Genomic DNA, 576,716 nt, shown 5'->3' on the forward strand with positions numbered 1-576,716 from the left:
TCAGCCTCTATCAGCTACATTCAGCTCTAGTCGGTTCTATTCGGCTCTAATAGGCTCTGTTCAGCTCTGTTCAGTTCTATTAGACTCTAGTCAACTCTATTATCTGTTTTGACTCCATTCGACTCCATTCAACTCCATTCTACACCATTCTACTCCATCCTACTCTATTCTTCTCTATTGTATTGTATTGTACTCTAGTCTATTCTAATTTATTGGATTTGATTTGACTTGCAACGATGGGATTCAATGCAATTCGACATGATTTGGCACGATTCCACGGTATTCAGAGCCATTCGTCTTGATTTCTATCACTTCAGCTCTTTTTGGCTCTATTCGGCAATATTCAACTCTATTCTACTCTACTCTATTCTATTCTTTCAGTTCTGTTTTGTTCTATCCTGTTCTGTTCTACTGCATTCTATCCTACCCTACCCTAACTGACCCTACTGTAATCTGTTCGATTCTATTGGACACGCTTGAACACGATCCGAACTGATTCGGGTCGTATCGGCTCAACTCAGCTCCTTTCTGCTCCATTAGACTCGATTCGGTTCTACTCGGCCCTTTTCCACTCTATTCAGCTCTTTTGAGCAGTATTTGATTCTAGTCTACTCTACTCTTTCTGTTCTATTCTACTCTATTCTATTCTACCCTACCCTACCCTAACCTTACCTGCCCTACACTAATCTATTTGATTCAATTCGACACAATTCAACTCGATTCAACATGATTCACCTCGAATTTGGCCAATTCGGCTGTATTCAGCTGTTTGGCTCTATTCAACTCGATTTGACTCTGTTCTACTGTACTCGACTCTACTTAATTCTATTCTATTCTTTCTATTGTGTTCTGTTCTGTTGTGTTCTAGTCTAACCTCTCCTACCCTACCCTCCTCTACTCTAATCTATTTGATTCGATTCAATGCATTTTGACGCGATTCCATGTGATTAGGCTTGAATCGGTTTGACTTAGCTCTATTTGGCTTGAATCGTGTCAATTCGGCTCTATTCTGCTCCATTCAGCATAATTAGGCTTGATCCAAACTTATTCGGCCCTGTTCGGCTCTATTCAACTCTTTTCTACTTTATTCGTCTCTGTTTGGCTCCATTCCACTCTGTTCGACTCCATTCTACACTATTCTATTATGTTCTACCCTACCCTACTCTAATTTATTCAATCGTATTCTTCTGTGCCCTACCCTACCGAATCCCAGCAAAACCTTCACTACTCTAATCTGTTCAATTTAATTTGATTCCATTCAATTCGACCCGATTTGACACAACTCGATGGGATTCGGTGAGAAAAACACAAGATCCGACGGGTTTCGGTGGGATTTGATGGAATTCGACGTGATTCAATCCAATAGGATGCGATTAGGTGCGATTTGGCTCGATTTAGCTAGGCTCATTTTGTTTGTCTCTATTTGGCTCGTTTCAGCTCCATTCAGCTAGAATCTGGTCGATTTGACTCGATTTGGCTCGATTCGGCTCTATTCAGCTCGATTCAGCCCTATTTGGCCCTAACCGGCACTATTCGCCTCTGTTCAACTCTTCTAATCTATTCATCTCTGTTCAACTCCATTAGACTTCATTCCACACCATTCTACTCCATTCTATTCTATAGAACCCAACCCCACCCTACCCTATCCTAATCTAGTCTGTTCTTTTCTATTCTGTTGTATTCTATTCTCATTTTCTATTTTCTCAATTCCATCCTATGCTACTCTACCATACCTCACACTAAACTAACCTACCCTGACCTATGCTGTTCTATTCTATATTCTCTGTTCTACCGTATGCTACCCTACCCTATGCTACCCCACTATACCGTACCCTACTACTTAGGGGTACTCAATAAGGGTACCAATTAAGGTTACTAGTTCAAGTAAGGGTACTACTTAAGGCAAGAGTATTAATTCATGTTACTAGTTCAGGCCAGGGTACTAGATAAGGGTACTAGTTAAGGCAAGGAAACTAGTTAAGGCTACTAGTTAAGGCAAGGGTAGTAGTTGAGACTACTAGTTAATGCAAGGGTACTAGATAAGACCAGGGTACTAGTTAAGGATACTAGGTAAGGCAAGGGTAATAATTAAGTGCACTAGTAAGGCAAGGTCACTTGTTAAGACTACTAGTTAAGGCAAGGGTACTAGTTAAGTGTGCTAGTAACTCAAGGGTACTACTTAAGACTACTAGTTAAGGCAAGGGTACTAATTAAGTCTACTAGTTAAGGCAAGATACTAGCTCAGGGTACTAGTCAAGGCAAGGGTACTAGTTAAAGCAAGGGTACTAGCTAAGACTACTAGTTAAGGCAAGGGTTCTAGTTCAGATTACTAATTTAAGGTACTTGTCAAGGTTAGTTGTCTAGGCTACTGATCCATGCCACTGGTCTAGCTGACTAGTCCAGCTTACTAGTCTAGGCTACTACTCTAGCCTTCTCTTGTCTACTCTAGTCTAGTTTCGTCTACTCTAGTCTACCCTATCATAAACTACCCTACCCTAACCTGTTCTAATCTATTCGCTTTGATTCTATTCAAAGCATTTCGATGCGATTGGACGCGATTATGCTTGAATCGGCTCGATTCGGCTCGATTCGGCACCATCAGCTCGATTCAGCTTGATTTGGATCGAATATCTTCGATTCAGCTTGTTTCGACTCGATTCGGCTCAATTCAGCCTTATTAGGCCCTATTGGCTCGATTCGACTCTTTTCTACTCTATTTTTCTCTATTCAACTCCATTTGACTCCATTCTACTGCATTTTACTCTATTCTGTTCTACCCTACCCAACTCTAATCGATGCTAATGGATTTGATTCGACGCGATTCAAAGCAATTCGACTCGATTCGTCTTGTTTCGTTTCTATTTGGCTCTATTTGGCTAGAATTGGCTCTATTCAGCTATATCCTGCACTGTTTGACTCTATTCGACTCATTTCTACTTTACCGCTCTCTGCTCTACCCTACTGTACTATATTCTATTCCTTCTATTCTGTCCTGTTCTATTCTAGTCTACCCTCCCCGCCCAACCCCTACCCTTCTCTAATCTATTTGATTCGATTCGATTCGACGCATTTCCACGCGATTCGACGCGATTAGGCTTGAATCAGCTCGATTCGCTTCGAATCAGCTCGATTTGGCTCCATTTCACTCCATTCGGCTCGATTTGGCTCGAATTGCATCGATTCTGCTGGGTTAGGCCTTCTTTGGCCCTATTCGGCCCTATTCTGCTCTATTTGACTCTTTTCTACTCTATTCATCTCTATCCGTCTCTTTTCGACTCCATTCTATTCCTTTCCACACCATTCTACACTATTCTCCTCTATTTTATTCTACCCTTCCCTACCCTAATCTATTCTAATTGATTCGATTGGATTTGACCTGATTCGAAGTAATTCAAAGCAATTCGTCTCATTTTGTCTCCATTCGCCTATGTTCTGCACTATTTAACTCTATTCTACTCTACACTATTCTGTTGTATTCTTTCTATTCTGTTCTGTTCTCTCCTATTCTGTTGTACTCTATTCTATTCTACCTTACCCAACCCTACTGCACCCCACCCAAGCCTACCCTACTTTAACCTATTTGATTCAATTCGATTCAGTTCAACGAGATTTGACAGGATTCGACGAGGTCTGAAGGCATTCGAAGGGATTCAAAGAGATTTGACGAGATTCCATGTGATTCAACGTGATTTAGCAGAATTCTATGAGATTTGATGTAATTTGAACTTATTCGACGTGATATGATCAATTCGCCATGATTCGACGACGTTCAACACATTTTGACGCGATACGAAGCGATTCGACCTGGTTTGATGCAAAACAAGGTGATTCGGTGCGATTCGACATGATTCGACTCTATTTGGGGATGGTCAGTGAGAGTCTCCTTGATTCAGCTTGATTAGGTGCGATTTTTCGACTGTACGCTGCTCCATTCAGCTCTATTCATCTCTATTTTCTCTATTCTGCTCTATTCGACTCTATTTGACCCTACTTTTTTCCACTCTATTCTGTTCTAATCTCTTGTATTCTACTCTACTCAATTCTACCCTCCTCTAATCTATACGTTTGGATTGGATTTGACACATTTAATGCGATTCGATGTGATTAAGCTTGAGTCGGCTCGATTCTGATCAATTTGACTCTATTCGGTTCAATTAGGCTCCATTCGGCTCGTTTTGGCTTGAATCACTTCAGTTCTACTCGATTCCACCTTATTCGGCCCTGTTCTGCTCTATTCGACTCTTTTCTACCCTTTTCATCTCTATTTGACTCCATTCTATTCATTCCACACCATTCTATTCTACTCTCTTCTGCTCTACCCTACCCTACACCACTCTAATTTACTCTAATCGATTTGACGCGATTCCTCTCATTTCGTCTCCATTCGGCTCTCATTTCGTCTCCATTCGGCTCTATTCAGCTCTATTCGACTCTATTATACTCCAGTCTACTCTATTGTACTCTAGTCTACTCTTCTCTATGCTATTGTATTTTTTCTATTCTGTTCTGTTCTATTCTACCCTACCCTATGCTACCCAACTCTAATCAATTCTAATCCACTTGATAGGATTTGATTGAACCCATTTCGACGCGATTTGGCTCGATTTTGCTCTATTTGACTCTGTTCGAATCTATTCTACTCTATTCTCCTCCACTTTACTCTAGCTTATGCTTTTCTGTATTCTTTCTGTATTGTTCTTTACTATTCTATTCTGTTCTACGCTATTCTACTCTACTCTATTCTACCCTACCCTACCATACCTGAACCTCCACTACTCTAATCTATTCAATTCAATTCAACGAATTTTGGTTCGATTCAGGTCGAATCGGTACGATTCGTGTCCATTTGACTCCATTTGCCTTGAATAGTGTCAATTCGGTTCCTTAGGCTCGATTCGGCTCCATTAAGCTCAATTCACTGGATTCGGCTCGATTTGGTTCAATTCAGCTAGATTTGGTCCTCCTCGGGCTTTTAGGCACTCTTCGGCTCTATTCTACTCTTTTCTACTCTATTTGACTCCATTCGATTCCATTGCACACCATTCTACTCAATTCTACACTATTCTACTCTACCCTACTCTAATTTACTGTAATTGATTCAATGGGATTCGACGCGATTTGTCTCGTTTCGTCTCCATTTGGCTCGATTCAACTCTGTTCTACTCTATTCTACTCTACACTATTCTGCTCTGCTCTACCATTTTCTACTCTATTCTATTGTATTCTTTCTATTCTCGTCTACTGTGATCAATTCTATTCTACTCTATTCTATCCTACCCTACTCTAAGCTATTCTGTTGGATTCCATTCCATGCATTTCGATGCGATTTAGTTCATATCAGCTCCATTGCACTCCATTCACTCCCCTTTGGCTCAAAAAGTTTCGATTCATCTCTAATCGGCTCCATTCGACTCTAGTCAGTTCTATTCGGCTCTAATAGGCTCTATTCAGTTCTATTAGACTCTACTCAACTCTATTATCTCTTTTCGACTCCATTCAACTCCATTCTACTCCATGCTACTCTACTGTTCCCTATTGTATTGTATTGTACTCTACCCTATTCTAGTCTATTCCAATCGATTGGATTTGATCTGAGTTGCATCGATGGGATTCGACGCGATACGGCACGATTCCACGGTACTCGGTGCCATTCGTCTTGATTTCTATCGCTTCGGCTCTTTTTGTCTCTATTTGGCTGTATTTGTCTCTATTCGGCAATATTCGACTCTATTCTACTCTACTCGTCTATACTCTACTTGACCGTGTTCTATTCTTTCGGTTCTGTTCTGTTCTATCCTGTTCTCTTCTACTGCATTCTATTCTACCCTACCCCTACCCTAACTTACTCTAATCTGTTCGATTCTATTGGACACACTTGAACACGATTTGGCCTGATTCAGGTCATATCGGCTCGATTCAGCTCCTTCCCACTCCATTAGCCTCGATTCGGTTCTACTCAGCTCTTTTCCTCTCTATTCGGCTCTTTTCGGCAGTATTTGACTCTATTTCACTCTAGTATACTTTATTCTTTCTGTTCTGTTCTAGTCTACTCTATTCTATTCTACCCTACCCTACCCTAACCTTACCTGCCCTACACTAATCTATTTGATTCTATTCGACACATTTCCTCGCGATTCGACATGATTCGTCTCGATTCACCTCGAATTTGGTCAATTCAGCTGTATTCAGCTCTTTTCAGCTCTATTCAACTCGATTTGAGTCTAATCTACTGTACTCGACTCTACTTAATTCTATTCTTTCTATTGTGTTCTGTTCTATTCTAACCTCTCCTACCCTACCCTCCTCTACTCTATTCGATTCGATTCAATGCATTTCGACACGATTCCATGTGATTAGGCTTGAATCGGCTTGATTTAGCTCTATTTGGCTTGAATCGGGTCAATTCGGCTCGATTCTGCTCCATTTAGCGTAATTAGGCTCGATCGAACCTTATTCAACCCTCTTTGGCTCTATTCAACTCTTTTCTACTTTATTCGTTTCTATTTGGCTCCATTCAACTCCATTTCACACCATTCTACTCTGTTCGACTCCATTCTACACTATTCTATTGTATCCTATTCTGTTCTACCCTACCCTAATCTGTTCTAATTGATTCGATTCATTGTGATTTGTCCCGTTTCCTCTCCATTCAACTCGATTCAGCTCAAATTGCATCTATTCATCTATATTCTGCACTACTCGACTCTGACTATTCTACTCTACTCAACTCTACTCCATTCTACTCCTTGTATTCTCTTCTCTTCTACTCTATTCTATTCTTCTGTGCCTTACCCTACCGAATCCCAGCCTAACCTACACTATTCTAATGGGTTCAATTTAATTCGATTCCATTCAATTCGACCTGATTTGACACAGTTCGACGGGATTCGGTGAGATTCCACGAGATTCGACGGGTTTTGGTAGAATTTTATGGAATTCGAAGAGATTTGATGCAGTAGGATGCGATTAGGTGTGATTTGGCTCGATTTAGCTCAGCTCATTTTGTTTGTCTCTATTTGGCTCGTTTCAGCTCCATTCAGCTCGAATGGGGTCGAATCGACTTGATTCGGCCCAATTCGTCTCCATTCGGCTTGATTTGGCCCTATTTGGCCCTATTCGGCGCTATTCAGCTCTATTCAACTCTTTTCTACTCTATTCATCTCTGTTCGACTCCATTAGACTCCATTCCACACCACTCTACACTATTCTATTCTACAGAACCCTACCCAACCCTACCCTGTCATATTGAGTCTGTTCTTTTCTATTCTGTTGTATTCTATTCTCGTTTTCTATTTTCTCTATTCCACCCTATGCTGCTCTACCTTTTCTATTCTGTTGTATTCTATTCTCGTTTTCTATTTTCTCTATTCCACCCTATGCTACTCTACCATACCCTACATCAAATTAACCTCCCCTGACCTATACCATTCTATTCTATTTTATTCTTTTTTGTCTGTTCCACCGTATGCTGCCCTACACTATGCTACCTCACCGTATCATACCCTACTATTTAGGGGTACTAAATAAGGGTACTAATTAAGGGTACTAGTTCGGCCAAGGGTACAACTTAAGGCAAGGGTACTAGTTCAGGCTACTAGTTAAGGTCAGGGTACTAGTTAAGGCAAATTTCTAGTTGACTACTAGTTAAGGCAAGGGTACTAGTTAAGGCAAGAGTACTAGTTAAGACTACTAGTTAAGGCGAGGCTATTAGTTAAGATTCAGCTTGATTTGGCTCAAATCGCTTTAATTCAGCTCTTTTTGACTCGATTCAGCTCAGTTCAGCCTCAGTCAGCCCCATTCGGCTTGATTCGGCTCTTTTCTACTCTATATTTCTCTATTCGACTGCATTTGACTCCATTTTACTCCTTTCTACTCTATTCTGTTCTACCCTATCCTACTGTAATCGATGCTAATGGATTCGATTCGACGCGATTCGAAGCAATTCAATGCGATTCATCTCGTTTTGTTTCCATTAGGCTCAATTCAGCTAGAATTGGCTCTATTCAGCTATATCCTGCACTATTTGACTCTATTCGACTCAATTCTACTCTACTCTTCTCTGCTCTACCCTACTGTACTATATTCTATTTTTCTATTCTGTACTGTTCTATTCTATTCTACCCTCCCTGCCCCCCACCCTTCTCTAATCTATTTGATTCATTCGATGAGACGCATTTCCACGCGATTCGACGCGATTAGACTTGAATCAGCTCGATTCGCTTCAAATCGGCTCTATTTGGCTCCATTTCACTCCATTCGGCTATATTTGGCTCGAACTGCATCGATTCTGCTGGATTCTGCTCTATTAGGCCTTATTTGGCCCTATTCTGCCTATTCAACTCTTTCCTACTCTATTCATCTCTATCCGTTTCTATTCGACTGCATTCTATTCCATTCCACACTATTCTCCTCTATTCTATCCTACCCTTCCCTATCATAATCTATTCTAATTGATTCCATTTGATTTGGCCCGATTCGAAGCGATTCAATGTGATTCATCTCGTTTTGTCTCCATTCGGCTCAATTCGGCTATGTTCTGCACTATTTGACTCTATTCTACTCTACTGTATCCTATTCTGTTGTATTCTTTCTATTCTGTTCTGTTCTCTCCTTTTCTGTTGTACTCTATTCTATTCTACCCTATCCAACCCTACTGCACCTCACCCAAACCTACCCTACTTTCATCTATTTGACTCAATTCGATTCAGTTCAATGTGATTTGACAGAATTTGACGGGATTCCGAGAGATCCGAAGGCATTCGAAGGGATTCGAAGAGATTTGACCAGATTCTATGCAATTCGATATGATTCAGCAAAATTCTATGAGACTTGACGCAATTCAAAGTTATTTGACATGATACGATGCGATTCGCTGTGATTCAACAACATTCGATGCGATATGAAGCGATTCGGCCTGGTTTGATGCAAAACGATGTGATTCGATGGTATTCGGCGACTGTGCGATTCTGCTTGATTCAGCTCGATTAGTTGCGATTCAGCACTATGCGGCTCTTTTCAGCTGTATTCAGCTCTATTCGTCTCTATTCGGCTTATTTGGCTTTATTCGACTGTATTCGACCCTACTCTTTTCCACTCTATTCTATTCTATTCCTTCTATTCTGTTCTAATCTCTTTTATTCTACTCTATTCTACCCTCCCCTCCCCTTCTCTAATCTATACATTTCTACTGGATTTGATGCTTTTAAAGCGATTCGACGCAATTAAGCTTGAATCGGCTCGATTTGGATCGGTTTGGCTCTATTCGGCTCAATTAGGCTCCATTCAGCTCGTTTTGGCTTGAATCGCTTCGATTCTGCTCGATTCGGCCTTATTTGGGCCTATTCTGCTCTATTCAACTCTTTTCTACTCTATTCGTCTCTACTTGACTCCATTCTACTCCATTCTATTCATTCCACACCATTGTATGCTATGCTACTCTATTCTGCTCTACCTTAACCTACACCACTCTAATTTACTCTAATCGATTCGACGCAATTCCTCTCATTTCGGCTCTATTATACTCTAGTCTACTCTATTGTACTGTAGTCTACTCTTCTCTATTCTATTGCATGATTTCTATTCTGTTCTATTTCTATTCTGCCTTGCCGTGCTGTGCTGTTCCCTGCCATGCCGTGCCCTGCCGTCCCGTCCCCTCCGCTCCCCTCCCCTGCTCTGCCCTGCCCTGATTTTCAGCGCGAATTGGCATGAATCAATGCAATTTTACCCAATTTGATGCCATTTGGCGCGATTCGACTTGATTCAACTAGATTCTATTCTATTTTTCTAATCTCTCTGTTCCACCGTTTGCTACCCTACCCTACCCTGCCCTAGTCTTTTCTTTTCTATTCTATTCTCTGTATTCCACCCTATGCTACCCCACCATATGCTACCCTAGCATGTGCTACACCTACCCTACCCTATCCTACCCTACCATACCCTACCCAATGAGTCAAGTCAAGTCTACTAGTCAGGGCTAATTTCACTCAGCATAATGTTTTCCAGATTTGTCCATGTTATGAAATGTTTCACAGATTCATCACTGTTCATTATCAATGCATAATGTCCCATTGCATGACTATGCCATAATTTATTCATCCCTTCATCTGTTGATGGGTACCTTAGTTGCTTCCATCTGTTTGCTATTGTAAACAGAGTTTCAGTGAACATGGGTATGCATATATCTGTTCGCGTAAAGGCTCTTATTTCTCTAGGATATATTCCAAGAAGTGGGATTGCTGGATCATATGGTATTTCTATTTCTAGCGTTTTTAAGGAAGTGCCAAATCAATTTCCAAAGTGGTTGTACCATTTTACTTTCCCACCAGAAGTGTATAAGTGTTCCAATATCTCCACAGCCTCTCCAACATTTACTGTTTTGTGTCTTTTGGATTAAACCACTATTGTTGGAGTGAGATGAAATCTCATTGTAGTTTTGATTTGCATTTCTCTAGTGACTAATGATCTTGAGCATTTCCTCATGTATCTGTTAGTTACCCTTCTTTAGTGAAGTTTCTGTTCATACCTTTTACCCATTTTTTAAATTAGGTTATTTGTCTTTTTGTAGTTGAGTTTCTGCAGTATCACGTAGATTTTAGAGATCAGGCACTGATCAGAAATTTCATAGCTAAAAACTTTTTCCCAGTCTGTAGGTAATCTTTTTACTCTTTTGATGACGTCTTTGAATGAGCATAGGTGTTTGATTTTTAGGAGCTCCCAGTTATCTAGTTTTTCATCTGCATTTTTAGTAATGTTTTGTATACTGTTTATGCCATGTATTAGGGGTCTTAACGTTGTCCTTTTTTTTCTTCCAGTGGGATGCAGACCCCAAATTCTCATAAGAAGATCAGATGTAACAGTCTGACTGAGACTAAAAGGACCCCAGTGGTCATGGCCCCCAGATCTTCTCTTGGCCCAGGACAGGAACCATTCCCAAAGCCAACTCTTCAGACAGGGATTGCACTGGACAATGGGATGGAGAGGGATGCTGGAGAGGAGTGAGCTTCTTGGATCTGGTGGACATCGGAGACTATGTTGGCATCTCCTGCCTGGAGGGGAGATGAGAGGGTGGAGAGGGTTAGAAGCTGGAGAAATAGACACAAAAAGAGAGAGTGGATGGAGGGAACACGCTGTCTCATTAGCAGGAGACAAATTGGCAGTAGGTAGCAAGGTGTATATAAGTTTTTGTATGAGAGACTGACTTGATTTGTAAACTTTCACTTAAAGAACAATAAAAATTAAAAAAAAAGATTGAAAAAAAGTCTGTGAGTCATCATCAAGATACTCCATTCATCTCACCCTTTCAGGAGCAAGGAAGAATGAAGAAAACTAAAAATACAAGGGAAAGATTAGTCCAAAGAACTAATGGACCACATCTACCATGGCCTCCACCAGACTTAGTGCAGTAAAAATACTTGGTGCCTGGCTACCACCACTGGCTGCTCTGATAGGGATCACAATAGAGAGTTTTGGACACTCCTGAAGAAAAATGTAGAAAAATATTCTAACTCACAAAAAATACCAGACTTACTGGCCTGGCAGATTGCAGAAACCCCGAGTGTATGGCCCCCAGGCACCCATTTAGCTCAGTAAAGAAGTCACTCCTGAGGTTCACCCTTCACCCAAAGATTAGACAGACCCACGAAACAAAATGAGACTAAAGGGGCACAACAGCCAAGGGGCAAGGACTGGAAGGCAGGAGGCTGCAGGAAAGGCAGCAATAGGGATGAGATGGGACAGTGTTGACATGTTGTGGTGTTGGTAACCAATGTCATAAAACAATATATGTATTAGCTGTTTAATGAGAAGCTAGATTGTTCTGTAAGCCTTCATCTAAAGTACAATAAAAAACAAAGGTGGAAACAATCCAAGTGTCTATCAAAAGATATTGAATATGCAATATGTGACATAAAGATACGTGTGATATGTTGCAGCCATAAAGAGCGACGATGTTCTATTATTTGTAATAAATTGATGGACCTTGAATAGATTCTTCTGAGTGAAATAACTGAAATCCCAAGAACAATTACTGCATGATCCCACTTATATGAAAATCTACAGTAAGCAAAATACACTGTAGATTAAAGGCTAGGACGGTTGGAGGCAAAAAAGCATGGGGAGTAATTGTTAAAAACAAAATAACAGCAACAAAATGAATACTCCTAACCAAATGAAAAGGAACCTACGAAATATTGTATTTAAACTAGGTGATATTTTACTATACAAAGGCAAGCCAACCACCATTCTGCCAACAAAAGAGCACATAAAAACTATAAAACGGAGTCGTCATGTTGGAAATAACATACACAGCAGGCTGGTTAGGCTACAAGTAATCCATCTGTACTACAGAGAAGCAGTCACTGGATCATTCCAGAAAGAGGTGGCAGTATATTTTTGGGCAGTAGAATCCACTAAAAGGAAGGAGACTCAACATAAGGTGCAGCAATCCTTGGGTGGGTACAAGTGAGGTAGGAGGCCTGTGTGGAGTCAACTGGGGTCCATAATGGTCACCTGATACCCTATGGTGTGTTTGTAGCTGCACATTAAAAAAATAATCATGGGGGAAAATAAAGAAGGTCAGGTCACCCTATCAGAAAAACAGAACGCTAACATGAGCTTCCCAGTGCCAGCAGCATCCTAATGGCTTCAGAAAAGAAAGGAGTCAGGAAAGTAAGAGTCATTTCTATTCACGGGTGGGCTTCCCCATGCTCTCTAGATCCACCCTCCCCACCCTCTCTCGGGGCCAGTGCTTCCCCCTGCCCTCCCTTGTCACTTATCTGACCCTAACCCTTGCTTTACTTCTTCCACTCCCACTGAACTGGCACCAAGCCTACCAGAGAAAGTGGAGATCAGCACCAAGAGATGAGACACACCACAGAAAGTGAATACATTCTCTCCTTGGGGTACTAAGGCCTCCTGTGACAGAAGAGACAAGGGGTGTGGCTGGGAAGCCCTACTACAAGAGGGATCTGGCATATTCTTCCAGATTGTTCAAGGAACACACACCCAGTTCCTCATGTCCCTTACCTGTCAGTTCCCCTGAGCCACCAGAGTGAGGCCCAGCCCCACATACCTGCTCAGATTTCACTGAGACCTTCACCTGGATCTCAGGTCTCCCAGCACAGGAGCACATCAGAAGGTTCACACTGCCCACAGCCACGGTTGGAGAAATTCTGGCTGTGAAGGTCTGTATCTGGCTGTTTTTCAGCCAACTGAGGTCCCCTCAACTCAGGGTTCTTGGGGCCCTCTCTTCCCAGGCCCAGGTACTAACATTACATTTTCCTACCTCCTGGTTACTGGTGCTCTCTGACTCTAGAAAGGCTCCCCAGCTCTGAGGGGCAGCCTTTTGGTGGGACTCCCAAGCCAGGCTTGCCACAGGTGCACCTTTCTTACCAAAGTGACCTCTTTCATTTTTACAACTTTAAGGGGGTCTTTTGCAGCAGATCTGCCCAACACAACACGTCCTTTGATGTCCTGATTGCTGCTTCCTTGGTTACTGAATGTTGATTAAAGGGTCACGAAATCCTTGACAACTTCAAATATGTCTCTATTTCCTTTGTTAGTCCAGCGTGACAATTTTCATTTTCTTTATGTACAGGCGTGATTCACATTGAAGCTGTGATCTTTGAACTTCATCAGGTAGTTCTTAAAGTTTTCTTCATTTTCAGCATGCGAGTTTGTGTCGTCTTCATATCCCAGGTTGTAAATGACACTCCTGCAATCCTGATATCCCATTCTTCTTCATATACTCTGGTTTGTCAGATTATTTGTTAAACATAGAGATTGAAAAATTACGATGAAAGGAAACAATATTGCTACACCTTTTTTCCAGGAACACATGGAAGGGCCTACATCTCCCAAATGCCCCACTCACAATCTCTGATAAAGTACCCCAATGATGTCTAAGTGTTCTTGCATTCTAATGACACACAGGCACATACACAGATACACACACACTGACAAGTGTTGTAAATATTTATCAATTCACTCTCCACTGGGAATGCTGCAAGCCTTGATTTGTAAAGGATGGCAATTTACCTGATACAAATAATCCCACCACGGCCCATTTCAAGGTGCCAGCCTGATGTCATTTGTCCACAATTGGGCACATATATGTTCCATCTACTATCCCAAGTTAACAGGAACTGATTCCAGCATAACTGATCCACTTTCTTATGAGTATGTACACACTCCACCTGCACCATGAGAAGAACCCTTAACTCCCGCCCCTAATATGTAAACCAAATATCGCTATATACTTTCAGAACACACAACTCACAACTCCTGAACAAACACATACAAATACTACCCATACCCTGAATATATATATATAAAAAAATACATACCACCTTTTACTGCCTAGAGTTTTACTGAAAATCTATGGTGGATATTCACAGCCATTCCTACAACTATATATGTGCTCTCCACACTTGCTGAACAGGCACATGTACAACCGAGAGTACCCATATATACTCAGTGACCACTGTACACACAGTCAAACTATCTATCACCACCAAGGTCAAAATGCCACCCTAATACAGACCGACACAAAATTCCACATCTCTAAAACACGTATAATACACAATTCCCAAAATGCATGCACAATTTATATAAACCCTCTCAGTTTCCAAATATACATACTTAACCTCCTACATCCTCCAGAATAAACACCCTAGAAAACCAATGAAACCAAATACAAACACAGCCACATACAATCTATATTATAAAAAAAAAAAACTAGTAATAAATATATATAAATACACCACACAAACACAGAAAATGCACATACAAACGGTACCACCAAATTCTGCAAGAATTAGACCAGAATAGGCACAAAGAGGAACTCTGACTGCTTTCATACAGACAAAACCCACATACACTCACCCAAAACTCAACCATGGGTGTACGCCCCACACATTCAGAGAGGCAGATAAAACTCTAAAACACCACCAATCCTAGCACTCTAGCTATTATACACACACAACCTACACCCCTACATGCCCAGGTGTGTACAAATACCAGACGCCACACATATGCACACACACAGACACAAATATCCCTAATTCCTCAAAGTACACATGACCCAAAACACTATAGCACATCTCTAGAACATAGCCTCACCTTCCCAACATCCACATATGCCCAAACACACATAGACATACCCTAACATTCTCCAAAGAAATACAGGTAGAATACTCCAAGAATAATTCACGCATCCACTCATGACTTACACACACCAGTATATACTCCCCACGCACAATGAAATAGCTCTTACATATCCTATAGAAATACACTAAAACCCCATTCCAGGTCCCATATCCCACGTTTCTCAAAATCTCACACATAACCATATCAACATGCCTCTAGTATATGTAAATACAATTCCCCACTCTCTGTGCAAATACAGAACCCCATCTTTTCGTCATATACACCCATCCTCGTTTCCCAGAAAATACCATACTCCCTACTGAAAAATATTACACATAGCCCTAGAAAATAGTCATCTAAACTGCCATGTCCCTTCATGAAACACACAAACTCATTACATATACAGCTGTCCTCATACCCCAATTATAGCCTAAAGTATCCAGGATACTAAACCTATGCTAAAATATGACCCTGTATCTTCCAGTACTAATGTAACCTCACAATGCCTGCCTATACATAATCCAACAATTCAAAATACTCAAACAGAAATCAATCCCCAATTTTCCAGAATACAGAATCATAGAAACCCCAGAATAAACATGGAAGGATGCATGTGCAACTCCAGAAATGCACCCAAAGCAACACAACCATACGACATGCCCTGAGTACACACCAGTGACTCTCCCTCATTCCCCAAATATAGAAAAAGAACTGGTCCTACACCCAAACTAATATACACAGGTACACTCCCTCAAATGCCCCAAAGGAAAGCAGAGAAACCCATTCCAAACCTGCCATTATGTACACACAAAGACCCAAAATTCATGGCAGAAGAGCCAGACCTAAAGGGTTCCCCTGAGCCACAATTTGTAAACAGCTCACCTCCAAGTCTTCGAGTGCACATGCTTATATCTCATGTCTTGCACACACCCACAAAAACACACTCATATTGAACCCCAAATATTCATGTAGACACCACCAATCCACACACTTAATACAAATACAAACTTCCCGAGAACCCATTCAACATATACACAACCTCCAAACTGTGAATTCATATAAACACATTTCTAACAGCCCGTATATGGGAGTAAAGCATAGTAGCAAAATTACTAAGGATGAGTTTGAGTAGCCTTTACCTTTGTTTGTAAGAGAATTGACAGGAGAAAGTGGAAGAGCAGTACGCTGTTGTCTGCAGGGTCTGAGGTCTTGCCCTCGACAGCCCAGACCAGCCACTAGACCTACCCTTAGGGACCCTGCCATTTCCTGCTCATGCCTGCGTGTCTCCCTGAAGAGGACCTTCCGCAACTGTTGCCTGAGGCCTTTAGAGTGCAGAAGTTCCTGTCCCAGGAGAGGATGCGCAAGTGTGACCTCCTAAAGCAAGGCGGGAATGGGATCACCTGAGTCCTGCTGGTGCATTAGCTAAGTGCTAGGGCTGCTAACCAAAAGGTCACCAGTTTGAATCCACCAGCCATTACTTGGAAACCCTGTGGGGTCGTTCTACCCTGTCCTATAGGGTCGCTATGAGTTGCTATCGACTGTAAGGCAATTGGTTTATGGAGAGCAGTGCAGGAGCAGAATACAGAGCATCTGGGGCTCATTCTGAGGCTTCTTGGAAAGCAGGCTACACCTCCTCACCCGGAAGCTCCACGTTAGCCCTTCCGCCAAAGGAGGATGTTTGAAGCCACCACTCATGCTTTGTAAAAATTGTGGTCATTGCTGTTTTGTGCCATGGAGTCGATCCCCCCTCACAGAGACCCTATAGGGCAGAGTAGAACTGCCGATTGGGGTTTCCTAGGCTGTAATCTTTATGGGAGCAGATTCCCTGCTCTTTCTTCTCTAAAGCCAGAGCCTCAGTTGCTGGGTATTTGGTTAGCAGCCCAGCGCTTAACCTTGCACCATCAGGGCTCCTTACCTAAAGCATACCCTTTGCCATGTAGTCCATTCCGAGTTACAGCAATCCTATAGGACAGAGTAGAACTGACCCATAGGGTTTCCAAGGAGTGGACAATGGATTTGAACTGCCAAATTTGGGTTAGTAGTCAGGCTCTTAATCACTTGGCACTGCTTAAAATACAGTATCCTCGAATTGGGAATAGTGCTCTTACACATTTAGATACACTTTGGACCACATTTGTCTCTTCTTCTGAATGGACTTTCAAAAAATACTGTTTCTTTTTCCTATTCACTTTGAAAGTTCTTTTACACAACGGCACGGCCAAAGAATTTTAGACCTGGGAAACACTGTAAGATATGCTTTCTTCTGACTCCATTCTTAGGTTTTTCCTACTGTATTTATTGTCACACAGTATTTTTCATGCTGCATTTATTTAATACATAGACATTTCACAATAAATATTGATGTACCAAGGTTTTGTCTGAAATGTACTTGTTACCTTGACTAAGACAGTTGAGGGGCAGGTCCCAGAAAGTAGCCCCTGGCCTCGCCTAGGTCCTTGCTCCTCACAAGCTGAATGGCTTAAGATGCATCCCTAGCATATACAAGTCGGATAATAAAATTTATGGAACTTCTATTCTAAAATAAATATTTATGGAGTGAAAACAACTCCATTTACAATAGCATCTAAGAGAATAAAATATATAGGAATAAACGTACCCCGAGATGTAAAAGGCTTCTACAGTGAAATTATAAAATACAGCTGAAAGATACTAAAAAGGCCTAAATAGATGGAAAGACATTCTGTGCTCATGGATTGGAAGACTTAATATAATCAAGATGTCAGTACTACACGAAGTGATCTACAGAGAGAACAAAACCCTAATCAAAATTCCTACACCATTCGTTACAGAAATGGAAAAAAAATCCTCATTTTTCTATTTAAAGACAGGAGACCCCGGATGGTGAAAGCAATTTTGAAAAAGAATGAAGTAGCAGACCTCACATTTCCTGACTTCCAAACATATTACAAAACTACAGTGGATCAAAGCAGCCTGGTACTGGTTAAATGACAGACACACAGACCAAGGCAACAGAATTGAAAACCTAGAAATAAATCCAAACCTCTATGGTCAACTGATTTTCAGCAAGTGAGCCAAATCCATTTAAAGGAAAAAGAGTAGTCTCTTCAACAAATGGTGCTGGCTAAACTGGATTTCCCCAAGCAGATAAATAAAACAAGAACCATACCTCACACCATACACAAAAATTAAATCAATATGGATCAAAGACCTCGATTTAAGCCTAAAACCATACAGTTCTTGGAAGAAAATATAGGAGTAAACCTTTTTGGACCAAACTAATTTTCAATGATAGATTAGCAAACACAATAATGAATGCACAAGCATCAGATAATATGTAAGTGGGACCTCATAAAAAGTTAAATACTTATGCTCATCAAAAGACAATAAAAATAGAGAAGAGACAGCCTACAGGCTGGGAAAAATTATTTGGGAAGGATATAAGTGACTGGAGTCTAATATCTAAAATATATAGCAAACTTCTACAACTTAATAACAAAAAGACAAATAACCATATAAAAACTGGCCGAAGAACATGAAAAGACATTTCACCAAAGGGAATATTCAAATGGCCAACAGACACATGAGAAGATGCTCAACTTCATTAGCCATCAGGGAAATGCAAATCAAAACCACAATGAGATACCATTTCACTCCCACTAGGATGACTAAGATAAAAAATAATAATAATAAAAAAAATGGAAGATAACAAGTGTTGGAGGTGTCATGGGGAAATCTGAACCCCTCGTCCATTGCTGGTGAAAATGCAAAATGATACAGCCATTTTGCAAAACAGCCTACTGGTTCCTCAAAAAACTGGAAGTGGAGCTGCTATATGACCTAGCAATTCCACTGCAGGTATATGCCCTAGGAATCTGGTAGAAGTGACACAGACAGACATAAGGATACCTTTTTCATCGCAGCACTATTCACAGTAGCAAAACGATGGAAGAACCTAAGTGCCCATCGATCGATTAATGGATAAGTAAACTGTCATACATTCGTACAAGGAAATACTACTCAGTAATCCAGGAGTTCCCGAAACACCTTGGAACATGAAGGAACGTGGAGGACATTACCTTGAGTGAAATAAGTCAGTCACAAAAAACAAATATTGTATGTTATTACTTTTTTGAAATGATATGAACAAATAAAAATATATAGAAAATAATGTTCATTAGTGTTACCAGAGATGGGGTGGGGGAAAATGAAAATTCACTCACTAGATAGTAAACACTTGTTATTTCTGGTGATGGAAAAAGTAACACCAAATGAGAGTGAAATGTATACAGCTTGATGAAGGCAAACCATGTCAGTAAAATGTACACAAGGAAAAAGAACTTGTTGGTGATAGCATGTAACACACAATTTTGAAAGATAAGCAAAAACAACCAAAAAATATATATGTGAGTATATATATATGCACATAGGCATATATGTGTATAAGTATATATAAGTATACATAAGTGTGTATATAGGTGTAAACATGCACGCATATTAATATATATAATAAATCACATAGAGGAAATAGTAATAAATATTTCTTAGATATAATCAAACACCTCACGGAATTGTTTTTCTGGATTTGAAGTGTTAGGACCAGGGTCTTGCGAAACATCTTCGTCCACTGGCATGACATAGTTCGTAAAGTTATATTTTACCTCTTAGTTTGCTGAATAGTGTCTGGGATTTCAAAAGCTTGATAGCGGCCTTCTAAGTTACAACTATTGGTCTCTACTACTTGTCTGCAGCAAAACAGAATGTAGGAAGCCAAAGACTTAAAGAAACTTGTCTACAAGACAAATAGTCTACAGAAACCACGGCCTCATCTGCCCTGAGACCAGAAAAACTAGCTAGTGCCCAGCTATCACTACCATTCCTTGTGATTAGGGCCACAATAGATGGATTATGACAGAATGGGAGAAAAATGTGAAACAAAATCTCAAATTCATTAAAAAAAAAAAAAAACAAGTTTACTGGACTGGTTCAGATTTGAGGACTCCCCAAAATCACTGCCCCGAAATACTCTTCAAATTTTGAACTGAATCAAACCCCTGAGGTCACCTTGTACCTGAATAACAGACTGGCTTCCAAAATAATGAACATCACCTGTAAACACTGTGCTCCTTAAAAATCACCTATATGGGACCAGACGGTCAACAATTTAAACAAAGATGAGAATGTCAGAGTCAGGGAAACGAGATTATAGGAAACAGAAAAACCAGAATGTAAATAAGGACAATGTTCAAGAATTGCAAAGAATGTAACCAATGTCACCGAACAAATTGTGGAGAAATTGTTGAATGGGAACCTAAAACACAGTAAAATATTATTTTTTAAAAAGTAACACGCGAGGCGGAGCCAAGATGGCGGACTAGGCAGACGCTACCTGGGATCCCTCTTACAACAAAGACACGGAAAAACAAGTGAATCGATCACATACATAACAATCTACGAACCCTGAACAACAAACACAGATTTAGAGACGGAGAACGAACTAATACAGGAAAGCAGCGATTGTTTCCAGAGCCTGGAGCCAGCGTACCAGTCAGGTACGGCACAAGCACAGAGAGCGGCTCCACCCCCCTGAACTAACCCCGGGAGGGGGACCAGCCGGTTCCACGGGCGGCGTGGGACGCAGCCGGTAGGAGAAGTCCCCGGGAGGCAGTGACTGGTGTTGGAGCAGAAAGAGCAGCGTCCGAGCCGGGGAACCGTCCCGCAGGGATTTGGACTGGATGCAAGTATGGCATAAACACGGAGAGTTGCTCCACCCCCCTGAACTAACCCCGGGAAGGGGACCAGCCGGGTCGCGCAGGCGGCGTGGAACGCAGCCGGAAGGAGAAGTCCCTGGGAGGCAGTGACTGGTGTTGGAGCAGAAAGAGCAGCGTCCGAGCCAGGGAACCGTAACGCAGGGATTTGGACTGGATGCAAGTATGGCATAAACACGGAGAGTTGCTCCACCCCCCTGAACTAACCCCGGGAAGGGGACCAGCCGGGTCGCGCGGGCGGCGTGGAACGCAGCCGGAAGGAGAAGTCCCTGGGAGGCAGCAACTGGTATTGGAGCGGGGAGAACAGCGTCCCAGCCGGAACACTCGGTCACGGCACAAGCACGGGGACCTGCTCCACCCATCTGAACTAACCCCGGGAGGAGGCCCAACTGGTTCTCGGAGGTGGCACGACCACGTGGCTGGAGGGACGAGAAGTCCCCGGGAGGCAGCGACTGATTTTGGAGTCGAGAGTGCACCGTCCCAGTAGGGGAGCCTTGACGCTGGGCGTGGGGCTGGAAGCGGAGGATCTGACCGTGACTCCAGCGGGCCAGACCCCCCCCCGGGCAATCTCCACACAGCCAGCACACATAGGCGACGTGCCCCGCGGGAGTCTCAGATATAATAGTCATTCCAAGCAAGACAAGCAACTCTGGCTATATTCTGAGGTGCTACTCTCCTATCTCTCTGTTCCCTCCCCCACCCTCCCCAGGCGGCTTCATTAACATCTGAATAGCCTGAGCCAGAGGGAGAACTCTGATAGGGATCTGACTGCATTTTTTTTTTAGCGGATTTTCTGGAAAAACTAGTTTCCCAGTGATGGCTCGGAGACAACAATCCATATCAAACCACTTAAAGAAGCAGACCATGACAGCTTCTCCAACCCCCCAAACAAAAGAATCAAAATCTTTCCCAAATGAAGACACAATCTTGGAATTATCAGATACAGAATATAAAAAACTAATTTACAGAATGCTTAATGATATCACAAATGAAATTAGGATAACTGCAGAAAAAGCCAAGGAACACACTGATAAAACTATTGAAGAACTCAAAAAGATTATTCAAGAACATAGTGGAAAAATTAATAAGTTGCAAGAATCCATAGAGAGACAACATGTAGAAATCCAAAAGATTAACAATAAAATAACAGAATTAGACAACGCACTAGGAACTCAGAGGAGCAGACTCGAGCAATTAGAATGCAGACTGGGACATCTGGAGGACCAGGGAATCGACACCAACATAGCTGAAAAAAAATCAGATAAAAGAATTAAAAAAAATGAAGAAACCCTAAGAATTATGTGGGACTCTATCAAGAAGGATAACCTGCGGGTGATTGGAGTCCCAGAACAGGGAGGGGGGACAGAAAACACAGAGAAAATAGTTGAAGAACTCCTGACAGAAAACTTCCCTGACATTATGAAAGACGAAAGGATATCTATCCAAGATGCTCATCGAACCCCATTTAAGATTGATCCAAAAAGAAAAACACCAAGACATATTATCATCAAACTCACCAAAACCAAAGATAAACAGAAAATTTTAAAAGCAGCCAGGGAGAAAAGAAAGGTTTCCTTCAAGGGAGAATCAGTAAGAATATGTTCTGACTACTCAGCAGAAACCATGCAGGCAAGAAGGGAATGGGACCACATATACAGAACACTGAAGGAGAAAAACTGCCAGCCAAGGATCATATATCCAGCAAAACTCTCTCTGAAATATGAAGGCGAAATTAAGATATTTACAGAAAAACACAAGTTTAGAGAATTTGCAAAAACCAAACCAAAGCTACAAGAAATACTAAAGGATATTGTTTGGTCAGAGAACCAATAATATCAGATATCAGCACAATGCAAGGTCACAAAACAGAACGTCCTGATATCAACTCAAATAGGGAAATCACAAAAACAAATTAAGATTAATTAAAAAAAAATACACATAACAGGGAATCATGGAAGTCAATAAGTAAAAGATCACAATAATCAAAAAGAGGGACTAAATACAGGAGGCATTGAACTGCCATATGGAGAGTGATACAAGGCGATATAGAACAATACAAGTTAGGTTTTTACTTAGAAAAATAGGGGTAAATAATAAGGTAACCACAAAAAGGTATAACAACTGTATAACTTAAGATAAAAACCAAGAAAAACGTAACGACTCAACATAAAGTCAAGCACTATGAAAATGAGGATCTCACAATTTACTAAGAAAAACGCCTCAGCACAAAAAAGTATGTGGAAAAATGAAATTGTCAACAACACACATAAAAAGGCATCAAAATGACAGCACTAAAAACTTATTTATCTATAATTACCCTGAATGTAAATGGACTAAATGCACCAATAAAGAGACAGAGAGTCACAGACTGGATAAAGAAACACGATCCATCTATATGCTGCCTACAAGAGACACACCTTAGACTTAGAGACACAAACAAACTAAAACTCATAGGATGGAAAAAAGTATATTAAGCAAACAATAAGCAAAAAAGAAGAGGAGTAGCAATATGAATTTCTGACAAAATAGACTTTAGACTTAAATCCACCACAAAGGATAAAGAAGGACACTATATAATGATAAAAGGGACAATTAATCAGGAAGACATAACCATATTAAATATTTATGCACCCAATGACAGGGCTGCAAGATACATAAATCAAATTTTAACAGAATTGAAAAGCGAGATAGATACCTCCACAATTATAGTAGGAGACTTCAACACACCACTTTCAGAGAAGGACAGGACATCCAGTAAGAAGCTCAACAGAGACACGGAAGATCTAATTACAACAATCAACCAACTTGACCTCATTGACTTATACAGAACTCTCCACCCAACTGCTGCAAAATATACTTTTTTTTCTGGCGCACATGGAACATTCTCTAGAATAGACCACATATTAGGTCATAAAACAAACCTTTGCAGAGTCCAAAACATCGAAATATTACAAAGCATCTTCTCAGACCACAAGGCAATAAAACTAGAGATCAATAACAGAAAAACTAGGGAAAACAAATCAAATACTTGGAAAATGAACAACACCCTTCTGAAAAAAGACTGGGTTATAGAAGACATTAAGGAGGGAATAAGGAAATTCATAGAAAGCAACGAGAATGAAAATACTTCCTATCAAAACCTCTGGGACACAGCAAAAGCAGTGCTCAGAGGCCAATTTATATCAATAAATGCACACATACAAAAAGAAGAAAGAGCCAAAATCAGAGAACTGTCCCTACAACTTGAACAAATAGAAAGTGAGCAACAAAAGAATCCATCAGGCACCAGAAGAAAACAACTAATAAAAATTAGAGCTGAACTAAATGAATTAGAGAACAGAAAAACAATTGAAAGAATTAACAAAGCCAAAAGATGGTTCTTTGAAAAAATTAACAAAATTGATAAACCATTGGCTAGACTGACTAAAGAAATACAGGAAAGGAAACAAATAACCCGAATAAGAAATGAGAAGGACCACATCACAACAGAACCAAATGAAATTAAAAGAATCATTTCAGATTATTATGAAAAATTGTACTCTAACAAATTTGAAAACCTAGAAGAAATGGATGAATTCCTGGAAAAACACTACCTACCTAAACTAACACATTCACAAGTAGAACAACTAAATAGACCCATAACAAAAAAAGAGATTGAAACGGTAATCAAAAAACTCCCAACAAAAAAAAAGCCCTGGCCCGGACGGCTTCACTGCAGAGTTCTACCAAACTTTCAGAGAAGAGTTAACACCACTACTACTAAAGATATTCCAAAGCATAGAAAATGACGGAGTACTACCCAACTCATTCTATGAAGCCACCATCTCCCTGATACCAAAACCAGGTAAAGACATTACAAAAAAAGAAAATTATAGACCTATATCCCTCATGAACATTGATGCAAAAATCCTCAACAAAATTCTAGCCAATAGAATCCAACAACACATCAAAAAAATAATTCACCCTGATCAAGTGGGATTTATACCAGGTATTGCAAGGCTGGTTTAATATCAGAAAAACCATTAATGTAATCCATCACATAAATAAAACAAAAGACAAAAACCACATGATCTTATCAATTGATGCAGAAAAGGCATTTGACAAAGTCCAACACCCATTTATGATAAAAACTCTTACCAAAATAGGAATTGAAGGAAAATTCCTCAACATAATAAAGGGCATCTATGCAAAGCCAACAGCCAATATCACTCTAAATGGAGAGAACCTGAAAGCATTTCCCTTGAGAACGGGAACCAGACAAGGATGCCCTTTATCACCGCTCTTATTCAACATCGTGCTAGAAGTCCTAGCCAGGGCAATTAGGCTAGACAAAGAAATAAAAGGTATCCGGATTGGCAAGGAAGAAGTAAAGTTATCACTATTTGCAGATGACATGATTATATACACAGAAAACCCTAAGGAATCCTCCAGAAAACTACTGAAACTAATAGAAGAGTTTGGCAGAGTCTCAGGTTATAAAATAAACATACAAAAATCACTTGGATTCCTCTACATCAACAAAAAGAACACCGAAGAGGAAATAACCAAATCAATACCATTCACAGTAGCCCCCAAGAAGATAAGATACTTAGGAATAAATCTTACCAAGGATGTAAAAGACCTATATAAAGAAAACTACAAAGCTCTACTACAAGAAATTCAAAAGGACATACTTAAGTGGAAAAACATACCCTGCTCATGGATAGGAAGACTTAACATAGTAAAAATGTCTATTCTACCAAAAGCCATCTATACATTTAACGCACTTCCTATCCAAATTCCAATGTCATATTTTAAGGGGATAGAGAAACAAATCACCAATTTCATATGGAAGGGAAAGAAGCCTCGGATAAACAAAGCACTACTGAAAAATAAGAAGAAAGTGGGAGGCCTCACCTTACCTGACTTCAGAACCTATTATACAGCCACAGTAGTCAAAACAGCCTGGTATTGGTACAACAACAGACACATAGACCAATGGAACAGAATTGAGAACCCAGACATAGATCCATCCACGTATGAGCAGCTGATATTTGACAAAGGACCAGTGTCAATTAACTGGGGAAAAGATAGCCTTTTTAACAAATGGTGCTGGCATAACTGGATATCCCTTTGCAAAAAAATGAAACAGGACCCATACCTCACACCATGTACAAAAACTAACTCCAAGTGGATCAAAGAACTAAACATAAAGACTAAAACGATAAAGATCATGGAAGAAAAAATTGGGACAACCCTAGGAGCCCTAATACAAGGTATAAACAGAATACAAAACATTACCAAAAATGATGAAGAGAAACCCGATAACTGGGAGCTCCTAAAAATCAAACACCTATGCTCATCTAAAGACTTCTCCAAAAGAGTAAAAAGACCACCTACAGACTGGGAAAGAATTTTCAGCTATGACATCTCCGACCAGCGCCTGATCTCTAAAATCTACATGATTCTGTCAAAACTCAACCACAAAAAGACAAACAACCCAATCAAGAAGTGGGCAAAGGATATGAACACACATTTCACTAAAGAAGATATTCAGGCAGCCAACAGATACATGAGAAAATGCTCTCGATCATTAGCCATTAGAGAAATGCAAATTAAAACTACGATGAGATTCCATCTCACACCAGCAAGGCTGGCATTAATCCAAAAAACACAAAATAATAAATGTTGGAGAGGCTGCGGAGAGATTGGAACTCTCATATACTGCTGGTGGGAATGTGAAATGGTACAACCACTTTGGAAATCTATCTGGCGTTATCTTAAACAGTTAGAAATAGAACTACCATACAACCCAGAAATCCCACTCCTAGGAATATACCCTAGAGATACAAGAGCCTTCATACAAACAGATACATGCACACCCATGTTTATTGCAGCTCTGTTTACAATAGCAAAAAGTTGGAAGCAACCAAGGTGTCCATCAACGGATGAATGGGTAAATAAATTGTGGTATATTCACACAATGGAATACTACGCATCGATAAAGAACAGTGACGAATCTGTGAAACATTTCATAACATGGAGGAACCTGGAAGGCATTATGCTGAGCGAAATGAGTCAGAGGCAAAAGGACAAATATTGTATAAGACCACTATTATAAGATCTTGAGAAACAGTAAACCTGAGAAGAACACATACTTTTGTGGTTACGAGGGGGGGAGGGAGGGAGGGTGGGAGAGGGTTTTTTATTGATTAATCAGTAGATAAGAACTGCTTTAGGTGAAGGGAAAGACAATACTCAATACATGGAAGGTCAGCTCAATTGGACTGGACCAAAAGCAAAGAAGTTTCCGGGATAAAATGAATGCTTCAAAGGTCAGCGGAGCAAGCGCGGGGGTCTGGGGAACATGGTTTGAGGGGACTTCTAAGTCAATTGGCAAAATAATTCTATTATGAAATCATTCTGCATCCCACTTTGAAATGTGGCGTCTGGGGTCTTAAATGCTAACAAGCGGCCATCTAAGATGCAGCAATTGGTCTCAACCCACCTGGAGCAAAGGAAAATGAAGAACACCAAGGCCACACGACAACTAAGAGCCCAAGAGACAGAAAGGGCCACATGAACCAGAGACCTACATCATCCTGAGACCAGAAGAACTAGTTGGTGCCCGGCCACAATCGATTACTTCCCTGACAGGGAGCACAGCAGAGGACCCCTGAGGGAGCAGGAGATCAGTGGGATACAGACCCCAAATTCTCATAAAAAGACCAAACTTAATGGTCTGACTGAGACTGGAGGAATCCCGGCGGCCATGCTCCCCAGACCTTCAGTTGACACAGGACAGGAACCATCCCCGAAGACAACTCATCAGAAATGAAAGGGACTGGTCAGCGGGTGGGAGAGAGACGCTGATGAAGAGTGAGCTAATTATATCAGGTGGACACTTGAGATTGTGTTGGCAACTCTTGTCTGGAGGGCGGATGGGAGGATAGAGAGAGAGGGAAGCCGGCAAAATTGTCAAGAAAGGAGAGACTGAAAGGACTGACTCAAGAGGGGGAGAGCAAGTGGGAGTAGGGAGTGAGATGTATGTAAACTTATATGTGACAGACTGATTGGATTTGTAAACGTTCACTTGAAGCTTAATAAAAGTTATTTAAAAAAAAAAAGTAACACGCTTAGAACAGACGGCGGTGGTGCTTGCACAACATGATGAACACAGTGTCACTGAATTGTGCATGTGAAGAAGGTGGGAATCACACGTGTGTTGTTACATATATATTGACCACAATAAAAAGAAAATTTAAAATATTTATGGAATCAAATAAAGCTCCAGGATTCGTTATACTTTCTGATATATAAGACCTAAGCAAATACACTCCCATTTAAGAAATGCACGTAGTCCAAATCCAAAGATTGCTGCTTAAGAGGCCGTTCCTAAAATGAGAAATAAACTCGATTGACATGTGAACCCTCTCAAGCTTGCTCTTTGTAAAACCCCTGATTCCAGACTTAACCTCCCAGCCTTCCTACCAGACAGGGCAGACAGCTGTGCTGCCTCTAAAAAGGAAGAAATCCGTCACCCAAGGGTCAGTTTTGCCTCAGGCAGCCCTGCTGTTCATTCAAACATCCCAGGCTGCCTTGCAATAAGAAATGTTTGATTTTCACATCACCTGCCTTTGGCACTTCCTACTACATTGTATTTGCATTTTTACATGCACTATATCATTCTCTCAGTGTCCCCTGGCTCTACAAATCTAGGAATGAATGTAAGAGATCTCCTAAGGAAAAGGTCCTCAATATATGTACTTCAGTTTACTTTTTCTTCTGTGTTGTGATTAGGAATACATGGCAGCCCGTGTTATTTCCTTAATGCCTACACACTAGGTAATGTGAAAACAACATTTGGTTGCCAAGACAAAGGTGCCGGGAGAAGAGCTGTCACTGAAGAAGCTATTTGAACTGTCTGACTTTTGAAATAATTATGTACAATTATTGAATTACATTCATTGTCAGAAATACAAACTTAAACACAAATATAAAATAAAATAACCTGAGAAGCAACAAGAACCTACTTTTGGTCATGGAACTAGAGGCTGCTGGCCTTCCTTTGAGGCCGTGGAGCTTATCCGGAAAGAGGATCATGAGTAAGGCTGGTCATGCTGGAGCTCCCAGAGCTTTCAGTAGTGGACAGGAATTTTGGGACACAAGGACTGCTTCCTAAACAATGATGCATACTGTTGTAGGTGAAAACATCACAAAGTTTAGTGAGAGCAAAAAGAAAGTTTTTTTTTCGGCATACATTCAAAGAGGCAAAAGTTGAAAAGCAGCCAAGCATGCTGGCAGAGCCATGTCTGCCCAAGTCCAAGGAAATACTACAGAATAAGCAAGAATGGGAAAATGGACAAGCATGCTGCCACAGCCATGCCTATCTGAGTCCAAAGAACATTACGAAGTCGTCTGTATATATTAACACTACCACATGGGCAAAACCATTGAAAGCTTCACCTGTTCACAGGTTGGCTAGAAATTGTGATCCTACATTGCGAACTGTCCCTCTCAACAATCATTGGCACAGGTTTCAGTATTGACAGTCAGGCAGGTCTTCAATGGTCCAACAAATTTCTATCCACTAAATGTTAATAGAAAAAGATAAGAGTGGAAAGTCTTTTCTGTTCTGGCTTTTCCAAAAGGCTCCCTAAAAGATATTTTCCAAGATTATCTTAGCTAATGTCTTCATGCCTCGGGGCACAGTTGATGTGTCCCTGCGAGTCCTTGCAAGCCCTTGTGAGCCCAGCTTCAGCTGGGTCACCTTTTCTGTACTCAAGGAGAGGGAATAATGACTCCAATATTATTTCCTAAATCAATACATGCACTGTGTGCATACACACTCGAAACACAATGGAACTTCTGAGACAATCCTAATTTCAAACACTGAGTTTCCTTGTTGTCATATGTACCCCAGCCTTCATTAGACAACGTTTCCCAAATTTTGTTCATGAAGTATTGGTGCCCTTGTAATAATGCAAGAACCTACCACCTTGAGTAAGGAGCAGGGTGAGTTTAGGGGCACAAAAGTAGATACGTTGATAAGAAGTCTAGAGTACAGCCTTTGTGCTGTCGATAAGAGAAAGAACCCACAAATGGCCCTAAGAGGTTCATACCAGTTGTGTTGGCAATGTAATTTGAAGGAAACAGACGGTAGTGTTTTGTTTTGTTTTGTTTTTTGTAGCATTTTGCCTGTCAGGTCCCCTTCAGGAATGTCTCCTCATCCCAACATGCCCTCCGCCCCTCCCCCACCGTAGAATGTCTTGAGTCCTACATTCTACTCCTGTCTAGATTGAAACTTCTCCCTCCTTTCCTTGGATCTCTGAACATCTGTTGGAGCCAGATCATACTGAGTCCAGGACGTGGCGACTTCACATGCTGAAGCTTGCCAGACAGCTGTGGTCAGTGACCAAGCCTGTGGAGATGACTTCAGCAGGAGGTAAGTTGGTGGGGAGGTGGTGTGTTGTGTTATCAGACCCCTGCCACCCCCTCAACCTCTGGAAATTCAAATTTGAAACTTCCCTTGGGGACAAGCTCTCTGAGCAGAAGTAAGGAGTAAACTCTTGATATCACCAAGGACATCCCACCAGGGGAGAATGAAGAGGCAGATGGGAAAAATGAAACAGGATGTTGGCAAAAAAGGAAAGGGGTTTTATACCGTGCATCATGAAAAGAAACACTAGGTAGCAGATGGGGAAACCACTCTTTTGAAGGCTCAGTCCTTCAAGAAAGTCTGGAGGATGTCTTTCACTTTAGAAGGTCCGTTCCCTGCTATTGAGCTTGCTGGGGGCATTTCAGACAGAGTGGATGTCAACCCTGTTCCATGTGTTGGAAAGAGCATATGAGGATGGCAGGGTGTCTGTCAGGAATTCCTGAGACAGGCTCTGAGAGTCAGTGACACCTTGGGTCTCTTACTTCTGGGTACTCAGAGGCCTGGGGGTCTGGTTGAACTGCTCACAAGTTCTCTACTGGGAAACTTCTCAACTGGAGGGAAGGAACATAAAATTCACTGCAGGGACTTTTCCAATATTTACCATTTCCTCGTTCCATACTGCCACTCATCACTTGAGATTCATTGCGCTGATTCCCAGTGACCAGGCAGGGAATTCGGATGACCTAACACCTGGTTGCCTTTCCTCCACCTCCATTTGCACTTTTCCTTTGTCACAACAGCAACTCCAGTGCTGGAACCGAATATGACCATGAATCCTGGTGCCTCCACGTCTCCTTTCACTGCACTGCCCTTTCCCCAGCCCACTCTTGCACCCCCACACCAAACACCCTGGGAGCAGGACCCACTAACCATTACGACTTTATCATGCTCTCACCCTGCACTGCATGTCACTGTTCCAGTGTTCCTATTCCCTGTTGACTGTGCTTTTCTAAAGGCAGAAAGAGTGGCCTTGTCTTCACTTGGACTAGGACATTAACACAAAACAACAATAATATTTGTATCTGCTATCATTTGCTGAATATTTCATGCGAGATTTTTCTCAGTGATTGTTAAAGATACAGTTAAATGTCAAAATTATCTCATGATTTAGAGACCATTCCCGTTGTACATATGGGGAACAACTCATCCAAGGTCACGAGTCAGTAAGAGGAACCCAGGTTGGTTCCAAAAGAAAAAAAAGCCAGTGTTGTTAGGTTAATTCTGACTCATGGTGATCCCAAGCATTTCACAACAGTGTTCCATGGGGTATTTAGTGATTGAGTTTCTTAAGGAGATCACCAGGCATTTGTTTCAGGAAGCCTCTGTGTAGGCTCAAACTACCAACCTTTCAATCACTAGCCGGATCCTTATTCCTTTGTGCCGGGGACTTCCCATGGTTTCAAATTGTATAGTCTTTTACTGTTACAAATAAGGCATTGATGCAGTTAAAAAAAAAAAAAGAATTCTTTCCGTTACAATTAATCTCCTCTGAAGTGTAATTTGCATGCAATGGAACTTGCCCATTTCAATTTATAATTTAAATACCATCGTGTAACCATCATCCAACCAACATTTAGAGCATGGATTCTGCATCACCTCACTGTTGTCTTTCAGGTACTTAGTGAGGAATAGCTTTAGGCTCTGCTGATTTTGGCAGTCACCATTCGGAGGCCACAAGGTAGAGCTGGTGAGAAGCCCCTGAGGACTTCTTATATTTTTGAACAGGAAGAGGATTGTCATCTGTCTCTGTGATGAGACCTCTTTACCCATGGTCTCATTAAATGGCTGTGTGGGGAGTTCTTATTATAAAAAGACACTTCCACACTATTGATGAGCACTGTGATGTTGGGAAAGTAGCTTCATTCAGAGAACATGCTGGCCCTGCCCATCTCCCAAAACTGTGATGCTATGGACTCTGCTACCTTGACCCTCCTTGTGCCCTTGATGGCAGCCAGGGCACAGCCAAGCATGCTTCACTTTTCTCCATCATAGGAGGACTTGATTCTTCAGGGTACATTCTCTCTCCAACCCATGACATAGATCTCACAAAAATGAGCCCCAGATCTCCCAGCTGTGTTCATCACCAGCCCTTCTGGCAATCTCCTTCATGCAATCCTGATGTGGAATTTTCAGTCCTGGGTCAAGATGCTGAGAATCTCCTATTACTCTCTCCTAATTCCCAGAATTCATGTCTTACCACTTACAAATTCAGTAAAACAGAGAAAAACAAACACGCAAGAACTCAAGAATATCTACCAAGTCTGTATAACATAAATATTGCAAACACACAGGGCTCTGAATATACAAAACAATTTTAGAAAAGAAGAAGAAAGTATGGGGCTCACACTTCAAGATTTAAAGTATCACTACAAACACACAGTAAACAAAACAGTTTTGTACTGGCATTAGGATAGACATAGAGACTAAAGGAATAGGGTGCCCAGAAATGAATTCATACATCTTTGCCGAATTTGTTTCAACAATGATGCAAGCCCATTCCATGGGAAAAGAATAGTCCCTTCAACAAATGATGCTGGGACAACTGGATCTCCACATGGAAAAGTATGAAGTTGGACACATACTCTACATCAAATACAAAAATTAGCTCTAAAAGGATCAATGACCTGAATATGAGAGCTAAAACCATAAAACCCTTAGAAGTATAACCCAGGGTTATATTTTAGGATTTTTTTCCCACATCTTCGTAGATATGACACAGGAAACAATAGATAAATTTCTCTTGGTGAATATTTAAATCTTTTGTGCATCAATGAGCATTATCGAGAAAGTGGAAAGTGAAGACAACTACTGATTGTGAGAATGTACTCGGAATCTCTACTCTGCTTAAGGGTTTCATATCCTGATATATAGACTGCCTAGAGCTAAATACAAAAACACCAACAACCCATCTTAAAAAATGGACAAAAGACTTTAAGGCATTATTCCAAAGAAAATATACAAATCGCCAGTAAGCACATGAAAAGATGTTCAATATTATCAGTCAGTGGGGAAATGCAAATCAAAATGACAGAGAGGTATCATTCCTTATCACATCGATGGATGTTGCCAGAATAAAAACGAACAAACAAGGAAAAAAAAAAAAAGACTTGGTGAGGATGTGGACAAACGGGGAGTGCATTGCTACTGGGGATATGATGTGCTGCAGCCACTGTAAAATACACTTTGGTGGCTCCTCAAATAATTTAACACAGAATTACCGTATGCCTTGTAATTCCACTCCTAGGCATGTACACAAATGAACTGAAAGTAAGAAAACAGGTACTTGGACACTCACGTTCATTGTAGCACTATTCACTGAATGAAAAAGGTGGAAACAACCCAAGTGTCCATCAAAAGATGATTGGATAAGCAAAACATGACAAATACATACATGCAATATTATGCAGCCACAAGAGCAGTGGAGTTCTGTTACTTGCAATAAATGGATGAACCTTGAAAACATTGTTATGCATGAAGTAACTGAAATCCCAAGAACAATTATTGCGTGATCCTACTTACATGAAAATCTACAACACGCAAAGATAGAGAGCAGATTAATGGTTAGGAGAACTGAAGGCACAAAGCATAGGGAGTCATTGCTGAAAACAAAGCAACAAGAAAAAGAATATTCAAAACCAAAGGAAAAGAAACCTATGAAACCTAGCATGAATTATTAAATATTGTATTTAATATAAAATTTGTTTCAACAATGATGCAAGCCCATTCCATGGGCAAAGAATAGTCCCTTCAACAAATGATGCTGGGACAACTGGATCTCCACATTTTATATTGTAAAATATGTGGTATTTTACAATATAAAAGAAGGCCGACCACCACTCTGCCAAAAAAAGAGTACATAATTACTACAAAGTACGGTCATCATGTTGGGAATAATGCTACACTGAACATATAAAGCAGACTGGCCAGGCTACAAGGGATCCATTTGTAGTACAGAGAAGAAGTTACTTGATCATTCCAGAAAGAGGTGTCAGTACACTTTTACGCAGTAGAATCCACCAAAAGGAAAGAGAGTCGCCATAAGGTGCAGAAGTCCTTGAGTGGGTACAAGTGAGGTAGGAGGCCTATGTGCAGTCAACTGGGGTCCATCATGTTCACATGACACCCTCTGGTGTTGTTTGATGTTGCACACGACATGGGGGAAAATAAAGAAGGTCAGATCACCCTATCAGAGGAGGAGGACGCTGAGATGAAACCTGCAGAATTGGTTTTCTGGATTTTAAGTTATTAGGACCAGAGTCTCATAGAACATCTTGGCATGATATAGTTCATACAGTTATGTTTTATATCCTCATTTGCTGAGTAGTGTTTGTGGTTTTAAAAGCTTGTGAGTGGCCTTCCATGATACAACTGTTGTTCTCTATTCATCTGCAGCAAAAGGCAATGTAGAAAACCAAAGACTCAAAGGAGAAACTTGCCTACAAGACAAAGTCTAAACAAACCTCGAGCTAATCTACCCTGAGGCCAGAAGAACTAGATGGTGCCAGATACCACTACCATCCCTTGTGATCAGGGCCACAATAGATGGATTCTGACAGCATGGGAGATAAATGTGGCACAGAATTTCAACTCATTTAAAAAAATTGGGGGGGTACCAAGATGGCTGACTGCGCGGAAGCTCCAGCTGACCCCTCTTGCAACAAAGATTCAGAAAAACAAGTGAAGCAATTACATACATGGCAATCTAGGAACGCTGACCATCAAACTGAGAACTAGGGAATTGACCTGAGTAATAGGGAAGTGAGAATCCGCGTACCGAAGGAGGGTGCAGTCCCGGAGTCAGGTGAGCTGCTCCCCAGCCCCGAGGCCTCAGGGGAATGAGAAACCGCTCGCTGAAGAAGCGACCAGTTCCAGAGCCAGGCAAGCCACGTCCCAGACCTGAACCCTTGCGGAGTCTTGGAAGCAGAGCTATGGAGATGATCGTGGCTTCCTGAGACAAGGCAAACAGGGATGCAGTGCTAACCCCCTGGGCAATCTCCACAGGGACCTAGCCCATGCACACGGGCTACACACTCCTCCGGAATCTCAGATAAAACAGTCCTCACCAAACAAGAGAAGTGAGTTTATCTAATTTACTACCTCCGATCTATCTGATCCCTCCCCTCCCTGCCCCAGCCGGCTTCATTAACATTGGAATTCCCTGGGCCAGAGATTGAAGTGCTTTGCAGGTTTTTTTTTTTCTTTTCTAACCCATTCTCCTGGCCTGGAAAAGCAGCAACTAACAATCAGATGAAAAATCCTTTCCTAATTTCTCTAAACTGGAATTGCATTACAGAACAAGCGCCATTCAGGCATAAGAGATCCACAGTCTTTGGCTTTCACCCCTACCTGGAACCAGGTGGCTATTTTAATGCAAAGGCAATTCTTTTAGAGATCAGCTGTAATTGTTGTAGCTGAGCAGTGGGAAGGCAAGTTTTGGACCACTCTACCTATTAAACAGAGACCTCACTGATCTGTAGCATGGAACTGAGGGCTGAGGCTCCATCCACACCACCTAACCACCTGCTAAAGGGGTCAGAGGATAGCAATGCCTACCAATTTTTAGAGGTACAAGCATTGGGTGCCTAAGGTACAGCTGCAGAGCCCACCCACCAGACCACTCTAGAGAACATAGATGCTCTTTCCTCACTGGCACTTGGGGGAAGGCTGTCCACACCCTGCCCTTCTCAGAGTGTGACCCCCTGCTGTTACAAGAAACCAGTACATACACCCATGACCACTACTCCTCTAAGTTAGTAGCAGAGAGCCTACACCACACACTAGCTGACCCACTATCAGAACACCTGAGCTGATTCTATTCAAGCATAGTGAATGGACACATCGGCTCATATACTGGGTAACAGCTCAAACCAGCTGGTAACAGGAATAAGCAATTCAAAAGCTCCAACAATTAAGTTAGCTCATTCTAGTAGTCCATCTGGGTGTATTGAAACAAAACAAAAGAAAACAAGAAGATAAGACTCAGCAAGCAAATATAAAATAAATCATTACAATAACTCATAGATGGCTTGGAGACAGCAGTCGATATCAAATCACATAAAGAAGCAGACCATGATTGCTTCTACAAACCCCCAAATCAAAGAATCAAAATCTTTCCCAAATGAAGATACATTCCTGGAGTTGCCAGATATAGAATATAAGAAACGAATGTACAGAATGCTTCAAGACATCAGGGATGACCTCAGAAATGAAATAAGGCAATCTACAGAAAAAGTCAAGGAACACACAGATAAAGCAGTTGAAGAAATTGAAAAGATTATTCAAGAACATAGTGAAAAATTAATAAGCTGCAAGAATACACAGAGAGACAGCATTCAGAAATCCCAAAGATTAACAATAAAATTACAGAATTGGACAACTCAATAGGAAGTCAGAGGAGAAGAATCAAGGAATTAGAATGGAGAGTGGGAGAGTTGGAGCATAAGTCAATTGACACCAATGTAATTGAAGAAAAATCAGATAAAAGAATTTAAAAAATGAAGAACCCCTAAGAATCATGTGGGACTCTATCAAGAAGAATAACTTGCATGTGACTGGAGTTCCAGAAAAGGGAGGAATAACAGAAAATACAGAGAGAATAGTTGAAGATCTGTTGGCAGAAAACTTCCCTGGCATTGTGAAAGATGAAAGGATATATATCCAAATGTTCATCGAACCCCACACAAGACAGATCCCAAAAGGAAATCACCAAAATACATTATCAAATGTGCCAAAACCAAAGATAAAGAGAAAATTTTAAAAGTAGCCAGGGATAAACAAAAAGTCACCTACAAAGGGGAATCAATAAGAATAAGTTCAGACTACTCGGCAGAAACCATGCAGGCAAGAAGGCAATGGGATGACATATATAGAGCTCTGAAGGAGAAAAACTGCCAGCCAAGAATCATATACCCAGCAAAACTCTCTCTCAAATGGAAAGGTGAAATTAAGACATTTACAGATAAACACAAGCTTAGAGAAGTTGCAAAAACCAAACCAAAGCTATAAGAATTACTAAAGAAAATTATTTGGTCAGAAAATCAATAATATCAGATACCAACACAACACAAGGTCACAAAACAGAACATCCTGATATCAACTCAGATAGGGAAATCACAAAAACAAAATAAGATTAATTAAAAAAAAATGATCAAAACAGGGAATCATTGATGTCTTTATGTAAAAGATGACAATAATCAAAAAAGAGGGACTAAATACAGGAGGCATAGATCTTCCATACAGAGAGGAAACCAAGGCAATATAGGATGATACAAGTTAGGTTTTTACTTAGAGACATAGGGATAAATATTAAGGTAATCACAAAGAGGTCTAACAATTCCATACTTCAAAAAAAAAAAAAAAACCCAAGATAAACATAACGACTCAGCAAAAACAAATTCAACTGCTATGAAAATGAGGAACACACAATTTACAAAGAAAAACTTCTCAGCACAAAAAAATGAAAGGGAAAAATGAAATTGTCAACAACACACAGAAAAAGGCATCAAAATGACAGCACTAAACTCACACTTATCTATAATTACGCTGAATGTAAATGGCTTAAGTGCACCAATAAAGAGACAGAGTGCCACAGACTGGATAAAACAACATGATGCGTCTATATGCTGCCTACGAGAGACATGCCTTAGACTTAGAGACACAAATAAACTAAAACTCAAAGGATGGAAAAAATATATCAAGCAAACAACAATCAAAAAAGAGCAGGAGTGGCAATATCAATTCCTGACCAAATAGACTTTAAAGTTAAATCCACCACAAACGATAAAAAAGGACACTACATAATGATTAAAGGGACAACTTACCAGGAAGATATAACCATATTAAATATTTACGTACCCAATGACAAGGCTGCAAGATATATAAAACAAACTCTAACAGAATTGACAAGTGAGATTAGACAACTCCACAATTATAGTAGGAGACTTCAAAACACCACATTCAGTGAAGGACAGGACATCCAGTAAGAAGCTGAACAAAAACACCGAAGATCTAATTGCTACAGTCAACCAACTTGACCTCATAGACTTATACAGAACACTCCACCCAACAGCTGCAAAGTATATTTTTTTTCTAGTGCACATGGAACATTCTCTATAATAGACCACATATTAGGTCATAAAGCAAACCTGTACAGAATCCAGAACATTGAAATATTACAAAGCATCTTCTCAGACCATAAGGCCATAAAAGTAGAAATCAATAACAGAAAAACTAGGGAAAACAAATCAAATACTTGGAAACTGAACAATACCCTGCTCAGAAAAGACTGGGTTATACAATACATTAAGGAGGGACTAAAGAAATTCATAGGATGCAATGCGACTTAAAACACTTCCTATCAAAACCTTTTGGACACAGCTAAAGCAGTGCTCATAGGTCAATTTATATCAATTAATGCACACATATAAAGAGAAGAAAGAGCCAAATCAAAGAACTGTCCCTACAACTTGAACAAATAGAAAGAGAGCAACAAAAGAAACCTTCAGGGACCAGAAGAAAACAAATAATAAAAATTAGAGCATAATTGAAAAACAATTGAAAGAGTTAACAAGCCCAAAAGCTGCTTCTTTGAAAAAATCAACAAAATTGATAAACCATTGGCCAGGCTGACTAAAGAAATACAGGAAAGGAAATAAATAACCCAAAAAGGAAACGAGGTGGGCCATATCACAACAGACACAACTGAAATTAAAAGAATCCTATCAGATTACTATGAAAAATTGTACTCTAACAAATTTGAAAATCTAGAAGAAATGGATGAATTCCTAGAAACAGACTACCTACCTAAACTAACACAAACAGAAGTAGAACAACTAAATAGATGCATAACAAAAAAGAGTTGGCTTCACTGCAGAGTTCTACCAAACTTTCAGAGAAGACTTAACTCCACTACTACTAAAGGTATTTCAAAGCATAGAAAAGGATGGAATACTCCCTAACTTATTCTATGAAGCCAGCATATCCCTGATACCAAAACCAGCTAAAGACAAAACAAAAAAGAAAATTACAGACCTATATCCTTCATGAACATAGATGCAAAATCCTCAACAAAATTCTAGCCAATAGAATTCAACAACATATCTAAAAAATAATCCACCTCAACCAAGTGGGATTTATACCAGGTAAATAAGGATGGTTCAATATTAGAAAAACAATTAGTGTAATCCACCATATAAATAAAACAAAATACAAGAACCACTTGATTTTATGAATTGATGCAGAAAAGGCATTTGTCAAAGTCCAGCACCCATTCTTGATACAAACTTTCAACAAAATAGAAATAGAAGGAAAACTCCTCAACATAATAAAGGGCATTTACACAAAACCAACAGCTAACATCATCCTTAATGGAGACATTCTAAAAACATCCCCCTTAAGAACGGGAACCAGACAAGGATGCCCCTTATCACCACTCTTATTCAACATTGTGCTGGAGGTCCTAGCCAGAGCAATTAGGCTGGATAAAGAAATGAAGGGCATCCAGATTGATAAGGAAGAAGTAAAAATATCTGTTTGCAGGTGACATGATCTTATACACAGAAAACCCTAAAGAATCCTCAAGAAAACTACTGAAACTAATAGTTCAGCAAAGTATCAGGTTACAAGATAAACATAAAAAAATTATTTGGATTCCTCTACACCAACGGAAAGAAGATTGAAGAGGAAATCATCAAATCAATTCCATTCACAGTAGTCCCAAAGAAGATAAAATACTTAGGAATAAATCTAACCAGAAACGTAAAAGACCTATACAAAGAAAACTATGAGGTACTACTACAAGAAACCAAAAGGGACATACCTAAGTGGAAAAACATACCTTGCTCATGGATAGGAAGGCTTAACATTGTAAAAATGTCTATTCTACTAAAACCCATCTATATATGCAATGCAATTCTGATCCAAATTCCAGCAGCATTTTTGAATGAGATGGAGAAACAAATCACCAACTTCATATGGAAAGGAAAAAACCCCGGATAAGTAAAGCATTGCTGGAAAAGAAGAACAAAGTGAGAGGCCTCACTCTTCCTGATTTTAGAACCTATTATATTACCACAGTAGATAAAAAAGACTGGTACAACAACAGACACATAGACCAATGGAACAGAATTGAGAATCCAGATATAAATCCATCCACATATGAGCAGCTGATATTTGACAAAGGCCCAGTGTCAGTTAATTGGGGAAAAGACAGTCTTTTTAACAAATGATGCTGGCATAACTGGATATCAATGTGCAAAGAAATGAAACAGGACCTGTACCTCACATCATGCACAAAAACTAACTCCAAATGGATCAAAGACCTAAACATAAAGTCTAAAACGGTAAAGATCATGGAAGAAAAAATAGAGACAACGTTAGGAGCCCTAATACATGGCATAAACTGAATACAAAACATTACTAAAAATGCTGAAGAGAAACCAGATAACTGGGAGCTAATAATAATCAAACACCTATGCTCATCTAAAGACTTCAACAAAAGAGTAAAAAGACCACCTAGAGATTGGGAAAAAATTTTCAGCTATGACATCTCCGACCAGAACGTGATCTCTAAAGTCTACATGATTCTGCTAAGACTCAACCACAAAAAGACAAACAACGCAATTAAAAATGGGAAAACAATATGAACAGACACTTCACTAAAGACGACATTCAGGCAGCTAACAGATACATGAGGAAGTGCTCTCGATCATTAGCCATTAGAGAAATGCAAATCAAAACTACAATAAGATTCCATCTCACTCCAACAAGGCTGGCATTAATCCAAAAACACAAAATAATAAATGTTGGAGAGGCTGTGGAGAGATTTCAACACTTATACACTGATGGTGGGAATGTGAAATGGTACAACCACTTTGGAAATCTATTTGGCGCTTCCTCAAAAAGCTAGAAATAGAACTATCATAGGACCCAGGGATCCCACTCCTCGGAATATATCCTAGAGAAATAAGAGCCTTTACACTAACAGGTATATGCACACCCATGTTTATTGGAGCACTATTTACAATAGCAAAAAGATGGAAGCAACCAAGGTACCCATCAAAGGATGAATGGATAAATAAATTATGGTATATTCACACAATGGAATAGTACACATCGGTAAAGAACAGTGATGAATCTGTGAAACATTTCATAACATGGAGGAACCTGGAAGACATTATGCTGAGTGAAATTAGTCAGTTGCAAAAGGACAAATATTGTATAAGACCACTATTATAAGATTTTGAGAAATAGTTTAAACTGAGAAGAATGCATTGTTCTGTGGTTATGAGAGGGGGGAGGGAGGGAGGGTAGGAGAGGGATATTTACTAATTAGATAGTAGATAAGAACTACTTTAGGTGAAGGGAAGGACAACAGTCAATACAGCAGAGGTCAGCACAACTGGACTAAACCAAAAGCAGTTTCCTGAATAAACTGAGTGCTTCAAAGGTTAGCGAAGCAGGGGCAGGGGTTATGGGACCATGGTTTCAGGGGACATCTAAGTCCATTGGCATAATAAAATCCATTAAGAAAACATTCTGCATCTCACTTTGAAGAGTGGCGTCTGGGATCTTAAATGCTAGCAAGCAGCCATCTAAGATACATCAATGAGTCTCAACCCACCTGGATCAAAGGAGAATGAAGAACACAAGGACACAAGGTAATTACAAGCCCAAGAGACAGAAAGGGCTACATGAACCAGAGACTACATTGTCCTGAGACCAGAAGATCTAGATGGTGCCTGGGCACAACCGATGACTGCCCTGACAGGGAACACAGTGGATGACCCCTGAGGGAGAGGGGAACAGTGGGATGCAGACCCCAAATTCTCATAAAAAGACCAGACTTTATGGTCTGACTGAGACTAGAAGGACCCTGGTGGTCATGGTCCCCAGACCTTCTGTTGGCCCAGGACAGGAACCATTCCTGCAGCCAGCTCGTCGGACATGCATTGGACTGGACAATGGGTAGTAGAGGGATGCTGGTGAGGAGTGAGCTACTTGGATCAGGTGGACACTTGAGACTATGTTGGCACCTCCTGACTGGAGGGGAGATGGGAGGGTAGAGGGGCTTAGAAGCTTGCGAAATGGACACGGAAAAAGAGAGTGGAAGGAGGGAGCAGACTGTCTCATTAGGGGGGAGAGTAATTGTGGGTATGTAGTAAGGTTTTTTTTAGCAAGGTGTATAGGAAACCCTGGTGGAGTAGTGGTTAAGTGCTACAGCTGCTAACCAAAAGGTCAGTGGGTTGAATCCACCTAGGTGCTCCTTGGAAGCTCTACGGAATCAACTCAACGGCAGTGGGTTTGGTTTTGGTAGCAAGGTGTATATAAGTTTTTATGAGAGAGACTGGCTTGATTTGTAAACTTTCACTTAAAGCAAAATAAAAAATATATATTTATCATCAAATACAGAAAAAGAGGGGGGCTTACTGGACTGGTTCACACTTGAGGACTCCCTGAAATCACTGCTTTGAGATACTCTTCAAACTTTGAACTGAAACTAATCCCAGTAGCGAAATAACAGATTGGCTCACAAAATAATGAATACCTCTCATAAGTAACGTGCCGCTTTAAAAAAATCATCTATATGAGAGCAAATGGTAAACAATTACTTTAAAACAAAGATGAGGAATGTAAGAGTCAGGGGAAGTAGATTATTGGAACGTTGCAATTGCCTATCTAGGATAAAACTATTGGTCTCTACTCCTCCAGAATAAAAGAAAGAAAGAAACCAAAGGCTCAAAGAAGAAACTAGTCTACAGGACAAATAGTCTACATGAGCCATGACCTCTTCTACCTTGAAACCAAAAAAAAAAAAACTAGATGGTGCCCGGCTACCACCTCCGACCATTCTTATCAGGGCCACAGTAGATGGACCCTGATAGTATGGGAGAAAAATGTGGAATAGAACCTCAAATTCATAAAAAACTAAACAAAAACCAGACTGGTTGAGACTGGAGGACTACTGTCCTGAGATACTCTTTAAACCTTGAACTGAAACTAGACCTGAGGTTATCTTTTAGCTAAATAATAGATAGGCTCCTAAAATAAAGAATACCACCCATGACGACTGTGATCCTATAAAAAATCATCTTTATGGGACCAAATAGTCAACAATTACTTTAAAACCAAGGTAAGAATGCAAGGAGGCAGGGCAACTAGATTAATGAAAGTGGAACAACCATAACAGAAATATTGAGAATGTTCACGAATCATGAAGAATGTACCCAATGTCACTGAACAATCTGTGCAGAAATTGTTGAATGAGAACCTAAACTGCTATATAAGCCTTCACTAGAAACATATTATTATACTAAAAAGAGTATTTTCTAATTTCCTTTGTGATTTCTTCTTTGAACCAAGAATTATTTAGAAGTACACTGTTTAATTTTCTACTATTTGGAAAATTTATGGATATTTTATTGTTATTGGTTTCTAATTTCATAGCATTGTGGTCAGGTAACATACTCTATGACGCCGATCCTCCTGAATGTATTGAAAGCTGTTTTAGGGCAGTGGCATAGTGGTTAAGGGATGTGGCTGCTAACCAAAAGGTCAGCAGTTTGAATTCACCAGTGGCTCCATGGAAACTTCATGGAGCAGTTCTACTGTCTGATGGAGTCACTATGAATCAGAATCGACTCAACAGCATAAGGTACTTAAGATCCCCTGGTGGTACAATGGTTAAGCACTCGGCCGCTCACCGAAGGCTTAGAGGTTCAAATGCACCAGCCACTTTGTAGGAGAAAGATGTGGCAGCCTTCTTCCATAAGACTACAGCCTTGGAAACCCTATGAGGCACTTATAGCCAGTACTAGGGTCGCTATGAGTCAAAACTGACTCAATAGCAATGGGTATCTAAAGTCCTCAGGTGGCACAAGTGGTTTGCTTTTGTCTATTAACCTAAAGGTTGGTGGTTCAAACCTACTCAGTGGCACCACAGAAGAAAGGCCTGGCAATCTGCTTCCATAAAGATTAGGGCCAAGAAAACCCTATGAAACAGTTCTACCATAACACATGGGGTCACCACGAGTTAGAATTTGGGTTATACGGTCTAGTTTGATGAATGCTGCATGTATACTTGCAAAGAATTAGACTCTGCAATGGTTAAGTGTATTATTTCTGTAAATGGCAATTAGGTTAATCTGGTTGATAATGCTATTCAAATCTTTTATATCCTTACTGATTTGTCTATGTGTTCTAACAATTAATAAGGAAGAGGTGTTACTATCTCTTTTTGTTTGACTTTCTGCAATTTGAATATGATATGCCTGGGTGCAGATTTTTTCGTATATATCTTGCTTTGTCGCTATGAGTAGGAATCGGTCCGACAGCAACGGGGTTTGGTTTTGAATTTATCTTGCTTAGTGTTTTCTGGGTCTACTGGATTTGTAGTTTGGTGTCTGTCAACAATTTTGGAAAATTCTCAGTCCTTGCTGCTTCAAGTCTTTCTTCTGTTCCTTTCTCTCTTCTCCTCTTAGTATTCCCGTTATGCGTATGTTACATGTTTTGTGATTGCCCCACAGTTCTTGGATAGTCCTTTTTTTTTTCCTCCAATCTTTTTTTCTCTTTGACTTCCAGTTTGAGAAGTTGCTACTGAAATATCTTCAAGCTCACTGATTCTTCCCTCAGCTATTTCCAACCTACTAGTAGGGGCATCAAATGCCTTATTCATTTCTGCTGCAAATTTTGATTTCTCACATTTCCTTATTGTTCACAATTTTTTTGGTTAGACTACTCATCTATTCTTGCCTGTTGTCCACTTTTTCCATCAGAGCCCTTAACATATTAATCATAGTCATTTGAAATCCCCAGTCTGATAATTCTAACACCTCTGGCATTATCTGAGTCTGCTTGTGATACCTAGCCTTTCTCTTCAGATTGTTTTTTGCTTTATAGTATGCCTTGTAATTTTCTGTTGAAAGCCAACATGATGTATAGGTAAAAGGAACTTATTCTTTTGGATTTAAAGTTTTGTAATGTTCATGCAGAGGTAAAGTGTGGGGAAAGGGAATGCTTGTATGGAACATAAGTCATATTATGTCACTCTTCTACTTAAACTTTGCCTTTTCTCTCAAAGGAAAAGTCAAAGTCCTCTAAGTGGCTAACAAGTCCTACATGATCTGGCTTCCATTACTACTTTGGTCTCACCTCCTACTGCATTCCCCCCTTGCTCCATTACAGCCTTTCTGGTTTCCTTACTGTTTCTCTAACACATCAGGCATGCTCTTGCCTCAGGACCTTTGTACTTGTGTCCTCTCCTGAAATGGTCTTTCTTTAGCCATTCCCACGGCTTGTGCTCGACTCAAATGTCACCTTATCATAGACACCTTCCTTTCTACCCTACATTAAAAGCAATCCTCCTTCCCGCATCTACCTTCTCACCCTCTCCTAGAATTCCCTTTCCTCTTATGCAGCTTCATGCTTTTCTCCAAAGCACATTTCACCATCTTATTTGTCTGTTTATTTATTATCTATCTTCCTGACTATAGGATGTATGTTCCATGAGGGCAGAGTCTTGCCATTTTTCATTCACTGCTGGATACCCCCTGCCTAGAACAGTGCCCAGTACATAGCAGCACTCAATAAACATTTGTTGGATAGAATACTAAAGAATAGACTAATCAATGGAAAGATGCAATTATTGGGCAGCACTGAGAACTGGAAAACCTGCTTTAAAGCCTTGATTCTGACTCCATAAAAAGTTTCCCAATGACTTCCCCTTTCTGCTTCCCTAGACCTCCTTGCTCCAGCCCCATCTCTTTCATAGCCTTTCCAGCTTTCCACCCAATGCTGGAAGCGGCAGTGCCTGAAGCAGACGGTCCACCGGGCACGGGTAGGACACAAAGTGATGGTGCAAGGGCAGGGAAGGCAGCTGTGATAGCTTATCCATATCCATACCTTAGCTTTGGTTGCCTGTGCTGAAAAAGATCCACGTAAATCCTGTAGGATGCCACTAGACAACATAATAGAGAATTTGTCGTAAAATAAGGAAGAGTTCACTGACTCAGCTGATAAGACATTGAGACTCTTCATCTTGGAGTTGTCCACTCATCCAGGCTCTGGGCACAATCTTTAGTTCACAAAGAAGCCATGGTATAAAAGATCTAACTGTGAAAACAGATTGTTTGGGCTCAGATCCTGACTCTGTCACTTACCAACTATGGTATCTTGGAAAATTTGTGTCATTAAACTGGGTCAGTTAAAAGGATATAATAATATCAATCACATACAGATTTTGGAAGGATTAAATAAGTGTGAAGTGGTAACTACAGAAACGGGCACAAAGGGAGGGCTCTATGAGAGGTATTGTTACAATTATTAAATATTACCATCACCACCCCAGTACATACAAAATGAACTTCAGTATTTTCAAGGGTGGGAAAATTAATATACAGAAAAAAAAATTATTTTTAATGCTCTTTTAACACAGATATCATCTAAGCCTTCGTAATTACACCATGTGATGCAAAAAGACCAAAACCGTCTATAAACATTTGATGAAGAAAATCATCGTAATTTCAAAAAGAATGAAATATCTTACTGTAAAGTTTTCACCCATCTTGTTCTTCCCAACACCTATGAGAAGTCCTAATAGCACACAAAGATAAAAGAGCAAAATAGGATGAAAATCCCAATGAATTAATGTCGGAAAATTGTATGATGTTCTTTAACATTAAAAATAAATAAATCTGACTTTAAACTAAAGTATTACACACTACTAAAAACTTGATCATGACATGTAATAGAGAGTTTAACGTACATTTTCACCCATATGAATTAAAAAATTTTTTTAAATAATTTTTATTGAGCTTTAAGTGAACATTTACAAATCAAGTCAGTCCGTCACATATAAGCCTATATACACCTTACTCCATACTCCCACTTACTCTCCCACTAATGAGTCAGCCCTTCCAGTCTCTCCTTTCGTGGCAATTTTGCCAGTTTCTAACCCTCTCTACCCTCCCATCTCCCCTCCAGACAGGAGATGCCAACACAGTCTCAAGTGTCCACCTGATACAAGTAGCTCACTCTTCATCAGCATCTCTCTCCTACCCATTGTCCAGTCCCTTCCATGGCTGATGAGTTGTCTTCGGGAATGGTTCCTGTCCTGGGCCAACAGAAGGTTTGGGGACCATGAACGCCAGGATTCCTCTAGTCTCAGTCAGATCATTAAGTCTGGTTTTTTATGAGAATTTGGGGTCTGAATCCCACTGATCTCCAGCTCCCTCAGGGGTTCTCTGTTGTGCTCCCTGTCAGGGCAGTCATCGGTTGTGGCCGGGCACCAACTAGTTCTTCTGGTCTCAGGATGATGTAAGTCTCTGGTTCATGTGGCCCTTTATATCTCTTGAGCTCATAGGTGTCGTGTGACCTTGGTGTTCTTCATTCTCCTTTGCTCCAGGTGGGTTGAGACCAATTGATGCATCTTAGATGGCTGCTTGTTAGCATTTAAGACCCCAGACGCTACATTTCAAAGTGGGATGCAGAATGTCTTCATAATAGTATTATTTTGCCAATTGACTTAGAAGTCCCCTCAAACCATGTTCCCCAGACCCCCGCCCCTGCTCCGCTGACCTTTGAAGCATTCATTTTATCCCGGAAACTTCTTTGCTTTTGGTCCAGTCCAGTTGAGCTGACCTTCCGTGTATTGAGTGTTGTCCTTCTCTTCACCTAAAGTAGTTCTTATCTACTAACTAATCAGTAAACAACCCTCTTCCACCCTCCCTCCCTCCCCCCCTCGTAACCACAAAAGTATGTGTTCTTCTCAGTTTATACTATTTCTCAAATCTTATAATAGTGATCTTATACAATATTTGTCCTTTTGCCTCTAATTTCACTCAGCATAATGCCTTCCAGGTTCCTCCATGTTATGAAATATTTCACAGATTCGTCACTGTTCTTTATCGATGCGTAGTATTCCATTGTGTGAATACACCACAATTTATTTAACCATTCATCCGTTGATGGACACCTTGGTTGCTTCCAGCTTTTTGCTATTGTAAACAGAGCTGCAATAAACATGGATGTGCATGTATCTGTTTCTGTGAAGGCTCTTATTTCTCTAGGGTATATTCCGAGGAGTGGGATTTCTGGGTTGTATGGTAGTTCTATTTCTAACTGTTTAAGATAACGCCAGATAGATTTCCAAAGCGGTTGTACCATTTTACTTTCCCACCAGCAGTGTATAAGAGTTCCAATCTCTCTCCGCAGCCTCTCCAACATTTATTATTTTGTGTTTTTTGGATTAATGCCAGCCTTGTTGGAGTGAGATGGAATCTCATCGTAGTTTGAATTTGCATTTCTCTAATGGCTAATGATCAAGAGCATTTTCTCATGTATCTGTTAGTTACCTGAATATCTTCTTTGGTGAAGTGCGTGTTCATATCCTTTGCCCACTTCTTGATTGGGTTGTTTGTCTTTTTGTGGTTGAGTTTTAACAGAATCATATAGATTTTAGAGATCAGGCGCTGGTCGGAGATGTCATAGCTGAAAATTCTTTCCCACTCTATAGGTGGTCTTTTTACTCTTTTGGTGAAGTCTTTAGATGAGCATAGGTGTTTGATTTTTAGGAGCTCCCAGTTATCTGGTTTCTCTTCGTCATTTTTGGTAATGTTTTGTATTCTGTTTATGCCTTGTATCAGGGCTCCTAAGGTTGTCCCTATTTTTTCCTCCATGATCTTTATCATTTTAGTCTTTATGTTTAGGTCTTTGATCCACTTGGAGTTAGTTTTTGTGCATGGTGTGAGGTATGGGTCCTGTTTCATTTTCTTGCAAATGGATATCCAGTTATGCAGCACCATTTGTTAAAAAGACTATCTTTTCCCCACTTAACTGACACTGGGCCTTTGTCAAATATCAGCTGCTCATATGTGGATGGATTTATATCTGGGTTCTCAATTCTGTTCCATTGGTCTATGTGTCTGTTGTTGTACCAGTACCAGGCTGTTTTGACTACTGTGGCTGTATAATAGGTTCTGAAATCAGGTAGAGTGAGGCCTCCCACTTTCTTCTTTTTCAGTAATGCTTTGCTTATCCGAGGCTTCTTTCCCTTCCATATGAAGTTGGTGATTTGTTTCTCTATCACATTAAAAAATGACATTGGAATTTGGATCGGAAGTGCATTGTATGTATAGATGGCTTTTGGTAGAATAGACATTTTTACTATGTTAATTCTTCCTATCCATGAGCAAGGTATGTTTTTCCACTTAAGTAGGTCCTTTTTAGTTTCTTGTAGTAGTACTTTGTAGTTTTCTTTGTATAGGTCTTTTACATCTTTGGTAAGATTTATTCCTAAATATTTTATCTTCTTGGTGGCTACTGTGAATGGTATTGATTTGGTATTTCCTCTTCGATGTTCTTTTTGTTAATGTAGAGGAATCCAAGTGATTTTTGTATGTTTATCTTATAACCTGAGACTCTGCCAAACTCTTCTATTAGTTTCAGTAGTTTTCTGGAGGATTCCTTAGGGTTTTCTGTGTATAAGATCATGTCATCTGCAAACAGAGATAACTTTACTTCCTCCTTGCAATGCCGATGCCCTTTATTTCTTTGTCTAGCCTAATTGCTCTGGCTAGGACCTCTAGCACAATGTTGAATAAGAGCGGTGATAAAGGGCATCCCTGTCTGGTTCCCGTTCTCAAGGGAAATGCTTTCAGGCTCTCTCCATTTAGAGTGATGTTGGCTGTTGGCTTTGTATAGATGCCCTTCATTATGTCGAGGAATTTTCCTTCAATTCCTATTTTGCTGAGAGTTTTTATCATAAATGGTTTTTGGACTTTGTCAAATGCCTTTTCTGCATCAATTGATAAGATCATGTGGTTTTTGTCTTTTGTTTTATTTATATGGTGGGTTACATTAATGGTTTTTCTAATATTAAACCAGCCTTGCATACCTGGTATAAATCCCACTTGGTCACGATGGATTAATTTTTTGATATGTTTTTGAATTCTATTGGCTAGAATTTTGTTGAGGTTTTTGCATCTATGTTTTTGTGATGTCTTTATCTGGTTTTGGTATCAGGGAGATGGTGGCTTCATGGAATGAGTTAGGTAGTATTCCGTCATTTTCTATGCTTTGAAATACCTTTAATAGTAGCGGTGTTAACTCTTCTCTGAAAGTTTGGTAGAACTCTGCAGTAAAGCCATCCAGGCCAGGGCTTTTTTTTTTGTTGGGAGTTTTTTGATTACCGTTTCAATCTCTTTTTTTGTTATGGGTCTATTTAGTTGTTCTACTTCTGATTGTGTTAGGTAGGTAGTGTTTTTCCAGGAATTCATCCATTTCTTCTAGGTTTGCAAATTCGTTAGAGTACAATTTTTCGTAATAATCTGATACGATTCTTTTAATTTCTGTTGGGTCTGTTGTGATGTGGCCCATCTCGTTTCTTATTCAGGTTATTTGTTTCCTTTCCTGTATTTCTTTACTCAGTCTGGCCAATGGTTTATCAATTTCTTTAATTTTTTCAAAGAACCAGCTTTTGGCTTTGTTAATTCTTTCAATTGTTTTCCTGTTCTGTAATTCATTTAGTTCAGCTCTAATTTTCATTATTTGTTTTCTTCTGGTGCTGATGGATTCTTTTGTTGCTCACTTTCTATTTGTTCAAGTTGTAGGGACAGTTCTCTGCTTTTGGCTCTTTCTTCTTTTTGTATTTGTGCATTTATCGATATAAATTGACCTCTGAGCACTGCTTTTGCTGTGTCCCAGAGGTTTTGATAGAAAGTGTTTTCATTCTCGTTGCATTGTATGAATTTCTTTATTCCCTCCTTAATGTCTTCTATAACCCAGTGTTTTTTCAGGAGGGTATTGTTCAGTTTCCAAGTATCTGATTTCTTTTCCCTAATTTTTCTGTTATTGATTTCCACTTTTATGGCCTTATGGTCTGAGAAGATGCTTTGTAATATTTCGATGTTTTGGATTCTGCAAAAGTTTTTGTTATGACCTAATATGTGGTCTATTCTGGAGAATGTTCCATGTGCGCTAGAAAAAAAGTATACTTTGCAGCAGTTGGGTGGAGTGTTCTGTATAAGTCAATGAGGTCAAGTTGGTTGACTGTAGCAATTAGATGTTCCGTGTGTCTGTTGAGCTTCTTACTGGATGTCCTGTCCTTCTCCGAAAGTGGTGTGTTGAAGTCTCCTACTATAATTGTGGAGATGTCTATCTCATTTTTCAGTTCTGTTAAAGTTTGTTTTATGTATCTTGCAGCCCTGTCATTGGGTGCATAAATATTTAATATGGTTATATCTTCCTGGTCAATTGTCCCTTTAATCATTATGTAGTGTCCTTCTTTATCCTTTGTGGTGGATTTAACTTTAAAGTCTATTTTGTCAGAAATTAATATTGCTACTCCTGCTCTTTTTTGCTTATTGTTTGCTTCATATATTTTTTTCCATCCTTTGAGTTTTAGTTCGTTTGTGTCTCTAAGTCTAAGGTGTGTCTCTTGTAGGCAGCATATAGACAGATCATGTTTCTTTATCCAGTCTGAGACTCCCTGTCTCTTTATTGGTGCATTTAGTCCATTTACATTCAGTGTAATTATAGATAAATTTTTTTTTATGTGTTTAGCGCTGTCATTTTGATGCTGTTTTATGTGTGTTGTTGACAATTTCATTTTTCCACTTACTTTTTTGTGCTGAGACGGTTTTCTTTGTAGATTGTGTGTTCCTCATTTTCATAGCATTTGACTTTGTGTTTGCTGAGTCATTATGTTTTTCTTGGTTTTTATTTTGAGTTATGGAGTTGTTATACCTCTTGGTAGTTACCTTAATATTTACCCCTATTTTTCTAAGTAAAAACCTAACTTGTATTGTCCTATATCGCCTTGTATCTCTCTCCATATGGCAGTTCTATGCCACCTGTATTTAGTCCCTCTTTTTGATTATTGTGATCTTTTACATATTGACTTCAACGATTCCCTGTTTTGAGCATTTTTTTTTAATTAATCTTAATTTGTTTTTGTGATTTCCCTATTTGAGTTGATATCAGGATGTTTTGTGACCTTGTGTTGTTTTGGTATCTGATATTATTGGTTTTCTGACCAAACGATTTCCTTTAGTATTTCTTGTAGCTTTGGTTTGGTTGTTGCAAATTCTCTAAGCTTGTGTTTATCTGTAAATATCTTAATTTCACCTTCATATTTCAGAGAGAGTTTTTCTGGGTATATGATCCTTGGCTGGCAGTTTTTCTCCTTCAGTGCTCTGTATATGTCATCCCACTGCCTTCTTGCCTGCATGGTTTCTGCTGAGTAAAAGTCTGAACTTATTCTTATTGATTCTCCCTCGTAGGAGACCTTTCATTTATCCCTGGCTGCTTTTAAAATTTTATCTTTGGTTTTGGCAAGTTTGATGATAATATGTCTTGGTGATTTTCTTTTTGGATCAATCTTAAATGGGGTTCGATGAGCATCTTGGATAGATATCCTTTTGTCTTTCATGATGTCAGGGAAGTTTTCTGTCAGCAGATCTTCAATTATTCTCTCTGTGTTTTCCTTCCTCCCTCCCTGTTCTGGGACTCCAATCACACGCAAGTTATCCTTCTTGATAGAGTCCCACATGAGTCTTAGGGTTTCTTCATTTTTTAAAATTCTTTTATCTGATTGTTTTTTCAGCTATGTTGGTGTTAATTCCCTGGTCCTCCAGATCTCCGACTCTGCATTCTAATTGCTCGAGTCTGCTCCTCTGACTTCATATTGCGTTGTCTAATTCTGTAATTTTATTGTTAATCTTTTGGATTTCTGAATGCTGTCTCTCTATGGATTCGTGCAACTTATTAATTTTTCCACTATGTTCTTGAATAATCTTTTTGAGTTCTTCAACTGTTTTATCAGTGTATTCCTTGGCTTTTTCTGCAGATTGCCTTATTTCATTTCTGAGGTCATCCCTGATGTCTTGAAGCATTCTGTAAATTAGTTTTTTATATTCTGTATCTGATAATTCCAAGATTGTATCTTCATTTGGGAAAGATTTTGATTCATTTGGGGGGTTGTAGAAGCAGTCATGGTCTGCTTCTTTATGTGCTTTGATATCGACTGCTGTCTCCGAGCCAACACTAAGATATTGTAGTGATTTATTCTATATTTGCTCACTGAGTCTTATCTTGTTTTGTTTTCTTTCAATATACATGGATGGGCTACTAGATTGTGCTGTCTTGATTGTTGTAGCCCTTGACTTACTTATGACCTATTACCAGCTGGTTTGGGTTGTTACCAGATATATATGCCTGAGTCCATTCACTATTCTTGAGTAGAGTCTGATTTTGGGTCAAGTGTGTGATGCAGCCTATCACCTATCCACCTTGAGAAGTAGTGGGGATAGCTGTGTGCCCCAGATTCTAGTAGCAGCTGAGGTTCACACTCTGGGGGGGGGGCAGGATGCTGACAGGCTTCCCCCATATGTCAGTGAGGTAGGTGTGTCTCTATTCCCAAAGCACTTTGGTGGGTGGGCTCTGCAGCTGTACCTTAGGCCCCCAATGCAAGTACCTCTACAGATTGGTAGGTGTCACCCTCCTTAGACCCCTAAAGCAGGAGGCTAGGTGGTGTGGGGGGAGCTTCAGCCCTCAGTTCCGTGTTGTGGGTCAGTGAGGGCTCTGTTCAGTACGCAGAGATAGCAGACCTGGGAAACTTGTCTTTCCAGTAAATCCGCTAAAAAAATGCAGTCAGATCCCTATCAGAAATGCCTTTGCATTATAATAGCCACCTTGTTCCCTGTAGGGATGAAAGCTGGAGACTGGATCACATATGCTTGGCTGGAGCTGGTTCTGTGTTTTTAGTCCAATTAGGGAAGGATTTTTGGTTCCTGGGTTTTTTGTGGTTGCTTTTCTCAGGCCGGAAGAATGGGTTAGAAAAAGACCAAAAAAAAAAAAGGGGGGGAGGGGAAGAAAAACTGTGGAGCAGTTCTCCCTCTGGCTCAGGAAATTCCAATGTTAATGAAGCCGCCTGGGAAGGGGAGGAGAGGGTTCATAAAAACAGGAGAGAGTAGCACCTCGGAATATAGACAAAGTTACTTATCTTGCTTGGGATGACTTTTATCTGAGATTCCCGAGGGGCGTGTTGCCTATGTGCGCTGGCTGGGTAAAGATTGCCCCCAAGGGTCTGGCCCGCAGACCCCGCGGTGAGTTCCTCCACTGCCACTCCAAAGCCCAGCATCAAGGTTCCCTGGCTGAGACGCTGCACTCCCAGCTCCAAAACCAGACGCTGCCTCCCAGGGACTTCTCCTCCCATCAGCCGCATCACTGCGCCGCCCGCGCTGACTGGCTGGCCCCCCTCCCGAGGTCAGTTCAGGGGGGTAGGGCTGCGCTCCGTGTTTGCACCTTCACAGGATGTCCTGCTCAGCTCCCCTGCACCCAGTCCAAAGCCCTGAGTCAAGGTTCCTCGGCTGGGACGCTGCACTCCCGGCTCCAATACCAGTCGCTGCCTCCCGGGGACTTCTCCCGCCAGCCGCATCCCCGCGCCGCCCGCGCAGACCAGCTGGGCCCCCTCCCAGTGTCAGTTCAGGGGCGTAGGGCTGTGCCCCGTGTTTGCACCATCACAGGATGTTGTGTTCAGCTCCCCTGCATCCATTCCTAAGCCCGGCGCCAAGGTTACCTGACTGAGATGGTGGCTCCAGGCTCCGAAAACAGTCCCTACTTCCCCGTAGTTGTTCATTCTCCGTCTCTGTCACTCAGATCAACTCTTTAAATCTGTGTTTGTTGCTCAGGGTTTGTAGATTGTCATGTATGTGATCGATTCACTTGTTTTTCTGAGTCTTTGTTGCAAGAGGGATCCGAGGTAGCGTCTACCTAGTCAGCCATCTTGGCTGGAAGCCCTTGTTGGGAGTTTTTGATTAACTTTTCAATCGCTTCTTTTGTTATGGGTCTATTTAGTTGTTCTACTTCTGATCGTGTTAGTTTAGGTAGGTAGTATGTTTCTAGGAATTCATCCGTTTCTTCTAAGTTTTCAATTTGTTAGAGTACAATTTTTGTAGTAATCTGATATGATTCTTTTAATTTCTGTTGGGTCTGTTGTGATATGGCCCATCTCATTTCTCATCTGGGTTATTTGTTTCCTTTCCTGTATTTCTTTAGTCAGTCTGGCCAATGGTTTATCAATTTTTTATATTTTTTCAAAGAACCCTCTTCTGGCTTTGTTAATTCCTTCAGTTGTTTTTCTGTCCTCTAATTCATTTAATTCTGCTGTTATTTTTATTATTTTTCTTCTGGTGCCTGATGGATTCTTTTGTTGCTCGCTTTCTATTTGTTCAAGTTGTAGGGACAGTTCTCTAATTTTAGCTCTTTCTTCTTTATGTATGTGCGCATTTATCAATATAAATTGACCTCTGAGCACTGTTTTCGCTGTGTCCCAGAGGTTTGATAGGAAGTGTTTCAGTCTCGTTGCACTCTATGAATTTCTTTATTCCCTCCTTAATGTCTTCTATAACCCAGTCTTTTTTGAGCAGGGTATAGTTCAGTTTCGAAGTATTTGATTTCTTTTCCCTGATTTTTCTGTTATTGATTTCTACTTTTATGGCCTTATGGTCTGAGAAGATGCTTTGTAATATTTCAACGTTTTGGATTCTGCAAAGGATTGTTTTATGACCTAATATGTGATCTATTTTAGAGAATGTTCCATGTGCACTAGAAAAAAAGTATACTTTGCAGCAGTTGGGTGGAGTGTTCTGTATAAGTCAATGAGGTCAAGTTGGTTGACTGTAGCAATTAGATGTTCCGTGTGTCTGTTGAGCTTCTTACTGGATGTCCTGTCCTTCTCCGAAAGTGGTGTGTTGAAGTCTCCTACTATAATTGTGGAGGCGTCTATCTCACTTCAATTCTGTTAAAGTTTGTTTTATGTATTGTACAACCCTGTCATTGGGTGCATAAATATTTAATATGGTTATATCTTCCTGGTCAATTGTCCCTTTAATCATTATGTAGTGTCCTTCTTTATCCTTTGTGGTGGATTTAACTTCAGAGTCTATTTTGTCAGAAATTAATATTGCCACTCCTGCTGTTTTTTGATTGTTGTTTGCATGATGTATTTTTTCCATCCTTTGAATTTTAGTGTGTGTCGCTAAGTCTAAGGTGTGTCTCTTGTAGGCAGCATATAGAAACATCGTGTTTTTTTATCCAGTCTGCAACTCTCTATTGGTGCATTTAGTCCATTTACATTTAGCGTAATAATAGATAAGTATGAATTTAGTGCTGCCATTTTGATGCCTTTTTCTGTGTGTTGTTGACAATGTCATTTTTCCACTTACTTTTTTTGTGCTGAGAAGTTTTTCTATGTAAATTGTGTGCTCCTCATTTTCATAGTAGTTGAATTTATTTTTGCTGAGTCGTTATGTTTATCTTGGTTTTCATTTTGAAGTACAGACTTGTTAGACCTCTTTTTGTTACCTTAATATTTACTCCTATTTTTCTAAGTAAAAGCCTAATTTGTATCATCCTTTTTTTTTGTATCTCCATGTTTTCCTCTCCATATGGAAGATCTATGCCTCCTGTATTTAGTCCCTCTTTTTTGATTATTGTAATCTTTTACATAATGACTTCAACTATCCCCTGTTTTGAGCATTTTTTCTTTTTTAAATAAATCATATTTTTGTGTGTGATTTCCCTATTTGAGTTTATATCAGGATGTTTTGTTCCGTGACCTTGTTTTGTATTTGTATCTGATATTATTGATTTTCTGACCAAAGAATTTCCTTTAGTAATTCTTGTAGCTTTGGTTTGGTTTTTGCAAATTATCTAAGCTTGCGTTTATCTGTAAATGTCTTAATTTCACCTTCATTTTTGAGAGAGAGTTTTGCTGGATATATGATCCTTGGCTGGCAGTTTTTCTCCTTCAGTGCTCTACATATGTCATCCCATTGCCTTCTTGACTGCATAGTTTCTGCCGAGTAGTCAGAACTTATTCTTATTGATTCTCTTTGTAGGTGACTTTTCGTTTATCCCTGGCTGCTTTTCAGATTTTCTCTTTATCTTTGGTTTTGGCCAGTTTGATGATAATATGCTTTGGTGATTTTCTTTTGGGATCTATCTTGTATGGTGTTCGATGAGCATCTTGTATAGATATCCTTTCATCTTTCACAATGCCAGGGTAGTTTTCTGCCAACAGATCTTCAACTATTCTCTCTGTATTTTCTGTTTTCCCTCCCTGTTCTGGAACTCCAAACACATGCAAGTTATTCTTCTTGATAAGAGTCCCACATGATTTTTGGGTTTCTTCCTTTTTTTAAATTCTTTTATCTGATTTTTCTTTTTTTTTATATTGGTGTCAATTGCCTTATCCTCTAACTCCCTCACTCTGCATTCCAGTTCCTCAATTCTGCTCCTCTGACTTCCTGTGGAGTTGTCTAATTCTGTAATTTTATTATTAATCCTTTGGATTTCTGAATGCTGTCTCTCTATGGATTCTTGCAGCTCATTAATTTTTTCACTATGTTCTTGAATAATCTTTTTGGTTTCTTCAACTGCTTTATCAGTGTGTTCCTTGGCTTTTTCTGCAGATTTCCTTATTTCATTTCTGAGATCATCTCTGACGTCTTGAAGCGTTCTGTGTATTGGTTTTTTATATTCTACATCTGGCAATTCCAGGAATGTATCTTCGTTTGGTAAAGATTTTGATTCTTTAATTTGGGGATTTGTAGAAGCAATCATGGTCTGCTTCTTTATGTGATTTGATATCGACTGCTGTCTTCGAGCCATCTATAATATATTGTAATGATTTATTTTATATTTGCTCACTGAGGTTTATCTTCTTGTTTTGGTTTGTTTCAATATACCCACATGGGCTACTAGATTGTGCTATCTTGATTACTGTAGTCTTTGAATCAGTTATGTCCTATTACCAGCTGGTTTGAGCTGTTACCAAATATATGAGCCTATGAGTCCATTCACTATTCTTGAACAGAATCAGCTTAGGTGTGCTGATTATGGGTCACCTAGTGTGTGGTGTAGGCTGTCACCTCTTTACTTAGAGGAGTAGTGGTTGTATGCACCAGATTCTAGTTGCAGCATGGGGTCACACTCCGAGGAGGGCAGGATGCTGACAGCCTTCCCCCATGTGCCAGTGAGGTAGGAGTTTCTCTATTCCTAGAGCACTTTGGTGGGTGTGCTCTGCTTCTGTACCTTAGGCACCCAATGCTTGTACCTCTAAAGAGTGGTAGGCCTCACTATCCTCAGACCCCTTTAGCAGATGGTTAGGTGGTGTGGGTGGAGCTTTAGCCCTCAGTTCCCTGCTGTGGATCAGCGAGGGCTCTGTTTAATAGGTAGAGAGGTATCAGACCTCCAAAACTTGTCTTTCCACTGCTTTGCTAAAACTATTACAGTCAGATCTCTATTAGAATTGCCTTTGCATTATAATAGCCACCTGGTTCCCTGTACGGATGAAAGCCAGAGTCTGTGGATCTCTTTTGCTTGGCTGGAGCTGGTTCTGTATGATTCCAGTTAAGGAAAGTCAGTGAAGGATTTTTCTCTCCCAGATTGTTAATTGCTGCTTCTCTCAGGCCAGGAGAATGGGTTAGAAAAAAAAAAAAAAAACCCGCAGAGCACTTCACTCCCTGGCCCAGGAAATTCCAATGTTAATGAAGCCATCTGGGGCAGGGAGGGGAGGGATCAGATAGATAGGAAAGAGTAGCACAATATAGACAAAGTTACTTATCTTGTTTGGTGAAGACTTTTATCTGAGATTCCAGAAAGGCGTGTAGCCTGTGTGTGCTGGCTGGGTTGAGATTGCCCCCGAGGGTCAGGCCTGCATCCTGTGCTTGCGCTGTCTCAGGAAGCCGTGATCAGCTCCTTCGCTCCTAGTCCAAAGCCCATTGCCAAGGTTTTCTGGCTGGGAAGCTGCACTCCAGGCACCAAAGCCAGTTGCTCCTTCCCCGTGATTTCTCCTACTTCTGTTAGCTGCGTCAGCATGTAGCCTGCATGCGCTGGCTGGGTTTCCCACTGAGGTTTCTCCAAGGGGTTAGGGCTTTTTCCCGTGCTTTTGCCACCTCAGAAAGCTGTGATCTGCTCCTCTGTACTTAGACCAAAGGCCAGGGCCAATGTTTTCTGACTGGGACACTGGCTCCAGGTTCTGAAAACAGTCTCTGCTTCCCCGTGGGTTCTCGTTCTCCTGTCAGCCGCGTCAGTGTGCAGCCTGCTTGCACTGGCTGAGTCTCTGCCGAGGTTACTCCAGGGGGTTAGGGGTTAGGGGTTAGGGCTACGTCCTGTGTTTGCCCCATCTCAGTAAGCTGTGATCAGCCCAACCACTCTGGCACCAGGGAAGTGCAAGGGCTCAAGGGCTGTGGCGGAGGACGCCAGTTCCAGAAGCAGTCGTTGCTTCACCATGCGGCTTTTCTCTCCCTTGTCACTCAGGTCAACTCCTTAGTTCCGTGTTTGATGGCCAGGTTCATAGATTGTCATGTATGTGATCGATTCACTTGTTTTTCAGAGTCTTTTTTGCAAAAGGGATCTGTGGTAGCTTCTACCTAGTCAGCCATCTTGGCCCTGCCTCCAGCAAATGGAGTTTCTTAAAAGGAAGTGTAACTATAATTCTCCACCAGAAAAGGAAGAAGAAGGGAGGAAAGGAGGCATTCCTAACAAAACAAGAAAACGTGTGCTCTGCTGCTGTTGTCTTTCTTTTTATCCAATGATATTTCTGCCTACAATTTTCTCTGACCAACATCAAGTCAAATAAGCACAAAATATTGATCCCTATCTGCCATTCTGCTTAAGCAGTGATAATGGGATGAACTTGAAAACCTGGATTACACAGATATTTCTTTAAGAGGAATGAAAATTGGTGCAACAGTACATGTAATTCAAAAGTTAATAGGACTCCTATTTATTCTACTTGCCTTCTTTAAAATTAGCTTAATTTTCATATCTCAGTGTCAATCAAGCAAAAAAAAAAAATACTACCATAAAGAATTAATAGTGGACTGACTGGTATTAGTTTTGTTTTTTTTTTCCTCTCTTCCAGAATGTTCTGAAATCAGATGGTGGTGATGGTTGCACAATACAGTGAATAGAGTAAAAGCAACAGAATTGGACACTCCAAAATATTGAATTTTATGTTATATGAAGTATATCTAAACTTAAGTAAAGAATTAACAGCAGTCTTTATCGGCAATAAGACATTCATCCTTGATCAGAAGCAAAGAGCCCTTTACGTGGTATTAAGGACAAAAAACAGTGAAAATTCTAAGACAGTATCTGGAGTTCTTTTTTCTCTTGGTTTTCCCCTTTCCCCAAACCATCACTATTCTTTTTGCCCTGTCTTCTTCTAGTTTTACCCAACATTGCTAAATAGGGAAGACATTTTATATCATTACAAAGCATCCTAAATCAGCCAAGGGTTTTTCTCCTTCACCAAGCTTGGACTAACTGGAAACCTCTCATGGGTGTGAAAGCTCCTGGCCTTGAAGCTTTCTTCTTTCAGTTCCCCCAAATCAAGGGGGTTTTGTTTCAAAATCAAAATACAGCTGAATGAGCTTTTCAAAATGGACTTGACGGCAGGGCTCTGACCACACTAATTTAAGGAAAGTATTAAAAGCTGAGTACAGTTTCAAACAACAAAAGTGGGTCGACTCTCAGAGATTCTGCAGTAATCTAGCCCCTATCTCTTTCTCCAGCCTCATGTGGCACGACATCCTTGCCTTATACCCTTGGCTCCAGAGACTCTATCTGATATCCTGTTTCCCATTTTCCCTGCCATGCACAGGGCCTTTACACGTGCTATTCCCTCTACCCAGGGCACACTCTCCTCCCGTCTTTGCCTAGTTTATTCCCACTCATCTTTCAGATCTTTCTGAACCAAGTCAAAATATTGGAAGGAGTCTTCCAAACACTGGCCTTGCCTTCTGAAGACACATTTCTTAGATGTTGAGAAATGAAGGATGGTGGAAAATTAAATCTCTGCAGAATAGGTTTGAGGGCACCCTAGAGGCAACTTTATCTTAAAGAATTTTCGTGCAGATCTTGGGAAAGCTAGTGGAGGGACTGAAGGCTGACCACAGGCTCCCTCCGGATTCACCTGGTGCTAAAGGGAAGGTTCAGCGGCACAGAGAGAGTGCCGGAACCAGGGCAAGAGGAGACTTGAAGGGTCCGGATAGGGATGCTGGGTCACAGGAGGACTGTTTGCTTCATTCCCTCCCAGGCTCTCTGCTTGCCCATTCCTTCTGAAGGAACAGCCTCAGTGAGCTTCCCCTTCCCCACTGGGACCCCAGGCACCACCCCAGGCCCTGCACCTCCCAGCCACTCACCATCCACTGGCACTGAGGGACACGGCAGACCAAGCTGGAGCAGCGCTGCTGCCCAGCGTCCTGGTAGGCAGCTGGGCAGTGGGCCACGGGGCGCTGGCTCGCTCTTCAGCCATGCCATGGTCTGGGCATTCACGGGGTGACACACTCTGGTGTGGGCTCTTCGGTAGGTGGCTTAGTTACCTAGTGCTGCTATAACAGAAATACCACAAGTAGATGGCTTAACAAAGGCAAATTTATTCTCTTACAGTCTAGGAGGCTAGAAGTCTGAATTCAAGGTGCCAGTTACAGGGGAAGGCTTTCTCTCTCTGTTGGCTCTAGAGGAAGGTCCTTGTCATCAATTCTGCCCTGGTCTAGGGGCTTCTCAGCACAGGGACCCTGCATCCCAAGGATACATTCTGCTCCTGGCACTACTTTCTTGGTGGTATGAGGTCCCCCTGTCTCTCTGTTCTTTTTTCTCTTTTATACCTCAAAAGAGATTGACTTAATACAAAACCTAATCTTATAGATTGAGTCCTGTCTCATTAACATACCTGCCGATAATCCCACCTCATTGACATCATAGAGGTAGGGTTTACAGTGCATAGGAAAATCACATCAGATCACAAAATCTTGGACAGCACACAATACTGCGAATCATTGCATAGCCAGGGTGATACACAATTTTAGGGGTAGGATTCAATCCATGACAGTAGGAAATAGTAATGTCTTAGAGAAAGTATAGCCAGAATTCTCATTTGAAGTGAGGATGGTGAGATTTTGTCTCACATCTTTGGACATGTTATCAGGAGGGACCAGTCTCTGGAAAAGGACATCTTGCTTAGTAAATTAGGGGGTCAGCAAAAAAGAAAAAAAAAAATTCCCTCAACTAGATAAATTAACACAGTGGCTACAACAATAGATTCAAATATAGAAATGATTGTGAGGATGGTGGGTGCAGGACCAAGCAGTGTTTTATTCTGTTGTACCTACAGCTGCTATGAGTTGGAATGAACTCAACCGTGTCTCACAACAAAAACAACAGTAATAGCAATATGTAATAATATGGAGGCATTCTCATTTCCATCTTTTGGGTTTTAGACCATTGCATACTGTCTATAAGGGAAATGACACCGTACATTTGTTGCTGGTATAAGACACATACTGTATGCTGAAGGAGTGCCCAACCTCACAGGGTATTGTCTCCCAGATGGTGTCCTGTGACTTCACATTTCAATCAAGCCACCTGCTTCTGGGTGATGGGGCATATAGTAAAACTCATGGCATAAGCCCATAGCCCCAGTGCCTTTTCTGTAAGACCATCTTCTTGGTTATAGATGGTGTTATGTGTGATTCTGTGGTATAGATGAGGCATTTATGAGTCCACATATGGTGGTGCTACTAGAAGCAAAAATCAAACGACCGTGCGTTGCGAAAATCTGCTGCAAAGGACCTCTTTAAAGTGTTATAAAGCAAAGATGTCATTTTAAGGAATAAGGTGCGCCTGACCCTAGCCATGGTGTTTTCATTCACTTCATATGCATGTGAAAGCTGGACAATGAAGGAAGACCAAAAAAGAATTGACAGCTTTCTGTTACAGTGTTGGCAAAGAATGTTGAGTGTACCACAGACTGCCAAAAGAATGAACATATCTGCCTTGGAAGAAGTACAGCCAGAATGCTCCTTAGAAATGAGGATGGTGAGACTTCATTTCACATACTTTGGACATGTTATCAGGAGGGACCAGTCACTGGGGAAGGACACCAGGCTTGGTAAAGTCGAGGGTCAGTGAAAAAGAGGAAGACCAAAAATGAGGTGAATTGACACAGTGGCTGCAACAATGGACTCAAGCATAACAATGATCATGAGAGCAGTGTAGGACTGGGCAGTGTTTCATTCTGTTGTACATAGTGTTACCATGAGCTGGAGCTGACTAGATGGCACCTAACAATAACAAAGTAGAAGCAAGGCTAGCAAGGAAAGAAAAATCGTATGTAGAATAAGGATCTATTCCAATGTTGGTAAGTAACTGTAACTTCCATGATAAAAGGGCTCCAATGTACGCAATCTGTCCCCATAGCCAACATCAGGGGCCAACTTGGGAATGATGCTTATGGAGGTTCTTATTCTGCTTTTGTCAAGTTGAACACTCAGCAGTGATGATAACCAGATCGATAGCCCCTCGTAAGCATTAATCTGTCTCTATGCATTTTGCCTAATTTCAGTATTTCATAGAAATGAAATCATACAATATTGGTCCCTTTGTGTCTAGCTTATTTCACTTAGCATAATGTTTTCAATGTTCGTACATGTTGTAGCATAAATCAGAAATTCATTTCTCTTTATGGCTGAATAATATTTGTATGGATATATGACATTTTGTTTATCCAATAGTTCATTGATAGACATTGGGTTGTTTCTACCTTTTGGCTATTGTTCATAATTCTGCTATGAGTTGTCACGTACAAATTTCTGTCTGGACATATGTTTTCATTTCTCTTGGGTGTATATCTACTAGGGTGGAATTGCTGGGTCATACGGTAACACCGTGTTTAATCGTTTGAGAGCTGCCAGACTGATTTCCAGCTGCACAATTTTACATCTCTACCAGCAGTGTATCAGCGTTCCTAATTCTCCACATCCTCGTCAGCACTTGATGTTATCTGACTTTTTGATTCTAGTCATCTTAATGGGTGTGGAGTGTTATCTCATTGTGGTTTTTATTTACATGTCTTGGCATGAAAAGATGCCAAATATCTTCTCATGTGCTTATTAGCTGTATGTATACATACTTTGGAGAAACATGTATTCAGGTCCTTTGCATATTTTTTAGTTGGATTGTTTGTCTCTTTATTCTTGGGTTGTGAGAGTTCCTTATTCTAGATATAAGTACCTTACCAGATACATGATTTGCAAAAAATTTCCCATATTTTGTGGGTCGTCTTTTCATTTCCTTGTTTCTTGAAATGCTGATTTATGGTTCCAATTACCTCTTTTCTGATAGAGGCAGCTAAGGTCTCATACTCACATGGTGTCTTGCGATCAAGAGGTCAGTATTTACCACTGCCCAATACTTAGGTACTACTAGACTACCAGTTCCATTGACTTGACTCTGACTCATGGGCACCCTATGCATGTCAGAGTAGAACTGTGCTCCATAGGGTTTTCAATGGCAGGTTTTTCAGAAGTAGATTTGCAGGCCTTTTTTCCGACATGCCTCTGGGAGGGCTTAAACCGTCAAACTTCCAGTTATCATTCAAGAATATAAACTATTTATACCACCCAGGGAAAATAGCCAGGTAGGAACTGCCTATCAAATGGAGAATAGTTGACAGTACTCTAAAAACGCTAAGGGTCTCAACTGCAATTCTACTCTTTGATTTTTCCAAGGCTTTATAAGGCATCCCTATGGAGAACCTGGTGGTGTAGTGGTTAAGAGTTTGGCTGCCAATCAAAAGGTCAGCAGTTCGAATCCACCAGGCAGTCCCTGGAAACCCTATGGGGCAGTTCTACTCGGTACTACAGGGTTTCTGTGAGTTAGAATCTACTCAAAGGCAAGGGGATCTACCATAGAAAAAAGAAAGAATACCCATTGCTGTCGAGTTGCTTTTGACTCAGTGACCCTGCAGGACAGAGTAGAACTGCCTTATAGGGTTTCCAAGGATGTAATCTTTACGAAAGCAGACTCCCATATCTTTCCCCCACAGAGCACCTGGTGGGTTCGAACTGCCAACCTTTCAGTTAGCAGCTAAGTGCTTTAATTACTGCACCACCAGGGCTCCTTTTCTATCTGCCATAGACATTTAAATTAGCATTGCATTTCTTGTGGCATGAGGCCAAAGTGGTAAGACAGCTTGCACTGCAGTCTGGATCTGCTCCAGAGCGCTCTCTTGCTGTGAACTGCCTTTAGAGCTGTAAGCCTTATGGGTTACCACATAGTAAGTGGTCCCAAAAACACTGTGTCCTTTATTCATGGTGGTAGTACATGAAAGTTCCCTGGGTTCTAAATATAGTCATAGATCAATCGTCTGTAGACATAGTCCTGAGAAAGTGTGCTGCTGTCCTTGCCAGGTGAAGGCAAACTGCTTCTGATTATTTTTGCTGATAGAATACAACTTAAACCATTTACTGAATCAAAAGCTACATAAGAGTTTCCAGTAGTGACAATGGATCTGGAACACAGCTGCAATTGGCATCAACAATTAAGTTGAGGATTAACCACCAATATTCTCCAACTCGTCTGGTTTTTGCTCTGGCAAATCAGACAAGTAACACTGAATGATTAAATATCCTGATTTAACTGTCTTGTTTACACCTCTTGTCTTACCACCCCATGCAATTTAATATTTGACCAAGGTTTTTCATTTTTTAAAGAAATGTCATTAGTAGAACTAACATAAGCTGAAAGTAGAGACCTCAGTTTTGCACTTCCATCTCTTGCATGTTCCCATCTAGTACCGTAATATGTGAGATACACATGCAGCTCTCAGCTGAAAATGTTATTAAACATGGACAATAACCAGTGTCCCAACTCTTTTTTCCTGATCCTGTCCTGGTGCAATATAACTAACTTCTATCATCCAAGGACAGTATACAGAATGATCAATAATAAAAATCATGCATCTCTAGATAATTCATTATGGCCTCTGGTCCTGGTAGGAGAAGTATTAAAGCTTCTGCCAGCTACTTCATTTAGCAGGTAGTTTTTCAGTGGCTTGTGCTATGGCCTGTAAGATGCATAAAGTCACCAGGCTGCCAGTCAGATGGTCAGTGAATGTGGGACATTATATATTAGGTTTATGTGAAATATAGGCAAAACATAGGGACTGAGAGAAATCCTGTCATAGAGCACTTAGCGTGTAGTTTGAATGCTCTTGCTTCATAGAACGAGCATTTTTGTCTGGTGTAAATCTACAATGATTTAGTTATTTTTTGTTTAGTAACACTTTTTATTTTGCAAAAAATACTTTTAGTAGCAATTGGTTTAAGAACTGAAGTGCATGTCTAGTAAAATATTAAGTACTATATTTTCATGTCTCAGGATAGTTGATGATGAACATGTAAGTTCCCAAAATGTCTGTTGACATTTTCCGTCCATCATGGAGCTCAGGGATATCACTGACAATCTGAAAATCTAAATGCACATATCTGCTGAAGAAACATCAGCAACCACTTCAAAAGTTCCTGGTTATTTTAAGAACATTGCTCAAAGACAGTATTTTTTAAAGACATTTTGACATATACAGCACAGGTCTATTACATATCACTCTATGAAACATGACTTTTCAATTAGATCAAATGGCTGGCCTTCTAAATTAATTTTGTTCATTTTTTCAAGTTTTCTTGTGCACATATGTTGGTTCTATTAATGGGTAAATGATGCCAGTTCTATAGTGGTACCAACAGATACTTTAAATAGAAAATCAGTTAACCCCATTCATGGTTCAATTTTTTTTTTTTTTTTGTCTAATACATGACATCCAAATAATTGTTTTCAAAACTCCTTCTGTTAAAGAAAAACATTTGACACTATATAAAGGCTGTTGTAAATTTAATCCCCCCCCAGTGATTATATAAATTCGGTTGGTAAAATAATACAATTAATAAACTTCTCGATGTTTCTTGAATAAATTTTGATGCCGTAATTCATAATTCCAGGAAGCTATGATATTCTTTAGTTACTGAAAAATTTTTGAAGTATTTGATGTTTTCTTCCCCCACTGAAACTCCTTCTTCTCTCTCTCCCCCCACCCCCCCATTTGATTCCCTATTTTTAACAAGTTGGATCGCCTAGTTTTCTAATTTTCTACCTCTTTGCCTTTCTGCTATACCTTCTGAGAGATTTTTTTCAACTTTATCTTCTAATCCAGCTATTGAGTTGTCACTTTTGATACATCTTAATTTCCCAGAACTATATATATTTTTGTACACTGAATAGTCCCCCCCCCTTTTTTTGTTTTTATAACACCCTGTTCTACATTCCTGATAAAGAATAATGACAAATCTGTGAAGCATCTCCTAACAGGGATGAATCTGGAGGACATTATGCTGAGTGAAATGTCAGTTACAAAAGGACAAACATTGAGTGAGACCACTACTGTAAACACTCACGAAAAGGTTTAAGTACAAAAAGGAACAATCTTTGATAGTTATGAGGGCACGGAGAGGGGTGGGGATGGAAAAAGATTTAATAGACAATAGATAAGTAGAAGCTTTGATGAAGGATAAGATAGTACACAATACCGAGAAAGCCAGCACAACCTGAATGAGACATGGTCATGGTAGCTCCATAGACACACCCAGACTCCCTGAGGGCCTGAATTGCTGGGCTGAGAGCTGTGGGGAACATGATCTCAGGGAATATCTAGCTCGATTGGCATAACATAGTTTATAAAGAATATGTTCTACATTCTACTTTGGTGAGTAGCATCTGGGGACTTAAAAGCCCATGAGCAGCCATCTAGGATACTCCACTGGTCTCAGCCCTTCGGGAGCAAGGAATAATGAAGAAAACTGAAGATACAAGGGAGAGATTAGTCCAAAGGACTAATGGACCATGTCTACCATTGCCTCTACCAGACTGAGTCCGGAACAACAACATGGTGCCTGGCTACCAATATTGACTCCTGTGACATGGATCACAATTTAGGGTCCCAGACAGAGCTGTAGAAAAATGTAGAACAAAATTCCAACTCAAAAAGAAAGATCAGGCTTGCTGGCCTGACAGAGATTGGAGAAACCCTGAGAGTATGGCCCCCAGGCAAACTTTCAGGTTGCTCCTGAGGTTCACCCTTTAGCCAAAAATTGAACAGGTCCATGGAACAAAGCAAGACTGAAGGGGAACACCAGCCCTGGGGCAGGGACTGGAAGGTAGGGGGTAACAGGAAATCTGGTAATGGGGAAACCAGGGTTGAGAGTGGAGAGTGTTGACATGTCATGGGGTTGTTAACCAATGTCATAAAACAATGTGTGTACTGACTCTCTGATGAGAAACTAGTTTGTTCTGTAAACCTTCATCTAAAGTACAATAAAATGAAAAATAAAAAAGGAGAAAAAAATGGGCAAAGGAAATTAACAGATACTTCACCAAAGAAAATATTCAAGAGACCAACAGACACATGCAGAAATGCTCACAATTCACTAGCTATTCCCCACCAGAGAAATGTAATTCAAATCACAATGAGCTACCATCTCACCCCAACATTACCGGCCCAAATCACTAAAACAGGAAATAGCAAATGTTGGAGAGGCTGCAGAGAGATCGGAACCCTTATGCATTGCTGGTGGGAATGCAAAATGATACAACCATTTTGGAAAACAATATGGCACTTCCTTAGGAAGCTAGAAATAGAAATACCATATGATCCAGCAATCCCACTCCTAGGAATATATCCTAGAGAAATAGGAGTCATCACAGGAATAGACATAAGAACACCCATGTTCATTACAGTATCGTTCACAATAGCAAAAAGATGGAAACAACCTAGATGCTCATTAACGGATGAATGGATAAGCAAACTGTGGTACATACACACAATGGAGTATTAAACAATGATAAAGAACAACGATGAATCCGTGAAGCGTGTCATAACGTGGATGAACCTGAATCTGGAGTGCATTATGCTGAGTGAAATAAGTTAATCACAAAAGGACAAATATTGTATGAGACCACTATTGTACTGAAGAGGTTTATACAGAAAAAGAAACAATCTTTGATGGTTACAAGGCAAGGGAGGGGGACTGGAGAAACACTAAATAGACAATTCATAAGTGGTATCTTTGGTGAAGGGTAAGGCAGTAAACAATATTGGGGAAGCCAGCACAATTTGTAGAAGGCAAGGCCAGGGAAGCTCCACTGACATATCCAAACTCCCTGAGGGACCAAATTACTGGGCTGAGGGCTGTGGGGACCATGGTCTCGGGTAATGTCTAGCTCAATTGGCATCACATAGTTTATAAAGAAAATGTTCTACATTCTACTTTGGGGAGTAGCGTCTGGAGTCGTAAAGTCTGTAAGTGGCCATCTAGGATACTCCACTGGTATCACCCCTTCAGGAGCAAGGAAGAATGAAGAAAACTAAAGACATAAGAGAAAGATTATTCCAAAGGAGTAATGGACCACATCTATGATGGCCTCCACCAGTTTGAGTCCAGTACAACTAGATGGTGCCTGGCTACCACCACTGCGTGCTCTGACAGGGATCACAATAGAGAGTCATGGACAGAGCTGGAGAAAAACGAAGAACAAAATTCTAACTTAAAAAGGAAGACAGGAGAGGCGGGGCCAAGACGGCTGACTAGGTAGAAGCTACCTCGGATCCCTCTTGTGACAAAGACTCAGAAAAACAAGTGAATCGATCACATACATGACAATCTACGAACGCTGACCATCAAACACAGATCTAAAGAGTTGACCTGAGTGACAGAGACTGAGAACAAACAACCACGGGGAAGCAGCGACTATTTTCAGAGCCTGGAGCCTGCGTCCCAGTCAGGAAACCTTGGTGCCAGGCTTTGGACTGGGCGCAGGGGATCTGAGCATGGCATCCTGAGAGGGCACAAATATGGGGCGCAGCCCTAGCCCCCTGAACTGACCTGAGGGGAAGCCCAGCCAGTGCATGCAGGCAGCACAGTGACACGGCTGACAGGAGGAGAAGTCACTGGGAGGCAGCGACTGGTTTTGGAGCCAGAAGTGCAGCATCCCAGCCGGGGAACCTTGGCACTGGGCTGTGGACTGGGAGCGGAGGAACTAACTGTGGCTTCTGAGACAGCACAAGCACGGGTCACGGGCCTGACCCTCGGGGGCAATCTCTACCCAGCCAGCACACATAGGAGAGACGCCCCTCGGGAATCTCAGATAAAATAGTCATCCCAAGCAAGATAAGTAACTTTTGTCTATATTTTGGGGTGTTACTCTCTCCTGTTTTTCTGAACCCTCCCCTCCCCTTCCCAGGCGGCTTCATTAACTTTGGAATTTCCTGAGCCAGAGGGAGAACTGCTCACGGTTTTTCTTTCCCCTTTTTTTTTTTGGTCTTTTCCTAACCCATTCTTCTGGCCTGAGAGAAGCAACCACAAAAAACCCAGGGACCAAAAATCCTTCCCTAATTGGACTGAAAGCACAGAACCAGCTCTAGCCAAGCATATGTGATCCACAGTCTGGAGCTTTCATCCCTACAGGGAACAAGGTGGCTATTATAATGCAAAGGCATTTCTGATAGGGATCTGACTGCATTTTTTTTTTAGCGGATTTACTGGAAAGACAAGTTTCCCAGGTCTGATACCTCTGCATATTCAACAGAGCCCTCACTGACCCACCACAGGGAACTGAGGGCTGAAGCTCCCCCCAGACCACCTAGCCTCCTGCCTAGGGGCCTAAGGGGGGTGACACCTACCAATCTGTAGAGGTACTTGCATTGGGTGCCTAAGGTACAGCTGCAGAGCCCACACACCAAAGTGCTTTAGGAATAGAGAAGCGCCTACCTCACTGGCACTTGGCAGAAGCCTATCAGCATCCTGCCCCCCCGGAGTGTGAACCCTTGCTGCTACTAGAATCTGGTGCACACAACTATCACCACTACTTCTCTAGGTGGATAGGTGAAAGTCTACACCACACACTTGATGACCCAAAATCAGATTCTACTCAAGAATAGTGAATGGACTCTTAGGCTTATATATCTGGTAACAGCCCAGACCAGCTGGTAATAGGACATAACTGACTCAAGGGCTACAACAATCAAGACAGCGCAATCTAGTAGCCCATCTACGTATATTGAAAGAAAACAAAACAAGATAAGACTCAGTGAGCAAATATAAAACAAATCACTACAATATCTTAGTGATGGCTCGAAGACAGCAGTCAGTATCAAACCACATAAAGAAGCAGACCATAATTGCTTCTACAACTCCCCAAACTAAAGTATCAAAATCTTTCCCAAATGAAGATACAATCCTGGAATTGCCAGATGCAGAATATAAAAAAACTAATTTACAGAATGCTTCAAGACGTCAGGGATGACTTCAGAAATGAAATAAGGCAATCTACAGAAAAAGCCAAGGAACACACAAATAAAGCAGTTGAAGAACTCAAAAAGATTATTCAAGAACATAGTGGAAAAATTAGTAAGTTGCAAGAATCCACAGAGAGACAGCATTCAGAAACCCAAAAGATTAACAATAAAATTACACAATTAGACAATGCAATAGAAAGTCAGAGGAGCAGACTCGAGCAATTGGAATGCAGAGTGGGAAATCTGGAGGACCAGGGAATTAACACCAATATAGCTGGAAAAAAATCAGATAAAACAATTTTTGAAAATGAAGAAACCCTAAGAATCATGTGGGACTCTATCAAGAAGAATAACTTGCGTGTGATTGGAGTCCCAGAACAGGGAGAGATAACAGAAAACACAGAGAGAATAGTTGAAGATCTGTTGGCAGAAAACTTCCCTGACATCATGAAAAACAAAAGGATATCCATCCAAGATGCTCATCGAACCCCATTTAAGATTGATCCAGAAACAAAATCACCAAGACATATAATCATCAAACTTGCCAAAACCAAAGATAAAGAGAAAATTTTAAAAGCAGCCAGGGATAAAAGAAAGGTCTCCTACAAAGGAGAATCAATAAGAATAAGTTCAGACTACTCAGCAGAAACCATGCAGTCAAGAAGGGAATGGGATGACATATATAGAGCACTGAAGGAGAAAAACTGCCAACCAAGGATCATATTTCCAGTAAAACTCTCTCGAAAATATGAAGGCGAAATTAAAACCTTTACAGATAGACACAAGCTTAGAGAATTTGCAAAAACCAAACCAAAGCTACAAGAAATACTAAAGGAAATTCATCAGAAAACCAATAATATCAGACACAAGCACAACACAAGGTCACAGAACAGAACATCCTGATACCAACTCAAATAGGGAAATCACAAAAACAAATTAAGATTAATTTTAAAAAGAAAAAAATGCTCAAAACGGAATCATTGAAGTCAAAATGTAAAATCTCACAATAATCAAAAAGAGGGACTAAATACAGGTGGCATAGAACTGCCATATGGAGAGAGATACAAGGCGATATAGGACAATACAAGTTAGGTTTTTACTTAGAAAAATAGGGGTAAATATTAAGGTAACTACCAAGAGGTATAACAACTCCATAACTCAAAATAAAAACCAAGAAAAACATAACGACTCAGCAAACACAAAGTCAAATGCTATGAAAATGAGGAACACACAATCTACAAAGAAAACCGTCTCAGCACAAAAAAGTAAGTGGAAAAATGAAATTGTCAACAACACACATAAAAAAGCATCAAAATGACACCACTAAACACATACTTATCTATAATTACACTGAATGTAAATGGACTAAATGCACCAATATAGAGACAGAGAGTCTCAGACTGGATAAAGAAACACGATCCGTCTATATGCTGCCTACAAGAGACACACCTTAGACTTAGAGACACAAACAAACTAAAACTCAAAGGATGGAAAAAAAATATCAAGCAAACAATAAGCAAAACAGAGCAGGAGTAGCAATATTAATTTCTGACAAAATAGACTTTAAAGTTAAATCCACCACAAAGGATAAAGAAGGACACTACAAAATGATTAAAGGGACAATTGACCAGAAAGATATAACCATATTAAATATTTATGCACCCAATGACAGGGCTGCAAGATACATAAAACAAACTTTAACAGAACTGAAAAGTGAGATAAACACCTCCACAATTATAGTAGGAGACTTCAACACACCACTTTCAGAGGGGGACAGGACTTCCAGTAAGAAGCTCAAAAGAGACACAGAAGACCTAATTGCTACAATCAACAAACTTGACCTCATAGACTTATACAGAACACTCCACCCAACTGCTGCAAAGTATACTTTTTTTTTCTAGCGCACATGGAACATTCTCTAGAATAGACCACATATTAGGTCATAAAACAAACCTTTGCAAAATCCAAGACATTGAAATATTACAAAGCATCTTCTCAGATCACAAGACCATAAAAGTGGAAATCTAACAGAAAAATTAGGGAAAAGAAATCAAATACTTGGAAACTGAACAATACCCTGCTCAAAAAAGGTTGGGTTATAGAAGGTATTAAGGAGGGAATAAAGAAATTCATACAATGCAACGAGAATGAAAACACTTTCTATCAAAACCTCTGGGACACAGCAAAAGCAGTGCTCAGAGGTCAATTTATACCGATAAATGCACACATACAAAAAGAAGAAAGAGCCAAAATCAGAGAACTGTCCCTACAACTTGAACAAATAGAAAGCAAACAACAAAAGAATTCATCAGGCACCAGAAGACAAATAATAAAAATTAGAGCTGAACTAAATGAATTACAGAACAGGAAAACAATTGAAAGAATTAACAAAGCCAAAAGCTGGTTCTTTGAAAAAATTAACGAAATTGATAAATCATTGGCCAGACTGAGTAAAGAAATACAGGAAAGGAAACAAATAACCCGAATAAGAAATGAAATGGGCCACATCACAACAGACCCAACTGAAATTAATAGAATCACATCAGATTATTATGAAAAATTGTACTCTAACAAATTTGCAAACCTTGAAGAGATGGATGAATTCCTAGAAAAACACTACCTACCTAAACTAACACAATCAGAAGTAGAACAACTAAATAGACCCATAACAAAAAAAAGAGATTGAAACGGTAATCAAAAAACTCCCAACAAAAAAAGCCCTGGCCCAGATGGCTTTACTGCAGAGTTCTACCAAACTTTCAGAGAAGAGTTAACACCACTACTACTAAAGGTATTTCAAAGCATAGAAAATGACGGAATACTACCTAACTCATTCTATGAAGCCACCGTATCCCTGATACCAAAACCAGGTAAAGACATTACAAAAAAAGAAAATTACAGACCTATATCCCTCATGAACATAGATGCAAAAATCCTCAACAAAATTCTAGCCAATAGAATTCAACAAAATATCAAAAAAAAAAAAAAAAATCCAGCACGACCAAGTGGGATTTATACCAGGTATGCAAGGCTGGTTTAATATTAGAAAAACCATTAATGTAATCCACCACATAAATAAAACAAAAGACAAAACCCACATGATCTTATCAATTGATGCAGAAAAGGCATTTGACAAAGTCCAACGCCCATTCATGATAAAAACCCTCAGTAAAACAGGAACTGAAGGAAAATTCCTCAACATAATAAAGGACATTTTTTTTATACAAAGCCAACAGCCAACATCACTCTAAATGGAGAGAGCCTGAAAGCATTTCCCTTGAGAACGGGAACCAAACAAGGATGCCCTTTATTACCGCTCCTATTCAACATTGTGCTAGAGGTCCTAGCCAGAGCAATTAGGCTAGACAAAGAAATAAAGGGCATCCGAATTGGCATAGAGGAAGTAAAACTATCTCTATTTGTAGATGACATGATCTTATACACAGAAAACCCTAAGGAATCCTCCAGAAAACTACTGAAACTAATAGAAGAGTTCAGCAGAGTTTCAGGTTATAAGATAAACATACAAAAATCACTTGGATTCCTCTACACCAACAAAAACAACATCAAAGAGGAAATCACCAAATCAATACCATTCACAGTAGCCCCCAAGAAGATAAAATACTTAGGAATAAATCTTACCAAAGATGTAAAAGACCTATACAAAGAAAACTACAAAGTACTAGTGCAAGAAACTAAAAAGGACCTACTTAAGTGGAAAAACATACCTTGCTCATGGATAGGAAGACTTAACATAGTAAAAATGTCTATTCTACCAAAAGCCATCTATACATACAATGCACTTCCGATCCAAATTCCAATGACATTTTTTAATGTGATGGAGAAACAAATCACCAGCTTCATATGGAAGGGAAAGAAACCTCGGATAAGTAAAGCATTACTGAAAAAGAAGAAGAAAGTGGGAGGCCTCACTCTACCTGATTTCAGAACCTATTATACAGCCACAGCAGTCAAAACAGTCTGGTACTGGTACAACAACAGGCAAATAGACCAGTGGAATAGAATTGAGAATCCAGACAGAAATCCATCCACATATGAGCAGCTGATATTTGACAAAGGCCCAGTGTCAGTTAATTGGGGAAAAGATAGTCTTTTTAACAAATGATGCTGGCATAACTGGATACCCATTTGCAGAAAAATGAAACAGAACCGAAACCTCACACCATGCACAAAAACTAACTCCAAGTGGATCAAAGACCTAAACATAAAGACTAAAATGATAAAAATCACGGAAGAAAAAATAGGGACAACTTTAGGAGCCCTAATTCAAGGCATAAACAGAATACAAAATTTTACAAAAATGATGAAGAGAAACCAGATAACTGGGAGCTCCTAAAAATCAAACACCTATGCTCATCTAAAGACTTCACCAAAAGAGTAAAAAGACCACCTACAGATTGGGAAAGAATGTTCAGTTATGACATCTTCGACCAGCGCCTGATCTCTAAAATCTATATGATTCTGTTAAAACTCAACCACAAAAAGACAAACAACCCAATCAAGAAGTGGGCAAAGGATATGAACACGCACTTCACTAAAGATGATATTCAGGCAGCTAACAGATACATGAGAAAATGCTCTCGCTCATTAGCCATTAGAGAAATGCAAATTAAAACTACGATGAGATTCCATCTCACTCCAACAAAGCTGGCATTAATCCAAAAAACACAAAATAATAAATGTTGGAGAGGCTGCGGAGAGATTGGAACTCTTATACACTGCTGGTGGGAATGTAAAATGGTACAACCACTTTGGAAATCTATCTTGCGTTTTCTTAAAAAGTTAGAAATAGAACTACCATGGGACTCAGAAATCCCACTCCCTGGAATATACCGTAGAGAAATAAGAGCCTTCACGAAGAGATATATGCACACCCATGTTTATTGCAGCTCTGTTTACAATAGCAAAAAGCTGGAAGCAACCAAGGTGTCCATCAACGGATGAATGGTTAAATAAATTGTGGTATATTCACACAATGGAATACTACGCATCGATAAAGAACAGTGACGAATCTCTGAAACATTTCATAACATGGAGGAACCTGGAAGGCATTATGCTGAGTGAAATTAGTCAGAAGCCAAAGGACAAATATTGTATAAGGCCACTATTATAAGATCTTGAGAAATAGTATAAACTGAGAAGAACACATACTTTTGTGGTTACGAGGGGGGAGGGGGGAGGGAGGGAGAGGGTTATATACTGATTAGGTAGTAGATAAGAACTACTTGAGGTGAAGGGAAGGACAATACTCAATACACGGAAGGTCAGCTCAAATGGACTGGACCAAAAGCAAAGAAGTTTCCAGGATAAACTGAATGCTTCAAAGGTCAGCGAAGTAAGGGTGGGGGTTTGGGGACTAAGGCTTAAGGGGACTTCTAAGTCAATTGGCAAAATAATACTATTATGAAAACTTTCTACATCCCACTTTGAAATGTGGCATCTGGGGTCTTAAATGCTAAGAAGCGGCCATCTAAGATGCATCAATGGGTCTCAACCCACCTGGAGCAAAGGAGAATGAGGAACACCAAGGTCACACGACAACTATCAGCCCAAGAGACAGAAAGGGCCACGTGAAGCAGAGACTTACATCATCCTGAGACCAGAAGAACTAGATGGTGCCCGGCCACAACCGATGACTGCCCTGACAGGGAGCACAACAGAGAACCCCTGAGGGAGCTGGAGATCAGTGGGATGCAGACCCCAAATTCTCATAAAAGACCAGACTTAATGGTCTGACTGAGACTAGAGGAATCCTGGCGGTCATGGTCCCCAAACCTTCTGTTGGCCCAGGACAGGAACCATTCCCGAAGACAGCTCATCAGCCATGGAAGGGACTGGACAATGGGTTAGAGAGAGATGCTGATGAAGAGTGAGCTACTTGTATCAGGTGGACACTTGAGACTGTGATGGCATCTCCTGTCTGGAGGGGAGATAGGAGGGTAGAGAGGGTTAGAAACTGGCAAAATTATCAGAAAGGAGAGACTGGAAGGGCTGACTCATTAGTGGGAGAGTAAGTGGGAGTATGGAGTAAGGTGTATATAAGCTTATATGTGACAGACTGACTTGATTTGTAAACGTTCACTTAAAGCTCAATAAAAATTATTTTTTAAAAAAAGAATATACAAACTTAGAAATGAGATGAGGGGATAACCTGAAGGGGGAAAAAAAAAGGTTGAGTGCAGGGAACTTAAACCTCCCTTTCCACAGTGTATGAAGTGCTAACTTGGTTGACAAAATATGATGCTGAAACTACTATCCAACATGCCAACTCCAGTCTTTTTTCTCAAACTGTAGGCTTCAATGCCCTATATTTTGGGAACAACATACATTATATCATCTTTTTTCCAATTTGTATATTCTCTGCAGTGCACCATTGTCTTATTTTCCTTTTATTAGGTTATTACAAATCATCTCTGAAAAGAGACATACTGAAAGCTTTCTGAGAAGCTGTAGATCAAAACTAAGTACACTAGTTTGATAAGAATGGTTATGGTATTTTAGGAGTACTCCTGATACTTTCAACATATGTATTGGTTGGTCACTTAGCAGTTTTAGAGCGATCTCAATATACGAAACACCCTGAGTATTATTTACAGGGATTGGACCTCTTCTAGGACATCTTTTTATAGTTATACATTAAATATATTTTAATTATTACTGTTCTTTGTAATAAAACATTTTCTTAGAAGAACATGCTTAGTTTGGAAAAACTGGAATTAAAAATATCATATATGAGAAAAGGGCTTAAAAATACATTTAGTTCTGTAGAATGAGATAGGCATTCTTACTCCTCTTTCATGAAAATATGCGGTTCTACTTCAATGATGGAAACCCTGGTGGTATAGTGGTTAAGTGCTATGACTGTTAACCAAAAGATCAGCAATTTGAATCCACCAGGCTCTCCTTGGAAACTCTATGGGGCAGTTCTACTCTGTCCTATAGGGTCACTACGAGTTGGAATTGACTTGACGGCAATGGGTTTGGGCTTTATTTCAAAGACACATCAGGGAAAAAGTTACAGATTCAAATCCAAGACATTTTACAGCATATTACTTAAATCTTTTGTTCTTCCTTGTGTGGGTCAAGAGATACGCAAATTACTGAGATTTTATGTCAGTTCTCATGGTAAGGGATTTAAGATAATTGTTTTATTTCATTACTACAAAAATGCTGAAATATGAGTTAAATAATTTCCTTTAAAGAGATAAAAATTTAAGAAATGTATAGACATAAGATTCAAACCCAATTTATTTGACTTTAAAGAGCTTATATCTAACCATTACTCTTGCCTCCCTAAGAACTTAATTGTTAATTAGTAGTGAAAAATCTCAGGCTTTTTATGTACAGAAAATTACGTTTTGTGTACTTGCTGTTTTTTAGGGGGGTGGAGGGAGTTGAAAAATAAAAGTCAATGAAGGTACAAACACAATCCAGTTAAGGAATCCTAAAAAAAAAGTATTATTTAAAATAAAAATAACAAGTGTCACAAGAAATTTGGTTTATGTGGTTAACCTTATGGAGGATATAAAAGCAGGGCTTTAACTGCTACCATACACAAAAATTAATTGCGGATGGATTAAGAACTTGAATGTTAACTTTAAAAAATAAATAAAGGACTACAAAGACAAACGAACAACAAAAAACAAGACAGGACTTGATAGCCAGACAGAGATGGGAGAAACCCTGAAAGTATGACCCCTGGACACCATTTCAGCTCAGTAATGAAGTCACTCCTGAGGTTCACCCTTCAGGCAAAGATTGGACAGGCCTATCAAATAAGACTTAAAAGTTGAGAAAAGGAGGAAAACTCTGGGTATTTTAAATAATATACTATGGTTATGAAAAAGCAGGTTCTCTCCTGTAATTAGGGTTTTTTTTTTTTTTTTTTTAATTGTTGAGGGCCAATCATCCATTTACTTAGTGACATTTCCAAATTATTTCTGCAAAGCTTGTATTCCTTGTCATGTCTGGCCACGGAAGTTTCTGTTCTGTTATCTCAATGAGTGAGTTCATGATCTCACAGTGATTTCTTTAAATGCTTGTACCCAAAAAGAAAAAATAATACTCTCCCAGTCTTTGCAGATTGGCTCCAAACTGGGACATCCTTTCAATGCTAACACAGACTGCCTAAAACTCTGCCTTGGCATTCGCTTCCTGTTTGCATGGAGCCCAAAGATCAGCCAGAGGTGCAAGCCTAAGGCCTTGTCAGTATTTTTTTTTTTTTTTATGAGCATGTCTCCATCCTTAGGCATGCACATTACACTTCAGATTCCTCAGTATGTATGGTAGCCCTTCACAGTCCTTATTCCACCAACAATCTTCCTCCCAGACTTCTTTTTTTCCAAGGTTTTGGATCTCTGTTTTCTCTGTCCTCCATCCTTTGACCCAGAAGGGAGGACCATTTCTTGGAGCTTTGTACTCCTCAATTTCCATCATACATTTGTTGTTGTGTGCTGTTGAGTCAATTCCAACTCATAACTGACCCTACAGGACAGAGTAGAACTTTGGTCTGTGCCACCTTGAATGTGTGCTCTCTAGGTACATTTTTCCTCCAACCACTCTGAATCTGCTACCAGCGAATATGTGAGTGAGGAAATCAAATTCTATCTCTGGCGGCAGTGTCACAGGTCACTATGTAGGCTCAGGCTAACCTTGACTGTCTTTTGCCCCAGGCAAGGGCCTTCATCCTTCAAAGGAAATGATGACATGTGGGCACTGGCAGACATTATATTTTGAATCAACACAGGGGTCTGGCTGAGGGTCAATAGGCCAGGTGGCTAGGTAAAGGCCGAGTGGGTGGGGCTAAGGTTTCTTTCCCAATCACCATGGAGACAGCCACAGGAAGGCTGGGTGGAACTTCTGATGGGACATGTCACAAACACTGAGCCAAGAGGAGAGGTCCGGTCTAACTGGCCAGTTCAGCAGAGTCCTCCATTTTGTCCATGGACACTCAATGGCCTCTTCTGGTTTGGCCACAGGAATTGAGCACATCAGGGAATATCTTCACAGGTGGAAACCCCTGATGTGGACAGGTTCAAGACACTGGGAGAGCAGGCCAGGTACCTGCACTCTACTTACTTGATATCAGTAGACATGGTGACCTCGATTAGCATCTATGGTCTCTCTCTGGATGTGTTCATTTGGAGAAATCTCTTCATTCTACCCCTGAGAAACATCATGAGTGCCTGAGAGAGAGAATGGAGATGAAAGGGGGAAGTCTTTTGGCTGTACCGGTTCCCCATGGCCAGAGAATATGAGGTAGTCTATCGGGATGGTCTTAGATACTGATGATTGACATGGGAAATACACCACGGGTAGACCCTGGCCAGGTGGAGCTTGTGGGCAGATGCAAGCCCCTCTGGCGACTACTAATTCTGCTGATACGTTGTACGGTGGAAAACCCCGCCAAGTGGAAAGGGTAGATAAGATTGACCGATACCAGCCAGGGGCCTCTCCTGAGACTAAAGATCCCAACCTGGTCTCAACCTCATCACTTCAGCACACACTATGTCTGCACATATAATTCTGCCTTTATCTCTGAATGTTTTATGCTACTAGGAAAAAAAGCATGCCACTCAGCCAAAGGTAGTTCCGAGAAAATGAAGTGAACCTGCCATTTTCAAATGTTTGCTCTGTACGTGTCCCCTGCCTCTGGTGGAACAGGGTGTAGCTGGCCTCCGAAGACAAGGCCAAAACCCTGGCAGCCAGGGCCCCAGCAGTCCAGAGGCTTCTGGACGTGGGGATGTGGATGACCTGTTTGCCACATACAGGAGGGAGTCTTGGGCCCTAGACTGGCTCACCATTCAATTCTACGTAGCCCAGTAAGGTCACTGGCCCTTGGCTGGTGCCTCATTGAATGTGTGCTCTCTAGCGATATTTCTCCTCCTGTCATGATCATTCTGCCACCAGGGGATATGTGAATGTCAAAGTCACCGTCTATCACTGGCAGCAGTGTCACAAGTCACTAGAGATCGAGGCACAAGCTGACCTTAGCTGTCTCTGTCCCAGGAAAGGGCCCGAACCCTTTATTCCAGACGGTGACACCTCTGCCCTGGTGGACATTAATTCTGACAACACAGAGCACGGGGTGAGGGTCAGCAGGCGATGCAGGCTAAGTGAACATCGGGTGGGCGAAGCTAAGGCTTGTTTGCTATCACCAAGGAGACAAGCCTCAGAAGAGTGGGAGGAGCTTCTGATGGGCTAGCTGACAACTACTGAGCCAACGGTAGAGATCTGGCCCACCTGGCGGATGATACAGGGCCCTCCATTGTCACCTGTGACACAGTGGCCACCTCTGGCTGTGGCCAAAGGATTTCACCACACCCTGGGAAAGGCAATTCAGGCAGATGGGAGCCCCTGATGTGGACAGGTTCAGGGCATTGGCAGAGCATACCAGGTACCTGTTTTCCACTTTTCTGAGAGTATCAGTAGGCAAGGCATCCCCACTCAGCTTCTCTTACCTCTCTCTGTCTCTCTCTGGATGTGTTAATTCTGGGAACTCTCTTTATTCTACCCCTGAGACACATCACAGCTTGGAGTGCCTGAAAGAGTGCCTAGAGACAAAAGACCAAAGGGGGAAGGCCTCTGGCTGTACTGGTTGCTCATGGGCAGAGAAAGGCAGATAGTCTCTCTGGAAAGTCTAAATAGTAGTGATTGATGAGGGAGCTACACCACGGGCGGACCCTGGCCAGGTGAAGCTTGCTCACAGGTGGAAGCCTCTCCGGAGACTACTTATTCCAATGACAGCTTGTATGGAAACACCCAGGCAAGTGGAAGGGGCAGAAAACATTAATACATACCTTCCAGACACCTATCCTGGGTCAGAAGATCCCACCCTGACCTCCATCTTGTCATCTTCTCAGCACACACCTCCATGCACACATCAAATCCGCCTTTCGCCATGAACACCTTCACCTGCTAGGAAACACTTCAGCCACTCAGTCAAAGGAGATTACAGGCAAAATCATGCAAAACGAGCATTTTCAACATTGTGCCATCTGCTCGTCCACAGCCTCCGGTGGCACACTGCATATGCATCAGGTTTGCCAGGACAATGCCGAAATCCTGGCAGCCAGGGTCCCAGTAGTCCAGAGTCTATGGATGTGGGGATGTGGATGGCATGTTTGCAACCTACAACAGGGAGCCCTGGGCCCTAGCGAGGCTGAAACTTGAGCTCCACAATGTGTACTATATTTCTTTGCCTTTGGCCCGTGTCGCCTCGAATGTGTGCTCTCTAGGTACATTTCTTCTTCAACCACTCTGAATCTGCTGCCAGTGGATATGTGAGTGTGGAAATCAGTATCACTAGCAGCAGTGTCACAGGTCACTAGGTATCTAGGCTCAGGCTGACCTTGGCTGTCTTCTGCCCCAGGAAAGATCCCTAATCGTTCAAACTAAATGAAGACACATGGGCACTGGCCGTCATCATTTTTTTCATCAACACAGGGGCTGGGTGAGGGTCAACAGGCCAGGTGACCAGGTGAAGGCCGAGTGGGTGGGGCTACAGTTTGTTTCCAATCACCATGGAGACAGCCACAGAAAGTCTGGGTGGAACTTCTGATAGGACGCCACACGAACACTGAGCCAGTAAGAGAGGTGCGGCCTAACTGGCCAGTTCAGAAGAGTCCTATGTTTTGTCCATGGACGCTCAACGGCCTCTCCTGGCTTTGGCCACAGGAATTGAACATACCCAGGGAATATCTTCACAGGTGCCACCCCTGGATGTGAACAGGTTGAACATACTGGGAGAGCAGGCTAGGTCCCTGTGTTCCACCTACTTGAGGATATCAGTAGGCAAGGTGACCTCACTCAGCATTTATGGTCCCTCTCTGGATGTGTTCATTCATAGATATCTCTTTATTCTAACCCTGAGAAACATCACAAGTGCCTAAGGGAGAATCTGGAGATGAAAGGGTGAAGACTTCTGGCTGTACCAGTTCCCCATAAGCAGAGAATATCAGATAGACTATCTGGATGGTCTTAGAAACTTTTTATTGACATGGGAAACCATCAGAGATACGTGAGTGTTGAAATCAACATCTATCACTGGCGACAGTGTCACAGGGAACCAGGTATTTAGGCTCAGGCTGACCTTGGCTGTCTTCTGTCCCAGGAAGGGACATTTCAAAGGAAATGATGACACTTGGGCACTGGCGGACATTACTTTTTTCAATCAACACAGGGGTCACCGTGAGGGTCAGCAGGCCAGGTGAAGGTCAAGTAAAAATAAAATAATATTTTAGGTGGGGCTAAAACTTCTTTCCCAATCACCATGGAGACAGCCACGGCAGACTGGGCGGAACTTCTGTTGGGACTGGTCACAAACACCGAGCCAATAAGAGAGGTCCACCTTAACTGGCCAGTTCCTTAGAGTCCTCCATTTTGTCCATCGATACTCCATGGCCTCTTCTGGCTTTGGCCACAGGAATTGAGTACACCCAGGGAATATCTTTACTTCTGGCAACCCCTGATGTGGACATTTTCAAGACACTGAGAGAGCAGGCAAAGTACCTCTTTTACACTTAGTTGAGGATATAGGGTCGCTATGAGTCAGAATTGACTCGACGGCACTGGGTTTTTTTTTTTTTTTCAGGATATCAGTAGGCAAGGTGGCCTTATTTAGCATCTATGGTCCCTCTCTGTACGTGGTCCCTTGGAGAGTTCTCTTCATTCTACCCTTGAGACACATCACAAGTATGAGGGGCCTGAGAGCCTGGAGATGATAGGGGGAAGGCTTCTGGATGTACTGGTTCCCCATGGGCAGAGAATAGCAGTTAGCCTATCTGGATGGTTTCATATACTGTTGACTTACATGGGAAAGTCACCACTGGTGGACCTGGCCAGGTGGAGCTTGTGGGCAGATGCAACCTCTCTGGCGACTAATAATTCCGCTGATCCTTTGTATGGTGAAAAACCCCCTGCCAAGTGGGATGGGCAGAGAACATTGACCCACACCTGCCAGGAGCCTCTCCTGGAACTAAAGGTCCCAACCTGGTCTCAACCTTGTCACCCTCTCAGCACACACCTTGCATGCACACATAATTCTGCCTTTCTCCATCAGTGCCTTATCCTACTAGGAAAAACAGCATGCCACTCAGTCAAAGGCAGTACAGCCCAAATGAAGTGAAAATGCCATTTTCCAATTTTTGCTCCCGACAGGTCCACTGCCTCTGGTGGAACACTGTGTATGTGGCCTTCCTCCAAAGACAAGGCCGAAATCCTGGTAGCCAGGGCCCTAGCAGTCCAGCGGTTTGCCACATAAAGGAGGGATCCTTGGCCCTTGACTGGGTCGTCATTCATCTCCACGATGTCCACTAGTGGCCCTGGCCTTTGGTCGATGCGTCATTGAACATGTGCTCCCTAGCGATATTTCTCTACCCGTCACTATCATTCTGCCACCAGGGGATATGTAATTGTGGAAGTCACCATCTATCACTGGCAGCAGTGTCACAAGTCACTATAGATCTAGGCACAAGCTGACCTTAGCTGTCTTCTGCCCCAAGCAAGGGCCTGAATCCTTTATCCCAGATGGTGACACCTGGGCCATGGCGGACACTAATCTTTATCAAAACAGAGGGCTGGGTGATGGTCGGCAGGCCAAGTGAAGGCCGGGTTGGCGTGGCTAAGGCTTGTTCACCATCACCATGCAGACAGCAACTGGAAGAGCGGGCGCAGCTTCTGAGGGGCTGGGTAACATGTACTGAGCCAATGGGAGAGATCTGGCCCACCTGGCCAATGACATACGGCCCTCCTTTGTGAGCTATGACACTTAGTGGCTACCTCTGGCTGTGGCCACACGATTTCAGCACAACCTGGTAAAGGTTATGCAGGCAGATGGGAGCCTCTTGTGCAGAGAGGTTCAGGGCATTGGGAGAGTAGGCCAGGTATCTGTTTTCCACTTTCCTGAGGATATCAGTAGGCAAGGTGTCCCCACTCAGCATCTCTTGCCTCTCTCTGTCTCTGTATGTGTTCATCCTCCAAAATCTCTTCATTCTACCTCAGAGACACATCACAACTTGGAGTGTCTGAGAGACTAGAGATGAAAGGGTGGAGGCCTCTGGCTATATTGCTTGCCTATGGGCAGAGAAGAGCAGGTAGTCTGTGTAGAAGGTCTTGATTACTGAGAGGAGCTACACCACAGGCAGACCCTGGCCTGGTGAAGCTTGCAGGCAGATGGAAGCTTTTGTGGAGAGTACTAAATTTGGCTGACACATGGTATGGAAAAACTCGGCCAAGGGGAATGGGCAGAAAACATTGACACATACCTGCCAGAGGCCTAGCTTGGGTCTGTAGATCCCACTCTGGTCTCCACCTTGTCTGTACACATCAAATCCTCCTTTCTCCATGAATGCCTTCTCCTGCTAGGAAACACAGCATGGCAAACTCCACCAAGGAGAGTACAGGAAAAGACAACTGAAACTACCATTTTCCACATTTTGCCATCTGCTGGTCTACAGCCTCCAGTAACACACTGCACATGTGTCAGGTCTCCTAAGACAAGGCCGAAATCCTGGCAGCCAGGGCACCGGTATTCCAGTGTGTGTGGATGTGGGGATATGGATGACCTGGTTGCCATGTACAGGAGGGTGCCCTGGGCCCTAGACGGGCTCCCACTTGAGCTCCATGATGTCTGCTATTTTTCATGACCTTTGGCCCTTGCCCCCGTGACTATGTGCTCTCTAGCTCCATTTCTCCTCCAACCACTCTGAATCTGCCACCAGGGGATATGTGAACATGGAAATCAACACCTATCAGTGGCGGCAGTGTCACAGGTCACTAGGTATCTAGACTCAGGGTGACCTTGGCTGTCTTCTGCCCCAGGAAAGGGCCCTAAGCCTTCAAAGGAAATGATGACACTTGGGCACTAGCGGACATTATTTTTTTCATTAACACAGGGGTCTTTGTGAGGGTCAACAAGCCAGGTATTCCAGGTCAAGGACAAGTGGGCGGGGCTAAGGCTTCTTTCCCTATTCCCATGGAGACAGCCACTGGAAGACAGGGTGGAACTTCTGATGAGATGGGTCACAAACACTGAGCCAATAGGAGATGTCCACCCTAACTGGCCAATTCCTCAGAGTCCTCCATTTTGTCCACTGACACTCAACTGTCTCTTCTGGCATTCACCTCGGAAATTGAGCACACCCAGGGAATATCCTTACATGTGACAAACCCTGATGTGGACAGGTTCAAGACACTGGGAAGGTAGGCCAAGTGCCTTTTTTCCACTTACTTGAGGATATCAGTGGGCAAGGTGTCCTTATTCAGCATCTATGGTCCCTCTCTGTATGCATTCCTTCAGAGAGTTCTCTTCATTCCACCCCTGAGAAACATCACAAGTACCAGTGCTTCACAGAGAGCCTGGAGACGATAGGGGGAAGGCTTCTGGCTGTACTGGTTCCCCGTGGGCAGAGAATAGCAGGTAGTCTATCTGTATGGTCTTAGATACTATTGACTTACATAGGAAATTCACCACGGGCGAACCCTGGCCAGGTGGAGCTTGTGGGCAGATGCAAGCCTCTTCGGCGACTAGTAATTCCGCTGATCCTTTGTATGGCAAAAAAAAAACCCTGCCAAGTGGAATGGGCAGATAACATTGACCTATACCTGCCAGGAATATCTCCTGGGACTAAAGATGCCAACCTGGTCTCATCCTCATCGCCTTACAAGCACACACCTTGCCTGCACATATAATTCTGCCTTTCTCCGTGAATGCCTTATCCTGCTAGGAAAAATAACATGCCACTCAGTTAAAGGCAGTACCGCCCAAATGAAGTGACACTGCCATTTTCCGATTTTTGTTCCCGACAGGACCACTGCCTCCGGTGGAACACTGCTTATGTGGCTGCCCTCTGAAGACAAGGCTGAAATCCTGGCAGCCAGGGAGCCAACAGTCCAGTGGTTTCTGGATATGGGGAAATGGATGACCTGTTTGCCACATACAGGAGGGAGCCTTGGGCACTAGACTGGCTCGCCATTCAGCTCCACGACGTCCACTACTGGCCCTGGACTCTGTCTGGTGCCTCCGTGAATGTGTGCTCTCTAGCCATATTTCCCATCCCGTCACTATCATTCTGCCACCAGGGGATATGTGATCGTGGAAATCACCATTTATCACTGGTAGCAGTGTCACAAGTCACTAGAGTTCTAGGCACAAACTGACCTTGGCTGTCTTCTGCCCCAGGCAAGGGCGTGAATCCTTTATCCCAGATGGTGACACCTGGGCCGTGGTGGACATTAATTTTTATCAACACTGAGGTCTGGGCCAGGTCAGCATGCCAGGTGAAGGATGGGTGTGCGGGAATAAAGCTTGTTCACCATCACCATGTTTCCAGCCCCCGGAAGAGTGGGTACAGCTTCTGAGGTGCCAGGTCAGAAGTACCAAGCCAATGGGAGAGATCTGGCCCACCTGACCTATGACATAGGGCCCTCCATTGTGACCTATGACACTTAGTGGCCACCTCTGGCTGTGGCCACATGATTTTAGTACAACCTGGGAAAAGCTAAGCAGGCAGATGGGAGCCCCTGGTGCAGAGAGGTTCAGGGAACTGGGGGAGCACGCCAGGTACCCGTTTTCCACTTTCCTGAGCATATCAGTAGGCAAGGCATCCCCACTCACCATCTCTTGCCTCTCTCTCTCTCTCTCTGAGTTCATTGTACAAAAGCTCTTCATTCTACCCCTGAGACACATCACAACTTGGAGTGCCTGAGAGACTAGAGATGAAAGGATGGAGGCCTCTGGCTGTACTGCTTGCCCACGGGCCGAGAAGAGCAGGTAGTCTGTGTAGAAGGTCTTGATAGTAGTGATTGTTGAGGGGAGCTACACCACAGGCAGACCCTGGCCTGGTGAAGCTTGCAGGCAGATGGAAGCCTTTGCGGAGAATACTAATTTGGCTGAGACATGGTATGGGAAAACCAGGCCTAGAGGAATGGACAGAAAACACTGAAACATACCTGCCAGAAGCCTAGCCTGGGTATGAAAATCCCATCCTAGTCTCTACGCTGTCATCGTCTCAGCACATACCTTGCCTGCACACATCAGATCTGCCTTTCTCCATGAATGCCTTCTCCTGCTAGGAAAAACAGCACGTCACTCAACCAAAGGAGAGCACAGGCAAAGTCAACTGAAGCCCCCATTTTCAAGATTTTACCCTCTGCTGGTCCAAAGCCGCTGGTGGCACACTGCATGTGCGTCACTTCTCCGAAGAGAAGGCCGAAATCCAGGCATCCAGGGCCTCAGCAGTCCAGAGTCTGTGGATGTGGGCATATGGATCACCTGCTTGCCACGTACAGGAGGGAGGTCTGGGCCCTAGACCGGCTCTGCTTGAGCTCCACAACGTCAGATATTTTTCCTGAACTTTTGCCCATGCCCCCGTGAGTGTGTGATCTCTAGCTACACTTCTCCTCCGACCACTCTGAATCTGCCACCTGCAGATAGGTGAGCATGGAAATCAACATCTATCACTGGTGGCAGTGTCACAGGTCACAAGGTGTCTAGGCTCCGGCTGACTTTGGCTGTCTTCTGCCCCAGGCAAGGGCTCTGATCCTTCCAAGGAAATGAGGACACGTGGTCACTGGTCGACATCCTTTCTTTCATCCACACAGCATTCTGGGTGAGGGTCAAGAGGCCAGGTAGGCCAGGCGAAGGTCCACTGCAGGAGCTAAGGTTTGTTTCCCAATCACCGTGGTGGCAGCTACCGGAAGACTGGGTGGAACTTCTGATGGGACAGGTCACAAACACTGAGCCAATAGGAGAATTCTGGTCTAACTGGCCAGTTCTGCAGAGTCCTCCATTTTGTCCATGGACACTCAACCGCCTTTTTCTGGCTTTGGCCACAGGAATTAAGCACACCCAGGGAATATCTTTAAGACAGGTAGCAAAGGCCCTGAGATCGGAGGGTGACTCTTTGAGAAATAGCAAAGAGGCTACTGTGGTTATAAGACAGGGATCAAAGGCCTGAGAATAGAGGGTACCTGTTTGAGAAATAAAGAAGAGACTAGTGTAGTTAGAGGAGAAGCAAGTAAAAGAGAAATAGACTGTATTATAAGAGAGAAAATAGGGGGATGAGTGTGGAACCTAGAGACTTCGTAAGAGAAGGAGCAGAGGGCCCCCTTCTGACTTTCAGAAGCAGCTGGAGAAAACCAGACCCAGGGACATGCGCAGAATATACACGTGTGACCTCCCACCAGGGGCAGTGAGGGGCTACAGCCCCAGCCAGGGAATCGAACCCAGAGAGCGAGAGACTGCACAGGTGTGACACCCCATAATAAGTCCTGCTACGCATCCCAGAGGCCTCCAGGACAGGAGCCATCTTGGAAAGCTGCTGCGGCTGCACCTTAGTTAACATACCCCTGTCCTGAGCCTATGAATAAACATGGATCTTTTCCTGCCCAAGAACTTTGAAAAACTCGGGCCTGTCCTTTGTTCTGTGAGATGAGGGTAAGCCTTGCTCTAGGCTCTCCTTGTCTCCGCTTGCGAGACTCTTCAAAAATGCTTTGCTCTTGTGGAAAACTACGTGCCTTACCTGCTCATTCTTGACCAGTCAGGGGCAAGAACCTTATTCCAGCAACAATTTTGGTGAGCCAGGAGGCACAAAGGGATCCTTTGCGTCCCGTTCTTGGACCCAAGGCAGTGGAGAGGAGAATTGCCTGACCCTGGCGGTGAATGAAGCAGCTGCTGAGACTGATTTATTCTCGTGTTTCTCCGCCGGGTAAGGACTTCTCCCCTTTACTCCTCATGGCCCGACCTTAGTTTCATTTTCCTCCCAAGCAAACTTCCTGTTGTTGCGTCTGTTTTTCCTTGGAAATGTGAAGTACAATGATGAGGGCTCAAAAGCAATCCAAGTGGCAGATGAGTCGTCACCCGGGTAAGGCCACCCGGGAGTCCTCCATGGACGGGTGTCTCATACTATGGGGGCTGGAGGCACTAGTGAAGGGTGAAGCATCCCCAGAGTGACGGGCCTAAACTGACCCTAGGGACCAAGGGACACCTTCTAAAGGGTCTCCAGTGCGACAGGTCATTTGACCCTAGGGACTAAGAGATACCTTAAACCTTAGGGACTGGGGATCTCCCCATCAGAAATTACTACAGAAAGGTCTCAGCATTGTCCCCAGTGACATGGGTCATTTGACCCTAGGGACCAAGGGACACATTCCACGGAGCATCCCCAGAGCGATGGGCTCTCAAGCCCTAGGGACCAAGGGACACCTTCTGTTTGACCCCAGGGAGTAAGGAATTTCTGACCTGTTGGTAGTGCATTCTTGGCAGGAACTGCAGCCTGCCCCTTTTCCTCTCTTTGCTCTCCTCTCAAGCTGGCCTTTTGCCCAGCCACTTGTTCCAGTCGTCTTTTTTTGCGTCTGGATATTGTCTGCCTCTATTTTAGATGGTACACCGTGTTTCTGGGGGAATGGATGTAGAGGTCTCTATTTAGATGGAGAGATTGAAGCCCCTTTCTTCTGTATTGGGGTTAAGAGGTATCCGGAAAATCAAAGTGGAGATTCAGATATGCCTAGTAATGTGTTAGGCCTCACTAAGCCATTTCTGACTTGTCTAGTCCGAGCTTTCTCTGTTTGTCTTATATGTGACCAGGGCTCTATGGGAGATTGAGGCTGTGAGGTTGTCTCAGTCGCCTCTGTGTCTTATGTGTAATGTGTGTGTTGTATAGAAACTAATTGGTGAAGAGAAATTCAGGTTGAATTGGAGCATGCTTGTAGAGATTTCTGAGAATTTGCTGATTGGGCTGTTTACTGAGCAATTGGTCATCTTTTGCTGTAGGTGGTTTGAAGAAAAAAGGTAATTTTGTCTTAAAGGAAAAGTAGCTTCAGAACAGCAAAAGAGAAAGAAATTGTTGTCTTTTGCCTTTCAAAATGTCTGGAATTGGGATTACTCCCTCCAGCTTCTAGTCTCCCTAGCTACCAATTGGATTCCTTTACAAAATTGCTAAAGGGCTTTGGTATTTACTGGGTAGATAGCCTTTCAAAATGCCTCTGTATGTAAATGAATCCGAATGGGCTCATCTTGTCTTCTACCTTGAGTTAAAAGGTATGTAGGGTGGGGCAATATCAGACCTCCTTAGCCCCCAGCCCTCAGCTGCCAAGGCCACAATGGAACATGTCTGAAATGGCCTGGAGAAATGTTAATTGGTCAGTTGTGCAGGAACCTTGTGGTTTCCAAAGCCACTTGATAAAATTAAATTGGAAAATATGAGAAATAGTAAAGGTCGAATGAAAATTTGGAATATTTAAAGAAACTTTATTTCAATTAGTTATGTTTTATCTTTCAGGTAATTTATTGATGTTAAATTGAATCTGCTTCTAAGACAAAGGTTCAGTCTGTCATTAGAATAAGATTCCTGAGTCAGAAACCAAGCCATATGGCTTTAAGAAAAACTAAGGTTTTTAAAGATCTTTGGGTTAAATAACTATTGTTTCCTGGTAACTTACGATAAACTCCTGACAAGTTTGAAAGCCACAAAAATTTTCATAAATAAAAAGTCCTAAAAAGGTTTATTTAATATGATATAAATTACATGGAACATGTTTTTAAAGTCGTAAGAAGTGCCTGATTCTTTCTTTTTGGGTTGTTGCTAACTTCGTTGATTTATCTTTGGAGTCTAACCCCATTAAAAGCCAATGGTTTGACTGCAGAATTCACATCATTTACCTATGAAGTGATTTTTGTTGCTGTTCAGGTATTTAGAGCCCTAATGGTCTTGGTATATTCTTGATATATCCTGACTGCATGGTGTTGTGTCTCAATATTATGTGTTACATCTGAAGTTCTTTAAAAATATGGTTAATGGTTCGTAACTGATTTCTGTCAGGTCTTTCATTATCAAGGATTATGTGTTACCAATTAGTCATGCCTATATTAAGTTTTTGTCAGCTACAGATAAGTTTTTACTTTACTGATTTTCTGAAAACACTTGACCAAAATATCTAAACTAAAGGGCACTATGGGTTTTATGTGAGAATACTCCTGATGCTTTAAGGTCCGACTTTCTGGAGATAAGAAACCATATTCCTCTTTTCTCCTAAATTATCTAACTAGTGGGTTTAAATATTGTAACTCTTGAATTAAAAGTTCTTGTTGACAAACTTAACAAAGTTATGGATATCATGACCAGAAAGGTGTCTGAAATTTGCCCCATGAGTTTACAAATTAGAATAGCAATCTTAGGCTTGGCAGAATGCTGAGGCACATGAAAAACAGTTACTGATGCTGCTCATGCGTGAACAAACACCTCAGGAAATTTGTTTCCTTGGTTCAAAGGCCTTAGAGTCATGGTTTTGAAACAGGCTGCTCAGCCATATTTTGAACCGTACCTGAGCCATTTTTTCTCTTCTTCCTTCTTTCTCTTCTTTCCCTCCGCCAGCCCATCCTTGCCTCCAAGTAAGATCCTGATGTTAGCTCCCCAAATGGTTAAGTGTTAACCAATGTTTCCTCTAAGACTGTGGAAAACAAGTGATATTGATCTAAGCCTGTCAAATAAGACAAAGGATGGCGCCAGCTACGCCCTGAGCTGATGGGATAATGGCAGGAAAAGATCAACACGTTTGAGAAAGGACCATCAAAACCAAACAAGAAAAAGAGCGCACATTCCACAAGTCCCTAAAACTTATCGCCCCTTTTCCCTTAAAAACCCGAACCCATCGGTAGTCTGGTGAGACAGACGACTTTAGGAGGAGATCATTCCCCTCTGTCTCCATATACCGGTATATCTAATAAAGCTCTTGCTACCCACCTCACCCCGTCTCAAGAATTGGCTCTCTGCGGCAGGCTGCTCTAACTCGTGAACTTGCGGTAACAGCTTCAGTGGTGAATTCAGACAATTAGCCTAATGTTAGTGTTTCTGTTCTACCCCCTGATTTGCTGTAAGGTGCCTGAGATCTTAAAAAGAGATAGTATTGAATATTTTTAATCGAAGATTCTATAACAAGATCATGCCATGAAAGACTTGTACGTAATTCTCTTAGAATCCAGATTTCTGACTTTCATAGAAGTTGGGGCAACCCACACAGGCCATAGCCTTTGGGTATCCTTTTATAAACAATTGCCCAGATAAACTAGCAAGATGATTTTGCTCTGGGCAATGTGCTTTTTTTGAAGAATTCAGTCTGTTTTGAAAAACTGACTCCAAAGATTAGACTGAGTTATGTTTAGGGTAAATATGCAGAAAATTATGTATCTTAAACCAGATTCTCAGAGATCAACCTCATGGCACAGACTTCATCTTGTCTTAGATTCCAGTTCTGCTTCTGAATAAGTGATCCATGACTGTTAATAGGTAAACCAAAGAGGGACAGCTTGCCCTCAGTGAGAATGCTTAGTATGTTTTAGATGGATTAACTGAAGGCCTCCAACAAGAAAAGCCAGTGGTGAAAACTTAGTTGTCACATGTAAGTTTTTGTATATTTTCTGTTTTCTCTGGACAAACTTTGTGTGTTAAAGGTAATGTTAAGTTTATCATCCTTTGTAAAACAAGAGTCAGAAGGAAGCCCATTGGTCCAACACTCAGGGTATGGTTGGTAACTTTAATTCCTATTTATGGTATATTTAAATTGGAGAAATCTTTAAGAAATTTATGCAAAAAAAAAAAAATTAGAGAGTGTGTAGAAGACCCTGAGAGATTTAAGGATGAGTTCGTGAAATGCAGCTTGAATTTTAATCTGACCTAGAGAGATGTGATGGTCATTTTAACTCACTGTTGTAGTACGGATGAAGACACTAAGATCCTGACTAAGGCTAGAGGACAGACAGACGGTGGTAACTGGCTACAACCAACACATGTTATTTTCAGACTGGGAGGAAAAACAGTCCCCAATGCGGAGCCAAATTGGGATTACAATAGAGATGGTACAAAAAAAAAAAGAAAAAAAAAGCCAACTCTTTAGTTCCATGTGTAATAGGCAAGATTTAGAAGCGTATAGCCAAGCCTGTTAATTATAATAGAGTAAAAGAAATTACCCAGACAGAAGAGAACTCAGCAGGCTGATTGAGGCTTTTAAGAAATAGTCTGACCCTGAGTGTCCAAAAGAAAAGACTTTGCTAACTATTATTAAAAAGAAACTGCAAAAGATAGAGGCAGGACCCCAGATGCCACTCTCATGACTGGTTGAGGAAAACTTTAAGGTCTTTAAGAGCAGGGAACTGGAAGCAGAAGAGAAGATGAAGAAAAAGTCCTGATTGTTGGCAGTAGCACATCAGGACCCACCTCGAGGTAACCCAACGGGATCTTAAAGACGAAGGCCTCCACAAGAATTTCTTCATCGGCTGGTGAGTATCAAGCCAGACCAATGTGGGTATTGAAAAAAGGAGAGGCCATTAAGGTGGATTGCCCTGAGTGTTCTATAACAGGGTGCCCAGTTGACTTCCACCAGAAGCCAGTACAGGCAGGCCCACAGTGCCTGATGTCCCTCTTGGAAGAGAAGGAAGAGTAGCCCTATCGACAAGGCCCAGAAGTCCACTCACCTCCGGCCAGAAGACCATCACTATTTCCGCAACGGAGCCTTGGGTTACTCTTGACATGGGAGGTAAGGAGACTGAATTTTTGCTAGACACGAAAGCTACCTTCCCTGTTTTAACCCAAAATCCAGTCATGACTGTATAGTCATTGGGGTTGACAGAAAGCTTAAGGTAAACAACTTTACTTTTCCCCTTTCCTGTGGTGGGCCAAAGAATGTAAAAAACAAAAGAGGGGGAGGTCAAGATACTTGGTGGGCAGTGCAGAAAACATTCCCCTCTATTACTCCGTTTCTACCCTTTTGGGGCCCACCTCCTAGGTACCCCAGAGTTAAACTTAAAAGTGTGCCAAACCTTGAACCCTGCCACCCTTTTATACAATTATCAGCCAGACTGGTATTATTGAGACAAGAGCTTTACCACCAGAAACGTCAGCCCAAAAAGCTAACTGCCCTGGTGCGTGCCCTAAGAGAAAAGAAGGTTTTTTTCTTAGAATGAGACAGGATGGATGAAGAATGATGAGAGAATATATGTTCCCGAGTACTTATTATGGAAAATAGTAAAAGCGTTCCATGATGCCACACACTATGGCAGGGATGCCCTCCTAAGACTATTGTCTAAATGTATAAAAAGAAAAGGGCTATTAAAACAAATAGTTCCCTGATTTAGACCACTAAGGTCTTTCCGTGACAGAAGCCACGGTAGTGTCTACAGCCTTAACGGGAGGAATAATATTATTCACGTTCGGCCCCTGCCTGTTTAAGCTTTTAGTCAGGCCAAGCTCCTGGTCATGCAAGGCTACCAACTGATTCCCTAAGATGGGATACTGATAGTAACTTAGATCAGGTAGTGAAAGACTTCTGCTCCATTAGGAAAAACAATGCCCCAGTCCAGCAAGAGGAAGTTACAGAAGCAGAGACCTTCATCCACATTCCCATAAAGATTCATGGGGTTGAATCTCTCGGGGGAGTAAGACAAGTGAGCAAAGGCCTGAGATTAGAGGGTGCCTGTTTGAGAAATAGTGAAGAGACTGGTGTGCTTAGAGGAAAAGAAAGTAAAAGAGAAATACACTACATTATAAGAGAGGTAATAGGGGGATGAGTGTGGAACCCAGAGACTTTGTAAGACAAAGAACAGAGGGACCCACAAATCTGCAAAGTAACAAGAAATAGGCCAGGGTGCAAAAACAAAGCCATTCCCCAGAGGAACGGAGCAGGCAGGGTATCTAAAAACAGCTCACAAACTTCTTTAAAGTTGCATTTCAGAAAAAGCTGGAGAAAACCAGGCCCAAGGACATGCACAAAACATCCACCTGTGACCGCTGTGAGACCTTCCACCAGCGGCAATGAGGGGCTACAGACCCAGCCAGGGAATAGACCCCGGAGAGCAGGAAAATGCCCAGGCGTGACATCCCATAATACGTCCTGCTACGAATCCCAGCAGCATCCAGTACAGAAGCCATCTTGGAAAGCTACTACCCAAGCACCTTAGTTAACATATCTCCACCTACACCTATAAGTACACACAAACCTAATCCTGCCAAAGAACATTTAAAAACTCAGGCCGTTCTTTTATTCTGAGAGATCAGGGTAGGCATTGCTCTAGACTCTCCTCATCTCCAATTACAAGCATCTCTGATAAAACTACATGCCTTATATACTCATTCCTGACCAGCGAGAGGCAAGAACCTTATTCCAGTAACATCCTCATGGGTGGAAACCCCTGCTGTGGACAGGTTTGACACACCTGGAGAGCAGGCAGGCACCTCTTTTCCACTTAGGTTAGGATATCAGTAGGCAAGGCGCCCTTCCCCACCATGTATGGCTGCTCTCTGTATGTGTTCATTCAGGAAATCTCTTCATTCTACCCCTGACAACATCACAAGTATGAGGGGCTTGACAGAGAGCCTGGAGATTAAACAGGGGAGGCTTCTGGCTGTACCGCTTTCCAAAGGACACAGAATAGCAGGTAGACTCTCTGGACGGTATTAGCTTCTGTTAATTGGCGTGGGCAATACACTACGGGCAAACCCTAGCCAGGTGGACCTTGTGGGCAGATGCAACCTCTCAGGAGACTAATATTTCCGCTGATCCTTAGTGTGCTGAAAACCGCCCAGGGCCAAGTGGGATGGGTAGAGAACATTGACCCACACCTCCCCGGGGCCTTTTCTGGGACTAAAGATCCGACCTGGTCTGAACATCATCACCCTCTCACCACACATCTTTCCTGCACACATAATCCGGCCTTTCTCCATCAGTACCTCATCCTACTAAAAAAAAAAGCATGCCGCTAAAAAAGGCCAATGCCAGGTGAATCGAGGAGGCACTGCCATTTACCAAATTTTTGCTGTCTACACGTCCCCGCTTCCGGTGCAAGGCTCCGTATGTGGCCGGGCTCCGAAGGCAAGGCCAAAATCCTGGCAGCCTGGACCCCAGCACTCCAAAGCTTTATGGACGTGGGGACACGGATGACTTGTTTGCCACATACAGGACAATCCTTGGGGTCTTCACTGGCTCGCCATTCAGCTCCACGACGTCCACTTCTGCCCCTGGCCTTTGGCCGGTGCCCCATTAAACGTGTGCTCCGCAGCGATCTTTCTACACTCATCACTATCATTCTGCCACCAGGGGATAAGTGAGTGTGCGAGTCACCATTTGTCACTGGCAGCAGTGTCACAGGTCACTAGACTTCCAGATACCAGCTGACCTAGGCTGCCTTCTGCCCCAGGCAATGTCCGGAATACATTATTCCAGATGGTGACACCTGGGCACTGGCAGAAATTAATTTTCATCAACACAGAGGTCTGAGTAAGGGTCAACAGGCCAGGTAGGTGAAGTGAAGGCCAGGTGCGCGGGGCTAAGGCTTATTTGCCATCACCATGGAGACAGTCCCCCACAGGAAGAGTGGGCGGAGCTTATGAGGAGCCTGGTGACAAAAATCAGCAAATGGCAGAGATCTGGCCCAACAGGAAGACGACACAGGGCCCTCCATTATGACCTATGACACCCAGTGGCCACAGGATTTGAGCACACCCTGGGAAAGGCTCCACAGGCACAAGGGAGAACCTGGTGCGGACTGCTTCAGGGCATTGGCAGAGCAGGCCAGGGTCCAATTTTCCCACTTCCCCGAGGATATCAGTAGGCAAGGCATCCCCACTCAGCATCTCTTGCCTCTCTCTGTCTCTCTCTGCTTGTGTTCCTTCTCTGAAATCTCTTCCTTCTCCCCCTTGTCACTTCACACCTTGGAGTGCCTGACAGAGGGCCTAGAGACCAAAGAGCAAAGGGGGAAGGCCTCTGGCTCTACTGCTTGCCCATGGGGAGAGAAGTTCTGGTAGTCTATCTGGAAGGTCTAAAGAGTAGTGATTGATCGGGGAGCTACATCACGGGCGGACCTGGCCAGGGGAAGCTCGCTGACAAGTGGCAACCTCTCCGGAGACTACTAATTCCGCTGATAACATTCTATGCAAATAACCGGCTGAGTGCCATGGGCAGAAAACATTGACACATACCTGCCAGAGGCCTATTCTGGGTCTGAAGAGTCCACCCTGGTCTCTAGCAACTCATCATCTCAGCATACACTTTGCCTGCACGCATGGAAACCGCCTCTCTCCACGAATGTCTTCACCTGCTAGGAAACACACGATGTCACTCAGCCAAAGGAGAGCACAGGCAAAGTCAACTGAAGCCCCCATTTTCAAGATTTTGCCCTCTGCTGCTCCACAGCCTCCGGTGGCACACTGCATGTGCGTCACTTCTTGGTAGACAAGGCCGAAATCCGGGCATCCAGGGCCCAGCCGTCCAGAGTCTGCGGATGGCGGCATATGGATCACCTCTTTGCCTCGTACAGCAGGGAGGCCTGGGCCCTAGACTGGCTCCATTAGAGCTCCACGACCTCAGCTATTTTCCCTGACCTTTGGCCCGTGCCCTCGTGAGTGTGTCATCTCTACTTCCACTTCTCTTCCCACCACACTGAATCCGCCACCTGCGGATACCTGAGCGTGGACATCAACATCTATCACTGTCTGCAGTGTCACAGGTCACTAGGTGTCTAGGCTCAGGCTGACCTTGGCTGTCTTCTGCCCAGGCAAGGCGCCTAATCCTTCCAAGGAAATGAGGACACCTGCTCACTGGCCGACAACCTTTCTTTCATGCACACAGCGGTCTAGATGAGGGGAAAGAGGCCAGGTAGGCCAGGTGAAGGCTGAGTGCGGGGCCTAAGGCTTTTTTCCCAATCACCATGGTGACAGCCACCGGAAGGCTGGGCGGAACTTCTGACGGGGACGAGCCACAAACACTGAGCCAATAGGAGAGGTCCAGCCTAACCGGCCAGTTTCGCAGAGCCCTCCATTTTACCCATGGACAGACAACGGCCCCTTGCGTCTTTGGCCACAAAATCCAGGGCACCCAGGGAATAACTTCACAGTAGGCAACCCCTGATGTCAACACGTTCGACACACTGGGACAGCAGGCAGGTACCTCTTTTCCACTTACGCTAGGATATCACTAGGCAAGGCGCCCTTCCTCAGCATCTGTGGCCTCTCTGTATGTGTTCCCTCAGAGGAATCTCTTCATTCTACCCGAGACACATCACAAGTATGAGGGGCCTGAGAGAGAGCCTAGAGATGGAACGGGGGAGGCTTCTGGCTGTACTGCTTTCCCGTGGGTAGAGAATAGCAGGTAGCCTCTCTGGAAGGTCTTAGCTTCTGTTGACTGACACGCGCAATACAGTAGGGGCGGAGCGTGGCCAGGTGGAGCTTGTGGGCAGATGCAACCTCTCCGGCAACGAATAATTGCGCTGCTGCTTTGTATGGTGAATACCTCCCCCCGCCAAGGGGGATGAGTACAGAACATTGAACCACACCCGCCAGGGGCCTTTCCTGGGACTAAAGATCCCAACACGGTCTCAATGTCGTCACCCTCTCAACACACACCTTTCCTGCACACGTAATCCTGCCTTTCTCCGTCAGGGCCCTATCCTACCAGGAAAAAAAGCAAGCCGCTCAAAAAGGCCGATGCCAGGGAAATCGAGGAAACACTGCCAGTTTCCAAATTTTGGCTGTCTACACGTCCCCGCCTCCGGTGCAAGGCTGCCTATGTGGCCGGGCTCCCAAGGCAAGGCCGAAATCCTGGCAGCCTGGGCCCCAGCAGTGCAATGGTTGATGGACGTGGGGACACGGATGACCTGTTCGCCACATACAGGAGGGATCCTTGGGCCCTTCACTGGCTCGTCATTCAGCTCCACGACATCCACTACTGGCCCTGGCCTTTGCTTTGGCTGCTGCCCCATTAAACGTGTGCTCCGGAGCTATGTTTCTCCACCCATCACTATCATTCTGCCACCAGGGGATATGTGAGTGTGTAGTCACCATTTGTCACTGGCAGCAGTGTCACAAGTCACTAGACTTCCAGCTACCCGCTGACCTAGGCTGCCTTCTGCCCCAGGCAAGGTCCCGAATCCTTTATCCCAGATGCTGACACCTGGGCACTGGCGGACATTGATTTTTATCAACACAGAGGTCTGAGTGAGGGTCAGAGGGCCAGGTAGGTGAAGTGAAGGCCAGGTGGGCGGGGCTAAGGCTTCTTTGCCATCACCATAGAGACAGTGCCCCCACCGCAAGAGTGGGCGGAGCCTGTCATGGGCCTGGTGAAAAGACTGAGCCCATGGCAGAGATCCGGCCCGCCACGCAGAAGACACAGGGCCCTCCATTGTGACCTATGACACCTAGTGGCCACAGGATTTGAGCACACCCCGGGAAAGGCTACCCAGGCACAAGGGAGCCCCTGGTGTGGACTGCTTCAGGGCATTGGCAGAGCACGCCAGGTACCTCTTTCCCACTTTCCTGAGGATATCAGTAGGCAAGGCATCCCCACTCAGCATCTCTTGCCTCTCTCTGTCTCTCTCTGCTTGTGTTCCTTCTCTGAAATCTCTTCCTTCTCCCCCTTGTCACTTCACACCTTGGAGTGCCTGACAGAGGGCCTAGAGACCAAAGAGCAAAGGGGGAAGGCCTCTGGCTCTACTGCTTGCCCGTGGGGAGAGAAGTTCTGGTAGTCTATCTGGAAGGTCTAGAGAGTAGTGATTGATTGGGGAGCTACATCACGGGCGGACCTGGCCAGGTGAAGCTTGCTGACAAGTGGCAGCCTCTCCGGAGACTACTAATTCCGCTGATAACATTCTATGCAAATAACCGGCTGAGTGCCATGGGCAGAAAACATTGACACATACCTGCCAGAGGCCTATTCTGGGTCTGAAGAGTCCACCCTGGTCTCCAGCAACTCATCATCTCAGCACACACTCTGCCTGCACGCATGGAAACCGCCTCTCTCCACGAATGTCTTCACCTGCTAGGAAACACACGATGTCACTCAGCCAAAGGAGAGCACAGGCAAAGTCAACTGAAGCCCCCATTTTCAAGATTTTGCCCTCTGCTGCTCCACAGCCTCCGGTGGCACACCGCATGTGCGTCACTTCTCGGTAGACAAGGCCGAAATCCGGGCATCCAGGGCCCAGCCGTCCAGACTCTACGGATGGCGGCATATGGATCACCTCTTTGCCTCGTACAGCAGGGAGGCCTGGGCCCAAGACTGGCTCCGCTAGAGCTCCACGACCTCAGCTATCTTCCCTGACCTTTGGCCCGTGCCCTCGTGAGTGTGTCATCTCTACTTCCACTTCTCTTCCCACCATGCTGAATCCGCCACCTGCGGCTACCTGAGCGTGGACATCAACATCTATCACTGGCTGCAGTGTCACAGGTCACTAGGTGTCTAGGCTCAGGCTGACCTTGGCTGTCTTCTGCCCAGGCAAGGAGCCTAATCCTTTCAAGGAAATCAGGACACGTGCTTACTGGCTGACATCCTTTCTTTCATCCACACAGCAGTCTAGATGAGGGGAAAGAGGCCAGGTAGGCCAGGTGAAGGCTGAGTGCGGGGCCTAAGGCTTCTTTCCCAATCACCATGGACACAGCCACCGGAAGGCTGGGCGGAACTTCTGACGGGGACGAGTCACAAACACTGAGCCAATAGGAGAGGTCCAGCCTATCCAGCCAGTTCCGCATAGCCCTGCATTTTACCCATGGACATACAACAGCCCTTCGTGTCTTTGGCCACAAAATCGAGGGCACCCAGGGAATAACTTCACAGTAGGCAACTGCTGATGTGGACACGTTCGACACACTGGGACAGCAGGCAGGTACCTCTTTTTCACTTACACTAGGTTATCAGTAAGCAAAGCACCCTTCCTCAGCATCTATGGCCCCTCTCTGTATGTGGTCATTCAGAGAAATCTCTTCATTCTACCCCTGAGACACATCACAAGTATGAGGGGCCTGAGAGAGAGCCTGGAGATGAAACGGGGGAGGCTTCTGGGTGTACCACTTCCCCTTGGATAGAGAATAGCAAGTAGTCTCTCTGGAAGGTCTTAGCTTCTGTTGATTGACATGGGCAATACCGTGGGGGTGGACACTGGCCAGGTGGAACTTGTGGGCACATGCAACCTCTCCAGCGACGAATAATTCTGCCGCTGCTTTGTGTGGTGAAAACCTCCCCCCGCAAACTGGGATGGGCAGAGAACATTGACCCACAGCTTCCAGTGGCCTCTCCTGGGACTAAAGATCCCAACCTGGTCTCAGCGTCGTCACCCTCTAAGCACACACCTTTCCTCCATACATAAGCCTGCCTTTCTCTGTCAGTGCATTATCCTACTAGGAAAAAAAGCATGTCAGTCAGAAATGGCGATGCCAGGGAAATCGAGGAGACACTGCCATTTTCCAAATTTTTGCTGTCTCCATGTCCCTGCCTCTGGTGGAAGGCTTCGTATGTGGCCGGGCTCCGAAGGCAAGGCCTAAATCCTGGCAGCCTGGGCCCCAGCATTCCAGTGGCTTATGGATGTGGGGACACCGATGACCCGTTTGCCGCATTTAGAAAATCAACATTCAGTATAGAAGATAGAGTATGGAATAGAGAATGTAGAAAATATAGACTATAGAAGAATATAGAATATTGAACATAGAATATAGAATGTAGAATACAAAACACACATTATGAAATAAAGTATAAATTACACAGAACATAGAATATATATTATAGAATATAGAAGAAAATAGAATATAGAATGTAAAATAGAGAATACACAATATAGAAGAATATGGAACAAATGGAGAATATGGAGTATAGAATATAGAAAAATATAGTATGTAAAAAGATAGAATATGGAAGAACATAGACTATAGAATACAGAATATAGAGGAATTTAAAATATAGAATGTAGAATATAAAATACGCAATATAGGATATGGAAGAATATTGTATGAAGACAAATATGGAATATAGAACATCGAATATAGAATACAGAGTATGGAATAGAGAATATACAAAAATAGAGAAGGTAGAAAAACATCGAAGAACACAGATCACAGAATATAGAGACTTTAAAATATAGAATATGATACAGAGAACACTGAAGATACAATACAGAATATAAACGAACTTTGAAAATAGAAGAATATAGTGTATAGAAGATTTGGAATAAAGAAGTGTATAGAATATATGTTATAGAAGAACACAGCATAAAGAATACATAATATAGAAGAAAATAGAATATAAATTCAGAATATAGAATACAGAAGAATATAATATGTACAATGTAGAATAGCGACTATAGAATGCAAACTATAGAATGAAGAATATAGGAGAATATAAATTACAGAATACAGAAGATAATAAATTATACAATATACATGATTATGGAAAATACAATGTAGAATGTAAAATGTAGAATATAGGAGAAAATGGAATACAGAATATACAAGAATATGGAATGTTGAATATAGTATCAAGAATATGGAATATAAAATACACAAAAATATAGTATATGTAAAATATAGAAAAAAGAAGATTGAGTATAGAACATAGAATACAGAAAAATCTAGAATATAGAATCTAGAAGAATATAGACTGTAGAATTTAGAATACAGAATGTAGAATATGGAAGATTTTAGAATATAGAATGTAGAATATACAGTATAGAATACAGAATATGGAATATACAACCTAGACTATGGAAAAACATAGAAATAGAATATAAAAGAATACAGAACATAGAAGAATATAGAATATAAAATACAGAATATAGAGTATAGAAGAATTTAGAACATAGAATATAGAATATGGACTATAGAATACAGAGGAATATAGTATATAGAATATAGAACATAGAAGATACAATACAGAATATAAAAGAATATAGATTATAGAAGAATATAGAATATGGAAAATATGAGAATGTAGAATATAATTATAGAAGAATACAGAATGTTGAAAAATATAGAATACAGAATATAGGAAAACAAAGAGCATAAATTTAGAATATAGAAGATACAGATGTATGAATGCAGAATATAGAAGAATAAAGAATATAGATTACAGAATATAGAAGATAGAACGCAGAAGAAAATAGAATATTGACAAATATAGGGTATAGGATATACACTACTGAAGAATACAGAATACAGAAAGTAGAAGAATATAGATTACAAACTATAGAAGAATATAGAAGGTAGAATAGAGAATACGGAATAGACTGTAAAAAAGAATATTAGATTACAGAAGAATATAGAGATTAGAATGCAGAATATACAATAAAAATATAGAAGATAGAAGAATACAGAATTCAGAAAAATTTAGAACATAAAATGTAGAATATAGAAAAAAATAGAATATAAAATGTAGAATGGAGAACATGGAATATGGAATAGGGTACAGAGAAGAATAAAGAATATTGAAAAATTTAAAATATAGAATGTAGACTGCAGAATATTGAATATAGAATTTAGAATGTACAATATAGAATACAGCAGATAGAAGAATATAGATTATAAGTGAAGAATATAGAATAAGAATGTAGAAGAGTATAGAATGCAGAACATAGAAGAATATAGAATGCAGAATGTAGAATACAGAATAAGGAATATAGAATGTAGAATACAGAAGAATATAGTATATAAAAATATAGAATATAGAATATTGACTATGGAATATAGAATACAGAGTATGAAATAGAGAATATAGAAAAAATATAGAATAGAGATAAATATAGACTATAGAATAGAATATGTACAAAGTAGAATTTAGAATATAGAATATAGAACATAGAATACAGAGGAATATAGATTATAGAATATAGAAGATTCTGGAATATAGAATGTAGAATTAAATACAGAATATAGGAGATGGAATATAAGAGAATATAGAATGCAGAATATAGTATACAGAATATGCAATATGGAATATAGAATACAGAAAATTATAAAATATATACACTATAGAAAAAAATTGAATATAGAATACAGACAATGGAACATAGAAAAATACAGAAAATGTAGAATGTAAAATACAGAATATACAATATAGAAGAATATACGATACAGACTATGGAAGAATATAGAGTATAGAATGTAGAATACAGAATACAGAAAATTATATAGAAAAGTATATAATATAGAAAAAGAACACTGAATATGCAACACAGAGTATGGAATATAGAATATAGAAGAACATAGAATATAGAATACAAAATATAGAATATGAAATAAAGCATAAAGAACACAGAATATAGAACAATATAGATTAAAGAATATAGAAGATAATGGAATATAGAATATAAAATGCAGAATATACAATATAGAAGAATATAGAATACAGAATATAGACGAATATAGAATATAGAAGGAAGAATGAAGAATATGGAATATAGAATACAGAAAAATATAGTATGTAGAAAAATATAGAAGAATATGGAAGAAAAAAGAATACAGAACATAGAATATGGAAGAATTTAAAATATACAATGCAGAAAGTAGAATATGAAATGTGCAATATAGAATATAGAGGAATATTGTATGTAGAAAAATATAGAATATAGAACATCGAATATAGACTAGAGTATGGAATATAGAACATACAAAAATATAGAATACAGAGGAACATCGATTATAGAATGTAAAGAATTTCAAATATAGAATATGGAACATAGAACACTGAAGATAGAATACAGAATATAAAAGAACTTTGAAAATAGAAGAATATAGTGTATAGAGGATTTGGAATAAATAAGCATATAGAATATACATTATAGAAGAATATAGCATAGATAACAGAATATAGAAGAACATAGAATATACGTTTAGAATATAGAATACAGAAGAATATAAAATGTACAATGTGAAATACAGATTACAGAATGCAAAATATAAAATGAAGAATATAGGAGAATATAGATTATAGAATATTATAAATTATACAATACAGAAGATTATGGAATATAGAATGTAGAATGTAAAATATAGAATGTAGGAGAATATGGAATACGGAATATAGAAGAACATAGAATGTTGAATATAGTATCAAGAATATGGAATATAGAATACACAAAAATATAGTATATGTAAAAATATAGAAAATGGAAGATTGAATATAGAACATAGCATACAGAAGAATATAGAATACAGAATGTAGAATATAGAAGATTTTAGAATATAGAATGTAGAATATACTTTATGGAATATAGAATACAGAAGAATATAGTATAGAGAAAAATATAGAATATGCAACATAGAACATCGAATATAGAATGGAGAGTATGGAATATAAAAAAAGGAAAATATAGAATATAGAAGAACATAGAATTTAGAATGTGGAATATAGAATACAGAGGAATTTGGAATATAGTATACAATACAGGGTATTAATAGAGAATATAGAAAAGTATAGAATAGAGATAAATATAGAATATAGAATAGAGTATGTACAAAGTACAATACAGAATATAGAGTATAAAATATAGAATAAAGAACATAGAATATAGAAGAATATACATTACAGAATATAGAAGATTCTGGAATATAGAATATAGAAGATGGAATATAAGAGAATATAGAATGTAGAATATAGTTTATAGAATATGCAATATGGAACATAGAATACTGAAATTATAAAAAATATAGACTATAGGAAAAAACATTGAATATAGAATACAGACAATGGAATATAGAAAAATATAGAATGTAGAATACAGAATAGAAAATATAGAATAGAAAATACATAATATAGAGAATATACATTATAGAATATAGAAGATTATGGAATATAGAATGTACAATGTAAAATACAGAATATACAATATAGAACAATATATAGTACAGACTATAGAAGAATATAGAATGTAGAATATAGAATACGGAAAATTATACAGAAAAATATAGAATATAGAAAAAGAACATTGAATATAGAACACAGAGTATGGAATATAGAATATAGAAAAAATAGAATATAGAAGAACATACAATGGAGAATATAGAATATGAAATAAAGCATAAAGAACACAGAATATAGAAGAATATAGATTATAGAATATAGAAATAATGGAATATAGAATATAGAATGTAAAATACAGAATCTACAACATAGAAGAATATAGAATTCAGAATATAGAATAATATAAAATATAGAAGGAAGAATGTAGAATATGGAATGTAGAATACAGAAAATTATAGTATATAGAAAAATACAGAATATGGAAGAACATAGAATAAAGAATTTAGAATGTAGAATACAGAACATAGAATATGGGAGAATTTAAAATATACAATGTAGAATATAGAATATGGAATACAGAAGAATACTGTATGTAGAAAAATATAGAATATAGAATACAGAGTATGGGATATAGGATATACAAAAATATAGAATATAGAAGAACATAGATTATAGAATATAGAGAATTTAAAATATAGAATATGGAACACAGAACACTGAAGATAGAATACAGAATACAAAAGAACTTTGAAAATAGAAGAATGTAGTGTATTCTATATTTTACATTCTACATTCCATAATTTTCTATATTCTATAATCTGTATTCTACAGTCTTTATTCTATATTTTATATTCTATTTCTGTATTCTACATTCTACTTTCTATATTCTAAATTCTGTATTACATGTTCTTGTCTAATCTATATTCTGTATTGTATAGTCTTCTACTGTGTATATTCTTCTATAATGTATATTCTATATTCTTCTGTATTCTATATTCTAATTCTTCTATTCTTCCATATTGTGTATTCTACATTCTACTATATTCTTTTTCTTGTATTTTCTATAGCCTTCTCTATATTCTTCTATATTCTAAATTTATATTCAATATTCTTCTATATTCTGTATTCTATATTCTTCTGTAATGTATATTCTATAATCCATATTCTTGTTTATATTCTTCTGTATTCCATATTCTTGTATATTCTATATTCTACTATTTTCTATATTCCTTTACATTCTGTATTCTATCTTCTGTGTTCTGTGTTCTATGTTCAGTTTTCTTCTACGTACTATTTCCTTCTATATTCCATATTCTATATTCTAAATTCTTCTATATTCTATATTCCACATTCTAAATTCTATGTTCTATAGTCTATATTTTCCTATATCCTATAAACCATAGTCTCTATTCTATATTCGATGTTCTATGTTCTATATTTTTCTCTATGCTATATTCTTCTGTATTCTATATTCCATATTGTATAGGCTACATTTTAAAATCTTCTATATTCTACATTATATATTAAACATTTGCAATTTTTCTATATTCTATATTTTTCTATATTCAATCTTCTATTTTCTATATATTTACATATACTATATTTTTGTGTATTCTATATTCCATATTCTTTGTACTGTATTCAACATTCTATATTCTTGCCTGCGGGACTCTGTTCCGGCCTGTTCTCGCCTGCAGGCCTCTCTGTTAGGGCCTATTATTGCCTGCGGGGCTCCTCTATTCGGGCCTATTCTTGCGAGAATCTCCGTTCGGGCCTATTCTGGCCTGGGAGACTCTCCAGGTGGGCCTATCCTGGCCTGCGGGACTCTCCGTTCGGGCCTATTCTCGCCTGCGGGGCTCCTCTATTCGGGCCTATTCTTGCCTGCGGGACTCTGGGCCTATCCTGGCCTGCGGGACTCTCCGTTCGGGCCTATTCTCGCCTGCGGGGCTCCTCTATTTGGGCCTATTCTTGCATTCAGGAATCTCCGTTCGGGCCTATCCTGGCCTGCGGGACTCTCCGTTCGGGCCTATTCTCGCCTGCAGGACCTTCCGTTCCGGCCCATTCATGCCTGTGGGACACTCTGTTCGGTCCTATTCTTGCCTGTGGGATCATTCATTCGGGCCTATTCTTGCCTCCAGGACTCTCCTTTAGGGCCTATTCTTGCCTGCGGGACTTTCCGTTCGGGACTATTCTTACCTGCCAAACTCTCTCTTCGGGCCTAATCTTGCCTACGGGAGCGTCTTTTCGTTCCTCCTCTTGCCTGCGGTTGTTCTTCTATTTGGGCCTGTTCGTGCCTACGGAGCTCTGTTATTCAGGCCTGTTTGAGCCTGCAGGCCTCCGTTATTCAGGCCTGTTTGAACCTGCGGGCCTCCGTTATTCAGGCCTGTACATGCGTGCGGGGCTCCGCTATTTGGTGTGTCCGTGAGTGCGGGGCTCCGCTCTTCGGGCCTGCTCGTGCCTGTGGAGCTCCGGTGTTCGTGCATGGCAGGTTCCGCTATTCCCCGTGTTCGTGTTCGTACGTGTGGGGCTCTGCTATTCGGGCATGTTCTTGCCTGTGGGGCTCCTCTATTAGGGGATATTCTTGCCTGCGGGACTCTCAGTTTGGGCCTATTCTTGCCTGCCGGACTCTCCATTCGGGCCTATACTTGCTTGCAGAACTCTCCGTTCAGGCCTGTTCTTCCCTGTGGGACTCTCTGTTCCGGCCTATTCATGCCTGCGGGGCTCTCCTTTCGAGACTATTCTTGTCTGCGGGACTCTCCGTTGGGGCCTGCGGGACTCTCCTTTCGGGCTTCTCCTCACCTGCGGGGCTCCGCTATTCGGGCCTGCTCGTGCGTGCGGGCTACCCTATAGGACTATAAAAAATACGATACAGGGTATAGATTATAGAAGAACATAGAATACAGAATTTGGAATATAGAAAATAGAATGTAGAATAAAAGAAAAGAATGTAGAATACAAAATATAAAATGAAGAGTATTGATTATGGATTATAAAAAAATAGAATATAGAAAATTATGAAATGTAGAATGTAAAATACAGAAGAATATAGAATGCATACTATAGAAGAACACAGAATGTAGAATATAGAATATGGAACATAGGATATACCATACAGAAAAACAGTATATAGAAAGATAAAGAATATTGAATATAGAACTTTAAATATACAATATAAAATACAGAGAATGGAATATACAACCTAGATTTTGGAAGAATATAGAAATAGAATATAAAAGAATATAGAATTTAGAATGTAGAGTATAGAATATAAAATATAGAATATAGAAGAATTTAGAACGTAGAATATAGAATATGGACTATAGAATTTAGAGGAATATAGTATATAGAAGAACATAGAAGATGCAATACAGAATATAAAAGAAAAAAGAATACAGAAAAATATAGAGTATAGAAGAATAAGGAATATGGAAAATAGGAGAATGTAGAATATAATTATAGAAGAATGTAGAATATTGAAAAATATAGAATACAGAATATAGGAAAACATAGAGCATAAATTTAGAAGATATAGGATATAGAATGCAGAATATAGAAGAATAAAGAATATAGATGACAGACTACAGAATATAGAAGATAGAATGTAGAAGAAAATAGAATATTGACAAACGGAATATAGGGTATAAGATATACAATATTGAAGAATAGAGAATAAAGTAGAAAAATACAGATGACAAAATATAGAAGAATAGAGAATATAAGAGAATAGATTACAGAGGAATATAGAATATAGAGATTAGAAGGTAGAATATACATAAAAATATAGAATATAGAATTCAGAAAAAATTTAGAATATAAAATGCAGAATATAGAATATAGAAGAAAATGGAATGGAGAATGGAGAACATAGAATATGGAATAGATAAGAATAAAGAATATTGAAAAATTTAGAATATAGAATGTAGACTAGAATATTGAATATAGAATTTAGAATGTACAATATGGAATATAGCAGGTAGAAGAATATAGATTACAACAGAAGAATATAGAATGTAGAATAAGAATGTAGAAGAGTATAGAATACAGAACATAGAGGAATATAAAATGCAGAATGTAGAATATAGCGTATGGAATATAGAATGTAGAATACAGAAGAATATAGGATATAAAAAATATAGAACATCGAATATGGAACATAGAATACAGAGTATGGAATAGAGAATATAGAAAAATATAGAATAGACTTAAATAAAGAATGTAGAATAGAGTATGTACAAAGTAGAATAAAGAACAATACAGAAGGATATAGATTATAGAATATAGAATTAAATATAGAATGTAGAAGATGGAATATAAGAAAATATAGAATGTAGAATATACTTTACAGAATATGCAATATGGAATATAGAGTACAGAAAATTATAAAAAATATAGAATATAGAAAACAACATTGAATATAGAATACAGACAATGGAATATAGAAAAATAAAGAATTTAGAATACAGAATGGAGAATACAGAATATAGAATATAAAATATAGAACAAAAATACATAATATAGAGAATATACATTATACAATATAGAAGATTATGGAATATAGAATGTAGAATGTAAAATACACAATTTACAATATAGAAAAATATATGATACAGACTATAGAAAAATATAAAGAATGAAAAATATAAAGAATGAAGAATATAGAATACAGAAAATTGTATAGAAAAATATAGAATATAGAAAAAGAACATTGAATACAGAACACAGAGTATGGAATATGTAATATAGAAAATATAGAATATAGAATGTAGAATACAAAATATAGAATATAAAATAAAAGGTAAAGAACACAGAATATAGATTATAGAATATAGAAGATAATGGAATATAGAATATAGAATTTAAAATACAGACTACAATATAGAAGAATATAGAATACAGAATATAGTAGAATATAGAATATAGAAGGAAGAATATGGAAGAGAATACAGAAAAATATAGTATATAGAAAAATATAGACTAGAAGTATATGGAAGAATATAGAATTAAGAAAGTAGAATATAGAATACAGAGCATAGAATATGGAAGAATTTAAGATATACAATGTGGAATGTAGAATATGGAATATGAAATATAGAAGAATAGTGTATGTGGAAAAACGTAGAATATAGAACATCAAACATAGAATACAGAGTATGGAATATAGAATATACAAAAATATAGAATATAGAAGAACATAGATTATAGAATATAGAGAATTTAAAATATAGAATATGGAACATAGAACACGGAAGATAGAATACAGAATATAAAAGAACTTTGTAAACAGAACAATATAGTGTATAGAGGATTTGGAATAAAGAAGAATATAGAATATACATTACAAAAGAATATAGCATAAAGAATACTGGATATAGAAGAAAATAGAATATAAATTTAGAATATAGAATGCAGAAGAATATAAAATGTACAATGTAGAATACAGATTACACAATGCAAAGTATACAGTGAAGAATACAGGAAAGTATAGAATATAGAAGATTATAAATCATACAATATAGAAAATAATGGAATATAGAATGTACAATGTAAAATATAGAATATAGGAGAACATAGAATACGGAATATAGAAGAATATAGAATATACAAGGGTATGGAAAATACAAGAAAAAGAATATAGTAGAATGTAGAATACAGAATATTGAAGAATACAGAATATGGAATAGAGAATATAGAAGAATTAGGATATAGAATACAGAAGAATACAGAATATACATTATAGAAGAATGTACACAGTAGAAAACTATACAAGAAAGAATATAGATTACTGAAGAACATAGAATACAGAATTTAGAATATAGAATGTAGACTACAGAATATAAAATATAGAATAAAGACTATAGAATACAAAGAATTATGGAATGTAGAATGTAAAATATAAAAGAATACAGAATTTAAAAGAATACAGAATGTAGTCTATAGAATATGGAACATAGAATATACCACACAGAAAAATACAGTATATATAAAAATAAAGAATATAGAACATAGAACTTTGAATATACAATATAGAATACAGAGTATGGGAATATAGAACCTAGAATATGTAAAAATATAGAAAGAGAATATAAAAGAATATAGAACATAGGAGAATATAGAGTTTAGAATGTAGAATATAAAGTACAGAATATAGAATATAGAAGAATTTAGAACGTAGAACATAGAATATAGAGGAATATAGTATATAGAAGAACATAGGACATAGAAAATACAATGCAGAATATAAAAGAAAAAAGAATATAGAGTATAGAAGAATATGGAATATGGACAATAGGAGAATGTAGAGTATAATTACAGAAGAATATAGAAAATTGACAAACAGAATACAGAATATAGGAAAATATAGAGCAAAAGTTTAGAATATAGAAGATATAGGATACAGAATGCAGAATATAGAAGAATACAGAATATAGATGACAGACTACAGAAAATAGAAGATAGAACGTAGAAGAAAATAGAATATGGACAAATGGAATATAAGGTATAGGATATATACTATTGAACAATATAGAATAAAGAAAGTAGAAGAATATAGATTACAGACTATAGAAGAATATAGAATGTAGAATAGAGAATACAAGAGAATGTTAGATTACAGAAGAATATAGACTATAGAGATTGAAGGTAGAATAAACACTAAAAAATATAGAATATAGAAGAATATAGAATTCAGAAAAATTTAGAATAGAAAATGTAGAATATAGAAGAAAATGGAATATAGAATGTAGAATAGAGAATATAGAATGTGGAATAGAGTATAGAGAAGAAAAAGAATATTACAAAATTTAGAATATAGAATGTAGACTGTAGAATATTTAATATACAATTCAGAATGTACAATACAGAATATAGCAGATAGAAGAATATAGATTATAAGAGAAGAATATAGAATGTAGAATAAGAATGTAGAAGAGTATAGAATACAGAACATAGAAGACTATAGAATATAGAATGCAGAATGTAGAATATGGAATATATAATATAGAATACAGAAGAATATAGTATATAAAAAATATTGACTATATATTTTTTTATAGAACATAGAATATAGAACACAGAATATAGAATATGTGATATAGAATACAGGGTATGGAATAGAGAATATAGACAAATATAAAATAGAGATAAATATAGAATAGCGTATGTACAAAGTAGAATACAAAATATAGAATAAAGAACATAGAATATAGAAGAATATAGATTATAGAATATTGAAGATTCTGGAATATAGAATGTAGAATTAAATATAGAAGATAGGATATAAGAATATAGAATGTAGACTAGAGTATACAGAATATGCAATATGGAATATAGAATACAGAAAATTATTAAAAAATATAGACTATAGAAAAAATGAATATAGAATACAATCAATGGAATATAGAAAATATAGAATTTAGAAAATAGAATGTAGAATACAGAATATAAAATATAGAATAAAAATACATAATATAGAGAATATACATTATACAATATAGAAGATTATGGAATATAGAATGTAGAATGCAAAATACAGAATATACAATATAGAACAATATATGATACAGACTACAGAAGAATATAGAATGTAGAATACAGAAAATTATAGAATATAGAAAAAGAACATTGAATACAGAACACAGGATGGAATATAGAATATAGAAGAATATAGAATGTAGAATACAAAATTAGAATATAAATAAAGCATAAAGAACACAGAATATAGAATATAGATTATAGAATATAGAAGATAATGGAATAAGAATATAGAATGTAAAACAAAATATACACTACAGAAGAGTATAGAATACAGAAGATAGAAGAATGTAGAATATAGAAGGAAGAATGTAGACTATGGAATATAGAATACAGAAAAATATAGTACATAGAATATAGAAGAATATGGAAGAACATAGAATACAGAATTTAGAATGTAGAATACAGAATATAGAGCATAGAATATGGAAGAATTTAAAATATACAATGTAGAATATGGAATATGAAATATAGAATATAGAAGAATATTGTATGTAGAAAAATATAGAATATAGAACATTGAATATAGAATGCAGAGTATGGAATATAGAATATACAAAAATATAGAATATAGAAGAACATAGATTATAGAAAATAGAGAATTTGAAATATAGAATATGGAACATAGAACACTGAAGATAGAATACAGAATGTAAAAGAACTTTGAAAATAGAATATAGTGTATTCTTCTATATTTTACATTCTACATTTCATAATTTTCTGTATTTTATAATCTGTATTCTATAGTCTTTATTCTACATTTTATATTGTGTATTCTACATTCTACTTTCTATATTCTAAATTCTGTATTATATGCTCTTGTATAATCTATATTCTGTATTGTATAGTCTACTGTGTATATTCTTCTATAATGTATATTGTATATTCTTCTGTATTCTATATTCTAATTCTAAACATCCCCACATAACCCTGCTCACCTGGAACCATTGATGAGAGTTTCCAGACAACTCATCTGGGGACCAACAACCCAGATATCCCAAACCCAACCACCCTGCAATCAGCAGAGCACACACACAGCACCCAACCCCAAAACTAGGAAGATCACCCACTGCACCCACAGCCAGGGTCCAGCTGGACAGACAAACACACCACCTCAACAGAAACACCACCTATATCCTCAACAGCCCCACGAGAGACCCACACTCACACATGCAGTCATTCCTCCACCAACCCTGAGAAAGGTAGTGAGAGCATCAAAATGGCAAAATTAGAGACCAGAGCAAAACACAGGCCCAGCCTACTTGGATATATCAAAACAAAACAAAATTTCAGGGTTCAACAAACACACAGTAAATAAATAGATATAATAATTTCTTGATGCTTCGGAAACAACAGACAATATCAAATCACAAAAAGAAGCAGGACAGGATGGAGTCAGCAAGTGACTGAAATAAAGAACAAAAAAACTGCCGGGGGTAAGAAACAGCCTGTGAAAACACAGGCAAAACCAAGAAAAATAGAGACAAAATCGAGGAAGGCACTGACAAAATGAAAGAAAGCAACAAACAAACAAAAAACCCATTGTTGTCAAGTTGGTTACAACTCATAAAAGCGATAAAGAATTCAGGAAAACAATATAAAAATGAAACAACTAGAAACCATACAAAAACATCAACTAGAAAGCCAAAAGATTAAGAATAAAATTTCAGAAACAGACAACTCAAAAGAAGGATATAGGACCAGAATTGAAGCAATGGAAGGCAGATTAGTGAAATTAAAGAAAAATCCCTTGATACCAATTTGTTTGAGGAAAAATCAGAAAAAAGAATGAAGAAATCCTAATAATTATGTGGGACACTATCAAGAGGAAAAACTTGCATATGATAAGAGATCCAGTGGGTGGGGGGTGGGGGTGCAATGCAAAACACAGAGACAATTGTCAAAGTAATCCTGGCAGAAAACTTCGCTTTCTATCATCAGGAAAGACAAGAAGATACCCATCCAAGAAGCGCAATGAACCCCATACAGGATAGAGCCCAAAGAAAGTCACCAAGACTTATAAACAGATGTGCAAATAAAAAGGACCAAAGACAAACAAAGAATCCTGAGATCAGCTAAGGAAAAATAAAGTCACCTATCTAAAAAGGGGAACCAATAAAACTAATCTCCAACTATGTAGCTAAAACCATGTAGGTAAGAAGACAGTGGGAAGACCTATATAAAAGGTCGAAAGCAAAAAAAAAAAAAACAAAAAAAACCCAGTCAGCAATTCTATATTCAGTAAAACTGTCTCTCATATACAATGGCAACATTAGAATATTTCCAGATAAGCAGAAATTAAGGGAATTTGTAAAAACCAGACCAAACTTGCAAGAAATATTAAAGAGAGTCCTTCGAATAGAGAACCAAAAACATTAAACAATAATCTGATATTTGGACGCAGGACAGACCACCCAGATACCAACCCAAATAAAGAATTTTAAAAATAAAACAAAGCTAAAAGGCTAAAAACAGGGAACCAAAGACATCAATACGTAAACGATGACATCAAAACAAAAAAGAGGGAATAAATGGTGTAGTTATAGAACTTTCATATGGAGAGGAAGCCAAAGCGATAACAATAAATAAAAGACTGTTTTAAACTTAGGAAGATAACGGTAAATTTCAAGGTAATGACATAGAGGAGGTCTGGTGGTGCATTGGTTAAGTGCTCGGCTGCTAACCAAAATGTCATTGCACTGAAAGTCTTAACTAAAGAAATCTAGTAAGAGAAAGAAATAAAGGACATCCAAATTGGAAAGAAGAAGCAAAATTTTCCCTATACACAGATGAAATGAACCTATACATAGAAAACTCCAAGGATTCCACAAAAAAACTACTGGAACTAATAGAAGGAGTCAGCAAAGTAGCAGGGTACAATATCATATTAGTTGGATTCCTCTACATCAACAAAGAGAACTTCAAAAAGTAAATCACAAAAAGAATGCCATTTATAATAGCCCCCCAAATGATAAAATACTTGGGAATAAATCTAACCAGGGATATAAAAGACCTATACAAAGAAAACTACAAAATGCTACTCTACTGCAAGAAACCAAGAGACCTATATAATTGGAAGAAAAAAAAAATGCTCATGGATAGGAAGAGTCAACATCATGAAAATGTCAATACTACCTGAAGTGATCTACAAATATAATGCAAGACCGATCCAAATTGCAACAGCATTCTTTAATGAGATGGAAACACTAATCACCAATCCAATGTGAAAAGGAAAGAGGCCAAAGAAGGCCTCACACTACTGAATCTTAGAACCTACTATACAGGCATGGCAATCAAAACAGACTGGTATTTGTACAATGACAAACACATAGACCAATGGAACAGAATTTAGAACACAGATGTAAATCAGTCCAGCTATGGGCAGCTGATTTTTGACAAAGGGCCAAATTTTGTTAAATTGGGAAAAGACAGTCTCTAACAAATGGCACTGGCAAAACTGAATGTCCGTCTGTAGAAAAAATGAATCAGGACCCATACTTCACATCATAAACAAAAACTAACTCAAAATGGATCAAGGACCTAAATGTAAAACCTAAAACAATAAGGGTTTCATTTTACTTGTTTCAGCAATCAGCATCCATGGAAGCAGCAGTGGGCAAATCTGCTACAAAAGACCTCCTTAAAGTGTTAAAAAGCAAGGACGTCACCTTGAAGACTAAGGTGCCCCTGACCCAAGCAATGAAAGCTGGATGATGAGTAAGGAAGACTGAAGAAAAATTGGCATCTGTTGGTGAAGAATATTGAATATATCATGATGTGCCAAAATAAGGAACAGATCTGCCTTGGAAGAAGTACAGCTAGAATGCTCCTTAGAAGTAAGGATGGTGAGACTTCATCTCATATACTTTGGGCATGTTGTCAGGAAGGATCAGTCTCTGGAGAAGGACATCATCCTTGGGAAAGAATAGGGTCAGTGAAAAAGAGGAAGGCCCTCAACAAGATGAACTGACATGGTGGCTGCAACAATGGGCCCAAGCATAACAATGATCGTGAGGATGGCACGGGATCGGGCAGTGTTTCCTTTTGTTGTGCATAGGGTGGCTATGAGTCAGAAATGACTCGAGCGCACCTAGAAAAACAACAACAACAATAACAATAAGGAGATAGAAATTATAACAAAGTACCGAATACAAATTAACATTAATCCTTCTCAAACTCTTGCAAAAGAAAATAGTAGGGAACACTTTGTAACTGGTTCTATGATGACATAATCGCCCTGACACCAAAGCCAAAAAAACCCACAATATCCCTTATGAATATGAATGCAAATCTTCAACAGAGTACTAACAAACCAAATCCAGCAGCAAAATACTAGCAAACCAAACAGCAGCATATTGAAAAGACTATAAACCACGTCCCAGTGGAACTTATCCCAGAAATGCAAGAGTTGTTAAGCATAAATATCAATTAATTAAGAAAATGAAGGAAAAATGATTTGATTAATGAATGCAGAAACATCATTTGACAAAATCCAAGACCCTTTCATAATAAAACCATTCAACAAACTAGAAATGTAAGGAAACTACATGTATCTGATTAAGGACACTTATGAAATACCCATAGCTATTTTTTTTTTTAATATCACACGCATTGGTGAAAGACTACAAGTTTTCCCCTAACATCAGGAACGAGACAAGGATGCCTGATTTCATAACTCTTATTCTACATTTTTCTGGAAATACTAGACAGAAAAGTTAGGCTAAAATTTTTTTTAAAGGCATTTGAATTTGGAAAGAAGTAAAATTTTTCCTATTCAAGATGACAAGATCTTATACATAGAATATCCTAAGGAATTCTCTCTCTTTCTCTCTCTCTCTCCCTCACATACACACACCCACAAATATACAATACAAATAAAAAACAAAAAGAAACTATGAGATTTAATATACAAATTCAACAGAATGGCAGGATATCAGATCAACACACAAAAATACAGTTCTGGAAAGCCAAACTTGTTATTATTTGTCTGTTTATTTATCTATTTATCCATCTATTTATTGATTTGTTGATATAGCTATCTCTTTATCTACTTATTCATCTATTCATTCATTCATATGTCTGTCTTTCTATATGCCTGTCCATCCATCCATCCATCCATCCATCCATCCATCCATCCATCCATCCATCCATCCATCCATCCATCCATCCATCCATCCATCCATCCATGCATGTGTTCATTCATTTATTTATCTCTCTCTATTTGTTTACTTATTACGCTTTTGAGCTTCACATTTCTTCAACACCAAACTTCAAATTGACCTGGATTTTAAGGGAAAAAAGATGTCAATGACTTCTTAATTATGCCTACGGGAAAAATTGATTCACTTGATTGGTTTTCTTCGTGACACGTTTGCTTTAAATCTACTTTAAATTACTTCTCATTAAGCTTGATCCAAAAAAATTGGATGATCTTTTTTTTTTTTTTTTCCTTATTTGTATGAGTTTAAAGAGCTTAAATTTGGAGGAAAAGAGACTTAATGATTCTCTCGTGGTTCACTATTTGGGCCCAAGCACCCATGTGTATAGACTCAGTGCTTCTCAGGTGGTGGCAAAAACATTCATTTGCCCTGTGTTGGCTATTAGGTAGGAAGGTTGCCCCTGGCTGGAAGGAGGTCAAACCTCAACAGTGATCATGTCGTTGGGAGAGTCTTTGAACCTGAGCAGAGAGAGCAACTATATTTATAGAGTTTATTTAAGTAATTCTCAGTGCAGAGAGTTTGTTCTATTTTTGTTTGTTGAGTTTTTAGTAGAACCATGTAACACAGGGGTGTAGAAAGCTGTTAAAAGGATTTGTGTCTGTGTTTGAGAAAAGCAGTGCAGGCAATGCTTCCATCCCTGAATCTTAGTTTATGTGAAATAATAATCAAAAAAGCAGTAAAAACAGCAGCATCAATAATAATCATCATTAAAGCTGTTTGTTGAGTGTTTGCAGCATGCTGGACAATGTTGTAAGTTGTTTGCATGTGTTAACTAATTTACTTTTTAATAAACAATATTAGTGGTAGATGCTATTACCAGTAACACTTGAAAGTTAATAATTAATATCTGAATCAAGAGAGCAAATACCTTCTTACCTGTCCAGGACCCTTCCAAGATCATATTGATTTTATATTTTCATTTTTGTTTTCTGGTTCTAAAATCAAGTGCCAAAAACTGTACAAGTTTCACATTATTCAAAATTTATAAATGTCACCTTGATATTGTAGGTATATTTCCAGCAGTGAACAAAAGTGAGGCAAGTGTTGACCATTCCTAGGACTCAATTCTTCAGTTAAACTCCGAGATTGGTTTCCAGAATGCTTATGTTTTATCCTATGACTGACTCAATGGTTGTTTGACGACTGGAGTTTCTTTGTAAGGTGTTTTAGAGAATAAGATAAAATATTTCAAATTAAGGAATAATTATGTTATAATTATAAATTATAATTTATAAATTATAAAATAATATAATTGAGGAAAAATGAAGATAAGAGCTTACTGATGTGACTTCCATCTCTGTCTGTGTGTGATAGAGTTAACCTATGTATTTTCTCTCTAAACTCTGACCTACATCACCTTTCTTCTTAAGTTATTGCACATTTCTTTTTCCTACTTGAGCACAGCAGCTGTCTTATGTCATCCCATGGAATTAGGTAAGAGAATTGGCTGGTTAAAATCCCACTTCGCTTTAATTTTTCCAGATTAAATGTATCTCATTCAAATAGAACAAATTTAAGTGGGCATCATGCCAAAATCTAAATTCCTGTCTATGAACTTGGAGACATTTAAACCTTAGGGGCTGAAACATTTATATTGGATCTGTGGACTTCCAGAAAGCTGAGTCTCTTACTTCTATGGTCAAGCCAACTTGTTTATTTTGAGAATAAAATTATTGCAGTATTTAACATAATATCTCCTACATTATATAATTCTCAGTATTGCATGCATATTTTGTACAGAAAAAAATCAAAGTAAATATTAGTTGATTACTAATTACGTGGAGTGTAAATCTACACGCATATTTTAAAGGTAAAATAGAGTTAACTGGTTTTTCTTTTTTTAACATTCAGTTAAGATCAGTTATTTGATTTGTTTTTCACTTGAACAAATATATTTTGAGCCTTGACCCTTTGTTCTTTTTTTTTTCTCCCAGGAGTGTAGACACCAGGCCTCATAAAATATCACCTACAATTTCTACAATGTGCTTAATTGTGGGCTAGAGACCTAGTTTCCCCAGAAGGCCTCTGAGAAACAAAATATGAATTCCACCATGATTAGGCAGTCAGTCTGTTTCTATCAAGAGGTTGAAAGCCTCATATAAGGATGAGAAAATGAGTTTGAACATTTCTTTTTTTATTAAAATTTTTCATGGTAAATGAAGGCTTATTGTCTGAAGCAAAAAAAAAAACACAAAGGCAATCTTGCATACTCGTAGTGTGGTAACAGTTCCTGAAATGTGTTTCAGATTAGAGGTTTCTACAGTTTTGGGTTCCTTTTCAAATCTATTTCTCCGCCACCCCGTAGAGGTGCCAAATAAAGTAGCTTAATTATTCATAATATATGCAGTTTGTCTCTGTGACTCTTTGATATATATAACCAACAAACAATATAATTTAACTTAAAACTTTGTGAAAGACGGACTTGCTGTGAGTATGTAACACTATCCCCAAGTGGGGTGACAGGGAAATCTATTTAATTTTGCAGACCCCTTCCCCAGCTTCTGACCTAATGTTTTATTTCAAATAAAATTTCCTGGGAAAATGAAACATATCTCTATATGAGACACTATATATCTCAACTGAAATAAGTTTTAAAATTAATTACTTTATATCTGGAAAAGAATGTGGATGTCTACACATCTAATGAAGAAGAATGTGTTTTTCAATGCAGTAGCTTGTTCTTCAGTTTTAAAAACATGACCCGCTGGACGTGAGCAGTCTCCTTCATAACAACAACCATTCAAATCTCAAATAGCTGTTTTAGGCCACTAATTACTCTGAATTTAACCTAAAATATTACAATACCTTGGAGACTTTACTACAATTCATATCAAAAAGATCAATATACAACTAATCTCAGGGACACTATTTAAAGGAATGTGTTTTATTTGATAAATTATGTAGAGTGGATTGTATTGTTTTTTTTTTGCACATTCATTTCCTTGATTTGCGTGATATCTGGACGGCCCAAATTATTCAGATTACATTTGAATGATTTCTGCAAAAATGAGTATCAAGGTAAGTTATGTGAGATTGATTTGACCATACATTGAATTGAAATTTTCTTGGGGCAGCAATCACAAAGGAGCAAGGTGAGAGACATTTCTTGGTAAGGTGAGATAAGGATTAGGGTTTGAAGGTCCAATGCAACCCCTACTGGGCAGCAAGGCCCTGCAGCTATCACTCATAGTCTTGATTGGGGTAGTAAAAACATTTCTTTCTTATTTTTGCCTTACCACTTTGCATTATGCTTAGGACATAGTCATGTTCAGGAATAGTATTAGAAACGTGAAAGGTTGTAAACTATGTAAAGTATTTCAAGCAATACAAACACCTGTTGAGAAACTTATGCAGTGGTATTAAAATATTTTGTAAATTGTTTTATTTTTAGTGCAATATATATGCTTATATGCATATGTATATATGTGTGTATATAATGTGTAACTGTCTAGTTTTCATAACCGATTTTGAATCCATGCACATTATTTCAACAAGTTGATGTTTTTAGTTCCTTTCTCCATTTTCATCATGTGCCCTTCATTTCAAATTTCTCCTGTATGTTTAGTGTATTTCTATGAATTACACAAGAAAAATTCCTAATATGAATCTGTTAGTTAAAAAAAAAAAGCGGTTTCCATCAAGTCTATTCTGACTCAAAGCCACCCTGTAGGACAGAGCAGAACTGCCCAGGATGGTTTCCAAGGAGCCGCTGGTGGAATCGAGCTGCAAACCTTTTGGTAAGCGGCCCTAACTCAACGACTGCGACAGGTATGAAAATGATCAAAGGTCGTGAGAAATGATTAGCAAGTTTTGAAAAGATCTACCGTGTTTTACCAAAACTATGCTACTGCATATCTGATAACGTTGCTCACAACATTTTTGGCCTAATAATTTAATAAAGTTGTTCTGTTTAACTAGGTTTTAATATTTTTGGATTATTTCTTTATTTTAAGCCTTCTATTTCATTTTCGATGTATCACTTATTTTTATATTTTTTTCTGCTTAGTCGGCTCTTTTCATTTTTATTATTAATTTTTGGTAAATTGGATTTTATTTGTGATATTAAAATTTTTCATTTGTTCTAAGAATTCAATTTGGGTTCTTGTTTAGATTTATAATACTTTACATGAAATTTTGGGGGGTAAAAACTACAAAATCAAAATAACGACCCCCACCTGGTGAAATGAGCATTCCAATAGATTGGAAATTGTTGCCAGTGTTCCCATTTTCTTTTTTTTAAATAAATTTTTCCTTCCATATATATGTTTATATTACTTTGTCATTCAAAAATTTATACACAATTTTTTTCATGGCATTGGCTGCAATCCCTATTGTGTCAGCATTCTCCCCCTTTCCACCCCACATTCCCACATTCCATTTGTCCAGTTTTCCTGTCCCTTCCTGCCTTCTCTTCTCTGTTTTTTGGCAGGTGTAGCCCATTTGATGTCATATACTGTTCATTTTATAGGCCTGTCTTACTTTGGCTGAAAGGTAAACTTCAGGGGTGGCTTCAGTTCTGAGTTAGAAGGATCTCCAGGGGCCATAGTCTCCAGGGTTCTGCTCTGACTGGGATTACAACAGAGAGTCCTGGACAGAGTGGGAGAAAATGTAGAATAGACGATCAAATTCACAAAAAGAACAGACTTCCCTACATATTTTATTGAAGGAGCCCTGGCTGTACAGTGCTTAAGCACTGGGTTTTAACCCAAAGGTCAGGGGTTGGAACCTACCTACCAGGAACTTCAAGGGAGAAAGATGTGGCAGTCTGTTTCCATAAAGATTAACCCACTGCCATCCAGTAGATTCCAACTCATAGTGACCGTATAGGACAAAGTAGGTTTCAAAGGCAGTAAATCTTTACAGGAGCAGACTGCCACATCTTTCTCCCTCAAAGCACCTAGTAGGATCACACCACCAACTCTTCTGTTATCAGCCAAACACATAACCACAGCACAAACAGGGCTCCTTCTGTACTGATTGTAGCTTTAGAAATCCTATGGTGCAGTTCTGTTCTGCCCAAGGGGTCACTATGAATTGGAATTGACTCCAAGGCAATGGGCAGAGTATATAATTTATTGATGATATATAGTCATATAATAATTACATAACTTCTATAAACCCACTGCCATGGAGTCAATTGCAACTCATAGTGACCTTATAGTACAGAGTAGAACTGCCCCACAGGGTTCCCAAGGCTGTAAATCTTTACAGGAGCAGACTGGCACATCTTTCTCCTCCTGTTCAGCAGCTGGTGGGTTCCAACTACCGCCTGCCTTTCAGTTACCAGCTCAGTGCTATAATCACTACACAGAATCAAGACTCCTTATAACTTCTACAGCTATTGTATTCTTACTTTCCTGTTTTTCTATCACGCCCAATTATCATGCTATTTTATCACGTTTATATCCATAAATTTTTACATGTTGTATTTCCTCCTCTTCATTCTCTTATCGACATTTTTTTTAATTTTTATTTTTAACTTGATCATTTTCTTTCAGATTTTTATTAAAAAATTGCATCATGGTCTGAAATATATAACCTATCTTGAAATTTAGATTGTATTTACATCAATTGGTTTACAGTGAACTAGCTTGCAATGACATTTATTTTGTCCTTTCAGTTACGTGTGTTTGCATTTGATATTTTTAAAACATAAACCAGTTTTTTCGATAACCATATTTAAATAATATCTTATTGTCATTGAGTATTGTTATTACTAAGGTGAAAAATTTTAAGAATATTAAAAATATAATGTATTAGAATGTTGTTAACTATAAATTATAATTTATACAATTTATCAAACACTTTTAGCAAGCTAAGTGTTTTTCATTCATTAGGTTTTCAAAAACAGTAAAGCTTTTAAATAGAAAAAATTTTTTTCTTTTTTGTGTTGTTATTTTTGTCATATTCTATTTCATGGGTTAGAACATTCAAAAAAATCATAACGTTGTTAGAATAAGTCTTTGTTTTTTTCTGAATTATACAAACATCCATCATTATTTTATATCACTGTGTTTGCTGTTTTGGAGAAAAGCACTCTTCTTTGAGAAAGGCCTATAGTGAAGAATGACGGTTCAATAGAATCAAAGCTTTTTAGAATATATGAAATGTGTGTAGTATCTTTCCTATATAACTTAGTGATATGATTATTTATAGTCAAATGTGCCTCAGTTTATACCAACTTGGCTGACTATAGATAATGTTAAAAACAAAATTTCTACAAGATTAGATTTATATATGAACCCATAAGTTTAACTTGCAATTTATGAATGGGAAGTTTCAGACAAGAGCTTTCTAATTCATGAATAGCAACTACAGGTTATGAGTTCTTATACAAATTTAATTTTGTAAAAATTTTGTTTTTAACAGTTCTGGTGATGGGGATAGGATTAATGGAACGTTTTGAACTAGGTTAAGCTCAGCAGGCAAGTCTTAATTGGTTAACTCACATTTTGGCTTCTGGGAAGGTCAGGCATTTGTAGGAACTAGACTTAGGTTTGGTTTGCTGATGTGGGGCTTAGCATAGGTGACTGCACCTTGGACCAAGTATAGTCAGGTCAACAATAAATATAACTTTATGACAGATCATTGAATTCTATATGCTAGAATTGTATTTATATTTGCATGTATGTGTAATCAACAGTTGGTATTGTCAATTAATTTTCTTATTTGTCACACTTTATATTAAAGCTGACTAGTTTTTACTGAAAATAATTTTAATTTCTCAACTTTGTTGAGCAATATTTATAATAACAATTATCTAAAACTTTCAAATTTTAATGGGGCATCAATACCTTTTGACTCCATATCTCAACTGAGGAGCAAGTAATAACATTTTACTAACTGACATTTCGTCCAAGTGCAGTTTAAATGTAAATTTCCCCTATTAATATAAAAGGACCAAATCAAATTCAAAATGCTATTCTTGACATGTTCCTTGAGTTAAACTTAGATTAATAATTGCTAACATAACATTTTAGTGTTTCTTTCTCCAGCCCTTCTTAAAGGTCTTGCATATTTGTTTTTTGCCTGGGCAACAAATTTCCACATACAATTACAGATATTTTAAAAATAACTGCCAATTCTTTTATAAGAGTTGTAGTATTCCTGACATACAAATGGTAATATAACATTTATTACAACCTATAGCCAATATAATTTCAAAATGGAGAAAGAAATTCTTTTTGTAAGAATATTATACCATATTTGAACATCACTGTCCTGTTTAATTATTTAAATGAATGGAGTGAAAGATTTTTTTTTCTCATACCAAGTAAGCACATCTCCAATCTCTCATCTTGAAGATATTTAAAAGGGGAGAAAAAACTCATGTTGGCAAATCATCTAAATGTTTATTTCCAGATAATATTTTTATTCTGTAAGAAGTAAAAAAAAAAAAAATTATCATTTTTTTTTTTTTTCAAATTGGCCATTGCTCAACAGACACAGATACAGTGTATAGAGACAGAGGGAGAAATAGTCACCTAAAGTGATTCAAGGAAATTCTACTGCATTTAATGATCATTTTCTTTTCTTCTGAAGGACATTCAATGTTGTTTACATTGAATTTTCAGATATTGTCTGCTTTATTTTTATCTAAGCCATGAAGACAGAAAATCAAACTTTTGGAGCAGAATTTATACTTCTTGGCTTTTTCCAATATGGCCAAATGAACACCGTCCTCTTTGTTACCATTGCGGGCCTCTTCTCAGTGACTTTGATGGGGAATATCATACTGATCCACCTCATCCGATTGGACACTCCACTCCACACTCCCATGTACTTCCTCCTCAGTCAGCTCTCCTTCATTGACATGATGTACATCTCCACCACGGTACCCAAGATGGCAGCAAACTTCCTGTCAAATGATAAGACTGTTACTTCTTTAGACTGTAAGATTCAAACCTTTGTGGTTTTGACCCTTGGTGGAACTGAAGCTCTTCTTCTTGGTTTCATGTCTTATGATAGATATGTAGCGATCTGTCACCCTTTACATTATCCTGTGCTCATGAGCAAGACGATCTGTTTGTCCATGGTCACATGTGCATGGGCCAGTAGTTCTATCAATGCTTTAATACATACACTGTATGTATTTCAACTTCCATTCTGTACATCTCGGATCATTAACCACTTTTTCTGTGAAGTTCCATCTCTAATGCCTTTGGTGTGTCAGGACACCTCCCAGTATGAGTATACTGTCCTCTTTAGTGTCCTTATCGTTCTGCTACTACCATTCATGGCCATTCTGGCTTCCTATGCCTGAGTGCTTATTGTGGTGTACCAGATGAGCTCAGGTAAAGGGCAGACAAAAGCCATCTCCACGTGTTCCTCTCATCTGATTGTGGCAAGCCTATTCTATGGGGCTACTCTCTCCACCTATACAAGACCACACACCTTGCATTACCCTGAGGAAGATAAAGTGGTGGCAGTATTTTACAGTATCATTACACCTCTTCTGAACCCATTTATCTACAGTCTGAGGAATAAGGAGGTCATGGGGGCTAGGAAAGGAGTTTTGGGAAAATAGACATTTGTACAGAAAATATGACTTTAGGAACCCTTTATAGTTTGAGACTGAACAACATGATTTGATTAGCCTACTGTCTAGAGAGATGTAAGCTCAAAGAAATGTTTACAAAATAAATAATTAGACAAATGCCTTCATTTCTCCTCTTTTCAGAAATAACTAAATCATTACTATTGGAACTGGATTGATTTACAATGTATAAGCAAGAGAATGGTTGCCATTATCTATGTCGTTTATCTTCTAAAGCAGTAGATTTAGGACCCATAAACACAATACTCCTATGTCACAGCAAATATTTTTTCTTCTTTAATTTGCTGAAATAAAATGCATAAAAAATATAATTTATTTCAAAATGCATAATATCTAGATAATATATATGATGAGCAAACTGTAGTATAGAGCAGATTTCATATATCCACTCATTCTTTCATTCATTGAACAAAAGTTTTAATGCTTTAACTTTGTATGTGATGCAATTATAGGCACTGGTGATATGGGATTGAGCAATATAAAACTGACATAAATGTCTGCTCTCTTAAAGTTTACATTTCATTGTGAGGAGAAAGACAATATATAAAATTAATGCATAAATTGTACAGTATATCAAAAAGTATTAATTGCCATGAAGAAAAACTAGGTGGAATAGGGAAACTAAAGGATGTTTGCAATTATAAGTAAAATAGAGAAGGGAGAAACAAGAATGTGACAATTTATCAGACTAAAAGGAGTAAGGAAGAGAATCAAGTGGACATCTGAGGAAGAGTGTTCTGGGAAGAGCAAAGAGTAAGTGAGAACTTCCTGTGATGGGAACATGTCCTTCATAGTCACAAAAGATCAAGGAGTAAATTGGTGAGACTTAGTCAATAGGTAGATTTAATGGGGCCAGAACATGTAGTATAAATTAGATCAGTATGAGGATTCTGGATTTTAACCCAAAATGCTGGGCAACCATTGCTGAGTTGTGAGTATAGAATTGATGTGAACACAAGGAGGCCATTGCAGTAGCCCAGGTGTGACAAAATATGGCCTTGGATTGAAGTGATATTAGTGGAGGAGCAAAAGCTGGCCAGATTCAGGAGACTGGGAGAAAGCAGATATTTGAGTTTTGTGGACACATTGGAATATGAAACGCTTCAGAATTGGGCTAAGACTTGGACTAAATAATTGGAAGTATGGCGTTGTCATGATTACAGTTTGGGGGAAGCCACAGGTGGAGCGTTTTCATCATTCAGCATCTCTTGTGCTACTTTTACGTTGACCTCTTGGCCCCACAAACGCAGTCATTATTCTGACTTCTATCACCATTAAATAGAAGCTCTTATTTCTCATCACCATTGGGTAGAAACTTTGGCATCAGAAAAAAAAAAGTTCTCTTTGATATCTGGCTTCTTTTAGTCAACATATTTAAAAGATTTAACCATATTTTTGTGTGTCTCTGTAACTCCATCGTTTATATTACAAAGCTACATTCCATTATATGGCTCCTGAGCAATTGTTTCCATTCTGATGCAGGAAATGTTTGGCTATCATGAATAAAACTGCCATAAAACTTCCTGTACAAATGCTTTTTGAGAACATATTAACTGAATTATCTTGTATATACATCAAAGATTGAAATCGCTTGGTCATATTTTAAGTACATGTACAGCTATGAATGTGTTATTGCAATGTGGGTTTAATCATTTGTATTCCATTCAGCAATACAAGAGAAATTCTTAGAGTCTAAGATTGTTGATAATAAATAATGCAGTGACTTGCTAAACTACCTGGCACTAAATATAAAATTGGATATAAGCCATGACGATAAAATCCAACCAGTGCTAAAACAGTGCATGAATAATGGTATTGGAAGAAAGTATACATTTTCTGTGAAGTATTTAAGATAATCACTGACATGATTGTTTTTAATCCATTGTCAATAATTTTAATAATTATGGTTTGTAATTCACAATGTTCAGTTTTCCACAACAGCAACAACAAAATATTAGGCATGCAAATAAACAGGAGCACATGGCTCATTCACAGGAAAAAATAAATAAATTTGAAACAATCCCTGAGTCAACTCAGATACTGAATTACTAGAGAAATAATATAAATAAACTGTATTAAATATGTTCAAGGTGCTAATGGATACCATGTACAAAGGACTAAAGGTAACCAGTGAAATAATGTCTTAACAAATAGAGACTGCCAGTAAGGAGATAGAAATTATAAAAAGATACCAGATAGAAATTAACAATAATCTTTCTCAAACTCTTCCAAAAAATAGAAGGCAACTCATTCTAGAATGACAATATCACCCTGATACCAAAGCAAAAAAAAATTAATAAATCACAATATACCTTATGAATATGGAAGCAAATCTTCTATAAAATACTAACAAACCAAATTCAGCAGCAAATTGCAACAAAATACTAGCAAACCAAATAGGGCAGCATATTGGAAGGACTATACACCACGACCCAGCGAAACTTATCCCACAAATGCAGGAGTGGTTAAACATAAATATCAATTAAGAAAATGAACAAAAATGATTATATTAATTGATGCAGAAAAATCATTTGACACACTCCAATACCCTTTCATAATAAAATCACCCAACAAACTAGAAATGTAAGGAAACTGCTTGTATCTGATTAAGGACAGTTATGAAATGCCCACGGCTCACATCACTCACATTGGTGAAAAACTGAAAGTTTTTCCTTAACATCAGGAACAAAACAAGGATGCTTGACTTCACAACTCTTATTCCATATTATTACATAAATACTAGCCAGAAAAGTTAGGAAAAAAAAAATAGGAAATGGCATTCAAATTTGAAAAGAAGTAAATTTGTTCCTATTCAAATGACATGATCTTATATACAGAATATCCTAAGAAATACTCTGGGCTCAAGCATAACAATGATTGTGGGGATGGCACAGGACAGAGCAGTGTTTCCTTCTGGTGTACACAGGAGTCGCTATGAGTCAGAACAAACTTGGCACCACCTAACAACAACAACAGAGAATACACACACATACAACAAACCAACAAAAACAAAAATAAACTATTAGATTTAATATACAAATCCAACAAAATTGTAGGATGTCAGGGGAACACACAAAAATCAGGTTTTGACTAGAGCTCTGGAGAACCAAACTTGATATCTCTGCTTATTTGTTTATTCATTCATTCATTTATCTCTCTCTGTTTATTTACTGATTACTCTCTTACACTTCAGATTTCTTCAATACCAAACTTTAGGTCTTTGAACCTTATCAGAGAGAGTGACTGTATGTACAGGGCTTATTTTAAGTAATTCTCCCTGTAGATAGTTTGTTCTAGTTTTGTTTCTTTTTCTCTTGAAACTTTAGTAGAACCATGTCACACTGGGATGGGGAAAGCTTTTAGAAGGATTTGTGTCCACATTTGAGCAAAGCAGTGGAGGAGATGCTTCCATCCTTGAATCTATCTTAGTTTATGTAAAATAATAATCCAAAAAGGCAGTAAAAACATCATCATCATTAATAATCATCATTAAGCTAATATTTATTAAGGGCTTGCAGCATGCTGGACAACATTGTAAGTTGTTTGCATGTGTTAACTAATTTAATTTTTAATAAACAATATTAGCGGTAGATGCTATTATTAGATAATCTATGAATCAAGAGAGCAAGTAATACATTCCTACTTCTGCAATTCAGACAGAGTGAGTCACCCCCATCCTACCTTCCACCATCACGCTCCACTTTTACTCCCTGATTTAATACATGGGCCCCTGAGAGATATTTCTCTTTTTATGCCACAGGAAGAGTTCTAGGTTTTCATGTTCTCATACCCATCCAAAGTAGCTGACAACTGTCTGTGTATAATACACAAATATTTTTCTCATGCAATATCAGGTGATAATAATAATAAAACAATAACAACAAGCACCACTTAAAGGTGCAATATCAGGTGATAATAATAATAAAACAATAACAACAAGCACCACTTAAAGGTATCAAACCTAACTTCAGAGGTAGGTTTTCATTGAAACATAAGAAACTTGAACTGCAGATCCTCTCACCTGTGCAGGCCTCTTCCACAGTCATATCAATTTTATATTTGTATTTTTGCTCTCTTGTTCTTAAAGAAAATGCCAGCAACTGTACAAGTTTCACAGTATTCAAAACTTACAAATATCACTTCAATATTCTAGAAATCCTTCCACAAGTGACTGAATGTGAGGCAAATGTTGACTATTCATAGGACTCAATCATTCAGTAAAAATCTGAGATTAGGGTTCCTAAACACCTGTGTTTCATCCTAAAACTGACTCAGTGATTGTTTGGCCCCTGGAGTTTTCTCTGGAAGGTGATTTAGAGAATAATGAGACAAAATATTTCAAATTAAGGAATAATTATTATAAATAATAATTTATGAATTATAAAATAACATATATATTATAATTGGAGAAAAATGAAGATAAGATCTACGATGTGACTTACATCCCTGTCTGTACATGAGAGAATAAACCTGTGTATTTTCTTCCCAAAATCTAACCCACATCGAGTTTCTTCTTAAGTTATTGCACTTTTCTTTTCCCATTCTTGAGCACAGCAGCTATTTCATGTCATCCCATAGAATCAGGTAAGGGAATTGACTGGGCAAAATTTCAGCTCACTTCAATTTTTCCAGATTAAATACATCTCATCGAAATAGAACAACATTATTGAGCACCATGCCAAAATCTAAATTCTACTCTACACGTGGGCACTTTAACCAGGGATCACAGCATTTGTATTTGATCTGTGGACTTTCAGAAATCGGAGTCCCTTACTTCCATGGCCAAGCCAACCTTCCTATTTTGGGAATAAAATTATTGCAAAATTTAGCACATTAATAATATCACCTATATTAGATAACTCCTCAGTATTTCATGCATATTTTGTACAGAAAAAAAAATCAAACTATATATTAGCTGATTACTAACTATACGGAGTCAAAATCTACGTACATATTTTAAAGGTAAAATAGTTAACTTTTAAAAAAATTTTTTTAAAGCAATCAGCTAATATCAATTATTTGATTTTTTTTTCACTTGAACAAATATATTTTGAGGCTTGACCCTTTGTTCATTTCCCTCTCTCCCCCCAGGAATGCAGACACCAGGACTAATAAAATATCACTTGTAATTTGTACAATGTGCTTAATCATGGACTAGAGGTCTAGTTTTCCCAGAAGGTCTCTGAGAAACCAAGTATGAATTCCACCCTGATCAGGCAGCCAGCCTGTGTCCACCGAGAGGTTTAAAGTCTTATATAAGGACGAGAAAATGAGTTTGAACATTTGATTCTTTTTTCCACTAAATTTTTTCATGGTAAATGATTGAAGACTTATTTGCTGAGGCAAAAAAAAAAAAAAAAAGCAATCCTGCAAGTTCATAGAATGGTAACACTTCCTAAAATGTGTTTCAAATTAGGGATTTCACAGTTTTGGATTTCTTTGTGAATTTATTTTTCTGCCACCCTGTACAAGTGTCAAGTAGCTTGATTTTCCTAATACATGCAGTTTTGTCTGTGACTTTTTAATATATATGACAAACAAATAATATAATTTAACTTAAAAATTTTTGAAAGAGAGACTTGCTGTGCCTCTCTAATGCTGTGCCCAAGTGGGGTGACAGGAAAATCGTCTATGTAATTTTGCAGATCCATTTCCCAACTCCCTGTTTAATGATTTATTTCAAAAAATCTTCTAGGAGATTGAAACATTATCTCTATAAAAGACAATATATCTCAATTAAAAATTTTTTTTCAACTATTTTTATATATGTAAAATAATCTATATGTCTAAATACCTAATGAAAAAGAATATGCTTTTCAACACAGTGGCTTGTTTTTCAGTTTTAAAAACGTGGTCTGCTGGAGGTAAAGCAGTCTTGTTCATAATAACAACCATTCAGATTTCAAATAGCTCTTTTGGGCCATTAATGACTCTGAATTTAACCTAAAATATTATAATACCTTGAATACTTCGCTACAATTCGTGTCAAAAAGATCAATATATGACTAATCTCAGGGACACTGTTTAAAGGAATGTGTTTTATTTGATAAATTATGTAGAGTGAATAGTATTTTTCTTGGATGCCCATTTCCTTTGATTTGGGCGATTTCTGGGCTGGCTAGATTATCCACATTACATTTGGATGATTACTGCAAAAATTGAATATCCAGATATGTTATCTGAGATTAATTTGGCCATATATTGATTTTAAATTTTCTTAGGACAGCAATCACAAAAGAGCAAGGTGAGAGATGTGTCTTTGTAAAGCGAGAAAAGGGTAGGGTTTGAAGGTCCAGTGCAACCCCTACTGGGCAGCATGGTCCTGGAGGCATCACTTGTAGTCTTGACTGGGGTAGAAAAAAATGTTTCTTATTTTTGCCTTGCCACTTTGTATTATGCTCAAGGCGTAGTCATATTCAACAATATTACTGGAATGGTGAAAGGCTGTAAACTGTTTCAAGCAATACAAATTCGTGGTGAGAGTCTTTGCAGTTGAATTAAAATATTTCGTAAATTGTTTTATTTCAAGTGAAATATATATGCATACATGCATATGCATATATTTTTCTATATATAATGTGTAACTGTCTAGTTTTCATAACTGATTTTGAATACATGCACATTATCTCACCAAGCTGATTTTTTTAGTTCCCTTATCTGTTTTTATCATGTACTCATCATTCTAAAATGCTTCCGTAAAGCATATTACATTTATTATACTTCTACAAATTATTTACACAATGAAAATTCCTAATATAATATTGTTAGTTAAAAAAAAACAAAGTATGCCTCAGTTCATACGAACTTGGTTGACTATAGATAATGTAAAAAATAAAATTTCTACTAGAGTAAATTTGCATATGAATTTATAAGCTTTATTTGCAATTCATGAATAGGAAGTTTCAGACAATAGCTTCCCAATTCATGAATAGCAGATATAGTTCATGAGCTCATATACTAACTGGTTCATTCACATTTAGGCTTCTGAGGTCAGGCATTTACAGAACAAAGACTTACATTTTGGTTTGCTCATGTGACTGCATCTTGTTAATAGTAAATACAACTGATGATGAGTCATTGAATTTTTTTTTTATTAACTTTTATTGAGCTTCAAGTGAATGTTTACAAATCAAGTCAGTCTGTCACATATAAGTTTATGTACATCTTACTCCGTACTGCCACTTCCTCTCCCCCTAATGAGTCAGCCCTTCCAGTCTCTCCTTTCTGACAATTTTGCCAGCTTCCAACTCTCTCTATCCTCCCATTCCCCCTCCAGACAGGAGATGCCTACACAGTCTCAAGTGTCCACCTGATATAATTAGCTCACTCTTCATCAGCATCTCTCTCCTACCCACTGTCCAGTCCGTTTCATGTCTGATGAGTTGTCTTCGGGGATGGTTTCTGTCCTGTGCCAACAGAAGGTTTGGGGACCATGACCGCCGGGATTCCTCTAGTCTCAGTCAGACCATTAAGTATGGTCTTTTTAGAGTCATTGAATTTTATATGCCAGAATTGTATTAGTATTTGCACGTGTATAATCAACAATTGTTATTGTCAGTTAATTTTGTGCTTTGCTGCTAACCACAGGGTTGGCAGTTTGAGCCTACCAGCCACTCCTTGGAAACCCTATGGAGCAATTTTACTCTGTCCTATAGGGTCTTTGTGAATCGGAATCAACTCAACAACAGGGGTTTTATATTAAAGTTGGCTAGTTTTTAATTGAAAATATTTTCTATTTCTTAAAGTTGTTCTGCAATAAGAATTATCCAGAACTTTTGAATTTTAAAAAAGCCATCAGTAGTCTTTTGATTTCATATCCCAATTGAGGAACAAGTGATAAACTTTTACTAATTGCCACTTCTTCCAAGTGCAGTTTAAATGTAAATTTCCCCAATTAATATAACAGGACTAAGTAAAATTAAAAATGCCGTTCTTGACATGCTTCTTGAGTTAAATTTAGATGAATAATTGTTAACTTCTATTTTAATGATTCATTCTCCAACCATCCCTTAGGTCTGGCATATAGATAGATAGATAGACAGTTAGATAGATAGATGATAGATGCTGCTGATGATAGGTAGATAGACAGATGATAGATAGATAGATAGATGATAGACAGATAGACAGATAGATAGACAGACAGATAGATGATAGATAGATAGATAATAGATAGATAGGTTTTAGGTAGGTAGATAGATAGATAGATGATAGATAGATAGACGATAGATAGATAGACAGATGATAGATAGATAGATGAAAGAAAGACAGATAGATGATAGATAGAAAGACAGGTAGGTAGATAGATAGATGATAGATAGATAGGTAGGTAGGTAGGTGGGTAGGTAGGTGGGTAGACAGGTAGGTAGATAGGTAGGTAGATGATAGGTAGGTAGGTAGGTAGGTAGATCGATCGATCTTTTTTTTTTGGAGGGCTTTGTCAATGAATTCCTATTTACACTTACAGATGTTATCTACATAACCACCAATTCATTTAGAAGAGCTAAAATATTCCTGACCCACAAATGTTAATATAATTTTTATTACAATGTATGGCCAATACAAATTCAAAATTGAAAAATGGAGTCGAGAAGTTTTTTTTGAAGAATATTATACCAAGTTTAACCAACAGTGCAATTCTAAACTATATATATGAAGGAATTGAGTGAAAGATTTTTCACAACATGTGAACATGTCTCTAGTCTATCATCATGAAGATATTTACAAGGGGAGTAATAACTCACGTTGGCAAATCATCTAAATGTTTTATCCCCATATTATATTTTTATTCTGTGATCAATTTTAAAGAAACGTTATTTTTATTTTATTTTTCAAAATGCCCATTGCTCAACAGACACAGATTCAGTGCATAAAAACCCAAAACCAAACCCATTGCTGTTGAATTGATTCTGACTCATAGTACCCTATAGGACAGGGAAGAACTGCCCCATAGAGTTTCCACGGAGTGCCTGGAGGATTCAAACTGCTGACCTTTTGGTTAGCAGCCATAGCACTTAACTACTACACTACCAGGGTTTGCTATATAAAAACAGGGAGAGACATAGTCACCTAAGCTGATTAAAGGGAATCCTACTGCATTTAATAATCATTTTGTTTTCTCTCAAAGGTCAATCAATGTTGTTAATGGAATTTTCAGATATGGTCTGCTTTGTTTTGATTTAAGCCGTGAAGACAGAAAATCAAACTTTTGGAGCAGAGTTTATACTTCTTGGCCTTTTCCAATATGGCCAAATGAACAAGATACTCTTTGTTGCCATTACTGTCATCTTCTCAGTGGCTTTGATGGGAAATATCATACTGATCCACCTCATCCGATTGGACACTCTGCTCCACACTCCCATGTACTTCCTCCTCAGTCAGCTCTCCTTCATTGACATGATGTACATCTCCACCACGGTACCCAAGATGGCAGCAAACTTCCTGTCAAATAGTAAGACCATTACTTTTTTCGGTTGTGAGATTCAAACCTTTCTGTTTTTGACTCTTGGTGGAACTGAAGCTCTTCTTGGTTTCATGTCTTATGATAGACACGTAGCGATCTGTCACCCTTCACATTATCCTGTGCTCACGAGCAAGACAATCTGTTTGTCCATGGTCACATGTGCATGGGCCAGTAGTTCTATCAATGCTTTAATACATACACTGTATGTATTTCAACTTCCATTCTGTACATCTCGGATCATTAACCACTTTTTCTGTGAAGTTCCATCTCTAATGTCTTTGGTGTGTCAGGACACCTCCCAGTATGAGTATACTGTCCTCTTTAGTGGCCTTGTCATTCTGTTACTACCGTTCATGGCCATTCTGGCTTCCTATGCCCAGGTGCTTATTGCGGTGTACCAGATGAGCTCAGGTAAAGGGCAGACAAAAGCCATCTCCACGTGTTCCTCTCATCTGATTGTGGCAAGCCTATTCTATGGGGCTACTCTCTCCACCTATACAAGGCCACATTCCTTGCATTACCCTGAGGAAGATAAAGTGGTGGCGGTGTTTTACAGTATCATTACACCTCTTCTGAACCCATTTATCTACAGTCTGAGGAATAAGGAGGTCATGGGGGCCATGAGAAGAGTGCTGGGAAAATAGACATTTGTACAGAAAATATGACTTTAGGAACCCTTTATAGTTTGAGACTGAACAACATGATTTGATTAGCCTACTGTCTAGAAAGAAGTAAGCTCAAAGAAATGTTTACAAAATAAATAAATGTAACAATGCCTTGGTTTCTACACTTCTCAGAAATAACTAAAGCTTTGTTATTGGAACTGGGCGGATTTGCCGTGTAAAAGGAAGAGAATGGTTGCCATTTTCAACTTTATCTTCTAAAGCAATAGATTTAATCCCTGTCAACACAATGCTCCCATGTCATAACAAATTTTTAGTACCTTTTTAATATTCTGAAATAAAATGCACATGAAATATAATTTACCATATAATACATAATATCAGGAAAATACATATGATGACCAAACTATAATATAGAGCAAAACGCATACATCCACTTATTTATTTATTTATTCATTCATTGAACCAGGGCTTTAATGCTTTAACTCTGTATGTGACACTGTTATAGGCACTGGTGAAATGGGATTAAACAAGAAAAAACTGACAAAAGTCTCTGCTCTCATGAAGTTTACGTTTTATCGTGGGGAGAAAGACAGTATATAAAATTAACTGGTAAAGCGACCTTATATGAGTCGGATTCAACTCGACAGCACTGGGTTTGGGTAAATTTCAGAGTATACCAAAAAGTATTAATCACCATGAAGAAGAACTAAGTGGAAAATTGGAATCAGGAAAACAGAGGATATTTGCAATATTAAGTCAAATAGTCAGAGAAGGGAGAATCAAGAATATGACTTTTGTCAAAAACTAAAAGGAGTCGAGGAAGAGAGACAAGTGGATATTTGTGGATAAATGTTCTGGGAAGAGCAAAGAACAAGTGAGAACTCCCTGAGGTGGGGACATGCCCAGCGTAGTCACAAAAGATCAAGGAGTAAATTGGTGAGACACAGGAAATAGGTATATGTTTTGGGGCCGGGTCTTACAGTGTAAATTAGATCAACGTGAGGATTGTGGCTTTGAACCTAAAACAATGGGCTACCTTTGCAGAATTGTGGTAGAGAACTGATGTGGGCAGGAGAAAGCCATTGCAGTAGTCCAGCTGTGACAAGATATTACCTTGGACCAAGCTGATATTAGTGGAGAGGCAAAGACTGGGCAGAATCAGGAGACTGGGAGAAAGCAGACATTTGAGTTTTGTGGACACATGGGATGGGAAATACTATGAAATAAGAAGCTTTCAGAATTGAGCTAAAACTTGAAATTAACAACTGGAAGTGTGGAACTGTCATCATTACAGCTTGAGGGAAATCACAGGTGGAGCATTTCATCATTCGTCATCTCTTATGCTACTTTCATGTTAATGCCTTAGGCCCACAGTTACAATCATTATTCTGGCTTCTATCGCCATTAAATAGAAGCTCTTATTTCTCATCACCATTGAGTCGAAACTTTTAAATCAGAAAATAAGTTCTCTTTGATGTCTGGCTTCTTTTCCTAAACATGTTTAAAAGGTTCAACCATATTTTTGAGTGTCTCCATCATTTTTATTACAAAGCTGAATTCCATCATATGGCTTAGAATAATTATTTCCATTCTGATGTCAGAAATGTTTGACTATAATGAATAAAACTACCATAAAGCTTCCTGTACAAGTGTTTTTTGAGAACACGTGAACTCAATTCTCTTGTACATATACCTAAATTGAAATTGCTTAGTCATAAATTAGGCACATGTTTAGCTCTAATAAAAAAAAAAAAAATTTTTTTTTTTAGCGTTATCCAAAGTGGATTTAATCATTTATTTTCCAATCAGTAGTATATAAAAACTTCTTAGAGTCTGAGTGTTGATAATAAATAATGCAGTGGGTTGCTAAACTACTTGCTGCTAAATATAAAGTGGAATATAAACCATGAGAGCAAAATACAACCAGTGTGCCATCAGTGCATGAACAATGGTATTGGAAGAAAGTGTATATTTCTGTGAAATATTTTAGAGATTCACTGACAAGATTTTTTTGGATCCATTGTCAATAATTTTAATAATAATTATATGTAATGGCCTTTAGGAATGCTCATTTCTGGTTCAAGACAAAATGTGTTTATTGGTCTATGAATGCCTTACTTCGGTCAGTTTGTTTATAATATAATGCATACCTGTAAGTTCACCACCCAACCCAACAACTAAAATAGTAAATTTATCTTTAGTGCTCCTCCAACTCTTGGCGACCCCATGTGTGTCAGAGTAGAACTGTTCTTGGTAGGGTTTTCAACGGCTTATTTTTCTAATGTGGATCACCAATCCGTTCTCCTGAGGTGCCTCTGGGTAGACTCGAACCACCAGACTTTCAGTTAGCAGTGACTATGTTAACTGTTCGCACCATCCAGGGACTCTTCATATCCTCCTATACCTCTGGGTAGACTCGAACCACCAAGGTTTCATTTAGCAGTGACTATGTTAACTGTTCGCACCATCCAGGGACTCCTCACATCCTCCTATACCTCCACCATCATTCTGAATTTTTGGTTTTTTAATTCTCTTGCTATAATTATAATATAGAATTCATAGGGTATTAGAAAATATTTTTAGATGCTGTAGAACTTAATAAAGGGGCCTTAAGTTGTAGATAATCTTTTTGAAAATTGTTTTTTCAGTTGACATTACTAACGCTCCAGGTTGAATGAAATGACAGCCCATTCTATTTTATTATTGAATGGCATTCTATTTTAAGACTATACTACACATTTATCCATTTTTTGTTGTTGGTGTTGTTGCTGATAGATGCTTGTTTTATTTCTAGTTGTCTACTATTATATACAATGCACTTATAAACATTGTTGCATTTGTCTCCTGTTTCCCATAAACAAGAGTTTGTATTTTGTATATATCTACGAATGAAATTGGTCTTGAAATTACTTAAGTGTGTAAACCATTTGTGTTTTACATAAAGTTTGAAATTCTAATTTATACTTACTATCAAAAACAAAAATAATAAATCCATATTTTAATAAATGTACATTCAAATTTAATGAATTTTAACATATTTAAATATTTTTCACACAGATTGCATGAAAGTTCACATCTGCAGACCACATCAGTCAGTGAAGTATATGGTTGTATGTCCAGTTGCTAGCTTCTTGATCTTGGCCTTAGAGTTTTATACATCCTTGATCTTTTATTATTGTAATTAATTTTTGTAGTATTTTTGACCATTTTCATGCTTTTGAGTTCCAATAGAGCCTAAACCTGACTAAACACGATGCCTAAACTTCAATAGCTATAGCTGACAAACTTTTTTTAAGTAAATAGCAATTTGAAGGATGATTTGTGTCAGTTATACAGAATAAAGAAATCCATATACAGTACATTCACAACTAATCAGATAGATTATCGCAAATTGAACAAACCTATATGAAAGTAATAACATATTATTAGCACTTGAGAAGATTCCTCATGCCTCCCCCTAGCTGCTACCCATACTTACTTGTAATGAAACAATTATATTTAAGTGCATTATCCATGAATTATACTGAACAATGAAAAAATAAATCATTTCAATTATTATATAAATTCAATATAATCCCCATTAGAATCCCATCAGTGTGTGCATGTGTGTGTGTTTAATTTACAAGTTGGCTATAGAATTTATATAAAATGATGCAAAAAACAGTAATAGCTCAAAGGGAATTTTAAAAATAATAAAATGAGATGCATCATTCTATGTGATATCAAAAATTTGTATTGATATAATTATAGACCAATGGAAGAGAATACATAATTCAGATGCACACATATGTGTACAATGATGAGTCACATATGTCAGGTGCTTGTATGGGGAGTGATAAAAGGATACACATTTCAGTGAAAGTTGTTGGATCAATTGTATATCCGTGTATATTTTTAAAAAATGAGATGTGGATAATGTCAGTGAAAATGACCAAGTTGATAGCCTCAGATAGCTTCTGTGGAGGGCCTGTTCCTGCACAGAAACAACGACAAAGCAAAAAGTGTTAAAATCAACTTTTTTAGAAATTTAGAAAGTTTTAAAATATTTACAGCAACCAAGCAAATACTGAAATAAGAGAAAACCAGAAAACCAAACCCACTCCCGTCAAGTCGATTGCGACTCATAGCGACCCTATAGGACAGAGTAGAGCTGCACTATAGAGTTTCCGAGGAGCGTCTGGTGGATTCGAACTGCTGACCTCTTGGTTAGCAGCCATAGCACTTAACCACTATGCCACCAGTGTTTCTGAAATAAGAGAAAGGCCACTTAAAAACATCAGGAGAGGGGATGTTACAGAAAACAGTGTGTTAAGAAGGTATAGGATTCGTTCCCTCCACTGAAGCAATGAAAAAAACCAAAAACCAAACCCAATGCCATCGAGTCGACTCCCACTCATAGCGACCCTATAGAACAGAGTAGAACTGCCCCATAGAGTTTCCAAGAAGCGCCTGGAGGCTTCGAACTGCCGACCCTTTGGTTAGCGCCTGGAGGCTTCGAACTGCCGACCCTTTGGTTAGCAGCCGTAGCACTTAACCACTAGGCCACCAGGGTTTCCCTGAAGCAATGAATAAGTGGGAAAAAAACCTGACAGAATAAACATTAAGTGCTTCATGAGAAAAGATGCTGTTGAATTTTGATGAAAAATGGTGGCATTTTTGTTTATTCACCTACTATCCCCCATTCTCCACTTGGCAGCTGCCATGAAGACAGCAGCCCACATTCCTGGTGTGGCTTGCTGGTGCCAGGGTGTGGACAAGACAGATCTTTTTTCTAAAAATGTTGTTGTTGTTTATTTTGACCAATCTGGTAGTTCCAGAGATACTTGCTCTGAGATAGGCCTTGGCTTTATTCCTCTCAGACATGAGTGGCTACCAGGTGGTATCTGTCTGTGAAAAGCCTTAAAGACATATAATGCCATAACCAGCTTAGGTAAGGAATGGAGAACAGGGAAGGAAGCAGACAAACCTGATAGCCTGGAAAAGAAGAGGCTGACGAGGCAGATGCATGGGAGAATAAATTGTAGAGATACTGAATGTACTGAAGGATCAGAGATCCAATGTACATACCCAGGTTGAATGCATGCTCAGACAAGACCTGAGAGGACCCTAGGTTTGAGCCTCTGGCAGATCTTTGGGCTCTGCACAAATGGAGGTGTAGACTAAGGCCCAGTTGTAGGTGGCCTGGCTAAGCATTGAAAGAGTACCTAATTCAGAGTCAATCTTCAATGACCAGGAAAGGGTTTTTAGTTTTCTTTTTCTTCTCTTTTTGACTCCAAAAAAGGTCTCTATCAGGTTACTGGTTGACCACTAAAATAACTGAAGATAGACTTCAGTGACCACACATGGCAAAGAAAACAGTCTATGAAAAATAATAAATACATACAAACAAATAAATAGTTTGGAAATGTCACTAAACAGATGAGCACTAGGTAGGCTGGAGAATCTGCTTTTCAGAGTTAACACATAAAATTCACAAAGCCCAGTGTTTGGTAAAAATACTAGGCATGCCAAGAAACAGGAAGTACAACCAATTCACAGGAAAAAAAAAAATCGGTGAAAGCAGTCCCTGAAGAACCAATGACATAGAATTGCTAGGCAAATCGTTTAAATCTACTGTGTTAAACGTGGTCAAAGACCTAAAGGAAAACAGGAGAATGTCTCAACGAATAGAGAATATCAATAATGACAAAGAAATTATAAAGAAGGCATCAAATAGAAATTAACATCAATCTTTCTCAAACTTTTCCAAAAACTAAAAAGAAGGAATAATTTGTAACTCAATCCATGATGCTATCAGCATCCTGATATTTAGCCAGACAAAGCCATCAGAAAAAAATATTGCATAGAAATATCTATGGAAATCCTCAACAAAATAGTAAAACTCCAATCCAGCAGCATATTAAAAGGACCATATGCCATAACCCTGTGTGCTTTGTCCCACAAGTGCAGCATATATAAAAGTCAATCAGTGTAATGCAACACATTAATAGAACGTAGGGAGAGGGGGATGATCTATCAACTGATGCAGGAAAAAGCGTTTAACAAAAAAACACTCAAAAATCAGGAATAAAAGCGAACTTCCTATTGTGTGAGAGTCAAAAATGGCCTCTGTGTATTAGCCCCAAGTTATTTACTTCTTCAAGTAAGCCGAGGCGTATTATATGGAAAAAAAAAAAAAACTGGCATGAAACTCAAACTTGTACATGTCCAACTGATTTAAAAATAGCCCAAATAAGCAGATTTTTAGCCACTTAGGACCTGCCTGTTTTACATACCCTGCAAAAGTGGACTCAACTTCTGCTAGTCCTGAAAAAAAAAAAAAAAAGATAAATTCCTGTAGTTATAAAGACCCTAGGATGCTGCTGCTTTTAGAGCTCTCTGACCCAGAGACTTATCGCCTGGCTGCAGGAGGATATCGCTTCTCACCCCTGGGAGCTTTCTTGGTCTCTTCTCCTTCTGATGCTACCTGTGACTCTAGCCTCTGGAAGACCTTCTGCTACAGGGACCACCCCCTTGCATGTGACTTTCAATGTGTTGGCCCCATTAAATAGCTTGTTGTGCAATACTGTCATATAGCTCTGAATTTCCTTCACCTCAGTACACTTCCTTAAAATGATAAAGGACAGTTGTGAAAAACCAACACTTAACATTATACTCAATGGTGAAAGACTGAAAGATTTTGCCATAAAATCAGGAACACGGCAAGGATATCTCTTTTCCCTACTTCTATTCAACACTGTGGTCTTTTTGTTCGCCTCTGTGAATGTGAAAACTGGACAATGAAAAAAGAAGGCAGGAGAAGTACTGATGCGTGGAAGTGTGGTGTTGGTGAAGAATATTGAATGTACCATGGATTAACAAAAGAACAAAAAAATCAGTCTTACAATAAAACAGTGAAATGTTCCTTAGGAATGAGGATGGCAAGACTTCATCTTACTTACTTTGGACACATTATCTGCAAAGACCGATCACTAGGAAAAGAAGTCCTGTTAGGTGAAGTAGAAGATCACAAAAATAAAGGAAAACCCTCAAAAAGATGGATTGACCCAATAACCACAACAATGGACTCAAACATACCAACAATCATTAGGATGGCATGGGACCAGGGAAAGTTTCTTTCTCTTATATATTAGGTTACTTTGAGTAGAAGCCAACTAAATAGTAACCGCTCTCAACAACATTCAGCGCAAGACATCAACAACAACACAGCTACAGCTTATCTTCATATAAAACAAAAACCACCACCAGTTGCAGTAGAATCAAACGCAACTCACAGTGACCCGCTGGGTGTCGGAGTAGAACCGGGCTCCGTCAGTAGGCCGCACTGTGTGTCTGTACCATAATTTGTTTCCCATTCGTCTGTTGATGAGCATTTAGGTTGTTTACATCTTTGTGCTGTTGTGAATGGTGCTCCCATGAACATGGTATGCATATGTCTATTCCTGCGACTGCTCTTACTTCTCTTGGGTATATTCCTGAGTGGGATTGCTGGATCTTATGGTATTTCTACTTCTAGCTTTTTAAGGAAGCACCAGATTGTTTTCCAAAGTGATTGTATCATTTTACATTCTCACCAGCAGTGCATGAGAGTCCAATCTCTCCACAACCTCTCCAACATTTTTATTTTGTGGTTTATGGATTGACCAAACCCATCGCCATTGAGTCATTTCTGACTCATAGAGACCCTATAGGACAGAGTAGAACTGCCTTGTGGAGTTTCCAAGGAGCACCTGGTGAATTCCAACTGCCGACCTTTTGGTTAACAGCATTTAACCACTACACCACCAGGGTTTCCTTTTTTTGGATTAGCGCCAGTGTTATTGGGGTGATAAGACATCTCTTTGTTGTTTTAATTTGCATTTCTCTGGTGGCTAATGATCATGAGCATTTCCTCATGTGTACATTAGCCACCTGAATATCTTTTTTGGTGCAGTGTCTGTTTATATGCTTTGCCCATTTTTAATTTTTTTTATTTGTCTTTTTGTAGTTGAGGTGTTGCTGTACTTTGTAGATTTTAATGATTAGACCCTTCCCAGATATGTCATAGTTAAAAATTTCTTCCCAATCTGTAGGTTCTGTTTTTACTCTTTTCATGAGCATAACTGACTTTTAGCAGACCCCAGTTATCTAGTTTCTGATGTTTCTGCATTGTTGGTTATGGTTTGTATTCTGTTTATGTCGTGTATCAGGCCTCCTAGCATTGTCCCTATTTTTTCTTCCGTGATCTTTATCATTTTAGGTTTTATATTTAGGTCTTTGATCATTTTGAGTTAGTTTCTGTGCATGATGTGAGGTATGGGTCCTGTTTCATTTTTTTGCAGACAGATATCCAGTTACGCCAGCACCACTTGTTAAAAAGACTGTCTTTTCCCCCATTTAATGGACTTTGGGCCTTTGTCAACTATCAGCTGCTCATAGGTGCATGGATTTACGTCTGGGTTCTCAATTTTGTTATATTGGTCTACGTGTCTGTTGTACCAGTACCAGGCTGTTTTGACTATCATGGTGGTATAACAGGTTTTAACATCAGGTAGTGTGAGGCCTCCCACTTTGTTCTTCTTCAGTAATTCTTCACTTATTTGGGGCTTCTTCCTTTTCCATATGAAGTTTGTGATTTGTTTCTCCAACATGCTAAAAGTTGTCATTGGAATTTGAATTGAGATTGCATTGTATCTGTAGATCACTTTGGGAAGAACTGACATTTTCATAGTGTTGAGTCTTCCTGTCTATCAGCATGGTATGTTTTTCCACTTATTTAGGTCTCTTTTGATTTCTTGTAATAGTGTCTTGTAGTTTTCTTTGTGTAGGTTTTTTACATCTCTGTTTAAATTTATTCCTAAATACTTTATCTTCTTGAGGGCTATTATAATGGTATTGATTTGGTGATTTCCTCTTGGAAGTTCTCTCTTTTGGTGCAGAGGAATCTGACTGACTTATGTATGTTTATCTTATATCCTGATATTTTGCAAAATCTTCTATTTTAGTTGTAGTAGTTTTCTTGTGGATTTTGGGGGGTTTTCCATGTATAAAACCATATCATCTGCAAATAGGGATACTTTTACTTCTTCGTTACCAATTTGGATGCACTTTATTTCTTTTTCTTGCCTTATTGATCTGGCTAGGGCCTCCAGTACAATGTTGAATATGAGTGGTGACAAAGGGCATCCATGTCTGGTTCCCCTTCTCAAGGGGAATGCTTTAAGACTCTTCATTTAGGATGATGTTGGTTGTTGGCTTTGTATAAATGGCCTTTATTATGTCCAGGAATTTTCCTTCTATTCCTATTTCGCTGAGAGTTTTTATCATGAATGGGTGTTGGACTTTTTAAAATACCTTTTCTGCATCAGTTGATAAGATCATGTGGCTCTTGTCTTTTGTTTTATTTATGTGATGGATTACATTATTGTTTTTCTAATGTTGCACCATCCCTGCATACCTGGTATGAATCCCACGTGGTCATGGTGAATTATTTTTTGATATGTTGTTGAATTCTATTGGCTAGAATTTTGTTGAGGATTTTTGGGTCTATATTCATGAGGGATATTGGTCTGTAATTTTCTTTTTTTTGTGGATCTTTACCTGACTTTTCTATCATGGTTATGTTGGCTTCATAGAATGAGTTTGCGAGTATTTCATCCTTTTCTATGCCTGAAATGCCTTTGGTAGTAATGGTGTTAACTCTTCCCTGAAAGTTTGGTAGAATTCTCCAGTGAAGCCGTCTGGGCCAGGGCTGTTTTGTTGGTGGTGGTTTTTATTTTTTTAATTATCTCTTCAATCTCTTCTTTTGTTGTGGGTTTATTTAATTTTTCTACCTCAGTTTGTGTTAGTTTAGGTAAGTAGTGTGTTCCTAGAAATTTGTCCATTTCTTCTAGATTTTCAAATTTGTTAGAGTACAATTTTTCATAGTATTCTGTTATGATCCTTTTTATTTCCATTGGGTCTGTTGTGATATCACCCATTCCATTTCTTATTTAGGTTATTTGCTTCCTCTCCTGTTTTTTCTTTTGTCAATTTGACCAATGGTTTATTGATTCTGTTGATCTTTTCAAAAAACCATCTTTTAGTATTGTCTACTCTTTCAATTGTTTTCCTATTCTCTATCTCATTCATTTCTGCTCTAACCTTTATTATTTCCTTTCTTCTGGTGCCTGAGGGCTACTTTTGTTTCTCTCTATTTGTTCAAGTTGTAGGGTTAACGTTTTGATTTTGGCACTTTCTTCTTTTTGAATGTGTGCATTTATTGTTGTAAATTGACCTCTAAGCATTGCTTTTGCTGTTTTCCAAAGGTTCTGGTAAGACATGTTTTCATTCTTCATTTAATTCTATGAATTTATTTTTTCCATCCTTGATTTCTTCTATAATCCAGTAGTTTTTAAGCAAGGTGTTGTTCTGTTTCCACGTATTTGATTTTTTTTCCTTGCTGTTTCTGTTATTGATTTCTAATTTTATGTCATTATAATCAGAGGATACTCTTTCTTAAGGTCAGCTGATTAACAATTTTAATTCCATGTACAATCTTAATTCTCCTTTGCCATGTAACTTAACATATTCACAGATTCCAGGGATTGAGACAAGGACACCTTTGGAGAATCTTTTTCCTATCTTCCGTATTGATATTTTGTAAAACCATGTCTGTTCAACAGGCAGACATCAAGGCCAGCTCCTGGCAATACAAAAACCTAATTGATAGTGCCAGGTCACCTCCCAGATGTCAAAAAATATTCTACTTCTTCTTCTAGGATATTTGTACTCAGTTCTCTTCCCTTTGAGTTAATTCATCTCACTGTACTACTATGACTTTTTGTTTAACTGTATCTGTTTACAAACTTCAATAAAATTAAAAATATCTCTAGTGCAGTAAAAAATGTATTAAAATAATTCATTAAACAAGTACAAATTTGCAATGACTATAGTGGCTATTGTGCCAGTCTGCCTCAACAAAGGTCTCCCTTACCCTCTCTGGCCCGGTATTTCCCCAAGCATGAGGTCCTGCATTAGATTGATCCCTCCTAATGGTTTGTCCAAAGGAAGTGAGTCAGACAATGTTCTGTTGTGATCCATAAGTTTTACATTGGCTAATTATTGGAAATAGACCACCAGACCATTTTCCTAGTCTAATCTTTTTAAGGTTTTAACCTTGGGCAGTTACTTAACTTTACTAAGATCCAGTTTCATCAAAAGTCAGTGGGAGCTAAAAATAACATTATCTTCATGAATCTGCTTCGATGAAATCATGCAAATAGACTGTTAGGAACGATATAGCTCACTCAGTAATTTCTCAATAAATATATTTTTTATAATTTTTATTGTGCTTTAAGTGAAAGTTTACAAATCAAATCAGTCTCTCACACAAAAACTTATATACACCTTGCTACATACTCCCAATTGCTATCCGCCTAATGAGACAGCCCGCTCTCTCCCTACACTCTCTCTTTTCGTGTCCATTTCATCAGCTTCTAATCCCCTCCACCCTCTCATTTCCCATCCAGGCAGGAGATGCCAACATAGTCTTAAGTGTCCACCTGATCCAAGAAGCTCACTCCTCACCAGCATCCCTCTCCAACCTATTTTCCAGTCCAATCCATGTCTGAAGAGTTGGTTTCAGGAAAGGTTCCTGTCCTGGGCCAACAGAAGGTCTGGGGGCCATGACCACCAGGGTCCTTCTAATCTCAGTCAGACCATGAAGTCTGGTCTTTCTATGAGAATTTGGGGTCTGCATCCCACTGCTCTCCTGCTCCCTCAGGGGTTCTCTGTTGTATTCCCCGTCAGGGCAGTCATCGGTGGTAGCCGAGCACCATCTAGTTCTTCTGGTCTCAGGATGATGTAGTCACTGGTTCATGTGGCCCTTTCTGTCTCTTGGGCTCGTAATCACCTTGTGTCCTTGGTCTTCTTCATTCTCCTTTGATCCAGGTGGGTTGAGACCAATCGATGCATCTTAGATGGCTGCTTGCTAGCGTTTAAGACCCCAGATGCCACTCTTCGAAGTGGGATACAGAATGTTTTCTTAATAGATTTTATTGTACCAATTGACTTAGATGTCGCCTGAAACCATGGTCCCCAGACCCCTGCCCCTGCTACGCTGGCCTTTGAAGTATTCAGTTTATTCAGGAAACTTCTTTGCTTTTGGTTTAGTCCAATTGTGCTGACCTCCCCTGTATTGTGTGCTGTCTTTCCCTTCACCGAAAATAGTTCCTATTACTATCTAAACCCCTTTCCCGCCCTCCCTCGCTCCCCCCTCTGGTAATGACAAAAGAATGTTTTCTTCTCAGTTTAAACTATTTCTCAAGTTCTTAGGGCACCTTGGTTCCTTCCATCTTTTTGCTATTATAAACAGTGCTGCATAAACATGGGTGTGCATATACCTGTTTGTGTAAAGGCTCTTATTCTTCTAGGATATATTCCAAGGAATGGGATTGCTGGATCCTATGGTAGTTCTATTTCTAGATTTTTAAGGAAGACCCAAATTGATTTCCAAAGTGCCTGTACCATTTTACATTCCCACCAGCAGTGTATAAGTGTTCCAATCTCTCCACAGCCTCTCCAACATTTACTATTTTGTGTTTTTTGGATTAACGCCAGCCTTGTTGGAATGAGATGAAGTCTCATTGTAGTTTCGGTCTGCATTTCTTTAATGGCTGATAATCGTGAACATTTCCTCATGTATCTGTTAGCTACCTGAATGTCTTCTTTAGTAATGTGTCTATTCATATCTTTTGCCCATTTTTAAATTGGGTTATTTGTCTTTTTGTAGTTGAGTTTTTGCAGTATCACGTAGATTTTAGAGATCAGGCGCTGATTGGAAATGTCATAGTTGAAAACTTTTTCCCATTCTGTAAGTAGTCTTTTTACTCTTTTGGTGAAGTCTTTGGATGAGCATAGGTTTTTGATTTTTAGGAGCTCCCAGTTATCTAGTTTTTGTTTTGTATTTTTAATAATGTTTTCTATACTATTTATGCCATGTATTAGGGCTCCGAACAGTGTCCCTATTTTTTCTTCCATGATCTTTACCTTTTTTTTAGATTTTATATTTAGGTGTTTGATACATTTTGAGCTCATTTTTTTGCATGGAGTGAGGTATGGGTCTTGTTTCACTTTTTTGCAGATGAATATCCAGTTATGCCAGCACTATTTGTTAAAAAAAACTGTCTTCTCCCCCCATTTAACTGTTTTGGGGCCTTTGTCAAAAATCAACTGCTCATATGTGGATGGATTTATATCTGGATTCTCAATTCTGTTCCATTGGTCCATGTATCTGTTGTTGTCCCAGTACCAGGCTGTTTTGACTACTGTGGTGGTATAGTAGGTTCTAAAATCAGGGAAAGTAAGGCCTCCCACTTTGTTTTTATTTTTCAGTAATACCTTATTTATCTGGGGCTTCTTTCCCTTCCATATGAAGTTGGTGATTTGTTTCTCCATCTCATCAAGAATGCCGTTAGGATTTGGACCGGAATTGCATTAAATGTATAGATCCCTTTTGGCAGAATAGACATTTTTATAATGTTAAGTCTTCCTATCGATGAGCAAGGTATGTTTTTCCACTTATGTAAGTCTCTTTTGGTTTCTTGCAGAAGTGCTTTGCAGTTTTTTGTATAAGTCTTTTACATCTTTGGTAAGATTTATTCCTAATTATTTTATCTTCTTGGGGGCTACTGTAAATGGCATTGATTTGGTGATTTCCTCTTCAATGTTCTTTTTGTTCGTGTAGAGGAATCCAACTGATTTTTGTATGCTTATCTCGTATCCTGATACTCTGCTGAACTCTTTTATTAGTTTCAGTAGTTTTCTGAAGGATTCCTTAGGGTGTTCTGTGTATAAGATCATGTCACCTGCAAATGGAGATACTTTTACTTCTTCCTTGCCAATCTAGATGCCCTTTATTTCTTTATCTAGCCTAATTTCTCTGGCTAGGACCTCCAACACAATGTTGAGTAAGAGCGGTGATAAAGGGCATCCTTGTCTGGTTCCCAGTCTCAGTGGGAATGCTTTCAGGCTCTCTCCATTTAGGGTGATGTTTGCTGTTGGCTTTATATAAATGCCCTTTATTATGTTGAGAAATTTTCCTTCTATTCCTGTTTTGCTCAAGTTTTTATCATGAATAGGTGTTGGACTTTGTCAAATGCCTTTTCTGCATCAATTGATAAAATCATGTGATTCTTGTCTTTTGTTTTATTTATGTCATGGATTACATTAATTGTTTTTCTAATGTTGAACTATCCCTGCATACCTGGTATGAATCCCACTTGGTCATGGTGAATTATTTTTTTGATATGTTGTTGAATTCTATTGGCGAGAATTTTGTTGAGGATTTTTGTGTCTAAGTTCCTGAGGGATATAGGTCTATAATTTTCTTTTCTTGTGGTGTCTTTACGTGGTTTTGGTATGAGGGATATGGTGGCTTCATAGAATGAGTTTGGTAGTATTCTGTCCTTTCTATGCTCTGAAGTACCTTTAGTAGTAGTGGTGTTAACTCTTCTCTGAAAGTTTGGTAGAACTCTGCAGTGAAGCTGTCCGGACCAGGGCTTTTTTGGGGTGGGGGGGGTTTGATTGCCTTTTCCATCTCTTCTTTTGTTATGGGTCTATTTAGCTGTTCTACCTCTTTTTGTGTTAGTTTAGGTAGGCAGTGTGTTTCTAGGAATTCACCCATTTCTTCTAGGTTTTCACATTTGTCAGAGTAAAATTTTTCACAGAAATCTGATATGATTCTTTTAATTTTAGTTGGGTATGTTGTAATATCGCCCATCCCATTTCTTATTCAGGTTATTTGGTTCCTCTCCTGTTTTTCTTTTGTCAGTTTGGCTAGTGGTTTATCAATTTTGTTAGTTTTTTCAAAGAAAACAGCTTTTGGTCTTGTTAATTCTTTTCATTGTTTTCTATTTCTTTTAGTTCAGCTCTAATTTTTAGTTTTTTTTTTTTTTCTGGTGCCTGTGAGTTTCTTTTGTTGCTCTCTTTCTATTTGTTCAAGTTGTGGGGATAATTCTTTGATTTTGGCCCCTTCTTCGTTTTGGATGTGTGCATTTATTGATATAAATTGACTTCTGAGCATTTCTTTCACTGTATCCCAGCGTTTTTACAGGAAGTGTTTTCATTCTCATTGGAATTTCTTTGTTCCATCCTTAATGCCTTCTATAATCCAGTCTTTTGTTTTGTTCAGTTTCCAAGTGTCTGATTTCTTTTCCCTGCTTTTCCTGTTATTGATTTCCACCTTCATGCCCTTATGGTCAGAGAAGATGCTTTGTAATATTTGAATGTTTTGGATTCTGCTAAGGCTTACTTTATGCCATAATATGTGGTCTTCTAGAGAATGTCCATGTGCACTAGAAAAGAAAGTATACTTGGCTGCTGTCGGGCGGAGTGTTCTGTATATGTCTATGAGGTCAAGTTGGTTGATTGTGGCATTTAGGTCTTCCGTGTCTTTATTGAGCTTCTTTCTGGATGTCCTGTCCTTCACCAAAAGTGGTGTGTTGAAGTCTCCTACTATTATTGTTTTGTCAGAAATTAATAACTCAATAAATATTAACTGTCCTGATTTTTGTTATTGATTCTAATATTATTATTTTCTCTTTTAATTAATTTATTCAGGGTTACCAGAATTTGACTTATATTTCTACTTTCACTTTCTTTTTTCTCATATTATTGACTATATCCATAGGTATATGCCTGTTTGAAAATAAAATTCAAATATCCCTTCATAGATTGGTTTGACAATCCTAGTATGACTATATAATTGTGTGGTTTGTCTATCTAACCACATTGCACATGCAAACAGGATGTGCCTCAAACTACCAGACAACTAAGAATGAGACATGTACAACCACTGGCATCAACCATTTCATGAGTGCTACGGCCATCTGTGATCAAGACATTTACACAATATTGGCAAAGTGAAAGCCACTATTATTATTTCTAGAAAGCAAACAGTAAACAGTAAAACAAATTCTCAAAGCAGATCTGCTTATTCTTCTCCAAACTACTCATATTCTTTCAATATCACTGTACTGGCACATTGTGTTTCTGGTCAAATGTTGTCTTCATGTCACCACTGCCTCTGGCTGCCACCATGTTACCCGGGACACCTGCATGGCTTCCGAGGCTTCTGCTCTGCCCCTGGGCCTCACTGGGCCTTGCTTCACTAATGGAAAGACGCCTGCACAGGATCTCCTGAGCCTCTGCCACTGGGCCCTTTTTGACCTATGCTGCTGCCTCCTACCATGCTACCCAGGCCAGAGTGGTTCTCTGTCTTGCTGCCGTGATACCAAGGCCTACCCTGCATGAGGGAATGTATTGTTCCCACCACGATGCCCAAAGGGGGAAGGAAGCAAATTACACCAGCCACACTCAGGTCTCTGTCCCGCAGGTACAACTGTTGCAGTACTTTAGTAGAAGGCACACCCCTGCACAAAGACACTCAGTTCTCTCTCTATGGACCAGCAAGCCCACCATCCCTGTCTTCACTCTTACAACTCTCTCTTCTTAATATAGGGAGTTCTCAATGCAGGGACCCTGGGTCCAAAGGATGCACTCCACTCTACGGTCTTTTTGATGGTAGTGAGGGGCCCCAGAACCTCTGTGGATTTGGCCCTTATATAAGCCTAACAGAATAGGAACAACAACCAATCTCCTAGTTGGACCACAAAGGGCACAATCCCATTAAGTGAATTTTCAATCCTCTAGTTTTGTAGTAAATCTACTAATACCTTGCAAAATTTTGGCCCAGACAATCATTTTGTGAAATTACAAGACCAGGGCTAGAAAAGCCATATAAAAGTGATTCATTGCACGGCAATAATTCAGCCCATTTTCTTAACCCTTAACCAGTTCATAAGCAGAGCTGTAACAAATCAATTAGTTAATGCTTATTATATTTTGATTATGTAGCACAGCATCGTATAACCTCCCATATTGGAGCTCCTGAGTGGTGCAAACAGTTATACTGTATAATCTCCTGGAGCAGAGCCCCTGGGTGGTACAGTTAACATGTTCAGATGCTAACTGAAAAGACGGAGGTTCAAGTCCACCCAAAGGCACCTTGGAAGAAAGACCTGGTGATCTACTTCTGAAAAATCACCCATTAAAAACTCTACAGAGCACAGTTCCACTCTGACACACACAGGGTTGCCATGAGTCAGACGTAACTCAATGGCAACTGATTTTTACTGTTTTCTGTTGCAAGATAAAGACATTAAAAAAAAAACTCTCAGTACTGTACGTCAGTTCATAAGTCAACATATTCAGCTAAAGCAGAGAAGAAAGGAGATAATGAAATTATACTTATTTGATAGATCTGGTGCTTTATATTTATTCCATACCTGAAACCAAAACCAAACCCATTGTCATCAAGTCTATTCCAACTCATAGAGACCCAATAGGACAGAGTAGAACTGCCCCATGGAGTTTCCAAGGAGCTTCTGGTGAATTTGAACTGCTGGCGTTTTGGTCAGCAGCTGAGCTCTTAACGACTGCACTACCAGGGCTCCTTATTCTATACAGTAGCCCCTAAAAATAATCCTATGGAAGAGGCATTATTATGCCCCTTTTACAGATGATTAAACTGACGCTCAGAGAGGTTATATAACAGGCCCCAAATATATAACTAGAAAGTTTCAAGACTGGAAAAGTTCAATTCGGTCATGGCCTTTTGTTGGGTAAGACATGTCTAGAAGTCCACTCTATTCCCCACATCATTACCAGCTCTTTCTTGACGCATTAGTTATTGTGAAAGTTTAGGTTAACAGGATTGTGGACTAAGTATATTTTCTAGGTATGAGTTAAGTGCTTTATGCATCGTATCTCATTTAATACTAATAATATTATAAGGTAAGCATCATATTCAAAATAATCACATCCTGACTTTAGCATGTTGATAAAACAGGTCATTATCTTCAGAGATCAAATATCCTGAAATTTTAAAATAATCCTGTATGGAGGTGATAAATGAGGAGAGTATGTGGTCATCTGTATTCTTCCGAATGCTTTCCCACGAGCATTTCTGCAGCCTGAAGCTCAGGAATCCCTAAGGCTTTAGCCAGGTGCCTTGTATTTTATACCGGCAACAGAGGCAGTGGTGGGGATCCGAACGGTGATCTGGGAACCAGAGGCTTAGAGTATTCCACACCTCCTGCACGGTGGCTCCTCTGATGCAGGTTAGTGCTACGACTCCTAGACTGAGTGCTTACAACCGGGGACGGTATGCGCTAATGCTTTCACTGTGGCCCACTTAATTTCTGTAATTTTAAAAACTATATCACAATCATACTATTTGGAAAGCACAGAAATTAAAGCACCTGGATTGCACTTGATAACATCATAACTATTCCTTTTATATTCTTCCATATACATTTTTTACAATTTGAAAAATATTGTTTATACGATTAACATGATATCTAAGATTGTTCCAGCTGTTATATTGTGTTCCATGGGAAATTTATTAGTTCTACAATAGTTCAGGATGCACATTGTGGAAAACCTTGCAAAATAAGCCCTTTGTGTTTACAGGGTCTCCTCCCAGCCCTTCTTTTTTAGTCATATTTTAGAATGATATCCACAAGGTATGGCAATGCTTCAAGGGACAAGACTAGCTCTCTGGCTCTCACTCCATATTGCCAAATTGACTAATAAAGGATTTTCACTTTTACCCTGAGATTAATCTTCATTGCATTCCTACTGGTAATGAATATCATAAAGAGACATTGAGTGTATAATGTTTGAATGCATAGAAATTATAAAAATTTCGTTTAAACTATGTATTAATTTCCAGTGAGAAAAAACATCCTTTCATGATTATATTGCACTAATGTATCTTTATCAAATTGTAATTATGAAAATAATATTACAGGTATTTCCCAGTGTAAGACAGGGTTCCATTCTGAAGACTCTGTCATAAGTCAGCTCTGATATAAGTAGAATATCTAATTTTTTAAAAAATATTCATTATTTTTGTCTCCTATTAACAGTATCTTTATAAATCCAATCTTTATTTGTCTTTGGGATTGGCAAGAGAATGATAACATCAACAAATTACGTGCTACAACGTTATATGTAGTACATATTACTAATAATAAGATGTACAAAGATAAAAAAAAGGATAGTCATAGGGCAGTTCGTTGTAACTCAAACATGTCTTAAATCGGGGGCGATCTGTACTAAGCTTTTAGGAAAGTTGAGTCTTAGTTAATACTCTGACTCTAAGGTAAATGGATGCATGTATCTGATTCTATTAAATTCTCTATTCATGAATTTCTCTTTGGGAAAAAGTTTGTGTAGAGATAAAATTTATGTTTGATAACATACTAAATATAAATAATTTAATTAAACATTCTACATGCACTATCTTTTTTCATTTTTACAAAGTAAGACAGTTACCCATTTTAAATACACTAACCTGAGACACACAGTTTATCAGAGAGGTGCCTAACTTCACAGAACTCACAGTTGCTCCAGTGAGCTCCAGCAGATTTCCCAGACTGAGATGCACTAGGAAGAAAAGGCTAGCGATCTACTTCTGAAAAGTCAGCCAAAGTGAACCCGATGGATGGCAATAGTCCGATCAACAACCGATTATGGGAATGGTGCAGGACTGGGCAGCATTTTGCCCGGGGTAGCCGTGTGTTAGGTGACTTAATGGCATCTAACAACAGCGATGTGTTTGAGGGTCCATTCTTCATTTATGCTGTTTGTTTTATTCAAAAAGGTTTTTTTTCTTTATTTATGTTGTCTGTTTTATTCAAAAAGTTTTGTCATTATTAAGATAATAATTGGAACAAAAAACTGGCTGGCAAGCCCAAAATAACTGTGGGGAGTTTACTTTCATGACCAGGATTTTGGACCCATGCTTCCTACTTTTGAGACCAGGGAAAAATAAATTAATCTAACCCTCCAGTCCTTCATCTGCAAATCTGAAACAGTGACAGTTTACCTCATTTAATTGTTGTGACATTCCATGAGGAAATGCACATCCAGGGTTAACATAGGACTTGGGACATTGTTTGCTACAGTTATAAAAATCCTTGTTATGTCTGAGTTACTCCATCTATATCATGCAGATGTGAAGTAAGAGTCATTTTGGCTTGGAATTGTTTTGGATTGAATTGAAGAAATGAACATACTAGTGCCAGGCCAGAATATTGGACAGGTGGGTATGTAACATAGAGTGTACCTTTGAGAAAGGGGAAGCTTTGCTAATTCTGGGAACACCACATTGAGGTAGACATAAAAATGTGACAATGGATCTAAAAGTACTCTGAGCTCTCTGCAATTACCCACTTTATACAACTAGAAAATAAATGGGAATACGTTTTTATCCTCTTTTAAATTGTACAGAAATATTATAGACAACTAGAAGTTTATCTGACCTACATACCCTCTTGTACTTTGGTAGTGTGGAATTACACAGAATTGAATTCACTTGGGAACAACTGCCTTTTTGATGTGAAATACGGATAATATTTTCTCTTTTTACCTGCTATTTTAAAAAATTTTGATTGAATTTTGAGACATTATTGAATTTGTGGCAAGTTTCATGGTATCTATTACAATTCTTATAACACATTGAATATTAAAGGCATGAGAACACATTGTAAAATTAATAATCAAGTAACCTAATAGCCTTCGAATAATTAAATTTACCATGGTCATGAGTGTTTCCTCTATGTTTAAAATAAATTGATAGAAGGTAGACAGACAGAGGACAGACAGAAAAATCTCGAGGAACACAGAAAACATGTCACTTATGCTGAAAAATGAAGACTGATATGTAATGATATTTTTGTTCTTTGGTATGAAATAAGTAACATTACATTCCATGTGAGTTATGGGAAAATACTAATTTTACTTTCAAAATATTTTGGTAGGAAACATCTATGTATGGCCAATAACAATATAATAATGATAATAATCAATAACTTTTTAGAGCTATCTTCTTGTGCATGCATTCTCCAGTGTACTTATATACATTTTATTTTGTAGTTATCAAATAATCCTATAGTAGATACTATTATGTCATCTCATTTTGCACATAATGAAACTGAGGTTTAAGCATATTGCTCAAATTTACCCAACTACTAAACAGTGGCATAGGTATTCAAACTCCAGAAACCTGGCCATTAAATATGTACTTCTATGTTCAGACAACCTTCAGATGAATACAGCTACCAGTTTAAATGTTTATTATTAGACTAGTCATGTAACTTTTCTGAACTTCGTAATTTATACTGATTAAATGTGAAATATACATATATTTCACATTATATGAACTGTTTGTCCAGCGAATAGAATGCCTGATATGATAATATTTTCAAATACAGTTAATTTAAAATAATTTCATCTTAAATTTAAATCTACAGAAGACTTTCAAAATCATATTCATTGAATCTTGGCATCTGAGAAACATTGGAAAGCTGCCCTTAAGCTCAGGGCCTTAGCAGGTGGTTATCAAATCGCCAAAGCAGAGAATGAGCCAGATGGAAACAATTGAAAACAGTGCTCCAGTACAGCTGTCTACCAAAGTCTGAATTTTCCCAGTCTAGAAACAAGGAGAGTGGCTCATAGGAAAGTAAGTGACCTTCCCCAAATATAACACGTATTTGTGAACAAAATATGGACAGGTCTTTAGAGTTCTGACTCCTAGTCTTCATGTTATTTAAGCGACTCGTAACTCGTATGTCTATACCCAGTGTGCCCTGACCCAGGGCCAGCTTAAGTGAATGAACTTTGCATGTCATGACCTCCAGTTCAGCGGCAGCCAGAGACACAGACCTGTCCATCCACCCAATGCAGTGAGAAACGCTAACAAAGAAAATAGATTAGAAAAGGAAAATGTTTCCTTAAAAATAGAGTCATATGAATTTAAAAAGTAATAGGAAAACACAGCTTACCTGAAACTAATAGGAAAGTGAATACATTATTTAAAAAAAAAAAAATCTACAGACACAGACTACTTTACACCTATGTTTTAGTGGCCTTTAAGAACACTGATTATCCCTCTTTTGTTTAAAAAAAAAAATCAGAGACTACAAATTAAAAGATGAACTATAGCAATACATTTTGTGAGTTTAATATGTTTAATATTCATGCATGCAAAGACAGTACAATGTAATATTAAATCAACAATGATCATAGATTCAAACAACTTATATACCAATAACAAGTTGTTTGATCCAAATAACATTGAAATTGTTTAAAATGGTAGCCTATTAATGAAATGCAGAACATTAATATTAAATTATTAATATCATATAAGTATCCCAAATATATGTAATATAAAATGCAAAACTTCAGTCCAAAATAACAAAAATGTCAAATGTATAAAATCAACTGGAGAAGATATTCACAATGCATATAAATAACAAGTTATAAAGATATATAAATTAAATATATAAATTACAAAATACATGGGAAATTCTTTAAATTATTAAGAAAAAGCCAAACAATCTAGAAACCATGAATTAGAGATATTCACAGTTTGCAGAAGAAATCCAAGAGGTCGATGAATAGATTAAAAGAGTTTCTGCCATGTAACTTAAGTGACATGCAATTTAAATTTATTTTCACACTTACATGATTGCTGTTAATTATCGCATCTAACAGTAAAATATGTGGAGGAATTATCACACAAATTGACAGTTGACTGGAGTGTAAAAGGTGGAGATGCAATTATCTTAAACCCAAAATATTCTAGTGAAATATTTACTTGAGAAAATATTGCCACATGCACAAGGATATGGGTTATATTAACAAAAGATTGGAAAGAAGCTAAGTATTCTTAAATAAACATTATATATATATACATCTATATTTATATATATAAATTGCATATATATGATGTAATAAAATTTGGCAGTAGTTAAAAATATATTTAACTGAATATATATTTCACTCAAAATATATATATTTGAGGGAACAAAGCATAAAAGAATGATATGCTCACTATTATAGCATATTTATATCAATTTTGAAAAATGGAACATCTACATATTTTATTGATATGAAAGTCAATGTTGGTATATACTAAGAATCAAAAAATTTTAATATGTATTAAAGGTGTGAAGATCATAGACCATTCACAAAATTTGCAATGTTTTCCAAATAAATTACAGAAAAACTAAAAAAGGATTTACTACACCACAGATTATGAATGAAGTCCAAACATAATACTGTTGGTAATCCTGAATTCACAGCTCTCTTTGACAATTTGAATTTGTGAGCAAAAGACACCACCTACCTAAGTATAATAGGTGAATCCATTTACATGTGCATCCATTCCTACCACCAAAAATACTTAGACGTAAAAGAAACGGAAGTTATAGGTTCTAGTGAAAAGAGGAGCTATTCTGAAAGTGAATGAGTACCTGTATATTTTACCTGTGGGAGATGTTGGCCCTCAGGTTCATTATATGAGAATATCATTTGGATAAGTCATAATCAATGGATTAGTTTTTGTCTTCTACTTTTAGAAGTATAAGATTATTGATGTCCAAATTTATGTGAAAATTGCATGCAATACAAATTATGTTCATTTATGAAATTATTAACTTTTTTGAATGGATAAAACCCAAACACCTGTGCTGTCAAGTCAATTCTGACCCTATAGGACAGAGTAGACCTGCCTCATTGAGTTTCCAAGGAGTGGTGGTGAGTTTGAACTGCCAACCTTTTGGTTAGCTGCCGAAAGCTTAACCACTGTGCCACCAGGGCTCCCTTAGAATGGATATATTATATATTAAATTAAAATCAGCAGCATTGTTTGAGAACATAATACATAAAAGTTTAAATGTTGAGGGGGTTCTAAACTTAATGAGATGTAGGCACCATGATCAGGAAAGCAAGTCATGATAATATAAATGATATGGCGATGGGTACAGTAGTATCTGTGGTGGCTGAAAGCCTAGTGTGTTTAGAGCACAGGCTGCATGTAAGTGTGGAATAGAGAATTTTTGCTTTTGTTTTTTCCCCATCAAACTTAGTTTTATCAGTTGTAATTTATTTGTCTTGATATTGAAGAAAATCATGTGAGAATCCATTAAGCAAATATCTAAAACACATGCAAAAGTAATAACTATAGGCATATCACCTCAATACCTACTAAAGTGCATAAATCTGAATTTCCTTCAATATAGAAATACCCAAAGTGTAAAGAACTCGGATTGCATAAGTAATATTTCTTAACACCATGAGTAAATTACGTGTGGCATACTGACAAATTATTAAAAAACAATAGAGGTGTAAGTTGTACTACTGTACATGTATGTTATCTAATTTTGTGTGAATAAAAAATAATGTATAGTAACAGCAGAGATGGATAGTACTATGCTATGGCAAAAATCTTGTTTGTAAGTGAAAGATTAAAGTAGCAATTAGCCCTCCAAGTCTGAGATTTCCCAAGTCATTTGATCAAGTTTTCATAAAGATATGTACAAGCTTCCTTTAAAAAAAAAAAAAAAAATTTTTTTTTTTTTTTCCTTTTAAACAAATCTTATTTCTGCATCATTTTACATCTTTCAGGCACCAGTAGAGCCATGGTCAATGCAAACGGCACCACAGGAATAAACTTCATTCTTCTAGGGCCTTTAACCACACACAGATCCACCTATTCCTGTTTGCCATGGTGCTTATGATCTTCATCACCTCACTGATGGGCAACACCCTTATGATCATTCTCATTCATGTGGACCCTCAACTCCACATGCCCATGTACTTCCTGCTTAGCCAGCTTTCTTTCATGGACATGCCGCTGGTCTCCACCATCGTTCCCAAAATGGCAGCCAACTACCTGATGGACACTAGGTCTATCTCTCCCACTGGCTGTGGAGTCCAGATCTTCCTGCTTCTCACTCTGGGAGGGAGTGAATGCTTCCTCTTAACGGCCATGTCCTATGACCGCTATGTGGCCATATGTCACCCACTGTGCTACCCCATTCTCATGAGTCAGAAGCTCTGTTTACTCGTGACGTCAGGTTCCTGGCTCCTGGGAGGGATCGATGGGCTGATGCAGGCTGGTGCCACTTTGAGCTTCCCTTACTGTCACTCACGGGAAATCAATCACTTTTTCTGTGAAGCAGCATCACTGGTACGCCTTGCCTGTGCTGACACCACGATTTTTGAGTTTTTCATGTATGTCTGCTGCATTCTGATGCTCTTGATCCCTTTGTCTCTCATTTTGGCCTCATACAGCCTTATCCTGGCTGCAGTGCTCTGCATGCGGTCAGCTGGAGCTGGGAAAAAAGCCTTTAAGACCTGCTCCTCTCACCTGGTGGTTGTGGGACTCTTCTATGGCACCATCATGTTCATCTACATGAGGCCCAAATCTAACGATTCAGAGGACCATGATAAGGTGGTCTCAGTGTTTTATACCGTCTTCACACCTGTCTTGAACCCCCTTATATACAGTGTGAGAAATAAAGAAGTCAAGGGTGCCTTGAGGAGGTGGCTGGAGAGACATTTTATGTGATATCAATGCTGAGCATAATTTGCCAAAAGGGCAGCAACCAAACTGGATACAGGTTACATTTCTAAAATATTGTTTTGCTATTTTGTTCATCCCATTTAAATTCTTCTTTTTGTGTTATCAAGTTATTTTGCTCTTACTTTGCCAATCTGGCTCCATTGTTCCTATGTGATTGTTTTTATATATGGTAAACTAATTAAAAATTATATTTGTCCTCCTGTTATAATTTGCAATGGTGTTTTTGCTCTGAAATTAGGGCTCTGGCAATAAGTATGAGTGACTGAGTTTCTAAATAGCATATGATAAGTGTATAATTTGTATTTTTTGATAAATAATGGAAATCATTAATTTTGATGGGGATAATACCTTTTGAAAACTAAATGTAGATCCTAAATCACATAATGAAGATAAAATAAATTCAAATGAAATAAGGACCCAATGTGACCATCAAACATAAAATACGTAAGAAGACATCAAGAAATATTTGCAAAATGTTGCTGTGGGAAGATTTGTTAAAGAAACTTCCAGACAGAATATAAAAATGCTAATTGGCTTTTCATGACCTATGTTAAAACATAAGAGTAGAGAGATGAGCTGAAGAAAAAAATATATTGTGTACAAAGGAGTCAGTACACAGTGGATTCAAAAATAAAACTTTCTTTCAGCAAAGAAGTCTCAAATTAAGAAAGGGCCTCAGGCCAAAGATCCAACACAAGTTGTGACTCTAAAATCATTTATTAAGGCTTCAGGACGATTTAAGACACTGTACAAAAAAAAAAAAAAAACCTTAAATAAACATCCAAAGAGACAAAAGACCTTCTATAAATCTTGAGAGTCTTGTAGATTCTCTTTAGTTAAAAATATATATGACTACTAAAATGTTTCAGGGCACTGTAGTGCAGCAGAGTCACAGGAAACCCAAGGTTGGTAGTTGTGGGTTTTGTCTAATGGAGTAAATTCCAGTAAGATTCATGGAAAACTCACAATGTTTGCAAGCATGTTTTTCTGACAGAAATATCACTAGTTTGGTCTAAGGAGTAAGCTGATTGAGGTGACTACTCAGTTTTCTCATGGTAGAGCAAGGGTGACTCAGAAAGCAGAGGCAAAAATCATGTAGAATAATTCCCAGAGAATCACACTGAATCTTAGTTAAGGAGCTGGCAACAATTTCTACCAGAATTTTAGAATTGCAAGTGACTGTATGCTACCCCATTCCCTATTTTAAGAAATGTCTTAAGAGTAATTGTGTTGGTGCAATTATATAATCCCCATGCTGTGACAAAGAGAGAAACCAAGACTTCTAGTGCACATCCCCAGCTGAGAGCCCGGCCAAATTCAAAGCCATTTTTTTTCAGTCCTTGGTGGCACATCATGCAAGTGTATCTTTCACCTCCCAGTTGAGCCACTTCCACTGATGAAGCGTGGAGTAGAGATGAGCTGTCCCTGATGAAACCTGCTGAAATTGCAAATTCATTTGCAAAATAAATAATTGTTGTTTTAAACTGCTGTGCTTTGTGGATACACACACACACACACACACACACATACACACATATACACACACTGGAATAGTGCTCAGGTGAATATATGTGTTATCTAAAACCCATAATAAAGATATGAACTACATTTGAATAAAAGGGGTTATAATTCTCTTTCCCTATTTCATATAATCTGGAACCATTGTTCTGAAAATAATATTATTATCTGTTTAGAATTATTTTATATTACAGAGAAGTCTTACCACTTCGGCTTTGATTAAAGTTTTAAGATGTTCTAGAAGTGAAAAATCAAAAACAATGTGGTTGAGGAAAACCACTTAGATTTTTCTGTGAGAGGGCCAGGGGTTGCCGTCTGGGATCAGTCAACTAAGAACATGTACCTTGGGTAAGTTAGCTTCTCTGATATACAGCTATTCTGTCTATAAAAACAGCATTCCTAAAATTAAAAATATATGTATTATCAAGATTAATTTAAGTTAGTAATGTGAAAATAACATGACAGAGACTTCAGTGCCTGGAAACATGGCAGATGAGGTATCATAACCAACACACAGAGCTAGTTGAATAGATAGATAGACAGACTTGGAAAGAGATTATAGGCATGTGGATCTAAGTTTTTCTTTCATGCATTAAAGAACTGCATATATATACCACAGACACACACATACACAAATAAAAACAGTAATTAGAAAAATAAGGCAGAAGGAAGTAGCTTCTTTACCAGAATATTAGTCAAAGGAAATAAAAAAACAATGCTGTATCAACTTTCATGGCTCTGTGTTTCATGGACAACAGGAGATAAACTACAAGGCCCCTAAAGGTGAGGATTCAGAAGAACTCTGAATAAACCAGGGAATGTAAGGGACAACACAATTCTGTCTGAGTTAGCTAGAAATTAACCTCCCAGCTCCTCAAGTAGGTCCAGGAAATCTGCAGAAAATTCTTTCTCAGTGAATGGCACCAAGTAGAGTGGCTGAGAACTCGGTCAAGAACTTGTAGGTCACATAAAAAGCCCATAATTGTCTGCTGGAGAGAGAGGTCCCATGGAGCAGCATTGCGGCACTAGACATGGGAGTGAAGAAGTATTCTTGGACATCCAGCCCAATAGGTTTTCAGATGACTCCAGCCAGTATCTGATTGCAACTTCAAAATGGACATTCTAGCAGAGAACCAACCCACTCAACCCAGAATCCTGGGGAGATAATAACTTATTGTTTTAAACTGCCAAGTTTTGTGGTGTTTTGTTAGACAGCAATAGCTGTGAAGATATGAGTTAAAATATATAATACCTTTTATTGTTTGAGTAGATGAAGTTGTAATAAAATTAGTTTTTGATTAAGTGTATGGTACATTGTCCTAGATTATCACTAAACATAAAGAAGTAAAGTGCATATTGTCTTAAATGACACAAAGAAATCGTGAAATGCAAAAAAATAATCAATCCAAAGAAGACAGGAATGAGATGAAGGGGGGACACAGAGAAGATAAGTAACTAAAAATCACTACATTGAATAATATAAAGTTTTTTTTAATTTAAAATAAAAAAACTAATAAGCTGAAAAACATAAGTTTTTCAGCAAATGTAAATAGACTAAATATTCCGAGCAAAGAATCTAGACTGGAGAAAACCTTTTCGTATTTTAATTGTTGTTGTTAGGTTCCTTCATGTGGGTTCCTACTCAGAGCGACCCTATGTGCGTCATAATGAAACACTGCCCCATTTTGCCCCAACCTAACTATCATTTCTATGTTTGAGCCCATTATTGCGGCCACTGTGTTAATCCCTCATTTTTGCTGACCCTCTACTTCACCAAGCATGATGTCCTTCTCCAGGGACTGGTTCCTCCTTATAATATGTCCAAATTACATGGGACGAAATCTCGCCATCCTCGCTTCTAAGGAGCATTCTTGCTGTACTTCTTCCAAGACAAATTTGACCATTCTTTTGACAGTCCATTTTATATTCAATATTTCCTACCAACACCGTGATTCTAAGGCATCGATTCTTCTTTGGTCTTCCTTACTCGTTGTCCATCTTTCACATGCAGAAGTGGCAAAAGGCAACTGAAAATACAATGGCTTGGGTCAGGTGCACCTTAGTCCTCAAAGCGACATTTTTGCTTTTTAACACTTTAAAGAGGGCTTTTGCAGCCAATTTGCCAAATGCAATACATCCTTTGATTTTTTGACCGCTGCTTCCACTGGAGTTAATTGTAGATCAAAGTAAAATTAAATCCTTGACAACGTCAGTATTTTCTCCATTTATCACGATGTTGGTTACTGGTCCAGTTTTGAGGATTTTTGTTTTCTTTATTTTGAGGTGTAATTCATACTGAAGGCTGACGTCTTTGATCTTCATCAGCAAGTGCTTCAAGTCCTCTCTACTTTCAACAGGCAAGGCTGTGTGTTCTGCATATTGCAGGTTGTTAATGAGTTTTTCTCTAATCCTGATGCTGCCTTCTTCATATAGTCCATCTCAGATCATTTGCTCAGCATACAAATTGAATAAGTATGGTGAAAGGATACAATCCTGATGCACATCTTTTCTGACTTCAAACTAAGCAGTGTCCCATTGTTGTGTTCCAGTTACTGCCTCTTGGTCTATGTAGAGAATCCGCATGAGCAAAATTAAGTGTCCTGGAATTCCCACTCTTTGCAATGTTATCCAAAATTTGTTATGATCTACTCAGTCAAATGCCTTTGAATAGTCAATAATTAACACAGAAAGATCTTTCTGTTCCACAGTCAGCCCCTGGCCTTGTTCTGACTGATGATATTGAGCTTTTCCTTTGTCTCTTTCCATAGATGTAGTCGTTTTGACTTCTGTGTATTCCATCTGGCGAGGGCCATGTGCATAGTTGCCGTTTATGTTGGTGAAAAAAAGGTATTTGCAATGAAGAAGTCATTGGTCTCGCAAAACTCTATCATTCAATCTCCGGCATTGTTTCTATCACCAAGGCCATATTTTCCAACTACCAATTGTTCTTCTTTGTTTCCAACTTTCACATTCTAATCACCAGTAATTACCAATGCATCCTGATTGCACATTCAATCAATTTCAGACTACAGAAACTGAAAAAAATCTTCAATTTCTTCAACTTTGTTCTTAGTGGTTGCTGCGTAAATTTGAATGATAGTCATATTAACTGGTCTTCCTTATAGGCCTATGGATATTATCCTATCACTGACAGCACTGTACTTCAGGATAGACCTCGAATTGTTCTTTTTGACCATAAATGTAACACCATTCCTCTTCAAGTTGTCATTTCTGGCGTAGTAGGCTATGTGTTGTCCGATTCAAAATGGCCAATACCAGTCCATTTCAGCTCACTAATGCCTAGGATATCGATGCTTATGTGTTCCATTTCGTTTTTGAAGATTTCCAATTTTCCTAGATTCATACTTGGTATATTTCAGGTTCCAAGCATTAGTGGTATTTTCAATTGCCTCATATGCATGTGAAAGATGGACAATGAATAAGGAAGACTGAAGAAGAATAGATGCTTTTGAATTGTGGTGTTGGCAAAGAATATTTAATATACCAAAAGAACAAACAAATCTGTCTTGGAAGTAGTACGGCCAGAATGCTCCTTAGAAGCCAGGATGGTGATACTGCATCTTACATACTTTGGCCATGTTGTCAGAAGAGATCAGTCCCTGGAGAAGGACATCATGCCTGGTAAAGTACACGGTCAGCTTAAAAGAGGAAGACCCTCAATGAGATGGATTGACACAGTGTCTGCAACAACGGGCTCAAGCATAACAACGATTGTAAGTATGGCACGGGGCCGGACAGTGTTTCTTTCTGTGGTACATAGGATCGCTATGAGTCGGAAGCGACTCCACTGCACCTAATAACAACAACAATAAACATCTTTCTGGTATTCTCAGCTTTTAGCCAAGATCCACCGGACATCAGCAATTATATCCCTCCTTCCGTGTCATTTTCTTTATTTTTTTTCTTTCAAATCAGGCTTTTTCTATTTTAATATTTATTTAACCACAACTTATTTTTAAAAAAGAAAAGAAAAGAAAGGGAACATATATCTGTGTACCCAAAGCCTAGTACACAGAGCACATATTTCTTGTAGATCAGAGTCATTATACATGGTTGTCTGCCCAATGGATCAGAATCAAGTCATACAGAAATACAGCTGTATATGGCTTCAGTATGTCATATCTTCTTTGACAAGGCAAGTGATGGAACTTACCATTGTGCCAGTTGGGTAGTGCTCACATAGTTCATCTGAAGAGTTAGTGTTTCTTACTCTTTGGTCTGCCATCCCAATGATCCAGATCTTTCTTCATTATAATACCCTGATTCCATTATTCTTTGAAATCCTTCCACTGGCTATATACTTACATATTCAAATTTATCTCTCTAGGTTTATAGTCTCAGTCTTCCTCAATACATTTAATCAATTAATATACAAAAACAGAACCACCGTGGCCAGAAGTAGAACTGAAGTTAATGTAACAGTGGTTAAGAATTTCAACCTAGGTTTACATTCCTACCCATTACTATCCACAGGACTCTGGATGTGATAATAGCACCTACTTCATGGGGTTAATACGGGCATGGAATGAGCAATGTACGAAAAGTACTTGGTACTGTTCCTGACAGTGCACAATAAATGTTGTAATTATAATTAACAATGCACATGTTATAATTGTTATTATGTGATAGCAATGATGGAAATAACAGTAATTCCCAAATGTTATCAGGTAGATATTTTGATTTTTCTCTCTTTTTTTTTAATTATGCTTTAGATGAAGGTTTACAGAGCAAATTAATATCTCATTAGGCAATAAATACACATACTGTTTTGTGACATTGGTTGCCAACCCTACACCATGTCAACATTCTACCCTTGTCAACCTTGGGTTCCCCATTATCAGCTTTCCTGTTCCCTCCAGCCTTCTCATCCTTGCCCCTGGGTTGGTGTGCCCATTTAGTCTTGATTTGTTTTACGGGTCTGTCTAAATTTTGGCTGAAGGGTGAACCTTCGGAGTGACTTCAGTACTGATTTAAAAGGACACTTAGGGGCCATACTCTCGAGGTTTCTCCAGTCTCTGTCAGACCAGTAAGTATGGTCTTTTTTTGTAAGTTATAGTTTTGTTCTGCATTTTTCTCCAGTTCTGTCCTGGACCCTCTATTGTGATCCTTGTCAGAGCAGTCGTTGGTGGTAGCTGGGCACCATCTAGTTATGCTGGACTCAGTCTGGTGGAGGCTGTGGTAGTTGCGGCCCATTAGTTTCCACATCCTTTTCTGAATCGGCTTGAATTTCTGGCAGTTTCCTGTTGATGTACTGCTGCAGCCATTTTTTAATTATCTTCAGCAAAATTTTACTTGAGTGAAATTTTAAGGAGGCATATTTAAATATAAAGACAAAGAATATATGAAATTTAAAAGGTCAAAAAGATACGTAAGACAAATATTAATTAAAAGGAAATATGGTTTAGCTATAAAATATTAAACAAAGCAGATTTTAAGAAAAAAATCTCTAGATATGAAGATGCTCACACACACCATATAAGACAGGCTTTATTTTTTTTTGGATTATTAGCTTGGAGTCCTGGTGGTGCAGTGGTTAAAAGCTGACACTTATCAGAAGGTTGGCAGTTCAAATCCACCAGCTGCTCCTTGAAAACCCTACAAGGCAGTTCTGCTTCGCCCTATAGGGTTGCTATGAGTTGTAATTGACTCAACATGATTGGTTTTTATTTTTTCATATTAGCCAGCATGTTTTGTAATGCTCCTTGGTTTTCAGATACTTTCACTGACTTTATTTGACTCTATACCAAGGAGAACTACATTTCCCAAGATCCTTTGCCAGCATATTTCTTGTAGGAAATCACAATGTAAGACTGTCAGAAGATTAGAAAGGCTATAGGACAGAAGTCAGCAAATTTCTCCTTCTCTCTTTCTCCACTTCAACTATAGTTCCTGGAAGTAACCGTGGCTCGCCATGATTTCACTTTGAATAAATAGCCACTCTCTTCATGGTTTCAAATATTGTCTGCTGGTCCTCACCTTGGTTCTGGGTTCTGCATGAGGGCCCCACCCATGGGGTCCTGGAAGCCATCTTGTCCTGCTGTTTGACAGTTTTCTGGGTGTTGGGAGCAACATACTGATGGGAGTCTCTAAGTTGATTCAGCTTCCCTTGTTTGGTTCCTTGATTCCTTCATCTCCTATTGAAGTACTTATCTGAATTCTGTTCTCTCTTTTGAAATAGCTAGTGATCTCTCTCCTGATAACTGATTTTTAGATGAGGAAATTAGGCTTAGAAAACTTAAGTTTTTGAAAGAGACAACCTACTGGAGACATTTTCTTCTCATGATGATGGAAGAAACAATAGAGAAATATGAAAATATAATATCGCTGAAACTCTAGGCTTGGAAGTGGTATACAGACACTTTCAGCCACATGCTATTGAGCAAAGTTTATCAAATCACTAGGTTAACGCGTGATGGAGTGAAGAAGTGTGCTCCTCATGTGATCAGCAGAAGGCAGTAAATACTTGTCAAATGATAGTCTCTTTATCACAGACTCCAAACACCATGGGCAGAAAGTTAGTTGAAAAAACTCTTTAGCAACCATAAGAGTATATTCCACAATTATCATGGCAGATAGGAAACCCTGGTGGCGTAGTGGTTAAGTGCTATGGCTGTTAACCAAAAGGTTGGCAGTTCGAGTCCACCAGGCGCTCCTTGGAAACTCTATGGGGCAGTTGTACTCTGTCCTATAGGGTCGCTATGAGGCAGAATCGACTCAACAGCAGTGGGTTTTTTGGGGTTTTGCATCATGGCAGATAAGGCAATATGAATCTTTTAAAAAGCATATCTCAGAGAGAAGATCCAGGGGCTATGCTATCAAAAAAATGAATGTGAAAACTACTCCAAGGAGGCAGAAAAGTGGCCTTATCAGTGACTATTCCTCATCAGAAATATAGTGGGCCTTTAAATGTCTGCCTAATGGAATTTCAGAATTTCTGGGGACCCACGATTCCTGTGGATATCTCATTCTTTCTTTCCTAATACCAGTGTTTATTTCCGTTATCCTGTCCCTGTCCAACCAAGACATGCTGGATATTTGGATAACTGGGAAATTTAGATAATTCACAGGTCATCAGATAAAAGATGGACTTTATTGGTGACTGCTTATCACCAAGAGATCCTGGGCTTTGAGCTTATTCCATGACTGAACGGGACATTTGGTTGTCTCCTTTGGAGAGGAGTTGGGACCCAGAAGGGTGAACTACTTGATTAGGAATGTTGGTTAATCATCTGATCTTCATCCTTCCTGGCTCAAGTTTAGATTGCACTTCCCTTTTCTCTGAAGTTAGGTGTGGACTGTGAAACATTAGTGCAAGTGGCATGCATAACCCATGGCAAGAATTAAGAGCCAGCGAGTGAAATTCCATGTTCTTTACGTCTCGGAAACTATGGGGCAGTTCTACTCTGTCCTATAGGGTCGCTATGAGTCGGAATCGACTCGACGGCACTGGGTTTTGGGTTTTACACCTTCCATAAATTGCTGTTGCTTCACAATGAGGGAAGCACCATCAGCCTGTTCCCTGAGGGAGGACAAATCCCAAGATAACGTGCAGCGTGATCCAGAAATCCACTATTGTGGTTTTATGATAGAGATTTTTTTTTTAATCACTGGTGTTATACTACAGCATAAACTAGAATATTATAACTAATTGCCCACATTCTAGACAAAAATTCATGTTTGTGATTCCACTCATCTAAAATTAACAAAATCTTGTCATTCCAGTGAGAAATTTGGGAATGTAGCTAAGAACACAGAGGGTAAAATTTCAGTGTTGAAGGGGAATTAGATTTGTGTATAAGTGGTAAAGACCAATGTTAAAATAATTTGGTAGTTTTTAAAATTTTTTTCTAACAAAATAAGACATAGACTCTGAAGTAACCCAATCTTCAAAAATACTGATATAGGATAGATGGAAATTACATAGGGGAATACAAAATAAATTCTTTTGTTCTTCTCATATTTTATAGAATAATCTCAGAAATTATACTTTTCACTAAGATTTCTGCCATTTTATTTTCATATCAAAAATATTTGAAAGGTAAAAATAAATATATCCTTCCAGCTTTCAAAAATAATCACTGAGTGTATCACAATAAACTGTTCTCTTAATTTGTTTTATTTCTGGGAGTATGCAATAAAATTGCCAAGGAAAACAATAAGGCATCAGCCAATATACTGGATTATGCAATGCTGAGTATATTCCTCAGCCTCCCTCAGAGGATGCACATGACCCCTTCCCTCACGAAAGTTGTTCTCACTTGTAAATTGCTTTCACAGAAAAACAAACAAATATTTCTAATGCTAAGAAAACGTGGCTGTAGGCATCAGATGATAGTGGGTAAAAAAAAAAAAAAGTGGGTAGAGCATCAAAAATCAGAAAAAAAGTATTTCCTTTTTATTAGATGAAATAAATTTCTAAATGTTCACCATCACTACTCATTTTTCTTTTGGTATCTGGAGACCATAAACATCACTATTCATGGCACCATGACCTGCACGGTGACTAATAAATGATAAGTGTTTGATAACCTAATTGTTGACCTAAATAATATGTAAATTGATGGCTATATTTTCTTTTTTTATGTAGCATAAAGTAAGTTCCCTAAAACCCGTTGCCATCGAGTGGGTTCTGACTCCGACCAACCCTATAGGACAGAGTAGAACTGCGCCATAGGGTTTCCAAGGAGTACCTGGTGGATTTGAACTGCTAACCTTTTGGTTTGCAGCTGTAGCTCTTAACCGCTATGTTACCAGGGTTTCCAAAGTGAATCCACGGTCTTATATCAAAACTTGCTACTACATTCTGTAAATTGTATTTCCAGGCTTGGAGTGGATAAGAAAAGAAATTATAAACAAGAAATTTAAACATGGACTCATTGAGAAAAAATGTGTATATATATATATGTATATATATATATAGTCCAATCGAATTATTTGCAAGGGAAAAAGAATTAATATTTTGTTATAAAAGCTATGATTGGCAATAAATTTACTTTAAGTGAAATCATAATAGCAAGATATAAAATTGTTCTAAATTGAAATTTTTAAGCTTATTTTAAAAATCATAAACAGAGTGAGGGTAATGGGGAAGTTATGGTATATGGAAGCTTTTCAGAAGTAAATATTTAGCAAATGTGTATGGATAACAATTCTTTTTTTTAATATTAAGTATTCTTTTTATTGTGCTTTAAGTGAAAGTTTATAATTCTAGTAAGTTTCTCATACAAAAACTTATACAGACATGGTTAAGGTGATCCTAGTTGCTCTCCCTACAATGTGACAGCACTCTCCTTCTTTCTCCCCTGTGTATTTCCTGTGTCCATTCATCCAGTTCCTGTCCCCCTCTGCCTTCTCATCTCGCCTCCAGAGAGGCTTTACCCACACAGTCACAATGTGTCTACTTGAGCTAAGAAGCACAATCCTCACCAGTTTCATTTTATGTCTTATAGACCAGTCTAATCTTTGTCTGCAGAAGTGGCTTCGGAATGGTTTTAGTTTTGGGCTAACAGAGAGTCCAAGGGCCATGACCTCTGGAGTCCTTCCAGTGTTCAGTCAGACCATTTAGCCTGGTCTCTTTTACTAGAATTTGAGGTCTGCATTCCACTTTTCTCCTGCTCCATCAGAGATTCTCTGTTGTGTTCCCTTAGAGTGCAGTCATTGGTGGTAACCGGGCACCATCTAGTTCTTCCAGTCTCAGGCTGTTAGAGTCTCTGGTTTAAGTGGCACTTTCTGTCTCTTGGGCTCATATTTCCTTGAGTCCTTGGTGTTCTTCATTCTCCTTTGCTCCAGGCGGATTGAGATCAATTGATGCATCTTACATGGCCGCTTGCTAACTTTCAAGACCCCAGACACCACTCATCAAAGTGGGATGTGGAATACTTTCTTAATACGATTTGTTACGTCAGTTGACCTAGATGTCCCCTGAACCATGGTCCCCAGACCCCTACCCTTGCTACTCTGTCCCTCGAAGTGTTTCGTTGTATTCAGGAAACTGCTTAGCTTTTGGATTAGTCCAGTTGTGCTGACTTCCCCTGTATTGTGTGTTGTCCTTCCCTTCACCTAAAATGATTCTTGTCTACTCCGTAATTAGTGAATATCCCTCTTCCTCCTTCCCCATTCTCGTAATCATCAAAGAATGTTTTCTTCTGTGTTTAAACCTTTTCCTGAGTTCTTATAATAGTGGTCTCAAGCAATATTTGTCCTGCGACTGACTAATTTCAATCAGCATAATGCCTTCCAGATTCCTACATGTTATGAGATGTTTCATGGATTCATTGTTTTTCTCTATTGTTGCATCGTATTCCATTGTGTGAATATACCATAATTTGTTTATCCATTTATCCACTGGTGGGCACCTTGATTGTTTCCATCTCTTTGCTATTGTAACAGTGCTGCAGTGAACATGGGTGTGCATATATCTATTCTTGTAGGGCTCTTATTTCTCTACACTATATTCCAAGGAGTGGGATTGCTGGATCGTATGGTACTCCTATCTTTTTAAGGAAACGCCAAATCGATTTCCTAAGTGGTTGTGCCATTTTACATTCCCACCAGCAGTGTATAAGTGTTCCAGTCTCTCCACAACCTCTCCAACATTTATTATTTTGTGTTTTTTAGATTAGAGCCAGCTTCGTTGTGGTAAGATGGTATCTGATTGTAGTTTTGATTTGCATTTCTCTAAAGGCTATTGATCATGAGCGTTTCCTAACGTAGCTGTTAGCTGCCTGAACGTCTTATTTGGTGAAGTTTCTGTTCATACCCTTTGCCCATTTTTTAATTGGTTTATTTGTCTTTTTGTTGTTGAAGTTTGGAAGTATCTTGTAGATTTTAAAGATTTAGACACTGATCGGATTTGTTGTAGCCAATTTTTTTTCCCAGTCTATAGGTAGTCTTTTTACTCTTTTGGTGAGGCCTTTGGATGAGGATAAGTGTTTCATTTTTAGAAGCTCCCAGTTATCGACTTTACCTTCCAGTGTTTGTGCATTGCTGGCAATGTTTTGTATACTGTTTATGCTATGTTTGAGGGCTACTAGAGTTCTTCCTATTTTTTCTTCCATGATCTTTATCATTTTAGATTTTATATTTAGGTCTTTGATCCATTTTGAGTTAGTTTTTCTGCATGGTGTGAGAGGTATGGGTCTTGTTTCATTTTTTTGCAGATGGGTATCCAGTTATTCCAGCACCATTTGTTAAAGAGACTGTCTTTTCTCCATTTAATGGACTTTGGGCCTTTGTTAAATACAAGCTGCTCATACGTGGATGAATTTATGTCTGAATTCTCAATTCTGTTCCATTGGTCTATGTACCTGCTGTTGTGCCAGTACCAGGCTGTTTTGACTACCCTGGTGTTGTAATATGTACTAAAATCAGGTAGTGTGAGGCCTCCCACTTTGTTCTAATTTTTCAGTACTGTTTTACTTATTTAGGGCCTCTTCCCTTTCCATATGAACTTGGTGATTTGTTTCTCCATCTCATTAAAAAATGCCATTAGGGTTTGGATCAGGCTTGCATTTATCTATAGATTGCTTGGAGTAGAATAAACATTTTCACAATCTTGAGTCTTCCCATTGAAGAACAAGGTATGTTTTTTCGCTTACGTAGGTCTCTTTCGGTTTCTTGCAGTAGTGTCTCATAGTTTTCTTTGTATAGGTCTTTTATGTCTCTGGTTAGATATGTTCCTAAGTATTTAATCTTCTTGGGGCTATTGTAAATGGTATTCATTTCATGATTTCCTCTTCGACTTTCTCTTTGCTCATATAGAGGAATCCAACTGGTTTTTGCATGTTTATCTTGTATCCTGATACTTTGCTGAAATCTTCTATTAGTTCCAGTAGTTTTCTTGTGGATTCTTTAGGGTTTTCCGTGTATAAAATCATATCATCTGCAAATAGAGATAGTTTATTTCTTCCTTACCAATTTGGATGCTTTTTTTTTTTTTTTTCTTTCCCTAGACTAATTGCTCTGGCTAGGACCTCCAGAACAATGTTGAATAAAAGTGATGATAAAGGGCATCCTTGTCTGGTTCCCGTTCTCAAGGGGAATGATTTCAGACTCACTCCATTTAGGGTGCTGTTGGCTGTTGGCTTTACATAAATGTCCTTTATTATGTGGAGGAATTTTCCTTCTACTCCTATTTTGCTGAGAGTCTTTATCATGAATGGATGTTGGACTTTGTCAAATGCCTTTTCTGCATCAACCCATAAGACCATGTGGTTCTTGTCTTTTATTTATATGATGGATTACATTGATTGTTTTTCAAATGTTAAACCATCGCAGCATACCTCGTATGAATCCTACTTGGTCAAGGTGAATTACTTTTTCAATATGTTGTTGTCTAGAATTTTGCTGAGGGTTTTTGTGTCTAAGTTCATGGGGAATATTGGTCTGTAATTTTCTTTTTTTGTGGTGTCTTCACCTGGATTTGTTATGACGGTTATGCTGGCTTCATAGAATGAGATTGGGAGTATTCCATCCTTTTGTATGTTCTGAAATACCTTTAGTAGTAGTGGTGTTAACACTTCTCTGAAAGTTTGGTAGAATTCTCCAGTGAAGTCATCAGGGCCAGGGCTTTAATTTATTGGGAATTTTTAATTATCTTTTCAATTTCTTCTTTTGTTATAGGTTTATTTAGCTGTTCTACATCTGTTTGTGTTAGATTAGGTAGGTAGTGTGTTTCTAGAAATTTATCCAATTCTTCTAGGTTTTCAAATTTGTTGGAGTACAATTTTTCATAATATTCTGTTATGATTCTTTTAATTTCAGTTGGGTCTGTTGTAATATTGCCGATCTCATTTCTTATTCGGGTTATTTGCTTTCTCTCCTATTTTTCTTTTGTCCATTTGGCCAATGGTTTATCGATTTTGTTGATCTTTTCATAGAACCAGCTGTTGGTCTTGTTAACTCTTTCAATTGTTTTTCTTTTCTCTATTTCATTTAATTCTGCTCTAATTTTTATTATTTTGTTTCTACTGGTACCCTAGGACTTCTTTTGCTGCTTTCTTTCTATTTCTTTGAGTTGTAGGGATAATTCTTTGATTTTGGCCTTTCCTTCTTTTGGATGTGTGCATTTATTGCTATAAATTGACCTCTGAGCACTGTTTTGCTGTGTCCCACAGGTCCTGGTAGGAAGTGTTTTCATTCTCATTTGATTCTACGAATTTCTTTATTCCACCCTTAATTTCTTCTATAACCCAGTAGTATTTCAGCAAGGTGTTGTTCAGTTCCTGTGCGTTTGTTTTTTTTTTTCACTTGCTTTATGTTATTGGCTTCTACTTTTACGGCTTTATAGTCAGAAAAGATGCTTTGAAATATTTTGATGTTTTGGATTCTGTTAAGACTTGCTTTATGACCTAATATGTGGTCTATTCTGGAGAACGTTCCATGTGCATTGGAAAAGAAAATATGCTTGTCTGCCGTTGGGTGGGGTGTTCTGTATGTGCCTATGAGATCAAGTTGGTTGATTGCGGCATTTAGACTTTCACTGTCTTTATTTAGCTTCTTTCTGGATGTTCTGTCCTTCACCAAAAGTAGTGTGTTGGAGCCTCCTACTATTATTGTAGAGCTGCCCATCTCTATTTTCAGTGCTTTTAGAGTTCATTTTATGTATTTTGGAGCCCTGTCATTGGCTGCACAAAAGGGTCCTTCCTTATCCTTTGTGGTAGATTTTACTTTAAAGTCTATTTTGTTAGAAATTAATATTGCCACTCTTCTTTTTTTGGTTGTTGTTTGTTTGGTATCTCTTTTCCATCCTTTGAGTTTTAGTTTGTTTGTATCTTTATGTCTAAGGTATGTCTCTTGTAGGCAACATATAGGCAGATCTTGTTTTTTTAATCCGTTCTGCCACTCTCTGTCTCTTTATTGGTGCATTTAGTACATTTACATTCAGCGTAATTATGTCTAGGTATGAGTTTAGTGCTGTCATTTTGATGCCTTTTTTTTGGTTGTTGACAGTTTCTTTTTTCCACTGAATTTTCTGTGCTGAGTAATTTCTCTTTATGTATTATCTTTTCCTCTTTTCCAGTGTTGTTGCTTTTGTTTTTGCTGTCTTCATGTTTTTCTTTTTTATTATTATTTTGATGTGCAGGATTGTTATTTTCCTTTGTGATTACCTTGATAAATTTACCCCTATTTTCATACTCCATATGAAAGATCTATGACTATATCTTTTAGTTCTTCTTTTTTGAGTTAATGTTGTCATCTTTTACTTCATGATGTCTGTTTCCCTGTTCTGAGCATTTTAGCTTTGATTTAGTTTTGTGATTTCTCTGTCTTGAATGATATCTGGTTTCCCTGTCCTCTGTTCTTGTCTTGGATTGTTATCTGATGTTATTGAGTTTCTAACTGGAGGATTTCCTTTAGAATTTCTTGTAATTTTGGTTTGGTTTTGGCAATGTCCCTCAACTTCTGTTTATCTGGAAATGCCATAATTCACCTTCATATCTGAGACAGTTTTGCTGGATATATAATTCTCGGCTGGCAATTCTTTTCCCTTTAAGTCTTTATATATATCCTCCCATTGCCTTTTTGCCTGCATGGTTTCTGCTGAGTAGTCCGAGATTAGTCTTACTGACTGTCCTTCACAGGTGACTTTTTGTTTATCCCTAGCTGCTCTTAAAATTCTCTTTATCTTTGGTTTTGGCAAGATTGACTATAATATGTCTTGATATCTTTCTCTTGAGATCTACCTTCTGTGGGGTTAGATGAGCATCTTGGAAAGATATCTCGTCTTTCATGATATCTGGGAGGTTTTCTGCCAACAAATTTTCCACAATTTTCTCTGTATTTTCTGTTTTTCCTCCCTGTTCTGGTACTCTGATTACTTGTAGGCTATTTCTCTTGATAGAGTCCCACATGATTCTTAGGGTTTCTTCATTTCTTAAAATTCTTTTATCTGATTTTTCTTTGAATATATTGGTGCCAAGTATTTTATTTTCAGTCTCACTAATTCTGACTTCACTTTCCTGAATTCTGCTCCTTTGACTTTCTACTGAGTTGTCTAATTCTGAAATTTTATTGTTGATCTTCTGAGTTTCTGACTGCTCTCTCTCTAAGGATTCTTGAAGCCTATTAAATTTTTCGTTATTCTCTTGAATAACCTTCTTAATTCCCTCAACTGCTTTATCTGTGTGTTCCTTGGCTTGTTCTGCATTTTGCCTGAGCTCTTTTTTTTCTTTCCTGATATCTTGAAGAGTTCTGTATATTTTTATTTTGTATTCTATCTCTGGTAATTCTAGGAATATATCTTCATCTGGAAGATTCCTCAATTCTTTGCTTTGGAAGCTTGCTGACATGATCTTCGTCTGCTTCTTTATGTGATTTGATATTGACTGTTGTCTCTGTATGTTTGCATACTGTGTCCTAGCTTCTTGCTTTGTTTTGTTTTGAAATACTTAATAGGCTGCTCAAATTAGTTGGTTTGATTAATGGAGCCTTTGAAGCTCTAACGTCCTGTCACCAGATGGCTAGAGCTGTTATCAGATATTGAGCCTAGAAGTCCATTCAGTTTTCTTGTAAGGATTCAGCTCATATTTCCAGGTAGTTAGTCACCAAGTGTGTGGTGTAGGCTCTCACCTACTGTCTTTGAGGAACAGTGGCGATTGGTGTATGCACAGGTCTCTTGTTGCATCAGGTGGTCACACTCTGAGCAAGGTAGGGGGTTGACAACCTTTCCCTGAGTGTTTGTGAGGAAGACATGTCCCTGTTCTCTAGAGTGCACAAGTGGGTGGGCTCTGCAGCCATACCATTGACACCCGATACTTTTAACTGTAAGGACTGGGAGACACCACTTATCCTTGTACCCCTGACATGGGTGGCTAGGTGGTGCAGGTGGAGCCACCAGTCCTCAGGCCCCTGATTTGGGTAGGTGAGGACCCTGCTTATTAGAGCAGTGTCAAGCATCAAGAACCCACCTCGCCACTGCACAGCTGAAACCGTTAAAGTCAGACCTTAGGCCACACACCCTTGCACTGTAACAAGAACCCAGCTCCTGAAATGGGCCACACAGTTCTATGCAGGGGTGAAAGCCATTCAAAGTCTATGGTCCACTTGTGCCTGGACAGGAGCTGCTTCTGCCCTGAGTTTCCAGCTTAGAGGAGCCATCAGATTATTTTTTCCCTGTTTGTTAATTTGCTCCTTCTCCAATGGCTCTGGTTGCATGCCAGGACCTATCTCAGGCCCAGGGAAATCGAATGTCACTGAAGCCAGCTGGGGGGCCTGGGACAGAGGGTGAGGGATCAGATAAATGGGAGAGAGTTCTTTTGAAAGGGGAGGTATTTGATCTGTGCAGTGAATTAAATGCTAGCACTTATGCAGAGAGCGCTGTTCTTCTCTGATTCTGGAGGCATGAGTAGACTCTGTGCCACTGGCTCTCTGTGGCTATGGAAACCGTGTACAGAAAGCTACTGCCAGCCCTTCTGCAGTCACACCAGCAGATCAGGGATGAGGGGCGCTGGTTCCCACTGAGTTAGGTCCGGCAACTTCTTGCCGCTTCTGAACAGCATCTCCCTCCCTCTGTTGCTAAGTCGAATTTCTTAACTTTGCCTTTGATGTTCAGGGCTCCTAGCTTGTCATATATCTAATCAATTTACTTGTTTTTTCAGGTCTTTGTTGTAAGAGGGACTATCAGAAGCATCTGACTACTCCACTATCTTGGCCCTGCCTGCATCTGATGCATTCTTGTCTAGCTATATTTGATAGATACTTTTCTAGGTTAGAACATAAGTTTTCCTCATGCTTTCAAAGTAGACATTATGTTCTCATGCCTGACTGATGGAAATTCACAGTCATGGGAATTCTTTCCTTTTTTTTTTTTGATTCAAAAAATCCTCTTATAAAATGTAATGAAGAAAAGTATGTAAAATTGTTTATTTGCATTTTATGAATTCCTAACTTGGATTATTTCTAGCATAAATATAAATATTGAAAACAACTGCAAATTTATCATCACAAAGTTTCACAATCCATATTTGTAACAATGGTTGAGGGCACCTGCTTTCCCTTGGACCATTTCTATTACTATTTTTAAGTCTTCCAATAGCTGATAAACCATTTGGAAAAATGATGAATTCCAGCTGCCATTTTAATTTAAATTTATTTTTTAATGAAATTAGACAAATTTCCATGAATATATTAGTGCCTTCTTATCTTCTACTGGACTCTCCTGACATATATTTTGCTCATTTTTATACTTTTATGTTGATTTGAGGAGTGCTATAGGAAACCCTGGTGGCATAGTGGTTAAGAGCTATGACTGCCAGTCAAAAGGTCGGCAGTTTGAATCCACCAGGTGCTCCTTGGAAACCCTATGGGGCAGTTCCACTCTGTCAAAATTGACTCAATGACTTGGTTTATATGTATCATAAAGACAGGAAAGAAAGAAGAGACCAAAATGGATGTCAAAAGAGACTTTGAAACTTTCTCTAAAATATCCGGTAGCTAAAGGGAATAGAAGAAATTAAGAAGTAGAAGAGCTGAACAGAAGATTCAAAGGGCAGCTTGAAAGACAAAATAAAATATTATAATGAACTGTGCAAAGATCTGGAGCTAGAAAATCAAAAGGGAAGAAAACTCTCAGTATTTCTCAAGCCAAAAGAACTGAAGAAAAATTCAAGCTGCAAGTTGCAATATCGAAGGATTCTATGGGCAAAATATTGAACAGCTCAGGAAACATCGAGAGAAAGATGGAAGGAATACGCAGAGTCATTATACCAAAACTAATTGGCCAATGTTCAACATTTCAGGATGTAGCATATGATCAAGATCCAATGGTACTGCAGGAAGAAGTCCATGCTATGCTGAAAGGCATGGCAAAAAACAAGGGTCCAGGAACTGATAGAATACCAATTGAGATGTTTCAACAAACAAATGCAGCACTGGAAGTGCTCACTTGTCTATGCCAAGAAATTTGGAAGAGAGCTACCTGGCCAGCCAACTGGAAGAGAGCCAATATATATGCCTATTCCCAAGAAAGGAGGTCCAATCAAATGCAGAAATTCTTGAACAATATCATTAATATCACATACAAGCAAAATTTTGCTAAAGATCATTCAAAAGTGGCTGTAGCAGTGTATTGACAGGGAACTGCCAGAAGTTCAAGATGAATTCAGGAGAGGATATGGAATGAGGGATATCATTGCTGATGTCAGATGGATCCTGGCTGAAAGCAGAGAATACCAGAAAGATGTTTACCTGTGTTTTATTGACTATGCAAAGACATTCGACTGTGTGGATCATAACCAATTACGGATAACATAGCAAAGAATGGGAATTTAGAGCACTTAATTTTGCTCATGAGAAACTTGGACATAGATCAAGAGGCAATCGTTCCAACAGAACAAGGGGATACTTCATGGTTTAAAGTTAAGAAAGATGTGCATCAGGTTTGTATCTTTTCACCATACTTATTCAATCTGTACGCTGACCAAGTAACCTGAGAAGCCAGACTGTATAGAAGAATTTGGCATCAGGATTAGAGGAAGACTCATTAACAACCTGTGATATGCAGATGACAAGACCATGCTTACTGAAAGTGAAGAGGACTTGAAGTACTTAGTGATAAAGGTCAAAAACCACAGCCTTCATTATAGATTACACCTCAACATAAAGAAAACAGAAATCCTCACAACCAGACCACTAAGAAACGTCATGATAAAAGGAGAAAATATTGAACTTGTCAAGGATTTCATTTTACTTGGAGTGACAATCAAAGCAGCATTCAAGAAATCAAATGACGTGTTACTTTAGGCAAATCTGCTGCAAAAGACTTCCTTAAAGTGTTAAAAAGCAAAGATGTCACTTTAAGGACCACGGAGTGCCTGATCCAAGCCATGGTGTTTTCAACTGCCTTATATGTGTGTGAAAGCCGGACAAGGAGTAAGGAAGATCAAAGAAGAGTTGGTGCCTTTGAATAATGGTTTTAGTGAAGAATATTTAATGTACCGTGGACTGCCAAAAGGAGAAAAAAAATCTGTCTTGGAAGAAGTACAGCAAGAATATCCTACTGAGCAGTTACATCTCTCTTATAGGGTTGCTGTAAGTTGGAATCAACTCAATAACAATGGGTTTCATTTGGTTTAAGTGGAGTTCAAGGAAAAAATGTTTTATATAAATATCACCAAATACATTTCCTAAATCTAAACTGATAATTTATATTTAGGAAATGTATAAATTTTGTTGCATTTTTTATTTATGAGAAAATAAAATTTGTAACTCTTCAGGGTTATACTTTATCTATATTAATGGGGTGCCAATTATACTTTCTGAGCATTCTTTTTAGTTCATATGATTTTTCAGTTGAGTCTAATAGTGTTTCAGGTTGATTATATCATACGTAAATACCATTCGTTTTTGCTAGCTTTTCAAAGGTAAGATATTTTTGGTTCCAGTGTTGTTTGCCATGATATCCAGGTCTACAATTTCCAAGAAAAATGTTGAGTATTTGATCCTTAATGTTTGATTGTAACATTGATGGAAAACATTAACAGTGTTTTATTTTCCATTTAAACTATGTATGCATTTTATCATATTACAGATTTTTTTCTGCCTCTTCTAGACTATCAAAAAAAAAATTAGTATGTTTGTATTTAGTGTTCTATGGGAATTTGCATTATTTTTTACCAAAAATGTTTATCCCCCACTGATGTGATGTCAGGGTTTTTCTCTAATTTGGAGTCATCATTGACTTCTCTCTTTCTCTAACATCTTATATACAACACATTCTGTTGGTTGTATCTTCAGAATAGATTCCATATCTGCCCACTTCTAAATTACTCCCTTGCCAACACCCTGGGCCTGGCTGCCATTACAGCTTGCTCAGACACTGCAAGGGCCTCCTAACTGCTCTCCCAACCTTCAATTTTTCCCTCTAGAGTCTAATCAGACAACAACCAGGGGGAAGTTCTTAAAACATTACTCAGGTGACATGTCTCTCTGATCAAATCTTTTCAAAGATTTTAAATAAATCCAAGTCCTTTAGGCTGCCATGATAGTCTTTTGGACATATCTCTCACCTCACTACAGAGCACCCCTCTCTCCCTTGATTTCTGTTGTGCATCCTCCTTGTTTTGTTTCATTGCCTCCAGGCCTTTGGACTGGGGTTGGTTCTCTCTCCTAGCATTTTTTTCTTTTTTTTGCATATTTTCCTGTTGGTTGTCTCTCCCCTTTCTTTCAGATCTCTGCTCAGATACCACTCTTAAGAAAGGACTTTGCTGACCAACTAATTTAACCTATAAATTAACATTCTACTTCAATGCCTTGCTCATTTTGTAAGCATTAGCATTACTTTGAATTTTACTGTATCTCTATTTGTATATGCATTTTTTGTGTATTTCTACATTGGAATGTAAGTTTCTGATGGGCAGAGATTTGTCTGATGGTACCTGAAACAGCAGTTGACAAACAATATGCACTTACTTAATATTTTTTAATGAATGGATTATTGTACTGGTCCTATTGTAGGGCCATCTCAGGAATTTTGTAATTACAAATATATGTTTAAAATACAGTATCTTTTTTATCAACTGACAGCATTCATTTTCTGGGATTTGATTTATGGTATTAAATAATATGCATAAGTGAGGCTTGTCCAACTTTATATTTTTGTTCTTTTTATCAAATGTTTCAGTGATAATGCCATAAATATTCATGATATATTGATAACAATTAAGTAGCAACTACAATATACCAAGCAGTGTTCTACACATTTTGTTTATAATAAGTCACTTAACTTTCACAGGGAGTCCCTAGTTGCACTAAAAAAAAAAAAATAATAATAATAATAAATTTTTTTTTTTTTTTTTTTTTTTTTTTGCTGTTAACCAAAATATTTGTGGCTTCAGTCTGCCCAGAGGCACCTCAGAAGAAAGACCTAGTGATCTACCTCCAAAAGGTCACAGCAATTGAAAGCCCTACAGAGTATGGGTTTGCCATGAGATGAAATCAGTTGGATGGCAACTAGTTAATCCTCACAACATCAAAACCTATTACTTCTATTGAATCTGTTACTGTTGTTACTGCCATTGTACAGATGACAAAGTTGAGGCTCAGAGAGGTTAAGTAACTTGTTCTTGGTCATGCAACTAGAATTCGTATGATTATTATTAATCACACGGTTTTGTTCTATTTTATATTCTCCATTGTCTAAACAGAAGCATCGCAAAAGGGGGGCAGAGGAGGGCAGATGCCCCAGGGTCCAAGTCCAAGGGTGCAGCAGACAAGGTACAGAATACTTTTAGGCACCACAAATATGAAAGCCAGACAAGAGGGGGAAAACATTTCTGCTGACTCATCAACATCTATTCATCTTGAAATTTGGGATAGGGAAAGGCTGAACTTAGAGATTGCCCCTGGAAACTCCTTACCCTCACTATGCCCTGTGTCTGCAATATATTACAAAGTATAAGAATTGCAAGTTTCTTGCTATTTTGATAAAAGTAACATAAAAATTATATGACAGTGATTTGCTTTGGATTTTAATGGTTCAGTAGCTTTCTAGTTTAGGTATTTTCTATTCAGTGTTTTTTTTGTATTTTATTGATTATATTTTGTTAATGTATATCTGTGAACAGACTTACACGCGTGTATATGAACACACACATGCATGCACACACTCCTACACTCATGAACACACGTATCCACTCAAGGATTTCACGGATAAAATTATAATATTGACATGAAGGTAGATCTCAATAATTCTTGAGATATAGAAAGTTAATGGTTAAGAAGACTAAATTCCACCAATACTGTTTATATATTCTATGCAAATCTAATAAAAATCACAACAAAATTTGTAAAGAAAATGACAAACTAATTCTAAAACTTACGTAGGTATGTAAAGGCCCAATAGTAGCTAGAGTAGTACTAAAAAATAAGTAACAGCCCCTACCAGATACCTGACATTTTGTAAGAAATGAACAGTGCTGTGTCCTTACTTAAACAGACTTCTCATTTGACTAAATCGTTTATGTCATTGTTTAATTTCTATCTCTATGCTTACAACTACCAAATTTATATCTCCAAATAGAATCTCTTCCCTGAAATCTATGGTTGAATATCAACTTCCAAGTTAATCTCTCCATGAGGATATATGTTAAGTATTCAAAGTTGACGTATTTGAAGTTTAAAGGTTGATTAGGCTCTCCAAGATATTTTCCTGCTCAATCTTCATCCTATCAATAAATGATGCCTTTATTCAACCAAAGCTTTAGTAGCATCCCTGACTCCACTGTTCTCTCAAAGAATGCATTGTTCGGCATTTGCTCATTGTCTTCAGGATTTTGCTACTTTTGCTATTTTCCATACTTGATGGTTCAAGTCATCATACTTACTCACCTGTACTTTTGTAATATCTGTCTAAATGGTCTTACTGTGCCCATCTTTGTACCATAAAGCACATGGAATAATCCATTTAAAGTATGTTAGATTTTATTACGGTTCTATTCAATTTTACAAAAACCTGAGTTGAATGGAAAGCTTTTAAAACTAAACTCAAGGCCCATCTCCACCTGGCCTCCATTATTGTATGCTCCTCAATTCCTATTACATCACTGGGCTCTTTCATTGTATTACAGCTATATTTTGCTGAGGTTTCTTCTTTGGATACTAACTCATCTCTTATTTCAGGGCTTTAGCCAGTTCATTTGCTTTGAGCAGTCTGCTTCTAGAAATGATAGAGAGACTTCATCCCTGAACCAGTTACTATCTTGTCCTTTACCCTACTTTTTTAATTTTTCTTCAGAGAGCAAGGCACCATCTAACTATATATGTAATTATGTGTATCTATTTCTGTTTACTACTAGAAAAAGAATTGATGCATGCAAACTCCAGTGTTGATGAAGAATATTGAATATACCATAGACTCCCAATAGAATGAATGTTTACTCATGCAGTCTTAGAAGAAATACAACCAAAATGTACCTTAGAAATTAGGACGGTGTTTTAGTCATCTAATGCTGGTATATCAGAAATACCACAGGAGGATGGCTTTAACAAAGAAAAATTTATTCTGTCACTGTCTAGTAGGCTACAAGTCCAAATTCAGGTCGTCGGCTCCAGGGGAAGGCTTTCTCTCTCTGTCTGCTCTGGAGGAATGCCCTTGTCATCAATCTTCCCTTGGTCTGGGAGCATCTCAGTGCAGGAATCTCAGACCCAAAGGACATGCTCTGCTCCAGCACTCCTTTCTTGGTGGTATGAGGCCTCCATGTCTCTCTTCTCACTTCTCTCTTTTGTATCTCAAAAGAGATTCACTTAAGACACTACCTGATCTTATAGATTTCATCAACATAACTTCTGCTAATACATTTTATTACATCATAGTGATAGGGCGTACAACACTTAGCGAAACCACATCAGATCGTAAAATGATAGGCAATCATAGAATCGGACAAGGGAATCATGACCTAGGCAAGTTTACAGATATTTTGGGGGGGACACAATTCAATCCATGACAGCTGGTGAGACTTCAAATTCCTTACTTTGGACATGTCATCAGGAAAAACCAATTGCTAGGAAAAGGTACCATGTTTGGTAAAGTAGAGAGCCAACCAAAATGGGAGAAACCCTCAGTGAGACGGATTAACCCAATAGCTGCAACAATGGACTCAAAATACCAAAGATCATGAAGATGTTACAGGACATGGCAATCTTTCATTTTATTATGCAAAAAGGCACCGTAACTCGGAACCAACTTGATGGCAGCTAACAACAACTAGAATGCATATACTTTGACATCCTGCTTTGGTATCTGAAAAAAATATTTGTGTCCAGAAAGTATTTCTTGGATGAGTGAATGCAACTTGTGTAGATTAGATTATTAGTCACCAAATATTGACATTATTCCCCTGCTTGCCCTCCCCCACACAGACCTACACTGTCTCCATGGGAGGAGTATATTTCCTGACCCATTGACACTAGTCTTGGCCATGGTACTTGGTTAATGGAATGTGGATATGAGTGTGAGTGTGGTGTTTCCCAGCCTAGTCTGTAAGAGACTTCTCCTCTGAAAGCTTGAAGTTCTACCATGAGATGAACTTGCCTAAAGTGTCTGCCGCCCCTTCAACTTGTCCAAGGAAATTAAGAGATGCATGGAAACAACCTGAACTCAAAACCTAGCTGATCTGTAGAGTTGCATGAACTACTTTTTATTACATGTCACTAAGATTTTGTGGTTGTCTTTTATGCATCATTATTGTAGTAAAATTCTGACTAATATCCCAACCCAGTGCCTTCGAGTCAATTCCATGACTAATATAGGAAGATGATATGGAAGCCAAATACAGACCTAATGGTATATGAAGTATATGATTAATTCACTATACCTAGAAACAAGGGAAAGGGTTATTCTTGGTGCATCCTGAGTAGCGGGGTATTTCTCATCTCTTCCACATCAGGATTTGCCATATGACTTGCTGGGCAAATGGAATATGAATGAAGTGAAAGATTCCACATTCAAACAGAAGAATTAAGTGCCATTTACCTGGTTCCATCCATATTCCTATGCATTTGCCATGATAGTGACTAACATAAGAGCTGCTAACCAGAAATGAAATAGGAAAGATGATAATACAGAGCAGATTTGCACTTGACTCAAACCCAAGAGGTATTATAAATGAGAAATATCCCCACATTTTAAGTCAATGGAACTTGTGGATTGTCAATCAACTAGGATAGAGTTCAAGCCCAGTTCCAAGGATATAACCCAACCATTTCACCAATAACAGTAATCCCATTTGTCGTGATTATTTCTGGAGCATGAATTAAACCAGATGTTGTCTAATTAGGTCAACTGTTTATTTATTCTAGAAGGGGTTCATGCACCTGTAATTATTATACAAGTTTGAACTCAGGTTTTTTTTAACCCAGTTAACACAAATTTTAACTGATTTAGTGATAATGCAAAAAAAGTGCTGCTGCTGATGATAATGGTGATGATATACACCCGTCCCAACCCATATGTATTTTATATAATTAATACTGACAGGAGCTTGGGTGAAATTTTGACTTGCTATACAAGCATGACTAGAAACCAGTGAGATATCACAGGGTGTCTCCTATGAACAATAGGCATATTGGTTTTGACAGACCCTAAACCAAAGATGTCCCTATAATAGCTGACTTGAATATCATATTTTTAATACCATTAGGTGACCATTTATATATTTTTATAACTGGTCCTTATTAATGGTAAGATAAACGGGACATTAATAGATTTGAATATCAGTGTAACAACAGAGAACTGCAAAAAATTCAAGCCAGATTCAGAAGAGGGAGTGGAACCAGGGATATCATTGCTGATGTCAGATGGATCCTGGCTGAAAGCAGAGAATACCCAGAAGGATGTTTACTTGTGTTTTACTGGCTATGCAAAGGCATTCGACTATGTGTGGATCATAACAAATTATGGATAACATTGTGAAGAATGGGAATTCCAGAACACATAATTGTGTTATCAGGAATCTGTACATGGATCAAGAGACAATTGTTCAGACAGAACATGGGGAGACTGAGTAGTTTACCGTGAAGAAAGGTGAATGTCAGGGTTGTGTCCTTTCACCATACCTATTCAATCTCTATGCTGAGCAAATAATCTGAGGAACTGGACTGTATGAAGAAGAATGAGGTATCAGAATTGGAGGAAGACTCATTACAGCCTGCATTATGCAGATGACACAATCTTGCTTGCTGAAAGTGAAGAGGATCTGAAGCATTTACTGAGGAAAATCAAAGACTAGAGCCTTCATTATGGATTACACTTCAACACAAAAAAAACAAAAATCCTCACAACTGGACCAACAAGCCAAACCACGATAAACAGAGAAAAGATTGAAGTTGTCAAGGATTTCATTTTACTTGGATCCACAATCAATACCATAGCAGCAGCAATCAAGAAATCAAAAGATGCTATTTCCAGAGGCAGAGCCAAGGTGGCAGAATAGACAGGCGCTTCCAGCGAGCTCTCTTTAAAACAAACACCTGAAAAAAACAAGTGAAACAAGTATATTTATGACAAGCTAGGAGCCCTGAGTATCAAAGGCAAGCTTAGTAAAAGAACTGAGGGGCAGGGGGAGGAAGAGATGGTTCAGAAGTGGAGAGGAGTTACCAGACCTGAATCATGGGGAGCCCTTAGGCCCCATTCCCAGGAGCTGCAGTGGCGGGTTGGTACTAGTGTTCAGCCACAGTTTCCTCAGGGAGAAGCAGCCAGCCATACAGCCTACTCAGACCTCTGGAACCAGAGAAGAAGGGCCCTCTCAGCAAAAGCTAATTACCTGCATATATTTTCACTGCACCCCCCACTCTGCCCCCCCCACCCCCCCTACTCCCAAGATGGCTTCAGTGGCTGACTTCCCTGGGCCTGAGATAGGTCCTGTTGAGAGCCTAGACCTATCCTCATGGGCTTTGAGAAGGAATAAATTTGCAATTGGGGAAAAACATAATTTACCAGCTCCATTAACTGGGGAAGCTCAGGACAGAAGCAGCTCCTGATCAGACATAAACGGTCTGTGGACTTTGACAAACTTTCCCCCTCTGCATGGACCTGTCTGGGCCTATTTCAGGAGAATAGGCTCCTGTTGGCAAACACCACTATTTCAGCTGTGTGGTGGAGAGGTGGGGTGTTTGATGTTTGACATTGCTTTGCCTATTAAACAGGGTCCTCACCTACCCATATCAGGGGCCTAAAGACAGATGGCTCCACTCAGGTCACCAGCCACCAATACTATCTCTCTATGTAACTGGTACTTCTCAGTCCTTACAACCAAAAATATTGGGTGCCCATGGTCCGTCTGAAGAACCCACCCAACTGTACACTCTAGGGAATAGGGGCACACTTTCCTCAGAGACACTTGGGGGATGATTCTCAGCCCCCTGCCTTGTTCAGAGTATGACCATCTGCTACAACCAGATACAGGTACCTGCACCAATCACCTCTGCCCCTCTAAGGGTGTGGGACACAGCCTGCACCACACACTTGATGATCAGCTACCTAGACACCTGAGCTGAATTCATACAAGAAAACTGAATGCACTCCTAGACTGATCTACCTGAGAACAGCTCTAACCATCTGGTGAGAGGACATCTGAGCTCCAAAAGTGAAAATAATCAAGTTAGCTCACTCAAGCAACCATCTGGGCATATCAAAACAAAACAAAGCAAGAAGCTATGACACAGTAAGCAAACATAAAATAAACTAATGCAATAACTTATAGATGGCTCAAAAAAAAACAGTCAATTTCAAGTCACATAAAGAAACAGACCATAATTACCTCAACAAACTCTCAAAACAAAGAATCAAGGGATCTTCTAGATGAAAGTGCATTCCTGGAATTACCAGAGGCAGAAAACAAAACATTAATATGCAGAACCTTTCAAGACATCAAGAAGGAACTAAGGCAATGTGCAGAACAAGGCAAGGAACATACAGATAAAGCAATTGAAAAAATTAAAAAGATTATTCAGGAACATAATGAAAAATTTCATAAGCTGGATAAATCCATAGACAGACAGCAATCAGAAATTCAGAAAATTAACAATAAAAATAAAGAAATAGACAACTCAATAGAAAGCCAGAGAAGCAGATTTGAGCAAATGGAAGGCAGAATTTCTGAACTTGAAGATAAAGCACTTGGCAGTCATATGTTTGAAGAAAAATCAGATAAAAGAATTTTTAAAAAATGAAGAAAGCTTAAGAATCATGGCAGACTGTATCAAGGGAAATAACCTACGAATGATTGGAGTATCAGAACAGGGAGGGATAACACAAAATACAGAGAAAATTGTTGAAGATTTTTTAGCAGAAAACTTCCTTGATATCATGAAAGAGGAGAAGATATCTATCCAAGATACTCGTCTAACTGAACATGAGGCAGATGTCAAAAGAAAGTCTCCAAGACAGATTATACTTGAACTTGCCAAAACCAAAGATAAAGAAAGAATTTTAAGAGCAGCTAGGGATAAAGGAAAAGTCACCTAGAAAGGAGAGCCAATAAGAATAAGCTTGGACTACTAGGCAGAAACCACACAGGCAAGAAGGCAATGGGATGACATATAAAAAGTTGAAGGAAAAAATTGCCAGCCAAGAATCATATATCCAGCAAAAATGTCTCTCAAATATAAAGGTGAAATTAAGACATTTCCAGGTAAACAGAAGTTTAGAGAATTCATAAAAACCAACGCAAAACTACAAGAAACACTAAAGGGAGTTCTTTGGCTAGAAAATTGATAATATCAGGTATCAACCCAAGACTAGAACACTGGGCAGAGCAACCAGAAGTCAACCCAGATAGGGAAATCCAAAAAAACAAAGCAAGATTATTAAAAAAAAAAAAAAAAAACCCTCAAAACAGGGTAACAGCAATGTTATCATAGAAAAGAAGACAACATTAGAATAATAAAGAGGGAGTAAGAAATGTTATCATACACCTTCCATATGGAGTGGAAAATACGGCAATACAAAGAAATAAAAGTTACATTTAAATTTAGAAAAATAGGGGTAAATAATAAGGTAACCACAAAGGAGACAAGCTACCCTACTCATTAAAAAAAAAAAAAATAGAGACTCAGCAGAAACAAAATCAACAACAACAGATATGAGGAAAGGACAATATATAAAGAAAATCTACTCAGCACATAAAATCAAGTGGGAAAAAGAAACTGTCAATACACAAAAAAAGACATCAAAATGATAGCACTAAATTCACACCTATCCATAATTACTCTGAATGTAAATGGACTAAATGCACCAATAAAGAGTCAGAGAGTCTCAGACTGGATAAAGAAACACGATCTGTCTATATGCTGCCTACAAGAGACACACCTTAGACTTAGAGACACAAACTAAAACTCAAAGGATGGAAAAAAATATATCAAGCAAACAATAAGCAAAAAAGAGCAGGAGTAGCAATATTAATTTCTGACAAAATAGGCTTTAAAGTTAAATCCATCAGAAAAGATAAGGAAGGACACTATATAATGATTAAAGGGACAATACACCAAGAAGCTATAACCATATTAAATATTTACACACCCAATGACAGGGCTGCAAGATACATAAAACAAACTCTATCAGCATTGAATAGTGAGATAGATAGCTCCACAATAATACTGGGATACTTCAACACACCACTTTCGCTGAAGAACAGGATATCCAGAAAGAAGCTCAGTAAAGACACGGAAGATCTAAATGCCACAATCAACTAACATGACCTCATAGACATATACAGAACACTCCACCCAACAGCAACCAACTAAACTTTCTTTTCTAGTGCACATGGAACATTCTATAGAATAGACCACATATTAGGTCATAAAGCAAGCCTTAGCACAATCCAAAACACTGAACTATTACAAAGCATTTTCTCTGACCGGAAGGCCATAAAAGTGGAAATCGATAACAGGAAAAGCAGGAAAAAGAAATCAAACACTAACTAAACAATACCCTGCTCAAAAAAGATTGGATTATAGAAGACATTAAAAAAAAAATAAGGATGGAATAAAGAAATTCATAGAATCCAATAAGATGAAAACACTTCCTAACAGAACCTTTGGGACACAGCAAAAGCGGTGCTCAGAGGCCAATTTTTATCAATAAATGCACACATACAAAAAGAAAAAGTGGCCAAAATGAAAGAATTATCTCTACAACTTGAAGAAATAGAAACAGAGCAACAAAAAAAACTCACAGACACTAGAAGAAAACAAATAATAAAAATTAGAGCAGAACTAAATGAAATAGAAAACAGAAAAACAATTGAAAGAATTAATAAGACCAAAAGCTAGTTTTTTTGAAAAAAATCAACAAAATTGATAAACTACTGGCCGAACTGACAAAAGAAAAACAGGAGAGGAACCAAATAACCCGAATAAGAAATAAGATGGGCGATATTACAACACACCCAACTGAAATTAAAAGAATCATATCAGATTACTCTGAAAAATTGTACTCTAACAATTTGAAAACCTAGAAGAAATGGATGAATTCCTAGAAACACATTACCTACTTAAACTAACACAAACAGAGGTAGTACAACTAAATAGAGCCATAACAAAAGACGAAGCGAAAAGGGTAATCAAAAAACTGCCCCCCCCCCAAAAAAGCTCTGGCCCGGACAGTTTCACTGAAGAGTTCTACCAAACTTTCAGAGAAGGGATAACACCACTACTACTACAGGTATTTCAGAGAACAGAAAAGGACAGAATACTCCCAAACTCATTCTATGAAGCCTCCATATCCCTGATACCAAAACCACGTAAAGACATCACACACACACAAAAAATTACAGACCTATATCCCTCATGAACTTAGATGCCAAAATCCTCAACAAAACTCTAGCCAATAGAGTTCAACAACATATCAAAAAAAAATAATTCACCATGACCAAGTGGGATTCATACCACGTATACAGGAATGTTTCAACATTAGAAAAACCATTAATGTAATCCATCATATAAATAAAACAAAAGACAAGAATCACATGATTTCATCAATTGATGCAGAAAAGGCATTTGACAAAGTTCAACACCATTCATGACAAAAACTCTCAGCAAAATAGGAATACAAGGAAAATTCCTCAACATAATAAAGGGCATTGATACAAAACCGATAGCCAACATCATCCTAAATGGAGAGAGCCTGAAAGTATTCCCCTTGAGATAGGGAACCAGACAAGGATGCCCTTTATCACCACTCTTATTGAACACTGTGCTGGAGGTCCTACCCATAGCAATTAGGCTAGATAAAGACATAAAGGGCATCCAGATTGGCAAGGAAAAAGTAAAAGTATCTCTATTTGCAGATGACATGATCTTATACACAGAAAACCCTAAGGAATCCTCCACAAAACTACTGAAACTAATAGAAGAGTTCAGCTGAGTATCAGGATACAAGACAAACATACAAAAATCAGTTGGATTCCTCTACACCAACAAAAAGAACATCGAAGAGGAAATCACCAAATCAATACCATTTACAATAGCCCCGAAGAAGATAAAATACTTAGGAATACATCTTACCAGAGATGTAAAATACCTAAACATAGAAAACTAGAAGACACTACTGCAAGAAACCAAAAGAGACCTACCTATGTGGAAAAACATACGTTGCTCATGGATAGGAAGACTTAACATTATAAAAATGTCTATTCTACCAAAGGCAATCTATAGATTTAATGCAATTCCGAGCCAAATTCCAACTTTTTAAAAATAATTTGTATTGTGCTTTAAGTGAAAGTTTACAAATCAAGTCAGTCTCTCACATATAAACTTATAATATACGCCTTACTACACAATGAGACAGCCCGCTCCCTCCTTCCAGTCTCTTTTTTGGTGACCATTTTGTAAGCTTCTAACCGTCCCATCTTCCCTCCAAACAGGAGATGCCAACATAGTCTCAGGTGTCCACCTGATACAAGTAGCTCACTCCTCATCATCTCTCTCTCCAATCCATTGTCCAGTCCAATCCATGTCTAATGAGTCCAATGACATTTTTTAATGATAAGTAAAGCATTACTGGAAAAGAAGAATAAAGTGGGAGGCCTCACTCTACCTGATTTTAGAACATATTATACTGCCACAGTAGTCAAGTCAAAACAGCCTGGTACTCCTACAACAACAGGTTCATAGACCACTGGAACAGATTTGAGAATCCAGACATAAATCCATCCACATATGAGCAGTTGATATTTGACTAAGGTACCAAAACAGTTAAATAGGGAAAAGACAGTTTTTTTTTAAACAAATGATGCTGGCATAACTGGATATCCATCTGCAAAAAAATCAAACAAGACCCATACCTCACCCCATGCACAAAAACAAACTCAAAATGGATCAAAGACCTAAATATAAAATCTAAAATGATAAAGATCATGGAAGAAAAAATAAGGACACTGTTCGGAGCCCTAATACATGGCATAAAGAGTATATGAAACATTATTAATAATGCAGAAGAAAAACCAGGTAACTGGGAGCTCCTAAAAATCAAACACCTATGCTCATCCAAAGACTTCACCAAAAGAGTTAAAAGATTACCTAGACTGAGGAAAAGTTTTTAGGTATGACATTTCCAATCAGTGCCTGATCCCTAGAATCTACATGATACTGCAAAAATTCAACCACAAAAAGACAAATAACACAATTAAAAAATTGTCAAAAGATATGAACAGACACCTCACTAAAGAAGACATTCAGGTAGCTAACAGATACATGAGGAAATATTCATGGTCGTTAGCCATTAGAGAAATGCAGATCAAAACTACAATGACATTTCATCTCACTCCAACAAGGCTGGCATTAATCCAAAAAACACAAAACAAGAAATGTTGGGGAGGTTGTGGAGAGATTGGAACACTTACACACGGTTGGTGGGAATGTAAAATGGTACAACCACTTTTGAAATCAATTTGGCGCTTCCTTAAAAAGCTAGAAATAGAACTACCATAAGATCCAGCAATCCCACTCCTTGGAATATATCCTAGAGAAATAAGAACTTTTACAGGAACAGATATATGCACCCTTATGTTCATTGCAGCACTGTTTAGAATAGCAAAAAGATGGAAGCAACCAAGGTGCCCATCAATGAATGAATGAATAAATAAACTATGGTATATTCACATGACAGAATACTGTGCATTGATAAAGAACAGTGATGAATCTGTGAAACATTTCATAACATGGAGGACCCTGGAAGGCATTATGTTGAGTGAAATTAGTTACAACAGAATAAGTATTGTATAAGACCACTACTATAAGAACTGAGAAATAGTTTAAACAGAGAAGAAAATATTCTTTGATGGTTAAGAGAGATGGGAGGGAGGGAAGGAGGAAGGGAGGGAAGGAGAGGGATATTCACTAATTAGGTAGTAGATAAGAACTACTTTAGGTGATGGGAAAGACAACACACAATACAGGGGAGGTCAGCACAACTGGACTAAACCAAAAGCAAAGAAGTTTCCTGAATAAACTGAACGCTTCGAAAGCCAGAGTAGCCGGGGCAGGGGTTTGGGGACCATGGTTTCAAGGGACATCTAAGTCAATTGGCATAATAAAATCTATTAAGAAAGCATTCTGCATCCCACTTTGGAGATTGGCATCTGGAGTCTTCGGCCCTAGCAAGCGGCCATCTAAGATGCATCAATTGGTCTCAGTCCACCTGAATCAAAGGAGAATGTAGAACACCAAGGACACAAGGTCATTAAGAGCCCAAGAGACAGAAAAGGCCACATAAACCAGAGACTACATCAGCCTGAGACCAGAAGAACTAGATGGTGCCCAGCTACAACTGATGACTGCCCTGACAGGGAACACAGAGAACCCCTGAGGGAGCAGGAGAGCAGTGGGATGCAGACTCCAAATTCTCGTAAAAAGACCAGACTTAATGGTCTGACTGAGACTAGAAGGACCCTGGTGGTCATGGCCCCCAGACCTTCTGTTGGCCCAGGACAGGAACCAACTCTTCAGACAGGGATTGGACTGGACAATAGGTTGGAGAGGGATGCTGGTGAGGAGTGAGCTTCTTGGATCAGGTGGACACTTGAGACTGTGTTGGCATCTCCTGTCTGGAGGGAAGAGGAGAGGGTAGAGAGGGTTAGAAGCTGGAGGAATGGACATGAAAAGAGAGAGTGGAGGGAGGGAGTAGGCTGTCTCATTAGGGGAAGAGCAATTGGGAGTATGTAACAAGGTGTATATAAGTTTTTGTGTGAGAGACTGACTTGATTTGTAAACTTTCGCTTAAAGCACAACAAAAATTAAAAAAAAAAAGAAAGAAATCAAAAGACGCATTGCATTGGGCAAATCTGCTGCAAAGGACTTCTTTAAAGTGTTGAAAAGCAAATATGTCACCTTGAAGACTAAGGTGTGCCTGACCCAAGGCATTGTGTTTTCAATCGCCCAATATGCATGTGAAAACTGGACAATGAATAAGGAAGACCAAAAAAGAATTGACGCCTTTGAATTGTGGCGTTGGCAAAGAATATTGAATGCACTGCCAAGAGAAGGAACAAATCTGTCTTGGAAGAAGTACAACCAGAATGCTCCTTAGAAGCAAGGATGGCGAGACTGTGTCTTACATACTTTGGACATGTTGTCAGGAAAGATCAGTTCCTGGAGAAGGACATCATGCTTGGTAAAGTACAGGATCAGCGGAAGAAAAGGAAGACCCTCAAAGAGAGAGATTGACACAGTGGGTGCGACAATGGGCTCCAGGATAGTAACGATTTTAAGAATGGTACAGGACCAGGCAGTGTTTTGTTCTGTGATACATAGGTTGGCTATGAGTCAGAACAGACTTGATGGCACCTAACAACAACAATCAATTTGAAAATGATACCTTCAGTTCTTTTTAACTCCAATTTACTGAACGTTCTGTAATTCTGGTTGACTCATAGTGCCACAGTATTTCAAATTTATTTTCCTAACTTTTTTCAGATTCTTCGAAATCATCCTACTGAGTGATTTGGATAACTTTTATATACAACTTCCATCAACCTAGTTGCATGGTACATTCAAATATTAACAAAAAAAAATTAGTCAACCCATTTATTTCAGTCTGATTAGAGCCACTTCATTTCTCACAAAAAGATTTAATAAATATCGAATTATTTTACAAATAGTTGTGTTGACATTTGTAAACATATTCCATTTTCTCATGCTTTACTTGAGTCATATTAAGCCCTCATATCCTCCTTCCTTTTGGGAATGTGAGAGTGGAGAGGCAATTAAGAATAATCCACAGCTGGCTCCAGTCAGGCATCTCCTTTCCATGAACCCTTCCTTTATGATAAAAATCTCACATGAGATGATTCTACATGATGTAATTATCAAGGAAGAGTAAAATTCCCATGTTTCCATATGAGGTTTCATTTCACTGAGAATTAAGTTACGTTGATTAGTGTTTATTTTCCTCGTGCCGCACACAAGCAGTTGCACCTAGAAGATATTGCTTGTTCAAGATATTTCTGTTCATTTGTTTAACTTTAAGAGTCTTCTTTGGGGCCCAGTCAAGACAGCCAAATTGCATTTGGTTCTTTTTCTGGTCTTTAGGAGCCAATGATGTAACCACCAGGAAGGTAAGTAGCTATAAAAATGAATGTTTCTGCACAAATGAGTTCAAATGCATGACTGCAGGACATCAGGAATGTTCTGGATGAAATATGATGAATATGTTGTTGCTTCTAAGATTTTGTGGAAACTCTGGTGACATAGTGGTTAAGTGCTATGGCTGCTAACCAAAGGGTTGGCAGTTTGAATCTGCCAGGCGCTCCTTGGAAACTCTATGGGGCAGTTCTACTCTGTCCTATAGGGTCGCCATGAGTAGGAATCACCTCGACGGCACTGGGTTTGGTTTGGTTTTTTGGTTCTAAGATTTTGCAGGTAAGGATAAATTTTCTTAATCTTTTTATTCCCATAAATGATTGTCTAATCAAATATACATTATTCTATTTTAAACACCATTGTAGAAGCAACCTTCTGTATGTTCCTGCTATGAACATATTTTACATTTTGTTTGATTATTACTGTTCTAGTCCTACCCTTCTGAGAACCAATCCTTTTGAAATCCTCACCTGCTCTTCATATTAGGTTTCTAACTTACTCTTCTTACATTAATAACAAAATATTAATATCTATATTTATAAATTTATCACTTCAACATGACAGTTAAATTATCTAGCCTGATGTATGGATTCAATAGATAATAAGTAACATATTTATATTTTCTTACTATTTTAAATAACTTTCGCATGCCATGTGAGGCAGGCAGTGCAGGAATTATCTATATTTTAATTTCAGGAAGGTAAATTGCTTACTTAGATGCATACCCCCAATAGCATATAAACACTGAAATTCAACCTAGCGTTTGTGAATTCACAATGAAACTGAAAGGGAAACAAAAAGAGGTAGCATAGAAAGAAAGAAGACGGGAAGGAAGGAAACGTATCTGAGCAAACTGTCTAGAAGCTTGGAGTGAGTAAAGAAGGCAGGTAGAAGAAATAGCAATATTTGTTAGTATTGGCTTTATTTCATCCATTGTCAGAAGTAAGTTTCATACGTATGTATATATATATATATATGTATATTCTTTCCAGATGAGGGTCATCATCCCATTTTGTGGGTGAGTAAATCAAGGCTACGGAAAGTAAAGAAGCATACTTAAAGTCATCAGCCAATTAAGGGCAGAGTGGGATTACAAATACAAATCTGCCTAATTAAAAAGCCAACATTGTATCAATGATATTTCCCTTAACGTTATAATGGCTCCCACTTTATACTTACAATGTAAGCATTGCTGGACAGTATAAAATACCTATTTGATTCCTGAGTTTCCTATACAAAAAAGTAATGATGAAAGTGGTGAGAAATTTAAAGTATTGAACACTACAAACACTCTGGGCTGTACCATACATAATACGACATGAACAATTGACTTCGTTCTCCAAAAGTAAAAGATAAGAAATATTAGACAGTAAAGATAATTTAAATCTATTAGCCAGCAAAACATGTGAAAATAGTAGCCCAACCACTCCTGACTGTCTACTGTGTTAGTATCATAATCACTATTCAGAGACTGATGCTGAGTTTGTGCCATTGAGAATGGGTGAAAACAGGAGCACCAACTGGTCTCAAAGGCATTTAAACCCCTACTGAGAACTGGAGCTAATCATTTTATCTTACTTATTTGGAATTTATTATAATTTTTGATCAATTTACATTTAAAATTTTAAACATTACATAATTCTCTTTGACATATTTCATGCACTAAATACATAGCTGGAATATAAGCTTATCAATTTATCTGACTTATTACAAGAAAGGAATCCTGGTGATGTAGCGGATTCCAACCTGGCTGCTAACCAAAAGGCCTACAGTTCAAATCCACCAGCCACTCCTTGGAAGCCCTTATGGGGCAGCTCTCCTCTGTCCTACAGAGTCGGTATGAGTTGGAATCAACTTGATGACAACAGGTTTGGTTTAGTTTTTTTTAACACAAGAAAAATCTAAATGTTAACATCATTTTTGGTGAATTTATATTTTGAAATTAAAAAGAAATGTATATATCTAAAAAAAGCATAGATAGATTGTAACCTGTTTTACAAATGTTGAAATTAAGTTTTATAGTCAGTAAGTATTGCCGATATACAGCTAGTCAATGAAGGAAGTAAAACCCAGGTAATTGAAACTTGATTCTAAATCTCATTCTGTCTCCACAAAAATGTAATTACTTTTTAATCATGCCTGAACTCTGAGTGGACAAGAATATAATAAAAGAAAACAACAACAGCAAATAAAATGAAACACTGTTTTAAGTGTTAAGGTAGAGAAATAAGAAAAACATTTAAAAGTAAATAACAAGGCTTCAACAACAGGTAAAGAGCGCAATAAGGCAGTAAACATGTTGAGTCGACAATAGTGACCATAGTGCTATAAAAAAAATATATATATATATAAAAAAAAAAAAAAAAAAGGATGTTAAAAAAAAAAAAAGACTTCACAGGGACACAGAGTGATCAGTATCACATAAAATGGTGGTGGGACTAGAACTTGGGTTTACAGCACTGTGAAGATTTTCACAGCTATTTAGGAAGTGGTAAAGGGAAAAGTAATGCATTCAGAATGGAAAGAGTTGTGAGCAAAGCTATGTTTATGTAATGATTTAAGCATTTTTTCTACAGCATGGGACTTGTAAAATGATTTATTGCATTAAAATAATACTTGAATGACATGGACAACTAGTTTAATTCCAATAAATCAGAAATTGCAACACCTGCTAAAGGGAAAAGCTGCTGGATGCACATTTTGAAGCATCTAGCTATTTTATTTCGGTGTCAAGATGCTCCTCTCTTTTACATAACGCTGGTAACCTCTGCTGCACTTATTTTTTATTCTTTGTTTTCTGTTTGTATCTGTCATGACAATAGGTATCTATTGACTTATTCTGCTGTTTAATGTGTTTTTATTTGTTTTTGTCTTTTTTAACCATCCGAATTATTACATTAAACATTTACCTACAAGTACACCTATAGTTATGGAACATATTTGTTGTTGAAACTTTCATGTCAAAATATTTTTTGATTCAGTATTCTCTAGCCACAATAGTCCCTCCAACTCTTTAAACCATTGGAACATCACTTTATAGTCTGAAATGTAATGATATACACATTATTACACACCTGATTGTTGTCTTAAGCCACATAAAAAAAAAATAGTGGTGAAAAATTTATATAGAGACGATGATTTGATGAAATAGTGGTTTGCCTAATAATAAAACTTAACATTTTTATAAGATTTTTCACTGTAATTTTCAAGGAGAGATTTGGAGCCAATTCTTGAACAATGCTCTTGGCAGGCTGAAGAATTTTAACCTTAGTAGAAGGTGAAGAGCAGTGGCAAATATTGAGACAAAGCTGTCTTTCTTCCTGTGCTGAGATGAAGGTCCGTGTTGCTGTGTGGAACTGCATCAGGCAGAGAATTTCTAAAGGGAGCCAAGACCCGCTATGCAATTTCTTCATCCTTAGAGTTAAATAACCGTAAGAATATTTCCTATACTTCAATTTACTCTTGAACATTGAGTGAATGGTCAAAAAAATGAATGATATTGGGTAATATTTGTGAGAAAACTACGTGTAGAATGTTCATTATATGTACACAGAACTCTGGGTATATGGAGCAAGAAAAATATCTACAAAAAATATGAATTAATTAAGAGAATTAGATTCTGGCAACCAACACAGAACCAATATGCACTTACGTCTTTAGTGATGTTCAATATCCAATGCCTTTATTTTTAACTGACTTGCTTACAGAGCTGTGTTTTGTTCTAGAGATCAGTGTTATGAAGGCAAGTGGGACTTGCTGAGGCACCGCAAATGCAGTCAATGTGATTGTGTGTATCCAACTGGGGATCCGTCACCAACACTGTTGGGAAACTGCTGGTAAGTAAGCACTTTTATTCAACCTGTTTCTGACTAAAAGAGCCAGTCCCCAAAATATACTAAAAGGTGGATGTCATGGATTGTATTATGTCCCCCCCAAAATGTGTGTATCAAGTTCGTTAGGCCCTGATTCCCAGTGTTCTGTAGCTGTCCTCCATTTTGTGATTGTAATTTTATGTTAAAGAGGATTAGGGTGGGATTGTAACAAAAAACATTACTAACAATGTACAAGTACCCAAAGAGAAATTAGATAACTCCTAAAAATCAAACACTTATGCTCATCCAAAGTCTTCACCAGGAGAGTAAACTGATTGCCTACAGACTGGGAAACAGTTTTGAGCTATAACATTTCTGATCAGCATCTGAACTCTAAAATCTATATAATATTGCAAAAACTCAATAACAAAAAGACAAATAATCCATTTTAAAAATGGGCAAAGGATAGGAACAGGTGCTTCAACGAAGAAGACATTCAGGCAGGTAACAGATACATGAGGAAAAGCTCATAATCATTAGCCGTTAGAGAAATGTAAATCAAAACTACAATGAGATACCATTTCACTCCAACAAGGCTGCCATTAATCCCAAATCACAAAATAATAAATGTTCGAGAGCTTGTAGAGAGACTGGAACACTTATTCACTGCTGGTGGGAATTTAAAATGGTGCAGCCACTTTGAAAATCAATCTGGCACTTCCTTAAAAAGCTAGAAATAGAACTACCATAGGATATGGCAATCCCACTCCTTGGAATATATCTTAGAGAAATAAGAGCCTTTATATGAACAGATATATGCACAACCATGTTCATTGCAGCACTGTTTACAATAGCAGAAAGATGGAAGTAACCAAGGTGCCCATCAACAGATGAATGGATAAATAAATTTTGGTACATTCACACGATGGAATACTTCACATAGATCAAGAACAATGATGAATCCGTGAAATATTTCATAGCTTGGAGGAATCTGGAGGGCATTATGCTGAGTGAAATTAGTCAGTTGCAAAAGGACGAATATTGTATGAGACCACTATTATAAGAACTCAAGAAATAGTTTAAACAGAGAAGAAAATATTCTTTGATGGTTATGAGGGTGGGGAGAAAGGGAGGGAGAAGGACATTCGCAGATTAGATAGTAGACAAGAACTATTTTAGGTGAAGGGAAAGACATCATACAATAAAGGAGAGGTCAGCATAACTGGACTAAACCAAAAGCAGTTTCCTGAATAAACCAAAAGCTCCAAAGGCCAGAGTAGCAGGGGCAGCAGTAGGGGGACCATGTTTTCAGGGGACATCTAGGTCAATTGGGATAATAAAATCTATTAAGAAAACATTCTGCATCCCAGTTTGGTGAGTGGCGTCTGCAGTCTTAAAAACACTATCAAGCAGCCATCTAAGATGCATCCATTGGTCTCAACCCACCTGGAGCAAAGGAGAATGAAGAACACCAAAGATACAAGGTAATTATGAGTCCAAAAGACAGAAATGGCCACGTAAATCCAAGACTACATCAGCCTGAGACCGGAAGAACTAGATGGTGCCCGTCTACAGCTGAAGACTGCCCCGACAGGGAACGAAACAGGGCATTCCTGACGGAGCACGAGAGCAGTGAGATGCAGACCTCAAAGTCTCATAAAAAAATCAGACTTAATGATCTGACTGAGACTAGAGGAACCCTGGAGGTCACAGTCCCCAGACCTTCTGTTGGCCCAAGACTGGAACCATTCCCAAAGCCAACTCTTCAGACAGGGATTGGACTGGATTATAGCACAGAAAATGATAGTGGTGAGGAGTGACCTTCTGGTCTCAAGTGGACACATGAGACTATGTGGGCAGCTCCCGTTTGGAGGGGAGATGAGAAGGCAGAGGGGGACAGAAAGTGGCTGAATGGACACAGGGAATACAGGGCTGAGAGAAGGAGTGTGCTGTCTCATTAGTGGGAGAGGAACTAGGAGTACACAGCAAGCTGTATACTAATTTTTGTATGAGAGACTGACTTGATTTGTAAAGTTTCACTTAAAGCACACACACAAAAGATGGAAAGAATACACAGAGTCACAGTACCAAAAGAAATGGTCAACTTTCAGTCGTTTCATGAGGTGGCATATGATGAAGAACTGGTAGTAGTGAAGGAAGAAGTCCAAGCTACACTGAAGGCACTGGCGAAAAAGAAGGCTCCAGGAGCTGACAGAATACCCACTGAGTTGGTTCAACAAACAGATGCAGCACTGTTCATGCCCACTCCACTATGCAAAGAAATTTGGAAGCTAGCTACCTGGCCAACAGGCTGCAAGAGATGCACGTTGTATCCATTCCAAAGAAAAGCGATCCAACAGAATGTGGAAGTTATCAAATGTAAGTGATAGTAAATATGGTAAACAAACAAACAAAGAAACTCTATCTATTCTACACTGAATATGACATTCTATCCCCAGGAGATCTAGTGAGTTTATGATGTTGTTGTTAGGTGCTGTTGGGTCAGTTCCAACTCATAGCGACCCTGTGTACAACAGAACGGAACAGTGCCCAGCCCTGGGCCTTTCTCATTGCGATGTTTGAGCCCACTGTTGCAGCCACCGTCTCAATCTGTCTCATTGAGGATCTTTGTCTTTTTCACTGACCGTCTACTTTACCAAGCACGATATCTTTTTCCAGGGACTGATTCCTCCTGATAATATGTCCAGAGGACGTGAGACCTAGTCTTGCCACCCACCTTTCTAAGGAGCATTCTGGCTGTACTTCTTCCAAGACAGGTGTGTTCATTCTTCTAGCAGTCCATGGTATATTCATTATTCTTCACCAACAACATAATTCAAGTTTCTGTTCTTTTGCCTTCCTTATTCATTGTCCAGCTTTAGCTGCACATGAGGCGACTGAAAATATCATGGCTTGGTTCAGGCACACCTTAGTCCTCAAAGTGACATCTTCAATTTTTAACACTCTAAAGAGGTCTTTTGTAGCAGATTTGCCCAATAAAATATGTCGTTTGATTTCTTGACGGCTGCTTCCATGGGTGTTGATTGTGGATCCAAGTAAAATGAAATCCTTGATGACTTCAGTATTTTGTCTGTTAACTGTGATTTTTTTTATTTTGCCAGTTGTGAGGATTTTTGTTTTTTTTATGTTGAAGTGTAATCCATACTGAAGGCTGAAGTCTTTGATCCTCATCAGGAAGTGCTTCAAGTCGTCTTCACTTTCAGTAAGCAAGGTTGTGTCATCTGCATGTCTAGGCTGTTAATGAGTCTTCCTCCAATCCTGATGCCCCTTCTTCTTCATATAATACAGCTTCTTGGACTGTTTGGATTATACGTTTTTTTAAAGACACTGAGTTTTTGGTAATTTACTATGGAAGCCCTAGAAAATGAATACAGAGCCCTTCACCAAGAACAAGTCAAGTTAGCACCAAAAATGCTCCTGTAAGGGTAGCCACGTAACATGACACATGGCAGTTTTAAAAAGTATGAAGTAAAACTCTCAGCTTTGACAGACAAAGTGCTCCTCTAAGACTAAGTTCATTGCTGTTGAGTCGATTCTATCTCATAGCGACCCTAAAGGACAGAGTAGAATTGAACCATAGGGTTTCCAAGGAGTGGCTGGTAGATTCGAACTGCTTGAATAAGTATTGTGAAAAAATACAACCCTGACACACAACTTTTCTGAGCTTAGTATTAAAACAAAACAAAACAAAGTCGCTGTCGAGTGGATTCTCACTCATAGGGACCCTATAGGACAGAGTAGAGCTTCCCCACAGGGTTTCCAAGGAGCGACTGGTAGATTCAAACTGCAGACCTTTTGGTAGCACCCAAATGCATAATCATCGCACCACCAGTGGCTTTCAAATCAGCTATAGGCTGATGATCTCCAAATTCTTAGAACCCAGAAAACTACTCTACCTCAGAGTGGTATCCACAGCTGGGAACTGTTCTTCACACTTGGATGACCTCAGACATCCAAATCTAACATGTCCAGAAAAAATCTTTTGGTCATTTTCTCAAGTTTGTTCCTCCATGGTTTTCCACATGGTAGAGAATGGCTCTGGTGACCATGCGCTCATGGTAGCCTGAACTCTAGAAGTCACCTTTGATTCTCCGTTCCCCTCATCCCATACATCTGATCCACCAGCAAGTCTTGGCAGCTCAAGCTCCAAAGTACACCTCAAGCCTGCCCACTGTTCCCACCTGCACTACCACCATCACTCCTCACCCTGACCACTGCAGAAGCATCCTGACTGGTCCTCTGTATTTGCTGTCTTCAAGTTATCCTGGGCTACAGTTAATTCCTGGGACACATTCTTTCTGAAGACCATTGAATAATAGAAGGAGAAGGGCATTTAGTTGTATGCTACCTCCTCTGCTTGAGCTGCATGTCCCTCAGAAATCCCTTTTCACTGTCCACTTTATAATGTCTCTATTCCAATTTCCTGTCTTTGGCCGCACTGCTTTGATAACGTGCATGCATGCGTGCTTCAGGGGTCATGTAGACAGCTGCTTGGAGGAATTTTTCTTAGTACAATCATGGTTGTGTGCCATCAAGAGATTCTGACTCATATCAACCCTGTATGACAACTTAGAACTGCCTCACAAGGTTTCCTAGGTTGCAGTCTTTATGGCACAGCCCTGGTGGCCCCGTGGTTAAGAGCTTGGCCACTAACCAAAGGGTGGACAGTTCGAATCTACCAGTTGGTTCTTTGCAGAAAGACATGGCAGTCTGCTTCTGTAAAGACTTACAGTCTTAGAAACCCTATGGGGCAGTTCTGCTCTGCCCTATAGGGTCACTATGAGTCGGAATTGATTCAACAGCAACTGGTTTGGATTTTGTTTGGTTAGAATCTTTACGGGAGCCCATCTCCAGATCTTTTCAACCCTTGAGCTGGTGGGTTCCAACGGCCCACCTTTCAGTTAGCCAAGCACTTAACCGTTGCACCTCCAATACTTAACTCTGCATGTGAGAGGGCCCTCTCCTGACGTCTCCTGTCTCCTCACCCCTCACACCTTGGCATTGTCCTTGCTTCTAGACCCCACCCTCCCCTCTGGAGGCCCAACCCCCCCACGCCGGCCCCCCACCCGGGCCGCTGGGCGGGGCCGGCAGCCATGTTCCACGCCGTCCAGCCAGTTACTCCCGGAAGCGCCCGGAGGGGTGGTGAGGGGCCCGGGCCGGATGGCGCGCCTTACAGCGGACGGTGTTCGTGCTGCTTTCCCTGCCGTGTTCTCTGAAAGGTATGAAACTCCGACACCTGGCTGGAGGGACCCGCTCCCAGACTGAACAAGCCCGGCCCCTGGAAGGTGTGGAGGGAAGGCACCAGGAGGGCGGGTCCCAGTGCCAGCATCCCGTGGCCTCCAGAGGTTGGGGAGTCCGGACGTTGGGTTAGCAGCTCGTGTCGCCCCCTCCGGCGTACCCCGTCCCGAGTGATCCTCGGGGGCGGACGCTGCGTGGGGGCGGGTGGACGCAGCCACTCTAGGGGCTGCGAGAGGGAGAGAGGGAGCCTCTGGCCCGGGAGACGCAGGTGGTCTGCGAAATTTGCATCCCTGTGGATTTGCGGGGGGGGGGGTCCAGCCGCGGGATCCAGCTGCGGAGTGCCCTCGGGCCTGGGGGCTTGAAGGGCTTGGGGAGAAAGGCCGTGTCCAGGGCTGCGCCCAGGTCCCTCCTCTGCCCGGGGCGGGTTTGCGGGCCAAGCTGGGGGATGGGGGCCTGCCCCCCCGCCCCCCACCTGCTCCCTGTGCCAGGGGGGAAACCAAGGCCCAGAGTTCGCCCGGGGGGGTGAGACTCCAGACAGAGGGCGGGGCACTCGCCCCCGTTCGTCGTCCCACCCCCACCAGACTCCGTAGGGTGCCACGGACAGGGGAGAGAGGGATCCCCCCCCAAGGCCCTGCTGCCCCTTACTGTTTTGGGCGCTGTGCCTGGGAGGCTGAGGCACCCCGTGCCCGCGCCCGGCCGGTCTACTCTCGGGGCTGGGGCGTCCGCGGGGCCCCACCGGGAAAGGAAGGGGTCCTGGGAATCTGTGGAGCAGCGCGGGGATCCTACTCCTTGTGGAAGCAGCAAGGATTCAGTGTCTGTTGACAGTGTGGATGCCGGGTCCCGCTCCCCCTCTGGGTGGCGGGGGTGGGGGTAGCAGGAAGGGGTCCTGAGCGCCCATGTTGTTTGTTAACTTAAACGTTTGTGCGGTGCTGTGTACCGGTCGCTGTGGACGGGGTCTCTGGTGCTGAGGGGATTTGAGGGTTCCTCACACTGGCAGGATTTGGAGCCTCTACCCTGGTGGCAGTAGGTTTAGTGGGTTACCCTGGTGGCATAGTGGTTACCCAGGTTGGCAGTTTGAATCCACCAGGCGCTCCTTGGAAACTGTGGGGCAGTTCTACTCTGTCCTATAGCGTCGCTATGAGTCAGAATTGACTCGATGGCAACGGGTGTGTTTTGTTTTTTTTTTTAGGTTGGAGATTAGGTGTCTCTCGGGCTGACATTTGAAGGTCTGTAGCTGACGGTTTATGAGGGTTTCTAAGGGTTTTAAGCGCTCCGGCCATGGGCACCAACCCGATCTTCCAGCCCCTGCGGACGGACCGCCCCCCCCCCGGGGGATTGGCTGCTCTGGGACCCGGAGCCCAGAGGGCGGTGAGAAGTTGACAAACGTGAGTGATGTCCTGCAGGCTCCAGTTGGCGGGGCAGCCCTGCTCACATGGTCTCAATACCGGCAATCAGGCAGTCAGCTTCGTGCCTGGGGGTGGTTTCCGAATGTTCCCTTGTGTCCCCCCACCCGTGCGGGGCGACAACTCTCCCCTGGGCGGGGACCTAGTAGAGGCCTGCAGGGCATCAGGGTATGGAGGGGCAGAGCTTGGGCGGGGAGGGCGCGGCCCTGCAGGTTCCTCTACGTGACCACGGCGGGGGGCTGCGGGTCCTGAAGGCTGGGCCTGGTAGAGGACCCACTAGGTCACGCAGAAGGAGTGGGTTAGGATAATCATAGCATTAATGGGAGTATTGAGAGAGCGCCCTGGGGCCTTGGGTCCCTTGGGAAGAAAAGCTTCTGCTGTCGCCACTGGAGCGGTACCCAGGTCGGTCCCGGCTTAGGTCCAGGAGGTTCCGGTGCTCGGAGGGCCTGGTGGGCAGAACAAAAACGGCGGTGCGCACGCCCTCTTGCGGCCTTGCACCGAATCGCTGAAGTTCAGTGTCAGGCTATTCTAAGCCATGGTTTTGGAACTCAATAGTGAAGCAGAGCAAATGATGCAGTGCCTTGATGGGACCGGTGGAGACAACAAGAAGCAAAGCACAGCTCAAACTTCAAAATTCCACTGAGTGTTAGTACAATTTCGAGGGAGAAAATAGACGGAGAGTCGAGAGGCCCAGAGATGCAGAAGGGTTAGAGGATTAGGGTTAGGGGTTAGGGTTTGGTGTTAGGGGTCCAGGTTTCGGGGTTAGAGGTTTGGGAGTTAGGTTTAGGGGTATAGGTTTTAGGTGGTTGGGGGTTGGGGTTAGGGCTGTGGTTACTAGGCTCGGGCACAAGTGGTTTAGGGTTAGGGTTAGAGTGAGGCTGAGGTTGATTCCCCAGTCTTGTGTACCGTCTTTCCTTCACCAGAGTTACCACATATCTGTTGTTTGGTTGCAAACCCTGGTGGCGTAGCGGTTAAGAGCCATCGGTGCTAACCAGGGGTCTGCAGTTCGAATCTACCAGGCACTCCTTGGAAACTCTATGGGGCAGTTCTAATCTGTCCTGTAGGATAGCTATGAGCTGGAATTGACTCGACAGCAGTGGGTTTGGTTTTTTTGGTTATTGTTTAGTTGGCTTTTCTCTACCCACTCTTTGTCTCCCTGGTGAACATCAAGGATTGTTTCTGTGCGTAAATGTTTTCATGAGTTTTTATGATAGTGGTCTCTCACTGTATATGTCGTTTTGTGATTGACTTAGTCAGTGTGATGCGCCCCAGATTCATCCATGGTGTGAGATGTTTCGGAGGTTCATCATTGGTCTTTATTGTCATGTAGTGTTCCACTGTGTGTATGCACCGTAGTTTGTTTATCCATTCCTCTGTGGACGAGCACTTAGGTTGTTCCCATCTTTTTGCTACTGTGAATAATGTTGCAGTGAACACGGGTGTGCATATGTCTACTCCTGTGACTGCTCATGGAAACCCTGGTGGCTAGTGGTTATGTGCTACGGCTGCTAACAAAAACGGTTAGGGTTTGGGGTTAGGGATGTTAGGGTTAGGGTTGTTAGGGTTTGGGGTTAGAGTTTAGGGTTAGGATTTTTTGGTTGGGGTTAGGTGTTAGGGTTAGGTTTAGGGTTTTAAGTTAGAGTTTGGAGTTACAGGTTAGGTGTTAGGGGTTGCAGTTTGGGGTTTAGGGTTTTGGGGTTTAGTCGTTAGGGTTTGGGTTAGGTTTTAGGGGTTAGGGTTTAGGTTTAGGGTTGGGGTTGGTGTTGGGTTTGTTTGGGATATGTGGTTTGGGGTTAGAGGGTGGGTGTTAGAGGGTTGGGGTCTAGAGGGTTGGGGGTTAGAGATTGAGGGAGTTAGAGGGTCAGGGGTTAGAGGGTGAGGGGGTTAGAAGTTGAGAAGATTATAGAGTGAGGGAGTGAGAAGGTGAGGGTGTGAGGGGGTGAAGGTTAGGGTTTAGGGTTAGAGGGTTTAGGCTTAGGGTTCAGAAGCTTGGGGTTAGGGGGTTAGGGTTTCAGGGTTCAGAGGTTGGGGTTGGTGTTGTGGTTAGGGTTAGAGGGTTAGGCTTAGAGGATTAGGGTTAGGGGTTAGGGCTAGGGCTTAAGGTTTAGGGGTTTGGGATGGGTTTGGGGTAAGGTTTTAGGGTTTAGGATTAGAGGGTTAGGCTTAGGGCTTAGAGTTTAGGGTTTTAGGATTTAGAGTTTAGGGCTTAGGGCTTAGAGCCTAGGGTTTAGGGCTTAAGGTTTAAGGCTTAGAGTGAGCGTTAAGGCTGGGGGCTGGGGTTAACGTTTAGGGTATTAGGGTTAGACGGTTTAGTGTTTAAGTTTAGGATTTAGGGGTTGGGGTTGGGGTTAAGGGTGTTAGTGTTTAGGGTTTTGGCGTTTAGGGTGTTAGGGTTAAATGTGTTAGGGCTAAGGGTGTTAGGGTTTTAAGTGTTAGGGTTTTAAGTGTTATGGTTTAGGGTTTAGAGTTAAGTGATAGGGTTAGGCTTAGGCTCATTCTTAGGTTTAGGGCTAGGGATTTGAGGTTTAGGGTTTGGGGTTGGGTTTGGAGGTTGGGGTTAGGATTAGGGCTAGGGTTAGAGGGTTAGGGTTAGAGGTTAGAGTTAGAGGGTTAGGGTTTCGGATTTGGGTTTCATGTTAGCGTTAGAGGGTTAGGGTTTGAGGGTTAGGGTTAGGGTCATTAGGGTTAGGGTGGTTAGGGGTTAGGGTTAGGTGTTAGGGTTTAGGGTTTATGGTTAGTTTTAGGGTTTGGTGTTTGGGATTTGAGGTTTGGGTTTAGGGTTTGAGGCTTAGAGTATAGGGTTTAGTGTGTAGGGTTTTGATGTGTAGTGTTTTGGGGTGTAGGTGTTTAGGTTGTAGAGTTTAGGGTATAGGGGTTAGGGTTTGGGTTAGGGTTAGAGTTTAGGGCCTTGGGGGTTAGGACCTAAGGGCTTAGGGTCTTAGGGGCTTTGGGGCTCAGGGCTTAGAGTTAGAGGGCTAAGGCCAGAGGGCCAGAGGGCCAGAGGGCCAGGGTTATGGTTTGATTCCTGGCTGGCAATTTTTTTCCTTCAATATTTTCTGTAAGTCATCCCTTTGCGTTCTTGCCTGTATGATTTCTGCTGAGTAGTCCAAGTTTTTTATTATTTACTCTCCTTTGTTGGTGACTTCCTTTATCCCTAGCCTCTCTTAAAATTCTCTTTATATTTGATTTTGGCAAGTTTGATTATTATGTGTCTCGGTCACTTTCTTTTGAGATCTACCTTATGTGGAATTTGATGAGCATCTTTCATGATATCATGGAAGTTTTCTGCCAACAAATCTTCAACAGTTCCCTTTGTATTTTCTGTTAGCCCTCCCTGTTCTGGTACTGAAATCACTCATAGTTATTTCTCTTGATGAAGTCTCACATGATTCTTTGGATTTCTTCATTTAAAATTATTTTATCTGCTTTCTCATCAAATATATTAGTCCCAAGAGTTTGATCTTCAATCTCAGTAATTCTGCCTTCCAATTCCTCAACTGTGCTCTTATTACTTTCTATTGAGTTTTCTAACTGTAATTTTATTGTTAATCTTCTGAATCTCTGATTGCAGTCTCTCTATGGTTTCTTACAGCTTATTAAATTTTTAATTATGTTCTTGAGTAACCTTTTTAATTTCTTCAGCTGCTTTATCTTTGTGTTCCTTGGCTTGATCTGCATTTTGCCTCATTGGAGAAATCCTTGGGCCCTTCACTGGCTCGCCATGCAGCTCCACGACGTCCACTCCTGGCCCTGGCGTTTCGCCGGTGCCCCACTGAACGTGTGCTCAGGAGCCATGTTTCTCCACCCATCACTATCCTTCTGCCACCAGGGGATATGTGAGTGTGGGAGTCACCATTTGTCACTGGCAGCAGCGTCACAAGTCACTAGACTTCCAGGTACCCGCAGACCTAGGCTGCCTTCTGCCTCAGGCAAGGTCCCGAATCCTTTATACCAGACGCTGACACCGGGCCACTGACGGACATTCATTTTGATCAACACAGAGGTCTGAGTGAGGGTCAGCAGGCCAGGTACGTGAAGTGAAGGCCAGGTGGGCAGGACTAAGGTTTCTTTGCCATCACCGTGGAGAGAGTCTCCCCACCGGAAGAGTGGGCAGACCTTATGATGGGCCTGATGACAAGACTCAGCCAATGGTAGAGATCCAGTCCGCCAGGCAGATCACACAGGGTCCTCCATTGTGACCTAGGACACCTAGTGGCCACAGGATTTGAGCACACCCTGGGAAAGGCTATGCAGGCACAAGGGAGCCCCTGGTGCGGACTGCTTCAGGGCATTGGCAGAGCAGGCCAGGGTCCAATTTTCCCACTTTCCTGAGGATATCAGTAGGCAAGACATCCCCACTCACCATCTCTTGCCTGTCTCTCTGTATGTGTTCATTCTCTGAAATCTCTTCCTTCTCCTCCCAGGCACTTCACAGCTTGGAATGCCTGATAGAATGCCTAGAGAAAGAGCAAAGGGAGAAGGCCTCTGGCTCTACTGGGTGCCCATGGGCAGAGAAGATCTGCTAGTCTATCTGGAAGGTCTAGAGAGTAGTGATTGATTGGGGAGGTACATCACCGGCGGACTCTGGCCGGGTGAATCTTGTTGACATGTGGCAGCCTCTCTGGAGACTACTAATTCCGCTGATAACATTGTATGCAAATACCCGGCTGAGTGCCATGGGCAGAAAACATTGACACATACCTGCCAGAGGCCTATCCTGGGTCTGAAGAGTCCACCCCGGTCTCCAGTGACTCATCATCTCAGCACACACTTTGCACGCACACATGGAATTCCGTTCTCTCCACGAATGCCTTCACCTGCTAGGAAACACACGATGTCACTCAGCCAAAGGAGAGCACAGGCAAAGTCAACTGAAGCCCCCACTGTCAAGATTTTGCTTCTGCTGGGCCACAGCCCCGGTGGCACACTGCATGCGTGTCACTTCTCCAAAGACAAGGCTGAAATCCGGGCAACCAGGGCCCCAGCAGTCCAGAGTCTGCAGAAGGCGGCACATGGATCGCCTCTTAGCCACATACAGGAGGGAGGCCTGTGCCCTAGAATGGCTCCGCTAGAGCTCCACGACCTCAGCTATTTTCCCTGACCTTGGGCCCGTGCCCTCATGAGTGTGTGATCTCTAGTTACACTTCTCCTCTGACCACTCTGAATCCGCCACCTGCGGATACCTGAGCATGGAAATTAACACCTATCACTCGCTGCAGTGTCACAGGTCACTAGGTGTCTAGGCTCAGACTGACCTTGGCTGTCTTCTGCCCAGGCAACTAGCCTAAGCCTTCAAAGGAAATGAGGACACGTGGTCACTGGCCGACATCCTTTAACCAACACTGAGTCCCTGGTCAGCATCCTGGAGTCCTGGCAAGAAGAGCCAGGCACCTCCAGGAGCATCTGGAGGAGGAGACAGGGGCTGAAGAGGCTACCACACCTACTGGTACTGCTACACATGTGGGAGACCTGGCTGCAGAGATTGCAGGCATGGCCTCAGGGTCAAAGGAGAAAGCACCTGAAGACGTGCTAGGACTCTCAGACTGAGAGAAGCAGGATGTCTGGACTGCAAAATATGCACCCTTCAGGGAAGAACTTCATTCAGGCTTCTTAAACCCACCTCACCTGGAGAATCCATCCTCTTTTAGCCTTGTGCCCCTTCCACGACCCCTCTAGTACAAAGAGAGATGCAGCCCTACGGCACCAGGGTGGAAGAAGCCCCAGGATAGCTGTCCGAAGACATGAGGTCCACTCCAAAGCTCCCCCCGCCAGGGAGAGAAGAGGACAAGACTCATCTGCAGATGAGGTCTCAGGGCCCTGAGAATGAGCATAATGTCTGTAAGGAAAGAGAAATAGGATTTCAGTGGGACATGGAAGTCTGAGAAAGAGCCTCTGCAAAGATAGCTCTAAGGGAGGTGTGATTGTGAAGGTGGGCTGGTCACTGAGTTCTTTGTAGTACAAGGTACCAGACAGAAGCCAGACTCTGGGGGGAACCTGCCTGCCGGTGAGCAGTGGGCATAAAACCCTAAACCAATGAGAATCGAATCCCTTCCCAGCAGCTTCTGCACAGATCAGTGATGTTTGCTTGGTCTTTCTCTTTTCTGTGGTCTAACCTGATCTGTTCTGAGATCAGAGAGTTGGAATAGAAAAGCCTGACTGACATGAAACGAGCAAAGAGAAGACAAGGCCTCCTAAATCTGGTGAAGACAGATAACCAAAGGTGAGGATGGGAAGAAACAGATTGAGTTCCAAGTCCCATCCACAGTATCCCAGGGCCTGGGAATCCCTGGAAGTGCCAGAGGTGTGTACTCCCTGGGAGATGCGACCCCAAGTGTCAGAGGAAGCCCTACGGAGCAAGGAAGGGAGGGCAGGGCCTCTAGGATGGGCACTTCCATACAGGCTGCCCATGTGAATTTCTCAGAGTGAACGTGACAGATCCTGAGAGGGACAGTTTGAGGCAAAGGAAAGTAAGTTTTCTGAAGAGGGGTGAATTCCGCCTTCTCCTGACAATGAAACAGAAATCCCGTCCTGCTCAGAGGTACTGAGTAGGAGGGATTGTGAATTCCCATCCTGCACAGAGGTTGGCTGGGAAGTTCGACTGTCTAAAGACAATGTGGCCAAAGTCTTCTTTATCTTTCAAAGATATATCTTTAACTTCCTGCAAATTCAATCCTGGATAAAAGCCTAGAATATACAAGCGTGGGTTTTTCAGGAGAGCAACAAGGGGAGAAGGTGATAGTGGCATATCAGAGAAGGAGAACAATAGTCTAAGGGTCCCTGTGTTACTTAATGAATCACACACGGTGTCTAGCATTCTTCCTTACCTGTAGACATGTAAATGCAGTAGATGTTTTAGCAATAACTGAATTAATCCTCACAGAATTCTTTTTGGCCATTTCCAGGCATGGAGACCAGAAGAAGTCATTAGTTACAAGAGCAAGCAATAATTCGCTGGTCTGAATTTTGTTCAATTTCTGTGTTTGCCCTTCACAAATGGATAAAAGTCTCTGAATCTGGCATTGAAGACAGTGTTTTCTCTATTGTTATGGATTGAATAGTGTCCCCCAAAATGTGTGTCAACCTGGCCAGGCCATGATTCCCAGTATTGTGTGGTTGTCCTGCATTTTGTGATCTGATGTGATTACTTATGTGTTGTAAATTCTAACCTCTGTGATGTTAATGAGGCGGGATTAGAGACAGTTAGGTTAATGAGGGAGGACACAATCTACAGGATAAGGGTGAGTCTTGAGTCAGTCTCTTTTGAGATACAAAGAGAAAAGTGAGCAGAAATGAGAGGGACCTCATACCACCAAGGAAGAAGTGCCTGGAGTGGAGCAGGTCCTTTTGACCCAGCGTCCACGCACTGAGAATTTCCTAGGCCAGGGGAAGATGGATGACAAGGACTTACCCCTAGAGCCACAAAGAGAGAAAGCTTTCTCCTAGAGCTGGTGCCCTGACTTCAAACTTCTTGCTTCTTAAACTGTGAGAGAATAAGTTTCTGTTTGTTAAAGGCATCCACTTGTGGAATCTCTGCTATAGCCACACTAGATAACTAAAAAACACATATATAAAATAGTAAAAAAAAAAATGTTTCAAATACACACACATACACGTATGATGTTATTAAACTTTAAAAGGTGCTACATTCTTATAACACATTTAACAACAGAGATTTGTATACAGAAGTTATAATAAGAGCCAGCCCCACATAAGTATATTGTACCTGCTCCCCAAAGTGTCCAGTGTCCAAAGATACATATGTACCCTTTTACACACTTCTTTTTGCTGGGACTCATGTAAGTACATTCATTTGTTTGTTTTTATGGAAATTAGGTCACATTCTACCCATGTTTTCCTCTGAATCACTCTTCACTTGACAATTTTTCATGGTTCCTCTAAATCAGCAGACATGGAAGAAGCACTCTTTTTGGTTCTTCTTATTTTTAACTCCCACCACTCTTCTGTCAGTTTGTTGTACTGTGGTGGCATGCATGTTGCTGTGATGTTAGAAGCTATGCCACCGGTATTTCAAATACCATCAGGTTCACCCATGGTAGACTGGTTTGAGTGGAGCTCTGGATTTAGACAGACTAGGAAAAAGGACCTAGTGATCTATTTCTAAAAAAAACTGGCCAGTGAAATCTTACAAATAGTACTGGAACACTGTCTGACTGAATGACAGAGGATAACCCCTTAGGTTGGAAGGCACTCAAAATATGAGTGGGGAAGAGCTACCTCCTCAAAGTAGATCCCACTTTAATGACGTTTCCTGATGGGGCACAACTCATAATGAGAAGAAACTGATGCAAATATCCTTTAATAATCAGAATGTGGAATGAAGGAAGTATGAATCTAGGGAAATTGGAAGTCATCAAAAATGAAATGGAATGCATAAAGGTCAGTAATCCAAGGCATTAGTGAGCTGAAATAGCTTGGTTTTGGACATTTTAAAGTAGACAATGATATGTTCTACTATGCCAGGATTGAGATACTGAAGAGAACGGCATCATATTCATCGATAAAAAGAACATTTCAAGATCTTTTCTGAAGTAGAACACTACGAACAATAGGATAATATCCACAGGCCTACTAGGAAGACCAGTTAATAAGACTATTATTCAAATTTACACACAAATCATGAATGTGAAAGATGAAGAAGTTGAAGGTTTTTACCAAGTTCCGCAGTTTGAAACTGATCAAACGTGATGCATTCATCAATCAAGATGTACTGATAATTACGTAATTAGGATGCGAAGTTGAAAACAAAGCAGACAAATCAGCAGTTGGAAAATAAGGTATTGATGATAGAAATGACAATGAAGCTTACATGATAGAATTTGGCAAGACCAATGACTTATTCATTGCACATACCTTTCGTCAGGAACATAAATGGTGACTATACTCATGAACTATTCCAGGCAGAATAGATAGGAATCAAATTTGTGGAAGGTGATGATGGAGAAGGTCAATATCATGAGTCAGAATCAGGCCAGGGGCTGACTGCAGAACAGATGATCAGTTGCTCATATTCACGTTCAAGTAGAAGCTGAAGAAAATTAAAACAAGTCCATGAGTCAAAGTATGCCCTTGAGTATATCAAACCTGAATTTAGAGACCATCTCAAGAATAGATTTGATGCACTGCACACTAATGATCGAAGACCAGATTAGTTGTGGGATGATAGCAAGGACATCATACATGAAAAAAAAAAGTCATTAGAAAGACAGGAAAGAAAGAAAAGACCAAAGAGGATGTCACAAGAGACTCTGAATCTTGCTCTTGAATGTACAGTAGCTAAAGAGAATGGAAGGAAAAATAAAGTAAAAGAGCTCAACAGAATACCTGAAAGGGAAGCTGGAGAAGACAAAGTATGATAATAATAATGTGAACAGATCTGGAGTTAGAAAACCAAAACGGAAGAAAACACCTGGCATTTCTCAAGCTGAAAGAACTGAAGGAAATATTCAAGCCTCTAGGTGCAATACTGAAGGAAGGATTCTATGGGCAAAATATCGAACAACACAGGAAACATCAAAAGAAGACGGAAGGAATACACAGACTCAATACACCAAAAAGAATTGGTCGACGTTCAACCATTTCAGGAGGTAGCATTGGATCAAGAGCTGATGGTACTGAAGGAAGAACTCCAAGCTGCACTGAAGGCATTGGCAAAAAACACGGCTCCAGGAACTGACGGAGTACCAAATGAGATGTTTCAACAAAGGGACGCAGTGCTGGAGGCGCTCACTTGACTATTCCAATATATTTGGAAGACAGCTACCTGACCAAATGACTGAAAGAGATCTATATGTGTGCCCATTCAAAGAGAGGTGGTCCAACACAATGCGGAAATTATCGAGCAATGTCATTAACATCCCACGCAAGAAAAATTTTGCTGAATTTAATTTAAAAACAGTTGCAGCAGTACACAGATAGGCAACTACCAAAAATTCAAGCTGGATTCAGAGGAAGACATGGAATGTGGGATATCATTTCTGATGTCTGATGGATCTTGGCTGAAAGTAGAGAATATCAGTAAGATGTTTACCTATTTTTGTTTCCTATACAAGCACACTCAACTGTGTGGCTCATGACAAATTATGGATAGCTTAGCAAAGAATGGGAATTCCAGAACACTTAACTGTATTCATGCAGAATATCTACGTAGACCAAGAGGCAGTCATTTGAGTAGGGCAAGGGGATACTCTGTGGTTTAAAATCAGAGAGTTATGTGTCATGGTGGTATCCTTTCACCATACTTACTCAATCTATATGCTGAGCAAACATTCTGAGGAGCTGGTCTCGAAGAACAAGAACATGACATTAGTTTTGGAGAAAGATTCACTAACAACCTATGATATGCAGCTGATACGACCTTGCTTGCTGAAAGTAAAGAGGACTTGAAGCAGTTGCTGATGAAGAGCAACCACTACAGCCTTCAGTATGGATTACACCTCAACATAAAGAAAACAAAAATTCTCACAACTGGACCCGTAAGCAACACCATGATAAACAGAGAAAATACTGAAGTCATCAAGCATTTCATTTAACTTGAATCCATAATCAATGCCCACAGAAGCAGCAGTCAAGAATTCAAACAATGTATTGCATTGGGCAAATCTGTTGCAAAAGTGTTGAGTCTTTCTTTCTCAACCTCCTTAAAGTGTTGAGAAAGAAAGATGTCACTTTGAGGCCTAAGGTGTGCCTGAGCAAAGCCATGATATTTTCTATCACCTCACATGCTTGAGCAAGTTAGACAATGAATACGGAAAACCGAAGAACTGATTCATTTAAAATATGGTGTTGGCAAAGAATACTGAATATACCATGGACTGCCAGAAGAATAAACAAAACCATCTTGGAAGAAGTACACCAAGAATGCACCTTAGAAGCAAGGATGGCGAGACTTCGTCTCACGTGCCTTGGACATATTTTCAGGAGGGACCTGTCCCAGGAGAGGCTCATCATGCTTGGAAAAGCTGAGGGTCAGAAAAAAAGAGGAAGGCGCTCAACAACATGAACTGACACAATGGCTGCAAGAATGGGCTCAAACATAGCAATGATTGTGAGGATGGTTCAGGATCAGGCGGTATTTCATTCTGTTTTACACAGGATCGATGGCATCTAACAGCCACAACTAACATATGTATGCATATATATATGTATGTGTGTATGTGTGTGTGTATATATATATATACCCATTGCCATCGAGTCGGTTCCAACTCATAGTGACCCTACAGGACAAAGTAGAACTGCCCCACAGAGTTCCCAAGGAGCGCCTGGTGGATTCGAACTGCTAACCTTTTGGTTAGCAGCTATAGCTATTAACCATTATGCGACTAGGGTTTCCATATATATATATATATACATATATATATATATTCTCTTCACTAGTTTTGCATCTCTAGAGATCCCAGGCTAAGACATTTGGTACCTACTGTGGTTCTAGAGGAACCAAATCTTAAGGATGAGTTTTCTGAATTGATGCTCAAGTCTGGCTAGTCTTAAAGGCACTGATGACTGTCTCCAGTAGTAAACAGGCTATTGCTAATCCATGGTGGGAGGTGGCAATAGAAATACGCAAAATACTACTACCACTGGATCAAATATTTGTGAGAGACAAGGCTCTGCCTGATTACATATTTGATACTTTTCTATAATTTTGTCAGAATAAGAATAATAAGGAAGCTGCTTGGTTAGTCCTGCTTTTGCTAGCCACACTGGTGAATGAAAGAAATGGACTCAAAGCTGAAGCACCACATACAAGATCTGAAAGCTGCCACTTGTGCCCAGAAAGAAAACCATATTTCTTATAGTAACAAGGCTAATGCTGCCAAAAATAAACTCAGATTCTTATCATAAGAGTGACTGAATTAAAGCGCCAGTTGAATATCCAGCCTCAAATGGTGTCTGAAGTTAGAGTGAGGGCACTGATTGGGAAGAAATGGGATCCTGAAACTTGGGATGAGGACATACGGGCAGACAGTCAGAAAGCGGGGGACAATGAACCTCCAATTTCTGTTGAATCGCTCTTCCTAACAGAACCAGACCTCTTACTCCCATCTGAAGAGATTCTCTAACTCTGCCTGCTAAGGCACCCTTCCCAGTAAAACAATTATCCCTTCCACCTCCCTCTGATGAGATTACCCCAGCTGTGCCTGAAGTGTCTTGTTTGAGTTATCTCCTGGGGTGGTATCTGGGGCATTGCCTGGGGCATCACCTTAGGCAGATGTCTTATAAGACACGGCTGAACATCCCACTGCCACTGCCCATTTTTGCTTCTAGACCTATACCTAGACTTCAGTCCCAACAAGCCCCAAAAGGTGAACTATGAAGTGTGACCCAGGAGAAAGTATGCTAAACTCCAAAAGAACTGCTTGATTTTTCTAATATATATATACAGAAACCTGGTGAATATGTGTGGGAATGGCTATTATGGGTGTGGGATAACGGTGCAAGCAACATAAAGGTGGATTAGTCTGAGTTTATTGATATAGACCCAGGAAGCATAGATTCTTCATTCAGTGTTTCAGCTTGAGAGGTTAGAAAAGGATCTCATAGTTTATTTGGCTGGTTTACTGAAGCATGGATTAAGTGGTGGCCTACAATAAATCAAGTGGAAATGGCAGATCTGCCATTGTATAATGTAGGAGAAGGTAACCAAAGGCTGAGGGAAACTGGCAGGTTAGAATGGATTTATTAGGCTGGACCCACAGACCCACACACGGAGTGCCCAGAGGGCTCTCTTTTTACCATAGCGGTGAGGTACAAATTTGTGAAGCAAGCCCCAGCATTATTGAAGACTTCTGTGGTTGCTATTTTATGTAAGTAAGAGTCCACAGTGAGAACTGCCCTAACTGAATTAAGACACCTAACTACAATGCAGTTGACTGGACCCCATGGTGGTAGCAGCTAAGTGGTGGCACTCAATCAACAAAGACAAGGTGGGTGTGGTTACCATAACAGACAGTAGAGTCAAAGCAATAATCAGAATAGTCTGCTCACATGGATTTATGGCAATGGCTACTTAGTCATAGTGTCCCTGGGAGTGAAAAAGCTGGGAAATGTACATCTCCTGGTACCTAGTGTCTTAGATATCTAGTGCTCCTGTAACAGAAATACCACAAACGGATGACTTTAACAAAGAAAATTATTCCCTCACAGTCCAGGAGGCTCTATAAGTCCAAATTCAGGGTGCCAATTCCAGGGGAAGACTTTTTCTCTCTGTCACTCCTAGGGGAAGGTCTTTGTCACCAGTCTTCCCCTGGACAAGAAGGTTCTCAGCACAGGGATCCTAGGTCCAAAGGATGCACTGCTCCTGACACTTCTTTCTTGGTGGTACTGAGGTCCCCCTGTCTCTCTGCTCTTTTCTCTTTTATATCTCAAAAGAGACTGACTTAAAACACAACTTAACCTTGGCTGGCTCAACACTTTCCCAATTTGTTGAAAGACATAAACTTACAGATTCAAGAAGCTATGCAAACTCCAACAAGTTAAACTCACATAATTTTATGCCCAAATGCCTCATTGTCAATTGTGGAATAACAAGGACCAAGAAAATAACTTCAAAGAAGCTAGAGAGAAAACAACTCATTTCACACAGGAGAAACAGTTGGAATGACTCTGTATTCATCATCAGAAGCCACAGAGGCCAAAAGGCTGTGAAAACAACATTTTTTCGACACTGAAAGAAAAGAAACATTAACCCAGTGTTCTATAGGCTGTTATTTCCTTCATGAGTAAAGGAAAAATATTGACATTCTCAGGTGAAGGACGCTTAAGAGAATTCATCGCCACCAGACTTGTTCTAAATGAAACACTAAGGAAGATTTTCAGGTGGTAGACTTGGAATTTCAGGAATTATGGAAAGCAACAAAGTCGAAAGTACCTTCTGAAGTTTGCCGTTCAGCCAAAGATTAGACAGGTCTGTAAAACAAACAATAACACACGTGAAGAAAGTGTTTCTTAGTTCAATCGTGTGTATGAGATCAAAAGTGCAAAACCTGCCCAAAAGCACAGAAAAGAGGGCAGGATGGAACAGGAATCATGGCGGATGGAAACGGGGAACTGGAGCATAGAAGAGAATACTGACACATCATGAATATTGCCACCAATGTCACAAAACAATTGTGTATAAATGGCTGAACAAGAAAGTAATTTGCTTTGTAAAGTTTCAAATAAAGCACAATAAAAAATTTTTAAAAAGTGGTAGGTATCTGGGTAAACATATTATGCCAACCCTGATGTCACTGCACAACATGGCGCAGGACTCCCCTCTTTGGATAGACTTGCTAGCCTATTGGAAACACTTTGGAATATACTCTTGGTGGCAAATTAGTATTAGAGAATGGGATTATTTTGAAAATATGAGATGTCTGTACTCATGTCTGGTGAATAAACTGGATAATAAAATTTTCAGAGCGAAATGAGATGTTCTAACAGAAAAATAGGCCTGAATTCCCACGTGGGCCATGAGCCTACTCTGAAGGCCTTTCCCAGAGAGGCATTTCAGGCACTTCTAGAGCAGCAGGAGCACTGGGGAATGCATGTATCAACTTCCCCCAGGGCCTTCTCTGAGGAGTAAGTACCTGCTTTAGTACTAAGCTTAAAAGCTTAGGGGTTCATAAATAGTCATTCTGCATAAGGTCTTCAGGTTCAAGTCTGTAATCCAGCTGGGATTCTGTGTGTGCTGCATCTCTGCATCAAAAGAACATGCTTCTAGAAGCAGAATGCCAGGAGAGAGGCGGTTGGGCAGTTGGGGGTGGGGGGTGCTGCACAGACAGGGGTGCCCAAGGGAGGCACAATATAGTCATTCTGCAGCAGGTCTAGTCATTCTGCATAAGAATTAGAATGCTTCTGTCAATGCATAATAGTTTACATACAGGACATAAACAAAGTGACTGAAGGACAAAGTCGAATAGTAAACCAAGCCACTCCCTGTCAATCCTTACCTGAGAGGGTCTTCATCAGGACTTCCGGGGATGGAGAACGACACAGTAAACGCTGATTTATTTTACCTCTTCCTTCCTCAAGAAACAGGAACTGGTGTTAAGATGTCAGGTGTCAAGCCCCAAACTCCTCTTCTGGTCTGTATTTAAGCTGTATAATAAAACTGGGATCAGGCAATCAGCAGTGAGCAGACAGACCCAGAGTATTCCCAGTGCCCCACATCTTTGAGCTCCAGTGAGATCCTGTTCTTAGTCACTAGATTAGCAGAGGAGCCGAAAGACTGAAATTCCGTGTTTTAAGGCAACTTGGGCTTCAAACAGTCACTTATTGCTAAAGTCGTATTTCTCTGTGTTAATTTATGATCCTTAACTCAAATCCGGAGTTTGGAGCTCATTTTGATAACTCCTCATTAGTCTGCATAGACTAGAGTCTTTTCACAGTCAGTGATGACAATGGAGGAAACAAAGTCCCTAGCCCAGAGGAGGGACTGCTCCCCATATTTGGGGAAATGCCCCTGGGAAGCATCGGCGAGGTGCACTTTGGCCTCTGTGGCTTTGCCTTCTGCTCCTGGAATTGCACCCTGGGGGCCTCCATATGCAGACCCAGAGTCCGTGGGTGACCACAACTCCCCCGTTCTGGGTCATCGTCCGGACACACGTTGCGATATGCTTCCTGCCCTCCTTTCCAGCATAAGCGCTGCGATCACAAGTGGCAGAACCAGTTCTCAGGTCCAGACCCTAGACCTTGCCCTCCTTGGCCTTAGGCTTCCCCTAGTCCTGGTGGAACCTGCAAGCCTGGTGGATGCGAGGTTAGCACCCAGCTGGGTGGGCTTGGGCCTGTCTCAAAAGGCTCATGGCGCACGCAGGTTCCTCCTCCTTGGAGCCTGTGGGCTTGCGGTGGGCAGCCCGGCATCTCCTGCCTCCCTCTGGCGCCCTCTCTGAGCAGCAGCTCCCCTCCCCCTACCCCGCCAACCACCCAACAGTCGCACTGTCTGCTTTCTGCTTCTAGAAGCGCGTTCTTTTGATGCACACATGCAGCACACACAGAAGCTCAGTTGGATTACAGACTTGAACCTGAAACGCACAACTTTAAAACTACTAGACTGGGGGGGGGGGTATTGGCAGTGAAAAAAGGAGAAAAAAAATAAGAAAGAGAACAATTACAAAAAAAGTATTAGAAGACTGTATCCTCACATTATGGACTCAAGAAGGTTGCGGATAAACAACTGCGTAGATAGCATACTGTTGTCTCTTTGCAAATAAGTCTTAAATGAGGGAATTTGGTACCGGGAAGAGTTGCAGAGCCTGGCTTTGGGGAAATCTGGGATTGATGAATTGCCTTGCATGAGGCTACAAGCCCTGATAATCAATATTTGAAGATGAGATTCGAGCAACCTAGAACATGCATCAGAATTTTTTCTAAGTAAATTAGCACCAGAAGATGCCTTTAACCACGAAATAAAATGGGTCAGTAGTTCAAGATCTCCCTACAAAGAAAACGGCAGACCTAGATCGTTTCCAGTCAGGTTCCAGCAAACATGCAAGAAACAGTCATTTTAATCTTGTACATAGTCAACAGAGATTAGAAAACCATGAGATACTCCCCTAACTTGATCCTTAAGCCTAGTTTAAAAATGATAACAAATTTTAGAGAAGGATGGTAGAAGAAGAGTTAGAGGACAAGCACACTCAGAAACTGAGATGCAAAACCCTACGTAAGATGCCAGCAAAGGAAATCCAGCAAAGTATAAACCACGTAACATGCCATGATCAAGGCGGTTTATTGTAGGCATACAAATTTGAGTGAACGTTAAAGATTTAGTAATTTTACTCACCACATGCATAGGTGAAAGAAGAGAAGACATATGCTCACCTCAAGAGATGGGGGCAAAGCAGGTTGATAAAATCCAAACACACGGAGAGATAAGGACTAGGAGCAAATATGGAACAGAAAAGGAGTTCCCGAACGTGGAAAACTACAACTAGCATGATAGTTCATGGTGACGTGTGGGACATTCTCTTTAAAATTAATAAACAATAAAATAAGGGTGCTTCTATCATTACTTTTATTAAACATTGAACACCGGAAGTGTAAGCTAGTACAAAAAGAGAAAAAGTATAACTGCTATTCATAGATTATAGGACTGTCTCCATTGAAAACCGTAGAAAATACTAGAATAGTAATCATAAATAAAAAATAAATTAAAATTTCAATGCATCAGCATCAAGCGGACTCTGTCATAGCTCTTAGGTGAAAGCAAAGGACACTGATAGGGAAAGAGCAGGTTCGGGTGGTCTAGACCAAGGAGGGAAGAAAATTATTCTGCACTGGGCTGAACTTATAAGCACGGTTATGTGTGTTAGTTACCTAGTCCCTCCATAACAAAAAATAACACAACTGGATGGCTTTAAAGAACAGAAATTTATTTTCTCACAGTTTAGCAGGTAGTCGTTCGAATTCAGGGCATGGCTGTAGTGGGAGGTCCTTCCTTGTCTACCTCAGCTTCTAGTAGATGCCAGCAATCATTTGTGTTCCTGGCCTTCTAGAAGCATCTGTCTTCTTTGTCTGTCTTCCTTTTCACCTGTTTGTGTCTGTGTGTATTCTGCTCCTTTTATAACTAAGAAGAGTTAGGCTTAGGACCCACCCTACATTGGTATGACCTCATTCACATAATAAAAGCAGGCCCCCTCTTTCCTAACAAGGTCAGATTTACAGGTACAGGGGTTAGGATTTCCACATACATTTTGGAGGGACACAATTCAATCCCTAACAGTCGACTTACCAGATATTCTGGATTGAGAGTACTCGCATGAACAGCTGAGAGTGGTTCCAATTCTTTGCTACATTCGTTGGCTGAAACTTGTCTCAATGGTCACCCAAAGGAATGCTGGAGCAATTTATTGTGTAGGACCTGGCCAACCATTCCTAATCACATCCATTGTGTGGAAAAACACACAATCCGATCACCAAAGCCTTGAGAAATTCATGGATAAGAAAAGAATGGTGGTTGGAACCAAGAATTGTTTCATAGCCTGGATAACATGGTGTAGGTGTTAGATATCCACATGGAGATGTCCGGTAATAAAACTTCACCCCACACGGAGATGTCAAGAATAATACCAACGGCCAATGTTCATTGAGTACCTACACTGGTGCCAGGCACTCCTGTGCTTTTTCTTTCATGTTTGCTTTTCATGATGGCCATATGAGGAATGTATCATTATAATGCATAAAGAGGTCAATACAGAGAGTTAGGCTCACATTTGAATATATGAGTCTGGACCCAGGAGGAGTTTGAATGGATGGAGGTATAAACCTCACGTCCTTAGCTACAAATAGACAGCCGTGAACTCACTGAGGCATCCTAGAGGGAGGGTGTCAATAGAGCGAGGAGCAGGCACCAAGCCCAAGGGTACTCGGGTATCTAGAAGCCTGCCAGGTGAACAGCAGCCAGCAAGCCTCTCTGAAGTCCAGTGTGGTGCCTGGAGGGTTGTCTGTCCTTGCTCTCAGCTGCATTTCCCCAGTGCTCCTCCCACCTGCACTGGGTTGTCCCCTTCATGACGACAGGGACAGTGTGTACCTTTCACCACTGTATCTACATAACATAGACTATTTCTGGCCCATGGAATATACTGACTGAATGAAAAATAAACAAACGATAAGGACGTAAAATCCTTCGTAGTTGATACCTTGGGATACATTAAGGGGCTTCATGAGTAAGAGGGAGAAAAACTGATCAGGGCTGCTTCTGAGACCATCTCTTAGGCGTAAAGAGTGTTAAACAATAATTAAACAAAGAGATTTAATGGCAGAGATGTATGTTAAAAAGATGTAAGTATACGTTGAAGATTACTAGAAACATGCACATTTATTATTGCAACTATAGTTCAAATTGTTAAAAAACATATACTACATGCACACAGAATATTATAAAGTAATTTAATGCCCTCATTAAAAAAAACAAAAAAAATTTATCATGAGAAAAGACTAATGAAGAATGAAAATATCAGGATATAATATCTGTGTTAATACACATAACTGTGTGTGCTAATACACACATAAAACCAGTTGCCACTGAGTCAGTTCTGATCCATGAGGACACCAGTGTGCCAGAGTAGAACTGTACTCCATAGGGGTTCCAATGGCTGAGTTTTCGGAAGTAGGCTGCCAGACCTCTCTTTCACAGCAATTCTGGGTGGACCTGAACTCCAACTTTCTGTCAGCAGCTCAAGATATTAACCATTTGCATCAACCAGAGACTCTAATACGCATACACTCCAATATAAGTAAGATAACAGACATATCAGAACGTTAATAATTTATTCTATGCATTACATATGTTTTCTTGTTATTTATTGCATACTTTTCCATTGCTTCCAAGTTTTTGAGGAATAGAATGTACTTCTGGAAAAATTCATGAGAGATTTTTAAGTAATGAAATAATTAACAGAAACTGAATGAGTAAATCTGTGGCAAGGCAGCCCATGAACCCAAGATTACAGTAACACTGGTATGAAAAGCAGAATTGTGGAGTCCTGAAGCTCAGTGGTTCCACGCATCCATCAGGAAAGAGGGAAGAGCAAATAAACAAGGAGAAAATACAGTGAGCCAGAGGAGTGGGAGCCCTCTGTTGTGGGCACAGTTTTCTCATGAAACTTTAGATGGACACAGTGGGTGGGATTATCCACTTCCATCATACAAACACTTTTATTACCCTTGATTTTAACAGAACTATGTTATAAAAACAAATAATAAAATAAAGTATAATAAAAGAATAAATCTCATCAGTGGACTACTATCATTTTCCCCAGCCACTGAGGAGGGCAGGAGACACACACGGGAAAGAAGATGGAGCAGTGTGAAAACTCATGCTAAGTGGGGAGGAGAGTGTTTCTGAGACAGGCCTTACCTGCTACCACCTAGGGAAGTAGGCAGCTGTGCAGGACCAACTGGAAGAAATGGCACATTATTTCTGAGACCTACTCCAGCTCATAACAAATTATGGATAACATGGGGAAGAATGAGATTTCCAGGACACTTAATTGTTCTCATGAGAAACCTGTACATAGAAAAAGAGGCAGTCATCTAAACAGAACAAGGAATACTGCATGGTTTAAAGTCAATAAAGGTGTGCATCTCCATTGTATCCTTTCACCATACCTATTCGACCTGTATGATGAACAAATAATCCGAGAAGCTGGACTGTCTGAAGAAGAATAAGGCGTCAGGATTGGAGGAAGACTCATTAATAACCTGAGATATGCAGATGATACAGTCTCGCTTGTTGAAAGTGAAGAGGCCGTAAAGCATTTACTGAAGAAAATCAAAGACTACAGACCAACAGCCTAACAACAGGACCAATAAGCAACATCATGACAACGGAGAAAATGTTGACATCACTAAGGGCTTCAATTTACTTGGATCCACAACAAACACCCACGGAAGCAGCAGTCAAGAAATCAAACGACACATTGCATTGGGCAAATCTGCTGCCAGAGACCTCTTTAAAGTGTTCAAATGCACAGATGTCACCTTGAAAACTAATGTGCGCCTGACTCAAGCCATGGTGTTTTCAGTCACCTCATACGCAAACGAAAGGTGGGCAATGAATAAGGAAGACTAAAGAAAAATTGAAGGCACTGAATTACGGTATTTGCAAAGAATATTGAATATACCACGGACTGCCAAAAGAATGAACAAATCTGTCTTGAAAGAAGTACAGCCAGAATATTCCTTAGAAGCAAGAATGGCGAGGCTTCATCTCACATATTTTGGACATGTTGTCAGGAGAGATCGGTCCCTGGAGAAGAAAGTCATACTTGGTAACAAGTGGCCACAACAACCGGCTCAAACATAACAACGACTGTGAAGGTGACAATAGGTAGTTTAACATACATTTTGACCCATACGAATTAAAATTTAAACAATTATTTCATGCCTTTTTGTAGCGGTTTCAGAATATACAATTAAAATAAATGTAAACAATTAATAGAAAAAATCTCTGAAAAAAAATTTAATTTTTTTAAGTCACTGCTCCATAGCCCAAATCTAAATGGCTTGATATACAGCACTGGTCTTTGTGATTCACAAAAAGCAGGTGCCAATTCCTGAACAAGAACTGAAGTGACAGGAGAAACTCCCCATGCTGTTAGAGCCCTGAGTATGGGCCCTAATCCAATAATCTGTCCTCATTAATTCCTTTTCATTTCATCTCTGTGAAAGGGGAGGGAGAAGGTGAGAGAGGGTTACATGTGCCTATTCTGTTCTTTAGCATCTAGTTCGCTGCCAGGAACAACTATTCATAAGAGGCTACAAAACATTAAAGTACAAATAAGGAGGAAAACCTCCTAGTATATATAGTATTAGGTGGCACAAAGAGTTAAGTGCTCAGCTACTAACTGAAAGGTTGGCAGTTTAAATCCACTCAGTTGCCTTGGAAGAAAGGCCTGGCAATCTACCTCCAAATGGTCACAGCTATTGAAAACCATATGGAGGGCAGTCCTACTCTGAAAACTCACGGGGTCGTCATGAGTGAAAATCTCCTCAACGGCAACTGGATTGGTAATCTATATATGGCATAAATGTTCGGAAAATTAGTTTCTGAACATATACACGGCATACAGAATACACTGCACATTAGTATTATGTGCCAAAACCCACTGTCATCAAGTCGATTCTAACTCATAGTGACCCCAAAGGACAGAGTAAAACTGCCACATAGGGTTTCCAAGGCTGTAAGTCTTCACTGAAGCAGACTGCCACATCTGTCTCCTGCAGAGAGGCTGGTGGGTTCGAACCACTGACCTTTCAGTTAGCAGCCAAGTTCTTTAGCCACACAGCCACTAGGGCTCACTGCTGTCATGTACAGTGATTACATAAGCAAATTCTGAAACAAACTGCCTGGGTTTAAATCCTAACTCAATCTATCAGCTGGTTGATCTGGGAACGTTACTTTACCTCTCACTGCCTCAGTTTCCCATTTCTAAAATGGGTCTTATTCAAAAGGTTGTTACGCAGGTTAAATAAAACACACAAGGCACTTAGAAAAAGGCCTTACACACAGAATGAACACAATAAATGTTAGCTTTCATAATTATTAAGGGAATACAAACAGCTTAGTTGAAGAAACTTCCATTGAGAAATAGTTGCATTCCAAAATTCATGTGTAAAGTCATTTACATCAACTGTTAAAGTTGTATGTTTAGATTCAAGTGATTACTGAGGTATGTTATGATCTTGAACAGAGTTCAGGGGACTATACAGGCTGACTCTGCATGCCCTTCTCCTGCACATCCATTCCATCTCCCTTGGAGCCCAGACATCATGTTATCAATTAAACCCCTCCCACACTGGTGGTGTACTGTTTAAGAGCTACAGCTGCTAACCAAAAGGTCATCAGTTCAAATCCACCAGGCGCCCTTGGAAAGTCTATGGCACAGTTCTGCTCTGCCCTATTGGGCCGCTATGAGTTGGAATAGACTCAGTGGCAATGGGTTTTTAATGGGTATGAGTTAACTGTTCAGTGCTTATGGACATACCCAAAGCAACCACGAACACAAAAGTATAGTAAAAAGTTCTTATTTCAGAATAGCAAAACCTTTTTCTAACACAGTGGTGAATTAGGGTGGACTGCGTATCAAGAGGAGGCCTGGTGGCATAGTGGTTAAGAGCTCAGCTGCTAATCAAAAGGTCAGCAGTTCGAGTGCACCAACTAGTCCTTGGAAACTCTATGGGGTAGTTCCACTCTATGCTATAGGGTCTCTATGAGTTAATATCAACTAGGGTCTGTACGGGTTGGAATCAACTTGATGGTGACAAGTTTGATTTGGTTTGGATTAAATTATGACCCTAAAAAACGTGTGTTTCAACTTGGTTAGGCCATGATTCCCACTATTGCGTAGTTGTCCTTCATTTTGTGATTGTAATTTTACTGTAAGAGGATTAGGGTGGGATTGTAACACCACCCTCACTCAGGTCACCTTTCCCTGAGGTGTGGCCTGCACCACCTTTTATCTCGCAAGAGGTAAAAGGAAAGGGAAGCAAGCGGAGAGTTGGGGGCCTCAGACTATCAAGAAAGCAGCACCAGGAGCAGAGCATGTCCTCTGGACCCAGGGTCCCTGCACCTGAGAAGCTCCTTGACCATGGGAAGGATAAGGACAAGGACCTTCTTCCAGAGCCGAAAGAGAGAGAAAGCTTTCCCTTAGAGCTGATGCCTTGGACTATTAGCCTACTTTAATGCGAGGTATTAAATTTCTCTTGGTTAAAGCCATCCACTCATGGTATTTCTGTTATGGCAGCACTAGATGATGAAGACAGTGGGTCAAGGTGGAAGGGGTGGATGAAGGACAAAAAAAGAAAAATGGACAACAAGAGAAATATAAGAATTCAGAGAACTGTGAAAATTTAATTCCTGAATATACTTTCTTTCTCCTCCCTGTAACTGTAAGGACTTTTCTCATATACAGCATATATAAGTAAATCCTTGCAATATTTAAAACACTTAGATTTTTGTAAAACTCATTCTCTGAAAACTCATGGTGGCCCCATTAATTTGTGGCTTAAAAACAACTAGAACTAAAAAGAAGCATAAATAAATAAAGGCACTGCTGTCATTTGCGGGTGATGTTCTTTTCCTGCTATCCACAACCCACACACTTGGGAGTTAATTTTCCAGGGTCAGTGTTCATAGACCATCCTCTTTCTCTTACCACCACCCCACCACCCTTAATTATTTAGAAAAGGCAGGGCCAGTCAGTGCTCCAAACATCAAGATTTCTCTCCAAAATGCCAGCTCGCACTTGGGGAGCAGGCTACCTTCTCAGCTATCAGCAATTCCACTAGCCCCTGCAGATAAGGAACATGTCTCCACTGAACTGTTCATTGTAATTAAAAAAAAAAAAAAAAGTAAAAAACTGTTTCTTAAAACCAGAAAAAAAAAAAAAACAGGCATTTCCCTATTACCCACCCACCCCACTCTCCCACACCCACTGCTCCCCTCACCACACACACACTCAAATATTTCATACCAAGGGTGTGTCCCAAGCACGGGGTCTGGCTCCGCTCTTCTTTTACACCCCTTGGAGGCCTCTGGAGAAACCATACCTTTGGTTGGCAATTCCCTGAACCCTGCCTATTCAAGCTGGCACTTATTCAAAAAGGCAGGTGAGTCTTCAAGTCAGGTTTTTAAAAGGAGTTTAAGAGGAGCCAGGTGATATGCCTACTCACCCTCAAGTTTCTCAAAGGTAATAATTTCTTGAGATGTTTACAATGTCTCAACTATGGGTTAATTAAATCCCTTAGGATGGTGGGCATAGGAAAATCCTGCATCTCAATGCCCCCCACTTTGAAAAAAAAGAGGGGGAATCTCCAAAATTACAAATTTGAATTTCTACATACTTGATTGAACTAAGGAGTAAGTTCCTCATGTGTGTTATTCTTGGTCTGAGCCTGGTGGTGCAGTGGTTAAGAGCTCAGCTGCTAACCAAAAGGTCTGCTGTTTGAATCCAACAGCTGCTCCTTAGAAACCGTATGGGGTAGTTCTACTCCGTCCTATAGGGTTGCTAAGAGTCAGAATTCACTGGATGGCAATTGGTTTGTTTGTTTTTCAATCTTTGGCTGAAAGGTAGACTTTGTTATCAATTTATTAAATCAACTGGTAATTTGCTGGATATTTCTCATACAGGAACTTATGATGTCTTCAAATCCAGCCAATCAGGTTTAGGAAGAGAGAAACTTCTCTACCTTAGCCTCCCTGCCACTCCCACACCTTTTTCATTGATTTCCATGCCCTGTTTAAGTAACATCACTCATCACTTCTCACTGTCTAGGTTATCTGAGCCAATTCATGGCAGTCAATTCCACCTGAGCCCTAGGATACCCTCATTTACATACTCTGCCCTGTTCCTTCACCAATGGCTGACCTCACATCTCCCCTTGAATGTCTACCAGGCATCTCAAACTTAATGTGGTTCAAATAAAATTCTTCGTCGAAGTGTCTTATCTACCTCCCAGTCTTCCTTATCTCAGCAAATGTTCTCACTATCCTCTGGGTTGTTCAGGACAAAAACCTAGAAATCATCCTTGATTTCTCTCCTTTATTCAAATCTTGCATCCAATCCATTGACACATATTCTGGACTCTTGGCGCTACCTTAAAATAAATCCTGACTCTATCCACTTCTCACTACCTCCACCTTACATCCACCATCATCTCTTGGTGAAAACTGGACTCCGTACCACCGATCTTCCCTCTTACAGTCTACATAACAGCATCACCTCAGTGGCTTCTCATGGCAATTAGGAAAAATTCCCAAATCCTTCCCATGGTCTTTCATGATGCGGGGCTTGCCCACCATACTAACCTCATTTCCTAACAGTCTTCCCTCGGTTCACTCCACACTAGCCATGACTTATTTCCTGAGCTTCCTCAAAACGTGCCAGAACACTTGGTTATTAAAGGGCCTCAGAAACAACTCTTTCCTTTATTGGCAATATCCTCCCTCCAGAACTTCATACAGCTATTCTCTCCTTTGATATAGGTCAGTTATCTCCTCAAATATCCTGATCCCATAAGCCTTTACTAACTATTAATCTAAAACAGCTCACCCCACTCCTTCCCTCACATGCAAATCTGTCTTATTTTCAAAATATTTAGCTCTCCTTGACATTTTTTGTTAATTAGTACCTGTAAATGTATTTTTTGTGGTTGAGAATATATGCAGCAAAACATACACCAACTCAACAGTTTCTACCTGTACAATTTAACGACATCGGTTACATTCAAGTTGTGCAACCATTCTTACCCTCCTTTTCTGAGTAGTTCCTCTGTCATTAGCATAAACCCACTGCTCCTTAAGGTTCCTATCTAATCTTTTCAGTAGCTGTTGTCAATCTGATGCCATGTAGACAGTTCTTAAAAGAGCATATGCTCAAGGTAGACCATTTTTATTAGTTAAGTAGCTAATGTTCTGGAGCTCTCGTGGCACAGTGGTTAAGTGATACGGTAGCCAAGCAAAAGAAGAGCAGTTTGAATCCACCACCTGCACCTTGGAAACTCTATGGGGCAGTGCTATTCTGTCCTACAGGGTCTCTGAGTCGGAATCAACTCAATGGCAACAGTATGGTGTTTTCTTTTTTATACTTCAGTTTTAAGATGATTCAAGGGAAGGCTTTTGGTGTAATGTTTAAAGATTATCTCACGGCAATAGTTTCAGGAGTTCATTCACCCTCAATGGCTCCAAAAAGTCTAGGGTTCATGAGAATTTGAAATTCTGTTCTGCATTTTCCCCCTTTTGATCAGGGCTTTGCTATGGACTCTTTGATCAAAATGTTCAGCGACAGTAGCCGGGAACCTTCTGGTTCTTCTGGTCTCATGGCATGCTAGATGTTCTTTTAAAAAACATGAGTGGATGCTGGAGATTATCAAATACTTATTTTATTACACCTATTAGTATAACCACATTTATTTTTCCTGTACATATGGCAAATTATACTGATTCATTTTTGAATGTTAAACTAACCTTGAATTCTTGGGATAGACCCAACTTGGTCATAATATATTCTTCTTTAGAGTATTGCTGGATTTGTTTTGCCTATTTCTTTTTATATTTTGCATCTATGTTCATCAGTGACATTGGCCTGTAATTTTCCCATCTTCTGCTGCTCTTGTCAGGTTTTGGTATCAATATTCATTCTACAAGCTTTATAAAATGAGTTTGGGTATATATTTCATTTTATATTGAAGAATTTGTGAAGTATTTCTTGAATATTTGGCAGAATTTGCAGGAAAAGCCATCTGACATGAAGTTTTCTTTTTGAGAATAGTTTGAGCTCCAATTCAATTCTATTAACAATTGTGGAATTACTTTTGCTTCCTGTTTCTTCTTGAATCGTTGTTATTAACTTACATGGTATGATACGTTTGCCTACTTTACCTAAATTTGCAAATTTATTAGCCAATATGGTTCATAACATTCTCACATTATCTTTAAGTTCTGCAAGATCTGCAGTCATTTTCTTTCTAATTCCTGATATTCGTTATTTATACCTTCATTCTTTTTCACTTGATCAATCTTGCTTAAAGTTTGTCAATTTTACTAGCATTTTCTAAGAATTAACTTTAGTCTTCGTTGATCGTCTGTTGCATGTATCCAGTCATTAATAGAAACAAAAATTCCTATGAATGTTTGTTTCTGTTTTTTTCCCAACATTTTGAATGGATGTTTAACTCACTTATTTTTCAAAATTTGTTCTTTCCAATTATATTTTTAAGGCTATAAGTTTCCTATATTATATTGTCTGTACTGCACCAATTTTTATATGTACTATGTTCATAATTGTTCACTTCAAAATATATTCTAATTTTCATTATGATGTCTTTTTTAATGCCTAGTATTTTAAAATATCCAAGCACATGGAGATTTTGTATTTTCTTTTTCTAAGATGGTTTTTTTTTTAATTATGCTGTACTTACGCAGTATCCTCTATATTATTGCAGACTCTTGAAATTTGTTGAGACTTGCTTTATAACACAGTATACAGTTAATTTTTATAAACACTATGTATGTGCATGAGATGAATGTATATTCTTTAGTGGTTAGATAATGCACACACATACACATATATCAATTTGGTATTTTTATACATGTTAAATCTTCTGTATCCTTGACAATTTATGGACTTCTATGTTTCTGAGGGGTGTGTTAAAAATCTATTATGATGCATGATGTCAAAAGGAGCCCCAGTAGTGCAGTGGTTAAGCACTCAGCTGTTAAACCTTTTGATTTGATCCACCAACTATTCCACAGGAGAAAGATATGACAGTTTCCTTCCATAAAGATTACAGCCTTAGAAACCCTTTGGAGAAGTTCTACTCCATCCTATAGTCACTATGAGTCAGAACTGACTCAACAGCACATAAGAAAAAATGTATGATGTGATGGAAACTGAGCAGTACGAAGGTATAAGAATTGAACCTACATCCAGGGTCAAAGGATGAAGGACAGAGAAAACAGCAGAGACATCCAAAAGCTTGGAAAAAAGGGGGCTGAGAGGACAATGGTTGGTGGTTTAAGGGCTTTGAAGGGCTACCACATATACTGAGGAATCTGAAGTGCAATATTCTTGCCTAAGGATGAAGACATGCTCATAAAGATCCTGACAAAGCTTTAGGCTTGCACCTCTGGCTGATCTTTGGGCTCCACGGGGGCAGGAAGTGAAGGCTAAGGCAGAGTTTTAGGCGCTCTTGCTTAGCATTGAAAGAACACCCCAGTTCAGAGCCAATCTGCAAAGACTGGGATAATGTTACTTTTTCTTTTTGGCTACAAGCATTTAAAGAAATCACTGTCAGGTCATGAACTGACTGCTGTCATAACAGAACAGAACTTCAGTGTCCACACATGAGAAGACATACAATCTTTGCAGAACTAGTTTGGAAACATCACTAAGCAAATGGATGACTGGCCCTCAACAATTAAAAAAAAAAAAGCAAACCCTAATGACTGGAGGTAATCTGGTTTCCAGAGTTACATTATAATATTTAAGATATCCAGTTTTCAACACACTATTTTAAGTCATAAAAGGAAAAAGAAAAGGATGGTTCATTTGTTAAGAAGAAAGAAAGAAGAGAATGAACAGAAAGCATCCCTAAGGAAACACAGATATTGGGATTACTAGACAAAGATTTTAAACCAATTGTCTTAAATTTCCTCAAAGAGCTAAAGAAACCATAGACCAAAAAAAAAAGGAAACCAAGAGAAGAATGTATGAACAAGTAGAAAATATTAATAAAGAAATATTATACAAAAGAACCAAATAGAAATTATAGAGCTGAAAAGTAGAATAGCTGGAATAAAATTTTCATTAGAGGAGCTCAACAGCAGATTTGAGCAAGAAAGCAGGAAAATGTAAACTTGAAAAAGCACAACTGAAATTGTTCTGAGGAGCGTAAAGGAAAAAGAATGAAGAAAATGAACAGAGCCTAAGGGACCTGCGGGACAACATCAAGCATACCAGTATACTCATTAAGGAGTCCCAGAAAGGAAAGAAAGATGAAAGGACAGAAAGAATATTTGAAAACGTAATGACTGGAAGTTTCCCAAATGTCATCTAGATATCCAAGAAGCTCAATAAACTCAAAGGACAATAAATACATAGATATCCACAGAGAGACATAATCAAAATGTCAAAAGACGAAGACAGAAACTTGAAAGTAGCAAGAGATAAGTGACCCCTAATGTACAAGAAGAGAGTCTCAACAAGTTTAACTGTTGATTTTTCATCAGACACCATTGAGATGAGAAAATAGTGGGATGATGTATTTAAGATACTGGAAAAAAAATACAGAAACAAAACTATGAACCAAGATGTCAGTATCTAGCAAAACTATCTTTCAAAAATAAAGGGGAAATTAAGACATGCCCAGATACACAAAACCTGAGGGAGTGTGTTAGCAGCAGAACTGCCTTATGAGAAATGCTACAGGGAATCATCCTGGCTGGCACGGAAGGACACTAGACAGTAACTGGAAGCCATAAAAAGAAACAAAGACTCCGTAAAGGTAACTACTTAGATAAAACAAAGTCAGTAATATTTTTATATCACGCCTCTCTTTTTTTCATATATGATTTAAAGCACGAATGCATAAAAATACTTACACATCTCTCTTAATGGACACACAATATATAAAGATGCAATTTTTGTACCAGCAACGTAAGTAGGGGAGGTAACTGAGCTGAATAAAAGCAGAATTTTGTATACTGTTGAAGCTAAATTTGTATTAATTAAAAGAAGATTGTTATAAATATAAGATATTAATTGTAATCCTCATGGTCACCACTAAGAAGTTAAAAAATATAAGGAAAGGAAACAAGGAGAGGATCAAAATTGTACACTTGAAAAAAAATCAGTCAAACACAAAAGTGGACAGTAGTGAAGAAAATGAGAAACAAAATACGTATATGACCTACTATTACAAAGTAGAAGATATAAGTCCTTCCTTATCATGAATTGCTTTAAATATAAATAGATTAAATTCACAATTGGGATCATTAAAGTTGTGTGTCAACTTTGTTGGACCATGATTCTCAGTGCTTTGGCAGTTATGATGTAGTTTAGCAGTTGTAAAACGATGCAATCACTTCCATGATGAGATGTGATATAATGTGATTACCTCCATGATGGGATCTGCTGTGAGTAGCCAATCAGATGTAAGGGAGTTTCCTCAGGGGTGTGGACTGCATCCAATATAGGTGGACTTTCTGGCAAGGCTCTTGAGCTTTTGCTCACTCTGAATCCTGCAGCTGGCTTCTCTTCATCTGATCTCAAGTTTTTGGGACTCGAACTCTCAGCTTACCTTCCAATTTTGGGATTCATCAGCCTCCGCAGTCTGTGAGCCACGACCTGCCAGCTTACCTGCCGATCTTGAGATTTGTCAGCCTTTGCAGCCTGTGAGCCACAGACCTGTTGTATGACCTGCAGATCCTCAGTTCTGCAGTCCCTGCATCTATGTGAGTCAGGAGAAGCCACCAGGCTGACCCATGGACTTGAGACTTACCAGCCTCTACAGCCTCGGGAGCCATTTCCTTGATATAAATCTATTTATATATAAATACATACATATATATATATCACTGGTTTTGCTTCTCTAGAGAACCCAGCCTAAGATACCAATTAAAAGACAAACACTGGCAGAATGAATAAAAAAATCATTCAATTGCTATCAAGCTGATCTGACTCAGGGTGACCCCTCGCCCCATGTGTGTCAGAGTAGTAGTGACACACAAGTGTGTCAGTTCAACGGCTAATTTTTCAAAAGTAGATCGCCAAGCCTTTCTTCCGAAGTGCCTCTGGGTGGACTCAAACCTTCAACATTTTGGTTAGCAGCTGAATGCATTAACCGTTTGCACCTCCCAAGGACTCTATGTTTATTTCTGTATTACTTGTCTTTATACTATATACATACACACACACATAGACATCCATGAGTGGTTCATACAGATGCTTTGGACTTCGACTAGCAGGGCTCTATTAATTATTGATAGAAAAGTACTGATACCAATTACAAATGCGTATTTGTCCATTTCCCCTTTCAGATTTATTAGTTTTTGTATTTTGGAGCCCTGTTGTTAAATATGTACACATTTAGGATGGTTGTATCTTTTTGGAGAAGTGAACCTTTATTATGTTATGTCCCTACCTATTCCCAATAATACTCCTTTTTCTGAAGTATAATTTGTCTGATATTAATATAGTTACTGCAGTAGAACTGGATAATTTTCAACCATTTCAAGAGGTAGCATAAGATCAAGAACTGATGGTATAAAAGGAAGAAATCGAAGCTGCATTGAAGGCATTGGTGAAAAAACTATCCTCTCTCCACCATCTTCACTAACTCTGACACCAACTGTCCCTCACACAGCACTCCCTACTTCTCTGCCGGGTTCAATAATTCATTGCAACGGCCACACAGAGCTCACAGTCCATATTCATGATTATGGGGTTTATTAGGGAAGTAACAGTTATAACTCAGGCTCAAAGATACTCAGAATACAGTTCTTCTATTAGGACAGCCTCTTCCCTCCTGTGCTCATAGGTGTGCCTCTGCCTGGCCTTGGGACTCTCTCCAAAGGCACTCAGCTTTCCTTCTCCCTGGGCCATCATCTCCTATAGCCGGGTCCCTGTTGCTTGGTCTCTCCTGCCATGGCATCTTACCGTCTTCAGGGTTACAGCTTCCTCTCTCTATCTCAGTCTCCTGCTTCTAGGAGCTTCTCAGTGCAGGGATCTCAGGTCCATAATATATGCTCAGCTCCTGGCTGTTCTTCCTTGATGGGAGTTGAATCCTCCTCTTTGCTCTGGAACTGGTTCTCTTTGAAGGGAAAACTAAACAATCCCCTTGGTGAGCCACAATTACCCTATCACACAGTCCTGCCCAAGCACCAGGGTGGATGTTATAAGACCATGGCTAGAAAGGCCACACAAAGTAAACAATCACATCACAGTACCTTGGACTCATTTTTCGAGTGAAGTATCAAAAATCCCATCGGAACGGATTGGTAAAGAACATAATCAATGGCAAGAACATTTTCATAATTATGTTTTCTGTATTTGGAAGAAATCTATAGCACTATTCTTATTTTGCCAATTCACAGGGATCACAGAGATTAGTGGTAGATATTGCAGTACCAGAAAACTCTCTGGTGAAACAGTCTGTGAGCAGTCTTACAAACACGGATATTCCACCAGAGTCAAAAGAATGACGTTACATTAATCATCAAGAGAACATTTCAAGATCTAGCCTGAAGTACAATGTTGTCACTGATAGGCTAATACCCATACACTTACAAGGAAGACCAGTTTATATGACTATTCAAATTTATGCACCAACCACCAATGCCAAAGACAAAGAAATTGAAGATTTTAAACAACTTCTGCAGTCTGAGATTGATCAAACGTGCAACCAAGATGCATTGATAATTACTGGTCATTAGAATGTTAAAGTTGGAAACAAAGAAGGAAAAGTAGTTGAAAAATACAGCATTGCTGATAGAAATGATGCCAGAAATCTCATGAAAGAAGTTTGCAAGACCAGTGACTCATCCACTGCAAATATTTTTTTTCGCTAACATAAACGGCAGCTATACACGTGGACTTTACCAGATGGAACACACAGGAATCAAACTGACTACATCTGTGGAAAGAGAAGATGGGAAAACTCATATCATCAGTCAGAACAAGGCCAGGGATCGATTGTGAAACAGACTGTCAATTGCTCATATGGGAGTTCAAGTTGAAACTGAAGAAAAGTAGAATAAGTCAAAAAGGGCCAAAGTATGACCTTGAGTATATCTCACCTGTATTTAGAGACCACCTCAAGAATACATTTTATGTGGTAAACACTAATGACTGAAGACCAGGTGAGTTGTGGAATGACATCAAGGACATCACACATGAAGAAAGCAAGAGGTCCTTTAAAAGACAGGAAAGAAAGAAAAGACCATAATGGATGTCGGAAGAGACTCTGAACCTTGCTCTTGAATGTCGAGTAGCTAAAGGGAAAGGAAGAAATGACGAAGTAATAGAGCTGAACAGAAGATTTCAAAGGGTGGCTTGAGAAGAAAAAGTATTATAATGACATGTGTAAAGATCTGGAGATGGATAACCAAAACGGAAGAACACACTCAGCATTTCTCAAGCTGAAAGAACTGAAGAAAAAATTCAACCCTTGAGTTGCAATACTGAAGGATTCTACGGGTATAATATTAAATGACGCAGGAAGCATCAAAAGAAGATGAAAGTAATACCCACAGTCACTATGCCAAAAAGAATTGGTCGACCTTCCACCATTTCAGGAAGTAGCATATGATCAGAAACCGATGGTACTGAAGGAAGAAGTCCGTGCTGCACTGAAGGAATTGGTGAGAAAAAAAAGCCTCCGAGAATTGATGGAATACCAACTGAGATGTTTCACCAGATGGATGCAGCACTGGAATCGCTCACTTGTCTAATCCCAAGAAATTTGGAATACAGCTACCTGGCCTACGAACTGGAAAGGATCCATATTTACGCCGATTCCTAAGAAAGGTGATCCAACCAACCGTGGAAATTATCAAACAATATCATTAATATCACATGCAAGTAATATTCTGCTAAAAATCATGCAAAAGCAGCTGCAGCAGTACATTGACAGGGAACTGCCAGAAATTTAAGCAGGATTCAGAAGAGGACATGGAAGGAGAGATATCACAGCTGATGTCATATTGATTCTGGCCAAAAGCAGAGAATACCAGAAAGATGTTTAAACCTGTGTTTTATTGACTATGCAAAGGCATTTGACTGCTTGGGTAATAACAAATTATGGATAACATTGCGAAGAGTGGGAATTCCAGAACACTTAATTGTGCTGATGAGGAACCTGATCAAGAGGTAGACGTTCAAACAGAAAAAGGTGATACTGCGTGGTTTAAAGTCAGGAAAGGTGTGTGTCAGGGTTGTATTCTTTTACAATACTTATTTAATCTGCAAATAATCTGAGAAGCTGGACTTTACCAAGAACACGACATCAGGATTGGAGGAAGACTCATTAACAACCTGCATTTTGCAAATGACACAACCCTGCTTGCTAAAAGATAAGAGGGCTTGAAGCACTTACTGATGAAGATCAAAGACCGCGGCCTTCAGTATAGATTGCACCTCAACATAAAGAAAACAAAAATCCTCACAACTGGACCAATGAGTAACATCATGATCAACGGAGAAAAGACTGAAGTTGTCAAGGATTTCATTTTATTTGGATCCACAATCGACACCCATGGAAACAGCAGTAAAGAAATCAAAAGATGCACTGGCATCAGGCAAATCGGCCCAAAAGACCTCTAAAGTGTTGAAAAGCAAAGACATCACCTTGAAAACTAAGATGCAACTGATCCAAGCCACAGTGTTTTCAGTGGCCTCGTATGTGTGGGAAAGCTGGCTGATGAATAAGGAAGACCGTAGAAGAATTGATGCCTTTTAATTGTGTTGGTGAAGAATTCTGAATATACCATGAACTGCCAAAAGAACGAAAAAATCTATCCTGAAAGAAGTATAACCAGAATGTACCCTAGCCTAGAAGCAAAGATGGCTAGACTACATCCTACATACTTTGGACCTGTTTTCAGAAGGAATTAGTCCACGGAGAAGGATATCATGTACTATTTCTTTGGACTATCTAAGACCTGAAGAACAAAATCTCATGGTCCAAATTAACGTTTTTACTTACTAATTTTCAAATGTAGCCCTGGTGGAACAGTGGTTAAGAGCCTGGCTGAAACTAAAAGGTTTCAACCAGCCTCTCCTTAGAAACCCTACTGTGCAGTTCTATTCTGTCCAATAGGGTCACTGTTAGTTAAAATTTAATCCATAGCAATGAGTTATTTAATTTTCAAATATAATTTTTTTGTGTTTATGTCTAAATTCTAAAGTAAATTTTATTTTATAAACTTCCGGTTTTATAAATTTATTTTCTATTATTCAAATTTATTGTTATGGCAGAATCAAATTTAAAAAGTGACATTAATTTTCAATCCAGGCAAAATGAAACGGCAATAACTAAGTGCCATACAAAAATGGATGCCTGCAGAAGATAAAAAGAAAATGATCTGTGAATCCCTAAAGACTATTCCAAAATTCGTTTTTAGAATGTAATAAATCAGCAGATACTTCTTGCATTAAAGGTACGTGCTTAATGGGTGGGAATCATCTTACTAGTACCACTAGTGCTGAAATTAACGATGGCAATACAAATATAACAGAATTTGTTCCAAATTCTGCAACTATTTCTTGCTGTAGTAAAAAAAAAAAGAAATTAGTAATGATCTAGAAAGTGAAACTAAGAATATTAAATTGTCACATCTGCAGAGCCCATAAATAACAGAAATGCAGATCCTGCCTTGTGGAATAATTTTCTTCCAATGAAGTAAATTACTGGATCAAAAGAGGCCCAAGTGATTGTCAACATCACAGTTGTCCACTTGTAAATTTGTGTTGAAAATTCCTGGACGGTAAACAAAGTTCTGTAGCCAGAATTTTTTCTAGAGTGCAAAGTTAATGATGAAAATTATAAGAGGGAGTGGCTACTGCAATCTCCATCAGTCAGCTCTGTGTATTGTTTTGTTTGCAAACCAACTAACCAAACAAACAAACCCGTCATCCTCATTTAATTCTCGAATTGTTACAGATGAATTTAGCAATTGGTGCAAATTGAATAGGATCGGTAAACATGAAAATAGTTCAATTCACAGAGATTATGTTATCATATTTAAACCAAACACATTGTTCTGGCTTAATTTATGAACTGGAATCACAAATTAATGAACATCAGTATTGAAAAGCCATTTTGTAATGTGTCGTTGTTGTCATAACAATCACTGAATGTGGACTATCTTCGTGAAAAAGAAATAAAGTCTTTGGGTCCCCACGAAACGGAAAATTTTAAAGTTGGCTTCAACTTGTTGCTCATTTGATCTATTTTTAGCAAGTCACATCTCAAAATATGGTAACACAGGAAAGGGCAATCCATCCTATAATTCTAAAATAATGTGTAAAAAATTTATAATCTTGATAAGTGATGAAGTTCAATCAACTACTGTCAGTGAAATAAGTATAGCTCGATATTTCATTTTGTCTGTGGATTCCACTTCTGAGCCTTCTCATACAGGCCAGCTAAGGATTGTTTAAAGATCCATATCTCCAACAGATAGAAAACCTGTGTGGTGATTTATCACATTTGCTAGCTTAAAAAATCTAAAAAATCATACTGGTAAAGACATTGCAAAGCAAGTGTTTCACTAATTATGTGAAGTTTGCAAAATTGATTTTTCTAAGTGCAGAGACCAATCCTATGACAATGCTGCCATTACGTCACTGCATTATACAGGCATACAACAGAAAATTCTGGAATGAAATTAATATGCCCTTTTCATACCAAGGTGCTGCACATTCACTTAATTTTGTAGGATGTATCACAATAGATTTTTTTTGTCCAAAAGCAATTGATGTTTTTTCTAATATTCAGTTACTTTACAAATTTTTTGCCACCTCTATTCACTGATCAGCTGTTCTTAAAACACATTCAGGCAATGATTGAGCATTAAAATGTCTAATACACATTGGGAAGCACATGCTATAGCAACAAGTACAATTCTAGGTGCCACACAGAATATTGCTGAAGACCAGATACAAAAAGGAAACACCAAAACAGAAGCTAAAATCATCGCTGCCTTAGTCATCTAGTGCTGCCACAACAGATACCATAAGTGGATGGCTTTAACAAAGAGAAATTTATTTTCTCACAGTCTAGTAGGTTACAAGTCCAAATTCAGGACGTCAGCTCCAGGGGAAGGCTTTCTCTCTCTGTTGATTCTGGAAGAAGGTCCTTGTCCTCCATCTTCCCATGGTCAAGGAGCTTCTCAGGCACAGGGACCCCGGGTCCAAAGGACATGCTCTGCTCTTGGTAGTATGAGGTCCCCAACTCTCTTTCCTTTCATCTCCTGAGAGATAAAAGGTGGTACAGGTCACACCCTAGGGAAACTCCCTATATTTTGGATCAGGGAGGTGTTAAAATCCCACCCTAATCCTCTCAACATAAAATTACCATCACAAAATGGAGGACAACCTCACATGGCCTATCCAAGTTGATACACACATTTTGGGGGGACATAATTCAATCCATGACATTATACCCTTTGGTCCCCCCCCAAATCACATTCTTGAAAATGGAAAACATATTCATCCCATCACAAACCAAAACCAAACCCACTGCCGTCCAGTTGATTCTGACTCATAGCGACCCTATAGGACAGAGTAGAACTTCCCCATAGAGCTTCCAAGGAGCGCCTGGCAGATTCGTACTGCCGACCTTTCAGTTAGCAGCCATAGCACTTAACCACTACGCCACCAGGGTTTCCTCATCCCATCATAGCATAGAAAAAGTCTTAAATCAAGTCCAAGTCCAAAATTCAAAAATCCCTCTTCATCTGTGAAATCTAGGACACAAGTTATCTGCTTCCAAAGGTACAATGGCATAAAAGGCACAGGCTAGACATTTCCATTACAAACTGAAGAAAGTTGAGGGAAAGAAGGCGTAACATGCACCAAGCGAGTCAGGAGAACACATCGCATTAGCCCTCAAAGACATTGCAAACCAAGTGTTTCACTAATTAGGCGAAGCTTGCAAAATTGATTTTTCTAAGTGCAGAGACCAATCCTATGACAATGCTGTGAAATGTCACTGCATTATAAAGGCATGCAACAGAAAATTCTGGAATGTAATGAATATGCCATTTTCATACCAAGGTGCTGCATATTCATTTAATTTTGTAGGATGTATCACAATGGATTTTTGTCAAAAAAATGATTTTTTCTTCTATTCAGATATTTTACAAATTTTTTGCCATCTGTATTCACCGATGACCTCTTCATACGAAATGATCAGCATTAAAATGTCTTTCTAATACCCACTGGGAAGCACACGCTATAGCAACGAGTGCAATCCTGGAATCACACACTCAGATTCTAGGTGCCACAGAGAATATTGCTGAAGACCAGTCACAAAAAGGAGATACCAGAACAGAAGCTTAAAACGTCGCCAACAAAATGGAAACACAGCCCATATATTTATGTTTGTTATGTATAATAATATATTGCATCATTTTCATTTGACGAGTCAATTCTCCAAGATTCAGAAGTAAATTTATAGACATGCATGGATCTCTACCAGCTATTAACAAGATATTTACATAAAAGAATATTTTGAAAACACAATAAAACAAATACTGCCAAATACTGATTATCAAGCAGTTTATTGTTGCAGAAGCATTAAAAGAAACAAGTAAATGACAGAAATGCTCCAGAAGTATTGAGTGCCAGGGATCAATTTCACACAACCATCCTCACTGACACACCTGAATCTTGCATGAAATGAAGGGTGAAGATGTATGAAGTTCCTTCTGATATTTTTTTCCTTCTTAATGTGAATATAACTGATGAAGAATTCCTGAAGGTACCCAATAAACGAGCACAGGCTTATCCTGACGAGGAAACCCTGGTGGCACAGTGGGAAAGTGCTACGAATGCTAACCAAGAGGACGGCAGTTCAAATCCACCAGGCGCTCCTTGGAAACTCTATCGGGCAGTTCTACTCTGTCCTATAGGGGCGGGATGAGTCAGAATCGACTCGACGGCAGTGGGTTTGGTTTTTATCCTGATGACTTAAGATAAACCTTTATGGAGAAGTGCTACAATTTCATTCTTACATTAGAATTAAGTTTAGAGATTCAAGACAAATTTTACTCATCTAGGCGTGTAAACCAAAAAACCAAACCCATTGCTGGTGAATGGATTTCAGCACATAGCAACGCTATAGGACATAGTAGAATTGCCCCCATAGGGTTTCCATGGAGCAGCTAATGTATTCGAACTGCCAAGCTTTTGGTTAGCAGCTGAGTTCTTAACCACTGCACCACCAGTGCTCCAAATATACTCTGGCCCAGTAGTTCAAATGCAACAGCCGCTCCTTGAAAACCCTATGAGGCAGTTCTACTCTGACCTATAGGGTCATTATGCATCAGAATCGACTCCAACCCAACGGGTTTGTTCTGCCTACTGCCTCATCCCTATTTCATTTTCTCAGAGATAAGTTTCTGTGATAGTGTCAGATTCAGGAATGTGATGAAAAATGTCTCTTGTAGGGGTGGGGACAAGATGGCAGAGTAGTCAGATGCTTTGTGTAGCCCCTCTTATAACAAAGACCCAGAGAAGTAAATCGATTATATATGACAATCTAGGAGCCCTGAACATCAAAGGTGAAGTTACAGAATTGGACTTAGTGGCAGGGGGAGGGGGATATGGTTCAGAAGCAGTGAGAGGTGGACAGATCTGACCCGGCAGAAACCAGCACCCTGCAGGCTGGATTGAATAGCATGTGCGGTGACATAAGCAGTGACGCTTGGGACATGTTTTTCACATCAGAAGAGACCGAGTGGTAGAAAGTCTACACAAGCCTCCAGAACCAGTGAAAAGCAGTGCTAAGTTGGCAAAAGATAAGTACATGCATTTAAAATGCCACACAAATCAAAAATCATCCCCTTTGGGAAGAACATCTCTCCCATTTACCTGCTTCCTCCCTCTCTGTTTTTAGTCTTAGACCAGCTTTGGCTATTTCTGGGTCCCCTGGGCCAGAAGTAGGAACTATCACATGCCCTGGAGCAGGAACAAACAACAAACAATAATCTGCCAGCTTCCCTAAGCCAGGAACTCAGGGAAGGCACAGACATAAGGGGTCCAAAGACTCTGAGTGCCTTTCACCCTTGCATAGACCTGTGTGGGCCCATTCCAACAGCGTAGGCCCTCATTAGCACACTACAACAGGGTATATACCTGAAGCCTGTTTTCAACTGTATCAGCTATAAAGTGGAGTGGCAGGTTCGGGATATTTGACAATGTTCTGCCAATTAAACAGGGTCCTCACCTACCCACATCAGTGACCTGAGGGTTGGTGGCTCCACCCACGTCACCTAGCCACCCAATTCAGGAGTCCAAGAATAAGTGGTGAATCCCAGTCCTTACAACCAACAGCATTGGGTGCCCATGGTCTGGCTGCAAAACCCACACACCTATGTGCTCTAGGGAACAGGGACATGCTTTCCTCCCAGACACTCAGGGGCAGTCATTCCCCCCATAGTAGCCAGACACCTGTACCTACACCAATCAACCCTGTCTATGCAGGACTGTAGGTGAGAGCCTACACCACACACTTGGTGACCGACTACGTGGACAACTGAGCTGAATCCATACAAGAAAAGTAAAAGGGCTCCTAGGCTCACATACCTAGTAACAGCTCTGATCACCTGGTGACAGGATGTAAGAGCTTCAAAGGTGCCAATAATCAAACTAGCTCAACCAAGCAGCCTATTTGGGCATATTAAAATAAAACAAGAAACTAGGACACAATACAACAACAACAACAACAAAACCAAACCCAGTGCCATCAAGTAGGTTCCGACTCAGTATGCAAACATAAAATAAATGAATATAATAACTTATTGATGGCTCAGAGACAAGTGTAAATATCAAATAACATAAAGAGGCAGACCATGATGGATTCAGGAAGCTCCCAAAACAACAAATCAAGAAAACTTCCAAATGAAAAAAAATTCCAGGAATTACTGGAGGTAGAATTTAAAAGATTAATAGACCGAGCCCTTCAAGAGATCCAGGAGGAGATCAGGCAAAACGAAGAACAAGCCAAGGAACACACAGATAAAACAACAGAGGAACTTAAGAAAGTTACACAAGAGTATAATGACAAATGTAACAGGCTGCAAGAATCCATAGAAAGACAGCAAGCAAATCCAAAAGAGTAACAATAAAATTTCAGAATTAGACAACCCAGTAGAAAATGAGAGGAGCAGAATTGAGGCACTGGAAGTCAGAATTAGTGAGACTGAAGATAAAGCTCTTGACGCCAACTTATTTGAGGAAAAATCAGATAAAGTAATTTTTTTAAATTGAAGAAACTCTAAGAATTATGTGGGACTCTATCAAGAGTGATTGGAACACCAGAATCGGGGCAGGGGGTGGAGGGATAACAGAAAACACAGTGAGAATTGTTGAAGACTTCTTGGCTAAAAACTTCGCTGATCTTGTGAAAGATAAGAAGATATCTATCCAAGATCCTTACTGAACCCCACCCAAGGTAGATGCCAAGATAAAGTCACCAGGACATATTATAATCTTGCTTGCCAAAACCAAATATAAAGAGAGAATTTTAAGAGTAGCTAGGGATAAACAAAAAGTCACCTATAAAGAAGGGTCAGTAAGACTAAGCTCGGACTACTCAGCAGAAACCATGCAGGCAAGAAGGACATATACAAAGCCCTGAAGGAAAAAAAAAAAAAATTGCCTGCCAAGAACTATATATCCAGCAAAACTGTCTCTCAAATGTGACAGTGAAATTAGGACATTTCCAGATAAGCAGAAGTTTAGGGAATTTTTAAAAACCCAACCAATATGACAAGAAATAATAAAGGGAGTTCTCCAGTTAGAAAATCAATAACATCAGCTAACAACCCAAGACTAGAACACGGGACAGAACAACCAGATATCAACCCACGTAGGGATGTCACAAATAAATCAAAGCTAAAACACTGAAAATGTAGAAACAGAGACATCGATCTGTAAAAGATGACAACATTAAGAGAAAAAAGAGGGACTAAATAATGTAGTCATAGATCTTTCATATGGAGAGGAAGTCAAGACGATATAAAGAAATAAAAGATTGGTTTAAATTTAGAAAAACAGAGGTAAATGTTAAGGTAACCCAAAGGAAACTAACAATCCTACACATTAAAACAAGGAAAACATAAATTTTCGGCAAATACAAAAGCAACAACAAGGAAAAAGATGAAAGACTAAAAAGAAAAACGATTCAGCACAGAAAAAATTAATTAGCAGTAAATACAAAGGCAACAAAAATGAAGAGGATGAAAAGAAAATGCACAAAGAACAACGACTCAACAGAGAAAATTAAGTGGAATAAGGAAAATGTCAACAAGACATTCACAAAAAAGACGAAAATGACAGCACTAAACTCATAACTATGAATAATTATGATAAATGTAAATGGATTAATGGCACCAATAAGGAGACAGAGAGTAGCAGAATGGATTAAAAAACATGATCCGTCTGTATGCAGACTGCAAGAGACACACCATAGACTTAAAGACATAAACAAACTAAATCTCAAAGAATGGAAATATATATATATATCAAGCAGACAACAATAAAAAATAAGAGTGGCAATATTAATCTCTGATAAAACAGGCTTTAAAGTAAAATCCGCCACAAAAGAAAAGGAAATACACTATATAATGATTAAAGGGTCAATATACCAGGAAGACAAAATCATAATAAATACTTACATACCCAATGACAGGGCTCCAAAATACATAAAACAAACAAACAGCATTGAAAAGAGAAATAGCTCCACAATAATAGTCGAAGACTTCAACATACCACTTCTGATGACAGACAGGATATCCATACAGAAGCTCAATAAAGACACGGAAGACCTAAATACCACAATCAGCCAACTTGATCTCATAGACTTAAACATAACACTTCACCCAACGGTAGTCAAGTAAACTTTCTTTTCTAACGCTCATGGAGCATTCTTGAGAATAGACCACGTATTAGGCCACAAAGCAAGCATTAACAGAATCCAAGACATCAAAATATTACACAGCATGTTTCCTGACCATACAGCCATAAAAGTCAAAATGCTGTCGTTATCATACATTTTAATTTCTTACATATTTTAAACCCAATAAAGTCTATTCTTATTATGTTATGCAGTCAGTAATCCTCTATTTTTACCCATTTCATTAACTTTCATTCCTTCTTGCATCTTAAGCCTTTCACCCTATTTTCTTTCTGCTTGAAGAATACCTTTGGAATTTTCTTTAATGTGGGCATGCTGATGTTAACTTATCTAGGTTTTGTTTGTCTGAAAACAAAAGGTCTTTGCTCGTTCATGAAGGATGTTTTTCCTCAGCATAGAGTTCTGGGTTGCCATGGATTTTCTCTCTATAATTTAAATATACCATCTTATTGTCTTACGGTTTTCACTATTTCTGTAGAGAAGTCATCGGTCAGTTTCTTTGTTTGTCCTTTAAAGATAATCTTTTAGTAGTGTTCAATTATTTGCTTTTTGTGGGGTTTTTTGTCTTTAGCTTCAGCAGTCCTACTATGAATTTCTTTGTATTTACCCTACATGGGTCTTATAAGGAAACCCTGGTGGCGTAGGGATTAAGCGTTACGGCTGCTAAGCAAAAAAAAGGTCAGCAGTTCGAATCCACCAGGCGCTCCTTGGAAACTCTACGGGGCAGTTCTACTCTGTCCTATAGGGTCGCTTTGAGTCAGAATCAACTTGACAGCAGTGACTTTGTTCTTTTTTTTTTTTTTTTTTTTGGTTTGGGTTTTGTAAGTCTTCTAGAATCCGTGACTTGATATCTTTAATCATTTGAGGAAAATTCTCAGCCATGATCTCAGTTTTTCTGCCTCATTCTTTTTCTTCCTTCTTAAAGTATTTTATGCTAGATATTCTCATTGTATTCTCTGTATCTTATTCCTTTTTATATTATATATATTTTTCCTTTTCTCTATGCCTGTATTTTCTTCCAACATGTTTTCCAGTTCACTAAATCTCTCTTCAGCATTTGTCATCTGCTGTTATATACATACATTAAGATTTTAACTTCAGCTATAGTTTTCAGTTGACTTTCTAAGTTGATCTTTTTCGTAGTTTCTAGTTTTTTGCCAAATTTCTAAGTCTTGCCTTTATTTCTTTGAACATAATAGAGTTATTTCACTGTCTTTGTCTGATAGTTCAAATATCTAGTTTTTCTGTGGATCTCATTCTGTTATTTGTTGTTTCTACAGGTTTCACTCTTTTCTTTCTTTTTTAAAAAAATTGTTGATTATATTAGAGAGGCGAGGCCAAGATGGCAGAGTAGGGAGATGCTGCCAGTGATCCCTCTTACAAAAAAGACCCGAAAAAACAAGTGAAGCGATTATATTTATGACAAGCTAGGAACCCTGAACATCAAAGGCAAAGTTAGAAAATGGACTCAATGGCAGGGGGAGGGAGAGACTATTTGGAAGTGGAGAGGAGTTACTGGACCTGAATAGCCAGGAACCCTCAGGCACCATTCCCTGGAGCAACTGCAGTGGGGCTGGCAGTAGCGTTCCACAGGCGCTTCACTCAGGGAAAGACAGCAAGTTGCACAGACTACTCACACCTCCAGAACAAGAGAAGAACGGCACTCTCGGCAAAAGCTAATTACTTTTGTTTATTTTACCACGCCCCCAACCCCCAAGCTGGTTTCAGTGGCTGTCAACTTCCCTGGGCCTGAGATAGGCCCTGGTACCACTCTGAGCCATTCTTCCCTCCTTGAAGAAGGTATAAGTTCACAACTGGGGGAAAGATAATCTGCCAGCTCAATTAAGCTGGGGAGCTCAGGACAGAAGCAGCTCTTGTTCAGGCACAAACAGTCCATGGGCTTTGAATATTTTTCACCCCAGCATGGACCTGTGTGGGCCCATTTCAGGAGAATAGGCCCTTGTTGCCAGACTGCAATGGTTTCAGCTGGACGGTGGAAAGATGGGTGTTTGATGTTTGACACTGCTTCGCCTATTAAACAGGGTCTTCACCTACCCACATCAGGGGCCTAAGGACTGGTGGCTCCACCCACAATACCTAGCCACCTGTGACAGGGCTCCAAGGATAAGTAGTACCTCCCAGAACTTACAACCAAAAGCATTGGGTACCCGTCGCCCTTCTGCAGAACCCACCCGTGTGCTCTACAGAACAGGGATGCACTTTCCTCACAGACACTCAGAGCACAGCTGTCAGACCCCTGCCTTGATCAGAGCCTGACCCCCTACTGCAGCCAGATACTTCTGCCTACACCAATAACCCCTGCCCCTCTAAGGCTGTAGGACAGAGCCTGTACCTTACACTTTATGACCAACTACCTGGGCACCTGAGTTGAATCCATACAAGAAAACTAAATGAACTCCTAGGCTCATATGCCTGGTAACAGTGCTAGCCATCTGGTGATAGTACATTAGAGCTTCAAAGGTGAAAATAATCAACCTAGCGCACTCAAGCAGCTTATTTGGGTATACCAAAACTAAACAAAGCAAGAAGCTAGGATACAAAAAGCAAGCATAAAATAAACTATACAATAACTTACAGATTGCTCAGAGACAACAGTCAATATCAAATCACATAAAGAGGCAGACACAGGAGCAGGACCAAGATGGCTGACTAGGTAGAAGCTTCCGCTTATCCCTCTTGAAACAAAGACTCAAAAAAACAAGTGAATCAATTACATAAAGGACAATCTACAAACCCTGACCATCAAACACAGAACTAAGGAGTTGACCTGAGTGACAGGGGAGCAAAAAGCCACACTGCAGCAGGGACCGCTTCCGGAGCCAGTGTCCCACGCCACAGCCTTGAGCCCTCACGGTTCCCTGGTGCCAGAGTGGTGGGGCTGATTGTGGCTTACTGAGACAGGGAAGCACGGATGTAGGCCTAACCCTCAGGAAGAACCTCGGAGGAGACCCAGGCAGCACATTCAGGCTCCACAGAGACGCGGCTGACAGGGAAACGAAAAACCATGGGGAAGCAGCGACTGGTTTTGGAGCCTGGAGTGCAGCGTCCCAGAAAGGAAACCTTGGTGCTGGGCTTTGGACTAAGTGTGGGGGAGCTGATTGCGGCTTCCTGAGACGGTGTGAGCATGGACGCAGCCCTAACCCTCTGGGACAGTCTCAGCAGGGATCCAGCCACCACACACAAGCTACACAATGCTCTGGAATCTCAGAAAAAACAGTCCTCACCAAACAACATAAGTAAACTTTGTATATTTTGCCAGGCTACTCTCTTCTATATATCTGATTCCACCCCTCATTGCCCCAGCCAGCTTCATTAACATTGGAATTCTCTGTGCTAGAGAGTGAAGTGCACTGCTGGATTTTTTTTCTTCTTTCTTTTCTAACCCATTCTCCTGGCCTGAGAAAAGCAGCATTTAACAATCAAAGAAAAAATCCTTCCCTGACTTCCCTAAACTGGAATAACAGTACAGAATCAGCTCTATCCAGGCATTAACAGACCCATAGTCTTTGGCTTTCACCCTACAGGTAACTAGGTGGCTATTATACTGCAAAGGCGATTCTGATAGAGATCTGACCATAATTATTTTAGCTCAGCAGTGGAAAGGCAAGTTTTGGAGGTCAGATACCTCTCTACCTACTAAACAGAGCCCTCGCTGATCCACACCAGCGAAAAGAGGGCTGAGACTCCACCCACACCACCTAGCCACCTGCTAGAGGGGTCTGAGAATAGTGACATCTCCCAAGCATTGGGTGCCTAAGATACAGCTGCAGAGCCCACCCACCAGAGTGCTCTAGAGAATAGAGCCACACCTACCTCACTGACACTTGAAGGAAGGCTGTCAGCATCCTGCCCTCCTCGAAATGTGACCTCCTGCCACTAATAGAAACTGGTGCATACAACCATCACCACTACTCCTCTAAGATAATAGATGAGAGCCTACACCACACACTAGGTGACCAGCTATCAGGACACCTGAGCTGATTCTATTCAAGAATAGTGAATGGACTCATACACTTATATACCTGGTAACAGTTCAGGAAAGCTGGTAACAGGATGTAAGTGATTCAAAACCTACAGCAATCACCATACCACAACCTAGTAGCCCATCTGGGTGTATTGTAACAAAACAAAACAACAAGATAAGACTCAGTGAGCAAATATAAAAGAAAATATTACAAAATCTTATAGATGGCTCAGAGACAGCAGTTGACATCAAATCACATGAAGAAGCAGACCATGATTGCTTCTACAAACCCCCAAATCAAAGAATCAAAATCATTCTTGGATGTGGATACATTCCTAGAATTGCCAAATATAGAATATAAAACAATTGTATACAGAATGCTTCAAGACATCAAGAATGACCTCACAAATGAAATAAGGCAATCTACAGAAAAAGCCAAGGAATACACGGGTAAAGCAGTTGAAGAAATCCAAAAGATTAATCAAGAAAATAGTGAAAAAATTAATAAGCTGTAAGAATCCATAGAGAGACAGCACTCAGAAATCCAAAAGATTAACAATAAAGTCACACAGACAACTCAATAGGAAGTCAAAGGAGCAGACTCAAGGAACTGGAATGCAGAGTGGGGGAGCTGGAGGATAAGACAATTGACACAAATACAGTTGAAGAAAAATCAGATAGTAGAATTTAAAACTATGAAGAAACCCTAAGAATCATGGGGGACTCTATCAAGAATAATTTGCGTGTGATTGGAGTTCCAGACAGGGAGGGGTAACAGAAAATACAGAGAGAATAGTGGAAGATCTGATGGCAGAAAAATTCCCTGGCATCGTGAAAGATGAAAAGATATCTACCCAAGATGCTCATCGAACCTCATACAAGATAGATCCCAAAAGAAAATCACCAAGACATGTCATCAAACCCGCCAAAACCAAAGATAAAGAGAAAAATTTAAAAGCACCCAAGGATAAATGAAAAGTTACCTACAAAGGAGAATCAATAAGTTTGCACTATTTGGCAGAAACCATGCAGGCAAGAAGGCAATGGAATAACATATATAGAGCACTCAAAGAAGAAAAACTGTCAGCCAAGAATCATATATCCAGCAAAACTCTAAAACATGAAGGTGAAATTAAGATATTTACAGATAAACACAAGCTTAGAGAATCTGCAAAAACCAAACCAAAACTGCAAGAATTACTAAAGGAAATTCTTTGGTCAGAAAATCAATAATATCAGATTCCAACACAACACAAGGTCACAGAACAAAACATCCTGATATCAACTCAGATAGGGAAATCACAAAAACAAAATAAGATTAATTAAAAAAAAACTGCTCAAAACAGGGAATCATTGATGTGATTATGTAAAAGATTACAATAGACAAAAAAGAGGGACTAAATACAGGAGGCATAGATCTTACATATGGAGAGGAAACCAAGGCGATACAGGGCAAAACAACTTAGGTTTTTACTTAGTCAAACCGGGGTAAATATTAAGGTAACCACAACGAGGTCTAACAATTCCATACTTCAAAATAAAAACCAAGATAAACATAATGACTCACCAACATAAACTCAGATACTATAAAAAGGAGGAACACACATTCTACAAAGAAAAACTCAGCACAAAAAAGTAAATGGAAAAACGAAATTGTCAAAAACAGGCATCAAAATGACAGCACTAAACTCATACTTATCTATAATTATATTTAATGTAAATAGACTAAATTCACCAATAATGAGACAGAAAGTTGCAGACTGGATAAAAAAACACGATCAGTCCGTATGCTGCCTAAAAGAGACATGCCATAGACGTAGAGACACAAATAAACTAAAACTGAAAGGATGGATAAAAATATATCAAGCAAACAACAATCAAAAAAGACCAGGAGAGGCAATATCAATTTCCAACAAAATAGACTTTAAAGTGAAATCCACCACAAAGGATAAAGAAGGACACTACATAATGATTAAAGGGACAATTTACCAGGAAGATATAACTGTATTAAATATTTATGCACCCAATGATAGGGCCGCAACATTCATAAAACAAACGTTAACAGAATTAAAAAGTGAGATAGACACCTCCACAATTATAGTAGCAGACTTCAACACAACACTCTCAGTGAAGGATAGGAAATGCAGTAAGAAGCTCAATACAGACATGGAAGATCTAATTGCTACAATTAAACAACTTCACTTCATAGACTTACACAGAACACTCCACCCAACAGCTGCAAACTATAATTTCTTTTCTAGTGCACATGAAACATTCTCTAGAATAGATCACATATTAGGTCATAAACCAAGCCTTTACAGAACCCAAAACACTGAAATATTACAAAACATCTTCTCTGAACGAAAGACCATAAAAGTAAAAATCAATAACAGAAAAACCAGGGAAAAGAAATCAAATGCTTGGAAACTGCACAATACCCTGCTCAAAAAAGACTGGGTTATGGAAGACCTTAAGGAGGGAATAAAGAAATTCACAGAATTCAACGAGACTGAAAACACTTCCTATGAAAACCTTTGGGACATGGTGAAAGCAGTGCTCAGAGGTCAATTTATATCAATAAAGGCACACATATTAAAGAAGAGCCAAAATGAAAGAACTGTCACTATAACTAGAACAAACAGAAAGACAGCAACAAAAGAAACTATCAGGCACCAGAAGAAAGCAAAAAATAAAAACTACAGCAAAATTAAATGAATTAGAGAACAGAAAAACAATTGAAAGAGTTAACAAGGACAAAAACTGCTTCTTTGAAAAAATTAACAAAATTGATAAACCACTGGCCAGACTGACTAAAGAAATACAGGAAAAGAAACCAATAATCTGAATAAGAAATGGGATGGTCCATATCACAACAGATCCAACTGAAATTAAAACAATCATATCAGATTACTACAAAAAAATCGTACTCTGGCAAATTTGAAAACCTAGAAAAAATGGATGAATTCCTAGGAAAACACTACCTACCTAAACTAACACAAACTGAAGTAGAACAACTAAATAAACCCATAACGGAAAAAGAGATTGAAAAGGTAATCAAAACACTCCCAAGAAAAAACAGCCCTGGCCCTGACAGCTTCACTGCAAAGTTCTACCAAACTTTCAGGGAAGACTTACCACTACTACTGAAGGTATTTCAAAGCATAGAAAAGAATGGAATACTACCTAACTCCTTCTATGAAGCCAGCATAACCCTGATACCAAAATCAGCTAAAGACAACACAAAAAAAGAAAATTACAGACCTATATCCCTCATGAACATAGAGGCAAAAATCCTCAAGAAAATTCTAGCCAATAGAATTCAACAACGTATCAAAAAAATAATCAAACATAACCAAGTAGGATTTATACCAGGTATGCAAGGTTGGTTCAATATTAGAAAAACAATTACTGTAATCCACCACAGGAAAAAAAAGGACAAGAACCACATAATTTTATCAATGGATACAGAAAAGATTAGAACTGCCCCACAGAGTTTCCAAGGAGTGCCTGGTGGATTCGAACTGCAGACCTTTGGTTAGCACCGGTGGCTCTTAACCACTATGCCATCAGGGTATCCAACCAAACAACAGATATGTGAAACCTTAACTCTGGTGAAGGAAGAGACGGTACACAAGACTGGGGAATCAACCTCAGCCTCATTCTAACCCTAAACATAACCCTAAACCACTTGTGCCCTAGCCTAGTAACCCCAGCCCTAACCGCAACCACCTAAAACGTATACCCCTCAACCTAACTCCCAAACCTCTAACCCCCAAACCTGAACCCCTAACACCAAACCCTAACCCCTAACCCTAATCCTCTAACCCTTCTGCATCTCTGGGCCTCTCGACTCTCCGTCTATTTTCTCCCTCCAAATCCTACTAACACTCAGTGGAATTTTGAAGTTTGAGCTGTGCTTTGCTTCTTGTTGTCTCCACCGGTCCCATCAAGGCACTGCATCATTTGCTCTGCTTCACTATTGAGTTCCAAAACCATGGCTTAGAATTGCCTGACACTGAACTTCAGCGATTCGGCGCAAGGCCACGAGAGGGCGTGCGCACCGCCGGTTCTGTTCTGCCCACCAGACCCTCCGAGCATGGGAACCTCCTGGACCTAAGCCGGGACCGACCTGGGTACCGCTCCAGTGGCGATAGCAGAAGCTTTTCTTTCCGAGGGACCCAACGCCCCAGGGCCCTCTCTCAATACTCCCATTAATGCTATGATTATCCTGACCCACTCCTTCTGAGCAACCTAGTGGGTCCTCGACCAGGCCCAGCCTTCACGACCCGCAACCCCCTGCCGTGGTCACCTACAGGAACCTGCAGGGCCGCGCCCTCCCCGCCCAAGCTCTGCCCCTCCACACCCTGATGCCCTGCAGGCCTCTACTAGGTCCCCGCCCAGGGGAGAGTTGTCGCCCTGCATGGGGTGGGGGGACACGAGTGAACATTCGGAAACCACCCCCCAGGCACGAAGCCCACTGCCCGACTGCCCGTATTGAGACCACGTGAGCAGCGCTGCCCCGCCGACTGGAGCCTGCAGGGCATCACTCACGTTTGTTAGCTTCTCACCGCCCCCTGGGCTCGGGGTCCCAGAGCAGCCAATCCCCCCGGGCCGGCGGGCGGTCCGTCCGCAGGGGCTGGAAGATCGGGTTGGTGCCCATGGCCGGAGCGCTTAAAACCCTTATAAACCCTCATAAACCGTCAGCTCCAGACCTTCAAATGTCAGCCTGAGAGACACCTAATACCCAACCTAAAAAAAAAACCACACCTGTTGGCCATCAAGTCAATTCTCACTCATACCGACCCTATAGGAAAGAGTAGAACTGCCCCACAGAGTTTCCAAGGAGCGCCTGGTGGATTCAAACTGCCAACCTTTTGGCTAGCAGCCTTAGCACTTAACCACTACGCCACCAGGGTAACCCACTGAACCCACTGCCACCAGGGTAGAGGCTCCAAATCCCACCAGTTTGAGGAACCCTCAAATCCCCTCAGCACCAGAGACCGCGTCCAAGCGACCGGTACACAGCGCCGCACAAACGTTTAAGTTAACAAACAACATGGTTGCTCAGGACACCTTCCTGCTACCCCCACCCCCGCCACCCAGCGGGGAGTGGGACCCGGCATCCACACTGTTAACACACACTGAATCGCTGCTGCTTCCACAAGGAGTAGGATCCCCGCACTGCTCCACAGGTTCCCAGGACCCCTTCCTTTCCCGGTGGGGCCTGGGCCGCGCCGACGCCCCAGCCCCGAGAGTAGACCAGCCGGGCGTGGGCGCGGGCGCGGGGTGCCTCAGCCTCCCAGGCACAGCGCCCAAAACAGTAAGGGGCAGCGGGGCCTTGGGCGGGGGATCCCTCTCTCCCCGTCCCTGGCACCCTACAGAGTCTGGTGGGGGTGGGACGACGAATGGGGGCGAGTGCCCCGCTGTCAGTCTGGAGTCTCACCGCCCCCGGGCGAACTCTGGGCCTTGATTTCCCCTCTGGCACAGGGAGCAGGTGGGGGGCGGGGGGGCAGGCGCCCATCCCCCAGCTGGGCCCGCAAACCCGCCCCGGGCAGAGGAGGGACCTTGGCGCAGCCGTGGACACGGCCTTTCTCCCCAAGCCCTTCAAGCCCCCAGGCCCGAGGGCACTCCGCAGCTGGATCCCGCGGCTGGACCCCCCCCCCCCGCAAATCCATAGGGATGCAAATTTCGCAGACCACCTGCGTCTCCCAGGCCAGAAGCTCCCTCTCGCAGCCCTTAGAGTGGCTGCGTCCGCCCGGCCCCACGCCGCGTCCGCCCCTGGGGATCACTCGGGACGGGGTACGCCGGAGGGGGCGATGCAAGCTGCTAACCCAACGTCCGGACTCTCCAACCTCTGGAGCCCCCGGGATGCTGGCACTGGGAACCGCCCTCCTGGCGCCTTCCCTCCACACCTTTGAGGGGCCAGGCTTGTTCAGTCTGGGAGCGGGTCCCTCCACCCAGCTGCCGGAGTTTCATACCTTTCAGAAAACACGGCACGGAAAGCAGCACGAACACCATCCTCTCTAAGGCGCGCCATCCGGCCCGGACCCCTCACCACCCGTCCCAGTGCTTCCGTGAGTAACTGGCTGGACGGCGAGGAACATGGCTGCTGGCCCCGCCCAGCGGCCCGGGTGGGGGGCGGGCATGGGGGGGTTCGGCCTCCAGAGGGGAAGGTGGGGTCTAGAAGCAAGGACAACGCCAAGGTGTGCGGGGTGAGGAGACGGGAGACGTCAGGAGAGGGCCCTCTCGCGTGCAGAGTTAAGTATTGAAGGTGCAAAGGTTAAGTGCTTGGGTAACTGAAAGGTGGGCCGTTGGAACCCACCAGCTCAGGGGTTGAAAAGATCTGGAGATGGGCTCCCATAAAGATTCTAACCAAACAAAATCCCAAACCAGTTGCTGTTGAATCAATTCTGACTCAGAGTAGAACTGCCCCACAGGGTTTCTGAGGCTATAAGTCTTTACATAAGCAGACTGCCATGTCTTTCTGCAAAGAACCAACTGGTGGATTTGAACTGTCCACCCTTTGGTTAGCAGCCGAGCTCTTAACCACGGGTGCCACCAGGGCTGCGCCATAAAGACTGCAACCTAGGAAACCTTGTGAGGCAGTTCTAAGTTGTCATACAAGGTTGATATGAGTTAGAATCTCTTGATGGCACACAACCATGATTGTACTAAGAAAAATTCCTCCAGGTATCTGTCTACATGACCCCTGAAGCACACATGCATGCACGCTATCAAAGCAGTGCGGCCAAAGACAGGAAACTGGAATAGAGACATTATAGAGTGGACAGTGAAAAGTGATTTCTGAGGGGCATGCAGCTCAAGCGGAGGAGGCAGCATACAACTAAATGCCCTTCTACTTCTATTGTTCAATAGTCTTGAGAAAGAATGTGTCCCAGGAATTAACTGTAGCCCAGGAGAACTTGAAGACAGCAAATACAGAGGACCAGTCAGGATGCTTCTGCAGTGGTCAGGGTGAGGAGTGATGGTGGTAGTGCAGGTGGGAACAGTGGGCAGGCTTGAGGTGTACTTTGGAGCTTGAGCTGCCAAGAATTGCCGGTGGATCAGATGTATGGGATGAGGGGAATGGAGAATCGAAGGAAACTTCTAGAATTCAGGCTACCATGAGAGCACGGTCACCAGAGCCATCCTCTACCACGTGGAAAACCATGGAGGAACAAACTTGAGAAAATGAGCAAAAGATTTTTTCTGGACGTGTTAGATTTAGATGTCTGAGTTCGTCCAAGTGTGGAGAACAGTTCCCAGCTGTGGATACCACTCTGAGGTAGAGTAGTTTTCTGGGTTCTAAGAATTTGGAGATCATCAGCCTATAGCTGATTTGAAAGCCACTGGTGGTGTGATGATTATGCACTTGCGTGCTACCAAAAGGTCTGCAGTTTGAATCTACCAGTCGCTCCTTGGAAACCCTGTGAGGAAGCTCTACTCTGTCCTGTAGGGTCCCTATGAGTCAGAATCCACTCGACAGCGACTTTTTTGTTTTGTTTTAATACTAAGCTCAGAAAAGTTGTGTGTCAGGGTTGTATTTTTTCACAATACTTATTCAAGCAGTTCGAATCTACCAGCCACTCCTTGGAAACCCTATGGGTCAATTCTACTCTGTCCTTTAGGGTCGTTATGAGATAGAATTAACCCAACAGCAAAGGACTTACAACTTGGACTTAGAGGAGCCCTTTCTTTGTCAAAGCTGAAAGTTTTACTTCATACATTTTAAAAACTGCCATGTCTCGTGCTACACGGCTACCCTTACAGGAGCATTTTTGGTGCTAACTTGACTTGTTCTTGGTGAAGGGCTCTGTATTCATTTTCTAGGGCTGCCGTAGTAAATTACCAAAAACTCAGTGTCTTTAAAAAAACATATAATCCATACAGTCCAAGAAGCTGGATCATATGAAGAAGAAGGGGCACGAGGATTGGAGGAAGACTCATTAACAGCCTAGACATGCAGATGACACAACCTTGCTTACTGAAAGTGAAGAGGACTTGAAGCACTTACTGATGAGGATCAAAGACTTCAGCCTTCAGTATGGATTACACTTCAACATAAAGAAAACAAAAATCCTCACAACTGGAACAATAAAAAAATCACAAGAAAGAGAGAAAATACTGAAGTCGCCAAGGATTTCATTTTACTTGGATCCACAATCAACACCCATGGAAGCAGACTTCGAGAAATCAAATGACATATTTTATTGGGCAAATCTGCTACAAAAGACCTCTTTAAAGTGTTAAAAATCAAAGATGTCACTTTGAGGACTAAGGTGTGCCTGAACCAAGCCATGGTATTTTCAATCGCCTCATGTGCAGCTAGAGCTGGACAATCAATAAGGGAGACAAAAGAACTGAAACTTGAGTTATGTTGTTGGTGAAGAATAATGAATATGCCATGGACTGCTAGAAGAATGAACACACCTGTCTTGGAAGAAGTACAGCCAGAATGCTCCTTAGAAAGGTGGGTGGCAAGACTTGGTCTCACGTACTCTGGACATATTATCAGAAGGGATCAGTCCCTGGAAAAACACATCCCGCTTGGTAAAGCAGAGGGTGAGTGAAAAAGACAAAGATCCTCAATGAGACAGATTGAGACAGTGGCTGCAACAGTGGGCTCAAACATAGCAATGAGAAAGGCCCAGGGCTGGGCACTGTTCCGTTCTGTTGTACACAGGGTCGCTATGAGTTGGAACTGACTCAGCAGCACCTAACAACAACATCATGAACTCACTAGATCTCCTGGGGATAGAATGTCACATTCACTGTAGAATAGATAGAGTTTTTGTTTGTTTGTTTACCATATTTACTATGACTTACATTTGATAACTTCCACAATCTGTTGGATCGCCTTTCTTTGGAATGGACACAAACATGCATCTCTTGCAGCCTGTTGGCCAGGTAGCTAGCTTCCAAATTTCTTTGCATAGTGGAGTGGGCATGTACAGGGCTGCATCTGTTTGTTGAAACAACTCAGTGGGTATTCTGTCAGCTCCTGGAGCCTTGTTTTTCGCCAGTGCCTTCAGTGTAGCTTGGACTTCTTGCTTCACTACTACCAGTTCTTCATCATATGCCACCTCATGAAACGACTGAAAGTCGACCATTTCTTTTGGTGCTGTGACTCTGTGTATTCTTTCCGTCTTTTGTGTGTGTGTGCTTTAAGTGAAACTTTACAAATCAAGTCAATCTCTCATATAAAAATTTGTATACAGCTTGCTATGTAATCCTAGTTCCTCTCCCACTAATGAGACAGCACACTCCTTCTCTCAGCCCTGAATTCCCTGTGTCCATTCAGCCACTTTCTGTCCCCCTCTGCCTTCTCATCTCCCCTCCAAACGGGAGCTTCCCACGTAGTCTCATGTGTCCACTTGAGACAAGAAGGTCACTCCTCACCACCATCATTTTCTATCCTATAATCCAGTCCAATCCCTGTCTGAAGAGTTGGCTTTGGGAATGGTTCCAGTCTTGGGCCAACAGAAGGTCTGGGGACCGTGACCTCCAGGGTTCCTCTAGTCTCAGTCAGATCATTAAGTCTGATTTTTTTATGAGACTTTGAGGTCTGCATCTCACTGCTCTCGTGCTCTGTCTGGGATGCTCTGTTTCCTTCCCTGTCGGGGCAGTCTTTGGTTGTAGACGGGCACCATCTAGTTCTTCCGGTCTCAGGCTGATGTAGTCTTGGATTTATGTGGCCATTTCTGTCTTCTGGACTCATAATTACCTTGTATCTTTGGTGTTCTTTATTCTCCTTGCTCCAGGTTGGTTGAGACCAATTGATGCACCTTAGATGGCCGCTTGATAGTGTTTTTAAGACTGCAGACGCCACTCACCAACGTGGGATGCAGAGTGTTTTCTTAATAAATTTTATTATGTCAATTGACCTAGATGTCCCCTGAAAACATGGTCCCCCAACTGCTGCCCCTGCTACTCTGGCCTTTGGAGCATTTGGTTTATTCAGGAAACTGCTTTTCATTTAGTCCAGTTATGCTGACCTCTCCTTTATTGTATGTTGTCTTTCCCTTCACCTAAAATAGTTCTTGTCTACTATCTAGATTTGCGAATATCCTTCTCCCTTCCTTTCTCCCCAACCTCATAACCATCAAAGAATATTTTCTTCTCTGTTCAAACTATTTCTTGAGTTCTTATAATAGTGGTCTCATACAATATTTGTCCTTTTGCAACTGACTAATTTCACTCAGCATAATGCCCTCCAGATTTCTCCAAGCTATGAAATATTTCACGGATTCATCATTGTTGTTGATCTATGTGAAGTATTCCATCTTGTGAATGTACCACAATTTATTTATCCATTCATCTGTTGATGGGCACCTTGGTTACTTCCATCTGTCTGCTATTGTAAACAGTGCTGCAATGAACATGGTTGTGCATATATCTGTTCATATAAAGGCTCTTATTTCTCTAAGATATATTCCAAGGAGTGGGATTGCCATATCCTATGGTAGTTCTGTTTCTACCTTTTTAAGGAAGTGCCAGATTGATTTCCAAAGTGGCTGCACCATTTTAAATTCCCACCAGCAGTGAATAAGTGTTCCAGTCTCTCTACAACCTCTCTAACATTTATTATTTTGTGATTTGGGATTAATGGCAGCCTTGCTGGAGTGAAATGGTATCTCATTGTAGTTTTGATTTACATTTCTCTAATGGCTAATGATTGTGAGCATTTCCTCATGTATCTGTTACCTGCCTGAATGTCTTCTTCGTTGAAGTGCCTGTTCCTATCCTTTGCCCATTTTTTAAATGGGCTATTTGCCTTTTTGTTGTTGAGTTTTTGCAATATCATGTAGATTGTAGAGATCAGATGCTGATCGGAAATGTTATAGCTAAAAACTGTTTCCCAGTCTGTCGGTAATCAGTTCACTCTTCTGGTGAAGACTTTGGATGAGCGTAAGTGTTTGACTTTTAGGAGTTATCTAATTTTTCTTTGGGTGCTTGTACATTGTTAGTAATGTTTTTTGTACTGTTTATGCTATGTATTGGGCTCCTAGTGTTGTCCCTGTTTTTTCTTCCATGATTTTTATCATTTTAGATTTCATATTTAGGTCTTTGATCCATTTTCAGTTCGTTTTTGTGCATAGTGTGAGGTATGGATCTTGTTTCATTCTTTCGTGGAGGGATATCCAGTTATGCCAGCACCATTTGTTAAAGAGGCTATCTTTCCCCCATTTAACTGACTTTGAGCCTTTATCAAATATCAGCTAATAAGTGAATGGATTTATGTCTGGATTCTCAATTCTGTTCCATTGGTCTATGTGTCTGCTGCTGTACAGGTACCAGGCTGTTTTCACTACTATGGCGGTATAATAAGTTCTAAAATCAGGTAATGTGACGCCTCCCACTTTGTTCTTCTTTTTCAGTAATGCTTTATTTTTCTGGGGCCTCTTTCCCTTCCATATGAAGTTGGTGATTTGTTTCTCCATCACATTAAAAAATGTCCTTGGAATTGGGATTGGAATTGCAGCATATCTATAGATCGCTTTCAGTAGAAGAGACATTTTTACAATGTTCAGTGTTCCTATCTAGGATCAAGGTATGTTTGTCCACTTATGTAAGTCTCTTTTGATTTCTTGTAGTAGTGTCTTGTAGTTTTGTTTGTATAGGTCTTTTATGTCTCTGGTTACAATTATTCCTAGTATTTTATCTTCTTGGGGGCTACCGTAAATGGTATTGATTTGGTGATTTCCTCTTTGATGTTCTTTTTGTTGGTGTAGAGGAATCCAACTGATTTTTGTATGTTCATCTTGTATCCTGATACTCAGCTGAACTCTTCTATTAGTTTCAGTAGTTTTCCTGAGGATTCTTTAGGGTTTTCTCTGTATAAGATCATGTCATCTGCAAATAGAGATACTTTTATTTCTTCTTTACCAATCTGGATGCCCTTTATTTCTTTATCTGGCCTAATTGCTCTGGCTAGGACCTCCAGCACACTGTTGAACAAGAGTCGTGATAAAGGGTATCCTTGTCTGGTTCCCGATCTCAAGGGAATGCTTTCAGACTCTCTCCATTTAGGATGATGTTGGCTGTTGGCTTTATATAAATGCCCTTTATTGTGTTGAGGAATTTTCCTTCTATTCCTATTTACTGAGAGTTTTTATCATGAATGGGTGTTGGACTTTGTCAAATGCCTTTTCTGCATCAATTGATAAGATCATGTGGTTCTTGTCCTTTGTTTTACCTATATGGTGGATTACTTTGATTGTTCTTCTAATGTTGAACCATCCCTGCATACCTAGTATGAATCCCACGTGGTCATGGTGAGTTATTTTTTTGATATGTTATTGAATTTTATTGGGTAGAATTTTGTTGAGGATTTTTGCATCTAAGTTCATGAGGAATATAGGTGTTTAATTTTTTTGTGTGTGTGTGTGGTGTCTTTAGCTGGTTTTGGTATCAGGGATATGCTGGCTTCATAGAATGAGTTTGGGAGTATTCCATCTTTTTCAATGCTCTAAAATACCTTTACTAGTAGTAGTGTTAACTCTTCCCCGAAAGTTTGGTAGAACTCACCAGGGAAGCTGTCAGGGCCAGGGCTTTTTTTGGTGTTGTTGTTGGGAGATTTTTAATTTTTTTTAATTACCTTTTTCAGCCTCTCCTTCTGTTATGGGTTTATTTAATTGTTCTACCTCTGTCTCTGTTAGTTTAGGTAGGCAATGTGTTTCTAGAAATTTATCCATTTCTTCTAGGTTTTCAAAGCTGTTAGAGTATGATTTTTCATACTAATCTGATATGATTCTTTTAATTTCAGTTGGGTCTGTTGTGATGTTGGGTAATTTGCTTCTTCTCCTGTTTTTCTTTTGTCAGTTTGGCCAAAGTTTTAGCAATTTTGTTAATTTTTTCAAAGAACCAGCTTTTGGTCTTGTTAACTCTTTCAATTTTTTTTCTGTTCTCTATTTCATTTAATTCTGCTCTACTTTTTATTATTTAATTTCTTCTGATGCCTGAGGGTTTCTTTTGTTGCTCTCTTTCTATTTGTTCAAGTTGTAGGGATAATTCTTTGATTTTGGCCCTTTCTTCTTTTTGGATGTGTGCATGTATTGCTATAAATTGACCTCTGAGCACTTCTTTACCTGTGTCTCAAAGGTTCTGGTAGGAAGTGTTTTCATTCTCATTGGATATTGTGAATTTCTTTATTCCATCCTTAATGTCTTCTATAACCCAGTCGTTTTTGAGCAAGGTATTGCTCAGTTTCTGAGTGTTTGATTTCTTTCCCCTGCTTTTTTTTTTTGTTTTTGATTTCTACTTTTATAGCTTCATGGTCAGAGAAGATGCTTTGCAATATTTTGATGTTTTGGATTCTGTTAAGGTGTGCTTTATGGCCTAATATGTGGTCTCTCCCAGAGAATGTTCCATATGTATAGGAAAAAAAGTATACTTGGCTGCTGTTGGGTGGAGTGTTCTGTATATGTATGTGAAGTCAAGTTGGTTGATTGTGGCATTTAGATCTTCCATGTCTTTACTGAGCTTCTTTCTGAATGTTCTGTTCGTCACCAAAGTGGTATGTTGGAGTCAGCTAATATTATTGTGGAGCTGTCTATCTCACTTTACAATGCTGTTAGAGTTTGTTTTATGTATCTTGAAGCCCTGTCATTGGGTGTGTAAATATTTAATATGGTGATATCCTCCTGGTATGTTGTCTGTTTAATCATTATATAGTGTCCTTCCTTATCCTTTTTGGTGAATTTAACTTTAAAGTCTATTTTGTCAGAAATTATTGCCACTCTTGCTCTTTTTTGATTGTTGTTTGCTTGATATATATTTTTGCCATCCTTTGAGTTTTAGTTTGTTTGTGTCTTTAAGGAGTGTCTCTTGTAGGCAGCATATAGATGGATCGTGTTTTTTGATCCATTCTTTCACTCTCTGTCTCTATTGGTACATTTAGTCCATTTGCATTCAGCGTAATTATGGTAGTTATGAGTGTTGTGCCATCATTTTGATATCTTTTTTTTGTATGTTGTCGAGTTTCTTTTTTCTGCTTAATTTTTTCTACTGAGTAGTTTTTCTTTGTATATGGTCTTTTCCTCTTATTCATTGTTGATTTTTTTTTTTTCTGAGTTGTTATGTTTTTCTTGTATTTTATTTCGATGTCTAGGACTGTTAGTCTCCTTTTTGGTTACATTAATATTTACCATTATTTTTCTAAGTTTAAACCTAACTTTTATTTCTTTCTATCCCTTTGACTATCTGTGTGAAAGATCAATGACTACATTTTTCAGTCCCTCTTTATTATTTTAGCATTGTCATCCTTTACATAATAACATCACTGTTTCCCTGTTCTGAGCATTTTTTATCTTGATTTATTTTTGTAATTTCCCTGCCTGGGTTGATATCTTGTTGCTCTGTCCTGCATTCTAGTCTTGGGTTGATATCTGATATTGTTGATTTTCTAACCAGAAAACCCTCTTTAGTATTTCTTGTAGGTTTTTTTTTTTTTTTTTTTTACAAATTCTCTAATCTTCTGTTTATCTGGAAATGTCCTAATTTCACCTTCATATTTGAGAGACAGTTTTGCTGGATATATGATTCTTGGCTGGCAATTTTTTTCCTTCATCACTTTATATAAGTCATCCCATTGCCTTCTTCCCTGCATGGTCTTTCTTGAGTAGTCTGAGCTTATTCTTATTGAGTCTCCTTTGTAGGTGACTTTTCATTTATTCCTAGCCGCTCTTAAAATTCTCTCTTTGTCTTTGGTTTTGACAAGTTTGTTTATAATATGTCTGGGTGACTTTCTTTTGAGATCTACCTTATGTGGGGTTCAATGAGCATTTTGGATAGATATCTGCTGCTCATCTTTCATGGTATCAAGGAAGTTTTCTGCCAACAAATCTTCAACAATTCTCTCTGTTTTTTCTGTTACCCCTCCCTAATCTGATACTTCAATCACTCATAGATTATTTCTCTTGATAGAAAGCCCCGCTTGATTCTTAGGGTTTGTCGATGTTTTTTTAAAATAATTTTATCTGATTTTTCTTCAAATATATTGGTGCCAGGTTATTTATCTTCAATCTCACCAATTCTGCTTTCCATTTCCTCAATACTGTTCCTCTGTCTACTGAGTTGTCTAATTCTGTAATTTTATTGTTAATCTTCTGAATTCCTGATTGCTTTCTTTCTATGGATTGTTGCAGCCTATTAAATTTTTCTTTATGTTCTTGAGTAACTTTTTAATTTCTTCAGCTACTTTATCTGTGTGTTCTTTGGTTTGTTCTGCATTTTGCCTGATCTCCCTGATCTCTTGAAAGTTCTGTATATTAACCTTTTGTATTCTGCATCTGGTAATTCCAGGAAAACACCTTCATCTGAACGATTCCTTGATTCTTTGTTTTGAGAGATTGTTGAAGTGATCATGGTCTGCTTCTTTATGTGATTTGATATTGACTGCCGTCTCTGAGCCATCTATAAGTTATTTTATTTTTTTACTTTTGCCTACTGTATCCTAGCTTTTTGCTTTGTTTTGATATGCCCAAATAGGCTCCTTGAGTGAGCTCGCTTGATCATTTGCAACTTTCAAGATTTAACGTCCTGTCACCAGATGGCTCGAGCTGTTACCAGGTATATGAGCCTAGGAGTTCATTCACTTTTCTTGTATAGATTCAGCTCAGGTGTCTAGGTAGTTGGTCATCAATTGTAGGTCATCAAGTCTTAGATGGGGAGGGGTGATTGTTGGAGACACAGGTATTTGGTTGCAGCAGGGGGTCACACTCTGAACAAAGGCAGGGGGCTGACAACCACCTCCCAAGTGTCTGTGAGGAAAGTGCACATCTGTTTTCTATAGTGCACAGGTAGGTGGGTTCTGCAGTCAGACCACAGGCACCCTATGCTTTTGTTTGTAAGGACTGGGAGGCACCTGTTATCCCGGACCCCTGTTGTGGGTGTCTAGATGATGTGGGTGGAGCCACCAGTTCTCAGGCTCCCAATGTAGGTAGGTGAGGACCCTGTTTCATAGGCAGAGCAGTGTCAAACATCAAAAACACACCTCTCCACCGCAAGGTGAAACAGTTGAAGTTGGATACAAAGCACATACACCACTGCAGTAACAAGGGCCTAATCTCCCAAAATGGGCCTACACAGGTCCATGCAGGGGTGGAAGGTATTCAAAGTCCGTGGACCATTTGTGCCTGGAGAGGAGCTTCTTCTGTCCTGAGCTTCCCAGCTTAGTGGAGCTGGCAGATTATCTTTTCCCCCAATTGTTAATTTATTCCTTCTCCAAGGCCAGGAGAATGGCTCAGGCTGCACAGCAACACCTATCTCAGGTGCAGGGAAATCTACAGCTACTGAAGCCGTCTTGGGGGCTGAGCGCACAGTAAAACGAATGCAAGTACTTAGCTTTTGCCAACAACACTGTTCTTCTCTGGTTCCGGAGTTGTGAGTAGACTGTGAGACTTGCTGTCTCCCCCTGAGGAAACTGCATCCTGAATGCTACTGCCAGCCCTGCCACTGTCCCTCCAGGGGACTGTGTCCAAGGGGTGCCATTTCTCACCACGTCAGGTCCGGCAACTGCTCGCCACTTCTGAACCGTGTCTTCCTCCCCCTGCCACTCAGTCTGATTTCCTAACTTTGCCTTTGATGTTCAGGGCCCTTATCTTGTCATGTATAAAATTGTTCCACTTGTTTTTTCAGGTCTTTGTTTTTTTTTTTTTTTTTTTTTGGTTTTTGTTGTAAGAGGGATCACTGGAAGTGTCTGACTACTCTGCAATCTTGACTCCGCCTCTCTCTATCTTCTTTTGATGCTTTCTGCGTCATTTAATATTTTCCCTGTAGAATCCTTCAATATTGCAACACAAGGCTTGAATTTTTTCTTCAGTTCTTTCAGTTTGAGAAATGCCAAGCATGTGCTTCCCTTTTGCTTTTCTAACTCCTGGTCTTTGCACATTTCATGATAATATTTTACTTTGTCTTCTTGAGGTGCCCTTTGAAATTTTCTGTTCATCTCTTTTACTTCATCATTTTCTTTTTTCTTTAACTACTCTACATTCAAGAGCAAATTTCAGAGTCTTTTCTGACATCCATTTTGGTCTTTTTTTTTTCCTGGCTTTTTAATGACCTCTTGCTTTCTTTTTTTTCTGACAGATACACATATATATTTTATTTTATATCTTTATTGTCATACTTTAGATGGAGGTTTACAGAACAAACTAGGTTCCCATTAAACAATTAGTACACATATTGTTTCGTGACACTAATTACCAACCCCACAATATGTCAACACTCTCCCCTTCTTGACCCTGGGTTCCCTATGACCAGCTTTTCTGTCCCCTCCTGCCTTCTAGCCCTTGCCCCTGGGCTGGTGTGCCCCTTTAGTTTTGCTTTATGGGTCTGTCTAATCTTTGTCTGAAGGGAGAACCTCAGGGGTGACTTCATTACTGAGCTAAAAGTGTGTCCGGGGGACATACTCAGCATTTCTCCAGTCTGTGTCAGGCGAGTAATCTGGTCTTTTTTGTGAGTTAGAATTTTGTTCTACATTTTTTCTCCAGCTCTCAGACCCTCTATTGTGATCCCTGTCAGAGCAATGACCTCTTACTTTCTTCAAATATGATGTCCTTGATGTCATTCCACAACTCATCTGGCCTTCAATCATTAGCCTTCAATTCATCAAATCTATTCTTGAGATAGTCTCTAAATTCAGGTGAGATATAATCAAGGTTGTACTTTGGCTCTCGTAGACTTGCATATGAGAAATTGATGTTCTGTTCCACAGTCAGCCCCTGGTCCTGTTCTGACCGATGATATTGAGCTTTTCCATTGTCTCTTTCCACAGATGTAGACATTTGATTCCTGTATATTCCATCTGGTGAAGCCCATGTGTATACTCACCATTTAAGTTGTTGAAAAAAGGTATTCGCAATGAAGAAGTCATTGGTCTTGCAAAATTCTATCATGCTGTCTCCAAGGCCAGATTTTCCAACTACTGTTCCTTCTTCTTTGTTTCCAACTTTCACATTGCAATCATCAGTAATTATCAATGCATCTTGATTGCATGTCTGATCAATTTCAGACTGCAGAAGATGGTAAAAATCTTCAGTTTCTTCATCTTTGGCATTAGCAGTTGGTGCATAAATTTGAATAATACTCATGTTAAGTGCTTGTCACGGATTGAAATGTGTCCCTAAAAAATATCTGTCAACTTCGGTAGACCATGATTCCCAGTATTGTATGACTGTCTACCATTTAGTCATCTAATGTGATTTCCCTATGTGGTGTAAATCCTATCACAATGATATGATTAGATGGATTAGTCGCAGTTATGTTGATGAGATCTATAAGATTAGATAGTGTCTTAAGCTAATACCTTTTGAGGTATAAAAGAGATAAGCAAGCAGAGAGATATGGGGACCTCATAACACCAAGAAAGCATCCCCAGTAGCAGAGCATGTCCTTTGGACCCAGGGTCCCTGCACCTGAGAAGCCCCTTGACCAGGAGAAGATTGATGATGGAGACCTTCCCACAGAGCTGACAGAGAAAGTTTCCCCTGGAGCTGACACCCTGAATTTTGAATTCTAGCCTACTAGACTGTGAGAAAATAAATTTCTCTTTGTTAAAGCCACCCATTTGTGGTATTTCTGTTATAGCATCACTATATGACTAAGACACTGGTCTTCCTTGTAGGCATATGGATATTATCCTATCACTGACAGCACTGTACTTCAGGATAGATCTTGAAATGTTCTTTTTGATGATGAACTCTGTTCGATTTGGCACAGTCGTCCATAAAAAAAAAAGTCCATATGATTGACCAATTCAAAATGGTGAATATCAGTCCATTTCATCTCACTAATGCCTAAGATATTGATGTTTATGTGTTCCATTTCATTTTTTAATGATTTCTAATTTTCCTAGATTCATACTTCATACATTCTATGTTTCTAGTATTAATGGGTGTTTGCAGCCGTTTCTTCTCCTTTTGTGTCATGCCACATCAGCAAATGCAGGTCTCGAAAGCTTGATTCCATGCATGTCATTGAGGTCAACTCTACTTTGAGGAGTGTGTGCGGTTTTGTTCTTCTGTAACTTGTATCTTTTAAAATAAATCTTATAAAGCTTTTGTTTAATTAAATGGTTTTGAAAATTCATCTAAAATCATTGCTAAGCTTTCTGTTACAATTCATCAATTGCATTTAATTTCTATTAGGTTTTCTGCTTAGACTATTGTGTAACCTTCAATAATAATTTTTATATCAATTCACAACCATTATAATTTCTTTTTCTTTTTTGGGGGGGTGTTTAAATCTGAAATATAATTATGAATAGAAGTGTTAATAGCAGAGATTATTTTCTCGTTTCTTCTGTTAAATAAAGGTTTGAACTTAAAACTGTTGGATGATCTGTTTCATCTAAAAACCTCCATCTTTTTTTTTTTAAGAAATACACTATTAGTCTTATTTTGTTTATTTATTATATATATATAACTATATAAATCTTTCTTTACTGTCTGGTTCTTTTTAAGATTTTTTTATTGTATTCATGTACTGAAGTTTCACTACATTATATCTTGATTCAGATTTATTTTTACTTTGCCCTCTTGGGATATCTTTGCCTTCCCTAATCTAAGGATTGATATGTTTCATTGTTTTTAGTCACTAGTTCCCCAAATGTTTTTTCCTGTATTTTTGAAGGGACAGAATTCCTCCACGTTTTGTGAATATATGTACGTCATATTTACAATCACGTTTTTAAAATGATTTTGCCCACGAGGTAGCTAATATTTTCCTAAATTAAAGAAGTGGGGAAAACAGCACAATACAGAAATAATGAATGCCACATCAGATCAGTTATTTGATGCCATGTCTTATGACTGCCAATGGAACATATTGTTTTTTATCCATGTCTCCCTGTTTATGTGCTAGTATCCTGTCCTGTGAACTCATTTCAAGGGCTGTGTGCCTGACCCGGAAGCAGCTTTAAGCATTTTCCCCAGGTCTAAATAGAAGAGGATGTTTTTTCTTCTGTAAAAAGAAATCCAAATAGGGTGTTTTTTTTGTCCCTTTTATTTTTATTTTATCCATTGAAAGAGAAATAAATATTTATTTGTAGTCTATTTACAAAACTTTTTCACCTGTCTTTATTTTTAATTTTCCCCCATAATTTTGTGATATGGGTATTAGCATTTATTACATTATACACAAAAAGAAAGGAAAAGAAGAAAAAATTCTGATGATAATTTCAGAGAAGAAACAAAAGTGGGAGAAACAAGCCTTAAATCTGGACCATGACCATACATGGAAGGTAAAACTTTTATTCACCACCTTCGCTGGGTGACACCTAAAATATTTCAGGATTTGTGTCAGGATTAAATTGTAGTTTATACTTCACACAACCTCTTAAGGTTGATATCACCACTGACATTTTATAGATGATAAAATTGATATGAGGAGATTTTAAGTAGTTTTCCCTAAATGTCCAGCTTAATTATATATGTATATAAAACCTTTTAAAATACATACCCTGTAAACCAAACCCATTGCCACAGAGTTGATTCCAACTCACAGCTACCCTATATTATCTCTCAACTATTTGGAACTGGTGAATCTAAAGGGTGGTACACTTTTTAATGACATAGAACAGAAAGAGAGAGAAAAAGGAAAGAAGTAAAGGAAGGGAGGGAGGGAGGAAGAGAAAGAGAGAGGGAGGAAGGACGGAAGGAAGGTAGGAAGAAAGAAAAGAAAGTTATTAAAATAGAAATTCTCTGTATATAGTAGAGGATCAACAATATATATAAAAGAATTTTTATTCCCAGATGAAATTGTTTTAGTGTTAAAAATTTATTCATTTTAGCAAATTCTTGTGTTTATATTTCGTCATATGTCCTGACTCTAACATATTCTCATTCAACAGTGAGTTATTCTAAAAGAAATGAATGATAGAAGAAGACATATACACTATCACAGAAAAATGGCTTCTCAGAGCCTCCTAATGAACTCCAATTAAAGTATTGCTCCCAATTCAAAAGTATCTGTTCTTAGGAGATTTTGCTTACAAAGAAACACCCATGTTGTCTCCTTAGTAAGTCAGGGTGTACATATTATGTAAAGGAATATCCTCCAATGGCTTCCAAGTTTGAAATAAATTACATATCATCATGACATGTATTGCCTTGCATTGTTGTTGTTGTTAGTTCCCTCAAGTCAGTTCCAAGTCATAGTGGCACTATGTACAACAGAATGAAACACTGCCAGGTCCTGTGTCTTCTTAGGTCTTCCTTACTCATTGTCCAGCTTTCACGTGCATATGAGGCAATTGAAAACACCGTGGCTTGGATCAGGGACACTTTAGTCTTCAAGGTGACATCTTTGCTTTTTAATGCTTTAAAAATTTCTTTTGCAGCAGATTTTCCCAATGCAATGCATCATTTAATTTCTTGACTGATGTTTCCATGGGTGTTGATTGTGGATCCAAGTAAAATGAAATCCTTGACAATTTCAATCTTTTCTCCATTTGTCATGATGTTGCTTATTGCTCCACTGATGAGAATTTTTGTTTTCTTTATGCTGAGGTGTAATTCATACCTAAGTCTTTACAATCTTTGGTCTTTCTCAGAAGTGCTTCAAGTCCTGTTCACGTTCAGCAAGCAAGGCTGTGCCATCCGCATATCATAGGATGTTAATGAGTCTTCTTCCAATCATGATGCTCTGTTCTTCATATAGTTCAGTTTGTTGGACTATGTGGACTGCATACAGATTGAATAATTATAGTGAAAGGATGATGCACACCTTTCCTGACTTTAAACCATGCAGTAGTAGCCCATTGTTCTGTTTGAATGACTGCCTCTTGATCTATGCAGAGGTTCCCCATGAGCACAATTAAGTGTTCTGGAATTCCCGTTTTTTGTGATGTTATCCATAATTTGTTATGATTCACAGAGTCAAATTCCTTTGCATAGTCAATAGAACACAGGTAAACATCTTTCTGATATTCTCTGCTTTCAGCCAGGATCCATCTGACATCAACAATGACATACCTATTCCCACATCCTCTCGAATCCAGCTTGAATTTCTGACAGTTTCTGTCAATGCACTGCTGCAGCCACTGTTGAATGATCTTCAGCAAAAATTCGCTTGCATGTGATATTGATGATAATTTCTACATTTGGTTGTTTTGGAATAGGCATATGTATGGATCTCTTCCAGTCAGTTGGCCAGGTAGCTGTATTCCAAATTTCTTGGCATAGACATATGAGCACTTCCAGTATTGCATTTGTTTGTTGAAACATCTCTATTAGTATTCCATCAATTCCTGTAGCCTTGTTTTTCTCTAATGCCTTCAGTACTGCTTGGACCTCTTCCTTCAATACCATTGCTTCCTGATCATATGCTGCCTCCCGAAATGGTTGAACATCTACCAATTCTTTTTGGTGTAGTGACTCAGTGTATTCCTTCCATCTTCTTTTGCTACATTTTGAGTTGTTCAATATTTTCTCTGTAGAATCCTTCACTATTGCAACTTGAGGCTTGAATTTTTTCTTTGGCTCTTTCAGCTTGAGAAATGCTGAGGGTATTCTTCCCTTTCGATTTCTAACTCCAGATCTTTGTATATGTCATTATAATACTTTGCTTTGTCTTCCATAGCTGCTCTTTGAAATCTTCTGTTTAACTCTTTTACTTCATCATTTCTTCTGTTCTTTTTAGCTACTAGATGTTCAAGAGCACATTTCAGAGTCATAAATCTTATGACATCCATTTTGATCTTTTCTTTCTTCCCCTTTTAATGACCTCTTGTTTTCTTTGTATGTCTGATGTCCTTGATGTCACTCCACTACTCATCTGGTCTTTGGTCATTAGTGTTCAACATGTCAAATCTATTCTTGAGATGGTCTCTAAATTCAGGTGGGATATACTCAAGGTCATACTTTGGCTCTCATACACTTGTTCTGATTTTCTTCGGCTTCAACTGGAACTTGCATATGTGTAGTTGACTGTTCTGTAGTTGGTCCCGGCCATGTTCTGACTGATGGTATTGAGCTTTTCCATCATCTCTTTCCACACAGGTAGTCAGTTTGATTCCTGTATATTCCATCCGGTGAGGCCCACACTTATAAAAAATAAAAAAAAAATACTTGCTGTTTATGTTGTGGAAAAAGTTATTTGCAATGAAGAAGTCGTTTGTCTTGCAAAATTCTATCATGTGATCTCTGGTATCATTTCTATCACCAAGGCCATATTTTCAACTACTGATCCTTCTTTGTTTCCAATTTCTCATTCCAATAACCAGTAGTTATCAATGCATCCTGATTGCACATTCCATTAATTTCAGACTGTAGAAGTTGGTAAAAATCTTCAATCTCTTCATCTTTGTCCTTAGTGGTTGGTGTGTAAATTTGAATAGATTGTATTAACTGGTATTCCTTGTAGGCATATGAATATTATGCTATCACTGGCAGTGTTGTACTTCTGGATAGATCTTGAAATGCTCTTTTCAGTGATTAGTGCACAGCTATATTCATTGCAGCACTGTTTACAAAAGCAAAAAGATGGAAACAACCAAGATGCCCGTCAACAGATGAGTGGACAAACAGATTATGGTATATTCACATAATGGAATATTACACAGTGATAAAGAACAACGATGAATCCATGAAACATCTCATAACATGGAGGAATCTGGAAGGCTTTATACTGAGGGAAATTAGTCACAGAAGGACAAATATTGTATGAGACCATTTTTATAAGAACTCAAGAAAAGATTTAAACACAGTAGAAAACACTCTTCGATGGTTGCCAGTGTGGGAAGGGATGGAGAAGGGTTTTCACTAATTAGATAGTAGATAGAATTATTTTAGGTGAAGGGAAGGACAACACACAATGCAGGGGAAGTCAGCACAACAGGACTTATCCAAAAGCTAAGAAGTTTCCAGGATACAACCAAACATTTTGAGGGACAGAGTAGCAGGGCGGAGGTCTGGGGACTATGGTTTCAGCGAACATCTAGGTCAATTGGCATAACAAAGCATATTAAGAAAACGTTGTGCATCTCACTTTGTTGAGTGGCGTCTGGGGTCTTAAAAGCTAGCAAACTGCCATGTGAGATGCATCAATTGTTCTCAACCCATCTGGAGCAAAGGAGAATGAAAAACACCAAAGACACAAGGAAAATATTAGCCCAAGAGAAAGAAAGGGCTACATAAAGCAGAGACTCCATCAGCCTGAGACCAGAAGAACCAGATGGTGCCTGACTACCACCAATAACTGCACTGAAAGGGAACATGGCAGAGAATCCCTGATGAAGCAGGAGAAAAGTGGGATGCAGACCTCAAATTCCAGTAAAAAGACCAGACATAATGGTCTGAGATGGAGGTAACCCAGAGGTCATGACCCCCAGACTGTCTGTCAGCCAAAACTAAAACCCATTCTTGAAACCAACTCTTCAGACAAAGATTAGACTATAGGACATAAAATGATACTGGTGAGGAGTGTGATTCGTAGCTTAAGTAGACACATGAGACTATATGGACAGCTCCTACCTGGAGTCAAGGTGAGGAGGGAGAGGAGAATAGGAGCTGGTTCAATGGACACAGGGAACACAGGTGGAGAGAAGGAGTGTGCTGTCACATTGTAGTGAGAGCAGCTAGGGTCACATAATAATGTGTACATAAATTTTTGCATGAGAAACTGACTTGGATTGTAACTTTTCACTTAAAGCACAATAAAAAAAAATAAAAGAAAATCTAGTATAGACTCATAAACAACTTTTATGACCTTCGGGAGATGATGCTTTTCTTCTAAATTTATATCCTAAGATTTGCTAAAGCAGTGCATCTGCTCCCGTTGAGGAGCTGTATTTCTTCCTTGGGTGTTCTGTGCACAATAATGCCAAAGCAAACTTTCTCGAAGTCAGGTATCATTACCTGGATCTTCTGCTCAGAAATCCACGATGAATTATCATTGCCAATTACTAGCTACACAAAGTTATTTTAATTCATATATATATATATATATATATATATATATATATATATATATCTTCAGTTTCTCTACTATGCATTCCTTTCTACCCCCTCACCCAATTTCCAAAGTTCTAGTTAACCAGAACTTTTACTGGAGCATCTATATGACATGGTCATTGTAGCTGCAGTGACTCTGCTCAAGCTTTCCGCAAAGAAGAAGTGCATTCTGTCACTCTGGTTCCCTGATGCCTGGCTGACACAAAGTATTGCACAGTGGCACCTTCTCTTACTCATTTCTCTTTTTTTGAATTTTTTTTTTTGTATTTAAAACTCAAGTTATATGATGATTAAGTAATAGAAATGTTATAAATTTAAAAAGAAAAAGTATAGAGAGTATAAAGAGATTAAGAATGAGAGCATGAGATGAGACAGTGAAAGATTTCAGGCCCTTCCCACCTCCCTGTCACAGCTGGCAACCCCCAATAATCTTTGGTTTCTATATATTTGCTTATTTCATATAAGTAAGATCATACAGTAGTTGTTCTTTTGTGACTAACTTTCTTCAATCAACATGATGTTTTCAAAGCCTAGCAAGAATTTTCAAATTCCAACTATAGCTAACCTCAGTTTCTGCTATCATTCCCAGTTCTCCATCCTTTCTCCAACTAATGTACCCCCTTTGTCTTTTCTGTTGCTGCCCCATTCTGCCTTTCAGTGGCTGAGCCCTGCTTTCTGCTCCCTCCTTGGTCTCTGTATCCCTCTAACACACTACTGGCAGGTTCCGTCTCTGGATCTTGTCTCTGGAGCTTTCCCTCCATCCAACACATACGACCTAGCTCTATCTCTTTCTGGATCCTGAAGTCTACAGTCCTTCCCACATATTCACAAACATACACAGACCTTTAGGTTGACATAGGCAACCCACCCAGACAGAACCAGTCAAGGTGGTTGTGTGCTGTCTATCTGAGGTTTCTGGCATCAGGTTCTCAGATACGGACAGCTCTTTCTGCCTCACGCTGAAGGAGTTTCTCTAATAAGGACAAGGGCTTCTATTCTGAGAAAAGCAATTTTAATCCCCTACTGTAGCTTGGTTAAGAAGGGTACAAGAAAGAGGTATACATGTAAGAGTCTTAACTAAATATACGCATTCTTCTCTTAAGTATAACTTCTCCGTAAAACAGCCTTTCAGTAAAAGAGGTTGAAAAGAGGTGAGCATTGCTCTCGTTTGAGTGCTTACACCCCAAATTTACTAAGAAAATCACCCTTATAGAAAACTTCTTTCAATGACGTCACACATTTATTATGAAGTTTCAGGGGAATGAGGTCATGTCTAAGTTCCAAAGGAACAAATTCATTGGAATTCAATAAATGTGGAATTAAAGAAAAACAACTTCTTAAAAAATGAACTACCATAAACAGTCCCACTTTACAATGGAGATTTTGTCTTCCATAGCAGTGCCCCCAAAAGGTGGTGGGTCTCTGTGGAAGAAGAAAGAAAACATGGGGTCTGCAGAGGTGGAGGCTGTGGTGATGGAGAGGCCTCCAGGGGTCCCTATGACGAAAGCTTTGGGCTCACAGGTGAGGATAAGGACCTTGAAAGCTCAACTAAATCTACTCTCTATTCTCAGAGGTGTCTATCCAAGAGGAAAATGCCCAAGAGTCAACAACATCCCAAACAAAAAGTCAAAGCTCCAGGCCCAGGAAGATTCCAAAACAATCCGAGAACCCTTCTCCTTTATCTTCCACCGAGCAGACCTCTCACTCCTCCAGCTATGGGGTTGCCCCAGGAAAGCCATGGGTCAGGTGCGCATATTTCACCCAGGTGCGCACAGTCAAGGGGGTGGCGGTCGCCTGGCAGACCAAAACCTCCTTTGCCCCCGTGGGAAAGATGCCCCAGGTCTTTGAGGCCATCGGCTCTGCCACCAGACTGGCCAACACTGAGTCCCTGGTCAGCAACCTGGAGCCCTGGCAGGAGGGGCCCAAGACCTGTACCCAGGAGCCCACTGACCAAGGGGAAGAGCATGGGGAGAGCCCCCGCGCAGCCACCCCAGAGTGGCTGGTGACCCGTGAGCACGGCTTCCGCTGCGTGGCCTGCTGTCACGTGTTCGAGTCCCGGGAGGCCCTGGTTGCGCACACGGCGCATGCTGTGAGCCAGGGCTTCAGCTGCCAGGTCTTCGTTGAAGAGCTGCTGGAGAGGCGGCTGCCAAGCTCAGTCCAGTGCAGGCCCCAACGCTGACACCAGCTGGCCAGGCGTTGCCTGATGGCCGCCAAGAAGAGGGAGGTGAGGGAGAAGAGAGCGGTCTGCAGACGCCTGGAGGAGCAGCTGGAGAAGCAGAGAGAAGAACTGAAGAGGGTGAGGCACCAGCTGGACAGGCTGCAGAGGCAGGCCAGGCCGCAGAAGGTGCAGCACCAAGACCAGAGGGGGAAGCGCCTAAAGACCTGTTAGCACCCTGGGACTAGGAGGAGCAGGGCCTTTGGGATGGAAACCTGGGCCCTTCAGGAGAGACCTCCATTCAGGTTCGTTTAACCCAGCTTCCCTGGAAGATCCTACCCTCCTTCCCCTGTGACCACCACCCTTCCACCCCAAGGGCACAAAGAGCTCCAGCCCTAAGGGGGATCTGGATGGAAGAAGCCCCACATAGCTGACCACAGACACCAGGTCCCCTCAGAGGCTCCACTGGCCCAGGAGAGGACAGGACGGGCCTCATCTTGATGGTGAGGTCTTGGGACCCTAAGGATGAGCACAGCATAAGTAGGGAAAGGGAAATGGGATTTCAGTGGGACTTGGGAGGCTAAGGGGGACCCTGGTGAGGTGTGATGGTGAAGGGGGTATCACTGAGTTCTTTGGAGGAGAAGGAATCAGAGAAATTGCAGGGTGTCAGGAAACCTGCCTGCAGGTGAGCAGTGGGCATAAAGCCCTAAACCAAGGACTCTGGGTCCCTTCCCAGCAGCATACAGGCAGAGAAAGAGGTAGGGCTTGGCAGGAGGAGTGGAGGGCCCAGTGAAGGAAAACGAATTCACCCCAGCCATGTCTTCTGGTCTCCTATGGTGAATTTGGGGTTATGATTAGGATGCACTGTTGTTGCCTCATTAGGGGAATGTAACTGGGAGGTGGTGTAGAAAAATCCCCCTGGGTGTTAACCATTTCTGGGTAAGAGTTGATCCAGGGCTTGCAGGGTATTTCTTGTAGAGTATGTCCTCGGGTAAGGGGCAGAGCTTTGGAACTTCTTCTTCTCCTTTAAATAAAGCTGTACATTCTGGTTTTTGACACGTCAATAAATCTTGTTAATTTTTTTTTTTTCCTGTGGTCAAATCTGACCTGTCCCGAGGTCAAAGAACTGGAAGAAAAAGGCTGTCTGAGATGAAAGAAGCAAAAGAGAGGAGAGACTTCTGAACCTGGGGAGAACAGCGAGAACACATTTGACCAGAGGTATGGATGGAAGAGGCAAATTCAGGCCCAGACTCAACAGTGGACAAAAAAGACCAAGTCTCAGTCACAACATCAAATCCCAGGTGTGGGGAAGCCCTGGACATGACAGGGATGCATCCATCTCTCTGGGAGATGAGACCGCACAGGGCAGAGGAAAGGAGGGCAGGGCCTCTAGGACGGGCACCTCCATCCACAGGCTGTCCTGTGTGTATGCCTCAGAGTGACAGAGACAGCTCCTGTGAGGGAGAGGGTCACAGGCAGAGAAGAGCCAAGGTGTTCAGGCCAGGTAAATTCTGCAGTCTCCTAAGGATCCAAAACAAAAAATCAGAGATTCTCAGAGGTATCAGAGTGGGAGGGGTTGGCATTCCCAGGCTGGGGAGAGGCTGGCTGGGGAGGTGCTGCTTTCTGAAATCTTTTGATCAACGTCTTTCTTCTTAAAAGCTACCTTCCCAGTTGATGTCCTCTTTTATGCTCTAGGCTCAGACCTCAAAGGGCCTCGAATGCACAAAGGCGGGTTATACAGTGGGTCAAGGCAGGGAGGAAGTGGTACCAGCACATCCAGGAAAGAGAATTTTCTGGAGCGCCATGAGTTACCTAGTGAATCGCACATGGTGTCCAGCCTTCTACATTTAGCTGTAGACATGTGCTTGCAAACGTGTTTGGGGGTTAATTCTACTGAGTTCCCAAAATTATTTTTGGTCATTTCCAGTTATAGAGACCAGAAGAGCTCACTGGTTCCAAGAACAAGAAGAAATGCACTGGATCTGATTATTACTGTCTGTGGTGTGCTCTCCTTCAAGTGATTCAAATCTTTTGTCTGTCATTATAGAAAATTTTCACCTATTTAAAATATCTAATGAAACACATTAAAATATACATGTATCTATGATGTTTATCAACTTCCAAAGTTCTGAAATTGTTTTTTATTACATTTTCGAGATTACAGATTTGTATGACAAAAAAGTTACATCAGGGTCCCACCCTCATATGTAATTTGCTCCCACTCCCACAAGGTATCCAATGTTAATAGACACATGTGTGTCCTTCCCTACATTTCTCTGCAGGGAAACATATACACAGTTATAGGTACACAAGTACATCTGCTGGAGTGTTTGCTTTTATGGAGACTTCGTCTCACTCTACCCACATTGCTCTCGCCCCTTCTTTCACTTGACATTCTACCTTGATTCTCTGTAAGTCATTAGATATGGCACTAACACTATATTTTGGGGTCTTTAACTTACATGAATAATTTAAATAGATGGTATCAACTCAGTACACTTTATCTGGACTTATACATGTTGTTGTTAAAAGCTATCAAGTCAGTTCTGACTCACAGTGACCCTAGGCACCACAGAACAAAACTCGGTCCGGTCATTGCAATCCTAATAATCGTTGCTATATTCGAGCACACTGTTGCAGCCACTGTATCAATCTCATTGAGGGTCTTCCTCTTTTTCCCTGGACCTCTGCTTTACTAAGCATGATGTCCTTTTCCAGGGACTGGTCCCTCTTGATAAGATGTCCAAAGCCATCCTTACTTCTAAGGAATATTCTGGCTTTCTCTGCTCAAGACAGATTTATTTGTCCATACATAACACTACTAATACAGAAGCATTATCATCCATGCTTTTTAAGTAGACTCTTCCTGCATGTTCTAATTCTCCTCCCCCTGTTCCTTCCCACAAGTGAATCCAAGGTAATTCAGATTAACAATGTAGTAAGTAGTCTCTCCTATCCTTGCTTAAACAAGCACACACAGACATACATGTATCCTCATCTTCTCATTTATACACACACATAAACATCAACAGGTATTCAAGCATATTCAAACAATTGATATTGTTTAACCCAGATGTGCTCATTTTATATACACTTCTCTGCACCTTGATTGTTTCAGTAATACTTCCATAATACTTCATAGAGATTTCTCCCACTCAACTACTACAACTCTTTTTCATTCTAAGGACTCCCTGTTTTATTGATGATGTAGCTTTACCATAAGTTCTCTATCATTCCACCATCAATGGACAAAGTTTGGTCATATTAATAATAACTATCCTTTCTATACTATAGGATTTGTTTCTGTGGAATAGACTCCACAGAGTGAGATTTCCAATTCAAAGAATGTTAAAAGTACACAGCCATGGCCATGTCTTTCCCCTAAAGGCTGCCATAATGCACCTTTCCAGCCACGTCTCAGGGTATCCTTCTCTCCACAGCCTAGCCAGCCGTAGGTGGCGCTGATTTTCCAATTGTGCCAGTTTCACTGGCAGTTTGATATTTTCTTAACTTGGACTATGTTTACTGGGCATGTGGATTTCCTCTGAATGAACTGTTTGAATTCACTGCTCATTGTTCAAGTGCTTAACTTTTATCCTTCTGTGTAAAATGGAAATTGTTATTAAGCCTTGTCCTCTCCATTTCACATGATTTTCTATCATTTGTGTATCACATTTTTGCAAGTTTGGCCCCCAGAACAATCACTTGAGTCAGCACCATTTATTAAATAAATATAATTTTCTTGAAATGCTACCTTTGTAAGTTATTGTGACTTCTTAACAGATTTTCTGTTTCATTGGTCTACTTGTCAGCTTCTATGCTATGTAATATCAATTTGTTCTGTTACCCGAAGAGATAGACACCTGTTACTATCCTGCTTTTTCATGTTTTACTTTGGTAAAACCGCCCTGGTTTTGCAGCGATTAAGTGCTCAACTGCTAATCCAAAGAAAGTTTGGCAGGTCGGACCCACCAGGTGGCTCCAAGGGAGAAAGAGCTGGTGTTCTGCTCCCGGAATGATTACGACCTAGAAAACCCTATGGGGCAGTCAGATGGGATGGCTTTGAGTCCAAAATCGCCTCAAAGTCTCATAACAACAGGAATATTCCTTGTTATCTATTCTTTGTTATCTACTGTACTATTTGTAGCATATGATCACTGTATACAGTTCAAAACAACTATCTTAATATTCTGGCTAGAAATGCATTCCACTTATATATTAGTTTTAGGGACCTCCATTTAATTGACAAGACGTTCCATTTGAAAATATGGCATATTTTTGCATATATTCAGGTTTCATTTTATGTACTTTAATACATTGTCTTCCCTCATAGAGGTCCTTTGCTGCTCTGGTTAAAACAATGTTTTGCTAAATATTTTACAGTTTTGGACACAGTGTGGTACAGTCAAGTAGTAGGGGAAAGAGAACGGTCTGCCCTTCCCACCCTTGCCAATTTTATACCCTTATTCTATACTGGAGAGAAACCATTGATTTTGATGCATTTGTCTTTTATGCAGGTGTGTAATTATATCATCATTATTTTAAATATCTCTTTTAATACTTGTACTAGTTATTTAAATTTTCTAGTTCATTCCTTCACCTAAAAACTATGTTGAGTAATACCAAAATTTTTGTCTAGTTCCAAATTTATCAGAATGGGTTTAATATTTTTCCATTTATCTCACACCTGATAAGTTTGGGGATATTTTGTTATGCACCAATAGATAACTAATACTCTGAGCTACTGACCTTTATGGTAATCTACACACAACTTGTTTCTGACAGTTAAGTACTTCCACCTGGCCTCTGTTCAGCTGGGATACCATGATTTACATTGCTACTAGGCAGCCCAGCTCCCACTAAAACCTGAGCCTAGAGAGAATTGTTCTTGTTAGCTGTCATCAAGTCCTTTCTGACTCATGACCACCCCATGTGGGCATAGTAGAAGTGTTCAATAGGGTTTTCAAGGCTGTGATCCTTTAAAAGCAGATCGTCAGGACTGTCTTCTGAGGTGCCTTTGAGTAGGTTCAAACCACCAAACTTTGAGCTAGTATAGAACACTTAACTGTTTGCGGCGTCCAGGGACCCCCTGCAAAGGATACATATTGGTAAGCTCCAATTTGCTGGTGCTTCCCTCATCTCCGCATTCCTTATTCTTTTAATGAAATGGGTGTCCTTCAGGACCTCCAAGAAATGGTCTTATAGAAGACTAACTCAGACATGCCCACATATTGGAGGCTTTTATTCCCTCTTCCAACACCTGACACAGTAGGTCTGGTATTTCGATTTCATAGAATGTGGGCCGTTGCCTTTTCCAAACTTCCAAAAGCAATCCCACAGCATATTAAACCCATTTCCAGAACCCTTGCTATGGCAATAAATCCTTGTCAACAAACAAAGTCTACATAAGAATTAGAGTGTTTCCTTGAATGGACAACATTTTACATGCCCCCATAAAGAAAATGCCTCAAGGGCATGGTTTAAGAGTAAACCAAGGCATTTCCCATCACTCCTTACCTGAGAGGCTGTTTGTGAGGATTTCCTGACACACATGGCAAAGGATGTAGTAGACACTGCCTTCTTTTTTACCTCTTCCCTCCTAAACAAACAGAAACCTTTGCTAAGATGTCAGGTGTCAATTCCCAACTCCTCTTCTTATCCTGTATGTAAGTTCTGTAATGAGACCAGGACCCAGGCAGTATTTCCCATCTTTCAAAGTTTCGAGGTCCAGTGAAATCCTGTTACAAGTCACTAGATCAGCCCAGGAGCTGGAAGACTGAAATTCCTGGTCCTCTGACAAGTGGGAAGGGCAGGGTGGGATTGGGCAGAGCCTCCTTGACCATCACTTGCCCCAACAGGCTCTGGAGGCTGCTTCATGTTATAAGTCAAAGGCCCTTCCAGGCCAGTCGCATAAGAGCAGGGAAAGGCTTTTTCCATTGAAAGAAAAGATGGGCTCAGGAGCAGCAGGTTTGAGGCCATTCAGCTTCGGTCAGCTTTGCGGCTTCAGGACATCCTGGCCGCTGGTCACCTTCACAGCTGGGCCTTTATACCTTTTCACCTCTCTCTCCCTCCCATTTTTCTCCCAGTACCATGGGCTGTGGCTTCTGCTAGTTTCAAAGATTTCAGTGTTTCTGTAGCTCCTCGTCCCGCTCAGAGGAGGCAGGTTTGCAGGGTGTGAGGGACAAACCCATAGTGCTGCTTAGGTGTCCTTCAACAGAAACCCTCCTGAGGTGACAAGCTGTCCTGACTGATCCTGAGACCAAGACAGAGAGAAACTCAGGGAAAGGGTCATTGGCTTCTGCAAGTGTCAGCGCTCTCAGGGTCATGTCCTGGGGTCATGCCCAATTGCAGGAAAAATGAACTGGCTCTGAACCAGTACACAGGCCCCAGAAGCCTCAGGAGGATTCTGTCTTAGTCTAACCCAGCACTGGGGAAATCCTCATGGGGTGGGAGCAGTGATATTCCTGGGATCTTTATTCTAAATTTTCAGAGCAGTTGATACAGTCTTGAGGTAGGAAAAGAGAAAGCTTGGGACCACAGGAGGGTGGCAAAAGAAGGAGCCTCTTATCACTCACTCCCTCTGGGGTCTTGTTCAGGTATTTTTTTTTAATGCAACTTGGGCTCCAGGCAGGCATTTATTGCTAAAGTTGTATTTCTCTGTTTTAATTTATGATATCTAAGTCAAATCTGGAGTCTTGAGCTCATTTTGATAATTCGTCTTTAGTCTGTGCAGACAAGAGTCCGCTCACACCCATAATGAGAGCAGAGGAAATAAATTCCTCTTGCTCCTCAAACTAAGAGTACCACACTTGGGGAGCTCTCCTAGGGCAGCGCAGGTGGTGAGTCCACTCTGGGGCCCTGGGAGGGGGATGGGGTGGGTGCCAGGCAGTGTGGCTTCTGTGGCTTCACCTTCTCCTCCGGTAAGTGCATCTCGAAGGCCTCCACATTCGGATCCTGACGCTAACCACAAGTTCCCACCCTTCTGTGTCCACTGTCTGGACCCAAGTCCTCACATGCCTCCTCTGCCCTCCTATCCCATCATATGCGCTGTGATCAGGCTCAAGTGTGTACCCTGGGTCTCGCCCTCTATGGCCTTATGCTTCCCCTAGTTCTGTTGGGACCTGCCAGACTGGTGGGTCTGAGGTCCAGGTGGGGCTGGGTGGGCTGGGACTGTCACAAAAGGCTCCTGAAGCCAGCTCTTTCCCGCTCCCCACCAGCTTGTGGCAGGGCTGCCTGGGACCTCGCGCCTCCCCCGGGTGCCCCTCTCTGAGCATCCCTGCCGCCCCCTCCCCTAGTTCTTGAGGCGCCTTCTCTTGATGCACAGGTGCAACTGGGCACCTCACCGCACTGAACCCGAAGTCGGTTCTCAGCTAGATTATAGACCTGAACCTGAAATGCACAACCTTAAAACCACTAGAACCAATAACTTGTTGTCATCTAATCCATTCCAACTCGTAGGAACCATAAAGGGCAGAGTAGAACTGCCCTATAGGGTTCCCAAGGAGCGCCCGGTGGACTTGAACTGCCAACCTTTTAGTTACCAGCTGTAGCTTTTAACCACTACTCCACCAGGTTTCTTAAAACTGCTAGATAGGTGTGAAATGAAAAAAGAAAAAAAAAGGAAAATAAAAAAATTTAAGAAAAAAAAAACAATTACAGAATACGTAAAAGAAAAAAATAACAAAACAAAAAAACAACTACAAAAAAATCACATAATATGAGACTGTAACCTCACATTATGGACTCAAGGAGGCTGGGTTGTATCTTTCTTTGCAAATAAGTCTTTGCAAATAAGTACTAAGGGAATTGGTACCAGGAGTAGATACACACTCTCACTTCAGGAAAATGGAAAATCTGGGATTAATTGACCTGGATCAGGTGGAAAACAGTGATAACCACATAATATTTAAAGATGAAATCCTAACAGCCTAAAACATGCAGTGGAAATTTTTCTAAGTAAAGTAACATCAGAAGAGGCCTTTAATCACTACACAAAATGGGTCAGTAGTTCAAGATCTCCCTACAAAGATGGAATCAACTCGATGGCCAACTGGTTTTGGGTTTGGTAGATCACTTTTAGGCAGGTTCCAGCAAACATGCAAAAAACAGATCATTTCAACCTTGTACACAGTCAATAAAGAAGAGAAAGCTATGAGATGCTCCCCAACTTGTTCCCTAAGGCGACTTTAATATTGATACCAAATTAGAAAAGGAAGGTTGAGAGAAGTTACAGGACAAGCACACTAAGCAATTGAGATGCAAAAACCTACATAAAATGCTGGCAAAGAAATCCAGCAAAGTATAAAGCACGTAATATGCGAGCATCAAGGGGGTTTATTGTTAGCATACAAGTTTGAGTGAACGTTAAAGATTTAATAATTTAATTCACCACATGTGTAGGTTAAGGAAGAAAAGACATAGGCTCACCTCAAGAGACGGTGAAAAAGCAGTGATAAAATCCAACCACACTGAGACATAAGAACTCTGAGCAAACACGGAACAGAAAAGGAGTTCCCGAATGTGGAAAACTACAACTCGCATGATAGTTCCTGGTGAAATATGGGACATTCTCTTTAAAATTAATTAGAAATAAAATAAGGATGCTTTCTCTCATTATTTCTATTAAATATTTAACACTGGAGTACAAAAAGAAAAACATATAACTCTTATTATTCATAGATTATAGGAATGTCTCCACAGAAAAATTTAAAAACCATAGAAAATATTAGAATTAATATTAGTTAATCATAAATACAAAGTAAAAAATAAAGTGAATGTCTCTGCAGCAGCATCAAGGCAACTCTGTCATAGCTCTCCGTGAAAGCAGAGGACACTGACAGGGAAACAGCAGGATCCAGGTGGGCTAGACCACGGAGGGGAGAGCACTATTTTACACCGGGCTGGATTTATAAGCACAGGTATGTGTGTTAGTTACCTAGTGCTGCCGTAAGAAAAAAAAAAAAAAAACACAATTGGGTGGCTTTAAAGAACAGAAATTTATTTTCTCACAGTTCAGGAGGCTACCTGCCTGAATTCAGGGCACGGCTCACGTCTACTTCAGCTTCTAAAAGCTTCCAGCCACCCTTTGTGTTCCTGGTCTTGTAGATGCATCTGCTCTGTTGTCTGTCTTCCTCTGCCACTGAGTGTGTCTGTGTCTATTCTGCTCTTTGTATAACTCAGAAGGGACTAGGTTTAGGACCCAACCTACACTGGTATGGCCTCATTAATATAATTTTAAAATCCCCTATATCCAAATCAGGTCACATTTACTGGTACAGTGGTTAGGATTTCAACATACCTTTTGGGGTTACACAATTCAGTCCATAATAGTGCCCTCACCAGATACTCTGGACTGAGAATACTAGCATGAGCAGTTAAGAGTGGTTCTATTTTTTTTTCTGCATTAGTTGTTTGTAACTTGTCTCAATGGTCACTCATATGAACTTTGGAGCAACTTTTATGAAGACCCTGACCAACCTTTTGTACCCATGTCCATTGTATGGAAAAACACACAGACTCCCATCACTGAAGCCTTGGGAAATTCATTGATAAGTGTGGGGAATGGAGTTGGGACCAGAATTGTTTCGTGGCCTTGATAACATGGCATAGCTGTTAGATACCCACATGGAGATGTCAGGTAATAATACTAACAGCTAACACTTACTGAGTACATGCACTGGTGCCAGGATTCTTGTAAGGGCTTCTCCTTTCCTAAGATATTTGTTCTGCATGATAGCCCTATGCGGAATGTATCATTATAATGCACATTTTATACATGAAGAGGCCGATACAGAGATTTAAGCTTCTATTTGAGTATAAGTCTGGACCCAGGAGGAGTTGAAATGGCTGGAGGTGTGAATCTCACATCCTCAGCTACAGACCGATGGCTGTGGACTCACTGAGGCATCTCAGAGAGAGGGTGTCAACACAGAGAGAGGACTAAACACCGAGCCCTAGGGCACCCTGACGCCTACAAGCTGGCCAGGTGAACCACAGCCAACAAAGCTCTCTGAAGGTCAGTGTGGTTCCTGGAAGGTGGTCTGTCCTTTCTCTAGGCCGAATTTCCCCACTGCCCCTCCCACCCGCACTGCCTTGTCCCCTTCCTAATAGCAGGGACAGTGTGTAACTTTCACCACTGCCCAAGATTCCAAGGTTACAATAACATTGGTATGGAAAGCAGAATGATGGAGTCAGGAAGCCTGGTGGTCACATGCAACCAGTTGGAAACAGAAAAGAGCAAATAAAGACGGGGAGAAGACCGTGAGCCAGAGGACTAGGAGAAATGAATATTTCCTGAGTGCTAAGTAAGGCTGGGCGTCTGCTAGTGGCATGTAGTTCCTCATTTAAACTTCAGAGGGACACAATGAGTGGAATAGACATTGCTATCCACTTTCATCATGCAAACATTTTATTATCTTTGATTTTAACAGTAACTTCTTACAAAAACAAATGAGAAAATAGAAAAAGAGTATAATAAAAGAATAAAAAAAAGAAAACATCTCATCAATTCAGTACTATCATTTTGCCTCAGCAGCTACACATTTTTGTTGTTGATGTAAATATAACACACAACCTTTGCCAAGTGAACTGAGTTGTACAGGTGTACACACTATTGACAGGAATTACATTAATCGGCTGTGCAACCCTACCCTTAATCTGTGTGATTTTTCCATAATTGTAAACAGAAACTCAGTTTCCATATGCAATAAAAAAAAATACAATAACACCCCTTTATTCCCTCCCTCCTGTCCCTGGGAACCCCTATGAACTTTCATCTCTATACATTTGCCTGTTTTTGTAAAAGGCATGCTTTTTAATTTGAAAGTTCATGACAAGCTACAAGGGTGAATTCATGTGGAAGCAGAAGTTATTTGCAATACATACATCCTACTACAAACTTGGTTCTAAAATATGCAAAGGATGATTCATAAAGAAAAAAAAGAATTCAATAGAAAGACAAGTAAATACTTGAACGCTCTCTAAAAGATTTCTGTATGGCCAACATGCATATGGAAAGGGACTACATCAGTTATCAGAGGAATTCTAATAAAAGCTCACAATGTGATCCTAATCCTGCACACCAGAATGGCTAAAATAAAAAAATAAAAAAAATGGAAATACCAACTATTTGGTAGAACATGGAGCAACTGGAATTCTAATCTACTGCTAGTGAAAGTGCAATTTGGTACAACCACTTTAAAAATGCTTTGGCCATATCTACTAAAGCTGTGAACATCCATATATTCTATGACCCAGCAATTCTACTTCTAGATACATACCCAATAGAAATGGGTACATATGTTCACCAAAACACATAAGTCTAACCATCTGCTAAGGAATGAACACCCTCCTTCTGAATGCCTAACTTTTGTTTTTAATTGTTCTTTAGATGAAGGTTTACAAAGCAAAGTAGCTTCTCATTAAACAGTTAGGACATATATTGTTTTAAGACATTGGTTACCAACTCTAAGACATGTCAACACTCTCTCTTCTTGACCTTGGGTCCCCTATTACCAGCTTTCCTGTCCTCTCCTGCCTTCTAGTCCTTGTTCCTGGGCTGGTATGCCCCTGGAGTCTCATTTTGTTTTATGGGCCTGTCTAATCTTTGGTTAAGGGTGAACCTCAGGAGTGACTTCTTTATTGAGCTAAAAGGATGTCTGGGGGTCATATTCTCAGGGTTTCTCCAGTATCTGTCAACCTAGAATTCTGGGTTTTTTTTTTTTTTTTTTGAATTAGGATTTTGTTCTATATTTTTCTCCAGTTCTGTCCTGAATGCCTCACTTAAAAAGCACTATTCTCGTCTGTTCTAAGGTGATGTCCATATATAATGATAAGCTTACAAAGAAAAGTCTAGAGCTTTCTGTGAAATGCAGCAGCAAATCTCTAGAGGCTCATGTTCGTATAGCTTCTGTTCCCTCTGGAGCTTCTCCTTCTCTCTGTCCTTCTGCTGGGCTGCACCACATGGAACCAGTTATAAAATTCAACCTCATCTTATAAATTCACAGGAGTCCTACTCACACAAAATTTTTATTGGCTATGAGAACAGGTGTGTAGATAAGGTATGCAAGGGATTTCTATTGTAGCAAAGCAAAACCTTAATATGAAATGGCTGGGAATGGCGGGCCTCCTTCTGTAAAAATGCTTTTCTACATGGAATATGGGAAAATGCAGTTAAGATATGGCTTATGCAAAAAGGCAAAACGGAGTGCTTGCAGCAATTTGGTAATCGTTTAGATCACCTGTAAAAATATTTTCATCCTTTTTCTCATAGCTTACAGGAAATGAAATTCCAAAAGGATCACATATTTAAAAGTAAAATACGTCACCATACAAATTTCAGAAGAAACTATGAGAGGTTTTGTTTTGCTTTTTGTTGGTAAAAGAGAAAGATTTTCTAAAAATCCCAAAGCTGTGAAGGCTAAAACTGGTAAGATACAGATATAGATGTTTGGCATATGAAAAACTATATGAAGAAAGCAAAAATACAGGCAAAAATCTGAAGAAAAATTCATAGGCCAAGGATTTGAAAGATATAGAGATGGTCAATAATCACATGATAAGAAGCTCAACCTCATTAGTCATTAGGGAAATGAGAATCAAAACCAAAACGCACTATTATTTCAAAACCACTGAGATGGCTCAAATCAACAGGATGGACAACACAAGTGGTGAGGATGTGGAGAAACTGGAACCCTCATACCTTGCTGGTGGACATGTAACGTGATCCAATCGCTTTGGAAAACAGTTAGGTACTTGCTCAGAAAGTTAAATACAGAGTTAGCATGCAACATAGCAATCCCACTCCTAGGTATGCATCCAGGACAACTGAAGCATGTTCACATAATAACTTACAAAAGAATTTTCATAGCAGAATTATTTATAAATAGCCAAAATGTGGAGAGAATCCAAAAGTCATGAATTGACAGATAAACTGTGGTATACTCGTAAAATGGAATATTACTCAGCCATTAAAAGGCATCAGGTACTAATACATGGCACTATATGGACAAACCTTGAGAACGTTATGCTAAGTGAACGAAGCCAAACAGAAATGACTGCGTGGTACATGATTCCATTTACATGAAATATCCAGAACAGACAAACCAACACAGACAGAATGTAGATTAGCAGTTGCTATGTCTTGGAGGAAAGGAGTAATGAGATGACTACTAATATGTAGGGCGTTTATTTACAGGGTACTGAAAATATCCTGAAGCTAGACAGTGGTGATTGTTGCACAACTCTGTCCATATACTAGCAACCACACGTGTAATTGTGCACATTATGAAAGGCAATGTTATGGCCGGTGAATTATATCTCAATAGAAATATTTGTGACTCCCGAAAGACTAACATTTCAGTTAAATATATAGAACCCATAAATCAGTAGGCGAAAAGAACCCATTTTACCATATCTCTCTCCAGCCAAAGTGAAGGGGGTACATTCTATTAATACATCTTATTTTTTTATCTCTTCATTAACAAGTTCTGTTCTCATTATACATAACTAGTCTCCATTTCTAATCATACATAACTAGTCTCCATTTCCTTGTGCCTGTTTTCACTATTGTAACTACATAAACGGAGCACTTCCATGGTTTTTATAAAAACCCACCCACTCATTCAATCAGACATATCATTTCTGGAAGCTTCTTAGGTGCCAGGAACTAGGACACTCTGACCAACACAGCAGACAAGGTCCTGCCTGCATGGGCCTTCTATTTTTGTGGAGCACTCAGATGATAAACCAGCCAAACAGTATGTAATGTTACCTAACATCAGGAGGGAGGCGTATAATTCTGGAGGTGTCCCAAGCTGTGTCTCTCTCATGAAGAGTTCCCTCTTGCCTCTGAACCCAGTGGAAAGTAAACACTTTGAAGGAACTGTGAGGTCAGTAAGTGTGAAAAGAGGCATTTCATTTCAGTTTCATTTTGTTGGTTTTACCTCCTATGCTGTCAACATTTTTTTAAACACTATCCTGCAGCTGACATCAACCACCCCCCAAAAAACAAAAACTGAACCCGATGCCATGCAGTCGATTCCGACTCACAGCGACCCTGTAGGACACAGTAGGGTCTCCAAGGAGTTCCTCGTCTTAGGAAACAAATAATGGACACAAATAATTCCTGCTTATGAGAATCTGAAAGTTGTTCACTGTGGATGTGTGAGGGACTCAGTAACACTTGCAGAGATTCCATGTGGGTGTGGTGCTCAAGTGTGAGAATCGGGGGGAATGGACCCCATGTGCACTTTGCATCCTTCTGGAGATTATGATACAACAAACATTCCCTCTTCATTGTCCTGCATCTTGTAAGAGAACAGAGGGAATTGTTAGGCAGAACCATTTGAAAATGCATGGCAAGAAATTTTATTGAAACATTAAATTCAAAATAAAATCTTCCTATGTTTTTCAACCTTCCCTACCTCATTTCAAGAGGTAACTGGACTCACAGAGTTAAAGCCCTGAAACTTCGAGACTCTGAAGAGTCTGTTGTAAGAGTCTCAGCTCATTGCAGTAATCACACTGAGGGAACTGGAACCCAAGGGAAGAGTGGGCGTCAGACAGCAGAGACCTACACATTGGGAAGGGGTGAGGCCTGCTTCTCGATAATGCCCTGGGGTAGGTGGCAGCACCTCAAAGGGTAATGCAGGCACACAAGTAGACAAACCACGTTACGGTGTTCCCAGCCCTGCCAAGGTTCTCATGGTCCATCTGAGAATGGAAGCAGCAGAGACAATGCTTCTAGAGAGATCACCCACATAGGCTGAGGCTATGGGTGTGTTAAAGATCTCCAAACCTTGGTCCTTCTTTAGACCCCGGGGTACCTAGAAAATAAACCAACACCAAATATACCCCTGCAAAGAAGTAAGGTTAAAATTTTACGCCAATTTTGTAAGCCGAGAGCTCTGAGTTGGAATTCAGTTTATTTAAAGAAATATCAAGTTTTCTTGCACACATGAATTTGTGCTGATTCACTTACAATTCATATTATTCATTCATCCATGAAGTCAGCAAATATTTACACTATAACAGCTATATGTGAGACCCTATGGCAGTTGCTCTTGATGATGAAATGACTCAGAGAATTTCCCTCAATGCCTGGTGAGAGAAACAGCCAAGTTAACAGTTGTATCAGTCATGTATTGCTGTGTAACAAATGACCCCAAATTGTCGTGTCTTAAAACAACAACAATTTACCAGCTCACAATTTTTCAAGTTGTCAGTTTGGAGCTCTTCTGATCTGGGTCAGCCTCAGTGGCTCACAACACGGCTTCCTCATGTGTCTACAATTTGCTTCCAGGTAGCTGGGAGCCAGTTCAGAACATCAAGTCAGTGAAACCGCTAGATCCTCCCTCCATTGGTCTTCCATCATCTAGCAGGCTGGCCTGAGGATGTTCCCATGAGTTCTCAGGGTTTAAGAGCAACAAAAGGGAAAGTCTCAATGTAAAGTCTTTCAACTCTCTCATTTTATCAGGTTTTCTACCATCCCAATGTCCAAAACAATAATGTCAGCCCCAACTGAGGGATGGAGAAAGACTCCTACTGCTAATGAAAGGCGCTCCAGAGTCTCATAGAAGGCATGGGCACAGAGAGAGGATGAATGTGTAGACATTTCTTACATCAACCACAAAAAGTAAATGCAATTGTGTTTTATACTGTGGTAAAGGGTTTTGCAGGTACAATGGAGTAGGGAGCAAGAAGTGAACAAATCTACCAGGAGGATATTTAGGGAAGTGATGTCTGAACCAAGTTGAGAATATGATTGGATAGTGAAGGCGTGACAAAAGGCCCGGGTCCAGGAAGCCCCATGTCTTCTCCAGAGAGAAGTCTGAGGAGACAGGCTGAAGCCACTGAGGCATTTGGTACATTTGTGACCAGATGCAGATCATCTTTTGTTCTACTGTTTTCCAACCACTCGTCCCTATTTATAGTTTGGAGTCATACAAGAGTAGACCCTAGCATTTCCCTGTTGAAAATTTATTTTCCTCTGAGAAGTCATCACCACCCCAATGTTCTTAATTGCTTCCTCAAATGCTGTCTCCATTTACCAGCTCCTTTTCTAAATGGGCTCCAGAGTGAAAGCAGAGCCTGGAAGATGCACAGGTCATGGACTTTCCCCAAGTCAACTCCTAAACCTCCCATTCTGGCTGACCACAAACTCCTGAGTCTTAGCATTTTATGGTGAGCTCAGAAGCCCAATCTGTTCCAATGGGGTCAGTTCTCTTAACCACCATGCTTAACCAGAGAGTAGGCCATCAGATGGGATGGGAGAGAAAATCTAGTCACGGGGAAGAGCCTGTGTGAAGCCTCAGAGGGTAAGGAGACCTGAGAGGTGTTCAGAGTGGACATTGTATGACCAGGGCTGGAGAGACATGATTCCAAGAGAGTCAAATGAGAAGTTTTGGAGAAATCAACTCCTGGTCACACTGTAACGATTCCCTGTACTCTCTCTCTCCCCACCAAGGGATAGTAACGACATGGAGGGCAGAGAAAAGTTGCAATTCCTTTTTTATATCTAAGCCCCCTTTTCCCAGTCTGGGACTGGCAGTATTCAAGCTCCTACTTGAACAGTTTCATATTTTTCTTTTTGCTGTGTTTCTATTTAAAGTGGGCCCATGGAACTGAGCAATGTCAGGAATGATGTCACACAGGGTTATGGAAGCCATGCCATTCATGCTGATCTCACCTACTCTTTTGGAGAGGGTGTCGATCTAAGATCCTGTGGGAGAGCACCTGGAACTACTCTATCATGGAAATTCTGGACTAAACCGGGGTCCCCAAGTCACCAAACAGTCATGTATCATGAAGAACTGGGAAAAGGGATAAAGATCCTTCAGAACATCATTATGATTGCACATCTTCACCCAGAGAGGATGAAACAGTGATACAGAAGGAAGAGGCCTTTCTCTAAGACTCTAGATAAGGGTGAGAGGAAAAATTGTCCCAGATTGATGTGTGTTACGGAACAAAGGGTCTGGTTTCCACCAGAAAAGAGAGCCATGATAGGACAAGATAAAGAAATTGGGAATGGATAAGGTCATAAGGAGGAGCGTCCTGCGAAAGCATTTCCTGTCATTTGGTGGGCAATTAACCAAATTCTGATATCAACAAGAAATGTAGGAATAAGTGAGGGATCAAGCTACAGAATTCATTGGGAGTTCGAGAGCTTTCCAGGCACTCTGTTGTTTAGGATCTGTACCTGGTGGAAAGGAAGGAAGCCAGTGGACAACTAGGGCAGAGAGTATAGGATGGGGGAAAGGGTGGTTAGAGAGAAGCGTACTTATTATATTTTCTAATGACATGATATTAATGTACTATGTGAAGAATTAAGAAAATATCTCAGGAGGTTCTGGGAGTGAGAAGTTGAAGGAGCCCAGAGCCCACATCATTGAGGGCAGAAGATGGCTTGGAGACTCCTCCCCTAGATTCAGGAACTCCCCTTCTCCTATGTCTTCTCCCCACATCTCCCGAAGGGCCTAAAAAACCCTCACAGCAAAGAGAGCTATAGGATAGAATTTTTTTACATTCCTACTTTTCTTAACCTGAATTTTGTCTAGGATCTTTAATTTGCCACTCCTTTCAGGGCAGTTTTGTTGCCCTCTCCACTACCATTATTTTTGCTACCCCCACCACTACTCCAGTGCTGCCCTCCACTGGCCCTATTTCCTTTTGCTTCCTAGGTTTCTAACTGGCCTCTAAAACCCTCTTGAGAGATCCCCTGCTGCAACTTCTGTCACGGAGTTTGCACTCCACTCCCAAGATGCTTCCATCTCTTTCTTCCTTAACTCGCCAATCCTACCTTCATACTCAGAAAAATACAGACCCTTATGTTGACATATACAACCCACCCACACACACAGTTGATGTGGTTGTGTCTTGGCTACTGAGATTTGTACCATCGGACTCTCAAATATGGACATCTCTTTTGGCCTCACACTGAAAGAGTATTTCTCATAATGACATGGTGAGAGCTCTCTGTTCAGGGAAAGGCAATCTTAAAGGAGAAGCTTTAAATTATACATAAATATACAAATTTTCCTCTAAGTATAATTCTTTGAATAACAGGTCTTCCTTTAATGGCCACATAAACCAGAGACGCCATCAGCCTGAAACCAGAAGAACTAGGTGGTGTGCAGCTACAGTCAATAACTGCCCTGACAGAGGATACTAGCAAGTTATAAAAATGATGGTACCCTCAAATACAGCCCTTATACTGAAAGAAAAGACCAATATGAATGTCAGAGATACTCTGAAACTTGCTCTTGAACGTAAAGTAGCTAAAGGAAATGAAAGAAATGATGAAGTAGAAGAGCTGAAGAGAAGATTTCAAAGGGCAGCTTGAGAAGACAAAGTATGATAATGACATGTGCAAAGACTTGGCGTTAGAAAAACAAAAGGGAAGAACATGCTTGGCATCTCTCAAGCTAAAGGAACTGAAGAAAAAAATCCAAGCCTCGAGAGACAGTAGTGAAGGATTGTACGGGCAAAATATTGAACAACACAGGAAGCATCAAAATAAGATGGAAAGAATACACAGGGTCACGGCACAGACACACACACACACACAAAAGCATGGGTCGATGTTCAACCATTTCAGGAGGCAGCATGTCATCAAGAGCTGATGGTATTGAAGGAAGAACTCCGAGCTTCACTGAAAGCATTGGCAAAAAACAAGACTCCAAGAACTGACAGGTACCAATTGAGATGTTTCAACAAACAGATGCAGCACTGGCCGAATAATTTAGCCAACCGATTGGAAGAGATCCATGTTTGTGCACATTCCAAAGAAAGTGATTCAACAAAATTCAGAAACTATCAAACAATATCATTAATATCAAAACCCAGTACAATTTTGCTGAAGATCATTAAAAAGAAGTTGCAACAGGAATTCAAGTCGGATTCAGAAGAGGATATGGAATGAGGAATATCATTACTGATGTCTGATGGATCTGGGCTGAAAGCAGAGAATACCAGAATACCAGAAAGATGTTTCCATGCGTTTTATTGACTATGAAATGGCATTATACTGTGTGAATCATAACAAATTATGGGTAACACTTCAAAGACCGGAAATTCTAGAACACTTAAGTTTGCTCATTTGAAACCTGTACATAGACCACGAGGCAGTTTTTCAGAGAGAACAAGGGGCACTATGTGGTTTAAAATCAGGAATAGTTTGTGTCAGGGTTCTATCCTTTCATCACATTTATTCAATCTGTATGCTGAGCAAATAATCCAAAAAGCTGCACTCTATGAAGAAGAACGTGGCACTAGGTTTAGAGGAAGATTCATTAACAACCTACGATATGCAGATAACACAAACTTGGTGAAAGTGAAGAGGACCTGAAGCACTTAGCGGTGAATATCAAAGACTACAACCTTCAGTATGGGTTGCACCTCAACATAAAGAAAACAAAAATCTTCACAACTGGACCAATAAGCAACATCATGATAAACAGAGAAAAGATTGAAGTTATCAAGGATCTCATTTTATTCGGTTCCCCAGTCCACGCTCATGCAAGCAGCAATCAAGGAATCAAATGATGTATTGCAAATCTGCTGCAAAAGAACTCTTTAAGCTGGTGACAAGCACAGATGTCACTCGGAAGGCTAAGGTGTGCCTGACACAAGCCATGACATTTTCAAACGTCTCATACGTATGTGAAAGCTGGACAATGAATAAGGGAAACCGAAGAAGAAGTGCTGCCTTTGAATTATGGTGTTGGTGAACAATATTGAGTATACCACAGACTGCCAGGAGAATAAACAAATCTGTCTTGGAAGAAGTACAGCCAGAATATTCCTTAAAGCACAGATGGTGAGTGTTTGTCTCACATACTTTGGACATGTTATCAGGGGAGACCAGGCCCTGGAGAAGGACATTGTGCTTGGTAAAGTAGAAAGTGAAAAAGAGGAAGACCCTCAGTGAGACGGATTGACACAGTGGCTGCAACAATGGGCTCTAGCATAATAACAAGTGTGAGGATGGCACAAGACTGGCCAGTGTTTTGTTCTGCTGTATATAGGGTCACTATAAATTAGAACTGACCTGATGACACCTAACAACAACAATACCCTGTTCGGTACACTGCCTGTCTCTTAGTTTGCTGTACTGTGGTGGTTTGGATGTTGCTATGATGCTGGAAGCTAGGCCACCAGTATTTTAAATACCAAGAGGGTTATCCATGGTGGACAGGTTTCAGTGGAGCTTCAAGACTAACACACACTAGGAAGAAAGACCTGGAGATTTACTTCTGAAAATTAGACAATTAAACCCTTACAGATCACAAGAGAATACTGTCCAATTCACTTGCTTTGGACATGTCATCAGGAGAGATTAATCAGTCCTAGAGGAGGATATCGTGGTTGGTGAAGAAGAAGGCCAACAAGGCTGTAGGAGACCCTTGGTGACATGGACTGGCACATTAGCCATAATGATGGAATCTAAATTGCTGGCACTTGTGAGGATGACACAGGACCTGGCAACCTTTAGTTCTGTGTTACCTAAGTTCACCATTAGTCGGAGTCACCTCAATGGCAGCTAGCAAAAAATTACTGTTTGAGAGGAGAACTGAGATATGAACTTGATACAATATACCAAATATTAAAATGTTCAAAGATCTCATGTTTACCATGAATGAATAGGAATTGAAAATACGACTTTCAAATAGCTAGAAGGAAAAAGAAAGTAAGAGAAATTTCATCATTCCAATAAAAAAAAAAACAGGAAAGGCAGAATAATAATAATAAAAAAAAACAAACAGTGAATATGAAGTATAATATTGGAATTATGTCTAAATGTATGAGTAATAGCAAGAAAAAGGGATTAATACCTAAGGAAAAAACATGTACACTCAGCTTAGACTTGCAAATCCACCCATATCTTATTTATAAAAGAAAGTTAAAACATAATGATAGAAACTTTTAAATTATGTAAATGAAGAAATTTCTACTGTCTAATGACTACATGAACAACCCTCTGCCAGATACTGTTGATACAGAAATGATTAAGAAAAGATTCCTTGCAGTCTGGTGAGAGAAACAGCCCAGTTAACAAATCAGTTATCAATTGCTTGTATAACAAATGACCCAAAAATGAAGTGCCTTAAAAGAACAAGCAGTTACTTCGCTCACAGTTTTGCGGGTTGGCAGTTTGGGGTTCTTCTGGTCTGGGCCAGACTCAGCCGCTCTCGGCTGGGCTCCCTCATGTATCTGGAATCAGCCATGATGTCAGCGGGAGGGCAGAGGGTCTGAATTCTTCTCAGCGGGATTCTCTCTCTAATGGTCTCTTGTCATTTATTAGGGTGGCCTGGGCTGTTCCCATGGGTTCTCAGTGTTTGAAGAGCAGCAAGAAGGCAAGGAGGAGCCCTGGTGGTGCAGTGGTTAAGGGCTCAGTTGCTAAAGGAAAGGTAATCAGTTTGTACCCACCAGCTGCTCTGCAGAAGAAAGACATGGCACTCTCCTTCTGTAAAGATTACAGCCTTGGAAACCCTATGGGGCAGTTCTACTCTGTCCTTCAGGGTCACTATGAGTTAGAATATACTTGAGAGTGATGGGTTTCGTTTTTGGTAAGAGAGCAAGTCACGATGTGTCTAATTATATTCGGTCTCTGCTTCTATTGGTCTTTGTACTGTCCCAAAGGCCAAAGCAATCATAGATCAGTCCAAATTCAAGGACTGGAGGAAGAATCTTGCTCTTGAGAAAGGGAGCTATAAGTCATATAATATGTATGGATACATACATATTAGAACATGTGGCCATTTTTGCTATCCATCACAACATGTAAATGCAATCAAGTTTGTCCCTAGTTGTGGCAGAAGCGTTTCTTAAATACAATAGAGTGTGGAGCAGGGTGGGAAATTCTACCAGGTGTAGGGTTGGAAAGGCTTCCACCAGGAAGTGATGCTTGACCTAAATTTTGAAATACGAGTGGATGGTTAGGAGATTTTCTTTTTTTATATATTTCCAACCACTTGCCCACATTCTACCATCTGTCGTCTCACAAAGCGAGCCCTCTGCTCCCATGTTGACATCTTTCATTTTCCTTCAAATCCTCAGGCTCTCCTCTATCTACCAAGCACAACTTCCTAAACCCTGCCTTAAAATGTTTCAACAATTTGCTTCTTCCTTTTCTAATTGCCCCCTGGACAAAAAAGGAGATCAAGCAGAGGACAGTGGACCTTTCCCCGAGGGCTCTCCTAAGCCTCCCAGGCAGGTCTCAGTGCTTTTCTGTGATGATGTAATCCTACCCTTTTTAGTGGCTCCAAGGGAGAAGCATGTGGACAGGCCAAGAGGCTTCACACGGTTTAGAGTCAGGAGGTCAAGAGAGAGTGGCCTAGACACCACCACTGAGTGATGGTACCTCCAGGCAAGAGACCAAAAACTCCATTCTGCACGGATGGCTATGAAGGGTGAGTCTTTTGGAAGAGTTTTCTTTTATTTAATCAATAGATATATATTGGGTATCTCCTATGGGTGGGGTTCTGTCTCACTTTCTGGGACTGCCAAATATGAGGCAGACCTTGTCTTTGTCCCCAAGTTATTTACAACCCATTTGGAAGACACAAATTAGAAACTGAGCATCTCCTATGACTCAGTGCTATGATGGAGGATTACTAAAAGATTACTAGGTCCTCTGAATACATAAACCAGAAGCACAGACTGGGTACCTTGGGGGAGGAACCAGTCAACAGGAAGGGAGAGAATGTCTACTAGTCAGAGGGAACAGCCTGTGTGAAGCCTAAGTGGCAAAGGAGGCCTGAGAGGTGTTCAGAGTGGACATTGTGTTTCTAGGGCTGGAGAGATTTGATTCAGGGCCAGAGAAGAGGTTTGGGAGAAATAGCGACTCATTATACTCTTCTATTTCCTCAACTCACAGTTTCCTTCCTCTTAGATGTTGACTTCTTTAAGTGAACATTTCAATTCATTTTTAAGATATAATTTCCCTCCTCCCAGCCTCCTAGCCTCTCCCACAACAGTTGCCATATTTTTTCCTAGTGCGCTGTTTAGATTCAAACTGGGCCCTTGGAACTGAGCGATGTCAGCGATGATGTCACACAAGAGTTACTGGAAACCTTGGTGCTCACTCAGATCCTAACTGCTCTTTGGAGAGGTTGTGGCTCTGAGGTCTCCTGTGGGAGAGCGACTTTGGATACCAAATTACAAACGGTTCTGCCTAAATCAAGGTCCCCAACTTGTGAGAGTTTGGGACATCATCTCTACGTGGGAGGAGGAGAAACATCTTGCCGGTGACCATCCTTCGTGGTTCATCTTCACCCAGCCAGAATGGAGCGGCAATACATGAGGAAGAGGCCTTTCTCTAAGGCCCGAGGTAAGGGTGGGAGGAAAATTCAGTCTGTGCGATGGGTGCTGGGCAGCAAGGGGTTTGATTCACCCCAGAAACAAGGACCACAAGGGATCATCGAGGCTTTCACCTGAAAAAACTTCCTATCAATTAGTAAACAGTAAGAAATTATACTGTGAATAAATAAATGAAGGAATAAATATGTGAGTGAAGTATAGAATTCTACTGTCATCTGAGGGGCTTTCCATAACAGTAGCAGACAAGTCAGATTTGTGAACTCTCCTGCTTTGTTAGTGGAAAGAACGCAGGTGGGCAACTGGGGCAGTGGGTATAGAACCAGGGAGAAGGGTGGTTACAGAGACTTGTACTTAATTTTTTCATGAGAATGAATTAATATATCATGCGAATTAAAAAAATATATCAAATTTATCAGGAGGTTTTGGGAGTGGGTGGTGTGATGGAGCACAGTACCACACGTTCATTCAGAGTTCCCAGTCAATGTAAGCTGCCACAGTCCTCAGCCTGGACGCAGGCAGAAGAAGGTCCAGGAAGGCCCTGCCCCTCTAGCTCTAGGGATTTCCCTTCTCCTCCAAGGTCTCCTGACCATCTTTACCGAAGGGTTTAACATTTCTTCTAGGTAAAGACAGCTATAGTATAGATCGTTTTTTTTCTCTTGTAATTGCAAAGTTTTATTTTTTTAAATTGTGTTGAAAATATACATAAAACATAACTGAATAATTTCTAATGTATGAGTCAGTGATACTCATTACATTCTTCAAGTCATATAACCATTCTCAATATCCTTCTCCAAACTTTTCTACAACCATTAACATAACCTCAATGCCCCAGTGGAAAAACTTCCCCTTCCCCTGCCCACAACTGGCAATGACCAATAATCCTTGCTTTCTATATATTTGCTTATTTCATGTAAGTCAGATCGTACAGTATTTGCCCTATACTTAGGGCAAATACTAACTTACTCCATTTAGCATGATGTTTTCAAAGTCTAGCAGGAAAGAATTTTAAAATTCCAACTATAGCTAACCTTAGTTTCTGCTATCATTCTTAGTTATCCATTCTTTCACCGACTAGTGTGCCCCCGCCTTGTCTTCTTTGTTGCTGCCCCATTCTGCCCTTCAGTGGCTGAGCCCTGCTTTCTGCTCCCTCCTTGATCTCTGTATCCTTCTAACCAACTGCTGGCATGTTCCATCTCTGAATCTTGTCTCTCTCTCGAGCTTTCCCTCCATCCAACGCACCCGACCTAGCTCCATCTCTTTCTGCATCCTGAACTCTGCAGTCCTTCCCACAGATTCAGAAACATACACAGACCTTCAGGTTGACACAGACAACCCACTGAGACATACACAGCAGAGGAGGCTATGTGTTCTCCATCTGAAGTTCTCCCATCAAGGTTCTCAGATACGGCCATCTCTTTCTGCCTCACTTCATGTACTAAGGACTGGGCTTCTATTCCGAGAAAAACAATTTTCATCTTCTACTGTGGCTGGGTTAAGAAGGGTGCAAGGAAGAGGTAGACATGTAAGAATCATAACTAAATATACACATTCTTCTCTTTACGTATAACTCCTCTATAAAAAGCCTTTCAGTAAAAAGAGGATGAAAAGAGGTGACCATTGCTCTGGAGTATTTACCCTCCAAATTTACTAAGAATATCACCCGCATACAAAACATCAAGTCACACATTTATTATGAAGCTTCATGGGAATGAGGTCATTTCTAAGTTCCAAAGGAACAAATTCATTGGAATTCAATAAATGTGGAATTAAAGAAAAATAACTTCTTAAAAAATGAACTACCACAAACAGTGCCACTCGACAATGGAGACTTTGTCTTCCACAGCAGTGCCGCCAAAGGGTGGTGGGTCTCTGGGGAAGAAGAAAGAAACCATGAGGTCTGCAGAGGTAGAGGATGTGGTGATGGAGAGGCCTCCAGGGGTCCCTATGACCAAAGCTTTGGGGTCACAGGTGAGAATAAGGACCCTGAAAGCTCAACTAAATTAACTCTCTATTCTCAGAGGTCTCCATCCAAGAGGAAAATGCGCAAGAGTCAACAACATCCCATGAAAAAAGTCGAAGCTCCAGGCCCAGGAAGATTCCAAAACAATCTGAGAACTCTTTTCTGTCATCTTTCACCGAGCAGACCTCTCACTCCTCCAGCTACGGGGCTGCCCCAGGAAAGCCATGGGTCAGGTGTGCATATTTCACCAAGGTGCGCACGGTCAAGGGGGTGGCGGTCGCCTGGCAGACCAAAACCTCCTTTGACCCCGTGGGCAAGATGCCCCAGGTCTTTGAAGCCGAGCTCTCTGAAGAGAGCACCATCGGCTCTGCCCCCAGTCTGGCCAACACTGAGTCCCTGGTCAGCAACCTGGAGCCCTGGCAGGAGGGGCCCCAGACCTGTACCCAGGAGCCCACCGACCAAGGGGAGGAGCATGGGGAGAGACCCCGCACAACCACCCCGGTGTGGCTGGTGACCCGTGAGCGCGGCTTCCGCTGAGTGGCCTGCTGCCGCGTGTTCGAGTCCCGGGAGGCCCTGGTTGCGCACGCGGAGCATGGTGTGACTCAGGGCTTCAGCTGCTGGGTCTTCTTTGAAGAGCTGCTAGAGAGGCGGCTGCCACGCTCAGTCCAGCGCAGGCCCAGACGCTGACACCAGCTGGCCAGGCGTTGCCTGATGGCCGCCAAGAAGAGGGAGGTGAGGGAGAAGAGAGCGGTCTGCAGACGCCTGGAGGAGCAGCTGGAGAAGCAGAGAGAAGAACTGAAGAGGCTGAGGCACCAGCTGGACAGGCTGAAGAGGCAGGAGACCAGGCTGCAGAAGGAGCAGGCGCACCACCGAGGCCAGAGGGGGAAGCGCCTGAAGACGAGCTAGAACCCCGGGACTAGGAGGAGCAGGGCCTTTGGGCTGAAAACGTGGGCCCTTCAGGAGAGACCTCCATTCAGGTTCGTTTAACCCAGCTCCCCTGGAAGATCATACCCTCCTTCCCCCTGTGACCCCAACCCTCCCAACCCAACTGCACAGAGAACTCCAGCCCTAAGGGGGATCTGGATGGAAGAAGTCCCAGATAGCTGACCGCAGACACCAGGTCCCCTCAGAGGCTCCCCTGGCCCAGGAGAGGACAGGACAGGCCTCATCTGGATGGTGAGATCTTGGGACCCGAAGGATGAGCGCAGCATAAATAGGGAAAGGGAAATGGGATTTCAGTGGGACTTGGGAGGATTGGGGGGGGGCCCTGCTGAGGTGTGATGGTGAAGGGGGTGTCACTGAGTTCTTTGGAGGAGAAGGAATCAGAGAGATGGCAGGCTGTTGGGAAACATGTCTGCAGGTGAGCAGTGGACATAAAGCCCTAAACAAACAACTCTGGGTCCCTTCCCAGCAGTATAGAGGCAGAGATAGAGACAGGGCTTGGTAGGAGGAGAGGAGGGCAGGTTGAAGGAAAATGAACTCACCCCGGCCATGTCTTCTGGTCTCCTAGGGTGAATTTGGGTTTATGATTGGGATGCATCCTTTTTGCCACATTAGGGGAATGTAAGTGGGAGGTGGTGTAGAAAAATCCCCCTGGGTGTTAACCATTTCTGGATAAGAGTTGATCCAGGGCTTGCAGGATATTTCCTGTAGAGCATGTCCTAGGGTAAGGGGTAGAGCTTTGGAACTTTTCTTCTCCTAAATCAAGCTGTACATTCCGGTTCTTGACATGTCAAACAAACATGCTAATTTTTTTTTTGTTTTCCTGTGGTCAAATCTGACCTGTCGCGAGGTCAAAGAACTGGAAGAAAAAGGCCCTCTGAGGTGAAAGAACCAAAAGAGAGAACAGGCTTCAAAGCCAGGGAGAAGAGCGAGAACACAGGTGATCAGAGGTAATGGTGGGAAGGGGCAGATTCAGGCCCAGACTCAACAGTGGACAACAAAGCCCCAGTCTCAGTCACAACATCAAATCCCAAGTCTGGGGAATCTCTGGACATGACAGGGGTGTATCCATCTCTCTAGGAAATGAGACCACAAGTATCACAGGGAACCCCCCAGGGGCAGAGGAATGGAGGGCAGGGCCTCTAGGATGGGAACCTCCATCCACAGTCTGTCCTGTGTGTATTCCTCAGAGTGACAGAGACAGCTCCTGCGAGGCAGAGGGTCACAGGCAGAAAAGAACCAAGGTGTTCAGACCAGATAAATTCTGCAGTCTCCTAAGGATCCAAAACGAAAAATCAGAGATTCTCAGAGGTATCAGGGTGGGAGGGGTTGGCATTCCCAGGCTGGGGAGAGGCTGGCTGGGGAGGTGCTGGTTTCTGAAATCTTTTCATCAACATCTTTCTACTTAAAAGCTACCTTCCCAGTTGATGTCCTCTATGATCTAGGCTCAGACCTGAATGGAGCCTCGAATGCACAAAGGTGGGTTATCCAGTGGGGCTAGGCAAGGAGGAGGTGGAAGCAGCATATCCAGGAAACAGAATCTTCTAGAGGCGCATGAGTTACCCAGTGAATTGCACATGGCATCCAGCCTTCTACATTTAGCTGTAGACGTGTGCTTGCAAGACGTGTTTGAGGGGTAACTCTACTGACTTCCCAAAATTATTTTTGGTCATTTCCAGTTATAGAGACCAGAGGAACTCACTGGCTCCAAGAACAACAAGAAATCCACTGGATCTGATTATTACTTTCTGCGGTGTGCTCTCCTGCCAGTGATTCAAATCTTTTGTCTGTCATTCTGGAGAATTTTCACCTATTTTAAATATCTAACAAAACATGTTAAAATATACATATATCTATGATGTTTATGAATTTACAAAGCTCTGAAATTGTTTTTTATCACATTTGCAAGATCACAGATTTGTATGACAAAAAAATTAATGTCAGGGTCCCACCCTCATATGTAATTTGGTCCTGCTCCCCCAGGGTATCCAATGTTAATAGACACATGTGTAACCTTCCCTACACCTCTCTGCAGGGACACATATACACAGTCACAGGTACACAGGTATATCTGCTGGGGTGTTTACTTTTATGAAAGCCTGGTCACACTCCATCCACATTGCTCTCGCCCCTTATTTCACTTGATATTCTAACTTGATTCTCTGTAAGTCATTAGATATGGCACTGACACTATATTTTTTGATCTTTTAACTTACATGAATAATTTAAATAGATGATATCAATTCAGTACACTTTATCTGGACTTACACATGTTGTTGTCAGAAGCTATCAAGTCAGTTCTGACTCACAGTGGCCCTTTGCACCACAGAACAAAACACCACCTGGTCACGGGCAATCCTAATAATCTTTGCTATATTTGAGCACACTGTTGCAGCCACTGTATCAATCTCATTGAGGGTCTTCCTCTTTTTCACTGGACCTCTCCTTTACCAAGCATGATGTCCTTTTCCAGGGACTGGTCCCTCCCTCTTGATAACATGGCCGAAGCCATCCTTGCTTCTAAGGAATATTCTGGCTTTCTCCCTTTAAGACAGATTTGTTCGTTCATACATAACACTACTAAAATGGAAACATTATCATCCATGCTTTTTAAGTCCACTCTTCCTGCGTGTTCTACCTCTCCTCCCCCTGTTCTTTCCTGCAAGTGAATCCAAGGTAATTCAGGTTAACAATGTGGTAAGTAGTCTCTCTTATCCTTGCTTAAACAAGGACACAGACTTATACACACTCATAAACATAAACAGGTATCCAAGCATATTCAAACAATTGATATTGTTTAACCCAGATGTGCTCATTTTATATACACTTCTCTGCACCTAGATTTTTTCAGTAATACTTCAATAATACTTCACAGATATTTTTCCCACTCAACTACTACAACTCATTTATTGATGATGTAGCTTTACCATAAGTTATCTATCATTCAACTATCAATGTACAGTCAACGTTTGGTCAACACTAATAATAACTATCCGTTGTATACTACAGGATCTGTTTCTGTGCAATAGACTCCATAGAGTGAGATTTCCAGCTCAAAGTATGTTTTTAAAGTACAGAGCCATGGCCATGTCTTTCCACTAGAGGCTGTCCTAAAGCACCTTTCCAGCCATGTCTCAGGGTATCCTTCTCCCCACAGCCCAGCCAGCTATAGATGGTGTTGATTTTTAAATTGTGCCAGTTTCACTGGGACTTCGATATTTTCTTAACTAGCAGTGTTTTTGAGCAACTTGGACTATGTTTATTGGGCATGTGGATTTCCTGTGAACGATCTTTTTGAATTCACTGCTCATTTTTCAAGTGCTTAACTTTTATCCTTCTGTGTAAAATGGAAATTGTTATTAAGTCTTGTCATCTCCATTTCACATGATTTTCCAAATCTATCATTTGTGTATCACATTTTTGCAAGCTTTGTCCCCCAGAACGATCACTTGAGTCAGCACCGTTTATTAAATAAATATAATTTTCTCAAAATAGCGCCTTTGTATCAATGGTTATTGTGACTTCTTAGCAGATTTTGTTTCATTGGTCGACTTGTCAGTTTCTATGCTAGGTAATATCAATTTGTTCTGTTACCTGAAGAGGTAGACACCTGTCAGTATCCTGCTTTTTCATGTTTTTCTTCTCTATACCTTTTAAAGCAGCCGTAGTGTTGCAGTGATTAAGTGCTCATCTGCTAATCCAAAGAAGGTTTGGCAGGTCGAACCCACCAGGGGGCACTGAGGGGAAAGACCTGTTGTTCTGCTCCCATAATGATCACAGCCTAGAAAACCCTATGGGGCAGTGAAATGGGATCACTATGAGTCAGAAATGAACTCCAAGTCTCCTAACACCAGCAACATCCTCTGCTATCTACTGTACTATTTGTAGCATATGATTACTGTATACAATTCAAAAACAACTATCTTAATATTCCAACTGGAAATACATTCCACTTATATATTAGTTTTAGGGACCTCCATTTGATTGACAAGACTTCTCATTTGAAAATATGGCATATTTTTTGCGTATATTCAGGTTTCATTTTATGTATTTTAGTACATTAGTTTTCGTCATAGAGGTCCTTTGATGCTCTGGTCAAAACAATGTTTTCCTAAATATTTTACAGTTTTGAACACAGTTTGATCCAGTCAAGTAGTAGGGGAAAGAGAACGGTCTGCCCTTCTCACCCTTGCCAATTTGAGACCCTCATGTCTATACTGGAGACAAACCATTGATTTTGATGTATTTGTCTTTTATTCAGGTATGCAATTATATCATCATTATTTGAAAAATCTCTTATTATACTTATACTAGTTATTTAAATTTTCCAGTTTATTCCTTCACCTGAAAACTATGTTGAGTGATACCAAAATTTTTGTCTAGTTCCAAATTTATCAGAATGAGTTGAATATTAATTTTCCATTTATCTCACACCTGCTAAGTTTGGGGAGAATCTATTATGCCCCAATAGATAACTACTACTGTGACCTGCTGACCATTATTGGAATCACACACAACTTGTTTCTGACAGTTAAGTACTTCCACCTGGCCTCTGTGGAGCTGGGATCCCATGATTTGCATTGCTACTAGGCAGCCCAGCTCCCACTAACAACCTGAGCCTATAGACGATTGTTGCTGTTAGTTGTCATCAAGTCATTTCTGACTCATGACCACCCCATGTGGGCATAGTAGAACTAACTGTTCAATAGTGTTTTTAAGGCTTTCATCCTTTAGTAGCAGATGGCCAGAACTGTCTTCCGAGGACCCTCTGAGTACGTTCAAACTGCCAAACTGCCAGACTTTCGGATAACAGTCGAGCACTTAACTGTTTGTGGCGCCCAGGGACTCCCTACAAAGTATACATATTGGTAAGCTCTGTGTTGCTGGTGCTCCCCTCATCTCCGCATTCCTTATTCTTCTGATGAAATGGGTATCCTTCAGGACCTCCAAGAAATGGTCTTACAGAAGACTAACTCAGACATGCCCACATATTGGAGGCTTTTAATCACTCTTCCAACATCTGACACAGCAGGTCTGGCATTTCGATTTCAGAGAATGTGGGCCATTGACTTTTCTAAGCTTCCAAAAGCAATCCCACAGCATATTAAACCCATTTCCAGAACCCTTGCTACGGCAATAAATCCTTGTCAACAAACTCTCCTTGACCCAACTTTATATTAAACTCCCCTTGACTCAGCACCTTCAGCACCCACTCCTCAGCACACCCCCGTCCTGCTCACACAAGGCAGCCAGGTCTTGCAGCTCCTTCTGTGTACACTCCCTCCCCCCCAACCACAACAGCACTGCCTCCGGTGGCTATGCTGCTATCTGACAAATAAGTATCTGGATCTCAGGACTCTGCAAAGGAAAGTGTTGAAGGTGGACGGGGAAGGGGCGGAGCCAGAACATAAAGTATGAACATTCCAGAGGCTGAAATTAAATGAGCCCAAATCTCACAGCTGCACACCCGTTGTGGACAGAAATAGCTCCAAGAGAAGCCCTCTCTCATATAAATGGGATAGAAGGTGCGTAAAGGAGAGAGACGGGCAGGTGGGCAGGTGGGCAGACACCTGAAACTCTGGCAGAGGAGAATCCTTCTCTCTGACCAGAGTATGGAAGAACCAGATATTGTAGAGAAAGCTCCATTACATTTTCTCTCGCTCTGCTGTTAACTGGCACGTAGTCAATTCTACCTCAAAGGGTGAGACTTTTCAAAAGCAGATTGTCAGGCTTGTCTTCTGAGGCGCTTCTTGACAGGCTCAAACTGCCAGCCTTTTGGCTGGTTGTCCAGTGCTTTGGCCCCATAGGAAGAACCAGTCACTGATGTGCACAACAGAATGAGGAGATTGAAGCCCCACCATTCCCACCAGTGGGCCAGGAAAGCACTCCTTCAGAACTCAGAGAGCAGAAGAGAAAGAGAGAGAGGAGGCTGTGCAAGAAAGAGATTCTGCAGACTTCCTATGAACTCCTGGTTCACCCCCCAGATGCATATGCATTGCCCTGACCCTAAGAAGCATTATCAAATCCTTTAAGACCCGCAGTATGGGTTAGAATGCCATCAAGGTTCCATACTGAGTGGCGCTCACATAGATGAGACTTTAATACAGCTGCAAAGCCTTCAAAAATTGAACTAACATTTGAACCACAGAATACAGAAGATGGGTCAGAACTTGGACCCTGAACATAACTGGGTCAATTGACTGCTAAAAAAAAAAAAATTCTCCATAAAATTTTTGCAGGACTTGTAGTCTCGAAATCATAAGACACAGATTTTAAAATGCTATTCTAATCATTCTCCAAGAAATAACAGGGACACTTTTTAAATAAATGGAAAGATAATAGGTGCTATTTGCAAATGAAAATTTTACTTGTTGAAAGTACAATGGTAGAAATAAAAAATTCAGTTGATATTTTCACAATAGCAGAATGGTGATGACAGAGAAAAAACTAAATACTTGAAATAGATCAGTAGAAAATATCCATTCTGCAAACAGAGAGGAAAATTTGGAAAAAAATGGACAGTGCCTCAAGAACTAGACAAAAAGCCTATTTATTGGAACTCCAGAAGAAGTGGAGAAAATGTGTGGTGTAGAAAATATATTTGAAGAAATACTGGTTGAACAGTTTCCAAATGTGGTGAAAGACAGAAACTTACAGATTCAAGAAGTTCAGCAAACCACAGCAAGTTAAAGAATTCTATGCCCCAATACCGTATTTGCACAAAAATATTCTGTGGGTTATGGGTTTTTTGCCAACCCAGTGGGCCTTACCCCACATCCCAAGTATATCTGTAAGGACACTACTCTTTTTTTTTTTTTTTTTTTTTAACAGCAGCAAGTAAAAACAAAAAAACAGTGTACTGTACTCACAGACATACCCGGGAGGGGAAAAACAGTTGACACACACATATATATATATAGAACATGTGTTATTTGCATAAAAATACCATACATCATAATCAACTGCAGAATAACAAAGCTCAAGAAAATACTCAGGAAGGAGGTAGAGAGAAAACAACACATTTCACCTGAGAAAAACAATTTGAATGACTCTGTATTCACTATCAGAAGCCAAGGAAGCCAAAAAAATAGATTGTGAAACAACATTTTTTCAAGCCTGAAAGATGGAAATACTAACCCAGAATTCTATGTATCATGTATCTATGTATCATTACCTTCAGGAGTAAAGCACAAATAATGCCATTCTTAGGGGAAGGAAAACTGAGAGAATTCATCACCACCAGACTTCTAAGTGAAACACTACGGGAAGTACTTCAGGTGGTAGACTTGGAACTTCAGTTGTTATTTAAGAAAAGCAGAAAACGTGGAAACTATGTGGTTAATATACTACGTCAACACTGTAGTTATTGGACAACATGGCGCTGGACAAGCCTCTTCAGAAAGTTTTTCCAGTCTCTTGGAAACGCTTGGAAATACATCCTGGCAAATCATTATCAGAGAATGGAATTAATTTTGACAACACCTGAGGGATGTCTGTAGTCAAGCCTCGTGAATAAACTGGAAAATAAATTTTCTGACTGAAACTAAGGTGTGGTAACAAAAAATGAGTCTCACTTCCCACGTGGCCATGAGCTGGCTGTGAAGGCCAGCCTTCCCCAGAGAGGCATTTCAAGCACATTGGGAGCAATGGCTTCCTGTTGTTATTGCTAGGTGCCATCGAGTGGGTTTCTGAGTCATTGTGGCCCAGTGTAAAAGGAGAACTGCCCCGATAGGGTTTCCTGGTTTGTAATCTTAACGGAAGCAGTTCGCCAGGTCTTTACTCCTTAGAGCCTTTTGGTGGGTTCAAAAACCTAACCTTCGGTTAACAGCCGAGTGCTCAAACTTGGCACCACTTGGGATCCTTGGAGCAATGGCAGCACCACAGAATTTGGTAGAAACCTTCCCATAGGCCTTCTCTGAGAGGTAACCCCTTCCTTAAGGACCAAGTTTAGGTTTTATGTGTACTCATTCTACATAAAGTCTAGATAAGCATTACAGTGCTTCCTTGAGCAGAGAATATTGTATATGCCCTCCATAAACAAAATGTGTCAAGGGCAAAGTTTAATATTAAACCAAGGCATTTCCCGTCAGTCTTTACCTGAGAGGGTCTTCGTGAGAATTTCCTGAGACTCTTGGAAAAGGACTTAGTAGACACTGCTTCTTTTTACCTCTTCGCTCCTGAACAGAAACTGCTGCTAAGAGGTCATGTGTCAAGCCCCAAACGCCTCTTCTTATCCTGAATGTAAGCCGTGTAATAAGACCAGGAACTAGGCATTCAGCTGGGTGAAGAAACCCAGGAGTACTTCCTGTCTTCAACACCTTCCAGTTCCAGCGAAATCCTGTTACAAGTCACTAGATCAGCCCAGGAGCTGGAAGACTGAAATTCCTGGTCCTCTGACAACTGGGAAGGGCAGGGTGGGGTTAGGCAGAGCCTCCTTGACCATCACTTGCCCCAAGAGGCTCTGGAGGCTGCTTCACGTTGTAAGTCAAAGGCCCTTCCAGCCCAGGCACATAACAGCAGGGGAAGACTTTGTCCATTGAAAGAAAAGATGGGTACAGGAGTGGCAGGTTTTAGGGCACTCAACATTGGTCAGCTTTACGACTTCAGGACATCCTGGCCCATGGTTGCCTTCACAACTGGGCCTTTATAGCCTCTTCACCTCTCCATCCTTCCCAGTTTTCTCCCAGCACCATGGGCTGTGGCTTCTGCTAGTTTCAATGATTTCAGTATTTCAGTAGCTCCTCACCCCACTCAGGGCAGGCAGTTTTGCAGACTGCGGGACACAAATCCACAGTGCTGTTTACATGTCCTTCAGCAGAAACACTTCTGAGGGTACAAGTTGGCCTGACAGATTCTGAGACCCAGGCAGAGAGAAGCCCGGGGGAGGGTCACTGGCTTCAGGAAGTGTCAGCACTCTCAGGGTCATGTCCCTGGGGTCATGCCCAATTGCAGGAAAAATGAAGTGGGCTCTGAAGCTCAGCGTGTTGACCATCCAGTACACAGACCCCGGAGGCCTCTGGAGGATTCTGTCTTAGTCTAACCCAGCACTCGGGAAATCCTCACAGGGTGACAGCAGTGATATGCCTGAGGATCTTTATTCTAAAAGTCTCAAAGCAGTTGATACAGTCTTGAGGTGGGAGATGAGAAAGCTTGGGACCACCGAGAGAGGGTGGCAAAAGAAGGAAGCCCCTATCACTCCCGTTGTTCAAGTTTTTTTTTTTTTTAATTGCAACTGGGGCTCCAAACAGGTCTTTGTTGTTGAAGTTGTATTTCTCTGTGTTAATTTATGATCCTTAACTCAAATCTAGAGTTTCGAGCTCATTTTCATAATTCCTCTTTAGTCTGCGGAGACAGGAGTCTGCCTTCAGCCAGTGGTGAGAGTGGAGGAAATAAAGTCCCTAGTCCAGACTGGGGCAGGCTCTGCTGCTCCACAAACTAGGGGTGTGGTCCCTGGACAGCCCTTCTGAGGGCAGCACAGGAGGGGCGTCCCACCTGGAGAAAGGGCAGAGGAGGGTGGGAGATTGTTTGTGTGAGCAGTGTGGCCTCTGTGGCTTTGCCTTCTCCTCCTGGAAGTGCAACCTGGGGCCCTCCACGTGAGGACCCAGAGTCCGAGGGTGACCACAACTCTCCTACCCTTTCTGGGTCATCCTCTGGACCCAAGTCCCCATACGCCTCCTCTGCCCTACTATCCCAGCATAAGCACTGTGACTGGGCTCAGGGATGTACCATGGGTCTTGACCTCTGTAGCCTCAGGCTTCCCCTAGTTCTGGTGGGACCTGTGAGCCTAGCAGGTCTGAGTTCAGGGCAGGGCTGGGTGGGCTGGGACTCTGGAAAAAGGCTCCTGCAGCCAGCTCCTTCCTGATGCACGTGAGATTGTGGTGGGGCAGCCTCCGACCCCGCACCTCCCCTAGGCGCCCCTCTCCACACAGCCCTGCCCAGTCCCCTTCCCATCCAACCGTCTAACCACCTCCTCCTGCCTCCTAGTTCTAGAGGAGTGCTCTTTTGATGCTCATTTGTAACTGGCACCCCATGACCCTGCAGAGAGTCAATCCAGCTAATGACCTCAACCTGAAGTGCACAACTTTGAAACTGCTAGATAGGTGGGAAATGAAGAAAAAAAAAAAAAAGAGGAGAAACACTTAACAAGAAGAACGATTACAGAAAAAGTTATATGGGACTGTATTCTCACATCATGGACTCAAAGAGACTGGGTTGTATTTTTGTTTGCAAATAAGTCTTAGATAAGGGAATTGGTGCCAGGAATAGATGTAGAGTCTGACTTTGGAAAAATGAGGGAATATCTGGGATTGATTAATTGACGTGGATGAGACTGAAAATAGTGATAACAACATAACATTTAAAGAGGAAATCCTAGCAGCCTAGAACATGCAGTGGAAATTTTTCTAAGTAGCACCAGAAAAGACCTTTAATCACTACACAAAATGGTCAGTAGTTCAAGATCTCCCTAAGAAAACAGGAGGCCGAGACCACTCTCATTCAGGTTGCGGCAAACAGGCAAGAAACAGAGCATTTTAATCTTGTGCAAAGTCAGAAAAGAAGAGAAAAAGATGAGATGCTCCTCTACTTCATCCCTAAGGCTACTTTAATATTGACACCAAATTAGACAAGGATGATAGAAGAAGAGTTACAGGGCAAGCACGCCAAGTAACTGGGATGCAAAAACCTACATAAAATACTGGCAAAGGAAATCCAGCAAAGTATAAACCATGTAATATGCCATCATCAAGGGGGTTTATCGTCAGCATGCAAGCTTGAGTGAACACTAAAGATTTAATAATTTAATTCATCACATGCATAGATGGAAGAAGAAAAGACATGCTCATCTCAAGAGATGGGGACAAAGCAGTTGATAAAATCCAATCACACTGAGAGATAAGGACGCTGAGCAATCATGGACCAGAAAAGGAGTTCCTTAAGTTGGAAAAATACAACTGGCATGATAGTTCATGGTGAAATGTGGGACATTCTCTTTAAAATTAATTAGCATTAAAATAAGGATGCTTTTCCAATTTGAAGACTGGCGTCTGGCATCTTAAACGTTAGCAAGCAGCCATCTAAGATGCAACCATTGGTCTCAACCCACCTGGATCAAAGGAGAATGAAGAACACCAAGGACACGAGGTGATTACGAGCCCAAGAGACAGAAAGGGCCGCATAAATCAGCGACTACATCATCCTGAGACCAGAAGAACTAGTCGGTGCCCGGCTATAACCAATGACTGCCCTGACAGGGAACACAATAGAGAAACCCTGACGGAGCAGAAGAACAGTGGGATGCAGACCCCAAATTCTCAAAAGACCATACTTAATGGTCTTACTGAGACTGGAAGGATCCCGGTGGTCATGGCTCCCAGACCTTCTGTTTCCCCAGGACAGGAACCATTCCCGAAGCCAACTCTTCAGACATGGATTGGACTGGGCAATGGGATGGAGAGGGATGCTGGTGAGGATTGAGCTTCTTGGATCAGGTGGACACTTGAGACTGTGTTGGCATCTCCTGCCTGGAAGGGAGATGAGAGGGTGGAGGGGGTTTAGAAGCTGTGAAAAGGACACGAAAAGAGAGAGTGGAGGGAGAGAGCAGGCTGTCTCATTAGGGGGAGAGTAATTGGGAGTGTGTAGCAAGGTGTATACGGGTTTTTGTGTGAGAGACTGACTTGATTTGAAAATTTTCACTTAAAGCACACAAAAAAATCATTAAAAACAGAAGGATGCTTTCTATCATTATTTATATTAAATATTTAACACTGGAGGTCCAAACAAAACGACAACAAAAAGAAGGAAAAGCTGCAACTGCTATTATTCATAGATTACAGAAATGCCTCCACAGAAAAATTTCCAAACCATTGAAATTAATGCTAGTCAATCCTAAATATAAACTAAAAAATAAACTGCATTTCTATACATCGGCATCAAACCGACTCTGTTGTAGCTCTTAGTGAAAGCAGAGGACACTGATAAGGAAATAGCAGGATTTGGGTGGGCTAGACAAGGAGGGGAGAACACTATTTTACACCAGGCTTCATGTATAACCATGGGTATGCGTTAGTCATCTAGTGCTGCCATAAGAAAAAAATAACACAATTGGGTGGCTTTAAAGAACAGATATTTATTTTCTCACAGTTCGGGAGGCTAGAAGTAGGAATTCAGGGCATGGCTCATGTCTACTTCAGCTTCTAGCAGCTTCCAGCCACCCTTTGCGTTCCTGGCCTTGTAGATTATCTTCCCCTTTGTCTGTCTCCCTCTTCCCCTATTTGTGTCTGTGTCTATTCTGCTATTTTTATAACTCAGAAGGGATTGGGGTTAGGACCCACCCTACACTGGTATGGTCTCATAAAAATAATTTTAAAAATCCCCTATTTCCAAATCAGGTCACATTTATAGGTACAGTAGTTAGAATTTCAACATACCTTTGGGGTTACACAATTCAGTCCATATAGTACCCTCACCAGATATTCTGGACTGAGAGTAAAAACATGAGCAGCTGAGAGTTCTATTTTTTCTATATTAGTTGGCTATAACTTGTCTGATTCCACCCATATAAACTTTGGAGCAACTTATTATGAAGGACCAGACCAACCTTTATTAGCCATGTCCATTATACAGAAAAACGCACACATTCCCATCACTGAAGCCCTGAGAAATTCATCGATAAGGGTGGAATGGGGTTGGGACCAAGAATTGTTTCATGGCGTTGATAACATGGCATAGCTGTTAGACATCTACGTAGAGATGTCAGGTAATAATACTGACAGCTAACACTTACTGGTGCCAGGACTCTTGTGAGGGCTTCTCCTCTCTTAAGATACTTTCTCTGCATGATACCCATGTGAGGAATGTATCATTATAAGGCACATTTTACAGACGAAGAACTCAGTACAGAGAGTTAGGCTGACATTTGAATATAAGTAGCAAACCAGGAGGAGTTGAAATGGATGGAGGTGTAAACATCGCATCCTCAGATACAGACAGACAGCCACTGATTCACTGAGGCATCCTAGAGAGAGGGTGTCAATAGGGAGAGAGAGGACTAAGCACTGAGCCTGAGGGCACTCTGACATCTACAAGCCAGACAGATGAACGGCAGCCAACAAAGCTGTCTGAAGTCCAGTGTGGTTCCTGGAGCATGGTATGTCCTTTCTCTGGGCTGCATTTTACCAGTCCCCCTCCCACCCACACTGGGTTTCCCCTTTACAATGGCAGGGACAGTGGATACCTTTCACCACTGTGTCCACATGATGTAGATTATTCCTGGCACATGGAATCTCTCTAAATATTGACTGATTGAAAAAACAAAAGATGAAAATGATGAATGAAATCATAGTTTGCTACCCCCACGTGTCTGTCAGTTTGTCGTACTGTGGGGGCTTGTGTGTTTCTGTGATGCTGGAAGCTATGCCACCGGTATTCAGATACCAGCAGGGTAACCCATGGAGGACAGGTTTCAGCTGAGCTTCCAGTCTAAGAGAGCCCAGGAAGAAGGACCTGGCAGTCTACTTCTGGAGAGCATTAGCCAGTGAAAACCTTATGAATAGCAACGGAACACTGTCTGATATATGGCTGGAAGATGACCTCCCCAGGTTGGAAGGCACTCACAAGATGACTGGGGAAGAGCTGCCTCCTCAAAGGAGAGTCAACCTTAATGACATGGATGGAGTAAAGCTTTTGGGACCTTCATCTGCTAATATGGCACTTCTCAAAATGAGAAGAAACAGCTGCAAACATCCATTAATAATTGGAACCTGGAATGTACGAAGTATGAATCTTGGAAAATTGGAAATCATTAAAAATGAAATGGAATGCACAAACATCGATATCCGAGGCATTAGTGAGCTGAAATGGGCTGGTATTGGCCATTTTGAATCAGACAATCATCTAGTCTTCTATGCTGGGAATGACAACTCGAGGAGGAATGATGTTTCATTCATCGTCAAAAAGAACATTTCAAGATCTATCGTGAAATACAATGCAGTCAATGGTAGGATAATAACCATACTCCTACAAGGAAGACCAGTTAATACGACTATTATTCAAATTTACACACCAACCACCAGGGCCAAAGATGAAGAAATAGAAGATTTTTTTCAGTTGCTGCAGTCCGAAATTGATCGAACGTGCTATCAAGATGCATTGATAATTACTGGCTATTGGAATGCAAAAGTTGGAACCAAAGAAGGATCAGTAGTTGGAAAATACGGCCTTGGGGATAGAAATAATGCCGGAGATCAAATGATAGAATTTTGCAAGACCAATGACTTCTTCACTGCAAATACCTTCTTTCACCAACATATACGGTGACTATACACATGGACCTCGCCAGATGGAACACACAGAAATCAAACTGACTACATCTGTGGAAAGAGACGATGGAAAAGCTCAATATCATCAGTCACAACACGGCCAGGGGCGGACTGTGGAACAGACCATCAATTGCTCATATTCAAGTGCAAGCTGAAATTGAAGAAAATGAGAGCAAGTCCACGAGAGCAAAAATATCCCACCTGAATTTAGAGACCAACTCAAGAATAAATTTGACACATTTAACACTAGTGACCGAAGACCAGACAAGTTTTCAAATGACATCAAGGACATCATCCATTCTTCAGAAAGCAAGAGGTCACTGAAAAGACAGGAAAGAAAGAAAAGATCAAGATGGGTGTCAGAGGAGACTCTGAAACTTGCTCTCGAACGTCGAGCAGCTAAAGCAAAAGGAAGAACTGATGAAGTAAAAGAACTGAAGATTTCAAAGGGCCTCTCAAGAAGACAAAGTAAAGTATTATAACGACATGTGCAAAGAGCTGGAGATGGAAAACCAAAAGGGAAGAACACGCTCGGTGTTTCTCAAGCTAAAAGAACTGAAGAAAAAAATCAAGCCTCGCGTTGCGAAAGTGAAGGATTCCATGGGGAAAATATTAAACGATGCAGGAAGCATCAAAAGAAGATGGAAGGAATACACAGAATTATTATACCAAAAAGAATTGGTCAATATTCAACCATTTCAAGAGGTGGCCTATGATCAGGAACCAATGGTACTGAAGGAAGAAGTCCAAGCTGCTCTGAAGGCATTGGTGAAAAACAAAGCTCCAGGAATTGATGGAATATCAATAGAGATGTTTCAGCAAACAGATGCAGCGCTGGAGATGCTCACTCATCTATGCCAGGAAATATGGAAGACAGCTTCCTGGCCAACTGACTGGAAGAGATCCATATTTATGCCTATTCCCAAGAAAGGTGATCCAAACGAATGTGGAAATTATAGAACAATATCATTAATATCACACGCAAGCAAAATTTTGCTGTAGATCTTTAAAAAACGGCTGCAGCAGTATATCGACAGGGTACTGCCAAAAATTCAGGCCAGTTTCAGAAGAGGACGTGGAACCAGGGATGTCCTTGCTGATGTCAGATGGATCCTGGCTGAAAGCAGAGAATATCAGAAGGATGTTTACCTGTGTTTTATTGACTATGCAAAGGCATTCGACTGTGTGGATCATAACAAACTATGGATAACACTGGGAAGAATGGGAATTCCAGAACACTTAATTGTGCTCATGAGGAACCTTTACATAGATTAAGAGGCAGTTGTTCAGACAGAACAAGGGGATACTGATTGGTTTAAAGTCAGGAAAGGTGTGCGTCAGGGTTGTATTCTTTCACCATACCGATTTAATCTGTATGCTGAGCAAATAATACGAGAATCTGGACTATATGAAGAAGAACGGGACATCAGGATTGGAGGAAGGCTCATTAACAACCTTCATTATGCAGATGACACAACCCTGTTTGCTGAAAGTGAAGAGGACTTGAAGCACTTACTAATGAAGATCAAAGACCACAGCCTCCAGTATGGATTACGCCTCAACATAAAGAAAACAAAAATCCTCACAACTGGACCAACGTGCAACATCATGAGAAATGGAGAAAAGACTGACGTTGTCAAGGATTTCATTTTACTTGGATCCACAATCAACAGCCATGGAAGCAGCAGTCAAGAAATCAAAAGACACATTGCATTGGGCAAATCTGCTGCAAAGGACTTCTTCAAAGCGTTGAAGAGCAAAGATCTCACCCTGAAGACTAAGGTGCACCTGGCCCAAGCCATGCTATTTTCAATCACATCATATACATGTGAAAGCTGGACAATGAATAAGGAAGACCGAAGAAGAGTTGACGCCTTTGAATTGTGGTGTTGGCGAAGAATATTGAATATACCATGGACTGCCAAAAGAACGAACAAATCTGTTTTGGAAAAAGTGCGGCCAGAAAGCTCCTTAGAGGCAAGGATGGCGAGACTGCGTCTTAACATATTTGGATATGTTGTCAGGAGGGATCAGTCCCTGCAGAACGACATCATGCTTGGCAGAGTACAGGGTCAACAGAAAAGAGGGTGACCCTCAATGAGGTGGATTGACACAGTGGCTGCAACAATGAGCTCAAGCATAACAATGATTGTAAGGATAGCGCAGGATCAGGCAGTGTTTCGTTCTGTTGTGCATAGGGTCCCTATGACTCAGAACTGACTCGACGGCACCTAACAACAACAACAACAATCTCTGAATACTTTAAGGGCCTTCGTGTGTAAGAGGGAGAAAATATGATCTGAGTTGATCCTGAGACTATCTCTTAGTGTTAAAGAATGCTGAATACCAATTAGATAAAAAGGTTCAATAGCAAAGATCTCTGTTAAAAGATTTAAGTATAGGTTGAAGATTACTAGAAACATGCACATTTAATATTTCAACTATAGTCAAATTGCTAAAATTATATACTCCTTGCACACAGCAGAATATAATACAACAATTTGATGCTGTCTGTAAAATAAACAAAACATTATCATGGAAAAGGCTAATATTGAGTGAAAGGAGCAGGATATAATATTTATGTGAATATACATAAATGTGTGTGACACACATATAAAACCCATTGCCATGAGTCTATTCTTACTCATGGTGTTCCCATGTGTGTTAGGGTAGTCTCCAAATTTTCAAGGACTAGAATATACTTCTATAAGCAGGACAAAATTAAAGGAATATATTTAAACAATAAATGAACAGAAGTGAAAGAATTAAACCTGCAGAGAGGCTGCCCAGGAACCCAAGACTACAATAACATTGGTATGGAAAGCAGAATGATGGTGTCGGGAAGCCTGGTGGTCACCTGCTTCCAGCTCTAAAGAGAAAAACAAATAAACCAGGGGAGAAGGCAGTGAGCCAGAAGAGTGGGAGAAATCAAGTATTTCTCGAGTGCCAACTAAGGCTGAGCCTCTGCTGATGGCATGTAGTCCCTCATTTAAACCTTACAAGGATGTAATGGGTGGGATAGACCTTGTTATCCACTTTCATCATGCAACATTTTATTAATTTGAACAGTAGCATGTTATAAAAACAAATTAGAAAATAGAGAAAAGTGTAATAAAAGAATACGTCTCATCCATTGAGTACTATTATGTTGCCTCAGCAGCTGCTCATTGTTTTTGTTGTTGCAAACATACCACACAACCTTTGGTGACTGAACAACTGACAGTAATTAGCATTAATTGGCTGTGCAACCCTGCCCTTCATCAATGTGACTTTTCCACCACTGTTAACCAGAACTCAGTCTCCATATGCAGGAACACCCCTTTATTTCCTCCCTCCTGCCCCTGGTAACCCCTAATAAACTTTTATGTCTACACATTTGCTTGTTTTTGTAAAAGATGGGTTTTTGAATCTGAAAGTTCACGACAAGCCACAAGGGTCAATTCATGTGGTAGAAGTATTTACAATACATATATCCTACTACTGACTTGGGTCTGAAATACATAAAGAACAATCCAAAAAGAAAAAAGGAAAAAGAAAGCAGACAGTTTGATAGAAAAATGAGCAAATACTTGAACACTGTATAAAAGATTTCTATATGGCCAAGAAACATAGGAAAAGTGACAAACTTTCACTGGTTATCAGAGAAATTCTAATTAAAAGCCACAATGTGATACTATCCCCTACAGGCCAGAATGGCTAAAATGGAAAAGATGGAAAATACCAACTATTGGGTATAACGTGGAGTAACTGGAGCTCTAATCTACCGCTAGTGGAAGTGTAATTTGGTACAACCACTTTAAAAATGTTTTGTCCATATCTACAAAAGCTGTGAACATACATATATCCTAGGACCCAGCAATTCTACTTCAAGATACATACCCAGTAGAAATGGGTACATATCTTCACCAAAACACATACACTTCTCAACATCCACTAAGGAATGAACACCTTCCTTAGGAATGTCTAACTTTTAAAGCATTATTCTCTGTCTGTTCTAAGGTGATGCCCATATATGATGATAAGTTTACACAGAAAAGTCTAGAGCTTTATGTGAAATTCAGCAGCAAATCTCTAGAGGCTCATGTTCTCATAGCTTCTGTCGCCTCTGCAGCCCCTGCTTCTGTCTGTCCATCTGCTGGGCTGCACCACATGGAACCAGTTATGAAATTCAAGCCCATCTTACACTCGTCAAGGTCCTATTCACACAAAATTTGTATTAGCTTAAAAGAAAAGGTGTGTAGATAAGACACACAAGGGATTTAATTGCAGCAAAACAAACCTTAAAATGAAATGGCTGGGAATGGTGGGCCTCCCTTTGTAAAAAGGCGTCTCTGTACAGACTACGGGAAAATGCAGTTAAGATATGGGTCATGGGAAAAGGAGCGTTTGTAGCAATTTGGTAATTACTCAGACCACCTGTAAAAATGTTTTCATCCTTTTTCTCATACCTTACACAAAACAAAATTCCAGATGGATCGAATATTTAAAATTAAAATATGCAACCATAAAAATTTTAGAAGTGTTTATTTTCTTTTTATTGATAAAAGAGAAAGACTTTTTAAAAATCCCAAAATATGAAGGCTAAAACTGTTAAGATCTATAGATCTTTGGCATATCAAAAAGTATATGAAGGGAGTAAAAATACAGGCAAAAAGCTGAAAAAAAGTTTGCAGGCTAAGGATTTGAATAGAGATTTTTCAAAAGCAGATACAGAAACTGTCAACAAGCACAGGAAAAGAAGCGTAACCTCATTAGTCATCAGGGAAATGCAAATCTAAACTAAAGTGCACTATTATTTCAAAAGCAGTAAGATGGCTAAACTCAACAGGATGGACAACAAGTGTCGGCGACGATGTGCAGAAGCTGGAATACTGCTGGTGGAAATGTAAAATGATCCAATTGTTTTGGAAAATGGTTTGGCAATTCTGCAGAAAGTTAAACATAGAATTACCATACAACACTGCACTTGCACTCCTAGGTCTGTAGCCCGGAGACTCAAAAGCATGTTCACATACAAACTTACACAGAGTATTCCTAGTAGTGTTATTCGTAACAGCCAAAATGTGGAGAGAACCCAGATGTCATGACGTGACAGGATGTGGTATATTCATAGACTGGAATATTACTCAGCCACAAAAAGGCACCAAGTACTGATACATGCCACAACATGGACGAACCTTGAGAACATTACGCTAAATGAAAGAAGCCAAACACAAATGACCGCATCGTGTATGATTCCATTTACATGAAATGTCCAGAACAAACCAACACAGACAGAAGTAGATTAGTGGTTGCTACGGCTTGGAGGAAAGGAGTAATGAGGATGACTGTTAATACGCCTTTATTAACAAGGGCCTTTATTTACGGGGCACTGAAAATATTCTGAAGCTAGACAGTGGTGACTGTTGTGCCAAGTCTGCCCATATACTAAAAGCCAAGGTATTGTGCATATTTTCAAAGGCAGTGTTACGGCAGGTGAATTGTATCTCAATAGAAATATTTGTGATTCCTAAAAGACTAACTTTTCAATTAACATATAGAACCTATAAATCAGTAGGGAAAAAAAAATCCAATTTTAAAATGTCTCCCTCCAGAGCAAAGGGAAGGGGGTACATTCCATCCGTACAGCTTATTTTTTTATCTCTTCATTATTCAAGTTCTATTCTCATCTTATGTAACTCTAAATTATACAAATAATTGTCTCCATTTTCCTTATCCCTGTTTTCACTATTTAACTAAATAAAGACAGCAACACAGTGTTTTTTATAAAAACCCACCCACATTCACTCAAATCATTTTTTAGCACTTCTTAGGTGCCAGGTACCAGGATGCTCTGACAAACACAACAGACAAGTTCCTGCCCGCATGGGCCTTCTATTTTTGTGAAGCAGGCAGATGATAAACCAGCCAACCAGCTCTTAATGTAACCTAACATTACGGAGGGAAACATGTAATTTTGGAGCTATCTCAAGCTGTGTCTCTCTCACAAACATTTCTCCGAATCTAGTGAAAAGTAAACACCTCGAAAGAACTCTGTGGGGCCAATAAATGTGAAAAAGCCATTTCATTTCAGTTTTGTTTTGTTGCTTTCACCTGCAACCCTGTCATTATTTTTCAATAACATGATTATGGAGCTGACATCAAACTCCCACCACCCGCCTGAAAGAAAAAACCAAACCCGTAGCCATCGAGTCAATTCTGACTCAAAGACCCTACAGGACAGAGTAGAACTGCCCCATAGGGTTTCCAGGGAGCAGCTGGTGTTAGGACACAATTCCCTCTTATAAGAATCTGAAAGCTGTTCACTGTGGATGTGGGAGGGACTCAGTAACACTTGCAGAGATTTCCACGTGGGTGGGGCGCTGTAGTGTGAGCATCGAGGGAATGGACCCCATGTGCGCTTTGCATCCTTCTGCAGATTATGACACAACAAACATTCACTCTTCATTGACCTACATCTTGTAAGAGAACAGAGGGAATTGTTAGGCGGGACCCTTCGAAAATGCAGGGCAAGAAATTTTATTGCAACATTAAATGGAAAATAAAATCTTCCTACATTTTTCCCCCTTCCCTACCTCATTTCAAGGAGATTGCTGGACTCACAGTGTTGAAGCCCTGAAACTTCAAGACTCTGAAGAGTCTGTGGTAAAAGCCTCAGCTCACTGAGGTGATCAGACTGAGTGAACTGGAGCCCAGGGGAAGAGTGACAGTCAGATAGTAGGGTCCTAGACATTGGGAAGGGGTAGGATCTCCTTCTTGATAGTGCCCTGGAGTAGGTTACAGCACCTCAAAGGCTGATGGAGGCACATAAGTAGACAAAAGCTGTTATGCTGTTGACAGCCCCATCAAGGTTCTCATGCTCCAGCTGAGAATGGAAACAGCAGAACGAATGCTTCTAGAGAGATCACCCACATAGGCTGAGGCAACGGGTGTGCTGAAGGTCTTCTCCAAGCACTGGTCCTTCATTAGACCCTGGGAATTACTGCATATCTGGATAAGGGAGTACCCTAAAGGTAAGTGAGGTTAAAAACTCCCCTCAATTTTGTAAGCACGTAGTTCTGAGCCTCAATTCATTTTATTTTTTAAAAAATCATGCTTTTTTTCATACATGATTTTGTGTAGACTCGCACTTACAATTTGTATTACTAATTCATGCAGTAAGTCAACAAAGATTTCCTGTATAAACAGCTACATGTCAGACCCTAGGCCAGATGCTCTTGGTGATGAAATGACTTAGAGAAGTTGCCTCACTGCCTGGTGAGAGAAACGGCCAAGTTAACAGGTGTATCAGTCACGTATTGCTGTGTAACAAATGACTCCAAAATATAGTGTCTTAAAAAAAAAACAATTTACTAAGCTCACAATTTTGCAGGTTGTCAATTTGGGGTTCTTCTGATCTGGGCCAGCCACAGTGGCTCGCAGCAGGGCTTACTCATGTGTCTACAATTTGCTTCCAGGTCACCTGCGAGCCAGTTTGCCTCAAATCAACTCAGTGAAACCGCTGGATCCTCTTTCCAATGGTCCCTCATCATTCAGCAGGCTGGCCTGGGGTCACTCCCACAGGTTCTCAGGGTTTAAGAGCAACAAAAGGGCAAGACTCAATGTAAAATCTTTTCAATTCTCTCCTTGTATCATCTCTGCTACTATTCCAAGGGCCGAAGCAACTGTATGGTCAGCCTTCAACTAACAGGTGGAAAAAGACTCCTACTGCTAATGAAAGGTGCTCTGGAGTCTCATAGAAGGCATGGGCACAGAGAGAGGAAGAATGTGTAGTAAATGCAATTGTGTTTTATGCTGTGGTAAAGGGTTTCCTGGGTATAATGGAGTACAGAGCAAGAAGTGGACTCATCTACCAGGAGAAGATTCAGGGAAGACTACAACCAGGAAGTCATGCCTGAACCAAGTTGGGAATATGACTGAATAGTTAAGGGGTTAAAAAAGGCCGAGCATCCAGAAAGCCCCAGGTATTTTCCAGAGGCTTCAGTAAACGGGGAAGGATGGCTTGATGAGAAAAGTCTGAGGAAACAGGGTAAAAGCACTGGGGGATTTGTTACATTTGTGAACAGGCACAGATTATCTTTTGTTCTATTGTTTCCCTACCATTCCTGCCTCTTCTGTCCTTTGGGGTCACACAAAACAAGCTCCTACCATCCCCATGTTGGAACTTTTATTTTCCTTGGAGAACTCTCCTCCTTCCTCATCACCACCCCAACCTTCTTAATTTCTTCCTCAAATGGTCTCCCCATTTGCTGGTTTCTCTTCTAAATGGCCTCCTAAACAAAAACAGAGGCTGTCATGGGCTTTCCCCAAGTCAACTCCCAAACTTCCCATTCTGGCTGACCACAAAATTCCTGAGTCTTAGGGCTTTTTGGTAAGTCATAAACCTCATCTGTTCCAGTGGGGTCAGTTTTCTTCACTTCCACGCTTCACCAGGGAGAGTAGGCCAGCAGATGGGAAGGGAGAGAACATCTCCTAGTCAGAGAGCAGAGCCTGTGTGAAGACTCAGAGGCTAAGGAGACCTAAGAGGGGCTCAGAGTGGACATTTTATAACCAGAGCTGGAGAGACATGATTCCAACAGAGTCAAATGAGAGGACTGGGAGAAAGCAGCTGCCCATTATACTGTTATCATTCCCTGTGCTCTCTTTACCCACCAGGGGATAGTAACCCCTTACACGGCACGGAAAAGTTTCAATTCATTTTTAGTATCTAATCTCCTTCTTCCCACATTGGCACTAGCACTTCTCAAGTGCCTACCTGACAGTTTCATGTTTTTCTGGTTGCCGTGTTTAGCTTCAAACTGGGCCCATGGAACTCAGCAGTGTCAGCAATGATGTCACACAGGATTACGGAAGCCTTGGTGCTAACTCAGATCTCAGCTGCTTTTTGAAAAGGGTGCCAACCTCAGGTCTTGTGGGAGAGAAACTGTAGCTACTGAATCAAGGAAATTCAGGAGCAAGCCAGAGTCCCCAGGTTATCAAAGCTTCCTGCTGGGAGAAGGGATAAAGGTCCTTCAGACCATTATGTTTGGACATCTTCACCCAAGCAGGATGAAACAGTGACACACGAGGAAAAGGCCTTTCTCTAAGACTCCAGATAAAGGTGAGGAAAAGTTGTCCCAGATTGATGAGTGCTACAGAACAAAAGGTCTGACTTCCACCAGAAAAGAGAGCCATGGTAGGACAAGATGAAGGATTTGGGATGAATGGATAAGGTCATAAGGAAGATTCTCCTGAGAAAGCACATTCTGTCATTTAGTAGATAATTAACCAAAGTTTATTTTGTCAATAAGAAATGTAGGAATAAATGAGGGATGAAATGAAAGAATTCAATTGTAAGTTTGAGAGCTTTCCAGAATAGCTGCAGACAAGGCACTCTTTTGTTCTGGATCTGAACATGGTGGAAAGGAAGGAAGCCAGTGGGCAACTGGGGCAGAGAGTATAGGATGGTGGAAAGGGTGGGTTGCAAGAAGCGTACTTCATTATTATATTTTCTAATGAGATGGAATTAATATACCATGTGAAGAACTAAGGAAATTTCTCAGGAGGTTCTGGGAGTGGTAGGTTGAAGAGGCCAGAACCCACATCATTGAGGGCAGAAGAAGGGCTGTAGACTCCTTCCTAGATCCAGGAACTCCCCTTCCCCTCCTATGTCTCCTGCCCACCTCCCTCAAGAGCCTAACAACCCCTAACCACAAACATGGCTACAGGATAGAATTTTTTATTTTCCTACTTTTCTTAACCTGAGCTTCATCTAGGATCAGTCATGTATCACTCTTTTCAGGCCAGTGTTGTTGCCCTCCCCACTACTATTACCTCTGCTGTCCTCCTCCACCCAGTGCTGCCCTCCACTGGCCCAGCTTCCTGCTGCTTCCTGGTTTTCTGACTGGCCTCTAATACCCTTTGAGAGATCCCCCACCCCATCTTCTGTCTGTCACTGGAGCTTACACTCCCCTCCCAAACTCCTTCTCTTTCTTCCTTAACTCGCCAATCCTTCCCTCAAACTCAGAAAAAAACTGACCCTTAAGCTGACATATACAAGCCCCGCTCGCCCACACAGGAGGCATGGTTGTGATTCAGCTACTAAGGTTTGTGCCATCAGACTCTCAAATACGGACATCTGTTTCTGCCTCACGCTGAAGGACATGGTAACGGGCTTCTGTGCAGAGAAAGGCAATTTTAATCTCCTGGTGTAGGCTAGTTAAGGGTACGAGGAGAAGTTTTAAATCACACAGAAAAGTACAAATTACGCTGTCTCTTTAAGTATAATTCCTTCTGTGAAAATCCTTCCCTTAAAAGGAGGATGAAAACAAGTTACAAAGAGGAGACCGATTCTCCTGTTTCAATGTTTACACTCTAAATTTACTAAAAAAAATAACTTTCATAGAAAACACCTTTTAGAGAAACCATGTATTATCATGAAGGTGCAGAGGATGAGGTAACTCCCATATGCCACAGGAGCAAATTCACTTCCATCCAACAAACGCAAAAAAAAAAAAAAATTTTTTTAATGTGGCGATCCTCTGTTTATATTATAAACTATCACTGGATAAACCTTCGGCTGCTAACTAAAAGGTTTGGCAGTTGGAATCCACCAGCTGCTCCTTGGAAACCCTAAGGGGAGTTCTACTCTGTCCTATAGGGTTGCTATGAATTGGAATCTACTAAAAGAAAACTGGGAGTTTTATTTTTAAATCAATGTATTATAATTTTTTGAAAAACGATAGACTTTTGCTATAAGGTAGTACTATCACTGAAATTTTCTGGAGGAGACTTTATTGCCCAGAGTAAATTCCCTAAAGTATGGTCTGTGCCTGGGGAAGAAGAAAGAAACCATGGGGACTGTGGAAGTGGAGGATGGTGGTGATGGAGAGGCCTCCAGGGATCCCTAGACCAGAGACTTAGGTCACAGTTGAGACACCAGAGCCCAGAGGGCTCATGTAAACTAACTCTCCATTATTGCAAGTCTCAACCCAAGAGGAAAGTGTCACTCAGGGTAGAACATGAGAACAAAAAGCCCAAGTTCCAAGCCCAGGAGGATTCCCCAAGTACCAGCGAGGCCTTTTGCATCAGCTTCCACTAGGCAGAATTCTCACTCATCAAATTACTCCAGAGATCCATAGGTCAAGTATGAGTATTCTACCCAAGTGTGTAAGGTCAAGGGGTTAGCCATGGTCTGGCAGACCAGACCAAAACATCTCACACCCCTGTCGGCAAAAGGCCCCTGGTCTTGAGGCTGAGTTTTTGAAGAAAGTGAGTGCCATCAGGTCTGCCCTCAGTCTAACCAACACTGAGTTCCTGGTCAGCATCCTGGAGTCCTGGCAAGAAGAGCCAGGCACCTCCAGGAGCATCTGGAGGAGGAGACAGGGGCTGAACAGGCTACCACACCTACTGGTGCTGCTACACATGTCGGAGACCTGGCTGCAGAGGGTGCAGGCATGGCCTCAAGGTCAAAGGAGAAAGCACCTGAAGACGTGCTAGGACTCTTAGACTGAGAGAAGCAGGATGTCTGGACTGCAAAATATGCACCCTTCAGGGAAGAACTTCATTCAGGCTTCTTAAACCCACCTCACCTGGAAGATCCACTCTTTTAGCCTTGTGCCCCTTCCACGACCCCTCAAGTACATGGAGAGATGCAGCCCTAGAGCACCAGGGTGGAAGAAGCCCCAGGATAGCTGTCCAAAGACATGAGGTCCACTCCAAAGCTCCCCCCGCCAAGGAGAGAAGAGGACAAGACTCACCTGCAGATGAGGTCTCAGGGCCCTGAGAATGAGCACAATGTTTGTAAGGAAAGAGAAATGGGATTTCAGTGGGACATGGAAGTCTGAGAAAGAGCCTCTGCAAAGATAGTTCTAAGGGAGGTGTGATTGTGAAGGTGGGCTGGTCACTGAGTTCTTTGTAGTACAAGGTACCAGACAGAAGCCAGACTCTGGGGGGAACCTGCCTGCCGGTGAGCAGTGGGCGTAAAACCCTAAACCAATGAGAATTGAATCCCTTCCCAGCAGCTTCTGCACAGATCAGTGATGTTTGCTTGGTCTTTCTCTTTTCTGTGGTCTAACCTGATCTGTCCTGAGATCAGAGAGTTGGAATAGAAAAGCCTGACTGAGATGAAATGAGCAAAGAGAAGACAAGGCCTCCTAAATCTGGTGAAGACAGAATACAGATAACCAAAGGTGAGGATGGGAAGAAAGAGATTGAGTTCCAAGTCCCATCCACAGTATCCCAGGGCCTGGGAATCCCTGGAAGTGCCAGAGGTGTGTACTCCCTGGGAGATGTGACCCCAAGTGTCAGAGGAAGCCCTACGGAGCAAGGAAGGGAGGGCAGGGACTCTAGGGTGGGCACTTCCATACAGGCTGCCCATGTGAATTTCTCAGAGTGATCGTGACAGATCCTGAGAGGGACAGTTTGAGGCAAAGGAAAGTAAGTTTTCTGAAGAGGGGTGAATTCCAGTCTCCTGATAATGAAACAGAAATCCCGTCCTGCTCAGAGGTACTGAGTAGGAGGGATTGTGAATTCCCATCCTGCACAGAGGCTGGCTGGGAAGTTCGACTGTCTAAAGACAATGTGGCCAAAGTCTTTTTTATCTTTCAAAGATATATCTTCAACTTCCTGCAAATTCAATCCTGGAAAAAAGCCTAGAATATACAAGTGTGGGTTTTTCAGGAGAGCAACAAGGGGAGAAGGTGATAGTGGCATATCAGAGAAGGAGAACAACAGTCTAATAGTCCCTGTGTTACTTAATGAATCACACACGGTGTCCAGCATTCTTCCTTATCTGTAGACATGTAAATGCAGTAGATGTTTTAGCAATAACTGAATTAATCCTCACAGAATTCTTTTTGGCCATTTCCAGGTATAGAGATCAGAAGAAGTCATTAGTTACAAGAGCAAGCAATAATTCGCTGGTCTGAATTTTGTTCAGTTTCTGTGTTTGCCCTTCATAGATTGATAAAAGTCTCTGAATCTGGCATTGAAGACAGTGTTTTCTCTATTGTTATGGATTGAATAGTGTCCCCCAAAATGTGTGCCAACCTGGCCAGACCATGATTCCCAGTATTGTGTGGTTGTCCTGCATTTTGTGATCTGATGTGATTACTTATGTGTTGTAAATTCTAACCTCTGTGATGTTAATAAGGCGGGATTAGAGGCAGTTAGGTTAATGAGGGAGGACACAATCTACAGGATTAGGGTGAGTCTTGAGTCAGTCTCTTTTGAGATACAAAGAGAAGAGTGAGCGGAAATGAGAGGGACCTCATACCACCAAGGAAGAAGTGCCTGGAGTGGAGCAGGTCTTTTTGACCCAGTGTCCACGCGCTGAGAATTTCCTAGGCCAGGGGAAGATGGATGACAAGGACCTTCCCCCAGAGCCACAAAGACAGAAAGCTTTCTCCTAGAGCTGGTGCCCTGACTTCAAACTTGTTGCTTCTTAAACTGTGAGAGAATAAGTTTCTGTTTGTTAAAGCCATCCACTTGTGGTATCTCTGCTATAGCCACACTAAAAAAAAAACTAGATAACTAAAAAACACATATATAAAATAGTAAAAAAAAAAAAGTTTCAAATACACACACATACACGTATGATGTTATTAAACTTTAAAAGCTTTTACATTCTTATAACACATTTAACAACAGAGATTTGTATATAGAAGTTTTAATAAGAGCCTTTATCCCCACATAAGTATATTGTACCTGCTCCCCTGAAGTGTCCAGTGTCCAAAGATACATATGTACGCTTTTACACACTTCTTTTTGCCGGGACACATGTAAGTACACTCATTTGTTTGTTTTTATGGAAATTAGGTCACACTCTACCCATGTTTTTCTCTGAATCACTCTTCACTTGGTCAATATCATGAGTCAGAATCAGGCCAGGGGCTGACTGCAGAACAGATGATCAGTTGCTCATATTCAAGTTCAAGTTGAAGCTGAAGAAAATTAAAACAAGTCCATGAGTCAAAGTATGCCCTTGAGTATATCAAACCTGAATTTAGAGACCGTCTCAAGAATAGATTTGATGCACTGCACACTAATGATCGAAGACCAGATTAGTTGTGGGATGATAGCAAGGACATCATATATGAAAAAAACAAAGAGTCATTAGAAAGACAGGAAAGAAAGCAAACACCAAAGAGGATGTCACAAGAGACTCTGAATCTTGCTCTTGAATGTACAGTAGCTAAAGAGAATGGAAGGAAAAATAAAGTAAAAGAGCTCAATAGAATACCTGAAAGGGAAGCTGGAGAAGACAAAGTATGATAATATAATGTGAACAGATCTGGAGTTAGAAAACCAAAAGGGAAGAAAACACCTGGCATTTCTCAAGCTAAAAGAACTAAAGGAAATATTCAAGCCTCTAGGTGCAATACTGAAGGATTCTATGGACAAAATATCAAACAACAGAGGAAACATCAAAAGTAGATGGAAGGAATACAAAGACTCAATACACCAAAAACAATTGGTCGACGTTCAACCATATCAGGAGGTAGCATAGGATCAAGAGCTGATGGTACTGAAGGAAGAACTCCAAGCTGCACTGAAGGCATTGGCAAAAAAAATGGCTCCAGGAATTGATGGCGTACCAAATGAGATGTTTCAACACAGGGACGCAGTGCTGGAGGTGCTCACTTGTCTATTCCAATATATTTGGAAGACAGCTACCTGACCAAATGACTGCAAGAGATCTATATGTGTGCCCATTCCAAAGAGAGGTGGTCCAACGCAATGCGGAAATTATCGAGCAATGTCATTAACATTACATGCAAGAAAAATTTTGCTGAATATAATTTAAAAACAGTTGCAGCAGTACACAGACAGGGAACTACCAAAAATTCAAGCTGGATTCAGAGGAAGACATGGAACGTGGGATATCATTTCTGATGTCTGATGGATCTTGGCTGAAAGTAGAGACTATCACTAAGATGTTTACCTATTTTTGTTTACTATACAAGCACACTCAACTGTGTGGCTCATGACAAATTATGGATAGCTTACCAAAGAATGGGAATTCCAGAACACTTAACAGTAGTCATGCGGAATATCTACGTAGACCAAGAGGCAGTCATTTGAGTAGGGAAAGGGGATACTGTGTGGTTTAAAATCAGAAAGTTATGTGTCATGGTGGTATCCTTTCACCATACTTACTCAATCTGTATGCTGAGCAAATAATCTGAGAAGCTGGTCTGTAAGAAGAAGAACATGGCATTAGTTCTGGAGAAAGATTCACTAACAACCTATGATACGCAGCTGGTACGACCTTGCTTGCTGAAAGTAAAGAGGACTTGAAGCAGTTACTGATGAAGAGCAACCACTACAGCCTTCAGTATGGATTACACCTCAACATAAAGAAAACAAAAATTCTCACAACTGGACCAGTAAGCAACACCATGATAAATAGAGAAAATACTGAAGTCATCGAGCAATTCTTTTTACTTGAATCCATAATCAATGTCCACAGAAGCAGCAGTCAAGAATTCAAACAACGTATTGCATTGGGCAAATCTATTGCAAAAGACCTCCTTAAAGTGTTGTGAAGGAAAGATGTCACTTTGAGGACTAAGGTGTGCCTGAGCAAAGCCATGATATTTTCTATCACCTCACATGCTTGAGCAAGTTAGACAATGAATACGGAAAACCAAAGAACTGATTCATTTAAAATATGGTGTTGGCAAAGAATACTGAATATACCATGGACTGCCAGAAGAATAAACAAATCCATCTGGGAAGAAGTACACCAAGAATGCACCTTAGAAGCAAGGATGGCGAGACTTCGTCTCACGTGCCTTGGACATATTTTCAGGAGGGACCTGTCCCAGGAGAGGCTCATCATGCTTGGAAAAGCTGAGGGTCAGAAGAAAAGAGGAAGGCGCTCAACAACATGAACTGACACAATGGCTGCAAGAATGGGCTCAAACATAGCAATGATTGTGAGGATGGTTCAGGATCAGGCAGTGTTTCATTCTGTTTTACACAGGATCGATGGCCTCTAACAGCCACAACTAACATATGTAAGCATATATGTGTGTGTGTGTGTGTGTGTGTATACCCATTGCCGTCGAGTCGGTTCCAACTCATAGTGACCCTACAGGACAGAGCAGAACTGCCCCACAGAGTTCCCAAGGAGCGCCTGGTGGATTCGAAATGCTAACCTTTTGGTTAGCAGCTATAGCTATTAACCATTATGAGACTAGGGTTTCCATATTAAAAAAAAAAAAAAATTTTATATATATATACACACACACATACACACACATATATATATACACACACTCTTTTTTTTTCATATATATGTGTGTATATATATATTCTGTTCACCAGTTTTGCATCTCTAGAGATCCCAGGCTAAGACATTTGGTACCTACACTGGTTCCAGAGGAACCAAATCTTAAGGATGAGTTTTCTGAATTGATTCTCAAGTCTGGCTAGTCTTAAAGGCACTGATGACTGTCTCCAGTAGTAAATAGGCTATTGCTAATCCATGGTGGGAGGTGACAATAGAAATATGCAAAATACTACTAAACTGGATCAAATATTTGTGAGAGACAAGGCTCTGCCTGATTACATATTTGATACTTTTCTATAATTTTGTCAGAATAAGAATAATAAGGAAGCTGCTTGGTTGGTCCTGCTTTTGCTAGCCACACTGGTGAATGAAAGAAATGGACTCGAAGCTCAAGCACCACATACAAGATCTGAAAGATGCCACTTGTGCCCAGAAAGAAAACCATATTTCTTGTAGTAACAAGGCTAATGCTGCCAAAAATAAACTCAGATTCTTATCATAAGTGTGACTGAATTAAAGCACCAGCTGAATATCCAACCTCAAATGGTGTCTGAAGTTAGAGTGAGGGCACTGATTGGGAAGAAATGGGATCCTGAAACTTGGGATGAGGACATATGGGCAGATAGTCAGGAAGCGGGGGACAATGAACCTCCAATTTCTGTTGAATCGCTCTTCCTAACAGAACCAGACCTCTTACTCCCATCTGAAGAGATTCTCTAACTTTGCCGGCTAAGCCACCCTTCCCAGTAAAACAATTATCCCTTCCACCTCCATCTGATGAGATTACCCCAGCTGTGCCTGAAGTGTCTTGTTTGAGTTGTCTCCTGGGGTGGTGTCTGGGGCATTGCCTGGGGCATCACCTTAGGCAGATGCCTTATAAGACACGGCTGAACATCCCACTGCCACTGCCCATTTTTGCTTCTAGACCTATACCTAGACTTCAGTCCCAACAAGCCCCAAAAGGTGAGCTATGAAGTGTGACCCAGGAAAAGCTATGCTAAACTCCAAAAGAACTGCTTGATTTTTCTAATATATACATACAGAAACCTGGTGAATATGTGTGGGAATGGCTATTATGGGTGTGGGATAACGGTGCAAGCAACATAAAGGTGGATTAGTCTGAGTTTATTGAAATAGGCCCAGGAAGCATAGATTCTTCATTCAGTGTTTCAGCTTGAGAGGTTAGAAAAGGATCTCATAGTTTATTTGGCTGGTTTACTGAAGCATGGATTAAGTGGTGGCCTAAAATAAATCAAGTGGAAATGGCAGATCTGCCATTGTATACTGTAGGAGAAGGTATCCAAAGGCTGAGGGAAATTGGAATGTTAGAATGGATTTATTAGGCTGGACCCACAGACCCACACACGGAGTGCCCAGAGGGCTCTCTTTCTACCATAGCAAAGTGAGGTACAAATTTGTGAAGCAAGCCCCAGCATTATTGAAGACTTCTGTGGTTGCTATTTTATGTAAGTAAGAGTCCACAGTGAGAACTGCCCTAACTGAATGAAGACACCTGACTACAATGCAGTTGACTGGACCCCATGGTGGTAGCAGCCAAGTGGTGGCACTCCATCAACAAAGACAAGGTGGGTGTGGTTACCATAACAGACAGTAGAGTCAAAGCAGTAATCAGAATAGTCTGCTCACATGGATTTATGGCATTGGCTACTTAGTCATAATGTCCCTGGGAGTGAAAGAGCTGGGAAATGTACATCTCCTGGTACCTAGCGTCTTAGATATCTAGTGCTCCTGTAACAGAAATACCACAAACGGATGACTTTAACAAAGAAAATTATTCCCTCACAGTCTAGGAGGCTATAAGTCCAAATTCAGGGTGCCAACTCCAGGGGAAGGCTTTTTCTCTCTGTCACTCCTACGAGAAGGTCTTTGTCACCAATCTTCCCCTGGACAAGAAGGTTCTCAGCACAGGGATCCGAGGTCCAAAGGATGCACTGCTCCTGACACTTCTTTCTTGGTGGTACTGAGGTCGCCCTGTCTCTCTGCTCTTTTCTCTTTTATATCTCAAAAGAGATTGACTTAAAACACAACTTAATCTTGTAGACTGAGCCCTGCCTCCTTAACATAACTGCTTCAAATCCTCGATCATTAACATCATAGAGGTATGATTTACAATACATTGGAAAATCACATCAGCTGACAAAATGGTGGATAATCGCACAATACTGAGAAGCATGGCCTAGTCAAGCTGATATATACATTTTGGGAAGACAGAATTTAATCCGTAACACCTAGTATGCAGCTATCGACCTGTTAATGCCTTTTTCTCCATACCTGTTTCGAAGTATCACCCGAAACAGTGTGCCTTCTCTCTGACCTAAGTATATAAGGACCAAATAATGTACAGGAATCTCTGTTACATTTTCTCCATCTTACCATTATTTGGCCTCATACGCAGACCCAGTCACTTAATTGCGCAGCAGAATGAAGAGATTAAAGCCCCAACATTCTTGCCAGTGGACCAGGAAGGTAGCTGCTCAGACATCAGAGAGCCTCACAGAGACAGAGACCAGGCGGCTCAAGAGAGGGATACCATAAAGTTGTTTTTCATACCCCTCCCCACTCCCACAGTTGCATATGCTTTGCTCTGACCCTAAGAAGTAGATCAATCCTTTGAGAACTGCATTATGGGTTAGAACACCAACAAGGTCCCAGACTGAGTGACACTCCCATAGATTACATCCAAATATCACTGCAAAGTCTTCAAAATCTGAACTGACATCTGAGCCACAGCACACAGAAGTTGGGAAAGAACCTGCAGCCTGAACATAACTGGGTCAAGTGATTCCTAAAACAAACAACATCGACATTTTCTGTAAGATTGAAGTAAGACACAGTCTTGGAATCACAGACAAAAACTTTAAAAAGCTACTTTAACCATGCTCAAAGAAGTAACAGGCACAACTTAGAAAAATAGAAAAATACATAGAAACCATTCAAAAATGAAAATTTTAGACAGGAAAAACAGAAAAATAGAGATAAAAAATTCACTTGATCAGCTCTACAGCGGAATGCTGTTGACAGACAAAAGGATCAATGAGAGGAAAACAGTTCAACTGAAAATATCCAATCTGAAAACAGAGAACAAATATTGAAAAAAAATGAACAGAGCCTCAAAAAAATTCAAAAATATCTAACATTTATTTATTGGAATTCCATACGGTGTAGAGAAAATATGTGGTGTAGAAAAAAGTATCTGAAGAAATACTGGCTCAACACTTTCCCAATTTGTTGAAAGACATAAACTTACAGATTCAAGAAGCTATGCAAACTCCAACAAGTTAAACTCACATAATTTTATGCCCAAATGCCTCATTGTCAATTGTGGAATAACAAGGACCAAGAAAATAACTTCAAAGAAGCTAGAGAGAAAACAACTCATCTCACACAGGAGAAACAATTGGAATGACTCTGTATTCATCATCAGAAGCCATGGAGGCCAAAAGGCTGTGAAAACAACATTTTTTCAACACTGAAAGAAAAGAAACATTAACCCAGTGTTCTATAGGCTGTTATTTCCTTCATGAGTAAAGGAAAAATATTGACATTCTCAGGTGAAAGACGCTTAAGAGAATTCATCGCCACCAGACTTGCTCTAAATGAAACACTAAAGGAAGTTCTTCAGGTGGCAGGCTTGGAATTTCAGGAATTATGGAAAGCAACAAAGTGGAAAGTATCTTCGGAAGTTCGCCCTCCACCAAAGATTAGACAGGACTTTAAAACAAACAATAACACACGTGAAGAAAGTGTTTCTTAGTTCAATCATGTGTATGAGACCAAAAGTACAAAACCGGCCCAAAAGCACTGAAAAGAGGGCAGGACAGAACAGGAATCATGGCGGATGGAAACGGGGAACTAGAGCATAGGAGAGGAGAATATTGACACATCATGAATACTGCAACCAATGTCACAAAACAATTGTGTATAAATGGTTGAACAAGAAAGTAATTTGCTCTGTAAAGTTTCAAATAAAGCACAATAAAAAATAAAAAAAAGTGGTAGGTATCTCGGTAAACATATTATGCCAACCCTGTTGTCACTGCACAACATGGCGCAGGACTCCCCTCTTTGCAAAGACTTTCTAGCCTATTGCAAACACTTTGGAATGTACTCTTGGTGGCAAATTAGTATTAGAGAATGGGATTAATTTTGAAAATATGAGATGTCTGTACTCATGTCTGATGAATAAACTGGATAATAACATTTTCAGAGCGAAATGAGATGTTCTAACAGAAAAATAGGCCTGAATTCCCACGTGGGCCATGAGCCTACTACTCTGAAGGCCTTTCCCAGAGAGGCATTTCAGGCACTTCTAGAGCAGCAGGAGCGCTGGGGAATGCAGGTGTCAACCTCCCCCAGGGCCTTCTCTGAGGGGTAAGTACCTGCTTTAGTACTGAGCTTAAAAAAAAAAAAAAAAGAGCTTAGTGGTTCATAAATAGTCATTCTGCGTAAGGTCTTCAGGTTCAAGTCTGTAATCCAGCTGGGATTCTGTGTGTGCTGCATCTCTGCATCAAAAGAACATGCTTCTAGAAGCAGAATGCCAGGAGAGAGGCGATTGGGCAGTTGGCGTTGGGGGGTGCTGCGCAGACAGGGGTGCCCGAGGGAGGCACAATATAGTCATTCTGCAGGAGGTCTAGTCCTTCTGCACAAGAATTAGAATGCTTCTCAATGCACAATAGTTTACATGCAGGACATAAACAAAGTTACTGAAGGACAAAGTTGAATAGTAAACCAAGCCACTCCCTGTCAATCCTTACCTGAGAGGGTCTTCATCAGGACTTCCAGGGATGGAGAAGGAAACAGTAAACGCTGATTTATTTTACCTCTTCCTTCCTCAAGAAACAGGAACTGGTGTTAAGATGTCAGGTGTCAAGCCCCAAACTCCTCTTCTGGTCTGTATTTAAGCTGTATAATAAAACTGGGAATCAGGCAATCAGCCGTGAGCAGACAGACCCAGGAGTATTCCCAGTGCCCCACATCTTTGAGCTCCAGTGAGATCCAGTTCTTAGTCACTAGATTAGCAGAGGAGCTGAAAGACTGAAATTCCGTGTTTTAAGGCAACTTGGGCTTCAAGCAGGCACTTATTGCTAAAGTCGTATTTCTCTGTGTTAATTTACGATCCTTAACTCAAATCCGGACTTTGAAGCTCATTTTGATAACTCCTCATTAGTCTGCCTAGACAAGAGTCTGCTCACAGTCAGTGATGACAATGGAGGAAACAAAGTCCCTAGCCCAGAGGAGGGACTGTTCCCCAAATTTGGAGCAATGCCCCTGGGGAGCATCGGCAAGGTGCACTGTGGCCTCTGTGGCTTTGCCTTCTGCTCCTGGAACTGCACCCTGGGGGCATCCATATGCAGACGCAGAGTCCGTGAGTGACCACAACTCCTGCCCTTCTGGGTCATCGTCCGGACGCACGTTGCGATATGCTCCCTGCCCTCCTTCCCAGCATAAGTGCTGCGATCACACGTGGCAGAACCAGTTCCCAGGTCCAGGCCCTAGGTCTTGCCCTCCTTGGCCTTAGGCTTCCCCTAGTCCTGGGGGAACCCGCAAGCCTGGCGGGTGCGAGGTTAGCACCCGGCTGGGCGGGCTTGGGCCTGTCTCAAAAGGCTCATTGCGCACGCAGGTTCCGCCTCCTTGGAGTCTGCAGGCTTGCGGTGGGCAGCCCGGCATCTCCTGCCTCCCTCGGGCGCCCTCTCTGGGCAGCAGCTCCCCTCCCCCAGTCCCGCCAACCACCCAACAGTCGCACTGCCTGCTTTCTGCTTCTAGAAGCGTGTTCTTTTGATGCACACATGCAGCACACACAGAATCCCAGCTGGATTACAGACTTGAACCTGAAACGCACAACTTTAAAACTACTAGACTGGGGGGGGGGGGGCGTTGGCAGTGAAAAAAGGAAAAAAATTAAGAAAAAGAACAATTACAAAAAAAGTATTAGAAAACTGTAACCTCACGTTATGGACTCAAGAAGGCTGCGGATACACAACTGCGTAGATAGCATACTGTTGTCTCTTTCTTTGCAAATAAGTCTTAGATGAGGGAATTTGGTACCGGGAATAGTTGCAGAGCCTGACTTTGGGGAAATCTGGGATTGATTAATTGGCTTGCATGAGGCTACAAGCCCTGATAATAAATATTTAAAGATGAGATTCGAGCAATCTAGAACATGCATCAGAATTTTTTACAAGTAAATTAGCACCAGAAGAGGCCTTTAACCACTAAATAAAATGGGTCAGTAGTTCAAGATCTCCCTACAAAGAAAATGGCAGACCTAGATCGTTTCCAGTCAGGTTCCAGCAAACATGCAAGAAACAGTCATTTTAATCTTGTACATAGTCAACAGAGATTAGAAAACCATGAGACACTCCCCTAACTTGATCCTTATGGCTAGTTTAAAAATGATAACAAGTTAGAGAAGGATGGTAGAAGAAGAGTTAGAGGACAAGCACACTCAGTAACTGAGATGCAAAACCCTACATAAGATGCCAGCAAAGGAAATCCAGCAAAGGGTAAACCACGTAACATGCCATGATCAAGGCGGTTTATTGTAGGCATACAAATTTGAGTGAACATTAAAGATTTAGTAATTTCATTCACCACATGCATAGGTGAAAGAAGAGAAGACATATGCTCACCTCAAGAGATGGGGGCAAAGCAGGTTGATAAAATCCAATCACACGGAGAGATAAGGACTAGGACCAAACATGGAACAGAAAAGGAGTTCCCGAACGTGGAAAACTACAACTAGCATGATAGTTCATGGTGACGTGTGGGACATTCTCTTTAAAATTAATAAAAAATAAAATAAGGATGCTTCTATCATTATTTTTATTAAACATTTAACACTGGAAGTGTAAGCTAGCACAAAAAAAGTATAACTGCTATTCATAGATTATAGGACTGTCTCCATTGAAAACCGTAGAAAATATTGGAATTAATAGTAATCATAAATAAAAAATAAATTGAAATTTCAATGCGTCAGCATCAAGCGGACTCTGTCATAGCTCTTAGGTGAAAGCAAAGGACACTGATACGGAAAGAGCAGGTTCAGGTGGGCTAGACCAAGGAGGGAAGAAAATTATTCTGCACTGGGCTGAACTTATAAGCACGGGTATGTGTGTTAGTTACCTAGTCCCTCCATAACAAAAAATAACACAACTGGATGGCTTTTAAAGGACAGAAATTTATTTTCTCACAGTTTAGCAGGTAGTAGTTCGAATATGTAGTGGGAGGTCCTTCCTTGTCTACCTCAGCTTCTAGTAGATGCCAGCAATCATTTGTGTTCCTGGCCTTCTAGAAGCATCTGTCTTCTTTGTCTGTCTTCCTTTTCACCTGTTTGTGTCTGTGTGTATTCTGCTCCTTTTATAACTAAGAAGAGTTAGGCTTAGGACCCACCCTACATTGGTATGACCTCATTCACATAATAAAAGCAGGCCCCTTACTTCCAAACAAGGTCAGAATTACAGGTACAGAGGTTAGGATTTCCACATACATTTTGGAGGGACACAATTCAGTCCCTAACAGTCGACTTACCAGATATTCTGGATTGAGAGTACTCACATGAACAGCTGAGAGTAGTTCCAATTCTTTGCTACATTCAGTGGCTGAAACTTGTCTCAATGGTCACCCATAGGAATGTTGGAGCAATTTATTGTGCAGGACCTGGCCTACCATTCCTAATCATGTCCATTGTGTGGAAAAACACACACTCCCATCACCAAAGCCTTGAGAAATTCATCGATAAGAACGGAATGGTGGTTGGAACCAAGAATTTTTCATAGCCTAGATAACATGGTGCAGCTGTTAGATATCCACATGGAGATGTCAGGTAATAAAACTTCACCCCACATGGAGATGTCAAGAATAATACCAACAGCTAATGTTCATTGAGTACCTACACTGGTGCCAGGCACTCCTGTGCTTTTTCTTTCATGTTTGCTTTTCATGATGGCCATATGAGGAATGTATCATTATAATGCATAAAGAGGTCAATACAGAGAGTTACGCTGACATTTGAATATATGAGTCTGGACCCAGGAGGAGTTTGAATGGATGGAGGTATAAACCTCACGTCCTTAGCTACAAATAGACAGCAGTGAACTCACTGAGGCATCCTAGAGGGAGGGTGTCAATAGAGCGAGGAGCAGGCACCAAGCCCAAGGGTACTCGGGTATCTAGAAGCCTGCCAGGTGAACAGCAGCCAGCAAGCCTCTCTGAAGTCCAGTGTGGTGCCTGGAGGGTTGTCTGTCCTTGCTCTCAGCTGCATTTCCCCAGTGCTCCTCCCACCTGCACTGGGTTGTCCCCTTCATGACGACAGGGACAGTGTGTACCTTTCACCACTGTATCTGCATAACACAGACTACTTTTGGCTCATGGAATATACCGACTGAAAGAAAAATAAACAAACGATAAGTACGTAAAATCCTTCGTAGTTGATACTTTGGAATACATTCAGGGGCTTCATGAGTAAGAGGGAGAAAAACTGATCAGGGCTGCTTTTGAGACCATCTCTTAGGCGTAAAGAGTGTTAAACAATAATTAAACAAAGAGATTTAATGGCAGAGATGTATGTTAAAAAGATGTAAGTATACGTTGAAGATTACTAGAAACATGCACATTTATTATTGCAACTATAGTTAAATCGTTAAAAAGCATATACTACATCCACACAGAATATGATAAAGTAATTTAATGCCCTCATTAAAAAAAAAAAAAAAAACTTATCATGAGAAAAGACTAATGAAGAATGAAAATATCAGGATATAATATCTGTGTTAATACACATAACTGTGTGTGCTAATACACACATAAAACCAGTTGCCACTGAGTCAGTTCTGATTCATGATGACACCAGTGTGCCAGAGTAGAACTGTACTCCATAGGGGTTCCAATGGCTGAGTTTTCGGAAGTAGGCTGCCAGACCTCTCTTTCATAGCAATTCTGGGTGGACCTGAACTCCAACTTTCTGTCAGCAGCTCAAGATATTAACCATTTGCATCAACCAGAGACTCTAATATACATACATGCCAAGGTAAGTAAGATAATAGACATATCGGAACGTTAATAATTTATTCTATGCATCACGTATGTTTTCTGGTTATTTATTGCATACTTTCCCATTGCTTCCAAGTTTTTGAGGAATAGAATGTACTTCTGGAAAAATTCATGAGAGATTTTTAAGTAATGAAATAATCAACAGAAACAGAATGAGTAAATCTGTGGCAAGGCAGCCCATGAACCCAAGATTACAGTAACACTGGTATGAAAAGCAGAATTGTGGAGTCCTGAAGCTCAGTGGTCCCATGCATCCATCAGGAAAGAGGGAAGAGCAAATAAACAAGGAGAAAATACAGTGAGCCAGAGGAGTGGGAGCTCTCTGTTGTGGGCACAGTTTTCTCATGAAACTTTAGATGGACACAATGGGTGGGATTATCCACTTCCATCATACAAACATTTTTATTACCTTTGATTTTAACGGAACTATGTTATAAAAACAAATGATACAATAAAGTATAATAAAAGAATAAATCTCATCAGTGGACTACTATCATTTTCCCCAGCCACTGAGGAGGGCAGGAGACACACAAGGGAAAGAAGATGGAGCAGTGTGAAGAATCATGCTATGTGGGGAGGAGAGTGTTTCTGAGACAGGCCTTAGCTGCTACCACCTAGGGAAGTAGGCAGCCATGCACAACCAACTGGAAGAAATGGCACATTATTTCTGAGACCTACTCCAGCTCATAACAAATTATGGATAACATGGGGAAGAATGAGATTTCCAGGACACTTAATTGTTCTCATGAGAAACCTGTACATAGAAAAAGAGGCAGTCATCTAAACAGAACAAGGAATACTGCATGGTTTAAAGTCAAGAAAGGTGTGCATCACTGTTGTATCCTTTCACCATACCTATTCAACCTGTATGCTGAGCAAATAATCCGAGAAGCTGGACTGTCTGAAGAAGAATAAGGCGTCAGGATTGGAGGAAGACTCATTAATAACCTCAGATATGCAGATGATACAATCTCCCTTGCTGAAAGTGAAGAGGCCTTAAAGCATTTACTGCTGAAGATCAAAGACTACAGACTAACAGCCTAACAACTGGACCAATAAGCAACATCATGATAACGGAGAAAATGTTGACATCATTAAGGGCTTCATTTTACTTGGATCCACAATAAACACCCACGGAAGCAGCAGTCAAGAAATCAAACGACACATTGCATTGGACAAATCTGCTGCCAGAGACCTCTTTAAAGTGTTCAAATGCACAGATGTCACCTTGAAAACTAATGTGCGCCTGACTCAAGCCATGGTGTTTTCAGTCGCCTCATACGCACACGAAAGGTGGGCAATGAATAAGGAAGACCAAAGAAAAATTGAAGGCACTGGATTACGGTGTTTGCAAAGAATATTGAATATACCACAGACTGCCAAAAGAATGAACAAATCTGTCTTGAAAGAAGTACAGCCAGAATATTCCTTAGAAGCAAGAATGACGAGGCTTCATCTCACATATTTTGGACACGTTGTCAGGAGAGATCAGTCCCTGGAGAAGAAAGTCATACTTGGTAACAAGTGGCCACAACAATCGGCTCAAACATAACGACGACTGTGAAGGCGACAATAGGTAGTTTAACATACATTTTGACCCATACGAATTAAAATTTAAACAATTATTTCATGCCTTTTTGTAGCGGTTTTAGAATATACAATTAAAATAAATGTAAACAATTAATAGAAAAAATCTCTGAAAATAAAATTTAATTTTTTTAAGTCACTGCTCCATACCCCAAATCTAAATGGCTTGATATAAAGCACTGGTCTTTGTGATTCACAAAAAGCAGGTGCCAATTCCTGAACAAGAACCGAAGCGACAGGAGAAACTCCCCATGCTGTTAGAGCCCTGAGTATGGGCCCTAATCCAATAATCTGTCCTCATTAATTCCTTTTCATTTCATCTCTGTGAAAGGGGAGGGAGAAGGTGAGAGAGGGTTACATGTGCCTATTCTGTTCTTTAGCATCTAGTTCACTGCCAGGAACAAGTATTCATAAGAGTCTACAAAACATTAAAGTACAAATAAGGAGGAAAACTTCCTAGTATATATATGTATTAGGTGGCACAAAGAGTTAAGTGCTCAGCTACTAACTGAAAGGTTGGCAGTTTAAATCCACTCAGTTGCCTTGGAAGAAAGGCCTGGCAATCTACCTCCAAATGGTCACAGCTATTGAAAACCGCGTGGACGGCAGTCCTACTCTGAAAACTCACGGGGTCGTCATGAGTGAAAATCTACTCAAGGGCAACTGGATTGGTAATCTATATATGGCATAAATCTTGGGAAAATTAGTTTCTGAACATATACACGGCATACAGAATACACTGCACATTAGCATTATGTGCCAAAACCCACTGTCATCAAGTCGATTCTAACTCATAGTGACCCCGAAGGACAGAGTAAAACTGCCCCATAGGGTTTCCAAGGCTGTAAGTCTTCACTGAAGCAGACTGCCACATCTGTCTCCTGCAGAGAGGCTGGTGGGTTTGAAACACTGACCTTTCAGTTAGCAGCCAAGTTCTTTAACCACAGAGCCACTAGGGCTCACTGCTGTCATGTACAGTGATTACATAAGCAAATTCTGAAACAAACTGCCTGGGTTTAAATCCTAACTCAATTTATCAGCTGGGTGATCTGGGCACGTTACTTTACCTCTCACTGCCTCAGTTTCCCATTTCTAAAATGGGTCTTATTCAAAAGGTTGTCACGCAGGTTAAATAAAACACACAAGGCACTTACAAAAAGGCCTTACACACAGAATGAACACAATGAATGTTAGCTTTCATAATTATTAAGGGAATACAAACAAACAGCTTAGTTGAAGAAACTTCCATTGAGAAATAGTTGCGTTCCAAAATTCATGTGTAAAGTCATTTACATCAACTGTTAAAGTTGTATGTTTAGATTCAAGTGATTACTGAGGTGTGTTATGATCTTGAACAGAGTTCTGGGGACTATACAGGCTGACTCTGCATGTCCTTCTCCTGCACATCCATTCCATCTCCCTTGGAGCCCAGACATCATGTTATCAATTAAACCCCTCCCACACTGGTGGTGTACTGTTTAAGAGCTATGGCTGCTAACCAAAAGGTCATCAGTTCAAATCCACCAGGCGCTCCTTGGGAAGTCTATGGCACAGTTCTGCTCTGCCCTATTGGGCCGCTATGAGTTGGAACAGCCTCAGTGGCAATGGGTTTTTAATGGGTATGAGTCAACTCTTCAGTGCTTAAAGACATACCAAAAGCAACCACAAACACAAAAGTATAGTAAAAAGTTCTTATTTCAGAATAGCAAAGCCTTTTTCTAACACAGTGGTGAATTAGGGTGGACTGTGGATCAAGAGGAGGCCTGGTGGCATAATGGTTAAGAGCTCAGCTGCTAACCAAAAGGTCAGCAGTTCGAATCCACCAACTAGTCCTTGAGAACTCTATGGGGTAGTTCTACTCTATGCTATAGGGTCTCTATGAGTTCAAATCAACTAGGGTCTCTACGGGTTGGAATCAACTTGATGGTGACAAGTTTGGTTTGGTTTGGATTGAATTATGACCCTCAAAAACGTGTGTTTCAACTTGGTTAGGCCATGATTCCCACTATTGTGTAGTTGTCCTTCATTTTGTGATTGTAATTTTACTTTAAGAGGATTAGGGTGGGATTGTAACACCACCCTCACTCAGGTCACCTTTCCCTGGGGTGTGGCCTGCACCACCTTTTATCTCTCCAGAGATAAAACGAAAGGGAAGCAAGCAGAGAGTTGGGGGCCTCAGACTATCAAGAAAGCAGCACCAGGAGCAGAGCATGTCCTCTGGACCCAAGGTCCCTGCACCTGAGAAGCTCCTTGACCATGGGAAGGCTAAGGACAAGGACCTTCTTCCAGAGCCGAAAGAGAGAGAAAGCTTTCCCCTAGAGCTGATGCCTTGAATGTGGACTATTAGCCTACTTCAATGTGAGGTATTAAATTTCTCTCGGTTAAAGCCATCCACTCATGGTATTTCTGTTATGGCAGCACTAGATGATGAAGACAGTGGGTCAAGGTGGAAGGGGTGGATGAAGAACAAAAAAAAAAATGGACAAGAGAAATATAAGAATTCAGAGAACTGTGAAAATTTAATTCCTGAATATACTTTCTTTCTCCTCCCTATAACTGGAAGGACTTTTCTCATATACAGCATATATAAGTAAATCCTTGCAATATTTAAAACACTTAGATTTTTGTAAAACTCATTCTCTGAAAACTCATGGTGGCCCCATTAATTTGTGGCTTAAAAACAACTCAGAACTAAAAAGAAGCATAAATAAATAAATAAAGGCACTGCTGTCATTTGCGGGTGATGTTCTTTTCCTGCTATCCACAATCCACACACTCGGGAGTTAATTTTCCAGGGTCAGTGTTCACAGAGCATCCTCTTTCTCTTACCACCACCCCACCACCCTTAATTATTTAGAAAAGGCAGGGCCAGTCAGTGCTCCAAACATCAAGTTTTCTCTCCAAAATGCCAACTGGCACTTGGGGAGCAGGCTACATTCTCAGCTATCAGCACTTCCACTAGCCCCTGCACATAAGGAACATGTCTCCACTGAACTGTTCATTGTAATTTAAAAAAAAAAAAAAAGTAAAAAACTGTTTCTTAAAACCAAAAAAAAAAAAAACCAGGCATTTCCCTATTACCCACCCACCCCACTCTCCCACACCCAGTGCTCCCCTCACCACACACACACTCAAATATTTCATACCAAGGGTGTGTCCCAAGCACGGGGTCTGGCTCCACTCTTCTTTTACACCCCTTGGAGGCCTCTGGAGAAACCATACCTTTGGTTGGCAATTCCCTGAACCTTGCCTATTCAAGCTGGCACTTATTCAAAAAGGCAGGTGAGTCTTCATGTCAGGTTTTTAAAAGGAGTTTAAGAGGTGCCAGGTGATATGCCTACTCACCCTCAAGTTTCTCAAAGGTAATAATTTCTTGAGATGTTTACAATGTCTCAACTATGGGTTAATTAAATCCCTTAGGATGGTGGGCATAGGAAAATCCTCCATCTCAATGCCCCCCATTTTGAAAAAAAAGAGGGGGAATCTCCAAAATTACGAATTTGAATGTCTACATACTTGATTGAACTAAGGAGTAAGTTCCTCACGTGTGTTATTCTTGGTTTGAGCTTGGTGGTGCAGTGGTTAAGAGCTCAGCTGCTAACCAAAAGGTCTGCTGTTTGAATCCACCAGCTGCTCCCTAGAAACCCTATGGGGTAGTTCTACTCCGTCCTATAGGGTTGCTAAGAGTCAGAATTCACTGGATGGCAATTGGTTTGTTCGTTTTTCAATCTTTGGCTGAAAGGTGGACTTTGTTATCAATTTATTAAATCAACTGGTAATTTGCTGGATATTTCTCATACACGAACTTATGTCTTCAAATCCAGCCAATCAGGTTTAGGGAGAGAGAAACTTCTCTACCTTAGCCTCCCTGCCACTCCCACACCTTTTTCATTGATTTCCATGCCCTGTTTAAGTAACATCATTCATCACTTCTCACTGTCTAGGTTATCTGAGCCAATTCATGGCAGTCAATTCCACCTGAGCCCTAGGATACCCTCATTTACATGCTCTGCCCTGTTGTTCCTTCACCAATGGCTGTCTTCACATCTCCCCTTGAATATCTACTAGGCATCTCAAACTTAATGTGGTTCAAATAAAATTCTTGGTCCAAGTGTCTTATCTACCTTCCAGTCTTCCTTATCTCAGCAAATGTTCTCACTATCCTCTGGTTGTTCAGGACAAAAACCTAGAAATCATCCTTGATTTCTCTCCTTTATTCAAATCTTGCATCCAGTCCATTGACACATATTCTGGACTCTTGGCTCTACCTTAACATAAATCCTGACTCTATCCACTTCTCACTACCTCCACCTTATAGCCACCATCATCTCTTGGTTAAAACTGGACTCCGTGCCACCAATCTTCCCTCTTACAGTCTACATAACAGCATCATCTCAGTGACTTCTCATGGCAATTAGGAAAAATTCCCAAATCCTTCCCATGGTCCTTCATGATGCGGGGCTTGCCCACCACACAAACCTCATTTCCTAACAGTCTTCCCTCGGTTCACTCCACACTAGCCATGACTTATTTCCTGAGCTTCCTCAAACATGCCAAAACCCTTGGTTATTTAAGGGCCTCAGAAAAAACTCTTTCCTTTATCGGCAATATCCCCCCTCCAGAACTTCATACAGCTATTCTCTCCTTTGATATAGGTCAGTTATCTCCTCAAATATCCTGATCCCATAAGCCTTTACTAACTATTAATCTAAAACAGCTCACCCCACTCATTCCCTCACATGCAACTCTGTCTTATTTTCAAAATATTTAGCTCTCCTTGACGTTTTTTGTTAATTAGTACCTGTAAATGTATTTTTTTGTGGTTGAGAATATATGCAGCAAAACGTACACCAACTCAACAGTTTCTACCTGTACAATTTAATGACATCGGTTACATTCAAGTTGTGCAACCATTCTTACCCTCCTTTTCTGAGTAGTTCCTCTGTCATTAGCGTAAACCCACTGCTCCTTAAGGTTCCTATCTAATCTTTTCAGTAAATGTTGTCAATCTGATGCCATATAGACAGTCCTTAAAAGAGCATATGCTCAAGGTAGACCATTTTTATTAGTTAAGTAGCTAATGTTCTGGAGCCCTCGTGGCACAGTGGTTAAGTGATACGGTAGCCAAGCAAAAGAAGAGCAGTTTGAATCCACCACCTGCACCTTGGAAACCCTATGGGGCAGTGCTATTCTGCCCTACAGGGTCTCTGAGTCGGAATCAACTCAACAGCAACAGTATGGTGTTTCCTTTTTTATACTTCAGTTTTAAGATGATTCAAGGGAATGCTTTTGGTGTAATGTTTAAAGATTATCTCACGGCAATAGTTTCAGGAGATCATTCACCCTCAATGGCTCCAAAAAGTCTAGGGTTCATGAGAATTTTAAATTCTGTTCTGCATGTTCCCCCTTTTAATCAGGGCTTTTCTATGGACTCTTTGATCAAAATGTTCAGCGACAGTAGCCGGGAACCTTCTGGTTCTTCTGGTCTCGTGGCATGCTAGATGTCCTTTTAAAAAACATGAGTGGACGCTGGAGGTTATCAAATACTTATTTTATTACACCTATTAATATAACCACATTTATTTTTCCTGTACATATGGCAAATTATACTGATTCATTTTTGAATATTAAATTAACCTTGAATTCTTGGGATAGACCCAACTTGGTCATAATATATTCTTCTTTAGAGTATTGCTGGATTTGTTTTGCCTATTTCTTTTTATATTTTGCATCTATGTTCATCAGTGACATTGCCGTGTAATTTTCCCATCTTCTGCTGCTCTTGTCAGGTTTTGGTATCAATATTCATTCTACAAGCTTTATAAAATGAGTTTGGGTATATATTTCATTTTATATTGAAGAATTTGTGAAGTATTTCTTGAATATTTGGCAGAATTTGCAGGAAAAGCCATCTGACATGACGTTTTCTTTTTGAGAATAGTTTGAGCTCTAATTCAATTCTATTAATAGTTGTGGAATTACTTTTGCTTACTGTTTCTTCTTGAATCGTTGTTATTAACTTACATGGTATGATACGTTTGCCTACTTTACCTAAATTTCCAAATTTATTGGCTAATATGGTTCATAACATTCTCACATTATCTTTAAGTTCTGCAAGATCTGTAGTCATTTTCTTTCTAATTCCTGATATTCGTTATTTATACCTTCATTCTTTTTCACTTGATCAATCTTGCCTAAAGTTTGTCAATTTTACCAGCATTTTCTAAGAATCAACTTTAGTCTTCGTTGATCGTCTGTTGCATGTATTCAATCATTTATAGAAACAAAAATTCCTATGAATGTTTGTTTCTGGTTTTTTCCCAACATTTTGAATGGATGTTTAACTCACTTATTTTTCAAGATTTGTTCTTTCCAATTATATTTTTAAGGCTATAAGTTTCCTATATTATATTGTCTGTACTGCACCAATTTTTATATGCACTATGTTCATAATTGTTCACTTCAAAACATATTCTAATTTTCATTATGATGTCTTTTTTAATGCATAGTATTTTAAAATATCCAAGCACATGGAGATTTTGTATTTTCTTTTTCTAAGATGTTTTTTTTTTAAATTATGGTGTACTTACATAGTATCCTCTATATTATTGCAGACTCTTGAAATTTGTTGAGACTTGCTTTATAACACAGTATACAGTCAATTTTTATAAACACTATGTATGTGCATGAGATGAATGTATATTCTTTAGTGGTTAGATAATGCACACACATACACATATATAAATTTGGTATTTTTATAGATGTTAAATCTTCTGTATCCTTGATAATTTATGGACTTCTATGTTTCTGAGGAGTGTGTTAAAAATCTATTATGATGCATGATGTCAAAAGGAGCCCCAGTAGTGCAGTGGTTAAGCACTCAGCTCTTACACCTTTTGATTTGATCCACCAACTACTCCACAGGAGAAAGATATGACAGTTTCCTTCCATAAAGATTACAGCCTTAGAAACCCTTTGGAGAAGTTCTACTCCATCCTATAGTCACTATGAGTCAGAATTGACTCAACAGCACACAAGAAAAAATGTACGATGTGATGGAAACTGAGGAGTACAAAGCTCAAAGAATTGGTCCTACCTCCAGGGTCAAAGGATGAAGGACAGAGAAAACAGCAGAGACATCCAAAAGCTTGGAAAAAAGGAAGCTGAGAGGACGATGGTTAGTGGTTTAAGGGCTTTGAAGGGCTACCACATATACTGAGGAATCTGGAGTGCAATGTTCTTGCCTAAGGATGAAGACATGCTCATAAAGATCCTGACAAAGCTTTAGGCTTGCACCTCTGGTTGATCTTTGGGCTCCATAGGGGCAGGAAGTGAAGGCTAAGGCAGAGTTTTAGGCCCTCTTGCTTAGCATTGAAAGAACACGCCCATTCAGAGCCAATCTGCAAAGACTGGGATAATGTTACTTTTTCTTTTTGGCTACAAGCATTTAAAGAAAGCACTGTCAAGTCATGAAATGACTGCTGAGATAACAGAACAGAACCTCAGTGTCCACACATGAGAAGACATACAATCTTTGCAGAAATAGTTTGGAAACATCACTAAGCAAATGGATGACTGGCCCTCAACAATTAAAAAAAAAAAAAAAAGCAAACCCTAATGACTGGAGGGCATCTGATTTCCAGAGTTACATTATAATATTTAAGATATCCAGTTTGCAACACACTATTTTAAGTCATAAAAAGAAAAAGAAAATGATGGTTCATTTGTTAAGAAGAAAGAAAGAAGAGAAATGAACAGAAAGCATCCCTAAGGAAACAGAGATATTGGAATTACTAGACAAAGATTTTAAACCAATTGTCTTAAATTTCCTCAAAGACCTGAAGAAACCATAGACAAAAAAAAAAGGAAACCAAGAGAAGAATGTATGAACAAGTAGAAAATATTAATAAAGAAATATTATACAAAAGAACCAAATAGAAATTATAGAGCTGAAAAGTAGAATAGCTGAAACAAAATTTTCATTAGAGGAGCTCAACAGCAGATTTGAGCAAGAAAGCAGGAAAATGTAAACTTGAAAAAGCACAACTGAAATTGTTCTAACTGAGGAGCATAAAGGAAAAAGAATGAAGAAAATGAACAGAGCCTAAGGGACCTGCGGGACAACATCAAGCATACCAATATACTCATTAAGGGAGTCCCAGAAAGGAAAGAAAGATGAAAGGACAGAAAGAATATTTGAAAACGTAATGACTGGAAGTTTCCCAAATGTCATCTAGATATCCAAGAAGCTCAATGAACTCAAAGGACAATAAATACATAGATATCCACAGACAGACATAATCAAAATGTCAAAAGACAAAGACAGAAACTTGAAAGCAGCAAGAGATAAGCGACTCCTAATGTACAAGAGAGTCTCAACAAGTTTAACTGTTGATTTTTCATCAGAAACCATTGAGACAAGAAAATAGCGGGATGATGTATTTAAGATACTGGAAAAAAAAATACAGAAACAAAACTATGAACCAAGATGGCAATATCTAGCAAAACTATCTTTCAAAAATGAAGGCGAAATTAAGACATGCCCAGATGCACAAAACCTGAGGGAGTGTGTTAGCAGCAGAACTGCCTTATGAGAAATGCTACAGGTAATCATTCTGGCTGGCATGGAAGGACACTAGACAGTAACTGGAAGCCATAAAAAGAAACAAAGACTCCGTAAAGGTAACTACTTAGATAAAACAAAGTCAGTAATATTTTTATATCACGCCTCTCTTTTATTCACATATGATTTAAAGCACGAATGAATAAAAATACTTACACGTCTCTCTTAATGGACACACAATGTATAAAGATGCAATTTTTGTACCAGCAACGTAAGTAGGGGAGGTAACTGAGCTGAATAAAAGCAGAATGTTCTATACTGTTGAAGCTAAATTTGTATTAATTAAAAGAAGATTGTTATAAATATAAGATATTAATTGTAATCCTCATGGTCACCACTAAGAAGTTAAAAAATATAAGGAAAGGAAATAAGGAGAGGATCAAAATTGTACACGTGAAAAAAATCAGTCAAACACAAAAGTGGACAGTAGTGAAGAAAATGAGAAACAAAATACATATATGACCTACTACAAAGTAGAATATATAAGTCCTTCCTTATCATTAATCGCTTTAAATATAAATAGATTAAATTCACAATTGGGAACTTTGTTGGACCATGATTCTCAGTGCTTTGGCAGTTATGATGTAGTTTAGCAGTCGTATAACGATGCAATCACTTCCATGATGAGATGTGATATAATGCGATTACCTCCATGATGGGATCTGCTATGAGTAGCCAATTAGATGTAAGGGAGTTTCCTCAGGGGTGTGGACTGCATCCAATATAGGTGGACTTTCTGGCAAGGCTCTTGAGCTTTTGCTCACTCTGAATCCTGCAGCTGGCTCCTCTTCATCTGATCTCAAGTTTTTGGGACTTGAACTCTCAGCTTACCTTCCAATTTTGGGATTCATCAGCCTCCGCAGTCTGTGAGCCACGACCTGCCAGCTTACCTGCCGATCTTGAGATTTGTCAGCCTTTGCAGCCTGTGAGCCACAGACCTGTTGTATGACCTGCAGATCTTGAGTTCTGCAGTCCCTGCATCTGTGTGAGTCAGGAGAAACTACCAGCCTGACCCATGGACTTGAGACTTACCAGCGTCTACAGCCTCGTGAGCCATTTCCTTGATATAAATCTATTTATATATAAATACATATATATATGTATCTCACTGGTTTTGCTTCTCTAAAGAATCCAGCCTAAGATACCAATTAAAAGACAAACATTGGCAGAATGAATAAAAAAATCATTCAATTGCTATCAAGCTGATCTGACTCATGGTGACCCCTCCCCTCATGTGTGTCATAGTAGTAGTGACACATAAGTGTGTCAGTTCAATGGCTAATTTTTCAAAAGTAGATCACCAAGCCTTTCTTCCAAAGTGCCTCTGGGTGGACTCAAACCTCCAACATTTTGGTTAGCAGCTGAATGCATTAACCGTTTGTACCTCCCAAGGGGTCTATGTTTATTTCTGTATTACTTGTCTTTATACGATATACATACATACACACATACACACACATACATACACAGACACATAGACATCCATGAGTGGTTCATACAGACGCTTTGGACTTCATCTAGCAGGGCTCTAGTAATTATTCATAGAAAAGTAATGATACCAATTACAAATGCGTATTTGTCCATTTCCCCTTTCAGATTTATTAGTTTTTGTATTTTGGAGCCCTGTTGTTAAATATGTACACATTTAGGATTGTTGTATCTTTTTGGAGAAATAAACCTTTATTACGTTATGTCCCTACCTATTCCCAATAATACTCCTTTTTCTGAAGTATAATTTGTCTGATATTAATATAGTACTGCAGTAGAACTGGATAATTTTCAACCATTTCAAGAGGTAACATAAGATCAAGAACTGATGGTATAAAAGGAAGAAATCGAAGCTGCATTGAAGGCATTGGTGAAAAAACTATCCTCTCTCCACCATCTTCACTAACTCTGACACCAACTGTCCCTCACACAGCACTCCCTACTTCTCTGCCGGGTTCAATAATTCATTGCAACGGCCACACAGAGCTCACAGTCCATATTGATGATTATGGGGTTTATTAGGGATGTAACAGTTATAACTCAGGCTCAAAGACACTCAGAATACAGTTCTTCTATCAGGACAACCTCTTCCCTCCTGTGCTCATAGGCGTGCCTCTGCCTGGCCTTGGGCCTCTCTCCAAAGGCACTCAGCTTTCCTTCTCCCTGGGCCAGCATCTCCTATAGCCGGGTCCCTGTTGCTTGGTCTCTCCTGCCATGGCATCTTACCGTCTTCAGGGTTACAGCTTCCTCTCTCTATCTCAGTCTCCTGCTTCTAGGAGCTTCTCAGTGCAGGGATCTCAGGTCCATAATATATGCTCAGCTCCTGGCTCTTCTTCCTTGATGGGAGTTGAATCCTCCTCTTTGCTCTGGAACTGGTTCTCTTTGAAGGGAAAACTAAACAATCCTCTTGGTGAGCCACAATTACCCTATCACACAGTCCTGCCCAAGCACCAGGGTGGATGTTATAAGACCATGGCTAGAAAGGCCACACAAAGTAAACAATCACATCACAGTACCTTGGACTCATTTTTCAAGAGAACTATCAAAAATCCCATCGGAACGGATTGGTAAAGAACATAATCAATGGCAAGAACATTTTCATACTTATGTTTTCCGTATTTGGAAGAAATCTATACCGCTATTCTTATTTTGCCAATTCACAGGGATCACAGAGATTAGTGGTAGATATTGCAGTACCAGAAAACTCTCTGGTGAAACAGTCTGTGAGCAGTCTTACAAACATGGATATTCCACCAGAGTCAAAAGAATGACGTTACATTAATCATCAAAGAGAACATTTCAAGATCTAGCCTAAAGTACAATGTTGTCACTGATAGGCTAATATCCATACACTTACAAGGAAGACCAGTTTATATGACTCTTCAAATTTATGCACCAACCACTAATGCCAAAGACAAAGAAATTGAAGATTTTAAACAACTTCTGCAGCCTGAGATTGATCAAACATGCAATCAAGATGCATTGATATTTACTGGTCATTAGAATGTTAAAGTTGGAAACAAAGAAGGAAAAGTAGTTGGAAAATACAGCATTGCTGATAGAAATGATGCCAGAAATCTCATGAAGGAATTTTGCAAGACCAGTGACTCATCCACTGCAAATATTTTTTTTCACCAACATAAACGGCAGCTATACACGTGGACTTTACCAGATGGAACACACAGGAATCAAACTGACTACATCTGTGGAAAGAGAAGATGGGAAAACTCATATCATCAGTCAGAACAAGGCCAGGGATCGATTGTGAAACAGACTGTCAATTGCTCATATGGGAGTTCAAGTTGAAACTGAAGAAAAGTAGAATAAGTCAAAAAGGGCCAAAGTATGACCTTGAGTATATCTCACCTGTATTTAGAGACCACCTCAAGAATACATTTTATGTGTTAAACACTAATGACTGAAGACCAGGTGAGTTGTGGAATGACATCAAGGACATCACACATGAAGAAAGCAAGAGGTCCTTTAAAAGACAGGAAAGAAAGAAAAGACCAAAACGGATGTCAGAAGAGACTCTGAACCTTGCTCTTGAATGTCGGGTAGCTGAAGTGAACGGAAGAAATGATGAAGTAATAGAGCTGAACAGAAGATTTCAAAGGGTGGCTTGAGAAGAAAAAGTATTATAATGACGTGTGAAGATCTGGAGATGGATAACCAAAACGGAAGAACACTCAGCATTTCTCAAGCTGAAAGAACTGAAGAAAAAATTCAACCCTTGAGTTGCCATTAATATTAAATGACGCAGGAAGCATCAAAAGAAGATGAAAGTAATACCCACAGTCACTAAGCCAAAAAAAATTCGTCGACCTTCAACCATTTCAGGAAGTAGCATATGATCAGAAACCGATGGTACTGAAGGAAGAAGTCCGTGCTGCACTGAAGGAATTGGTGAGAAAAAAAAGCCTCCGAGAATTGATGGAATACCAACTGAGATGTTTCACCAAATGGATGCAGCACTGGAATCGCTCACTTGTCTAATCCCAAGAAATTTGGAATACAGCTACCTGGCCTATGAACTGGAAAGGATCCATATTTACGCCGATTCCTAAGAAAGGTGACCCAACCAAACGTGGAAATTATCAAACAATATCATTAATATCACATGCAAGTAATATTCTGCTAAAAATCATGCAAAAGTAGCTGCAGCAGTACATTGACAGGGAACTGCCAGAAATTTAAGCAGGATTCAGAAGAGGACATGGAAGGAGGGATATCACAGCTGATGTCATATCGATTCTGGCCAAAAGCAGAGAATACCAGAAAGATGTTTAAACCTGTGTTTTATTGACTATGCAAAGGGATTTGACTGCTTGGATCATAACAAATTATGGATAACATTGCGAAGAGTGGGAATTCCAGAACACTTAATTGTGCTGATGAGGAACCTGATCAAGAGGTAGACATTCAAACAGAAAAAGGTGATACTGCGTGGTTTAAAGTCAGGAAAGGTGTGTTTCAGGGTTGTATCCTTTTACAATACTTATTTAATCTGCAAATAATCTGAGAAGCTGGACTATACAAAGAACACGACATCAGGATTGGAGGAAGACTCATTATCAACCTCCATTTTGCAGATGACACAACCCTGCTTGCTAAAAGATAAAAGGACTTGAAGCACTTACTGATGAAGATCAAAGACCGCGGCCTTCAGTATAGATTGCACCTCAACATAAAGAAAACAAAAATCCTCACAACTGGACCAATGAGCAACATCATGATCAACGAAGAAAAGATTGAAGTTGTCAAGGATTTCATTTTATTTGGATCCACAATCAACACCCATGGAAACAGCAGTTAAGAAATCAAAAGATGCACTGCCATCAGGCAAATCGGCGCAAAAGACCTCTAAAGTGTTGAAAAGCAAAGACATCACCTTGAAAACTAAGATGCAACTGATCCAAGCCACAGTGTTTTCAGTGGCCTCGTATGTGTGGGAAAGCTGGCTGATGAATAAGGAAGACCGAAGAAGAATTGATGCCTTTTAATTGTGTTGGTGAAGAATTCTGAATATACCATGAACTGCCAAAAGAACGAAAAAATCTATCCTGAAAGAAGTATAACCAGAATGTACCCTAGCCTAGAAGCAAAGATGGCTAGACTACATCCTACAATACTTTGGACCTGTTTTCAGGAGGAATTAGTCCATGGAGAAGGATATCATGTACTATTTCTTTGGACTATCTAAGACCTGAAGAACAAAATCTCATGGTCCAAATTAATGTTTTTACTTACTAATTTTCAAATGTAGCCCTGGTGGAACAGTGGTTAAGAGCCTGGCTGAAACTAAAACGTCTCAACCAGCCTCTCCTTAGAAGCCCTACTGTGCAGTTCTATTCTGTCCAACAGGGTCACTGTTAGTTAAAATTTAATCCACAGCAATGAGTTATTTAATTTTCAAATATAAATTTTTTTGTGTTAATGTCTAAATTCTAAAGTAAATTTTCTTTTATAAACTTCCTGTTTTATAAATTTATTTTCTATTATTCAAATTTATTGTTATGGCAGAATCAAATTTAAAAAGTGACATAATTTTCAATCCAGGCAAAATGAAACGGCAATAACTAAGTGCAGTGCAAAAATGGATGCCTGCAGAAGATAAAAAGAAAATGATTTGTGAATCCCTGAAGACTATTCCAAAATTCGTTTTTAGAATGTAATAAATCAGCAGAGACTTCTTGCATTAAAGGTACGTGCTTAATGGGTGGGAATCATCCTACTAGTACCACTAGTGCTGAAATTAACGATGGCAATACAAATATAACAGAATTTGTTCTAAATTCTGCAACTACTTCTTGCTGTAGTAAAAAAAAAAAAATTAGTAGTGATCTAGAAAGTGAAACTAAGAATATTAAATTGTCACATCTGCAGACCCCATAAATAACAGAAATGCAGATCCTGCCTTGTGGAATAATTTTCTTCCAACGAAGTAAATTACTGGATCAAAAGAGGCCCAAGTGATTGTCAACATCACAGTTGTCCACTTGTAAATTTGTGTTGAAAATTCCTGGACGGTAAACAAAGTTCTGTAGCCAGAATTTTTTCTAGAGTGCAAAGTTAATGATGAAAATTATAAGAGGGAGTGGCTACTGCAATCTCCATCAGTCAGCTCCCTGTATTGTTTTGTTTGCAAACCTACTAACCAAACAAACAAACCCGTCATCCTCATTTAATTCTCGAATTGTTACAGATGAATTTAGCAATTGGTGCAAATTGAATAGGATCGGTAAACATGAAAATAGTTCAATTCACAGAGATTATGTTATCATATTTAAACCAAACACATTGTTCTGGCTTAATTTATGAACTGGAATCACAAATTAATGAACATCAGTATTGAAAAGCCATTTTGTAATGTGTCGTTGTTGTCCTAACAATCACTGAATGTGGACTATCTTCGTGAAAAAGAAATGAAGTCTTTGGGTCCCCACGAAATGGAAAATTTTAAAGTTGGCTTCAACTTGTTGCTCATTTGATCTATTTTTAGCAAGTCACATCTCAAAATACGGTAACACAGGAAAGGGCAATCCATCCTATAATTCTAAAATAATGTGTAAAAAAATTATAATCTTGTTAAGTGATGAAGTTCAATCAACTACTGTCAGTGAAATAAGTATAGCTCGATATTTTATTTTGTCTGTGGATTCCACTTCTGAGCCTTCTCATACAGGCCAGCTAAGTATTGTTTAAAGATCCGTATCTCCAACAGGTAGAAAACCTGTATGGTGATTTATCACATTTACTAGCTTAAAAAATCATACTGGTAAAGACATTGCAAAGCAAGTGTTTCATTAATTATGTGAAGTTTGCAAAATTGATTTTTCTAAGTGCAGAGACCAATCCTATGACAATGCTGCCATTACGTCACTGCATTATAAAGGCATACAACAGAAAATTCTGGAATGAAATTAATCTGCCATTTTCATACCAAGGTGCTGCACATTCACTTAATTTTGTAGGATGTATCACAACAGATTTTTTTTGTCCAAAAGCAATTGATGTTTTTTCTAATATTCAGTTACTTTACAAATTTTTTGCCACCTCTACTCACTGATGAGCTGTTCTTAAAACACATTCAGGCAATGATTGAGCATTAAAATGTCTAATACACATTGGGAAGCACATGCTATAGCAACAAATACAATTCTAGGCGCCACACAGAATATTGCTGAAGACCAGATACAAAAAGGAAACACCAAAACAGAAGCTAAAATCATCGCTGCCTTAGTCATCTAGTGCTGCCACAACAGATACCATAAGTGGATGGCTTTAACAAAGAGAAATTTATTTTCTCACAGTCTAGTAGGTTACAAGTCCAAATTCAGGACGTCAGCTCCAGGGGAAGGCTTTCTCTCTCTGTTGATTCTGGAAGAAGGTCCCCGTCCTCCATCTTCCCATGGTCAAGGAGCTTCTCAGGCACAGGGACCCTGGGTCCAAAGGACATGCTCTGCTCTTGGTAGTATGAGGTCCCCAACTCTCTATCCTTTCATCTCCTGAGAGGTAAAAGGTGGTGCAGGCCACACCCTAGGGAAACTCCCTGTATCTGGGATCAGGGAGGTGTTAAAATCCCACCCTAATCCTCTCAACATAAAATTACCATCACAAAATGGAGGACAACCTCACATGGCCTATCCAAGTTTATACACACATTCTGGGGGGACATAATTCAATTCATGACATTCTACCCTTTGGCCCCCCCCAAATCACATTCTTGCAAATGGAAAACGTATTCATCCCATCACAAACCAAAACCAAACCCACTGCCGTCCAGTCGATTCTGACTCATAGCGACCCTACAGGACAGAGTAGAACTGCCCCACAGAGTTTCCAAGGAGCGCCTGGCAGATTCGAACTGCCGACCTCTCGGTTAGCAGCCGTAGCACTTAACCACTATGCCACCAGGGTTTCCTCATCCCGTCATAGCATAGAAAAATCTTAAATCAAGTCCAAGTCCAAAATTCAAAAATCCCTCTTCATCTGTGAAATCTAGGACACAAGTTATCTGCTTCCTAAGGTACAATGGCATAAAAGGCACAAGCTAGACATTTCCATTACAAACGGAAGAATCTTGAGGGAAAGAAGGCATAACATGCACCAAGCGAGTCAGGAGAACACATCGCATTAGCCCTCAAAGACATTGCAAACCAAGTGTTTCACTAATTAGGCGAAGTTTGCAAAATTGATTTTTCTAAGTGCAGAGACCAATCCTATGACAATGCTGTGAAATGTCACTGCATTATAAAGGCATGCAACAGAAAATTCTGGAATGTAATGAATATGCCATTTTCATACCAAGGTGCTGCATATTCACTTAATTTTGTAGGATGTATCACAGTGGATTTTTGTCAAGAAAAATGATTTTTTTCTTCTATTCAGATATTTTACAAATTTTTTACCGTCTCTATTCACCGATGAGCTGTTCATAGGCAATGATCAGCATTAAAATCTCTTTCTAATACCCACTGGGAAGCACATGCTATAGCAATGAGTGCAATCCTGGAATCACACACTCAGATTCTAGGTGCCATAGAGAATATTGCTGAAGACCAGTCACAAAAAGGAGATACCAGAACAGAAGCTTAAAACGTCGCCAACAAAATGGAAACACAGACCATATATTTACGTTTGTTATGTATAATAATATATTGCATCATTTCCATTTGACGAGGCAATTCTCCAAGACAGGAAAGAAAGAAAAGACCAAAACGGATGTCGGAAGAGACTCTGAACGTTGCTCTTGAGTGTCGAGTAGTTAAAGTGAAAGGAAGAAATGATGAAGTTTTGAGTATTGAGACGCCTCCAGTGATCTCTCTTACAAAAAAACCAGAAAAAACAAGTGAAGCGATTATATTTATGACAAGCTAGGAGCCCTGAACATCAAAAGTAAAGTTAGAAAATGGACTCAGCGGCAGGGGGAGGGAGAGACTATTCAGAAGTGGAGAGGAGTTACTGGACCTGAATAGCCAGGAACCCTCAGGCACCATTCCCTGGAGCGACTGCAGTGGGGCTGGCAGTGGCGTTCCAGAGGCGTTTAGCTCAGGGAAGGACAGCAAGTTGCACAGACTACTCACACCTCCAGAACAAGAGAAGAACGGCACTCTCAGCAAGAGCTAATTACTTGTGTTTATTTTACTACGCCCCCAGCCCCCAAGCCGGCTTCAGTGGCTGTCAACTTCCCTGGGCCTGAGATAGGCCCTGGTACCACTCTGAGCCATTTTTCCATCCTTGAAGAAGGTATAAGTGCACAACTGGGGGAAAGATAATCTGCTAGCTCAATTAAGCTGGGGAGCTCAGGACAGAAGCAGCTCTTGTTCAGGCACAAACAGTCCATGGGCTTTGAATATTTTTCACCCCAGCATGGACCTGTGTGGGCCCATTTCAGCAGAATAGGCCCTTGTTGCCAGACTGCAACTGTTTCAGCTGGACGGTGGAAAGATGGGTGTTTGATGTTTGACACCGCTTTGCCTATTAAACAGGGTCTTCACCTACCCACATCAGGGGCCTAAGGACTGCTGGTCCACCCACAATACCTAGCCACCTGTGACAGGGCTCCAAGGATAAGTAGTACCTCCCAGAACTTACAACCAAAAGCATTGGGTACCCGTCGCCCTTCTGCAGAACCCACCCGTGTGCTCTACAGAACAGGGATGCACTTTCCTCACAGACACTCAGAGCACAGCTGTCAGACCCCTGCCTTGATCAGAGCCTGACCCCCTACTGCAGCCAGATACTTCTGCCTACACCAATAACTCCTGCCCCTCTAAGGCTGTAGGACAGAGCCTGTACCTTACACTTTATGACCAACTACCTGGGCACCTGAGTTGAATCCATACAAGAAAACTAAATGAACTCCTAGGCTCATATGCCTGGTAACAGTGCTAGCCATCTGGTGATAGTACATTAGAGCTTCAAAGGTGAAAATAATCAACCTAGCGCACTCAAGCAGCTTATTTGGGTATACCAAAACTAAACAAAGCAAGAAGCTAGGATACAAAAAGTAAGCATAAAATAAACTAATACAATAACTTATAGATTGCTCAGACACAACAGTCAATATCAAATCACATAAAGAGGCAGACACAGGAGCAGGACCAAGATGGCTGACTAGGTAGAAGATTCCACTTATCCCTCTTGAAACAAAGACTCGAAAAAACAAGTGAACTGATCACATAAAGGACAATCTACAAACCCTGACCATCAAACACGGAACTAAGGAGTTGACCTGAGTGACGGGGGAGCAAAAAGCCACGCTGCAGCAGGGACCACTTCCAGAGCCAGTGTCCCACGCCGCAGCCTTGAGCCCTCGCGGTTTCCTGGTGTCAGAGTGGTGGGGCTGATTGTGGCTTACTGAGACAGGGAAGAAGAGATATAGGCCTAACCCTCAGGACCAACCTCAGAGGGGACCCAGGCAGCACACACAGGCTCCACACAGACGCGGCTGACAGGGAAACGAAAAACTATAGGGAAGCAGCGACTGGTTTTGGAGCCTGGAGTGCAGCGTCCCAGAAAGGAAACCCTGGTGCTGGGCTTTGGACTAAGTGTGGGGGAGCCGATTATGGCTTCCTGAGACGGTGTGAGCATGGATGCAGCCCTAACCCTCTGGGACAGTCTCAGCAGGGATCCAGTCAGCACACACGAGCGACACAATGCTCTGGAATCTCAGAAAAAACAGTCCTCACCAAACAACATAAGTAACTTTGTATATTTTGCCAGGCTACTCTCTTCTATATATCTGATTCCACCCCTCATTGCCCCAGCCAGCTTCATTAACATTGGAATTCTCTGTGCCAGAGAGTGAAGTGCACTGCTGAATTTTTTTTCTTCTTTCTTTTCTAACCCATTCTCCTGGCCTGAGAAAAGCAGCATTTAACAATCAAAGAAAAAATCCTTCCCTGACTTGCCTAAACTGAAATAACAGTACAGAATCAGCTCCATCCAGGCATTAACAGACCCATAGTCTTTGGCTTTCACCCTACAGGTAACAAGGTGGCTATTACAATGTAAAGGCAATTCTGATAGAGATCTGAACATAATTGTTTTAGCTCAGCAGTGGAAAGGCAAGTTTTGGAGGTCAGATACCTCTCTACCTATTAAACAGAGCCTTCGCTGATCCGCACCAGCGAACTGAGGGCTGAGACTCCACCCACATCACCTAGCCACCTGCTAGAGGGGTCTGAGAATAGTGACGCCTACCCAAGCATTGGGTGCCTGAGATACAGCTGCAAAGCCCACCCACCAGAGTGCTCTAGAGAATAGAGCCACACCTACTTCACTGACACTTGAAGGAAGGCTGTCAGCATCCTGCCCTCCTCGAAATGTGACCCCATGCCACTAATAGAAACTGGTGCATACAACCATCACCACTACTCCTCTAAGATAATAGGTGAGAGCCTACACCACACACTAGGTGACCAGCTATCAGGACACCTGAGCTGATTCTATTCAAGAATAGTGAATGGACTCATACACTTATATACCTGGTAACAGCTCAGGCAAGCTGGTAACAGGACGTAAGTGATTCAAAAGCTATATCAATCACGATACCACAATCTAGTAGCCCATCTGGGTGTATTGTAACAAAACAAAATAAGAAGATAAGACTCAGTGAGCAAATATAAAAGAAAATATTACAATATCTTATAGATGGCTCAGAGACAGCAGTCGACATCAAATCACATGAAGAAGCAGACCATGATTGCTTCTACAAACCCCCAAATCAAAGAATCAAAATCATTCCCAGATGTAGATACATTCCTAGAATTGCCAAATGTAGAATATAAAAAAATTATATACAGAATGCTTCAAGACATCAGGAATGACCTCATAAATGAAATAAGGCAATCTACAGAAAACACCAAGGAATACGTGGATAAAGCAGTTGAAGATATCCAAAAGATTATTCAACAACATAGTGAAAAAATTAATAAGCTGTAAGAATCCATAGAGAGACAGCATTCAGAAATCCAAAAGATTAACAATAAAGTCACAGAATCAGACAACTCAATAGGAAGTCAGAGAAGCAGAACCGAGGAACTGGAATGCAGAGTGGGGGAGCTGGAGGATAAGGCAATTGACACAAATATAGTTGAAGAAAAATCAAATAGAATTTAAAACTATGAAGAAACCCTAAGAATCATGGGGGACTCTATCAAGAATAATTTGCGTGTGATTGGAGTTCCAGAACAGGGAGGGATAACAGAAAATACAGAGAGAACAGTGGAAGATCTGATGGCAGAAAAATTCCCTGGCATTGTGAAAGATGAAAAGATATCTACCCAAGATGCTCATCGAACCTCATACAAAATAGATCCCAAAAGAAAATCACCAAGACATATCATCAAACCTGCCAAAACCAAAGATAAAGAGAAATTTCAAAAGCACCCAAGGATAAACGAAAAGTTACCTACAAAGGAGAATCAATAAGTTTGCACTACTCGGCAGAAACCATGCAGGCAAGAAGACAATGGGATAACATATATAGAGCACTGAAAGAGGAAAAACTGTCAGCAAACAATCATATATCCAGCAAAATTCTAAAACATGAAGGTGAAATTAAGATATTTACAGATAAACACAAGCTTAGAGAATTTGCAAAAACCAAACCAAAACTGCAAGAATTACTGAAGGAAATTCTTTGGTCAGAAAATCAATAATATCAGATACCAACACAACACAAGGTCACAGAACAAAACATCCTGATATCAACCCAGATAGGGAAATCACAAAAACAAAATAAGATTAATTAAAAAAATTGCTCAAAACAGGGAATCATTGATGTGATTATGTAAAAGATTACGATAGTGAAAAAAGAGGGACTAAATACAGGAGGCTTAGAAATTACATATGGAGAGGAAACCAAGGCGATACAGGGTGAAACAACTTAGGTTTTTACTTACTCAAACCAGGGTAAATATTAAGGTAACCACAACAAGGTCTAACAATTCCATACTTCAAAATAAAAACCAAGATAAACATAACGACTCACCAAAATAAATTCAACTACTATAAAAAGGAGGAACACACATTCTACAAAGAAAAACTCAGCACAAAAAAGTAAATGGAAAAATGAAATTGTCAAAAACAGGCATCAAAATGACAGCACTAAACTCATACTTATCTATAATTACACTTAATGTAAATGGACTAAATTCACCAATAAAGAGACAGAAAGTTGCAGACTGGATGAAAAAACACGATCAGTCTGTATGCTGCCTAAAAGAGACACGCTTTAGAGTTAAGAGACACAAATAAACCATAACTGAAAGGATGGATAAAAATATATCAAGCAAACAACAATCAAAAAAGAGCAGGAAAGGCAATATTAATTTCCAACAAAATAGACTTTAAAATTAAATCCACCACAAAGGATAAAGAAGGATACTACATAAAGATTAAAGGGACAATTTACCAGGTACATATAACCGTATTAAATATTTATGCATCCAATGATAGGGCCGCAACATTCATAAAACAAATGTTAACAGAATTAAAAAGTGAGATAGACACCTCCACAATTATAGCAGGAGACTTCAACACAACACTCTCGGTGAAGGATAGGAAATGCAGTAAGAAGCTCAATACAGACACGGAAGATCTAAGTGCTACAATTAAACAACTTCACTTCATAGACTTATACAGAACACTCCACCCAACAGCTGCAAACTATAATTTCTTTTCTAGTGCACATGAAACATTCTCTAGAATAGATCACATATTAGGTCATAAAACAAGCCTTTGCAGAACCCAAAACATTGAAATATTACAAAACATCTTCTCTGAACAAAAGACCATAAAAGTAAAAATCAATAACAGAAAAACCAGGGAAAAGAAATCAAATGCTTGGAAACTGCACAATACCCTGCTCAAAAAAGACTGGGTTATGGAAGACCTTAAGGAGGGAATAAAGAAATTCACAGAATTCAACAAGACTGAAAACACTTCCTATGAAAACCTTTGGGACATGGTGAAAGCAGTGCTCAGAGGTCAATTTATATCAATAAAGGCACACATATTAAAGAAGAGCCAAAATGAAAGAACTGTCCCTACAACTTGAACAAACAGAAAGAGAGCAACAAAAGGAACTGTCAGGCACCAAAAGAAAGCAAAAAATAAAAACTACAGCAAAATTAAATGAATTAGAGAATAGAAAAACAATTGAAAGAGTTAACAAGGCCAAAAACTGCTTCTTTGAAAAAATTAACAAAATTGATAAACCATTGGCAAGACTGATTAAAGAAATACAGGAAAAGAAACCAATAATCCAAATAAGAAATGGGATGGGCCATATCACAACAGATCCAACTGAAATTAAAACAATCATATCAGATTACTACAAAAAATTGTATTCTAACAAATTTGAAAACCTAGAATAAATGGATGAATTCCTAGAAACACACTACCTACCTAAACTAACACAAACTGAAGTACAACAACTAAATAGACCCATAACAAAAACAGAGATTGAAAAGGTAATCAAAACACTCCCAACAAAAAAAAGCCCTGGCCCTGATGGCTTCACTGCAAAGTTCTACCAAACTTTCAGGGAAGACTTACCACTACTACTGAAGGTATTTCAAAGCATAGAAAAGGACGGAATACTACCTAACTCCTTCTATGAAGCCAGCATAACCCTGATACCAAAACCAGCTAAAGACAACACAAAAAAAGAAAATTACAGACCTATATCCCTCATGAACATAGATGCAAAAATCCTCAACAAAATTCTAGCCAGTAGAATTCAACAACATATCAAAAAAAGAATCCACCATAACCAAGTAGGATTTATACCAGGTATGCAAGGTTGGTTCAATATTAGAAAAACAATTAATGTAATCCACCACATAAAAAAAGGACAAGAACCACATAATTTTATCAATTGATACAGAAAAGGCATTTGACAAAGTCCAACACCCACTCATGATAAAAACTCTCAGCAAAATAGGAATAGAAGGAAAATTCCTCAACATAATAAAGGGTATTGGTACAAAGCCAATACCCAGAATCATCCTAAATGGAGAGGGCCTGAAAGCATTTTCCTTGAGAACGGGAAACAGACAAGGATCCCCTTTATCACTGCTCTTATTCAGCATTGTGCTAGAGGTCCTAGCCAGAGCAACTGGGCTAGACAAAGAAATAAAGGGCATCCAGATTGGTAAGGAAGAAATAAAATTATCTCCATTTCCAAAGACATTATCTTATACACAGAAAACCCTGAGGAATCCTCAAGAAAACTAATAGAAGGGTTCAGCAAAGTTTCAGATTACAATACAAACACACAAAATCAGTTGGATTCCTCTATATCAACAAAAAGAACATTGAAGAGGAAATCATCAAATGAATGCCATTCACAGCAGCCCCCAAGAAGATAAAATATTTAGGAATAAACCTTACCAAAAAATGTAAAAGAGCTATACCAAGAAAACTACAAGGTACTACTGCAAAAAAAACAAAAGGGACCTACGTAATTGGAAAAACATATCTTGCTCGTGGATAGGAAGACAACATTGTAAAATTGTCCATTCTATCAAAAGCCATCTATAGATACAATGCACTTCCGATCCAAATTCCAATGACATTTTTTAAACAGATGGAGAAACAAATCACCAACTTCATATGGAAGGGAAAGAAGTCGCGGGTAAGTAAAGCATTACTAAAAAAGAACAAAGTGGGAGGACTCACTCTGCCTGATATTAGAACAAATTATACTGTCACAGTAGTCAAAACAGCCTGGTACTGGTACAGCAACAGACACATAGACCAATGGAACAATATTGAGAATCCAGATATAAATCCATCCACATATGAGCAGCTGATATTTGCCAAAGGCCCAGTGTCAGTTAATTGGGGAGAAGATAGTCTTTTTAACAAAAGGTGCTGGCGTAACTGTATAGCCACCTCCAAAAAATGAAACAGGACCCCTACCACACACCATGCACAAAAACTAACTCCAAATGGATCAAAGACCTAAACATAAAATCTAAAACGATAAAGATCATGGAAGAAAAAATAGGGACAACATTAGGAGACCTCATACAGGGCATAAACAGAATACAAAACATTACTAAAAATGACGAAGAGAAACCAGATAACTGGGAGCTCCTAAAAATCAAACACCTATGCTCATCTAAAGACTTCACCAAAAGAGTAAAAAGACCACCTACAGACTGGGAAAAAGTTTTCAGCTAAGACATCTCCACCCGGTGCCTGATCTCTAAAACCTACATGACTCTGCTAAAACTCAACCACAAAAAGACAAACACCCCAATTAAAAAATGGGCAAAGGATATGAACAGACACTTCACTAAAGAAGACATTCAGGCAGCTAACAGATACATGAGGAAATGCTCTCGATCATTAGCCATTAGAGAAATGCAAATCAAAACTACAATGAGATTCCATCTCACTCCAACAAGGCTGGCATTAATCCAAAACACACAAAAAAATAAATGTTGGAGAGGCTGTGGAGAGACTGGAACACTTATACTCTGCTGGTGGGAATGTAAAATGGTATACAACCACGTTGGAAATCAATTTGGTGCTTCCTTAAAAAGCTAGAAATAGAACTACCATACAACCCAGCAATCCCACTCCTCGGAATATATCCTAGAGAAATAAGAGCCTTTACACAAATAGATACATGCACTTCCACGTTTATTGCAGCACTGTTTACAATAGCAAAAAGATGGAACCAACCAAGGTGCCCATCAATGGATGAATGGATAAATAAATTATGGTATATTCACACAATGGAACACTGCACATCAACAAAGAACAGTGACGAATCTGTGAAACACTTCATAACATGGAGAAACCTGGAAGGCATTATGCTGAGTGAAATTAGTAGCAAAAGGTCAAATATTGTATAAGACCACTATTATAAGATCTTGAGAAATAGTTTAAACTGAGAAGAACATATTCTTTTGTTGTTATGGGGGGGGAGGGAGGGAGGGTAGGAGAGGGGTATTTACTAAAGAGATAGACAAGAACTACTTTCGGTGAATGGAAGAACAACACTCAACACAGTGGAGGTCAGCACAACTGGACTAAACCAAAGCAAAGAAGTTTCCTGAATAAACTGAATGCTTCGAAGGTCAGCAAAGCAGGGGCAGGGGTTTGGGGACCATGGTTTTAGGGGACATCTAAGTCAACTGGCATAATAAAATCTATTAAGAAAACATTCTGCATCCAACTTTGAAGAGTGGCATCTGGGATCTTAAATGCTAGCAAGCAGCCATCTCAGATGCATCAATGATTCTCAACCCACCTGGATCAAGGGAGAATGGAGAACACCAAGAACATAAGATAATAACGAGCCCAAGAGACAGAAAGGACTACATGAACTAGAGACTACATCATCCTGAGATCAGAAGAACTAGACAGTGCCGGGCCACAACCAATGACTGCCCTGACGGGGAACATAACAGAGATCCCTTGAGGGAGCAGAACAGTGGGATGCAGACCCAAAATTCTCATAAAAAGACCAGACTTAATGGTCTGACTGAGACTGGAAGGACCCCAGTGATCATGGCCCCCACACCTTCCGTTTACCCACTACGGGAACCATCCCCAAAGCCAGTTCATCAGACATGGGTTGGACTAGACATGGGTTGGGGAGGGATGCTGGTGAGGCGTGAGCTACTTGGTTTGGGTGGACACTTGAGACTATGTTGGCATCTCCTGCCTGGAAGGGAGATGGGTGGGTAGAGGGGCTTAGAAACTGGCAAAATGGTCACGAAAAGAAAGAGTGGAAGGAGGGAGTGGGCTGTCCCATTGGGGGGAAAGTAATTGGGAATATGTAACAAGTTGTGTATAAGTTTTTATGTGAGAGACTGGCTTGATTTGTAAACTTTCACTTAAAACACAATAAAAATTATTAAAATAAAAAAAAGAAGCTGACCCATGATTGCTTCAACAAGCTCTCAGAACTAAGACTCAAGGAATCTTCTCGATGAAGGTGCAATCCTGGAATTACCGGATACAGAATACAAAAGATTAATATACAGAACTCTCAAAGATATCAGGAAGGAAATGAGGCAAAATACAGAACAAGCCAAGGAACACAAAGATAAAGCAGCTGAAGAAATTAAAAAGGTTACTCAAGCACATAATTAAAAATTTAATAAGCTGCAAGAAACCATAGAGAGACTGCAATCAGAAATTCAGAAGATTAACAATAAAATTACAGAGTTAGAAAACTCGATAGAAAGTAAGAAGAGCACAACTGAAGAACTGGAAGGCAGAATTACTGAGATAGAAGATAAAACTCTTGGGACCAATATATTTGAAAAGAAACCAGATAAAAGAATTTTAAATGAAGAAATCCAAAGAATCATGTGGGACTTTATCAAGAGAAATAACTATGAGTGATTGCAGTACCAGAACAGGGAGGGCTAACAGAAAATACAGAGGGAACTGTTGAAGATTTGTTGGCAGAAAACTTCCCTGATATCATGAAAGATGCTCATCAAATTCCACATAAGGTGATCTCAAAAGAAAGTGACCGAGACATATAATAATCAAACTTGCCAAAATCAAACACAAAGAGAATTTTAAGAGAGGCTAGGATAAAGGAAGTCACCAAAAAAGGAGAGTAAATAATAATAAACTTGGACTACTCAGCAGAAATCATGGAGGCAAGAAGGCAATGGGATGATTTATACAAAATATTGAAGGAAAAAAATTGCCAACCAGGAATCAAACCATAACCCTGGCCCTCTGGCCTTAGCCCTCTAACTCTAGCCCCTAAGCCCTAAGTCCCAAAGCCCCTAAGACCCTAAGCCCTTAGGTCCTAACCCCCAAGGCCCTAAACTCTAACCCTAACCCAAACTCTAACCCCTATACCCTAAACCCTAAACCCTAACACCTAACCCCTAACCACCCTAACCTTAACGACCCTAACCCTAACCCTAACACTCGAACCCTAACCCTCTAACGCTAACCTGAAACCCTAACCCTCTAACTCTAACCCTCTAATCCTAGCCCTCTAATCCTAGCCCTAAACCTAACCCCAACCCCCAAACCCAACGCCAAACCCTAAACCTCAAATCCCTAGCCCTAAACCTAAGAATGAGTCTAAGCCTAACCCTATCACTTAACCCTAAACCGTAAACCCTAACACTTAAAACCCTAACACACAAAACCCTAACACCCTTAGCCCTAACACATTCAACCCTAACACCCTAAATGCCAAAACCCTAAACACTAACACCCTTAACCCCAACCCCTAAACCCTAAACTTAAACGCTAAACCATCTAACCCTCTAACCCTAATACCCTAACACTAAACCCTAAACCCTAACCCCAGTCCCCAGCCCTAACCCTCACTCTAAGCCTTAAACCCTAAACCTTAAGTCCTAAACCCTAGGCTCTAAGCCCTAAGCCCTAAACCCTAAGTCCTAAAACCCTAAACTCTAAGCCTTAAGCCCTAAACATAACCCTCTAACCCTAAACCCTAAAACCTTACCCCAGACCCATCCCACACCCCTAAACCTGAACCCCTAAACCCTAGCCCTAACCCCTAACCCTAAACCTCTAAACCATACCCCTAATCTTCTAACCCTAAACCTCCAACCCTAACCCTCTAACCCTAACTCTCTAACCCTAACCACAACACCAACCCCATCCTCTGAACCCTGAAAACCTAACCCCCTAACCCTAAGCCTCTGAACCCTAAGCCTAAACCCTCTAACCCTAAACCCTAACCTTCACCCCTCACACCCTCACCTTCTCACTCCCTCACTCTATAATCTTCTCAACTTCTAACCCCCTCACCCTCTAACCCCTCACCCTCTAACTCCCTCAATCTCTAACCCCCAAACCTCTAACACCCACCCTCTTACCCCAAACCACATATCCCAAATAAACCCAACACCAACCCCAACCCTAAACCTAAATCCTGACCCCTAAAACCTAACCCAAACCCTACCGACTAAACCCTAAAACCCTAAACCCCCAAAACTGTAAACCCCAAACTGCAACCCCTAACACCTAACCTGTAAATTCAAACTCTAACCTCAAACCCTAAACCTAACCCTAACACCTAACCCCAACTGAAAAACCCTAACCCAAACCCTAACAACCCTAACCCTAACATCCCTAACCCCAAAACCCTAACCCCAAAGCCTAACAACCAGAACTCTAACAACCCTAACCCTAACATCCCGAACCTCAAACCCTAACCCTTTTTGTTAGCAGCCGTAGCACTTAACCACTAGCCACCAGGGTTTCCATGAGCAGTCACAGGAATAGACATATGCACACCCGTGTTCACTGCGACATTATTCACAGTAGCAAAAAGATGGAAACAACCTAAGTGCTCGTCCACAGAGGAATGGATAAACAAACTACGGTACATACACACAGTGGAACACTACACGACAATGAAGACCAATGATGAATCTCCGAAACATCTCACACCATGGATGAATCTGGAGCGCATCATGCTGACTAAGTCAATCACAAAACGACATATACACTAAGAGACCACTATCATAAAAACTCATGAAAACATTTACACACAGAAACAATCCTTGATGTTCACCAGGCAGACGGAGAGTGGGTAGAGAAAAGCTAACTAAACAATAACCAAAAAAAACAAACCCACCGCCGTCGAGTCGATTCCAGCTCATAGAGACCCTATAGGACAGATTAGAACTGCCCCATAGAGTTTCCAAGGAGCGCCTGGTGGATTCGAACTGCAGACCTTTGGTTAGCACTGGTGGGTCTTAACCACTATGCCATCAGGGTTTCCAACCAAACGACAGATATGTGGTAACTCTGGTGAAGGAAGAGACGGTACACAAGACTGGGAATCAACCTCAGCCTCACTCTAACCCTAACCATAACCCTAAACCACTTGTGCCCTAGCCTAGTAACCCCAGCCCTAACCCCAACCCCCAGCCACCTAAAACCTATACCCCTAAACCTAACTCCCAAACCTCTAACCCCCCAACCTGAACCCCTAACACAAAACCCTAACCCCTAACCCTAATCCTCTAACCCTTCTGCATCTCTGGGCCTCTCGACTCTCCGTCTATTTTCTCCCTCCAAATCCTACTAACACTCAGTGGAATTTTGAAGTTTCAGCTGTGCTTTGCTTCTTGTTGTCTCCACCGGTCCCATCAAGGCACTGCATCATTTATTTGCTCTGCTTCACTACTGAGTTCCAAAACCATGGCTTAGAATCACCTGACACTGAACCTCAGCGATTCGGCGCAAGGCCGCGAGAGGGCGTGCGCACCGCCGGTTCTGTTCTGCCCACCAGACCCTCCGAGCATGGGAACCTCCTGGACCTAAGACGGGACGAACTGGGTACCGCTCCAGTGGCGACAGCAGAAGCTTTTCTTCCCGAGGGACCCAATGCCTCAGGGCGCTCTCTCAATACTCCCATTAATGCTATGATTATCCTAACCCACTCCTTCTGCGAGACCTAGTGGGTCCTCGACCAGGCCCAGCCTTCACGACCCGCACCCCCCTGCCGTGGTCATGTACAGGAACCTGCAGGGCCGCGCCCTCCCCGCCCAAGCTCTGCCCCTCCACACCCTGATGCCCTGCAGGCCTCTACTAGGTCCCCGCCCAGGGGAGAGCTGTCGCCTCGCACGGGGGGGTGGCCATGAGGAAACATTCGGAAACCACCCCCCAGGCACGAAGCCCACTGCCCCTATTGAGACCGTGTGAGCAGGGCTGCCCCGCCGACTGGAGCCTGCAGGGCATCACTCACGTTTGTCAGCTTCTCACCGCCCTCTGGGCTCAGGGTCCCAGAGCAGCCAACCCCCCCCGGGGGGGGGGCGGTCCGTCCGCAGGGGCAGGAAGATCGGGTTGATTGGTGCCCATGGCCAGAGCGCTTAAAACCCTTACAAGCCCTCATAAACCGTCAGCTCCAGACCTTCAAATGTCAGCCCGAGAGACACCTAATCTCCAACCTAAAAAAAAAAAACCACACCTGTTGCTATCGAGTCAATTCTGACTCATAGCGACCCTATAGGACAGAGTAGAACTGCCCCACAGAGTTTCCAAGGAGCACCTGGTGGATTCAAACTGCCAACCTTTTGGCTAGCAGCCTTAGCACTTAACCACTACGCCACCAGGGTAACCCACTGAACCCACTGCCACCAGGGTAGAGGCTCCAAATCCCACCAGTTTGAGGAACCCTCAAATCCCCTCAGCACCAGAGACCGCGTCCACAGCTACCGCTACACAGCGCCGCACAAACGTTTAAGTTAACAAACAACATGGGCGCTCAGGACCCCTTCCTGCTACCCCCACCCCCGCCACCCAGATGGGGAGCGGGACCCGGCATCCACACTGTTAACAGACACTGAATCGCTGCTGCTTCCACAAGGAGTAGGATCCCCGCGCTGCTCCACAGATTCCCAGGACCCCTTCCTTTCCAGGTGGGGCCGGGGCCACGCCGATGCCCCAGCCCCGAGAGTAGACCAGCCGGGCGCGGGCGCGGGTTGCCTCAGCCTCCCAGGCACAGCGCCCAAAACAGTAAGGGGCAGCGGGGCCTTGGGCGGGGGATCGCTCTCTCCCCGCCCCTGGCACCCTACGGAGTCTGGTGGGGGTGGGACGACGAACCGGGGCGAGTGCCCCGTCCTCAGTCTGGAGTCTCACCCCCCCGGGCGAACTCTGGGCCTTGGTTTCCCCCCGGCAGAGGGAGCAGGTGGGGGGCGGGGGGGGCAGGAGCCCATCACCCAGCTTGGCCCGCAAACCCGCCCCGGGCAGAGGAGGGACCTGGGCGCAGCCCTGGACACGGCCGGCCTTTCTCCCCAAGCCCTTCAAGCCCCCAGGCCCGAGGGCACTCCGCAGCTGGATCCCGCGGCTGGACCCCCCTCCGCCACAAATCCATGGGGATGAAATTTCGCGGACCAGCTGCATCTCCCGGGCCAGAGGCTCCCTCTCGCAGCCCCTAGAGTGGCTGCGTCCGCTCGGCCCCGCACCGCGTCCGCCCCAGGGGATCACTCGGGACGGGGTACGCCGGAGGGGGCGATGCGAGCTGCTAACCCAACGTCCGGACTCCCCAACCTCTGGAGGCCACGGGATGCTGGGACTGGGACCCGCCCTCCTGGCGCCTTCACTCCACACCTTCGAGGGGCCGGGCTTGTTCAGTCTGGGAGCGGGTCCCTCCACCCAGCTGCCGGAGTTTCCTACCTTTCAGAAACCACGGCACGGAAAGCAGCACGAACACCATCCTCTCTAAGGCGCGCCATCCGGCCCGGACCCCTCACCACCCCTCCGGGCGCTTCCGGGAGTAACTGGCTGGACGGCGTGGAACATGGCTGCCGGCCCCGCCCAGCGGCCCGGGTGTGGGGCGGGCGTGGTGGGGTTGGGCCTCCAGAGGGGAGGGTGGGGTCTAGAAGCAAGGACAATGCCTAGGTGTGCGAGGTGAGGAGACGGGAGACGTCAGGAGAGGGCCCTCTCCCGTGCAGAGTTAAGTATTGGAGGTGCAACGGTTAAGTGCTTGGCTAACTGAAAGGTGGGCCGTTGGAACCCACCAGCTCAAGGGTTGAAAAGATCTGGAGATGGGCTCCCATAAAGATTCTAACCAAACAAAATCCGAACCAGTTGCTGTTGAATCAATTCCGACTCATAGTGACCCTATAGGGCAGAGTAGAACTGCCCCATAGGGTTTCTAAGACTATAAGTCTTTACAGAAGCAGACTGCCATGTCTTTCTGCAAATAACCAACTGGCGGATTCGAACTGTCCACCCTTTGGTTAGCAGCCGAGCTCTTAACCACGGTGCCACCAGGGCTGCGCCATAAAGACTGCAACCTAGGAAACCTTGTGAGGCAGTTCTAAGTTGTCATACAGGGTTGATACGAGTCAGAATCTCTTGATGGCATACAACCATGATTGTACTAAGAAAAATTCCTCCAAGCATCTGCCTACATGACCCCTGAAGCACATATGCATGCACACTATCAAAGCAGTGCGGCCAAAGACAGGAAATTGGAATAGAGACATTATAGAGTGGACAGTGAAAAGTGATTTCTGAGGGGCATGCAGCTCAAGCGGAGGAGGCAGCATACAACTAAATGCCCTTCTCCTTTTATTGTTCAATGGTCTTCAGAAAGAATGTGTCCCAGGAATTAACTGTAGCCCAGGATAACTTGAAGACAGCAAATACAGAGGACCACTCAGGATGCTTCTGCAGTGGTCAGGGTGAGCAGTGATGGTGGTAGTGCAGGTGGGAACAGTGGGCAGGCTTGAGGTGTACTTTGGAGCTTGAGCTGCCAAGAATTGCTGGTCAATCAGACGTATGGGATGAGGGGAATGGAGAATCAAAGGTGACTTCTAGAATTCAGGCTACCATGAGCGCATGGTCACCAGAGCCATTCTCTACCATGTGGAAAACCATGGAGGAACAAGCTTGAGAAAATGACCAAAAGATTTTTTTCTGTACATGTTAGATTTGGATGTCTGAGTTCGTCCAAGTGTGGAGAACAGTTCCCAGCTGTGGATACCACTCAGAGGTAGAGTAGTTTTCTGGGTTCTAAGAATTTGAAGATCATCCGCCTATAGCTGATTTGAAAGCCACTGGTGGTGCAGAGGTTATTCATTTGGCTGCTACCAAAAGGTCTGCAGTTTAAATCTACCAGTCGCTCCTTGGAAACCCTGTGGGGAAGCTCTACTCTGTCCTATAGGGTCCCTATGAGTGAGAATCCACTCAATAGCGACTTTTTTTTTTGTTTTGTTTTAATACTAAGCTCAGAAAAGTTGTGTGTCAGGGTTGTATTTTTTCACAATACTTATTCAAGCAGTTCGAATCTACCAGCCACTCCTTGGAAACCCTATGGGTCAATTCTACTCTGTCCTTTAGGGTCGCTATGAGATAGAATTCACCCAACAGCAATGGACTTAGAACTTGGACTTAGAGGAGCCCTTTCTTTGTCAAAGCTGAAAGTTTTACTTCATACTTTTTAAAAACTGCCATGTCTTATGTTACGTGGCTACCCTTACAGGAGCATTTTTGGTGCTAACTTGACTTGTCCTTGGTGAAGGGCTCTGTATTCATTTTCTAGGGCTGCCATAGTAAATTACCAAAAACTCAGTGTCTTTAAAAAAACATATAATCCATACAGTCCAAGAAGCTGGATCATATGAAGAAGAAGGGGCACGAGGATTGGAGGAAGACTCATTAACAGCCTAGACATGCAGATGACACAACCTTGCTTACTGAAACTGAAGAGGACTTGAAGCACTTACTGATGAGGATCAAAGACTTCAGCCTTCAGTATGGATTACACTTCAACATAAAGAAAACAAAAATCCTCACAACTGGAACAATAAAAAAATCACAAGAAAGAGAGAAAATACTGAAGTCGCCAAGGATTTCATTTTACTTGGATCCACAATCAACACCCATGGAAGCAGACTTCGAGAAATCAAATGACATATTTTATTGGGCAAATCTGCTACAAAAGACCTCAAAGTGTTAAAAATCGAAGATGTCACTTTGAGGACTAAGGTGTGCCTGAACCAAGCCATGATATTTTCAGTCGCCTCATGTGCAGCTAAAGCTGGACAATGAATAAGGGAGACAAAAGAACTGAAACTTGAATTATGTTGTTGGTGAAGAATAATGAATATACCATGGACTGCTAGAAGAATGAACACACCTGTCTTGGAAGAAGTACAGCCAGAATGCTCCTTAGAAAGGTGGGTGGCAAGACTTGGTCTCACGTACTCTGGACATATTATCAGAAGGGATCAGTCCCTGGAAAAAGACATCGTGCTTGGTAAAGTAGAGGGTCAGTGAAAAAGACAAAGATCCTCAATGAGACAGATTGAGACAGTGGCTGCAGCAGTGGGCTCAGACATAGCAATGAGAAAGGCCCAGGGCTGGGCACTGTTCCGTTCTGTTGTACACAGGGTCTCTATGAGTTGGAACTGACCCAACAGCACCTAACAACAACATCATAAACTCACTAGATCTCCTGGGGATAGAATGTCATATTCACTGTGGAGTAGATAGTTTGTCTGTTTGTTTACCATATTTACTAATACTATGATTTACATTTGATAACTTCCACAATCTGTTGGATCGCTTTTCTTTGGAATGGACACAAACGTGCATCTCTTGCAGTCTGTTGGCCAGGTAGCTAGCTTCCAAATTTCTTTGCATAGTGGAGTGGGCATGTACAGGGCTGCATCTGTTTGTTGAAACAACTCAGTGGGTATTCTGTCAGCTCCTGGAGCCTTGTTTTTCGCCAGTGCCTTCAGTGTAGCTTGGACTTCTTCCTTCACTACTACCAGTTCTTCATCATATGCCACCTCATGAAGCAACTGAGAGTCGACCATTTCTTTTCGTACTGTGACTCTGTGTATTCTTTGCATCTTTTGTGTGTGTGTGCTTTAAGTGAAACTTTACAAATCAAGTCAGTCTCTCATACAAAAATTTGTATACAGCTTGCTATGTACTCCTAGTTCCTCTCCCACTAATGAGACAGCACACTCCTTCTCTCAGCCCTGTATTCCCTGTGTCCATTCAGCCACTTTCTGTCCCTCTCTTCCTTCTCATCTCCCCTCCAAACGGGAGCTGCCCACATAGTCTTATGTGTCCACTTGAGACCAGAAGGTCACTCTTCACCACTATCATATTCTATCCTATAATCCAGTCCAATCCCTGTCTGAAGAGTTGGCTTTGGGAATGGTTCCAGTCTTGGGCCAACAGAAGGCCTGGGGACCGTGACCTCCAGGGTTCCTCTAGTCTCAGTCAGATCATTAAGTCTGATTTTTTTATGAGACTTTGAGGTCTGCATCTCACTGTTCTCGTGCTCCGTCAGGGATGCTCTGTTTCGTTCCCTGTCGGGGCAGTCTTCGGTTGTAGACGGGCACCATCTAGTTCTTCCGGTCTCAGGCTGATGTAGTCTTGGATTTACGTGGCCATTTCTGTCTTTTGGACTCATAATTACCTTGTATCTTTGGTGTTCTTCATTCTCCTTTGCTCCAGGTAGGTTGAGACCAATGGATGCATCTTAGATGGCCGCTTGATAGTGTTTTTAAGACTGCAGATGCCACTCACCAAAGTGGGATGCAGAATGTTTTCTTAATAGATTTTATTATGCCAATTGACCTAGATGTCCCCTGAAAACATGGTCCCCCAACTGCTGCCCCTGCTACTCTGGCCTTCGGAGCATTTGGTTTATTCAGGAAACTGCTTTTGGTTTAGTCCAGTTATGCTGACCTCTCCTTTATTGTATGTTGTCTTTCCCTTCACCTAAAATAGTTCTTGTCTACTATCTAATTTGCAAATATCCTTCTCCCTCCCTTTCTCCCCACCCTCATAACCATCAAAGAATATTTTCTTCTCTGTTTAAACTATTTCTTGAGTTCTTATAATAGTGGTCTCATACAATATTCATCCTTTTGCAACTGACTAATTTCACTCAGCATAATGCCCTCCAGATTCCTCCAAGCTATGAAATATTTCACGGATTCATCATTGTTCTTGATCTGTGTGAAGTATTCCATCGTTTGAATGTACCACACTTTATTTATCCATTCATCTGTTGATGGGCACCTTGGTTACTTCCATCTTTCTGCTATTGTAAACAGTGCTGCAATGAACATGGTTGTGCATATATCTGTTCATATAAAGGCTCTTATTTCTCTAAGATATATTCCAAGGAGTGGGATTGCCATATCCTATGGTAGTTCTGTTTCTACCTTTTTAAGGAAGTGCCAGATTGATTTTCAAAGTGGCTGCACCATTTTAAATTCCCACCAGCAGTGAATAAGTGTTCCAGTCTCTCTACAACCTCTCCAACATTTATTATTTTGTGATTTGGGATTAATGGCAGCCTTGTTGGAGTGAGATGGTATCTCATTGTAGTTTTGATTTACATTTCTCTAATGGCTAATGATTGTGAGCATTTCCTCATGTATCTGTTACCTGCCCGAATGTCTTCTTCGTTGAAGTGCCTGTTCCTATCCTTTGCCCATTTTTAAAATGGATTATTTGTCTTTTTATTATTGAGTTTTTGCAATATCATGTAGATTTTAGAGTTCAGATGCTGATCGGAAATGTTATAGCTAAAAACTGTTTCCCAGTCTGTAGGTAATCAGTTTACTCTCCTGGTGAAGACTTTGGATGAGCATAAGTGTTTGATTTTTAGGAGTTATCTAATTTCTCTTTGGGTACTTGTACATTGTTAGTAATGTTTTTGTTACAATCCCACCCTAATCCTCTTTAACATAAAATTACAATCACAAAATGGAGGACAGCTACAGAACACTGGGAATCATGGCCTCACCAACTTGATACACACATTTTGGGGGGGACATAATACAATCCATGACATCCACCTTTTAGTATATTTTGGGGACTGGCTCTTTTAGTCAGAAATAGGTTGAATAAAAGTGCTTACTTACCAGTAGTTTCCCAGCAGTGTTGGTGACGGATCCCCAGTTGGATACACACAATCACACTGACTGCATTTGCGGTGCCTCAGCAAGTCCCACTTGCCTTCATAACACTGATCTCTAGAACAAAACACAGCTCTGTAAGCAAGTCAGTTAAAAATAAAGGCATTGGATATTGAACATCACTAAAGACATAAGTGCATATTGGTTCTGTGTTGGTTACCAGAATCTAATTCTCTTAATTAATTCATATTTTTTGTAGATATTTTTCTTGCTCCATATACCCAGAGCTCTGTGTACATATAATGAACATTCTACACGTAGTTTTCTCACAAATATTACCCAATATCATTCATTTTTTTGACCATTCACTCAGTGTTCAAGAATAAATTGAAGTATAGGAAATATTCTTACGGTTATTTAACTCTAAGGATGAAGAAATTGCATAGCGGGTCTTGGCTCCCTTTAGAAATTCTCTGCCTGATGCAGTTCCACACAGCAACACGGGCCTTCATCTCAGCACAGGAAGAAAGACAGCTTTGTCTCAATATTTGCAAGGGCTCTTCACCTTCTACTAAGGTAAAAATTCTTCAGCCTGCCAAGAGCATTGTTCAAGAATTGGCTCCAAATCTCTCCTTGAAAATTACAGTGAAAAATCTTATAAAAATGTTAAGTTTTATTATTAGGCAAACCACTATTTCATCAAATCATCGTCTCTATATAAATTTTTCACCACTATGTGTTATTTTTATGTGGCTTAAGACAACAATCAGGTGTGTAATAATGTGTATATCATTACATTTCAAATTATAAAGTGATGTTCCAATGGTTTAAAGAGTTGGAGGGACTATTGTGGCTAGAGAATACTGAATCAAAAAATATTTTGACATGAAAGTTTCAACAACAAATATGTTCCATAACTATAGGTGTACTTGTAGGTAAATGTTTAATGTAATAATTCGGATGGTTAAAAAAGACAAAAACAAATAAAAACACATTAAACAGCAGAATAAGTCAATAGATACCTATTGTCATGACAGATACAAACAGAAAACAAAGAATAAAAAATAAGTGCAGCAGAGGTTACCAGCGTTATGTAAAAGAGAGGAGCATCTTGACACCGAAATAAAATAGCTAGATGCTTCAAAATGTGCATCCAGCAGCTTTTCCCTTTAGCAGGTGTTGCAATTTCTGATTTATTGGAATTAAACTAGTTGTCCATGTCATTCAAGTATTATTTTAATGCAATAAATCATTTTACAAGTCCCATGCTGTAGAAAAAATGCTTAAATCATTACAGAAACATAGCTTTGCTCACAACTCTTCCCATTCTGAATGCATTACTTTTCCCTTTACCACTTCCTAAATAGCTGTGAAAATCTTCACAGTGCTGTAAACCCAAGTTCTAGTCCCACCACCATTTTATGTGATACTGATCACTGTGTGTCCCTGTGAAGTCTTTTTTTTTTTTTTTAACATCCTATATATATATATATTTTTTTATAGCACTATGGTCACTATTGTCGACTCAACATGTTTACTGCCTTATTGCGCTCTTTACCTATTGTTGAAGCCTTGTTATTTACTTTTAAATGTCTTTCTTATTTCTCTACCTTAACACTTAAAACAGTGTTTCATTTTATTTGCTGTTGTTGTTTTCTTTTATTATATTCTTGTCCACTCAGAGTTCAGGCATGATTAAAAAGTAATTACATTTTTGTGGAGACAGAATGGGATTTAGAATCGAGTTTCAATTACCTGGGTTTTACTTCCTTCATTGACTAGCTGTATATCGGCAATACTTACTGACTATAAAACTTAATTTCAACATTTGTAAAACAGGTTACAATCTATCTATGCTTTTTTTAGATATATACATTTCTTTTTAATTTCAAAATATAAGTTCACCAAAAATGATGTTAACATTTAGATTTTTCTTGTGTTAAAAAAAACTAAACCAAACCTGTTGTCATCAAGTTGATTCCAACTCATACCGCCTCTGTAGGACAGAGGAGAGCTGCCCCATAAGGGCTTCCAAGGAGTGGCTGGTGGATTTGAACTGTAGGCCTTTTGGTTAGCAGCCAGGTTGGAATCCGCTACATCACCAGGATTCCTTTCTTGTAATAAGTCAGATAAATTGATAAGCTTATATTCCAGCTATGTATTTAGTGCATGAAATATGTCAAAGAGAATTATGTAATGTTTAAAATTTTAAATGTAAATTGATCAAAAATTATAATAAATTCCAAATAAGTAAGATCAAATGATTAGCTCCAGTTCTCAGTAGGGGTTTAAATGCCTTTGAGACCAGTTGGTGCTCCTGTTTTCACCCATTCTCAATGGCACAAACTCAGCATCAGTCTCTGAATAGTGATTATGATACTAACACAGTAGACAGTCAGGAGTGGTTGGGCTACTATTTTCACATGTTTTGCTGGCTAATAGATTTAAATTATCTTTACTGTCTAATATTTCTTATCTTTTACTTTTGGAGAACGAAGTCAATTGTTCATGTCGTATTATGTATGGTACAGCCCAGAGTGTTTGTAGTGTTCAATACTTTAAATTTCTCACCACTTTCATCATTACTTTTTTGTATAGGAAACTCAGGAATCAAATAGGTATTTTATACTGTCCAGCAATGCTTACATTGTAAGTATAAAGTGGGAGCCATTATAACGTTAAGGGAAATATCATTGATACAATGTTGGCTTTTTAATTAGGCAGATTTGTATTTGTGATCCCACTCTGCCCTTAATTGGCTGATGACTTTAAGTATGCTTCTTTACTTTCCGTAGCCTTGATTTACTCACCCACAAAATGGGATGATGACCCTCATCTGGAAAGAATATACATATATATATATATACATACGTATGAAACTTACTTCTGACAATGGATGAAACAAAGCCAATACTAACAAATATTGCTATTTCTTCTACCTGCCTTCTTTACTCACTCCAAGCTTCTAGACAGTTTGCTCAGATACGTTTCCTTCCTTCCCGTCTTCTTTCTTTCTATGCTACCTCTTTTTGTTTCCCTTTCAGTTTCATTGTGAATTCACAAACGCTAGGTTGAATTTCAGTGTTTATATGCTATTGGGGGTATGCATCTAAGTAAGCAATTTACCTTCCTGAAATTAAAATATAGATAATTCCTGCACTGCCTGCCTCACATGGCATGCGAAAGTTATTTAAAATAGTAAGAAAATATAAATATGTTACTTATTATCTATTGAATCCATACATCAGGCTAGATAATTTAACTGTCATGTTGAAGTGATAAATTTATAAATATAGATATTAATATTTTGTTATTAATGTAAGAAGAGTAAGTTAGAAACCTAATATGAAGAGCAGGCGAGGATTTCAAAAGGATTGGTTCTCAGAAGGGTAGGACTAGAACAGTAATAATCAAACAAAATGTAAAATATGTTCATAGCAGGAACATACAGAAGGTTGCTTCTACAATGGTGTTTAAAATAGAATAATGTATATTTGATTAGACAATCATTTATGGGAATAAAAAGATTAAGAAAATTTATCCTTACCTGCAAAATCTTAGAACCAAAAAACCAAACCAAACCCAGTGCCGTCGAGGTGATTCCTACTCATGGCGACCCTATAGGACAGAGTAGAACTGCCCCATAGAGTTTCCAAGGAGCGCCTGGCAGATTCAAACTGCTGACCATTTGGTTAGCAGCCATAGCACTTAACCACTATGTCACCAGAGTTTCCACCAAATCTTAGAAGCAACAACATATTCATCATATTTCATCCAGAACATTCCTGATGTCCTGCAGTCATGCATTTGAACTCATTTGTGCAGAAACATTCATTTTTATAGCTACTTACCTTCCTGGTGGTTACATCATTGGCTCCTAAAGACCAGAAAAAGAACCAAATGCAATTTGGCTGTCTTTACTGGGTCCCAAAGAAGACTCTTAAAGTTAAACAAATGAACAGAAATATCTTAAACAAGCAATATCTTCTAGGTGCAACTGCTTGTGTGTGGCACGAGGAAAATAAACACTAATCAAGGTAACTTAATTCTCAGTGAAATGAAACCTCATATGGAAACATGGGAATTTTACTCTTCCTTGATAATTACATCATGTAGAATCATCTCATGTGAGATTTTTATCATAAAGGAAGGGTTCATGGAAAGGAGATGCCTGACTGGAGCCAGCTGTGGATTATTCTTAATTGCCTCTCCACTCTCACATTCCCAAAAGGAAGGAGGATATCAGGGCTTAATATGACTCAAGTAAAGCATGAGAAAATGGAATATGTTTACAAATGTCAACACAACTATTTGTAAAATAATTCGATATTTATTAAATCTTTTTGTGAGAAATGAAGTGGCTCTAATCAGACTTAAATAAATGGGTTGACTAATTTTTTTTGTGTTAATATTTGAATGTACCATGCAACTAGGTTGATGGAAGTTGTATATAAAAGTTATCCAAATCACTCAGTAGGATGATTTCGAAGAATCTGAAAAAAGTTAGGAAAATAAATTTGAAATACTGTGGCACTATGAGTCAACCAGAATTACAGAGCGTTCAGTAAATTGGAGTAAAAAAGAACTGAAGGTATCATTTTCAAATTGATTGTTGTTGTTAGGTGCCATCAAGTCTGTTCTGACTCATAGCCAACCTATGTATCACAGAACAAAACACTGCCTGGTCCTGTACCATTCTTAAAATCGTTACTATCCTGGAGCCCATTGTCGCACCCACTGTGTCAATCTCTCTCTTTGAGGGTCTTCCTTTTTTTCCGCTGATCCTGTACTGTACCAAGCATGATGTGCTTCTCCAGGAGCTGATCTTTCCTGACAACATGTCCAAAGTATGTAAGACACAGTCTCGCCATCCTTGCTTCTAAGGAGCATTCTGGTTGTACTTCTTCCAAGACAGATTTGTTCCTTCTCTTGGCAGTGCATTCAATATTCTTTGCCAACGCCACAATTCAAAGGCGTCAATTCTTGTTTGGTCTTCCTTATTCATTGTCCAGTTTTCACATGCATATTGGGCGATTGAAAACACAATGCCTTGGGTCAGGCACACCTTAGTCTTCAAGGTGACATATTTGCTTTTCAACACTTTAAAGAAGTCCTTTGCAGCAGATTTGCCCAATGCAATGCGTCTTTTGATTTCTTTCTTTTTTTTTTTAATTTTTGTTGTGCTTTAAGCGAAAGTTTACAAATCAAGTCAGCCTCTCACACAAAAACTTATATACACCTTGTTACATACTCCCAATTGCTCTTCCCCTAATGAGACAGCCTACTCCCTCCCTCCACTCTCTCTTTTCATGTCCATTCCTCCAGCTTCTAACCCTCTCTACCCTCTCCTCTTCCCTCCAGACGGGAGATGCCAACACAGTCTCAAGTGTCCACCTGATCCAAGAAGCTCACTCCTCACCAGCATCCCTCTCCAACCTATTGTCCAGTCCAATCCCTGTCTGAAGAGTTGGTTCCTGTCCTGGGCCAACAGAAGGTCTGGGGGCCATGACCACCAGGGTCCTTCTAGTCTCAGTCAGACCATTAAGTCTGGTCTTTTTACGAGAATTTGGAGTCTGCATCCCACTGCTCTCCTGCTCCCTCAGGGGTTCTCTGTGTTCCCTGTCAGGGCAGTCATCAGTTGTAGCTGGGCACCATCTAGTTCTTCTGGTCTCAGGCTGTTGTAGTCTCTGGTTTATGTGGCCCTTTCTGTCTCTTGGGCTCTTAATGGCCTTGTGTCCTTGGTGCTCTACATTCTCCTTTGATCCAGGTGGACTGAGACCAATTGATGCATCTTAGATGGCCGCTTGCTAGGGCCGAAGACTCCAGATGCCAATCTCCAAAGTGGGATGCAGAAGGTTTTCTTAATAGATTTTATTATGCCAATTGACTTAGATGTCCCTTGAAACCATGGTCCCCAAACCCCTGCCCCAGCTACTCTGGCTTTCGAAGCGTTCAGTTTATTCAGGAAACTTCTTTGCTTTTGGTTTAGTCCAGTTGTGCTGACCTCCCCTGTATTGTGTGTTGTCTTTCCCATCACCTAAAGTAGTTCTTATCTACTACCTAAAGTAGTTCTTATCTACTACCTAATTAGTGAATATCCCTCTCCTTCCCTCCCTCCCTCCTTCCCTCCCTCCCATCTCTCTTAACCATCAAAGAATATTTTCTTCTCTGTTTAAACTATTTCTCAGTTCTTATAGTAGTGGTCTTATACAATACTTATTCTGTTGTAACTAATTTCACTCAACATAATGCCTTCCAGGTTCCTCCATGTTATGAAATGTTTCACAGATTCATCACTGTTCTTTATCAATGCGCAGTATTCTGTCATGTGAATATACCATAGTTTATTTATTCATTCATTCATTGATGGGCACCTTGGTTGCTTCCATCTTTTTGCTATTCTAAACAGTGCTGCAATGAACATAAGGGTGCATATATCTGTTCCTGTAAAAGTTCTTATTTCTCTAGGATATATTCCAAGGAGTGGGATTGCTGGATCTTATGGTAGTTCTATTTGTAGCTTTTTAAGGAAGCGCCAAATTGATTTCAAAAGTGGTTGTACCATTTTACATTCCCACCAACCGTGTGTAAGTGTTCCAATCTCTCCACAACCTCCCCAACATTTCTTGTTTTGTGTTTTTTGGATTAATGCCAGCCTTGTTGGAGTGAGATGAAATGTCATTGTAGTTTTGATCTGCATTTCTCTAATGGCTAACGACCATGAATATTTCCTCATGTATCTGTTAGCTACCTGAATGTCTTCTTTAGTGAGGTGTCTGTTCATATCTTTTGACAATTTTTTAATTGTGTTATTTGTCTTTTTGTGGTTGAATTTTTGCAGTATCATGTAGATTCTAGGGATCAGGCACTGATTGGAAATGTCATACCTAAAAACTTTTCCTCAGTCTAGGTAATCTTTTAACTCTTTTGGTGAAGTCTTTGGATGAGCATAGGTGTTTGATTTTTAGGAGCTCCCAATCACCTGGTTTTTCTTCTGCATTATTAATAAAGTTTCATATACTCTTTATGCCATGTATTAGGGCTCCGAACAGTGTCCCTATTTTTTCTTCCATGATCTTTATCATTTTAGATTTTATATTTAGGTCTTTGATACATTTTGAGTTTGTTTTTGTGCATGGGGTGAGGTATGGGTCTTGTTTGATTTTTTTGCAGATGGATATCCAGTTATGCCAGCATCATTTGTTTAAAAAACTGTCTTTTCCCTATTTAACTGTTTTGGTGCCTTAGTCAAATATCAACTGCTCATATGTGGATGGATTTATGTCTGGATTCTCAAATCTGTTCCAGTGGTCTATGAATCTGTTGTTGTAGGAGTACCAGGCTGTTTTGACTACTGTGGCAGTATAATATGTTCTAAAATCAGGTAGAGTGAGGCCTCCCACTTTATTCTTCTTTTCCAGTAATGCTTTACTTATCATTAAAAAATGTCATTGGACTCATTAGACATGGATTGGACTGGACAATGGATTGGAGAGAGAGATGATGAGGAGTGAGCTACTTGTATCAGGTGGACACCTGAGACTATGTTGGCATCTCCTGTTTGGAGGGAAGATGGGACGGTTAGAAGCTTACAAAATGGTCACCAAAAAAGAGACTGGAAGGAGGGAGCGGGCTGTCTCATTGTGTAGTAAGGCGTATATTATAAGTTTATATGTGAGAGACTGACTTGATTTGTAAACTTTCACTTAAAGCACAATACAAATTATTTTTAAAAAGTTGGAATTTGGCTCGGAATTGCATTAAATCTATAGATTGCCTTTGGTAGAATAGACATTTTTATAATGTTAAGTCTTCCTATCCATGAGCAACGTATGTTTTTCCACATAGGTAGGTCTCTTTTGGTTTCTTGCAGTAGTGTCTTCTAGTTTTCTATGTTTAGGTATTTTACATCTCTGGTAAGATGTATTCCTAAGTATTTTATCTTCTTGGGGGCTATTGTAAATGGCATTGATTTGGTGATTTCCTCTTCGATGTTCTTTTTGTTGGTGTAGAGGAATCCAACTGAGTTTTGTATGTTTGTCTTGTATCCTGATACTCTGCTGAACTCTTCTATTAGTTTCAGTAGTTTTGTGGAGGATTCCTTAGGGTTTTCTGTGTATAAGATCATGTCATCTGCAAATAGAGATACTTTTACTTTTTCCTTGCCAATCTGGATGCCCTTTATGTCTTTATCTAGCCTAATTGCTATGGGTAGGACCTCCAGCACAGTGTTCAATAAGAGTGGTGATAAAGGGCATCCTTGTCTGGTTCCCTATCTCAAGGGGAATACTTTCAGGCTCTCTCCATTTAGGATGATGTTGGCTATCGGTTTTGTATCAATGCCCTTTATTATGTTGAGGAATTTTCCTTGTATTCCTATTTTGCTGAGAGTTTTTGTCATGAATGGTGTTGAACTTTGTCAAATGCCTTTTCTGCATCAATTGATGAAATCATGTGATTCTTGTCTTTTGTTTTATTTATATGATGGATTACATTAATGGTTTTTCTAATGTTGAAACATTCCTGTATACGTGGTATGAATCCCACTTGGTCATGGTGAATTATTTTTTTTTTGATATGTTGTTGAACTCTATTGGCTAGAGTTTTGTTGAGGATTTTGGCATCTAAGTTCATGAGGGATATAGGTCTGTAATTTTTTTTGTGTGTGTGATGTCTTTACGTGGTTTTGGTATCAGGGATATGGTGGCTTCATAGAATGAGTTTGGGAGTATTCTGTCCTTTTCTGTTCTCTGAAATACCTGTAGTAGTAGTGGTGTTATCCCTTCTCTGAAAGTTTGGTAGAACTCTTCAGTGAAACTGTCCGGGCCAGAGCTTTTTTTTGGGGGGGGGGCAGTTTTTTGATTACCCTTTTCGCTTCGTCTTTTGTTATGGCTCTATTTAGTTGTACTACCTCTGTTTGTGTTAGTTTAAGTAGGTAATGTGTTTCTAGGAATTCATCCATTTCTTCTAGGTTTTCAAATTGTTAGAGTACAATTTTTCAGAGTAATCTGATATGATTCTTTTAATTTCAGTTGGGTGTGTTGTAATATCGTCCATCTCATTTCTTATTTGGGTTATTTGGTTCCTCTCCTGTTTTTCTTTTGTCAGTTTGGCCAGTAGTTTATCAATTTTGTTGATTTTTTTCAAAAAAACTAGCTTTTGGTCTTATTAATTCTTTCAATTGTTTTTCTGTTTTCTATTTCATTTAGTTCTGCTCTAATTTTTATTATTTGTTTTCTTCTAGTGTCTGTGAGTTTTTTTTTGTTGCTCTGTTTCTATTTCTTCAAGTTGTAGAGATAATTCTTTCATTTTGGCCACTTTTTCTTTTTGTATGTGTGCATTTATTGATAAAAATTGGCCTCTGAGCACCGCTTTTGCTGTGTCCCAAAGGTTCTGTTAGGAAGTGTTTTCATCTTATTGGATTCTATGAATTTCTTTATTCCATCCTTATTTTTTTTTTTTTAATGTCTTCTATAATCCAATCTTTTTTGAGCAGGGTATTGTTTAGTTAGTGTTTGATTTCTTTTTCCTGCTTTTCCTGTTATCGATTTCCACTTTTATGGCCTTCTGGTCAGAGAAAATGCTTTGTAATATTTCAGTGTTTTGGATTCTGCTAAGGCTTGCTTTATGACCTAATATGTGGTCTATTCTATAGAATGTTCCATGTGCACTAGAAAAGAAAGTTTAGTTGGTTGCTGTTGGGTGGAGTGTTCTGTATATGTCTATGAGGTCATGTTAGTTGATTGTGGCATTTAGATCTTCCGTGTCTTTACTGAGCTTCTTTCTGGATATCCTGTTCTTCAGCGAAAGTGGTGTGTTGAAGTATCCCAGTATTATTGTGGAGCTATCTATCTCACTATTCAATGCTGATAGAGTTTGTTTTATGTATCTTGCAGCCCTGTCATTGGGTGTGTAAATATTTAATATGGTTATAGCTTCTTGGTGTATTGTCCCTTTAATCATTATATAGTGTCCTTCCTTATCTTTTCTGATGGATTTAACTTTAAAGCCTATTTTGTCAGAAATTAATATTGCTACTCCTGCTCTTTTTTGCTTATTGTTTGCTTGATATATTTTTTTCCATCCTTTGAGTTTTAGTTTGTGTCTCTAAGTCTAAGGTGTGTCTCTTGTAGGCAGCATATAGACAGATCGTGTTTCTTTATCCAGTCTGAGACTCTCTGACTCTTTATTGGTGCATTTAGTCCATTTACATTCAGAGTAATTATGGATAGGTGTGAATTTAGTGCTATCATTTTGATGTCTTTTTTTGTGTATTGACAGTTTCTTTTTCCCACTTGATTTTATGTGCTGAGTAGATTTTCTTTATATATTGTCCTTTCCTCATATCTGTTGTTGTTGATTTTGTTTCTGCTGAGTCTCTATTTTTTTTTTTTTTTAATGAGTAGGGTAGCTTGTCTCCTTTGTGGTTACCTTATTACTTACCCCTATTTTTCTAAATTTAAATGTAACTTTTATTTCTTTGTATTGCCGTATTTTCCACTCCATATGGAAGGTGTATGATAACATTTCTTACTCCCTCTTTATTATTCTAATGTCTTCTTTTCTATGATAACATTGCTGTTACCCTGTTTTGAGGGTTTTTTTTTTTTTTTTTAATAATCTTGCTTTGTTTTTTTGGATTTCCCTATCTGGGTTGACTTCTGGTTGCTCTGCCCAGTGTTCTAGTCTTGGGTTGATACCTGATATTATCAATTTTCTAGCCAAAGAACTCCCTTTAGTGTTTCTTGTAGTTTTGCGTTGGTTTTTATGAATTCTCTAAACTTCTGTTTACCTGGAAATGTCTTAATTTCACCTTTATATTTGAGAGACATTTTTGCTGGATATATGATTCTTGGCTGGCAATTTTTTCCTTCAACTTTTTATATGTCATCCCATTGCCTTCTTGCCTGTGTGGTTTCTGCCTAGTAGTCCAAGCTTATTCTTATTGGCTCTCCTTTCTAGGTGACTTTTCCTTTATCCCTAGCTGCTCTTAAAATTCTTTCTTTATCTTTGGTTTTGGCAAGTTCAAGTATAATCTGTCTTGGAGACTTTCTTTTGACATCTGCCTCAAGTTCAGTTAGACGGGTATCTTGGATAGATATCTTCTCCTCTTTCATGATATCAGGGAAGTTTTCTGCTAAAAAATCTTCAACAATTTTCTCTGTATTTTGTGTTGTCCCTCCCTGTTCTGATACTCCAATCATTCCTAGGTTATTTCCCTTGATACAGTCTGCCATGATTCTTAAGCTTTCTTCATTTTTTAAAAATTCTTTTATCTGATTTTTCTTCAAACATATGACTGCCAAGTGCTTTATCTTCAAGTTCAGAAATTCTGCCTTCCATTTGCTCAAATCTGCTTCTCTGGCTTTCTATTGAGTTGTCTATTTCTTTATTTTTATTGTTAATTTTCTGAATTTCTGATTGCTGTCTGTCTATGGATTTTTCCAGCTTATGAAATTTTTCATTATGTTCCTGAATAATCTTTTTAATTTCTTTAATTGCTTTATCTGTATGTTCCTTGGCTTGTTCTGTGCATTGCCTTATTTCCTTCTTGATGTCTTGAAAGGTTCTGCATATTAATGTTTCGTTTTCTGCCTCTGGTAATTCCAGGAACGCACTTTCATCTAGAAGATCCCTTGATTCTTTGTTTTGAGAGTTTGTTGAGGTGATTATGGTCTGTTTCTTTATGTGACTTGAAATTGACTGTTTTCTCTGAGCCATCTATAAGTGATTATATTAGTTTATTTTATGTTTGCTTACTGTGTCATAGCTTCTTGCTTTGTTTTGTTTTGATATGCCCAGATGGGTTGCTTGAGTGAGCTAACTTGATTATTTTCACTTTTGGAGCTCAGATGTCCTCTCACCAGATGGTTAGAGCTGTTCTCAGGTAGATCAGTCTAGGAGTGCATTCAGTTTTCTTGTATGAATTCAGCTCAGGTGTCTAGGTAGCTGATCATCAAGTGTGTGGTGCAGGCTGTGTCCTACACCCTTAGAGGGGCAGGGGTGATTGGTGCAGGTACCTGTATCTGGTTGTAGCAGGTGGTCATACTCTGAACAAGGCAGGGGGCTGAGAATCATCCCCCACGTGTCTCTGAGGAAAGTGTGCCCCTATTCCCTAGAGTGTACAGGTGGGTGGGTTCTTCAGACGGACCATGGGCACCCAATATTTTTGGTTGTAAGGACTGAGAAGTACCAGTTATCCTCAGACCCCTTTTGCGGGTGGCTGGGTGACCTGAGTGAAGCCATCTGTCCTTAGGCCCCTGATATGGGTAGGTGAGGACCCTGTTTAATAGGCAAAGCAATATCAAGGGTCAAACACCCACCTCTCCACTGCACAGCTGAAATAGTTGGTGTCTGCCAACAGGGGCCTCTTCTCCTGAAATAGGCCCAGACAGGTCCATGCAGAGGGGGAAGGTTGTCAAAGTCCACGAACCGTTTACATCTGATCAGGAGCTGCTTCTGTCCTGAGCTTCCCCAGTTAATGGAGCTGGTAAATTATGTTTTTCCCCAATTGCAAATTTATTCCTTCTCAAAGCCCATGAGGATGGGTCTAGGCTCTCAACAGGACCTATCTCAGTCCCAGGGAAGTCAGCCACTGAAGCCATCTTGGGAGTAGGGGGGTGTGGGGGGCAGAGTGGGGGGTGTGGTGAAACATATGCAGGTAATTAGCTTTTGCGAAAGCACCATTCTTCTCTGGTTCTGGAGGTCTGAGTAGGCTGTATGGCTGGCTGCTTCTCCCTGAGGAAACCGTGGCTGAACACTAGTACCAATCCGCCACTGTGGCTCCTGGGAATGGTGCCTGAGGGCTCCCCATGATTCAGGTCTGGTAACTCCTCTCCACTTCTGAACCATCTCTTCCTCCCCCTGCCCCTCAGTTCTTTTTCTAAGCTTGCCTTTGATACTCAGGGCTCCTAGCTTGTCAAAAATATACTTGTTTCACTTGTTTTTTTCGGGTGTTTGTTGTAAAGAGGGCTCAGTGGAAGCACCTGTCTATTCTGCCGTCTTGGCTCTGCCTCTGGAAATAGCATCTTTTGATTTCTTGATTGCTGCTGCTATGGGTATTGATTGTGGATCCAAGTAAAATGAAATCCTTGACAACTTCAATCTTTTCTCTGTTTATCATGGTTTGGCTTATTGGTCCAGTTGTGAGGATTTTTGTTTTTTTTGTGTTGAAGTGTAATCCATAATGAAGGCTGTAGTCTTTGATTTTCCTCAGTAAATGCTTCAAATTCTCTTCACTTTCAGCAAGCAAGGTTGTGTCATCTGCATAATGCAGGCTGTAATGAGTCTTCCTCCAATTCTGATACCTCATTCTTCTTCATATAGTCCAGTTCCTCAGATTATTTGCTCAGCATAGAGATTGAATAGGTATGGTGAAAGGACACAACCCTGACACTCACCTTTCTTGACTGTAAACCACTCAGTCTCCCCATGTTCTGTCTGAACAATTGCCTCTTGATCCATGTACAGGTTCCTGATAACACAATTATGTGTTCTGGAATTCCCATTCTTCACAATGTTATCCATAATTTGTTATGATCCACACAGTCAAATGCCTCTGCGTAGCCAGTAAAACACAAGTAAACATCCTTCTGGTATTCTCTGCTTTCAGCCAGGATCCATCTGACATCAGCAATGATATCCCTGGTTCCACTCCCTCTTCTGAATCTGGCTTGAATTTCTTGCAGTTCCCTGTTGTTATACTGATATTCAAATCTATTAATGTCCCATTTATCTTACCATTAATAAGGACCAGTTATAAAAATATATAAATGGTCACCTAATGGTATTAAAAATATGATATTCAAGTCAGCTATTATAGGGACATCTTTGGTTTAGGGTCTGTCAAAACCAGTATGCCTATTGTTCATAGGAGACATCTGTGATACCTCACTGGTTTCTAGTCATGCTTGTACAGCAAGTCAAAATTTCACCCAAGCTTCTGTCATTATTATTTAAAATACATATGGGTTGGGACGGGTGTATATCATCACCATTATCATCAGCAACAGCACTTTTTTTGCATTATCACTAAATCAGTTAAAATTTGTGTTAACTGGGTTAAAAAAAAAAAACCTGAGTTCAAACTTGTATAATAATTACAGGTGCATGAACCCCTTCTAGAATAAATAAACAATTGACCTAATTAGACAACATCTGGTTTAATTCATGCTCCAGAAATAATCACGACAAGTGGGATTACTGTTATTGGTGAAATGGTTAGGTTATATCCTTGGAACTGGGCTTGAACTCTATCCTAGTTGATTGACAATCCACAAGTTTCATTGACTTAAAATGTGGGGATATTTCTCATTTATAATACCTCTTGGGTGTGAGTCAAGTGCAAATCTGCTCTGAATTATCATCTTTCCTATTTCATTTCTGGTTAGCAGCTCTTATGTTAGTCACTATCATGGCAAATGCATAGGAATATGGATGGAACCAGGTAAATGGCACTTAATTCTTCTGTTTGAATGTGGAATCTTTCACTTCACTCATATTCCATTTGCCCAGCAAGTCATATGGCAAATCCTGATGTGAAAGAGATGAGAAATACCCCACTCCTCAGGATGCACCAAGGATAACCCTTTCCCTTGTTTCTAGGTATAGTGAATTAATCATATATTTCATATACCATTAGGTCTGTATTTGGCTTCCATATCATGTTTCTATATTAGTCATGGAATCGACTCGAAGGCACTGGATTGGGATATTAGTCAGAATTTTACTACAATAATGATGCATGAAAGACAACCACAAAATCTTAGTGACACGTAATAAAAAGTATTTCATGCAACTCTGCAGATCAGCTAGGTTTTGAGTTCAGGTTGTTTCCACGCATCTCTTAGTTTCCTTGGACAAGTTGAAGGGGCAGCAGACACTTGAGACATGTTCATCTCATGGTAGAACTTCAAGCTTTCAGAGGAGAAGTCTCTTACAGACTAGGCTGGGAAACACCACACTCACACTCATATCCACATTCCATTAACCAAGTACCATGGCCAAGACTAGTGTCAGTGGGTCAGGAAATATACTCCTCCCATGGAGACAGTGTAGGTCTATGTGTGTGGGGGCAAGCAGGGGAATAATGTCAATATTTGGTGACTAATAATCTAATCTACACAAGTTGCATTCACTCATCCAAGAAATACTTTCTGGACACAAATCTTTTTTTCAGATACCAAAGCAGGATGTCAAAGTATATGCATTCTAGTTGTTGTTAGCTGCCATCAAGTTGGTTCCGAGTTATGGTGACTTTATGCATCATAAAATGAAAGATTGCCATGTCCTGTAACATCTTCATGATCTTTGGTATTTTGATTTTGAGTCCATTTTTGCAGCTATTGAGTTATTCCGTCTCACTGAGGGTTTCCTCCATTTTGGTTGGCTCTCTACTTTACCAAACATGGTACCTTTTTCTAGCAATTGGTTTTTCCTGATGACATGTCCAAAGTAAGCAATTTGAAGTCTCACCAGCTGAAATGGATTGAATTGTGTCCCCCCCAAAATATCTGTCAACTTGCCTAGGTCATGATTCCCTTGTCCGATTCTATGATTGCCTATCATTTTATGATCTGATGTGGTTTCCCTAAGTGTTGTACACCCTATCACTATGATGTAATAAGATGGATTAGCAGAAGTTATGTTGATGAAATCTATAAGATCAGGTAGTGTCTTAAGTGAATCTCTTTTGAGATACAAAAGAGAGAAGTGAGAAGAGAGACATGGGGGCCTCATACCACCAAGAAAGGAGTGCTGGAGCAGAGCATGTCCTTTGGGTCTGAGATTCCTTCACTGAGATGCTCCCAGACCAAGCCAAGATTGATGACAAGGGCATTCCTCCAGAGCAGACAGAGAGAGAAAGCCTTCCCCTGGAGCTGACGACATGAATTTGGAGTTGTAGCCTACTAGACAGTGACAGAATAAATTTTTCTTTGTTAAAGCCATCCTCCTGTGATATTTCTGATATAGCAGCATTAGATGACTAAGACACCATCCTAATTTCTAAGGTACACTTTGGTTGTATTTCTTCTAAGACTGCATGAGTAAACATTCATTCTATTGGGAGTCTATGGTATATTCAATATTCTTCATCAACACTGGAGTTTGCATACATCAATTCCTTTTCTAGTAGTAGACAGAAATAGATACACATAATTACATATATAGTTAGATGGTGCCTTGCTCTCTGAAGAAAAATTAAAAAAGTAGGGTAAAGGACAAGATAGTAACTGGTTCAGGGATGAAGTCTCTCTATCATTTCTAGAAGCAGACTGCTCAAAGCAAATGAACTGGCTAAAGCCCTGAAATAAGAGATGAGTTAGTATCCAAAGAAGAAACCTCAGCAAAATATAGCTGTAATACAATGAAAGAGCCCAGTGATGTAATAGGAATTGAGGAGCACACAACAATGGAGGCCAGGTGGAGTTGGGCCTTGAGTTTAATTTTAAAAGCTTTCCATTCAACTCAGGTTTTTGTAAAATTGAATAGAACCGTAATAAAATCTAACATACTTTAAATGGATTATTCCATGTGCTTTATGGTACAAAGATGGGCACAGTAAGACAATTTAGATAGATATTACAAAAGTACAGGTGAGTAAGTATGATGACTTGAACCATCAAGTATGGAAAATAGCAAAAGTAGCAAAATCCTGAAGACAATGAGCAAATGCCGAACAATGCATTCTTTGAGAGAACAGTGGAGTCAGGGATGCTACTAAAGCTTTGGTTGAATAAAGGCATCATTTATTAATAGGATGAAGATTGAGCAGGAAAATATCTTGGAGAGCCTAATCAACCTTTAAACTTCAAATACGTCAACTTTGAATACTTAACATATATCCTCATGGAGAGATTAACTTGGAAGTTGATATTCAACCATAGATTTCAGGGAAGAGATTCTATTTGGAGATATAAATCTGGTAGTTGTAAACATAGAGATAGAAATTAAACAATGACATAAACGATTTAGTCAGATGAGAAGTCTGTTTATTTAAATAAGGACACAGCACTGTTCATTTCTTACAAAATGTCAGGTATCTGGTAGGGGCTGTTACTTATTTTTTAGTACTACTCTAGCTACTATTGGGCCTTTACATACCTACGTAAGTTTTAGAATTAGTTTGTCATTTTCTTTACAAATTTTGTTGTGATTTTTATTAGATTTGCATAGAATATATAAACAGTATTGATGGAATTTAGTCTTCTTAACCATTAACTTTCTATATCTCAAGAATTATTGAGATCTACCTTCATGTCAATATTATAATTTTATCCGTGAAATCCTTGAGTGGATACGTGTGTTCATGAGTGTAGGAGTGTGTGCATGCATGTGTGTGTTCATATACACGCGTGTAAGTCTGTTCACAGATATACATTAACAAAATATAATCAATAAAATACAAAAAAAACACTGAATAGAAAATACCTAAACTAGAAAGCTACTGAACCATTAAAATCCAAAGCAAATCACTGTCATATAATTTTTATGTTACTTTTATCAAAATAGCAAGAAACTTGCAATTCTTATACTTTGTAATATATTGCAGACACAGGGCATAGTGAGGGTAAGGAGTTTCCAGGGGCAATCTCTAAGTTCAGCCTTTCCCTATCCCAAATTTCAAGATGAATAGATGTTGATGAGTCAGCAGAAATGTCTTCCCCCTCTTGTCTGGCTTTCATATTTGTGGTGCCTAAAAGTATTCTGTACCTTGTCTGCTGCACCCTTGGACTTGGACCCTGGGGCATCTGCCCTCCTCTGCCCCCCTTTTGCGATGCTTCTGTTTAGACAATGGAGAATATAAAATAGAACAAAACCGTGTGATTAATAATAATCATACGAATTCTAGTTGCATGACCAAGAACAAGTTACTTAACCTCTCTGAGCCTCAACTTTGTCATCTGTACAATGGCAGTAACAACAGTAACAGATTCAATAGAAGTAATAGGTTTTGATGTTGTGAGGATTAACTAGTTGCCATCCAACTGATTTCATCTCATGGCAAACCCATACTCTGTAGGGCTTTCAATTGCTGTGACCTTTTGGAGGTAGATCACTAGGTCTTTCTTCTGAGGTGCCTCTGGGCAGACTGAAGCCACAAATATTTTGGTTAACAGCAAAAAAAAAAAAAAAAAAAAATTTATTATTATTATTTATTTTTTTTTTTTAGTGCAACTAGGGACTCCCTGTGAAAGTTAAGTGGCTTATTATAAACAAAATGTGTAGAACACTGCTTGGTATATTGTAGTTGCTACTTAATTGTTATCAATATATCATGAATATTTATGGCATTATCACTGAAACATTTGATAAAAAGAACAAAAATATAAAGTTGGACAAGCCTCACTTATGCATATTATTTAATACCATAAATCAAATCCCAGAAAATGAATGCTGTCAGTTGATAAAAAAGATACTGTATTTTAAACATATATTTGTAATTACAAAATTCCTAAGATGGCCCTACAATAGGACCAGTACAATAATCCATTCATTAAAAAATATTAAGTAAGTGCATATTGTTTGTCAACTGCTGTTTCAGGTACCATCAGACAAATCTCTGCCCATCAGAAACTTACATTCCAATGTAGAAATACACAAAAAATGCATATACAAATAGAGATACAGTAAAATTCAAAGTAATGCTAATGCTTACAAAATGAGCAAGGCATTGAAGTAGAATGTTAATTTATAGGTTAAATTAGTTGGTCAGCAAAGTCCTTTCTTAAGAGTGGTATCTGAGCAGAGATCTGAAAGAAAGGGGAGAGACAACCAACAGGAAAATATGCAAAAAAAAGAAAAAAATGCTAGGAGAGAGAACCAACCCCAGTCCAAAGGCCTGGAGGCAATGAAACAAAACAAGGAGGATGCACAACAGAAATCAAGGGAGAGAGGGGTGCTCTGTAGTGAGGTGAGAGATATGTCCAAAAGACTATCATGGCAGCCTAAAGGACTTGGATTTATTTAAAATCTTTGAAAAGATTTGATCAGAGAGACATGTCACCTGAGTAATGTTTTAAGAACTTCCCCCTGGTTGTTGTCTGATTAGACTCTAGAGGGAAAAATTGAAGGTTGGGAGAGCAGTTAGGAGGCCCTTGCAGTGTCTGAGCAAGCTGTAATGGCAGCCAGGCCCAGGGTGTTGGCAAGGGAGTAATTTAGAAGTGGGCAGATATGGAATCTATTCTGAAGATACAACCAACAGAATGTGTTGTATATAAGATGTTAGAGAAAGAGAGAAGTCAACGATGACTCCAAATTAGAGAAAAACCCTGACATCACATCAGTGGGGGATAAACATTTTTGGTAAAAAATAATGCAAATTCCCATAGAACACTAAATACAAACATACTAATTTTTTTTTTGATAGTCTAGAAGAGGCAGAAAAAAATCTGTAATATGATAAAATGCATACATAGTTTAAATGGAAAATAAAACACTGTTAATGTTTTCCATCAATGTTACAATCAAACATTAAGGATCAAATACTCAACATTTTTCTTGGAAATTGTAGACCTGGATATCATGGCAAACAACACTGGAACCAAAAATATCTTACCTTTGAAAAGCTAGCAAAAACGAATGGTATTTACGTATGATATAATCAACCTGAAACACTATTAGACTCAACTGAAAAATCATATGAACTAAAAAGAATGCTCAGAAAGTATAATTGGCACCCCATTAATATAGATAAAGTATAACCCTGAAGAGTTACAAATTTTATTTTCTCATAAATAAAAAATGCAACAAAATTTATACATTTCCTAAATATAAATTATCAGTTTAGATTTAGGAAATGTATTTGGTGATATTTATATAAAACATTTTTTCCTTGAACTCCACTTAAACCAAATGAAACCCATTGTTATTGAGTTGATTCCAACTTACAGCAACCCTATAAGAGAGATGTAACTGCTCAGTAGGATATTCTTGCTGTACTTCTTCCAAGACAGATTTTTTTTCTCCTTTTGGCAGTCCACGGTACATTAAATATTCTTCACTAAAACCATTATTCAAAGGCACCAACTCTTCTTTGATCTTCCTTACTCCTTGTCCGGCTTTCACACACATATAAGGCAGTTGAAAACACCATGGCTTGGATCAGGCACTCCGTGGTCCTTAAAGTGACATCTTTGCTTTTTAACACTTTAAGGAAGTCTTTTGCAGCAGATTTGCCTAAAGTAACACGTCATTTGATTTCTTGAATGCTGCTTTGATTGTCACTCCAAGTAAAATGAAATCCTTGACAAGTTCAATATTTTCTCCTTTTATCATGACGTTTCTTAGTGGTCTGGTTGTGAGGATTTCTGTTTTCTTTATGTTGAGGTGTAATCTATAATGAAGGCTGTGGTTTTTGACCTTTATCACTAAGTACTTCAAGTCCTCTTCACTTTCAGTAAGCATGGTCTTGTCATCTGCATATCACAGGTTGTTAATGAGTCTTCCTCTAATCCTGATGCCAAATTCTTCTATACAGTCTGGCTTCTCAGGTTACTTGGTCAGCGTACAGATTGAATAAGTATGGTGAAAAGATACAAACCTGATGCACATCTTTCTTAACTTTAAACCATGAAGTATCCCCTTGTTCTGTTGGAACGATTGCCTCTTGATCTATGTCCAAGTTTCTCATGAGCAAAATTAAGTGCTCTAAATTCCCATTCTTTGCTATGTTATCCGTAATTGGTTATGATCCACACAGTCGAATGTCTTTGCATAGTCAATAAAACACAGGTAAACATCTTTCTGGTATTCTCTGCTTTCAGCCAGGATCCATCTGACATCAGCAATGATATCCCTCATTCCATATCCTCTCCTGAATTCATCTTGAACTTCTGGCAGTTCCCTGTCAATACACTGCTACAGCCACTTTTGAATGATCTTTAGCAAAATTTTGCTTGTATGTGATATTAATGATATTGTTCAAGAATTTCTGCATTTGATTGGACCTCCTTTCTTGGGAATAGGCATATATATTGGCTCTCTTCCAGTTGGCTGGCCAGGTAGCTCTCTTCCAAATTTCTTGGCATAGACAAGTGAGCACTTCCAGTGCTGCATTTGTTTGTTGAAACATCTCAATTGGTATTCTATCAGTTCCTGGACCCTTGTTTTTTGCCATGCCTTTCAGCATAGCATGGACTTCTTCCTGCAGTACCATTGGATCTTGATCATATGCTACATCCTGAAATGTTGAACATTGGCCAATTAGTTTTGGTATAATGACTCTGCGTATTCCTTCCATCTTTCTCTCGATGTTTCCTGAGCTGTTCAATATTTTGCCCATAGAATCCTTCGATATTGCAACTTGCAGCTTGAATTTTTCTTCAGTTCTTTTGGCTTGAGAAATACTGAGAGTTTTCTTCCCTTTTGATTTTCTAGCTCCAGATCTTTGCACAGTTCATTATAATATTTTATTTTGTCTTTCAAGCTGCCCTTTGAATCTTCTGTTCAGCTCTTCTACTTCTTAATTTCTTCTATTCCCTTTAGCTACCGGATATTTTAGAGAAAGTTTCAAAGTCTCTTTTGACATCCATTTTGGTCTCTTCTTTCTTTCCTGTCTTTATGATACATATAAACCAAGTCATTGAGTCAATTTTGACAGAGTGGAACTGCCCCATAGGGTTTCCAAGGAGCACCTGGTGGATTCAAACTGCCGACCTTTTGACTGGCAGTCATAGCTCTTAACCACTATGCCACCAGGGTTTCCTATAGCACTCCTCAAATCAACATAAAAGTATAAAAATGAGCAAAATATATGTCAGGAGAGTCCAGTAGAAGATAAGAAGGCACTAATATATTCATGGAAATTTGTCTAATTTCATTAAAAAATAAATTTAAATTAAAATGGCAGCTGGAATTCATCATTTTTCCAAATGGTTTATCAGCTATTGGAAGACTTAAAAATAGTAATAGAAATGGTCCAAGGGAAAGCAGGTGCCCTCAACCATTGTTACAAATATGGATTGTGAAACTTTGTGATGATAAATTTGCAGTTGTTTTCAATATTTATATTTATGCTAGAAATAATCCAAGTTAGGAATTCATAAAATGCAAATAAACAATTTTACATACTTTTCTTCATTACATTTTATAAGAGGATTTTTTGAATCAAAAAAAAAAAAGGAAAGAATTCCCATGACTGTGAATTTCCATCAGTCAGGCATGAGAACATAATGTCTACTTTGAAAGCATGAGGAAAACTTATGTTCTAACCTAGAAAAGTATCTATCAAATATAGCTAGACAAGAATGCATCAGATGCAGGCAGGGCCAAGATAGTGGAGTAGTCAGATGCTTCTGATAGTCCCTCTTACAACAAAGACCTGAAAAAACAAGTAAATTGATTAGATATATGACAAGCTAGGAGCCCTGAACATCAAAGGCAAAGTTAAGAAATTCGACTTAGCAACAGAGGGAGGGAGATGCTGTTCAGAAGCGGCAAGAAGTTGCCGGACCTAACTCAGTGGGAACCAGCGCCCCTCATCCCTGATCTGCTGGTGTGACTGCAGAAGGGCTGGCAGTAGCTTTCTGTACACGGTTTCCATAGCCACAGAGAGCCAGTGGCACAGAGTCTACTCATGCCTCCAGAATCAGAGAAGAACAGCGCTCTCTGCATAAGTGCTAGCATTTAATTCACTGCACAGATCAAATACCTCCCCTTTCAAAAGAACTCTCTCCCATTTATCTGATCCCTCACCCTCTGTCCCAGGCCCCCCAGCTGGCTTCAGTGACATTCGATTTCCCTGGGCCTGAGATAGGTCCTGGCATGCAACCAGAGCCATTGGAGAAGGAGCAAATTAACAAACAGGGAAAAAATAATCTGATGGCTCCTCTAAGCTGGAAACTCAGGGCAGAAGCAGCTCCTGTCCAGGCACAAGTGGACCATAGACTTTGAATGGCTTTCACCCCTGCATAGAACTGTGTGGCCCATTTCAGGAGCTGGGTTCTTGTTACAGTGCAAGGGTGTGTGGCCTAAGGTCTGACTTTAACGGTTTCAGCTGTGCAGTGGCGAGGTGGGTTCTTGATGCTTGACACTGCTCTAATAAGCAGGGTCCTCACCTACCCAAATCAGGGGCCTGAGGACTGGTGGCTCCACCTGCACCACCTAGCCACCCATGTCAGGGGTACAAGGATAAGTGGTGTCTCCCAGTCCTTACAGTTAAAAGTATCGGGTGTCAATGGTATGGCTGCAGAGCCCACCCACTTGTGCACTCTAGAGAACAGGGACATGTCTTCCTCACAAACACTCAGGGAAAGGTTGTCAACCCCCTACCTTGCTCAGAGTGTGACCACCTGATGCAACAAGAGACCTGTGCATACACCAATCGCCACTGTTCCTCAAAGACAGTAGGTGAGAGCCTACACCACACACTTGGTGACTAACTACCTGGAAATATGAGCTGAATCCTTACAAGAAAACTGAATGGACTTCTAGGCTCAATATCTGATAACAGCTCTAGCCATCTGGTGACAGGACGTTAGAGCTTCAAAGGCTCCATTAATCAAACCAACTAATTTGAGCAGCCTATTAAGTATTTCAAAACAAAACAAAGCAAGAAGCTAGGACACAGTATGCAAACATACAGAGACAACAGTCAATATCAAATCACATAAAGAAGCAGACGAAGATCATGTCAGCAAGCTTCCAAAGCAAAGAATTGAGGAATCTTCCAGATGAAGATATATTCCTAGAATTACCAGAGATAGAATACAAAATAAAAATATACAGAACTCTTCAAGATATCAGGAAAGAAAAAAAAGAGCTCAGGCAAAATGCAGAACAAGCCAAGGAACACACAGATAAAGCAGTTGAGGGAATTAAGAAGGTTATTCAAGAGAATAACGAAAAATTTAATAGGCTTCAAGAATCCTTAGAGAGAGAGCAGTCAGAAACTCAGAAGATCAACAATAAAATTTCAGAATTAGACAACTCAGTAGAAAGTCAAAGGAGCAGAATTCAGGAAAGTGAAGTCAGAATTAGTGAGACTGAAAATAAAATACTTGGCACCAATATATTCAAAGAAAAATCAGATAAAAGAATTTTAAGAAATGAAGAAACCCTAAGAATCATGTGGGACTCTATCAAGAGAAATAGCCTACAAGTAATCAGAGTACCAGAACAGGGAGGAAAAACAGAAAATACAGAGAAAATTGTGGAAAATTTGTTGGCAGAAAACCTCCCAGATATCATGAAAGACGAGATATCTTTCCAAGATGCTCATCTAACCCCACAGAAGGTAGATCTCAAGAGAAAGATATCAAGACATATTATAGTCAATCTTGCCAAAACCAAAGATAAAGAGAATTTTAAGAGCAGCTAGGGATAAACAAAAAGTCACCTGTGAAGGACAGTCAGTAAGACTAATCTCGGACTACTCAGCAGAAACCATGCAGGCAAAAAGGCAATGGGAGGATATATATAAAGACTTAAAGGGAAAAGAATTGCCAGCCGAGAATTATATATCCAGCAAAACTGTCTCAGATATGAAGGTGAATTATGGCATTTCCAGATAAACAGAAGTTGAGGGACATTGCCAAAACCAAACCAAAATTACAAGAAATTCTAAAGGAAATCCTCCAGTTAGAAACTCAATAACATCAGATAACAATCCAAGACAAGAACAGAGGACAGGGAAACCAGATATCATTCAAGACAGAGAAATCACAAAACTAAATCAAAGCTAAAATGCTCAGAACAGGGAAACAGACATCATGAAGTAAAAGATGACAACATTAACTCAAAAAAGAAGAACTAAAAGATATAGTCATAGATCTTTCATATGGAGTATGAAAATAGGGGTAAATTTATCAAGGTAATCACAAAGGAAAATAACAATCCTGCACATCAAAATAATAATAAAAAAGAAAAACATGAAGACAGCAAAAACAAAAGCAACAACACTGGAAAAGAGGAAAAGATAATACATAAAGAGAAATTACTCAGCACAGAAAATTCAGTGGAAAAAAGAAACTGTCAACAACCAAAAAAAAAGGCATCAAAATGACAACACTAAACTCATACCTAGACATAATTACGCTGAATGTAAATGTACTAAATGCACCAATAAAGAGACAGAGAGTGGCAGAATAGATTAAAAAAACAAGATCTGCCTATATGTTGCCTACAAGAGACATACCTTAGACATAAAGATACAAACAAACTAAAACTCAAAGGATGGAAAAGAGATACCAAACAAACAACAACCAAAAAAAGAAGAGTGGCAATATTAATTTCTAACAAAATAGACTTTAAAGTAAAATCTACCACAAAGGATAAGGAAGGACCCTTTTGTGCAGCCAATGACAGGGCTCCAAAATACATAAAATGAACTCTAAAAGCACTGAAAATAGAGATGGGCAGCTCTACAATAATAGTAGGAGGCTCCAACACACTACTTTTGGTGAAGGACAGAACATCCAGAAAGAAGCTAAATAAAGACAGTGAAAGTCTAAATGCCGCAATCAACCAACTTGATCTCATAGGCACATACAGAACACCCCACCCAACGGCAGACAAGCATATTTTCTTTTCCAATGTACATGGAACGTTCTCCAGAATAGACCACATATTAGGTCATAAAGCAAGTCTTAACAGAATCCAAAACATCAAAATATTTCAAAGCATCTTTTCTGACTATAAAGCCGTAAAAGTAGAAGCCAATAATATAAAGCAAGTGAAAAAAAAAACCAAACGCACAGAAACTGAACAACACCTTGCTGAAATACTACTGGGTTATAGAAGAAATTAAGGGTGGAATAAAGAAATTCGTAGAATCATATGAGAATGAAAACACTTCCTACCAGGACCTGTGGGACACAGCAAAACAGTGCTCAGAGGTCAATTTATAGCAATAAATGCACACATCCAAAAGAAGAAAAGGCCAAAATCAAAGAATTATCCCTACAACTCAAAGAAATAGAAAGAAAGCAGCAAAAGAAGTCCTAGGGTACCAGTAGAAACAAAATAATAAAAATTAGAGCAGAATTAAATGAAATAGAGAAAAGAAAAACAATTGAAAGAGTTAACAAGACCAACAGCTGGTTCTATGAAAAGATCAACAAAATCGATAAACCATTGGCCAAATGGACAAAAGAAAAATAGGAGAGAAAGCAAATAACCCGAATAAGAAATGAGATCGGCAATATTACAACAGACCCAACTGAAATTAAAAGAATCATAACAGAATATTATGAAAAATTGTACTCCAACAAATTTGAAAACCTAGAAGAATTGGATAAATTTCTAGAAACACACTACCTACCTAATCTAACACAAACAGATGTAGAACAGCTAAATAAACCTATAACAAAAGAAGAAATTGAAAAGATAATTAAAAATTCCCAATAAATTAAAGCCCTGGCCCTGATGACTTCACTGGAGAATTCTACCAAACTTTCAGAGAAGTGTTAACACCACTACTACTAAAGGTATTTCAGAACATACAAAAGGATGGAATACTCCCAATCTCATTCTATGAAGCCAGCATAACCGTCATAACAAATCCAGGTGAAGACACCACAAAAAAAGAAAATTACAGACCAATATTCCCCATGAACTTAGACACAAAAACCCTCCGCAAAATTCTAGCCAACAACATATTGAAAAAGTAATTCACCTTGACCAAGTAGGATTCATACTAGGTATGCTGGGATGGTTTAACTTTTGAAAAACAATCAATGTAATCCATCATATAAATAAAAGACAAGAACCACATGGTCTTATGGGTTGATGCAGAAAAGGCATTTGACAAAGTCCAACATCCATTCATGATAAAGACTCTCAGCAAAATAGGAGTAGAAGGAAAATTCCTCCACATAATAAAGGACATTTATGTAAAGCCAACAGCCAACAGCACCCTAAATGGAGTGAGTCTGAAATCATTCCTCTTGAGAACGGGAACCAGACAAGGATGCCCTTTATCATCATTTTTATTCAACATTGTTCTGGAGGTCCTAGCCAGAGCAATTAGTCTAGGGAAAGAAAAAAAAAAAAAAAGCATCCAAATTGGTAAGGAAGAAATAAACTATCTCTATTTGCAGATGATATGATTTTATACACAGAAAACCCTAAAGAATCCACAAGAAAACTACTGGAACTAATAGAAGATTTCAGCAAAGTATCAGGATACAAGATAAACATGCAAAAACCAGTTGGATTCCTCTATATGAGCAAAGAGAAAGTCGAAGAGGAAATCATGAAATGAATACCATTTACAATAGCCCCAAGAAGATTAAATACTTAGGAACATATCTAACCAGAGACATAAAAGACCTATACAAAGAAAACTATGAGACACTACTGCAAGAAACCGAAAGAGACCTACGTAAGCGAAAAAACATACCTTGTTCTTCAATGGGAAGACTCAAGATTGTGAAAATGTTTATTCTACTCCAAGCAATCTATAGATAAATGCAAGCCTGATCCAAACCCTAATGGCATTTTTTAATGAGATGGAGAAACAAATCACCAAGTTCATATGGAAAGGGAAGAGGCCCTAAATAAGTAAAACAGTACTGAAAAATTAGAACAAAGTGGGAGGCCTCACACTACCTGATTTTAGTACATATTACAACACCAGGGTAGTCAAAACAGCCTGGTACTGGCACAACAGCAGGTACATAGACCAATGGAACAGAATTGAGAATTCAGACATAAATTCATCCACGTATGAGCAGCTTGTATTTAACAAAGGCCCGAAGTCCATTAAATGGAGAAAAGACAGTCTCTTTAACAAATGGTGCTGGAATAACTGGATACCCATCAGCAAAAAAATGAAACAAGACCCATACCTCTCACACCATGCAGACAAACTAACTCAAAATGGATCAAAGACCTAAATGTAAAATCTAAAATGATAAAGATCATGGAAGAAAAAATAGGAAGAACTCTAGTAGCCCTCAAACATAGCATAAACAGTATACAAAACATTGCCAGCAATGCACAAACACTGGAAGGTAAAGTCGATAACTGGGAGCTTCTAAAAATGAAACACTTATCCTCATCCAAAGGCCTCACCAAAAGAGTAAAAAGACTACCTATAGACTGGGAAAAAAAATTTGGCTACAACAAATCCGATCAGTGTCTAAATCTTTAAAATCTACAAGATACTGCCAAACTTCAACAACAAAAAGACAAATAAACCAATTAAAAAATGGGCAAAGAGTATGAACAGACACTTCACCAAATAAGACGTTCAGGCAGCTAACAGCTACGTTAGGAAACGCTCATGATCAATAGCCTTTAGAGAAATGCAAATCAAAACTACAATCAGATACCATCTTACCACAACGAAGCTGGCTCTAATCTAAAAAACACAAAATAATAAATGTTGGAGAGGTTGTGGAGAGACTGGAACACTTATACATTGCTGGTGGGAATGTAAAATGGCACAACCACTTAGGAAATCGATTTGGCGTTTCCTTTAAAAAGATAGGAGTACCATACGATCCAGCAATCCCAGTCCTTGGAATATAGTGTAGAGAAATAAGAGCCCTACAAGAATAGATATATGCACACCCATGTTCACTGCAGCACTGTTACAATAGCAAAGAGATGGAAACAATCAAGGTGCCCACCAATGGACAAATGGATAAACAAATTATGGTATATTCACACAATGGAATACGATGCAACAATAGAGAAAAACAATGAATCCATGAAACATCTCATAACATGTAGGAAACTGGAAGGCATTATGCTGATTGAAATTAGTCAGTCGCAGGACAAATATTGCTTGAGACCACTATTATAAGAACTCAGGAAAAGGTTTAAACACAGAAGAAAACATTCTTTGATGATTACGAGAATGGGGAAGGAGGAAGAGGGATATTCACTAATTACGGAGTAGACAAGAATCATTTTAGGTGAAGGGAAGGACAACACACAATACAGGGGAAGTCAGCACAACTGGACTAATCCAAAAGCTAAGCAGTTTCCTGAATACAACGAAACACTTCGAGGGACAGAGTAGCAAGGGTAGGGGTCTGGGGACCATGGTTCAGGGGACATCTAGGTCAACTGACGTAACAAATCGTATTAAGAAAGTATTCCACATCCCACTTTGATGAGTGGTGTCTGGGGTCTTGAAAGTTAGCAAGCGGCCATGTAAGATGCATCAATTGATCTCAATCCGCCTGGAGCAAAGGAGAGTGAAGAACACCAAGTACTCAAGGAAATATGAGCCCAAGAGACAGAAAGTGCCACTTAAACCAGAGACTCTAACAGCCTGAGACTGGAAGAACTAGATGGTGCCCGGTTACCACCAATGACTGCACTCTAAGGGAACACAACAGAGAATCTCTGATGGAGCAGGAGAAAAGTGGAATGCAGACCTCAAATTCTAGTAAAAGAGACCAGGCTAAATGGTCTGACTGAACACTGGAAGGGCTCCAGAGGTCATGGCCCTTGGACTCTCTGTTAGCCCAAAACTAAAACCATTCCGAAGCCACTTCTGCAGACAAAGATTAGACTGGATTATAAGACATAAAATGAAACTGGTGAGGATTGTGCTTCTTAGCTCAAGTAGACACATTGTGACTGTGTGGGTAAAGCCTCTCTGGAGGCGAGATGAGAAGGCAGAGGGGGACAGGAACTGGATGAATGGACACAGGAAATACACAGGGGAGAAAGAAGGAGAGTGCTGTCACATTGTAGGGAGAGCAACTAGGATCACCTTAACCATGTCTGTATAAGTTTTTGTATGAGAAACTTACTAGAATTGTAAACTTTCACTTAAAGCACAATAAAAAGAATACTTAATATTAAAAAAAAGAATTGTTATCCATACACATTTGCTAAATATTTACTTCTGAAAAGCTTCCATATACCATAACTTCCCCATTACCCTCACTCTGTTTATGATTTTTAAAATAAGCTTAAAAATTTCAATTTAGAACAATTTTATATCTTGCTATTATGATTTCACTTAAAGTAAATTTATTGCCAATCATAGCTTTTATAACAAAATATTAATTCTTTTTCCCTTGCAAATAATTCGATTGGACTATATATATATATACATATATATTTTTTTCTCAATGAGTCCATGTTTAAATTTCTTGTTTATAATTTCTTTTCTTATCCACTCCAAGCCTGGAAATACAATTTACAGAATGTAGTAGCAAGTTTTGATATAAGACCGTGGATTCACTTTGGAAACCCTGGTAACATAGCGGTTAAGAGCTACAGCTGCAAACCAAAAGGTTAGCAGTTCAAATCCACCAGGTACTCCTTGGAAACCCTATGGAGCAGTTCTACTCTGTCGTATAGGGTTGGTCGGAGTCAGAACCCACTCGATGGCAACGGGTTTTAGGGAACTTACTTTATGCTACATAAAAAAAGAAAATATAGCCATCAATTTACATATTATTTAGGTCAACAATTAGGTTATCAAACACTTATCATTTATTAGTCACCGTGCAGGTCATGGTGCCATGAATAGTGATGTTTATGGTCTCCAGATACCAAAAGAAAAATGAGTAGTGATGGTGAAGATTTAGAAATTTATTTCATCTAATAAAAAGGAAATACTTTTTTTCTGATTTTTGATGCTCTACCCACTTTTTTTTTTTTTTACCCACTGTCATCTGATGCCTACAGCCACGTTTTCTTAGCATTAGAAATATTTGTTTGTTTTTCTGTGAAAGTAATTTACAAGTGAGAACAACTTTCGTGAGGGAAGGGGTCATGTGCACCCTCTGAGGGAGGCTGAGGAATATACTCAGCATTGCATAATCCAGTATATCAGCTGATGCCTTATTGTTTTCCTTGGCAATTTTATTGCATACTCCCAGAAATAAAACAAATTAAGAGAACAGTTTATTGTGATACACTCAGTGATTATTTTTGAAAGCTGGAAGGATATATTTATTTTTACCTTTCAAATATTTTTGATATGAAAATAAAATGGCAGAAATCTTAATGAAAAGTATAATTTCTGAGATTATTCTATAAAATATGAGAAGAACAAAAGAATTTATTTTGTATTCTCCTATGTAATTTCCATCTATCCTATATCAGTATTTTTGAAGATTGGGTTACTTCAGAGTCTATGTCTTATTTTGTTAGAAAAAAATTTTAAAAACTACCAAATTATTTTAACATTGGTCTTTACCACTTACGCAAATCTAATTCCCCTTCAACACTGAAATTTTACCCTCTGTGTACTTAGCTACATTCCCAAATTTCTCACTGGAATGACAAGATTTTGTTAATTTTAGATGAGTGGAATCACAAACATGAATTTTTGTCTAGAATGTGGGCAATTAGTTATAATATTCTAGTTTATGCTGTAGTATAACACCAGTGATTAAAAAAAAATCTCTATCATAAAACCACAATAGTGGATTTCTGGATCACGCTGCATGTTATCTTGGGATTTGTCCTCCCTCAGGGAACAGGCTGATGGTGCTTCCCTCATTGTGAAGCAACAGCAATTTCTGGAAGATGGAAAGAACATGGAATTTCACTCGCTGGCTCTAAATTCTTGCCATGGGTTATGCATGCCACTTGCACTAATGTTTCACAGTCCACACCTAACTTCAGAGAAAAGGGAAGTGCAATCTAAACTTGAGCCAGGAAGGATGAAGATCAGATGATTAACCAACATTCCTAATCAAGTAGTTCACCCTTCTGGGTCCCAACTCCTCTCCAAAGGAGACAACCAAATGTCCCGTTCAGTCATGGAATAAGCTCAAAGCCCAGGATCTCTTGGTGATAAGCAGTCACCAATAAGGTCCATCTTTTATCTGATGACCTGTGAATTATCTAAATTTCCCAGTTATCCAAATATCCAGCATGTCTTGGTTGGACAGGGAGAGGATAACGGAAATAAACACTGGTATTAAGAAAGAAAGAATGAGATATCCACAGGAATCGTGGGTCCCCAGAAATTCTGAAATTCCATTAGGCAGACATTTAAAGGTCCACTATATTTCTGATGAGGAATAGTCACTGATAAGGCCACTTTTCTGCCTCCTTGGAGTAGTTTTCACATTCATTTTTTTGATAGCATAGCCCCTGGATCTTCTCTCTGAGATATGCTTTTTAAAAGATTCATATTGCCTTATCTGCCATGATGCAAAACCCCAAAAAACCCACTGCTGTTGAGTCGATTGTGCCTCATAGCGACCCTATAGGACAGAGTACAACTGCCCCATAGAGTTTCCAAGGAGCGCCTGGTGGACTCGAACTGCCAACCTTTTGGTTAACAGCCATAGCACTTAACCACTACGCCACCAGGGTTTCCTATCTGCCATGATAATTGTGGAATATACTCTTATGGTTGCTAAAGAGTGTTTTCAACTAACTTTCTGCCCATGGTGTTTGGAGTCTGTGATAAAGAGACTATCATTTGACAAGTATTTACTGCCTTCTGCTGATCACATGAGGAGCACACTTCTTCACTCCATCACGCGTTAACCTAGTGATTTGATAAACTTTGCTCAATAGCATGTGGCTGAAAGTGTCTGTATACCACTTCTAAGCCTAGAGTTTCAGCGATATTATATTTTCATATTTCTCTATTGTTTCTTCCATCATCATGAGAAGAAAACGTCTCCAGTAGGTTGTCTCTTTCAAAAACTTTTTTCTAAGCCTAATTTCCTCATCTAAAAATCAGTTATCAGGAGAGAGATCACTAGCTATTTCAAAAGAGAGAACAGAATTCAGATAAGTACTTCAATAGGAGATGAAGGAATCAAGGAACCAAACAAGGGAAGCTGAATCAACCTGGAGACTCCCATCAGTATGTTGCTCCCAACACCCTGGAAACCGTCAAAAAGCAGGACAAGGTGGCTTCCAGGACCCCATGGGTGGGGCCCTCATGCAGAACCCAGAACCAAGGTGAGGACCAGCAGACAATATTTGAAACCATGAAGAGAGTGGCTATCTTATTGAAAGTGAAATCGTGGCGAGCCGTGGTTACTTCCAGGAACTATAGTTGAAGTGGGGAAAGAGAGAAGGAGAAATTTGCTGACTTCTGTCCTATAGCCTTTCTAATCTTCTGACAGTCTTACATTGTGATTTCCTACAAGAAATATGCTGGCAAAGGATCTTGGGAAATGTAGTTCTCCTTGGTATGGAGTCAAATAAAGTCAGTGAAAGTATCTGAAAACCAAGGAGCATTACAAAACATGCTGGCTAATATGAAAAAATAAAAACCAATCATGTTGAGTCAATTACAACTCATAGCAACCCTATAGGGCGAAGCAGAACTGCCTTGTAGGGTTTTCAAGGAGCAGCTGGTGGATTTAAACTGCCAACCTTTTGATAAGTGTCGGCTTTTAACCACTGCACCACCAGGACTCCAAGCTAATAATCCAAAAAAAAATAAAGCCTGTCTTATATGGTGTGTGTGAGCATCTTCATATCTAGAGATTTTTTTTCTTAAAATCTGCTTTGTTTAATATTTTATAGCTAAACCATATTTTCTTTTAATTAATATTTGTCTTACGTATCTTTTTGTACTTTTAAATTTCATATATTCTTTGTCTTTATATTTAAATATGCCTCCTTAAAATTTCACTCAAGTAAAATTTTGCTGAAGATAATTAAAAAATGGCTGCAGCAGTACATCAACAGGAAACTGCCAGAAATTCAAGCCGATTCAGAAAAGGATGTGGAAACTAATGGGCCGCAACTACCACAGCCTCCACCAGACTGAGTCCAGCATAACTAGATGGTGCCCAGCTACCACCAACGACTGCTCTGACAAGGATCACAATAGAGGGTCCAGGACAGAACTGGAGAAAAATGCAGAACAAAACTATAACTTACAAAAAAAGACCATACTTACTGGCCTGACAGAGACTGGAGAAACCTCGAGAGTATGGCCCCTAAGTGTCCTTTTAAATCAGTACTGAAGTCACTCCGAAGGTTCACCCTTCAGCCAAAATTTAGACAGACCCGTAAAACAAATCAAGACTAAATGGGCACACCAACCCAGGGGCAAGGATGAGAAGGCTGGAGGGAACAGGAAAGCTGATAATGGGGAACCCAAGGTTGACAAGGGTAGAATGTTGACATGGTGTAGGGTTGGCAACCAATGTCACAAAACAGTATGTGTATTTATTGCCTAATGAGATATTAATTTGCTCTGTAAACCTTCATCTAAAGCATAATTAAAAAAAAAGAGAGAAAAATCAAAATATCTACCTGATAACATTTGGGAATTACTGTTATTTCCATCATTGCTATCACATAATAACAATTATAACATGTGCATTGTTAATTATAATTACAACATTTATTGTGCACTGTCAGGAACAGTACCAAGTACTTTTCATACATTGCTCATTCCATGCCCGTATTAACCCCATGAAGTAGGTGCTATTATCACATCCAGAGTCCTGTGGATAGTAATGGGTAGGAATGTAAACCTAGGTTGAAATTCTTAACCACTGTTACATTAACTTCAGTTCTACTTCTGGCCACGGTGGTTCTGTTTTTATATATTAATTGACTAAATGTATTGAGGAAGACTGAGACTATAAACCTAGAGAGATAAATTTGAATATGTAAGTATATAGCCAGTGGAAGGATTTCAAAGGATAATGGAATCAGGGTATTATAATGAAGAAAGATCTGGATCATTGGGATGGCAGACCAAAGAGTAAGAAACGCTAACTCTTCAGATGAACTATGTGAGCACTACCCAACTGGCACAATGGTAAATTCCATCACTTGTCTTGTCAAAGAAGATATGACATACTGAAGCCATATACAGCTGTATTTCTGTATGACTTGATTCTGATCCATTGGGCAGACAACCATGTATAATGACTCTGATCTACAAGAAACATGTGCTCTGTGTGCTAGGCTTTGGGTACACAGATATATGTTCCCTTTCTTTTCTTTTTTAAAAATAAGTTGTGGTTAAATAAATATTAAAATAGAAAAATCCTGATTTGAAAGAAAAAAAATAAAGAAAATGACACGGAAGGAGGGATATAATTGCTGATGTCCAGTGGATCTTGGCTAAAAGCTGAGAATACCAGAAAGATGTTTATTGTTGTTGTTATTAGGTGCAGTGGAGTCGCTTCCGACTCATAGCGATCCTATGTACCACAGAAAGAAGCACTGTCCGGCCCCGTGCCATACTTACAATCGTTGTTATGCTTGAGCCCGTTGTTGCAGACACTGTGTCAATCCATCTCATTGAGGGTCTTCCTCTTTTAAGCTGACCCTGTACTTTACCAGGCATGATGTCCTTCTCCAGGGACTGATCTCTTCTGACAACATGGCCAAAGTATGTTAGATGCAGTATCACCATCCTGGCTTCTAAGGAGCATTCTGGCTGTACTACTTCCAAGACAGATTTGTTTGTTCTTTTGGTATATTAAATATTCTTTGCCAACACCACAATTCAAAAGCATCTATTCTTCTTCAGTCTTCCTTATTCATTGTCCATCTTTCACATGCATATGAGGCAATTGAAAATACCACTAATGCTTGGAACCTGAAATATACGAAGTATGAATCTAGGAAAATTGGAAATCTTCAAAAACGAAATGGAACACATAAGCATCGATATCCTAGGCATTAGTGAGCTGAAATGGACTGGTATTGGCCATTTTGAATCGGACAACACGTAGCCTACTACGCCAGAAATGACAACTTGAAGAGGAATGGTGTTACATTTATCGTCAAAAAGAACAATTCGAGGTCTATCCTGAAGTACAGTGCTGTCAGTGATAGGATAATATCCATAGGCCTATAAGGAAGACCAGTTAATATGACTATCATTCAAATTTACGCAGCAACCACTAAGAACAAAGTTGAAGAAATTGAAGATTTTTTTCAGCTTCTGTAGTCTGAAATTGATTGAACGTGCAATCAGGATGCATTGGTAATTACTGGTGATTAGAATGTGAAAGTTGGAAACAAAGAAGAACAATTGGTAGTCGGAAAATATGGCCTTGGTGATAGAAACAACGCCGGAGATTGAATGATAGAGTTTTGTGAGACCAATGACTTCTTCATTGCAAATACCTTTTTTTCACCAACATAAACGGCAACTATGCACATGGCCCTCGCCAGATGGAATACACAGAAGTCAAAACGACTACATCTATGGAAAGAGACAAAGGAAAAGCTCAATATCATCAGTCAGAACAAGGCCAGGGGCTGACTGTGGAACAGAAAGATCTTTCTGTGTTAATTATTGACTATTCAAAGGCATTTGACTGAGTAGATCATAACAAATTTTGGATAACATTGCAAAGAGTGGGAATTCCAGGACACTTAATTTTGCTCATGCGGATTCTCTACATAGACCAAGAGGCAGTAACTGGAACACAACAATGGGACACTGCTTAGTTTGAAATCAGAAAAGATGTATATCAGGATTGTATCCTTTCACCATACTTATTCAATTTGTATGCTGAGCAAATGATCTGAGATGGACTATATGAAGAAGGAAGCATCAGGATTAGAGAAAAACTCATTAACAACCTGCAATATGCAGAACACACAGCCTTGCCTGTTGAAAGTAAAGAGGACTTGAAGCACTTGCTGATGAAGATCAAAGACGTCAGCCTTCAGTATGAATTACACCTCAAAATAAAGAAAACAAAAATCCTCAAAACTGGACCAGTAACCAACATCGTGATAAATGGAGAAAATGCTGACGTTGTCAAGGATTTAATTTTACTTTGATCTACAATTAACTCCAGTGGAAGCAGCGGTCAAAAAATCAAAGGATGTATTGCATTTGGCAAATTGGCTGCAAAAGCCCTCTTTAAAGTGTTAAAAAGCAAAAATGTCGCTTTCAGGACTAAGGTGCACCTGACCCAAGCTATTGTATTTTCAGTTGCCTCTTATGCATGTGAAAGATGGACAATGAGTAAGGAAGACCAAAGAAGAATCGATGCCTTAGAATCACGGTGCTGGTGGAAAATATTGAATATAAAATGGACTGTCAAAAGAATGATCAAATTTGTCTTGGAAGAAGTACAGCAAGAATGCTCCTTAGAAGCGAGGATGGCAACATTTTGTCCCATGTAATTTGGACATATTATAAGGAGGAACCAGTCCCTGGAGAAGGACATCATGCTTAGTGAAGTAGAGGGTCAGCAAAAATGATGGATTAACACAGTGGCCGCAATAATGGACTCAAACATAGAAATGATAGGTTGGGCGAAATGGGGCAGTGTTTCATTACGATGCACATAGGGTCACTCTGAGTAGGAACCAACATGAAGGAACCTAAGAACAACAATTTAAAATACTAAAAGATTTTCTCCAGTCTAGATTCTTTGCTTGGAACATTTCTATTTACATTTGCTGAAAAACTTGTGTTTTTCAGCTTATTAGTGTTTTTATTTTAAATTAAAAAAATCTTTATATTATTCAATGTAGTGATTTTTAGTTACCTATCTTCTCCGTGTCCCCCCTTCATCTCATTCTTGTCTTCTTTGGATTGATTATTTTTTGCATTTCACAATTTCTTTGTATCATTTAAGGCAATATTCACTTTACTTTTTTATGTTTAGTGATAATCTAGGATAATGTACCATACACTTAATTAATCAAAAACTAATTTTATTAGAACTTCATCTACTCAAACAATAAAAGATATTATATATTTTAACTCATATCTTCACAGCTATTGCTGTCTAACAAAACACCACGAAACTTGGCAGTTTAAAACAATAAGTTACTATCTCCCCAGGATTCTGGGTTGAGTGGGTTGGTTCTCTGCTAGAATGTCCATTTTGAAGTTGCAATCAGATACTGGCTGGAGTCATCTGAAAACCTATTGGGCTGGATGTCCAAGAATACTTCTTCACTCCCATGTCTAGTGCCGCAATGCTGCTCCATGGGACCTCTCTCTCCAGCAGACAATTATGGGCTTTTTATGTGACCTACAAGTTCTTGACCGAGTTCTCAGCCACTCTACTTGGTGCCATTCACTGAGAAAGAATTTTCTGCAGATTTCCTGGACCTACTTGAGGAGCTGGGAGGTTAATTTCTAGCTAACTCAGACAGAATTGTGTTGTCCCTTACATTCCCTGGTTTATTCAGAGTTCTTCTGAATCCTCACCTTTAGGGGCCTTGTAGTTTATCTCCTGTTGTCCATGAAACACAGAGCCATGAAAGTTGATACAGCATTGTTTTTTTATTTCCTTTGACTAATATTCTGGTAAAGAAGCTACTTCCTTCTGCCTTATTTTTCTAATTACTGTTTTTATTTGTGTATGTGTGTGTCTGTGGTATATATATGCAGTTCTTTAATGCATGAAAGAAAAACTTAGATCCACATGCCTATAATCTCTTTCCAAGTCTGTCTATCTATCTATTCAACTAGCTCTGTGTGTTGGTTATGATACCTCATCTGCCATGTTTCCAGGTACTGAAGTCTCTGTCATGTTATTTTCACATTACTAACTTAAATTAATCTTGATAATACATATATTTTTAATTTTAGGAATGCTGTTTTTATAGACAGAATAGCTGTATATCAGAGAAGCTAACTTACCCAAGGTACATGTTCTTAGTTGACTGATCCCAGACGGCAACCCCTGGCCCTCTCACAGAAAAATCTAAGTGGTTTTCCTCAACCACATTGTTTTTGATTTTTCACTTCTAGAACATCTTAAAACTTTAATCAAAGCCGAAGTGGTAAGACTTCTCTGTAATATAAAATAATTCTAAACAGATAAAAATATTATTTTCAGAACAATGGTTCCAGATTATATGAAGTAGGGAAAGAGAATTATAACCCCTTTTATTCAAATGCAGTTCATATCTTTATTATGGGTTTTAGATAACACATATATTCACCTGAGCACTATTCCAGGGTGTGTATATGTGTGTATGTGTGTGTGTGTATCCACAAAGCACAGCAGTTTAAAACAATTATTTATTTTGCAAATGAATTTGCAATTTCAGCAGGTTTCATCAGGGACAGCTCATCTCTACTCCACGCTTCATCAGTGGAAGTGGCTCAACTGGGAGCTGAAAGATACACTTGCATGATGTGCCACCAAGGACTGAAAAAAATGGCTTTGAATTTGGCCGGGCTCTCAGCTGGGGATGTGCACTAGAAGTCTTGGTTTCTCTCTTTGTCACAGCATGGGGATTATATAATTGCACCAACACAATTACTCTTAAGACATTTCTTAAAATAGGGAATGGGGTAGCATACAGTCACTTGCAACTCTAAAATTCTGGTAGAAATTGTTGCCAGCTCCTTAACTAAGATTCAGTGTGATTCTCTGGGAATTATTCTACATGATTTTTGCCTCTGCTTTCTGAGTCACCCTTGCTCTACCATGAGAAAACTGAGTAGTCACCTCAATCAGCTTACTCAGACCAAACTAGTGGTATTTCTGTCAGAAAAACATGCTTGCAAACATTGCGAGTTTTCCGTGAATCTTACTGGAATTTACTCCATTAGGCATAACCCACAACTACCAACCTTGGGCTTCCTGTGACTCTGCTGCACTACAGTGCCCTAAAACATTTTAGTAGTCCTATTTATTTTTAACTAAAGAGAACCTACAGGACTCTCAAGATTTATAGAAGGTCTTTTGTCTGTTTGGATGTTTATTTAAGGTACAGTGTCTTAAATCGTCCTGAAGCCTTAATAAATGATTTTAGAGTCACAACTTGTGTTGGATCTTTGGCCTGAGGCCCTTTCTTAATTTGAGACTTCTTTGCTGAAAGAAAGTTTTATTTTTGAATCCACTGTGTACTGACTCCTTTGTACACAATATATTTTTTTCTTCAGCTCATCTCTCTACTCTTATGTTTTAACATAGGTCATGAAAAGCCAATTAGCATTTTTATATTCTGTCTGGAAGTTTCTTTAACAAATCTTCCCACAGCAACATTTTGCAAATATTTCTTGATGTCTTCTTACGTATTTTATGTTTGATGGTCACATTGGGTCCTTATTTCATTTGAATTTATTTTATCTTCATTATGTGATTTAGGATCTACATTTAGTTTTCAAAAGGTATTATCCCCATCAAAATTAATGATTTCCATTATTTATCAAAAAATACAAATTATGCACGTATCATATGCTATTTAGAAACTCAATCACTCATACTTATTGCCAGAGCCCTAATTTCAGAGCAAAAACACCACTGCAAATTATGACAGGAGGACAAATATAATTTTTAATTAGTTTACCATATATAAAAACAATCACATAGGAACAATGGAGCCAGATTGGCAAAGTAAGAGCAAAATAACTTGATAACACAAAAAGAAGAATTTAAATGGGATGAACAAAATAGCAAAACAATATTTTAGAAATGTAACCTGTATCCAGTTTGTTTGCTGCCCTTTTGGCAAATTATGCTCAGCATTGATATCACATAAAATGTCTCTCCAGCCACCTCCTCAAGGCACCCTTGACTTCTTTATTTCTCACACTGTATATAAGGGGGTTCAAGACAGGTGTGAAGATGGTATAAAACACTGAGACCACCTTATCATGGTCCTCTGAATCGTTAGATTTGGGCCTCATGTAGATGAACATGATGGTGCCATAGAAGAGTCCCACAACCACCAGGTGAGAGGAGCAGGTCTTAAAGGCTTTTTTCCCAGCTCCAGCTGACCGCATGCAGAGCACTGCAGCCAGGATAAGGCTGTATGAGGCCAAAATGAGAGACAAAGGGATCAAGAGCATCAGAATGCAGCAGACATACATGAAAAACTCAAAAATCGTGGCGTCAGCACAGGCAAGGCGTACCAGTGATGGTGCTTCACAGAAAAAGTGATTGATTTCCCGTGAGTGACAGTAAGGGAAGCTCAAAGTGGCACCAGCCTGCATCAGCCCATCGATCTCTCCCAGGAGCCAGGAACCTGACGTCACGAGTAAACAGAGCTTCTGACTCATGAGAATGGGGTAGCACAGTGGGTGACATATGGCCACATAGCGGTCATAGGACATGGCCGTTAAGAGGAAGCATTCACTCCCTCCCAGAGTGAGAAGCAGGAAGATCTGGACTCCACAGCCAGTGGGAGAGATAGACCTAGTGTCCATCAGGTAGTTGGCTGCCATTTTGGGAACGATGGTGGAGACCAGCGGCATGTCCATGAAAGAAAGCTGGCTAAGCAGGAAGTACATGGGCATGTGGAGTTGAGGGTCCACATGAATGAGAATGATCATAAGGGTGTTGCCCATCAGTGAGGTGATGAAGATCATAAGCACCATGGCAAACAGGAATAGGTGGATCTGTGTGTGGTTAAAGGCCCTAGAAGAATGAAGTTTATTCCTGTGGTGCCGTTTGCATTGACCATGGCTCTACTGGTGCCTGAAAGATGTAAAATGATGCAGAAATAAGATTTGTTTAAAAGGAAAAAAAAAAAAAAATTTTTTTTTTTTTTTTAAAGGAAGCTTGTACATATCTTTATGAAAACTTGATCAAATGACTTGGGAAATCTCAGACTTGGAGGGCTAATTTCTACTATAATCTTTCACTTACAAACAAGATTTTTGCCATAGCATAGTACTATCCACCTCTGCTGTTACTATACATTATTTTTTATTCACACAAAATTAGATAACATACATGTACAGTAGTACAACTTACACCTCTATTGTTTTTTAATAATTTGTCAGTATGCCACACGTAATTTACTCATGGTGTTAAGAAATATTACTTACACAATCCGAGTTCTTTACACTTTGGGTATTTCTATATTGAAGGAAATTCAGATTTATGCACTTTAGTAGGTATTGAGGTGATATGCCTATAGTTATTACTTTTGCATGTGTTTTAGATATTTGCTTAATGGATTCTCACATGATTTTCTTCAATATCAAGACAAATAAATTACAACTGATAAAACTAAGTTTGATGGGGAAAAAACAAAAGCAAAAATTCTCTATTCCACACTTACATGCAGCCTGTGCTCTAAACACACTAGGCTTTCAGCCACCACAGATACTACTGTACCCATCGCCATATCATTTATATTATCATGACTTGCTTTCCTGATCATGGTGCCTACATCTCATTAAGTTTAGAACCCCCTCAACATTTAAACTTTTATGTATTATGTTCTCAAACAATGCTGCTGATTTTAATTTAATATATAATATATCCATTCTAAGGGAGCCCTGGTGGCACAGTGGTTAAGCTTTCGGCAGCTAACCAAAAGGTTGGCAGTTCAAACTCACCACCACTCCTTGGAAACTCAATGAGGCAGGTCTACTCTGTCCTATAGGGTCAGAATTGACTTGACAGCACAGGTGTTTGGGTTTTATCCATTCAAAAAAGTTAATAATTTCATAAATGAACATAATTTGTATTGCATGCAATTTTCACATAAATTTGGACATCGATAATCTTATACTTCTAAAAGTAGAAGACAAAAACTAATCCATTGATTATGACTTATCCAAATGATATTCTCATATAATGAACCTGAGGGCCAACATCTCCCACAGGTAAAATATACAGGCACTCATTCACTTTCAGAATAGCTCCTCTTTTCACTAGAACCTATAACTTCCGTTTCTTTTACGTCTAAGTATTTTTGGTGGTAGGAATGGATGCACATGTAAATGGATTCACCTATTATACTTAGGTAGGTGGTGTCTTTTGCTCACAAATTCAAATTGTCAGAGAGAGCTGTGAATTCAGGATTACCAACAGTATTATGTTTGGACTTCATTCATAATCTGTGGTGTAGTAAATCCTTTTTTAGTTTTTCTGTAATTTATTTGGAAAACATTGCAAATTTTGTGAATGGTCTATGATCTTCACACCTTTAATACATATTAAAATTTTTTGATTCTTAGTATATACCAACATTGACTTTCATATCAATAAAATATGTAGATGTTCCATTTTTCAAAATTGATATAAATATGCTATAATAGTGAGCATATCATTCTTTTATGCTTTGTTCCCTCAAATATATATATTTTGAGTGAAATATATATATATTCAGTTTAATATGTTTTTAACTACTGCCAAATTTTATTACATCATATATATGCAATTTATATATATAAATATAGATGTATATATATATAATGTTTATTTAAGAATACTTAGCTTCTTTCCAATCTTTTGTTAATATAACCCATATCCTTGTGCATGTGGCAATATTTTCTCAAGTAAATATTTCACTAGAATATTTTGGGTTTAAGATAATTGCATCTCCACCTTTTACACTCCAGTCAACTGTCAATTTGTGTGATAATTCCTCCACATATTTTACTGTTAGATGCGATAATTAACAGCAATCATGTAAGTGTGAAAATAAATTTAAATTGCATGTCACTTAAGTTACATGGCAGAAACTCTTTTAATCTATTTATCGACCTCTTGGATTTCTTCTGCAAACTGTGAATATCTCTAATTCATGGTTTCTAGATTGTTTGGCTTTTTCTTAATAATTTAAAGAATTTCCCACGTATTTTGTAATTTATATATTTAATTATATATTTAATTTATATATCTTTATAACTTGTTATTTATATGCATTGTGAATATCTTCTCCAGTTGATTTTATACATTTGACATTTTTGTTATTTTGGACTGAAGTTTTGCATTTTATATTACATATATTTGGGATACTTATATGATATTAATAATTTAATATTAATGTTCTGCATTTCATTAATAGGCTACCATTTTAAACAATTTCAATGTTATTTGGATCAAACAACTTGTTATTGGTATATAAGTTGTTTGAATCTATGATCATTGTTGATTTAATATTACATTGTACTGTCTTTGCATGCATGAATATTAAACATATTAATCTCACAAAATGTATTGCTATAGTTCATCTTTTAATTTGTAGTCTCTGATTTTTTTTTTTTAAACAAAAGAGGGATAATCAGTGTTCTTAAAGGCCACTAAAACATAGGTGTAAAGTAGTCTGTGTCTGTAGATTTTTTTTTTTTTAATAATGTATTCACTTTCCTATTAGTTTCAGGTAAGCTGTGTTTTCCTATTACTTTTTAAATTCATATGACTTTCTATTTTTAAGGAAACATTTTCCTTTCCTAATCTATTTTCTTTGTTAGCGTTTCTCACTGCATTGGGTGGGTGGACAGGTCTGTGTCTCTGGCTGCCGCTGAACTGGAGGTCATGACATGCAAAGTTCATTCACTTAAGCCGGCCCTGGGTCAGGGCACACTGGGTATAGACATACGAGTTACGAGTTGCTTAAATAACATGAAGACTAAGAGTCAGAACTCTAAAGACCTGTCCATATTTTGTTCACAAATACGTGTGATATTTGGGAAAGGTCACTTACTTTCCTATGAGCCACTCTCCTTGTTTCTAGACTGGGAAAATTCGCAGACTTTGGTAGACAGCTGACCTGGAGCACTGGTTTCATTTGTTTCCATCGGGGCTCATTCTCTGCTTCGGCGATTTGATAACCACCTGCTAAGGCCCTGAGATTAAGGGCAGCTTTCCAATGTTTCTCAGATGCCAAGATTCAATGAATATGATTTTGAAAGTCTTCTGTAGATTTAAATTTAAGATGAAATTATTTTAAACTAACAGTATTTGAAAATGTTATCATATCAGGCATTCTATTCGCTGGACAAACAGTTCATATAATGTGAAATAAATGTATATTTCACATTTAGTCGGCATGAATTATGAAGTTCAGAAAAGTTACATGACTGATCTAATAATAAACATTTAAACTGGTAGCTGCATTCATCTGAAGGTTGTCTAAACGTAAAAGTACATATTTAATGGCCAGGTTTCTAGAGTTTGAATACCTATGCCACTGTTTAGTAGTTGGATAAATTTGAGCAATATGCTTAAACCTCAGTTTCATTATGTGCAAAATATTACTATAGGATTATTTGATAACTACAAAATAAAATGTATATAAGTACATTGGAGAATGCATGCACAAGAAGATAGCTCTATAAAGTTATTGATTATTATCATTATTATAGGTCATCCATAGATGTTTCCTACCAAAATATTTTGAAAGTTTAAAATTAGTATTTTCCCATAACTCACATGTAGTGTAATGTTACTTATATCACATCAAAGAACAAAAATATCATTACGTATCAGTCTTCATTTTTCAGCATAAATGACATGTTTTCTGTATTCCTTTAGATTTTTCTGTCTGTCCTCTGTCTGTCTACCTTCTATGAATTTATTTTAAACATAGAGGAAACACTCATGACCATGGTAAACTTAATTATTCCAAGGCTATTAGGTTATTTGATTATTAATTTTGCAATGTGTTCTCATGCCTTTAATATTCAATGTGTTTAAGAATTGTAATAGATATCATGAAACTTGTCACAAATTCAATAATGTCTCAAAATTCAAACAAAATTTTTTAAAATAGCAGGTAAAAAGAAAAAATATTATCTGTATTTCACATCAAAAAGGCAGTTGTTCCCAAGTGAGTTCAATTCTGTGTAATTCCACACTACCAAAGTAGAAGAGAGATATGCAGGTCAGATAAATTTCTAGTTGTCTATAATATTTCTGTACAATTTAAAACAGGATAAAAACGTGTTCCCATTTATTTTCTAGTTGTATAAAGTGGGTAATTTCAGAAAGCTCAGGTTACTTTTAGATTCATTGTCACATTTTTCTGTCTACCTCAATGTGGTGTTCCCAGAATTAGCAAAGCTTCCCCTTTCTCAAAGTTACACTCTGTGTTACATACCCACCTGTCCAATATTCTGGCCTGGCACTAGTATGTTCATTTCTTCAGTTCAGTCCAAAACAATTCCAAGCCAAAATGACTCTTATTTCACATCTGCATGATATAGATGGAGTAACTCAGACATAACAAGGATTTTTATAACTGTAGCAAACAATGTCCCAAGTCCTATGTTAACCCTGGATGTGCATTGCCTCATGCAATGTCACAACAATTAAATGAGGTAAACTGTTACTGTTTCAGATTTGCAAATGAAGGACTGGAGGGTTAGATTAATTTATTTTTCCCTGGTGTGAAAAGTACGAAGCATGGGTCCAAAATCCTGGTCATGAAAGTAAACTCCCCACAGTTATTTTGGGCTTGCCAGCCAGTTTTTTGTTCCAATTATTATCTTAATAATGACAAAACTTTTTGAATAAAACAAACAACATAAATAAAGAATGGACCCTCAAAAACATCGTTGTTGTTAGATGCCATTAAGTCACCTAGCACACGGCTACCCCGGGCAAAATGCGCCCAGTCCTGCGCCATTCCCATAATCGGGTGTTGATCGGACTATTGCCGTCCACTGGGTTCACTTTGGCTGACTTTTCAGAAGTAGATCGCTCGCCTTTTCTTCCTAGTGCATCTCAGTCTGGGAAATCTGCTGGAGCTCACTGGAGCAACTGTGTGTTCTGTGAAGTTAGGCACCTCTCTTATAAACTGTGTGTCTCAGGTTAGTGTATTTAAAATGCGTAACTGTCTTACTTTGTAAAAATGAAAAAAGATAGTGCATGTAGAATGTTTAATTAAATTATTTATATTTAGTATGTTATCAAACATAAATTTTATCTCTACACAAACTTTTTCCCAAAGAGAAATTCATGAATAGAGAATTTAATAGAATCAGATATATGCATCCATTTACCTTAGAGTCAGAGTATTAACTAAGACTCAACTTTCCTGAGAAGCTTAGTACAGATCGTCCCCGACTTAAGACATATTTGAGTTACAACGAACTGCCCTATGACTATCCTTTTTTTAATCTTTGTACATCTTATTATCAGTAATATGTACTACATATAACGTTGTAGCACGTAATTTGTTGATGTTATCATTCTCTTGCCAACCCCAAAGACAAATAAAGATTGGATTTATAAAGATATTGTTAATAGGAGACAAAAATAATGAATTTTTTTTTAAAAAATTAGATCTACTTATATCAGAGCTGACTTATGACAGAGTCTTCAGAATGGAACCCTGTCTTACACTGGGAAATACCTGTAATATTATTTTCATAATTACAATTTGATAAAAATATATTAGTGCAATATAAGTATGAAAGGATGTTCTTTCTCACTGGAAATTAATACGTAGTTTAAACCAAATTTTTATAATTTCTATGCGTTCAAACGTTATACACTCAATGTTTCTTTATGATATGCATTACCGGTAGGAATGCAATGAAGATTAATCTCAGGGTAAAAGTGAAAATCCTTTATTAGCCAATTTGGCAATATGGAGTGAGAGCCAGAGAGCTAGTCTTGTCCCTTGAAGCATTGCCATATGTTGTGGATATCATTCTAAAATATGACTAAAAGAGAAGGGATGGGAGGAGACCCTGTAAACACAAAGGGCTTATTTTGCAAGGTTTTCCATAACGTGCGTCCTGAACTATTATAGAACTAATAAATTTCCCATGGAACACAATATAACAGCTGGAACAATCTTAGATATCATGCTAATTGTATAAACAATATTTTTCAAATTGTAAAAAATGTGTATGGAAGAATATAAAAGGAATAGTTATGATGTTATCAAGTGCAATCCAGGTGCTTTAATTTCTGTGCTTTCCAAATAGTATGATTGTGATATAGTTTTTAAAATTACAGAAATTAAGTGGGCCACAATGAAAGCATTAGCGCATACCATCCCCTGTTGTAAGCACTCAGTCTAGGAGTCGTAGCACTAACCTGCATCAGAGGAGCCACCGTGCAGGAGGTGTGGAATACTCTAAGCCTCTGGTTCCCAGATCACTGTTCGGATCCCCACCACTGCCTCTGTTGCCGGTATAAAATACAAGGCACCTGGCTAAAACCTTAGGGATTCCTGAGCTTCAGGCTGCAGAAATGCTCGTGGGAAAGCATTCGGAAGAATACAGATGACCACATACTCTCCTCATTTATCACCTCCATACAGGATTATTTTAAAATTTCAGGATATTTGATCTCTGAAGAAAATGGCCTGTTTTATCAACATGCTAAAGTCAGGATGCAATTATTTTGAATATGATGCTTGCCTTATAATATTATTAGTACTAAATGAGTTACGATGCATAAAGCACTTAACTCATGCCTGGAAAATACACCTAGTCCACAATCCTGTTAATCTAAACTTTCACAATAACTAATGTGTCAAGAAAGAGCTGGTAATGATGTGGGGAATAGAGTGGACTTTTAGACATGTCTTACCCAACAAAAGGCCATGACTGAATTGAACTTTTCCAGTCTTGAAACTTTCTAGCTATATATTTTGGGCCTGTTATATAACTTCTCTGAGCCTGAGTTTAATCTTCTGTAAAAGGGGCATCAGAATGCCTCTTCCATAGGATTATTTTTAGGGGCTACTGTATAGAATAAGGAGCCCTGGTAGTGCAGTTGTTAAGAGCTCAGCTGCTGACCAAAACGCCAACAGTTCAAATTCACCAGAAGCTCCTTGGAAACTCCATGCGGCAGTTCTACTCTGTCCTATTGGGTCGCTATGAGTTGGAACAGACTTGATGACAATGGGTTTGGTTTTGGTTTTGGGTATGGAATAAATATAAAGCACCAGATCTATCAAATAAGTATAATTTCATTATCTCCTTTCTTCTCTGCTTTAGCAGGATATGTTGACTTATGGACTGATGTATAGTAATGAGAGAATTTTTTTTTTTTAATGTCTTTGTCTTGCAACAGTAAAACTCAGTTACCATTGAGTTACGTCTGACTCATGGCAACCCTGTGTGTGTCAGAGTGGAACTGTGCTCTATAGAGTTTTTAATGGGTGATTTTTCAGAAGTAGATCACCGGGCCTTTCTTCCAAGGTGCCTTTGGGTGGACTTGAATCTCCATCTTTTCAGTTAGCATCTGAACATGTTAACTGTACCACCCAGGGGCTCTGCTCCAGGAGATTATACAGTATAACTGTTAACACCACTCAGGAGCTCCAATATGGGAGGTTATATGATGCTGTGCTATATGATCAAACTATAATAAGCATTAACTGATTGATTTGTTACAGCTCTGCTTATGAACTGGTTAAGGGTTAAGAAAATGGTCTGAATTATTGCAGTGCAATGAATCACTTTTATATGGCTTTTCTAGCCCTGGTCTTGTAATTTCACAAAATGATTGTCTGGGCCAAAATTTCGCAAGGTATTAGTATATTTACTACAAAACTAGTGGATTGAAAATTCACTTAATGGGATTGTGCCCTTTGTGGTCCAACTAGGAGATTGGTCGCTGTTTCTATTCTGTTAGGCTTATATAAGGGCCAAATCCACAGAGGTTCTGGGGCCCCTCACTACCATCAAAAAGAGTGTAGAGTGGAGTGCATCCTTTGGTCCCAGGGTCCCTGCACTGAGAACTCCCTATATCAAGAAGAGAGAGTTGCAACAGTGAAGACAGGGATGGTGGGCTTGCTGGTCCATAGAGAGAGAACTGAGTGTCTTTGTGCAGGGGTGTGCCTCCTACTAAAGTACTGCAACACTTGTACATGCAGGACAGAGACCTGAGTGTGGCTGGTGTAATTTGCTTCCTTCCCCCTTTGGGCATCGTGGTGGGAACAATACATTCCCTCATGCAGGGTAGGCCTTGGTATCATGGCAGCAAGACAGAGAACCACTCTGGCCTGGGTAGCATGGTAGGAGGCAGCAGCGTAGGTCGAGAAGGGCCCAGTGGCAGAGGCTCACGAGATCCTGTGCAGGGGTCTTTCCATTAGTGAAGCAAGGCCCAGCGAGGCCCAGGGGCAGAGCAGAAGCCTCGGAAGCCATGCAGGTGTCCCGGGTAGCATAGTGGTAGCCAGAGGCAGTGGTGACATGAAGACAACATTTGACCAGAAACACAATGTGCCAGTACAGTGATATTACAAAGAATGTGAGTAGTTTGGAGAAGAATAAGCAGATCTGCTTTGAGAATTTGCTTTACTGTTTACTGTTTGCTTTCCAGAAATAATAATAATGGCTTTCACTTTGCCAATATTGTGTAAATGTCTTGACTACAAATGGCCATAGCACTTATGGAATGGTTGATGCCAGTGGTTGTACATGCCTCATTCCTAGTTGTCTGGTAGTTTAAGGCACATCCTGTTTGCATGTGCAATGTGGTTAGATAGACAAACCACACAATTATATAATTATACTAGGATTGTCAAACCAATTTATGAAGGGATATTTGAATTTTATTTTCAAACAGGCATATACCTATGGATATAGTCAATAGTATGAGAAAAGAGAAGATGTAAGTAGAAATATACGTCAAATTCTGTTAACCCTGAATAAATTAATTAAAAGAGAAAATAATAACATTAATATCAACAACAAAAATCAGGACAGTTAATATTTATTGAGTTATTAATTTCTGACAAAACAATAATAGTAGGGGACTTCAACATACCGCTTGTGGTGAAGGACAGGACATCCAGAAAGAAGCTCAATAAAGACACGGAAGACCTAAATGCCACAATCAACCAACTTGACCTCATAGACATATACAGAACACTCCGCCCAACAGCAGCCAAGTATACTTTCTTTTCTAGTGCACATGGAACATTCTCTAGAATAGACCACATATTAGGGCATAAAGCAAGCCTTAGCAGAATCCAAAACATTCAAATATTACAAAGCATCTTCTCTGACCATAAGGGCATAAAGGTGGAAATCAATAACAGGAAAAACAGGGAAAAGAAATCACACTTGGAACCTGAACAAAACAAAAGACTGGATTATAGAAGGCATTAAGGATGGAATAAAGAAATTCCAATGAGAATGAAAACACTTCCTGTAAAAACGCTGAGACACAGTGAAAGCAATGCTCAGAGGTCAATTTATATCAATAAATGCACACATACAAAAAGAAGAAAGGACCAAAATCAAAGAATTATCCCCACAACTTGAACAAATAGAAAGAGAGCAACAAAAGAAAATCACAGGCGCCAGAAAAAAGAACAAATACTAAAAATTAGAGCTGAACTAAAAGAAATAGAAAACAAAAAAACAATCAAAAGAATTAGCAAGACCAAAAGCTGTTTTTTTTTTTTGAAAAAATTAACAAAATTGATAAACCACTAGCCAAACTGACAAAAGAAAAACAGGAGAAGAACCAAATAACCGGAATAAGAAATGAGATGGGAGATATTACAACAGACCCAACTGAAATTAAAAGAATCATATCAGATTTCTGGGAAAAATTGTACTCTAACAAACTTGAAAACCTAGAAGAAATGGGTGAATTCCTAGAAACACAGTGCCTACCTAAAGTAACACAAAAAGAGGTAGAACAACTAAATAGAACCATAACAAAAGAAGAGTTGGAAAAGGCAATCAACCCCCTGCTCCCCGCCCCAAAAAAGCCCTGGCCCGGACAGCTTCACTGCAGAGTTCTACCAAACTTTCAGAGAAGAGTTAACACCACGACTACTAAAGGTACTTCAGAGCATAGAAAAGGACAGAATACTACCAAACTCATTCTATGAAGCTACCATATCCCTCATACCAAAACCAGGTAAAGACACCACAAGAAAAGAAAATTACAGACCTATATCCCTCATGAACTTATATGCAAAAATCCTCAACAAAATTCTCGCCAATAGAATTCAACAACATATAAAAAAAAAAAAATTCACCATGACCAAGTGGGATTCATACCAAGTGTGCAGGGATAGTTCAACATTAGAAAAACAATTAATGTAATCCATGACATAAATAAAACAAAAGACAAGAATCCAATGATTTTATCAATTGATGCAGAAAAGGCATTTGACAAAGTCCAACACCTATTCATGATAAAAACTTGAGCAAAACAGGAATAGAAGGAAAATTTCTCAACATAATAAAGGGCATTTATATAAAGCCAACAGCAAACATCACCCTAAATGGAGAGAGCCTGAAAGCATTCCCACTGAGACTGGGAACCAGACAAGGACGCCCTTTATCACTGCTCTTACTCAACATTGTGTTGGGGGTCCTAGCCAGAGAAATTAGGCTAGATAAAGGAATAAAGGGCATCCAGATTGGCAAGGAAGAAGTAAAAGTATCTCCATTTGCAGGTGACATGATCTTATACACAGAAAACCCTAAGGAATCCTTCAGAAAACTACTGAAACTAATAGAAAAGTTCAGCAGAGTATCAGGATACGAGATAAGCATACAAAAATCAGTTGGATTCCTCTACACCAACAAAAAGAAGAAATCACCAAATCAATGCCATTTACAGTAGCCCCCAAGAAGATAAAATAATTAGGAATAAATCTTACCAAAGATGTAAAAGACTTATACAAAGAAAACTGCAAAACACTTCTGCAAGAAACCAAAAGAGACTTACATAAGTGGAAAAACATACCTTGCTCATCGATAGGAAGACTTAACATTATAAAAATGTCTATTCTACCAAAAGGGGTCTATACATTTAATGCAATTCCGATCCAAATCCCAACCACATTCTTTGATGAGATGGAGAAACAAATGACCAACTTCATATGGAAAGGAAAGAAGCCCCGGATAAATAAGGTATTACTGAAAAAGAAAAACAAAGTGGGAGGCCTTACTTTCCCTGATTTTAGAACCTATTATACCACCACAGTAGTCAAAACAGCCTGGTACTGGTACAACAACAGATTCATAGACCAGTGGAACAGAATTGAGAATCCAGATATAAATCCATCCACATATGAGCAGTTAAGTTTTGACAAAGGCCCCAAAACAGTTAAATGGGGAGAAGACAGTTTTTTTAACAAATGGTGCTGGCATAACTGGATATCCATCTGTAAAAAGCGAAACAAGACCCATACCTCACTCCATGCAAAAAAATGAGCTCAGAATGTATCAAACACCTAAATGTAAAATCTAAAAAGGTAAAGATCATGGAAGAAAAAATAGGGACACTGTTCGGAGCCCTAATACATGGCATAAATAGTATACAAAACATTATTAAAAATGCAAAACAAAAACTAGATAACTGGGAGCACCTAAAAATCAAACACCTATGCTCATCCAAAGACTTCACCAAAAGATTACCTACAGACTGGGAAAAAGTTTTCAAATATGACACTTCCGATCAGCGCCTGATCTCTAAAATCTACATAATACTGCAAAAACTCAACTGCAAAAAGACAAATAACCCAATTTAAAAATGGGCAAAAGATATGAATAGACACTTCACTAAAGAAGACATTCAGGTAGCTAACAGATACATGAGGAAATGTTCACGATTATCAGCCATTAAAGAAATGCAGATCAAAACTACAATGAGACTTCATCTCATTCCAACAAGGCTGGCGTTAATCCAAAAAACACAAAATAGTAAATGTTGGAGAGGCTGTGGAGAGATTGGAACACTTATACACTGCTGGTGGGAATGTAAAATGGTACAAGCACTTTGGAAATCAATTTGGGTCTTCCTTAAAAATCTAGAAATAGAACTACCATAAGATCCAGCAATCCAACTCCTTGGAATATATCCCAGAGAAATAAGAACCTTTACAGAAACAGATATATGCACACCCATGTTTATGCAGCACTGTTTACAATAGCAAAAAGATGGAAGCAACCAAGGTGTCGTCAACGGATGAATGCATAAATAAATTATGGTATATTCACACAATAGAATACTACACATCGATAAAGAACAGTGGGGAATCTGTGAAACATTTCATAACATGGAGGAATCTGGAAGGCATTATGCTGAGTGAAATTAGTCAGTTGCAAAAGGACAAATATTGTATAAGACCACTATTACAAGAACTTGAGAAATAGTTTAAACTGAGAAGAAAACATTCTTTTGTCATTATGAGAGGGGGAGGGAGGGAGGGCGGGAAAGGGGTTTAGATAGTAGATAAGAACTATTTTAGGTGAAGGGAAAGACAGCACACAATACAGGGGAGGTCAGCACAATTGGACTAAACCAAAGGCTGTTTCCTGAATAAACTGAATGCTTCAAAGGCCAGCGTAGCAGTGGCAGGGGTTTGCAGACCGTGGTTTCAGGGGACATCTAAGTCAATTGGCATAATAAAATCTATTAAGAAATCATTCTGCATCCCACTTTGAAGAGTGGCGTCTGGGGTCTTGAACGCTAGCAAGCAGCCATCTAAGATGCATCAATTGGTCTCAACCCACCTGGATCTAAGGAGAATGAAGAACACCAAGGACGCAAGGTGATTACGAGCCCAAGAGACAGAAAGGGCCACATGAACCAGTGACTACATCATCCTGAGACCAGAAGAACTAGATGTTGCTCGGCTAGAACCAATGACTGCCCTGACAGGGAACACAACAGAGAACCCCTGAGGGAGCAGGAGAGCAGTGGGATGCAGACCCCAAATTCTCATAGAAAGACCAGACTTCATGGTCTGACTGAGATTAGAAGGACCCTGGTGGTCATGGCCCCCAGACCTTCTGTTGGCCCAGGACAGGAACCTTTCCTGAAACCAACTCTTCAGACATGGATTGGACTGGAGAATAGGTTGGAGAGGGACGCTAGTGAGGAGTGAGCTTCTTGGACACTTGAGACTATGTTGGCATCTCCTGCCTCGATGGGAGATGAGAGGGTGGAGGGGGTTAGAAGCTGGCAAAATGGACACGAAAAGACAGAGTAGAGGGAGAGAGCGGGCTATCTCATTAGGGGGATAGCAATTGGGAGTATGTAGCAAGGTGTATATAAGTTTTTGTGTGAGAGACTGATTTGATTTGTAAACTTTCACTTAAAGCACAATAAAAATTATAAAAAAAATTTATTGAGAAATTATTGAGTGAGCTATATCGTTCCTAACAGTCTATTTGCATGATTTCATCAAAGCAGATTCATGAAGATAATATTATTTTTAGCTCCCACTGACTTTTGATGAAAATGGATCTTAGTAAAGTTAAGTTACTGCCCAAGGTAAAAACCTTAAAAAGATTAGACTAGGAAATGATCCAGGTGGGTTCATTGTAATCCCAAGGGCCTTAAAAGTGGAAGAGGGAAGAGGAAGAGAGAATCAGAAAGATAGCAGTGTGAGAAGGACTCAGCTCAGAATTGTTGGTTTTGAAAAAAGAGGAAGTGGATTGTCATGGATTGAACTGTGTTCCCCAAAAATGTCTGTCAGCTTAACTGGGCCATGAGTCCCAGTGTTGTGTGATTGTCCATCATTTTATGTGATTCCCTGTGATGTAAATCCTATCACCATGATGAAATGAGATGGATTAGTGGCAGTTATCCTGATGAGATATACAAGTTTGGATAGTGTCTTAAGCCAATCTCTTTGAGATATGAAAGAGAGAGGTGAGCAGAGAGATAGGGGAGCCTTATACCACCAAGAAAGCAGTGCTGGGAGCAAAGGGTGTCCTTTGGACCTGAGGTTCCTGTGCTGAGATGCTCCCAGACCAAGGGAAGACCGATGAATCACAAGGGCCTTCCTTCAGAACTAATAGAGAGAGAAAACCTTCCCCTGGAGCCGGCATCCTTAATTTGGACTTCTAGCCTACTGGACTGTGAGAGAATAAGCTTCTCTTTGTTGAAGCCATCCACTTGTGGTGTTTCTGTTATAGCAGACTAGATGACCAAGACGTGGATCATGAGTGAAGGAATGTGGTTAGCCTCTAAAAGGTGGAAAGGCATGGAAACAGCTCTTTTACAGAGCCTCCAGAGGAAACAGAACCTTATGAACACCTAGATTTTAGCCCAGTGAGAACAATCTCAGAATTCTTACTTTCAGAACTCTAAGATAATACATTCTGTTTTGTTTAAGCCATTAAATGAGTGGTAATTTGATACAGCAGAAATAGGAAACTAAGAGGTGTGGCCAAGATGGTGGGATAAACTCTTCCTGTTGTCCCTCTTACAACAAAGACCTGAAAAAACAAATGAATTGATTATATATGACAATCTAGAAGCCCTGATCATAAAAGACAAAGCTGAAGAGTTGGATTGAGTGGCAGGGAGAAGGAGGGATAATTCAAAAACAGCAAAGAAGTGCCAGTTGTAAGGTTGCCAGTGCCCTGCTGACTAGGTCATCCTATGCCTGCAGGCTGAGGTGAGCAGTAGTGTTTGAGACGTACCTCACCATGTTGGGTGAGGCTGGGCAGCAGCGAGTCTGCACTCACCTCTGTAGCTAGGTGGAAGCAGTGCTGGACGTGCAAAAGTTAAGTGCAAACATCTAACCTACCACTGGGAGGCAAAATAAATTCTACTCCCAGAGTTTCACAGTGGAGAACTGGTTACTTTCCCTCACCTACCCCCACCCTGCTCTGCTCTGAAACCAGTCTGGCAGTATTCAAGAACTGTCACTCCCCCTAAGCCAGGAACTCGGGGTGAGTCAGGAGGCCCTGCCCCTTCATTGAGCCACTGGCATGAGGGGTCCGCAGACTTGCAGAATCCTTTACGCCTGCCTAGACCTGTGTGCAGTGGGTCAGTGGGTTTAGACCTGTGTGGGCTGATTCAACACCACATGCCATCATTATTGTAACAGCAGGGCATACACTTGAAGCCCATTTTCAACTTCAGCAGCCAAGGGGGAGCTGCAGACTCATGACATTTGACATGGCCCTGCCTCTTAAGCACAGAACCTCAGCCACCTACCCCAGAGGCCTGAGGGCTGGTGGTACCATTCACTCCATCTAAATAATAAAAAAAAAACAAACCCAGTGCAGTCGAGTTGATTCCAACTCATAGTGACCCTTTGGACAGAGTAGAACTGTCCCATAAAGTTTCCAAGGAGCGCATAGTGGATTCGAACTGCCGACCCTTTGGTTAGCAGCCGTAGCACTTAACCATTACACCACCAGGGTTTTCTCACTCCATCTAGCCACTCACATAACAGGGGTCTGAGAGTAAGCGGTGCCTCCCATTCCCTACAGTCAAAAGGACTGTGTGCCCAAGGACCGGCTGCAATACCCCTCACCACATGCTCTAGGGAAAAAGGGACACACCCTCACCAAGGCATCCAGGGGCAGCCATCAGCCCCCTGCCTTGTTCCACACATACCCCCTATAGCAGCCGGATACCTGTTCCTGCTTCAAACACCAATATGCAGCCCTGACAGTCTGGGACTGTAGGTGAGAGTCTGCACCACACATTTGGTGACTGAAAACCTGGACACCTGTGCCACACCAGAACATATGGAGAGGAAGTTAAAGGCAATATTAAGAAATAAAATGTTGGTTTAAATTTAGAAAAATAAAGGTAAATTTTAAGGTAACCACAAAGGAAGCTAACAAACCTACCCATCAAAATAAAAAGAAAAACATGAGGACTTAGCAAAAACAAAATAAACAATAATGAAAAAATATGAAAAGAGAATACATAAGAAAAACAACTCAACAGCACAGAAAATTAAGTGGAACAAAGAAACCGCCAGCACCACCCAAAAAAAAAACAAAAACAAGCAACAACAACAAAATGACAGCACTAAACTCATACCAATCAATAATTACACTGAATGTAAATGGACTAAATGTGCTAATAAAGAGATGAGTAGTGGCAAAAATGATTAAAAAAAACGCAATTGGTCTATATGCTGCCTATAACAGACACGACTTAGACTCAAAGACACAAACAAACTAAAACTAAAATGATGGAAAAAAAATATCAAGTGAACAACCACAAAAAAAGAGCAGGAGAGACAATATTAATCTCTGACAAAACAGATTTAAAGCAAAATTCACCACAAAGGATAAGAAAGGACACAGCTTAATGTTTAAAGGGTCAATACACCAGGAGGACATAATTATAATAAATACATAAGCACCTAGAGAGAGGGCTCCAAGCCACACAAAACAAACCCTAATAGTATTGGAAAGAGAAATAGATAATCCACCATAATAGCAGACTTCAACACACCACTTTCAATGAAGAACAGAACATGTAGAAAGAAAATAAAGATACAGAAGATCATAGACATATACAGAAATCTATCCAGCAGCAGCCAAGTATACATTCTTTTCCAACTCACATGGAACAGTCTTCAGAATAAACTGCATATTGGGCTGCAAAGCAATATGCAGAATTCAAAACACTGAAATTTTACACAGCATCTTTTCTGATTATAATGACATAAAATTAGAAATCAATAACAGAAACAGCAAGGAAAAAATCAAATACATGGAAACTGAACAACACCTTGCTTAAAAACTACTGGATTATAGAAGAAATCTAGGATGGAAAAAATGAATTCATAGAATTAAATGAGAAAGAAAACATGTATGACCAGGACCTTTGGAAAACAGCAAAAGCAATGCTTAGAGGTCAATTTATAACAATAAATGCACACATTCAAAAAGAAGAAAGTGCCAAAATCAAAACATTAACCCTACAACTTGAACAAATAGAGAGAAACAAAAGTAGCCCTCAGGCACCAGAAGAAAGGAAATAATAAAGGTTAGAGCAGAAATGAATGAGATAGAGAATAGGAAAACAATTGAAAGAGTAGACAATACTAAAAGATGGTTCTTTGAAAAGATCAACAGAATCAATAAACCATTGGTCAAATTGACAAAAGAAAAAACAGGAGAGGAAGCAAATAACCTAAAAAAGAAATGGAATGGGTGATATCACAACAGACCCAATGGAAATAAAAAGGATCATAACAGAATGCCATGAAAAAATGTACTCTAACAAATTTGAAAATCTAGAAGAAATGGACAAATTTCTAGGAACACAATACTTACCTAAACTAACAAAAATTGAGGTAGAAAAATTAAATAAACCCACAACAAAAGAAGAGATTGAAGAGATAATTAAAAAAATAAAAACCAACAACAGCAAAAAAGCCCTGGCCCAGACGGCTTCACTGGAGAATTCTACCAAACTTTCAGGGAACAGTTAACATCATTACTACCAAAGACATTTCAGGCATAGAAAAGGATGGAATACTCGCAAACTCACTCTATGAAGCCAGCATAACCATGATAGAAAAGTCAGGTAAAGATCCACAAAAAAAGAAAATTACAGACCTATATCCCTCATGAACTTAGATGCAAAAATCCTCAACAAAATTCTCGCTGATAGAATTCAACAACATATCAAAAAATAATTCACCATGACCACGTGGGATTCATACCAGGTATGCAGGGATGGTTCAACATTAGAAAAACAATCAATGTAATCCATCACATAAATAAAACAAAAGACAAGAACCACATGATCTTATCAACTGATGCAGAAAAGGTATTTTAAAAAGTTCAAAACCCATTCTTGATAAAAACTCTCAGCGAAATGGGAATAGAATGAAAATTCCTGGACATAATAAAGGCCATTTATACAAAGCCAACAACCAACATCATCCTAAATGAAGAGTCTTAAAGCATTCCCCTTGAGAAGGGGAACCAGACATGGATGCCCTTTGTCACCACTCATATTCAACATTGTACTGGAGGCCCTAGCCAGATGAATAAGGCAAGAAAAAGAAATAAAGTGCATCCAAATTGGTAAGGAAGAAGTAAAAGTATCCTTGCAGATGATATGGTCTTATACGTGGAAAACCCCAAAGAATCCACAAGAAAACTACTACAGCTAATAGAAGATTTTGGCAAAGTATCAGGATATAAGATAAACACACATAAGTCAGTCAGATTCCTCTACACCAACAGAGAGAACTTCCAAAAGGAAATCACCAAATCAATACCATTATAAAAGCTCCCAAGAAGATAAAGTATTTAGGAATAAATTTAAACAGAGATGTAAAAAACCTACATAAAGAAAACTGCAAGACACTATTGCAAGAAATCAAAAGAGACCTACATAAGTGGAAAAACATACCAAGCTGATAGACAGGAAGACTCAACATTATGAAAATGTCAATTCTTCCCAAAGTGATCTACAGATATAATGCAACCTCAATCCAAATTCCAATGTCAACTTTTAGCATGTTGGAGAAACAAATCACAAACTTCATATGGAAAAGGAAGAAGCCCCAAATAAGTAAAGAATTACTGAAGAAGAAGAACAAAGTGGGAGGCCTCACACTACCTGATGTTAGAACCTGTTATACCACCACGATAGTCAAAACAGCCTGCTACTGGTACAACAGACACATAGACCAATATAACAAAATTGAGAACCCAGACGTAAATCCATGCACCTATGAGCAGCTGAAACCCTGGTGGCGTAGTGGTTAAGTGCTACAGCTGCTAACCAAAAGGTTGGCAGTTTGAATCCACCAGGCGCTCCTTGGAAACTCCACAAGGCAGTTCTACTCTGTCCTATAGGGTCTCTATGAGTCAGAAACGACTCGATGGCGATAGGTTTGGTTAATCCATAAAACACAAAATAAAAATGTTGGAGAGGTTGTGGAGAGATTGGACTCTCATGCACTGCTGGTGAGAATGTAAAATGATACAATCACTTTGGAAAACAATCTGGTGCTTCCTTAAAAAGCTAGAAGTAGAAATACCATAAGATCCAGCAATCCCACTCATAGGAATATACCCAAGAGAAGTAAGAGCAGTCGCAGGAATAGACATATGCATACCATGTCCATGGGAGCACCATTCACAACAGCACAAAGATGTAAACAACCTAAATGCTCACCAACAGACGAATGGGAAACAAATTATGGTACAGACACACAGTGCGGCCTACTGACGGAGCCCGGTTCTACTCCGACACCCAGCGGGTCACTGTGAGTTGCGTTTGATTCTACTGCAACTGGTGGTGTTTTTGTTTTATATGAAGATAAGCTGTAGCTATGTTGTTGTTGATGTCTTGTGCTGAATGTTGTTGTTGAGAGCAGTTGCTATTTAGTTGGCTTCTACTCAAAGTAACCTAATATATAAGAGAAAGAAATTTTCCCTGGTCCCATGCCATCCTAATGATTGTTGGTATGTTTGAGTCCATTGTTGTTGTTATTGGGTCAATCCATCTTTTTGAGGGTTTCCTTTATTTTTGTGATCTTCTACTTCACCTAACAGGACTTCTTTTCCTAGTGATCGGTCTTTGCAGATAATGTGTCCAAAGTAAGTAAGATGAAGTCTTGCCATCCTCATTCCTAAGGAACATTTCATTATTTTATTGTAAGACTGATTTTTTTGTTCTTTTGTTAATCCATGGTACATTCAATATTCTTCACCAACACCACACTTCCACGCATCAGTACTTCTCCTGCCTTCTTTTTTCATTGTCCAGTTTTCACATTCACAGAGGCGAACAAAAAGACCACAGTGTTGAATAGAAGTAGGGAAAAGAGATATCCTTGCCGTGTTCCTGATTTTATGGCAAAATCTTTCAGTCTTTCACCATCGAGTATAATGTCAATTGTTGGCTTTTCACAACTGTCCTTTATCATTTTAAGGAAGTGTACTGAGGTGAAGGAAATTCAGAGCTATATGACAGTATTGCACAACAAGCTATTTAATGGGGCCAACACATTGAAAGTCACATGCAAGGGGGTGGTCCCTGTAGCAGAAGGTCTTCCAGAGGCTAGAGTCACAGGTAGCATCAGAAGGAGAAGAGAGCAAGAAAGCTCCCAGGGGTGAGAAGCGATATCCTCCTGCAGCCAGGCGATAAGTCTCTGGGTCAGAGAGCTCTAAAAGCAGCAGCATCTTAGGGTCTTTATAACTACAGGAATTTATCTTTTTTTTTTTTTTTTTTTTTTTAGGACTAGCAGAAGTTGAGTCCAGTTTTGCAGGGTATGTAAAACAGGCAGGTCCTAAGTGGCTAAAAATCTGGTTATTTGGGCTATTTTTAAATCAGTTGGATGTGTACAAGTTTGAGTTTCATGCCAGTTTTTTTTTTTTTTTTCCATATAATACGTCTCAGCTTACTTGAAGAAGTAAATAACTTGGGGCTAATACACAGAGGCTATTTTTGACTCTCACACAATAGGAAGTTCCCTTTTATTCCTGATTTTTGAGTGTTTTTTTGTTAAACGCTTTTTCCTGCATCAGTTGATAGATCATCCCCCTCTCCCTACGTTCTATTAATGTGTTGCATTACATTGATTGATTTTCATATATGCTGCACTTGTGGGACAAAGCACACAGGGTTATGGCATATGGTCCTTTTAATATGCTGCTGGATTGGAGTTTTACTATTTTGTTGAGGATTTCCATAGATATTTCTATGCAATATTTTTTTCTGATGGCTTTGTCTGGCTAAATATCAGGATGCTGATAGCATCATGGATTGAGTTACAAATTATTCCTTCCTTTTAGTTTTTGGAAAAGTTTGAGAAACATTGATGTTAATTTCTATTTGATGCCTTCTTTATAATTTCTTTGTCATTATTGATATTCTCTATTCGTTGAGACATTCTCCTGTTTTCCTTTAGGTCTTTGACCACGTTTAACACAGTAGATTTAAACGATTTGCCTAGCAATTCTATGTCATTGGTTCTTCAGGGACTGCTTTCACAGATCTTTTTTTTTTTTTTTTCCCTGTGAATTGGTTGTACTTCCCGTTTCTTGGCATGCCTAGTATTTTTACCAAACACTGGGCTTTGTGAATTTTATGTGTTAACTCTGAAAAGCAGATTCTCCAGCCTACCTAGTGCTTGCTGTTATTGTTGAGGGCTGCGGTCATCTGTTTAGTGACATTTCCAAACTATTTATTTGTTTGTATGTATTTATTATTTTGCATAGACTGTATTCTTTGCCATGTGTGGTCACTGAAGTCTATCTTCAGTTATTTTAGTGGTCAACCAGTGACCTGATAAAGACCTTTTTAGGAGTCAAAAAGAGAAGAAAAAGAAAACTAAAAACCCTTTCCTGGTCATTGAAGATTGACTCTGAATTAGGTACTCTTTCAATGCTTAGCCAGGCCACCTACAATTGGGCCTTAGTCTACACCTCTGTTTGTGCAGAGCCCAAAGATCTGCCAGAGGCTCAAACCTAGGGTCCTCTCAGGTCTTGTCTGAGCATGCATTCAGCCTGGGTATGTACATTGGATCTCTGATCCTTCAGTACATGCAGTATCTCTACAAACAGTTTATTCTCCCATGCATCTGCCTCGTCAGCCTCTTCTTTTCCAGGCTATCAGGTTTGTCTGCTTCTTTCCCTGTTCTCCATTCCTTACCTAAGCTGGTTATGGCATTATATGTCTTTAAGGCTTTTGACAGACAGATACCACCTGGTAGCCACTCATGTCTGAGAGGAGTAAAGCCAAGGCCTATCTCAGAGCAGGTATCTCTGGAACTACCAGATTGGTCAAAATAAACAACAACAACATTTTTAGAAAAAAGATCTGTCTTCTCCACACCCTGGCACCAGCAAGCCACACCAGGAATGTGGGCTGCTGTCTTCATGGCAGCTGCCAAGTGGGGAACGGGGGATAGTAGGTGAATAAACAAAAATGCCACCATTTTTCATCAAAATTCAACAGCATCTTTTCTCATGAAGCACTTAATGTTTATTCTGTCAGTTTTTTTTTTTCCACTTATTCATTGCTTCAGGGAAACCCTGGTGGCCTCGTGGTTAAGTGCTACGGCTGCTAACCAAAGGGTCGGCAGTTCGAAGCCTCCAGGTGCTCCTTGGAAACTCTATGGGGCAGTTCTACTCTGTTCTGTAGGGTCGCTATGAGTGGGAGTCGACTCGATGGCATTGGGTTTGGTTTTTGGTTTTTTTCATTGCTTCAGTGAAGGGAATGAATCCTATACCTTCTTAACACACTGTTTTCTGTAACATCCCCTCTCCTGATGTTTTTAAGTGGCCTTTCTCTTATTTTAGAAACCCTGGTGGCGTAGTGGTTAAGTGCTATGGCTGCTAACCAAGAGGTCAGCAGTTCAAATCCACCAGACGCTCCTCGGAACTGTATAGTGCAGCTCTACTCTGTCCTATAGGGTCGCTATGAGTCGCAATCGACTTGACGGGAGTGGGTTTGGTTTTCTGGTTTTCTCTTATTTCAGTATTTGCTTGGTTGCTGTAAATATTTTAAAACTTTCTAAATTTCTAAAAAAGTTCATGCTAACACTTTTTGCTTTGGAACAGGCCCTCCACAGAAGCTATCTGAGGCTATCAACTTGGTCATTTTCACTGACATTATCCACATCTCATTTTTTAAAAATATACACGGATATACAATTGATCCAACAACTTTCACTGAAATGTGTATCCTTTTATCACTCCCCATACAAGCACCTGACATATGTGACTCATCATTGTACACGTATGTGTGCATCTGGATTATATATTCTCTTCCATTGGTCTATAACTATATCAATACAAATTTTTGATATCACGTAGAGTGATGCATCTCATTTAATTATTTTTAAAACTCCTTTTGAGCTATTACTGTTTTTTGCATCATTTTGTATAAATTCTATAGCCAACTTGTAAATTAAACACACACACATGCACACACTGATGGGATTCTAATGGGGATTATATTGAATTTATGTAATAATTGAAATGATTTATTTTTTCATTGTTCAGTATAACTCATGGATAATGCACTTAAATATAATGGTTTCATTACAAGTAAGTATGGGCAGCAGCTAGGGGGAGGCATGAGGAATCTTCTCGAGTGCTAATAATATGTTACTACTTTCATATAAAAAATAGGTTTGTTCAATTTGTGATAATCCAGCTGATTAGTTGTGAATGTACTGTATATGGATTTCTTTATTCTATATAACTTACACAAATCATCCTTCAAATTGCTATTTACTTAAAAAAAGTTTGTTAGCTATAGCTATTGAAGTTTAGGCATCGTGTTTAGTCAGGTTTAGGCTCTATTGGAACTCAAAAGCATGAAAATGGTCAAAAATACTACAAAAATTAATTACAATAATAAAAGATCAAGGATGTATAAAACTCTAAGGCCAAGATCAAGAAGCTGGGCGTGGAGATTACCTGAAACTTGAAGCTAGCAACTGGACATGCAACCATATACTTCACTGACTGATGTGGTCTGCAGATGTGAACTTTCATGCAGTCTGTGTGAAAAATATTTCAATATGTTAAAATTCATTTAATTTGAATGTACATTTATTAAAATATGGATTTGTTATTTTCATGTTTGATAGTAAGTGTAAATTAGAATGTCAAACTTTATGTAAAACACAAACGGTTTACACACTTAAGTAATTTCATCACCAATTCCATTCATAGATATATACAAAATACAAACTCTTGTTTATGGGAAACAGGAGACAAATGCAACAATGTTTATAAGTGCATTGTATATAATAGTAGACAACTAGAAATAAAACAAGCATCTATCAGCAACAACACCAACAACAAAAAATGGATAAATGTGTAGTATACTCTTAAAATAGAATGCCATTCAATAATAAAATAGAATGGGCTGTCATTTCATTCAACCTGGAGCATTAGTAATGTCAACCGAAAAAACAATCAATTTTCAAAAAGATTATCTACAACTTAAGACCCCTTTATTAAGTTCTACAGCATCTAAAAATATTTTCTAATACCCTATGAATTCTGTATTATAATTATAGCAAGAGAATTAAAAAACTAAAAATTCAGAATGATGGTGGAGGTATAGGAGGATATGAGGAGTCCCTGGATGGTGCGAACAGTTAACATAGTCACTGCTAACTGAAAGCTTGGTGGTTCGAGTCTACCCAGAGGCACCTCAGAAGAATGGATTGGTGATCTACATTAGAAAAATAAGCCGTTGAAAACTCTACCAAGAACAGTTCTACTCTGACACACATGGGGTTGCCATGAGTTGGAGGAGCACTAAAGATAAACAGATTTACTATTTTAGTTGTTGGGTTGGGTGATGAACTTATAGGTATACATTATAAACAAACTGACCGAAGTAAGGCATTCATAGACCAATAAACACATTTTGTCTTGAACCAAAAATGAGTGTTCCTAAAGGCCATTACATATAATTATTATTAAAATTATTGACAATGGATCCAAAAAAACTTGTCAGTGAATCTCTAAAATACTTCACAGAAATATACACTTTCTTCCAATACCATTGTTCATGCACTGATGGCACACTGGTTGTATTTTGCTCTCATGGTTTATATCCCACTTTATATTTAGCACCAAGTAGTTTAGCAACCCCCTGCATTATTTATTATCAACACTCAGACTCTACGAAGTTTTCATATATTACTGATTGGAAAATAAATGATTAAATCCAATTTGGATAACGCTGTTAGAGCTAAACATGTGCCTAATTTATGACCAAGCAATTTCAATTTAGGTATATATACAAGAGAATTGAGTTCACGTGTTCTCAAAAAACACTTGTACAAGAAGCTTTATGGTAGTTTTATTCATTATAGCCAAACATTTCTGACATCAGAATGGAAATAATTATTCTAAGCCATATGATGGAATTCAGCTTTGTAATAAAAATGATGGAAACACTCAAAAATATGGTTAAACCTTTTAAATATGTTTAGGAAAAGAAACCAGACATCAAAGAGAACTTATTTTCTGATTTAAAAGTTTCTACTCAATGGTCATGAGAAGTAAGAGCTTCTATTTAAGGGTGATAGAAGCCAGAATAATGGTTGTAATTGTGGGCCCAAGGCATTAACATGAAAGGAGCATAAGAGATGACGAATGATGAAATGCTCCACCTGCGGTTTCCCTCAAGCTGTAATGATGACAGTTCCACACTTCCAGTTGTTTATTTCAAGTTTTAGCCCAATTCTGAAAGCTTCTTATTTCATAGAATTTCACATTCCATGTGTCCACAAAACTCAAATGTCTGCTTTCTCCCAGTCTCCTGAATCTGGCCAGTTTTTGCTCCTCCACTAATATCACCTTGATCCAAGGTAATATCTTGTCACAGCTGGACTACTGCAATGGCTTTCTCCTGCCCACATCAGTTCTCTACCACAACTCTGCAATGGTAGCCCATTGTTTTAGGTTCAAAGCCACAATCCTCACGTTGATCTAATTTACACTGTAAGACCCGGCCCCAAAACATATACCTATTTCCTGTGTCTCACCAATTTACTCCTTGATCTTTTGTGACTACGCTGGGCATGTCCCCACCTCAGGGAGTTCTCACTTGTTCTTTGCTCTTCCCAGAACATTTATCCACAAATATCCACTTGTCTCTCTTCCTCGACTCCTTTTAGTTTTTGACAAAAGTCATATTCTTGATTCTCCCTTCTCTGACTATTTGACTTAATATTGCAAATATCCTCTGTTTTCCTGATTCCAATTTTCCACTTAGTTCTTCTTCATGGTGGTTAATACTTTTTGGTATACTCTGAAATTTACCCAAACCCAGTGCTGTCGAGTTGATTCCGACTCATATAAGGTCGCTTTACCAGTTAATTTTATATACTGTCTTTCTCCCCACGATAAAATGTAAACTTCATGAGAGCAGAGACTTATGTCAGTTTTTTCTTGTTTAATCCCATTTCACCAGTGCCTATAACAGTGTCACATACAGAGTTAAAGCATTAAAGCCCTTGTTCAATGAATGAATAAATAAATAAATAAGTGGATGTATGCATTTTGCTCTATATTATAGTTTGTTCATCATATGTATTTTCCTGACATTGTGTATTATATGGTAAATTATATTTCATGTGCATTTTATTTCAGAATATTAAAAAGGTACTAAAAATTTGTTATGACATGGGAGCATTGTGTTGACAGGGATTAAATCTATTGCTTTAGAAGATAAAGTTGAAAATGGCAACCATTCTCTTGCTTTTACACGGCAAATCCACCCAGTTCCAATAACAAAGCTTTAGTTATTTCTGAGAAGTGTAGAAACCAAGGCATTGTTACATTTATTTATTTTGTAAACATTTCTTTGAGCTTACATCTCTCTAGACAGTAGGCTAATCAAATCATGTTGTTCAGTCTCAAACTATAAAGGGTTCCTAAAGTCATATTTTCTGTACAAATGTCTATTTTCCCAGCACTCTTCTCATGGCCCCCATGACCTCCTTATTCCTCAGACTGCAGATAAATGGGTTCAGAAGAGGTGTAATGATACTGTAAAACACCGCCACCACTTTATCTTCCTCAGGGTAATGCAAGGAATGTGGCCTTGTATAGGTGGAGAGAGTAGTCCCGTAGAATAGGCTTGCCACAATCAGATGAGAGGAACACGTGGAGATGGCTTTTGTCTGCCCTTTACCTGAGCTCATCTGGTAAACCACAATAAGCACCTGGGCATAGGAAGCCAGAATGGCCATGAATGGTAGTAACAGAATGACAAGGCCACTAAAGAGGACAGTATACTCATACTGGGAGGTGTCCTGACACACCAAAGGCATTAGAGATGGAACTTCACAGAAAAGTGGTTAATGATCCGAGATGTACAGAATGGAAGTTGAAATACATACAGTGTATGTATTAAAGCATTGATAGAACTACTGGCCCATGCACATGTGACCATGGACAAACAGATCGTCCTGCTCATGAGCACAGGATAATGTGAAGGGTGACAGATCGCTACATGTCTATCATAAGACATGAAACCAAGAAGAGCTTCAGTTCCACCAAGAGTCAAAAACAGAAAGGTTTGAATCTCACAACCGAAAAAAGTAACGGTCTTACTATTTGACAGGAAGTTTGCTGCCATCTTGGGTACCGTGGTGGAGATGTACACCATGTCAATGAAGGAGAGCTGACTGAGGAGGAAGTACATGGGAGTGTGGAGCAGAGTGTCCAATCGGATGAGGTGGATCAGTATGATATTTCCCATCAAAGCCACTGAGAAGGTGACAGTAATGGCAACAAAGAGTATCTTGTTCATTTGGCCATATTGGAAAAGGCCAAGAAGTATAAACTCTGCTCCAAAAGTTTGATTTTCTGTCTTCATGGCTTAAATCAAAACAAAGCAGACCATATCTGAAAATTCCATTAACAACATTGATTGACCTTTGAGAGAAAACAAAATGATTATTAAACGCAGTAGGATTCCCTTTAATCAGCTTAGATGACTATGTCTCTCCCTATTTTTATATAGGAAACCCTGGTAGTGTAGTAGTTAAGTGCTATGGCTGCTAACCAAAAGGTCAGCAGTTTGAATCCTCCAGGCACTCCGTGGAAACTCTATGGGGCAGTTCTTCCCTGTCCTGTAGGGTACTATGAGTCAGAATCAATTCAACAGCAATGAGTTTGGTTTTGGGTTTTTATGCACTGAATCTGTGTCTATTGAGCAATGGGCATTTTGAAAAATAAAATAAAAATAAGGTTTCTTTAAAATTGATCACAGAATAAAAATATAATATGGGGATAAAACATTTAGATGATTTGCCAACATGAGTTATTACTCCCCTTGTAAATATCTTCATGATGATAGACTAGAGACATGTTCACATGTTGTGAAAAATCTTTCACTCAATTCCTTCATATATATAGTTTAGAATTGCACTGTTGGTTAAACTTGGTATAATATTCTTTAAAAAAAACTTCTTGACTCCATTTTTCAATTTTGAATTTGTATTGGCTATACATTGTAATAAAATTATATTAACATTTGTGGGTCAGGAATATTTTAGCTCTTCTAAATGAATTGGTGGTTATGTAGATAACATCTGTAAGTGTAAATAGGAATTCATTGACAAAGCCCTCCAAAAAAAAAAAAAAATCGATCGATCTACCTACCTACCTATCATCTACCTACCTATCTACCTACCTGTCTACCCACCTACCTACCTACCTATCTATCATCTATCTATCTACCGACCTGTCTGTCTGTCTATCTATCATCTATCTGTCTTTCTTTCATCTATCTATCTATCTATCATCTATCTATCTATCTATCTATCTATCTATCTATCTATCTATCTATCATCTATCTATCTATCTATCTATCTATCTATCTATCTGTCTATCTATCATCTATCTGTCTATCTATCATCTATCTATCTATCATCTATCTATCTATCTACCTACCTAAAACCTATCTATCTATCTATCATCTACCTATCTATCATCTATCTATCTATCATCTATCTGTCTATCTATCTGTCTATCATCTATCTATCATCTATCTATCTATCTATCATCTGTCTATCTACCTGTCATCATCACCATCTATCATGTATCTATCTATCTGTCTGTCTATCTATCTATATGCCAGACCTAAGGGATGGTTGGAGAATGAATCATTAAAATATAAGTTAACAATTATTCATCTAAATTTAACTCAAGAAGCATGTCAAGAATGGCATTTTTAATTTTACTTAGTCTTGTTATATTAATTGGGGAAATTTACATTTAAACTGCACTTGGAAGAAGTGGCAATTAGTAAAAGTTTATCACTTGCTCCTCAATTGGGATATGAAATCAAAAGACTACTGATGGCTTTTTTAAAATTCAAAAGTTTTGGATAATTCTTATTGCAGAACAACGTTAAGAAATAGAAAATATTTTCAATTAAAAACTAGCTAACTTTAATATAAAACCCCTTGTTGTTGAGTTGATTCCGATTCACAAAGACCCTATAGGACAGAGTAAAATTGCTCCATAGGGTTTCCAAGGAGTGGCTGGTAGACTCGAACTGCCAACCCTGTGGTTAGCAGCAAAGCACAAAATTAACTGACAATAACAATTGTTGATTATACACGTGCAAATACTAATACAATTCTGGCATATAAAATTCAATGACTCTAAAAAGACCATACTTAATGGTCTGACTGAGACTAGAGGAATCCCGGCGGTCATGGTCCCCAAACCTTCTGTTGGCACAGGACAGGAACTGTCCCCGAAGACAACTCATCAGACATGAAAGGGACTGGACAGTGGGTAGGAGAGAGATGCTGATGAAGAGTGAGCTAATTATATCAGGTGGACACTTGAGACTGTGTAGGCATCTCCTGTCTGGAGGGGGAACGGGAGGATAGAGAGAGTTGGAAGCTGGCAAAATTGTCAGAAAGGAGAGACTGGAAGGGCTGACTCATTAGGGGGAGAACAAGTGGGAGTACAGAGTAAGATGTACATAAACTTATATGTGACAGACTGACTTGATTTGTAAACGTTCACTTGAAGCTCAATAAAAGTTAATTAAAAAAAAATTCAAGGACTCATCATCGGTTATATTTACTGTTAACTTGACTATACTTGGTCCAAGATGCAGTCACATGAGCAAACCAAAATGTAAGTCTTTGTTCTGTAAATGCCTGACCTCAGAAGCCTAAATGTGAGTGAACAAGTTAGTATATGAGCTCATAAACTATATCTGCTATTCATGAATTGGGAAGATATTGTCTGAAACTTCCTATTCATGAATTACAAATAAAGCTTATAAATTCATATGCAAATTTACTCTAGTAGAAATTTTATTTTTTACATTATCTATAGTCAACCAAGTTCGTATAAACTGAGGCATACTTTGTTTTTTTTTAACTAACAATATCATATTAGGAATTTTCATTGTGTAAATAATTTGTAGAAGTATAATAAATGTAATATGCTTTACGGAAGCATTTTAGAATGATGAGTACATGATAAAAACAGATAAGGGAACTAAAAAAATCAGCTTGGTGAGATAATGTGCATGTATTCAAAATCAGTTATGAAAGCCAGACAGTTACACATTATATATAGAAAAATATATGCATATGCATGTGTGCATATATATTTCACTTGAAATAAAACAATTTACGAAATATTTTAATTCAACTGCAAAGACTCTCACCACGAATTTGTATTGCTTGAAACAGTTTACAGCCTTTCACCATTCCAGTAATATTGTTGAATATGACTACGCCTTGAGCATAATACAAAGTGGCAAGGCAAAAATAAGAAACATTTTTTTCTACCCCAGTCAAGACTACAAGTGATGCCTCCAGGACCATGCTGCCCAGTAGGGGTTGCACTGGACCTTCAAACCCTACCCTTTTCTCGCTTTACAAAGACACATCTCTCACCTTGCTCTTTTGTGATTGCTGTCCTAAGAAAATTTAAAATCAATATATGGCCTAATTAATCTCAGATAACATATCTAGATATTCAATTTTTGCAGTAATCATCCAAATGTAATGTGGATAATCTAGCCAGCCCAGAAATCGCCCAAATCAAAGGAAATGGGCATCCAAGAAAAATACTATTCACTCTACATAATTTATCAAATAAAACACATTCCTTTAAATAGTGTCCCTGAGATTAGTCATATATTGATCTTTTTGACACGAATTGTAGCGAAGTATTCAAGGTATTATAATATTTTAGGTTAAATTCAGAGTAATTAATGGTCCAAAAGAGCTATTTGAAATCTGAATGGTTGTTATTATGAACAAGACTGCTTTACCTCCAGCAGACCACGTTTTTAAAACTGAAAAACAAGCCACTGTGTTGAAAAGCGTATTCTTTTTCATTAGGTATTTAGACATATAGATTATTTTACATACATAAAAATAGTTGAAAAAAAATTTTAATTGAGATATATTGTCTTTTATAGAGATAATGTTTCGATCTCCTAGAAGATTTTTTGAAATAAATTATTAAACAGGGAGTTGGGAAACGGATCTGCAAAATTACATAGACGATTTTCCTGTCACCCCACTTGGGCACAGCATTAGAGAGGCACAGTAAGTCTGTGTTTCAAAAATTTTTAAGTTAAATTATATTATTTGTTTGTCATATATATTAAAAAGTCACAGACAAAACTGCATGTATTAGGAAAATCAAGCTACTTGACACTTGTACAGGGTGGCAGAAAAATAAATTCACAAAGAAATCCAAAACTGTGAAATCCCTAATTTGAAACACATTTTAGGAAGTGTTACCATTCTATGAACTTGCAGGATTGCTTTTTTTTTTTTTTTTTTTGCCTCAGCAAATAAGTCTTCAATCATTTACCATGAAAAAATTTAGTGGAAAAAAGAATCAAATGTTCAAACTCATTTTCTCGTCCTTATATAAGACTTTAAACCTCTCGGTGGACACAGGCTGGCTGCCTGATCAGGGTGGAATTCATACTTTGTTTCTCAGAGACCTTCTGGGAAAACTAGACCTCTAGTCCGTGATTAAGCACATTGTACAAATTACAAGTGATATTTTATTAGTCCTGGTGTCTGCATTCCTGGGGGGAGGGAGGGAAATGAACAAAGGGTCAAGCCTCAAAATATATTTGTTCAAGTGAAAAAAAAATCAAATAATTGATATTAGCTGATTGCTTTAAAAAAATTTTTTTAAAAGTTAACTATTTTTATTTTACCTTTAAAATATGTACGTAGATTTTGACTCCGTATAGTTAGTAATCAGCTAATATATAGTTTGATTTTTTTTTCTGTACAAAATATGCATGAAATACTGAGGAGTTATCTAATATAGGTGATATTATTAATGTGCTAAATTTTACAATAATTTTATTCCCAAAATAGGAAGGTTGGCTTGGCCATGGAAGTAAGGGACTCCGATTTCTGAAAGTCCACAGATCAAATACAAATGCTGTGATCCCTAAGGGTTAAAGTGCCCACGTGTAGAGTAGAATTTAGATTTTGGCATGGTGCTCAATAATGTTGTTCTATTTCGATGAGATGTATTTAATCTGGAAAAATTGAAGTGAGCTGAAATTTTGCCCAGTCAATTCCCTTACCTGATTCTATGGGATGACATGAAATAGCTGCTGTGCTCAAGAATGGGAAAAGAAAAGTGCAATAACTTAAGAAGAAACTCGATGTGGGTTAGATTTTGGGAAGAAAATACACAGGTTTATTCTCTCATGTACAGACAGGGATGTAAGTCACATCGTAGATCTTATCTTCATTTTTCTCCAATTATAATATATATGTTATTTTATAATTCATAAATTATTATTTATAATAATTATTTCTTAATTTGAAATATTTTGTCTCATTATTCTCTAAATCACCTTCCAGAGAAAACTCCAGGGGCCAAACAATCACTGAGTCAGTTTTAGGATGAAACACAGGTGTTTAGGAACCTTAATCTCAGATTTTTACTGAATGATTGAGTCCTATGAATAGTCAACATTTGCCTCACATTCAGTCACTTGTGGAAGGATTTCTAGAATATTGAAGTGATATTTGTAAGTTTTGAATACTGTGAAACTTGTACAGTTGCTGGCATTTTCTTTAAGAACAAGAGAGCAAAAATGCAAATATAAAATTGATATGACTGTGGAAGAGGCCTGCACAGGTGAGAGGATCTGCAGTTCAAGTTTCTTGTGTTTCAATGAAAACCTACCTCTGAAGTTAGGTTTGATACCTTTAAGTGGTGCTTGTTGTTATTGTTTTATTATTATTATCACCTGATATTGCATGAGAAAAATATTTGTGTATTATACACAGACAGTTGTCAGCTACTTTGGATGGGTATGAGAACATGAAAACCTAGAACTCTTCCTGAGGCATAAAAAGAGAAATATCTCTCAGGGACCCATATATTAAATCAGGGAGTAAAAGTGGAGCGTGATGGTGGAAGGTAGGATGGGGGTGACTCACTCTGTCTGAACTGCAGAAGCAGGAATATATTACTTGCTCTCTTGATTCATAGATTATCTAATAATAGCATCTACCGCTAATATTGTTTATTAAAAATTAAATTAGTTAACACATGCAAACAACTTACAATGTTGTCCAGCATGCTGCAAGCCCTTAATAAATATTAGCTTAATGATGATTATTAATGATGATGCTGTTTTTACTGCCTTTTTGGATTATTATTTTACATAAACTAAGATAGATTCAAGGATGGAAGCATCTCCTCCACTGCTTTGCTCAAATGTGGACACAAATCCTTCTAAAAGCTTTCCCCATCCCAGTGTGACATGGTTCTACTAAAGTTTCAAGAGAAAAAGAAACAAAACTAGAACAAACTATCTACAGGGAGAATTACTTAAAATAAGCCCTGTACATACAGTCACTCTCTCTGATAAGGTTCAAAGACCTAAAGTTTGGTATTGAAGAAATCTGAAGTATAAGAGAGTAATCAGTAAATAAACAAAGAGAGATAAATGAATGAAAGAATAAACAAATAAGCAGAGATATCAAGTTTGGTTCTCCAGAGCTCTAGTCAAAACCTGATTTTTGTGTGTTCCCCTGACATCCTACAATTTTGTTGGATTTGTATATTAAATCTAATAGTTTATTTTTGTTTTTGTTGGTTTGTTGTATGTGTGTGTATTCTCTGTTGTTGTTGTTAGGTGGTGCCAAGTTTGTTCTGACTCATAGCGACTCCTGTGTACACCAGAAGGAAACACTGCTCTGTCCTGTGCCATCCCCACAATCATTGTTATGCTTGAGCCCAGAGTATTTCTTAGGATATTCTGTATATAAGATCATGTCATTTGAATAGGAACAAATTTACTTCTTTTCAAATTTGAATGCCATTTCCTATTTTTTTTTTCCTAACTTTTCTGGCTAGTATTTATGTAATAATATGGAATAAGAGTTGTGAAGTCAAGCATCCTTGTTTTGTTCCTGATGTTAAGGAAAAACTTTCAGTTTTTCACCAATGTGAGTGATGTGAGCCGTGGGCATTTCATAACTGTCCTTAATCAGATACAAGCAGTTTCCTTACATTTCTAGTTTGTTGGGTGATTTTATTATGAAAGGGTATTGGAGTGTGTCAAATGATTTTTCTGCATCAATTAATATAATCATTTTTGTTCATTTTCTTAATTAATTGATATTTATGTTTAACCACTCCTGTATTTGTGGGATAAGTTTCACTGCGTCGTGGTGTATAGTCCTTCCAATATGCTGCCCTATTTGGTTTGCTAGTATTTTGTTGCAATTTGCTGCTGAATTTGGTTTGTTAGTATTTTATAGAAGATTTGTTTCCATATTCATAAGGTATATTGTGATTTATTTATTTTTTTTTGCTTTGGTATCAGGGTGATAATGTCATTCTAGAATGAGTTGCCTTCTATTTTTTGGAAGAGTTTGAGAAAGATTATTGTTAATTTCTATCTGGTATCTTTTTATAATTTCTATCTCCTTACTGGCAGTCTCTATTTGTTAAGACGTTATTTCACTGGTTACCTTTAGTCCTTTGTACATGGTATCCATTAGCACCTTGAACATATTTAATACAGTTTATTTATATTATTTCTCTAGTAATTCCAGTATCTGAGTTGACTCAGGGATTGTTTCAAATTTATTTATTTTTTCCTGTGAATGAGCCATGTGCTCCTGTTTATTTGCATGCCTAATATTTTGTTGTTGCTGTTGTGGAAAACTGAACATTGTGAATTACAAACCATAATTATTAAAATTATTGACAATGGATTAAAAACAATCGTGTCAGTGATTATCTTAAATACTTCACAGAAAATGTATACTTTCTTTCAATACCATTATTCATGCACTGTTTTAGCACTGGTTGGATTTTATCGTCATGGCTTATATCCAATTTTATATTTAGTGCCAGGTAGTTTGGCAAGTCACTGCATTATTTATTATCAACAATCTTAGACTCTAAGAATTTCTCTTGTATTGCTGAATGGAATACAAATGATTAAACCCACATTGCAATAACACATTCATAGCTGTACATGTACTTAAAATATGACCAAGCAATTTCAATCTTTGATGTATATACAAGATAATTCAGTTAATATGTTCTCAAAAAGCATTTGTACAGGAAGTTTTATGGCAGTTTTATTCATGATAGCCAAACATTTCCTGCATCAGAATGGAAACAATTGCTCAGGAGCCATATAATGGAATGTAGCTTTGTAATATAAACGATGGAGTTACAGGGACACACAAAAATATGGTTAAATCTTTTAAATATGTTGACTAAAAGAAGCCAGATATCAAAGAGAACTTTTTTTTTTCTGATGCCAAAGTTTCTACCCAATGGTGATGAGAAATAAGAGCTTCTATTTAATGGTGATAGAAGTCAGAATAATGACTGCGTTTGTGGGGCCAAGAGGTCAACGTAAAAGTAGCACAAGAGATGCTGAATGATGAAAACGCTCCACCTGTGGCTTCCCCCAAACTGTAATCATGACAACTCCATACTTCCAATTATTTAGTCCAAGTCTTAGCCCAATTCTGAAGCGTTTCATATTCCAATGTGTCCACAAAACTCAAATATCTGCTTTCTCCAAGTCTCCTGAATCTGGCCAGCTTTTGCTCCTCCACTAATATCACTTCAATCCAAGGCCATATTTTGTCACAACTGGGCTACTGCAATGGCCTCCTTGTGTTCACATCAATTCTATACTCACAACTCAGCAATGGTTGCCCAGCATTTTGGGTTAAAATCCAGAATCCTCATACTGATCTAATTTATACTACATGTTCTGGCCCCATTAAATCTACCTATTGACTAAGTCTCACCAATTTACTCCTTGATCTTTTGTGACTATGAAGGACATGTTCCCATCACAGGAAGTTCTCACTTGCTCTTTGCTCTTCCCAGAACACTCTTCCTCAGATGTCCACTTGATTCTCTTCCTTAACTCCTTTTAGTCTGAAAAATGTCACATTCTTGTTTCTCCCTTCTCTATTTTACTTATAATTGCAAACATCTTTTAGTTTCCCTATTCCAATTTTCCACCTAGTTTTTCTTCATGGCAATTAATACTTTTTGATATACTGTACTATTTATGCATTAATTATATATATTGTCTTTCTCCTCACAATGATATGTAAACTTTAAGAGAGCAGACATTTATGTCAGTTTTATATTGCTCAATCCCATATCACCAGTGCCTATAATTGCGTCACATACAAAGTTAAAGCATTAAAACTTTTGTTCAATGAATGAAAGAATGAGTGGATATATGAAATCTGCTCTATACTACAGTTTGGTCATCATATATATTATCTAGATATTATGCATTTTGAAATAAATTATATTTTCTATGCATTTTATTTCAGCAAATTAAAGAAGAAAAAATATTTGCTGTGACATAGGAGTATTGTGTTTATGGGTCCTAAATCTACTGCTTTAGAAGATAAACGACATAGATAATGGCAACCATTCTCTTGCTTATACATTGTAAATCAATCCAGTTCCAATAGTAATGATTTAGTTATTTCTGAAAAGAGGAGAAATGAAGGCATTTGTCTAATTATTTATTTTGTAAACATTTCTTTGAGCTTACATCTCTCTAGACAGTAGGCTAATCAAATCATGTTGTTCAGTCTCAAACTATAAAGGGTTCCTAAAGTCATATTTTCTGTACAAATGTCTATTTTCCCAAAACTCCTTTCCTAGCCCCCATGACCTCCTTATTCCTCAGACTGTAGATAAATGGGTTCAGAAGAGGTGTAATGATCCTGTAAAATACTGCCACCACTTTATCTTCCTCAGGGTAATGCAAGGTGTGTGGTCTTGTATAGGTGGAGAGAGTAGCCCCATAGAATAGGCTTGCCACAATCAGATGAGAGGAACACGTGGAGATGGCTTTTGTCTGCCCTTTACCTGAGCTCATCTGGTAAACCACAATAAGCACTCAGGCATAGGAAGCCAGAATGGCCATGAACGATAAGGACACTAAAGAGGACAGTATACTCATACTGGGAGGTGTCCTGACACACCAAAGGCATTAGAGATGGAACTTCACAGAAAAAGTGGTTAATGATCTGAGATGTACAGAATGGAAGTTGAAATACATGCAATGTATGTATTAAAGCATTGATAGAACTACTGGCCCATGCACATGTGACCATGGACAAACAGATCGTCTTGCTCATGAGCACAGGATAATGTAAAGGGTGACAGATCGCTACATATCTATCATAAGACATGAAACCAAGAAGAAGAGCTTCAGTTCCACCAAGGGTCAAAACCACAAAGGTTTGAATCTTACAGTCTAAAGAAGTAACAGTCTTATCATTTGACAGGAAGTTTGCTGCCATCTTGGGTACCGTGGTGGAGATGTACATCATGTCAATGAAGGAGAGCTGACTGAGGAGGAAGTACATGGGAGTGTGGAGCGGAGTGTCCAGTCGGATGAGGTGGATCAGTATGATATTCCCCATCAAAGTCACTGAGAAGAGGCCCGCAATGGTAACAAAGAGGACGGTGTTCATTTGGCCATATTGGAAAAAGCCAAGAAGTATAAATTCTGCTCCAAAAGTTTGATTTTCTGTCTTCATGGCTTAGATAAAAATAAAGCAGACAATATCTGAAAATTCAATGTAAACAACATTGAATGTCCTTCAGAAGAAAACAAAATGATTATTAAATGCAGTAGAATTTCCTTGAATCACTTTAGGTGACTATTTCTCCCTGTTTCTATACACTGAATCTGTGTTTGTTGAGCAATGGCCAATTTGAAAAAAAAAAAAAGATAATTTTTTTTTTTTTTTTACTTCTTACAGAATAAAAATATTATCTGGAAATAAACATTTAGATGATTTGCCAACATGAGTTTTTTCTCCCCTTTTAAATATCTTCAAGATGAGAGATTGGAGATGTGCTTACTTGGTATGAGAAAAAAAAATCTTTCACTCCATTCATTTAAATAATTAAACAGGACAGTGATGTTCAAATATGATATAATATTCTTACAAAAAGCATTTCTTTCTCCATTTCTCAATTTTGAAATTATATTGGCTATAGGTTGTAATAAATGTTATGTAACCATTTGTATGTCAGGAATACTACAACTCTTACAAATGAATTGGTGGTTATTTCTATAATGTCTGTAATTGTATGTGGAAATTTGTTGCCCAGGCAAAAAACAAATATGCAAGACCTTTAAGAAGGGCTGGAGAAAGAAACATTAAAATGTTATATTAGCAATTATTAATCTAAGTTTAAGTCAAGGAACATGTCAAGAATGGCATTTTGAATTTGACTTGGTCCTTTTATATTAATAGGGGAAATTTACATTTAAACTGCACTTGGATGAAATGTCAGTTAGTAAAATGTTATTACTTGCTCCTCAGTTGAGATATGGAGTCAAAAGGTATTGATGCCCATTAAAATTTGAAAGTTTTAGATAATGGTTATTACAAATATTGCTCAACAAAGTTGAGAAATTAAAATTATTTTCAGTAAAAACTAGTCAGCTTTAATACAAAGTGTGACAAATAAGAAAATTGACAATACCAACTGTTGATTACACATACATGCAAATATAAATACAATTCTAGCATATAGAATTCAATGATCTATCATAAAGTTTTATTTATTGTTGACCTGACTATACTTGGTCCAAGGTGCAGTCACTTAGGCTAAGCCCCACATCAGCAAACCAAACCTAAGTCTAGTTTCTGCAAATGCCTGACTTCCCAGAAGCCAAAATGTGAGTTAACCAATTAAAACTTGCCTGCTGAGTTTAACCTGGTTCAAAACGTTCCATTAATCCCATCCCCATCACCAGAACTGTTAAAAACAAAATTTTTACAAAATTAAATTTGTATAAGAACTCATAACCTGTAGTTGCTATTCATGAATTAGAAAGCTCTTGTCTGAAACTTCCCGTTCATAAATTGCAAGTTAAACTTATGGGTTCATATACAAACCTAATCTTGTAGAAATTTGGTTTTTAACATTATCTATAGTCAGCCAAGTTGGTATAAACTGAGGCACATTTGACTATAAATAATCATATCACTAAGTTATATAGGAAAGATACTACACACATTTCATATATTCTAAAAAGCTTTGATCCTATTGAACCGTCATTCTTCATTATAGGCCTTTCTCAAAGAACAGTGCTTTTCTCTAAAACAGCAAACACAGTGATATAAAATAATGATGGATGTTTGTATAATTCAGAAAAAAACACTTATTCTAACAACATTATTTTTTTGAATGTTCTAACCCATGAAATAGAATATGACAAATAAAAATAACAACCCAAAAAAGAAAAAAATTTTTTCTATTTAAAAGCTTTACTGTTTTTGAAAACCTAATAAATGAAAAACACTTAACTTGCTAAAAGTGTTCGATAAATTGTATAAATTATAATTTACAGTTAGAACGTTCTAATACATTATATTTTTAATATTCTTAAAATTTTTCACCTTAGTAATAACAATACTCAATGACAATAAAATATTATTTAAATATGGTTATCGAAAAAACGGTTTATGTTTTAAAAATATCAAATGCAAACACACGTAACTGAAAGGACAAAATAAATGTCATTGCAAGCTAGTTCACTGTAAACCAATTGATGTAAATACAATCTAGATTTCAAGATAGGTTATATATTTCAGACCATGAAGCAATTTTTTAATAAAAATCTGAAAGAAAATGATCAAGTTAAAAATAAAAATAAAAAAAAAATGTCGATAAGAGAATGAAGAGGAGGAAATACAACATGTAAAATTTTATGGATATAAACGTGATAAAATAGCATGATAATTGGGCATGATAGAAAAACAGGAAAGTAAGAATACAATAGCTGTAGAAGTTATAAGGAGTCTTGATTCTGGTGTAGTGATTATAGCACTGAGCTGGTAACTGAAAGGCAGGCGGTAGTTGGAACCCACCAGCTGCTGAACAGGAGGAGAAAGATGTGCCAGTCTGCTCCTGTAAAGATTTACAGCCTTGGGAACCCTGTGGGGCAGTTCTACTCTGTCCTATAAGGTCACTATGAGTTGCAATTGACTCCATGGCAGTGGCTTTATAGAAGTTATTATATATCATCAATAAATTATATACTCTGCCCATTGCCTTGGAGTCAATTCCAATTCATAGTGACCCCTTGGGCAGAACAGAACTGCACCATAGGGTTTCTAAAGCTACAATCGGTACAGGAGGAGCCCTGTTTGTGCTGTGGTTATGTGTTTGGCTGATAACAGAAGAGTTGGTGGTGTGATCCTACTAGGTGCTTTGAGGGAGAAAGATGTGGCAGTCTGCTCCTGTAAAGATTTACTGCCTTTGAAACCTACTTTGTCCTATATGGTCACTATGAGTTGGAATCTACTGGATGGCAGTGGGTTAATCTTTATGGAAACAGACTGCCACATCTTTCTCCCTTGAAGTTCCTGGTAGGTTCCAACCCCTGACCTTTGGGTTAAAACCCAGTGCTTAACCACTGTACAGCCAGGGCTCCTTCAATAAAATATGTAGGGAAGTCTGTTCTTTTTGTGAATTTGATCGTCTGTTCTACATTTTTTCCCACTCTGTCCAGGACTCTCTGTTGTAATCCCAGTCAGAGCAGAGAACCCTGGAGACTATGGCCCCTGGAGATCCTTCTAACTCAGAACTGAAGCCACCCCCGAAGTTTACCTTTCAGCCAAAGTAAGACAGGCCTATAAAAGGAACAGTATATGACATCAAATGGGCTACACCTGCCAAAAAACAGAGAAGAGAAGGCAGGAAGGGACAGGAAAACTGGACAAATGGAATGTGGGAATGTGGCGTGGAAAGGGGGAGAGTGCTGACACAATAGGGATTGCAGCCAAAGCCATGAAAAAAATTGTGTATAAATTTTTGAATGACAAAGTAATATAAACATATATATGGAAGGAAAAATTTATTTAAAAAAAAGAAAACGGGAACACTGGCAACAAGTTCCAATCTATTGGAATGCTCATTTCACCAGGTGGGGGTCGTTATTTTGATTTTGTAGTTTTTACCCCCCAAAATTTCATGTAAAGTATTATAAATCTAAACAAGAACCCAAATTGAATTCTTAGAACAAATAAAAAATTTTAATATCACAAATAAAATCCAATTTACCAAAAATTAATAATAAAAATGAAAAGAGCCGACTAAGAAGAAAAAAATATACAAATAAGTGATACATCGAAAATGAAATAGAAGGCTTAAAATAAAGAAATAATCCAAAAATATTAAAACCTAATTAAACAAAACAACTTTATTAAATTATTAGGCCAAAAATGTTGTGAGCAACGTTATCAGATATGCAGTAGCATAGTTTTGGTAAAACACGGTAGATCTTTTCAAAACTTGCTAATCATTTCTCACGACCTTTGATCATTTTCATACCTGTCGCAGTCGTTGAGTTAGGGCCGCTTACCAAAAGGTTTGCAGCTCGATTCCACCAGCGGCTCCTTGGAAACCATCCTGGGCAGTTCTGCTCTGTCCTACAGGGTGGCTTTGAGTCAGAATAGACTTGATGGAAGCCGCTTTTTTTTTTAACTAACAGATTCATATTAGGAATTTTTCTTGTGTAATTTATAGAAATACACTAAACATACAGGAGAAATTTGAAATGAAGGGCACATAATGAAAATGGAGAAATGAACTAAAAACATCAACTTGTTGAGATAATGTGCATGTATTCAAAATCGGTTATGAAAACTAGACAGTTACACATTATATATACACATATATACATATGCGTATAAGCATATATATTTCACTAAAAATAAAACAATTTACAAAATATTTTAATACCACTGCATAAGTTTCTCAACAGGTGTTTGTATTGCTTGAAATACTTTACATAGTTTACAACCTTTCACGTTTCTAATAATATTCCTGAACATGACTATGTCCTAAGCATAATGCAAAGTGGTAAGGCAAAAATAAGAAAGAAATGTTTTTACTACCCCAATCAAGACTATGAGTGATAGCTGCAGGGCCTTGCTGCCCAGTAGGGGTTGCATTGGACCTTCAAACCCTAACCCTTATCTCCCCTTACCAAGAAATGTCTCTCACCTTGCTCCTTTGTGATTGCTGCCCCAAGAAAATTTCAATTCAATGTATGGTCAAATCAATCTCACATAACTTACCTTGATACTCATTTTTGCAGAAATCGTTCAAATGTAATCTGAATAATTTGGGCTGTCCAGATATCACGCAAATCAAGGAAATGAATGTGCAAAAAAAAAAAAAATACAATCCATTCTACATAATTTATCAAATAAAACACATTCCTTTAAATAGTGTCCCTGAGATTAGTTGTATATTGATCTTTTTGATATGAATTGTAGTAAAGTCTCCAAGGTATTGTAATATTTTAGGTTAAATTCAGAGTAATTAGTGGCCTAAAACAGCTATTTGAGATTTGAATGGTTGTTTTTATGAAGGAGACTGCTCACATCCAGCGGGTCATGTTTTTAAAACTGAAGAACAAGCTACTGCATTGAAAAGCACATTCTTCTTCATTAGATGTGTAGACATCCACATTCTTTTCCAGATATAAAGTAATTAATTTTAAAACTTATTTCAGTTGAGATATATAGTGTCTCATATAGAGATATGTTTCATTTTCCCAGGAAATTTTATTTGAAATAAAACATTAGGTCAGAAGCTGAGGAAGGGGTCTGCAAAATTAAATAGATTTCCCTGTCACCCCACTTGGGGATAGTGTTACATACTCACAGCAAGTCCGTCTTTCACAAAGTTTTAAGTTAAATTATATTGTTTGTTGGTTATATATATCAAAGAGTCACAGAGACAAACTGCATATATTATGAATAATTAAGCTACTTTATTTGGCACCTGTACGGGGTGGCGGAGAAATAGATTTGAAAAGGAACCCAAAACTGTAGAAACCTCTAATCTGAAACACATTTCAGGAACCGTTACCACACTACGAGTATGCAAGATTGCCTTTGTTTTTTTTTGCCTCAGACAATAAGCCTTCAATCATTTACCATGAAAAATTTTAATAAAAAAAGAAATGTTCAAACTCATTTTCTCATCCTTATATGAGGCTTTCAACCTCTTGATAGAAATGGGCTGACTGCCTAATCATGGTGGAATTCATATTTTGTTTCTCAGAGGCCTTCTGGGGGAACTAGGTCTCTAGCCCACAATTAAGCACATTGTAGAAATTGTAGGTGATATTTTATGAGGCCTGGTGTCTACACTCCTGGGAGAAAAAAAAAAAGAACAAAGGGTCAAGGCTCAAAATATATTTGTTCAAGTGAAAAACAAATCAAATAACTGATCTTAACTGAATGTTAAAAAAAGAAAAACCAGTTAACTCTATTTTACCTTTAAAATATGTGTGCAGATTTAGACTCCACGTAATTAGTGATCAACTAATACTTACTTTGATTTTTTTCTGTACAAAATATGCATGCAATACTGAGAATTATATAATATAGGAGATATTATGTTAAATACTGCAATAATTTTATTCTCAAAATAAACAAGTTGGCTTGACCATAGAAGTAAGAGACTCAGCTTTCTGGAAGCCCACAGATCCAACATAAATGTTTCAGTCCCTAAGGTTTAAATGTCTCCAAGTTCATAGACAGGAATTTAGATTTTGGCATGATGCCCACTTAAATTTGTTCTATTTGAATGAGATACATTTAATCTGGAAAAATTAAAGTGAAGTGGGATTTTAACCAGCCAATTCTCTTACCTAATTCCATGGGATGACATAAGACAGCTGCTGTGCTCAAGTAGGAAAAAGAAATGTGCAATAACTTAAGAAGAAAGGTGATGTAGGTCAGAGTTTAGAGAGAAAATACATAGGTTAACTCTATCACACACAGAGATGGAAGTCACATCAGTAAGCTCTTATCTTCATTTTTCCTCAATTATGTTATTTTATAATTTATAAATTATAATTTATAATAATTATAACATAATTATTCCTTAATTTGAAATATTTTATCTTATTCTCTAAAACACCTTACAAAGAAACTCCAGTCGTCAAACAACCATTGAGTCAGTCATAGGATAAAACATAAGCATTCTGGAAACCAATCTCAGAGTTTAACTGAAGAATTGAGTCCTAGGAATGGTCAACACTTGCCTCACTTTTGTTCACTGCTGGAAATACACCTACAATATCAAGGTGACATTTATAAATTTTGAATAATGTGAAACTTGTACAGTTTTTGGCACTTGATTTTAGAACCAGAAAACAAAAATGAAAATATAAAATCAATATGATCTTGGAAGGGTCCTGGACAGGTAAGAAGGTATTTGCTCTCTTGATTCAGATATTAATTATTAATTTTCAAGTGTTACTGGTAATAGCATCTACCACTAATATTGTTTATTAAAAAGTAAGTTAGTTAACACATGCAAACAACTTACAACATTGTCCAGCATGCTGCAAACACTCAACAAACAGCTTTAATGATGATTATTATTGATGCTGCTGTTTTTACTGCTTTTTTGATTATTATTTCACATAAACTAAGATTCAGGGATGGAAGCATTGCCTGCACTGCTTTTCTCAAACACAGACACAAATCCTTTTAACAGCTTTCTACACCCCTGTGTTACGTGGTTCTACTAAAAACTCAACAAACAAAAATAGAACGAACCCTCTGCACTGAGAATTACTTAAATAAACTCTATAAATATAGTTGCTCTCTCCGCTCAGGTTCAAAGACTCTCCCAACGACATGATCACTGTTGAGGGTTGACCTCCTTCCAGCCAGGGGCAACCTTCCTACCTAATAGCCAACACAGGGCAAATGAATGTTTTTGCCACCACCTGAGAAGCACTGAGTCTATACACATGGGTGCTTGGGCCCAAATAGTGAACCACGAGAGAATCATTAAGTCTCTTTTCCTCCAAATTTAAGCTCTTTAAACTCATACAAATAAGGAAAAAAAAAAAAAGATCATCCAATTTTTTTGGACCAAGCTGAATGAGAAGTAATTTAAAGTAGATTTAAAGCAAACGTGTCACGAAGAAAACCAATCAAGTGAATCAGTTTTTCCCATAGGCATAATTAAGAAGTCATTGGCATCTTTTTTCCCTTAAAATCCAGGTCAATTTGAAGTTTGGTGTTGAAGAAATGTGAAGCTCAAAAGTGTAATAAGTAAACAAATAGAGAGAGATAAATAAATGAATGAACACATGCATGGATGGATGGATGGATGGATGGATGGATGGATGGATGGATGGATGGATGGATGGATGGATGGATGGATGGATGGACAGGCATATAGAAAGACAGACATATGAATGAATGAATAGATGAATAAGTAGATAAAGAGATAGCTATATCAACAAATCAATAAATAGATGGATAAATAGATAAATAAACAGATAAATAATAACAAGTTTGGCTTTCCAGAACTGTATTTTTGTGTGTTGATCTGATATCCTGCCATTCTGTTGAATTTGTATATTAAATCTAATAGTTTCTTTTTGTTTTTTATTTGTATTGTATATTTGTGGGTGTGTGTATGTGAGGGAGAGAGAGAGAGAAGGAGAGAGAATTCCTTAGGATATTCTATGTATAAGATCTTGTCATCTTGAATAGGAAAAATTTTACTTCTTTCCAAATTCAAATGCCTTTAAAAAAAATTTTGGCCTAACTTTTCTGTCTAGTATTTCCAGAAAAATGTAGAATAAGAGTTATGAAATCAGGCATCCTTGTCTTGTTCCTGATGTTAGGGGAAAACTTGTGGTCTTTCACCAATGCGTGTGATGTTAAAAAAAAAAAATAGCTATGGGTATTTCATAAGTGTCCTTAATCAGATACATGTAGTTTCCTTACATTTCTAGTTTGTTGAATGATTTTATTATGAATGGGTCTTGGATTTTGTCAAATGATGTTTCTGCATTCATTAATCAAGTCATTTTTCCTTCATTTTCTTAATTAATTGATATTTATGCTTAACAACTCTTGCATTTCTGGGATAAGTTCCACTGGAACGTGGTTTATAGTCTTTTCAATATGCTGCTGTTTGGTTTGCTAGTATTTTGCTGCTGGATTTGGTTTGTTAGTACTCTGTTGAAGATTTGCATTCATATTCATAAGGGATATTGTGGGTTTTTTTGGCTTTGGTGTCAGGGCGATTATGTCATCATAGAATCAGTTACAAAGTGTTCCCTACTATTTTCTTTTGCAAGAGTTTGAGAAAGATTAATGTTAATTTGTATTTGGTACTTTGTTATAATTTCTATCTCCTTATTGTTATTGTTGTTGTTGTTTTTCTAGGTGCGCTCAAGTCATTTCTGACTCATAGCCACCCTATGCACAACAAAAGGAAACACTGCCCGATCCAGTGCCATCCTCACGATCATTGTTATGCTTGGGCGCATTGTTGCAGCCACCATGTCAGTCCATCTTGTTGAGGGCCTTCCTCTTTTTCACTGACCCTATTCTTTACCAAGGATGATGTCCTTCTCCAGATACTGATCCTTCCTGACAACATGCCCAAAGTATATGAGATGAAGTCTCACCATTCTTGCTTCTAAGGAGCATTCTAGTTGTACTTCTTCCAAGGCAGATCTGTTCCTTATTTTGGCACATCATGATATATTCAATATTCTTCACCAACAGATGCCAATTTTTCTTCAGTCTTCCTTACTCATCATCCAGCTTTCATTGCTTGGGTCAGGGGCACCTTAGTCTTCAAGGTGACGTCCTTGCTTTTTAACACTTTAAGGAGGTCTTTTGTAGCAGATTTGCCCACTGCTGCTTCCATGGATGCCGATTGCTGAAACAAGTAAAATGAAACCCTTATTGTTTTAGGTTTTACATTTAGGTCCTTGATCCATTTTGAGTTAGTTTTTGTTTATGATGTGAAGTATGGGTCCTGATTCATTTTTTCTACAGACGGACATTCAGTTTTGCCAGTGCCATTTGTTAGAGATTGTCTTTTCCCAATTTAACAAAATTTGGCCCTTTGTCAAAAATCAGCTGCCCATAGCTGGATGGATTTACATCTGTGTTCTAAATTCTGTTCCATTGGTCTATGCGTTTGTCATTGTACAAATACCAGTCTGTTTTGATTGCCATGCCTGTATAGTAGGTTCTAAGATTCAGTAGTGTGAGGCCTTCTTTGGCCTCTTTTCTTTTCACATTGGATTGGTGATTAGTGTTTCCATCTCATTAAAGAATGCTGTTGCAATTTGGATCTGTCTTGCATTATATTTGTAGATCACTTCAGGTAGTATTGACATTTTCATGATGTTGAGTCTTCCTATCCATGAGCATTTTTTTTTTCTTCCAATTATATAGGTCTCTTGGTTTCTTGCAGTAGCATTTTGTAGTTTTCTTTGTATAGGTCTTTTATATCCCTGGTTAGATTTATTCCCAAGTATTTTATCATTTGGGGGGCTATTATAAATGGCATTCTTTTTGTGATTTACTTTTTGAAGTTCTCTTTGTTGATGTAGAGGAATCCAACTAATATGATATTGTACCCTGCTACTTTGCTGACTCCTTCTATTAGTTCCAGTAGTTTTTTTGTGGAATCCTTGGAGTTTTCTATGTATAGGTTCATTTCATCTGTGTATAGGGAAAATTTTGCTTCTTCTTTCCAATTTGGATGTCCTTTATTTCTTTCTCTTACTAGATTTCTTTAGTTAAGACTTTCAGTGCAATGACATTTTGGTTAGCAGCCGAGCACTTAACCAATGCACCACCAGACCTCCTCTATGTCATTACCTTGAAATTTACCGTTATCTTCCTAAGTTTAAAACAGTCTTTTATTTATTGTTATCGCTTTGGCTTCCTCTCCATATGAAAGTTCTATAACTACACCATTTATTCCCTCTTTTTTGTTTTGATGTCATCGTTTACGTATTGATGTCTTTGGTTCCCTGTTTTTAGCCTTTTAGCTTTGTTTTATTTTTAAAATTCTTTATTTGGGTTGGTATCTGGGTGGTCTGTCCTGCGTCCAAATATCAGATTATTGTTTAATGTTTTTGGTTCTCTATTCGAAGGACTCTCTTTAATATTTCTTGCAAGTTTGGTCTGGTTTTTACAAATTCCCTTAATTTCTGCTTATCTGGAAATATTCTAATGTTGCCATTGTATATGAGAGACAGTTTTACTGAATATAGAATTGCTGACTGGGTTTTTTTTGTTTTTTTTTTTTGCTTTCGACCTTTTATATAGGTCTTCCCACTGTCTTCTTACCTACATGGTTTTAGCTACATAGTTGGAGATTAGTTTTATTGGTTCCCCTTTTTAGATAGGTGACTTTATTTTTCCTTAGCTGATCTCAGGATTCTTTGTTTGTCTTTGGTCCTTTTTATTTGCACATCTGTTTATAAGTCTTGGTGACTTTCTTTGGGCTCTATCCTGTATGGGGTTCATTGCGCTTCTTGGATGGGTATCTTCTTGTCTTTCCTGATGATAGAAAGCGAAGTTTTCTGCCAGGATTACTTTGACAATTGTCTCTGTGTTTTACATTGCACCCCCACCCCCCGCCCACTGGATCTCTTATCATATGCAAGTTTTTCCTCTTGATAGTGTCCCACATAATTATTAGGATTTCTTCATTCTTTTTTCTGATTTTTCCTCAAACAAATTGGTATCAAGGGATTTTTCTTTAATTTCACTAATCTGCCTTCCATTGCTTCAATTCTGGTCCTATATCCTTCTTTGGAGTTGTCTGTTTCTGAAATTTTATTCTTAATCTTTTGGCTTTCTAGTTGATGTTTTTGTATGGTTTCTAGTTGTTTCATTTTTATATTGTTTTCCTGAATTCTTTATCGCTTTTATGAGTTGTAACCAACTTGACAACAATGGGTTTTTTGTTTGTTTGTTGCTTTCTTTCATTTTGTCAGTGCCTTCCTCGATTTTGTCTCTATTTTTCTTGGTTTTGCCTGTGTTTTCACAGGCTGTTTCTTGCCCCCGGCAGTTTTTTTGTTCTTTATTTCAGTCACTTGCTGACTCCATCCTGTCCTGCTTCTTTTTGTGATTTGATATTGTCTGTTGTTTCCGAAGCATCAAGAAATTATTATATCTATTTATTTACTGTGTGTTTGTTGAACCCTGAAATTTTGTTTTGTTTTGATATATCCAAGTAGGCTGGGCCTGTGTTTTGCTCTGGTCTCTAATTTTGCCATTTTGATGCTCTCACTACCTTTCTCAGGGTTGGTGGAGGAATGACTGCATGTGTGAGTGTGGGTCTCTTGTGGGGCTGTTGAGGATATAGGTGGTGTTTCTGTTGAGGTGGTGTGTTTGTCTGTCCAGCTGGACCCTGGCTGTGGGTGCAGTGGGTGATCTTCCTAGTTTTGGGGTTGGGTGCTGTGTGTGTGCTCTGCTGATTGCAGGGTGGTTGGGTTTGGGGTATCTGGGTTGTTGGTCCCCAGATGAGTTGTCTGGAAACTCTCATCAATGGTTCCAGGTGAGCAGGGTTATGTGGGGATGTTTAGAATTAGAATATAGAACACAGAAGAATGTACAATATACATTATAGAAGAATATACACAGTAGACTATACAATACAGAATATAGATTATACAAGAGCATATAATACAAAATTTAGAATATAGAAAGTAGAATGTAGAATACACAATATAAAATGTAGAATAAAGACTACAGAATACAGATTATAAAATACAGAAAATTATGAAATGTAGAATGTAAAATATAGAAGAATACACTATATTCTATTTTCAAAGTTCTTTTATATTCTGGATTCTATCTTCAGTGTTCTATGTTCCATATTCTATATTTCAAATTCTCTATTTTCTATAATCTATGTTCTTCTATATTCTATATTTTTGTATGTTCTATATTTCATACTTTGCATTCTATATTCGATGTTCTACATTCTATATTTTTCTACATACAATATTCTTCTATATTCTATATTCCATATTCTACATTGTATATTTTAAATTCTTCCATATTCTATGCTCTATATTCTGTATTCTACGTTCTAAATTCTGTATTCTATGTTCTTCCATATTCTTCTATATTCTATATACTATATTTTTCTGTATTCTATATTCCATAGTCTACATTCTTCCTTCTATATTCTACATTCTTCTATATTCTGTATTCTATACTCTTCTGTAGTGTATATTTTGTTTTACATTCTATATTCTTATTCCATTATCTTCTATATTCTATAATCTATATTCTTCTATATTCTGTGTTCTTTATGCTTTATTTATATTCTATATTTTGTATTCTACATTCTATATTCTTCTATATTCTATATTTTCTATATTCTATATTCCATCCTGTGCTCTGTATTCAATGTTCTTTTTCTATATTCTATAATGTTCTGTATTCTATATTCTACATTCTATATTCTTCTATAGTCTGTATCATATATTGTTCTATATTGTATATTCTGTATTTTGCATTCTACATTCTATATTCCATAATCTTCTATATTGTATAATGTATATTCTCTATATTATGTATTTTTATTCTATATTTTATATTCTGTATTCTACATTCTATTTTCTAAATTCTATATTTTCTATATTCCATTGATTGTATTCTATATTCATTTTTTCTATAGTCTATATTTTTTAATAATTTTCTGTATTCTATATTCCATATTGCATATTCTGTATACTCTAGTCTACATTCTATATTCTTATATCCTATCTTCTATATTTAATTCTACATTCTATATTCCAGAATCTTCAATATTCTATAATCTATATTCTTCTATATTCTATGTTCTTTATTCTATATTTTGTATTCTACTTTGTACATACGCTATTCTATATTTATCTCTATTTTATATTTGTCTATATTCTCTATTCCATACCCTGTATTCTATATCACATATTCTATATTCTGTGTTCTATATTCTATGTTCTATAAAAAAATATATAGTCAATATTTTTTATATACTATATTCTTCTGTATTCTATATTATATATTCCATATTCTACATTCTGCATTCTATATTCTATAGTCTTCTATGTTCTGTATTCTATACTCTTCTACATTCTTATTCTACATTCTATATTCTTCTCTTATAATCTATATTCTTCTATCTGCTATATTCTGTATTGTACATTCTGAATTGTATATTAAATATTCTACAGTCTACATTCTATATTCTAAATTTTGTAATATTCTTTTTCTTCTCTATACTCTATTCCACATTCTATATTCTCTATTCTACATTCTATATTCCATTTTCTTCTATATTCTACATTTTCTATTCTAAATTTTTCTGAATTCTATATTCTTCTATATTCTATATTTTTTAGTGTTTATTCTACCTTCAATCTCTATAGTCTATATTCTTCTGTAATCTAACATTCTCTTGTATTCTCTATTCTACATTCTATATTCTTCTATAGTCTGTAATCTATATTCTTCTACTTTCTTTATTCTATATTGTTCAATAGTATATATCCTATACCTTATATTCCATTTGTCCATATTCTATTTTCTTCTACGTTCTATCTTCTATTTTCTGTAGTCTGTCATCTATATTCTGTATTCTTCTATATTCTGCATTCTGTATCCTATATCTTCTATATTCTAAACTTTTGCTCTATATTTTCCTATATTCTGTATTCTGTTTGTCAATTTTCTATATTCTTCTGTAATTATACTCTACATTCTCCTATTGTCCATATTCCATATTCTTCTATACTCTATATTCTTTTTTCTTTTATATTCTGCATTGTATTTTCTATGTCCTATGTTTTTTTTTATGTTCTTCTATATACTATATTCCTCTATATTCTATGTTCTACTTTCTAAATTCTTCTATATTCTATATTCTGTACTTTATATTCTACATTCTAAACTCTATATTCTCCTATGTTCTATATTCTTTTATATTCTCTTTCTATATTTTTACATATTCTAGGTTCTATATTCCATACTCTGTATTCTATATTGTATATTAAAAGTTCTATGTTCTATATTCTTTATTTTTATATATACTGTATTTTTCTGTGTGGTATATTCTATGTTCCATATTCTATAGACTACATTCTGTATTCTTTTAAATTCTGTATTCTTTTATATTTTACATTCTACATTCCATAATTCTTTGTATTCTACAATCTGTATTCTATATTCTATAGTCTTTATTCTATATTTTATATTCTGTAGTCTACATTCTATATTCTAAATTCTGTATTCTATGTTCTTCAGTAATCTATATTCTTTCTTGTATAGTTTTCTACTGTGTACATTCTTCTATAATGTATATTCTGTATTCTTCTGTATTCTATATCCTAATTCTTCTATATTCTCTATTCCATATTCTGTATTCTTCAATATTCTGTATTCTACATTCTACTATATTCTTTTTCTTGTATTTTCCATACCCTTGTATATTCTATATTCTTCTATATTCCGTATTCTATGTTCTCCTATATTCTATATTTTACATTGTACATTCTATATTCCATTATTTTCTATATTGTATGATTTATAATCTTCTATATTCTATACTTTCCTGTATTCTTCACTGTATACTTTGCATTGTGTAATCTGTATTCTACATTGTACATTTTATATTCTTCTGCATTCTATATTCTAAATTTATATTCTATTTTCTTCTATATCCTGTATTCTTTATGCTATATTCTTTTGTAATGTATATTCTATATTCTTCTTTATTCCAAATCCTCTATACACTATATTGTTCTGTTTACAAAGTTCTTTTATATTCTGTATTCTATCTTCCGTGTTCTATGTTCCATATTCTATATTTTAAATTCTCTATATTCTATAATCTATGTTCTTCTATATTCTATATTTTTGTATATTCTATATTCCATACTCTGTATTCTATGTTTGATGTTCTATATTCTACGTTTTTCCACATACACTATTCTTCTATATTTCATATTCCATATTCTACATTCCACATTGTATATCTTAAATCTTCCATATTCTATGCTCTGTATTCTATATTCTACTTTCTTAATTGTATATTCTTCCATATACTTCTAGTCTATATTTTTCTATATACTATATTTTTCTGTATTCTCTCTTCCATATTCTTCCTTCTATATTCTATATTCTACTATATTCTGTATTCTATATTCTTCTATATTGTAGTCTGTATTTTTAATTCTATATTCTATATTCTATAATCTATATTCTGTGTTCTTTACCTTTTATTTTATATTCTATATTTTGTATTCTACATTCTATATTTTCTATATTACATATTCCATACTCTGTGTTCTGTAGTCAATGTTCTTTTTCTATATTCTATATTTTTCTATACAATTTTCTGTATTCTATATTCTTCATTCTTTATATTTTTCTATAGTCTGTATCATATATTTTTCTATATTGTAAATTGTGTATTTTACATTCTACATTCTATATTCCATAATCTTCTATATTGTATAATGTATATTCTCTATATTATGTATTTTTGTTCTATATTTTATATTCTATATTCTGTATTCTCCATTCTGTATTCTAAATTCTTTATTTTTCTATATTCCATTGTCTGTATTCTATATTCAATGTTGTTTTCTATATTCTATATTTTTTATAATTTTCTGTACTCTATATTCCATATTGCATATTCTGTAAAGTATATTCTACATTCTATATTTTCTTATATTCCATCTTCTACATTCTATATTTAATTCTATATTCTATAATCTATATCCTTCTGTATTGTTCTTTATTCTACTTTGTACATACTCTATTCTACATTCTTTATTTAAGTCTATTCTATATTTTTCTATATTCTCTATTCCATACTCTGTATTCTATGTTCCATATTCGATGTTCTATATTTTTTATAGCCTATATTCTTCTGTATTCTACATTCTATATTCCATACGCTATATTCTACATTCTGCATTTTATATTCTTCTATGTTCTGTATTCTATACTCTTCTACATTCTTATTCTACATTCTATATTCTTCTGTTGTAATCTATATTCTTCTACCTGCTATATTCCATATTGTACATTCTAAATTCTATATTCCATATTCTAGTCTACATTCTATATTCTAAATTTTTCAATATTCTTTATTCTTATCTATTCCCTATTCCATATTCTATGTTCTCCATTCTCCATTCCATTTTCTATATTCTGCATTTTATATTCTAAATTTTTTCTGAATTCTATATTCTATATTTTTATGTATATTCTACCTTCTAATCTCTATATTCTATATTCCTCTGTAATCTATTCTCTTATATTCTCTATTCTATATTCTTCTATATTTTGTCATCTGTATTTTTCTACTTTATTCTCTATTCTTCAATATTGTATATCTTATACCCTATATTCCGTTTGTCAATATTCTATTTTCTTCTACATTCTATCTTCTGTATTCTGTAGTCTGTCATCTATATTCTTTATTCTTCTATATTCTGCATTCTATATCCTATATCTTCTAAATTTATGCTCTATGTTTTCCTATATTCTGTATTCTATATTTTTCAATATTCTACATTCTTCTATAATTATATTCTACATTCTCCTATTTTCCATATTCCTTATTCTTCTATACTCTATATTTTTCTGTATTCTTTTTTCTTTTATATTCTGTATTGTATCTTCTATGTTCTTCTATATACTATATCCCTCTAAATTCTATAGTCCATATTCTACGTTCTGAATTCTTCTATATTCTATATTTTATATTCTATACTCTACATTCTAAATTCTATATTCTTTTATATTCTATTTCTATATTCTTCCATAATCTAGGTTCTATATTCCATTCTCTGTATTTTATATTGTATATTTAAAGTTCTATGTTCAATATTCTTTATCTTTCTATATACTGTTTTTCTGTATGGTATATCCTATGTTCCATATTCTATATTCTACATTCTGTGTTCTTCTATAGTATGCATTCTATATTCTTCTGTATTTTACATTCTACATTTCATAATTTTCTATATTCTATTTTTTTATAATCCATAATCAATACTCTTCATTTTATATTTTATATTCTACATTCTTTTCTTTTATTCTACATTCTATTTTCTATATTCCAAATTCTGTATTCTATGTTCTTCTATAATCTATATCCTGTATCATATTTTTTATAGTCCTATAGGGTAGCCCGCACGCAGAGCAGGCCCGAATAGCGGAGCCCCGCAGGTGAGGAGAAGCCCGAAAGGAGAGTCCCGCAGGCCCCAACGGAGAGTCCCGCAGACAAGAATAGTCTTGAAAGGAGAGCCCCGCAGGCATGAACAGGCCGGAACAGAGAGTCCCGCAGGCAAGAATAGGCCCAAACTGAGAGTCCCGCAGGCAAGAATATCCCCTAATAGAGGAGCCCCACAGGCAAGAACAAGCCCAAATAGCGGAGGCCCCCACGCAGGAAAAGGCCTCAATAATGGAGCTCCACAGGCACAAAGAGGCCGGAATAGAGGAGCCCCGCAGACAAGAGGAAGCCTGAGAGGAGAGTCCCGCAGGCAAGAATAGTCCCGAACTGGGACTCAGGCAGGCAAGAAAAGGCCCTTACACAGTCCCGCGGGCAAGACTAGGCCTGAATAGTGGAGCCCCGCAGGCAACAACAGGCCCGAACAGAGTCCTGCAGGCAAGAATAGGCCCTAACGGAGAGGCCTGCAGGTGAGAACAGGCCCGAACAGAGAGTCCGGCAGCCGAGAAAAGGCCCGAACCGAGAGTCACGAAGGTGACAACAGGCCCATAGGGAGAGTCCCGCAGGCGAGAACAGGCCCGAAAGGAGATTCCGACAGGCCAGAATAGAGGAGCCCTGTAGGCAAGAATAGGCCTGAACAGGGTCCGGCAGGCAAAAATAGACCCTAACGGAGAGGCCTGCAGGTGAGAACAGGCCGGAAGGGAGATTCCCATAGCCAAGACTAGGCCCGAACAGAGTCTGGAAGGCAAGAATAGACCCGAATAGAAGAGCCCTGCAGGCAAGACCATGCCCGAATAGCAGAGCCCCGCACGTACGAACACGGGGAATAGCGGAACCTGCCATGCACGAACACCGGAGCTCCGCAGGCACGAGCAGGCCCGAAGAGCGGAGCCCCGCACCCACGGACACGCCAAATAGCGGAGCCCCGCACGCACGGACACGCCAAATAGCGGAGCCCCGCACGCACAGACAGGCCTGAATAACGGAGCCCCTCAGGCACCAACAGGCCTGAATAACGGAGCACCGTAGGCACGAACAGGCCCGAATAGAAGAACAACCGCAGGCAAGAGGAGGAACGAAAAGATGCTCCCGTAGGGAAGATTAGGCCTGAAGAGAGAGTTTGGCAGGTAAGAATAGGCCCGAACGGAAAGTCCCGCAGGCAAGAATAGGCCCTAAAGGAGAGTCCTGGAGGCAAGAATAGGCCCGGATAGAGGAGCCCCGCAGGCGAGAATAGGCCCGAACGGAGAGTCCCGCAGGCCAGGATACGCCCGAACAGAGTCCCGCAGGCAAGAATAGGCCCACCTGGAGAGTCTCCCAGGCCAGAATAGGCCTGAACGGAGATTCCCGCAAGAATAGGGCCGAATAGAGGAGTCCCGCAAGCAAGAATAGGCCCTAAGGGAGAGTCCCGCAGGCAAGAATAGGCCCGAATAGAGGAGCCCCGCAGGCGAGAATAGGCCCAAACGGAGAGTCCCGCAGGCCAGGATAGGCCCGAACAGAGTCCTGCAGGCAAGAATAGGCCCACCTGGAGAGTCCCCCAGGCCAGAATAGGCCCGAACGGAGATTCCCGCAAGAATAGGGCCGAATAGAGAAGCCCCGCAGGCAACAATAGGCCCTAACGGAGAGGCCTGCAGGCGAGAACAGGCCCGAACAGAGAGTCCCGCAGGCAAGAATATAGAATGTTGAATACAGTATAAAGAATATGGAATATAGAATACACAAAAATATAGTATATGTAAATATATAGAAAATAGAAGATTGAATATAGAAAAATATAGAATATAGAAAAATTGCAAATGTTTAATATAGAATGTAGAATATAGAAGATTTTAAAATGTAGCCTATACAATATGGAATATAGAATACGGAAGAATATAGCATAGAGAAAAATATAGAACATAGAACATCGAATATAGAATAGAGACTATGGTTTATAGGATATAGGAAAATATAGAATATAGAACATAGAATTTAGAATGTGGAATATAGAATATAGAAGAATTTAGAATATAGAATATGGAATATAGAAGGAAATAGTACATAGAAGAAAACTGAACATAGAACACAGAACACAGAAGATAGAATACAGAATGTAAAGGAATATAGAAAATAGTAGAATATAGAATATACAAGAATATGGAATACAGAAGAATATAAACAAGAATATGGATTATAGAATATACATTACAGAAGAATATAGAATACAGAATATAGAAGAATATTGAATATAAATTTAGAATATAGAAGAATATAGAGAAGGCTATAGAAAATACAAGAAAAAGAATATAGTAGAATGTAGAATACACAATATGGAAGAATAGAAGAATTAGAATATAGAATACAGAAGAATATAGAATATACATTATAGAAGAATATACACAGTAGAAGACTATACAATACAGAAAATAGATTAGACAAGAACATGTAATACAGAATTTAGAATATAGAAAGTAGAATGTAGAATACAGAAATAGAATATAAAATATAGAATAAAGACTGTAGAATACAGATTATAGAATATAGAAAATTATGGAATGTAGAATGTAAAATATAGAATACACTATATTCTTCTATTTTCAAAGTTCTTTTGTATTCTGTATTCTATCTTCAGTGTTCTGTGTTCCATATTCTATATTTTAAATTCTCTATATTCTATAATCTATGTTCTTCTATATTCTATATTTTTGTATATCCTATATCCCATACTCTGTATTCTATATTCTATATTTTTCTACATACAGTATTCTTCTATATTCCATATTCTATATTCTACATTGTATATTTTAAATTCTTCCATATTCTATGTTCTGTATTCTACATTCTAAATTCTTTATTCTATGTTCTTCCATATTCTGTATTTTTCTATATACTATAATTTTCTGTATTCTACATTCCATATTCTACATTCTTCCTTCTATATTTTATATTATTCTATATTCTGAATTCTATATTCTTCTATGTTGTAGATTCTGTATTTTACATTCTATATTCTATATTCCATTATTTCTATATTCTATAATCTATATTCTTCTATATTCTGTGTTCTTTATGCTTTATTTCATATTCTATATTTTGTATTCTCCATTGTATGTTCTTCTATATTCTATTTTTTCTATATTCTGTATTCCATACTCTGTGTTCTATATTCAATGTTCTTTTTCTATATTCTGTATTTTTCTGTATAATTTTATGTATTCTATATTCTACATTCTATACTCTATTCTTCTATAGTCTGTACCATATATTGTTCTATATTGTATATTCTGTATTTTACATTGTACATTCTATATTCCATAATCTTCTATATTCTATAATGTGTATTCTCTATATTATGTATTTTTATTCTATATTTTATATTCTGTATTCTACATTCTATATTCTACATTCTATATTTTTCTATATTCCATTGTCTGTATTCTATATTCAATGTTTTTTCCTATAGTCTATATTTTTTATAATTTCAGTATTCTATATTCCATATTGCATATTCTATAAACTATATTCTACATTCTATATTCTCTTATATTCCATCTTCTATATTCTATATTCCAGAATCTTCTATATTCTGTAATGTATATTCTTCTATATTCTATGTTCTTTATTCTATATTTTATACTCTATATTCTGTATTGTACTTTGTACATACTCTATTCTATATTCTATATTTATCTCTATTCTATACTTTTCTATATTCTCTATTAATACCCTGTATTGTATACTATATTCCAAATTCCTCTGTGTTCTATATTCCACATTCTAAATTCTATGTTCTTCTATATTCTATATTTTCCTTTTTTTATATTCCATACTCTCCATTCTATATTCGATGTTCTATGTTGCATATTCTATATTTTTCTCTATACTATATTCTTCTGTATTCTATATTCCATAAAGTATATTCTACATTCTATATTCTAAAATCTTCTATATTCTACATTCTGTATTCTATATTCTTCTGTATGCTATGTTCTATATTCAATCTTCCATTTTCTATATTTTTACATATACTATATTTTTGTATATTCTATATTCCATATTCTTGATACTATACTCAACATTCTATGTTCTTCTATATTCCGTATTCCATATTCTCCTACATTCTATATTTTACATTCTACATTCTATATTCCATAATCTTCTGTATTGTATAATTTATAATATTCTATAATCTATATTCTCCTATATTCTTCATTTTATATTTTGCATTCTGTAATCTGTATTTCACATTGTACATTTTATATTCTTCTGTATTCTATATTCTAAACATATATTCTATGTTCTTCTATATTCTGTTATCTATGCTATATTCTCCTATAATGTATATTCTATATCCTTATTTATTCCAAATCCTCTATACACTATATTCTTCTATTTTCAAAGTTCTTTTATATTCTGTATTCTATCTTCAGTGTTCTATGTTCCATATTCTATATTTGAAATTCTTTACATTCTATAATCGATGTTCCTCTGTATTCTATATTTTTGTATGTTCTGTATTCCATACTCTAGTCTATATTCGATGTTCTATATTCTATATTTTTCTAGATACAATATTCCTCTATATTCTATATTGCACATTTCATATTCTACTTTCTGCATTGTATATTTTAAATTCTTCCATATTCTATGTTCTGTATTCTTTTTTCTTCCATATTCTTCTATATTTTTCTACATACTATATTTTTCTGTATTCTATATTCCATATTCTTCATTCTATATTCTATATTCGTCTATATTCTGTATTCTATATTCTTCTATATTGTATATTCTGCATTTTATATTCTATATTCCATTATCTTCTATATTCTTTAATCTATGTTCTATATTCTGTGTTCTTTATGCTTTATTTCATATTCTATATTTTGTATTCTACATTCTATATTCTATGTTCTTCTATATTCCATACTCTGTGTTGCATATTCAGTGTTCTTTTTCTATATTATATACTTTTCTATATAATTTTCTGTATTCTGTATTCTACATTCTATACTCTATATTCTTCCATAGTCTGTATCGTATATTCTTCTATATTGTATATTCTGTATTTTACATTCTACATTTTCTGTATTTTTCTATGTTCCATTGTCTGTATTCTATATTCAATTTTTTTCTATAGTGTATATATTTTATAATTTTCCGTATTCTATATTCCATATTGCATATTCTGTATACTATATTCTGCATTCTATATTCTCTTATATTCCATCTCCTATATTCTGTATTTAATTCTACATTCTATATTCCAGAATCTTCTATATTCTATAATCTATATTCCTCTGTATTCTATGTTCTATATTCTATATTCTAAATTCTACTTTGTACATATTCTATTCTATAGTCTATATTTATCTCTATTCTATATTTTTTCTATATTCTCTATTTCATACTCTGTATTCTATATTCCATAGTCAATGTTCTATATTCTATATTTTTATATACTATATTCTTCTGTATTCTACATTCTATATTCCTTATTCTGTATTCTACATTCTGCATTCTATATTCTTCTATGTTCTGCATTCTATACTCTTCTACATTCTTATTCTATATTCTTCACTTATAATCTATATTCTTCTATCTGCTGTATTCTATATTGTACATTCTAAATTCTATATTCAATATTCTGCAGTCTACATTCTATATTTTAAATTTTTCAATATTCTTTATTCTTCTCTGTACCCTATTCCATATTCCATGTTCTCCATTCTACATTTTATATTCTATTTTTTTCTATATTCTACATTTTATGTTCTAAATTTTTCTGAATTCTGTATTCTTCTATCTTCTATATTTTTATTGTATATTCTGCATTCTAATCTCTATATTCTTCTGTAATCTAATATTCTTTTTTACAGTCTATTCCGTATTCTCTATTCTACATTCTATATTCTTTTATAGTTTGTAATCTATATTCTTCTACTTTCTGTATTCTGTATTCTTCAGTAGTGTATATCCTATACCCTATATTTGTCTATATTCTATTTTCTTCTGCGTTCTATCTTCTATATTCTGTAGTCTGTCATCTATATTCTTTATTCTTCTATATTCTGCATTCATACATTTGTATCTTCTATATTCTAAATTTATGCTCTATGTTTTCCTATATTCTGTATTCTATATTTTTCAACATTCTATATTCTTCTATAATTATATTCTACATTCTCATATTTTCCATATTCTATATTCTTCTATAATGTATATTCTTTTTTCTTTTATATTCTGTATTGTATCTTCTATGTTCTATATTCTATATACTATATTCCTCTGTATTCTATAGTCCCTATTCTATATTCTATGTTCTAAATTCTTCTATACTCTATATTCTGTATTTTATATTCTATATTCTTCTATGTTCTATATTCTTTTATATTCTACTTCTATGTTTTTCCATAGTCTCTGTTGTATATTCCATATTCTGTATTCTATACTGTATATTCTACATTCTATATTCTAAAATCTTCTATATTCTACATTCTGTATTCTAAATTCTACAGTCTATATTCTTCTAGATTCTATATTCTAGATTTTTCTGTATTCTATGTTCTATATTCAATCTTCTTTTTTCTATATTTTACATATACTATATTTTTGTGTATTCTATATTCCATATTCTTGATACTATATTCAACATTCCATATTCTTGTATATTCTGTATTCCATTTTCTCCTATATTCTACATTTTACATTCTACATTGTATTTTCCATAATCATGTATATTGTATAATTTATTATCTTCTGTATTCTGTAATTTATATTCTCCTATATTCTTCATTCTATAGTTTGCATTCTATAATCGCTATTCTACATTGTACATATTATATTCTTCTGTATTCTATATTCTGAATTTATATTCTATTTTCTTCTATATTCTGTATTCTTTATGCTGTGTTCTTCTATAACATATATTCTATACACTTCTTTACTCCAAATCTTCTACACACTATATTCTTCTATTTTCAAAGTTTGCTTATATTCTGTATTGTATCTTCAGTGTTCTCTGTATCATATTCTATATTTTAAAGTCTCTATATTCTGTGATCTGTGTTCTTCGATGTTTTTCTACATTCTCTATTTTTGTATATTCTGTATTCCATACTCTGTATTCTCTATTCGAAGTTCTATATTCCATATTTGTCTTCATACAATATTGTTCCATATTCTATATTGCATATTTTATATTCTATATTCTATATTTTAAATTCCTCTATATTCTGTATTCTATAGTCTATGTTCTTCCATATTCTATCTTTTTACATACTATATTTTTCTATATTCTATACTCCATATTCTCCATTTGTCCTATATTCTTCTATATTGTGTATTCTCTATTTTACATTCTATATTCTATTTTCTTCTATATTCTATAATATATATTCTATGTTCTGTGTAATTTATACTTTATTTCATAATGTGTGTTTTGTATTCTACATTCTATATTCTATGTTCAATATTCTATATTCTTCTATATTCTATATTTTCTATATTCTCTATTCCATACTCTATGTTCTATACTGAATGTTGATTTTCTAAATGCGGCAAACGGGTCATCCGTGTCCCCACATCCATAAGCCACTGGAATGCTGGGGCCCAGGCTGCCAGGATTTAGGCCTTGCCTTCGGAGCCCGGCCACATACGAAGCCTTCCACCAGAGGCAGGGGCATGGAGACAGCAAAAATTTGGAAAATGGCAGTGTCTCCGCGATTTCCCTGGCATCGCCCTTTCTGACTGACATGCTTGTTTTCCTAGTAGGATAATGCACTGACAGAGAAAGGCAGGCTTATGTATGGAGGAAAGGTGTGTGCTTAGAGGGTGACGACGCTGAGACCAGGTTGGGATCTTTAGTCCCAGGAGAGGCCACTGGAAGCTGTGGGTCAATGTTCTCTGCCCATCCCAGGTTGCGGGGGGAGGTTTTCACCACACAAAGCAGCGGCAGAATTATTCGTAGCTGGAGAGGTTGCATCTGAACACAAGTTCCACCTGGCCAGTGTCCACCCCAACTGTATTGCCCATGTCAATCAACAGAAGCTAAGACATTCCAGAGAGACTAATTGCTATTCTCTATCCAAGGGGAAGCGGTACATCCAGAAGCCTCCCCCGTTTCATCTCCAGGCTCTCTCTCAGGCCCCTCATACTTGTGATGTGTCTCAGGGGTAGAACGAAGAGATTTCTCTGAATGACCACATACAGAGAGGGGCCATAGATGCTGAGGAAGGGTGCTTTGCCTACTGATAACCTAGTGTAAGTGAAAAAGAGGTACCTGCCTGCTGTCCCAGTGTGTCGAACGTGTCCACATCAGCAGTTGCCTACTGTGAAGTTATTCCCTGGGTGCCCTCGATTTTGTGGCCAAAGACACGAGGGGCTGTTGTATGTCCATGGGTAAAATGCACGGCTATGCGGAACCGGCTGGATAGGCTGGACCTCTCCGATTGGCTCAGTGTTTGTGACTCGTCCCCGTCAGAAGTTCCGGCCAGACTTCCGGTGGCTGTCTCCATGGTGATTGGGAAAGAAGCCTTGGGCCCCACACTCAGCCTTCAACTGGCCTACCCGGCCTCTTTCCCCTCATCTAGACCGCTGTGTGGATGAAAGAAAGGATGTCGGCCAGTGAGCACGTGTCCTCATTTTCTTGGAAGGATTAGGCTCCTTGCCTGGGCAGAAGACAGCCAAGGTCAGCCTGAGCCTAGACACCTAGTGCCCTGTGACACTGCAGCCAGTGATAGATGTTGATGTCCACGCTCAGGTATCCGCAGGTGGCGGATTCAGTGTGGTGGGAAGAGAAGTGGAAGTAGAGATGACACACTCACGAGGGCACGGGCCAAAGGTCAGAGAAAATAGCTGAGGTCGTGGAGCTCTAGCGGAGCCAGTCTAGGGCCCAGGCCTCCCTGCTGTACGAGGCAAAGAGGTGATCCATATGCCGCCATCCGTAGAGTCTGGACGGCTGGGCCCTGGATGCCCGGATTTCGGCCTTGTCTACCGAAAAGTGACGCACATGCAGTGTGCCACCGGAGGCTATGGAGCAACAGGGGGCAAAATCTTGAAAATGGGGGCTTCAGTTGACTTTGCCTGTGCTCTCCTTTGGCTGAGTGACATCGTGTGTTTCCTAGCGCGTGAAGACATTCGTGGAGAGAGGCGGTTTCCATGCGTGCAGGCAAAGTGTGTGCTGAGATGATGAGTTGCTGGAGACCAGGGTGGACTCTTGAGACCCAGAATAGGCCTCTGGCAGCTATGTGTCAATGTTTTCTGCCCATGGCACTCAGCCGGTTATTTGCATAGAATGTTATCAGCGGAATTAGTAGTCTCCGGAGAGGCTACCACTTGTCAGCGAGTTTCACCTGGCCAGGTCCCATGGTGATGTCAAGCTTCACCTGGCCAGGTCCACCCGTGATGTAGCTCCCCAATCAATCACTACTCTCTAGACCTTCCAGATAGACTAGCAGAACTTCTCTCCCCATGGGCAAGCAGTAGAGCCAGAGGCCTTCCCCCTTTGCTCTTTCGTCTCTAGGCCCTCTGTCAGGCACTCCAAGGTGTGAAGTGACAAGGGGAGAAGGACGAGATTTCAGAGAACGAAGACAAGCAGAGAGAGACAGAGAGAGGCAAGAGATGCTGAGTGGGGATGCCTTGCCTACTGATATTCTCAGGAAAGTGGGAAAGAGGTACCTGGCGTGCTCTGCCAATGCCCTGAAGCAGTCTGCACCAGGGGCTCCCTTGTGCCTGCGTAGCCTTTCCAGGGGTGTGCTCAAATCCTGTGGCCACTAGGTGTCATAGGTCACACTGGAGGGCCCTGTGTCATCTGCCTGGCGGGCCGGATCTCTGCCATTGGCTCAGTCTTGTCACCAGGCCCATGACAAGCTCCACCCACTCTTGCGGTGGGGGGACTGTCTCTATGGTGATGGCAAAAAAGCCTTAGCCCCGCCCACCTGGCCTTCACTTCACCTACCTGGCCCTCTGACCCTCACTCAGACCTCTGTGTTGATAAAAATCAATGTCCCCCAGTGCCCAGGTGTCAGCATCTGGGATAAAGGATTCGGGACCTTGCCTGGGGCAGAAGGCAGCCTAGGTCAGCGGGTAGCTGGAAGTCTAGTGACTTGTGACACTGCTGCCAGTGACAAATGGTGACTCCCACACTCACATATCCCCTGGTGGAGGAATGATAGTGATGGGTGGAGAAACATCACTCCGGAGCACACGTTTAATGGGGCACCAGCCAAAGCAAAGGCCAGGGCCAGTAGTGGACGTCGTGTAGCTGAATGGCGAGCCAGTGAAGGGCCCAAGGATCCCTCCTGTATGTGGCGAACAGGTCATCCGTGTCCCCACGTCCATAAACCATTGGACTGCTGGGGCCCAGGCTGCCAGGATTTCGGCCTTGCCTTCGGAGCCCGGCCACATAGGCAGCCTTCACAGGAGGCTGGGACGTGTAGACAGCAAAAATTTGGAAACTGGCCGTGTTTCCTTGACTTCCCTGGCATCGGCCTTTTTGAGCGGCTTGCTTTTTTTCCTGGTCGGATAGGGCCCTGACGGAGAAAGGCAGGATTACATGTACAGGAAAGGTGTGTGTTGAGAGGGTGACGACGTTGAGACCATGTTGGGATCTTTAGTCCCAGGAAGGGCCCCTGGCAGGTGTGGGTCAATGTTCTCTACGCATCCCCCTTGGCGGGGGGAGGTTTTCACCATACAAAGCAGCAGCGCAATTATTCGTCGCCGGAGAGGTTGCATCTGCCCACAATCTCGACCTGGCCAGGGTCCGCCTCTACTGTATTGCGCTTGTCAGTCAACAGAAGCTAAGACCTTCCAGAGAGACTACCTGCTATTCTCTACCCATGAAGAAGCAGTACAGCCGGAAGCCCCCCCCGTTCCATGTCTAGGCCATCTCTCAGGCCCCTCATACTTGTGATGTGTCTCATGGGTAGAATGAAGAGATTCCTCTGAGTGAACACATACAGAGAGGCCACAGATGCTGAGGAAGGGCGCCTTGCCTAGTGATATCCTAGCGTAAGTGGAAAAGAGGTACCTGCCTGCTGTCCCAGTGAGTCGAATGTGTTCACAACAGGGGTTGCCTACTGTGAAGTTATTCCCTGGGTGCCCTCAATTTTGTGGCCAAAGACGCAAGGGGCCGTTGTGTGTCCATGGATAAAATGGAGGGGTCTGCGGAACTGGCCGGTTAGGCTGGACCTCTCCTATTGGCTTAGTGTTTGTGAGTCGTCCCCGTCACAATTTCCGCCCAGCCTTCCGGTGGCTGTCACCATGGTGATTGGGAAAGAAGCCTTAGGCCCCACACTCAGCCCTCACCTGGCCTACCTGGCCTCTTTCCCCTCATCTAGACCGCTGTGTGGATGAAAGAAAGGATGTTGGCCAGTGAGCACGTGTCCTGATTTCCTTGGAAGGATTAGGCTCCTTGCCTGGGCAGAAGACAGCCAAGGTCAGCCTGAGCCTAGACACCTAGTGACCTGTGACACTGCAGACAGTGATAGATGTTGATGTCCATGCTCAGGTATCCGCAGGTGGCGGATTCAGTGTGGTGGGAAGAGAAGTGGAGGTTGAGATGACACACTCACGAGGGCACGGGCCAAAGGTCAGGGAAAATAGCTGAGGTCGTGGAGCTCTAGCGGAGCCAGTCTAGGGCCCAGGCCTCCCTGCAGTACGAGGCAAAGAGGTGATCCATATGCTGCCATCCGTAGACTCTGGACGGCTGGGACCCTGGATGCCCGGATTTCGTCCTTGTCTACCGAGAAGTGACGCACATGCAGTGTGCCACCGGAGGCTGTGGAGCAGCAGAGGGCAAAATCTTGAAAACGGGGGCTTCAGTTGACTTTGCCTGTGCTCTCCTTTGGCTGAGTGACATCGTGTGTTTCCTAGCAGGTGAAGACATTTGTGGAGAGAGGCGGTTTCCATGCGTCCAGGCAAAGTGTGTGCTGAGATGATGAGTTGCTGGAGACCAAGGTGGACTCTTCAGACCCAGAATAGGCCTCTGGCAGGTATGTGTCAATGTTTTCTGCCCATGGCACTCAGCCGGTTATTTGCATAGAATGTTATCAGAAGAATTAGTAGTCTCCGGAGAGGCTGCCACTTGTCAGCGAGCTACTCCTGGCCAGGTCCCTCAGTGATGTCAAGCTTCACCTGGCCAGGTCCACCCGTGATGTAGCTCCCCAATCAATCACTACTCTCTAGACCTTCCAGATAGACTACCAGAACTTCTCTCCCCATGGGCAAGCAGTAGAGCCAGAGGCCTTCCCCCTTTGTTCTTTCGTCTCAAGGCCCTCTGTCAGGCACTCCAAGGTGTGAAGTGACAAGGGGGAGAAGGAAGAGATTTCAGAGAAGGAACACAAGCAGAGAGAGACAGAGAGAGGCAAGAGATGCTGAGTGGGGATGCCTTGCCTACTGATATCCTCAGGAAAGTGGGAAAGACGTACCTGGCGTGCTCTGTCAATGCCCTGAAGCAGTCCGCACCAGGGGCTCCCTTGTGCCTGCGTAGCCTTTCCCGGGGTGTGCTCAAATCCTGTGGCCACTAGGAGTCATAGGTCACAATGGAGGGCCTTGTGTCATCTGCCTGGCGGGCCGGATCTCTGCCATTGGCTCAGTCTTGTCACCAGGCCCATCGCAAGCTCCGCCCACTCTTGCCGTGGGGGACTGTCTCTATGATGATGGCAAAGAAGCCTTAGCCCCGCCCACCTGGCCTTCACTTCACCTACCTGGCCCTCTGACCCTCACTCAGACCTCTGTGTTGATAAAAGTCAATGTCCGCCAGTGCCAAGGTGTCAGCATCTGGGATAAAGGATTCGGGACCTTGCCTGGGGCAGAAGGCAGCCTAGGTCAGCGGGTAGCTGGAAGTCTAGTGACTTGTGACACTGCTGCCAGTGACAAATGGTGACTCCACACCCACATATCCCCTGGTGGCAGAATGCTAGTGATGGGTGGAGAAACATCGCTCCGGAGCACACGTTTAATGGGGCACCAGCCAAAGCAAAGGCCAGGGCCAGTAGTGGACGTCGTGGAGCTGAATGGCGAGCCAGTGAAGGGCCCAAGGATCCCTCGTGTATGTGGCGAACAGGTCATCCGTGTCCCCACGTCCATCAACCATTGCACTGCTGGGACCCAGGCTGCCAGGATTTCGGCCTTGCTTTAGGAGCCCGGCCACATAGGCAGCCTTGCACCGGAGGCGGGGACATGTAGACAGCAAAAATTTGGAAACTGGCAGTGTTTCCTCGATTTCCCTGGCATCGGCCTTTTTGAGCGGCTTGCTTTTTTTCCTGGTAGGATAGGGCCCTGACGGAGAAAGGCAGGATTACGTGTGCAGGAAAGGTGTGTGTTGAGATGTTGACGACGTTGAGACCACGTTGGGTTCTTTAGTCCCAGGAAAGGCCCCTGGCGGGTGTGGGTCAATGTTCTCTACCCATCCCCCTTGGCGGGGGGAGGTTTTCACCATACAAAGCAGCAGCGCAATTATTCGTCGCCGGAGAGGTTGCATCTGCCCACAAGCTCCACCTGGCCAGGGTCCGCCCCTACTGTATTGCGCGTGTCAGTCAACAGAAGCTAAGACCTTCCAGAGAGACTACCTGCTATTCTGTCCCCACGGGGAAGCAGTACAGCCAGAAGCCTCCCCCGTTCCATCTCTAGGCTCTCTCTCAGGCCCCTCATACTTGTGATGTGTCTCAGGGGTAGAATGAAGAGTTTCCTCTGAGTGAACACATACAGAGAGGCCACAGATGCTGAGGAAGGGCACCTTGCCTAGTGATATCCTAGCGTAAGTGGAAAAGAGGTACCTGCCTGCTGTCCCAGTGTGTCGAACGTGTTCACATCAGGGGTTGCCTCCTGTGAAGTTATTCCCTGGGTGCCCTCGATTTTGTGGCCAAAGACGCAAGGGGCCGTTGTCTGTCCATGGGTAAAATGGAGGGGTCTGCGGAACTGGCCGGTTAGGCTGGACCTCTCCTATTGGCTCAGTGTTTGTGACTGGTCCCCTTCAGAAGTTCCGCCCAGCCTTCCGGTGGCTGTCACCATGGTGATTGGGAAAGAAGCCTTAGGCCCCACACTCAGCCCTCACCTGGCCTACCTGGCCTCTTTCCCCTCATCTAGACCGCTGTGTGGATGAAAGAAAGGATGTCGGCCAGTGAGCACGTGTCCTGATTTCCTTGGAAGGATTAGGCTCCTTGCCTGGGCAGAAGACAGCCAAGGTCAGCCTGAGCCTAGACACCTAGTGACCTGTGACACTGCAGCCAGTGATAGATGTTGATGTCCACGCTCAGGTATCCGCAGGTGGCGGATTCAGTGTGGTGGGAAGAGAAGTGGAAGTAGAGATGACACACTCACGAGGGCACGGGCCAAAGGTCAGGGAAAATAGCTGAGGTCGTGGAGCTCTAGCGGAGCCAGTCTAGGGCCCAGGCCTCCCTGCTGTACGAGGCAAAGAGGTGATCCATATGCCGCCATCCGTAGACTCTGGACGGCTGGGCCCTGGATGCCCGGATTTCGTCCTTGTCTACCGAGAAGTGACGCACATGCAGTGTGCCACCGGAGGCTGTGGAGCAGCAGAGGGCAAAATCTTGAAAATGGGGGCTTCAGTTGACTTTGCCTGTGCTCTCCTTTGGCTGAGTGACATCGTGTGTTTCCTAGCAGGTGAAGACATTCGTGGAGAGAGGCGGTTTCCATGCGTGCAGGCAAAGTGTGTGCTGAGATGATGAGTTGCTGGAGACCAGGGTGAACTCTTCAGACCCAGAATAGGCCTCTGGCAGGTATGTGTCAATGTTTTCTGCCCATGGCACTCAGCCGGTTATTTGCATAGAATGTTATCAGCGGAATTAGTAGTCTCCGGAGAGGCTGCCACTTGTCAGCGAGCTTCACCTGGCCAGGTCCGCCCGTGATGTAGCTCCCCAATCAATCACTACTCTCTAGACCTTCCAGATAGACTAGCAGAACTTCTCTCCCCATGGGCAAGCAGTAGAGCCAGAGGCCTTCCCCCTTTGTTCTTTCGTCTCAAGGCCCTCTGTCAGGCACTCCAAGGTGTGAAGTGACAAGGGGGAGAAGGAAGAGATTTCAGAGAAGGAACACAAGCAGAGAGAGACAGAGAGAGGCAAGAGATGCTGAGTGGGGATGCCTTGCCTACTGATATCCTCAGGAAAGTGGGAAAGACGTACCTGGCGTGCTCTGCCAATGCCCTGAAGCAGTCCGCACCAGGGGCTCCCTTGTGCCTGCGTAGCCTTTCCCGGGGTGTGCTCAAATCCTGTGGCCACTAGGAGTCATAGGTCACAATTCAGGGCCCTGTGTCATCTGCCTGGCGGGCCGGATCTCTGCCATTGGCTCAGTCTTGTCACCAGGCCCATCGCAAGCTCCGCCCACTCTTGCCGTGGGGGACTGTCTCTATGGTGATGGCAAAGAAGACTTAGCCCCGCCCACCTGGCCTTCACTTCACCTACCTGGCCCTCTGACCCTCACTCAGACCTCTGTGTTGATAAAAATCAATGTCCGCCAGTGGCCAAGTGTCAGCATCTGGGATAAAGGATTCGGGACCTTGCCTGAGGCAGAAGGCAGACTAGGTCAGCGGGTAGCTGGAAGTCTAGTGACTTGTGACACTGCTGCCAGTGACAAATGGTGACTCCCACACTCACATATCCCCTGGTGGCAGAATGCTAGTGATGGGTGGAGAAACATCGCTCCGGAGCACACGTTTAATGGGGCACCAGCCAAAGCAAAGGCCAGGGCCAGTAGTGGACGTCGTGGAGCTGAATGGCGAGCCAGTGAAGGGCCCAAGGATCCCTCGTGTATGTGGCGAACAGGTCATCCGTGTCCCCACGTCCATCAACCACTGCACTGCTGGGGCCCAGGCTGCCAGGATTTCGGCCTTGCTTTAGGAGCCCGGCCACATAGGCAGCCTTGCACCGGAGGCGGGGACATGTAGACAGCAAAAATTTGGAAACTGGCAGTGTTTCCTCGATTTCCCTGGCATCGGCCTTTTTGAGCGGCTTGCTTTTTTTCCTGGTAGGATAGGGCCCTGACGGAGAAAGGCAGGATTACGTGTGCAGGAAAGGTGTGTGTTGAGATGTTGACGACGTTGAGACCACGTTGGGTTCATTAGTCCCAGGAAAGGCCCCTGGCGGGTGTGGGTCAATGTTCTCTACCCATCCCCCTTGGCGGGGGGAGGTTTTCACCATACAAAGCAGCAGCGCAATTATTCGTCGCCGGAGAGGTTGCATCTGCCCACAAGCTCCACCTGGCCAGGGTCCGCCCCTACTGTATTGCGCGTGTCAGTCAACAGAAGCTAAGACCTTCCAGAGAGACTACCTGCTATTCTGTCCCCACGGGGAAGCAGTACAGCCAGAAGCCTCCCCCGTTCCATCTCTAGGCTCTCTCTCAGGCCCCTCATACTTGTGATGTGTCTCAGGGGTAGAATGAAGAGTTTCCTCTGAGTGAACACATACAGAGAGGCCACAGATGCTGAGGAAGGGCGCCTTGCCTAGTGATACCCTAGCGTAAGTGGAAAAGAGGTACCTGCCTGCTGTCCCAGTGTGTCGAACGTGTTCACATCAGGGGTTGCCTCCTGTGAAGTTATTCCCTGGGTGCCCTCGATTTTGTGGCCAAAGACGCAAGGGGCCGTTGTCTGTCCATGGGTAAAATGGAGGGGTCTGCGGAACTGGCCGGTTAGGCTGGACCTCTCCTATTGGCTCAGTGTTTGTGACTGGTCCCCGTCAGAAGTTCCGCCCAGCCTTCCGGTGGCTGTCACCATGGTGATTGGGAAAGAAGCCTTAGGCCCCACACTCAGCCCTCACCTGGCCTACCTGGCCTCTTTCCCCTCATCTAGACCGCTGTGTGGATGAAAGAAAGGATGTCGGCCAGTGAGCACGTGTCCTGATTTCCTTGGAAGGATTAGGCTCCTTGCCTGGGCAGAAGACAGCCAAGGTCAGCCTGAGCCTAGACACCTAGTGACCTGTGACACTGCAGCCAGTGATAGATGTTGATGTCCGCCCAGGATGTAGCTCCCCGGTCAATCACTACTCTCTAGACCTTCCAGATAGACTAGCAGGTCTTCTCTGCCCATGGGCAAGCAGTAGAGCCAGAGGCCTTCCCACTTTGCTCTTTTGTCTCTAGGCAACTGTCAGGCACTCCAAGCTGTGAAGTGACTCAGGGGGAGAAGGAAAGAGAGAAATAACGTAGAAAGGGCTGAGTAGAGCTGAACAGGGCTGAATAAGGTTCACTCGAGCCTAATTATGCTGAATTGAGCAGAATCGAGACGAATTGACCCAATTCAAGCCAAATAGAGCTAAATCGAGCCGATTCAAGCCTAATCACATGGAATCGCGTCGAAATGCGTTGAATCGAATAGATTAGTGTAGAGGAGGGTACGGCAGGAGAGGCTAGACTACAACACAACAGAACACAATAGAAAGAAGAGAATAGAATTAAGTAGAGTCGGGTCCAGTAGAATAGAGTCAAATCGAGTTGACGAGAGCTGAAAAGAGCCAAACAGAGCTGAATACAGCCGAATTGACCAAATTCAAGGTGAATCGAGATGAATCATGTCCAGTCGTTTGAAATGTGTCGAATCGAATCAAATGGATTAGTGTGGGGAAGGTAAGGTTCGGGGAGGGTAGAGAAGACTAGAATAGAGTAGAATAGAACAGAACAGAAAGAATCGAGTAGACTAGAGTCACATAGAGTCGAATACTGCCAAAAAGAGCCGAATAGAGTGGAAAAGAGCTGAATAGAACCGAATCGAGTTTAATGGAGGAGAAAGGAGATGAATCGAGCCGATATGAGCCGAATCAGGTCGAATTCCGTTCAAGTGTGTCGAATAGCATAGAACAGATTACAGTAGGCTAAGTTAGGGTAGGGTAGGGTAGAATAGAGTGCAGTAGAACAGAACAGAAGAGAAGAGAACACAACTGAAAGAATAGAATAGGGTCGAGACGAGCAGAGTATAGAAGAGTAGAGTAGAGTAGAGTCGAATATTGCCGAATAGAGCCAAAGACAGCCAAATAGAGCCCAAAAGAGCTAAATCGATAGAAACCAAGACAAATCACGCCGAATCCCGTGGAATCATGCTGTATCGCGTCGAATCCCGTCGAATTGCATTGAATCTGATCAGTTCCAATCCAATCCATTAGAATAGACTAGAGTAGGGTAGAGTCCAATACAATACAGTAGAGAATAGTTTAGGATGGAGTAGAATGGTGTAGCATGGAGTCGAGTGGAGTCAAAAAGAGATAATAGAGTTGAGTAGAGTCTAACAGAGTCGAATAGAGCCTATTCGAGCTGACTAGAGCCGAATGGAGCCGATTAGAGCTGAATCGAACCGATTTGAGCCGATTGGGGATGAATGGAGTGGAAAGGAGCCGATTTGAGCCGAATCGCATCGAGATGCGTGGAATCGAATCCAGTAGAATAGATTAGATTAGGGTAGGATGGAATAGAGTAGAATTGAACACAGTAGAAGAGAATGGAAAGAATACAATAGAATAGAGTAGAAAAGGGTAGAGCAGAGCAGAATAGTGTAGAGTAGAATAGAGTCGAATCAAGCTGAATGGAGACGAAACGAGACAAATCGCGACGAATGGCTTCGAATCCCATCGAATCAATTACAGTAGGGTACAGTAGAATAGCGTAGAATGGAGTAGAATGGTGTGCAATGGAATCGAGTAGAGTAGAAAAGAGCTGAAGAGGGCCGAAGAGGGCCAAATCGAGCCGAATCGCGTCGAAATGGGTTGAATCAAATCCAATCAAGTGGATTACAATACCTTAGAGTTGGGTAGCGTAGGGTAGGGTAGAATAGAGTAGACTAGTACAGAACACAGTAGAAACAATACAATAGAATAGAGAAGATTAGACTACAGTAGAATAGAGCTGAATAGAGCCAAATGCAGACGAAACGAGAGGACTCGTGTAGAAGCAATTAGAGTAAATTAGAGTGGTGTTGGGTAGGGTAGAGCAGAATAGAGTAGAATAGTGTAGAACAGTGTGGAATGAATAGAATGGAGTAGAATGGAGTCAAATAGAAACGAATAGAGTAGAAAAGAGTCGAATAGAGCAGAATAGGGCCGAAGAACGCCAAATCGAGCAGATTCGAAGTGATTCAAGCCAAAACAAGCTGAATGGAGCCTAACTGAGCCGAATAGAGCCAAATCGAGCCGAATCGAGCCGACTCAAGCTTCATTGCCTCGAATCGCGTTCAATGCGTCAAATCCAATCGAGACGTATAGATTAGAGAAGGGGAGGGGAGGGGAGGGTAGAATAGAACAGAGTAGAGTGGGATAGAAGAGATTAGAACAGAATAGAAGGAACAGAATCGAGTAGAATAGAGTGGAAAAGAGTAGAGTCGAATACAGTCGAATAGAGCCGACTAAGCTGAATAGAGACGAATGGAGCTGAATACAGCCGAAAAGAGCTGTATACTGCCGAATCACACCTAATCGAGCAGAATCAAGCAGAATCGCACTGACTGTCACCGAACAGCGTCGAATCGAATCAGGTCGAATCGAGTCGAGCCACATCGTTTTGAATCAAACAAGGTCAAATCGCTTCATATCGTGTCGAATCCCATGGAATCACGTCGAATAACTTCGAATCGTGTGAAACCTCAGAGAATCCTACTGAATCACGTCGAGTCCATGGAATCTCATCAAATCCCTTCGGATCTTGCCGAATCCAGTCAAGTCATATCAAATCGCTTTGCACGGAATCGAATTGAATCCAATAGATTAAAGTAGGCTAGGTTCGGGTGGGGTGCCGTAGGGTCGGGTAGGGTAGAATAGAATAGAGTACAACAGAGTAGGAGAGAACAGAACAGAACAGAAAGAATACAACAGAACAGAATAGAGTCAAAGAGAGAGAACATAGCCGAATTGAGCCGAGTGGAGACAAAACGAGACGAATCACGTCCGGTTGCTTCGAATCGCGTCAAATCAAATCGAATCGATTAGAAGAGATGAGGGTAGGGAAGGGTAGAATAGAAGAGAGGAAAATAGTGAAGAATGGTGTGGAATGGAATAGAATGGAATTGAACGGAGTCCAATAAAGACGGATAGATATGAATAGAGTACAAAAGAGTCTAATAGAGCAGAATAGGGCCGGATAGGGCCAAATAAGGCCTAATTGAGCAGAATCCAGCAGAATCGATGGAATTCGAGCCTAATCGAGCCGAATGGAGTGAAATGGAGTCAAGTCGAGCCGAATAGAGCCGATGCGAACTGAATCGAGCTGATTCAAGCCTAATCGCGTCAAATCGCGTGGAAATACGTCACATCGATCTAATCAAATAGATTAGGGGAGGGGCGGGTGGGTAGAATAGAACAGAATAGTACAGAATAGAAAGACTAGAATATAGTACAGTAGGGTGGAGTAGAGAGAGTAAAGCAGAGCAGAGTAGAATTGAGTCAAATAGAGTCAAATAGTGCAGGACATAGCTGAATAGAGCCCATTCTGGCCGAATCGAGTCACATGGAAACAAAACGAGATGAATCACACCGAATTGCTTCGAATCGCATCCAATCGAATACATTAGAGTAACGTAGGGTAGAGTAGAACAGAATAGAGTAGAATAGCGTAGAATGGAGAAGAGTCGAGTCAAATGAAGTCGAACAGAGACAAATAGAGTAGAAAAGAGTCGAATCGAGCCAAATAGGGCCGAATAAGGCTGAACCGAGTGGAAACGAGCTGAACTGAAGCGATTCGAGCCAAATCGAGCTGAATCGAGCCGACTCAAGCATGATGGTGTCCAGTCGCATCGAAATGCTTTGAATCGAACCAAATGGAAGAGATTAGAATAGGTTAGGGTAGTTTATGAGAGGAAGACTAGGGTAGATGCAAGTAGACTACATTAGAGTAGACAAGAGAAGGCTAGAGTAGAAGCCTAGACTAGTAAGCTGGACTAGTCAGCTAGACTAGTGGCATAGAGCAGTAGCCTAGACAACTAGTCTTGAATAGTACCCTCAGTCAGTAATCTGAACGAGTACCCTTGCCTTAACTAGTAGTCCTAACAAGTACCCTTGCCTTAAGCAGTAGTCTTCACTAGTACCCTTGCCTTCACTAGTAGTATGTCCTTAACAAGTAGCCTGAACGGGTAGCCTTGCCTTAACCAGTACCCTCAACAAGTACCCATGCCTTAACTAGTAGCCTGGCCTTAACTAGTAGCCTGGCCTTAACTAGTAGCCTGAACTAGTACACTTGCCTTAAGGAGTACCCTTGCCCGAACTACTCCCCTTAATTAGGACCCTTATTGAGTAACCCTAAGTAGTAGAGTATGGTACGGTGGGGTAGCATAGGGTAGGGAAGCCTACGGTGGAACAGAGAAAATAGAAGGAAATAGAATAGAACAGCATAGGTCAGGGTAGGTTAGCTTAGTGCAGGGTATGGTAGAGTAGCATAGGATGGAATAGAGAAAATAGAAAAGGAGACTAGAAAAGAGCAGACTAGATTAGGATAGGGTAGGGTGGGGGAGGGTTGTGTAGAATACAGTAGTGTAGAATGGAATAGAATGGTGTGGAATGGAGTCGAATGGATTCGAACAGAGATGAATAGAGTAGAAAAGAGTTGAATAGAGCCGAATAACGCTGAATAGGACCAAATATGGCCGAAATGAGCCGAATCGAGTCGAGTCGACCAGATTCGGGATGAATGGAGCCTAGTGGAGCTGAAATGAGCCAAATAGAGACAAACTGAACCCAGCAAAATCGAGCCAAAACACACTTAATTGCATCCTATTGCATCGGATCTCGTCGAATTCCATCAAATCCCACCAAACCGCATCAAATCTCGCGGAATCTCACCGAATCCCGTCGAATTGTCTCAAATCGGGTCGAATGGTGTCCAACTGAATGGAATTGAATTAAATTGAATAGAGTAGTGTAGGTTAGGCTGGGATTCAGTAGGGAAGGGCACAGAAGAATAGAATAGAGTAGAACAGAAGAGAATACCAAGAGTAGAATGGAGTAGAGTTGAGTAGAGTGGAATAGTCAGAGTCGGGTAGTGCAGAATATAGATGAATAGATCCAATTCAAGCCGAATCGATTCGAATGGAGAGGAAAGGGAACAAATCGTGAAGAATCGAATTGATTAGAATAGATTAGAGTAGGGTAGGGTAGAACAGAATAGAATAGAGTAGAAAAGAGTAGAATGGTGTGGAATGGAGTTGAATGGAGCCAAATAGAGACAAATAAAGTAGAAAGGGCTGAGTAGAGCTGAACAGGGCTGAATAAGGTTCACTCGAGCCTAATTATGCTGAATTGAGCAGAATCGAGACGAATTGACCCAATTCAAGCCAAATAGAGCTAAATCGAGCCGATTCAAGCCTAATCACATGGAATCGCGTCGAAATGCGTTGAATCGAATAGATTAGTGTAGAGGAGGGTACGGCAGGAGAGGCTAGACTACAACACAACAGAACACAATAGAAAGAAGAGAATAGAATTAAGTAGAGTCGGGTCCAGTAGAATAGAGTCAAATCGAGTTGACGAGAGCTGAAAAGAGCCAAACAGAGCTGAATACAGCCGAATTGACCAAATTCAAGGTGAATCGAGATGAATCATGTCCAGTCGTTTGAAATGTGTCGAATCGAATCAAATGGATTAGTGTGGGGAAGGTAAGGTTCGGGGAGGGTAGAGAAGACTAGAATAGAGTAGAATAGAACAGAACAGAAAGAATCGAGTAGACTAGAGTCACATAGAGTCGAATACTGCCAAAAAGAGCCGAATAGAGTGGAAAAGAGCTGAATAGAACCGAATCGAGTTTAATGGAGGAGAAAGGAGATGAATCGAGCCGATATGACCCGAATCAGGTCGAATTCCGTTCAAGTGTGTCGAATAGCATAGAACAGATTACAGTAGGCTAAGTTAGGGTAGGGTAGGGTAGAATAGAGTGCAGTAGAACAGAACAGAAGAGAAGAGAACACAACTGAAAGAATAGAATAGGGTCGAGACGAGCAGAGTATAGAAGAGTAGAGTAGAGTAGAGTCGAATATTGCCGAATAGAGCCAAAGACAGCCAAATAGAGCCCAAAAGAGCTAAATCGATAGAAACCAAGACAAATCACGCCGAATCCCGTGGAATCATGCCGTATCGCGTCGAATCCCGTCGAATTGCATTGAATCTGATCAGTTCCAATCCAATCCATTAGAATAGACTAGAGTAGGGTAGAGTCCAATACAATACAGTAGAGAATAGTTTAGGATGGAGTAGAATGGTGTAGCATGGAGTCGAGTGGAGTCGAAAAGAGATAATAGAGTTGAGTAGAGTCTAACAGAGCCGAATAGAGCCTATTCGAGCTGACTAGAGCCGAATGGAGCCGATTAGAGCTGAATCGAACCGATTTGAGCCGATTGGGGATGAATGGAGTGGAAAGGAGCCGATTTGAGCTGAATCGCATCGAGATGCGTGGAATCGAATCCAGTAGAATAGATTAGATTAGGGTAGGATGGAATAGAGTAGAATTGAACACAGTAGAAGAGAATGGAAAGAATACAATAGAATAGAGTAGAAAAGGGTAGAGCAGAGCAGAATAGTGTAGAGTAGAATAGAGTAGAGTAGAACAGAGTCGAATCAATCGGAATGGAGATGAAACGAGACAAATCGCGTCGAATGGCGTCGAATCCCATCGAATCAATTACAGTAGGGTATAGTAAAATAGCGTAGAATGGAGTAGAATGGTGTGCAATGGAATCGAGTAGAGTAGAAAAGAGCTGAAGAGAGCCGAAGAGGGCCGAAGAGGGCCAAATCGAGCTGAATTGAGCGAAATCGAGCCGAATCCAGTGAATCGAGCCTAATGGAGCCGAATCGAGCCTAATCAAGCCGAATCGACACTATTTGAGACAAATGGAGCCGAATGGACATGAATCACACTGATTCGGCCCCTAGTCGCCTCAAAATTTGTCGAATTCAATGTAATAGACTAGAGTAGGGGAGGTTCGGGTAGGCTAGGGTAGGGTAGAATGGAGTAGAATAGAATAAAACAGAACAGAACACAACAAAATAGAACAGAACAACACAGAACGAATACAGAAACGAGGAGGCTAGAGTAGAGTAGAGGGGAATAGAGTAGAGTAGAGTAGATTCGAACAGAGCCAAATCGAGCCGAATCGCGTCGAAATGGGTTGAATCAAATCCAATCAAATGGATTACACTACCTTAGAGTTGGGTAGCGTAGGGTAGGGTAGAATAGAGTAGACTAGTACAGAACACAGTAGAAACAATACAATAGAATAGAGAAGATTAGACTACAGTAGAATAGAGCTGAATAGAGCCAAATGCAGACGAAACGAGAGGAATCGTGTAGAAGCACTTAGAGTAAATTAGAGTGGTGTTGGGTAGGGTAGAGCAGAATAGAGTAGAATAGTGTAGAATAGTGTGGAATGAATAGAATGGAGTAGAATGGAGTCAAATAGAAACGAATAGAGTAGAAAAGAGTCGAATAGAGCAGAATAGGGCCGAAGAAGGCCAAATCGAGCAGATTCGAAGCGATTCAAGCCAAAACAAGCTGAATGGAGCCTAACTGAGCCGAATAGAGCCAAATCGAGCCGAATCGAGCCGACTCAAGCTTCATCGCCTCGAATCGCATTCAATGCGTCAAATCCAATCGAGACGTATAGATTAGAGAAGGGGAGGGGAGGGGAGGGTAGAATAGAACAGAGTAGAGTGGAATAGAAGAGATTAGAACAGAATAGAAGGAATAGAATCGAGTAGAATAGAGTGGAAAAGAGTAGAGTCGAATACAGTCGAATAGAGCCGACTAAGCTCAATAGAGACGAATGGAGCTGAATACAGCCGAAAAGAGCTGTATACTGCCGAATCACACCTAATCGAGCGGAATCAAGCAGAATCGCACTGACTGTCACCGAACAGCGTCGAATCGAATCAGGTCGAATCGAGTCGAGCCACATCGTTTTGAATCAAACAAGGTCAAATCGCTTCATATCGTGTCGAATCCCACGGAATCACGTCGAATAATTTCGAATCGTGTGAAACCTCAGAGAATCCTACTGAATCACATAGAGTCGCATGGAATCTCATCAAATCCCTTCGGATCTTGCCGAATCCAGTCAAGTCATATCAAATCGCTTTGCACGGAATCGAATTGAATCCAATAGATTAAAGTAGGCTAGGTTCGGGTGGGGTGCCGTAGGGTCGGGTAGGGTAGAATAGAATAGAGTACAACAGAGTAGGAGAGAACAGAACAGAACAGAAAGAATACAACAGAACAGAATAGAGTCAAAGAGAGAGAACATAGCCGAATTGAGCCGAGTGGAGACAAAACGAGACGAATCACGTCCGGTTGCTTCGAATCGCGTCAAATCAAATCGAATCGATTAGAAGAGATGAGGGTAGGGAAGGGTAGAATAGAATAGAGGAAAATAGTGAAGAATGGTGTGGAATGGAATAGAATGGAATTGAACGGAGTCCAATAAAGACGGATAGATATGAATAGAGTACAAAAGAGTCTAATAGAGCAGAATAGGGCCGGATAGGGCCAAATAAGGCCTAATTGAGCAGAATCCAGCAGAATCGATGGAATTCGAGCCTAATCGAGCCGAATGGAGTGAAATGGAGTCAAGTCGAGCCGAATAGAGCCGATGCGAACTGAATCGAGCTGATTCAAGCCTAATCGCGTCAAATCGCGTGGAAATACGTCACATCGAATCTAATCAAATAGATTAGGGGAGGGGCGAGTGGGTAGAATAGAACAGAATAGTACAGAATAGAAAGAATAGAATATAGTACAGTAGGGTAGAGTAGAGAGAGTAAAGCAGAGAAGAGTAGAGCAGAGTAGAATTGAGTCAAATAGAGTCAAATAGTGCAGGATATAGCTGAAGAGAGCCAATTCTGGCCGAATCGAGTCACATGGAAACAAAACGAGATGAATCACACCGAATTGCTTCGAATCGCATCCAATCGAATAGATTAGAGTAACGTAGGGTAGAGTAGAACAGAATAGAGTAGAATAGCGTAGAATGGAGAAGAGTGGAGTCAAATGGAGTCGAACAGAGACAAATAGAGTAGAAAAGAGTCGAATCGAGCCAAATAGGGCCGAATAAGGCTGAACCGAGTGGAAACGAGCTGAATTGAAGCGATTCGAGCCAAATCGAGCTGAATCGAGCCGACTCAAGCATGATGGTGTCCAGTCGCATCGAAATGCTTTGAATCGAATCAAATGGAAGAGATTAGAATAGGTTAGGGTAGGGTAGTTTATGATAGGAAGACTAGGGTAGATGCAAGTAGAACACATTAGAGTAGACAAGAGAAGGCTAGAGTAGAAGCCTAGACTAGTAAGCTGGACTAGTCAGCTAGACTAGTGGCATAGAGCAGTAGCCTAGACAACTAGTCTTGAATGGTACCCTAAGTCAGTAATCTGAACGAGTACCCTTGCCTTAACTAGTAGTCCTAACAAGTACCCTTGCCTTAAGCAGTAGTCTTCACTAGTACCCTTGCCTTCACTAGTAGTATGTCCTTAACAAGTAGCCTGAACGGGTAGCCTTGCCTTAACCAGTACCCTCAACAAGTACCCATGCCTTAACTAGTAGCCTGGCCTTAACTAGTAGCCTGAACTAGTACACTTGCCTTAAGGAGTACCCTTGCCCGAACTACTCCCCTTAATTAGGACCCTTATTGAGTAACCCTAAGTAGTAGAGTATGGTACGGTGGGGTAGCATAGGGTAGGGAAGCATACGGTGGAACAGAGAAAATAGAAGGAAATAGAATAGAACAGCATAGGTCAGGGTAGGTTAGCTTAGTGCAGGGTATGGTAGAGTAGCATAGGATGGAATAGAGAAAATAGAAAAGGAGACTAGAAAAGAGCAGACTAGATTAGGATAGGGTAGGGTGGGGGAGGGTTGTGTAGAATACAGTAGTGTAGAATGGAATAGAATGGTGTGGAATGGAGTCGAATGGATTCGAACAGAGATGAATAGAGTAGAAAAGAGTTGAAGAGAGCCGAAGAACGCTGAATAGGACCAAATATGGCCGAAATGAGCCGAATCGAGTCGAGTCGACCAGATTCGGGATGAATGGAGCCTAGTGGAGCTGAAATGAGCCAAATAGAGACAAACTGAACCCAGCAAAATCGAGCCAAAACACACTTAATTGCATCCTATTGCATCGGATCTCGTCGAATTCCATCAAATCCCACCAAACCGCATCAAATCTCGCGGAATCTCACCGAATCCCGTCGAATTGTCTCAAATCGGGTCGAATGGTGTCCAACTGAATGGAATTGAATTAAATTGAATAGAGTAGTGTAGGTTAGGCTGGGATTCAGTAGGGAAGGGCACAGAAGAATAGAATAGAGTAGAACAGAAGAGAATACCAAGAGTAGAATGGAGTAGAGTTGAGTAGAGTGGAATAGTCAGAGTCGGGTAGTGCAGAATATAGATGAATAGATCCAATTCAAGCCGAATCGATTCGAATGGAGAGGAAAGGGAACAAATCTTGATGAATCGAATTGATTAGAATAGATTAGAGTAGGGTAGGGTAGAACAGAATAGAATAGAGTAGAAAAGAGTAGAATGGTGTGGAATGGAGTTGAATGGAGCCAAATAGAGACAAATAAAGTAGAAAGGGCTGAGTAGAGCTGAACAGGGCTGAATAAGGTTCACTCGAGCCTAATTATGCTGAATTGAGCAGAATCGAGACGAATTGACCCAATTCAAGCCAAATAGAGCTAAATCGAGCCGATTCAAGCCTAATCACATGGAATCGCGTCGAAATGCGTTGAATCGAATAGATTAGTGTAGAGGAGGGTACGGCAGGAGAGGCTAGACTACAACACAACAGAACACAATAGAAAGAAGAGAATAGAATTAAGTAGAGTCGGGTCCAGTAGAATAGAGTCAAATCGAGTTGACGAGAGCTGAAAAGAGCCAAACAGAGCTGAATACAGCCGAATTGACCAAATTCAAGGTGAATCGAGATGAATCATGTCCAGTCGTTTGAAATGTGTCGAATCGAATCAAATGGATTAGTGTGGGGAAGGTAAGGTTCGGGGAGGGTAGAGAAGACTAGAATAGAGTAGAATAGAACAGAACAGAAAGAATCGAGTAGACTAGAGTCACATAGAGTCGAATACTGCCAAAAAGAGCCGAATAGAGTGGAAAAGAGCTGAATAGAACCGAATCGAGTTTAATGGAGGAGAAAGGAGATGAATCGAGCCGATATGACCCGAATCAGGTCGAATTCCGTTCAAGTGTGTCGAATAGCATAGAACAGATTACAGTAGGCTAAGTTAGGGTAGGGTAGGGTAGAATAGAGTGCAGTAGAACAGAGCAGAAGAGAAGAGAACACAACTGAAAGAATAGAATAGGGTCGAGACGAGCAGAGTATAGAAGAGTAGAGTAGAGTAGAGTCGAATATTGCCGAATAGAGCCAAAGACAGCCAAATAGAGCCCAAAAGAGCTAAATCGATAGAAACCAAGACAAATCACGCCGAATCCCGTGGAATCATGCCGTATCGCGTCGAATCCCGTCGAATTGCATTGAATCTGATCAGTTCCAATCCAATCCATTAGAATAGACTAGAGTAGGGTAGAGTCCAATACAATACAGTAGAGAATAGTTTAGGATGGAGTAGAATGGTGTAGCATGGAGTCGAGTGGAGTCGAAAAGAGATAATAGAGTTGAGTAGAGTCTAACAGAGCCGAATAGAGCCTATTCGAGCTGACTAGAGCCGAATGGAGCCGATTAGAGCTGAATCGAACCGATTTGAGCCGATTGGGGATGAATGGAGTGGAAAGGAGCCGATTTGAGCTGAATCGCATCGAGATGCGTGGAATCGAATCCAGTAGAATAGATTAGATTAGGGTAGGATGGAATAGAGTAGAATTGAACACAGTAGAAGAGAATGGAAAGAATACAATAGAATAGAGTAGAAAAGGGTAGAGCAGAGCAGAATAGTGTAGAGTAGAATAGAGTAGAGTAGAACAGAGTCGAATCAATCGGAATGGAGATGAAACGAGACAAATCGCGTCGAATGGCGTCGAATCCCATCGAATCAATTACAGTAGGGTATAGTAAAATAGCGTAGAATGGAGTAGAATGGTGTGCAATGGAATCGAGTAGAGTAGAAAAGAGCTGAAGAGAGCCGAAGAGGGCCGAAGAGGGCCAAATCGAGCTGAATTGAGCGAAATCGAGCCGAATCCAGTGAATCGAGCCTAATGGAGCCGAATCGAGCCTAATCAAGCCGAATCGACACTATTCGAGACAAATGGAGCCGAATGGACATGAATCACACTGATTCGGCCCCTAGTCGCCTCAAAATTTGTCGAATTCAATGGAATAGACTAGAGTAGGGGAGGTTCGGGTAGGCTAGGGTAGGGTAGAATGGAGTAGAATAGAATAAAACAGAACAGAACACAACAAAATAGAACAGAACAACACAGAACGAATACAGAAACGAGGAGGCTAGAGTAGAGTAGAGGGGAATAGGAGTAGAGTAGATTCGAACAGAGCCAAATCGAGCCGAATCGCGTCGAAATGGGTTGAATCAAATCCAATCAAATGGATTACACTACCTTAGAGTTGGGTAGCGTAGGGTAGGGTAGAATAGAGTAGACTAGTACAGAACACAGTAGAAACAATACAATAGAATAGAGAAGATTAGACTACAGTAGAATAGAGCTGAATAGAGCCAAATGCAGACGAAACGAGAGGAATCGTGTAGAAGCACTTAGAGTAAATTAGAGTGGTGTTGGGTAGGGTAGAGCAGAATAGAGTAGAATAGTGTAGAATAGTGTGGAATGAATAGAATGGAGTAGAATGGAGTCAAATAGAAACGAATAGAGTAGAAAAGAGTCGAATAGAGCAGAATAGGGCTGAAGAAGGCCAAATCGAGCAGATTCGAAGCGATTCAAGCCAAAACAAGCTGAATGGAGCCTAACTGAGCCGAATAGAGCCAAATCGAGCCGAATCGAGCCGACTCAAGCTTCATCGCCTCGAATCGCATTCAATGCGTCAAATCCAATCGAGACGTATAGATTAGAGAAGGGGAGGGGAGGGGAGGGTAGAATAGAACAGAGTAGAGTGGAATAGAAGAGATTAGAACAGAATAGAAGGAATAGAATCGAGTAGAATAGAGTGGAAAAGAGTAGAGTCGAATACAGTCGAATAGAGCCGACTAAGCTGAATAGAGACGAATGGAGCTGAATACAGCCGAAAAGAGCTGTATACTGCCGAATCACACCTAATCGAGCGGAATCAAGCAGAATCGCACTGACTGTCACCGAACAGCGTCGAATCGAATCAGGTCGAATCGAGTCGAGCCACATCGTTTTGAATCAAACAAGGTCAAATCGCTTCATATCGTGTCGAATCCCATGGAATCACGTCGAATAACTTCGAATCGTGTGAAACCTCAGAGAATCCTACTGAATCACGTCGAGTCGCATGGAATCTCATCAAATCCCTTCGGATCTTGCCGAATCCAGTCAAGTCATATCAAATCGCTTTGCACGGAATCGAATTGAATCCAACAGATTAAAGTAGGCTAGGTTCGGGTGGGGTGCCGTAGGGTCGGGTAGGGTAGAATAGAATAGAGTACAACAGAGTAGGAGAGAACAGAACAGAACAGAAAGAATACAACAGAACAGAATAGAGTCAAAGAGAGAGAACATAGCCGAATTGAGCCGAGTGGAGACAAAACGAGACGAATCACGTCCGGTTGCTTCGAATCGCGTCAAATCAAATCGAATCGATTAGAAGAGATGAGGGTAGGGAAGGGTAGAATAGAAGAGAGGAAAATAGTGAAGAATGGTGTGGAATGGAATAGAATGGAATTGAACGGAGTCCAATAAAGACGGATAGATATGAATAGAGTACAAAAGAGTCTAATAGAGCAGAATAGGGCCGGATAGGGCCGAATAAGGCCTAATTGAGCAGAATCCAGCAGAATCGATGGAATTCGAGCCTAATCGAGCCGAATGGAGTGAAATGGAGTCAAGTCGAGCCGAATAGAGCCGATGCGAACTGAATCGAGCTGATTCAAGCCTAATCGCGTCAAATCGCGTGGAAATACGTCACATCGAATCTAATCAAATAGATTAGGGGAGGGGCGGGTGGGTAGAATAGAACAGAATAGTACAGAATAGAAAGAATAGAATATAGTACAGTAGGGTAGAGTAGAGAGAGTAAAGCAGAGAAGAGTAGAGCAGAGTAGAATTGAGTCAAATAGAGTCAAATAGTGCAGGATATAGCTGAAGAGAGCCAATTCTGGCCGAATCGAGTCACATGGAAACAAAACGAGATGAATCACACCGAATTGCTTCGAATCGCATCCAATCGAATAGATTAGAGTAACGTAGGGTAGAGTAGAACAGAATAGAGTAGAATAGCGTAGAATGGAGAAGAGTGGAGTCAAATGGAGTCGAACAGAGACAAATAGAGTAGAAAAGAGTCGAATCGAGCCAAATAGGGCCGAATAAGGCTGAACCGAGTGGAAACGAGCTGAATTGAAGCGATTCGAGCCAAATCGAGCTGAATCGAGCCGACTCAAGCATGATGGTGTCCAGTCGCATCGAAATGCTTTGAATCGAATCAAATGGAAGAGATTAGAATAGGTTAGGGTAGGGTAGTTTATGATAGGAAGACTAGGGTAGATGCAAGTAGAACACATTAGAGTAGACAAGAGAAGGCTAGAGTAGAAGCCTAGACTAGTAAGCTGGACTAGTCAGCTAGACTAGTGGCATAGAGCAGTAGCCTAGACAACTAGTCTTGAATAGTACCCTAAGTCAGTAATCTGAACGAGTACCCTTGGCTTAACTAGTAGTCCTAACAAGTACCCTTGCCTTAAGCAGTAGTCTTCACTAGTACCCTTGCCTTCACTAGTAGTATGTCCTTAACAAGTAGCCTGAACGGGTACCCTTGCCTTAACCAGTACCCTCAACAAGTACCCATGCCTTAACTAGTAGCCTGGCCTTAACTAGTACCCTGGCCTTAACTAGTAGCCTGAACTAGTACACTTGCCTTAAGGAGTACCCTTGCCCGAACTACTCCCCTTAATTAGGACCCTTATTGAGTAACCCTAAGTAGTAGAGTATGGTACGGTGGGGTAGCATAGGGTAGGGAAGCATACGGTGGAACAGAGAAAATAGAAGGAAATAGAATAGAACAGCATAGGTCAGGGTAGGTTAGCTTAGTGCAGGGTATGGTAGAGTAGCATAGGATGGAATAGAGAAAATAGAAAAGGAGACTAGAAAAGAGCAGACTAGATTAGGATAGGGTAGGGTGGGGGAGGGTTGTGTAGAATACAGTAGTGTAGAATGGAATAGAATGGTGTGGAATGGAGTCGAATGGATTCGAACAGAGATGAATAGAGTAGAAAAGAGTTGAAGAGAGCCGAATAACGCTGAATAGGACCAAATATGGCCGAAATGAGCCGAATCAAGTCGAGTCCACCAGATTCGGGATGAATGGAGCCTAATGGAGCTGAAATGAGCCAAATAGAGACAAACTGAACCCAGCAAAATCGAGCCAAAACACACTTAATTGCATCCTATTGCATCGGATCTCGTCGAATTCCATCAAATCCCACCAAACCGCATCAAATCTCGCGGAATCTCACCGAATCCCGTCGAATTGTCTCAAATCGGGTCGAATGGTGTCCAACTGAATGGAATTGAATTAAATTGAATAGAGTAGTGTAGGTTAGGCTGGGATTCAGTAGGGAAGGGCACAGAAGAATAGAATAGAGTAGAACAGAAGAGAATACCAAGAGTAGAATGGAGTAGAGTTGAGTAGAGTGGAATAGTCAGAGTCAGGTAGTGCAGAATATAGATGAATAGATCCAATTCAAGCCGAATCGATTCGAATGGAGAGGAAAGGGAACAAATCGTGAAGAATCGAATTGATTAGAATAGATTAGAGTAGGGTAGGGTAGAACAGAATAGAATAGAGTAGAAAAGAGTAGAATGGTGTGGAATGGAGTTGAATGGAGCCAAATAGAGACAAATAAAGTAGAAAGGGCTGAGTAGAGCTGAACAGGGCTGAATAAGGTTCACTCGAGCCTAATTATGCTGAATTGAGCAGAATCGAGACGAATTGACCCAATTCAAGCCAAATAGAGCTAAATCGAGCCGATTCAAGCCTAATCACATGGAATCGCGTCGAAATGCGTTGAATCGAATAGATTAGTGTAGAGGAGGGTACGGCAGGAGAGGCTAGACTACAACACAACAGAACACAATAGAAAGAAGAGAATAGAATTAAGTAGAGTCGGGTCCAGTAGAATAGAGTCAAATCGAGTTGACGAGAGCTGAAAAGAGCCAAACAGAGCTGAATACAGCCGAATTGACCAAATTCAAGGTGAATCGAGATGAATCATGTCCAGTCGTTTGAAATGTGTCGAATCGAATCAAATGGATTAGTGTGGGGAAGGTAAGGTTCGGGGAGGGTAGAGAAGACTAGAATAGAGTAGAATAGAACAGAACAGAAAGAATCGAGTAGACTAGAGTCACATAGAGTCGAATACTGCCAAAAAGAGCCGAATAGAGTGGAAAAGAGCTGAATAGAACCGAATCGAGTTTAATGGAGGAGAAAGGAGATGAATCGAGCCGATATGACCCGAATCAGGTCGAATTCCGTTCAAGTGTGTCGAATAGCATAGAACAGATTACAGTAGGCTAAGTTAGGGTAGGGTAGGGTAGAATAGAGTGCAGTAGAACAGAGCAGAAGAGAAGAGAACACAACTGAAAGAATAGAATAGGGTCGAGACGAGCAGAGTATAGAAGAGTAGAGTAGAGTAGAGTCGAATATTGCCGAATAGAGCCAAAGACAGCCAAATAGAGCCCAAAAGAGCTAAATCGATAGAAACCAAGACAAATCACGCCGAATCCCGTGGAATCATGCTGTATCGCGTCGAATCCCGTCGAATTGCATTGAATCTGATCAGTTCCAATCCAATCCATTAGAATAGACTAGAGTAGGGTAGAGTCCAATACAATACAGTAGAGAATAGTTTAGGATGGAGTAGAATGGTGTAGCATGGAGTCGAGTGGAGTCGAAAAGAGATAATAGAGTTGAGTAGAGTCTAACAGAGCCGAATAGAGCCTATTCGAGCTGACTAGAGCCGAATGGAGCCGATTAGAGCTGAATCGAACCGATTTGAGCCGATTGGGGATGAATGGAGTGGAAAGGAGCCGATTTGAGCTGAATCGCATCGAGATGCGTGGAATCGAATCCAGTAGAATAGATTAGATTAGGGTAGGATGGAATAGAGTAGAATTGAACACAGTAGAAGAGAATGGAAAGAATACAATAGAATAGAGTAGAAAAGGGTAGAGCAGAGCAGAATAGTGTAGAGTAGAATAGAGTAGAGTAGAACAGAGTCGAATCAATCGGAATGGAGATGAAACGAGACAAATCGCGTCGAATGGCGTCGAATCCCATCGAATCAATTACAGTAGGGTATAGTAAAATAGCGTAGAATGGAGTAGAATGGTGTGCAATGGAATCGAGTAGAGTAGAAAAGAGCTGAAGAGAGCCGAAGAGGGCCGAAGAGGGCCAAATCGAGCTGAATTGAGCGAAATCGAGCCGAATCCAGTGAATCGAGCCTAATGGAGCCGAATCGAGCCTAATCAAGCCGAATCGACACTATTCGAGACAAATGGAGCCGAATGGACATGAATCACACTGATTCGGCCCCTAGTCGCCTCAAAATTTGTCGAATTCAATGGAATAGACTAGAGTAGGGGAGGTTCGGGTAGGCTAGGGTAGGGTAGAATGGAGTAGAATAGAATAAAACAGAACAGAACACAACAAAATAGAACAGAACAACACAGAACGAATACAGAAACGAGGAGGCTAGAGTAGAGTAGAGGGGAATAGGAGTAGAGTAGATTCGAACAGAGCCAAATCGAGCCGAATCGCGTCGAAATGGGTTGAATCAAATCCAATCAAATGGATTACACTACCTTAGAGTTGGGTAGCGTAGGGTAGGGTAGAATAGAGTAGACTAGTACAGAACACAGTAGAAACAATACAATAGAATAGAGAAGATTAGACTACAGTAGAATAGAGCTGAATAGAGCCAAATGCAGACGAAACGAGAGGAATCGTGTAGAAGCACTTAGAGTAAATTAGAGTGGTGTTGGGTAGGGTAGAGCAGAATAGAGTAGAATAGTGTAGAATAGTGTGGAATGAATAGAATGGAGTAGAATGGAGTCAAATAGAAACGAATAGAGTAGAAAAGAGTCGAATAGAGCAGAATAGGGCCGAAGAAGGCCAAATCGAGCAGATTCGAAGCGATTCAAGCCAAAACAAGCTGAATGGAGCCTAACTGAGCCGAATAGAGCCAAATCGAGCCGAATCGAGCCGACTCAAGCTTCATCGCCTCGAATCGCATTCAATGCGTCAAATCCAATCGAGACGTATAGATTAGAGAAGGGGAGGGGAGGGGAGGGTAGAATAGAACAGAGTAGAGTGGAATAGAAGAGATTAGAACAGAATAGAAGGAATAGAATCGAGTAGAATAGAGTGGAAAAGAGTAGAGTCGAATACAGTCGAATAGAGCCGACTAAGCTGAATAGAGACGAATGGAGCTGAATACAGCCGAAAAGAGCTGTATACTGCCGAATCACACCTAATCGAGCGGAATCAAGCAGAATCGCACTGACTGTCACCGAACAGCGTCGAATCGAATCAGGTCGAATCGAGTCGAGCCACATCGTTTTGAATCAAACAAGGTCAAATCGCTTCATATCGTGTCGAATCCCATGGAATCACGTCGAATAACTTCGAATCGTGTGAAACCTCAGAGAATCCTACTGAATCACGTCGAGTCGCATGGAATCTCATCAAATCCCTTCGGATCTTGCCGAATCCAGTCAAGTCATATCAAATCGCTTTGCACGGAATCGAATTGAATCCAACAGATTAAAGTAGGCTAGGTTCGGGTGGGGTGCCGTAGGGTCGGGTAGGGTAGAATAGAATAGAGTACAACAGAGTAGGAGAGAACAGAACAGAACAGAAAGAATACAACAGAACAGAATAGAGTCAAAGAGAGAGAACATAGCCGAATTGAGCCGAGTGGAGACAAAACGAGACGAATCACGTCCGGTTGCTTCGAATCGCGTCAAATCAAATCGAATCGATTAGAAGAGATGAGGGTAGGGAAGGGTAGAATAGAAGAGAGGAAAATAGTGAAGAATGGTGTGGAATGGAATAGAATGGAATTGAACGGAGTCCAATAAAGACGGATAGATATGAATAGAGTACAAAAGAGTCTAATAGAGCAGAATAGGGCCGGATAGGGCCGAATAAGGCCTAATTGAGCAGAATCCAGCAGAATCGATGGAATTCGAGCCTAATCGAGCCGAATGGAGTGAAATGGAGTCAAGTCGAGCCGAATAGAGCCGATGCGAACTGAATCGAGCTGATTCAAGCCTAATCGCGTCAAATCGCGTGGAAATACGTCACATCGAATCTAATCAAATAGATTAGGGGAGGGGCGGGTGGGTAGAATAGAACAGAATAGTACAGAATAGAAAGAATAGAATATAGTACAGTAGGGTAGAGTAGAGAGAGTAAAGCAGAGAAGAGTAGAGCAGAGTAGAATTGAGTCAAATAGAGTCAAATAGTGCAGGATATAGCTGAAGAGAGCCAATTCTGGCCGAATCGAGTCACATGGAAACAAAACGAGATGAATCACACCGAATTGCTTCGAATCGCATCCAATCGAATAGATTAGAGTAACGTAGGGTAGAGTAGAACAGAATAGAGTAGAATAGCGTAGAATGGAGAAGAGTGGAGTCAAATGGAGTCGAACAGAGACAAATAGAGTAGAAAAGAGTCGAATCGAGCCAAATAGGGCCGAATAAGGCTGAACCGAGTGGAAACGAGCTGAATTGAAGCGATTCGAGCCAAATCGAGCTGAATCGAGCCGACTCAAGCATGATGGTGTCCAGTCGCATCGAAATGCTTTGAATCGAATCAAATGGAAGAGATTAGAATAGGTTAGGGTAGGGTAGTTTATGATAGGAAGACTAGGGTAGATGCAAGTAGAACACATTAGAGTAGACAAGAGAAGGCTAGAGTAGAAGCCTAGACTAGTAAGCTGGACTAGTCAGCTAGACTAGTGGCATAGAGCAGTAGCCTAGACAACTAGTCTTGAATAGTACCCTAAGTCAGTAATCTGAACGAGTACCCTTGGCTTAACTAGTAGTCCTAACAAGTACCCTTGCCTTAAGCAGTAGTCTTCACTAGTACCCTTGCCTTCACTAGTAGTATGTCCTTAACAAGTAGCCTGAACGGGTACCCTTGCCTTAACCAGTACCCTCAACAAGTACCCATGCCTTAACTAGTAGCCTGGCCTTAACTAGTACCCTGGCCTTAACTAGTAGCCTGAACTAGTACACTTGCCTTAAGGAGTACCCTTGCCCGAACTACTCCCCTTAATTAGGACCCTTATTGAGTAACCCTAAGTAGTAGAGTATGGTACGGTGGGGTAGCATAGGGTAGGGAAGCATACGGTGGAACAGAGAAAATAGAAGGAAATAGAATAGAACAGCATAGGTCAGGGTAGGTTAGCTTAGTGCAGGGTATGGTAGAGTAGCATAGGATGGAATAGAGAAAATAGAAAAGGAGACTAGAAAAGAGCAGACTAGATTAGGATAGGGTAGGGTGGGGGAGGGTTGTGTAGAATACAGTAGTGTAGAATGGAATAGAATGGTGTGGAATGGAGTCGAATGGATTCGAACAGAGATGAATAGAGTAGAAAAGAGTTGAAGAGAGCCGAATAACGCTGAATAGGACCAAATATGGCCGAAATGAGCCGAATCAAGTCGAGTCCACCAGATTCGGGATGAATGGAGCCTAATGGAGCTGAAATGAGCCAAATAGAGACAAACTGAACCCAGCAAAATCGAGCCAAAACACACTTAATTGCATCCTATTGCATCGGATCTCGTCGAATTCCATCAAATCCCACCAAACCGCATCAAATCTCGCGGAATCTCACCGAATCCCGTCGAATTGTCTCAAATCGGGTCGAATGGTGTCCAACTGAATGGAATTGAATTAAATTGAATAGAGTAGTGTAGGTTAGGCTGGGATTCAGTAGGGAAGGGCACAGAAGAATAGAATAGAGTAGAACAGAAGAGAATACCAAGAGTAGAATGGAGTAGAGTTGAGTAGAGTGGAATAGTCAGAGTCAGGTAGTGCAGAATATAGATGAATAGATCCAATTCAAGCCGAATCGATTCGAATGGAGAGGAAAGGGAACAAATCGTGAAGAATCGAATTGATTAGAATAGATTAGAGTAGGGTAGGGTAGAACAGAATAGAATAGAGTAGAAAAGAGTAGAATGGTGTGGAATGGAGTTGAATGGAGCCAAATAGAGACAAATAAAGTAGAAAGGGCTGAGTAGAGCTGAACAGGGCTGAATAAGGTTCACTCGAGCCTAATTATGCTGAATTGAGCAGAATCGAGACGAATTGACCCAATTCAAGCCAAATAGAGCTAAATCGAGCCGATTCAAGCCTAATCACATGGAATCGCGTCGAAATGCGTTGAATCGAATAGATTAGTGTAGAGGAGGGTACGGCAGGAGAGGCTAGACTACAACACAACAGAACACAATAGAAAGAAGAGAATAGAATTAAGTAGAGTCGGGTCCAGTAGAATAGAGTCAAATCGAGTTGACGAGAGCTGAAAAGAGCCAAACAGAGCTGAATACAGCCGAATTGACCAAATTCAAGGTGAATCGAGATGAATCATGTCCAGTCGTTTGAAATGTGTCGAATCGAATCAAATGGATTAGTGTGGGGAAGGTAAGGTTCGGGGAGGGTAGAGAAGACTAGAATAGAGTAGAATAGAACAGAACAGAAAGAATCGAGTAGACTAGAGTCACATAGAGTCGAATACTGCCAAAAAGAGCCGAATAGAGTGGAAAAGAGCTGAATAGAACCGAATCGAGTTTACTGGAGGAGAAAGGAGATGAATCGAGCCGATATGACCCGAATCAGGTCGAATTCCGTTCAAGTGTGTCGAATAGCATAGAACAGATTACAGTAGGCTAAGTTAGGGTAGGGTAGGGTAGAATAGAGTGCAGTAGAACAGAGCAGAAGAGAAGAGAACACAACTGAAAGAATAGAATAGGGTCGAGACGAGCAGAGTATAGAAGAGTAGAGTAGAGTAGAGTCGAATATTGCCGAATAGAGCCAAAGACAGCCAAATAGAGCCCAAAAGAGCTAAATCGATAGAAACCAAGACAAATCACGCCGAATCCCGTGGAATCATGCTGTATCGCGTCGAATCCCGTCGAATTGCATTGAATCTGATCAGTTCCAATCCAATCCATTAGAATAGACTAGAGTAGGGTAGAGTCCAATACAATACAGTAGAGAATAGTTTAGGATGGAGTAGAATGGTGTAGCATGGAGTCGAGTGGAGTCGAAAAGAGATAATAGAGTTGAGTAGAGTCTAACAGAGCCGAATAGAGCCTATTCGAGCTGACTAGAGCCGAATGGAGCCGATTAGAGCTGAATCGAACCGATTTGAGCCGATTGGGGATGAATGGAGTGGAAAGGAGCCGATTTGAGCTGAATCGCATCGAGATGCGTGGAATCGAATCCAGTAGAATAGATTAGATTAGGGTAGGATGGAATAGAGTAGAATTGAACACAGTAGAAGAGAATGGAAAGAATACAATAGAATAGAGTAGAAAAGGGTAGAGCAGAGCAGAATAGTGTAGAGTAGAATAGAGTAGAGTAGAACAGAGTCGAATCAATCGGAATGGAGATGAAACGAGACAAATCGCGTCGAATGGCGTCGAATCCCATCGAATCAATTACAGTAGGGTATAGTAAAATAGCGTAGAATGGAGTAGAATGGTGTGCAATGGAATCGAGTAGAGTAGAAAAGAGCTGAAGAGAGCCGAAGAGGGCCGAAGAGGGCCAAATCGAGCTGAATTGAGCGAAATCGAGCCGAATCCAGTGAATCGAGCCTAATGGAGCCGAATCGAGCCTAATCAAGCCGAATCGACACTATTCGAGACAAATGGAGCCGAATGGACATGAATCACACTGATTCGGCCCCTAGTCGCCTCAAAATTTGTCGAATTCAATGGAATAGACTAGAGTAGGGGAGGTTCGGGTAGGCTAGGGTAGGGTAGAATGGAGTAGAATAGAATAAAACAGAACAGAACACAACAAAATAGAACAGAACAACACAGAACGAATACAGAAATGAGGAGGCTAGAGTAGAGTAGAGGGGAATAGGAGTAGAGTAGATTCGAACAGAGCCAAATCGAGCCGAATCGCGTCGAAATGGGTTGAATCAAATCCAATCAAATGGATTACACTACCTTAGAGTTGGGTAGCGTAGGGTAGGGTAGAATAGAGTAGACTAGTACAGAACACAGTAGAAACAATACAATAGAATAGAGAAGATTAGACTACAGTAGAATAGAGCTGAATAGAGCCAAATGCAGACGAAACGAGAGGAATCGTGTAGAAGCACTTAGAGTAAATTAGAGTGGTGTTGGGTAGGGTAGAGCAGAATAGAGTAGAATAGTGTAGAATAGTGTGGAATGAATAGAATGGAGTAGAATGGAGTCAAATAGAAACGAATAGAGTAGAAAAGAGTCGAATAGAGCAGAATAGGGCCGAAGAAGGCCAAATCGAGCAGATTCGAAGCGATTCAAGCCAAAACAAGCTGAATGGAGCCTAACTGAGCCGAATAGAGCCAAATCGAGCCGAATCGAGCCGACTCAAGCTTCATCGCCTCGAATCGCATTCAATGCGTCAAATCCAATCGAGACGTATAGATTAGAGAAGGGGAGGGGAGGGGAGGGTAGAATAGAACAGAGTAGAGTGGAATAGAAGAGATTAGAACAGAATAGAAGGAATAGAATCGAGTAGAATAGAGTGGAAAAGAGTAGAGTCGAATACAGTCGAATAGAGCCGACTAAGCTCAATAGAGACGAATGGAGCTGAATACAGCCGAAAAGAGCTGTATACTGCCGAATCACACCTAATCGAGCGGAATCAAGCAGAATCGCACTGACTGTCACCGAACAGCGTCGAATCGAATCAGGTCGAATCGAGTCGAGCCACATCGTTTTGAATCAAACAAGGTCAAATCGCTTCATATCGTGTCGAATCCCATGGAATCACGTCGAATAACTTCGAATCGTGTGAAACCTCAGAGAATCCTACTGAATCACGTCGAGTCGCATGGAATCTCATCAAATCCCTTCGGATCTTGCCGAATCCAGTCAAGTCATATCAAATCGCTTTGCACGGAATCGAATTGAATCCAACAGATTAAAGTAGGCTAGGTTCGGGTGGGGTGCCGTAGGGTCGGGTAGGGTAGAATAGAATAGAGTACAACAGAGTAGGAGAGAACAGAACAGAACAGAAAGAATACAACAGAACAGAATAGAGTCAAAGAGAGAGAACATAGCCGAATTGAGCCGAGTGGAGACAAAACGAGACGAATCACGTCCGGTTGCTTCGAATCGCGTCAAATCAAATCGAATCGATTAGAAGAGATGAGGGTAGGGAAGGGTAGAATAGAATAGAGGAAAATAGTGAAGAATGGTGTGGAATGGAATAGAATGGAATTGAACGGAGTCCAATAAAGACGGATAGATATGAATAGAGTACAAAAGAGTCTAATAGAGCAGAATAGGGCCGGATAGGGCCAAATAAGGCCTAATTGAGCAGAATCCAGCAGAATCGATGGAATTCGAGCCTAATCGAACCGAATGGAGTGAAATGGAGTCAAGTCGAGCCGAATAGAGCCGATGCGAACTGAATCGAGCTGATTCAAGCCTAATCGCGTCAAATCGCGTGGAAATACGTCACATCGAATCTAATCAAATAGATTAGGGGAGGGGCGGGTGGGTAGAATAGAACAGAATAGTACAGAATAGAAAGAATAGAATATAGTACAGTAGGGTAGAGTAGAGAGAGTAAAGCAGAGAAGAGTAGAGCAGAGTAGAATTGAGTCAAATAGAGTCAAATAGTGCAGGATATAGCTGAAGAGAGCCAATTCTGGCCGAATCGAGTCACATGGAAACAAAACGAGATGAATCACACCGAATTGCTTCGAATCGCATCCAATCGAATAGATTAGAGTAACGTAGGGTAGAGTAGAACAGAATAGAGTAGAATAGCGTAGAATGGAGAAGAGTGGAGTCAAATGGAGTCGAACAGAGACAAATAGAGTAGAAAAGAGTCGAATCGAGCCAAATAGGGCCGAATAAGGCTGAACCGAGTGGAAACGAGCTGAATTGAAGCGATTCGAGCCAAATCGAGCTGAATCGAGCCGACTCAAGCATGATGGTGTCCAGTCGCATCGAAATGCTTTGAATCGAATCAAATGGAAGAGATTAGAATAGGTTAGGGTAGGGTAGTTTATGATAGGAAGACTAGGGTAGATGCAAGTAGAACACATTAGAGTAGACAAGAGAAGGCTAGAGTAGAAGCCTAGACTAGTAAGCTGGACTAGTCAGCTAGACTAGTGGCATAGAGCAGTAGCCTAGACAACTAGTCTTGAATGGTACCCTAAGTCAGTAATCTGAACGAGTACCCTTGCCTTAACTAGTAGTCCTAACAAGTACCCTTGCCTTAAGCAGTAGTCTTCACTAGTACCCTTGCCTTCACTAGTAGTATGTCCTTAACAAGTAGCCTGAACGGGTACCCTTGCCTTAACCAGTACCCTCAACAAGTACCCATGCCTTAACTAGTAGCCTGGCCTTAACTAGTACCCTGGCCTTAACTAGTAGCCTGAACTAGTACACTTGCCTTAAGGAGTACCCTTGCCCGAACTACTCCCCTTAATTAGGACCCTTATTGAGTAACCCTAAGTAGTAGAGTATGGTACGGTGGGGTAGCATAGGGTAGGGAAGCATACGGTGGAACAGAGAAAATAGAAGGAAATAGAATAGAACAGCATAGGTCAGGGTAGGTTAGCTTAGTGCAGGGTATGGTAGAGTAGCATAGGATGGAATAGAGAAAATAGAAAAGGAGACTAGAAAAGAGCAGACTAGATTAGGATAGGGTAGGGTGGGGGAGGGTTGTGTAGAATACAGTAGTGTAGAATGGAATAGAATGGTGTGGAATGGAGTCGAATGGATTCGAACAGAGATGAATAGAGTAGAAAAGAGTTGAATAGAGCCGAAGAACGCTGAATAGGACCAAATATGGCCGAAATGAGCCGAATCGAGTCGAGTCCACCAGATTCGGGATGAATGGAGCCTAATGGAGCTGAAATGAGCCAAATAGAGACAAACTGAACCCAGCAAAATCGAGCCAAAACACACTTAATTGCATCCTATTGCATCGGATCTCGTCGAATTCCATCAAATCCCACCAAACCGCATCAAATCTCGCGGAATCTCACCGAATCCCGTCGAATTGTCTCAAATCGGGTCGAATGGTGTCCAACTGAATGGAATTGAATTAAATTGAATAGAGTAGTGTAGGTTAGGCTGGGATTCAGTAGGGAAGGGCACAGAAGAATAGAATAGAGTAGAACAGAAGAGAATACCAAGAGTAGAATGGAGTAGAGTTGAGTAGAGTGGAATAGTCAGAGTCGGGTAGTGCAGAATATAGATGAATAGATCCAATTCAAGCCGAATCGATTCGAATGGAGAGGAAAGGGAACAAATCTTGATGAATCGAATTGATTAGAATAGATTAGAGTAGGGTAGGGTAGAACAGAATAGAATAGAGTAGAAAAGAGTAGAATGGTGTGGAATGGAGTTGAATGGATTCGAACAGAGATGAATAGAGTAGAAAAGAGTTGAAGAGAGCCGAATAACGCTGAATAGGACCAAATATGGCCGAAATGAGCCGAATCAAGTCGAGTCCACCAGATTCGGGATGAATGGAGCCTAATGGAGCTGAAATGAGCCAAATAGAGACAAACTGAACCCAGCAAAATCGAGCCAAAACACACTTAATTGCATCCTATTGCATCGGATCTCGTCGAATTCCATCAAATCCCACCAAACCGCATCAAATCTCGCGGAATCTCACCGAATCCCGTCGAATTGTCTCAAATCGGGTCGAATGGTGTCCAACTGAATGGAATTGAATTAAATTGAATAGAGTAGTGTAGGTTAGGCTGGGATTCAGTAGGGAAGGGCACAGAAGAATAGAATAGAGTAGAACAGAAGAGAATACCAAGAGTAGAATGGAGTAGAGTTGAGTAGAGTGGAATAGTCAGAGTCGGGTAGTGCAGAATATAGATGAATAGATCCAATTCAAGCCGAATCGATTCGAATGGAGAGGAAAGGGAACAAATCGTGAAGAATCGAATTGATTAGAATAGATTAGAGTAGGGTAGGGTAGAACAGAATAGAATAGAGTAGAAAAGAGTAGAATGGTGTGGAATGGAGTTGAATGGAGCCAAATAGAGACAAATAAAGTAGAAAGGGCTGAGTAGAGCTGAACAGGGCTGAATAAGGTTCACTCGAGCCTAATTATGCTGAATTGAGCAGAATCGAGACGAATTGACCCAATTCAAGCCAAATAGAGCTAAATCGAGCCGATTCAAGCCTAATCACATGGAATCGCGTCGAAATGCGTTGAATCGAATAGATTAGTGTAGAGGAGGGTACGGCAGGAGAGGCTAGACTACAACACAACAGAACACAATAGAAAGAAGAGAATAGAATTAAGTAGAGTCGGGTCCAGTAGAATAGAGTCAAATCGAGTTGACGAGAGCTGAAAAGAGCCAAACAGAGCTGAATACAGCCGAATTGACCAAATTCAAGGTGAATCGAGATGAATCATGTCCAGTCGTTTGAAATGTGTCGAATCGAATCAAATGGATTAGTGTGGGGAAGGTAAGGTTCGGGGAGGGTAGAGAAGACTAGAATAGAGTAGAATAGAACAGAACAGAAAGAATCGAGTAGACTAGAGTCACATAGAGTCGAATACTGCCAAAAAGAGCCGAATAGAGTGGAAAAGAGCTGAATAGAACCGAATCGAGTTTACTGGAGGAGAAAGGAGATGAATCGAGCCGATATGACCCGAATCAGGTCGAATTCCGTTCAAGTGTGTCGAATAGCATAGAACAGATTACAGTAGGCTAAGTTAGGGTAGGGTAGGGTAGAATAGAGTGCAGTAGAACAGAGCAGAAGAGAAGAGAACACAACTGAAAGAATAGAATAGGGTCGAGACGAGCAGAGTATAGAAGAGTAGAGTAGAGTAGAGTCGAATATTGCCGAATAGAGCCAAAGACAGCCAAATAGAGCCCAAAAGAGCTAAATCGATAGAAACCAAGACAAATCACGCCGAATCCCGTGGAATCATGCTGTATCGCGTCGAATCCCGTCGAATTGCATTGAATCTGATCAGTTCCAATCCAATCCATTAGAATAGACTAGAGTAGGGTAGAGTCCAATACAATACAGTAGAGAATAGTTTAGGATGGAGTAGAATGGTGTAGCATGGAGTCGAGTGGAGTCGAAAAGAGATAATAGAGTTGAGTAGAGTCTAACAGAGCCGAATAGAGCCTATTCGAGCTGACTAGAGCCGAATGGAGCCGATTAGAGCTGAATCGAACCGATTTGAGCCGATTGGGGATGAATGGAGTGGAAAGGAGCCGATTTGAGCTGAATCGCATCGAGATGCGTGGAATCGAATCCAGTAGAATAGATTAGATTAGGGTAGGATGGAATAGAGTAGAATTGAACACAGTAGAAGAGAATGGAAAGAATACAATAGAATAGAGTAGAAAAGGGTAGAGCAGAGCAGAATAGTGTAGAGTAGAATAGAGTAGAGTAGAACAGAGTCGAATCAATCGGAATGGAGATGAAACGAGACAAATCGCGTCGAATGGCGTCGAATCCCATCGAATCAATTACAGTAGGGTATAGTAAAATAGCGTAGAATGGAGTAGAATGGTGTGCAATGGAATCGAGTAGAGTAGAAAAGAGCTGAAGAGAGCCGAAGAGGGCCGAAGAGGGCCAAATCGAGCTGAATTGAGCGAAATCGAGCCGAATCCAGTGAATCGAGCCTAATGGAGCCGAATCGAGCCTAATCAAGCCGAATCGACACTATTCGAGACAAATGGAGCCGAATGGACATGAATCACACTGATTCGGCCCCTAGTCGCCTCAAAATTTGTCGAATTCAATGGAATAGACTAGAGTAGGGGAGGTTCGGGTAGGCTAGGGTAGGGTAGAATGGAGTAGAATAGAATAAAACAGAACAGAACACAACAAAATAGAACAGAACAACACAGAACGAATACAGAAATGAGGAGGCTAGAGTAGAGTAGAGGGGAATAGGAGTAGAGTAGATTCGAACAGAGCCAAATCGAGCCGAATCGCGTCGAAATGGGTTGAATCAAATCCAATCAAATGGATTACACTACCTTAGAGTTGGGTAGCGTAGGGTAGGGTAGAATAGAGTAGACTAGTACAGAACACAGTAGAAACAATACAATAGAATAGAGAAGATTAGACTACAGTAGAATAGAGCTGAATAGAGCCAAATGCAGACGAAACGAGAGGAATCGTGTAGAAGCACTTAGAGTAAATTAGAGTGGTGTTGGGTAGGGTAGAGCAGAATAGAGTAGAATAGTGTAGAATAGTGTGGAATGAATAGAATGGAGTAGAATGGAGTCAAATAGAAACGAATAGAGTAGAAAAGAGTCGAATAGAGCAGAATAGGGCCGAAGAAGGCCAAATCGAGCAGATTCGAAGCGATTCAAGCCAAAACAAGCTGAATGGAGCCTAACTGAGCCGAATAGAGCCAAATCGAGCCGAATCGAGCCGACTCAAGCTTCATCGCCTCGAATCGCATTCAATGCGTCAAATCCAATCGAGACGTATAGATTAGAGAAGGGGAGGGGAGGGGAGGGTAGAATAGAACAGAGTAGAGTGGAATAGAAGAGATTAGAACAGAATAGAAGGAATAGAATCGAGTAGAATAGAGTGGAAAAGAGTAGAGTCGAATACAGTCGAATAGAGCCGACTAAGCTCAATAGAGACGAATGGAGCTGAATACAGCCGAAAAGAGCTGTATACTGCCGAATCACACCTAATCGAGCGGAATCAAGCAGAATCGCACTGACTGTCACCGAACAGCGTCGAATCGAATCAGGTCGAATCGAGTCGAGCCACATCGTTTTGAATCAAACAAGGTCAAATCGCTTCATATCGTGTCGAATCCCATGGAATCACGTCGAATAACTTCGAATCGTGTGAAACCTCAGAGAATCCTACTGAATCACGTCGAGTCGCATGGAATCTCATCAAATCCCTTCGGATCTTGCCGAATCCAGTCAAGTCATATCAAATCGCTTTGCACGGAATCGAATTGAATCCAACAGATTAAAGTAGGCTAGGTTCGGGTGGGGTGCCGTAGGGTCGGGTAGGGTAGAATAGAATAGAGTACAACAGAGTAGGAGAGAACAGAACAGAACAGAAAGAATACAACAGAACAGAATAGAGTCAAAGAGAGAGAACATAGCCGAATTGAGCCGAGTGGAGACAAAACGAGACGAATCACGTCCGGTTGCTTCGAATCGCGTCAAATCAAATCGAATCGATTAGAAGAGATGAGGGTAGGGAAGGGTAGAATAGAATAGAGGAAAATAGTGAAGAATGGTGTGGAATGGAATAGAATGGAATTGAACGGAGTCCAATAAAGACGGATAGATATGAATAGAGTACAAAAGAGTCTAATAGAGCAGAATAGGGCCGGATAGGGCCAAATAAGGCCTAATTGAGCAGAATCCAGCAGAATCGATGGAATTCGAGCCTAATCGAACCGAATGGAGTGAAATGGAGTCAAGTCGAGCCGAATAGAGCCGATGCGAACTGAATCGAGCTGATTCAAGCCTAATCGCGTCAAATCGCGTGGAAATACGTCACATCGAATCTAATCAAATAGATTAGGGGAGGGGCGGGTGGGTAGAATAGAACAGAATAGTACAGAATAGAAAGAATAGAATATAGTACAGTAGGGTAGAGTAGAGAGAGTAAAGCAGAGAAGAGTAGAGCAGAGTAGAATTGAGTCAAATAGAGTCAAATAGTGCAGGATATAGCTGAAGAGAGCCAATTCTGGCCGAATCGAGTCACATGGAAACAAAACGAGATGAATCACACCGAATTGCTTCGAATCGCATCCAATCGAATAGATTAGAGTAACGTAGGGTAGAGTAGAACAGAATAGAGTAGAATAGCGTAGAATGGAGAAGAGTGGAGTCAAATGGAGTCGAACAGAGACAAATAGAGTAGAAAAGAGTCGAATCGAGCCAAATAGGGCCGAATAAGGCTGAACCGAGTGGAAACGAGCTGAATTGAAGCGATTCGAGCCAAATCGAGCTGAATCGAGCCGACTCAAGCATGATGGTGTCCAGTCGCATCGAAATGCTTTGAATCGAATCAAATGGAAGAGATTAGAATAGGTTAGGGTAGGGTAGTTTATGATAGGAAGACTAGGGTAGATGCAAGTAGAACACATTAGAGTAGACAAGAGAAGGCTAGAGTAGAAGCCTAGACTAGTAAGCTGGACTAGTCAGCTAGACTAGTGGCATAGAGCAGTAGCCTAGACAACTAGTCTTGAATGGTACCCTAAGTCAGTAATCTGAACGAGTACCCTTGCCTTAACTAGTAGTCCTAACAAGTACCCTTGCCTTAAGCAGTAGTCTTCACTAGTACCCTTGCCTTCACTAGTAGTATGTCCTTAACAAGTAGCCTGAACGGGTACCCTTGCCTTAACCAGTACCCTCAACAAGTACCCATGCCTTAACTAGTAGCCTGGCCTTAACTAGTACCCTGGCCTTAACTAGTAGCCTGAACTAGTACACTTGCCTTAAGGAGTACCCTTGCCCGAACTACTCCCCTTAATTAGGACCCTTATTGAGTAACCCTAAGTAGTAGAGTATGGTACGGTGGGGTAGCATAGGGTAGGGAAGCATACGGTGGAACAGAGAAAATAGAAGGAAATAGAATAGAACAGCATAGGTCAGGGTAGGTTAGCTTAGTGCAGGGTATGGTAGAGTAGCATAGGATGGAATAGAGAAAATAGAAAAGGAGACTAGAAAAGAGCAGACTAGATTAGGATAGGGTAGGGTGGGGGAGGGTTGTGTAGAATACAGTAGTGTAGAATGGAATAGAATGGTGTGGAATGGAGTCGAATGGATTCGAACAGAGATGAATAGAGTAGAAAAGAGTTGAATAGAGCCGAAGAACGCTGAATAGGACCAAATATGGCCGAAATGAGCCGAATCGAGTCGAGTCCACCAGATTCGGGATGAATGGAGCCTAATGGAGCTGAAATGAGCCAAATAGAGACAAACTGAACCCAGCAAAATCGAGCCAAAACACACTTAATTGCATCCTATTGCATCGGATCTCGTCGAATTCCATCAAATCCCACCAAACCGCATCAAATCTCGCGGAATCTCACCGAATCCCGTCGAATTGTCTCAAATCGGGTCGAATGGTGTCCAACTGAATGGAATTGAATTAAATTGAATAGAGTAGTGTAGGTTAGGCTGGGATTCAGTAGGGAAGGGCACAGAAGAATAGAATAGAGTAGAACAGAAGAGAATACCAAGAGTAGAATGGAGTAGAGTTGAGTAGAGTGGAATAGTCAGAGTCGGGTAGTGCAGAATATAGATGAATAGATCCAATTCAAGCCGAGTCGATTCGAATGGAGAGGAAAGGGAACAAATCTTGATGAATCGAATTGATTAGAATAGATTAGAGTAGGGTAGGGTAGAACAGAATAGAATAGAGTAGAAAAGAGTAGAATGGTGTGGAATGGAGTTGAATGGATTCGAACAGAGATGAATAGAGTAGAAAAGAGTTGAAGAGAGCCGAATAACGCTGAATAGGACCAAATATGGCCGAAATGAGCCGAATCAAGTCGAGTCCACCAGATTCGGGATGAATGGAGCCTAATGGAGCTGAAATGAGCCAAATAGAGACAAACTGAACCCAGCAAAATCGAGCCAAAACACACTTAATTGCATCCTATTGCATCGGATCTCGTCGAATTCCATCAAATCCCACCAAACCGCATCAAATCTCGCGGAATCTCACCGAATCCCGTCGAATTGTCTCAAATCGGGTCGAATGGTGTCCAACTGAATGGAATTGAATTAAATTGAATAGAGTAGTGTAGGTTAGGCTGGGATTCAGTAGGGAAGGGCACAGAAGAATAGAATAGAGTAGAACAGAAGAGAATACCAAGAGTAGAATGGAGTAGAGTTGAGTAGAGTGGAATAGTCAGAGTCGGGTAGTGCAGAATATAGATGAATAGATCCAATTCAAGCCGAATCGATTCGAATGGAGAGGAAAGGGAACAAATCGTGAAGAATCGAATTGATTAGAATAGATTAGAGTAGGGTAGGGTAGAACAGAATAGAATAGAGTAGAAAAGAGTAGAATGGTGTGGAATGGAGTTGAATGGAGCCAAATAGAGACAAATAAAGTAGAAAGGGCTGAGTAGAGCTGAACAGGGCTGAATAAGGTTCACTCGAGCCTAATTATGCTGAATTGAGCAGAATCGAGACGAATTGACCCAATTCAAGCCAAATAGAGCTAAATCGAGCCGATTCAAGCCTAATCACATGGAATCGCGTCGAAATGCGTTGAATCGAATAGATTAGTGTAGAGGAGGGTACGGCAGGAGAGGCTAGACTACAACACAACAGAACACAATAGAAAGAAGAGAATAGAATTAAGTAGAGTCGGGTCCAGTAGAATAGAGTCAAATCGAGTTGACGAGAGCTGAAAAGAGCCAAACAGAGCTGAATACAGCCGAATTGACCAAATTCAAGGTGAATCGAGATGAATCATGTCCAGTCGTTTGAAATGTGTCGAATCGAATCAAATGGATTAGTGTGGGGAAGGTAAGGTTCGGGGAGGGTAGAGAAGACTAGAATAGAGTAGAATAGAACAGAACAGAAAGAATCGAGTAGACTAGAGTCACATAGAGTCGAATACTGCCAAAAAGAGCCGAATAGAGTGGAAAAGAGCTGAATAGAACCGAATCGAGTTTACTGGAGGAGAAAGGAGATGAATCGAGCCGATATGACCCGAATCAGGTCGAATTCCGTTCAAGTGTGTCGAATAGCATAGAACAGATTACAGTAGGCTAAGTTAGGGTAGGGTAGGGTAGAATAGAGTGCAGTAGAACAGAGCAGAAGAGAAGAGAACACAACTGAAAGAATAGAATAGGGTCGAGACGAGCAGAGTATAGAAGAGTAGAGTAGAGTAGAGTCGAATATTGCCGAATAGAGCCAAAGACAGCCAAATAGAGCCCAAAAGAGCTAAATCGATAGAAACCAAGACAAATCACGCCGAATCCCGTGGAATCATGCTGTATCGCGTCGAATCCCGTCGAATTGCATTGAATCTGATCAGTTCCAATCCAATCCATTAGAATAGACTAGAGTAGGGTAGAGTCCAATACAATACAGTAGAGAATAGTTTAGGATGGAGTAGAATGGTGTAGCATGGAGTCGAGTGGAGTCGAAAAGAGATAATAGAGTTGAGTAGAGTCTAACAGAGCCGAATAGAGCCTATTCGAGCTGACTAGAGCCGAATGGAGCCGATTAGAGCTGAATCGAACCGATTTGAGCCGATTGGGGATGAATGGAGTGGAAAGGAGCCGATTTGAGCTGAATCGCATCGAGATGCGTGGAATCGAATCCAGTAGAATAGATTAGATTAGGGTAGGATGGAATAGAGTAGAATTGAACACAGTAGAAGAGAATGGAAAGAATACAATAGAATAGAGTAGAAAAGGGTAGAGCAGAGCAGAATAGTGTAGAGTAGAATAGAGTAGAGTAGAACAGAGTCGAATCAATCGGAATGGAGATGAAACGAGACAAATCGCGTCGAATGGCGTCGAATCCCATCGAATCAATTACAGTAGGGTATAGTAAAATAGCGTAGAATGGAGTAGAATGGTGTGCAATGGAATCGAGTAGAGTAGAAAAGAGCTGAAGAGAGCCGAAGAGGGCCGAAGAGGGCCAAATCGAGCTGAATTGAGCGAAATCGAGCCGAATCCAGTGAATCGAGCCTAATGGAGCCGAATCGAGCCTAATCAAGCCGAATCGACACTATTCGAGACAAATGGAGCCGAATGGACATGAATCACACTGATTCGGCCCCTAGTCGCCTCAAAATTTGTCGAATTCAATGGAATAGACTAGAGTAGGGGAGGTTCGGGTAGGCTAGGGTAGGGTAGAATGGAGTAGAATAGAATAAAACAGAACAGAACACAACAAAATAGAACAGAACAACACAGAACGAATACAGAAACGAGGAGGCTAGAGTAGAGTAGAGGGGAATAGGAGTAGAGTAGATTCGAACAGAGCCAAATCGAGCCGAATCGCGTCGAAATGGGTTGAATCAAATCCAATCAAATGGATTACACTACCTTAGAGTTGGGTAGCGTAGGGTAGGGTAGAATAGAGTAGACTAGTACAGAACACAGTAGAAACAATACAATAGAATAGAGAAGATTAGACTACAGTAGAATAGAGCTGAATAGAGCCAAATGCAGACGAAACGAGAGGAATCGTGTAGAAGCACTTAGAGTAAATTAGAGTGGTGTTGGGTAGGGTAGAGCAGAATAGAGTAGAATAGTGTAGAATAGTGTGGAATGAATAGAATGGAGTAGAATGGAGTCAAATAGAAACGAATAGAGTAGAAAAGAGTCGAATAGAGCAGAATAGGGCCGAAGAAGGCCAAATCGAGCAGATTCGAAGCGATTCAAGCCAAAACAAGCTGAATGGAGCCTAACTGAGCCGAATAGAGCCAAATCGAGCCGAATCGAGCCGACTCAAGCTTCATCGCCTCGAATCGCATTCAATGCGTCAAATCCAATCGAGACGTATAGATTAGAGAAGGGGAGGGGAGGGGAGGGTAGAATAGAACAGAGTAGAGTGGAATAGAAGAGATTAGAACAGAATAGAAGGAATAGAATCGAGTAGAATAGAGTGGAAAAGAGTAGAGTCGAATACAGTCGAATAGAGCCGACTAAGCTCAATAGAGACGAATGGAGCTGAATACAGCCGAAAAGAGCTGTATACTGCCGAATCACACCTAATCGAGCGGAATCAAGCAGAATCGCACTGACTGTCACCGAACAGCGTCGAATCGAATCAGGTCGAATCGAGTCGAGCCACATCGTTTTGAATCAAACAAGGTCAAATCGCTTCATATCGTGTCGAATCCCATGGAATCACGTCGAATAACTTCGAATCGTGTGAAACCTCAGAGAATCCTACTGAATCACGTCGAGTCGCATGGAATCTCATCAAATCCCTTCGGATCTTGCCGAATCCAGTCAAGTCATATCAAATCGCTTTGCACGGAATCGAATTGAATCCAACAGATTAAAGTAGGCTAGGTTCGGGTGGGGTGCCGTAGGGTCGGGTAGGGTAGAATAGAATAGAGTACAACAGAGTAGGAGAGAACAGAACAGAACAGAAAGAATACAACAGAACAGAATAGAGTCAAAGAGAGAGAACATAGCCGAATTGAGCCGAGTGGAGACAAAACGAGACGAATCACGTCCGGTTGCTTCGAATCGCGTCAAATCAAATCGAATCGATTAGAAGAGATGAGGGTAGGGAAGGGTAGAATAGAATAGAGGAAAATAGTGAAGAATGGTGTGGAATGGAATAGAATGGAATTGAACGGAGTCCAATAAAGACGGATAGATATGAATAGAGTACAAAAGAGTCTAATAGAGCAGAATAGGGCCGGATAGGGCCAAATAAGGCCTAATTGAGCAGAATCCAGCAGAATCGATGGAATTCGAGCCTAATCGAACCGAATGGAGTGAAATGGAGTCAAGTCGAGCCGAATAGAGCCGATGCGAACTGAATCGAGCTGATTCAAGCCTAATCGCGTCAAATCGCGTGGAAATACGTCACATCGAATCTAATCAAATAGATTAGGGGAGGGGCGGGTGGGTAGAATAGAACAGAATAGTACAGAATAGAAAGAATAGAATATAGTACAGTAGGGTAGAGTAGAGAGAGTAAAGCAGAGAAGAGTAGAGCAGAGTAGAATTGAGTCAAATAGAGTCAAATAGTGCAGGATATAGCTGAAGAGAGCCAATTCTGGCCGAATCGAGTCACATGGAAACAAAACGAGATGAATCACACCGAATTGCTTCGAATCGCATCCAATCGAATAGATTAGAGTAACGTAGGGTAGAGTAGAACAGAATAGAGTAGAATAGCGTAGAATGGAGAAGAGTGGAGTCAAATGGAGTCGAACAGAGACAAATAGAGTAGAAAAGAGTCGAATCGAGCCAAATAGGGCCGAATAAGGCTGAACCGAGTGGAAACGAGCTGAATTGAAGCGATTCGAGCCAAATCGAGCTGAATCGAGCCGACTCAAGCATGATGGTGTCCAGTCGCATCGAAATGCTTTGAATCGAATCAAATGGAAGAGATTAGAATAGGTTAGGGTAGGGTAGTTTATGATAGGAAGACTAGGGTAGATGCAAGTAGAACACATTAGAGTAGACAAGAGAAGGCTAGAGTAGAAGCCTAGACTAGTAAGCTGGACTAGTCAGCTAGACTAGTGGCATAGAGCAGTAGCCTAGACAACTAGTCTTGAATGGTACCCTAAGTCAGTAATCTGAACGAGTACCCTTGCCTTAACTAGTAGTCCTAACAAGTACCCTTGCCTTAAGCAGTAGTCTTCACTAGTACCCTTGCCTTCACTAGTAGTATGTCCTTAACAAGTAGCCTGAACGGGTACCCTTGCCTTAACCAGTACCCTCAACAAGTACCCATGCCTTAACTAGTAGCCTGGCCTTAACTAGTACCCTGGCCTTAACTAGTAGCCTGAACTAGTACACTTGCCTTAAGGAGTACCCTTGCCCGAACTACTCCCCTTAATTAGGACCCTTATTGAGTAACCCTAAGTAGTAGAGTATGGTACGGTGGGGTAGCATAGGGTAGGGAAGCATACGGTGGAACAGAGAAAATAGAAGGAAATAGAATAGAACAGCATAGGTCAGGGTAGGTTAGCTTAGTGCAGGGTATGGTAGAGTAGCATAGGATGGAATAGAGAAAATAGAAAAGGAGACTAGAAAAGAGCAGACTAGATTAGGATAGGGTAGGGTGGGGGAGGGTTGTGTAGAATACAGTAGTGTAGAATGGAATAGAATGGTGTGGAATGGAGTCGAATGGATTCGAACAGAGATGAATAGAGTAGAAAAGAGTTGAATAGAGCCGAAGAACGCTGAATAGGACCAAATATGGCCGAAATGAGCCGAATCGAGTCGAGTCCACCAGATTCGGGATGAATGGAGCCTAATGGAGCTGAAATGAGCCAAATAGAGACAAACTGAACCCAGCAAAATGGAGCCAAAACACACTTAATTGCATCCTATTGCATCGGATCTCGTCGAATTCCATCAAATCCCACCAAACCGCATCAAATCTCGCGGAATCTCACCGAATCCCGTCGAATTGTCTCAAATCGGGTCGAATGGTGTCCAACTGAATGGAATTGAATTAAATTGAATAGAGTAGTGTAGGTTAGGCTGGGATTCAGTAGGGAAGGGCACAGAAGAATAGAATAGAGTAGAACAGAAGAGAATACCAAGAGTAGAATGGAGTAGAGTTGAGTAGAGTGGAATAGTCAGAGTCGGGTAGTGCAGAATATAGATGAATAGATCCAATTCAAGCCGAGTCGATTCGAATGGAGAGGAAAGGGAACAAATCTTGATGAATCGAATTGATTAGAATAGATTAGAGTAGGGTAGGGTAGAACAGAATAGAATAGAGTAGAAAAGAGTAGAATGGTGTGGAATGGAGTTGAATGGATTCGAACAGAGATGAATAGAGTAGAAAAGAGTTGAAGAGAGCCGAATAACGCTGAATAGGACCAAATATGGCCGAAATGAGCCGAATCAAGTCGAGTCCACCAGATTCGGGATGAATGGAGCCTAATGGAGCTGAAATGAGCCAAATAGAGACAAACTGAACCCAGCAAAATCGAGCCAAAACACACTTAATTGCATCCTATTGCATCGGATCTCGTCGAATTCCATCAAATCCCACCAAACCGCATCAAATCTCGCGGAATCTCACCGAATCCCGTCGAATTGTCTCAAATCGGGTCGAATGGTGTCCAACTGAATGGAATTGAATTAAATTGAATAGAGTAGTGTAGGTTAGGCTGGGATTCAGTAGGGAAGGGCACAGAAGAATAGAATAGAGTAGAACAGAAGAGAATACCAAGAGTAGAATGGAGTAGAGTTGAGTAGAGTGGAATAGTCAGAGTCGGGTAGTGCAGAATATAGATGAATAGATCCAATTCAAGCCGAATCGATTCGAATGGAGAGGAAAGGGAACAAATCGTGAAGAATCGAATTGATTAGAATAGATTAGAGTAGGGTAGGGTAGAACAGAATAGAATAGAGTAGAAAAGAGTAGAATGGTGTGGAATGGAGTTGAATGGAGCCAAATAGAGACAAATAAAGTAGAAAGGGCTGAGTAGAGCTGAACAGGGCTGAATAAGGTTCACTCGAGCCTAATTATGCTGAATTGAGCAGAATCGAGACGAATTGACCCAATTCAAGCCAAATAGAGCTAAATCGAGCCGATTCAAGCCTAATCACATGGAATCGCGTCGAAATGCGTTGAATCGAATAGATTAGTGTAGAGGAGGGTACGGCAGGAGAGGCTAGACTACAACACAACAGAACACAATAGAAAGAAGAGAATAGAATTAAGTAGAGTCGGGTCCAGTAGAATAGAGTCAAATCGAGTTGACGAGAGCTGAAAAGAGCCAAACAGAGCTGAATACAGCCGAATTGACCAAATTCAAGGTGAATCGAGATGAATCATGTCCAGTCGTTTGAAATGTGTCGAATCGAATCAAATGGATTAGTGTGGGGAAGGTAAGGTTCGGGGAGGGTAGAGAAGACTAGAATAGAGTAGAATAGAACAGAACAGAAAGAATCGAGTAGACTAGAGTCACATAGAGTCGAATACTGCCAAAAAGAGCCGAATAGAGTGGAAAAGAGCTGAATAGAACCGAATCGAGTTTACTGGAGGAGAAAGGAGATGAATCGAGCCGATATGACCCGAATCAGGTCGAATTCCGTTCAAGTGTGTCGAATAGCATAGAACAGATTACAGTAGGCTAAGTTAGGGTAGGGTAGGGTAGAATAGAGTGCAGTAGAACAGAGCAGAAGAGAAGAGAACACAACTGAAAGAATAGAATAGGGTCGAGACGAGCAGAGTATAGAAGAGTAGAGTAGAGTAGAGTCGAATATTGCCGAATAGAGCCAAAGACAGCCAAATAGAGCCCAAAAGAGCTAAATCGATAGAAACCAAGACAAATCACGCCGAATCCCGTGGAATCATGCTGTATCGCGTCGAATCCCGTCGAATTGCATTGAATCTGATCAGTTCCAATCCAATCCATTAGAATAGACTAGAGTAGGGTAGAGTCCAATACAATACAGTAGAGAATAGTTTAGGATGGAGTAGAATGGTGTAGCATGGAGTCGAGTGGAGTCGAAAAGAGATAATAGAGTTGAGTAGAGTCTAACAGAGCCGAATAGAGCCTATTCGAGCTGACTAGAGCCGAATGGAGCCGATTAGAGCTGAATCGAACCGATTTGAGCCGATTGGGGATGAATGGAGTGGAAAGGAGCCGATTTGAGCTGAATCGCATCGAGATGCGTGGAATCGAATCCAGTAGAATAGATTAGATTAGGGTAGGATGGAATAGAGTAGAATTGAACACAGTAGAAGAGAATGGAAAGAATACAATAGAATAGAGTAGAAAAGGGTAGAGCAGAGCAGAATAGTGTAGAGTAGAATAGAGTAGAGTAGAACAGAGTCGAATCAATCGGAATGGAGATGAAACGAGACAAATCGCGTCGAATGGCGTCGAATCCCATCGAATCAATTACAGTAGGGTATAGTAAAATAGCGTAGAATGGAGTAGAATGGTGTGCAATGGAATCGAGTAGAGTAGAAAAGAGCTGAAGAGAGCCGAAGAGGGCCGAAGAGGGCCAAATCGAGCTGAATTGAGCGAAATCGAGCCGAATCCAGTGAATCGAGCCTAATGGAGCCGAATCGAGCCTAATCAAGCCGAATCGACACTATTCGAGACAAATGGAGCCGAATGGACATGAATCACACTGATTCGGCCCCTAGTCGCCTCAAAATTTGTCGAATTCAATGGAATAGACTAGAGTAGGGGAGGTTCGGGTAGGCTAGGGTAGGGTAGAATGGAGTAGAATAGAATAAAACAGAACAGAACACAACAAAATAGAACAGAACAACACAGAACGAATACAGAAACGAGGAGGCTAGAGTAGAGTAGAGGGGAATAGAGTAGAGTAGAGTAGATTCGAACAGAGCCAAATCGAGCCGAATCGCGTCGAAATGGGTTGAATCAAATCCAATCAAATGGATTACACTACCTTAGAGTTGGGTAGCGTAGGGTAGGGTAGAATAGAGTAGACTAGTACAGAACACAGTAGAAACAATACAATAGAATAGAGAAGATTAGACTACAGTAGAATAGAGCTGAATAGAGCCAAATGCAGACGAAACGAGAGGAATCGTGTAGAAGCACTTAGAGTAAATTAGAGTGGTGTTGGGTAGGGTAGAGCAGAATAGAGTAGAATAGTGTAGAATAGTGTGGAATGAATAGAATGGAGTAGAATGGAGTCAAATAGAAACGAATAGAGTAGAAAAGAGTCGAATAGAGCAGAATAGGGCCGAAGAAGGCCAAATCGAGCAGATTCGAAGCGATTCAAGCCAAAACAAGCTGAATGGAGCCTAACTGAGCCGAATAGAGCCAAATCGAGCCGAATCGAGCCGACTCAAGCTTCATCGCCTCGAATCGCATTCAATGCGTCAAATCCAATCGAGACGTATAGATTAGAGAAGGGGAGGGGAGGGGAGGGTAGAATAGAACAGAGTAGAGTGGAATAGAAGAGATTAGAACAGAATAGAAGGAATAGAATCGAGTAGAATAGAGTGGAAAAGAGTAGAGTCGAATACAGTCGAATAGAGCCGACTAAGCTCAATAGAGACGAATGGAGCTGAATACAGCCGAAAAGAGCTGTATACTGCCGAATCACACCTAATCGAGCGGAATCAAGCAGAATCGCACTGACTGTCACCGAACAGCGTCGAATCGAATCAGGTCGAATCGAGTCGAGCCACATCGTTTTGAATCAAACAAGGTCAAATCGCTTCATATCGTGTCGAATCCCATGGAATCACGTCGAATAACTTCGAATCGTGTGAAACCTCAGAGAATCCTACTGAATCACGTCGAGTCGCATGGAATCTCATCAAATCCCTTCGGATCTTGCCGAATCCAGTCAAGTCATATCAAATCGCTTTGCACGGAATCGAATTGAATCCAACAGATTAAAGTAGGCTAGGTTCGGGTGGGGTGCCGTAGGGTCGGGTAGGGTAGAATAGAATAGAGTACAACAGAGTAGGAGAGAACAGAACAGAACAGAAAGAATACAACAGAACAGAATAGAGTCAAAGAGAGAGAACATAGCCGAATTGAGCCGAGTGGAGACAAAACGAGACGAATCACGTCCGGTTGCTTCGAATCGCGTCAAATCAAATCGAATCGATTAGAAGAGATGAGGGTAGGGAAGGGTAGAATAGAATAGAGGAAAATAGTGAAGAATGGTGTGGAATGGAATAGAATGGAATTGAACGGAGTCCAATAAAGACGGATAGATATGAATAGAGTACAAAAGAGTCTAATAGAGCAGAATAGGGCCGGATAGGGCCAAATAAGGCCTAATTGAGCAGAATCCAGCAGAATCGATGGAATTCGAGCCTAATCGAACCGAATGGAGTGAAATGGAGTCAAGTCGAGCCGAATAGAGCCGATGCGAACTGAATCGAGTTGATTCAAGCCTAATCGCGTCAAATCGCGTGGAAATACGTCACATCGAATCTAATCAAATAGATTAGGGGAGGGGCGGGTGGGTAGAATAGAACAGAATAGTACAGAATAGAAAGAATAGAATATAGTACAGTAGGGTAGAGTAGAGAGAGTAAAGCAGAGAAGAGTAGAGCAGAGTAGAATTGAGTCAAATAGAGTCAAATAGTGCAGGATATAGCTGAAGAGAGCCAATTCTGGCCGAATCGAGTCACATGGAAACAAAACGAGATGAATCACACCGAATTGCTTCGAATCGCATCCAATCGAATAGATTAGAGTAACGTAGGGTAGAGTAGAACAGAATAGAGTAGAATAGCGTAGAATGGAGAAGAGTGGAGTCAAATGGAGTCGAACAGAGACAAATAGAGTAGAAAAGAGTCGAATCGAGCCAAATAGGGCCGAATAAGGCTGAACCGAGTGGAAACGAGCTGAATTGAAGCGATTCGAGCCAAATCGAGCTGAATCGAGCCGACTCAAGCATGATGGTGTCCAGTCGCATCGAAATGCTTTGAATCGAATCAAATGGAAGAGATTAGAATAGGTTAGGGTAGGGTAGTTTATGATAGGAAGACTAGGGTAGATGCAAGTAGAACACATTAGAGTAGACAAGAGAAGGCTAGAGTAGAAGCCTAGACTAGTAAGCTGGACTAGTCAGCTAGACTAGTGGCATAGAGCAGTAGCCTAGACAACTAGTCTTGAATGGTACCCTAAGTCAGTAATCTGAACGAGTACCCTTGCCTTAACTAGTAGTCCTAACAAGTACCCTTGCCTTAAGCAGTAGTCTTCACTAGTACCCTTGCCTTCACTAGTAGTATGTCCTTAACAAGTAGCCTGAACGGGTACCCTTGCCTTAACCAGTACCCTCAACAAGTACCCATGCCTTAACTAGTAGCCTGGCCTTAACTAGTACCCTGGCCTTAACTAGTAGCCTGAACTAGTACACTTGCCTTAAGGAGTACCCTTGCCCGAACTACTCCCCTTAATTAGGACCCTTATTGAGTAACCCTAAGTAGTAGAGTATGGTACGGTGGGGTAGCATAGGGTAGGGAAGCATACGGTGGAACAGAGAAAATAGAAGGAAATAGAATAGAACAGCATAGGTCAGGGTAGGTTAGCTTAGTGCAGGGTATGGTAGAGTAGCATAGGATGGAATAGAGAAAATAGAAAAGGAGACTAGAAAAGAGCAGACTAGATTAGGATAGGGTAGGGTGGGGGAGGGTTGTGTAGAATACAGTAGTGTAGAATGGAATAGAATGGTGTGGAATGGAGTCGAATGGATTCGAACAGAGATGAATAGAGTAGAAAAGAGTTGAATAGAGCCGAAGAACGCTGAATAGGACCAAATATGGCCGAAATGAGCCGAATCGAGTCGAGTCCACCAGATTCGGGATGAATGGAGCCTAATGGAGCTGAAATGAGCCAAATAGAGACAAACTGAACCCAGCAAAATCGAGCCAAAACACACTTAATTGCATCCTATTGCATCGGATCTCGTCGAATTCCATCAAATCCCACCAAACCGCATCAAATCTCGCGGAATCTCACCGAATCCCGTCGAATTGTCTCAAATCGGGTCGAATGGTGTCCAACTGAATGGAATTGAATTAAATTGAATAGAGTAGTGTAGGTTAGGCTGGGATTCAGTAGGGAAGGGCACAGAAGAATAGAATAGAGTAGAACAGAAGAGAATACCAAGAGTAGAATGGAGTAGAGTTGAGTAGAGTGGAATAGTCAGAGTCGGGTAGTGCAGAATATAGATGAATAGATCCAATTCAAGCCGAATCGATTCGAATGGAGAGGAAAGGGAACAAATCTTGATGAATCGAATTGATTAGAATAGATTAGAGTAGGGTAGGGTAGAACAGAATAGAATAGAGTAGAAAAGAGTAGAATGGTGTGGAATGGAGTTGAATGGATTCGAACAGAGATGAATAGAGTAGAAAAGAGTTGAAGAGAGCCGAATAACGCTGAATAGGACCAAATATGGCCGAAATGAGCCGAATCAAGTCGAGTCCACCAGATTCGGGATGAATGGAGCCTAATGGAGCTGAAATGAGCCAAATAGAGACAAACTGAACCCAGCAAAATCGAGCCAAAACACACTTAATTGCATCCTATTGCATCGGATCTCGTCGAATTCCATCAAATCCCACCAAACCGCATCAAATCTCGCGGAATCTCACCGAATCCCGTCGAATTGTCTCAAATCGGGTCGAATGGTGTCCAACTGAATGGAATTGAATTAAATTGAATAGAGTAGTGTAGGTTAGGCTGGGATTCAGTAGGGAAGGGCACAGAAGAATAGAATAGAGTAGAACAGAAGAGAATACCAAGAGTAGAATGGAGTAGAGTTGAGTAGAGTGGAATAGTCAGAGTCGGGTAGTGCAGAATATAGATGAATAGATCCAATTCAAGCCGAATCGATTCGAATGGAGAGGAAAGGGAACAAATCGTGAAGAATCGAATTGATTAGAATAGATTAGAGTAGGGTAGGGTAGAACAGAATAGAATAGAGTAGAAAAGAGTAGAATGGTGTGGAATGGAGTTGAATGGAGCCAAATAGAGACAAATAAAGTAGAAAGGGCTGAGTAGAGCTGAACAGGGCTGAATAAGGTTCACTCGAGCCTAATTATGCTGAATTGAGCAGAATCGAGACGAATTGACCCAATTCAAGCCAAATAGAGCTAAATCGAGCCGATTCAAGCCTAATCACATGGAATCGCGTCGAAATGCGTTGAATCGAATAGATTAGTGTAGAGGAGGGTACGGCAGGAGAGGCTAGACTACAACACAACAGAACACAATAGAAAGAAGAGAATAGAATTAAGTAGAGTCGGGTCCAGTAGAATAGAGTCAAATCGAGTTGACGAGAGCTGAAAAGAGCCAAACAGAGCTGAATACAGCCGAATTGACCAAATTCAAGGTGAATCGAGATGAATCATGTCCAGTCGTTTGAAATGTGTCGAATCGAATCAAATGGATTAGTGTGGGGAAGGTAAGGTTCGGGGAGGGTAGAGAAGACTAGAATAGAGTAGAATAGAACAGAACAGAAAGAATCGAGTAGACTAGAGTCACATAGAGTCGAATACTGCCAAAAAGAGCCGAATAGAGTGGAAAAGAGCTGAATAGAACCGAATCGAGTTTAATGGAGGAGAAAGGAGATGAATCGAGCCGATATGACCCGAATCAGGTCGAATTCCGTTCAAGTGTGTCGAATAGCATAGAACAGATTACAGTAGGCTAAGTTAGGGTAGGGTAGGGTAGAATAGAGTGCAGTAGAACAGAGCAGAAGAGAAGAGAACACAACTGAAAGAATAGAATAGGGTCGAGACGAGCAGAGTATAGAAGAGTAGAGTAGAGTAGAGTCGAATATTGCCGAATAGAGCCAAAGACAGCCAAATAGAGCCCAAAAGAGCTAAATCGATAGAAACCAAGACAAATCACGCCGAATCCCGTGGAATCATGCTGTATCGCGTCGAATCCCGTCGAATTGCATTGAATCTGATCAGTTCCAATCCAATCCATTAGAATAGACTAGAGTAGGGTAGAGTCCAATACAATACAGTAGAGAATAGTTTAGGATGGAGTAGAATGGTGTAGCATGGAGTCGAGTGGAGTCGAAAAGAGATAATAGAGTTGAGTAGAGTCTAACAGAGCCGAATAGAGCCTATTCGAGCTGACTAGAGCCGAATGGAGCCGATTAGAGCTGAATCGAACCGATTTGAGCCGATTGGGGATGAATGGAGTGGAAAGGAGCCGATTTGAGCTGAATCGCATCGAGATGCGTGGAATCGAATCCAGTAGAATAGATTAGATTAGGGTAGGATGGAATAGAGTAGAATTGAACACAGTAGAAGAGAATGGAAAGAATACAATAGAATAGAGTAGAAAAGGGTAGAGCAGAGCAGAATAGTGTAGAGTAGAATAGAGTAGAGTAGAACAGAGTCGAATCAATCGGAATGGAGATGAAACGAGACAAATCGCGTCGAATGGCGTCGAATCCCATCGAATCAATTACAGTAGGGTATAGTAAAATAGCGTAGAATGGAGTAGAATGGTGTGCAATGGAATCGAGTAGAGTAGAAAAGAGCTGAAGAGAGCCGAAGAGGGCCGAAGAGGGCCAAATCGAGCTGAATTGAGCGAAATCGAGCCGAATCCAGTGAATCGAGCCTAATGGAGCCGAATCGAGCCTAATCAAGCCGAATCGACACTATTCGAGACAAATGGAGCCGAATGGACATGAATCACACTGATTCGGCCCCTAGTCGCCTCAAAATTTGTCGAATTCAATGGAATAGACTAGAGTAGGGGAGGTTCGGGTAGGCTAGGGTAGGGTAGAATGGAGTAGAATAGAATAAAACAGAACAGAACACAACAAAATAGAACAGAACAACACAGAACGAATACAGAAACGAGGAGGCTAGAGTAGAGTAGAGGGGAATAGGAGTAGAGTAGATTCGAACAGAGCCAAATCGAGCCGAATCGCGTCGAAATGGGTTGAATCAAATCCAATCAAATGGATTACACTACCTTAGAGTTGGGTAGCGTAGGGTAGGGTAGAATAGAGTAGACTAGTACAGAACACAGTAGAAACAATACAATAGAATAGAGAAGATTAGACTACAGTAGAATAGAGCTGAATAGAGCCAAATGCAGACGAAACGAGAGGAATCGTGTAGAAGCACTTAGAGTAAATTAGAGTGGTGTTGGGTAGGGTAGAGCAGAATAGAGTAGAATAGTGTAGAATAGTGTGGAATGAATAGAATGGAGTAGAATGGAGTCAAATAGAAACGAATAGAGTAGAAAAGAGTCGAATAGAGCAGAATAGGGCCGAAGAAGGCCAAATCGAGCAGATTCGAAGCGATTCAAGCCAAAACAAGCTGAATGGAGCCTAACTGAGCCGAATAGAGCCAAATCGAGCCGAATCGAGCCGACTCAAGCTTCATCGCCTCGAATCGCATTCAATGCGTCAAATCCAATCGAGACGTATAGATTAGAGAAGGGGAGGGGAGGGGAGGGTAGAATAGAACAGAGTAGAGTGGAATAGAAGAGATTAGAACAGAATAGAAGGAATAGAATCGAGTAGAATAGAGTGGAAAAGAGTAGAGTCGAATACAGTCGAATAGAGCCGACTAAGCTCAATAGAGACGAATGGAGCTGAATACAGCCGAAAAGAGCTGTATACTGCCGAATCACACCTAATCGAGCGGAATCAAGCAGAATCGCACTGACTGTCACCGAACAGCGTCGAATCGAATCAGGTCGAATCGAGTCGAGCCACATCGTTTTGAATCAAACAAGGTCAAATCGCTTCATATCGTGTCGAATCCCATGGAATCACGTCGAATAACTTCGAATCGTGTGAAACCTCAGAGAATCCTACTGAATCACGTCGAGTCGCATGGAATCTCATCAAATCCCTTCGGATCTTGCCGAATCCAGTCAAGTCATATCAAATCGCTTTGCACGGAATCGAATTGAATCCAACAGATTAAAGTAGGCTAGGTTCGGGTGGGGTGCCGTAGGGTCGGGTAGGGTAGAATAGAATAGAGTACAACAGAGTAGGAGAGAACAGAACAGAACAGAAAGAATACAACAGAACAGAATAGAGTCAAAGAGAGAGAACATAGCCGAATTGAGCCGAGTGGAGACAAAACGAGACGAATCACGTCCGGTTGCTTCGAATCGCGTCAAATCAAATCGAATCGATTAGAAGAGATGAGGGTAGGGAAGGGTAGAATAGAATAGAGGAAAATAGTGAAGAATGGTGTGGAATGGAATAGAATGGAATTGAACGGAGTCCAATAAAGACGGATAGATATGAATAGAGTACAAAAGAGTCTAATAGAGCAGAATAGGGCCGGATAGGGCCAAATAAGGCCTAATTGAGCAGAATCCAGCAGAATCGATGGAATTCGAGCCTAATCGAACCGAATGGAGTGAAATGGAGTCAAGTCGAGCCGAATAGAGCCGATGCGAACTGAATCGAGCTGATTCAAGCCTAATCGCGTCAAATCGCGTGGAAATACGTCACATCGAATCTAATCAAATAGATTAGGGGAGGGGCGGGTGGGTAGAATAGAACAGAATAGTACAGAATAGAAAGAATAGAATATAGTACAGTAGGGTAGAGTAGAGAGAGTAAAGCAGAGAAGAGTAGAGCAGAGTAGAATTGAGTCAAATAGAGTCAAATAGTGCAGGATATAGCTGAAGAGAGCCAATTCTGGCCGAATCGAGTCACATGGAAACAAAACGAGATGAATCACACCGAATTGCTTCGAATCGCATCCAATCGAATAGATTAGAGTAACGTAGGGTAGAGTAGAACAGAATAGAGTAGAATAGCGTAGAATGGAGAAGAGTGGAGTCAAATGGAGTCGAACAGAGACAAATAGAGTAGAAAAGAGTCGAATCGAGCCAAATAGGGCCGAATAAGGCTGAACCGAGTGGAAACGAGCTGAATTGAAGCGATTCGAGCCAAATCGAGCTGAATCGAGCCGACTCAAGCATGATGGTGTCCAGTCGCATCGAAATGCTTTGAATCGAATCAAATGGAAGAGATTAGAATAGGTTAGGGTAGGGTAGTTTATGATAGGAAGACTAGGGTAGATGCAAGTAGAACACATTAGAGTAGACAAGAGAAGGCTAGAGTAGAAGCCTAGACTAGTAAGCTGGACTAGTCAGCTAGACTAGTGGCATAGAGCAGTAGCCTAGACAACTAGTCTTGAATGGTACCCTAAGTCAGTAATCTGAACGAGTACCCTTGCCTTAACTAGTAGTCCTAACAAGTACCCTTGCCTTAAGCAGTAGTCTTCACTAGTACCCTTGCCTTCACTAGTAGTATGTCCTTAACAAGTAGCCTGAACGGGTACCCTTGCCTTAACCAGTACCCTCAACAAGTACCCATGCCTTAACTAGTAGCCTGGCCTTAACTAGTACCCTGGCCTTAACTAGTAGCCTGAACTAGTACACTTGCCTTAAGGAGTACCCTTGCCCGAACTACTCCCCTTAATTAGGACCCTTATTGAGTAACCCTAAGTAGTAGAGTATGGTACGGTGGGGTAGCATAGGGTAGGGAAGCATACGGTGGAACAGAGAAAATAGAAGGAAATAGAATAGAACAGCATAGGTCAGGGTAGGTTAGCTTAGTGCAGGGTATGGTAGAGTAGCATAGGATGGAATAGAGAAAATAGAAAAGGAGACTAGAAAAGAGCAGACTAGATTAGGATAGGGTAGGGTGGGGGAGGGTTGTGTAGAATACAGTAGTGTAGAATGGAATAGAATGGTGTGGAATGGAGTCGAATGGATTCGAACAGAGATGAATAGAGTAGAAAAGAGTTGAATAGAGCCGAAGAACGCTGAATAGGACCAAATATGGCCGAAATGAGCCGAATCGAGTCGAGTCCACCAGATTCGGGATGAATGGAGCCTAATGGAGCTGAAATGAGCCAAATAGAGACAAACTGAACCCAGCAAAATCGAGCCAAAACACACTTAATTGCATCCTATTGCATCGGATCTCGTCGAATTCCATCAAATCCCACCAAACCGCATCAAATCTCGCGGAATCTCACCGAATCCCGTCGAATTGTCTCAAATCGGGTCGAATGGTGTCCAACTGAATGGAATTGAATTAAATTGAATAGAGTAGTGTAGGTTAGGCTGGGATTCAGTAGGGAAGGGCACAGAAGAATAGAATAGAGTAGAACAGAAGAGAATACCAAGAGTAGAATGGAGTAGAGTTGAGTAGAGTGGAATAGTCAGAGTCGGGTAGTGCAGAATATAGATGAATAGATCCAATTCAAGCCGAGTCGATTCGAATGGAGAGGAAAGGGAACAAATCTTGATGAATCGAATTGATTAGAATAGATTAGAGTAGGGTAGGGTAGAACAGAATAGAATAGAGTAGAAAAGAGTAGAATGGTGTGGAATGGAGTTGAATGGATTCGAACAGAGATGAATAGAGTAGAAAAGAGTTGAAGAGAGCCGAATAACGCTGAATAGGACCAAATATGGCCGAAATGAGCCGAATCAAGTCGAGTCCACCAGATTCGGGATGAATGGAGCCTAATGGAGCTGAAATGAGCCAAATAGAGACAAACTGAACCCAGCAAAATCGAGCCAAAACACACTTAATTGCATCCTATTGCATCGGATCTCGTCGAATTCCATCAAATCCCACCAAACCGCATCAAATCTCGCGGAATCTCACCGAATCCCGTCGAATTGTCTCAAATCGGGTCGAATGGTGTCCAACTGAATGGAATTGAATTAAATTGAATAGAGTAGTGTAGGTTAGGCTGGGATTCAGTAGGGAAGGGCACAGAAGAATAGAATAGAGTAGAACAGAAGAGAATACCAAGAGTAGAATGGAGTAGAGTTGAGTAGAGTGGAATAGTCAGAGTCGGGTAGTGCAGAATATAGATGAATAGATCCAATTCAAGCCGAATCGATTCGAATGGAGAGGAAAGGGAACAAATCGTGAAGAATCGAATTGATTAGAATAGATTAGAGTAGGGTAGGGTAGAACAGAATAGAATAGAGTAGAAAAGAGTAGAATGGTGTGGAATGGAGTTGAATGGAGCCAAATAGAGACAAATAAAGTAGAAAGGGCTGAGTAGAGCTGAACAGGGCTGAATAAGGTTCACTCGAGCCTAATTATGCTGAATTGAGCAGAATCGAGACGAATTGACCCAATTCAAGCCAAATAGAGCTAAATCGAGCCGATTCAAGCCTAATCACATGGAATCGCGTCGAAATGCGTTGAATCGAATAGATTAGTGTAGAGGAGGGTACGGCAGGAGAGGCTAGACTACAACACAACAGAACACAATAGAAAGAAGAGAATAGAATTAAGTAGAGTCGGGTCCAGTAGAATAGAGTCAAATCGAGTTGACGAGAGCTGAAAAGAGCCAAACAGAGCTGAATACAGCCGAATTGACCAAATTCAAGGTGAATCGAGATGAATCATGTCCAGTCGTTTGAAATGTGTCGAATCGAATCAAATGGATTAGTGTGGGGAAGGTAAGGTTCGGGGAGGGTAGAGAAGACTAGAATAGAGTAGAATAGAACAGAACAGAAAGAATCGAGTAGACTAGAGTCACATAGAGTCGAATACTGCCAAAAAGAGCCGAATAGAGTGGAAAAGAGCTGAATAGAACCGAATCGAGTTTACTGGAGGAGAAAGGAGATGAATCGAGCCGATATGACCCGAATCAGGTCGAATTCCGTTCAAGTGTGTCGAATAGCATAGAACAGATTACAGTAGGCTAAGTTAGGGTAGGGTAGGGTAGAATAGAGTGCAGTAGAACAGAGCAGAAGAGAAGAGAACACAACTGAAAGAATAGAATAGGGTCGAGACGAGCAGAGTATAGAAGAGTAGAGTAGAGTAGAGTCGAATATTGCCGAATAGAGCCAAAGACAGCCAAATAGAGCCCAAAAGAGCTAAATCGATAGAAACCAAGACAAATCACGCCGAATCCCGTGGAATCATGCTGTATCGCGTCGAATCCCGTCGAATTGCATTGAATCTGATCAGTTCCAATCCAATCCATTAGAATAGACTAGAGTAGGGTAGAGTCCAATACAATACAGTAGAGAATAGTTTAGGATGGAGTAGAATGGTGTAGCATGGAGTCGAGTGGAGTCGAAAAGAGATAATAGAGTTGAGTAGAGTCTAACAGAGCCGAATAGAGCCTATTCGAGCTGACTAGAGCCGAATGGAGCCGATTAGAGCTGAATCGAACCGATTTGAGCCGATTGGGGATGAATGGAGTGGAAAGGAGCCGATTTGAGCTGAATCGCATCGAGATGCGTGGAATCGAATCCAGTAGAATAGATTAGATTAGGGTAGGATGGAATAGAGTAGAATTGAACACAGTAGAAGAGAATGGAAAGAATACAATAGAATAGAGTAGAAAAGGGTAGAGCAGAGCAGAATAGTGTAGAGTAGAATAGAGTAGAGTAGAACAGAGTCGAATCAATCGGAATGGAGATGAAACGAGACAAATCGCGTCGAATGGCGTCGAATCCCATCGAATCAATTACAGTAGGGTATAGTAAAATAGCGTAGAATGGAGTAGAATGGTGTGCAATGGAATCGAGTAGAGTAGAAAAGAGCTGAAGAGAGCCGAAGAGGGCCGAAGAGGGCCAAATCGAGCTGAATTGAGCGAAATCGAGCCGAATCCAGTGAATCGAGCCTAATGGAGCCGAATCGAGCCTAATCAAGCCGAATCGACACTATTCGAGACAAATGGAGCCGAATGGACATGAATCACACTGATTCGGCCCCTAGTCGCCTCAAAATTTGTCGAATTCAATGGAATAGACTAGAGTAGGGGAGGTTCGGGTAGGCTAGGGTAGGGTAGAATGGAGTAGAATAGAATAAAACAGAACAGAACACAACAAAATAGAACAGAACAACACAGAACGAATACAGAAACGAGGAGGCTAGAGTAGAGTAGAGGGGAATAGGAGTAGAGTAGATTCGAACAGAGCCAAATCGAGCCGAATCGCGTCGAAATGGGTTGAATCAAATCCAATCAAATGGATTACACTACCTTAGAGTTGGGTAGCGTAGGGTAGGGTAGAATAGAGTAGACTAGTACAGAACACAGTAGAAACAATACAATAGAATAGAGAAGATTAGACTACAGTAGAATAGAGCTGAATAGAGCCAAATGCAGACGAAACGAGAGGAATCGTGTAGAAGCACTTAGAGTAAATTAGAGTGGTGTTGGGTAGGGTAGAGCAGAATAGAGTAGAATAGTGTAGAATAGTGTGGAATGAATAGAATGGAGTAGAATGGAGTCAAATAGAAACGAATAGAGTAGAAAAGAGTCGAATAGAGCAGAATAGGGCCGAAGAAGGCCAAATCGAGCAGATTCGAAGCGATTCAAGCCAAAACAAGCTGAATGGAGCCTAACTGAGCCGAATAGAGCCAAATCGAGCCGAATCGAGCCGACTCAAGCTTCATCGCCTCGAATCGCATTCAATGCGTCAAATCCAATCGAGACGTATAGATTAGAGAAGGGGAGGGGAGGGGAGGGTAGAATAGAACAGAGTAGAGTGGAATAGAAGAGATTAGAACAGAATAGAAGGAATAGAATCGAGTAGAATAGAGTGGAAAAGAGTAGAGTCGAATACAGTCGAATAGAGCCGACTAAGCTCAATAGAGACGAATGGAGCTGAATACAGCCGAAAAGAGCTGTATACTGCCGAATCACACCTAATCGAGCGGAATCAAGCAGAATCGCACTGACTGTCACCGAACAGCGTCGAATCGAATCAGGTCGAATCGAGTCGAGCCACATCGTTTTGAATCAAACAAGGTCAAATCGCTTCATATCGTGTCGAATCCCATGGAATCACGTCGAATAACTTCGAATCGTGTGAAACCTCAGAGAATCCTACTGAATCACGTCGAGTCGCATGGAATCTCATCAAATCCCTTCGGATCTTGCCGAATCCAGTCAAGTCATATCAAATCGCTTTGCACGGAATCGAATTGAATCCAACAGATTAAAGTAGGCTAGGTTCGGGTGGGGTGCCGTAGGGTCGGGTAGGGTAGAATAGAATAGAGTACAACAGAGTAGGAGAGAACAGAACAGAACAGAAAGAATACAACAGAACAGAATAGAGTCAAAGAGAGAGAACATAGCCGAATTGAGCCGAGTGGAGACAAAACGAGACGAATCACGTCCGGTTGCTTCGAATCGCGTCAAATCAAATCGAATCGATTAGAAGAGATGAGGGTAGGGAAGGGTAGAATAGAATAGAGGAAAATAGTGAAGAATGGTGTGGAATGGAATAGAATGGAATTGAACGGAGTCCAATAAAGACGGATAGATATGAATAGAGTACAAAAGAGTCTAATAGAGCAGAATAGGGCCGGATAGGGCCAAATAAGGCCTAATTGAGCAGAATCCAGCAGAATCGATGGAATTCGAGCCTAATCGAACCGAATGGAGTGAAATGGAGTCAAGTCGAGCCGAATAGAGCCGATGCGAACTGAATCGAGCTGATTCAAGCCTAATCGCGTCAAATCGCGTGGAAATACGTCACATCGAATCTAATCAAATAGATTAGGGGAGGGGCGGGTGGGTAGAATAGAACAGAATAGTACAGAATAGAAAGAATAGAATATAGTACAGTAGGGTAGAGTAGAGAGAGTAAAGCAGAGAAGAGTAGAGCAGAGTAGAATTGAGTCAAATAGAGTCAAATAGTGCAGGATATAGCTGAAGAGAGCCAATTCTGGCCGAATCGAGTCACATGGAAACAAAACGAGATGAATCACACCGAATTGCTTCGAATCGCATCCAATCGAATAGATTAGAGTAACGTAGGGTAGAGTAGAACAGAATAGAGTAGAATAGCGTAGAATGGAGAAGAGTGGAGTCAAATGGAGTCGAACAGAGACAAATAGAGTAGAAAAGAGTCGAATCGAGCCAAATAGGGCCGAATAAGGCTGAACCGAGTGGAAACGAGCTGAATTGAAGCGATTCGAGCCAAATCGAGCTGAATCGAGCCGACTCAAGCATGATGGTGTCCAGTCGCATCGAAATGCTTTGAATCGAATCAAATGGAAGAGATTAGAATAGGTTAGGGTAGGGTAGTTTATGATAGGAAGACTAGGGTAGATGCAAGTAGAACACATTAGAGTAGACAAGAGAAGGCTAGAGTAGAAGCCTAGACTAGTAAGCTGGACTAGTCAGCTAGACTAGTGGCATAGAGCAGTAGCCTAGACAACTAGTCTTGAATGGTACCCTAAGTCAGTAATCTGAACGAGTACCCTTGCCTTAACTAGTAGTCCTAACAAGTACCCTTGCCTTAAGCAGTAGTCTTCACTAGTACCCTTGCCTTCACTAGTAGTATGTCCTTAACAAGTAGCCTGAACGGGTACCCTTGCCTTAACCAGTACCCTCAACAAGTACCCATGCCTTAACTAGTAGCCTGGCCTTAACTAGTACCCTGGCCTTAACTAGTAGCCTGAACTAGTACACTTGCCTTAAGGAGTACCCTTGCCCGAACTACTCCCCTTAATTAGGACCCTTATTGAGTAACCCTAAGTAGTAGAGTATGGTACGGTGGGGTAGCATAGGGTAGGGAAGCATACGGTGGAACAGAGAAAATAGAAGGAAATAGAATAGAACAGCATAGGTCAGGGTAGGTTAGCTTAGTGCAGGGTATGGTAGAGTAGCATAGGATGGAATAGAGAAAATAGAAAAGGAGACTAGAAAAGAGCAGACTAGATTAGGATAGGGTAGGGTGGGGGAGGGTTGTGTAGAATACAGTAGTGTAGAATGGAATAGAATGGTGTGGAATGGAGTCGAATGGATTCGAACAGAGATGAATAGAGTAGAAAAGAGTTGAATAGAGCCGAAGAACGCTGAATAGGACCAAATATGGCCGAAATGAGCCGAATCGAGTCGAGTCCACCAGATTCGGGATGAATGGAGCCTAATGGAGCTGAAATGAGCCAAATAGAGACAAACTGAACCCAGCAAAATCGAGCCAAAACACACTTAATTGCATCCTATTGCATCGGATCTCGTCGAATTCCATCAAATCCCACCAAACCGCATCAAATCTCGCGGAATCTCACCGAATCCCGTCGAATTGTCTCAAATCGGGTCGAATGGTGTCCAACTGAATGGAATTGAATTAAATTGAATAGAGTAGTGTAGGTTAGGCTGGGATTCAGTAGGGAAGGGCACAGAAGAATAGAATAGAGTAGAACAGAAGAGAATACCAAGAGTAGAATGGAGTAGAGTTGAGTAGAGTGGAATAGTCAGAGTCGGGTAGTGCAGAATATAGATGAATAGATCCAATTCAAGCCGAGTCGATTCGAATGGAGAGGAAAGGGAACAAATCTTGATGAATCGAATTGATTAGAATAGATTAGAGTAGGGTAGGGTAGAACAGAATAGAATAGAGTAGAAAAGAGTAGAATGGTGTGGAATGGAGTTGAATGGATTCGAACAGAGATGAATAGAGTAGAAAAGAGTTGAAGAGAGCCGAATAACGCTGAATAGGACCAAATATGGCCGAAATGAGCCGAATCAAGTCGAGTCCACCAGATTCGGGATGAATGGAGCCTAATGGAGCTGAAATGAGCCAAATAGAGACAAACTGAACCCAGCAAAATCGAGCCAAAACACACTTAATTGCATCCTATTGCATCGGATCTCGTCGAATTCCATCAAATCCCACCAAACCGCATCAAATCTCGCGGAATCTCACCGAATCCCGTCGAATTGTCTCAAATCGGGTCGAATGGTGTCCAACTGAATGGAATTGAATTAAATTGAATAGAGTAGTGTAGGTTAGGCTGGGATTCAGTAGGGAAGGGCACAGAAGAATAGAATAGAGTAGAACAGAAGAGAATACCAAGAGTAGAATGGAGTAGAGTTGAGTAGAGTGGAATAGTCAGAGTCGGGTAGTGCAGAATATAGATGAATAGATCCAATTCAAGCCGAATCGATTCGAATGGAGAGGAAAGGGAACAAATCGTGAAGAATCGAATTGATTAGAATAGATTAGAGTAGGGTAGGGTAGAACAGAATAGAATAGAGTAGAAAAGAGTAGAATGGTGTGGAATGGAGTTGAATGGAGCCAAATAGAGACAAATAAAGTAGAAAGGGCTGAGTAGAGCTGAACAGGGCTGAATAAGGTTCACTCGAGCCTAATTATGCTGAATTGAGCAGAATCGAGACGAATTGACCCAATTCAAGCCAAATAGAGCTAAATCGAGCCGATTCAAGCCTAATCACATGGAATCGCGTCGAAATGCGTTGAATCGAATAGATTAGTGTAGAGGAGGGTACGGCAGGAGAGGCTAGACTACAACACAACAGAACACAATAGAAAGAAGAGAATAGAATTAAGTAGAGTCGGGTCCAGTAGAATAGAGTCAAATCGAGTTGACGAGAGCTGAAAAGAGCCAAACAGAGCTGAATACAGCCGAATTGACCAAATTCAAGGTGAATCGAGATGAATCATGTCCAGTCGTTTGAAATGTGTCGAATCGAATCAAATGGATTAGTGTGGGGAAGGTAAGGTTCGGGGAGGGTAGAGAAGACTAGAATAGAGTAGAATAGAACAGAACAGAAAGAATCGAGTAGACTAGAGTCACATAGAGTCGAATACTGCCAAAAAGAGCCGAATAGAGTGGAAAAGAGCTGAATAGAACCGAATCGAGTTTACTGGAGGAGAAAGGAGATGAATCGAGCCGATATGACCCGAATCAGGTCGAATTCCGTTCAAGTGTGTCGAATAGCATAGAACAGATTACAGTAGGCTAAGTTAGGGTAGGGTAGGGTAGAATAGAGTGCAGTAGAACAGAGCAGAAGAGAAGAGAACACAACTGAAAGAATAGAATAGGGTCGAGACGAGCAGAGTATAGAAGAGTAGAGTAGAGTAGAGTCGAATATTGCCGAATAGAGCCAAAGACAGCCAAATAGAGCCCAAAAGAGCTAAATCGATAGAAACCAAGACAAATCACGCCGAATCCCGTGGAATCATGCTGTATCGCGTCGAATCCCGTCGAATTGCATTGAATCTGATCAGTTCCAATCCAATCCATTAGAATAGACTAGAGTAGGGTAGAGTCCAATACAATACAGTAGAGAATAGTTTAGGATGGAGTAGAATGGTGTAGCATGGAGTCGAGTGGAGTCGAAAAGAGATAATAGAGTTGAGTAGAGTCTAACAGAGCCGAATAGAGCCTATTCGAGCTGACTAGAGCCGAATGGAGCCGATTAGAGCTGAATCGAACCGATTTGAGCCGATTGGGGATGAATGGAGTGGAAAGGAGCCGATTTGAGCTGAATCGCATCGAGATGCGTGGAATCGAATCCAGTAGAATAGATTAGATTAGGGTAGGATGGAATAGAGTAGAATTGAACACAGTAGAAGAGAATGGAAAGAATACAATAGAATAGAGTAGAAAAGGGTAGAGCAGAGCAGAATAGTGTAGAGTAGAATAGAGTAGAGTAGAACAGAGTCGAATCAATCGGAATGGAGATGAAACGAGACAAATCGCGTCGAATGGCGTCGAATCCCATCGAATCAATTACAGTAGGGTATAGTAAAATAGCGTAGAATGGAGTAGAATGGTGTGCAATGGAATCGAGTAGAGTAGAAAAGAGCTGAAGAGAGCCGAAGAGGGCCGAAGAGGGCCAAATCGAGCTGAATTGAGCGAAATCGAGCCGAATCCAGTGAATCGAGCCTAATGGAGCCGAATCGAGCCTAATCAAGCCGAATCGACACTATTCGAGACAAATGGAGCCGAATGGACATGAATCACACTGATTCGGCCCCTAGTCGCCTCAAAATTTGTCGAATTCAATGGAATAGACTAGAGTAGGGGAGGTTCGGGTAGGCTAGGGTAGGGTAGAATGGAGTAGAATAGAATAAAACAGAACAGAACACAACAAAATAGAACAGAACAACACAGAACGAATACAGAAACGAGGAGGCTAGAGTAGAGTAGAGGGGAATAGAGTAGAGTAGAGTAGATTCGGACAGAGCCAAATCGAGCCGAATCGCGTCGAAATGGGTTGAATCAAATCCAATCAAATGGATTACACTACCTTAAGAGTTGGGTAGCGTAGGGTAGGGTAGAATAGAGTAGGACTAGTACAGAACACAGTAGAAACAATACAATAGAATAGAGAAGATTAGACTACAGTAGAATAGAGCTGAATAGAGCCAAATGCAGACGAAACGAGAGGAATCGTGTAGAAGCACTTAGAGTAAATTAGAGTGGTGTTGGGTAGGGTAGAGCAGAATAGAGTAGAATAGTGTAGAATAGTGTGGAATGAATAGAATGGAGTAGAATGGAGTCAAATAGAACGAATAGAGTAGAAAAGAGTCGAATAGAGCAGAATAGGGCCGAAGAGCCAAATCGAGCAGATTCGAAGCGATTCAAGCCAAAACAAGCTGAATGGAGCCTAACTGAGCCGGAATAGAGCCAAATCGGAGCCGAATCGAGCCGACTCAAGCTTCATCGCCTCGAATCGCATTCAATGCGTCAAATCCAATCGAGACGTATAGATTAGAGAAGGGGAGGGGAGGGGAGGGTAGAATAGAACAGAGTAGAGTGGAATAGAAGAGATTAGAACAGAATAGAAGGAATAGAATCGAGTAGAATAGAGTGGAAAAGAGTAGAGTCGAATACAGTCGAATAGAGCCGACTAAGCTCAATAGAGACGAATGGAGCTGAATACAGCCGAAAAGAGCTGTATACTGCCGAATCACACCTAATCGAGCGGAATCAAGCAGAATCGCACTGACTGTCACCGAACAGCGTCGAATCGAATCAGGTCGAATCGAGTCGAGCCACATCGTTTTGAATCAACAAGGTCAAATCGCTTCATATCGTGTCGAATCCATGGAATCACGTCGAATAACTTCGAATCGTGTGAAACCTCAGAGATCCTACTGAATCACGTCGAGTCGCATGGAATCTCATCAAATCCCTTCGGATCTTGCCGAATCCAGTCAAGTCATATCAAATCGCTTTGCACGGAATCGAATGAATCCAACAGATTAAAGTAGGCTAGGTTCGGGTGGGGTGCCGTAGGGTCGGGTAGGGTAGAATAGAATAGAGTACAACAGAGTAGGAGAGAACAGAACAGAACAGAAAGAATACAACAGACAGAATAGAGTCAAAGAGAGAGAACATAGCCGAATTGAGCCGAGTGGAGACAAAACGAGACGAATCACGTCCGGTTGCTTCGAATCGCGTCAAATCAAATCGAATCGATTAGAAGAGATGAGGGTAGGGAAGGGTAGAATAGAATAGAGGAAAATAGTGAAGAATGGTGTGGAATGGAATAGAATGGAATTGAACGGAGTCCAATAAAGACGGATAGATATGAATAGAGTACAAAAGAGTCTAATAGAGCAGATAGGGCCGGATAGGGCCAAATAAGGCCTAATTGAGCAGAATCCAGCAGAATCGATGGAATTCGAGCCTAATCGACCGAATGGAGTGAAATGGAGTCAAGTCGAGCCGAATAGAGCCGATGCGAACTGAATCGAGTTGATTCAAGCTAATCGCGTCAAATCGCGTGGAAATACGTCGACATCGGAATCTAATCAAATAGATTAGGGGAGGGCGGGTGGGTAGAATAGAACAGAATAGTACAGAATAGAAAGAATAGAATATAGTACAGTAGGGTAGAGTAGAGAGAGTAAAGCAGAGAAGAGTAGAGCAGAGTAGAATTGAGTCAAATAGAGTCAAATAGTGCAGGATATAGCTGAAGAGAGCCAATTCTGGCCGAATCGAGTCACATGGAAACAAAACGAGATGAATCACACCGAATTGCTTCGAATCGCATCCAATCGAATAGATTAGAGTAACGTAGGGTAGGTAGAACAGAATAGAGTAGAATAGCGTAGAATGGAGAAGAGTGGAGTCAAATGGAGTCGAACAGAGACAAATAGAGTAGAAAAGAGTCGAATCGAGCCAAATAGGTCCGAATAAGGCTGAACCGAGTGGAAACGAGCTGAATTGAAGCGATTCGAGCCAAATCGAGCTGAATCGAGCCGACTCAAGCATGATGGTGTCCAGTCGCATCGAAATGCTTTGAATCGAATCAATGGAAGAGATTAGAATAGGTTAGGGTAGGGTAGTTTATGATAGGAAGACTAGGGTAGATGCAAGTAGAACACATTAGAGTAGACAAGAGAAGGCTAGAGTAGAAGCCTAGACTAGTAAGCTGACTAGTCAGCTAGACTAGTGGCATAGAGCAGTAGCCTAGACAACTAGTCTTGAATGGTACCCTAAGTCAGTAATCTGAACGAGTACCCTTGCCTTAACTAGTAGTCCTAACAAGTACCCTTGCCTTAAGCAGTAGTCTTCACTAGTACCCTTGCCTTCACTAGTAGTATGTCCTTAACAAGTAGCCTGAACGGGTACCCTTGCCTTAACCAGTACCCTCAACAAGTACCCATGCCTTAACTAGTAGCCTGGCCTTAACTAGTACCCTGGCCTTAACTAGTAGCCTGAACTAGTACACTTGCCTAAGGAGTACCCTTGCCCGAACTAATACTATCTCTCTATGTTAATTAGGACCCTTATTGAGTAACCCTAAGTAGTAGAGTATGGTACGGTGGGGTAGCATAGGGTAGGGAAGCATACGGTGGAACAGAGAAAATAGAAGGAAATAGAATAGAACAGCATAGGTCAGGGTAGGTTAGCTTAGTGCAGGGTATGGTAGAGTAGCATAGGATGGAATAGAGAAAATAGAAAAGGAGACTAGAAAAGAGCAGACTAGATTAGGATAGGGTAGGGTGGGGGAGGGTTGTGTAGAATACAGTAGTGTAGAATGGAATAGAATGGTGTGGAATGGAGTCGAATGGATTCGAACAGAGATGAATAGAGTAGAAAAGAGTTGAATAGAGCCGAAGAACGCTGAATAGGACCAAATATGGCCGAAATGAGCCGAATCGAGTCGAGTCCACCAGATTCGGGATGAATGGAGCCTAATGGAGCTGAAATGAGCCAAATAGAGACAAACTGAACCCAGCAAAATCGAGCCAAAACACACTTAATTGCATCCTATTGCATCGGATCTCGTCGAATTCCATCAAATCCCACCAAACCGCATCAAATCTCGCGGAATCTCACCGAATCCCGTCGAATTGTCTCAAATCGGGTCGAATGGTGTCCAACTGAATGGAATTGAATTAAATTGAATAGAGTAGTGTAGGTTAGGCTGGGATTCAGTAGGGAAGGGCACAGAAGAATAGAATAGAGTAGAACAGAAGAGAATACCAAGAGTAGAATGGAGTAGAGTTGAGTAGAGTGGAATAGTCAGAGTCGGGTAGTGCAGAATATAGATGAATAGATCCAATTCAAGCCGAATCGATTCGAATGGAGAGGAAAGGGAACAAATCTTGATGAATCGAATTGATTAGAATAGATTAGAGTAGGGTAGGGTAGAACAGAATAGAATAGAGTAGAAAAGAGTAGAATGGTGTGGAATGGAGTTGAATGGATTCGAACAGAGATGAATAGAGTAGAAAAGAGTTGAAGAGAGCCGAATAACGCTGAATAGGACCAAATATGGCCGAAATGAGCCGAATCAAGTCGAGTCCACCAGATTCGGGATGAATGGAGCCTAATGGAGCTGAAATGAGCCAAATAGAGACAAACTGAACCCAGCAAAATCGAGCCAAAACACACTTAATTGCATCCTATTGCATCGGATCTCGTCGAATTCCATCAAATCCCACCAAACCGCATCAAATCTCGCGGAATCTCACCGAATCCCGTCGAATTGTCTCAAATCGGGTCGAATGGTGTCCAACTGAATGGAATTGAATTAAATTGAATAGAGTAGTGTAGGTTAGGCTGGGATTCAGTAGGGAAGGGCACAGAAGAATAGAATAGAGTAGAACAGAAGAGAATACCAAGAGTAGAATGGAGTAGAGTTGAGTAGAGTGGAATAGTCAGAGTCGGGTAGTGCAGAATATAGATGAATAGATCCAATTCAAGCCGAATCGATTCGAATGGAGAGGAAAGGGAACAAATCGTGAAGAATCGAATTGATTAGAATAGATTAGAGTAGGGTAGGGTAGAACAGAATAGAATAGAGTAGAAAAGAGTAGAATGGTGTGGAATGGAGTTGAATGGAGCCAAATAGAGACAAATAAAGTAGAAAGGGCTGAGTAGAGCTGAACAGGGCTGAATAAGGTTCACTCGAGCCTAATTATGCTGAATTGAGCAGAATCGAGACGAATTGACCCAATTCAAGCCAAATAGAGCTAAATCGAGCCGATTCAAGCCTAATCACATGGAATCGCGTCGAAATGCGTTGAATCGAATAGATTAGTGTAGAGGAGGGTACGGCAGGAGAGGCTAGACTACAACACAACAGAACACAATAGAAAGAAGAGAATAGAATTAAGTAGAGTCGGGTCCAGTAGAATAGAGTCAAATCGAGTTGACGAGAGCTGAAAAGAGCCAAACAGAGCTGAATACAGCCGAATTGACCAAATTCAAGGTGAATCGAGATGAATCATGTCCAGTCGTTTGAAATGTGTCGAATCGAATCAAATGGATTAGTGTGGGGAAGGTAAGGTTCGGGGAGGGTAGAGAAGACTAGAATAGAGTAGAATAGAACAGAACAGAAAGAATCGAGTAGACTAGAGTCACATAGAGTCGAATACTGCCAAAAAGAGCCGAATAGAGTGGAAAAGAGCTGAATAGAACCGAATCGAGTTTAATGGAGGAGAAAGGAGATGAATCGAGCCGATATGACCCGAATCAGGTCGAATTCCGTTCAAGTGTGTCGAATAGCATAGAACAGATTACAGTAGGCTAAGTTAGGGTAGGGTAGGGTAGAATAGAGTGCAGTAGAACAGAGCAGAAGAGAAGAGAACACAACTGAAAGAATAGAATAGGGTCGAGACGAGCAGAGTATAGAAGAGTAGAGTAGAGTAGAGTCGAATATTGCCGAATAGAGCCAAAGACAGCCAAATAGAGCCCAAAAGAGCTAAATCGATAGAAACCAAGACAAATCACGCCGAATCCCGTGGAATCATGCTGTATCGCGTCGAATCCCGTCGAATTGCATTGAATCTGATCAGTTCCAATCCAATCCATTAGAATAGACTAGAGTAGGGTAGAGTCCAATACAATACAGTAGAGAATAGTTTAGGATGGAGTAGAATGGTGTAGCATGGAGTCGAGTGGAGTCGAAAAGAGATAATAGAGTTGAGTAGAGTCTAACAGAGCCGAATAGAGCCTATTCGAGCTGACTAGAGCCGAATGGAGCCGATTAGAGCTGAATCGAACCGATTTGAGCCGATTGGGGATGAATGGAGTGGAAAGGAGCCGATTTGAGCTGAATCGCATCGAGATGCGTGGAATCGAATCCAGTAGAATAGATTAGATTAGGGTAGGATGGAATAGAGTAGAATTGAACACAGTAGAAGAGAATGGAAAGAATACAATAGAATAGAGTAGAAAAGGGTAGAGCAGAGCAGAATAGTGTAGAGTAGAATAGAGTAGAGTAGAACAGAGTCGAATCAATCGGAATGGAGATGAAACGAGACAAATCGCGTCGAATGGCGTCGAATCCCATCGAATCAATTACAGTAGGGTATAGTAAAATAGCGTAGAATGGAGTAGAATGGTGTGCAATGGAATCGAGTAGAGTAGAAAAGAGCTGAAGAGAGCCGAAGAGGGCCGAAGAGGGCCAAATCGAGCTGAATTGAGCGAAATCGAGCCGAATCCAGTGAATCGAGCCTAATGGAGCCGAATCGAGCCTAATCAAGCCGAATCGACACTATTCGAGACAAATGGAGCCGAATGGACATGAATCACACTGATTCGGCCCCTAGTCGCCTCAAAATTTGTCGAATTCAATGGAATAGACTAGAGTAGGGGAGGTTCGGGTAGGCTAGGGTAGGGTAGAATGGAGTAGAATAGAATAAAACAGAACAGAACACAACAAAATAGAACAGAACAACACAGAACGAATACAGAAACGAGGAGGCTAGAGTAGAGTAGAGGGGAATAGGAGTAGAGTAGATTCGAACAGAGCCAAATCGAGCCGAATCGCGTCGAAATGGGTTGAATCAAATCCAATCAAATGGATTACACTACCTTAGAGTTGGGTAGCGTAGGGTAGGGTAGAATAGAGTAGACTAGTACAGAACACAGTAGAAACAATACAATAGAATAGAGAAGATTAGACTACAGTAGAATAGAGCTGAATAGAGCCAAATGCAGACGAAACGAGAGGAATCGTGTAGAAGCACTTAGAGTAAATTAGAGTGGTGTTGGGTAGGGTAGAGCAGAATAGAGTAGAATAGTGTAGAATAGTGTGGAATGAATAGAATGGAGTAGAATGGAGTCAAATAGAAACGAATAGAGTAGAAAAGAGTCGAATAGAGCAGAATAGGGCCGAAGAAGGCCAAATCGAGCAGATTCGAAGCGATTCAAGCCAAAACAAGCTGAATGGAGCCTAACTGAGCCGAATAGAGCCAAATCGAGCCGAATCGAGCCGACTCAAGCTTCATCGCCTCGAATCGCATTCAATGCGTCAAATCCAATCGAGACGTATAGATTAGAGAAGGGGAGGGGAGGGGAGGGTAGAATAGAACAGAGTAGAGTGGAATAGAAGAGATTAGAACAGAATAGAAGGAATAGAATCGAGTAGAATAGAGTGGAAAAGAGTAGAGTCGAATACAGTCGAATAGAGCCGACTAAGCTCAATAGAGACGAATGGAGCTGAATACAGCCGAAAAGAGCTGTATACTGCCGAATCACACCTAATCGAGCGGAATCAAGCAGAATCGCACTGACTGTCACCGAACAGCGTCGAATCGAATCAGGTCGAATCGAGTCGAGCCACATCGTTTTGAATCAAACAAGGTCAAATCGCTTCATATCGTGTCGAATCCCATGGAATCACGTCGAATAACTTCGAATCGTGTGAAACCTCAGAGAATCCTACTGAATCACGTCGAGTCGCATGGAATCTCATCAAATCCCTTCGGATCTTGCCGAATCCAGTCAAGTCATATCAAATCGCTTTGCACGGAATCGAATTGAATCCAACAGATTAAAGTAGGCTAGGTTCGGGTGGGGTGCCGTAGGGTCGGGTAGGGTAGAATAGAATAGAGTACAACAGAGTAGGAGAGAACAGAACAGAACAGAAAGAATACAACAGAACAGAATAGAGTCAAAGAGAGAGAACATAGCCGAATTGAGCCGAGTGGAGACAAAACGAGACGAATCACGTCCGGTTGCTTCGAATCGCGTCAAATCAAATCGAATCGATTAGAAGAGATGAGGGTAGGGAAGGGTAGAATAGAATAGAGGAAAATAGTGAAGAATGGTGTGGAATGGAATAGAATGGAATTGAACGGAGTCCAATAAAGACGGATAGATATGAATAGAGTACAAAAGAGTCTAATAGAGCAGAATAGGGCCGGATAGAGCCAAATAAGGCCTAATTGAGCAGAATCCAGCAGAATCGATGGAATTCGAGCCTAATCGAACCGAATGGAGTGAAATGGAGTCAAGTCGAGCCGAATAGAGCCGATGCGAACTGAATCGAGCTGATTCAAGCCTAATCGCGTCAAATCGCGTGGAAATACGTCACATCGAATCTAATCAAATAGATTAGGGGAGGGGCGGGTGGGTAGAATAGAACAGAATAGTACAGAATAGAAAGAATAGAATATAGTACAGTAGGGTAGAGTAGAGAGAGTAAAGCAGAGAAGAGTAGAGCAGAGTAGAATTGAGTCAAATAGAGTCAAATAGTGCAGGATATAGCTGAAGAGAGCCAATTCTGGCCGAATCGAGTCACATGGAAACAAAACGAGATGAATCACACCGAATTGCTTCGAATCGCATCCAATCGAATAGATTAGAGTAACGTAGGGTAGAGTAGAACAGAATAGAGTAGAATAGCGTAGAATGGAGAAGAGTGGAGTCAAATGGAGTCGAACAGAGACAAATAGAGTAGAAAAGAGTCGAATCGAGCCAAATAGGGCCGAATAAGGCTGAACCGAGTGGAAACGAGCTGAATTGAAGCGATTCGAGCCAAATCGAGCTGAATCGAGCCGACTCAAGCATGATGGTGTCCAGTCGCATCGAAATGCTTTGAATCGAATCAAATGGAAGAGATTAGAATAGGTTAGGGTAGGGTAGTTTATGATAGGAAGACTAGGGTAGATGCAAGTAGAACACATTAGAGTAGACAAGAGAAGGCTAGAGTAGAAGCCTAGACTAGTAAGCTGGACTAGTCAGCTAGACTAGTGGCATAGAGCAGTAGCCTAGACAACTAGTCTTGAATGGTACCCTAAGTCAGTAATCTGAACGAGTACCCTTGCCTTAACTAGTAGTCCTAACAAGTACCCTTGCCTTAAGCAGTAGTCTTCACTAGTACCCTTGCCTTCACTAGTAGTATGTCCTTAACAAGTAGCCTGAACGGGTACCCTTGCCTTAACCAGTACCCTCAACAAGTACCCATGCCTTAACTAGTAGCCTGGCCTTAACTAGTACCCTGGCCTTAACTAGTAGCCTGAACTAGTACACTTGCCTTAAGGAGTACCCTTGCCCGAACTACTCCCCTTAATTAGGACCCTTATTGAGTAACCCTAAGTAGTAGAGTATGGTACGGTGGGGTAGCATAGGGTAGGGAAGCATACGGTGGAACAGAGAAAATAGAAGGAAATAGAATAGAACAGCATAGGTCAGGGTAGGTTAGCTTAGTGCAGGGTATGGTAGAGTAGCATAGGATGGAATAGAGAAAATAGAAAAGGAGACTAGAAAAGAGCAGACTAGATTAGGATAGGGTAGGGTGGGGGAGGGTTGTGTAGAATACAGTAGTGTAGAATGGAATAGAATGGTGTGGAATGGAGTCGAATGGATTCGAACAGAGATGAATAGAGTAGAAAAGAGTTGAATAGAGCCGAAGAACGCTGAATAGGACCAAATATGGCCGAAATGAGCCGAATCGAGTCGAGTCCACCAGATTCGGGATGAATGGAGCCTAATGGAGCTGAAATGAGCCAAATAGAGACAAACTGAACCCAGCAAAATCGAGCCAAAACACACTTAATTGCATCCTATTGCATCGGATCTCGTCGAATTCCATCAAATCCCACCAAACCGCATCAAATCTCGCGGAATCTCACCGAATCCCGTCGAATTGTCTCAAATCGGGTCGAATGGTGTCCAACTGAATGGAATTGAATTAAATTGAATAGAGTAGTGTAGGTTAGGCTGGGATTCAGTAGGGAAGGGCACAGAAGAATAGAATAGAGTAGAACAGAAGAGAATACCAAGAGTAGAATGGAGTAGAGTTGAGTAGAGTGGAATAGTCAGAGTCGGGTAGTGCAGAATATAGATGAATAGATCCAATTCAAGCCGAATCGATTCGAATGGAGAGGAAAGGGAACAAATCTTGATGAATCGAATTGATTAGAATAGATTAGAGTAGGGTAGGGTAGAACAGAATAGAATAGAGTAGAAAAGAGTAGAATGGTGTGGAATGGAGTTGAATGGAGCCAAATAGAGACAAATAAAGTAGAAAGGGCTGAGTAGAGCTGAACAGGGCTGAATAAGGTTCACTCGAGCCTAATTATGCTGAATTGAGCAGAATCGAGACGAATTGACCCAATTCAAGCCAAATAGAGCTAAATCGAGCCGATTCAAGCCTAATCACATGGAATCGCGTCGAAATGCGTTGAATCGAATAGATTAGTGTAGAGGAGGGTACGGCAGGAGAGGCTAGACTACAACACAACAGAACACAATAGAAAGAAGAGAATAGAATTAAGTAGAGTCGGGTCCAGTAGAATAGAGTCAAATCGAGTTGACGAGAGCTGAAAAGAGCCAAACAGAGCTGAATACAGCCGAATTGACCAAATTCAAGGTGAATCGAGATGAATCATGTCCAGTCGTTTGAAATGTGTCGAATCGAATCAAATGGATTAGTGTGGGGAAGGTAAGGTTCGGGGAGGGTAGAGAAGACTAGAATAGAGTAGAATAGAACAGAACAGAAAGAATCGAGTAGACTAGAGTCACATAGAGTCGAATACTGCCAAAAAGAGCCGAATAGAGTGGAAAAGAGCTGAATAGAACCGAATCGAGTTTAATGGAGGAGAAAGGAGATGAATCGAGCCGATATGACCCGAATCAGGTCGAATTCCGTTCAAGTGTGTCGAATAGCATAGAACAGATTACAGTAGGCTAAGTTAGGGTAGGGTAGGGTAGAATAGAGTGCAGTAGAACAGAGCAGAAGAGAAGAGAACACAACTGAAAGAATAGAATAGGGTCGAGACGAGCAGAGTATAGAAGAGTAGAGTAGAGTAGAGTCGAATATTGCCGAATAGAGCCAAAGACAGCCAAATAGAGCCCAAAAGAGCTAAATCGATAGAAACCAAGACAAATCACGCCGAATCCCGTGGAATCATGCTGTATCGCGTCGAATCCCGTCGAATTGCATTGAATCTGATCAGTTCCAATCCAATCCATTAGAATAGACTAGAGTAGGGTAGAGTCCAATACAATACAGTAGAGAATAGTTTAGGATGGAGTAGAATGGTGTAGCATGGAGTCGAGTGGAGTCGAAAAGAGATAATAGAGTTGAGTAGAGTCTAACAGAGCCGAATAGAGCCTATTCGAGCTGACTAGAGCCGAATGGAGCCGATTAGAGCTGAATCGAACCGATTTGAGCCGATTGGGGATGAATGGAGTGGAAAGGAGCCGATTTGAGCTGAATCGCATCGAGATGCGTGGAATCGAATCCAGTAGAATAGATTAGATTAGGGTAGGATGGAATAGAGTAGAATTGAACACAGTAGAAGAGAATGGAAAGAATACAATAGAATAGAGTAGAAAAGGGTAGAGCAGAGCAGAATAGTGTAGAGTAGAATAGAGTAGAGTAGAACAGAGTCGAATCAATCGGAATGGAGATGAAACGAGACAAATCGCGTCGAATGGCGTCGAATCCCATCGAATCAATTACAGTAGGGTATAGTAAAATAGCGTAGAATGGAGTAGAATGGTGTGCAATGGAATCGAGTAGAGTAGAAAAGAGCTGAAGAGAGCCGAAGAGGGCCGAAGAGGGCCAAATCGAGCTGAATTGAGCGAAATCGAGCCGAATCCAGTGAATCGAGCCTAATGGAGCCGAATCGAGCCTAATCAAGCCGAATCGACACTATTCGAGACAAATGGAGCCGAATGGACATGAATCACACTGATTCGGCCCCTAGTCGCCTCAAAATTTGTCGAATTCAATGGAATAGACTAGAGTAGGGGAGGTTCGGGTAGGCTAGGGTAGGGTAGAATGGAGTAGAATAGAATAAAACAGAACAGAACACAACAAAATAGAACAGAACAACACAGAACGAATACAGAAACGAGGAGGCTAGAGTAGAGTAGAGGGGAATAGAGTAGAGTAGAGTAGATTCGAACAGAGCCAAATCGAGCCGAATCGCGTCGAAATGGGTTGAATCAAATCCAATCAAATGGATTACACTACCTTAGAGTTGGGTAGCGTAGGGTAGGGTAGAATAGAGTAGACTAGTACAGAACACAGTAGAAACAATACAATAGAATAGAGAAGATTAGACTACAGTAGAATAGAGCTGAATAGAGCCAAATGCAGACGAAACGAGAGGAATCGTGTAGAAGCACTTAGAGTAAATTAGAGTGGTGTTGGGTAGGGTAGAGCAGAATAGAGTAGAATAGTGTAGAATAGTGTGGAATGAATAGAATGGAGTAGAATGGAGTCAAATAGAAACGAATAGAGTAGAAAAGAGTCGAATAGAGCAGAATAGGGCCGAAGAAGGCCAAATCGAGCAGATTCGAAGCGATTCAAGCCAAAACAAGCTGAATGGAGCCTAACTGAGCCGAATAGAGCCAAATCGAGCCGAATCGAGCCGACTCAAGCTTCATCGCCTCGAATCGCATTCAATGCGTCAAATCCAATCGAGACGTATAGATTAGAGAAGGGGAGGGGAGGGGAGGGTAGAATAGAACAGAGTAGAGTGGAATAGAAGAGATTAGAACAGAATAGAAGGAATAGAATCGAGTAGAATAGAGTGGAAAAGAGTAGAGTCGAATACAGTCGAATAGAGCCGACTAAGCTGAATAGAGACGAATGGAGCTGAATACAGCCGAAAAGAGCTGTATACTGCCGAATCACACCTAATCGAGCGGAATCAAGCAGAATCGCACTGACTGTCACCGAACAGCGTCGAATCGAATCAGGTCGAATCGAGTCGAGCCACATCGTTTTGAATCAAACAAGGTCAAATCGCTTCATATCGTGTCGAATCCCATGGAATCACGTCGAATAACTTCGAATCGTGTGAAACCTCAGAGAATCCTACTGAATCACGTCGAGTCGCATGGAATCTCATCAAATCCCTTCGGATCTTGCCGAATCCAGTCAAGTCATATCAAATCGCTTTGCACGGAATCGAATTGAATCCAACAGATTAAAGTAGGCTAGGTTCGGGTGGGGTGCCGTAGGGTCGGGTAGGGTAGAATAGAATAGAGTACAACAGAGTAGGAGAGAACAGAACAGAACAGAAAGAATACAACAGAACAGAATAGAGTCAAAGAGAGAGAACATAGCCGAATTGAGCCGAGTGGAGACAAAACGAGACGAATCACGTCCGGTTGCTTCGAATCGCGTCAAATCAAATCGAATCGATTAGAAGAGATGAGGGTAGGGAAGGGTAGAATAGAATAGAGGAAAATAGTGAAGAATGGTGTGGAATGGAATAGAATGGAATTGAACGGAGTCCAATAAAGACGGATAGATATGAATAGAGTACAAAAGAGTCTAATAGAGCAGAATAGGGCCGGATAGGGCCAAATAAGGCCTAATTGAGCAGAATCCAGCAGAATCGATGGAATTCGAGCCTAATCGAGCCGAATGGAGTGAAATGGAGTCAAGTCGAGCCGAATAGAGCCGATGCGAACTGAATCGAGCTGATTCAAGCCTAATCGCGTCAAATCGCGTGGAAATACGTCACATCGAATCTAATCAAATAGATTAGGGGAGGGGCGGGTGGGTAGAATAGAACAGAATAGTACAGAATAGAAAGAATAGAATATAGTACAGTAGGGTAGAGTAGAGAGAGTAAAGCAGAGAAGAGTAGAGCAGAGTAGAATTGAGTCAAATAGAGTCAAATAGTGCAGGATATAGCTGAAGAGAGCCAATTCTGGCCGAATCGAGTCACATGGAAACAAAACGAGATGAATCACACCGAATTGCTTCGAATCGCATCCAATCGAATAGATTAGAGTAACGTAGGGTAGAGTAGAACAGAATAGAGTAGAATAGCGTAGAATGGAGAAGAGTGGAGTCAAATGGAGTCGAACAGAGACAAATAGAGTAGAAAAGAGTCGAATCGAGCCAAATAGGGCCGAATAAGGCTGAACCGAGTGGAAACGAGCTGAATTGAAGCGATTCGAGCCAAATCGAGCTGAATCGAGCCGACTCAAGCATGATGGTGTCCAGTCGCATCGAAATGCTTTGAATCGAATCAAATGGAAGAGATTAGAATAGGTTAGGGTAGGGTAGTTTATGATAGGAAGACTAGGGTAGATGCAAGTAGAACACATTAGAGTAGACAAGAGAAGGCTAGAGTAGAAGCCTAGACTAGTAAGCTGGACTAGTCAGCTAGACTAGTGGCATAGAGCAGTAGCCTAGACAACTAGTCTTGAATAGTACCCTAAGTCAGTAATCTGAACGAGTACCCTTGCCTTAACTAGTAGTCCTAACAAGTACCCTTGCCTTAAGCAGTAGTCTTCACTAGTACCCTTGCCTTCACTAGTAGTATGTCCTTAACAAGTAGCCTGAACGGGTACCCTTGCCTTAACCAGTACCCTCAACAAGTACCCATGCCTTAACTAGTAGCCTGGCCTTAACTAGTACCCTGGCCTTAACTAGTAGCCTGAACTAGTACACTTGCCTTAAGGAGTACCCTTGCCCGAACTACTCCCCTTAATTAGGACCCTTATTGAGTAACCCTAAGTAGTAGAGTATGGTACGGTGGGGTAGCATAGGGTAGGGAAGCATACGGTGGAACAGAGAAAATAGAAGGAAATAGAATAGAACAGCATAGGTCAGGGTAGGTTAGCTTAGTGCAGGGTATGGTAGAGTAGCATAGGATGGAATAGAGAAAATAGAAAAGGAGACTAGAAAAGAGCAGACTAGATTAGGATAGGGTAGGGTGGGGGAGGGTTGTGTAGAATACAGTAGTGTAGAATGGAATAGAATGGTGTGGAATGGAGTCGAATGGATTCGAACAGAGATGAATAGAGTAGAAAAGAGTTGAATAGAGCCGAAGAACGCTGAATAGGACCAAATATGGCCGAAATGAGCCGAATCGAGTCGAGTCCACCAGATTCGGGATGAATGGAGCCTAATGGAGCTGAAATGAGCCAAATAGAGACAAACTGAACCCAGCAAAATCGAGCCAAAACACACTTAATTGCATCCTATTGCATCGGATCTCGTCGAATTCCATCAAATCCCACCAAACCGCATCAAATCTCGCGGAATCTCACCGAATCCCGTCGAATTGTCTCAAATCGGGTCGAATGGTGTCCAACTGAATGGAATTGAATTAAATTGAATAGAGTAGTGTAGGTTAGGCTGGGATTCAGTAGGGAAGGGCACAGAAGAATAGAATAGAGTAGAACAGAAGAGAATACCAAGAGTAGAATGGAGTAGAGTTGAGTAGAGTGGAATAGTCAGAGTCGGGTAGTGCAGAATATAGATGAATAGATCCAATTCAAGCCGAATCGATTCGAATGGAGAGGAAAGGGAACAAATCTTGATGAATCGAATTGATTAGAATAGATTAGAGTAGGGTAGGGTAGAACAGAATAGAATAGAGTAGAAAAGAGTAGAATGGT

Source organism: Loxodonta africana, unplaced genomic scaffold (assembly GCF_030014295.1).
Source record: "Loxodonta africana isolate mLoxAfr1 unplaced genomic scaffold, mLoxAfr1.hap2 scaffold_35, whole genome shotgun sequence".
Taxonomy (NCBI): domain Eukaryota; kingdom Metazoa; phylum Chordata; class Mammalia; order Proboscidea; family Elephantidae; genus Loxodonta; species Loxodonta africana.